This window comes from Prinia subflava, chromosome 3 (assembly GCF_021018805.1).
Source record: "Prinia subflava isolate CZ2003 ecotype Zambia chromosome 3, Cam_Psub_1.2, whole genome shotgun sequence".
Classification (NCBI taxonomy): domain Eukaryota; kingdom Metazoa; phylum Chordata; class Aves; order Passeriformes; family Cisticolidae; genus Prinia; species Prinia subflava.
The window spans coordinates 83,678,659-84,255,374 of record NC_086249.1 but is presented as its reverse complement, the minus strand read 5'-3'; the positions used below and the strand labels follow the sequence as shown (position 1 = coordinate 84,255,374).

Below are 576,716 nucleotides of genomic sequence, written 5' to 3'. Positions count from 1 at the left end.
ATAATTTCCATCTAAATTGTGGGATAATCTTTTCTCAACTGAATGGAATGTTTTGCAACATTTATTTGTTTTATTTGCATTTATTCCCTTTATCTAGCTAAACTTTTATTCAGCTTGAATTAAATAGTAAATGCAAGTTAATTTCACAATATGCTCCATGGAAGTTCACTTAAACAACTACAGATAATAAGATCTAATTTTAAAAGACTGTAATGATAATGCTTAGGCATCTGCACATATCTCATAAATTCTGTGTCCTGACACTGAGGGTGCACATGGCAGTTCCTTACCTGTTGTAGTCTGTTTAGAGAATGACAGAATCACAGGATGGGTCAGGTTGGGAGGGACCACAGTGGGTCATCTGTTCCAACCCCCGTGCTCAAGCAGGGTCATCCCAGAGCACAGGGCACAGGACTGTATTGAGATGATTCTTGAATATCTCTGGTGAGGGAGACTCCACAACCTCTCTGGGCGGTCCATTCCAGTGCATGGGCACTACACAGTAAGGAAGTTCTCTCTCATAGTGAAACCTTCTGTGCCTCAGTTTCTGCCCATTGCAGTTTGTCTTGCTTGACACCACTGAGAAGAACCTGGCTCCATTCTCTTGACACCCTTCCTTCAGATACTTCTATGCTGATTCTTCTTTATGGATCAGGTCCCCTCTCAGCTGTTTCTTCTTGAGGCTGAACAGACTCAGTTCCCTCAGTCTTTCTTCATAAGAGAGATACCTCACATCCCTAACCATCTTTGTTGCCCTCCACTGGACCTTCTCCAGGCGCTCCACTCTTGTCCTGAGGAGCCCAGAACTGGACACAGCACTCCAGATGTGCCTCACCAGGGCTGAGTGGAGGGGCAGGACCACCTCCATCAGTCTGCTGGTAATGTTCTTCCTTATGTCCCCCAGGATACCTTTGGTCATCTTGGCCACAAGGACATTGTTGGCTCATGAGCAGCTTATTGTCCACCAGAACCCTTAGGTTCATGAGAGCTCCATCTCTCATTAAAATTCCTGCTGAATCTATTCTTAATCACGTGGAAACTATAGGAACTACAGTGCACTGTCTTACATGAACAGGAATATTTCCAATTTGGAAGCAGTATAGACAAAGTTAAATTGCCCCGTTTATTTCAAGTAAACACAGTATTCTAAGCAACGTGTTTAAACACAGAATACTCTAGTATCAATGAGATAGAAAACAAACTGTCATGAATGGCATCAATAGCATAAGAAACCAAGACTCCCCAGCAAGAGCTGTTCTTAAATATTTGTTTCATGTGATACATATATATTGTTTGCTAACCACTGTTGAGATTTTAGTTATGCTTGACTAGAATAATCATAGAATAACGAATAGAATAATATTGCATTTATAAAAATCACACTAGTAAAATTACCATTAGCAGCAGATACCTCACTTCTATGTTTTTTTATAGAATAGTAAATTGCTTTACCATAGAAACTTGCCCATAAATTTTTATACCTCTAATTTAATACCTATACCTAATACCTATTACCTCATTTCAGAGAAAGGACATATTTTTCTATTTCAGTGAGTTGCAGAGACTGTACACAAACCTTTCTGTCTCTCATGCCATCTAGACCATCACAAGCATTGCAGAAGGCTATTGAATTTCTCCTTCATTTATCTCTAAGGGAGATAATTAGTGTTGATCTGGGACCAAGGTATTGATTTTCTGCTGCCCTGAAATAGCCATGCAGTGAGTGACCAGATGAGATACTTAACATCCAGTATTGCTCCAGATCAGGTTCTCTCTTTACAAGACCAGTACTGAAAGAAAATTGTGAAGGTAATAAGAGTAATAGTCATCTTGGGAATGCATACCTGTTGGAAATTCTGCTTCATTTAGGGAACTTTAATTTAATTAGGGAACTTCACTTTAATTATTGTCCCTATAATTAAAAAGTAGATTCTTTAAAGACATTGAGGGAAGGCCTCTTTTTTGTACAGAATTTAATGTCAGATACTATTGCGATAAAAGAGGTGATGTTGGATCTGGAGAATTTCATATGTGAATTAATGAGTGATGGTGAGTGGGTTTTTTTTGGTTGTTAAGATTTGGAGGGGGTACTTCTGTAGGTTAAGTCACAGCTGCAACGTGAGGAGGCCTTGTAAAAGTAGAGAGATCTGTTATCTAATAAATTAGTCAAGGAAAGTACAATAGAAGACTGTAAATTACTTTTGAAAAATCATGAGATATTAAAAATATATTCCATATAAACTGTCCAGCTTAAAACTGTCTCCTATGACAATTAAAAGTATATATATATAATTACCATATGCTTAGGCTTTTAAGGTTTCATATCTTGAAACCAAGCACCCCTTAGCAAGACAAATAGTCTGCCTGTGCACCTGACTTGCTAATAACAATAAAGCAAGCAGACACAAACCCACCAATATATACATAAAGGTTCACATACCTTTTCCTCCTTTGTATGTCCTCTGGCTATTTTGACTGCAATAAAATCAAGCTTATATCAGGTTCTTCAGAATACATTATTTAGACCTGAAACTGACTAGTATTTGTGGAATGAATTATCTAACTTAATAGATATGTCAATAATTTTGCATCTTGTAGTTACCATATTTGTGCTTGATTAAATGTTTATGCTGTGTTTTTGGAATAGATGAAGTTTCTGGATAATGAATTAATATCCATTCCATTAATAACTTTCCTTAACTCAGTTTTGCACTTCTTTCTCCTGTCTTACAAGATCAAAACATACTAGTTAAAAGTTCTTTCTTGAAAGAAATTCAGGGACAGGAAATGCTTGCTGGAGAAGCAGCTGAAGGACAGTTTCTTGTTTTGCTCTGGAAGTCACTTCTGCTGCTGAACTTGGTGTTTCCAATCAAGATCTAGGGATATTTCCTACTCTTTGGGCCTTGTATTAATTACTCTGTACATCTGTATGTTACATGCCCCTGTGGGAATGGTTTCTCCCCTTCAGGGACTCCTAGTTTCTAACCATGTAGTTTAACCCTTGCCCCCATTTCTGACCCTATTGGCTGTGTCCCAAACTGCCCCTCCCTGGTAGGAGCTGAGAAAAGGCCCTCTCCCTCTGTGCACACCCTCTTTCCCCTCCGGACACCACGGACACCACCTGGAATAAATGTCTTGAACTGCAGCTGGGGGTCAGAGCCTCTTTTGGGTCCTTTATCCTGTCCATGAAATATTCCTCCAAAGCCTTCTAAGGCCTGAGCTAACATTGGAACCTCGGAGGGGTTAAAAAGAGGATTTATTTCATCTATACCTCCCAAACAGAGGGCACAGATATGGATGTTCATACAAAAGGCAAAACTGGTGTGGTCTACAAATATTTTAGATGTGTGGTTGTATTGCTCTCAGTAGGTAGACTACTTTACACTTCTCCATAACTCTGTCCAAGCTAAAGGCAATAGGGGTCAGACCACAATGGATTTTTCTCCCACCCTCATGGACCTTTGATATCTGAACTTCACATTTTTCTTAAAATGACAGCATTCTCTGGTGAGCAATAACACAGATTACTTTCACCGAACTGTTAAAAAACCACTTTCTAATCTCAGCCTTACAGTGAGTTAGTCATCTGAGTGTTGCAGATGATAAAAACCTCCTTATAATATTACAGTTGAATCAAGCTGACCTGGTACTCAAAGGAAATGAACAGAAACATATGCCTTATGTAATGGTTTCACATGTAACTAGTTTTCTATAGGTTGGATTTCAGCCACAATTTCATCATTTTCTCCATTTTTGTTGAATCCCTGTTGACATCTCAATAAATTTCTTCCATCACAGACAGATGCTTTTACCCTGGCTGGCTGATGAAGCGGTATTAATAGTTTTCACAGGAGTTGCTGTATAGAAAAATGTGTGTACTGTTGACCACAAAAGCAAATAAAAGGCAGTTTTCTTCAAAACCAGAGATGTGTCAGAATCAATCTGTGCAACACTGTATGAGCCAAATTCACACAGACTGGAATGGCTGCTCAAAAGCAAAGAGAAGATACAGTCCCTGGACCAGCAAGCAGCCCCTCTGTGACAGGATCCACCTTCAATGGGGGCAGCTGAGATTCAGTTTCCCCTTCTGCTTGGTCTGTGTTATGAAATTTATTTTAACTGAGCTACAATACACTGATTTATGATCACAGAACAATTTGTTAATTCTTGGGTAAATGAGTTTCTCCCCTCTTTTCTTACCTGTTTTCCTGTTTTCCTCTTTTTTTCCTCTCAACAATTTCAAGTTGGCTTTTTTTCATAATATAGATGAAGAACTCAAGAAAAAAATCAATTGGAGAGAGATCTGTTCATCATCTTTGAAAGTCTAAAGATTTTCCTGCTAACTATTTGACACTAAAATCAGAAGAAAAAAGGAGAGGCTCATCAGAGTAATTCCTAATATTCAACCCATCTTTAATTTAATTTTTATTAATTCCATCACACAGGCCCATGCAAGTTTTAGAAATTTAAGGCAAGGAGGGAGACTGCTAAACAGGGTTTCTATACAGTGTCCCACAGATGTTTAAGGCACTGACAAACAATCCCTCTTGAGCAGACCAGCAGAAGAGAGTTATTGCTACAGGATCAGACAGAGCAGAGCTATGCCAGCTGCCATGTACTCAAACAATTTTCTGGGATGCAGCACCACCTTAACTGAAAGGCATTTTTAGTACCTGAAGTAGCTTAAGCACCTCCTACAATGTTTTCCAGCATGGAAGGGTCAACATCTGAGGACCCTACAAATTTTGCTTTTAGTAAAAGAGAAGAGATATTGATGCATAGAAAAGGTAATTCAACCTGACCCACTGAAAAATATATAAGAATCAGTTAACAGCTTCACTGTTTCTATGTTACTAAATAAAATCCAAGCATTAGAAACAGAACACCAACCAAAATGGAGAATATTTACACATCAGCCAGAGTTTACTGGGAGGAGCTACTCCTGTCATCTCTAAGTTTGTGCAAGATTTAGATCAGGTTTCCATACTTTAATAAGTTCAGTGTTGTCCTAGGGTGAAAGACGAATGTGCAAAACTAGTTTAAAAGTGGTTCTTGATTTCCCACCAGCTCATTCTCAAAAATCTTTTATTTCACAATATTTTACTCTTTGAAGGCATTGGGCAGTATCAGTTTGGCTTAATGAATGGGTTACTATTTTTGACACAAGTCTTGTTACCAATAAAAGGATAAGATGCAATGATGCAGCCAAAGATTTGGGAAATCTATTCTGCTTACAATTGAATGCCAGGGGTTTTTTCAGCAATTTTTCTATTTTTAGCAGCAAAAGAAGCCATGTTGGGTTTTTTTAGACAAACACTTCACAGATTGGGTTGTAACCCCAAACCTGCAGTAAGAAAGAATGCTGTCTGCCTGGAATAAAAGATATCTCATGCAAGAGCTGAGTAGCAAGAAAAATTATGTAAAAGGTCATGGATTTTAACCTAGTGAAGTGAAAAGCTTGTGTTTTCTTCAGATGGTCTGTTCCACTGGATTCAGTAAGAACAGAACCGCTATAATTCACAAAAGGAGGAACAGCAGTGAGTACTTTCTCTTGACAAGAATCTTCCCTGTGCAACAGAGCTCACTTTTTATAAGTGCTTCAAAAGGGAACAAGCAAGAAAAGAGTGTGATAGCATCTGAATGATGAGATCTTACCAGCCACCTCTTGTCAGCTAACAATCTCACTACAAAAAATTATTTCAGGTGTTACTTCTTCTACTCAGAACAAGAGAAACAAACAACAGAAAAGAGATAGTAAGTTTGGATTCTTTTCCTAGATGACTGAATTTATTTTACCTGTGAACAAAACATAAAAAGATCACCATAGTCGGAGAAATATTTTACTTTGTGCTCTGGAGTACATGCTCATTTTCCTCAGCTACGTGTATAAATTTTAAAACACATTGTACTAAAGTCAGAGTAGGTATCTCTCTCTTAGAGAGATCAATTCCTACTTTTCATTAGAGTGGTGATGAATGAATTGCATTGTTAGTTTAATACACTACTTGATAAAATTGACTTATGACCAACAGAACCATCATAGCATTCGTCTGAGTATCAAAAATATACAAACAAAACTTCTTATTTTTTTTTATTGATAATCTTTGAGATGATCCAAAGGAGTAAATCTATAAGCATTAAGTTCTATCATTAAATTATTCAGATAATGCAAAAGCAGATGGGGCATTTAACTATTCTTGTGCCAAGAATGAACATATTCTATTCATGTCCTTTTCCCTGTCTTTTACTCATAATGTTTTGCTCCTTTTGAACATTTTTTTACTTTTCTGAATTGCGTTCCAATCTTCCTAGTAAGATTTAGAGTACATGCCACTTAAATACAAATAAGAGAGCCATTTGAGGTTCTTCCCCAGTCTCTGAGAAATGCTTCATAAGATGATACCAGTGTCAAATGGAGGGTTTAAGTTAATGAATATGTTTGAAAATTAAGGCTTTAAGCATGTAGAATAATAGCATCATAGAGCACCAGAATAGTTTAGATTGGGACACCCTTTAAAGAGGATATTTAAAGATCCACTAGCTCAGCAGCCCTGTCATGGGCAGGAACATCTTTCACTAGACCAGGTTGCTCAGGACCTCATCCAACCTGGCTCTAAACACTTCCAGGAATGGAATGTCCACAATTTCTCTAGGAAACCTATTCCAGTGCCTCACCACACTCTTTGTAAAAAATCTCTTCCTCTACATCCAATTGAAACCTGCCCTCTGTCAGTTTAAAACCTTTGTCCCTTGAACAAGCCCAACTCTCTTAGTTCATTTCCTACAGAGGAGGTACTCCAGGCCTCTGATTGTCTTCAGGGTCACAGTCTGGACACAACAGGGCCACAAATTTTCTGTACTTTGGCCTCCAGAGCTGGACACAGTACTTTAGATGGGATTTTATAAGAGTTGAGGAGAGGAATAGAACCATCTCTCTCATCCTGCTAGCCACACTGCTCTTGATGCAGCCCAGGATAAAGTTGGATTTCTGCACTGCATGTGTATATTGCTGCTCCCTGTACAATTTTTTTAGTCCACCAGTATCCTCAAGTCCTTCTCTGCAGGGCTGCTTCAATTCATTCATCCCCCAGCCTGTACTGATACTGGTGATTGCCTCACATGCAGGACCTTACACCAGCCTTGTTGAATTTCATGAGGTTTGCACAGGTTCCCACTCCTCAAGTTTGTCAAATTCCCGCTGGATGACATCCCTTCCCTCCAGCAAATGAGCTGCCCCACTCAGATTGATTCTTTATCCGTCCAAAGAAGGGCCACAGAGATCATGGAGGGAAAGCCATATCTGGAGCAGATGAGGTCACTTTGCTCAGCCTAGAGAGAAGACTAATGAGACACCTCACTGCAGTCTACAACTTCCTTGTGAGGGGAAGAGGTGCAGAACTGATCCCTTCTCTGTGGTGACCAGTGACAGGACCCAAAAGAATGGTATGAAACTGTGTCAGGAGAGATTTAGGTTGGATACTAGGAAAAAGTTATTTATTGAGAGTGGCTGGGCACTGGGCTCCCCAGGGATGTGGTCACAACACTGGCCTGACAGACTTCAAGGTACCTTTGGACAATGCTCTCAGGAACATGGTGTGAGTCTTGGGGTGCCCTTTGCAAGGCCAGAGTTGGATTTCAATGATCAAATATGAAACTAGTGCCTTGTCAGGCTTATGCAACATCCATCATGCAATTGTCATCCTGGAAATATTACATATGTGGGTTGTCCTACCAAAAGAAGTCAATAAATGCTAAAGATAAATGCTAAAAATAAACACTGAAGGATCAGAATTTGTATGTGTAAGACTCATCTGTTCTGACTGTCAAATATATGCATGCTTGAGCAAATACCTACTCATTTTGCATCCTCATGGTAACTATGGCTTCCAGATAATGTATAGAGATTTCTATCAGAATACCTAAATAGACTACTTTTGTGCTTGCAGAGTGTGAATTACTAGTTTCTTAAGAGACAATATTTTCTTTCTAGAGTCTCTTCTATAAGTATTCCTTGAAATACTGTAACTGGGATATCTGAAAATGTCACAGAATATTTCTAAAATTTAATTTGAACTTTGGAGGTCTTCTATGTCAATTCACTTCTCTGTAGTACATAATTTTAATAATTATGTTCTGTTACAGACAAATGCATAAACATGAACTTCCAGTAGCCTTTTAATACCTGATTTTGACATAGCTTTTGTTGCTTTTTTGAATTAAAGTAGCCAGTGGTTAATAATTTGAGGGATTTTTTAATGAAAATATATCTTAGACTGCCTAAAATGGAAAAAGTACAAGCACTTTACTGAAAAAAGTTGAAATAAAACTTTCAGAGTATCTCTGACCTGTATGTCTATCAAATGGGAACTTCAAATGGAAATACAGAACATATCCTGGTTTTCTCACTGACTAAACAGGACATAGTTTGTGGACCTGGCTGACATTTGTCCTCTGGACAGATTGGTTTGAAGAAAATGGATTCAGAAGTTAATGCATATTTCAATGAAACTATCAACTGTATTTATCTTATGGGTGAGTATAACCCAACAAAATGTTTTGAAATACAGTTGTCTATAAATTCTTTGATCAGTTGTGCTTTAAAAGTTAAATGTGGTAATGAAGGGAAATTACAAGTGCTGTTGCTTTGAAATTTTGTACACTATATAATTCAACTGCACAACATGGTTATGTTAAAAGAGACATGTTACCATCAGAAATAGAGATATCACAATGATTCAACTTACAATAGGTTGGTTACACCTGTCATGTTTAGTTTTTCCACAAAGGCTAAACAGTAAGCCTGAACTGACCTGACAGTAACCCTCTAATCCACTTATTCTCTATAGATTAAAGTAATTTGAATAAATGTCATATTTATTCATTTATATTGCCACATTTTTAAAAGCTAGTTTGAGAAATTATTTTGTGAGAAGAAAAAAATTGCCTCATAGCTTCCTTTCTTTCAGGCAAGGTTTTATTCAATTAAACAGACATATTAGGAGAGAGAAAATAAGGTAGAAATTAAATTTTCCTGCCTGCAGTTTCTGTCAGATGTAATATGATCTGGATTGTGTTGTAACATTCAAAAATCTTTACATTTCAAGGATCTGTAGTGGCAGATGTGGTTATGTTCCTTAATTTATGTGCAGAACGTGCTGTCTTGGTGAGTAGGAGATTTCCTGTCCAGCTTATATACAAATAATCAAGGAAAAATACAGGAAAGAAGCATTGTCTACCTTTCCTGTGAGTTCTGTAGCAGACTCTCAGGGTTGATGTTCTTTGAGATTCTCCTCGGGGCGGCTGTTCCCCGAGGTGGTGAAATCTTCTTTTAGGGTTGCTGTTCTTTGGGTATTTTTTTGGGGTTGCTGTTCCTTAAGATAATAAGGTTTTTTGTCTTCTCTTTGCCCTGAGCGTTTCACACCGAAGGCAGAGACGACACTGTGAGTCTAGCAGCTCAAGTTATCAAGGTTGTTTATTTCATATTATCTAACAGTTCTTGTTCTGCTTTGCAAGGCGTCCCCAGCAAAGCAAGACACGCCGTTGGACTGGCGCTGGGCTGTCGCTGGACTGGCTGCTGCTGGACTGGGGTGGATCAGAGAGCCCCGTACCTTATGTACTGTACTCTCGACCTAACTACAGTCTAAGACGTATTTATTGTTTACAGAACATTACTAATACTAACTTGCTACGCTAACATGTCAGTTCTATTTTAAACTAATCTCTAAAGTCCAAATCAGCAAAAGATGGGGGATGAGAACAAGAACAAGGAAACTAGGGGCCACTCCCCAATTCTTCCATCTTGTCTTCTCAGCCCCGTATACTATGAATCTTAATCTCTATATTTATACTCTATAACAAACTACTATCTACTTCAAAATTCTTAGGATCTGTGATTCTTTCTTCATGTGAGCATTCACTTCTATGGATAGAAGCTAGAATCAGAGTCCTTCTGGGCTCTGTGGGAGGCTGGCTGACCCCCTTGTACAGATCCTAGACCCCCCTGTACAGCTCCCTGACTCTCTAGGGCTGTCAGAGAGATCCTCTGGACTCCAACAGCAGACCTTACAATTCTTCACAAGATGAGGAGAAGACAGCAGGGAAAACTTGTTGGTTCCAAGAAAATCCTGAGAGCCATAGCTCAAAATGACTTTCCACTCAGCCTACCAAACTCATTTAAAAATGTAAGAACTTGAAGAACTAATGACCTAGGTCAGAGAAAAAGTCTCCCTTTCCAAGAGGAAGGTGTTCAGATAGGTATAAAATGATCAACATCACAGCAGTCTGAGGAATTTGGGCAAACCTTCCTTTCAAACACAGCATGGGCAGACAGTAATGTGAAATACATATATATGGATTTTTTGAAAAGCCTTGCATATTAGTGTGCTTTCTTCTTACAGCTGAGAACAAAAATAAACAAAGATATTTAAGAAATAGGAACAGAAGGGAATTTGGTATGTCATTTACTCCATCATCTGTAGATAATGTGATTCTCATCAGCATCTGTTTAACATGTTTGTTTATGCATACTTTTATTGGGAATGACTTTATATACTTGCTGGATAAATTATTCCACAGACCTATGACATTTGGCAATAAAATTATTTTTTTTTCTTATCTCAATTAATCTCACTTTCTGCAATACAGACCTGTTATTTCTTGCTGGAGGAACATAAAAAGATTTTTTATTCCTTTCTGCATTCAGTTGAGGCATAGAAAACTGTTACTATGTTCCCCTTAGTTTTCTTGCTTTCCAACCTAAGCCATCCATGTTCAGTCACCCTTCTAAAGCTCTTTTTTTACCCACAATCTCATCATCACCAGTGCTCTTCTCTGATCACTGTCCAACTGGTTCACGTGCTTTCTTAATTACAGTACCCCAGACAATACTCAGTGCTCCAGCTGAGGCTTCAAGAGCCTCAAGAAAACTTGAAGGATCACTTAATGTGTCATGCAGACAATATACCTCCTAAAGTGCCTTTTGCACAGCACTGTAGTCTTACACTCAGGTTATCCTACACAATGAGCTCAGTTCCTTTTTGTTGTTGTTAGAAAGCTACTCCTCAGGCAGCTCTCTCCCACACTGTGTGTGTGCACATGGCAGTTCCTAAAGAATACTTTATGTCAAAAAAAGCTACCACCAGCTCAGGAATCCAGGAACTGCTGTGCACACCCAGAAAACCAAGACTGACTCAAATACAAAGAGAATCAGGCTTTTCTGCTCTGGGAGAGGTAAAGGCTTGAAATCCAATGTCTCAAAGGATGCCATTAATGCAGATGAAAGAGGGCAATTAGTTCAGATTCCCTGGAGCCATGTCAGGGATGGAAAGAATACAACAACTGAATTTACAACAGCAGACAGGGGCATGGAATTGATCCCTATGTTGGGAAACTTTTACATATACTAAAGTAGCATGTCAGGACAAAAAGGAGGTGAAGGGCTTTGGGAACCGGGGGAAGACTCCCCCTGCTCTGGAGCTGCCCCTTCACCAGAAGTTCATTTTTAATTCACTTAGTGGTAGCAGAGTTACCAGAAGAGGCTTGAGGAGCTGCATCTCTCCTTTTCAACCCCCTTCATTACACACACACAGAAACACATGGAAGGTGTCATAGGATGTGCTCCTCATCATGGAATACAAATTCTCCCCCATTTCCAGTTGCTTTCTAATCATCACGGGGCCCTGTAATCAGCCCTCTCCCTCTCATTAGTCTCTGTAGCTGAAGTTATTGTTTATACATGATTCTAACAAGCTATCCTTCAGAGGTGTAAAGCACATATTTTACGTATTAATCTTTCCTGCATAATGTCAGATTTAGTAATGATGATCATGGCCAAAGGAATGTTCAAAGAGATGCAATTCCAGTATTTTAGTTTTCTTTCCCTTTACCACGTTTTTCCTCTCTTCATGTAATTTTTCTGTCCTGAATGTTAGTTCTCTGTGGAGCAGATAGGGAGAGGTGAATTTACAAGCCACTGAAGAACAGATTCAGTGTGTAATGTATGTGTAATGGTATTTTTTAAATATAAATTAAAAGGGAGAGGGGGGACAGATTGCTGCCAAATGGTGAAGGCTGCAACTGGTAATGGAAGAATTATTTTCATGCATTTAGGAGAAAGTGCTGAAGTGCTGAAGAGTTTTATAATCTGTTTTATAAAGCATTTGACAATGTACTTCTAGCATAAACATGGCCAGCATAATTACTAGATTCCTTGGCTGTTCTCAGCAACTTAAAAGAAAAGCTCCTTCTTTCCCTGTATGAAAAGCTGTGATTTCTGCCCTTTTAGAGGGAATTAACTCCTCCTCCTGCTCATTCCATGATATGGCCTCCTCCAAGAAGCTCAGGGCCAAATAAAATGCAAGTGTTTTCTGCTTGTGGTTCTTTTTCCCGGTGCTTGAAAGTCCTGCTGGACCTTTCTCTGCTGTTTCAAATTTGTAATGAGCCCCTGCCAAAGCACAGGTCAGCAGTTTGCAGAAATTATTTTTTTTTTCACTTAATCCTCCTGACAGGCACAGGTCCAGCTCCTCTTGAAGATCCTCATTAAGTTCGTCTGCCCTGCTTTAGTCAGGTGAACACTGTGTTGATGAAATAGCCCAGAGGAACTGCTTGGGCCCAGCTCTTTTTACTTACACTAAAATACTACTTCTACTAGTCTTGGCAGTGAAGGGTGTTGTTTCTCTGAAACCCTCTACTCACCAGGTGAACTGCAGCAGCTCCAGCAGCATTCCAGCCATCTTCTTTTGGAAAACAACACAGAAAACTGTGTCAATAAACAGCTATTAGTCACTTGAGCATGTACACTACTTTTATTGCTCCATTAATGATGTCTCAGTAAAAGAAATTGGTGTTTTAATAAATACATTGTAGAAAAACTCTTACTATCAAACGCATGAACAAACTCTTACATCAGAGTTCAGAACTGCTCTTTCAGAGAGAAGACTTTGACCCTGCAAAAGTTCCAAAAGATCTGAGCAGGTAGATCCAAAACATGGCAGGTAGAGATGTCTGAAAAATCCTTTGATGGATTTAGGGCTGCAGATATAGCAAATCAAAATCTCTGACTTGGCAAAAAGCTGCGTGGTGTGTGAATACAACTTATTCTGTAACAAATGTTGGAGTGCTCATGCATCTTTCTTCTTCAGCTAGCTGCTTATGTGAGTGTTAGAGAGGGAAGTCTTGTAGTTTTATCTGTAGAACCCTTTAGGGATGGTCAAAGGTAATGTCCAGGTGCAGGTTTTTATATTTCCAGAGCATGATGATAGTGATTGCTACAAAGCAAGCATCATGTTTCAAAGCTTCTCTTTTAAACCATGTGTTAGAAACTTAGAGGCTTATGGCAGGTTCAGAATCTCAAAGGGACTATTACAGTTCTTTTAATTATAGAGGTGATAGAAATTAAATGTTCTGATCTCCTAGGACTTCCTTCAAAATTAACTTGGGTAGGCCACTGTGGATCTAATTGCAACTGAATTAAAGTGTCAGTACCTGAGGATGGGGATAAACATTAAGTTGTGGTCATAGAGCCAAAATGATTACCATTACCATCAAACTGGTATAACTTAACTATTTTTTCATGGAAAAAAGTTTTCTCCAGAATACCTAAATTTGTACTCCCACAGGAATAAAATGCATTTCCCCAAAGCAGCTGTGACCTTTGATCACCTCCCTTCAGCTCTTCCATTCCCCACCATGAAGATAACACTATTGAACTTTTCCTTAATTTTCAAAAGCCCATAATTACACCCTGGAAAGTTATTTACTTAATGCACCTTGACAAAGTGATACTTGGCCTAGAGGAAGACTCTCCCAACCATGCAAAAAGCAATTTCCTTTCAACCACCAGTGGAATAAAATCCCCTAGAAATAACTAAGGCCTGGGATACAAAGACAGGCAAAAGAAGGTCCTTCTTTCTCATGGTTAGAGGTCCCTTCACCTTGACTAAATGCTGAAGGACATGTCTTATTTATTTTTCTAGATTTTTCTGCCTATTAAGACTCCCTCATTAGTGAGAGAAACCTACTGAGCAATGAAACAACTCCAAAAATGTTTTCCAATGTTTACTGGAAAAACTGGCCAAGAAATCAGGGGCAGGAACTGCAGGGTGGCCTTCTGCACTAGCTCTGCCCTTACCAGCAGGGCACCTGGGTAAGCTTCTTTTTTATTCTGCTAATGAAACCCAGGTTAACTGCATCTTTTTGCAAGTCTGTCTGACAATGGACACCTAAACAAAATGGCCCAAGCACCCCAGCATGTTTAAATTCATCAATAAGAATGGCACACGTGTGATCAGAACATACACAAAGGTCCATCCTTTGACTCACAGAACAAAACCATACTGAGTTATTTTCAGCAAAGCCATGAATAGTAGTTTTAAAAAGGAGTGTCTGCATTTCCTGTGACAAATGCTACTGGACAGCCTCAAGACACCTTCCAAGAAAGAACTTTACTTTTATATTTTATAAATAAACATATCTAACTAACCAGAAAATGGAAAATGTGTCATCTTCTTCCAGGAAATACTGGATGCTGAAAATCCCAAGTCCTACATTTCTGTTTCTGCTACAGCTTTCCCCACCAGATATTATTCTTTAAAGCCCTGTAAGACCCCCAGACAGAAGATAATACTCCTTCATTTTATGTGCAGCACATATAACAAAATGATGACTATGCACTAAAAAGGCTAATTTCTTCCTGAAAATTTTGTTCTTGTGAATAATCATTAATATTTCACTTTATCTGTCATGAAAAACAGAGACAACAACACTGCCTCCTACCATGGATTTTGGGGCTAGAATGCACAGTTCATAAATACTTGGCAACTGCTTGATTTCTAAGGGGCAGGAAACTGAAGAAGCATAAAGTGTCATGTAGACTTTCCCTCCAGAGCAAAATAAGCGTTGCAAAGAAATTATGTAGCACATGTTGCTGTTGCAAAATGAGCAATTGTAGAATTTTAGATATTTTTTTCCACATGAGTATTGAATAATACAGTGACCTCAGGGTATTTTGGTAACTAAGACCACATTCCTTCACAAGTCATCACAGCAGGTTTTTTTATTAATAATTATATTACAATGTTCATTAAGTTACAGTAACGCTGGAAATATCTCACTCTTGTACACCCTCACTGTTAGATCATCAGTTTGACAGTGTAATACCCCAGTTCCCAAACCAGCTTAGAAATGTATTTCAGTAGACATTAAAATTACTTGGTCCTTGACCAAGTCTCTCTGGCTTAACAACAGCCAAAATTTTACAGCAGATGTATCTTCTATTAGAGATTTCTATTTGCCAAAGTGTTCTTCTGGCTAGGATCAACCCCTTGGGTGTTGTGCTGGAAACCTTGCCAAAATTAGGGGGATTGTACTATGTTTGGAACTTTCTGTCTATTCCTCAGTTTTCATTTATAGTTTGATCTTCTCTCCTGAAAAATGTCACAAAAATTAAAATGCAGTTAAAAATTACAACACAAAATATCCATATGACATATTTACATAACAACAATATCTTGTCAGAATGTCAATATTTCCAATGGTCTAAATGTAAGTCTGTAGGAGAAGAAAATAGGTAGCAAACTTGTTGTCTTGTACATTAAGTTGTTATATGTCCAGACACTAAATGTAACAATATGGAAAGCAACTACTATAATAACCTGCACCATATTTTTTCTTTCTTTTTCTTTTTCTTTTTCTTTTTCTTTTTCTTTTTTTTCTTTTTCTTTTTCTTTTTCAATTAGGTTCTAATGCAAGACCTTTTAAATTCCCTACTATTTTTCTTTGCAAAATATTTCCCAATTTATATCCTCCACATGGTAGCAAAGGGGTTGTAGGCCTGTGCAAAAGATAGAAAAAGTGACTAAGTGTATGTTATACAGCCAATCCAAATCTTACAGAGGTTGAATCAATTTTTGCTTTGGCTTCTGTTGATTTTAGGAATCAACAGCAGAGCTGTTGAATCTACAGCAGAGCTTGAGAAATCCTAAAAGTTTATATTAAATAGGAAATGATGAACTGCAAGCCAAACAATTTATTTGCAATAAAGAGAGAGAAAGAAGAGCAAGTCAGAGATTATTGTTCGTTCCATGCTGTGGACTGGGAAACAGCTCTGTTCATAGTTTTGCTTTAAAAATAACTTCATTGCCCACCTGAAGAAAATTAATAATGATGATAATAATAACAAAATAATTCTTTTTTTTATTCTTATTTTTATTCACAAGAAGCAATGCTAAGAATATGAAGACATCTCATACCTTGTGAGGCAATCAAAATTGTGAAGTCTTATTAAACACATGATAGTGTGTTTTCACAATTTAGAATTTCTGCCTTTTTGGTAATTGCCATGAAATTAGCAATTTTAGACACCTAAAAGCCCTTTGGATCACACACGTATTTTGAAATCTGAACTTCCATTGCATACTTAATTTATCCCAGCACTCCTTATTGAAAGTGTTAAAAGCAACAAGCAACAACTCAACTGGATCCCACTATCTGTTCAGCTCATCTCAGAGATTCTGTTCCTCCTTTGCTTTATCTGGCTGTATTTTCCAAGAGCTGTTTCCCATAAATTGGAGAGCTCCTGCCTTTGGAACAGCTACAGGAGGGCTTAAAAGTTCATTCCAGTGAAGAGTGATTCAAAAACAGACTCCTGTGTCTTAATGGACTCTTTCTTCCTCTTAAGAAAACACTGGAGCATAGATTTCCTCATCCCACATCAGACTACTGACACCACATCTGACAACAGCCAGTTCTGGGTGCATTGACAAAAACACAATGGGCAGTGAGAGACATAGAACCCATTGAGAACTTTCCCTGGGCTACTGCCACCAAAGAGATTGTGTAGGTGCCTGGGGATGGCCCCGTCCTTGCGTGCTGGCCCTGTCCTGCTCAGCTTCCCATCCCCAGCAAAGGTGCCGAGACCGCGCTCGGTGCCCTGGGTGTCATTGCTAAAGGCACTGAGGAGCCGCGGTGCCCGGGCAGAGCCCTGAGGGACAGCCCTGGTCCCCGGCATCCCGCGGCTCATGGAGCCACTGCCCGCAAGTTCCTGGCACATCCGTGCAGCAAATTCCTGGTGCCCTGGACAGGGCAACCTGCAAACGCAGGGCTCTGCCCTGTGGGGCCGGGGGTGCAGTGTGGGAGCATGGCCAAAGCCTCTCAGGGCTCTGAAAACTGCAGGGGCCACAGGGCCACAAGTCCAGGGCTGCTCCGTACCACTTCCTGCCTGCTCCACCATTGCTGGAGTGCCAGGGGTAGCCCTTTGTGACACAGGCACTTCTTGTCAGGGGACCTTTGAGATGTGGGACATGCTGGTGGCCAGAGACCTTTGTGACATCAGGGAGCCCCGCCCTGGCTGAGGTTGCCTAAGGGGCGCAGAGGCCTGGGGTGCCCAGTCCCACGAGAGCCGCTCTCTGTGGAGGAAGCAGCTCCCTGTGTCTGTCTGTGGACAATAGAAATTGTTCTGAAGATGGACAAGGAGAAGGGGAACCCCAACTCCCAGTCCGCTCAAGGCCAAATCCTGAGCCTGCGGAGGAGGCCGAGAGTGAGAGATGAGGCAGGAAGGAGAGGCCAGTGGACAGACAGGCCCAAGACCTTTGCCCTGCCAAAGGAGCCGAATCTGTCCCACGCCTCCTCCTCCTCATCCTGCTCCAAGCTGAGGGCCATCAAGCTGCCACCACTGCAGCTCGGGCAGCCACAGGCAGCACCTCAGGGCAGCCGGAGCCAGGCCCAGTCCCTCCATGGGGACAGGCTGCCACCGCTGCCACCGCTGCCATGGCTGAAAGCACTGCCCTGCCTGGTGAGCCCCAGGGACGCTCAGAGCCGGGGCACAGAGCTGGGGAGAGCAGGGGAGAAGGGGCCGCAGCCCTGCAGCCCCTGTCCTCGGCTGCCATACAGCCCCGTGCCCAGGGTGCTCCTGCCCCCGCTCAGGGAGGCCCAGGAGGGCAACAGCCCGTGTGTCCCCAAGCTGGCAGCTGCTGCCTGTGCCGCCCATCCCCTCGGGGGCTGGTGCTACAGCACTGGAGCAACAGAAAAATTACATGAAGCTCTTCCAAGGGGACAGCAGAAGTGAGGAGGAGCTGTCCTCTGTGGAAGAGGACATTGAAGTTGTTTCAGGGGAACGCTTGAGTGACCAGGACCATCGAGGTCATTCCAGAGGACAGCACAAGAGACTGGGAGCTGCTCCCAAGGGAAGATGGCAATCAGCTCTCCTGAGGGGACAACAAGACTTACAAGGAGCTGTCCCAGGGTGAAGAGCAGCTTGAAAAAGAGCTGACCCAAGCAAATATCAACAAGGATGAAAAACCTTCCCCAGAAGACATCAAACGTGACACAGAGCTGTGGTTTGGGGAAGATTGTGGTGTCCAAGACACGTTCCCACGGGAAGAAGATGACAATGAACAGCTCTCCCATTGGGAAGAAGAGGAGGACAAAGAGCTCTCCAACTGGGAAGGACATGAGGATGAAGAGCTCTCCCTTTGAGAAGAAGATGACAACACAGAACTCACAAGGAAGGCCCTGCTTAGGGGCATGGACCACCATTCAAGCTCATGTCCTGAACTGTCCCATCTGAAATGGTGCCAGGACAAAGTGGAGGCCCAGTGGCAAGGTGACACCATGTCACCTCTTGGTTCCAATGAAGATGACAGTGTGCTTTCCAAGGGGAAGCACTGCGGAGGCCAAGAGGTATCCCAAGGGGAAGCTGCCATCCAGGACAGCATCCGAAATAAACCCTTGGGCTTGGTGGACGAAGAGGAGCCCCTGGAGGGACCCAGCTGCTCCAGGCATGTGGGCACAGAGGTGACAACAGAGTCAGCCCGTACCCTGCCCAGCGCCTCTCCTGTCCTATGGAGTCCCCCAGTCCCCGAGCTGGTAGCTGCTACCCCCACCAGAGCTACTGAGGAGGAGGAGACCCCCGAGCCTCTTGCTCTGCAGGACAAAAAGGCAGCAGCTCCTTCTATCTTCAGTGAGGACAGCACATCACTGGGGACACCGAACCCACTCTCTATGCTATTCAGTACTCCAGCCAGCAGCCAGGCTCAGCTGTACACCAACCAGAACATGACCAGAGGGACCCTGAGCAAGGCTGTGCTGGAGATCCAGGCACCGAGGCAGCAGCAGGAGGCACAGGACACCCTGGAACAATCGATTGCTGCAGAAAGGGAAGCAGCAATTGGAGCCAAAGGGGAAGGGAGCCCGTTCTCTGCCTCTCACAGCCCCTCCAGCCCCTGGCCTGCCCAGCTAGGAGCCCAGGCCCTCTGTGGGCAGCCGGCTGCCCCAGGAAACATCCTTCCCACTTCAGACAGGCACTGTGGGGGATGTTCCGGTCTTCCTGCCTGAGGCCACAGCCAGAGGAGTAAAAGTCAGGGCACTGAGAGCAGGGATTGCTCCCAGAGCCTCCCTCCCTGCAGGGCTGTGGCTCAGACGGGGCGGCCAATACCAACGGGAGTTGGGTCACAAACAGGAAGAGGAAGACTAGCACAGAGAAAACAAAGACAATGGCAAAGAGGAAGGAGATGATGAAGAAAACAAAGAAGATGGAGACAAAACAGATGAAAAAGACAAGACAAAGAAGAGAAAGGTGACAAAGACGACAACAAAGACAAGACAAAGAAGAGAAAGATGACAAAGATGAAGACTAAGACGACAACAAAGACAAGACAAAGAAGAGAAAGATGAGGAAGATGAAGACAAAGACAAAGAAATCAACAGGATGATGAAGATAAACAAAACAGAGAAGAACAGAAAGAAGGTAAAGATGGAGAAGCGGGAGTAGAGGAAGAATACTTTAAAAATGCATAGAAGAAAAACAATAGAAATAAGAATAATGACTTGTAAAATACATAGAAGTAGAAGAAGTAGGAGAAGAATAAGAATTTTAAAATACATAGAAGCAGAAGTACAAGAAGAAGAATTTTAAAATACATAGAAGCAGAAGTACAAGAAGTAGAATAAGAATTTTAAAATACATAGAAGTAGAAGAATAAGGATTTTTAAATACAAAAGTAGAAGAGTATTAGGAATATGAATTTGAATTTAAATATGCATAGAAGCGGATTAATAGGAATTTACATTTTAAAATACATAGAAGAAAAGAAGAGGAGTAGTAAAAAGGAGCAGTATAGAAGAAGAGTAATTAAGAATGTATAAATGAAGAAGAGAACTAATAAATAAATAAAATTACCAAATAATTTGCGTTTATGGCATTTTGTATATTTACATTACAGTCTATGGTATAAAAACATGAATATACATGTTATAATTATAAGATTTTATTCCAAAGAAGGAATTTTCTACTGAAGAATCTGTGTATTTTCCAAAAAAGCTTGTAAGGCACAAGGAATGAGTCCTTGCTATCTCACAGAGCTACTGAGGTATTTTCGCCCTCTGTGCCAGTGAGTGCCCGGGGAGCAGTGACTGCTCTGCCCCAGCGGCAGCGGCAGAGTTCCCGGCCGGCAGGGCAGGGCTGTCCCTGCTGTCTCGAGGCAAACTGAAGGGGCACGTTGTGGCGGCGGAGAGAGAACCGTGCTGGAAGCCTTTTGCAGCAGGGCTGTGCAGCCGGGACAGCGAAGCCACCACAGCCCTGCTCTGACGCTGCCCATGGCCAGCGAGGCAGGCTGGCCGTGCTCCTCACCGGCACCGCCCGCCATGAGGTGCCTTGTGCCAGGCGGGAGGGGCTCCCCCGCTGCAGCCCCAGCTGAGGCAGCAGCAGCTCTGTGCTGTTCCTGACAGATCCTGTGGCCGCAGCCGCACAGGGCTGTGCAGCCCAAGCCCCCAGCTCAGCGCACACGCAGCACTGCAGCAGCAGCAGCGCAGGCCTGCAGCTGTCCTGGTGCTGCTGGGGCAGCCCCACAGGGCTCAGTGCTGAGCAGCCGTGCTGGAGGCCGGGCTCGGCACCTCCGGACTCGGGGCCGCTCCTGTTCTGCTCCAGGGCAGGGGCTTTCTCCGCGATTATGTTTTCTTTCTTCTGGGATAACTTTCACAGAATCTCTGAATCCCTGAGGCTGGAAAAGCTCTCCAGCCCATCGAGTCCCAGCTGTGCCCGATGCCCACCTTGTCACCCTGCCCAGAGCACTGAGTGCCACATCCAGGTGTCCCTTGGACACCTCCAGGGATGGCCACTCCAAACATCCCTGGGCAGCTCTTCCCAAGGCCTCACCACCCTTTCCATAAGGCAATAGCTGCTGGTGTCCAACTGGAGCCTCCTCTTGGCCTGCTTGAGGCTGTTTCCCCTTTCCTGTCTCTGTTCCCTGGGAGCACAGCCTGACCCCCCGTGGCTGCACCCTCCTGTCAGGGAGTACAGAAGGATTGTTCCTTTCTTAGGGCTTCTCCTCCTCCTCCTTTTCTTTTGGCTTACTGTGAAAAATGTGTAATGATTAATTCATGTTCTTATGGTAAATTGGAAAATTATGAAACTGTATAAATTTATATCAGGTAAAAGTCTATGTTTTAGGAGACCTTGCAGCAGATAGTGAAACTAACAACCCTGAAAAGCAGGCACCTCCATTCAGAAAGGAACAAAAGACTTTTCCAGGAGAGCCTTCTCAAGTACCGGGAGGAGACCTATCCAGATAAGGTGGCATCAGCAACTCACACCTTGGTTGCCACCTTCACAGATCCTCAAGCAACATCATCCTTATCTCGATCATTCATCAACCATAAGGACCTATAGAAATTGGACATTAACATTTGAACTGAGAAAAAGAACTCTTTTTTGCTTGGTCGGGGAAACTCCTGCATTTGTATAGCTAGTCGGGAAACAATGGGAAATATGGGGAAATATTGCGGCGGGCAGAATAAAGTGTATAAAAACCAAGCCCCGAACCAGGCAAATTTGTGAACCGTTGGGGGAGATAGCAGGCTGCCAGACCCTGTATCTCACGGTTCACCCTTGGCATTTTCCCGGGAAAGCTCTGTCAAGTTTCTCCGCTGTTGGTGGGTTTTAGAAATTCTGTGATTTGATCTTTACTAATAAACCAAATTATTATTTTTAATTGGAATATCATATTGGCATTTATAACACTTCCCAAACCCAAATGAGAATCACTGAAGGGTGACAAATCCCACCTGAGTGTTTGGGACTGGATGTTCACCCATTTCTTCTGTCTACAGGCACAACCCAGTGTCTCCCTCCTCGCTCGCCCAATATCCAACAGCAGGGAGGCCCTAGGCCTGCGTTCCTCTGTGTGAGAGCAGCAGGAGGGAAGTTTGAGCACCTCTTCAGCCCTGAGAGAGGGAAAGGCAGGAATTCTCATTTCTTTCTTTCTTTTCCACACCAAAGGAGACTGCTGCAATGGGAAAAGGAATTGTTCAAGCTGGAGCTGCTCTGCGGGGCTCCTGCCCACAGGGTCTCTCAAGGGGACAATTGACACTATGATGTTTAACAGGTATGCAGTTGGATATCTAATGCATATAATGGCTCCCAGATACCCATTAGAAAGGTATATATTTTTTCTTAATTGATTATTTAGTGAGCATGGGTATCTATGTACCCAGAAAGGATAAATGTATGTTGCTCAAATCCAAAGTTTAAGGTAGAGTTCCTTGGGATATTAGAGCCATCACTATCAAGTGTTGGTACTTAAAATCTGGGAAAAAAGTATTCAACAACTATTAAAACTACATCCAGTATTAATCAATGGTTTCAGAGACCCAACCTTACTGTCATTCAGAGGAAAATTTGCCTTGATGATTTATAGGCTTTTTAGTATAATCTATATTTAAAAACAGGATGGGAAAACAAGATTTTGTTATGATCTGAATTGTAACATACATTCTAATTTTTTTCAAATTAAATTTTAATTTGAAATAATAAAAGAACGGGTGGGGTTTTTTTGTAGATATATTTTTGTTGTGTTCAAAAATAGCAGTTGACTTCATTTTCCATACTCAAACTCTGACCATGGCCACTTTTGAGACTGTCGCAGTGCCTTTAAGAGAACTCAGTCTCTCTGCCTGCCTGGCTAGCTCAGACACCGCAGCAGGCTAAAGGGCACAGCCAGGCAGGTCACACAAGCCTGCTGATCCCTGTGAGTTCTTGTCCTGAGAGGCTCTGTGAGGCGGTGGAGAATGCTGGCAACGACGGAGAAGAAGAAGGGAGGAGCCAGTCCAATAAAAATGACAGATTTATTTGGGGCTCCCACACAACCTCCTTACCACCTGCCGGATCTTCAAACTGCCCCAGAGGCTCTTCTGACCTGCCATTTAATACAGCAGTGAAATGGGGTGTGGTAAGGAGGTTACAACCAATGGGTTTCAACCAAAGAGGTGGTACGAACATGACATAACCAAAACCAATCAGGGACAACAGGGAGGGGTTTACACAGACCATGAGAAAAGATTGACAAATAACTGAATAGCTACATGACTTGGGGAATTGCAGGATAATACCAACAGGGGGAAAACGGGGTACAAGGAACATACCATTGTACAATTAACCTGCACAAACCCAATAAACTTATTATGAACTTAATTCCACACCACCACAGAGACTGCACTCAAAATGCACATAAACCTTAATCTTAAGCAAGCATTCAGTTATGCATTGGTCAGTTAATTTCCACGCAAATTGCACTGATTTCTAAAAAACACTGTGAGAGCAAAATTAAAATAACAGAAATGGGGATTATTTTAGCAGTATTGCCTTTACAATCAAAATTTTTACAATCTCAGTAGTAGAGATTAACATAGTGCAAAGTAATGCACTTGGCCTTATAGTAGAAGGATCATATCTTGGATCATAATCTTTCTTTAGAAGAAAGTCCTGCCTCTCAGAAACAAAATATATAGTAACTGTAACTTCATATCTGACTTTTCTGACTAGTCCTGGTTCTCATCATCCCCAACTTGATATAATGTCTGGTCTTTATTTTCTAAGAAATATATAAATGTTTCAAATTTTCTGGTTCTTAAGAGCAAAAGTGAAATGAAAGGAGTTACACTTAATCCAAAAGTTCTCATGATGGTACACGGTAAAAAATACAGTGAAATGTCCAGAATTTTTAATAAAGGTTAGTTAGCTGTATGAAAATTAATTCATATCCCAAAACTGAACCATAGGTTTCCTGCAGAGTTCATGGGTAATGCAGTAAAGCCCTTTTTTTAGGGCTTGTATCTGCTTTTATGTAGCAGATTGGATTACAGCAAGAATTTTGTGCAGCTCTAACATTCACTCTTATTTTGTCTTCCAAAACTGAATTCCACAGCTGTCAAGAAAATACTGTTCATTCAGCAAAAGTCTGATTTTGGGAGGTAATGGACCCAGTGAAACACTAAATCCAGGTCCACACAGCATTGCACTGTGCTGGTTATGCATTTTAGCAGAGCTTTGAACTCTTATTCCAAGTCATGTCCATCAAAATTCATTGTATTGGGAGCATGCTGGGATAAACACTTTTTTTTTTGTAATTTGAGACTGCCAAATCCCACACGATGAATGAGACTCAGTCAGCTGCCTCTCATCCCAAATCCTTGCCCTTGTGCCTGCATCTCCCTTTTTGTGGTGTGAGGCCTCCACCTCTTCCCTCTTCCTCATGACCTTCCCATCTGTCTGCCAAAACCCACCACAGCCAAGCCACGGCAGCTCATGTGCTTGACGGGTGTGTCCTCATGCATTTGGCACAATCTGCCAAATATTCATCTTATGGGTTAGTATTTAAGTGTCTTAATGTGTCCCCACTTTTCCAGTGTATGTGCAAAACTGCATTTCTTCAGCAGCTAAACAATGCTGTCTTTTAGCAGCATGTTACATTCCTAATATATGTGCTGCTACTTTCAGCAAGAGGATTATTTGCTATTCAGTTTAATAGCAAACATTAATACTTTTCAAAGGTAACAGAAATATTGGAATTCTGCTGTGGTTTTCCTATGTTTTTGGCTGGCTCTCTGCAATGTAGAGGGTGGCAGAAAAACCTAACAAGCCAGTGGCACTGTAACAATTTCCTTTGCAGAAATGGACTTCTACATGACATTCTGACATGGAAGCATTGATATTTTGCAACCAAAACATTATTCTAAAATCAAAATTTGCTGTGCAGGTCTAACTTAGAAGTCAGGAAATTTACTGTTTTCCTAACTTTGTTCCTAGTCTCACAAATCATTCTTTGTAAAAAGAACACAGGTGGTGAAAAAGAAACAATGCACAATGTTGTTAACATGACATCAACACCTGAAATGACAAGAGCCACAGCTAAAAGTGTGAATCCTATCTGATGGAAATGTAGGCCAAATTAAAGACTGTATCTTTAAACATAACCAGAGTCATGTTTAAGTAATATTGACCTTTACATTTTTCCTCTCCTGATGTGTTTTTATTTTCCTTTCTACTGTTTTGATTAAAATAATGTATAAATAATAGACTGAAATTTGTTCTGCTTTTACAGAGAAATTGCCATGTTTGGAAAGTCATGACTTCAGAGACAGAAAAGTAATACACATAGCAGCAAGACAAAAGAAGCAAATCAAACTCACAGAAGGAAAATGAAGCAAGAAGTATCCCTATACATTTAATATTCATCAAATAATGTAAAGAAATGACAGGAACTAGAACAGCCATAGTACCAAAATACCAAAAAAGCAGCTACTATGAGGGCTAGAGAAGATGAAAGAAAAAACACAACAACACAAAAGCAACCTGTGAGCAACCAATACAGTGAAATCTGTACACTAAATGAAAAATTATCTATTTGTACTGTACATTGCTAAAAAAAATTGCTTCTGCAATAAACAGTCGTGAGGGGTATGTAACAAACCACATAGAAAATGTAACAATTTATAGAAGAAAATATTCAGTCTAGATGTTACAATCCTCAATCAAAGTTTAATGTCAGACAGATGTTACCTGTCAATCTAAGTATTAAAAAAGTAGATATCCATGAGCAGAATGCATTTATAAATATCGCAAGATAAATCATGTAGACACAATGGTACAGAGGAAAATTTCCTCAAGTTTTACGAGCAACGTAGTTCTGGTAACACAAAAAGGCAGGATGCTGAATAATTCTCCAAAGTTAAAGCAAAATAAAACTAAAAATAAACAAAACGAAAACCAACAAAAAGAGAAAAATTAAGTTGCATTGTCTCCAGCCTGGATTAGCAACTGACTGTGTTTTTTCAGAAGTATAATCTTGGACCTATATATCTGAAATCTTTATAAAGTCAGAATCCAATTTTTTTTTTCCACTGGATTAAGCTTTTTCACTCAATTCTCAACAGCTGCCAGAAATGAATATGATACATTTTGCCTCTGGTTTTTGTTTTCCTTTGTTTTATAACGTGTTTTCAATAATTTTCTCCTGTGACTTAAGTCTGCTGCCCAGATACACCAGAAATGAGTGAACTCAAAATAGTAGCATGTTTTAGTGAATTGCATAAATCAAATATTTTGCACATAAGGAGCTCTTTTTATAACATAAGCTGTTCCATCTCCTTTTAGTATGTTCCTATTTCTAAATTTGTCAACAGCATGAATAAAATGCTGTGGACTCTGAGAGCTTTTAAGTTGGAGACATCCAGGAACTCTGAGCCTCAGATGGCTCAGTGAAGGATCCATGAAATCTGTGAAATTCACCGGAAAGCACCCAAATGAAGCATGGGCTCTTTAACCTATCTTTGGACAGGGAATTTCCAAAATATCTATGCATCACACAGTGGGGGTCTCAGGGGCTGCTTGATGGGGGTGGGCTATGAGCAGGAGTAGTGAAGACTCCAGCCCCTTACATAAGTCCCAGCTCCCTTGCAGAAGTGTTTTCCCCCACCAGCACCAGGAGTAAAGCACAAAGAATTCCCATCTCTTCCTTTTTGGATATCCACTAGTGATTTCATCTAAAGGGATGATTCACAGTGATGTTCTGAAGAACTTGATGGAAAAAGAAGTTAGGACAGATTTAGAAGTGTATGGAAATAAACATATTGAACAAACTGGTAAATGAAACATGCGAACAGCTCTCCTGAGTAGTGTGACAATGACCTACTCCTCACACCTCCTGGGAAACGTGTGAGAGGCTTGGAATCGTAGAATCATAGGATCACAGAATCATAGAATCCTTAAGGTTGAGAAGACCTTTAAGATCCAACTGTTAACCCAGCAGCGCCAAGTCCACCACTAAGTTACGTCAAATATCTCCAGAGATGGTGACTCAACCACTTCCCTGGACAGGCTGTTACAGTGCTTGACAACAGCTACAGTTTCCATGAAGAATTCTTTCCTAATATCGAATCTAAATCTCCCCTGCTGCAACATGAGGCCATTTCCTCTCAACCTATCACTTGTTACTTAGAAGAAGAGACTAATCCTCACCTAAATACTTCCTTTCAGGAGCTTTCTCTTCTCCAGGCTAAACCACACCAGCTCCCTTAGTCAAACCTCATCAGAACTGTGCTCCAGATCCTTCACCAGCTCTGTTGCCCTTCTCTGGACACTCTCCACACCCCCCAGGTCCTTGTAGTGAGGGGCCCACAACCAAACATGGAACATGAAGGGCAGCCTCACCAGTGCTGAGTACAGAGGGACAATCCCTGCTCTGCTCCTGCTGGCCACACTATTGCTGATACAGCCAGGATGCCAGTGGCCTTCTTGGCCTCCTGGGCACACCCCTGGCTCATGTGCAGCTGCTGCTGACAACATCCACTCCCATACAACCTCTGTGTTACCTCAGCACTTCTGTCCTTACAACCTCTCTATTAATCACAGTAAATGATTTGTAGATGCTAAATATGCTTTGTACATCTGCTCTTTACAAAATGCATGCAGACTGCAGGCAGAGACAGTGCTGCAGAGGAAACGCAGATTTAGCTGCGGACAAACACATGGAATGGTTTGACTAGAGCCCTGAAAAGCACACAAACTGCAGACTGAAATGGGAAGAGTGGTTGTAAGGCAAGGAGTACAATTTGTGTGTGTATGTGTGAAGACTTTAGGGGTGAGCAGTTAGAATGAAGTTAAAACAGATTTGTAATCCATGGGAAAGTGATATTTCTGAGCCTTGCTGCTGTCAGGGAAGAGGAAGGTGTTGAATTGGGAAAATAGGTGTCAGCAAGGAAAGAAACAAATCAAAGAACAGCTTTTCTTATTAAAGAGCTGCAGTCTTTCGGACTGAAGTACTTGACATGAGAAAATGGTAGGGAAGGGGGTAGAAAATGTCTGAATTCAAGGTCGGAAAGATGCATTGGGATGGAACAAGAAAGGGGCACAAGAGAGTTTGGTAGGAACAGAGCCAAAATGTAAATCATAAAGATCATAAAAAATGTTACAAGTTTGTTGCGTTTTATTGAAAAGAATGATAAGCTTTGAAAAACAAGAGGTTTTCTTCTTTTAGACTGAGAACTAAAAAACCCCAGAGCATCTTTAATTATCAATGCTGTATCTGTGCCTCCTTGGCTGCTTTATTATCTTCTTAATTGTGTGCAAAACAGTGGCTCAGAAAAAGGATCAAAAATGTATTATACTTGAAATGAGAGGGAAAGTGGAGTTCTTGAATAACTTTCCACTTGGGGAACTGAAAATAAGCACCCTGGTGAGTTTTTAGAGGTACTTGATACCTTTTTTTTTTTTTTTTAATTTTTTGAACACCAGCTTACAGCCTTTCCATTTGAATGGACTCAGTGAATGTTTTCCTGGACTCAAAAGTGCTTTCACACTCAGATTCTAGTCATCCATGAGGGCACCATGCATCAAGCTGAAATCCTGCCAGACCCACAGAAGCATTATAAAATACTAGAAATACATATCAGCTGCTTGTATGAGATATATCTAAACAGAAAAAAAAAATCTTTAAAATCATTTTGGTCCTTGCACTTTTGTAGAACATTAATGAAATTTTTCGTAATAAAAACTGATATTTGTACATGTGCTTGTGTTGACTTCCTATTCAGAAGACAAACGAAAAGGAAGGCTTCCTCCCACCTCATCTAGCTGTCCTCATTTCTGGATGAGCAGTATTTTTCCTTTCAGGAAAAGGAAGTGTGAATGACAATATGATGCTGAACACAACAGATAGCAAGCAAAAGTAAACATTATTTGCCAACAGTGACATGCATCCCCACTTGACTGATTGATGTCACTCCCATGTAAGTGAGCTTCATAAAGGCTCCTTCATGGTTCATGAGTATGATTTTGTATTTATATCCCTGAAACAAATCAAGTTCCAAGGCAAGGCTTTGATGACAAGCACAAAATCTAAATTAGCCATATGAGATAGAAATGTATTTCTGAAGCAGATTGTTGAAGTTGTTTAAGTTTGACTTCAGCAATGTTCCCTTGCCAGACAAGCCGCCTAGGATGTCTTGTAAGGTACAATGCATGTTCAACACTTCCAAAAATACATTAATGGTAGTGATATGTTTAAAGCTCAGAGTAGGTCTTGCCTAACAGGAGTGTCTCTATACAGACCTTTCACACAGAAGGGTTATCACAGAACCACAGAATCACTGAATGCTCTGGGTTGCAAGTGACTTTAAAGAATATCTAATTCCAACCCCTCTACCCTTGTCAGAGACATCTCCCACTAGACCAGGCTGTTTAAAGACCCATCCAACTGTCTTTGAAAATTTCCAGGGATGAGGCACGCAATGCTCATTTGGGTGGCATCTTCCAGTGTCTCAGCACCCTCTCAGTTAAGAATTTCTTCCTGTATTCTTATATAAATCAACTCATTTTCAGTTCTTTAGAAATACCTTAGATCTGATCCTCTAGATGAGCACATTTCAGCTACTAGACTATAGTCTGGCCGAAAGCACTAACACAAACCTTAAATATCTCCAGTAATTTTAAGGAGATTCTTTTCGGCCATGTAGTGGAAATATTTTTTTAAACACCTGTCTCTTAGGATATATAGGTGAACATACATTTAAGTCATGTTGCTCTATTTGCCAGTTCCTTTACCATGTGATAAACCATGCCAAACAGAGATCCAAATGCCTTCATTTTTTTCAAAATTGCCATCAAAGCAAATAGGAAAATATTAGTCTTATAGGGAAGGAGGAATTTCAGCATGAATTGTCAATGATGAAATCCAAGTACTGGCATTCTGTTTTGTTAGCAGAGCCAAGCAAGTGAGCATACGAAACACAAAAAAGTAAGTGAAACAGTATTTTCCAATATTTTTCTCCTTTCGCCATTCAGTTCTTTCAAATTTATATTAGCTTATCCTTTCAAAACCATTCCTGACCACTGAATAGGCATTTTTTTCTCTAGATAAAATTAATTAATTCTGAGTGGCATTTCAACAGCTCTTGAGCAGATGTTTTTAGTTTTAAATGGACCCTGCAGACTCAAAACTAATTTGCTGCATTTTTTCACCACAGAAAGGAAGTTAATGAGTGTCTACTACTACATTCCTTTCACCTTCAGTCAGCTTACTGTTTTACAGTGTTTTTAGCCCCCGTGTAACAGCAGTCTCATATTTTAAAAACCTCAAAATCTAGTAACAATTCACTTTGAAATATTGCATGAAAATTATTGCTCGCAAGTTTGTTTTTGTTTTGTTTTGTTTTTCCCTTAGAATATGCTAAACCTTGTATGATATCATTTTATCTGAATGACTGACCAAAATTTTTGGCATAAAATTTATTCAATTTTTTCTTTGCTTTAAAAAAACTGAAAGAGAGTTCTGCCATGATGAGCCACTGGAAGTCATATTATTTGCTGTATCACTAATTAGACCAAATGATAAAATAATTGAGTCTACAAATGACCTTTTAAAGTATTCCTGAAAAAGAGATCAGTCCTTATAATATATTTAGACCAGGAACTAGTATTCTATTTAATTCATGCAAAGTCCATACATATGCTGATCTATGGGCATAACTTTTTTTTTTTTTTTTTGTATATTTGTAGCATCACTGGATTTCCCCTAACTGAAAAGGAATACTGATTTCCAAACCTCAGGGACTTGATTTTGATCCAGAATGAGAATCTATCCTATTTTAAGAATATTCACTGAAGGGAAAAAACAAACAAGCAAAATGAAACAAAAATCCACACAGACAAAAACCCCCTACCCTTCACGTTTTCACCTGACTTTTAGCTACAGATAAGATGATTTAATTTGGCTCCTCTCTGGCCAAAGGGTGGTGACTGCTGCCCTCTGATGCCTCATTGGTATGTGTGATAGAGATGATAATCTATCACAATTCTAGTGAATAAACAACACAGTGCTCATTGTGTTGTGCCTTGTAGATGAACCTACAGCAGATAATAAAATTCAGATGTTTTTACAAAGCATTAACCTAACTGGAAAAAAACAATCAACTGGGAATGGCCACCCACAGTATGAGGCCAGTGAGACACAGGCTTCTGTCAAAATTAGTACAATACTTTGGCCACAGTATCAGGGACTGAGAAGAAAGTCTAAGGAGCTGAGCACTACTTTTCCCAGTATAAGTTATTACTGAAAAGTAGCAATTTATACTCTAGTTAATACTAATGTTACACATATGCAGTAGATAACACAAATTCTGCTATTCTCTTTAGCAGTGTGTAGCACTTGCTCACTTCCCTGCATGAGTAGAAAACTAATTGATAATATCAGCATTGAAGAATTGCCCAATATTTAGCAAATAAGGCTGTAAATCTGATATTCAAAAAACCACAAAAAAACACAACACCAGGAGCATGGAAGAAAAGTTTTTAAAAATACATGCTATGAATAAAAACCATAAGCAACAACAGCAAAGTGTTTTCAGAGAACAAGGATACTTGAAAAATGTTTGAGCAAATGTATGGCATGCAGGTTACATAAGAATCTACCCTCCATCTATGTTCTTCTTCAGTCTCAGAGATTTTTTAAAGACATTTCTCAAGTTTCCATAAGTAAAAAAATTGAGACTCCATAGTTAAAATTTGAGTTTGTATTCTGATAAATTTACTGTAGTTGAATCTTGTCCTGCTCTTCAGTTAAGTTTCAGTAATTTCAGTGAGAATGTTCATAAGGTAAAGGTCACTAGATCTGGACCTCTAGAATCAGAGCCATACTTCCACACGGCTTGGCAGGTCTTGTTCTGCACGAACATCAGTGTCTTTTAAGGCAGTATCAAGTACAAATTGCAGCTCTTCATCAGGTTGCACAGGTTTTCAGGCAAGGATAGCTCAAAATGTTTATATATGATTAGGGAAAGATCTGCTCCATTTTTTTTAACCAAGCTGGCCAAATCTCAGCAGCACTTCTGAAAGCTCCAGATGCTGTTATGCCTAAATTTCCAGTGCACTGAGTTCCCGTAACTAAAACCAGCTCAGACATGAGTAACATGCTCCCCAACAGCTTTCTAGTCCATAAGCTTAAAGAAACAACTGCCTCACCTAGCAGCATTGCATACTTTGGTCCAAATATCACTTTTTAAAAAAATATACAAAAGGGCATGGTAATTTTGGCAAGCTTTTTGAGACTTATTGCTCCTGTCAGTTGTAGACTGTGGGAGTTTGCAAAGTAAAAAATTCAGCAGCTCAAGGGATGAATGGCAAAACTCCTAATGATGATATGCAGGCCTCCACCATTTTAAGAAAGGAATCTTTTTTCTGTCTCAAGGTTGGAATTAAAATTGATTTAATTAATTTATGCACTGGGAAATATCTTTGTGCTTCATTTAATTTCAGAATAAAGGACCAAAATAGCAAAAAAAAAAAAAAAAAAAAAAAAAAATTATGATCATTGAAGAACAAAATGAGTGGGCCAGATCCTTTATTCTGATTTATTTTATAATATGCATCTGCTGCATCTGTGTGACGCCAGTCTGGGCTTGTTTCTTTGTCTTCACTGCTCTCTGGTACAACAAAGAGCACTTCACAGGGAAACCTCATAGGACTGAAGGGAACCACACCTAGACTGAGTTCCAGCATCATTACCACTGTGCAAAGATGAGCTTTAAGCCATCTGAGTATGTAAATCAAGACAGAAGCATGTGGCTTAACAGCACAGCAAGACCTTGCCAGAAACCCAGAGGTTTGAAGATTGCACAGTCTTCCCGGAGACATAAATACATTTGTAGCAGCCATGTCAATACCAGCATCTACAATACCACAATCCTGCGTTACTTTGTGATTTTATTAAGGCTCGGGTGTGTTCATGGAGATTCAGGGCTGTTTATGTGCTCATCATTTGCTTTGGGTATTTAAGGATGGGTTCTGGCCCTTGTGGGGTTTTCTAAAGCATCTGACTAAGCTTGGTACCTTGATTTCAAATCAATTTTTCAATAAGCTGCTGAAAATCTGTGACTATTTGCATCTGGTTAGTTGCTAAATACTGCTGAAAATCTGCTTCTGCATGTGTACTAAAGATGCAATTTTTGTTTTTTTAAGTGACACCAGCTCCAAACCGTCCCCTCCTGTGCAACCAATCTTTATATGCTACATAGATATGGAATAAATGAAAAAAAAAAGCTAGAAGTGATCAAGAATTCTCCAGAAAACATTTGCAGCCTTGTATTTCTTCAGAGATTTCTCCAAAAATTCTCCCAGTTCAAATCCTGGCTCCCAGGTTTGTTAAGCAGCCTTTTCCTGGCTCTGTGAAACTCCTCAGGCTGCCTCTAATCCCAGAAGGCTGCTCCACAGAGCCCCCTGGCTGTTGGACACTTCTTCAGAAACAAAATACATTGAAAGTAATTTCTTACCCAATCTGCAGAAAAAAATACTAATAAAAAGTGCATTTTGTAGTCCACACTTCCTATAGCCAAAATTGCCTCACCTATTTCTTACTTAATTTTACCTGGGTCTTTGACCATTGCATTTCTTGGAAGCAGTCTAGTTTAAAAAAATTGTCTATTATTTTTGCCATTAATAAACAGTCAAGTCATCCATACCTTTCATTCTTCAGTGTCAATCATAAGAAAGACAACAGCCCTTTAATTTGAATTCTGACGAAACTATGAAGTCAGATAAAAGTCTGTGCACAGAATAGGCATATTTTAGCTCTGGTAAAAAGCTATGTTTAAAAGACAGTTCCATTTTTGTGATTTATATGCTCATATATGCAAAGAGTCAAGTGCAGTATTGTAGCTCTTTACTTAATTGCTTTTACAACTTGATTTACTATGGGTCTTAAATTAGCCCAAAGACTGCCTCATCTTTTTAATAAAGAAGTTACAGTTTTTTTCCAGGCAAATCTGTTCTGGAAATCTGCAGTTTTCTTCTTTATTTGTTTTACTGTCACTCAGAGAATGGAAATGTATATAAAGAAGACATCCATGAAATTCCATGCATTGATGTCATAACTCCAGGGGCTTTGAATCTTCATACTTGAACAGTTCACTCCGACATCTGACTTGATGGAGCACAGATGTCTATGATATCACTAAGTTCCTTGGAAGACAGAGCATATTATTGCATATTATTCATTAACATTGAATATGTTTCTGTTTAATATGTGTTCCTGAGATCTAATTCCCAGTGTCATCTAGGATGCTTTCTGCAGATAAAGAACAAGTTAATACAGCTCTGCTGGCTCTTAAAAACTCAGTCCCAAAGCCAACGAGTGGAATTAATCTAACTAGGTAGTTCGTTGTGGATGCTAATAGCCTACATGAACTCAAAATGAGATCAAAAAATTCATGAAAGAACTCAATCAGGGCAATTAACTATAAAGCTCAGGAAATCTGATGGTGGTGAGAAAGTACGCTGCTATTCATTCCCTGTTGATACACTTTTTCCTATACAGCTGTTATTATCACTTATCTAAAGAGGAAAAAGTTAGATCATCTTTTGTCTGATTCATTATGGCTCTTTATATCCACTTCTCTATATTTTGAAGAAAGAAATACAAATTAATGGAAAATGGTTTACTGATATCAGTAAACGAATAGACCTTCTGGTGTAATGAAAGCCACACAAGGAATACTAAAATAACACTAAAAAATACTACAATCGGTGGTAGAAGTCCTTTGGATGTCAGTGAAGACTCAAGTCAGTGATTAACAATATTATTACTGGAAAAAAAAGATCCCAAATTGTTACTACCATAGATATAATGCAAGCCTAAAGCTGCAAACAATTTGCAAATTCTAAAGAAGTTAGATTTCTTGTACTGGGTAAGCCCTTTTGTTCTTCACCCTGGTTTTGGTATATGAAAATACTCCTTTGACTACAGGCTGAGCTGTCATACACAACATTTAATTTGTTGAAGTTCCCCTCTGTCCTGTGCCCAAGGTGTTTGGAAGGTTGCTTGCTCACTGCTGTGGAAATTCCAATGTCACTACTAAAATCAGAGCTCACTCTCTCTTGTTTAAAGTTCTGTCACAGCTCCTCATATATCGGTACTTCCTGAATTAACAACAAAGAGAGTTCCAGAGTTTCCCATTAAAGTAACTAGGGAAGCATTCCTGACTTCTTCTCGCTCCCTCTCCGTCTGCCGCTACTACCTGAACAGATGTGGACTTTATTTTGGGGCAGCCATATTTCTTACCACATCCCGTGACTGCAGTTTATATTAAATTCCTTTCTTATCTCTCTAATGTCCACTCTAGCTTTATGCCACAGTCTCTTTACAGGAAGAAAATGAGTGTTGATTAAAGCAGTATAATCAATCATTTATAACCCCTGAAAAAAAACAATAAATGTTGATGTGGTCATATGTTGTTTCAAAATACACCTTAATAAATATATTTAAATCAAAGTCCAGTTAAGGCCAATTTAAAAGATAAATGGTTAGGAATAAATATTAATGTACAAAACCAATCATCATTAGATTGCTGCTCTGCAGAATACACAGTATTATTATTAAAAACGTAATTAGTGTCTAGAAGTTTAATAATCCAGCTGCAACCTATTTATGTTAACCAATCTCTTGGCCTTTTAAATTCAAGATACTTTGAAATCAGATCTTAAAAGTCTCCTGAAACTCCTGGTAAATTGTCACAGGTCTTTAAAGTGATGCAATTACGTTTCTCAGAGTTCATAAAAAAGTAACAGTTCATTTCTCCTTCTTCTGGCTGCAGAAAAGTCTGGAAATAAAAATTCTAGTGCTCAAAAGCTAGAAGGAGAGGAAAAAAACCAAGAAGATCTTAACTTTAGATGATATTTAAAGGAATTCCATGATTTAGGAAGTTTGACTCATATTCATGAGTAGTTGGGATGAAGATAATCACAGATCTTTTTTTGGTTGGTCTTCTAATATCACATGAAAAAAATGAAGGTGTGATTTTAGGGTACTGCAGCATAATGTGCCTTGTTCAGGTATGGATTGAAGGTGTAAATATTTTAGCACAAATTAGGAAGCAGAATATGCATATTGTTAGTACTTACCCCAGATATGTGTTTTATTACTACTGCTCCCCACTGATTCTATTTACACAAAGAATGCTGGTGTGCGCTGTCTTCACATCTTTGTGTTGCTGTAGAGAATACCATCTCATGTATATTAATTAAGTGATCCTACTCTTTGTCTAGCCTAGACAAGGGAGCCAAAGGCTGCAGGTAATCATGCAGGTATCCATCTCAATGTGAGGTGGAGAGGAATCTTTCTAAAATTAAAAATAACATAGCCATAAAAGTGAAAATTCATCCTGATTTTTAGACTAAATGAGATTTGAATTTTAATTCTAAACAAAAACTGTGCAAGGATATTTACACAATCATTCAGCGTGCTAAGGAAAATACAAGACATTATAACACAACCACATTTGTCTTCACCCAAGATGTTTTCGTAACATACATTTATGTAATATTTATGTATAAGAATATCAAAACAGAACTTGGTTCTTTATTTTAATGTCTTAGCACCACCCTATTCATAACACTCAATGTGAAATAAATTACATTTTTCCTTCCTTTTTTTTTACCTGAGTTAAACACAAGCATATGGATACACTGTCAGGAAAAGAGATTCATTCTATGGTAGAGAGATTAAGAAGATGCAAGTTACATCTGTGCTTTCACACTGGGCTTCAACTAACATTGGCCTTTTTACCTCCCCTCCGAATCAAGATCCAGGAATCACATAGCCCTTTTCTCTGAGGATTTACATTTAACATGCCATTTGCACTGGTCACAGAGGAGGCTGGGCAGCTTTCTTAGAGCTAAAGCTAAATAAGACTAAATATTCCTTCTTTCCAAATTCCACATTCAAATATACTAATACTTTAAAAAATTAACGTTACAAAGATGTCTTCATCCACATGTAGTAGATATATTATTTGATAGCAAATACCATAAATCTAGGGATAATTAATTATTCTTTTCCATGTACTTTAATTGACTGTGGAAGTTCTACAGTTTTTTTAGTGGTTTATAGCTCAAAGCAGAGTTTGTTCCTCAGTGATCAACACAGATGTTTCTCATAAATAAAGTAATAGTAATTAAAATTTGAGTGTAGATCAGATCTTTCCTCTGAAGTTAAAAGTAACTGACAATAATGGATTATATTCGAAAGTATTTCACTGCACTCTGAAGGTCTGCAGATGCCCAGTCCAGCACCTGCTGCCAGCTGCCCAGCCACTCTTTGAGTCGTGTGAGGCACGACTTACCTGAGACTGCCCCTGCAGCATGCAGCCTCTCGAGCTCTCTTAGCAAAAGTTAGGCTCGTGGCACTCCCTAACTCTGTGCTCCCACTAAAATGAAAAGCACAAGCCAATCCCCTCCCCCCTACCTCTTCCAGTGAGTGGGACAAAAGGCAGGGATCATGAGCCAGAAGAAAAATTTACTGGAAACAGCAATGAGATAAGAAACAGCAACAGCAACAATGTTAAGAATGAAAGAATACAAAAAAAGAGGGTGATTCACATAAAAAAATTGCTCCCTGACTGGAACTCATGCAGAGAGTCTTGAGACAAGAAGCCACCTTCTTGTTCCCAGCTGCAAGCTACGCTCCCCTCTTTCCTGGAAGTGAGAATTCCTTAATTCCATCCTCCAGTCTTTACATGAATGATAGCTAACAACAACCCAGCCATGCCCACATGGCTCCAGGCTCTGCCACCTCACAGCTACTGCAAAAAACTTAACTCTGTCCTGGCAAAAACCAGGACAGCTTGGAAGAACTGCTCACCAACCCTACCGAGTCTGAATGCTACTGGTTCTATTCGAGATCCAAAGTCATGTGGAATAAAAATTTAACTGTTTTTTCAAAATACAAGTTAGCCAAATGAAAGCCATAATTTCGCCCTGAGAAACCACCTTGTTTGTATCCTCAGAAAGTCACTTCTACAATGTGGCTACTCCTACTCAGCCGTCACACATTTTTCACAGGAACCAAATTCTGTGTACCATTTTCTCACCTAAGTACAACTTTTTGACTTAACAATAGCTCAAATAATCCCTTTCCAGAGATTTGTTGTTAGGGACAGTTCCAGTTTATGATTCACCTACTCAGTTACAAATAGTAATCACAGAAAATAAACCTTCAGGCTTCACAAGGTTTCCAAATCTTCTCACTTTCACTCTAGATAATGCAAGAAACAAAGCACCTATAAATCTAAACACCTGCATTGACTTCTTCGCATCATCCAGTTTCAAATCCAGTGAAGCCCTTTGCATAGATTAAAAGTGTCCATTCTTATTATTACTTCTTTGTGGGCTTTTGTAGAGCAGTGTTCCTGTACCTAGGCACTGCCAGTTAAACAAGACAAGCAGAAGAAATGAATACAAGAACTGATGCTATTTGCAGAAAAGAGTGAGCCAAAGCAAGGCATTCACTATACTACCTTTCACTAAAAGAGATTTTAAATGAGGAAGGTTTGAATCTAAGAAAACTGCAGAAACTAATTGTGAACTGCAACCATTCCAAGTAATCAAAGTAAAATATTTTTAGATTTTAATCAATGCTCTTTCCCATGGAGATGCTAATTATCACTGACATTCTTCCTCTATTTCATTCCTCAAACACCCAAAGACTAAAACCTCCTGTGAGATCAACACCTCACCCTAAAATGAAGATTTGGCCCATCCCTCTGAGCCACCTGTTTTGAGAATTTTTTGGTTTTATACAACAGATCTTGTGATTAATCAGTGTGTCATGGGCAGTTCTGGTACTGGCAAAGCAGATAGCCTCCTCTCTTCATATATATGTTCCCAAACATTTTATCATGTGGCTTCTAACTCAGAGTCTTCTAATAAGAGATTCCTGCTGGTTTTTCTGACCTAGGTAAATTTAAATTGAGAGTTAATTTGTATAACAGGACTGAACTTGGGAATGTGTATGTCATTACCTAGCATGCCCTTTCAGTTTGTGCTTGCAATCATTTTCCAGTAGTGCTCATGTCAGAGAAAGCTGAAAAACATACTTGTAAAAATATTTGCAGAATTGAAAAAAAACCCCACCAGATTAAACAGTACCAGTTAATTCAAACTTCAAAAAAGATCCATTACACAGATACATGGAGCTACCTCCAAAAATAACACTTCATGTGGCAGATACACATGCAGGATGCAAAAGTGGTCAAAAGGAGCAGAGTCTAAATGATTAATGCATCCCAGCCTGGCAGGTAGTGCATGTCAGCTTTACAGGCCATTCAGTGTCCTGTATTGTGCTTGAGATGCATTTCTACATACCCCCCTTTCTATGGACCAAACGACCTTGTCCTACTTTCAGTCTTTTCCACTACCATAAATAGATATTCATGCACTTCATTTTTCCATTCCCTTTTAACAACAGGCAGGTCAGGCCTTTCTGACCACTGGAATGGAGTATAGTAACAAAAAACAACACACTAGTTCAGTCTGGTTCTGTCCTGCAGCTCTTCCATGAAGTATTCAGAGTCGAGAAATGTTTATGGACAGAATATCAATCCTAGTTCTGGATATTTCACTACTTACATGACAAGTGCCATTGTTGCCTATGACTATGACAGCCCTCTAGAATAATAAGGAAAAGAGAAGAAATCTCTTCAGATGAAATAAATATTTTTTAATTACCAGTCCTACATCTGAAAGCAAAGCATGCAGAGGGTTGTGGGCAATTTACAGTTTTTCCATCGCAGAGGTCAGTGTGGGGGTTTTTAACTATTTCATTCTTCCTACAAAATTAGCTAGCAATTTAAGTCCAGCATCAGAATTTCCAGTTTGTAACATTTATTCCCAATACTTTGCTTTAGACATTCTTATTCTGGCTTTTTGAAAGTTAGCAAAGGTTGCCCTGATGGAAAAAAAAAATCACATTTTAAATAGGTTATTGATTTATTACAACACAATAGTCAAAATCCTGTTTCATTCTTTTTACAAGTCTCCAAACTCTGCAGTGATAACTAAGCAAATCAGCAAACATATAAGGAAATATGTTTTGTCATAGTTAAAGCATGTCTTGCTGTTTATTTTCCCATTTTACTGCAGCAAATCATACTGACATTTTTGAGCTGCCTGTGTCATGATGATCTAACGTTTTAGGAAAACAAGCAAAACAAACTATGATATAAATAACTAAAAACATAAAAACCAAACCCTATAATAAAGTTTATGTACCTGCCATGCAATACCAGCATAGTCTCAATTCATGATAATCAGAAAATCCTATTTCTGCTTCAGATTTTTGTTTCTGGGTCTTGTCTGCAAAAGAGAATTAGAATGTTTGGGAGATTCAAGTCAAATATTAACATAAAACATTTTCATTTACATAAATGAAATGCAGAGCCCTGGAAGAGGATATCAGAAGAGATGGAGGACTAGAAAAATCTATAGCTAACCTCTTGCAGTGCTGATGGTGATAGATTTGTGGTAGCTTGGACTAGGTAAGTTCCAGTGTTTCTTTCTAATTGACTAAAATTAATGATTTCAGCAAGATCAGCTGCTGTGACTTAAGTGCATGTCAAGAGCATAATTACAAGGTCTGATGTCATACACCAGCTTACACTGATTTTCATGCAGATGCAATTACAGTAACTTAGTGTGTTTTGTAGAACAATATTCTTCCTCAAACTCCTGACCAACTCCAGGTTTCTAAAACCAAGTTCTGTTGATTAGATTCAAATAAGAACATTATTATGTTATGCTTTTCAGTTAGTTGAAACACTGTAAGTGACTTAATAGTAGCTGTTCTGCATTCCTCTCTGCATTCTACTCAAATACTTATGTTGAATGAGATTTTTGTACTCTTGGATAATGCATCTGATTAGAAATCCAAGCATACAATGCACAAATGGCTAAGATACCAACATTATCTGATTAGATCATTAATATGACTGTAGACAATAACAAGGCCTTTCAAACACAATTACAAAGTACTGCCATTATATCGGTTATGGCACGTAAAATAGAATTAATTCAACACTATATGAAGAGATGAGGGGAAAAAATAAGGGAGAAACACCCTAACAGAGCTCTGTTTTGAAGTGCAAAAATGCTTGTTTGCAGTTTCTTTTACAACACAGGTTCAGGAAATTATTTTATGGCCTAATTTCCCTCAACAATATTTGTTCTGAAGCTATGTAGTAAGGAGCTCTGCCCCATGTTTTGCTGATTGCAGCCCTGGTGCTCTGTAACTAATGGGGCCCAGATGGGGCCAAGAAAAAATGAGCTGAGCTGGTTGCGAAGGGATTGATTTATAGTCCTACTCATTCTTCTCCTCATCCAAAACAAACAAAGTTAAGGAAAGGCAAATCTGCGTGGTTGCCACAGAAATCTCCAGCCCATGTGACGTGTACACTCTTAGAAGTCTAAAATGGAGCAAGAAAATGAGACCCTGAGATATGCTCCTCCTGACAGCACAGACCACTTCATAGTAGGATAACTGCTGACTCTCTCTTGGAGTCATTGTCTTAGAAGAACATCTGGCCTAAGAGGGATGGTAGAGTCAGGTAAGCTGTGTGTGATGTCTCAATTAAATGGTAGGTATTTTCTGTGAGTGTGGTAGGGCTTAGGCTGTCTCAGGACTGTTGTATCTGAGAGCTCTAGTACAGCAGAAAGCCAGCCTGTTTGTGAGTTTCTGTCTGCTCACATAAATTATCTATACAAATATTGGATACTTGGCATATTGTGAGTTACTGGATAATGTGTGAAATAAGGTATTTTTCCTTTAAAATAAATCCCATCTAGATATAGAAATAAATCCTTCTTCCATATACAAAACCTCTCACACACAATTTTGCCCTTTCCACAACAGTTCTTTTTGAATTAAAAAAAAAATAAAAGGATTTTTGTTAATGCTAAGTAAGACTCTTGTGTAAGTCACATTTTAGTGGGTATGTTTTTTCATCTGGTTCTTCATGTATTTTGTAAAGTCCAGTGGTGATCCAAGAACAATCTCATTCAGATAAAATTGTTTTATGGAGTTACAACTTAGTATGATTGCTTTACTACCCCTCCACCTGCAACATGGGGATACAAGATTAACTGACATCTTCAGTAATATTTCCAAGTTTTTTGGGTTTTTTTTTAATGTTATGATTTGGAAATCAAATGCACATTTAAACATTATTTTAGCTTCAAAAGTAGGACTCTGAAAATGGTGGCATCACACCTGCTGTCTGTAATTTCAGTAGTATGTGGAAAAACCCATCTCTGATATTGCTGAAGCTGAGTGCATGGCCAGGTGTCTCTGATTTCACCAAAATAGTGCCACACAGCACTCGGGCATCATCGTTCTCCCATCTCAAGTCTGAAACTGGCCTCCTAATTGTTTACAGAAGCTGCTGACAAGTAGGAGGTGGTCATCAATGCATGCAGGAGTGTCAGCTTTAATGTGTTAACTAAATTAAATATCTTTCCTGCACAATGTAATGTTATGTCATTTGTGCACTTTTGTCTGCTGTATTCATATTGTTTTGTACAACTGCTTCATCTACCCATGAACCTTTGCAATAAGCAGCAAGAATCAACTGTGGCTTGTGTACTTTCTCTTGGGAAAATTAACTCCCTGCTTAGAAAATCTAAGACTTTGGAAGAACATGGTTCCCCCTTGCAGTACAGGAAATCTGTGTCTGAACATTACAGTAACAAAAAAGAGAGATGAGGAAAAAGTTCAAGATTATCAGCCAAACTAGTAATTTAATGTTTTATATGGAGTTAGCTGCTAGCTGAGGAGCTGTTTAATAATGTTGCAGAAAAAAAAAAAGGTAGAGATACCCCAAGGATATTCATATTGCCCTGCTATGACAATGGAATGGCTGGTAACAAAAGAACAATGCCAGTGCAGGGAAAAATGAATATCAAGTGTGGTCTCCACAAGAATCTCTCCAAAATCATCCAATTGAGGATAGCCTCTCACATTGCTATACACCAAAAAGAGCAGTGATTATTTTGTAACTTAACTATGCATTCTTGTCACAAAATTTGATTATGAAATCTTAGAGTTAGTATTTCCCTAAGTGAAAGATGCTCCCTTAAAAGAAAGAAGAAATCTCTACTGGTTGCCATCTGAAGTGCTACTAACCAACCTCACCAGCCTGAGACATTTTACATGGAAAATGGGACCTGAGACAGCAATGTGGCTGTGATTGCTGTGGGTGATTGCTACAGAGCCTGAGGAGTGACAGGACTGACCTTAGGGCCATGGATAAAAAGGGATTGCATTGGAGACGCTGGGATGGGGGAGAAAGTTGGATCAGTGGGACCTACCTAACCCAAGAACTACTTTGTTCCAGCCTCCAGAGTGTCTTGATCTCTGCTAGGTTCATGGCTTAGTAGTGGACTTGGTACTGTTGGGTTAAGAGCTGGACTCAGTGACCTTAAAGATCTTCTCCAACCTAAATGATTCTATGACCAAAATAGTTAAAAGCAGATGTGTATGTCTTAAAAAGCAACAGCGTAATATTGCATTTCTACTGACCCCTTGTTTCCTTTAATAGGAAATAAATAAATAAATAAATCACCTGGGGACAGAAAATCACAGCTGCCCCCAAAATTTCAAAGAAATCCACCAGACTAAGCATGACAGACTATTTTCACTGCAGAAGCATCAGGATTTCTAAGCCCTTCTCCATTCTGTGGGGAATTTTTAATATTTTTTCATTAAGATTGACTGCTTTACAAATGAAGCCAGCTAGAGGGTCTGATGCCTTCTGTTTGCCCTTCTACATGGAAGGCCAACAGCAGCTGGTGTCATATTTTTGTTTTGCCCTGAGCTGGTTTTGTTTGTGACACAAATGTGAAAGAGCATATTAAGGGTGAGCGATGTAGTATGACACTGCTCATCAAAACATTTTCACACTCTGCAGGCTATAAATCTATTGATGTTCCTGAGTTTTGTGAATGATTGCTGTGAAAAGTGAAGAATGTCTGCATAATTTTATTTGACATGCAAACTACGCTATGGCTTGCAAATCACAGTGCTGAAATCCATCCTTGACACTGACTTGTACAAATGGCAGGTCTTACAAGGAGGAAAATACTCTTTTCTGGAAAGCAGTCCAATTTGACATTATAGGAGATAAGCCTTTGTAGGGTTCTTTGCAAGTCATTAAGCTATGGCTGTCAGCTAGATATGTTTCCCATGTAAATAAAACTCTCTTCACACTGTATTTTTTCTCTCCTAGAAGTGCTGTGCTCAAATACAAATGAAGGCAGATAGTGATCACATTTCTTTAAAATGGAGATTGAGAAGCTCATGAGGGTTGATGGAGAGGAGAGCTGGCTTTCAAGGATTTTGAAGTTTCAGATAAACTTTTAAAAGCATAAAATTGGCTGGTTTTGTTTTCCTTTCAATAGACTTTTGTGGTAAAAATTAATTTCTCTGATGAGCGTATTCAGAAGTTAAAAAGCACTTATGCACAAAGCCAACCTAAGACCTGGATACATTCTGCATTTATATTAAACACCAGCACATGCCATGATTACTTTCCTTAGAAAGGGACTGTACTGAAAATTAATGCTTTTCATGTAGAATATAACAAAGAAAACACCGTACCTTAAATAATTTTTGAAGCACTGCATAATTCCAGGGATACCAAGCATTCTCTACTCATTGATTTCAAAACCTAAGGCATTAGGCCCCAAATATTTTTAATGGGATCCTAAGCTATACAAAAGTCTCCTGTCTTTTCTAATGAAAATCCAACTCACTTGTAAACCAATTTAGTGCCAAGTATATCAAAATCTGAAGGATTTCCTGCAAGATTTTTGATCCAAAATAGAAAGAAATCTCTTTTCTTTCATCCATACCAAGTTTTGAATGGCAGTTCTCACAGCCATGACCATGAAAACAATTAGAAAATGTGATGTCTGTAATTCCAGTGTCTTTAACTCGGTCTGCAGGCACGCCAAGTGGGTTAATACAGTAAGCACCTCAGCACGGACTCTGCCCTAAAGACTATTTTACTCTAATTATATAATGATACTGGAGTGAAAGCAGGCCAGATAGTAGGGAAAAGTTTGACTCTTGCCAACAAACACACACAGCTCCCAGAATATCAAATCTTTGTCCCTGACCTTGCTTAAAAGGCAAGCTGTCCCACCTAGCTCCTATTTTATTCTTAAATAGAAGTATTGAGTAGCTTGGTTATATGTGCAATTATCTTTCAGTTCTGAGTTAAGACCATCTGTCGTTAGGGATGTTACTGAGACTGCCATGCATGAAAGGTACCTTATTTTTCTATGGGCTGTGCTGGTTGTTTGAGTCTTTCTGGGTGACTGGAATTGCAACAGGCAAGGGCACGAGAAAATCTCGAACTCCTTTGCAAATGCTCAAGTGCTTCCCCAGTTTCTTGCAAAACCTTCTGCTTTTCATTGTGCTCTCACACCACAAAGTCAAAAAGGAAAAGTTTTGAAAAACAGGAAATGTTTTTTTTTTTTGTCTTCAAAAACTCAGAAGGCTCTTTTTATGTAATTCCAAAATCCCATTATGGGACACTGGACTCCTGCAGCCCTGGTGGGTCTTAGGTCAGACTTGCAGTGACTGTGCCTGGCTGAAAAAGCCAAGCAATAGTTACGAATATAAACAAATCATATTACTACACTACTTCTTTAATATGTTTATTTGTGTACTGTTATGCACAGAGGATGGTAGTTATCTGTACTGAGGCTGAATTCCAGCATCTCCTCTCTTATTTCTGGCTTATAACTTCCCAAAACTGTTTTCTGTTTGACCTAATTTTTCACACATGTTAATCCAAGGACACTTAAAAAGCAGAAAGAAAATTACTTTAAAAATCCCCAAGCTTTGAGTTTTTCTGCATTCAATAAATTGTTAAGAGATGTTTGCTATTCATTATCTGCTTCTAATTTATGACCTGTTTATTCTTTCTTCCTCTTTAATAAAGAAATTTCCAAGCAATATTCTGGGTATGACCAAAGCACAAAATGCAGTCCTTGATCCAAAAGCCAATAGTCAACAAAAGTTTATATAATATTCATCATAATGCATTTATGTTCTCTGCTCTCCAGAAAGGAATGTAGCATATTTACAGAGTAATTTGAAGTCATCCAAAGGAAGTAGGAGGAAAGAGTCAAAACCAAATTATTTTGTTCAATATCAGATAATCATATTTGCCTGGAATTTTAATCTTGTTTGTGAAGAATTCTAGTGTGAAGGACAGAAGCTTGCATATAATGTTACTTAATTTTAAAATAACACACAGAACTCAAGCTAAATATAATCAAGGAAACAATAATTTTAAAAAAGAAAGCTCCTTCCTGTTCTACACAGGGAATGAAACAAATATTTCTGAAACAGGATAGGCTCCCCCTCTCCTTCTTGCCACCATTTCTTTTTTCCCTTTACCCTCATATTTGTCACCTGCCAAAAATGTTAAATCTTCATTCAGGATTTATGATAGGTATATTTAAAACTGTGTTCATCCCAAATAGATTCATTGGAAATTGATGGCTCCTTGTTCAACTTCACTTTTGTAACTCAAGAAAGTAACACTGTAGTGTTGGGCAACCCCGTGAAAGTTAGCTGGTCAAAGCAGACCTGTTTCACTGCATTTTTGCCTCTGCCTTCTACTCCTGTGTGAAACACTGTAAATTATTCATTTTCTGGAACATTCACTCATTGACCTTATCATTCTTAAAATTCCAGAAGTAGAAAAATATTTTTATTTGTCTCTGAGAATAAGATTTATAAAGACAAAATTTATGAGTTTTTATGTATCTTTTTGGACTTTTAGGTAGAATAGGCCTTTGGATATCTAAATTTCAATGACATGTGATCAGTTACACTCAGTAGAGGTGGGACCTTTGGCTTTTGATTTCCAAGAGGATGCACTAAATAGTATAATTTCTATTTTACAGGAAGTGAAAATGAAAAATCTTTAGGATCTTTAATATGTTTTATAATAAAATGTAAAATCCTGCAGTTTCCTCTAGGAAGGTGGGAAATAGGTTAATGGAATTGGAAGATAAAGAAGTGACCAGTTGATGTGACAATTGCAAAAAAAAGTGCAATTTTGTCTAATATGGTATTGAATAAATTGCAGCTTTTATTTTATAAGATACTGAGATGCTGAGCATGAGCTCTTTCCTATCAGTAATAAAGGATACTGCATACCCCAGAACTGCTGAAGATGTTTGGTATGCCTTTTTCACTGATTTATTGTTTGTGCTCTGGAAAACATTATTTGGAAAAGCCAGCCTCTAGACACTTTGGAAGCATAAGAATATTGGAAGGGAGGCAGAGGAGCAGATCAGTGCTGTGTGCTCTGTACGTGCTAGAGTTTAATCCTGCTCTGGGGTTTCACCTCTCCTAACTGCAAGCAGATGACTCTTCAGCAGCTCTTCTTTGGAAAGGGTCTTTAGTGCTACAGCACCAGCAACAGGGTCGTTCATCATGATCAAAAGAGCAGTAACAAAAAATCAGTAATGGAGACATGAGAAGATCCTCTCTACTGGTGGGAGAAAAAGGAGCTGAAGTTTGCTATGACCTCTGTATAATTTCCTTCTGAAGTAAGTTTGTTGTCACCTCAGTATAATTGTCTCTAGTTTTACCTTCAGCAGCTCTGTTTTAAATTGTTATATTTTCTAAAACTATTTTTAATATAGTACTACCTTGGCAGTGTCATAACCCAGCTAGAATTTAGTCAAGTTTTCCGTTGTAAGGATCTCTTTTAAGATGTCCAAACTAGAACTTAGTGGGGGGAAAAACTTTCTGGGGCATAAAGGGATAAAATTCAACTTACAAAACCTTCAGTCCTTGGGAGCCTACATTTTTCTGAACTGCTTCTTAAAAGTAAAGAGAGAAAAAATAGTTAAAGGATTACATATACAGTAATTTTTTATTCCATTGTCTCAATTCCGTTGACTCCTCCTGTCAAGCAAAACCAATAGGTTTTGATATGATCAATAAGCATAATTATTTGGCATACAAAGCATTTTTAATGTATTTTGTGTTTAGTTTTTTTTGAGGTAATGGCATTTGGGTTTCTCAGAGGACTGGACTGGGATCTGATCCAACATATTCAGATTCATTAGCCATGATTTTGTATCCCAAGGTAACTCTTTGGAAGAAAACAAATACATCTGGATTTCACATATATTATAATGGAAAGCTGCAAAAGGAAATGCTAAAGTAACTATTTCATTGCTAGTGCATTGGACCCAAAATCTAAACAAGTCAAATAGACTTAGGGAATTTAGGTAGCAACCAGGTTACCCACAATATATTATAGTGAAGATCTTATTATTCTTTAAAATAATGCTACATGTCATGAGATGATGAGAACCATATGGAGTTTTCCAGGCTCATAAGTTGCGTGTCTTTTTATTAATAGTAGTTTGAAATGTTGTCTTTTTTTTCTTTTTTTCACAGAACCTCAGAAGAATCAAATGGAGTGAAAATGCTTGGTTTTTTATTCAGAATTGCTTTGATCAAAGTGGAAAGTCAAAGTCTACAACCAACCAAACTGTTGTTATGATCTCTGTGGGAAATGCCATGCAATTGTGCAGCCACATATGAAATACAAGCTTTCATCAAAATCTGTATTTTTTTTCTGAGCAGAGATCAGATAAAAATAAATATGTCTCTCTCTTTAGTGCCATTTTGTAAATATGTAGCCTCTAAAGTCTGCCTCCAAGGGATGCAGTTGGAAGTAGTTTTCCTTTAAATTAGCAGTGGTAAAATAGCCTTTTAATTCTTAGGGAGGGGGAAAATAATCACTCTTTCACTGTATAATATTTATTGGCACACAGCTTTGATAGTCCAAGTCTTCAGCTGCCTTGGATATCCAATTTTTAAGCTGGAGAAACTGTATCCCAGTGTAAAGTCCAGCAATAACAGCTGTTAGACAGGTGTGATAGGCAAGGAGCCTGCTCAGAGTGAGCTGTCTCACTGCCACCTGTGTCTTCCAGGAGCAGGATTGATTTGGGCCTCACAGAGGAGGTGCCTTTCCAGGGCTTGGCAAAACCAGGGCCCAGACTCCCCAGGCTCAGCAGGAATTGGGCCATAGCCCCTCGACAAGTACACATGTCAGTGTGTGAGATCCACAAGGTCTGAAGGCATACACTCTTGTATATTCAACAATGTATTTTCCCTCCAAATAGGCAAAATCACCTAATTCCTCACCTTTGGCCACTGTTCTATCAAATAAGTGCATGGATAAAAAAAATACAGTATATTTAGGCAAACACAAAGTTAAACTCCCATTATAAAGTTGGAAACTAACTACTTAGATTTATTTCTGAACGTCCTGGTTTTGGCTCTGTGGCTTTCACTTAGGATATTTAAGAAATGCCTCAGCTCTCACACCTGCAGAAACAGCTCACATGGCAACATCTTTCTGCTCAATAGACTTGAAACTTCAATTTCTAGACCAAAAGTTATATTTAGGAGGTGGAAATTTAGTGCCACTCCTTCATACTTCAATTTACACAATCATCTGATCTACTCTCTCCCATTTTCACTGTTACTGTGGCTGATGACACCTCTACATCATTATCCACATCAGGTATTTGTCAGCATCAGAGCTGAGCCAACGCTGCAACTGGATTGTGTTCTCATTTTATATGAGTGGTAGTAAGCATGGACATTCTTTTATTCCATATAGAGTTGTATTGGCAATAATCTTCACTGTATTAATAGTCAGAAAACATTCATATTCATCTTTATAATATTAAACATTTATTACACTATAACCCTCCTTTATTTTATTGCTTATATCAGTTGTATTTATTTCACAGATTATCACAGCTAACAGCATTCACAGGGTACACTTAAAATAATGAAGAATAATGATTTCTCTCACTCATCTCATGCTTCAGTTTCATTGGCATGAGACAGTGCTAAAGCTCATAAAACAGCAGGGGAAGACAAACTAATTGTATCATTTCTCAAAATTACAGCATTTCTCTTCTGAGTATAATTTTTCCTCAGCTACAAGAGGTTACTAATTTGCTCCAATACTTCAATGAGCAATTGTAGCCGTCTTTGGGTAGCACATACTGTCCATCTGCAATAACCTCTCTGCACGCAGGGAAGCTTCCTCTTGTTTGGCTTGAGACCAAATCTCACTCTCCAGGCCACAGCACGGCCCTTGAGAGCTCATCTTTTCCCAGCAGCAACTCTTCTCCAACAGTAACACTGTCATCCAAGCAGAGGAACACTGACAGCACAGAGAGAGAGCAGTTTCTACAAGAAAATCAATTAGTTGTTCACTGTATGCTTCCTTTTCACTTTGCTTTGGAGACACAAAGGAAAGAGGAAAAAAGGTGCTAATAATGCTCTGTGTCTAAAAGCACATTAAAAATTGTTAAGCTGATTTTAAATCCGTGGGAATGCATATGAGTAGAAAATTGGCTGGGCATTTTTAGAGGTATCAGGCCCCATTTTTTTCTAGGCAGTTATGCACATTATTAAAAACTAAAAGGGCAAACAGCACAAACATTTTGTATGTTCCCTTCAGCAATGGATGATCCACAACCAGCTCTGTAAGGACTTCTGGCAGCAGTTGTCAGTAGGTCAGAAGAGCTTCTTCTGTTATTTAATGTTGCAGAAACAGAGAAATGCACACAGGTACATATTTCCCTTAAGTTTTTGATAACCTTCTTCCTTCAGTGGCACATATTCAGACATATGATACAAAAACTGTTATAAACCTTTACTGCTAGACAGTATTCATAATAAATTTTTCAGTTCTGAATTTTTAGTAGCCCTGAATACAAATATAAAACATATGGCAGTCTTAATAATATATCAGCTAACTTTGCACAAGATAATGGAAAGAAATTGCTGGGTCCTAGAGTGTGATTGTCTGCCTTTACAGGCAGATATGTCATATGATTATTTTTTAAAAGAAATAAATTTATTTAATTATCTATTTTAATTAATTATAAGCCTTATTATTATATGAAGGTTGTTCTAGAAGCTACCCTCCTAAAGTCATTTTTAACTGTTTTGTCCTGGGACATCTCTCTCCTTAAATCATAAATTCTTTTTCTATGTTTACCTACCTGATTTGTATATATGAAGGATTCATGAGTGATGCCACTCTTTGTTTCATTACCTTCACTGCAAGTTCTAGAAATTCAGATGATTAATGAATCCACCTCCCACCAAATATCATTTTCTGCCAATTTATAGATGGAAAGAGAAAATATCTCCTTAATGGTTACTGCTCAAGGTACCTCACACAGCTTGGCTTTGAGGATATTGCAGCTGGCTCTTCTAAAATCAAGTGTCTTTGACCTACAACTGGTCTTCAGAGTGCTCAGCAGGATTTTAAACTCCCCGGAGTTGTGATCAGTCTGTTCAAGGGTAACACTGGTTGTTGTCAGATCTTCTTGGCTCATGAGCAGTAAATTGGTCAGTACTTTGTTCCCTGTCAGTGCATTCAGCATCTGCAGCAGGAGTCAGCCCTCAGCGTGTTCCAAGAACCTGAGGGATGCCTTGTGCACTGCCATGCTGTTTTCCCAATAAGGGCACGGGTAATTGGAGTCACACATGAGGACCTGGTTCTGCCAGCCCAAGACCTCCTTGAGAAACCACTATAAGGTTTCATCAGCCTCATCATCCTGAACAAAAGTATTTTCCTTTAAATCTTCAACCATATTTTACATATAAACAAACGTTGCTCATGTATAAGCATATTCAGTTCTAAATAAATATTAAAATTACCTATCTACCACTTTCATTTTGTTCAGATCTCTTGCAGGAGAACCAAACTGGTGTCTTGTGTTACTTGTTTGTGTTTTTCTATAGTTTCACATCTATAAGAAATAGACTTGTAAACCTGAGATGTCTTTAGAGTTACTTGTCATTTTATATGTATATTTTTTAAAAATTAATGAAAACTATGGTGTTGAAATAATGAATTACAGAAATTTAAATTTAAAAACCCTGGAGGACTGTACAGAATCACTATGTGTAAGTTCAAATAATGAATTTGAACTGTTTATCTACTTATTTAATAACAGAGACTATTTTAATTCTCCTTAGGAAATCAATCTTAATTATGTAAGCTATGTTGATTATCATAACTTTTTTTTTTGTACAACATCAAACTGATTAGGACAATGGATTTCCTTCTAATAAGTAAATTACAGATGAGTTAAAACAGCTGTCATTCAAATATCTTTTTTCCCTCTAAAGGATCACAAGACTATTTACAAATATTGTGTATGCAGGAAATATTTAATCATTGATATATATCCTTCTGGGAATGAGGGAGGGCAGGAGCATTGTAAAGCATGTTAAGACTTAAAGCAACCACAACAGATCCTTTGTTGAGAGAGAAAAAAACTCCAATCTATTAATAGCACTGTGTTTGCCAACCAAGTTTCTGTTGGCATTTTTGAGAGCCCTGACCCAGTGGCTGGGTGTGCCTGTGCCAGGCACGTACCTACCCACCCAGTGCTGCTCAGCCCTAAAAACCCCTGTCCATCCCACAGCCCAAGGCTGCTGAACTTGAGTCAGTTTTAGCCCAAAGGCTGTGATGTTCAGCAGAGATTTGTAACAATCTAAACTGAGCCCCACCAGAGCCCAGTGCTGACCCAAGAAAACCACTGCCTTCCAAGGTGGGCGTGCAGCAGCCTCAGCACACCAGGGACAAGCTGGAGTTCGTCAAGCCCCACCTAAGCACACCTGACATAAGTTTTGGGCTGAAGTTGGACAGCTCAGCGTTTAGCTTGTTTTTAGATACTTCTGAACTAATATATTTAAGAGACATGCATTTCACTGAGGCTCCTTGTTTTAATTAGCATTACAAAAAGCAATTCTGTAACTGACAGAAGAATTGACAGCATAAGATTGTAATCCTTAACATGTATTTTTTTTTCCCACATAGCTCCTATCCATTAAGTGAGCTCATGAGAGGTTGTAAGCATATTGTAGTTCTGAAATCATAAAACCTGCCATTGATTAAGAAATGTCTCCTGCATATTAAAGGAAATTGGGGTTTGCTGCTTGCAAGCACTACATTCCCCTGTATGGTACCCATAAATAGATCAGGTCATGGTAATGCTTTTAATGGATACATCTACTCTTCTGAAGTAGTTCCCCCCTGCACTTTGCTGTACACAGGGCATCATTTTGCATGAAGGTGTTAGCGGAGCTGGCATGCACAAACTGGATTTCTTTCAAGGGTAATTAAACTGAAAGATAACCTGGAGGACCACACTTAGTATATTCCAGCAGTTTCAGCTTTCAGTGGCTGGGAGAAGTCTGAAGGTAGTTTAAAGTTAAAAAACCCCCAACCCTCAGGTATTGTGAGGTTACAGCCTCAACTGCCTCATGCTACAGGTCCAGCAAATGGAGCATGCATTGTCCCTGATCTTTGCTAGGATAGACAGTCTCTATGCAACCTCACAGAGGGGGTTTTGGCCAAATTTTACCCTTTGCTTTAAGGATGCAAAGATAATTTTCATAGAGAAGTGAATAGCATGATATATTTAGAATTCATATTTCCACACAGGATAATGCAGATTTCCTGTAATGTTCCTCTTGTAAAATAGTCTTACACTGGTATATTCTAGTGTCTTGTCATCTCACATGACTGTTTTAAAGAACACAATTATCTCATGTCCTATTTCAGGTCGCTAATCTTTTATTTCTTTCAGTATTTCTCATAATATTTCTAGGGTTACAGACAATGAACTATCAAGTAACTAATATGTTACTTTCATCACTAAGGAGTCTTGCAAAATTAGGTAGATAACTTCCTGAAAAATGTGAGATAAATTTTCTTTAAACTCTTTGGCACTGCAGACTAGCTGAGTTGAGAGTTTAGGGTGACATAATACATTTTTCCATGTAAATGTTAGGAAGAAAAAAACAGAAAGGAATCTAGATTTTATCCATATTGTCACAAAGTCTGGTAAGTGCATTAGCTAAGGGCGGTGATTAATTCAGCACTCCTATAAATGAAATGTTCTGTCAGAATAATTTTTAGCCTTAGTCCAAGTACAACATCATCATTAGCTGTTGGTAACTTGTGACTTCCTAATTTTGGTTACTTCTCATCCTTATGCTCACTAACATATTAACTAGTTTGTATTATCACAATAATCTGTCTTTTGATACAAATGTCCCAGTGTTTTCATAATACTAGCAGAACATATTCCAGCAGCAATGTACTTCCCTGCATATATGATCTCATGACTAAATTATTCCTGACTTGCAGCCATATATGCCCCTAGGTCATACATGTATTTTTCTTAACTGGTGAGCATAAATTCTACTGTATGGAGAGAAGTAAAATATGCCTAACAGGGAAGCAAATACATCCCTTGATAGGATGGAGGCAGGAAAAAGAAATGTTGCTCAATTACTGCCCCCTCTCCCCTGCCTCTCATTTATCTTTATCTCTTTTTTTCATATAATCATATGTGACAGAGAAATTAAATAGAACATATTGCACCAGAATTAGAAGGAACAAAAAAGGGACATCATTTTCATGATACTTTAAAACATCTCAAAGAAAGGGAGCTAGAGTCATAGAACATGCAACAGGAGCCATTCCAGGTCTAACCTTATTGAAAGCATGGAGAAGACACTACACCCAGATAAGATTATACTGATAAGGCACATCATTTATTTGTCCACACTAGCTTAACTGAGGGACTGATGACCATCTCTCTCCACCTTGTACCCACTGTCAGTCTTCACGAATCCTTGCAGAATGCACCTATATGTGTGTCAGGTTGTAAAGACATGTTCCTCTGGAGGAATTCTTGGGAAGAAAAACAAAAACAAAACAACACAAGTAGCTGAGAGCTACAGCTTAATTGTGTTAATAAACAGTAAAGCACCTGGAAAAACATTGACTGGAATAGAGAAACCTCATGAGTGTGTGTGGGAGCATTATTTTCTCACCAAGCCTTATTTCAGGACGATGTTTAAATCAATCACACCATTTAGATCTCTCTCAATCACACCATTTAGATGCAATCGTAGCATCATTGTTGTGATAGAAACTTCTGCTTCTGAAAGTGGAAGAATCAGTGTATGCAAATGTTCCTACTGTAAACAGCATGACAGAGAAACTGAAGGCTTGTTTTGAAATCATGTAAAGTTTGTTTTGCCACATGAACATTAACTGGAGGTGCAAAAGCTCCTGGCCTCCGATGACTGAACTGTTTATGCAGTCATATGCCTGAAAAGAATCAGACATTAAAATCTGCAAGCATTAAATTTGAGGATTGTTTGGGGTGTGCAATAATAACCCACCAGATACGTGCAGTCATGTGAAATGGCTCAGCCATGTCAGACAGACCATAATGGCTCACTGGCATCAGTCTGGGTTTCTGTCTGTGCACTCAGATCTGCCTAAGGAATATACTGCATGAAGCTTGCAAAAGAAATGCTGGCTAGAGGAGTCAGGGCCTGGAGGAAAGCCAGGGAATTTTTTTATCCCCAGAAAGTTAGATTCCTAAGTAAAGTCACAAATCTGGGCAAATATGGATTAGTGTAAGAACTGGATTAGCATAAGAAATGTGGAGTCCCTTTGTACAACGTCTTTACACCAGCACAATACATAAAGCTCTAACTGTGCTTACATTTTATATCTGCAGATGGCTGAAAGGCAGAAAGGTTATGTCAATCTCTCTATTTACACACATAAGTCTAGTACTTACATTGAAAATAAATGGAGGATTTAGACTTACAATCCCTGAAAAAATTGCATTCCACAAAAAGATCTTATTAAGAAAGTCCTAGGCCCTCAGAATTTGGGTATTCAGCAGACCTGACTGCATCTTGTAAAAACCAAGAACTACTCTTTATAAAGTCAGTATGTCCTGTTCTTGAGCAGGCATTACAGCTACAGCCAAAATAATTTTTAAAAGGTAAAGAATGCAAGAGGATTTATAGTTCATATAAAATGACACATGCACAACTATAAGAGACCTTTAAAAAAAGATTCAATATTTTTCTACACTAGCTTATTAAAATTTATATATTAATATAAAAGAGAGCAAGATAGAAATGAGAAATTTGTTTGTAACCAAAACTTCAGATATTTTTACTAATCTGCAAAATCAATCATGGGGAAGGAGTAGATTTTATGAATGGAGAACAAAATATACACTGTTTTAACAGTGAACATTTTGTATTAGCATGAGAAATATGGCATAATTGTTTTTTCATATGCTCAGGAACTTGACTGAAAAAAGTACAGTAAGTTGGAAAAACTAAATAAAGACTATTTCAGAGAAGCAACAGTAGCGTTCAATTGCTCCCTGACTAGACAACACCTTACTTGCTATTTAGGCACTAAGCTTGCCAAGGACAAATGGTCCAAAGAAGGCCATTCTTACTTCAAGGCCAGTTTGGCTCTTTTCCTATACTCCAACAGTGAGTTTTATTTTATAATGAAAAAATCTTGCAAAAACAGCTTTAAAGCACTGGTTCCTGGTGTGTGCTTCAGTTCAGACTGTCTTTTCTACACTGAACTTTTCAAACATGTTGGATATCAGCCTTTTCAGAGATTCATGGAGTTGTATGTCAATGGGGAAAATTACATCATCCAGTGTGACCTATAAGATACCAAAAGACCTTAGGTTTCACCCCCTTATTTCTGAACTATACCAGAAAGGCATCCAAGCTTGAGCTGAACAAGTTACGAGAGAAGTCTATTCTTCTGTAGTTTGTTCCAATGTGAGATCAAAAAGGTGGCTTTTTTCTTGTTTGTAATTATCAGCCAGATTCTGCTGACAGCCACTGGTATTTATTAATATATTAGTGACTCTAGCATTCCCCTTTCCACCCAAGAAACCTGCATACTTGTGAGGAGTCACCTCTTGGTACATTTTGTAATCAAGTCTTATAAAGCAACCCATTGCAAATTTTCTTTTGTGATCTTAAAATTGTTTTTCTGTGACTCTCCTGTTTCTCAAAGTCTTTTGAAAATGAATCAGAAGAACAGCTTTCTAGCCCTCTGCTCCTCTTTCTTTCTGTGCATAAATTCACTGATTACAAAATAATTTCTCTAGACTATCATTCTGGTAGTAAATGACTAAAAGTTAAAAGGACACTATCATTAGCTCCTTTTCACAGCCATTGCTTCCAGGATATGCCCCCTACTTGTCAGCTTGCCTTTTGCAGTCCATCATGTGAATGCCCTACTTTTGTAGAAAGGACTCAGCTTACAAAGCAATCCAAAGTCACTGCAGGATTGACTTGTCTTGATGATTATTTCATTTTCTTCAGTCCTTGGAGCAAATGTTCTCAGCTGTAACTTTTTGCTCCAAGTAACAAAGACAATGTCAATTGTGCTAGATCTAAGGCAGATCTTAGGCAGATAAGCAGGTCTTAAAATAACATTTGCTCACTAAGGACTGCCTTATTCATAATATGCCAATTATTGTATTCTTAATCCATTTCATTTACATTTCACTGGTACTGTGGAGTATTTTTCTCTAAAACTAGAATTCATTCTGTGTTATAGTAAGACTTCCAAAGCCCCAGGTAGATTGTAATCCAACAGTTATGACCTCCCAAATTAGTAATTGCAAAGAAAAATACCAGGTTTGTTTAACTGGTAATGTAGCTAGTTTAGGATTCCTTAGGTCAGTCTTTCTGTACATTTTAAACATCACCATCACCACTCTCCTGCTTTTTTGAAACTTTCCTGGTATTATCAGTATTTATTTTAAAAGCATAGCCTCAAGCTAAAGATTTCCTCTGACACTTGTTCAAGTATACAGTCAATACACCGTTCAGTTCAAGACAGACTGAAGGTATGATGTCTCTGCATAATTATCTCAACCAGTCTGGGTCATAACTAAGCTGCCCACTTCACAAACGGGTCATGGATGAGCTGTGCCTGAGAGCTGATGGTCCACTGGCATCCACAGAGTTTTTGTGTGTGCTCAGGAAAGGGCACTTTTCCCACTACCACCACTCACAATGCACATGGATTTGTTCATCAGATGCAGTACAGAGAATTAGAGGAGGTGTCTTCTTCAGACATCAGCCCACAAGAAGGAGAATGTCAAAAATATAAGAGCAATGAGAAAATTGAAGCATCAACTCACAGGCACTCTGTGAGCGTGATGCCGGTCATTCAAATCGTGACTGCAGTGAACACATCTCTTCAACAAGCACAGCACAGAGCAAATCATCAGCTTTCTCTGGGTCTATCTCCTTATCCACAAGCTCAGACTGCAAGAAAGCCAGAGAGACTGTTGCATCCCTTCTCAAATAGCCTCAGTGTCATGCTCCTTTGCTTCATTTCCAGCAGCATTAGCACACAGGGCACAGGGCAACTGCTTTCCTCTGGCCGTGCTTCAGGAACAGAGCTGGTGTCAGTGCAGCTGACTGGACCCAGTAGGTGGGAATAAGCCTTTCCCCACAGCTGTGGTAGGTTCAAGTGACCCTTTCATCTCCAGAGCGCAGAGAGGCTGCAAGTGACAGGACCAGAGGTGGTGCTCTGGCTGTAGGTAGTGCTCCATACACAGGTGATGCTCCACATACAAAGGGCTGGGCTGCTCAGCTTCCCCCTCACCCTTATCAAACAAGGAGAAAGTTTAAAGGAAAGGTTTATTAGGAAAAAGTTCTTCACCAAAAGGGTGGAGCGGGCTGCCCTGGGAAGTGTTTAAGTCCCCATCCCTGGAAGTATTTAAAAGATGTGTAAATGTGCTGCTTAGGGCCGTGGTTTAGTGGTGGACTTGGCAGTGCTGGTTGGACTTGATGATCTTAGAGGTCTTTTCCAACCTGAATGACTCCACAGCAGAAGTATGAAATAAGCAGGGCTCAGGTCACTCATTCACATCAGGCCTGTGTCTGTTCTCATTTTGTTTTTCTTTGCCTCAGCCTGAGCTGAAGCAAAGCTTTTGATATGTATGGCAGCAGGCAATGAAACGGGACTGTTTCAAGGAGGAATTCTTAACCACAGATGTTTTTTAAATAAAGTGGGGTTTTTTTTCTTCTAATGCTTTTAGCAAACTTTAAGGAAGTCAAAATCTGTTCTGAATATATGAAAATTCAACTTTTTGGAAATATGTGTTTTTCTGCTTATTCTCTTTCACTTACATATAATTTAAGGAAATAATTTTCTATCATAATTACTGGAGTGCTTCTAAAACAGGGTTAACTGGCTTCTATAATTTCTTTGCTAAGAAGTCAGATAACAATGACTTGTTGGGAGAAGAAAATGTTTTTGTGTTTTGTTTTGTTTTTTTCTGAGCAGGTTTTTTACTCCATGGAAGAAATCAGAAAAGGAAAAAAAAACCCAAATATAGATCAAAACATACAGAACCCATGAGTGCAGGAGTGCCATCTAAACCCTGTACACTATGTATATGTCTGAAGAGTTAAGGTAAACCTATCTGAGCTGTCTGAAACAAAATTTTGTGACCTGTGCTGGTTTTCAGCAGGGAATAAATTTTACTGGGTTATGTTAGAAAGATCTTCTGAGTAGCAAAATCCTCCATTTCATGCATTTTGTTTCCACTGTATGCACTCAAAAGAAGTTGTCTTAGAAGTTAATTATCCAAATTATAATTTACAGATGCTTTAATTACAGTGTATCAACCTTAGGATAAATTCAACCAAAAAGTTGAGTTTAACCCTGAGGTGCTGCACACCACATGCTACTCCACATACAATATTTTAATTGTAGACCACATTTTAATAAAATTACAGGATGGTTAGAAATTAGCTTAATTGTATTTAAAACATCTACATATTCCCAGATGCTGGGATATCTTGCATACAGATAAATTCTCTCAGATAATTGTAAAACACATCACAAAAATGGCTATCATGATCACAAGACTTCTGGATTGCAAAGCAGAGGTTTGGAGGACAATGACTCATCAAGAATCCCACCACCACTATGAAAGTGGGTTTACTAAAGTACTTGTGTACTTCCACAGGTAGTTTAAGCTACCTAACACACAGCTCACCTTCAGTTCTCCTGCCTTAGAGAATACCTGGGCTCAGTGTTACAAACCCAGCACTCAGATGAAAGTGAATCCTGATATGCAAATGTAGGATGGCAGAGGACTCTTTGCAAGCAATCAAGGTAATTATCTGGGTTTGATTCACCTCTGGGAACTGTGTTCAGTTACATTTAGTCCTTCTGAACAGTCATGTTGAAAGGGATGCTGGAGGAGCCTCTGAATCCCAACAGCAATAAACAGTTATTTTCTTTGCAGAGTAAGGAAATTTTACTTGCTGGCCAATATTGTGTTTCTGTACCCTCTAGTGGTGAAATGCTTGTAAAAACCACCATGCTAAAAAAAAATCACCAAGATTTTTAGAAGATATAGAAACATTCAGAAGGTCTTAATGAAAGATGAAATCACTTTTTACAGTGAAAGATGTTACCAGAGCAGTTAGGTCACCAAGTCATACTAGGATTTCATAATTAGCAAGTTGTTTGTATTAACAAACCCAGTCTCAAATGAGGTTTGCAGGGAGTTAGAGTGTGCATTAGTAATAGAAAAAGGGTTTTGATTCAAGTAACTGCATGTTACTTATTTCACAGAGTGTTTTATCCAGGCATCTCCTTGGTAAAACTGGGCATAGATGTAGCCTGATGATCAAAAGCTAGGAGGGAGCTCCTAGAGAAATACATTGACTTTGGCTGCATAGTGGGAATAAAGTACCTGATGTTACTGAACACCTATGGAAGGAAGGAAGGAAGGAAGGAAGGAAGGAAGGAAGGAAGGAAGGAAGGAAGGAAGGAAGGAAGGAAGGAAGGAAGGAAGGAAGGAAGGAAGGAAGGAAGGAAGGAAGGAAGGAAGGAAGGAAGGAAGGAAGGAAGGAAGGAAGGAAGGAAGGAAGGAAGGAAGGAAGGAAGGAAGGAAGGAAGGAAGGAAGGAAGGAAGGAAGGAAGGAAGGAAGGAAGGAAGGAAGGAAGGAAGGAAGGAAGGAAGGAAGGAAGGAAGGAAGGAAGGAAGGAAGGAAATCTTCATCTGTAAAGCCCAGCTGGTAAATTCCAAGCTAAAACTGAAAATAGAGAGACTTTTAAATGAATGCTATAGTTAGTAGACACGTGGCATCTAAAATATAAGAAAATTTTATTTGTTTTCTGTAGAAGTATTTTATTAACCATTACAGACATGTTTCTTTTAAAAATGAAAGAAGAGGATTCTAGTTCTGCTTCTGAAAATCTGCTTCATACGACACCACCTGTAAAATCACTACTTAAACTTTTGTAATAGGAAAATAAAAGAATTCACAATTTCAAAGACATTTCTTAATGACTCAATAGATAAACATTTGTGGGTATATTCTGTAGTAGTGACTCTCCCCAAGATACACTCACAGTAGAATCTACTTCACTGGCCCCCAAAAAGGGAGCATTACAGTACTCAATTACAAACTGCAAAAAGCCAAGAGGGAGGGCATGAGTAGAAAAATCAGACATACTAAAATAAAATGTACACATGAGAGAGAAGGAATCAAATCTTTTATTCTGTAAACTGGTAAGTAATTGGTATTGAGAGAGCAAAATATAGTACTCAGCATTTTTATAAGGCTACAGATGCCATAGTATTTGGATTCCAAATCACAACACATAAAGTGCAAGCAAAAATTCCAAGGGTATTTTGATACATTTGTCTGCTCACCTCCCTTCAAGCCTACAGATGTTCAAGTGAGATCTTAGAAGATACAGCACATTCATGAGTGAAAACCAGGCGGCCGCATCCATTTTCAGAGCACTCAGTGGCACAGTGGAATACAGTACAGACAGACAGTTCTGCTGAAGGTGCTCTTTGTTAAAAAAAAAAAAAAAACAACAACCTTCTAGCACTTCATTTAATTTTAGCCATTTGTCCCCCTCCAACACAGTGACAAAAGTGCAGTTCACACCTTTGACCAACTTCCTGCAGAAGTCTGTAGCACAACCTTGGTTTCAGAATGCCATTGATATAAAAATATTTCAGGTCTCCTAATCATCCATGGTTTTCTTCTATGCAGACTGTCTAAGCTGCTTCTTTGTGACTTCATTAGAAATGTTCCCACGGTGGATTTCTGGAATAAAGCTGCATTCAATATCCTGTGATGAACCTGCATGTCTCTTTTCTGCAGTTCTGGAGCCACCCCAGTGCTTAGCTGTTCTCAGTGAAATGGATACTTCTTGTGACTTGTGATTTTAAATAGGCAAGAGGATCTACTCTGAAGTCAGTAGTCAGTTCTGAAGGACAAGTGCAAGCTTGTACTGCAAAAATACTATTTTAAAGGACTTTGATTTAACAAGAACTATTTTTAATGCTGTGTTTCAAGGTCAATGTTCTCCTTTTTTTCTCTCCTTTTTTTTTTCCCCAGTGGTGACAATTAAATTTAGTAGGCTTGAAGTGAAAATGTTTCATGGCTTTGGAAATGCTGAACTTTGAATTCAGAAAATTACTGAAGATAGTTTTAAGCTGACTTGTGAAGTGTAGTAAAAAAGAACAATGAAGTACTAGAAGTTGTTACACCATTTCTTTTTCTAGAGTATTATATAATATTCAAATATTAATACCCATTAGTAATAAGTTCTAGTTAATAAGTAATACTCCTCTACTTCATCTTGAAAATCTTTGGTAAAATATATTAGCACAAAAGCACTCATTCTACTTGAGTTTACAAAAACATTAAAAACCTGTGACTCCTTGTGAGTGTCTTATCTAGTTTGTATTTGCTGACACTGGTGGCTTCTGGTTTTTCAGTATGTTATCTTATAAAATAACATGCTGTTAAAAATATTTTATGAAATTCTCATAGTGATTTTTCTCAATAGCCTCTGCTTATGTGAATGTATTTAATATCAGCATCAGAAAACAGTCTAAAGTGAAATATTGTAATTTTTAATAATTCCCTGTAGTTGTAATAGCACATATAAATCTTGGTATCTGAAAGAATAGCTTCAGTGATGAAAAAATCATAAGGCAGCAGAACGTTGGATCAGGTAATACCTTCACACACTATTGTGGTTTATCCCACCCTCTTGCAGATTTAAGCAGTTTTAAAGGGCTGGGTTGTCAAGGACATTCTAGATATATGCCTTGCTTCCACTAGTTATCAAAACAAAAAACTGATTTGTGTACCATATAACTTGTCAATTAAAATACGTTGGTTTTTTGAGAATTTTTTTTTTTAGATCTCTCCACCCTGTTTTAATCTTGTGCTTGTGGAACACTCTTTTTTGTTTGAGTTTTTTAAATCTTTCCATTGTAAGCTTTAGTCAAGCAATCTCAACTGCCAAAAAACTCTTCTAAATCTATTTGTCTCTTATTTCCCATTAAAAATTAGTAATATTTGAGTTATCTCTATGAATTTTAGTATGTACATATATATTGATGCACATTAAGGTATGGCTACCTTCACTTCTTTAGAATGAAGACAGTACAAGAGACCTCTTTGCCTGTTATTCAGCACTTAGCTTACATACGAATGTTCCTAAAAAACAGTGTCCATGCAGACTGCCATGGATGCACACGTGGCCTGCATTGCTCTGAGAGGGTCACAGCAGGAGTGATGCCACAGTGCTTAGGAGGCAGGTGACATGGCCACCTCTGAGGGACAACACAAGGGCTGTGCACTCCTGGGTGGCACAAGCCAACAAAAAAATGAAGCTGTAAACTTATTGATGCCTTAGGAAGGCTGACCTGGAACAGAGACTGGACAGAGCTAGAGAATAAAGTAGATATTTATTGAAAGGCTTTTAGGATACACCTTGGGCAGGACAAGAGCCTGACCAAGGCTACACCCAAGGTGGACTTAGAATGGTCACAAAAGGGACCACTGGTCACGAGGTCTTACACTTTTATAAGTTTCGGTCAATTTGCATATTGGGTTTAATTGTTCAGTTACAGCTTCAGGTTGTGAGGTCTCATCATTCTTGTTTCTCCCTTCAGTCTACCATTGTTTATGCTTTCGGGCTGAAAGTTGTCCTTAGTTTTCAGCAGGAAAAGGATTTTTTTGTCCGCCTGCTCTGTGAAGAGAGCTTACTAGCACTCAACATGAGGCTCAGAACTACACGCCTAGGCAGCACAGAATCTGAAAAAGGTCTGAATCTGAAAGAATCTGAAAGCTAAAACCTAAGGCATAATTTCCCCCCTTTAGACCCTTCTCCTTGCTGAGTCTCTATTCTAAATGTCTAATAGGTATTCAGTAACACATAAGTATCTAACAAAAAAAGGTTCACAACCATAGGTGGATGGATCTCAGTAATCTGAATTAAGAACCCTCTTATGCAGGCAAGCACAGGACGGAGTTTCTTTTCCAGTTAAGATCATCTGCAGCAGTTTTTCTGGACAGACTGCTCATGACACTTTTTGCTTTTAGTTACCTTATAGCAAAGTACAAGCTATTCTGAAGAGAGTTAATATCCATCTCTCTTGTAAAAGGCGTGCCTCCTAAAAGGGAAATCCATTGCCATGATTCCTTTGAAAATGCTCTTTATAAACTTTATTGATGGGCTTTACTACCAAAATAAATAAATAGAAAAAAAAATCCACCAAAAATCATGGGAGCAAGATACAGAAGGAAAGTTTCCATTTTTTAGCTAGGTTCCTATCCCTCTTCATTCCACTGAAGAGATTAGATCATGCCTTCACGTAGCTTCCTGTCTCAGTCATTTAAACTGGCCAAAGTAGGCTGACAGCACAAGAAATTGTTTGGCAGAAAATGGAAATATACACTGATTTTATAGATTTCCTTGAGAGGTTGAATGGTGTGTATGTAATCTGAATCATTCTCTGAGACTTGTGAGCAGCAGCCTTCTGAGTATATGTCTAAGGCTTCTAAGATTTCAGCCTTCCATAAGGAAAACATTACCTCTATTGATATAAACATAACTGCTTGAAAAGGAAGAGAGAGATACAGAAAGAAGGAAATGCAGACAGACTGCATGGAAGGGCTACTTTCCTTTGAATGACAGAACTCAGGCAGCAGTGGGTTATCTGAGTTTCTATTTAAAACTTTTATGTTGTCTGTTATGAGGTCCCAAAGGCACCTCTACTAGCAAAGCAACTATCTGTAATCCTCTGCCACCTTCCCTTATACCAGACAACCTGTCTATGGCTTCTGTAACTTTTTCCATGGAAGCCTGAATGCCTGCGGTCCAAGATATAAGAAGGTGAAACAAATTTCCTCCAGTTATTCTGACACCTTGAATGTAGAATCTAACACAATTTAATACGAAGAATCTCCCTTTTTCAGAGAAACAAACTTTTTTTCATTCTATAATAAAGCATGTATCTGTACATTGTATACATATTTAGACACTTCCAATGTAATACAAGGTTCTTCCATGTATCTATCATATTTGTATAAACTTGATTACAGACAGTTCACTGCCTCTATTTGGCTTCTTACCTTCTATTACAACCTGTGTAAGTTTACCTTGGAGGGTCATCAGGACTTCATCTTTAATAGTTTGATTGTTGTTACTGTTCTGGGGTTTTATAAGTGTCATAGCAAAATGCTCTTGAGCACTGTCAGGAATGATATTGCAAGATAGTTAGGATAGGTAATAGGTGTAATGTCATCCCAGAACACCTGTCCAGTCACACAGGGAAAAGTCACAGGTTGCCTGTGTGATGTAGCTACATATACATGTTCTTTCTGACACAGTAATCCTGCTGATGGAAAGGATCAGAATTTCGGTATCATATATGCCCCCATCCATAAGCTTGTACATTAATGCAGTTCACTCAGTGACTGGGATTGAGTGGTGGCAAACTCTAGTTGTGAGTCATCCTCATGTTCCTGTGGTGACCCTGCTTTGCCCTCTTCACCCTCCTTTTCCATCCTTACAGGATGAGATGATTTTCATATGCAGTTTTTGCACATAGGAGCAATTACTACCAGCACAGGCTGGTCTTGTGGTGCATCTGCACTTCCCACTGTCGAAGTCTGACTGGCTGCAACATCTGTCCACTGGGATGATGCGCAGACATCATGCTTGTCACAGGGGTTAGATTATCTGGAGCTTGAATAGCCTCAGTGCGTGTTGCTGGAGTGGCTGCAGTGGTTGTCACAAGGAGGAAGGAACTGCAGTGCTTGTCACCGAGACTTGAGTAGGTGCAGTCCTTGTTGGAAGTTAAGTCCTCCTACTCCTCTTTCAAACTTAAGGGCTTTTTGTGGGATTTGTGATGCTCTCAATCACTTAACCCTATATTTCAACTATATGCAAGCCCGTTCCGATTCCCAACATGTTTGTTTCAGAGGTATTCAGAAGATATTTAGAGGGATGAAGAGTCTCTCACATGAAGACAGGATGAGAGAGCTGAGGTTGCTCAGCATGGAGAAGAGGAGCCTTCAGGGACTTTATGGGGGCATATAAGCAAGATGGACATACAAGCAAATAGTGATAGGACAAGGGGCATTGGTTTTAAACCCAGAGAGGGCATGATTAGGTTATATGTTAGGAAGAAATTATTTTCTTGGAGGGTGGTGAAGCACTCGGACAGGCTGCCTCGAGAGGTTTTGTATGCTCCATTCCCTGAAGTGTTCAAGGCCAAGTTGGATGGGACCCTGAGAGCTTGATCTTACAAAGTTGTCCCTGCCTGCAGCAAAGGGGTCGGAACTAATTGATCTTTAAGGTGCTTTCCAACGCAGGGCATTCCATGAATCTATAGTAAAAATCTTTTAAATTCTCAAATGCTACTGAAACCAGCCTAGAGGATGGAGGACTTCCGAAGAATTCGGGAGGAAGGAAAAGAGGAAGGAAGAAGAAAATGCCGTGAGCTGTTTGTTTCCCCGGCTCTCCGAGGGAAGGCAGGGGTGTAATTACGGGCAGTGCCCACCGGGTGGCGCGGGCAGCACGGGGAAGGCGCGGCTCGGTCCCGGCCCGGCTCGGTCCCGGCGCGGCTCGGGCACGGCGCGGCTCGGTCCTAGCCCGGCTCGGTCCTAGCCCGGCTCGGTCCCGGCGCGGCTCGGTCCCTGCGCGGCTCGGGCACAGCGCGGCTCGGGCACAGCGCGGCTCGGGCACAGCGCGGCTCGGTCCTAGCCCGGCTCGGTCCCGGCGCGGCTCGGGCACAGCGCGGCTCGGTCCTAGAGCGGCTCGGTCCTAGCGCGGCTCGGTCCTAGCGCGGCTCGGTCCTAGCCCGGCTCGGTCCCGGCGCGGCTCGGTCCCGGCGCTGCTCGGGCACAGCGCGGCTCGGTCCTGGCCCGGCTCGGTCCCGGCGCGGCCCGGTCCTAGCGCGGCTCGGGCACAGCGCGGTTCGGTCCTAGCACGGCTCGGTCCCCGCACGGCCCCGTCCCGGCGCGGCTCGGTCCCAGCACAGCCCAACGCGGCACACAGCACCGATGATCCTCGTCCACACTCCACAGGACATGGACATCACACAGGGAGCGCAGCCAGCAAGAACATGAGTGTGTGTGTTAACTGAGCACACACAGGGGAACTGAGAGCAAACAGAGCAGCGTGATGACCAGCAACTATTGAACTAACGTAATAAATGCTTATAACTGTTTTTTTTTAACGATCTCTGATCAGATCCATCATTATCTCAACTCTTCATGCCTCGTGCTGGGCGGCTGTCATGGTTTAACCCCAGCTGCCAACTCCGTACCATGCAACCTCTTGCTCCTTCCCCCACCACTTCCCTCAGGTGGGAGTAGAATCAGAAAGAAAAGGTAAACCTCCTCGTCTGACATAGGAGAAAAACGACTTGAGACAAATTATAATAATGATAATGAAACTAATTATGCTAATATAACAATAATTGCAATGAAAAGGTAATAGAGTAACAGAACACAAGAGAAACAAGCAATGCATTATACAATTCCTCACAACCAATGGACAGTCACCTACCCCATCCTCAAACAGCAATCAGACCCTTCTGGGTAATTACAAAGATAGTTTAAATACTGGGCATGACTTTCTATGGTATGGAATATCCCTTTGGCCATTTCAGGTCAGCTGTCTTAGTTATGCTTCCTCCCAGCTTCTTTTGCAGCTTCTCACTGGCAGAGCACAGGAAAATGGAGAGTTCTTGACTTAGGGTAAGCACTGCTTAGCAACATCCAAAACATCAGTGTGGTGTCAACATTATTCTCACAATAAATCACAAAAACCCAAGCACTATGTCAGCTACTAAGAAGAAAAAGGACTCTGTCTTGACCAAAACCAGGACAACTAGGGTGCTAGAACTGAAATGGCTCAGATTGATCTGGACTAAGTACAAAAGGGTGAGCTATTTATAGCACCACAGTAAAGAAGCCAAGTGGCTGAAGCCTTTTTGGCACAGGGGATGATGTCTGAAATACCAATATGAGGAAACATGGCAGGTTGATTATATCACACTATCACAAACTTCCCATGGTAAGTACCAGGTGCTTACTGGAAGCAACTACTGGATGGTTGGAAACATACTTTGTGACCATGCCACTGGCCATAACACCATCTTGGGCATTGAAAAACAACTTCTGTGGTGACATTGTGCCCCCAAAAGAGCTGGATTAGTTGTGAATGTGACTCAAACAACCTCATGGACACCTGGGCCAAGGAACATGGCATTGACTGGGTGCTGCACATCCCCTGTCATGCACCAGCCTCTGGGTGATCATTGAACAGTACAGAGAATTGTTAATGTGTGCTGGGATATCCAAGCATTGGGATACAAATTTAGGAGACGCCTTTTCTTTAGTTAATATTACAGGATCTTCTAGTGGATTGGCCCTGCCCAAATGAAGCTGCTGCCCACTGTGGAAGCGGGTGAGGTTCCTGCAGATCATACAAGAACATGGCTGAGAGAAAAAGTCTGGGTTACACTATTTATGCCATTGGCCTTCTTGGCCATCTGCCAGCTCATGTTCAGCCAGCTGTCAACCAGCATCCCTAGCTCCTTTTCTGCCAGGTTGCTTTCCAGGTTGCTGCAGCACTGCCTGGGGTTATTGTGGCCAAGTGCAGGACTCAGCACTTTGTCTCACTTAAACACTCCCACACTCCCACATACTGACACCCTAGCAATCACATGTAAACACTCTCACTCACATACACCAATGATACCACCAATGCACACTAATTCCCACGTTTTCCTATTAGGAAACGCTGAACAACATGTGTAACATGCACAGAAACACTCAGTAGACATGCATACCTCTAGTGTAAAACAGGGACCTTTTTCCTTCACTTCCCTTTGAAGATATAGCCGGAGGCTGTGTTTTTATGATATGTAGCTATTTTTTTATGTTGCACTTATTGGCAAGTTCTTCTGTTTCTATGACAATTCTGATCAGTTCTGTTTCTAATTTTGTGTTGCCTTCACTTGTTGCTGTGTCTCTCTTAGAGGTAATGTTTAGAGTAGGAAATATCTGTTCTCTGCAACACAAAGCAGAGAAGAGGGTTTGGGTTTGGAAAAGAATCCACATTAACAGGAGTGAAGGGTCTGGAGGTAAAAAAACCTCTCACAGCAGAAATGACAATGCCAACAGTTGGGGTTATTCAATATGGAGAAGAGAAGGCTCTGGGGACATTATGTGGCCTTTCAGTATATGAAGGGGGCTTTATAAGTAACATGGAGAGAGACCCTCTACCAAGGCAGATAAACAGAACCAGGGGCAGTGGTTTTAAACCGAAAGAGATGCAAAAAAAATTTAGATGGGACAAAAGGAAGCATTTGTTAGGGTGAGGGTGATGAGACACTGCCCAAAGAACTTGTGGTGTCTTATTCCTGAACCTATTCAAGGTTATGTTGGATGGGGCTTTGGGCAACCTGATCTAGTGAAAAATGCCCCTACCTGTGGAAGGGAAGTCACTCCAGATGATGTCTAAAGGTCCCTTCTAACCCAAAACATTCCATGATTCTATGACTTAGAGAATGGAGCACATTCCCCTGCTGCGTTCCATTTCTCATCCCAAGTCCTAAGGCCCCTTCTGTCCAGCTCCAGACCACATTTCCTGACCTATATTAACCCATTGTTAGCTGTTGACAGCATGGCAGGAATACAGACAGACTGCCCAAGCACGTCGGGCTTCAGCACAAGGTTTGGAAAACCAAAGCCTGCCTGATTTGTGTCTGCTGAGTCATATCAAAGGAAGAAGAAAGTGCTTGTTTGAGTACATAGGTTACAAAAGGAAGGCTGGCCTCCAGCCAAAAGGAGCCAGAACACAGTATGTCCTTCTTGTTGGAGTTCCAGCTCTTGGGGCTGATGGAGTTCCCAAACACCTTCCACTGTTGCTGTTGGAGAAAGCAGAAAGTCACAGCATTAAGCTATAAAAGGCTCACAGAAATGAACAGCATTTGTCAGCAACCTGTGCTGGTGTACTTCAGCAGGAGCTGCTTCTGTTGCATTAAAAGTCTCTGCAAAGGCCATCCATTTACCAGGGTTTAAATACAGTTTTGCAGTCCTCTAAATATAGTGTTTAGCTATAGGTTTTGGCATAATTTCTCTCTCTTTCAAGTTAAATGGAGTGAATAATCATTTTGCAAAATGATTTGTAAACAATCATGCTCAGTGTTACTCTTCATAATACAGTTGAAAAAACACCCAAATTCAAAAAAAAACCCCAACCCCCCACCTAGTTCCTAGTAGACGTTTCAGCATAGAATGGTCATCTATCCCTTCTGACTTCCAGTTATTTGAGCAATGTGAGGTTTAATCTGTTTAAGCCTGTCAGCTGAAAGTAAACTGCTAATTTGCAAGTGTGTTGTTAAAAAAAACTCAGGCAATTTTCTTCATATACAATTTTCTATGAAAAAAAAAAAAAGGCACTATAGAATGTTTTACGGAAAAAACCCTTGATGTATATGAGGAGTGTTCCTGATTTCTTGAGTGGCACAGATTTTCTTCCACATGCTCTTGAAAAGTGATCTCTTTAGTGCCAGAAGAGGGTGTGCTTCCACCACATCATGCTGCAGTCACTTTGGGGAAGGGATTGTGTTTGCTGTGTAAAATCATCTCTACTCATAACATAAGCAATAGTTGTGATGAATCCAAAAGGAGTCTGTGGTAAAAAAAATATAGTTCATATTTAATGAACAGACTTATTACTGCATTTTCAGACATATTTTGCTTTTATTTTCAATGAATTTTTAGAGGTGGCAATTTTATCAAAATAAGTTTATAAAATAATTTTCAAATAATTATTAAATTATTATTTGGTGATGATAATGTCTTTAACTAAAAAAAGACGACAGTTAAGATTTAAAATACTTTGTTGTCTCTTAATATTTGAAATATAATTCAAATGTTTAAACTGTAGATAAATATCTTTTACTTGGTTTCTTATTCCTTTATGCAGACCCTGCTAAAGTTTTTATATTAATTTTTTTATATTAAAACTGGTTTAGATGTTAAACAACTTATTCTATGAAAAGTGCAAATATTTGATTTCTGTGTAAAACAGTAAACCGTTTTTGAAACGAAAAAGTTTTGCTCCACAGTGTTCCAGATATTAGTAAAATATCACAGTCATCAAAAAGAAAAAAGTTTGAGACCTAGTAGAACTGCACCATCACTGTATGTTCTTGTGTATGGAATGTAAGGGTCTTAAACTGAATTTTGCTATTTCATCTTTGATATCTATTTTTCTATCTATTCATAGACACAGGAAGGATCAGAAAATTAACTTTCCTTTTTAGGCATTTCTAATTGCCTTCTTAAAGTTCTCTTATACACTTTATATAAGCAGCCTAATTTATAATCATTCATATTTATATATCCTATTGTCAGGACCTTATAAGAAGTGAGGCTTAGAAGGCAGCAATATAAGGACTGTTATTTCTGACTGTGAGTTGCTGATGGGTTGAATCACAGAATCCTAGAGTGACAGAATTGTTTGGGTTGGAAGTGACCTCAAAAATCATCCAGTCCCAATCCCCCTGCCATGGGCAGGGACACCTTCCACCAGACTAGGTTGCTCAAAGCCCCGTGCAACCTGGCCTTGAACACTTTCAGAGGTGGGGCAACCACAACATTTCCAGTGCCTCACCACCCCTGCAGTAAATGACTTCTTGCTAATATCTAATCTAAACACACAGTCCTTCAGCATGAAGCCATTCCCCTTTTCCTGTCACTACATGCCCTTGGAAATAGTCTCCCTCCAAGTAAAAGTAGACCTTCTGATGTCTTTAAAGGTTTTATAACATAGAATTCACGTTTATGACTTTAGCATGACAAAATGACGGAATGAGACCATCTCATGGCTTTTCCTCATTGGAAACTCCATACACAAACAGAACATGGATGATGCAGCAGCAGCAGCAAAGGAAAAGCTTTGTTGGCAGTGTGTGTTTTGTCCTATGCAGCAATTTGCCTTGGTTGCCTAGCATGCTGGTTTCTCACTGAGTTTTTGCTGGAGGCAATGCCAAATTCGCTAGGGCATGCATGCCAACCAAGGAAGCACTACATATATCTTTAGCTGAATAGGCTGTAAAGAAAGGGATTGGCATGTCGGAGGTTGCTGGATTTTATTGTTTTCAGAAATATTCTTATCTAAAATGAAAAATTAAATAAAGCTTTCTATTGGCTGCTGAGACTGAGGCTAAAGCAAAACAAAGACTAATTGAACTTGTTAAAATACAGGGATTTTTTTACACATTCTTCAACGTCGTATTGAAAAGCATCTCAGCTTCACCAGGAAGGATTAATAAGATTGCAGTACAGCTAAACCCAGACAGCCTTGCAATTTGTAAAAGAACTGATAGCAGTGATGCAACGAGATTGACTTTGAAATATAATCAGGTTTTACCAATGGAATCATGTGATGTTCTTCATCAGGAGGTTTTACACAGGTCTGGGGTGTCTGGCATGCCACTAATGAAAACAGTGAAAGAAATTAAATACTCCTGCTGCACCATATTTATTTCAGGAGTAGCAGCTATGGTAATAAATAACAATGTATGTACACAAATATTCAAAGTCAGCTTCAGAGTGGGACAGTGCAAGTGTATGTCATATTTTGAATTTCAGGCACATGAAATGTTATACTATCTTATACTTACCTTGTCAAGGAGAAAGAAATTTTCAATAAGCCTTTGCAAATAGATGATGATAAGTCTGACAAAACCAGCTTTGAATCTTCATGCACACTGAAGTGATTCAAATCTATTGTCATTTTTGCAAATTTTGTACATACCAAATGGAAATTTACTGAAGGGTTTTTTTTTTTGGCAAATCTTTATATCGGGATTTCTCCCGATAACTCCGAGGGTCCAGCCAGCGGAGAAATGGCTTAATAAAATAGCGAGACGGCTTCCCAGGATATGCTTTGTAAAATAAAGTTTTAATAACAGGAAAAATAATAAACGTTACAAAATGAAAAGAGATAAGCCGAGCACCGTGTACTAAGCACAGCTACACAGGCTAAGGCACTCCCAAAAAGCCTCGTGTACCCTTATGCAGGCCCTTTAGTACTCGATGGTCTAGGTGGGCTTTTTTGGCTCTTGGCCCAATGAGATGGACACTAGGCTTTGAGGTGCACTTCTACAGTCCTATCACTGTGTCTGTGTTGGGACCAAGCCAATTACAGCGAGCAGGCTATAGAAAATTCTAGCTTCACTTCCTTATATGGAAACACCTGCTCGGGTACAGAAATGCACGACTACATCTCACCCTGTAAAATCATATTAAAAAAAGAAAAAAAAAGAGAAATAGTTACTTTGAAAAAATTCTCACTTTTGTTCATAATTGTGATTGTGTCAATAACTTATTGTTATTTAACAAGTTGGTTTATAGTTAAGCTGTAGTTTTATGGATTACAAAATTTTAAATTTGGTACTTTCTTTTTATTAGCCAATCTTTAAAATTAATATTTAGTCTCAAATTACATATGAATCTTATTTTACTTTTTGTTTGGGGAGATTTTTTCAAGTGAACTATATTTTCTTTTTCTTTTGCATAAAGATTTGACAATAACCTTTAACATACAACAACGAACAATTTTGACATGACAATAATAACTTCAAAAATTTTAACAGTGCAACTTTTATAAAACTTAAGTCTCTGCTTCAAACGTATTTCAGTGTCTATAGTGCTGGGCTGTGTCAAAATGCAGAAGTCTTTTTGAAGACACAGTCTGTGGTCACTCTGCGTCCTTTTGCATGCTCTTCTTGAGGTGTGTTCTGCTCTCCTTTCTTTTTTTGTAGTTGTGACTCAACTTCTTTTGCAGGAACTTTCTTAGAGTCTGTACCTGTGGAGACAAACAAAACTTCTCTCCCTGCCATAAAGGACAGGCTCTAAAATTTGTCTTGTTTTCAGAATTTTTATGAATATGAGAGATTAAAAAACATATATATAACTTTGTTCAACCTTTCTATAATAGAAAGCACTACACCCTTTCCCATTTTTATCTTTTAAAGAGCATTTTTAGCTATTTGTGTGCTTTTTAACAATAGATTGGCTTTTGAATGAATTAGTTATAATATGTGGTAAATTTGATATGTTGAAAAACTTCTGTAATTTTAAGAACTGTACATTTAGGAATGAGAAATGTTTACAAGAGATGTTTTAATTGTCTTTTTTGGTCTTTTTCTCCTTTATGTGTTGAGGTAGAACATACTTTAAAAAGTGTGTGGTTAGACAAGTGAATTTGTTTGAATTGTTTAAATGGTTGATATTGCATGATACTTGTTTTTAATTTTGAGGGTTAACTTTTGCTGCTATTGATGGTGTAGTTAGTGTTTGGTAGTTTGGGCATGGTTGCACAATTGTCTTAATTTGACTTTGAGATATATGCGACACTTTTTACAAGAGCTGATGTATTTTGATGTATGGTTAAAAGTTTGCTGTTACATTGCTATTTGCTATAAAACTTAGGAGTTTAGTGTTTGCTTTAACATGTGACACAATACAGTTGCTGTTGAGAAAAAAGGAAAAAGATTAGTATTTTAATGTGAATTTTACAATTGATTAGAACTTTTTCTTGAGAGGTCTTCGCTCCCTCTACCAAACTTGCAACATAAAAATTTGTAAACATAAAATATGAACTTTGAAAAACATGTAGACAGTTGTTCTTTTTTGGTTTTGAGATATAGTTTTTAGACTTTCTTAAAATCTGATTTTTATTTTTTGGTGTTAGGATTTTACTACATGGTTATGAGATTTTAGATTTTCTTGGCTTATTTATAAAATGAATTGTTTTTAGAGGTGTATGAATTTTGAAAGGTTTTCAATTTAATTATAGAGATGAATTTAATAATTTTTTTTTTTTGTAATATTTATACGGGCCATTTTTGAAAACTTTTGAATTTTGAATTAACTATTTCAATTAAAGATATGAGCAAGCAAAATATTTTTGCAGAATCTTTTCCTGTAAAGGAAAAATTATTTAGGAATTCGCTTTTATAATTAGTTTGGAATATAAATTTTTGGGCAAGTTATTACAATCTTCTTGCTTAATTAACAAAACAGAAAAGAAAAACTTTTTGTATTGGAATTACTTGGTAGTCTTTGTGAGATCTTAATGAAAAAATTAACTTACAAAGTTCTGGGTTTCTTGTTAAAACTGCAAAATAAAAGAATAGGTCAGGGTTTAAGGTATTTTGAGCCTGCTGCTTTGGTGGATTCTTGTGGTGGTTTTCATGACAGTCTTCTTTTGGACGAAGTCTACTTTGTATCTTGGCTGCTGGAATTGAACTGTTAGCTGTCTCTGTTCTGTTTTCTTGGAGGGTTTTAGACGATGATAAACTTTCACTGCTTCAGTCTTGCTCTGTCCTTGTTTTTGTTTTGTTTTGGTCTCTTGTCGCCAGAGCCGGGCTGGCTCTGGGGTGCTGGTTTCTTTCCTTATCTTGTGCCAGGGATCTATGCTGGCTGATGAATCCTCTGAATCATCAGAGAAACTGCAGGACGTGTGGGAAACTTTCTGATTTTTCATCGGAGTTTGTTTACATTTCTCCGGCATGGGCGCCGCCATCTTGGGGAGGGCAAGTTCCGGGATGTCACATCCGGTTCCCACGCTCGTCACAGCCAGGGCGTGTCTGTCCAGGCTGTGGGTGGCAACCCGGGGCGGTGCCCGAGGCTTGGGACCGCCCATGGAGGGGGAGCCTCCCGTGCTGGAGTGGGAGGAGCTGAGCGACACATCAGATGGAGCGTGCCGCAGCGTCGGGCTGTACTGAGCCCGCCCACGTGGAGCTACAGTTTCTGCCTCAGAGATGGGGAGAATTCCACGTTTTTCATTGTTCTGTGAGCCCGCGCTTTCAGGGCTTTGTTCAAAACTCGCGCGCTCAAAATTAATGGACCGGGATCGCCCGAATCTCGTACTGGGTGACTGAGGGGGTGGGGAGGGCGGTTGGAATGGAATCTTTGCCTGCTTGGCCACGGCTGGCACAGGTCCCACTCCGGGGGTCTGAGGACGGCTCGGGGGAGGGCTTTGAGCCCTTCCCTGCCTGCTTCTCGGGAGTAAATCAAACCGGTTTTTTCTGGGACTTGGGGCATCAGAACTTGGATTTTTATCTTCATGTCTAAGGTGAGCAGGAGCCTTTTTGCATTTTACTTTCTGGGCTCCTTTTTTATGGTTGCTTTTAGAGGCTTTTCCCAAGGTTTCTCTTTCTGCAGTTTCAAGTGTTTTTTCACTGCTGAGCCTTTCGCCTTCTTCTGTTACAAAGTCTAACACAGTTTTAAAGATGGGTCTTAATTTTAACACAGATTTTTTCTTTGAATTATACAACTTCAATCCTATTTTGTCCCAAAATTCCACTGTTACTGTTTCAGCTGTATTAGTGTCCGGATACTTCTTATAGACCCATTTCACAAGTTTTTTAAGTTCTTTCCTCTCAAACTTATAGTCTTGAATAGTCAGTTTATAATTAAAATAACAAAAGGTGTCTCGCTGTTCTACGGATTGCCGGGTCCCCATTGTCACTCACCAGAATGGCTCTTGTGATCTCCCGGCAGCTCTTGGTTGTCTCCGACTCTCTCAGGTCACTCGGTGATTAGCTGTTCTCCAGCTCTGCTAGACTGCAGCTTCTCTCTTCTAAAGAGTAATCCACCTTGTACCAGAATCGGTGTCCGGCAAAGACCCCCTCTCACCGGTATAGGGGTTCAGTCAAAAGGCTCCCTCTCAGCCTTTTTGACCCAAAAATGTAGTTTTATTTTCACGACCAAAAAATCCACCACGAGCTCGCTTTTAAAAAAACGAAAACCAAGAGCGAAATGGCCTAGCTGAACGTGAGGGCTCTCTGTCAGCAAACTTCGACTCAGTTACCCTAATGTAGGGTCCGTGTTCGAAGGCGCCATTTATCGGGATTTCTCCCGATAACTCCGAGGGTCCAGCCAGCGGAGAAATGGCTTAATAAAATAGCGAGACGGCTTCCCAGGATATGCTTTGTAAAATAAAAGTTTTAATAACAGCAAAATAATAAACGTTACAAAATGAAAAGAGATAAGCCGAGCACAGTGTACCAAGCACAGCTACACAGGCTAAGGCACTCCCAAAAAGCCTCGTGTACCCTTATGCAGGCCCTTTAGTACTCGATGGTCTAGGTGGGCTTTTTTGGCTCTTGGCCCAATGAGATGGACACTAGACTTTGAGGAGCACTTCTAAAGTCCTATCACTGTGTCTGTCCTGGTACTGAGCCAATTACAGCGAGCAGGCTATAGAAAATTCTAGCTTCACTTCCTTATATGGAAACACCTGCTCGGGTACAGAAATGCACAACTACATCTTTAGAGGTAGATCACAGACTGATGACTGAAAACCATTTCAGTATATTGCTTACAGGATATTTACTACATGATTCTTAAGGAAATGTACAATAAGACTGCTTATAAAAAAATCTGTGAAATATTTAATACATAGGTGTGTATTTCCAAAAAGGCCTCATTTTACACTGGGGTACCATGAACTAGCTGAATCTGAGTCACTTCTAAACAGAATCCTACCCATGTAGCTGTGTGCATGTTTTGTACTTTACCCAAACTAACAACTCAAAACTCACAGATCTGCTCTTAAAAGTCTTCTTCATTTATGCTTTTCAGGTGCCAGAACAAACTCTGACCTGTCTGGAAAAGGCAAGACAGATATATAGTTAATTAGCATTTTGGAAAATATTATTCATTTAACAGAAAGCAGAAAGACCATTTTTTATATCAGAGAGGTGGGATTTCTTGGTTTTTTCAGGCAGGAACAGGATAGGTCAGCTCTCCAACTGTGGCAGTCTAGTGGATGAGAGAATAGAGCCATTTAATCTGATACTTAAGACCAAGTCCAGTTTTAAGGTCAAATATCCTCCAAGAGCAGCAATGAAGCAATTACTTCATGACACCCTACCCCTGATGAAAGGTAGGCTTGTCTCACTTGCAGCTACTGCAACACATTAAAAAGCTGAATAAACTGCTTAACAATATCAGATTTTAATTTCTTAGTGCTTGCAAAGAGGAGAATGATGATGTCCTAAACATAACCTACAATCAGATTTTATGAAATGGCAGTTCTGTGAGGAAGACAGAATTAATGCCAGGTGATCTGTATCTTTATTAAAGAGGATCACCTTCCATCCAGCATCATTTGCTGTGGCACATTACTCAACAAGCAGAGCATTTGCCCTGATGTAGACTGGAATACAGCTTTCATTGTCACACAGAATACAGATTTTCTCTTTCCCTCAACTCTTCCTTAGAGGTAAATATTAAAATATTTCTTTAAAATGGCTTATAACTAGTAAGAATAAAAGCTTATTCTCAACAATTTATACCTCAGCATCCATGCTGTGAAGAGGAGGGAAAAAATACACTTTCTAGAAAATGCAGAGGAATATGATGTTTAATGTATCTTCACCATCATGTAGATCCATGATGACAATCAGAGTATTACATCTACTTACAAGGTGTTGCTCCAGATTTTGGCTACTCCACTACAAGGAAACTGCATAAGCATTAGGAAAAATCTAGAGGAGATCAGTGGAAATGGTCAATGCCTTTGAAAAAACCATCTGTTAAGTAGATTCGGAGGAAATAGATTCAAGCAAACTTGAAAAATAAACTAATAGCTTGTGGTAAAAACCTTGCTATAAAGAAGCTTCGTGATTAATTTGCATTCACCTTCTATTCACAAAGAATGAAGTTTAGTGCAAGAGGAGGAGCTTTGGCAAGAGAGGAACTTTGGTTATACACAGGAGGACATATCACAGCTGTAAGGACTGTGACACAGTGGAACTATCAGAGTGGTTCTGGAGAGTCTTTGATTTACTTTAATAGGTCTAACAAACACCCAGCCAGGACAAACTGCATAGCCTAGAAATACCTCGGCACAAGGAGTTTAACTCTGCTTGTCTTTGCTGGCACTGCTTTTCTTTGAGTTTAGAGGACTTTTTCAGGCCATGCTGAAGAAAAAATACATAATTTGAAAATCTCTGTGTGATCAGGGATGAATGAAGTCATTCCTGTGTCCCATGATCTAGAGCTGTTTATTTGAGGTCATAGAGGAAACACATGGTTTAACTTGTAGTAACTTGAATGTCAATCTGTGAAGCCAAGTGAGAACAGCCATATGCAAGTATGATATACAGCTATAAGACAGCCTGTATTTCCTTGGGAAGATTGCTAATTAGTGATGAGTTCCTTGTAATCACAGGTAACCTTTATCATACAATTACTCTGCAAAGCAAAGCTACATCAACCAGTGAATGTGTACAGGTCATCATGTCCCTTACCACCGGAGGAGCCATGGAGCAGCATCTCTCCCACTGCACACCAGAGCTGGTCAGGAAACCTTGCCTTCTGTTAAAACAAGCTGACTTTCCTTTGAAGACCTAAATAAATACAGAAGAGGAATTCTACTGGTGAGGCCCATCTGTACTGTGGTGTTTTGAAAGCTTTTTTCCATACAATTGAAGAACACTCTGCCTTCTCAGGCTTGTGTTAGTGCCACTTCTTCCACAGAGCCCCTCTATCCCTGCAGCAATTTCTAACAGGACTCAGCTATTCTCACTGACACCATCTTTTCTCCCTTCCATCCCTCACTCCCTTTCCCTTTCCCCTTTACCTGACCAGAATATGTTGCTTGTATCCTGGTTAATAAGTTCCACTCCAAGCACTGCTATCTGTCTTGTAAGGAATGGGACACATCTTTCAGTGACTACAGAAGGCAAGAAGACAAAAACAATGCTGACCAAAGTATAATTGCATAGGGTAGAAGAACATGTACAGGAGATTAGTGCAGTACAGCACAAAGAAGGTGTGCATCAAAGAGATTGAGAATATACTTAATGGAAAAGATTAAAACCACAACCTACAAAACTTTAAAAGGTTACAGTCTTAGTTATACCTGGAAATATGAAGCAGCACATCAAATTGAGCTATTGCAGCACTGCTCAGCCTATGTGAGAAACCATGGTTTTGAAATCTGTCCAAGATTTATCTGGAGTTGTGAGGAGTCAGATACTCTCTGAAATCCAAAACATCATCTTGCTTTTACTGAAAACAATGAGCATTTAAAAGGGAATTGGTTCCTTCTCTATTTTTGTAAAGCATTATTTGTTGCAATGGCATATAATTATTGCACTAACCCAACGTTGTCACATATACCATTAAAACAGAAATAGTACTTGTGTCATTGCCAGGCTGAAGATGAGAGACTTCTGCTGAGAGTTTTATGGTAGCACATTTCCTCCCTACACCATGGAAAGTTTTCAGATCCTCCTCTAACCACTGTTCATCTGTAAATACTACCTTAGGTTGAATTCAACTCAAAACCTAAATTGTCTGGATACAGCTACTTTTCCTTCATGTCAAGGAAAGATTTTGTGGTTTGTCACTTGGGACATGTGGGACTCGAGTGCTGCCTATTATTAAGTCCTTGTTCCAAGCTGTTTATCATATTGCCAAATCAAATTAACCATTTAGGCTTAAATTTTCCATGGTGGCTGTCTGCTCCAGACCAATTTTTATTTCTAAGAGGAAAAGGAGAAGAAGAAAAAAGTCCAAAGTAAACTCATTGCTCTGTGAGCAGTAATGCCACTTGAAATATTGTGGTTTGTAACTCAAATGCATCCTCTGACCTTTTGTAAGCATTGAATATGAACACTGATCCTTTTTCCCTTACCTGCATTAAGAATGTCTCTTCTGAACAGATGGTTTTATGAAACTCGTAGTAGCTTGATACTTCTGGTGCTACTACACTCTTGTGGAATTGCTTGAACAAAGAAAATCCTACAGAAGCTGCAGCTGAGTGGAGGGCTGCCTGATATGCACGAGTCCACACATTCTTTCCTTTATGAAAGAAGGTTAAAAATCTGGATGAAATGCACATTTTTAAAATCCTGCCAACCACCCCCACCACAAGCAAAGTGAGAGGGATATTTTGCTTCCCAGTCGTACAGAGAATAGGAGTCTGAAACTGGATAAGCAGCCAACAGGAAAGCTGACAGTGAGGAAGAGAACCTTCTCCAAGCAGGGAGCACAGCCTGTTTGGGCAAAGAATGAAGTCAAAGAATCAGAACAGGAACACCTAAGGGAGCTAAGGGAGACAGCTGGGATAGATTCAATTAAGGGCAGCATCCTAAAATGCATTAAAAAACCCTGATTAACATTACATAACTTTCACGTCTAGCACATCCCATTTTTTTAAAGCTTTGACTTTGTAATTTTAAACTACTCTTAATGTAGTATTTTTAGATGTAATTTATTTTATACACCTAAAAATAGGTCATCTTAGTCATTTGGGCCTTGTAACACTGAGCTGACCCTAAAAGCTTTAAAATTCTGGGTGCAAAATCCAGGCTCTGTGACGAAGATGGTGCACGTGGTACAATATCACACCTGGCTTTGCAGAGCTTTGCAGTGAAAAACAAATTATTTCTAGCTTTGCAGTGAAAAACAAATTCAAAATCTAGGCAATTCTCAGTGACACCTGGACTTTGAACAGGAGATTGCTTATATTTACCAGTTATTACACACAAAGGGCAGTTTATTCACTTTACATTTACCAGTTGTTACCAAAAAGCCTTAGAAATAATTATAAGAGGTGAGAAATTAATAAACTCTCTTTCCCATGCCATGAGTGAATGCTTTAGGCACTGGTTTAAATGATTCTTCTCTTTTTGAGTAGTTCTAGCCTAATTAACTTTGAATTATGAATTTTATATTGAAGGCTCTTAGCCCTCTCCACATTCTTTTTCCTTTCTTTCATTCTTTCCCCCAGAAAAGTCTAGCATTGTAACCTTGTTTCATACTGAAGGCGAATTTCTAAGAAATGTTTATCAGTCTTGCAAATGTTGTCATATTATGTGGGAAAAGGTGGATGCTGTTAAAATTGCTGGTTTTATATGGAAGTAGTCACAATCTATATGTCTTGTGAGTGGTCTGATCTTTTTACTGTGTTTCAAATTGCCCCTTTAGGAGGAATTCTTCTTTTGAAGAACCTGCAGCTTAGAGCTGATTCTTCCTCGTTTTGGATCTAATGGCACTTGTGTGGGACTGCAGCATGGCTCTGCTCAAGAGAACTGTTGTGCCAGGCATACACATGAAGAGCTTCAATTCAAAATCAAAAGCCAAATTTAGAGCAGTTTCCATGCTAAGCAAGGGATTTTATGGATCTACTGCTGTACTTCAATGCAAACAAATTCTTTTTCAGGTCTGATGCCAGCTATCATAAATCAAGACTGTACAGTCATCTTCTGTTAGTGTGGTTAACGTGATGCATCTCTATTTTTCTTGGACTCTTGTATGACTGATTCAGAGTTAATGGTTACTCTCTTTAGAGTCCTCAGAATCCCCCCTAGAGGTCCTTATTTCTCTTTTCTGTCACTTCAGGGCCAGCTGTTAGATCAGACCAGGTTTATCACAGCTTTACCAAGTCAGGTACTCCCAAAGACAGCCTTCCAGCCTCCCTGGCAGTCAGTTCCACTGCCTGTCTGTTGTATTAGCAAAAATATTTCTCATATGTATTGAGAACTTCTCTCATTTCAGCTTATTTCTGTTGCCTGACATCCCTTTGAAGGGCCTGAGTACTTCCTCTTTGTTTCCCCGTAGGCCCAGGGTGGCTGTGAGGTGCCTCTGAAACTCTCTGTACCAGGCTGGACAAGTCTCTCTGCCCCAGCCCCTGCTCCAGCCCTCATCATCCTGCTGGCCTCTGCTGCACTTGCTCCAGTTTGCTGATGCCTCTGCTGAAGTGGGGCCACAAAAGTGCATGCAGTGCTCAAGGGTTCTGTGAAGGGCCAGATGGGGTGATCCACCATTTCCCTTGAGCTAGGTTGCTTGCCAATTAGAAATCTTATGAAAACCCAAGAATATGTTTTTTGTTAATAAAAGAGAAGAAGAATTTACATATCCTGTTTCATTCCTTTCATTTTTTTTTCTTAACTGCTTCTGTCCTCATATGATTATCCTGCATGGACTTCACAATGATGATATATACAAAACTAAGACAGCTTCTGTATGCTGAAGATTGCCTCTTTCACTGTGGTATAATTCCTGTACATAATCAATATTTGCAGTCATCTTCCCTTGTCAATGTTATTGACATTCTGCTAAACAGTAGTCTTATCCTATAATTTTTCTTGGAGAAGACAAATCTTCCATACCATCTTTTTTGTTAATGGTACTGTTTCTATAAGGACACCACAGGAGAATGTGCTGCCTATTGCAATTCTAGTTATGTTATAGAAAGATTTGATTGAAGTTATTGGCATATTTATTTTTAAACTTCAAAAGCTATCCAGTGTATATAAAGAATGCAAGCACATGGGAATGTTTACAAGCTGCTACTCTGAATTTAAAATTAAAACAAGCTAGGTTCTGTGTCACTGTCACAATTACATATTTCTTATGTATATTCCTTACCTTAAATGCACTATGAATAAAAGCAGAGAACACAACTACATTATTTCTAAACAGTTTATTTTTGTAAGCTCTACTGGGGAACAGAAGATAATGTTGAATGTGTCAAAAAGATGTCATTTGATGGCTTACAGGTCAAAGTAAAGCTTATTGTCAAAGTGAAATCAAAATTGCAACCAGAGCTTAATCTTCCTGTTAGGCTTTCATTTCCTGCAGTTTTATACCTTTCAGTGGAAATAAGAATGTTTGCCAAGTTAAATGCAGATTCAGGTGTTTTTCAGGTTCTGAGTTCAGAAATGGTCTCAGCACAGCAGTGTAAAATATTGAACACAGAGGGGACAACCAGCAGCAAGTGTCATTTCACACCACATAACTGGACAAAAAAGCATAAACTCCTAAAGGCTCCAGGTCCACTCTTCTATCAATTAACTAATAATGCTAAAAGGAAGGGGGAAAATATAGTATACGTATAATAAGTATTAGGCAAATTGACAAATCAGACCTTGATGAACATAGATGAAATTTAGAAAGTTTCTAAACACAGAAATACAGATATACATATATTTACTCCTATACCAAGTATGGATATATGTATAAAATGTTTAAAATGCAGATATGGAAAAAAACATATGAATGTACATATTAGAAAAATCCAACAGTAATTGACTTTTTGTTGCCTTTGAAAGTAAATATGCCCACCAAAAAGTGAAAAAAAAAATGAGGGTAATCTAAGAGTAAATCATGAAACCTACACCTCCTTCTTTACATTTCCAGAATTACAAAAACTAAATCTGTGTATCCTCATCACAAAATCAGGGGTAGCCATTCTTTAGAGACAGATAGGAATTTTAGCTGGAGAAATAGCTTTTTATTACTGATAACAGTGTTCCTAATGCAGCTGTTGAAAGCATATTCCTGTTGTCCTCTACAACAAAACTTTCTTTGATCATAGAGATAAGAATTACTTTCCCTTCCATTCTTATTTATCCTTCCTGTCAAAATAATATGTTCTTCTTAATGTTTCCTTTTATAACATGCACAATCTCTACCCTTCTTGCTGCACATTCACAATTTTTTTGGTTATTTTTGCCTGAATTAATATTACAAACTGCCTGTAGAATTTGAAGTACTTCACTTATTCACCTCTTCTGACACCACTTTTTGTGTTTATTTCTGGTGTAAATCCTTCTTCATAATTGATTTTAATTGGATATGAAGTTGCTTTTTTCCTTGTTCCAAGTAGAAACTGCATTTATCTCTTTTTATGACATACTACAACTAAGCAGCCCTTCTTTCTGAGATGCATTATTCTGCTTTTCTTTATAGCACATTTTACTCGCAATTGTGTTATTTTATTACCTTATTTTTCTGGCATTCACCACAATACCTTATAATATTGAATAAAAGTAACACTGTCAATTTATTTCCCAAAATCATTTACTTTCATCATAACAAATATTAAAGACGATCAGATAAATGAGCTAACATATTAAAATTTCTTTACAGTAAGTGGGTTTTTATTTTTTTCATTTTGTTATATCTTTGAAATAGTTTTTAATTTTTGGATGGTCATCATCTCTTTCCACATTGGCTTTGAATAAATGTAAAGGAGTTTCAGACAAAACAAGTTTTTGCAAAACATATTCAGTTATAGCAAATAGATTACTGGTTTTTTAGTTCTTCCCTTCATGGGAAAAGTTAATGACAATAAAAGTTTAAGCTGTAATTTTCTCTTGCTCTGATATAGTTTAAAATAAGAAATGTTGAAATACATTATTCTGGTTATTTTTAATCCACTCATCAGATTCATGATTTCATACAAAGCTGTGGTTGAATGTATGGATTTCTTGACCTTGAATGACTTTGACACTATTTATGAACTTTTGTTAGGAAAATGTGAATAAGTAGCTTCATGTCACTCAAAATTTTGAAGTACAGTAATGTTGTAATTCTGTACCCACCTTGCACTTGCATATTTAAAACCATTTTTGTTTAGGCCAGAGGACAGTTTAGGGTTTTTTTGCTATTTTTTCATTTGTCCTTTTCAGTGAGGCTTCTGGTTGTTCTTCTGTCTCCTCAGTTGCAATATCATCTTTAAATAGATCTACTCAGAAGCTATTTTGACATTGCTAATTTTGGAATAAAGAAACAGCATAGTTAAGAAAGCTAGGGAAATGCTGACTCTTTCTGAGTATGCACTTTTGAGAAGAGCATCTGGCATAAAATATTAGTTCAGAAATTATAGAATAATCTATGACATTGAATGTAAAGAAATCCTGGTGAATTGCTTAGTAGAAAGGCTGAAGTGGAGGTGGTTCACACTAGTAAGAAACAAAAGGAGACGATCATAATGTACATAACAGTGAACTACACATTAAGATTTCTGAGATTAACAATCTAGAGCACTGTTTGAAATTAGAAGCAATGGCATGATGCAAAGGTATCTTTATACTGTGGGAAAATGTTTGAGTCTTCAAAATATTCTTGCCAAAAGGCTGAGAGATGAGAAATACAACTAGTCTTTATGAGCAATCTTTATGTGCAAGTAGGTGGAAGTAGGTATTTCACAAGCCTTTTGTCTTCACTGCAATGCAGGTGGCAATGTCAAAGGAGTAACAGTGAGGAAGTTTACCACAGATAAATAATTTTCCCCAAAGTATTCCAGAATCTGAGGAGGTTTGTCATGAGCTTTGCATGTTCTGTTTGTGTATGTAAGTGAAAGGACTTTAAACCAGAAATCAGAATAAAGAAAGCACATCTCCTCATATGTTAAAGGCTCACATTTTGTTATATCCAACAAGTTTTGAGACATATGAAATAAAATGGAATATTTTGTAAAAGAAAGTGATATATTTACATCCAGCTGAAAGTATTACTCTGAGAAGCAGAAAACATGAGTTTAACTATCCTTTGGGAAGGAGAGTGAGTAGATTCATGTATGCAACAAACTGAACAAGAACTCTGGTTGTTTGACTAAGGGAACAGACTTCCTAGAGGGGTGGTGGGTACCCCAAGCTGACAGTGTTTAAGGGCCATTCAGATATTGCATTTAATAATGTGCTTTAACATTTTCCTGGGCAGTTGGACTAGATTATCATTGTACATCCCTCCCAGCTGGAACTACTTTGTTCTTTTCTTTTCAGCAATAGATATTTCCAAAATAACCTTCCATATTTCATCTCTCACTTTGGAAATTGAAAGGACATTTAGTAGAGAATTACACTTAAACTTGTATATAACAGCACATATCAGAGGTGGCTGCTTTAGGAATTGGTAAAAAACCCCAGATAAATCAGATCAAGTAGATAAATATCTCGAAGTAGATATGAAAACCATACCAGAAAAAATATTCTCTGTAAATATCTACTAACTGTGAAAAGAATTAAAAATTTCAAAGTCAGAGGTAGACAGTAAGCTTACAGACATATATATTTAGTAAAGAAGAACCCCAGGCCTAGTTCTGGTGTTCTACAGAAATTTAGGCCTGATGGAATCACCCTGCTTCTTGACTCTTCCAGGGTTACCAGAGCAGAATTTCAGAAAATGTGGTGTTCTTTGAAATCTAAATGATTAGTTTAGATTAAGTCAGATTAGGCTGGCTGCTTTCTGGGAGCATAAATTTTCTTTGCAGCAAAAAAGAATTTTTCCACATCTGGCAAGAAACATTTCAGCAGATGCTGCTGTTCTGCTCTGTCACCTCACCTGGACTTTTTACGTACAGGCAAGCAAGGTATGGAGAGCTGAAAGCAAGGTGTCAATCAGAAATTACAAAAATTCCCTGATAAGAGGGATAAACAAAGACTCTTGATCCAAAACACAGTGAAACCTATTAAAGTACTCCTGCTTTGACCTCATTTAGTTCTGGGACTGTTCCCAGATGTGCTGACAGATTTAATCCTGTTTCTACCTTTTCTGATTTTCAGAGATCATATTTTGTACTTTTCCTTCTAGTATTAATTCAGGCAGAAAACCAGCTCATTTTAATTTGTCCTTTTTGGCAGAATAGTGTTTGATGTAAATTGAATATTCTATTTGATGTATACAACCATAAAAAATCCGTGACCTTATAATTAAAGAGATTCAGCAAAAATAAGCCACTATACAAGACTTTCTGGAGCGTGAACAGGAAATCTGGAGTTTCATTTTTCTACAGACCAGGCTTTAACAGGTTTTGTACAGCAGAATCTCAAGAGCTTATGAGTAATTCAGTAACTTAATCCTTGAGGCATTTAAAAATTATCAAATTTGCCCACTTACTTTTCCAGCATCAGCAAAAGTTTGCTGCTTTTTCACTTGTACAATTAAAACTTACCAGACAAACTGTGTGTCAGTCCAGTTCCAATGTAATTTCATAGCAAATCAAAGTGATCAGGAAGAGCAATTCTAACTCCAACCATGCTCTCATGCTGCTGTGATTCATTAGTTACAGTACCAATATTCACAGAAGCAGCATATGCAGCACGGATATGGGCAGAAAGAGAATTTAGATTTAGGTTGCAACACTCAGATACTTCACATTTAGAAAAATTAATTTCAGGAATGGGACAAAGTACACCCTTGCAAGTTGTCATAGCTCAGTAGTTCACTCTCATATCTCATATCCTGTACTACACAGAGCTGGCTCAATCCATTTTGCTATTACATATTTCAGATTGTTGGTAATGGAAATAAGATCAAAGTATATAAACCTTTCTTGGAAGATTCAAATATTCCTTCGAGGTCTTTACAATACCTTAATGCATCTTGGTAAATTTCCCATTGTCACTACTTTACATTGGCTAAAACTCTGTAGCTGCTTTTCTGGTGTACTTCAACAGTAAAACCCTGAAAGCTCTGGGTAATTCAGAGTACTCTGTAATTCCTTTTCTCTTTTCTTTTCTTTTCTTTTCTTTTCTTTTCTTTTCTTTTCTTTTCTTTTCTTTTCTTTTCTTTTCTTTTCTTTTCTTTTCTTTTCTTTTCTTTTCTTTTCTTTTCTTTTCTTTCCTCTCCTCTCCTCTCTTTCCTTTTCTTTTCTTTTCTTTTCTTTTCTTTCTTTTCTTTCTTTTCTTTTCTTTTCTTTTCTTTTCTTTTTTTTCTTCCTTTCCTTTCCTTTCCTTTCCTTTCCTTTCCTTTCCTTTCCTTTCCTTTCCTTTCCTTTCCTTTCCTTTCCTTTCCTTTCCTTTCCTTTCCTTTCCTTTCCTTTCCTTTCCTTTCCTTTCCTTTCCTTTCCTTTCCTTTCCTTTCCTTTCCTTTCCTTTCTTCCTTTCCTTTCCTTTCCTTTCTTTCCTTTCCTTTCCTTTCCTTTCCTTTCCTTTCCTTTCCTTTCCTTTCCTTTCCTTTCCTTTCCTTTCCTTTCCTTTCCTTTCCTTTCCTTTCCTTTCCTTTCCTTTCCTTTCCTTTCCTTTCCTTTCCTTTCCTTTCCTTTCCTTTCCTTTTTCTCCTCTCCTCTCCTCTCCTCTCCTCTCCTCTCCTCTCCTCTCCTCTCCTCTCCTCTCCTCTCCTCTCCTCTCCTCTCCTCTCCTCTCCTCTCCTCTCCTCTCCTCTCCTCTCCTCTCCTCTCCTCTCCTCGAATCTCCTCGAATCTCCTCGAATCTCCTCGAATCTCCTCGAATCTCCTCTCCTCTCCTCGAATCTCCTCTCCTCTCCTCTCCTCGAATCTCCTCTCCTCTCCTCGAATCTCCTCTCCTCGAATCTCCTCGAATCTCCTCGAATCTCCTCTCCTCTCCTCGAATCTCCTCTCCTCTCCTCGAATCTCCTCTCCTCTCCTCGAATCTCCTCTCCTCTCCTCTCCTCTCCTCTCCTCTCCTCTCCTCTCCTCTCCTCTCCTCTCCTCTCCTCTCCTCTCCTCTCCTCTCCTCTCCTCTCCTCTCCTCTCCTCTCCTCTCCTCTCCTCTCCTCTCCTCTCCTCTCCTCTCCTCTCCTCTCCTCTCCTCTCCTCTCCTCTCCTCTCCTCTCCTCTCCTCTCCTCTCCTCGAATCTCCTCTCCTCGAATCTCCTCTCCTCGAATCTCCTCTCCTCGAATCTCCTTGAATCTCCTCTCCTCTTCTCTTCTTTTTCTTTTCTTCTTGCCTTTGCCATTTCAGTAACAATTCATTTTTGTGTTTTACGTCCTCATAAACCATTTGTGCTTTTATGTTTATCTCCTTTTTTTCAGAAACATAAATGTAAATCCAAAAGCTTTCAGAGTTGCTAAGCCAAGATACGTGCATGCAAGAATAGCAATTAAGTCCCTCACACTGCAGGGAAAGGTCAGCTTATGTAGTGGCTCGTTTCTGCACCTCAATAGGCATTAATGTCAATTTTATTTAAGAGTAAATTAATTCTACAAAAACTTCTTGCTTTTACTGGAAAACACTGCCTGGGGAAAGATTTTATTCAAAAATGCCAGACTAGCTCAAAGTTTATTGTCTTGAATAGTATTTGATTAAAGCAGAACTTTCATATTTCATGTGGGACCCTGACTCAGTTTATATTGCATATGCAGGGTCAATATACTGTTACAGAAGATTCTTTATGACACTTTCAGGGGACATGGTCAGTTATTACCATTAACCTTAGCTAAAAGCAAGAAATTTTAAAAACTGTTTTGCTCCTAGTCCTAGGTTCTGCCAGCTTCTGGGAGATCTTTCCCCACATATCTTAGCCTTCAGCATTTAACTCCAATTTAATAGCAATAAAAATAGACTGGGGGTCAGTATTTCAAGAAGCTTTTGTCTTGTCTCCTGCTCCTCTTTGAGTTGTTACTGAAAAAACTTTCAGTTTTCTTTTCCCTGGTGCTGTGTAGCTGATACTGAGAGCTGGGGAGGTGCTACACTGCCTCAGGGCAGCCAGGACAGTGAGCTACACCCCAGCTAACTCCTGTACACCAGGCATGTTGGAAGAATTATTTTCCTGTTCTGGTCAGAAGCATTAACAAGTAGAAGAGTGGAAAAGCTCTAACTTACCTTGATCTTTCCATTTCTTGTAGGGGAATTATATTACAGAAATAAATAGTAGGTTTTGGGTTAAAAGTATGGGGGAAAACAAAAGGCTGTCCCTAGGTGCTATGAGCTATATTATATATTTTACCCAATCTTGTGATTAAGAGACTTCAGCAATGGAATATTAAAGACAAGATTGTTTTCATTCCAATTTATGTAATTTCAAAACAAAGTTTGAATTGGCATTTCTGTGCACTAAATCTTAGTCAGAAGGATAATAATAATGTAGTCAGACTTATGTCAGATTCCTGGTTATGTCAGATTCCAGAGGAGAAAGCATGAGGAAGATGAAGAGAGGATAAAGAGGAAAGATGTGTGCTGAGCATACAAAGACTGTAAAGTTACATTTGTAATTTAAGCCTGAACAATGGGTATTTTTTTTAAAATTCTATACCATTTGTGTGTAAAGGAAATGTATCTTTATATTTACCAACACCAAACACCTCCCAAATGCAGAGATGATCAGTCTGAGGACAGAGCAAGATGGGTGAACTCTTGCATTTCTCAATACCAGTGGATCTTGTTTGCTACCCTATAACTTGTATATTTCTTTTTGTTAACTCCTCAGAAACCTCTGGATAATCTAGGAAGTAGAATATCCTTGAAGTCAATTTGAAACTCTTTTTCTCCATCAACTCTTTTTCACAGGTATTACAACAGCAAGTAAATGAGAAGCATCCACAAAGAAACAGTGGCAGAGATGGGAACTTCCACTGAAACAAAAATTTGTCTCTAGATAAATTAAATGGAGCCTAGATGTGCATTTCTTAATACATTATAGAACACAAGTTGTTGGCAGTTTCAGTTGTTGGATTAATAAAGATAAATTCAAAATTACTGAAATTGACCAAAATTCCTTGAAAAATTAAATATGGATTGTATGTTGTATCGGTAAGTTTAAATAAATTCATGTCTAACTCCAGTGGGAATTAGAGACATGATTTTATTTAAACTTACAGATACAATATATCTGAAAAGAGTTTTTATCAAGGAATGCTTGTATCCATTATGGGTTACAAAGCAAAATAAATTACTTTAAATTTTATTAGCTGTTTATTAGCAAATAGTTAGAAGTCTTTAGTTTGTAGTGGGAGTCTCATGCAGATTTATGGTTGGGCCATGGAGCAGGAAATATTAATATATGTGTGATAGTCTTAGTATCTGAAACCCTTGGAGACTTTTAGAAATGGGTATGCAAAGCTCCTATTTTTAATTAAAGTAATACAGAACTTATTTTGAATGCAAGACTGTAGTGGAAACTGGTTTGATATGGACAGTGTGGCATTGTTATGAAAAACAAAGACTGAGTATGGGTCCCTAAATCCAGCATAATACTCAAGCTGATACTATTTTTTTACCTTAATGAGAAAATTCCTTGAAGAATTTATTATATAACCAGTAGAATCATGTGTCAAAAAATTTCACTAAAGCATGACAGTGAATGACGAAAAATATACACTTTTCAAAGTTTAAAAAGTGAGTTATCATAGCAGACATATTACAGTGCACTTAGCTTGGACATGATTCTTAATACTGATAGTAAATATAGGACTATAGGATCATGAAAATTATGATTACAGGTGTTCTTGTATGTCACCTACAAAAGAATCTTCATTTAGTTCAGCATTTAAAAGCATATTCAAGATTTAGTATTGTTTGTGTTTTGGACACTTTTGTTCCAGGTAATGCTGAGATTATTTTGTCCAGTAAACCCTGTGTTTTTATGAACTCTACAATGTTATATTTCTATACAGCACATTGGAAATTCTGCCTCGCTACAGAAAACACAGATTTAGTTAAGCGTTATGGTTTCTTTGGTAGGAATCCAGAAATGTTTTGAAAGATTGACATTTAAAAGAAAAAAAAGATTTTTCTGAGAAGATTTGAAATATGATTTGCGATAGATTGCCTGACAAAATCATTGGAGACTAAATCAGCCTGTGGATATAATAAAGAAGCAAAAAGGTTTAAAGAACTTTGGGGGTTTTGAAACCAGCACATATCCAGGGAAGAAAAGCCCAAATAAAGGCATGAAAATAAAAAAAGATTAGAAAAAGCTTAAAGTATGTGAAAGAGATATAGTCACATAAAATATGTGAAGTATCTAATTTCCTTCCTCACACTGAATTTGGATATCTCTTCTGCATAACAGATGTAACTTCAAATTTAGCTTTAAGCAATACATGAAAATTTAGAAGATTCAGAGAAATAGTGTACTGAGTATGACTGCTAGGAAATAGGTAAAAATTCATTTAAACCATCCCTCAAAGTTCAAGAAATCTACACCAGTTACACAGAGACCTACATCATATAACATTATTTTGTGGCCTGCTTTTGCATGCCAAATAATGCATGTTTCAGTTTTTTCAGGTTGATATATGGAAGTTTGGTTTGTAAAACAATTTCAGGTTACTGGTAATTAAACGCTGCTTTTGCTTTATTTTCTCATAAGTAAATCTTTAATTCTGGCATGTTGGAAATAGAAATGTTGTTTGTGAGCCACATATGCAGCTTCTACCACATCTCTGTCAAGCTGGATTGTGAAAGGAGATGTCTTATCACAGAACTATCAGTGAAGCAAAGCTAAATAGCCTTGTGCAGATAAAACATATCTGTTGATTTATCCTGTGTTATTAAATCAACATTAGCAACTTATTGCTGAATTACAGGGAAGAAAATATATAGATACATAGTTTTTATCATAATAGCTACCAAAGACTTTAACTGCCAGTAGATGAGATAAACTTTATTAAATTATTAGCACAAATTGGATAGAGTAGCTTTATCTAAATCCCACATTAGCAAAGATAAACACAGATATTGTGATTTATGTCTGACATCAGATTCCTCCAGCTGCTGATATAAATTCTTCCATGCACCCTAAAGGCAAGCTAGTAGATAAGGTAACATAGCAGAAGCAGATTCTCATATTTGTGCATGATTTAGGTAGTGCTTTAAAGAAATCTGATGTAGCTCTGTAACTGAAGAAAGAATGAAATTTATCTGTTTTCTTCTTGAATTATTACAAAGAAATACCTGTTGTATTTGTACTGATTATTTTTTTCTTCCTGTTTCCATCTTGCACCTTCCAGATCCTTCATTTTAAGAAATTTGGAAGGCCTCACATATTAGAGAGTTATAAAAAAATATGTATATATCCTTCTCCATGGTTTAGGAATCTAGAAGAGTATGTAGTCATTATTACTAAAAGCAAAGGCATTATGATGTACCAAGAGCCAATATCTGCAGTTCTTCTGGCATACTGCCATAAATTTGAGGCAGTTCATCTTCTCTCCTTTTTTACCGAGCAAGGCTCTGGTGAGATTGCAGGTTTAAACACTCGGTTGTGGAGTAGGTGAGAACCAAGTGGTGTTTTAGCTCAGGTGTCAGTCGTTGTTTCAGGGGCCTTCCAAACACCCTGGGTGACTGCAGAGAGAGGAGAGGCTTTACCTTGCACTCAGGGTTGTTGGTATCCAGCAGCTCCTGGCTGTCACTGCAAAATGCTTCCAAGATCTGCAGTGCTTTTTGGAGCTCTGAGGAGAGTCATTCTTCTTCCCCCTTCTATGCACTTCTTCTTTCCACTCTTCAAGTTTTGATTTATGCAGCAGTCCTCGCTTTTGCTATTCATAAAAATTTTCCTCTTTTATTTACCTGAAACAAATACATGGAAAAAAAAATCAGTGGCTTAGATTATTAGTCTGAGCCAACATTAAGGAGTCGTGCACAGTAGGAGCAGACAGGAACAAAATAGTAACAAAATTCGTATTCCAACATTTACTTCAGACTAGCACTAGTCCAGTCCTGGGGACTAGAGGCTCACTACTGTTTGGTGCATGTTAAGAGTACATCCTTAGATTTAATTTCAAAAAATTAATTTTGAAAAGGAATCTAGTTTGTGTGCTCTGTCTCAGGACTCTGTGGCACAACTCAAAACACAGTAAGTGCAGATAACTGGGAAGTTTGCTCGAGTAGCACTTCTTATATGAAATAAAACATTAATACAAAGGCATCCTTAGACTTCCTATCCTAGGTACAAATATTAAACAGTTCCAGCAAACTGGAATTGTCGAACTGGAATTTTAGGTTTGTAGAAACTATTTGGCTTTTCATCCAAACTCAAGATTATGAAATCTGGAACTTTTAATTGAAGAAAAATCTATTTTCCAGCTAGTTCTGTCCTGGTCTGCCAGCTATGTGGAAGTGGGACAATTCATGAGAGTATCCAAACCAGCTGCAGCAGTTGCACTCAAGGCGTTTTATACTTTTGCTTTTTTTTTAATTTTTGGAAGTTTTCTCATCTGTTCTGCTCTCTCTGAAGTCTTTCATCTTTGTTCAGAATGAAATCTCCATTGGCACTTAGAATCTTTGGAGAGAAGATGAACAGTAAAGCATTAATTTACACTGTTAATTGGTGTATAAATTAAACCGTGTTCCCTTGAGAGTAGCTGCTTCACAAGTCAGACATTCACAAGGAAAGTTGCACTGGCAGTTCTGCAGCAATATGCCTTTCCCTACAATTTTGTGTAGCAAAATTAGTTAGCAAAATGAGATTCAGGCAGGAGGAAAAGTGGGATAGCAGATGACAGGGATTGTTTTACTACAAGTAGCTCAGTTTCTGATAAAGTTTTTGCTGTGTCACAGAAACAATGTCTGAATCAGGAGGTTTCTATTTGTCAGAGTTTCCTGAATTTGTAATGTGAGGCTGTGTCCTTATCTTCTCCCATGCTTGTCCCTAAGTCCCAATCCTATGGCTCTCTGTGCCAATGTTAGCAAACACTGCAGTAAAACTGTTCTTACCTTATCTTACTTTACCTTCTTCTTGTACTGTAGGGTGGGATTGTTTATCCTCACTGTGTGCTTTTTCTAAATGGGTATTTAGGAAATGTTCTGGGAAAAAAAAAAAAAAAGAGAGAGAGAAATCTTATCGCTACCTCCTACAGATTTTATTCTGGGCTGCTCTAAAATACTGGTGAACCAAATTCCCTTTAACTCACTGCATGTCCCCAAAACATACTGAAAGGGATGTTTCCTCATGATTCCTTCCATAGCACTTAAATGAACAAAGATCACCACACCAAATTTATTATTTTCTCTCAGTTCTGCCCCAGTGTCTTCTTGCCATAGAGAGGAAGCACCTGGGGAAGCTGGAGTTCCTGTGGCAATGACCACAATCCTCTCTATGGATCCTCCTACCTGCTAAACTCACCTGCAGCCTCAGTCTGACAGTAGCTGACACACACGACACCGACTCAGTCTGGTCAGAGGTCTGACTTCCCACTGAAAACATCAACTCAAAGGAACTGGATCGCCCTGCAGAAATACCCCCCTCTTGACAAATTGCTGAAAGAGCAGAAACAGGTTTCCACTGAAGTCAATCTGATTCTGGCCAACCTGTCAAGGGTTAGATAAGGTTTAAACAAGATTGCTTAAAGCACTAAAAATTCAGCACCTTTTTGATTTTCCATTGATAATTGACTTCTGATACTCTCATGCAGACAGAAATAATTTCCAAACATGAAACCATAAGCAAAGTAGAGTTTTCTCTCACAGACCAGTTCTAACCAATGGGGGTTTGGAGCTGGATATGTAGTAAGCAGAGGCTAATAACTAGTCATTACTGGTTTGTACCCCCAATCATAGATCTCCTTTTCTGAACTGTTTGACTGAAAATAATTATTCTCTAGGAACAACCTAGTGCTGGAGTTTCCCTGACTCCACAGAAATGGCAGATGATGCTGTGACCCTAAAGGTTTGTACAGGGAAGCACACCAGAACTCATACATAATTCATAGGGGAATAATTTCTAACATGCAGCACTATTAGTCAGACTGTGCAGGGGAAGCCTGTTGAGGATTCCTGCTGAAAACTCTATGTCAAAGATAGATTGTAAAACATTTCCAAATTTGCAGCTGTTGCACAGCTAGAAGTAGCATGGAAGCTATGGTAACATACATTTCTCATAGTTACTGTTTTGCCCATGTGTGTTGCTAGCATTTTGTGGGCCTGAGAGACTTAAAACCTCTTTTCATCTCTAGTGTATCTAAGTAATCTGATTAAGGTTTGGTTTTTTTTTTTCTTGGAGTGATAGAATAGTCAGGAATAAGTCATCCCATCTATGTATGCCAAGGGTGCCCATTCAGTAACTAATAGAAATTTGCTCTACCATCTTCTTCCTGGAAGAGATGGGAGACAGCTTTGTGAATAGTCTGCTGAACCACCTAGAGCTGCAGGGCTCTGACAAATCCTGCCGAGAATTACTTCCTCAGTCAATTCCACAGATGAGAAGACAATGCAGGTAGGCAGATATTTTTTCCTGTGGCTTTTCATGGCTTAATACAAAACCAGGAGCAGCTGCTGCCCTCATCCCCTTGGATGAGGTACATTTCAATAATCTTCCTACTGAAATTCCTGAAGATACAGTTTAGGAAGTGAACATGACACTAAAGCCAAGTTTATTCTGTGTCGTGTGGCATTTGGCTTCCTGACCAAATATCTACATTTACCTGTCTAAAATGCAGGTCTCCACATATGAGTTCAGTATATAGGTGTCCATTAAAGACAAGTAAGACTAATGAGCTATTCAGATGATCATGAGGTCATTTGAGAAACTTTCAGCTCACTCAAGTTTTCTGAATCGATATCCACTGGCTACAAAGGGAGCTTACACAGCTCTCTTGCACGAAGTTTTCTGTAAGTATAGTGTCTTGAATTTAGGTTTTGAATCTAGCACCGAAATCAACAAAATATGTCATCCTAGATTTTGTAAAAGTACACAAAGATGCCCCAAATGTGATTGCATGCAAAATGTAGGTCTATTATTTGTTTTCTTTTTGAAGATGAAAAAGAAAAAAAAAAAAACACCAAAATCAGCATCAAGCAAAGGCTTTGGTCTCAGTCTCATAGATGACCATGGCAACTGAAATATGAGCTTTCAGTTATTTAATTTTAGTACCAAATTACAGAGTTTTGTTTTTTCTGCATAACCTATCACTTTCATATTAAGATACACCCACAGTACATAAAAATGTTATTTTACATTGATGTAAGCTTTACCAAAATATTGAGGAAAATATAACCTGAGAATAAATTCACAGCTAACTCCAGAAGTGCAATGCTCAGTACTCCCAGGGCCTGATTTTCAGTATCATCTGTGATGCCAGACTATATAGGAAGACTTTCTGTATGAGATCTAGGAAAAAGCAAATGCTTACAGCAATATGCTGTGAAGGAAGCTTTGTAGCAATTAATTACATGTCTTTAAAACTTCCATTCAGGTAAAGCTGCACACAGAACCTGCTTTGACTTGCCATCTAACAGTGACTTGAATTTTTATCAACTACCACCTTCTGCAAACAGATAGTTTCATCAAGTTGACAGTACATATGGAAAGAGTATAAAATGACAAATACATTATTTCCCTCTGCGTTGTCCTTCCCAAATCTCCTTTTGGGGACTTGTCCTGTCCTGCTACACCACATAGAACCAAGAAGAACATATGGCACTAGATCAGTATGGATATAATCTAGCACAATGATGCATTTTGACCAGAAAAATCAGCAGTTATTCTTTTACTGAGGCATGGTAAAAAATGTATGCACGGCTGTCGTTTTTTGGGTACAGAGGAAGCATTAAGATTGTAAGTTCAGCTCCCATTTTCCCTTTGGCACTTTCCAAGAGCATTGTTGAGGTTTAACCCCAGCCAGCCACCAAACCCCACGCAGCTGTTCAGTCACTGCCTCACCAGCAGAGCTGGGGAGAGGATTGAAAGGCTAAAAGTTAGAAAACCCATGGGAGGTAAAGATGGTTTAATAGGGAAAGCAAAGGCCACATATCACCGTGGAGGCCCAACCAGGAACACAGACTGGGGACACAGATCTGGGTGCATCAGAGCAGCAGGGCAGAAGACCCTGCCCTTAGTTTATTTTTCCATTATATACCTGTGGCAAGGTGACCATGGATTGGAGAAGGGTATCGCCACCTCTCCTGTCACATTGGTCCAGGAGGCTGTCATTCAACCTCCCCTTGTCTTGGAGAAAGTATTCATAACATTGCCAATATTTACAAAACATGGTCCTGTGTTTACAATTCACCAGCGTGAGAAACTGCACGTTTCTCCTTTAATATGAACGCTTAGCAAACCAGGAAAATTCATGGCAACATCTCACCCTTTTAAGTATATTAAAAAGAAAACAGAAAAAGAAAAATGAACAATTCTATGACAGGAAAAAAGAAAGAAAAAAAAACCTGTATAAAGTTCACCGACCTTCATTTAGGTGACGGTGTGAGGGCTACATGTTGGTCTGATTCTGCCTTTGCTACCCAGGGTTTCACCCTGAACCCCTTGCAATAACCTGCTCAAAATATCTCGAGCATAGTCTAACATAATTCAACCAACACCCTCATATTTTTAAATTTTTATAAGATACAAGGGAATATACGGTGCAAAAGGCAGGAGCATTCCAAGAAAAATCTTACCACTCAATTGAAAATTCTGAACCCCAAAAGTTCTGTCCCAAAACCACAACCCCCAAACAACGTGCACTTTCCCCACAGAGGTCACAATGGCTACCATACATAAAACTGAGCCATAGCAAACAATTCCTCTGAGTCCATGATTAACAGTCCGCTGGCTCTCAGCATCACACTGCTTCAGTCTGTCCTTGTCCAGCAGCTCCACAGGATCCAAAGTCTCTATGGAGGCCATATAGGAAAAGAGAGGATGCCAGTCCGTGTCCATGTCAATCAGATCTCGAAGAGGCTTCTGTGATGGGTGGCACTAGGGTGGCACAGGATGCACAAGGTTTCAGGATCAGTCCAATGCACCTGAGGCAGCTCAGCAGACTTTCAGCGGCCACCTCCATGGCAAAGATCCCAGAACCTGAGGATAGAGAACTTAGAAAACACAAATTGAGCAATTGACTTTTTCTCAAAGAATGCATGCAACATAGGATGTGGACGTAGAAACCCACTGCAAGGTCCAAGGAAAACTGACCATAGCTATGTGGCAACATCAACACTTCCTACACTTGAGATGATGGCTGTACACCAGCCAGAGAATTTTGCTCTTATTCTAGAGCTTGGGAAACTGTTTCGTCCCCCTGACGTCTTCGTCTTTTTCTTCGCCTCCGAATTTTCGGGCTTGGCGTGGGCTCAGCATGACCCACTGCCTCGCATGTTTCTGCAGTATGGTCTGGACCCACACCTTGTGCGCAGAGAAACAAGGGAGTCACTTTCTGTGCCTCCTTTTCCTGTTCTCCACTAGGCTGAATATCTGCCTGTGTCTCATGTCCAGCATTCTGCCTCTTTTCTGCCGGCTGTGAAGCAGCTGTTGGGGTAATCACCATACAATCACAGGTGTTTAGAACTGCACAGGTCTGGACCATCTCCAGGACAGTAGAAGTCTCTGGAATGGTTTCCAGGAGCCTCTGGCAAGCAGAATTAGCATGGCTTCTTGCTAATTGCTCCAAAATTATCATTGTCAAAGTTATATCCTTGACTCTCGTCTTTAAAAAATGCATCAGACGCGATATAAATTCATTAAAAGCTTCCTCTGGCTTCTGTGCTATGTCTAAGAAGTCTTCCTTTGGGGAGAAGGATAACTTGGTTTTTATCAATGCAGATATCCCTATGTATCTGCACGAATCTAAAACCCTGAAAGAAAGGCCAGCTTGCACATCAGGGCAAGCATATTGACTCCTCCCCATGAGTAGGTCAGCTCCAACCCCAAACAAGCGATCATCTCGAGGCAGGTGGCTATTTTCGACAGCCATTTGTCCAGCTAGGAATTTCCAATTTCTTTCAAAGGTAAAAACCTGTTGAGGTTCAAGCATCATTGTTGCAAGACCTCTTATTACATAAGGAAAGATCAGATTCTCAAATTCTGCACTGATCCATTGAATTGCCTCAGTGAAGCTTATATTATCTTCTGCCACGTCCCTTGATAAGGGAAGCGGGACTGCCCATGATGGGTCATCATGGCTATGATGCTGTGGAACCACGTCCACAGCTCCCTGAACTGGCTTGGACAAAGCTGCATCTTCAGGCAGCAGCTCTCTTAGGTCAGCAGCCTGGTTCACCTGCGGACTAAAAGCCTCATCCGATTTCACGACAGGGAAAGCGTGCACATCAGACAGCGCTTTTGCCCCGTTATCATCTCCCACAGCCGACCCGGCCCCGTAGGGGGGGCGGGCGGGGGACAGTGACTCGCTCAGACTCCTCTCTGAGCGGGGGGGGCGATTGTCGCGCTGGGCAGGGAGGCGTGGCCGACCGGCCACAGCCTTCAGCTCCTGTTCCATCAGCCGATGGGTCGGTGGCCGGGGCCAGAGCCGGCAGCAGCTCTGCGGCTCCAGCGCTCGGCCCCGTCCCCTCTGAACGGAGGGGGCATGCGGCGGGGCCGCGCGGCGGCGCGGGGGGGCTGTCCAGCGCGGGTGGCCCCGCAGCAGCGGGCAGCGTTGCGCCCAGCCCTCCCCCCGCGGCGCCGGACCGGCACCGGACGCGTGGGGCGGGGCGCGGCGCGGTGGGCGGCGGCGGCGGCTCCGCTGCGGGCACCGCACGGACCGCCGGCGGCGGCGACCCCGCGCACAGCATTTGGCGCGGCGGGGGGACGGGGTAAGGAGGGGCCGTCCCCGCCGGGCTCGCCTGCCGAATCCTGCGCGGAGCAGGTCGCGGCGGGGCGGGGCGGGCCGGGGAGGCGGCGCACGGCGGCCCCCCCGGCTCCCCGCAGGGGGCCCGAGGCGGCGCGGCTCTGCGCGGCAGCTGCAGGGCGGACCCCGCAGCGGCGGCGGGCAGCGGGGGGGTCGCCGCGACACGGCGGCCCGGGGCGGCGCGGGCGATCCCCCGCGCTCGGCGTGGGACCCGAGGCCGAGCGCTCCGCCCCCTCGGCACCCCAGCTCCCCGCCCGGCCAACCGCGCTGAGAGCGGACCGAAAAAAGCTTTCCAGTCCTTCCAAAAACCCCGCTGGGCGCGCCCAACCCCCGACATGGGGGTGGGGGTCTCCTGCATCGGCTCCAACCCTGCATCAGAGCAATCCTCGTCAGAAGCGACGGAGCTCACAGGGGAGCTTCTGCTCTGTGTCGAAAACCCAGAATCAACTTCAAAGTCCTCCCCAGCCTCTTTTAGAAGTGGGAAGACTGTTGTCCATGCCCATAAAAGAGTGCCTGCCTTAGAGTTTCCGTCAAGGACGGCAGAGAAAAAGCTTTTTCCCAGGGTTCTCCATGGGCCAATATAAAGTGCCTTTTCAGCAGTATAAAAAATTCCAAGTTTCTTTCCCCAGCTAAATAGTTCTCTCACGTGTTTCCTGGTCAAGTCAGCGTCACAGGACAACAAAAAGGAGTGGAGCAGTTCCATCATCAATCGTTCCTCTGAGAACATCGTGGGTTTCTTCTTTTTGCAGCTGTAGAAGGCAGATTTTTTTTTTTTTCTTCTTTTTTCTTTCCTCACTAGCTTGCAACTTGACCACGTAGGCGCCAGTTATCACCGTGGAGGCCCAACCAGGAACACAGACTGGGGACACAGATCTGGGTGCATCAGAGCAGCAGGGCAGAAGACCCTGCCCTTAGTTTATTTTTCCATTATATACCTGTGGCAAGGTGACCATGGATTGGAGAAGGGTATCGCCACCTCTCCTGTCACATTGGTCCAGGAGGCTGTCATTCAACCTCCCCTTGTCTTGGAGAAAGTATTCATAACATTGCCAATATTTACAAAACATGGTCCTGTGTTTACAATTCACCAGCGTGAGAAACTGCACGTTTCTCCTTTAATATGAACGCTTAGCAAACCAGGAAAATTCATGGCAACAGCCACACACACAAACAAAGGAAAACAAAGAATCAATTCACTGCTTCCCATGGCTGGGCAGGTGTTCAGCCATCTCCAGGAGAGCAGTACCCCATCATATGTGACAATTACTTGGGAAGAAAAATTCCATTGTTCCAAAGGTCTCTCTTTTCCTCCCTCTTCCCCCATTTTATACCCTGAGCATGATATCCTATGGTGATCTGGAATATCCCTTTGGTCAATTGGAGTCACCTATCCTGGCTGTGTCTCCTCTCAACCTCCCCTGCACCAACAACTTCCTCACCAATGTGGGAGCATGAAAAGCAGAAAAGGCCTGGTTCTGCTGAGCCCTGCTCAGCAATAAAAAAACATCTCTGTATTATCAACCCTGTGTTCAGCACAAATCCAAAACACAACCTCATACCAGCCCCTGTGAAGACGATTAATCCTACCCCAGCCAAATTGAGCACAAGAATCAAACTAGGATCCAACATTAATTTCAACAAGAAGGTAGTTCAACAAATTTGCTTGTGGGCCTCCCAGAATATAGATCTTCTTTCCATCATAAGAATTGTAATTTATTTATGGTAAATGCTTGCCTAGATACTTCCTCCTCATCTTTAAATATGTATGTAAAGACTGGGACAAATACTGCTGGGTGATTTAAGGAGCTATGATTTGTATTGATATACATAAAGGGAGCTCCAAAACAAAAGCAACATTTAGATTTTAAATTGGAAGAGATCATCATGTTAATTTTGGCTTTTTATTCCTCTGCATGAAATTAGGAAGTACTTAGCAAGTGTGCCAGGAAAAACAAGCCCCAGATATTTTCTATGCAATGCACATTCTCCCTGAAGTACTGTATCACACACTATATTGAATTTGCAATGCTAAACATAATTTGGTAGAAATGACATAGTTCTTATATTAGTTTGTAATAGTGTAATTTTATCCACAATGGTCCACTTTTCTGGATTGATTTGATGTGTGCATTTATGGAAGACTGAAACTTTGGGTGTTTGTTTTGCTTGAAGCAGGAATCATTAGTTTGTTTGTATTAAGCTACTGTGTCAATGTGCATTCATACATTTTTTAAGTTACAATCTATGCAGTGTGAAAATTTTATGTATGTCATAGAAGAAACTAAGAACTGATTTCTGCATCTAAGACTGAATCATAATTGCAAATCAATAAAGAATGCAAAGTCCCCACCTGCTGAAGGAGGATTTTTAAGTGTACTCTTTAAAGGAAGTGGGGTTGATATTACTGTGTTCTTTGACCTTGTGCATTTTGAACCTGCTGGCCAACTTCAAACAGACTTGATAAAAAGTACAGAGATGTCAAGCACATTCAGAACTTTAAAGTCTGCTGAAAATGGGCAGCAGACTGCAGGGTTACTGCTAGCCACACAGAGTGAAAGGCTTATACACTTACTCTTAGATGCTAAAGAATCTGTGTGCACAAGATATGAAGGAAAGCAAATGTGATTGGTTTAGCTGCTGACAGAATTATCTTTTGAAGTAAACTTTCCAGGTATTGGAGACTTACAGTTGAGGATGCTGAAGAGAAAGTGATGTTCTCAGGAAGAATTAGAAAGAAGGAGGCAGAAGGCCCAAGCATCAAAATTCAGAAGCTACTGATAATGAAAAAGAAAATGGTGAGAGTTGAGTCAGAGAAGAAAAAATATATAGAGCCAGCTACTTAAAGACTGAAGTTTAAGGATTTTGAGAACACTGTCCTGTAAACTCACACTCTCACTTACTATGTGGAAAAGTTTCAAAAGAGACAAGGCCTCACAGGCTGTGTAACAAACAAGAGAGGTGAATAAAAGGGTGTTTTCAATATGCAATGGGGTTTTTTTTGGTGTTATGCTGGGTTTTGTTTCGGGTTTTTTCCCCTCAGTCTGTTAATGGAACTTACTCTCTGCATTGACACTTACCTGGGAAAATATTGTGCTTAGCATTTTATTTAACTTACTTAACATTCTCCCCAATTTTTACATATTTTGGTGAGGCACTGAGGTAGTCACACAATCTACATGAGTGTTCTGTCCATAATGGATTGTTTTGATAATTTGATCTCATGGTCTTGTGCATATTTCCATAGCTCATTTCTGTGAACTTCTGATCATGTCAGAAATTCTTGCCCTGTTCATGCTCCTCAAATAATTAGATGACAAATGGCATAGAGACTCTTGGGGATTAGGTTAAGTACTTAAAATGTTTTAAGCTGTTGCCATGTAAGGGGATTAATTTCTGTTAATTTTACTTTTATCCAAGAACGAATGATTGTTTATGGCTATGGCTACCAAGATTATAAATATTTATTTACTAAGTATTAGTAAAGAATGTTATTTCACCTTACAAATTTGAATTGTGTTGATGAAAAATAAACACTGTGTAATGTCAGAATTTTTCAAATAAAATTTCAGCTATACTCATTTTAGTAGTGAAATATCAGCCAATATTTATTTCCCGTCAAATTTGAACTTCAGCAAAAAGTAATTAGAAGTATTCTGTATTTAAACAAGTACACACTAACTTTGTCTACTGTCTATGCTCATCAATATGTCATATGTGAATTGTGTAAATTCTTTATGTGATAAAATCTCTATGCATGAAAACATATGAAGTGAGTCTTAATATGCATGCAAATAAATTGTAGTAAATGCTTTAATTGCATTTTGTAGTATGACTTTCATGCATTTGTATTCAAATGATATTTATTTCTAAAATATCTAATTTTCATTAGGCTTTTCATATTAAATTTCATTTACAGATCTGAAAACACATTACAAAGGCAGGCAAGTATCATTATCCCTGTTTCACTGCAAATTAATAAAACTCAGCAGGAATCACAGAATAATTAGGTTGGAAGAGACCTCCAGGATCATCAAGTCCAACCCAAACCTCAACTAAACCATGGCACCAAGTGCCACATCTAGTCTTTCCTTAAACACATCCAGAGATGGTGAATCCACCACCTCCCCAGGTAGATCATTCCAGTACTTTATCACCCTTTCCATAAAAATCTTTTTCCTAATATCCAACCTATATTTCCCTTGGTGCAGCTTGAGACTGTGTCCTCTTGTTCTGCCAGTTGCTGCCTGGAGAAAGAGACCAACACCCACCTGACTACAGCCATCCTTCAGGGAGTTGTGGAGAGTGATAAGGTCACCTCTGAGTCTCCTTTTCTCCAGGCTAAACACCCCCAGCTCCCCCCATCATTCCTCCTCCACAGGGCTTGTGCTGCCAGCCCCTCACCAACCTTGTTGCCTCCTTTGTTGCCTACTCTGGAATGACTTGCTTCATATAGTGTGACTAGTTAAAACATTTTTAGATATTCATATAGCTAGATAATGATTGAAGGTTGGGAAACAATAAATGCTCTTTCTTTTTTTTTCTCAAAAAATGAAAAAATGGGCACAGAGTAATAACATTTTAATCAGTCTCATGGGATGGTCATGGTGGAGCTGTGAAGGAAAAGACCAGAGCAACATTTTGGCCCCATTGCAGTTAAAATAAGTGTTGTCTTTTCTTTCTGTGGGCAGAGCAACATGCTAGGTCTTCTGATTTCTGTGTCCTAGGGCTCTTCACACTGCCTCTCAGATTTAAGTATTACTGCAGCTCTCTGGGTCATTTTCAAAAGGCAATCTCACTGTACTTTGTGGACTGTGAATCCTCTTTCAAGATCTTTTCTTTTTTTTTCTTTTTCTTGTTTTTTCTTGTCAGATACATATATTTGTCTTTGGTGCAAAAGAACCTCTCCATACAAAAGGATTCAATACTACCTCTGAACCCATGCTGGTTCTGTTTGTTTGAAACCTATAGAAAAAAAAAGCAACTGTTACTAAATACAAAAAAAATAGCTTGCTGGTTAATACACTTCTAAGTGAATTGTGGTCCCAGGCAGCATCAGCATCCTCCACATTTTGCTATTTATATGTAAGTATCCATCTGTCTGCTGAAGAGTTGTAGGAGAGTAACAAATCTACAGGAAAGCCTTTCATTTACAATTGCCTTATTTAGACTGGGTGGATTAATTTTCTCTACTGCTGAGAAGCAGGTTAATAGGTCCTCCTACTTAAATCCGAGAACAAAGTGAGTATTGCAAGCAAGTACATTGCAAAGATTAGCTCATTTACTTTGTGAAGAACATTTATCTTATTTCTAATTTCCACTGATTGCCAGCTATGTTCAGCTACATAGTTACAGAACAGAACATGCAGCTAAGCTAAACTAGCAGTGTGGGGGCTTTATCTAGGCTGTCACACTACTGTGTTACCATTCTTTCTTCTACATTAAGCACCACTGACTGATTTTTTTCCTATTTTAAAATACTAGCCATAGCAGAAATAATTTACTATTACTATTGTGTTTTTACTCTTCTGTGCATGAGTGGTTGCTGAATGCAAACCAAATCATTGTGACAAAACTACAATAACCCTATGTCCACCACCCAGGAAGAATTTCTTCCCTGCAAGAAACTACAGCATAATTAGTGAAGAAATCCCAGTGAAACTTAGATGACATGTAGGGTTAAGCATTATGATGAATTGGCTGGCAATTTTACCACAGGCAGTCTCCAAATTGTTTTTGAAATGGCAGACATTCTGAAAACAAATGCTGGTATTTGAGCAAGTAGGAATTTTTAGTATACTTTGTAAGTCTTTTCAGTTGAATAAAGCCCTAGATCTGTAGCTATCACCTTTCCTCCCTCAAGCAAGGAAATATGTTTCCTTGATTAATAACAAGGAAATCATGTTTCACTGAATTCCAGCACCAACCACTCTGTCAGATTGAATCCTATGAAACAAAAGTGGAACAATATTGGCAATAATTGTTTCTCCTAGCTTTTTATAGCATTTGATTAACTGTGTCGTTAGTATAGAGCATTTGCAAACTCTTTTCTTAAATGAACAGATGACTTTCTTAAAGAAGAAATTAGGCTCTCCACAGGACATAAAAAACTAAAGGTTGATGGAGATTTAAATGCCAAAATTTCAGCACTGGAAGAGATTTGATTCTCTTTGTGTTTGTGACATTCTTCCATTGCAGAACCCAGAGAGAAGTTTCAGCTCACAATGGCTCTCATCCATGAGACTGGATAACTCCCCCAGACCAGAACTTAGTGGCTACATTTTACTTTTTTTCTGCTGGTAAGATTATGGAACATTGCACAGTCTGAATTATTTCAGGGGAATTTAATTATTTCGCAGGAAAAAGAATCTACTTTGTTAAATCTAGAATTGATTTCTATATGATATTGTGGTTACATTTATGTGAAAGGTATTTTTGGCGTCTTTTTTTTGTTGAGCTTTCTTTCTTTTTTGAAATGTAAAGTTCAATCCATTTAACTGACAGATCAGTTTTTAATTAAATCGAGTGGCTCACAATATTTTTTGTTTCACACCAGCTCTAATTCAGTGATTTTAATGGCTTCTAGTCAGGCTTGACGACAACCACCTGGCTTATTCCTCAATACTAGTGACTCTACATCTCTGCAAAGAGCAGGAATTTATAACACAAGGAAACCCAGTGTGAGGAGGACCCACTGTGAGTTTCTCCTATTACGATGGCAGACTTTCCAGAGTGACCCCAGACCTGTGTTGTCACTGTGACCTTGCCAGATCCCTATGGCTGGGGCTGCCCAGGCTGCCCCCCATCCTGCCCTGCTCCTTAGGCTGTAGGAAGGGGCCTGGCTGCTCAGCACAGTCCAGACAGAACCCGTGGTGATGCCCTGCAGCTCCTGTGTCTGGTTTAACCCCAGGCAGCAGCTCAGCCCCACCCAGCTGCTCATTCCCTCCCACCTGCTGGGATGGATGACAGAATCAGAGGGGCAGAAGTGAGAAAACTCAAGTGTTGAGAAGAAGAGAGTTTAGCAGGTAAAGCAAAAGCCATGCAGGCAGCCAAAGAAGAACAAGGAATTCCTTCCACTCTTGCAGACCAAGGAATTCATTCAAGGGTAATGTAGAAGTGTTTAGACAATGGCATTGCAAGTTTTATGTAGTAAAATTTTCTTACCGTGACCTGCATGATATTTCAGTTGTTCCAGCCTGCCCTGCAAAAAATAAAATAATTGTAGACTTTTATTAATTTCCTGTTCGTATATTAATTATGTAAAATCAAAAGTTAGGGAGATTCAAAAACATTTTAAAAGCCTCTTATTCTCCTTGTTCCCCATACAGAAGCACCCAGTAACAATGTTAGGAACCCAGAAAACAAGTTCATTGAAGTGAACTGAAATCTCTTTCTTTTAAGAAACACATATTTCAATCTGTTGGAAATCTGACTTCTTCTTGGAAAAAAACCACAGATTCACTTTTGAAATTGATTTTCAAATTAGATGTGGTAGCTACTATGACTTTTCTCAGCTACAAATCAGCAGCAAGATGAGAAGTACTTGTGGGCACGAAGGTGACACACTGATTTTGTGCTGTACAGATTGATTCAAAGGTTGAGGAGGAAGAAGAGACATTTGTCATCCTGATGGCAAAACATAACATTTCTTATTCCTGTGGTGATAGTTTAATGAAACTTATCAAAGGGTCTTTCCACAGGCAAAAAATCTGCCAAGACCACCAACAGATGAATAACAAAATGCAGCGTCTCAAACAGAGAAATGAAAGCTTTAGTGTGCTACTGTGTTACTGATTTGTCTTTGTTACAACAATTATGTGCTTTCACTCATTTCATGACATTGCTAAGCCCTCCCTTTCTCTTCTCTGTCCTGAGTTTATCTTGATGAGCACAATATCACATGGAATGGAATATGGTCAGTTTGGGTCTGCCATCCCAGCAGTGTCCTCTGTCAGCCTCCTGCCACTCCCACTTTTGGGGCCGAGGAAAGACACAAAACTTTGATTCCCAGGGTGGGAAATGAAACCTACTGGATTCTCTCTCCTGCTCCCCATCACCAACCCCTATCCAAAAGGCCTCAAGCTGGAGGAGAAAGAGGCTGGCAAGGAACATTGCCTCTCCAGTGGACCCAGCCTGACCAGAGGGATGCTCCACACAGAGTGGAGCACTTCAGCTAGAACAGCTCCAGTCAAGAAGGAGAAAGGGGGGATGTTTGTTGTGATAATGTCTGTGCAAGTAAGTGTTATTCATGCTGAGGGTCTGCTGGCCAAGGAGTGGCTGAAATACCTCTGCCAAGGGGTAGTAATGAATGAATTCCTTATTTTACTTGGCTTATGTGTGCAGATTTTGCTTTTTCTATAAAAATCTCACAACAATGATCCACAAGTCTTTTTTCCTTTCTTGTGTCTTCTCCCCATCTGCAGAAAAGGGAAAAAGTGCAAGGCTGAGTGGGTGTCAGCTAAGGTGAACCCACCACAGATATAGATGACAATTCTTCCCTGGTACACAATATTCATATGGTTTATTTTACTTTTAAGACATACAAAACTATGCTAAAACAGTACTTGCATTTATTTAGTAATATGCCCATTTTCAACCAGATCTTAATGTTTTTAATCATACTGACAGATTTTTGCATTAGATCATGTCATTTGTGATTCTTCACTGTGTCTATCCCTCTCACAAACAGCTTTCAAGATGATGTAGAGCACTGTTGGGGAAAGAAAAATGTGCCCAGAGAGGCAGAGCTTGAGAATATGGCAGCAGAACACCCCAGGCAGTTTGCTGAGGGCAGTTTGCAAAGGATTAATGTGAAACCGTGATCACACTCACCAAAGATGTGAAATTTTTTGTCACACTTGAAAGACAAAAGTCACTCAAAATGAGACTCCTTCAGAGAACTCATTTACTGGAATCATATTTGTACTCCTTTTCTGATTAAGGAGAGAAGCTGGATTACAGAGGAAAGGGTAATAACAGTTGGATTAGCTGGATTACAGGCTGGGTAATAACAGTTGTCTGACCAAACAGTGGTAAAGCTACAGGGAAAAAAAATACAATAAAGTTATAGTAAAAATTGTTCCTGCTGAAATTATTGGCAGGTCTATCACTCTTTTTTATTAATAGCATGTACTATTTTAAAGCTCCCGTGTGCTGATCATTTGTACATACCACTACTCTTTAAGAGAGAAAAACACACAAATTCATGTTACCAAAAGTATGTTCCCTTTCTGATTGCCAGCTAATGGCTGACTGTCAGTCCTCTTTTCCTTATTATTTCATCTATTTTTTACAGGGCAAAGGTGTTGAACAATTGCCTATAACATTTCTCCCTCTGTTTGTCTGTATTCTGTATTTCTTTGAGTTTGGCAAAAAAAAGTGTAAGTGGCAAAAATTATTTTTTCCACTATCTCAGTTGACATAGTTCAAATTTATTTAATCTCTTAAAAAATATAAAGGGGGGAGGCAATTTCACCTGATTAATAATGTACAGCCTAAAATGAGAGACAGAAGAAGGAAGGGGCAGGAGGGAGGATGGAGCTGCTGCCCTGAGCAATAATTTGGCTTTATAAGTTGTAAACCAGTAAATGTAGGATTTTCATAACGCCTTATCTTTATGTATTTTTTGATACTTGAAAGATCTGTTGCAGATCAGGAGACACGCATTCTGTTTGCAATCTGACAGAGTCTGTCCTACAGTCTGCTCCCAACTACGTGATCAGGTAACGTAAGAGAATTCTAAGGCACTTGGCAGCTGCACTGTGTTTACAAATAAGGGCTTTGGTGGGGCTTATCTGCTTTATGCAGGATCTTTTTCTTTGACAGCCAAAGGCTTGACGCTAGTGAGATTGTTTGGACGGTATAAATGCTCTTAGTATAGAACCTAATATGCACAAAAAGCATATTAATACAGCTTCTGGTGAGTTTTTCTCTACAGACAGTTTATGCCTTATGTTTGAACTCTTGCAGGAATTTCAAATTAAGAATAAAGAGCTATAAATAGTGTACTTACTCGCTGGAAAGAGGTGAATTGTGCTCTGCAAAATAAATGAACAAATCAGCTTATTTTGGTTCTTGTAGTAGCTATGGGTAGAGCACTGTCAGGAAGAACGGATTAGTGTGCAGAATATAGCAATCAAGGATACTTTCCAGCAAAGCAAATTAATGCTCAGTTCATGATTTGGGGTTAATATTTAATAGGGAACTGATGCCTCTAAACTTTATTTTGTTTAATTTTCACTAGGCTTTATTATTAATAAAAAGAAAATATAGAGAGGAACATGCTCTGAGAACCTGGTCTAGTGAAAGATGTCCATGGTGTCCCTGCCCATAGCAGGGGCATTGGACTTGGATGACAAAGTCCCTTCCAACCCAAACCATATGATTCTAAGATTTTGTGTGGGACCTCTGCCACATAAATTCTGACCCTCTAGATTGAGGCTTAGCTTTACCCTTTTCATCACCTCATTCTTTTTAGTGTCATGTCTTCATGTATGTTGTCTGCTGTTTTTTCTAATAATTAGATCTCACTGAGGATTATGCTTAGATCATTTATGGTCTAAGAATGCTCAAACTTCCTATAATTTCCTCACTATATGAAATAACTGTCTGTTTTTATTTTTACAGTCCATGAGAAATCTGTGTACTTCGAAAACTGAAAAAAAAGCTGATTCAGCAGCAGTGTAGGCCCTGTGCTCATGGATTTCATATAAAACCCAAAATGTTAATCTTGCTTTTTCTCTATCCCAGCAGATCCATGCTTAGCATATTTAATGGTGATTCGAGGACTCCTGTTTTAAAACACAGCAGGTTGAAGCACAACTGTACTGTAACTATTTTTAGGAAATGATCATTTAGAAAAGCCTTGAGGGATCTCATGGAGCTTTTTTTGCCGCTCCTTAATATAAAACAAAAACCACATGCCATTTACTTTATATAGACTTTATTTTGTCCTTTGTTGGATCTTCTTTTCAGATGACAGTCTATATGCTAATTGAAACAAAATGCTGAGATCAGACTTGTCCACATATCTAGAAATAGAACAACAGCTTTTTAAAAAAAGTTAAACATGTCTGTAATTTAATTTTTGTTGTTGTTCTTTCTCAGCTTATATTAAGGACTAGTAGATGGTTTCTCATTTTCTGAAACTGACGCTCAAGAACAAGGAAATTGTGGGTCTGTATTTAGGTTTCGTTTATTTTTTTAAAAACAAGTAAAGTAATCTTATTCTTTGCCTTAGGTAGGATGTTGTTCATACATTCGGAGATAATTCAATTCCATTGTAAGTAAAGTTTCTTGCCCCGGGGTGTCCGAGTTTGTTAGTAGGTGTCAATATGGTTGGAGCATCTGCTCTACTGAAACAATATTTTACAATATTTATCCAGCTCCTTATTGAGACATGACAACGTGTGCTCTGCCTCCTTGGAAATATGGGGATGTTTTTGTTCCTATAGACAGGACTTGGCTTAGCAAACTGTTTGTGCTTGATGAATGATGGGATCCCTTAATGGATGCCAGTTGCTCCAGGAAAATGTTGTTCTTCTATCATAGCAGGACAAGATAAAGATCCTCATATTAGTATGAAGGGAAACTTATTTATAACAGTACTTAGTCTAAATGGATCTTTCCTGAGCTTTCCAAAGGCTGTAGTGAGAAACACAAGTAATTGAAGACACACCAAGCATAAATTCCAAAGGAAAAAATAGTTGAATATCTTCTGAACTAAAATTCCACTTCAAAGAACTATTTACTGTCTTCAGCCTTGCCTTAAAGGAATAGATTTTTTGTACACATTCGCCTGCCCAAAGCAACAAAAAAAGTCAGTCATTGCATAAATAATAGTGTCAGAAAAATGAAAGTGATCGTCATCTGTGCAACATGTGCAGCAATTAATTACATCTCCAAACATTATAATCTATTTTAAAAATATTAAATTGTATGCAAAGTGACCTTTTCTTTTTAAAGGATCCCACTGACTTTTTCCTGGATCGTCCTCTGGGTTTTACTTCCCTTCCCATTTGGCTCTTCAGGTGTTGTCCTGCAGTTCTCCTGTGACTAGTGTTACAATGCCAGGATGCTGTTTTTCATGGACACTGTGAGAAATGGACAATATCTTCATTTTCTACAATTGTTGCAGTGAGGGTAGACCTGACAAACCTTTAGGTGCCCTGACTTCAGAGCAGAGGGTGGCAAGAAAATAATTAGGAGCAAGAACAACGGTTGTCGCTAGAAAAAGAACACTTTAATAATGAATAAAAGAAAATAGGGACAGTGCCCCAAAACCATGCACAGTACCCAGGACAACTCTGTGGGGGTATGCAGCCCTGATTTCATGCCTGAGATGTTTTGGTTTGTGAAATTTCTTTCCCAGGCAATTTGGTGTAAACAAAAGGAGATAACTATAACTGTGTTAACTATATCTATGTTATTCATTCTTTTTAGAGGAGGGACTTCTTGATGGCCCTTTGGCTTGACCAATGTGGTTGAAGAGGTGTTAACTTTGCCATCCAATCACACTGGTCTCTGTAAATAGCATATAAAGAAATCATATTTTGAATAAATCTCTCTCTGCCCTGATGATTCACGGAGCCAGTATGATTCATCTTGTGTCTTACAGTGACAGGGGTAACCAAGAGAAGACCCGGAACTGAGGAAAACATGACAATATACAGGGTAGGTCTGAGGGTAAGGGTCCAATCAGAAACTCAAACTGGGAACATAACCATATTTGTACAGCATAACTGACCACTCATAAAAACATAACCTGATATGGAACAACTTCATTAACAGGCAAACTCCCGTGAACCTTTACTGCTCGCCACAACTGCAAAGGAATTTCCCGTGGCCTTAATAGAGGTGCTTCAGCTTGGCCAGCTACAGGTAATGATACACAAAGACTAAGGCAAAAATCCTCTGGCTATGCAGGGGCTTTCATGCAGATCTAGAGCTCTGTGCCTGGAAGAAATTCATCAGGAGATCAGTATATGTAAAGCTGTTGTTTCTCTCCAGAAGGAGTAATTCCTTCTGGAGTAAGTAGTAAGTAAGCAGTTGCTTTTCCCCAGCAATGAGAAAGCTGGGGATGGGGATAGCATACTGCTGGGAAGATGCCTGTTACCATCCCATTTGATTCTCCTTCACTAAGACAACATGTCCATAAATTACTTGAATGCAATACTCAAGGGTATGCTGAGGAAGTTTGCTGAGGGTAGTAAACTGGAAGTACACTGCTGCCTCTCTCAAAGGCAGAGAGGCTCTGCAGAGAGACCTTGACAAATTAGAGATCTGGGCAATCACCAGCTGTATGAAGTTCAACAAGGGAAAGTGCTGGACTGTGCACTTGGGATGAGGCAGCCCTGGATGTACAGACAGCCTCTCAGGGGAATGACAGGCTGTAAACCAGTGCCACAGAAAGTGACCTGTGGGTCCTGGCTGATGGCAAGTTGAACATGAGCCAGCAGTGCCCTGCAGCCAGGAGGGCCAACCCTGTCCTGGGGGCATCAGGGACAGCATGGCCAGCCAGGCAAGGGAGGGGATTGTCCCCTCTGCTCTGAGCTGGGGTGGCCTCACTTCGAGTGCTGGGGGCAGATTTGGGTGCCACAATAAAAGAAAGATATTGAACGCTTGGAAAGTGTCCAAAGAAGGGCCATGAGGATGGTGAAGGGTTTGAAGGGGAAGCCATATGGGCTGAGGTCACTTGGTCTGTTCAGCCTGGAGGAGACTGAAGGAGACCTCACTGCAGTTACAGCTTCCTCATGAGGGGTAGAGGAGGGGCAGGCACTGATCTCTGTTCTGTGGTGACCGGTGACAGGGCCCGAGGGAATGGCCTGAATTGTGTCAGGGAAGGTTTAGACTGGATATCAGGAGAAAGGCCCCTCATTCAGAGGGTGGTCAGGCACTGGAACAGGCTCCCCAGGGAAGTGGTCACAGCACCAAGCCTGACAGAGTTCAAGAAGCATTTGAACAATGTTCTCAGGAACATGGCCTGATTCTTGAGGCTGTCCTGTGTAGGGCCAGGAGTTGGACTCAGTGATCCTTGGGGGTCCCTTCCAATTTAGAATATTCCATAATTCTACAATCTTGCCACATTTCAGTTCCATTTGTGCTGATTATTGTACTCCCCTCAAGCCTTATACTACCCAGGTTGCCATGAAAATGCCTTTTTGCTCTCCTGCTACAGTTAAAACTCATTGCAACCAAAACTGACTATTAGGAATTGTTAGCCTGATTTTCTACATGTTGCTTGATGACAGGACTCTGCTGTTGCCCCTTTTCATTGTAGATTAGAAAAATTACAAACAGCAACAGAGTAAAATGGCCTGAATGTCTTCTTTTCTACTACTCCTCATCCTCACTGTTTTCTTTTGGATATAGTTTCTAAGTTAACCCAGTTGGGACAGGAGTAGGTTGATTTTTCCTAGTGTAAGCAGGGCTAGAAAGATTCCTCAGAACTCCATGTTATTTTCCTCAGGAAATCTTTTGCCTGCTATGGGAGAGTGGGTGACTTCATTTCTTCAAGGTCATTACTGTCCCAGGTAGCTAAAGTTTTCAAAGTGATTATAAAGTATAATTTTCTTTAAAATAATAAAGTTAGAAAAATAGGTTGATTTAAACAGAGGTGATAATGAAGTCTTCTTTTCCACATAACTTTCTTGAGCTGGAAGCCATAATTCACCAATACATTGCTATTAATAATAAGATTTTTCCATTCCAAACTGTTGTTAGATCATTTAATTTGTGAATATAGCATTTTATACCATTTAAAAGTGCAAAATGCTTTCCTCTTTGGTTAATTAACACTAGCTAGATACCCACAAGAGCATAACCCTGTAATGCATACAAATAACAAGATTTAATTGATTCTTCTATGGCCTATTAAAAATGCATTGAGGGCCTAAAGGATTTAAATGGGTAAAATAGAAGAACTCCCAGACTGGCCTCCATCTGACACTGAGACTGCATCCGAAAATTCTAATAAATGGAAAACAACCCATATGCAATTTTCTAACCAATGTCTAACTGCACAGAAATAATGATATGGAAGTTAAAACAAGAAATTGTTACTTAATGCTAAGTGTAGTCCTTTATTTTGTGGGGGCTTTAGACTGAATACGAGATGAGGCAAATAAGTTGAATTCAGCCTCATACATTATTCACAGGGACTGAGCTAACATGATCATTCTTTTTCATTGAAGCCCGTGCAAATAGCACAGCTATTCATTCTAGCACTGTTAATACAATGAAGACATGTTAATATGGAATGTCACTGTCTTAAATCTCTCTTTCTATTCTATCAAATCTATGTATCTTTATTTTTTCTCTATATCCTTATCTTTTCTAATTTTTATGCTTTCTACTTAATTTTTAATGATTTAAAATACATGCAAATGCAGCACAAACTGAAATAGTTTACATTTATGCAATAAACTCATTAAACCATGTTAGTTCCTCTTTATTTCTTGCACCAGTCTTGTATTGAGGGGAAATAATTAATGGTGAAATCCTTGTTAATGGGTGGCCTGATGACAGGTCTTCTGAGTTCATGTTGACCTCTGTTTGCTTGCAGGCCAAAACCCTCCCATTTTTAATGTCTGTAGCCTTCCTGACCAATTTGGATACTATGGATCTGATTAATTGTTTGGAATGCAGTAGCCCCAGAGGATCTAATCAGACACTAATGTTCTCCAGGACAAGTGTATCCCTTTTTCACATGTGCATAATTGTGACTCTATACATAGTAGCAGTGCTCAGCAGTCTTACAATAAAATAAGGTCAGTAATGGATACTCCATTTCCTAATTTTTTACGTCTCATGAAGACAAGAGGCAGAGTGAGGAAATGACAGCATGACACAAACCCTGTAGCAGACCTTGATACATAGCCCAAACTTTCAGATGTATTCCTCTGCCCTGCTTGCAAAGCCAGCATACAACCCAAGCACGCAGTGTTTGTTTTTCTTCTGCTTTGTTGAGTTTAAGTTCTTTGTACAACTATGAAGTGGTAGTGAGCACAGTGTTTTACAACATCCTTAGAACAAAGCCATGTTGTTAGTTCTTCACATGCAGACTTCCATGATGTGATTGTAATATTTGACACCTTCCTGTGTGAATGCATATGCCTCAGGAACTGTGTGAAACCTATGCAGAGTTTGGATTTTTGTAGCTAGACATGGAAAGCTGTCTGTATGGGTTTCTGTAAATCTACAGTTTAGAAAAAACCTATGACAAATCTAGGAAATGGATTATCAGAATAAAAATATTACATTAGCATTTTAAGATTCTTACAAGCAATATCCCAAGCTATGCTGAAAGTAAGAGGAGCTGTTGAAAACTCACCCACAACAAAAGTTCTGTCTCAGTCACTTTTTGCCCCCTCTTTGGGAGATGTTTATTCTGGCTTCCTCCTTTCCTTCTTTCAATTGTGGTGTATGGCAGTCTACCCCAATAACCGCTAGGAAATGCTTAAGTCAGTTTTTTAAATTCACCTTTGGTTTTAGCCCAGTGTTACTGCTGAGGTTCATCTGAATTAGGTGTAAATGTGCGAGGAATCGTTCTGGACGGGAACACACGGGTGCCCTCTTGACATGAATGTATGCAATCCTAACTGGCATGGACTTGGCAGCAGTTAGTTATGTGGTTGATTAACTTGTGGGGTTAGGTTGTGTGATCTCCTGAGCCAGATTGTCAAGCTTAATCATCCTTTAAAACGGAAGGCCTCATTAACCCTTTGATATCTATCAAGAACCACCATTCCTGGGGCAATCTTCAGTAGCCGGAGGGGGTTGGCAGAACAAGAGGATTTTGTGAGTGTGAAGCACCAATCACTCTGAGCAAAAAAAAAAAAAGAAAGATATTTCAACCTATGAAGAATGGAAAATAATCCTTAATAACAGATATAAATTTAAATTCCCTCAGCCAAAAGAATTAGTGAAGCTGCATCTCCCAGAACCTGCATGAAGCCACAAACCACAGAATAGCTTTCATTTCAATGAGAGATATCACAGAAAATTAAATTCAAAAATATCTTACAGTGTAGAAAACCAAGGTGTTGGAAGAGCATGCCAATTTTTTTTTTCTTTCTCTTATAATTTGCTTTATCTATTTAACTTGAACATCAGTTTTCAAAGAAATTCCCATTGACAAGGTCAGGCAGCAAATGGGGATAGGTGGGCTGTTGTCTGGAGAAAGGCAATAGCTGGGACAGGACATGCCCAGGATGTCCTTCTGGACATTTTTGCCATTTTTGTCAGTTCTTCTTCTTTTTGTTTCTCTCTCCTACCTGCAGAGGAAGAAACATAGACTAGGCTTTCCTGCTACTGCTTGAGCTTAAATTCCAAATACTATTTATAGCATGAGACTGCTTTCCTACTTGTTTCATTATAACTGAAAGCTGGCAGATAATTCCTATTTAAAACTCAAACTAGGGCATAGATGCAGTACAGTGTAGCAGCAAGCTCTTTGCCAGAGTTTTGAAGTCTGGCACTCAGTCAGCCATGTGAAATGTGGCCTCCAAGTCCTCTGTTACTCGCTTACTAAACCTACTTTTAATTCATCACTGAAAAAGCTGACATTTTGCTACAGCCCTAGTAAAAGCCACACTTAAAAAACTTCAGCACCACACTATTCTTACTTTGTAGGTGCTATTTGGCAGCTGAAGGCAATCCTACAAATAAAAGGGAAGGATGGTCAAGAGTATCCCAAAATTCAGTAGAGAGGAAAAAGACAAAAAAGAGACAGCTCTCCTGAACATTTTGGATGGGAATAGCCACCTCCAATGTGTCACCCAGAAGTGGCAAAAGGATAACAATATTAAAATTAACGAACCTGACTAAAAGTCAGAATAGAAAGACCAGGATTTGCCTTCTGATTGTTCCAGAGAAGGGTAGGTCCACTTCTCCTTCCTAGCCATCTTTCTTCTCCAGCTCTTGTCTCACGACCAGTTTTACACCAGCCTGTACTCTATTTTCCTCTCTTGCCTGGCTTTTGCATTTTTTTTCAATTCCACTCTGTTGAAACCCTGAGTACCAGTTTTTCAGGATTAGTCTCTTCCCACTCTGGACTCTGTTCAAAGCTCTGCTCTCTGCCTAGCAGTTGCTGAGTGTATCCACCACATTACTTATAAGTATCAGTCTCAGGACACACTCAGAGACTGATTCCCACATTCATCTTTGCTTTCCTCTCTGAAGCTCTAATACATGATGATTTGTCTTGTTCTGAAAGCACAAACTGGTTGAAATACTGTGGGATTTCACAGCCAGCCTCTGTTGCCTCTTTTTCTCCCCGGCTATTCACTTCCCTGACACCTTGTTCATGTAATGTCAAGTCATCTAATGTTGTCTCATTTGCAAACTGCTTCAAGTAGAAAAGTGGATTCAGAGGCAAGATGAGGACTGTATACATTTCTGTGTATCACTCAGACGTGCCATACATTTGGGTTATGGTGGAAGGAGAGGACTGTGGGCAGGACAAGGCAGATTTGAAGATAACACAGCAGGCATGAGTGAAACAGTAAATGAATGTGTTGAGATTTTAAGGCAATGTCAAGGTTACAAGCACCCAAAAAATAGAATTAAATCAGATGCTTGCAGGGGGAAGAATAATGACTAGAGCAGGGAAAGGGAATTTAAAAATTACTCAACAATTATCTCTGAAATTCCCAGTCAAGTACGATCACTTCCTTAGTTAGCTTAGAGCACTGTCCAAGCTACAAAGCACCAAATTCTGTAGTCATCAAGGGACTGTTTTAGTAGTTGTAAGAGAAAGCTGAGGGATGAGAAAATTGTACTACTCTCAACTGCATGAATTCCAAATTGTCCTAGGATTCCAAACACTCAAAAAGTCTAGCAAGTCACATTTCCAGGTATCTTATGTTATGCAAATGAAGCCTTAGAAGACTCAGAAATGCAGATTCGTAATCATAAGTAGTAGAAAAATAACTGAGGGCAATAAAAGATTACCATCATTATCACTGTTACATTTTGTCACCTGTGTGTAGTTGTGAATGAGACTGATTCTAGTTGCTCAGTCAGTATAAATAATTCATGCTGGTAAAGCTGATGAGGGAACAAGAAATAATGATGTGGTATTTGATACCATATATCTTCCTCTGCTCATTCATTTGTATTCTGTCAGAGTAGAGGTAGAGTCATGCTGTTTTGAACTTGTCTTTTTAAATATTATAAATTGTTTTGGTAGATCTCGGTGGTGTAATTACAACTGTCTATATATCAGAGAGTATTTCTTTTTAATTTACAACTATCTATATGTTTGGGTTTTTTTTTTTAATGGTAACAGTCTTAAGCAAAGGCATGTAGAAAATCTGAAACATTTAAATTTTTGCCACAGAGGTGTACCTTTGATTTCAAATAAAGTAGAAAAAATAATGTAGAAAAAAATCTATTTTGGGAGTTAAGCCAGAAAAACAGTTATTACAAACAGTGCCAGTGATAAATAATCATCATGGCTGAGGAGGAAGATGGAGTGTGAGGAATTCTTCTTTGTATTCTTCATTATAACTCTCTTTAAGGTTGAGTTATTATTTTGATAATTTTTGTTTCTTTCTATATAAATCCAGCACAGTAAACAAATTGCTGTCACATGAAATGAAAATTATGGCCAACAACCTTTGAGAAATAAGAAAATTAAAAAATAACTTATTGTTCATGAAACTGTTTGGCAAGTGTGGATGAGTAGCTATTTTCAGTGCCAGGTACTCTATTCATCATTATCCTGAATTTGTGCTTAACTTTTGAAATTTGTGAAGCAGAGCATAAAATTTTGTGTCATGATTTTGTTGAGTATATAAAATATCTACAAATGTTGCAGCTCAACTGAGACGGAAATCTGTGTGAAGAATTTGCAGATGCAAGGCTGTGGTCAGTTCTCCTGCTCCAGCTCCCCAACATCATAACCATGAGAACACGAGTGATGCAGAATGGGCGTCCAATGCCTTGTCCCCAGGGCTGGGGGAGAGAATGGAAGGATTCCTGGCTCCAAACATTTCTTTGGGTGGGTATGTGGGGGAGCAGGCATACCTGGCCTCATCCGCACACGCACCCCCCAGCCCAGGCCTGTATCCCAGCCCTGCAGTGGCTGCCAAACCCTGGCACAGCAGAGCCAATGCTCCACACCCCAACCCTGGGGCCCCTAACTCAGCTCCTGAGCGGCCGAATTACCAGAGTCCCACCTGGGGGAAGAGCCCAGGATGGTCAAGGGGCATTTAGGGCCAAACATGCAGCAGGCACACATCTTGACCTCGCCTCCTCTTGGGATTTCTATCAGCTGAACACCACTGGCACCCAGCAATGGTAGTTCTGTCTTTCTCTCTTTCTCTTTGTTCTTCTAATTCCCTCTTCTTGGAATTCTTGAGTAACTTAAAATTGAACGGGCTTAGAGTTTGCTAAATTGAATGGACCAGGTTAGGTGTTAAGAAGTTTTTTATGTTGATGGAATGTTGCTCTCAAACTTTTGCCAAAGTTCTTTAATTATTTAAAGTTGCCAGTAAAGTTTCTTTTTGTTATTTTGACCCCTTGGGAATATCTTGTCTGTATTTTTCCCGTGTATCTAACTCCAAGTACATGAACAACTGTAAGCCCTTTCAGAAGTCTTACTGAGAGAGTTTTTTGGGGCCTGTCCGGTGCTGCTTTCCTATATATCCAAGGGAAGGGAACACCCTCAATGATGAATGCAGGTGGTGAATACTTTCAAAGGTGTCCAAGTCTTCCTAGTTAGTGCAGTGCCTGTGGGGAAGCAGCTGAATATTAGTACTAAGGCCAATGTTCACTTAAAAGAAGATGGATATCTAACCTCCTAACTATCTTTAAGAGTACAGATCTAACCAGCTTCATTTCATAAAACAGCAGATCAGATTCTCTCAGGATTATGTGGTGGCACTACTTGAAAGCGTACTGGAGTTTGATTTTTTTCTTTAATGACAGTTAGTGCCACTTTTGAGATGATGTTAGCACATTTAATAATTTGCTACAAAGCAGGAACCTAATTACATTCCTTCCTCAGATGCAAAAGGTATGGCCAGAGGACAAAAAATATCAAAAAAAAGAGGTAAGTTGCATGAGCTGTATGGTAGAATACTGCCAAATACAGGGAAGTTATTTTGAACTGTATGGAAAAGTACAACCCAAATGATCATATCTGATTTTTATTGTCGTGCCTAAAAACACCAAAAAAGGGAGAACACTTCTGCTCAGGAAAGTGGGCCATGTTCTGCCACCAGTATCATGCTAGCCCATTCAGATTGCAGGTTGCAGGTCTCAGGCCAACATGCATAATATCTACACCACTGTCTCCTCCATTTCCAAAGACGGGATATCTCCTCTTGGAACTGCCATACCTTTCAATTACAGAATCACAATTAAACTTTAAATGTCTTAGAAATTATAAAACAAAGCTGTAAAAAAATAGGAATGGAATTTCAGACAAAACAGAAAAGTTTTTCCTATATTTATTCCACTTCTTGTTTACCCTTTTGCCAATATCTGAGACAAACAAAAAGCATTACCAACATATCAACTGGCATGGTAATAGATGTTACAACAGAGAAGAAGCTAAATTGTTAAAACACTATGCAAAAAACCCACTTTTAAATATTTAGTTCAAATGTCAAGAATACAAAATCTTTGAAATTCTATAGCTGAAAATATAGAGGCAGCAGGATCCAAATTTTAGAATACAGAATATTTTTCTAAGTCTTACATTAGGAATACATTAATATATACAAAAAAAATCATCCAATGAAATGTGTTTTAAATTTAAAATCCATTTTAAAACCTCACTTGAAAGGTTGATAAGTGAAGAGGAGTAATTGGAGAAACCTTTCATGTCTATGAAAACAATGGCAGGTTGAGTGACTGGATGATCACATACAGAAAGACTTGGAAAGTGAAGTTTAATTTTGGCAGCATTTTAAATGTATGTATTTGGCAGCATCTACAGCCAAAATGTATTACATAGGTGGCAGAAGACAGAATCCAAGATCACTTACTACTTTTTGCTGGGATTGCATGGAAGTTCATTTACTCTAGCTCATTCCTTTGCTTTTTGCTCACTTCTTCATCCTTGGCAAGGAAAATGCATTAGAGAAACAGAAAAAGTGCTGCAAAGAAGGACTTGTCAGATGATACCTCAGTCCACTGGGACAAGGTTTACAATAATTTACATCAGTAGAAAACCCTAGAGTTATCTGCCAGCAGACTCCTGGAATCAATGGTCTGTAACTGCTCTCAGATTTCTTCTTTCCTTCATTTTTCAATGTCCTGCAAGAAAGAATGTATTTGCTAGGACCCTATCCAAAACAAGAAGTTACTGCTTTGTGGGGCTTTTTTGAAAAGTGGAAGGAGTAAGGAAATAATATCTTGCCTCTGTTTGAATTAGGGGATATTTATGTGGTTTGGTATGGTCTTGATCCATTACTGAAATAACCATATATATATGCATGGCTATGATTTGAAGGTTTCAATATTTTCTGGCTTTTGTATGTTAGCAAATACACTGTATTGTTTTGTGGATTAAACTCTTATGGAAGAGGTGGTGAGCAAATAAAAAAGAAAGCACTATCTAACAAAGAAGCCATCTGTTCTTCTGTCACAAATAAAAAATCTATTTTGAGTCACTTGCATGGCTTGGACATCCTGCCTTCTCAGTGTGCATATACAGTACATTTAAGCTCAGATCAGAGACCTTCCTGGTTGGCATTGGCTAAAGACTCTGTGAATATGCTGAAGATATGGGCTCTGAGAAAGAAAAAAACAAGCTGCTGAAAACAAAATGTTAGCACTTTTGTAAATCTGCCAAGTTTTTCAATATAACTGCCAACAGTTTGATGTTCAGAGGAACTCAGCAGAATTGCTAACATGCATGCTGCATAAATGGCTATTCATTAGAAAGATGCTGTAGTTTATATGTGACTGCTTTCTTTGGCTGGCTAATATATCAAGTATGGTGCTTGTTTTGTACTGTGAAAAACTTTCTCCATTGCCATAGTAACCTCTTTCGTGTTGGCGGAAGCTGATGTCATTCACAGTATTATTCATTCTTAGTGAATTGGTCCTCAAAGTGCTAACAAGTTCCAGGGAGATAAAGAACACTAAGTATACATTCTGGTTAAACACAGTTTAACCCTTTTACCTCACTGGCTCCCTAGAGATAAATAGGTACATATATTTGATACATACGTGTACTTATTTTCTTTAGTATTTCTTTGGTATTGCTGAGGGAGAAGGTTAAAATGGCACATTTGTCTAGCATAATACTGGACTAAAGTGAAAACGCATTAGTCCTCTGTCATTTCCTATTTATTCGTAGACATCTCAGCATTGCAGGTAAACTTCTTGAAGGAAAAATAATTTAGCAACATTTTCTTTTTATTTATTCACCTAAAGATACTTCATTCTTTATCATTATCAATAATAGCTACTGTAAAATATAAACTGCTCTCAAAGTAACTTTAGCACTGTTACTAAATAAATCTAAAATTTGAATAGGGTTTTTCAGTGAACATATTCTTCAGATAGTCTGTTATTAAAGTGCTAGCACAAAACTGGGCATTTGATTTTGATTGGAATGGGAATAGGATCAAACTATAGAAGTAGACAACTCTTATCTGTACTTATATATAACCCAAAACCTTGATATCTTCTATAAATTGTTTGTCTTTGAATTTAATGTCTCAGGTATAGTAGTGCAGAGAGGGAGTGCGGTAGCAAAGGGCTCTAAATCAGTTCCAGGTCAAGGACAGGGAGGCAGAAAGACTTTATCCTCAAACGTTTTCCTCTCCCTTTCCATACTTATCTACACACAAACATAGAGAGAAAGAGAATATCTGTGTCAAAGCCTGAAGGGGCAGAAAAGAAGAAACAAGCCTCTATTGCTGTGCTGAGTGCAACTGTGTGACTACAAGAAGGAGAGACAAGGGTGGCATGGAAATAAACCTGTTAGGAATTGGTTACACTGGATTTGAAATCCCCTCCAGTACAGCCTTATGGGAAGAAGTATCACTTGCGCTGTACTTTTCTCTTTAGTTGTATAGAATATTTGCTGGTTCTTCACCAAAGTTCTTCTTAGGTAAGGGAAATCTGATCTTCTGTGGGCAAAACTCATCAAAAACTGGAGTAAGGCACCACAACAAATTTGCATAAAGGTCTATAACTAAAGTTATAAACTATAACTAAATGGCTCAGCACTTTTTCATTGAAGTACTAATGATGGCATGATGTATTTGAAACAATACCTGACTGAGATGAGCAGGAAGGTTCATTAGTACTGCTGTGTACGTGCTGTCTAATCTCAGATGGACACCCTCCTCTCTGCTGGTGCAATGAGAAGTGCATTAGATCCCTGGGTGATTTTGTCAAGGCTGTCATAATAAGCTGAAAATTAGAAATGCAGTGGCAGAAGTGTGTGCCTTTTATTTAAGGAAAATTGACATAATGGTGGACAAGTTGACCCAGTCTAAACCCTGTATTTTTTCCCTACCAGTAAAGAAGTCTGTAGTTGAAGAGGGTGTGAATACCTGAGCTGTGGTGTTGTAATATGAATATTACTAGTAAAATGAATCTTTCCTTGGTCCCTATATGTAGTAGTCAGTTTGTCAAGCTGAAATTACTATAACTCTCCCTATTTTTTCAATAATGTTTTCTTTGCTGTTTCCAACATTTTCTTTTAAATTTGTAAACTAAGGTCATTTACTTTGAATCATACAATTTAAATGATTATTGATTTGGTGATTTAAACTTCAACGCTACTCCACTGAAATATATCCATCTTTATCTCTGTTTTACTTTAAAAATAAGTATTGAATTTTGTAAATGTATAAAATTTTAACTAAATCAGTGTCTGAATTTCCCAGACTTACCACTGTTGTTTTAATTCCATTAGTAAGACATTCAAACAGGAATTATTTTGATTTATGTGAAGTCAGAGATCTAGTAAAACTAATGGAAAGATAATTTTTTAATTATACCTAAGTCATCTGCAGAATTTGTCTGTTCCTTGCTTTTCCACACTGAAATGTTAATTCACTTAAGAATATGTTCTATTTGTATTTTAAATGTAAAAAATAAAAGCATTCCTTTATCCAGGATGACAGATAAAATTCCAGTTTTGCTAGCAGTAACCAGAAAATTTTAGGAACCTGCCAGAAAAATGTGCAATTCACCTTGTTTTGAATTTTTCCTAATGAATGAAGAAGTGGTTAGCAAACACTTTATTTTCTAAGGAAGCTTTAAATTAATACTAAAAAGCAATATTTATCAGAAATTTAGAAAAATTTATCCTCCATATCTGGATAAAAATCAGAATACCTCTCCATTAAAATTATTTTTCTTTTCCTAAACAAAATGGACAGTGCTGCTGAGATTCATTTGACTAAATGATTACTGGCACTGCTGAGACTCATTCGCTCTATTCGGATTACCTAAGGTTATGACCTTAGGTAGATTAATCTGAGAAGTTCCTAAAACACCTTCATTCCCTGTCCTTCAGCCCAATTCAAAGGAAACTGAATGCAGAAGATCAAATTTTAATTTTTTTTTCTGAATATAATAATTCTATCTATTGCACTTAAGTAGCTTCACAAAACCTGTAAAGCTAGTTTTAGCCTATTACCAAAGTGTGACTACCCAGCAGATATTGAGCTATTGCTAGAACCATGGGTAAAGTTCAGGCAGTCTCCTTGGAAGATATTCATCAACAGCCAGTGGAGACTGACAGGCTGATTTTCCTGTGGAGTGGAGGAATGTAACTGCTGACTGAAGGCACTGTCCTCAGGTGTGACTCCATACAAGGTGAGTTACTTGCAGAAGAAGCAGAATTTGTTGGGGTTGATGCTGTGATCCTGAATAATGAGATCCTCATATGTTCATCCAAAATCATGAGGGTAGACCGAAGGTTATGTAGAGATATATGACAGGTAAGCATTTTCATCTTCTCTGGAAAGGATAAGGACAGAAAGGAAGACGGCTTTAAGGATGAAACTTTCTGTTATCCAACTCCTCCCTTTCTTCTTCCTGCTCCCCTCTGTTCTCCTCCACCTTCGCTGGTGATGATGCCCCAGCTGCCAAGCTCCTTTGAAATGCCTCAGAGCTACACATCATTTCTTGCATTCTCATAATTTCATCACATTTCTTGCCAAGACTATCACAATTTTTTCTCACTACCAATAGAAACAGCCCCTTTTATCACCAGGATGTAAATAAAACCTTTGGAAAGTGTGGAAACAGTGAAGCAAAAGATTAGCTGGCTGACCCATGGAAAACCCAAGAAGTACACAGGACATTGCCTGGTGTGTCAGAAACTCATTTGTAGTTTGTGGGTCTGCCTTGTTCAGGGTAGTAGATAATCCTCATTGGAGTTATAAGGAACAGATCTCATTCTAACCAGCTACACTTTCCATTTAGTAATTCTGGTAGGCTACAGGCACACACATTATTATTTTACTACACTTCACTGTTGCACTTTTGCATGCCCTTCTCTTGAGAAATCTTTTCCTGACAAAATGTGGTTCTGAACTGGCAGTATGAAGGAACTGGTTTGGATTCCTACAAATAAAAAGTTCCTCTCAAAATACTAGTTTCTAAAAATGATTCACTAAGAATTTAAAGTAACCGGAGCCACACTGTTAGTGAACTAAAGCTAAATGCAAATATTCACTGCCTTGCATTGCTGTAACAGACATGAAGCTCATGTGTTTTAACCTTAGAAACAATGTTTTAACCTTAGAAACAAAAATAAACACCTTAGAAACAAAACCAGAATGTAAATCCCTTGCATAATGATGAAAATGGTACAAATCTACCGGACAGTTATCTCAGATTAGTGTTTCAGCACAACTCTGTAAAACGCCTAAATGTAAGTTTTCTGAACAATTACTTCTGCCAGTGTAACATATCTCCCTCTGTAAAAGTTAATGGCATCTAATTCAATATTTTAAATGCAGCACTAACCAAGCAGCTGAAGCTCTCGGTAACCCAGTCCTTCATTAACACATCAACCATTAGGAGCTTTATGGTTGTGATAGGCCCTTATGGAGTCATAAATTCAGATCAGCAGTGGTGCTATTCAGAGGTTAGTAGCTGCTCCGGTATTTCAAATCTTGTACTTCCCCAAACTCATTGTCAAGAAGATATGTGGCATATGAAAATACTATGTACCTTGATTAGTGCAAACCCATGAATAGAAATCAATGTCTTTGTCAAGCTTAGCACCTGATCCACTCTGCAGAATAGATCAAGATATAGGGAAAATCCATACCAAAAGTGCTACGTGTTTTTGTGCTGTGCTTTGCACTATGGATTTAAAATGAAACTTTCAATACAAAATGTGAGACAAACTTTTACACTTCCTTTTTAATTTTTCTTACCAGTTTCAAAATGCCATTTCCTCTACAGTAATTAGCTCACTGGCAGAATAAAAAATGAGATATGACTCTCCAGGTTAAGAAATCTGAACTGGAAAACAAGGTGTTATTGATGAATTTAGATAGTAGAGCTGAAGCAATCTGATCAGGCTATTGTCTCATCTGAAAAAACAAATAAACACAGATGAGTATAATTTGAAATGACAGACACAAAAATACTGTGAAATTCATACACACTTCAATGGATACAAAATTTTTCTCCTTGACTAACTTTCATAATGTTTCATTAACCTTGGTGGAAGACTGCATCAAAGATATTTATTCAATACAAGCAAGCCAGGTTGCTGTGTATTGGTTATGTATAGATAAAGATCATCTCTATTCTGAAAGCATGACTCCCTCTCATTTCCCTAGTTCTTTTCTCTGTCCCCTTTTCACTTTTCCTGATGTTTCTGTTACACTGCATGACCTCTCCTTTAAAAATAATGGCCTTTAATGTGGGTGTTCTACAACAAGCAATAGATTTGTCCTTTGATGTGTATATTCTAGGTCACTCTTTTCACTTATTTTTGCATCACCTGGCATGTTTGTAGCCATAGTAGATTGTTTACTTATCTGTCCATTTATTTTCTTTGACATAACCTGTCCATTTGTGTCCATGCAGCAAAACTGGAATGCATTCAAAGTCAGAACATTTAGGTAGATTTGGCTTGATTAAAGACATGCCCTCTCCCTTTCCCACTTTTCTTTTCTGAGACAACTTTGTTTCTGGCTGTCTAGAAACCTTTTACTGTCCTCACTTCACCTCATGCAATTTGCATGAACAAAGTGTCTCCTGGCTTTCAGGCAATGATTCACACCTCCTACCTAAGCTTTTAGCTGTCAAACTAGAGATGTTTTTCTTCTACAACTGACTACTCCACTAAAAAGCAACCAACACAGCTACAGAGAATGTGTTGTATCTGCATGGGACAAGCAGAGACAGTATCATGCCTCTGTCTCTCCAAGGTACATAGGTGAAATTATATTTCTGGAGAAAACCACTAAGTCTAATAAAACCATAGAATCATAGAATGGCTTGTGTTGGAAGGGTCCTTAAAGATCTTCTAGGTCCAAGCCTCCTGCCATGGGTAGGGATGCCTTCCATTAGACCAGGTTGCTCAGACCTCCACCCAGTGTGGCCTCGAATACTTACAGGGATGAGACATTCACAACACAAGTTGAATATATCCTGAGGAAAATGTAGAGTCAGCATGACCTCTAGTTTAAATTGACCTGCCATAAATATTATCTATTTAAAAAAGGTGAAAGTGAAAGACAATCCACTTGAACATAAGAAGGCAGCTTCAAAACAACCACAGAGGTTCAGTTCCATTTCCTATAAAACAGGAATTTCTAAGCTGCAGAAGGAATGCTGCTTTTGTTCACGTTATTCCTGTGGCATGCTTGGTGTTTTGGTAAAGCTCATGCTGTGGGAATGGCCATGTTTTCTCACAGATTCTCTCTAGGCTTTTACTTGTAAAAATACTGTGTGTGGACCCACACTAGAATTTCCTACCAACAGTAGCTTACAGAAATGAACTGATTATTTCAAACTATTTCAAATTCCTTCTGATTCAGAATTTCATCCCCTGATGATACATAATGACAGTGCTCTGGGGGAGAAGCAAGGAGCGATGATTTGTTTGAAAGTTAGTGTCAAATGTGACAGCAATTAAGATTCATAACTATCAATACAAGAATGATGAATGAACTGCAATATCATTCTTGGTAGAATACACAAAGATTGGAAATTATACTTAAGTAACTTTCTGCTCATACTGGAGTTTGAATAGATGCAGTTAACACTAGTGGGTGGTTAGCTCACCATTACAAAGATTTTATCCAAATTTTTGTGTTTTTTTAATCTGCAGTCATACCAAACTATTTCTACAGTGAACATCACTAACTTCAAATATCTATGTGGGCATTTTTTGTTGCCTTCCTTCTAATTTGTGGCTTTGCAAAAAAAGAGTTGTGCATGTTTCTATGTCAGCAAACGAATGAAAACTAAAAAGCTGGGAAGCTTTATATACATCAGATATAATTGTAAAATAACATTTGAGGTCGTCTAATAGAAGAAGAATCAGCTTTGGAAACAGAATCAGTATTGTTATTTAATGCAAAGTTGCCAGTTTAACAGAGTAATCCAATATTTTATTAACTGTTAGAACTATTCTTTCCTATGGCTTGCCTGCTGGAAAATAGTACATCTACTCAGCAGAGTTCTGTACCCTGCAGAGCCAGCAGGGATAGCCTGGGTACAGGAACCACACAGACCAGCACTCCTGCTGGGACTATGTTGTGATGCAGATGCTGTCAGTGCCAACGTGTTGAGAACTGGGTATGTGTTTCTACCTGGCACCAGAATTTGGAGCTAGAGAATTTGATGCAGGAGGAATGACTGAGGACACTGAGGAAACAAGGAGATCTTGGTTTGAGGCCTTGCTTGAGTACCTAGAATCAATTCTTCAAGGAAGCACTAGAAGTGAGGTCTTTTCTCAGCCTGATGGTGTGTCCTAATGACAAAGGAACAGATTTTTTCTCTTTAGCAGCTCATTGAGCCAGAATTACATAAAATAATAGCACAGAAAGAACAGATTTAATGTACAGTCTTTTCTGAGTTCTTTCTATGAAGGTGAATTTCACAAGACAGCTCAGGCAAACTAGAGGCTGCCTGCTGCAGTCCCAGGGCAGTTCCCATCTCCTTTTGCTGGCATTATAGCTGCTTGCTCTCTGCTTCCTTCTCACCTACAAAGAACTGACTCTCAGAGAACTTGTTCAAGCATCTAAACTAGCTATGAAGAAATATTTAACTTTCTTCAAATTTTGCTCCAACAGAGGAAGCATTAGGAGCAGGACTGCCACCTTTAGGACAACAAATAGCTCCCAAACCAGCTTAGCTGCATTGTAAATGTACACCCTTGGGGGAAACAGCCATCTAATTTAGTGCTGGAGTCTTCTTCTGGGGCATCTAAACATTTCTTTCTTTTAAGTGAAGTAGGCATCAGCAAACACTAGGATATAAACATTTTTTTCACATCAGTGCTCCACTTTATCTTCTTCCAAGAACAAAAAATGAATTCTTGTTCATTTCTAGATACATAGTTGTGATTATTTTGTAACTTTTTTAGGTTTCACTTTTGAGACAGTCAGCTTGCATTTTCCTCTGTTTTGTCTCACATGACACACTTCAGTGATTTGAAACACAATTAGCCCTGTAAATAAACTTTTGGATGCCAGTGTTTGTAAGAATGGGGCTTGCCTCATTACTACTACAATTTCTATTTGACATGAAATACTGGCTTTAAAGTACTTTGCCAAGGTACTTTAGACAGTCATTGCTTCATTTCGATTTTAGATGTTTAGCCCCTAGTCCCTCAACAGAGAAGGTGGCTCTAGAATAAATCTACATTACAGAAAAAGTCAAAGGGAAAAAAATAGACATCACAAATCTAGGAGCTGCTATCTACCTGAGACATCGGTCTTTCTGTACTGAGTTAAAATCAATAGGAAATGACAGATCTTATACATGAAAGTTGCTTACAGAGCACAAGGAAGAAATTGCCTTCCTTTTGCATAACGATTGATTATTTAGAGGGCTGGGCCAACAAGCAAAGATCCATTGAAGGCCTTTCTTAGCCCCAGAGGGTTTCAGTCCACTTTCTAAGAAAGTGCTTCAGACAGAAGCCAGCCAGAATTCAAAGTCAAGGAACGAGAAGACATCATTCAAGGATTTAACCTGCAGGAGCCTGAATGAGGGTCTGAATTCTGATACCTATAGTGTGCAATACCAAGATAAAAACTATTCTGGGAGGATATTTCCTACTTGATTATACAATCACAAAGTTAAAGACTAGGCTTTCACTTCCTTCACTCCTCATAGCTCCTTCACTCCTGTGTGCAGGTTCAGCTTCCAGATGTAGGGAAGAGCATGCTCTGCCCTCAGCACTGCACACTCCCTGCTGCCTGTATCTAATCTGGCTACAGGGACACCAACTCTTCAGTTACACACCAGCTCCCTGTAATTTTGTGTGGAGATAGCTGTGGTCAGATCCATGATTCACAGCTTGAGCATCTCTGGAAAACCTTGGGACCATCCACATCACAATCAAGCTTTAAAGGAGGGACAGCTGCTTATATCCCATACAACCAAACTTGAGTCAGCAGTGCAAGTGCCATCATCAGGTAAGCCGTGGCCATTCAAGATGAAGTGAAGGGTAATCTAATATGTCGGTATTTATATTCTACAGCATTTCACAGTGTGTAGGCATCTGGGCATTCTGTGTATCATTGGCATGACAGCTAGGTCTAGAAAGGGTTGTGGGAGAAGGTAACACTTACTTCTGTAAATACAACTCTGAAGTGAGTTTTGGCTCACTTGGGGTGCAGGTTATATTCTTCAAACAGAGGAAATCAGTGGGTGACTCCTGCTAGGATAGCAAAGACAGCTCCTACTGAGAGGATGTGGTGGAAGACTACATAGCATGCGTTGTGTAGGGCAGTGTCTGGTGAGGACTTTGCTGGGATGCTTCCTGTTAGGCCTCCATTGAAAAAAGATGCTCTAACGAGTACTTTAGCTAGGACTTAGGCAGCGATCTCCTCTGTGGGCAAAATATCTTAACAGCCAGTCCCACTACTCAGTAAGGTGGCAAAAGACTGTCACTAGGACTTGTAACTTTCCTGCCTTTATGTTTTTGCAAGATTTCTATCTACAGTGCCAGGAAAAACAGCTCTAAAGCAGTTGGGCATGACCAAGCTGCATATAGTACCGGGACAGAAACATATGCATCCAAGCTGCAATTCGTTTTCTAAGTACAACCTCGTAAGAAGTGTTGATTTTGCATCCATCTCACGGGGTGACAATTATGACATTCCCAGCGTTTCTCTTTTGTTGGGCATTAGGTGCCACTAGGGAATCAAGTGGGTCTTTGTTGTGCTGAAGTACGTGTAGACTGCTCCCACACACAGCCTTCCCGGACCTCTTCATTCCAGCAGTTTACCGAAGGAGAGGGGCGGACAAAGCATGTGGAAGCCCGGAGAAGCAGCAGCCCCTTGCGGCGTGCCCCGCGGGGCCGCATGAGCCCCGGGCACGGCAGGTGGGTACCGCAGGGGAAGGCACAGGGACGCAGGAGCGGCTCTGCGCGGTGCCCGCTCCGGTGCGGGCTCTCCTCCGGAGTGCCCCGGCAGGTAGCGGGGCGGGGCGGTGCCGGCAGAGCCGCCCCCGGCCGGGCCCGTGCGTCGGCAGCCGGGCACCGCTCCGCAGCCCTTCGCTTCGCTTCGCTCCGCTTCGCTTCGCGGGGAGGCGGCGGCGAGGGGCGGGCGGGGGAGTGCCGGGGGAGGCAGAGGCGGCGCGGCTCCGCACGGCGTGGCACGGCTCGGCTCGGCTCCGCGCGGCACGGCAGAGAAAGAGCCCCAGAGAAAGTGGAAGCGTGCCTCGCCCCGCCGCGCCGCCCCTGCCCGGCACCGGCAGAGAGGCGGCCGCCCCGGCCCGGCCTCGTCCCCCCGAGGTGAGTGCCGCCCTCGGAGGGAGGGAGGAGGCGGGGGCCCGGCCGGCGGCTCCGCAGCGGGGGCATGCCCCGCGGCTCTCCCGTACCGGCAGCGGGCTCATGATCCTTTTGCGGACGGATTTGGTTGGTGGTATCCTGTGAGTATTCGGGCAGCGAGGAGGGTGGCGGTGCGTGTGCTTTTTCGTCTGTTCGGTGTTCCTTTTTGTCCGCGTGTCCGTGCCGTGCCCGTGCCCGTGCCCGGCGGCCCCTCCGGCTGGCGCCAGCCCCGGTGGGCTCCGCCGGCGGCGGCAGGACCTGCCTGGCTGCCCGTGGGGTCAGCGAGGTGCGGGGCTCAGCCCCGCTCATTGTGTGCTGGGTGCAGAAAACAGCCCAGGCTCCACCAGATGGGCACTTTCAACCAGCCCCTTCCCGAGCCCCCGGTTGGGGTGGCGAGCCTGTCGCGATCCTGCCACCCCGCTGGTGGAAATCAGTGGTGACAGGCAGCTGGATGGCGATCTTCTGATAAACATTTTCTTTCATTGGAAGTGTCAGTCGGTTAAATCCCAGTCTTTTGTGGGAGTGTGCCTCCCGAATGGGTGACAGAAGGGCTCCGGAGCAGTGTTAGCCCGGGCTGGTTTCCAGCTCCAGCTGGCCTCAGGTGGCTCCTCAGCCCGTCCCCGCGCCGCCGTGCCGGGCTGGCTCTGATCCTGCTCCGGGTTCCGCCACTGGAGACCTGCGGGTACAGGCTGGATACAGCAGCCCTGGCTTCACCCCAGGGCTGGGGCTGCTGGCACAGGGAGCCTGATCTGGAGGATCGCTCTGAGGAAAAATGACTTTTCCTTACCACTGGCAAGATAGCGAATAGTGTGTCAGGATAATCCCGTATGTTTCAGGAAGAGCAGTATGATGCAATTTAGGTGTTTACACAGTGCGTATAGGAACTTTTGTCTCCTGCTGTGGGTTGTTCCTGGGCAGAATCTCAGGCAGATTGTGTTTTATCTTAACTACTGTTCCCACAACTTCATAAGAGGCTATTCTCCTGTGGAGCTTTCTATTCTCCTATGTAATCTGCTTATTAGTCCTGTTATCACTTTTATCAGTACATTACACCAAAAATGAGGAGGCAGTGCTGAAGCAGTAGCCTTTTTAGGTGGTGTTTTGATTTGGAAATGATTTTCTAAGTGTAAATACCTTCTAGATTCCATTGCCAGCATCTGACATGTGCCTGAGGGTAAAAAAAAAAAAAAAAAGAATAAAAAAAGCGTGTTATGTACGTAGTACATGTATATATGTGTGTGTTTACAGTAGATTCAAAGTGATGGGACAAGTTCTCTTGAGTGGGCTATTGTTCTCTAACAGCAGGGGTGCCATTAAAAGTACCAATAAAGCCTGGGATTAGGGTGATTGGTAGAGCAGAGCTCTGAACCGTTGCAGTAATTTTGTGTTGTAGCAGCATTCAGAAATCCCAGCTGCAAATCACATTACACAAAGGGAAAGCCAGTCCTTGGCCTCAAAAGATGACACAGGTACAGCAAGCAATTTGTAAGAGGAAGGAACAGAGAAAAAGCCAATTGTCTAATATTACATAGGTTAGGCCAGAGCTCAGTTTCTAGACAGCAAATGGCTTTATATATTTTGTCTCTGTTATAATAGAATTTCATTATGAATTGACTCTTTCCTGCTTATGGAATAATTTTCTAACTACTGGCAATAATGTTTGATGTATAGTATGCAGAACCTGTATTAATTGTGTAACAAGAATAAACATCAAAATATTTTGATGTGGGAGATCAAAATAATTCCAGCTGGAAGTGTACAGAGTTATTTGAGTACATCAAATGGGGTATCATATATTCTGTAATTGTACAGGAGGAATTAAATGGAGCTTGATTTGTTTGGAAATTGTAGTGCTGGTTGAGGCAACTGACCGTCATGGTAACAGTGGTTTATTGCACTGCTTTGAAAGAGCTTTTGTATTTTATGTTGTCATTATGCTACTTTTAAGTAGTACTGTTATTTCAAACCAGCATAATGAGATGAAAAGCATCTGGCATTCACCCCTGTAAAACAAGATCTTAGTGCTAAATTCAGATCCCTGCTTGAAGGTATCTACAAAATACCATGTTTATGCAGGGTGTCATATCAAGGAAAATGGACATCTATGTTAAAACTGACTTAAACCATTTTTGTCATGAAATGACAGTCACAACAGCAGCTTCAACCACATTTTTACTCTTTTGGAAGGGAATGATTTCTTACCTTTGCCATGGGAGCTCTGACAAAGTGAACATAAGGTAAGTGGCGATAATAAATGGGGCACTTCAATGAGATGAATTACAGATTTTAACATCAGCCTCTTCTGTCTCATCCAATTTTCCCAACCAACAAGTTGCTTGAGGCTGATTTCTTTAAATATGCTGTTTCAGTATACATATACACAGAAAAGGGTTTTTTGTTTAATTGTGAGATGCAACAGAAAATATTCCTCTAATCTAAATACTGCTTTTAATCAGATTTTCATGAACGTGATTTTTTTGTCCAGTTCTGTAAAAAAGTGACAAAATACTGTGTTTCTCAGCTGGCTTAATCCCAACAAAACATAACAACAACTAAACAATTACAACAAAAAAATTTAAACCTCAAAAAGGCAGCATGGTTCACTTTGTGTAATCTGTCACTAACATCTCAATCCTCTGTGTTGGCTTGTTATGTCTTGCTGATCATAGTCTAGCAAACCTCACTTGCACATTCTCTGTGTTTTTTCCACCTTGTCTTCTTTCTGCTACTAACTGTTATTAAAATAATTGTAGCTAATGAACATAGGAAAATGTTATAATCCTGCACAAAATTAGCAATAGCTGGGGATGCAGCTGATGGTATCAGGGAATATTGTGTTGTCACTTGTGGGCAACTGCAGCAGCTAGTGGAGATACTTGCCATTTTGTGGGACAGACCTGCTGGTTTAAGATTCTGCAAAGTTCATGTGAATTACAATTTGTTGCATCTTTCTGGAAAAGATGACAAATATTTTTGAGCATAATGAGGTGAAAAAACAATTCTAGCAGGCATCTAATTCTAACCTTTGCACTTAGATCTGTTAATTTTCTTTAAGATGTGTGTTTCATGTTAATTCTGTTGATTCTTGTAGCTTTTTTGAGACATTTCACAACAATCAAATAAACATTAATATTTGTGTATATATAGAACTACTCATACAGCCTTTTTGTGGAGCAATTATTAATAAATCATGTTCTGATTGATGGCTATATGTGTATGTATTCCTGGCATGTCTTATTACACATGCAGAAAAGGAGGGTTGGATAATGGATTTCAGCTTTTGTTCATTCTTAGTAAATGTTTCACTTTCAATTATCACTCTCTCTAATTCCTGGAAGTGTTAATGCAAACATTATATCTGTTTGGTCAGAGGAAGATTTTTCTCTTCCCTAAAATATTTGGGATCATAAAAGCAAGGCGTGCCACCTGAGGTGTTGGACCTGACTTCAGGTCTTGATGGTGCCAATGTGAAGTCTCAGCTACTGAGTAATGTAGCTGAAATCTGTGATCATTACAATTTCCCCCAAAATTACAGACTAGATTTGCCATATCATTTGCAGAAAGGCTTTTGTTTCACCAAAACTTCTTCTTTCTGACAAAACACCCAACCTACTTTCAGTCTGAACATCTCTATGTTCAGTCTGAATGAATGTTTTAATACAAAGGATTGAATGTATCCACTGCAAAACAATTGAGTTTATTGTAAGTTGCAATAACAGAAAAATACTACAAAAAATCATTTGCTGCCTTGTGCTGTAGGAAGACATGGCTGAGGTTTTTTTCTAATGGATATAGCAAATATATATATATATTGGGCTAGTTACTGTGGTGTTACATAAAAAGGGACGCTTAAAGTTGGACTTGAAATTAATTAAACACTCTCAACAATGAAGCCTCACAGGTAAACGGCTTCAGGGAGGTTGTTTTAAGTGTGACTTTTGTCTTATACATAGAGAAGTACCTGGTTAATTCCAGTCATGCTGAAAATAGCTTCTCCTTTCTGGAATGAATGTATGTCTTGGATAAGGTATCAAATCTTGACTTCAGTGGCCTTGAGAACATGGAGGAGCACATGCATCCCCAGCAGTGTGAGGCTGACAGCTGTGTTGACTCAGAGGTACAGGCACTATGGTAGCCATGCTAATTTCTCTGGTGCTCCTAGGCTTAAGTCCCTCTCAGCTGAGTTGCCGAGAGAAATAGTTCTGCAGCTGCAGCAGAAGCATAGAACAAAACCACTTGAGATAGTAAAATCCAGGTAACTGAAAGATACTGCTTGTGGTTCAGAAGACATACTAGTTTTTATGATGGTCAGTGTCAAATTGAGGGCGGAATTTTTTTTTGCAGATAGAACATCTGGGTTCATGTGAAATGATATTCAGTGGACTTGAAATAAACTGGTGTAAACCTTTAAAAAAAAAGTTCTGATACTTAAAAATCTGTACATCTGCTTTTCTGAGAAAATAGGTTCTTTTGTTTTGAAATTAGAACAAGGTACAAAATGTTTGGAAAGACTCTCTGCAGGATGTGTGGAATGTCAGTGTAATTGTGGGGTTTGTTTTGAAGCAGTTAAATACCTTTGGTGTAAAGGGGGCTGTAAAAAAATTGTAACTGCTGTTTGTATTGCAGTAAATTATTGTGGATCAATTCTCAGTTGAGAAGTGTTTGTGTCAGGTGGTGTTTTATTAGCTGTAATAAAACAAAAGCATTTATCCAACTGCATTTATCTTAGAGTCTGAGAAATACCATGTAGAAGGAGGGATTATGTTGATAGTTGTACATTTTTATGGTATCAGCAGCTAAATGCCATCAGAGAAGCTTAGTCTGAGCAAGTGCCCAGACTTCCTGTGTCATCAAAAGTGAGATGAATAACTTCCTGGTGGTAGGTATCTGAATTTATGGCCATGACCCTCTCTACTATGGCAGACTGCTTTGGTATCAAAGCAGAGGGGGTTAGGCATCCTTGCCTGTAATTGTGCAAGTTGAATGAGCCTTCCTGAAGGGAGTACCTAATATTTCCCTGGCAGTGTCCTGGATGTCTGCTAGAAAAGGAAATTTTGTGCTGTTTGTCAGATTTAGATTGTAGATAAATATGCGCTGTGTCCTAATTAGGAGCTTTATTTAAGGAACATTAGTGATTTAACACCCCAATCTAATTACTTGTAAATTTCTTGCTAATTTTGCAGTTAGTGCTGGAACAAGACTTTTTATGGAAAATTCCCCCCTAAGGAAATCAGAACCACTAACTTCTAGTGCTTATGGAAAGCTCTATTTCTGTGACAATGTTGTGTGGACAATGTCCATAAGAAAACAATACTACTTTTACGTGATGGCAAAGACAAAATGTGTCAAGTACTTTCCACAAAAAGTTACAGTTTTTGAAACTCCAATGACTCTGGCTTTAGCATGTGCTTCTGTAGGATCAAATTCTGCTCAGATATTACCTAGTGGAGAAGGTATTCTTGAATCATGTTGTACCACAGTCATCTTTGGCCTTCAGAGGATGAAAAGGAGGACTCAGGGTGTAGCCAGGGTTTACTCGCTGTGTGTTCTTGCAGTTGATAGCCAAGGCAACTTTTTATAAACATAGATGATGATGTGCAGCTTGGAGCAGCCATAAGGCTGCTCTAAAATGTAGCCTGGCCTTACAAGGGTAAAGGTGTTCTTGATAGCTTGTTTTCAGGTAATCGATGTGGTGTTTCAGTTGGACAGAGAAGCTGGTGGAGAACATCCTGGCCCATCAACCGGTTGTCCATAACAGTTTTCTCCTCTGAGAAGGTCTCTCAAGTGTTGTCTCAGTTTCTATGAGCAAACCTGTTCTTCCCAGAGATTGATAAATTTGACTAATTCTTAGTACTAGAAGGCATTTCATGTTTTGCAGAATTGAAACTTGATAATTTTCTCTCTTTAAGTGCTAGATCTTTAATGTTTTGAAAGATAGGGAGCTTTGTATCCACTCTGGAATAATAAAAATAATGTCTGGAGAGAGAGATCTGTTTATTAGTTAAATGGATGTAGCTGGAAAAGAAACAGTCAAGCTCTCAGGCTCAGAATACCTTATTCCCTGATTGGACTGATGAAGCAATTAAGTCTAAAAGCTTGCCACTTGTTTTTGTTGTGCAACAGTTGTAGCAGGCTTTTAAACTAATCTTTTGCTTATTTGTCTTTGTAAAAGAAAATGGTTCATCCATAGGCAGAGCTGCTGTGTGCTTGGTTGTGTGGACATGTGCGTTTAATGTAAAACAGTCAGAGCCTCTTCAGCATGCAAGATTGTGCTCTGGCCTCACGATTCCTCAGTCCTGTCACATCTCTTCCTTTCCCAGCAGGACATGCTCGCCTACATCCCAGTGTGCCAGCACAGCCGTATAAAGGAAAGGATCTAAAAACACTGCAAGCTACTCTGCTCTGCTTCCACTTCCTACCACAGATACTGCTTTTGGTGTCAAGTGGCGCGGTACTTCCTTGACCCCTTTCACGATTCCTCACTGAGTGTGTTCTAGGGTCAAATAATTTGGCTCTCCCTTTAGTCCCGGGTTCAAGTCTCCTGATTGTTCACACTGCATATATGCTAATGAATTCAGTATCCCTACCACTTTGGAGAAGTAGTTCCTTGTGAAGAGGGACAGGGGGGCAAATAAGGTATTGTTGGCTGGCTAATTTGCTTCAGGGTCTGCTCTGGACCAACAGTATAGGCACAGGCCCTGCCAAGTTTGGCTTCCTCTGCCTGGGACATTTCTCTAGCGCTCTCACAGGAGGTCTTCTGCCTTTAACTAACCCCTCTTTCCTGTGATAGAAATGGCTTGGAACCACTCCTGAGTATCAGATCTAACTGGGCTTTAATATGAGCACTTGGAGTAAAGAGACCCTAGCCTTGATGGTGACTAATATGCCAAGGGATAAGTGGATGGGGACAGCCATCTGTAGTTTTACTCCAGTTCTGTGAGTAATCCAATGAGATTCTGGTATCTAATCATCTTTTCTATGCTTCCAGACATATTCTTTCTTCCCCTGTGAAAGGAAATGTGTGTACAAACAGCACACAAGACCTGCAGGGCAATGTAATAGACAGCTGGTGCCTTGAGACCAAAATTGTTCATCAGGGTGAGGCATCCTATCTCAGTGAGTTAAGGCTAGCTCATGGTAACTAATCCACTGAGTGAAATTTTTGTGTGTTTCATCTATTAGTGTAACTACTAATCAGGCTTTCTGAATTTATGTGTGCATTAATACTCAGGTGCTGCAGCTATTTCCTTCCAGAATCCTAAGGGATTTTTTTTGGTTTTTTGTTTCCTCGAAAAAAAGTGAAATTTTATTCCTTGGTACAGGATTAGTAGCCTTTGCATTGGTGATGTTCTTCCTGTACCCCATCATAGTTCCTCAACTTTTAGTCAAACAGAGAATGTCTGAGGTTGATGTTACATTTCCCTTACAAAGCTTTAATCAAAGGCACTGGATTAGGGGAACTGTGCAGTTGCTGCAGGAAGAGGAATCCTGGGCACGCAAAGGGAGAGCCCGCAGCAGCTGGGCAGCGTCCTGCTGGCTGTGGCATTCCCGCTGCTGCTGGAGCACTCCATGGGCCAGAGGGAAGTCATGTTCCAGTGGATCTGGGTGCCTGATCAGTAATTAATCTAGTTCCCAACAGTGCAAGAGGGTGGAGCAAGGTGGTTTGACTTATGTTTTTATATACTTTTCCAAGAATGGAAAACAATACTTTCAAACTGTCTTCTCATTATTGCTTTTAAATACAGCTACTGCAAATTGTGTCTGCTAGAAAGAGCAGTCAAAGGTCCTCACTGTTTGATGTGGACATTGAAATGCAGTAGCATTTCAAAACCTTCGGGCTTTGGTGGCCTAGGTTCTTTACAGACATACAATAAATAACAGTCCCTGCTCCCCAAAAACTTTCAGTCTGTCAGATGAGAAGAGTGAGGGGAAATTAGGTAGTGTCCTCAGAGACAAAGGAGATAGAAAACATAATTTAAGTCAGAGGAGTTTCATTAGCTAAGAATGCACTCAATTTCTGGTTTATATAGTAAGCCAACTTTATATTAGCTAGGTCTTAATATTTTAAATACTGTAGTTAAATAAAATCCATAGGATTTAAAATAGTCAGTTCAGTTCCAGTGAGTAGGACTGAATTTGTCAGCAATTGAAGAGCAAGTACGACAGAACATACTGTGCCCTGGAAACAGTATGGAAGGAAAAAAATTGGTCTATTTTTAAGGGACAAAGCCAGTTATTCAGTACTTCATGTTGTCTGTAGGTCAAGTCATGCATGGCCATAGCCATTCATGTAATGTAGTGATTGTGGGGCAGGTAAATTTTTCTGGTCTGGTTTGTGATGCACGATGAGGGTGAGCAGTGTGCTTTGGCTGTTTGCACCATTTGTCTGGTCTAGAAATCCAAAAAATGTACGCACAAAGACAAGCATAGGCACTTAGGTCATCTCCCATTGGCTCTTGACTCAATGCAAGCATCCCCTTCCACATGGAGAATGAGAATGTTTGAGAGGCCAGTATGAGGTCGTGGAGTGTGGTGGCACTGGTGGGCTGGCTGTGTGCATTCCAAAAGGTTTTAATCAGTGCTGATTAAATAGCCTGGCACTTCGGAATGCCTAAGGGTGGGCCTGGGTGTCTTCCATGCTTAAATGTTGGCTCATCTTCTCAGAAAGGACAGCAGTGTTGTGCCTGCTGTTGCAGCATATTTGCTGAACTCACAGTTGTGGAGGAAACATATCCTCTTTATTTTAGGTCCTACTAGTGGGCTGGGTGCACATATGTGAGTTTTTTCTCTTTTCAAGCACACACAGTTCTCACGTGGAGCCTGCTGCTGGGAAAGGCACATCTATTTTACAGAAGTTACAGTTTTGTATATGAAACATGAGATTGGACCCAAAGCCAGAAAATATTTGTGTAGTTTTGCTACACAATCAGCTACTTGGTGACTTCTGTGTCTTTCCTGCATTTTTGTCTTCTTTCATTGCTGATAAGACATTGACAAGTTGTGGATACCATTGAAAGAGTAAATACATTATTTAGTCGCCTTTTATTGATGATGTCTACTTTCACAAAAACTTTGCAGCCTTAGAGAAAAGTCATTCAGAGCATTTTAAGAGGGAAGTGCATCAAGTGTGATACAGAATGCTGTTTTGCTTTGGTGTTTAAGCATAGAACATGGGTGGGAGTTCTGCTAACCTGGGAACCAGTGAGACTGAAAAACTTGGAATACTTCATGTATAACTGTAATAATATAACAGACTTAGAATTGCTCTCTCAAAACCTTTCATTTTTAGCTAATTTTAAAAAAGCTACAGATTTGCAGATCATTTAATATTGGCAAGTACTAAATTTCAGCCAACATTTGACAGCTGAAAACTACAAGCGCCATTTCCAGCTCCCAGCTGGTGCTGCCACTGGCTACTGATGACCTTTCTTTTTCTCCTCCACAGACATAATGGTTCAGAAGTGAGATAATAAGATATATTAAAGAAAAAAGAATGCCCAAACACTCTCATCCCCTACTGCCTGGTTTTCATTTTGTGGTTCCATTGGCTATTTTGTGAAAATTTGGGAAGCCACGAGTTTGGTTCTTCTCTTTCAAATGCATTTAAATTCCTTCTCAAAACTGTTCTTTTAAAATACTATCATGACTACTGAAAAGAGATGAAGACATGAATGAAGGTTAAAGTTCCTGTCAATAAGTAAAAAATACATGATTACCACTGAGATAAATGGTCAAAATTATTCCCTGTAAATGTTATTTCTGGTATCATTTTTATTATTATCCCACTAGTTAGCCTGGCATCAAGGATTTCCATAGATGAATATGCTGTCTTGCTTCTTCCCCCACCCCCTTAAATAGTGTGGCTTCTTCCTGCAGGGACTCAATGACAAATCATCTAAAGTTAATTTGTTAGTATCCTAAACAGTGCTGAGCAGAATGTAGCTGTTCTCATTAGCTCTCTTATTACCTAAGTGTCAGCACAAAACTCTTGAGGACCTGTTTGTAACATGAGTATGTCTTGATTTGTTTAATACACATTTTTATCCAATCATGGAGATGGCATTTAGCTGTGCTGTGACTTCTTAATCCTTTGTGAATTAGTCTTAAGTGACCAAAATCAATTGAAAATGTCTAAAGACTTAGTGTGATTGATGGATATATGATCTTGTTTGCAGAGTGACTAGAGTTCAAAATAGTTGGTTTGCTTAAACATCAGCTGACAAGTTATTTACTTCTAAGGGAAGGACTTCTGGTAGCTGTGTACCATCAGCACATGTCTTCTTGTGAAGTGTACTTCTTTTTGTGTTTGTGGGGTTAATATGATGTTGTACTGCCATAGCAATGCAAAATATTTTATATGATCCAAGATTAATGTTGCAGCTTTCTCTGATGCTGCTTTGGTTGCTGATTTCCTCTTGATTATGTTTCAAAAGTGTTCTCGTGCTCACAGCTGATACTGAGATCTTGTGTGGATTGGTCATACTGGAGGATACTGAAAAATGCTTTGATGTGTGTATGTATGTAAACATAGGTGTTGAAATTTGCTAGATATTGGTCATGATACTCAAAGAATCCGGAATTAAGCACACCACAATCCTGGAAAAAGGAGCATAATGCAAGGAATGATAATCCCTGAAAAGGACTGACAGTCTTTCTTCAGAATACTACTTTATCTGTATATTGTCCCTACAAAGAAAAATCAGATTCCTTTGCTTAAGTAAGTTTTAAGGAGTTAAAAAAACAGTTTAAGAGCTGAAAAATTGGATTAATATCCCAAGGTTATCTGGGAAATGTTTGCTCATGTAACGGTCAGAGATTGCTTTAAATATTTTATCAAGGTAGCACTGGTAATTTCACTGTGAATTGTGGTTGTCCTGGGAAGGTGAGAGGACTGTTTCTTGAAGCATTCACTGAATCATGCTTAGTTAATGCACTGATAATTTGAAGATGTTATATTTTACTTTAAAATAAAGGCATTTATAATATCAATATGACTAATATGTGCTGGGATGCAGTTTTCCATCTTGTCTCAATTTTGGCATGGGACGAGAGCAAGTGAAAAATGTGTATGTGTGGCTTTTTTGTTTTGTTTTGTTTAAATCACAAGATAGAACACAGCACTTGGAGCCTTTGTGCTGCAGCAATGAGAGCTAAGCAGTCTATATCTGTGACATGACAAATGGGGCCACCATTTCAGTCTCCTGTAGTATGTTAATAACATACAGCTCAGTTAATGCTGGAGCGCTCATACTCCATCACAAAATTTACAGTTTTTGTTGGTGTTGGATATTGCTTCCTCCAGTGCTGCCTGGCCTCTTTCCAGTTTGTGACTGTGGCTACACATTTACATGTTCTTCATTCTCAAACACAGAGAGGCCACACAGGCCTGAGTATAATTCTCAAATGTGGCAATATATTCCTATTGTGTGTGTATCTTTGTGTGCCCATACATATGCATGTGTGGACATACATGTTTCTGCTTAATATTTCCCAAGAAGCTGAAACTTATCCTTTAATAAAAATTAATTTGTACAAAATTAATTTTAAGGAGGAGGTGATTCCTGAAACTTAGAAGTACCTTCAGCAGTTGAACTTTACAAAGTTTATGCTTTTCTGACAAATTCAAAACTCGTGGCAGAAGGTGCTTGTTCATGAAGGCTGGAAGATGAAGTGACCACCTTGCATAAATATTACCTGCCTGTATCCAGAGCTTCAGCATTCAGTTAGACATGCTGCTTTATTAAAAAAAAAAAATCTTGTGCATGCACTTTTGCAATTTGTCATTGCTTTTCAAGCTTATTAACTCATTAAGTAGCATTTAATGAGGATAAGCACAAAGTAATTAATTTATGCAGAATGTTTATTGCTTCCCTAATGAATTTATGTATTAGAGTTCTTCAACGAATACATTAATATATTTCTGTATTTTGTATACATTTTGTTCTCTAAACAAACAAAAACATTTCTTTGAGGTCTTTATTCCTGACTAAAGATTGTCTTTATAATATCACCTGGCTTAAGCATAGTGTAGTTTTCTTAGAACAGACTTTGCCAACATCAATGCTTGTGCACAAGTCTCTTCGTCCTCTTTGACATGTTCAGTAGTGCCTTGTATCAGGGAAAAGCTGTCCTCAGTTATACTGGGAACTTATTTTATTGTTCTTCCTAGTAAATGGCTGTTGTTGTACATTAAGTTCTTGCTTTGGGAGAGTGAGGAGTTGAGTAGCCTGATGTGATATATGGAAATAACCTATTTGTCAGTAAATAAGTGCACTGGATGTGGGTATCTGGGTGTTGGGTACGGGAAGAGAACAGGGGCTGCCCTGTGATATACATAGCTCGAGCTGACTCCACGGACCCTCTGTACCCACATCCGAGCCCCTCAGCTGGGCACTGGTGATGCCTCTATGGAAATATATTTAATAAAGGGGAATACAGAAAACAGCAGTGAGGGGAAAAAAGGTGTGAGAAACAACCTTGTGAGCACCTAGGTCAGAGAAAAAAGAGGAGGAAGTGCACAGTGACAGAGCAGGTATTTCCCTGCATACTGTGGGAGGAGTGATGGTGGAGCAGGTGTTTCCTTCAGCTCATGGAGAACCGTGCCAGAACAGCTAGATGTCCAGACTGCAGCCATGGAGAAACCCATATTGGAGTGGGCAGACATGGCCTTCAGGAACTGCAGCCGGTGGAGGGCCCACAGGGGCCTTCAGCCTCTGAGAAGGGCCTGTGTTGGAGCCGTTCATGGAGAACTCACACTGGATCAGTAGAAAAGTCTCAGGAGGAAAGAATGACACAGAGAAGCTGGTTGTGGTCCACAGACAAAGCACAAACCCCATTCCCCCATCTTCCTGCAGGGATGGGGGAAGGAACCAGAAGAATCATAATGAGGGAGGGAAATGGAAGGGCTGGGAAGAAGGGTTGGGTTCATTTATGTCTGTTTCTCACCATTCTGCTCTGATTTGCAAATATTTAAAATAATTTCCTTTAAGACAAATCTGTTTCGTCCATATTGGTAATTGATAAATGATCTCCCTGTCTTTATCAGGATCCATGATCTTTTCTATCTTACTGTCTGCTTCTTGAGGAGAAAGGATGAGAGTGTTTGGGTGGGTGCCTGAAAGCAGGCCAACTTCAACCTTCAGCAACAACCTCTACAATTATTTGCATATGGACTACCAAATCATAAATATGAAATCCTGTAATCTGCAACTCAACTGTCAGATTATGAATCTCTAATAAATTTTATAGTTTGTGATCTACAATAGTTATGAAAATAATGGACTGAAGTATATGCAGTGTTTTTTTTTTCTCATTTTTGGAGACTAAGTACTGAACACATGCTATCATGCAACTCTTGGACTCACCTTTTAAAGCATTAATTGTAATAATTTGTGAGTATAAGTGACATGTTTAACCATAAGGCTCTTTCTGCCTTCCAGGTAACTCACCATACTTTTACATAATTCACATTTAGAGCACTGAATGTGGAAATTATGGATTAATGCATGGGCATCTGTCTTTTTTATGGTGATGTGTTTGGGCAGTAAAAGAGAATAGGCAGTTTATTAAAATAGGTTTGGGGGTGGGGTGGTGAATTTATTTGAAAAAGGAATGCAATTATTTTAAGAACGTGTGGCAAAACTAAATGCATTGTGCATATTATGTGTGGCAAAAATAATCATGCTAGAGTTTTAAGGAGAAAATCTTACCAATTTGCAACACAAACTAATTAAGGGCTGGTTTTGAAATTGAAACAATCCTCCAAATTGCTACCTCTGTAGGCAAAGTAGGAACTATAATCTTGGGCATTGAAATGCTCTTGCATCTTCATGGGTGTATATGTTTAATGCATCTTTTTCCCTTGACATAATGAGTTAATACATATAGAAATTGTGTGAGAAATTGGTGTGCAGAACTAAAACATTGTTCTGGGAAAAAAGAATACCTTTATCTTGCTGTAATCTAGGATGTAAGGCATTATGTGTAATGGTTTCAGAATAAATGGGAACCCCAGCTCTGTGGTCAGGAAAAATTTTCTGTAAACCTGTAGTTTTCTATATATTGTAGCTAAAAATTACTCGTCCTTTAAAGGACATCACACTGATCTTGATTTAGTCTATTATATTGTCTGTGAATATATGATATTAATTGAGTTTAGATTAATTTAATCTAAAAATCACATCACTAGTATAATTTATTCAGTGTCTTAAACCAAGGAAATTGCATTTATTTAAAGTAATTCAAAAGAAGCAAAGACTTCTCCCACATTAAATATCTGCAAAATCCTCCTTCTTCTCTAAGCACAAAGAAGACTGCAGTTTAATACTTTATTTTGTAGCAGTATGGAAATATTGCCTTGTTAACGACAACCACTGTAACACAACAAATGCAGTTAATTTCTGTTAATTTCGTAAAGGACTTTATGAACTGTTTCATGAACTACAATATGATAGAAAGTAAGTAGCAAGCAAAATTCATTGAAATAAGATGAACTGCAGAGTTCTCTGACAAAACCTCTTCATCTGAGGGGAAAACATCCTTTTTATGTAGGTATTAATATTCTATAATGCCCATATTAATATTTCTATCACCAAATTTCCCCCTTTTCCTGTCTTTCTTTCATGCACACATTCCCCTGTACTGCATCATGTCTGTTAAAACCAGTGGAGTTGACAAAAATGTATGTGAACAATTGCAAGCGCCATAGACTGAACTGGCTTTCACTTGGCCATATGGCCTTGGCTTCTAGTGACAAATCTCTCGGTTTTGACCAGATTTTGAGCTGTAGAGGTTTACATTCTTGATTTTTCTTTTTGTGCTAGTGATGACATTAAGGATTTAATTCTCTGTTTGAATGTGAGGTCAATACTATTTATCTCTGCCCAGAGAAGGGCAGCAAAGGTTGTGAAGGGTCTGGAGCGCATACCCTGTGAGGAGCAGCTGAGGGAGCTGGTGGTGTTCAGCCTGGAGAAAAGGAGGCCCCCTATAAAGACTTGAATGGCTGTAACCAGGTGGAGGTCAGCCTCTTCTCCCAGGCAGCCAGGGACAGGACAAGGGGACACAGTCTCAAACTGCATCAGGGCAGGTATAGGTTGGACATCAGGAGGAGTTTCTTCACAGAAAGGGTGATTGGAAATTGGAATGGGCTGCCCAAGAAGGTGGTGGAGTCACATTCCCTGGAGTGTTTAGGGAAAGACTGGATGTGGCACTCAGTGCCATAGTCTAAGAGATGTGGTGATGTTCAGTCACAGGTTGGAGTCGATGATCTCAGAGGTGTTTTCCAGCCTAACTGATTGTGTGATTTTGTGTATCAGCTCTGCAAATCTAGAGTGAATTACACTGTTCCTGGTGCAATTCGGTTTAGCTCCAGGGTAAATGAGTGCTGTCATACCAATTTGTATTGGTAGAAGCAATTGTAGAAGCAAAGACAGGATCTCAAAATGCATTTGCTGTAATACTACCATACTAAATAGTAATGTTTATTAATAATAAATATAGTACAAATATAGTAATGCTCTATATCAGAAATCCTGTAGAAGTGCACTGAAATTGAGTAAAAATTTTTTGTTATAGACTCCCAAATTTTCTGTTTGGTTTAAAAGTATAAAGAACCATTTGTAAGAAAAAACCCCCTGTATCTTATCCCAAATTAAGATGGGCTCTTTGCTTCTGCTTTTCAAGTAGGTCACCATACCTTTACATAATTCACATTTAGAGCATTAAATATGGAAATTACTGGTTACCCATCTGTCTTTTTTTTTTTTTCTTCTTCTTTGGTGATGTGTTTGGGGAGAAAAGAGAATAGACAACTTATTAAAATAGGTTTGGGGGAGGGTCGGCAAAATAGTCTTATTACTGAAGGAGCAGAAGTTGGGTTCATAGGTACGATATCGAATTCTTCCAAAGCTGTCATACCAGACGTACCCAAAGACAGGAATTTGGTCATTCTCATTTTGTAGGTGAGAAATTTTGTCCTCAGAAGAGCAGGCAAAGTACATCTTTTAAAATACCACAGGTTTGCTGTAAAATAGCTGTCTTGTTTATGTAGAAACATGCACTAGAAAAGCATCACTGACAATGCACTCCTTAGAAACAGTGCGTACAAAAGAGGAACCATGTCTGTTCTTTATTTGGTCTCTGCTTTGTTTCACAAATTGCTATTTTCTAAAATTTCCTTTTGTGTATACTTAAACCAGAAAATAGTGAAGTTCTCAATAAGGATTTGTGAGAATGAATAAATGCACTTTTACAGTAAATGCATACAAGAGATTTTCTTTCTCTTGAACAGACCTCTTAGCAGCCATACATCAGACTTCTATATGCATGTAAGAGCCAGTCTTTGAATTAATTTATTACTCACAGTTATTAGTAATACATACTTGAAGTCTGATTAAACATTAACCAAAAAGACAATCTTGCACTTCTACAGTGATGACTTTATCTGCTTAATGAAGCCCGAGTTGAATCTCAGCAGGTATTTTAGCACTATTGCTACCTCAGCATTTCAAAGTGCTAGTCATTTAATCATCATGTGTTCAGTCTGGCAGTCCCTAAATTAATATTTTTAGATTTCGAAGAATGCTTCTATTTGTGTATGAATATATATATATATATATATATATAAAAGATGTACATGTATATCTAGAAAATAAGTGTTAGTGAATTTGATTGCATGAGATGTTGTACAGAAAATTTCAAAAAATCCCTTTTTAGCTACCAATTTTCTGAGAGTTCTCAAGTAGTTTTACCAGGAGTGTTTGCCAGCTGTCTCTTGAAAGAACAAGTGTTGGCCATGGATTCCACACTTCAGGCAAGACAGGGATAGATTATATCAGTGTTACTGATAAATCAAAAATGAGACACTCACAGATGTTGCACTGTGTTGTACAATGCACATGTTTGTATTGCAATATGCACTATAAAAAGATTAATGACAGAGGTGTCCTTACTTTGTTTGGTTTCCTTGTTCAATATGGGAGGAAAAGTGATTTTCCATTTTGCATATACCGCAAGTGACTGAAGAATGGAAAATGGAAAGAAGAGAATTCTTCAACCAGTCATTTTGTGTAGTGCCTAATAGTAAATGAGAAAACCTACTGCAGTGCTCCTGTTTCTAGGGTTTTTCTGTGTGCCCACTGGTTTATGAAAATTCTGATATTGTAGACTCCTGAGATTTACAGGAGACATTGTGCATCTGGGGCTTCTCTGTGGACACAGAGATAACATTTTCAAGCTGATGAAATTTATTCTCGTGAATAGCCTAAATGATGTGACCTGTCAAGGTAATGAATGAAATATTATACTTAGGCAGGAATACTACAATGGCTACTCTGTGACAAGATGATGTTTCCTAAATTGAAAAACAGGTTTATTAATGGTGCTCTTATAAAGGCAGGACTAATCTAGAATTCTGCTACCGTATTTAATTAACAAGTCAGCTATTAATGATTCATGCATTTCAGATTGCAAAGTGAGTGATGATCAATTTTTTGCAGTGCTGTGTTCAGAGCTGTGAAAAGGTGGTTGCACACCTCAGAAAGCTAATCCAGAAATACAGATCAATATTTGATTCTGTCTTTTGCTGATGTTAATCTACTGTAAAGAAGTGTTCACATATTCCTAACTTTCTTTATGATTTAAGCTTCCTGCTTATTTATTTCTTTGAAAATACTATTTTTTCTGTGAAAAAGTTTTATCTGATAATGTTGTATCAGGGGAATTTCTTGAGAGTAAACAGGCCATTCAAAATACAACATGTTGCTTCTCAAGTCTTGAAATCTGCGTTTTGTAAGTTACTTGATACAAAGCAGGGGATGAGTCTCCAGTTTTCCTGAGGAGAAGGGCTGTGTAGTGCTGGGAGCTCAGCCGTGTGGCCCCAGTTTTGGTGACTGGAAGCTGTCCCTGCAGACAAACATGTGAAGGCAAACAGCAGAAGTACTGGGCTGTGACAATCACAGCAGCAGAAGCGAGTGGCTGCAGAGCAGAGTATGACCTCTGAGGTATTGTCTGCAAGCATATGTAGTGCTGTGGCAGCCAGCACAGATGGCAGGAGTGTGGAGGGGAAACCCGATGGGAAGTTGGGCTGATTTATCTGCAATTGCCTCCTCTCCCTTTGTTGTGTTATTAGTGGTGTGCTGAGGAAATAGGACAATAAAGACATGCTCTGAGAGGGGATAATGGTTCAGCAGTGAAAAATGTTAATGAAGTGTTGGGAAAAAAGCTTTTGGGAGTGGAGTGTTCACATGTCAATATATATTGCCTTTTTAATGGGAAAGATTCCCTAATGTTAATGGCCTGGTCATGATTTAATGCAAAAGGTGCTGTCTTTCAACTCTAAACAAGCAGAAAGCAGGAAGGGAAATAAGATGAAAAACATGTGATTCTTCTGTATTTAAAGGATACATTAGTAGACTTTATGAGCTGTGAGTAGTGAACAAAAGAAGGATGTATGAAGTGATAGAAAATAGATCTCAAGAGGACAACTTAATGTTTGAATCCTAGGCAAAAACCCCTCAAACTCTTTAAAATTGCATAGATTGCAAAACTTCCAGTCAAGTGACACAAAGATAAGCAGGGAGAAAAGTTTGGATTACAGTGTGAAGCTCTGTTTGTGCTGGAGCAGTTGTTCAAGGCTGGTGCCTGGCCAGTTTTAGTCAGAGCAGACTCAAAGCTCTGACATTTGGCCAGAGCTCATTGCTGGATGTAGCTGAGATTATCTGAACTGCTTTATCAGTAGATTGCTGATCCTATGAGCTGCTTTAGGGTCCTAAATATTGTAGTAGCCTCTAAAAGGTCATCCTTTCCTCCAGACTGGTTACCCATACCTTAATATGGCAGACCCAGTTTCATTTGCAAGGGAGGTAAGAGAGAGATATTAAACCCATTCAGTTAGCTGACACTTTCTTCTTCTGTGCCAGTCTAAACTGTCTGTCCCTGCAGAGGTAAAATTATGGCAGCATTGTTCTCTCACTTTGCTCACCCATATATGCAGGAACAAATGCATAATGGTGCAAAAGAAGTGGGTTATTTCATGTCCTGAAGTCTAATATTTACTTCAGTTTCCTTGTAAATTTGTGATGGCATATAAGGACAAATTATTTTAAAGGATTTTCCGTAATAAAGAACTCTTTCCCTTCAGTACACATTAAATTAGTCTGTAGATCAGACACTTTATTTAATTCCTTCAAATACTAGTATGATTTTCCTTTTTTTATTTTAAGTGCATCATTGTTAATATGTTTGTAACTAAAAGCAAGACCGTACATTTTGCTTGGGGAAAGGATTTGTAGCTGCCTTTCTTCTTTCCCTTTGCGTTATACAACATACTGAAGAACTTGCACCCTTCAGGCTGTATTCTTTTTTGCAAATATCTGTGAATGGAGATGAGACTGTACCCTGGAGTAGATGTTCGAGACACGTGCACCCTTAGGCTGCACGAAGGTGTTTAATTCTGTGGAACCAAGCTGATGGAGCAAGCCGGCTGTCTGTTGTTTGTTTTAGGAGATAATGGGCTGTAGCAGCTAAAAGGTGGAATCCTTGCTACATGGCGCATTCAAATGTAATCTTCTCTTTATTGTCATTCTGGGCATTGAATAGTTCAGCTAAGCATATGGAATTTGCAATGAAATGCTGCCCAAAATACTCTATAAATGTTTTATGGTGCCTAGGCTGGTAAGGGGTAAGAAATCTTTAAAGCTCAACATGCTGCCTTATCTGTGCCTCCTAGCCAACTGGCAGGCAAGTAGAAATGGGTGTAGCTGCAGCAGTGTGTATTCTTTATGGCTGTGAAGTACTTAGATGCAGATTCTGTCCAAAATAAAGATATCCTAGAGCAAGGTGCCACATAGAGTTACACAAGGTATGTATAGTAGGCTTCAGTCAAAGCATACCAGCTCATCATGCTGGAAAATTATTTGACTACTAAATTTAAAACCAATTGTTCACTTTTACTATTCCCCACAATGCTCTGGTGAGGGACTGAGCAGCAGCTGTGTGGTGCTTAGTTGCTGGCTGGGGTTAAACCCTGACAGATTTTTGGTACCTGAACAGGGACTTGAAGAGTTGGATAAGAGACTGACCAGAGCATATTAGAAGGGATTTATATATGTTAACATTTGCAAGTCATGATATTGATTCATCTGTTCTTGATATCAATTAGTCTGATCTGTGCCATGCTCTTTTTTATTGGCTCTAAATGTTGAAGGTGTGTGCTGGCTTTTGCTGTTTGTTGTGATCTGTAGCAATTAGTGATGTTTCACCTGGGAGATTCATTACTAAAACACTGCCCTTACACTTAATCAGGCATTTGGGCCTCTGTATAAAGCCATTACTGTACTTTGAGTACCATGTCATGGAGACAATTAACAAATATATTTCTTCCTCAGAGAGGGGTGGTGTGTTTTTTTTTGTGGTTTTTTTTTTTTTTTTTTTTTTGTTTTTTTTTTTTTTTTTTTGGTAGAAGAAATACAGAATAGTGGTCTGAAAAGACTACAAAGGATGCAAATCTGAAGCTGCTAACTTCTTGTTAACACTTGTTAGCAGCAAGAAGGATGTAAGGTTAGCATCAGGCCTAGTGCAGAAATTTATTAGGAGATGCTGTGGATTTGTTTTCAAATGGATGTTCTGAGTCAGAGTAAGCACTTTTTCTGTAGGGTTCCTGTGTCAAGTTGTTCAGGTGTACCAGCAATGGGCTTGGAGTCAGCATTGGCAGCAGGTGCCATCAGCTCGGTGCCAGACTGTGTGTGCCTCTGGGACTGTCTCCATCCCAAGGGAAAACTCTCCCACAGGACAGGCAGTCCTACCCTTCTCTTGCTGCTCCTCTCATCCCCAGCCTCCTTCAGAGGGAGGCTGAGCCCGTACAGACACCTTGGCTTACCTTACCTTTGACCCCATGCCAGAAGTGTGAACTTTGCCTTGCCTGGGTTCATGGGCCAGGTTCTGTGTGTGGGATAAACTTGGAGAATCTGAACTTACCAGTTCTGGGAATCCACTGCAAAATCAGCGTATCAGCTCATCATCAGCATTTCTGAAGAAGATTCTTTTTGCTGCTGAGTTGAGCATCTCCATGTGTTCAGAGAGAAGTATTGCTGCAGGTTCATGCTGGTTTTTGAGTAAATTAATTCATGCATATTCTGTGAATGCTACAGCTTAGAATATGAAAAATTATATTAATTTGGGAGTTTCTTTTGTTTTTCCAGTCTCTTATAGTAGACTATGGAACCCCGTGACATTTGCATTTTAAAATTTTTGCTCTCTTGGTTCATTGAGAATTTTCTTAGTTATTGTTTGAATATCCAGTCCTCTTTATTGTTTCCTGAATATGTTCACATAACTGAACTTGTGCATATTAGTGCTGAAGTAGATGCCACTAATGTAATGGTTGTGTTTGTCTTCTTGTTTTCCATTTCAAAGTGCTTGTTTTTAACACTCAAAAATTTACCTCCTGGAGTTATAAAGTGCTGCTCTTGCCTTAAGGTTTTTAGATGAGGAGGAAATGTGCAGAAATTAGTTTACAATATTACTTTCATATAGAAATTTTAAAATGAAAAGGTGTAAAAAGAGGTCTTGCATATTTTTTGGTCACTCCAGTGGTGCACAAAGGTACACAAAGCCAGAAATGCGGGCAGGAGCAGTCAGGACAAAATCTCACCAGAACTGTAATATATAGTCCTGTAGCAATGAACTGTGGTATCTTTATAATAAAGCTTTTTCTCATGGGGCTCTGAATCCAATGGAGTGATGAACTGCCCTCAGTGCTAAGTAACCTTTTTAGGAAATGATGGTGATGTACAGCTCATTTCATCGTTGTTCCTCACAACAGCTTTTATAAGGTGTAGACAGCAATGTTGGTGAGCTCATAATTCCTGACATAATGCTTCACTAATCTACCTGTTACTGTGTTTTCCACATGGGAAACAACCCCCCTCCTATCTCAAAAACAACTGACTTTTCCATTCATCTTTGCCTAATGAATGCTCTAAGTTTATATTTGAACACTGTTTTCAAGTATCTGACTGGTCTCTTACTGAATCTAGATCTATTATTTTAGTATAATAATGCTTTCTTCCATCACCCTCAGATCTCAAAGCACCATGTTAGCTTCCTTTTCTTGAGGCATTGTAATTATATTTTTTTGCCAGAAATAGAGCAGCATTGCATTCTCATCTAACTTTGTTAGAAAAGATCTTTCAGTAAAAGTGTTACTGTATTTTAAGAGTTACACAGAACCTCACACCAGGCCTCAGTTCATATGTTCTTAGCCTGAGGTAATCCTATAAAACTCAACGTTAAACCTCTTACTGATTTCAGCACCACCAGGATAAGCTGATGTGCTGAAGGGTAATGAATGAAAATGCACATAGTATCCACAGTATTTTTGTTTGATCAGCCTAATAACCTACTAATGAATGGTTTGCAGACATGTCTTATTCCAAAAGGTCCTATAACATAGTTAATTTATGCCCGAGGGGATAAATGTTTATTAAGAAAACTCACCATTGTCCATATTTTTCTTGAAAGCCATTTTGCTCAATTCTTGCCAGTATTTTCAATTAAATTTCCACCTCCATGCAGCTTAAAAATGGTTATAATCCTAGATGAACTTGGAATTGGCCTTTTCTCCACAGCCTTTAGAGTAATGTAGTCATATTAAGTTCCACAGCAGCTTTTTTTTAAACACGTTTGTCCTTTCCATGCTGAATCTATTAACAGTACTTGCTTGTGCTGCTGTGTTTTATAGCCAAGAATGTGTTTACTTATAATCAAAGTTCTTCTCTATACTAAAGTCCAGTTTTAATGACACCCTTGTTAGCAAAATGTGTTTTATTTGGTTCTCATGCATCCAGAAAAGATAAGTGAATGGAGATTAGGAAGGCTTATAGAGCCAGTATGGTGCTGGGCTGGTAGTGACTTGTTTCCTTGCTCAGTTCTGGAGCCCTTTCACTGTCAGCCCCTGGGAAAGAGCAAGGTCTATAGGAAGCAGCGTTACTCCTTTTTTGAGGACCCTTTGATGGTCTGGATTTTTTCTGCAAGCTTCCTTTCTTCAAAGTAAGTAAACAGTCCTTGCTATTGAAGCATGTGGGCAGCTCTTCCACACATGGTGCCTTGCAGTCAAGCACACAGCAGAGCACTTTGCTTATCCTGCTTCAAGTAAACATGTCGTTTGTATTCTTCTTTCTATTTTCAGCCTTCTTTAGTATTCTTGAACAGCTGTTTCAGGTCCCTTAGTATGAAGCGTTAACATGTGGATGTAGTACACATCATACACATTGCTAATGGGAGACTGCTGTGCGGTGCCTGCCACAGGATCTCTGCCTGAGCTTTGTGCTATAGTATTTAAGGCCAGACTGGGTAAATTTCAGAAGTTTTTGAGTGACCTGAGGATATTCAGGGTCTTGCCTGGCCAGGCTGTCTTTCTGAGAAGTGGATGCTCTGGCAAGAGAAAGGTTCAGATATGTAATGGGTATAAAAAGGTGCAAAAACTGGAATGAAAGACTGCTTCAGCTAAGTTAATGAAAACCAGGAAGATAAGTGATACTAACAATGTGTGAAGCAGCTGAAAGTAAAGCCTGGTACCACAGCAGAATGGTCACTAAGTGTCTAATACGGATAAGTCACTCTTGAGTTAGCCTGAATTTGTATGCTGGATAACTAAATGAAGTTTGTTAGTTTAAGGTTATGTGAGCTTAGTGATTTGTGCTACAAAGCCATTTTGTTGTTCATTCAGCCTTTGGACTGCAAAACCAGGAATTGCCTTGTTGTGGTCTCCAGAGATCTGAGTTTAACTGTGGCTGTACTCCAGGGGTTCTGTTGCCACTATCTATTAGTTCTTGATTTTTCCCTTTTTTTTTTGAATCAGTGAAGTTGCTGTCTTGAGGGAGGTAGGGTCCAGGTAACAGAAACCCATATATAGGTGCAATGTGGACAAAAGAAACTGAAAAGACATTTATGGAGTCATTTCCTGAACACCTTAGAAGCAAAATGGAATCATATGCTTAGGCTTCCCTGGTTTTTAGCAACTTAAAAGAAAGTGATCCAGCAGCACACCCTGTTACAAGATTGCTGTTCGTCCAAAATCAATCATTTAGTAATGAGATGTAGATAATGATAAGCTGCATAAGTTGCCTTGGTAACCTACTGCCTCAAAAGTCTTATGTATAGCTTCAGGACTTGCAGAAGTGTGGGGTGGGAATGAAAAAAAAGAAAAAAATCCAGTACACGGAGAAATATCCCTGTTTGTCCAAGGGACAGATCCTGCAGAGAACCTTTCTATCTCATCAAAGTCCAGGAAAATTTTTTTCATTAAAGTGGATTGTATTAACTATGGTGATGCTGATCCAGCTCATGTGAAATGAGATGGTTTTTTGCTTTCAGACAAACTCAGAATCTCTCCCTAATTTAAAAAAAAATGCAGTCCAAATGTGATCTCTTTTGGTTACCATATAAAGGCCAGATCCAGAATCAAGATCTAGTCTTTCTTTTGTGTAAGTGAGCTGAAGAAGGGGAAATCATTCTCTCTACTGTATTTTTGTGAAGAGGAGCGCTGTGTCTTTGAAACACAAGAACAAATGGTTTTATTGCTGGCAAAAAATGCTATTTTTTTTAGACAGCTAAGTCACTTAGTTTGTGATGACCAGCTGTGTGCTCTGATTTAGCAGCATTTCAGGGGCTTTAGCACTTCATGGGCACTTTGCCTGGAAGACCTTGTGTGCATGGTTTCCCAAAAAGCTTTTTTTTCCATTGGTGATGAGTTTTTAGGAAGAGATATAGAAATACAAGACTTTTGTGGAGTTTTCTCTGTCTCTTAAAGAAGCTCAGTAGCTCATAAAGTTAAGAGGCTGACTCCAAAACAGGTATTTCTCCATTACTTTTCCTGTAAATAATGATGTATTAAGGATCTGGTTTTGTATAGTATAACCTTTGAAGCTTTTTTAAAGATTTACTCCTGCCATAGGGTTAGAATATATTGAGTTGGCTAGAGCTAACAGAGAGGATAGAGTTTTTGAATAAATGAAAATATACACAAGAATGAAAGAAGGTAGTTAAATCCATGTTTTGCTTTAAATGACACTTGCGCAATTATGGCAATGTGAATTCTGTTTTTTTTCTCTGCTCAGCATTTTCTTCTCAAATTTAGAAGAGGAAAATAAAACTCTTCACTTAAATGGAAAATAGAGATGAGACAATGGAGGAAAACATCTTCCTTAATTAATGTAATGGAAATAAGATACACCGGTTGGCAACCACATCTCGGTGACTGCACAGGTCACAACTAAGTCCCTGTGTTGTGAATCTGATGTAGTTTGATGTTTTTATACAGTGCCTGACATTTCAATCAAAATACTCTTTTTGATTTTTTTTCTGTTCTTCAGGAAGAACTTGAATCAATCTACCTAATGAATTTTAGGTATTTATAGGTTTATATGTAATATTTATATTGTAGGTATCAGTTAAGGAAGATTAAAATCAGTGAAATGACAAAAGCTGCATTATTGCAAGGAATCAAGTCTGGTAAGTCTTTCTAGGGCTTTGTTTTGTGTAGACACCAAAAAAATACAAAACCTCTACATATGTTAAGTAAAGAATGATGTAAGATTTGAATTACACCTGTGTATGGTAAAACAGTCACAAAACTACCATCAAAATCAAACTGACAAAAACAGTGCATATGAAAAAGTGTCCTATTGCTTTTGTTCTTTTTTCTCTGTTAGAAAAAAGTTCATACAGTGCAATAGTAGAAGCTAATTATAATGGTCTCTTCTTTATTGACATCTTGCTCAAACAGCTACAAAAACAGAGAACTGGTACAACTTTGTATTTTATAATGCCTCTCTTTTTATTAACAGGTCTCTAGCTTCACTTCTGCAGAGAGTATAATACCTTTTGAGTCAGGAATTTATCTGATATCATTACTCTTATCAATCCCTCCAATTGCTCAGCTGCTAGTGCGTATTTAACATTTTCTTCCTTGCCTATTATTCACCTTGTGTATTTTCTGCCTGGCTTTGGTTACCCTATCTTTCAGCTTTCTGCCACTACAAGGGCATAATATTCCTATTATGAAATTTGCATCTATCACTATTTGCATTATGAAATGCAAATAGTGATAGATTAATCTTCTCAAAGCAACTTCAAAGAATGTCTACTTTCAGTGCTGGTACAGGTATTTCCAAACAGTGAGTATGTATTACTAGAATCTTCTTTTGGGGCTAAATTTGTTTGTGGAATAAAGTTAAATTCTAGTCTTGCCCATATTGGGTAAGTACTCCACAAGTAAACTTCATGTTTTCTGTAGTCATGCTCAGAGCAGATTCATTACTTGAAATCAGACATGGAATGAGGTGTGGTGATTTTTGCAAATTGATTTCAGCATGTTCCATCTGTAAATATTGATTAAGTCCTGGGTGGGTTTAAGAGATGCTGAGCATAATCAGTATGTTATGAGGGGCAGTTAAAATCCTGCAGCTTTAGCATGATGAATCAAATCATATTAATTGTGCCATAGCAAAGCTGGGTAAGTTCATATCAATTTATTGGAATCAAGGTAGCAACTTTGCTACATCAAGGCACAAGTAAAAATATATATTTGATAAAGAACACTAATAAATAGTGCCATTGACAGGAACACAAGGATAAAGCTGTGGAAGACCCAGTAACAATACAGAGTATCCCGTTACATTATCTGTTTCATTATCTTGTTAAATGCCTGAAGAAAATTGGGCTTGTTTTAATGGCTCTTGCTTTTCATAGATGTTTTCAAAATTGTAACAGCATCTAGTAACTCTTCTAATGTTTAGTCAGCAATAGATGCCAAACATAATAATCTAATTATTCCTGTCAAATTTGACTGTATGAGGAGGTGTATTTTTTCAGACTTTTGCTTTAATATAGTTGTCCTGGTTTGAGGAGAAATGAGTTTTTTTTCAGGAAGCTGACGTCAAACCAATCAGTGGTCAGTGTACCACATCCCCTTTATTGGCACCTTCGGTGTCCACTGAGAGGTTGGACACGCCTCTGAGGACACAAGGGGTTAAAAGCAAGGATTCCCAGATGGACTTCCTCTTGTCTGGCTCTGCTTTCAGCAGAGGAGCATCCTTCTCCTCTCTCCTGCCCAGGCTGGCCAGGCTGGGTTGGGGAGCCGGGTGGGCCTGGCTGAGGTAGGCCCGGGCCCCAGGGAGGGGAAGAGAGAGAGAACGGGACTGGAGCTGGGCCAGCCCCATCCAGGATGGAGCGGTGGAGAACTGTGGAGCTGCCCTCCGTCTCCCTGTCCCGTCCTGTCCCCCCCCTCCCTTCATCCAGTCTCCCCCTGCCCCCCAGGGAGAAGGTGCCGAGCTGCTGCTGCGTGTGGGAGCTGCCGGAGCCTGCCAGTGCCTGAGCCTGTGGCCTTGCTGGGAGATCAAAGCTTTTAACTCTTTCTGAGGCAGAGGAGAACTGTTCCCAGACATTGATTCTCATGGCTGGTGGTTTCAGAAGAGAGAGGACAGCCTGGGACCAAGATGGTAAAGGAAGATGAAAAGAACCCCTCTTGATTGCTAGGGATGAAGAGGAGTGGCCTTTTGGGCTGGACTTTCCTTGAGTAATGTTAGCCATAGATGGACTCGGACTCTCCTGAACATAAATAAGACTGTATTTGGGTGGATGCATTTTGGCTCAAAACAAAAGACTTTGTGGCCTATTCTTGGAACCCTCGGCCCCAGGGGTAATTGTGGGGGGGACTGCTGTCCCAGTATGAGAGGATGGCTGGTTTTTAGTACTTGGCCAAGCATCCTTAAAAGAGCCCTTTATGTGGTTTTGGTCCATGGACAGTGGTGAGAGCACTGGAAATGGAAAGGAGGGTGTCACCCCACTGTCACCCTGGTAGAATTCTCCGGGTGGTGCCATGGGTGACATGGGAACACGGGAACCTGTGTTTCCTGTGGGGGGTCTGTGGTGCGAGAGAGACTCCTCTCTCCCTGGATGGATTGAAGATTGTTTTTTTAAGGGATGATGACTTGGATTGGGAACCCAGGGTTGTGGAAGGTTTAAGCAAGGAGATGAGGGTAATGTGCTTGTGTTAACTGTTAGAGCATGCAAGGGATGGAAACTGTGGGGAGGAGAAGGGAGGTTTTCTTTTCTGCTTTTGGGTGTTTGGGTTTTCTTTTGTTGTCTATTGTCTGTTGTTATGTAGGTTAATAAAATTTTCTTTCTATTTCAAGTTTTAGGCCTGCTCTGCTCTGTTCATGACCACATCTCACAGTAGCTCATTAGGAAAAATATACACTCATGGGTGCACTGGTATTTGGCCAGCTTCAACCCGTGACATATAGTGTATAAAGAAATTATACAGTACTAATTGATTTCTGGGGAAAAGTATTCTTATTTTAAAGGCCTGTGTAATAATTGGCGAACTTAAATGTGAAACAGTGCAGCCTTTTCTTCATTTTTAATGTTTTGTTAATACCACTGTATTACTGTGAGCATGCACAGGTAAGGGAATAAAAGATCTGAAAGTAAAAATTTTGAAAGAATTGCTGTGGCAAGGAAGCATGAGCATGATTTTAGATAGTAATGTCTAAAATTAATATGATTGCAGTTTGAAATATGAAAGTAAGCACTGTGTGCTTCAATTCTGAGTTGTTAACTTGCTGATACAAATGAAGTTTTACAGATATTTATCTATTTTGACTGTCCCACGCAGGCAATTATTATTTTATACTTACTGTTAGTAGTAGTAGTAGTAGTATTAAACCACCTAAATAATATAATCATTAAAAGTAAAAGTGTGATGGGTAGAGGACTTTCCTTATCTGAAGAAAATGAAGGTGCTAAAACCCTTGTAAGAGTAGATAGCATTTGTCTCAGTTGAGCTTTTTTAAAAGTTCTCACTAAACATCTCTGTAAGGCTTTACCTAATCCTTGTGATGCAACAGACTATAGGAGATGCGTTATTTCTTTCTTCCCTCTGAAATCAGTTTGCCCTAAGAGACTGTATTTAAAAAATCCCAAACTATGAGATATTAAACAAGACCACATTATGCAATGATGGTAATTTTTGATGATACCATAAATACCTGTTTGCTATTAAAGACAGTCCATTGCATGTCAGTATTGGTTCATCTTAACTGAAAGAGAAGGGTGCAATCAGTCAAAACCAATATAATGTCATAACAATTCATGTCAAGCCTAAAATAATAAACAAACTCTAATAAAGATCTCTAAATACAAAGAAAATACCAGTTGTTTTACTGTATAGGGACAAACTTGCAGTCTCTTTGTTTTCTGCTTGCAGCAGCTTAGGTGACCTGATGATTGCTTATGTTGGAATCAGTTTATATGCTGACAACCCCTTTTGTCTGTTTGAATCATCCATTTTATCAAGATGATTTTCTGTTGTTGTGAAACTGTCCACTGATTTAATATTAAAAAATCAGAAGAAAAGACTGCTCAGTTTGTGAATGCTTTTCATCTAGGGTGTTTTACAAGTCTCAAAGGTATATTTGCTGGTTTTCACAGACTAAATTCCTGAGAGTCTCAGCAACTTAAAATTCCACTTGTGTAGAGCTCCATCTCTGCCAGAAGAATATAGGGGTACCCATGGGTGCATTTTAAAGAAATTATATATAGGGATGGGAAGCGTTATGTAAAATCAGAGTTCTCATTCCTTTCATTTGTTCTAACAAAAATAACTGAAATTGGAGCCCAAACCATGTTGTATGACCTTTTGTTTTACTTCAGAACAGTCTGATTGGCAGCCCATGGGGCAGATATGACTGGATATAAAATGGGTTTTGAGATGTGGCCTTGCTCAGAGGATGGAGACAAAAAAAATTCCTGGCATTTTATGAAGCCCAAAGCTGTCAAACCATTCTAGTGTGACTGTGTAGCCCTTGACACTAGGGTCTGTGAAGCACCCACTAACTACATCTGTGGGTTTGTGGCTCTGGGAAATGCCAGATCTGGAGAGGAGCCCATGATAGTTCCCCCAAGGCGACATCTGCCCTTAGCGAAAGCACGACTATGTTGTTGCAATTTATTGGCTGTGTGTGATTGTTCTGCGACTTGAAATAAGTGATACTGTCTGGTAAGTAAAATGTTGCTTTTATTCTAGCGGCTGCATTCGAGTTGCATAGCCAGGTTTTGATAACAGGAAGACTACAGAGGCTGCTTCTTTGAGAACCTTCTCCAGAACGTTCCCCCTTGTCCGGTAGAGCTAATACCAGCTGGTTCCGTGGTGGACCCGCTGCTGGCCCAGGTTGAGCCTGTCAGTGATGGTGGTAGCATCTCTAGCATAACTTAATTAAGAAGAGGAAAGAAAAACAAGCTGCTGTGGAACAACAGCCAAAAGAGTGAGCATACAAAGCCCTTCAGGCACCAAGGTCAGAGTAAAAGGAGGAGCAGGAGGTGCTTGAGGCGCTGAGCAGAGATTCCGCTGCAGCCCGTGGTGCAGACAGACCATGGAGAGGCAGCCCATGGAGGTCCGAATATTCACCGGTAGACCATGGAGGACCCCATGCTGGAGCAGGTGGATTCGCAGAAGAGGCTGTGACCCCATGTGAAGCCTGTGGTGGAGCAGGCTCCTGGTGAGACCTTTTGCACTGTGAAGAGAGGAGTCCACACTGGAGCAGGTTTGCTGGCAGGACCTGTGACCCCGTGGGGGACCCATGCTGGAGCAGTCTTTCTGACTGACTGTACCCTGTGGAAGGAATCCACGCTGGAGCAGTTCATGAAGAGCTGCAGTCCATGGGAAGGACCTACTCTGAAGAAGATCGTGCCATTGTTGAGACCTGGCAAGTGAAAGGGAAGTGAGGGTGGTGTTTATCAGTGTTCTTTCTGAACATTCATATAGATTTAGAGCAGCTGCTAGTGACTTTTAGGTTTGATTATTAATGAGTAGGATTTGGTTTTATTTGCAGATTGCTAATTTCAGGATTATGTAAACGCTAAGTATTCATATGTAAGCTGTACTACTGCTACTGTACTATTCCTTGTTTTCAAAATATGTCCATGGCAGACATGCCTGTGGGAATGATGTTGAGTATCTCCACATATTCAGGCCCTGGTTTTGGCCATGAGTTTGTAGTCTGTGTAAAGAAGATAGCTCCCATCTGTCCTCTACTTGAAGTCCTTCAGACAGAAGGAGGTAACAGCTCTGGGGTTGAAGATTCAAATACTTTAATGAAAGTATTTCATTAAAGCAAACACCAGACCAATTGCTATTTTTTTTTTTAACTTAGATGGCTTTGCAGTGTAATACCTGAAAGAGTTCCAGTTAAGGTCATTATAAATTGAATGTGTACTTAGATGAAATAACCTCTCATATTGAGCAAAATGTAATATTTCTTTATAACAGCTTTACAGAGCTCCTTATTTGTCAAAGAGAAAACTAAATATATTAAGAGAATTATTATTGTAAATTGCCTAGAAGTGTAGAGCATCACAAATTTTGTTAGGAGAGCAGCACAATCACCTAGCTTTTTGCACTACTGTAAGAGTAGTCTATAAGGTGAAAGGTGTTATTTCCTAGCACTGTGTTGGTATGAATTAGCTGTTTTCTTGTTTAGTACCCCAAATTTCTCCTATCTCCCTATTTAACCTGATTCCCTCCCCACCTCACGTCCCCTCCCACCCAAGCTGGCCTCCTAGTGCTCTCAGTGGTAACACCAATTGTAGGATTATTAGTGAGTGTATAGAATTTACCTCTCCTAGAATTTGCAGTAACTTTTTTGCTTGAGAAAAAAGTCAAAGCCAAGTAATAGAAAATAGTAATAGAAACCCATTTTCCCGTTCTGAACAACTAATTCTTCTTTTACTGTTCTGAGGCACAGTGGAATTCATCTTTCGGCAGTTTCATAACTCTTGCTTGTTTGTTGAAGAGCATAGTCAGGAACTGAAACAACTTTTACTCAAAAATACCTTTCTTCATCTTCCCTTTGTTCCACACCTTTTTCTTGAACAATCCTACTTAAATCCCAGACCAAAATGGTGGTTTCAATTCTGCTGGGGGAAGAATATTAAAGTCCTTGGTTGCTGATCCATACAGATGCGTTGTGGTATGTTTCAGATCGCAAACTAGTGTGTTACACCAATGTGGCACTAACTTGAATTTCAACTATGAACCCCCTACTGTCTCAGAGATGTGTTTTTACTCTTGGTCTAAGCCTCCCAATCAGTTTAACTTTAGAGCTTAAGTGCAGTGAGATCTGAAACAGTGGTGATTAAGTGGTTGTTAAGTAAGCAGAAAGAAGTGTCCTGGTACATTACCATGTTCAGACATGTGTTGAGTCCTAAGGTATTGCTGGTCTCCATGCAGTTTTCTGTGTTAAGAGTGGTCAGAATCTCAGTGGTTTTTGTGCCTTATCAAGAGTGTCTGAGGGCAGATAAATCTCTTCTCTTAAAAACTCATTTAGGTCAAGCTGTGGTGCAACCTAGTTCAAACAGAAGTATGTTTCTTCTGTGAGTAAGCACAGTCGTGAAGCAGTTGCCAGCTTGTGAAGATAAAGATTCAGTCAGTGAGACAGTTCCAGCTCCCACTCATACTATTGCCCTGGATGATTGCCTAGTCTCCTCACTGTGATCCAAATCTGTGTTTGGGGATGCCCTGATTTACATAGTATTGACGTGTTAGACTTTGGAGCTTTAAAGACTGCTGCTTGCTGCACCAGAGATACCACTTTTGTTCTCACATGTTGTTTTGTTTGGAATTTCATTTTACATATAAGTGCAGAAGACATACTGCCTCCATTTGGTGATTCAGAGCATGCTGCAAGCCCCCCCAAGCTGATTGTGGAGAGGTTGTGGAAGCAGAAGCTGCTGGAACATCCCTGCCTGCCTTCTGGTGGGCTCCCCCAGTGCTGCATCTCTTGCAAAGACAAAGCTCCATCCCTCTCAGTAGCCACCATCCAGCCTGTTGGTCTATTCCTAGGGAGGCATGGTGCCAGTGAGAGGGTCCCCACTCCCTCCAGGCCACGGACACCAAGGGGAAAGCTTCTTAAAGGGAGCATGTGTGCACAGCTATGTTAGCATAGTTTTATCTATGATTTGCATATGCTTGCTTTCATGGGGCAAAAACACAAGAATGCTGGCGAAGCCCTGAATTTTGGGGTTGGGAACAGTGCTATTTATTTTTCTGGTTGTTCAAGTGTGTCCCAATGCAGTAGTTCGACTTGTAGTCAAAATATGTCCTGGTTTTAAATTTGAGGAAATAGCTAATATTTGTAATAAAAACCACTTCGAGTTAAACACTGTGAAGGTCATGACCAAAGATTGCTAAATGCAGAGTTAAAATGGTGATGTTAAAGCAGAAGCCTAATAGTAAGAAGCAGAGATCAATATACATTAAAATATGCTGTGTGTACCAGGCAGCAATTCACCCTATAGTGTGAGGTGAGCAGCATTGCTTGGCTAACATGTTTCCATGTTGCCGAGTTGCTATGGCAATATCAAACCAATGAATAAACCACATCACAGAGACAGGGAGGTAAGTGTGAAATTGATTCAGTGGAACACAGGAATATGTGGGAGCAAAATTGGTCAAGATACAATCTCTGGTAGGAATATCTATTTCTTTTCACATTTTCAATAATATATTATAATTACTTTTTAAAACATTGAAATCTTGTAGGTATTTTTTCCACTGTAAACTCTTGGTTTTTATCTGATGCTATGTGTGTATATAAGGCATTTAATCCATTAATAATGAATATAGCTAAATATAAAAATGATGTAATTTTTAATATAAATTAATTTAGTTGATAGTTGTATAAAGTCTTAGTAAGATAAAATAAGTTGACTACAAGTTGCATTACCAGCTGTAAGCTGATATTGTAGTAGTTGTATTTGAAAACATCCTTTAACATACACCAGACTAAAACTTGTTCTTTATTTCTCAGTATGCATTGCAATGATAGAATCCACAGAAATGTCCTAGAAACACTGTATTTTGGATAGCACATTGATACAACAAAAGATAGATATCTGTGCTTATAAATGGATTGCACTAATATTGATCATGCTTCATTGCCCCCTTTTGTGATTTATGTGACCAGTGTTTGGAATGTCTTAGAAAGAAAATATTTTGGATTTTTTTTCCATTTATTTTAAAATATTCTGTGAAATAACAATTACACTAAAATGTGCTATCAGCAGTATATTTTTGTTATCTATGGAAAACAAAATACGTATCAGGCATATTTCTAATTAGGATTTCAGTTCTACTAATTTGTCTCGGTTCAGTTGGATGATCAAATAATGATTAAGGTTTTATTCGTGGAAAAGATCCTGCTATAGAGGAATAGAAGGTTATTTTTTGTATGTAAGTTATTATTGTTAGAAATTGATATTATTCTAAGACATAAATCTATTTTTAGAACATTTTTAGGCTTTCTGGCAGGAGACATACGTGTATGAGTTTCAGTGCTTGCAGATTGTACGCTATTTATTTGATCTAAACTTGCTGCTTATTTATAGCTTAACAAAAATCTTGATATCTTACATGTGCTTTTGTTTCATTCTATTTCCCCCTGTGATTGTATCTCTGTGTTGAAGCCCTCTTTATTTATTTTGTCCCTGAAGAAAAATATGTATGATAACAATACTAAGTTAAACAGCATTAAATTAGATTTTATTTCATTTTCTAAAAGGGCAAAATGGTCTTATCAGGTACAGTCAATAAAATGAAGACTGTAATTTGTCTGAAGTCCTACTCTGAAGTCACATAAAAGCCAGTGTGGTCCTGCTTTGGTTTCTTTAGTTCAAAGTAGAACTTTATTTATGGAACAGGAACCAGTATTTATTTGCATTTAACCTTTTGGCTTAGTTTTCGAGAACAATATTTGCCAGATTATTGGCAAAGAAGTTGCTGACTGATGCTTTTTACATTGGGATGGAACGATAAGGCAAAGACAAACACAGAGTGGATGTTGGCTGAACCCTGAAACTTTTGTGATTTGGAATTTGAAGGTAGGAATAAAGCTCTTTTGTGTTACAACAATATCTTGAAAAAGTCCTTCAGTTACATTTTCCTCCATTTCCCTGTGAGTGTTAAGTTCTGACTAAATAATACACCTAAACTCAGTTCATGCGCTGAGGAGCGGCTGGATCTCAGGAGTGTTCATTTGTGTTGTTTTCATATGTACACAAAATCCCTAAATTAATTGATCAAACCTTGATAGATCAAGATTAAACAGATGCAAAAGGAAGCAATATAGACCAGGATCTAGTTTTTATTGTACAATGTTTCATGGGAAGTGTCTTTCTTCATTTGTCACTGACCATTTTAGCTGTGCACCTGTATGAGACAGGCCCAGCCTGGTAATATCCAGCAGGGACCTGGCAAAGGCAGAGTTGTCACTGTTGAAGCTTCTGCCCCAGCCCATTGGTGAGCTCTCCTTGAGCTATGCTGATTATCAGGATAGCTTGGATGAGGACAAGCACACAACTGAAATAGGGGAAATGTCCTCTTTGAGGAAAAGTGCTTTCAGAAGAGGTTCAGTTTTCTACCTGACTTCCTCACTTTTGGTGCATATGGTGCCAAAATTGCAGAGACTTGATGCTGCTTTGAAAGCAAAAGATCATCTCTTTCAAGAGGTGTCTGAAAGTCCCCTTATCAGCAGAGCTTGGTAAGGGGCCTGGTGTGTGTATAACCCCTGAACCATTGCTGGCAGAATCCTTGAAAGCTTTTTTTAAGGCCCAAGGTCTTTGCAAGACAGATACTGCTACGAAGCAAGTCTTTGGGGTAGGGAAGGAAGAGGTGTCTCTTCAGCAGCCCAGAGGTACCATCCAGATCAGGGGCTTCTTCTCTCAGCAGTGCATATTGCTATACCTTCAGCTTTTTTATTTCCTACAAAATGAAATCCCTGTGGTTAGCTTCCCCGAGTAGGCAAACCAAGTTAGCTTTATGTCCCCCTCTGTGGGTGGAAAAAACTCTGTCAAACTACTGGTGCCTCCTCTTCCTGCCCTCTGAAGCAGATGGTGACATGGGTTGGTTTAAACAGAAGCCTGTGTCCAGCCTTGTAGCATCTCAAGTGCTGCCTTACATGACGAGTGCTGTGTGGTGCCTCAGCAGCGTCAGTGTGCCCTTGCTGGCAGCTCCCATGGCTGCTGTGATGCTCAGAGGGACACCTGTAACAGCACACAGAAAGAAAAGGGTGCGTGTTAGGGGAAGTGCATCCAGCCACCCCCTCAGGTAAGCAGTGGAGATGGACAGTGTATGTCCCTGGAAATGCTCTCTTCCCTGAAATGCTTTTGGGTGGCTTATGCGCTGCACTGTCAATTACCTTTGTGTCAGTCCGTTCTATTAAAGTCATGGAGATAGGAATAATGAATGCATGGAAAAAAAGTGCTGTTTTTACCCCAGTAGCTACATATATAGTCCAGAAAATCCTGATCTGTACACTTTGCAAGACTCAATAGGATGGAAGTGGCATTTTGAGTAAATTTCTCATTATAAATTTCTTTTATACAGAAGTCAGCACTGATGTAGTATTTTTTCCATCTCTTTTCTTATACATTCTCTGTTTTTGGGGTTGGTTTCAGCTTTCTTCACATAATACAGTGTGCCAGCAATGGGACACTGGGAGCAGGAGTATCTGCCTCCACAGCACCCACAGTTTACTTCAGGGGTGAAAAGGATGGAGGCATGTTCAGTGCAAGCAGAATGTTATCAGGCACTAATTTCTCTGAGTAACATGGCTGTGTAATTCTTTCATAGGATTATAACCTCACTTGATGTGTAGCTTTGTGTAACAGCAAAACCACTTTATTCTGTGTCATAATTCAACGTCACACCTAAAAGCCCTTACTTATGTACAAGTCATTGTTATACAGATAGTCTGTATTTTCAGTGGGTTATTTTTTGGTGTACAGAGAAGGGAGGAAAAACCAGAGTTTGACCATGTGATTTTTTTTTATAGAGGGTATCCTTTGGATTAGTTTCTATTGAGACATCAACTTGCTGTTTCATAGGTTACTGAGGTAAATTTTCCTTGTTCTTTGGTTTTGCTTCTTTCTTTTTTTTAAACTGGGTATTCATCTCTTTGGGAATATTTTAATACAGATTATCTTATTTGAGCACCTCAGCCAGCTTGTTGGTGTTAAAAAATTTCAAGGGCAGCTTTTTAGAATTAAAGAAGATACTTAGTTGAAGGCAATTTTCAGTTCACTTCAGCGCAGAATGAGACACCCAGCTGTGACTATGAATAACAACTGTACCTATGACCTACTCTCTGGCATTCTTTTTCTTGGAGCCATCTGGTCACATCTGTCTGGTCAGAGCTGTCTGATGTGGGCAGGGGGCACAGGGCAGAAGTTAGAAAGCTTCTGAGGAAGACTGAGAAGCTTTATTGTCTCCACTGGGGAATGTGTTTTCTGTATCTACTCAGCAATTCTGGGAGAGTCCTTAGTCACTAATCCCCTTTGTACTTGCTTTGGGGTTGGTGACAGTCTCTTTCCAGCCCTTTTGGAATACATGGCTCCTCCTTGAGCATAGCAATTGTCTTGGGAATTACAAAGTACTTTTCAGGTTTTCCTGAAAGGTGTTCAGTTGGTAAATCATTTATTATAGCCCTAGGTGCCATCTACCACTCATGTGTGCATCATTGTCAGTGGTTTTTATAGTTTACCTTCAGTCCTGTGTGAGATGTCTGTTTTCTTCTGTCATTCTTCCATGCATGTCTTTGGTGGAGGCTGTATTTTCATAAGATCTCAGACAATCTGCTTTGCCTTACTGTTTGTTCCTTGAGGGATCACATTAGCTGTAGATTTAATTAACTGATATAACTCTATTCTAAAACCCTTTGTGCCAATGTGTACCACTTAAATCTATTAGTTGGATGTTCCGGCTAAATAGTTATCTTTTTATACTGCACTACTGTAGAATGAATAAAGCAGAAGAGTGGCTCATGTGATAGGTTAGGTAGTGGAAATAGGAGCACAGAAACAGCTACAAGTTTGTCTCCTTCCCTGGCATTTAAAAGGAGAATCAAAGAACAGAATCACTGATCTTGTGACTGAATCACTACTGTGACACTACTTGGTTCTTCCTACAGTCCAGGATACACCGTGATGAATCCTGCAGTCCTGGTTCTCTACTTGTTGAGACAAAAGGATCCACAGGAGGCTTTTTCTCTTATTTTCTGCCCTTGTCTTTGAAGAACTGGATGACATGAAGACTGTCAGCTCACCTGTTGATACCTTATGAATTGAGCTGCATTAATAATGGCTCTAGTGTATGGGTTCCTAAAGAGGCATTGGTTTGTTGACCTTCCAGAACCTGAAATTTACCTTAAATTTAATCTTTAAATTTAAATGCACCAGGTTATTTCTTATTCCTGTGGAAGGGAACTTCATGTATTGCAAGCATACTGGAACACCTCTCCTGTGAGGAAAGGCTGAGGGAATTGGGGCTGTTCAACCTGATGAACACAAGACTCCAGGGAGCCCTTATAGCAGCCTTCCAGTGCTTAAAGGGGGCTTATAAGAAAGATAGGGACAATTGTTTTTAGCAGGGCTGCATTGTTAGGACAAGGGGAAATGGTTTTAAACTTAAAGAAGTTGATTTGGATTAGGAAAATACAAGGAAGAGGTTTTTTACAATGAGGGTGGTAAAACGCTGGACCAGGTTGCTGAGAGAGGTAGTGGATGCCCCATCCCTGGATGCATTGAAGGTCAGGTTGCATGAGGCTCTAAGCAACCTGATGTAGGTGAGAAATATCCCTGCTCATTGCAGGGGATGTTGGACTTGTTGACTTTTGAAGGTCTCTTCTAACCCAGCCAAGTCTGTACTTCTGTATAGAAGGATGAGTTCCAATTGATCCAGAAGATAACCTCAGAAGATAAATAAATTGGTCCCCATGCTCAGTGCTACAATAACCAGAACCACTGAATTAAATTTTGTGTCCTTTGGGGTATCTTCTTATGCATTTGCTATGCCTATAGCTAGCAGTGAAGTTGAGCTTTCAATTTTTTTCAACTTAAACACAAAAATTTAATGCCTGGTTATCTGGGGGAAAGTCAGTTTTCTGTCAGGGCTGGTGAGAATAGATGCTACGCTACCTTTTCCAGTAGTGCATCAGGGTCTAGGTGAAAAGGTCCCAGAGAGGGCTTCAGCAGGGCAGAAGTGAGTATTTGACCTGGTTTCCCTGTGTTCTTGACTCTTCACTGAACTCAGCATTAGGATGTTCTGTGTTATTAGTCAATGGTGTAGCAGGTGTGACCTGGATTACATGGCATTAAAAAAATAGCAGGACGTGATTTTGCCAACTCAGGACTCCTGACTGTAACCCTGTATCAGTTTTAGCTGCTTTAATTACATCCTGATTACATTTTTGCTTTACTATTTCTATTGGCTATAGCAGACTTAATGGTTATTAAAGCACTATGAGCTCCTGCCATTGCTCATAAAACACTGTCATGTTCCACATTATTGCTTGGCTGATTCTCTTGCTCTGTCTAGTAAAAATCGTACAGGACTTGGAGATTTCCATGTAAATTAGGGGTGTTTGTGCATGAATAAAGTTTGTCCTTGGAGATTCAGGCTGTCATGTATAGACTGTAATATTTACAAATATTAACACTCCAGTGTGTGAACATAGCTGTGTCAGCTGAAATGTATTATATTCCATAGGTCATCGTTTTTAATGTAGGTTATTGGTGAGAAGTTACTGTCACCACAGAATATATATCTATTTCTTAGAAGCATGTACTAATAACTAAGCTGGTACTTATTTTCATTCAGTTTAAGTATTTTTATTTTTGAGATTTAGCAGAATTCTTAGGGTTATTTCCCTCTCACAGAGAAACTTCTGACTGCTTTCTCTCACAGAGGAACTTCTGAACTTACAACTTCAGCATGGTTTTGTCCAAATAAAGTTTGTAAATCTCTGGAAGATAAAACTTTACAGTAATTTTGTCAGCTGAATTTTTCACTGTAGTATCTAGCACTGCAGTTAAATCTTAGGCTAACTGAGATATCCATGGGTGTTCATTACGTATGCACTTCTATGCTGGGATAGAAGTTACGGTTGCTTTGAGCATTCTGGGTATGTTTTGGTTCTTTCAATTGCAGCTGGGCAATGTAGTCCCTTCCTTGTGCACCTAAATAGGATTTGGGAACCCAGAATAACTCCATACTAGAGTATCTATGGAAAGTATTGTTGCTGTTGTTTTTCAAATAGCACAAACATTTCCAAATTTTATGCATTCTTCACAGAATGAGCTGGTAGCCCAGAAAACCAATTGTATGTATCCTGGACTGGATAAAAAGAGGTGACCAGCAGGTTGAGGGAAGTGATTCTCACTCTGTGCTCAGCTCTCATGAGATTTCACTTGGATTTTCATCAGACATTCAGTTTGGGGGTTTCCAGTACAAGACAAACATGACTTTGTTTGAATGGGTCTAGAGGGAGGCTACAGGTGTGATCAGAGGGATGGGACACCTCTTCTGTGAGAATAATTATTCAGCCTGAAGAAGACAACTCTCCAGGAAGAGCTTCTAGCAGTCTTCCAGGACCTGAAAGGGCCTACAAGAAAGAGACTTTCTACCAGGGTCTGGAGTATGAGAGAGGACAAGGGGAATGGCTTTACACTGAAGGAGGATTGATTTAGATTGGATAGAAAGAGGACACTCTTTACAGTGAGGTTGGTGAGACACTGGAACAGGATGCTCACGGAAGTTGCAGAAGCCTCATCCCTGGACATGCTTGAAGTCAGGTTGGATGGTGCTTTGAGCAATCTGACTTAAAAATACCTCTGCCCATGGAATTGAGGTTGCCCTGGGTGATCCCTTCCAACCTAAACCCTTCCACGATTCTGTGATTCCTGGTCCTGAGTATTTCAGCTGTGGATGAAGCATAAAAGTTATCTCTAACTCTTCTGAAAGGTATTCAGAGTGTAGTTCAGAAATTGAGACAGCTGAATCAGCTACTGTGTAAGTTGCTCAGTGCATCTGGGAGGAAATGCTTCTCCAAGGAAGTGGCAATACCACAACAGGGCAGCTGCAGACATCAAGTACCCACTGAGGATATGTATTAGTGCTTTGTGTTGCTCTGGAGGTATGAGAGGGATAAAATTCCTTTTCAAGATACTTTTTTGTTGTTGTTGATAGTGAAGAACAACATTATTTTATTCTGTAAAACTTTCTTTATATATGTGCATTTTTAATTCTCCCTCTTCCTTCTGTTTTCTTAGGGCATTAAGTTGATTTTTTTCTGCACAAACTGTTGATACTGTAAAAAATCAAAGGGTAGGTATTTATAGATGAAGAAGATGGGCATTTTAGTTTTGAAGCTGAAATAATGTAGTAGAACACAACAATTATTTCTTTTTCCCTGAAGAGACAAATCAAAATTGATGCCAATTTTTCTCTCTGAAGACTGAATGAAAAAAACACTCAGGGGATTTCTTCCTCCATCTTCCCTTTCTTCCACCAAAACCAGGCTCCCCATGAACCACCCCCAATCTTACATCCTGTGAGACCTAGTTTAAATAGGAAATTTTATTCAGAACTGAATAAAAGATAAGATCCTAATCATATTTCCCTACAGCCTTTCCTTTTACCCTGAGGAGAGTAGGATTGTGCTTTCTTAAAATGAGGGAATTAATAATGCTCCTCTTTCACAGACATGCTGTCAAGAGAGATCTCCTGTGACTTAGAAGTATAGGCTGGCAGGCTGCCCTCTGAGCTCAGGAAGGCGTGGCACCATGCCCAGACTCTTTCTCTGGGCTTCAGCTTTTTCACATGGCTGTGCAAAAACCAGTCAATACTTTTTCCTAACCTTGCTTCTCCTGCTGAAGACCCATCTGTACTACCCAGAGGTTTCTGTTCTGTTCACTTCGACTTGCAGTTCACTTCTGCTCCTCCTTGTCAGCTTTCTGCTTGTAGCAGATGCATCTTAACTTTCTTACGCAGACTGACTTAATTCAGCTCAGCTGTTGGATGGCTTTCCAACCTCATAGTACTTTTTGATGAGCCTCAGGTAGGGGTCAGCTCATCCTCTGAATATTGCTGTAATGATGATCTGTTTTGCATTACTATGAGTTCAAGCATTCTGGAAAAAGCTAATAGATTGGATGTATTGTTAATGCATGCATTGGATCCAATAAATTGGATGCATTGTTAATGCATGCTATAAAAAGACCTTGAATTAGATTTTTTAAAAATAGTTTCTGTTTTCTGTAAAGTGATTGGATTGAAAGAAGTTTTAATAACACTATAAACAGTGACCTTTTAAAAACCATGATATTGCTTTTCATTCTAGTAAAAGGAATTAATTTTTCTTGGGATTCTGTTCCTAATGAAGAAGAAGGAATAACTGCAAGCAAGGAGGTGGCACTAAGCAGGGAGAATACAATGCCATTGACATTTTAGAGTGATTCAAAGTGAATGCTCAGTCAACCTGGCTGACAATGAGAAGACAGAAGTTTTAAATGTAACTTCAGTTTTATTTATTTAATATTCAAAATAAAACACTGAAGATATTTTACAATATCAAAATTTGAAATAGCACTATATCCTCAATCTCTACAGATGGTAACTTTAAAACTATTATGATATATACTATGTGATATATTAATATATGAGTTGTGCTCAATAATTCAAAGAGGAAAATGCAGAAAGCTGATGACAGTTAATGAAAGATCCATCAAAGACTGTTAAGCCTGCATCATCAAGACCTTCCTGCTGGGTGCTGCCAGTCCTGAAGTACTTTGTTTCAGCTTTCTGCACCTGTATGGTTTATCTTGTTATTTCTAGGCAGGCTACAAAGGTAGGTGACACTGCAGCTACCTCTCCTGACAACATCACTATGTCAGGAATTCCACTTTCATTTGAATTTGTTTGTCTGGGAAGGACAACCAGAGCCGAAGAGAACAGAGGCTACAGTTCCACTTACAGGCTACTACAAACAAACCATCTCATGAATGCCGCCCTGGGAGAGTTCTACTAGGATTTTGACAGCTGCACTTTTAAAGGTCCTGGAGTCATCATCAACAATTCCCTGATATCATCAGCTTTGCTTGTAGCAGCACCGGTCAAAAAAGTGGTTAAAATGTCTGTCATCATCACGAAAGGTGTTGAGAACAAGACAGAGAGTGTCTGCTCTGTGTTTTGCTGTGGTGTACAAGATTAATGTGCCCAAATCTTGGCAGTTGTGTGCAGGTCCAGTTTCCCCACCCCAGGAAGGGGGTAGTAGGGGAACAGAGAGAGGCCACTAAATAGATGAAAGGGAAGCAGTTATCTTTAAGGACTAGAGTCACAGGGAAAAGATGAGTGAAGTTTAACATCACAGGGCTATTACTGGAGCTGTATGGCATTTGAACTTTGGAAAAGTTCAAGTTTCATCTTTTAAAAAAGGTGAAAATAACTTTTTTTCCCTTACTGTAAGAACTTGTGAATGCAGATAATGTAACATTATTAGAGAAGAAAACCCAAAGAAATAGAAAATCTACAAATTACTCGGCAGTAGGCCTACAGATACTAAAAGGAATAAACAGAAGTGCACTCTGGTAATCTTAGATATGTGATGGCCAATGCAGGAGATAATTTAGGGAATAAGGTAACGTAGATGGGAGAAAGCAAGGCAGGAAGCCTAAACAGCTCCTCAGTTGTCAGTGACAGTGATTTGCTAGGTGGTCTGAACTTTTTTTATTTTTTTTTTTCATGTTTTCTCACAGTGGTCACAAGGGTTTTATGATAAATTCATTTGGATGGAAAAAAAAGGTCTGAAATGAAGTACTGCTGAGAGAACATGGTAAGACATAGTGATACTCCTTTTAACTGCCTAGGAAGATGCCAACTGCTTGGCAATTGCCAATACAATTCCAGTTGCTGCAGGAGACTGAGATTCATTACAGGCATTTGGGAGGCTTTCACAGGCATCGTGATTACTCTGTAAGGGAATCTCAGCCTAAAACCTTTCAGTTTAACTTTTAACGTAACGTTTCAGTTTAACTCACACTCTTTACTGATTCACAAAACTAAATAATGACCAACTGATATCACTTTTGGCCAAAATAGGCATTACTTTTTGTAGTGAAACACTATTCTTTGATTTATAAACATACTATATTCCAGACACTAAAGAAAATCACCTGAGATTCACAGGTTGCAGCCTATATACCTACCTCAGAATATCAATCCTGATGTACCCAAGCAAGTTAGACAAAGAAAGATGTTTTTATTTCAACTTATCAGCAGTTGTGAGCATGCAGTTTGAAGTGGTTAAATTGCATTAGTATAGAAAGACACCATCAGCCAAAATCAGTGTGTGCACTTTTAGGCTTCCTAAATCCAAAGTAAAATGCAGTGGAAGTCAGTGTGAAGGGCTAAAGCTGTGCACATACAACTAACTAAGTGACAAGCATCAAGTTAGAGTAATTTAGTAATTCTGATCACATGTTCATGCCAGAATGTGCTAAACTTCACCCCTCTGAAACTTCTTATGAGATACTTGGGTTTTTTGATTTTTTTTTCTTGTTGTTAGGGGGTGGGTTTTTGTTTTGCTTTGTTTCTGCTGCATACCAGAGGCAGCTACCTCTGTCCTATAGTGAATTGTGATGACAATTCACACTACTGACCATGAGATGTTTACTTTTCAAAAGTGTATAAGGGTATCAGGATCTAAACAAAATTCTGGTTAATGATAAACATCCTTCCCTGGAAGTGAATATGGAACAAGGAGCTGTGAATTCCTTCAGCTGTGGAGTTTCTTAAGGATAGGTTTTCCCCTGGACACTTTTTACCATCACTTGACACCACAGACTTCAGCAACACAAAGCTGTTAAACAAGGGTTCATTACTTTATGTGATATTGGTGTTGTTGGTATCTTATTATTGATTCAAATAATTTCATAAGCGGAGGACAGTTGTTTGAAGCTAAATACACAGATGTTTTTATTAGGAAAAAAAGTGGTTTTGCAGCATTTGAAGTCATGGCATATTCCTTCATGTGGAAGAAATATCCCCAGAAATGTAACCAAGTTTGGGTGGCTGAAGTATATGCCTTTGTTAAAATAGACTGTTACAAATGTTTCAGACCAGCACCCACCCTCTTGGTTCGCAGAGACTTCTTCAACCATCCTGGGATATTTATGTTCAGGGTGCTTCTTTGTTTGGACTGGGTCCATACAAGAGACTATTGAGTCTTTAGGATTAAGATGATAGCTGTGTGTACCCACTGTTTAACATAACTTCATTCAATAAATTTGAAAATTGTTGTCATCAAAGCATTTCTGTATGGAAAATTGAAGTCACAGCATGATGTGAAGTACCCAGAGATGTGACAGCCATCACAGAGTACAGTCAAGAGCCAACCTTACCTCCCCTTCACTGACTTAAAGAGGCAGGCTGTTGTTGAAACTGAAGAGACTGATGTTTCTCTTTGTATCACTAAGGCAATTCCCTTATTCCTGCCTCCTTTCTATAGTCTTCTTCCCCACACTGCTAAGTTTTGTTATGACATTACTGTTGCATGCAATATCTGCATATTTTCCCAATGTGATCATTTGAGTCTATTGAGGTTGGGGTTTTACTTCCGAGTTTTTATGAAAGACAATAAATATATTTTGAAAAAAACTAACTAAACAGAATTTTACTTGTGGGACACAGAACTGCAATTCTATCTCTCACAATTTTATTTTGCTCTCTCCTTTGGGACATGTTTCAAGACATTAACCATGTACCTGGGTTCCATATATAGCAAAAGAATACAATCTATAGTGTCCACTGAACAGTGAGATTATAACTTTATCTACCTGCTTTAAACCAAGTGCAAACAGAGCTAGTTTTGGTAATGACACTATTCACTGAGTGCGTTGCTATCTAATTACAGAAAGACTAATGGTGCATAAGGGTCTCCTTGTTTTGATGGAGGTTTGTAGAATACTTGAGTTTTCTAACTTTCTCATGTCTTTTATTCACCTACAAGGTATTACTAGGTTGCTGTAGACAAACAAAATCCTCATTCCTGGTTTGAAAAGAACAGTTTTTAAATTCTGCTTCTTTCTGTATCTGTGTTGTTTTATGCTCAACTTGCTTAAAATAGAAGGAAATGCAAGACAAAAGGCTTGGATTATGCAGGAACAAACCTGAAAGCATGCTGAGATGCAAAGAAAGAGCAGACAACTAAACCAGACTGCCACTTAAGAAAAGGATACTTTCGAACTTCGAAGTCTCCATGCCAAACCATAGGGTGTATTTAGCACATTGCAATGGTCTGTGACTGCCATTCTTATAGGAAACTGGGAAAAGGAGAGATGTGTAAAACTGACAAGATTCTGGTTTTAGTAGGGAATAAATAAGTGTAACTGAGGGGAAAATAAAGCTCATTTCAGTATTATCATAAGCATTTTTCATCAAAGAGTTATGTTCTGGTATCATCTTATACTTATGTTCAGTTATTATTACTATGCATGTGTGTCTGCTGGGAGATGAAAGAGATCCTGTATTGTCCTGCATGGAAACTTGAAACAACATCAGTGTTCACAAGGCTGTGGGGAAAAGGAGTTGACCAAGATGGATGTAATACAGCTTGCAGAGGCATTTTGCTCCTGACTTTATCCCTTCATGCTAAATAAACTTTACCAGAAAACCAGTTTTCCAAGGCTGGGGTCAAGCTGCTGGCCCAGGGAAGCGCTGGAAGCTGGACAGCCCCTAACTCCAGGTCTTGTTCTCCGCTGCCCTGGTTTGCACAGGCTGCACACAGATGGCAGCATCCCCACTGGTGCTCCCACCAGTGAAAGCAGATGGCAGTGGGCAGCCCTGCCTGCTCACAGCCTGATGGACCTGCTGTCCACTTCACTGAAACTCTCTGCCACCATTCCTCTTTTTGCCTTTCACCTGCGGAAAATGTGTTTGCTCGTTTATCATGGAGGTGTAGTTTATCCTGCAGAACAGGAAAGTGACTGCACTTCTGCAGTTCATACAGTTTGGGACATGGCTTTGCCAGCTACACCAGCCACTGCTCACTGCCAAAATGCCAGCTGACAGGCACGTAGCCACTTGTTTGCTGAATTCTGTCAAGGAGGTCTAGACTAGTTTTGTAACTTTTTTTTCAAAATCTTTATAAAATAGCCTGTTTGACTGCCTTGTATGACAGGCAGCAGCCATTGCAGTTATGTTGATTAAGGGTGTAAAAGTGAAGATCTGGGAAAGCAGCAGTGGAAGCTGGGGAGGATGCTTGCACAGTCCTCTTTACTGGTATTTCCATATTCACAGCATCTTTTTTTAAAATAAGCATTTTTACCCAAACTTACCCTGTTTTATTCTATCTCAGTATTGGATTTGCACTGTGCATAGACTGTGTACCTTTTTAAACATTCTGTAGCTATGTTATGTTTGTGTGGTTGGAGCAATCCAAACTATATAGAGTATACAAGATGTGCACAAAAATAATAAAAAATGCCAAATATAAACAAAGTGCCTTAGGTGTAAGCCCAGAATATTAAGTTAAAATATTAGCATAAAACTTAAGTACAAGAGCCAAAATAGGCATGAGTAAAGCTTCAATCCTGTGATTGTGGCCACATGGTCATCAAGGTCTTTTAGTTTCTCAGTCAGTGGACACCAGAAGCTGAAGCCAACTGCTTATGAGTTGTGGCTCTTGAACTTGTTTGGACATCTGAATCTGGCCAGATGCAAGATTAGACTTAGAGAAACATTTAGTAGTCTTGGATTTGATATTCTCATGTGGGTCTATTTCAAAATGAAATTAATGCATTGGGTGTCTAATTCATGTTAAGTGCTTCATGCATTAGATTTTTGGATTTTTTTTCATGTATGCTTTAGAAACTGGGTTTCCTAGGCAACTGTGGCCACCTTGTGGAGTCTTCAAAAGAAAATTATATCTTATATTATAAAAAGTAGCTAAGACTATTTTGATAATTAAAAACTATTCTGTTGTGTTGTTAGTCTTGATTAATAGCTTTCAGTCAACACTTTTTACTTGTTAGAAATTAATTATTCTTAGTAAATTTAAGTAGTTAATTTTTGTTAGTAAGTGAAAGCAGCAGTACTACCTCTACTGCTAAGACTGTTAAATGTATGCTTTCTGCTATAAAGTTACCATTTTTCATGAAGAGATTATTGAAATTGGTAAAGTTTAGCTGTGAAGGAGGAGAAAAGAATAATTTCAGTCATGCTGCACATCTCTCTTGGAATTGTGGTTCTTTAACATCTCCTCACTTCTTAAAAATAGATTTCTGGGAAAGAACACTCTGAAGATGGGGTGAGTTGACCTTGTTTACCTGCAGGATGTCCACCCAGCTGCTCTCTTCCTTGCCTTTTTCAACAGGAAATGAAGAAAATAAGACAAATCTAGTGGGTCCAGATAAGGACAAGGATATCTCTTACCCCATGGGTCAAAACAGACCAGTAGCGTGCCCCACTGATAGCATCTTGCCATACAAATCCAGTAAAGAAGGCAGATGAGGCAAAGCAGGATATTGCCTTTCCAGTGTTAGCCTGCTTGCCAGGTCTGCTCTATTGCAACATTCAATTCTGTACTAAGAACATCACCAGCATGTGTGAAACTACTTGGCCTGGCTAATGGAGCCTCAAGTGGCTCGGGCTGTGCAGCCAGAACAGGTTTCTCATGGTGTGAGATACTCCCAGAGCTGTCAGATCTCTGGACACCTGCAGTCAAGATAATTAGAAACTTCAGGGTCTCCATCACTGGTACAGGTTAAGTAATGGGGATGTCCAAAGTGCCTCCTCATGGCTAGCTACTCCAACTTTGGACATGTTGGTACTTGAGGCTTCCAGCCACCTCCAGGGAAGTCAGGCAAGAATTCCTTTCACTTCTTGGAAAATTCAATCCAAGGTGCTTCATTAAATCAGGTTAGATTCAGCTGATGGCTCTTTCTGGTGTGACTCCTGTTTTGCCAGAGAGTTTCTGAGTGGCTCCATTTCTGACCATAAAAGTGAGTATTCCTCAAGCTACTCTGAAGTGGCTGCCAAAATGGAGTAGGGGAAGCAAAAAATAGTTTGAAGAGTGATTTGAAATTATAATAAACCCTGTTCCTAAAGATATTGGACAAGGTGATAAATCTGTAATGCCTGTTATTCCCTTGTGTCATTACTTCTCTCAAGGTTGCACAACAGCAATGGGCTGTTATCATATGACAGTGCAGGAATGGGGAAATGTGTCTTGGTAAGGCCAGACAGATACAAAGCAACTCATCAGCAACTCAGACAGAATGCTACTGTAGGGATTCACCAGGAAAAGGCATTCTGGCTTTAACAAAAAGCAAAAAATTGTAGTGTATTGTAAATTGGAAAAAGCCTCAACTCCAACATTTTTTTCTTCATTCATTCCTTTTATGATTATCCTTCAATATGGTGTTGTAAACCATGTATATTTTTCTGTTTCTTCATTTCACTTCTGTATGTCTTGCTGCAATTAATTTAGATGTTTATTAATTTTAAAAGCACTTGTGGTCCAAAGACTTTTCTGTAACTGCAAAACTACATTTTTTTTAAATCAAAAAACTTATTCGTACCTTTCACACATGAGCCTATCAGCCATAACTGCTGCACATCCCCTAGAGGATCATTTTACATATTTTTGGATGCCCAAGATTCTTCATGTTTGCTGATGTATTAAAAAGTTCTTAGTTGATTAGCTTTAATAGATTTTTAATGCATTATTATACTTTATATAGCCTTTTATTGGGTTTGCTTCCTGAATTCTCTTTGACTGAATAAAATTATTTCTTTTTCCTTCTACAGACATTAATTTAGTTAACTCATCAAATCTAAATCAGGCTTACACATTTTCCTTGAGTCTTGGTTACAAGAAAGAGCTCAAGATGCAATATGATGGCTTAGAGAGCATATCTGTAAGTTATTCTCACAGTAGAAAGAGAACTTATGTATCAAACTGACAATATGTGAATGACAGTATTCCATGGAAATGCCCCTTTCTTAAGACTTCCTGAATTTCAATAAGAACTTCAATAAAAAATATTTTTTTTATTTTCAATGCATTTGTGCTCTATACCAAATGATTTTTTAAAAAGTTTATCTTACCGTTGTGCCTATACCCAGATCCTGCTGAATTAAGCAGATATAATTTACATTAGATTAGCTGAATTTGAACCTATGTCATAAAAACATCATCGTAAGTAGAAAAATGATGAAAGGGATTCTTCTTAATCAGTATTTTCTTCTGATAGATCAGCGCTGTGAGAGGTGATGTTCTTAACAAATATGCAAAGTTCCATTAATACCAAGTGAGTTTTCTAGTACAATTTGACTTTCAATGAAGTTTGTTATAAACACAGTGTCAAGCAGCCAGCAGTGTTAGGAAGAACATTTGAAGAATGGTGTAAGATTGTAATTGTAAACAATATTGCAATCTGTTTCACGAACAATCTATCATTTGTCTGTGTGTTTTTGTTCCCGGAGTTTAATACTGTGGGAGTGTTTTCTGTTGCTTTGTTCATTGCACTTAAACACTATGCCAAGTTTTCTTAATAGCAGTGAAGTGATGACTTACCATGGTTTTAACTATGGCGTTATTATCTTTTGTTCAGGAGGTTTTGGAGTTTTGGGCGCAGCACGGGATACTTGGGGCTTTATTCTTCTCTCTAGAGAACTATGGGCAGGAGCATCAAGATATTGGCAATTAAGTGAAGAAACTCGAAACAGTCTGCTGAGGCAGGACATCTGCCAGCACAGTGTGTTTGAAATCACCTTTTTTTCTTTGAGGGGAGGAGGCAAGAAGAGTATATCCCTCCCATTTTTGAATTGCATGACTTTAAAGGGAGGCTGATCAAGTGCTCTGAGAAGGAATCTCTAGATGCTCCTCGGTAGCATCAGTAGCCATATGAGGGATCATTTAAGGCTCAGGAAATGCTTTGAAAACAGCTGGAAATAAGGTAAGTATCAGGGGAAGAATTAGTGCCTGCAGTGTTTTTGTTTTTTCCTGTCCTGATGACCCCAGCTGGAGCTAAATGGGCTAAAAAGCTCAACACAGTGACAGTGTTTTAGGGAAAGCTGTGTTTCCCCAAAAGAAGTAGGGAGAATTACGAGAGGTTGGGGGATAATGATGCTTCTCATTTGTTAGAGCATACTTTGTCTTGTCTGGGTTGTTCAGAATACAAATGTTTGATAAAAGTTATCCACTGAAGTTTTTCTTCAATAGAATTTTCTCAGAAACATTATTAAAATAATCCCTTATACTCTACCTTGGAGCACTTAACTCTGAGCTTCTACTGCATGTGTAACTCCTATGTAGAAGGCTAGTGTAAGTATTTCAATTTTGTGGAAGACAACTAAGGTACAGTGAAATGACTTGTCTGAAGTCATTCAAGAAGTTTGTAGCACTTTGAAGGAATTGGGGAATTTAGGGCTTAGAGAGTCCAAGAGTAGTTGGAGCTCCGTTATGCTTGTGCTGCACGTTGCTGGTAGTGTGTCATTCAGATGCTGGCTAAAGCAGGCTTCTGGGAATGAGTGCTGATGAATAAAACAAAGATGGCCAGTTTAGTCTCAGGCAAAACAGGAACTGCAATCAATAGAGTAAGACCTTTGGATGATGTTTCCTGAAAAAACAAGCAGTGTGGAAAATACATTCCCAATCTTGAACTTAATTTAAAAAGGAGCTTTCAAACAAAAAGGATCTCCTTTAGAAGTTGTCGGGGTGGCAATTTCTAAGATATTGGCCAGAAGACCTGATTTTAGAGGATGCATTTAGATGTATAGGGGTTTAAAAATGCCCAAACTTGCATTTTATGCTGGTCTTTAGAGAAGTCTTTTGCTCAAAATTTTAGGTGTATAATCTTTCCTCCAGAAGTACATGCTTTTTGGGTGTAAGGAAAATCAGCCTGGGAGCAAAGTAGTTTTCTATAAAATTGTCAGTGGAGAATAAAAAATATATAATTTACATGAACTGCCTAAGTTTCTGTCCACTGAAATGTAACTGAAGATGAGACATGAATCAATTTGGACCTCAGGTGTACTTGTGCACTTTGGATTCTTACTTTTGCTGTAGAATTGATAAGTGGAAAAGAGCTTGACAATAATAAGGGTCTCAGTCAGATTGTGGAGTCAAATGTTGATCCTTATTTATCATTGTTAAATAACAGAATGGAAGCAGTGAAGCAAAAATTCTCAGCAGAGTACTTTCTTTTGACAGCTGGAAAGATGTCTATGCCATTAGAGATTGATGCTGCGGTCCCTAGAAACTTGTGGTGTGTTTTTTTTTTGTGGTGAAAAACAGAAAAGTGAAAAAATAAAACATGACTCTGGCTTGGAATGCCAGGTGTTGTGACCATATGATCAAAATGATGCTATCTGTAATTGCAAAATTGGGACTGAAACAGCAGTGGGATCACATTAAGTCATCTTTTTGTCTCAGTAGTCTCTACCTTTGTCTCACCTGAGTGCTCCTGCATACCTTTGGATATAGCTGTATTCACAAACACCGGCTGTGAGCAAAGATTGGGTGGAAAGGAACAAAGGTGGAATGAGGCATGGCTTGTCAAGCTGTTGATGTTGTGCTTAAGTGAATACTCTTGTCTTGTAATATTCCCACGTTCCCGCTCTCTTCATTTTTTTGTTTAGTGACCTGGCCACAATACACTGTTATTCCCATGCAGGCAATGGTCTTGAGTTTATTCCTGAGGGCAAAGATTATTGTACACTCAGGTTTTATCCCACTGCATAGTAATTATGTGGCAGAGGTGCTTGCCCAGACTAAGTGCCATGACATGCTTCTATATTCTGCAGTTCTGACATAGTCTATTTGCTTTGATAATTTAATCATTCCTTAATACTTGAATCTTGTCTATTGCCTGTGATTAAGAAAGGAAAGGGCAATGGTAACTGTGGAAGAGAAGCACAGACAATAATACCCTTGTTCATTTGTTTGGTTCTTTTTCTGGAGCTGCTGTGAGAAAGTTTTTCTTGGGAATTTTGGATGATTGAACAATAAAACCAATGTGGAGGGAGGGAGGGAGGAGAGGAGGGAGCGAGTTACACTGTATACTGTTAAATTACAGTGGAAACTCTCAGAAAGGAGGATTTTTAAGTTGCTCCCTCCAAATTCCGTTCTAGTTTCCCTGTGAAAGTGCTATGTTGTTTCCTTACTAATTGGCCCAGGTTGTCAACTTTACATAAGCTTTTCTTTGTCACCAACATTCATGTGTTGCAAGTTTTTCTGGCTAGCTAAATGTTTTATCAACTGTGTTTCATCAGTTTAATGATATTTAGGTTTCACTATTACACTTTTGCAATCATTTTATCAAAATGTCCTGGATCCAGACCTCACGTCAGTATCCAAAAAGCAGTCAGTCTTTAATACCCCATTTTCCTACTATGCAAGGTCAGTTTCTATGTTTCCTATTAAAATTAAACTGGCTTATACTATTTGGATAGAAAGTAAGCAATTTGTCCTGTAATTAATTTGTTTCCAGTATTCATATTCTCCTCTGTTTGCTCAGAGGCCAAAAGAGGGCTATGAAGAGCTGTGCCTTTAAGGTGGCTTTTGTTAGACCTAATTAGGATATGTTATGGTCTTGTTCAGAGGCTTTTGAGTACAAGTCAGCTGTAATCCAGGCATTGCATGAAGTTCAGTTCTGTCCAGTTTGCTGTTTTAGAGTAACTATCGGCACATAAAAAAAAATAGTAAATAGTCTTTCCTGTTGCATGTATTTTTATTTTAAGCACCTATAGTAGACATTAGAAAATGCAGGCTGAAATGTCCATATATATTTTCCTGCCCTTTTCCTTTCATTTTCCCTTTGTGTGTGACAAATGAATACCATTTCCATGATTTTTTTTCCAAAGGTACAGTAGGATTCTTTCAATCTTTGTTAGAAGCCAACAGGGAGTGTTTCACTTCCAAGCAAAGCAATTGGGCTCATGGTTTTGAAAGAGGAAAAACAGATTTAAAGATGCTTCCCATAAGCTTGCCTGCTGCCATTTTCCATGGCAATTCATTAACTGCTAGGAAAATGTAAATAGGCCCTTTGGAGCTATTATTCTGACAGCCTTATGCTGGAATTTTGTCTTAAAAGTGTTACACAATGCAAAGTTATCTTACATGGATGTGGTTTGGCATATTTTAAGGCTTTGTGTTTGCTTTCTATGTTAATAATACTTGTCAAAAAATAGAAGAGAAAAAGGGCATTTGTCACATCTTTGGCAAACCCTTTCCTCCATTTTCTTTGTTTTAGATAGCAAGCTTGTTTTGTTACATTGGCTTATGATATTCACTCAGTCATTGTTATTTAATGAAGTAATCTAGATGAGTACTTTTGTATGTAACTGGTTTCTTAAGCTCATAAAAGAATATTTTTGGTAGTTGCAAAACTGTGGACCCCTAATACAGTACATGCAAGTTTTACTACTGTGTAAACAGAAGAGCTTTGAAGTAAGACTGTTTCTGCAAGAGTGTTTTTAATGAGGGAAAAAATTTAGGCTTTTGGGTTATTTTTTTTTCCAAATCAAGTCTCTCTTACATGTTCTGTTGCTTTGTCTTTCTGTGATGGCGCTTCTCAAAGGAAATGTGAATACATGTGTATTTCAGTCACCTTAAAGAGTAAGTTCATCTCATGGTCCTTTCTTGTTTTGGATTTTTATTTTAAAATAGACTTCTAATGCAGATATAATTGTGTTATCAGTGTTCTTTGTGCTACAGCTCAGTTTGGAGCTCACAGCCATGTTTTCAAAGCCAAAACTTCTTTCTCTTCTTCTTTTGGCACAACTGAACAAAAAAAAATAGTATCATCTCGTTAATGAAAAGTGTTAGAACTGTATGTCACAGTGTGACTGTAGAATGTTGTGAAACTGTCACTGAGGCAGTCTGGGGGTCATGCTGAGTGTCTTTGTTTTGTTTTATTTTTAAATTCTCTTTTCTTTTGAGTACTCTTGACTTTGGTCTATTTTTTTTAACAAGATTCAGGCACTGGATTCTTTCAAGCTAAGCCAGAAAGTAGTTCCCAATGGGAATATTTGTGTTCTGTTTAAATCTACTCACCCAGAAGACAGTAAGAGGGTCACTTCTAATCCAATATTTTTTTTCAGAGTGCTGTAAAGTTCATAGTAGGCTCATACCAGTGCTTCAACATTGTCTGAAAAAGAAACAAACAAACTCAAAATAATAAAAACCCTACAAACACATACAAGTGTATAATATATTTTTAAATGCATGAACATTCGTTAGATAAGGGAGAAGTATTGAAGTGTGACATTCTCAAACAACTCCATTCTGATTAGAGTCGTATCTTCCTGCTGACATTGTATTTAAGAAGAAATCACTCACCTCAGTTGCTTAGCTGATGTGTTTTCTTCCTGCAAAGTACTTCTGCAACACCTGAATCATAAGATGTTAATTCAGTATGGCCTTCCCGTTCATAATTGATCTTATCAGGAGAAAATTTTGTTAATTTGGAGGGTATCCCAAAGTGAGAGAAAAGCAGAGCACTGATTTTTATTTTTGTTCCTCTCCTTTTCTACTCTTCCCCTTCACTGTTGCTCTTTGCTGTCTGTGACACAGGAAGATTTAGTAGGGTTAAATGGTATTGCTACACTTCGAAGCACTGTGGGGATTTTTCTTCTGCATGTCCAGAATAACCGTTCTGGTTATTCTGGAAATGTTTCTAAAATAACACTTAGGAGTGGCAGGCAGTCTCAGGAGTGCAGGAGAAGGTGCTGCAGCAGGCAAGGGCAGGGAGGTGGGCACCAGGCTGCCCAGTGGATGCAGAGTGCACCAGGGTGCTGGGCAGCAGCTTTACGAGTGGGGCGAGGTTGGCTTCTGGGGAAGTGGGGAGCAGTGATGCTGGAGCAGGTGCCGAGGCAGCTGCTGATGTTGCAGGAAGCTAAAAGCCCTGGCCTCCATATGTGCTCACACACAAAGCATTTCAATGAGAGTCATAAAAAATATGAGCCCTGAGAGGCCTGAATTTACTTTTACATGCAACTGAGTAGATCTTCCATGAAATTCAGAATTGGTTAGGTATGGGTATGATCCCAATTCTTCTCTCCACTGATTTATATCACTGTCATGATTTCTGCTTGGTCCAGCTGAACAGAAAGCCAAGTCTTTACATTTACACCCTATCTTTTTCTTTGTACAAATCTAGAATAAATGAAGTTAGAATATACAGGGAAGTGAATTGAAGCATACAGTCGTATTATACAATGGTCCCTTGAGGACAGAGATATTTGGAGAACTTTTCCCCCAAGAACTGAGGATTTTATGTTTATTTCTGTGCTGCTATAAGGAGTGTTCCCTTGGGGTCCTTGAGGGCAGTGTATATCTGTATATGTAACCTGCCTCCTAGGAATTGTGCTTAAGGCTACTATTTAGGACTTGTCATGGAAAATTATCAGTGCACCAACAGCACCTTGCAGAGGACAGCTGGGAGAAAAAAGAACAGACTTTGTGTTTCCTGCAGCATCCATTTACTCAGTGTGTCAGGACAGAGCTGGTGGTGATGATAGTGAAAAGAAACAACTCTCAGTCTTTTCTTTTGGCATTGTTGCAGTACAGGCTATAATGCCTTTTGCACCAGGGAATTGGGGATTTGTAAAAGTGGCAGCATAAGAGTGATATGATTACTGGGTACCAAGTGATCCTATTATTACTGGCACTGATGTGAAATAGGAAGTAGTCTCAAGAGTACTCTAGAAGTAAATATCAAGCAGGTCATTCTAGGAATATTTTAATATGGAAACACCATTGGGTTTTCTCCTGCTGGTGCTGTTTTGGAAAAGGGGATCAAGTAGACTGTTTCTCAGCATCCTAGATGTTTTGAACAGAATTTACCTGCTGTGAAGCCAAATATTCAATATATGTCATAATGATCCTTTAATTTGAGTGTGATAACTGTGTAATGCTGACAGTAGCTTAAGTTGGTAACCCAAAGGAGCCTCTGTAAAGATTTCATCATGATTAACTCATTTGTCATTAACTGTGGTATAGAATTAATATTGATTGAGAATTACATTGCAATTTACCAAAACACAAGATGGAAAATAGCTAGTAAGCCATCTGACAAGGAATATCTATCACTGCCTGAGAATTAAAATCAGTAAAGCAAATGACATGACTTGTTATAGCTGCTGACCTAACGTTCCTTCAGACGTCCCTGAAGTATGGTAATTCCGGTGCAAACATAAGTATGTGTGGTTTTGCATTATGCATATTTTTAATCACCCCCCCACAATCAAAAATACTTGAATAGTTAACTTGCTGGCAGCAGAGTTTTGAACACTGTTTGCCATGGCAGCTGTTCGGCAACTGGCTCTGTAGTAGGGATGAAGCAGACAGCTTCTGGCAGGCTGGCAGCGGGTCCTGGCAAAGAAAATGAACTAAAAAGGGGAAATGACCATGTCAGCTCAGGATCCCATTTCCTAAACCCTGATAGCTGTGCACTAGTTAACACTTGGTGTCTCTCTGCTGAACAAGTGGAAAATGCAGGGTAATTTTTTCAAAACAGGCAGAGGCCCAAAGCTGATTTGATTTTGGGCATGTAGCAGTTGGAAGCAGCTGGTCTGCTGTGGTTTAAGGTTTTTGTGTTCAGTTTACTTTCACTGTTTTGCCCTTTGGACTTGGTTATATCTAGCACACTGTCATGTCTTTGGACACAGACACCCAGCCCATCAGGGTGAAAGACTGCTCTCTCATCCATGCTTGCAGTCTTCCATACACTGTGGTTTTGATCACTTCTTGAGGCCTTATGTGAAATGGATATGATTACCAATGTTTAATAATAATCAACTTTTGTGATGCTGGAGTATATTTTTCTCTTTCTTCTGCCATGTTTTGTTTGCTCTTTCTGAATATTCTTTCACTGAAAGCAGAAGGATCTTTTTATAAGCCTGAACATACTTTTGGAGGCCCATATATGTGAGGCCATCATTACCAGCCAAAAATAAAACTTTAATGGGTGTGCAAACAGACTGCAAGCTTAAGCATCTGATGGGATACAGTGTGAAAAAAAGGCCTCAGGCAGCTTGCAGAAGGGATATGTGCATGGTCCCAAGTTTCAATTAAACCCTGTCTCTTATTTTGCAGTGATTTTCCTTTGAATGTGTGATTTCACTTGAGTCTGAAAGTGATATAAATCTGAAAATAGGCATGTCATTTCTGGTTTGAAGACACTTGAATGATTTGTGTAAGAGAATGCCATAGGGTTTCAGACATTGATTATGCTGTTCAGGTAATGAGAAAGAGTAGGAAAAATCAGCAGGCTGGGGGTGCTTTCTAAGAGCACAAAGTGACTTCCAAAGTTTTTTATTTCCTTGGTAGGCATGAAAGCTAAAAATCTGGGCTTGGGATACTTTAACAAAAATGATCACTAGATTTTAAAAAGGAGAGAAACCCAAGCCATGTTAATGTGAAGATATGTCCATTTTGCAGCCATCCTACAGAAAAGGCTAAATTTCCTGGGGAAAGAGCCTTTGACTGTGATGCTTGTACCCTAAATGGGAAGAGGAGTGGTAATGGTAGACTGTAGTGAACTTAGTGAAAAGGAAGAATTTGATTGTCGGTTTTCTAAATTGTATTTGTATATTGGTCCTGGCGTAATTTCCTCTTGTTCCATTCAATGAAGAATAAAAGTATTATTCATGCAAATAGAATTTCTTTGCTAGTCTATCATGATCCTCCATCTTTTCACAGTGGCAATTTTTCACTGCTGGAAAGCAGTGCCAGGGAAAGGACCTGGGGGTCCTGGCTGATGGCAAGTTGAACATGAGCCAGCAGTGCCCTGCAGCCAGGAGGGCCAACCCTGTCCTGGGGGCATCAGGGACAGCAGGGCCAGCCAGGCAAGGGAGGGGATTGTCCCTCTGCTCTGAGCTCGGATGGCCTCTCCTCCAGTGCTGGGGGCAGATTTGGGTGCCACAATAAAAGAAAGATACTGAACTCTTGAGACCATCCAAAGGAGACCAATAAAGATGGTGAAGGGCCTTGAGGGGAAGCTGTGTGAGGAGCAGCTGAGGTCACTTGGTCTGTTCAGCCTGGAGGAGACTGAAGGAGACCTCATTGCAGTTACAGCTTCCTCATGAGGGGTAGAGGAGGGGCAGGCACTGATCTCTTCTCTGTGGTGATCGGTGACAGGGCCTGAAAGAATGGCCTGAATTGTGTCAGGGGAGATTTAGGCTGGATATTAGAAAAAGATTCTTCACTCAGAAGGTATTTGGGCACTGGAACAGGCTCCCCAGGGAAGTGGTCATAGCATCAAGCCTCACAGAGTTCAGGAAGTGTTTGGAGAATGCTCCTGGCACGTGCTGTGATCCTTGGGGATGCTGCTGTGAAGAGTCAGGAGCTGGACTTGATGATCCTTGAGGATCCCCTCCAACTCAGCATAATCTGTGATTCTGTGATTCAGTTATGCTGGTAGGGATACAATATGGATGCTTAATATAGTATTTAGTTTGGATTAGATTTAATGAGAACTATTTAGAGCATTGGAACTTTTATTTTCCACAAAATTCTTCTTTAAAAAAAGGGACCTTTCAGAAGCAAGCTTTCCACAGAAAGGTTAAAATTATTTCAGAATAGGATCATTTGTTTAGTTTCTGTAGGAAGCTTCAAGCTCAAGACTAAGTTTCTTGGCTCAGCCCTTGTCTTCGTATTCTCCCAGGCCACTTGCTCCTTGTCATCTCTAGTGGGAGTCAAACAGTCTTGGGAGCCAGGACTTCCAGCAGAGGGAATTCTTGAAACAGTGACCTGCAAGATGCCTCTGTGGGAGGGCTTTCCTGGAACTGCAGTCCCTAGAGACCTCAGGATTCATGATGTGGAGGCAGTCCAGATGGCAGGACTGCCTGGAGACACTGAGGCTTTGTTCCCTTTCAGGTCACCAGCCAAGCTGGCAGGAAACCTGGCAGGCTTTTGATAGGACCTGCCCCTCTTGCAGCCAAGTCATACATTGATTGTTGCCCCGTTGTCTGTTCTGGTGTTTTGTTGTGTTTTGACCAGGAAATTTATTTTGGGACCTGAAATCCTTTCGAAAAAAACAGGTTCATTTATATATGGAAATTTCCACAAAATTTTCCTGTTTTTGTGAATTGACATTGTACCCCAAACCCTAACAGACTCGTTTTTATCCTGTTCCTAAAATGGGTAGCTGAATGACCATCACCTACAGTTCTTGATAGGGAAGGGCCAGTTTCAAAAACTCTCTTTTGATCTATCTGGAAATCAGGCAGAAAGTAAACTTTGGGTCTGATGCTATCTGCACAGATGTGTCTGACATCGAAATACTGACCTACCTTTCCTGGTAAGGCTTCTTTCTTATGCTACCTTAAGTTTACCTGCAAAAGCTAGCCCTTAAATTTCCTAGTTTAAGTTTCATATCTACTTCTTTTCCTCTCTTCTGTTTATAGTGTTACCCACAAACACACACACACACTTGTTTTTTTCTAAGACTAACACTACTTCCACTTGAAGTTAGAGGTCAGACTTCTAGTTGTATAAGGAGTCTCCAAGACATGAATTTCAGGAAAGCCATAGACCTGGGTTTTTTATTTGTTTGTTTTCGTGAGTGCTAATGAAGTTCTAAAGGTGATGTAGTATAGCAACTTTGGGATTTGCCCAAATATGAGAGTGCCATGGACCGATAAGTTTCCTTTTGTGAAATTGTTTTATAGAGGTGGCTTCTAGCCCGAAAGCAAACCATATCTGATGCTTAGTGGTGCTGTGATGGCTTGCCAGAATGGATGTTGGAAATGGATTTTGTTGATCATCAGGGGTAAAAAATATCCAACTGACATTTAACTAAAACTTGTTATGCTGCAAAAAAAACGTGATTAGCAACATGTTTTAAAGAAACACCAGAAAGATGACATCAGTGATAATATTTAACAATGAAAATGCTTGTTTCAGTGAGGAAATCTTTTCTGTACCAGAGAGATTAACATTAAGACATTATAATTACAATTATAATTATAATTATAATTATAATTTGTTTTGGCAGCTATATTTAAATCCATTCTTACTTCCTTCTTAATCTTTGCCTTATGTATAGTTTGTAATGAGGAATCAGGATTCTGGGTACTTGTGGTTTTTTTGGTTACTGTATTTATAGAGAGTGTCTATTTATATAGGCATTGTTTCTGTGTTAATTTTTATATTCCCTTGAAAAAATTTCTTACTGTCCTTTAGACCACATACAAGTCTTACCAGGATCAAGAATCACTTTCTTGTCAACATGGCCAGCAAAAATTTGAATGTACAGTTCCATAAACTAGTTTATAAACTTCTTTCAAATTGGGCAGATGAACATTTCTGATTTACTTCATTATATGTATTTTTAGATTTTTTTCAGTGGTTTGCTTGTGTGCATCCTGAAATCTCTGCAGTATGTCTTTAACTGTAACTGAGCATTTTCCTCTTGGATTTTTTTTTTAATTGCAATTTTCTGAGCAGCATAGTGGCATGAAAGAGCCTGTACTGCAGCTTTTCCTGTCAGACTTAAAGAAAAGCATGTCACATGTGCCTTGGAAAACTGACCAAATGCTGTAAATTGCCTCTATGCTGTTTCTATTCATATCTTTATTGCCCTTGTGCTCAGGAGAACATCCTTCTATGAGCCTACTTGCCAACAGCTTCAGTCTGCTAAGACAGTTTTGGGTGGTCTTGGGAATGCTGAAGTAACCTTCAGAGCATCCTGCCAGAAATACTTAAACCTAGTGCAGCAGCTCTTACTGGTTTGGCAAGTCTCAGGCTTTGAAGAGCAACACTCCTAGTCCCTGTTCCATCTTCCTTCCTGTGGCACCTGTATTTCAGATTTTAGCAGCATCAGTTTCCTTGTGTCTCAGGAGTGGATTTCCTCTACCAGATTTTGCTGGTGCCATTTGATTTGCCAGATTTGCCTGGTGCACAGGATTCCAGAACTAAAGGAAGGCCAGAAGGCAAAATACATTAAGTATGTCACAGCTACCATCACTGGTCATCATAGTATCCAGGGCACACATTTTGATTTTCTTGGTGAAATGAAGACTTTGGTCTTCCTTTTGAGGTTATAACACCTTTAAGGAACACATTTTCTATAACTTAGCGTGATCATTTCTATCTCCCTCACCAAGCCGTTGTTACTGGTCAGGAAAGGTGATGGTAAAGGACTTGAGGGAAAAGGTACTAAATGCTATTGCAAGGAGACATCCAGACAGTAACCAAGACAGTTCCTCATCACCCTGTCTTGCATCCTGGGTGTAAAACACCTTTTAGGTGTCATTTGCAGGGACTCACATGGTCTGAAAAGGTGATTTCACACTGTGTTTCGGGTGGCTGTCTCCTGTACTTAGCATACCAGTGGAGACTGTAACTGCTATGGATACACATAGTCGGTTCCATGAAGTGTCAAGGTGGTGCCTTGTACAGATCTGGAGACCCAACTGTTCATCTAACCCATAGATCTGTGTTCTCACACCAAGATGAGTAGGTTCTGCATCTCAGGAACCTTTTATCTGTCTTCTTAGATACCAGTTTCCAAATCCATCCTGTGTCTTTCCCCATAACATTTAGTCCTTCTATATTGTGTTAGATCTCAGCACTCTGATCTTAACATAACTTTTAATTGTACATATCCCTAATGACAGTATCTATGCTTCCTAACCTTGAATAATATATGAGGAGTGGAACTGTCTTCAGTAAGACATTTGAGAAACCGTGCACTGTATCTGACACCCACTAGTCAGTGGAAACATTTTCATGACATTTTGCTTGACACTGATTCAGCCTGTTTGTAGTTCTGTTTTAAAACTAAATGACTGTTTAAAAATTTAATAAGCCACAAGGTTATGTTGTAGGAGTTGCTGTTTGCTTTACCAAAAAGTACAATGTTTTCACTTAGACCAATTATCTAGTATAATTTGTACACTGCACCACTGGTGGTGATATCTCTGTCCTTTTGATTATACAGCCTGACCTTGCTCCTCTCACACCCCCAGATCTCTGATTATATCTGTGGGAATTTTGCACTAGAGACTGAACACAATAAGGCCATTCGTGAATATACATTCCATTGTAATTCTTTGGCTGTAAAGAGATTTTGATTTAAAAAACAATTGAGTAAATAAGAAACTGTTTTTATAAGAGCAAGTAGTGAGGATTAATTTAATCTGTAAAGCAACTTCTCAAGTTTTTATATGTAATACAGGCTTTACCTAATCCCCTCAGCAGTATGTTAACATTCTTGCCTCATGTTTGCTGCTGTGACTTATTTGATTTACAATGATCCTGATTCCAGTCTACTGTACATAACAATTCCAGTCATGCTTTCCAAGGTAATATACTCTAAATTAAATAATTCTCCATATATTTTCAGTATATGATCTTTTCTTTTCTTTAAGATTTTTGCTGTTATTCCATATTCTGATAATAAGACTGTCTTACACAGAACAAACTAAAAATAACTCCTTCACTTTTACAAAAATGGCATCCTAAAAAGCCTGAGTTTAATGATCTGAGATAGACAATCTTTTCCCAACACACAGACCCACTATAGACAGGGGTTTTCTTTCCTGAACGTCTCTTTCTAGTCTTTGCAGACACATCTCTTGCTCTTTAATGGCCTGATCCCACAGTTCTGATGAAGTGTATTGAAAACAAATTTTCACTCATATGCTTTTTTTACTCCTTTATTGTCAGAATTTTGCACATATTTCTTTCCTTCTTAGATCTCTCCTTACGCTCTCTGGGCACCATTCATGGTTCTTACCAAGGGTTGTTAATAATCTCCTAGTCAGGTAGAAAATTCTCTCTCTGACATCGTTGCCCCATCCTTTAGGTTATGAACATTTCCTTTGTCCATGTGGTAATGACTTCTATCCCATCAGATAAAGCACTCTTCCTCAACACTGTAAACAACAATAATTTGTGAAAGTAAATTAATTTATGTAGGTTTAAAGATATTGGCAATGTCAGACATGAGGTGAAAAGAAATGAAATGCAAATGTACTGTTTTTTATGATGGTTTGTGTTTTTCTCCCACTCTTTGAGAATTGAAGGGAGCTAAGCATGTGAGAAACAAGCAGGGGATGCTGAATGAAAGAGTTTCCGGAAGGAGGTGGCTTCAGCTCTTACGTTTAAAAACGTACAAAGCAGGCTGAGGACACTTGAAGGGTAGAGCTGAAAGTGTCAAATAAACGGAAGCAGTATTGCTTCTGCTATCAGGTGGAGTCATGCCTGGTGCTTTCTGTGTGAAATAGAATATATCAAATAATCTGAACTCTGTGTTTTAAAATATTTTAATTTTTACAGCAATGGGTAAATCATACCTAGTATTTTAGATTTGTGGCAAATAAGTGACTATGGTAATCCACTGTCAGAGCTGTTTGTATATTTTATAGGAGCAGATCATATGCTATATGTCATAAAATGTCATAAAATGACTTTTGAAATAGGAAATGATTTTTTGTTCATTTTAAAATAATAAATAATAAAGCTAGAAACTCAAGTCACACAATTTACAGGTGTTTGATTTTATACATAAAGGCATTTGCTTAAGAACACTTTAACAAACCTGTGTGTTTTCAGAAAATTAAAGCTTCTCCGAAACTGTTCAGGTTGTTCAGAGATTCAAAGATACTATCGAAGCTGACTGGAATCCCATTTTTCTGTAAATGTGCAGGTGGTGTCCTTGTGCTTATGATTTTCATGTTTTGTACCAAGGTTATTGTGGAGTGAGATATTCCCACTGACGACATTTCTCATCTTTCTGCAAGTGTTCATACCTGTACCAGGAGAAGCTGTGCTCAGTTCACAGCAGTTTTCTCTATGCAGAAGTAAATAACTTTTTATTGGTCTGTGTTCTTCCATGGTCAAACAGATTAAAGGGCTTGAAGATGCATTCATCTGGTGCCTCATCCTTATGAATAGTTGTTCATGTGTCTCAAGTGACTTTATACAGCCTTTTCAGTCTGAAACATGAGGGACAGGATGGGCTGGCCACTGGGGTGGCTGCTCCCTTGCCTGGGTGTAGCCAGAGCACCTATGTGCAGAATAAGAGAGGTTGTGGTGCTGTACTTTAGGGGCAGAGATGTCATACTCTCTGATGGGGCTCTTAGGACATCTGGATGGGGTGGGTTGCTATGCCATACTTAAAAGTCCATCATCTGGGGAGTTCAGCTGAAGCTCTGGCAGTATGACAACAAAACTAATCCTCCCTTGCTCTTTGGAGGCTGCAGATACTTGATTCCATGTTCCAGTGTTGCTGACAGGCAAGGCAGAGGAACTGGAGCAGAGCAACACCCAGTACAATCCCCACATCAGTAAAATTCCCCTAAACATTTACATTGTTCCTTAAAGACAGAAGCAAAATTTTCATCATAAATTCTGTGGAAGACACATACTCATGTAGAGAGGTGTAAGTTTCAGAGAAGAGGTAAGAAAGATTATACCACTAAATGTTATAAGTGTTTTAAGTGCAGTATGCTTTTCCTGTGGATCAGATCATATCCATGAAATGAAAAATACCAGTCATGGTAAAGGAGACAAAAAAAATTTAAAAATTCCACTTAAATTCAGAGTAACTACTTTTTTTTTGCAGTCATGTGGCTAATTCAGGAGAGAAGTTATCAGTGGATTAGCAGCGTCACAACTTTGTTTTGGTACACTTTTCCATTGCTTATGATTTATATATTAATTTCTGTGATTACCAGTACTATGTCTTCTATAAGTATCTGTGTATAACAGCTCTCTGGGTTTTTTCTGGTTTTTTTTTTTGCTTTCAGCTTCTTGAAAATAATATCCTGTCGATAATATTTGATCCCTGTAAAATGTGATTTAATTCTTCAGTATTCATGGGAACAAATACCTTAATACCATTTTCTTGAAAAACTTTGGTGTCAATTATTTGTGTTACAAAGCCAACACTTCATATGTGAATCTTATTTGTGAAACATCTGTCCTTTATCTCTCAGGTACAGTTAAATATCATAGATCATCTGAAAAAAATAAGCTTTCCTTACCTAGTTTATCAACAGAGAAGTTGAAATGCCATAGAGAGTTAGTCTTCTGCCTTTCAAAATTTCCGTATTGTCATAGTTAAATTGTCTTCCTTGATGTGTTATTATTCCCTTCAGATGCAGATCTAAGCAGAAACTGAAAGGAATACAGTCTAGCTCCCACACTGATTTTCTTCTTGAATACTTCATACTCTATAAAAATGAACACTGATGTTCTTTGTGGTGTTTCCACAGGGAAATAAGTACAATTGGGTCATCCAAGAGCAGTAGATGGACCATGACATTACCTATTCAAACAGTAGCCTGTGTGCATTTGCCAGCAAATCCTCTCTGCACAACCAACCTACTGTTTTAGCAAGTTACACAAGAGATTTTGTCCTCAGGTTTTGTTTAAGAGTTTCCTTGTAATTTATGTACATGAACATTTATAAAAAGGCCCAACGATATACAGGAAATGTACTGTAGAGATGCTCATTTTTAGAAGAGCATGCTAATAATTTAACATTCTAATCTGCTGGAATATTCCATGAATGACCTTGGTACATAGCCACACAGTGAGTGGCCAAAACATCTAAGCAGAAGTGTTGTGTTCTTTACCAGAGAGGAGCTGCCTCCTTCTTTGGCTGAGAGGGATACTAGGATGCAAATAAAACTAAAACTCAGTGACACCAAACCACTGAATGATCAGCATGTGGACATCAAGGTCAGGGATTCTGGAAGGCTTTTTAAGAGACATTTTGGAAAATGAAGCTTGGACAAGAAAATGCTAATAATGTGTCAGGCAATATCATGCACAGTGCAAGACTCTGTCTCAGGCTAATGCATGTCAAAGCAGCCTTTTCTTCACCTTACTCTCTCAAACCTCTTGTCTCCTCTAAATTTTCACTGGAGAGAAAAAAAAGTTTTTCCCTCAGGGTAGACAGTGCTGCAGCAGCTCCCCTGCAGTGGCACTGCTGTGCTGTCCAGCCCTGATCCCATTTCAGTCAGGCACAGCTCTGCCCCTCCTTATCCGCCAAGGCTTTTTGCAGTCACTCACTCTTGTCTATTCCTATGTTCCAGCCTGCCACTGCCCTAGGAGGTGTCTAGTAGGGACAGGTGCCTGCTCCTCTCTTTCAGCAAGATTCCCATCAAACATGATTGTCGGGGGCTGATAAGCTACCACCTGTCTGCAACACACAGAGCTGCACCTTGGGCCATGAGCCTGCAGATCTCTGCTGTGCCTCTCTGTGCCTGCCCTCGCTGTGCTGCTGCTGTTTTCGGAGGCCCTGTGTGTGGGCTGAGGGCTCTGACACTGCAGGCCTGGGGCAGCTGTCCCAGATCGTGTGGCAGGGGTGGCCAGCTGGAGCTGGACTGATGGATATGCTTGTGAGAGCCCTGCAGCTGACAGCAGCTGCTCACCCTTCTCTCTGGTTTCTCTACCCTTGATGTGTTGGGAGCAGCTGGTGGGGATGCAGAGCGAACAGCTGCAGATTTGCCTTTCTCTTCCATTGTGACTGACTGAGGCCATACTACCAGGAGGACTGGAAGCAGTGCACCTTGAGTGCCCTCTCATTTTTTTGCCTTCACTTCTCTGATAGTCATCCTCACTGCTGCCAGCATTCTCCTCTATCACCATTCTTTGGTATCCGCTGATAAAAGAGGAAAAAAGAATTGTTGAGTCTCCAGGACACGATAGTATGAAAAAAAAGCCAGAAGAGTAAAGTACAAACTGCCTCAAATCAGAGAATAGCTAAAACCTTCAACACTGGTTGTTTAAAAACTAGACTTTAAAAAGCTGTATTTGGGAAGGAATGCATTTTTTTCTACTATGTAGTGTAGGGAAAATCCAGAGAAAGAAAAAAGTCTGTGAAGAAGGTGGTAACTTCCAGCTGTTTATCATTGGCTTATTTGTTGGAGAAGAGTAGTGGGATCTCTGTGTTTAATAGCTGAGACACTCTGGGTGCACCTTGCTCCTTTCACGCATCTGTTTCAAGGAAAGCATTTTTGAACTCCTTGGTATTTTCCCATTCATTGTTATTGTTTGCAACATGTCAGAGAGCATCTTGAGGAGCTGCAGGGCTCTCAGCTTTCAGCTGGAGGATCAGTGGGGAGATCAGGGGCTGCAGCTCCTCTGAGGGGCAATGTTGAGGTAGCCATCATGGCTTGTAGTGGTGTTCTTGCCTATGCTGGCAGCTTAGATGCCTGCAACAGACACCTTTTACCTGCTGTATTAAAGTCATAATGGTGCTGACTAATGTGAAGTTCCTTGACGTTGGCTAACTACATTGGACTTGCTTTTAGTTTCAGATGATTGTAACCAGAAATATAACATGCAAAATAAGTTATGGTTTCAATTACTTATACCAGAAAAAGAGGAAACAACAAGAAAGAGTAACACCAACAAAAGAAAATTAGCTATTAATTCTTTTCCCAAAAAAGCTGAAACCTGAAAACCCAGCTTCCTTCTATGCAGTTAATTTGCTGCAGATTTTCTAAGCTACATTGTTAAGGATACTACTTTATGGCCTAATCTCTCAGATTGCACTCATGAGATTGCACCAACTGTTGGCTTTTTTTTTTTTTTTTTTTTTTTTTTTTTTTTTTTTTTTTTTTTTTTGGCTCTGCAGGGGTCACAGTCACAGTTATAATTCTTGGGGTGTATTACTGTCACTTATCCAGGTTGTAGTTCCTGAACCCTCCTGAGATATGGTGTCCCTTTGGCACATCAGGAACTGTCTTTCATATGTCCATCATCAGCACTTTAATGCAGTGAAGAAAATCTTCTCACCTGTCTTGTTACCCCCAGGCTCATTGTGAAATAATCTGTATGTACTGAATTGTGTTTTTCTGTCATCTTTTATATAGATTATATGATCTCCTCAGTTAGTCTTTGAAAGACCCAGTTAACTCACTCTTGACCTATGGCAAATTTGATGTATTCTAAATGTGGTTGTGCATTTTAGATTGAATCTCAGAAAATCACCTGTAACTTGTCTTCTGTATTATGTATAGTATTCAAATCAAAAGGAGAAAAAAATTAGAAACACACAATAAAGAAAATGTTAATATCATAAAGCATTTGAACTTTCCATTTTACTGTTGGTGTGTATGTGTGCTAAGCCTTTATAGCTGTTTTCATTTGGCCAAAGTCCATCGTTGACATTTGCTTCTGATGATTGAACACACCTTAATACGAAACTGTCCTTAGCAAATACTCTGAATGTGTGTTACATTCAGACACTATAATTATGTTTAGCAAATGCTATTTTTTAAAAGATGCAATTATTTTTCTCCTTAAAACATACAGAACTTAATTCAATAAAGCTGTGCAAATGAAATGTTTGATCTACATAGATGGAATACCCATAAGGATTGATAGTAAAAGGTGCCGATCCACTCTTGTCTTCAAGGCAATAAAAGGTTGGACCTAAATTTTGTGAAGGAAAACCCCTACTAATTTCTCTAGTCAAATCAGCTTTATCAACTGCTATGTTGTCCTCAAATATGACAGAAATATGTTGGTAATGATACGGAAAAGTGGTTTTGAAATGACAAAGATACTAAGAATTGGATAAATTTGTAGTCTCCAGTTAACACCAACTGTAACAGGAGCGTTTGGGAGACGTTAAGCAAATTAGTCTTGGTGTGCTCTGCATAATTGCTAATTATTTTTTCCAAGATAGCTCATTTATGTCATTTTCCAATAATCTTAGGTCATTTGCTTTAAAGTGTTTCACTTTGCATCCTTTGAAGGCAGTGACAGAACCCCTGCTGATGTTGAGGTTAAAATCTAAGAATCAAAGAATGGTTTATAGTCGACACCAACTTGTGTGGCTTTCTCTTCTAACAATTTACAGCCTAGAAGTAGCAATCCATGGAGGTTTCAGCATACGGTATTTTGGCTAACGGGTGAAGGATATAACTTCTTGAGCAGTTTTGCCCTCTGCCAGGATGGCAAAGTGCTGAATGCTTCTCTTCTTTCTGAAGGAAAACTTTGCTATAAATGAAAGCAAAAAAACCCCAATCAAACAAAAAAGCATTATAAATTGGTTAGAATGACGTGATTTATTCTGCTGGATAATTCTTCTTTATAGATGAGTTTTACCTTCTCATACATTTCTTTTTTTTACTTTCTCGTGTGTCCTTTGCTGTTTGAAATTAAAGATAATTACTACTGTATTTTCAAGAAAAAAACCCTAAAATAATAACTACTTTTGTTATACAGTGTTTGATTAAAAGAGTAAGTTCATTTGCAAAGAAATAAATCTTATTTGTAATAAGCAGCCAGCCACTGGAGTAAAAAGTGAATGTACTCTAGGGATAAATTCCACAGGTTTTCAGATCATGGGGAATGAAATATACAAAAGTATATTATTATAAAATAGGAAAACTGGGTTCCAGCTGTCTGAATTTTAACAAAATTCAGCTCATGTGCTGATGGTTATTGATGCTCTAGGGGTATGTTCAGTAACTGTACAAAGGTGCCTTACCCTTTACTGGGTCATGTGTAAACCAGCTGTTTGCTGACTTGATGACTTTTGCCTTGATTATTCATGTTTTTACAAAACACAGAGATCTGAGCTGAATATTTTGTTTATTTCTGTTTGAAGGCACTGATTATCAAGCATCTTGTGTTTATTGATTCATCCTCAGTGCTCTTCACATCATTCTTAGTCTGTGTTTGGGGAATCCTCCCTTTTATTGTTCTTGATGACTAGCATTTCAGCTGTGACCTGTCCACTGATCACATGGAAGAAGTTCTTTTCTACCATCTTTCTGACTACCTTTGTTTGTAACTTGCCTCACTCTATGCCCTTTTTTTTGACCTCAGAAAATGTTACTAAAATTATATACATAAACTGCTTCGTTACTGTTTCTTGGACACCCCTGTAAATCAGTCCCTTGTACTGTCTTCTACTATACCTCTGTTTCCTTGCTTCTTCATATATTTTTCTCATTCCCCTTTTGTTTCCAAAGCAACTGCCTAATTCATGTTAACTTCTTATCTATTTTTTGCTAATTTGAGAATGAGATGTAGTTCTGTTATGTTCAAGTAGAGTGCAGTAAATTCTTCATCTCTCCCTTGTGCAGAGCGCAGTAAATTCTGCATGCCTCTCTTTTTCAGAGAGCTTGTGGACTTGTCCGTATCATCTTCAAGCAATATCATGTTATCTTATGTCATGTCAAAAGTTCTTACCATCATATCCTTTGATTTGATTATTGTTCTTATCAAGCTGGACTCTTACCTGGTCTTTTTGGTCAGAATGATGAATTCTTTGCATGTTGACACAGACAAAGAAAAAAGAGGAAATGAGTAAATGTGTACATTAGAATCTGAAGAAGGTGCAGAAACAGAGACCATCCCATCTTCATGTTGCTACATTGTGCTCATTAGGCAGCACAGTCAATTTAATGAAAGTAGCATATAGTTTTCCATACCTTGCATCCATTCCCCCTCCCATTTTCTCTGTGCTTCATAAGAAAACACTGTAAGACAAATATGCATTAACAATGTGTGCTGAGTTCCATGAAAAATGAAGTGCAGAAAGGCTGGGGAAAAGAAGCTTTTCTTGTCTAAGATAAGTCTTTGCTTTTCAGATTCTTTTTATATGATTTAATAATGTTGCATTTTGCCTACAGTGTCTGTATTGAAACTGTAATGTACATCATAATTGTCATAATGGACAATAATTGTCAATTGTCCAATATTCATGTTGTATCTACAGAACTCCCCTTAGTATCTTGTAGTTTCAGTTTGAAATTAATTCATTCTGGTCTTGGTCTATAGTACTTGCGTATGGTACATGTGGTTTTGTTTTGGTAGGTTTTTTGAATGTCATGGTTGACTAATTTAAAATACTGTCACCTCACCACCCCTTACAAATCTTCAACATAAATTATTTTTCTTTTTCCTTTTGAGACACCAAGTATAAGAGTAATTTCCATTTTTTTTAAATTGCTACCCTGTCCTCTGTGCTGTCCTACAGTCCCAGAAGAGTCTGATTCTATCACTTACTTCTTTGGCTTTTGCAGATGTCCAAGTTAATTTTTTCCTGAATTAGGAATACCTTCTATCTCAAGGGCTCCTTCTGCAGTCCTTTCAGGTTTTCCCTAATTATACTTCAAGATTTATGTTGTAGTAGTAACATTTGCTCTGATAAAGGGTACACAATTCCTCTGGTCTACTCTTGACTTTTTATGCATCTAATAGTATAGTCATTATTTGTCTCCTAGCTTTAAAATGATCAAACCAATTAGAAAAATATTAGGAATACAGACAGGTTCGTCCCATTTGCTAATTATCAAGAAGATAGCAGTACATTTTTCATGTTGAATTGAACTCGTTGTCTTGCGTATTTCTTTCCCAAATAGTCTAAACTTCAAAAAGCTCTATCTGATCATGTAATAACTTTTTACATGGAAATTCATGGATTTGTTTTTTCATTTTTTTCTTATGTCTAGGTGTTGTAATGGCTGTCATGTTTTTCTGCTTATCATTTTAACATGTCTTGGTGGTGTCTTTTCAGTCTCGTAAGGGCTTTGCATATAAAATATCTGCAGCTTCTCTCTGTAGCAGTCTTTCATCAAATCTATTAAGAAATCTAATTTTAAAAAGCATATTCACACATTGTAATGAAGAAGTTAATTATCGAGTGACTACCGGTGCCAAACATAAGCATAGCCATATAAGAGACTGTTGGGATTTCTTCTTGTATTTGGCCTTGTTGTTATCTCTAAGCTCTCCTACAACAAGGGAGAGCTTCTTAATCTCATCCAGTTAAGGAACTGCTAGACAGACCTACTCACAGCCTAAAAAACCCTGTCATTTTGGGTGTGGCAGGATGCAAGTAATACTTCCAAATGCCACATGACTTCTACTGGTAGTTTTGCAAACTTCATCAATAGTGGGTAGTAATATCCTGTGATTTCATCCTACTGTTTTCAATATATTAAAGAACAATTACAGCTCAGTTCACCCATATACATTCAGTTACAACTGAATACAACTAATCAGTATATAGAGAAGAAGGAAAAGCATTTTTTTGACTTTTCTCAGTCTCTAGGTAGAAGAATGGGAGGAACATTGCCAGCTTCCTGAAAAATCAAGGCATTTCCAGTGAAATGGGAAAACAAGGAAAGGGTGCAAAAGGTGGAGGAAGGGAAGAGGGAAAGAAAAAAGTCTTCTGATTCTCTGTGGGTTAACCACACTGAGTGATTGATGGAGTGATTAGATTTGATTTATTGCTGCAATGTCAGCAGCAAACCTCACATCCATCTGACATGCAAGTTCATCTAAAAATTTATTTGGAGAAATTCTGTGTTTTGTTCTGCATTGACTTTGTAGAGAAAATTAGTTCAGAGTCCTTCTTGCTAAGTATCTACATCTGGTAGGGCTCATCCCAGCTTCCTGATAAAGCATACAGCTAACAGATGTTATCTGAAGAGTGCCTTGGCAGCTGGATAGAATGGCCAAGGTTTGGTTGCTAAGCAGTATCACTTGTCAAAACATATGAGCCATGTCAATGTTACTCTGCATTCCACTTCTTTTGTCTGCCGTCTTAAAGCCATAAGTAGTGCAATGAAGTTGTAACATCTGAAGGAATGTAACAAGCTTTGCTGCACTGAGCAATAAATGGCATAAATGAGGAGCATCTGTCATATATTCAAAACCAGGAGTCACGGTGTTTTTCTCATTATTCAAATTGCTTTTGGATATTTCTGCGTACCTCTGTCAAATCTTTCAGTTATATATGAATTGCAAAATACTAAGATGATAAAATGATTAAATGTTCAGTTGTTTGTGACACCAGGAAACACTGGAAGATTAACAAGATATTTACATGACATGAGTACAATACAGTGTGTCAGTTCTTGACAGCAAAACCTTATTTTAAAGTGTTGTTGTTTGCTAGGTTGTTTTAGGAAGCACTTCACAGGTGCATTTCTAAGTCAAAGTGTGAGCCTTGGAAACTGAGATATGAAAGCAGTGTCTACTCTGAGATGGTGATCCCTTGATGGGTGTTTATCCTAAGAAATAGAACTATCCTGGTGATGGCTGACCTGTTCCAAGATTCTCTTTAAATAACTCTGTAATTTCATTGAATGCTGAATGTCTACAAAGAATGAAATTGGCGCTTTTCTCTCTGTAGGCAGAGGTGGCAAAGAATTTTTCCAGAAGCTAAATATATCTTGTTTTGTGACCTTGCTTCTATCTTATCTGTGTTTTTGCTGAGCTGAGCAAAATCAAATACATTAAGTGTTTTATCACTAGATTTAATACCAGTTCAGTCTTTGTCCCCAGTTCAAGAGCATTTGTGCCTTTTTGTAGACTTAAACACTGGTGTATTCTTTAAAAAACGCTGGACCTGCGATTGAAATCCTGCCAATGTTACCTTTACTTTAGACAAAGTATAAAATGTCCTCAGAGCTTGACTAGGTATAATTCCATAGTTTATATGGACAGATTGGAAGTGTTGTTTTTCTTTTTTCTCTTTTGAATTTTTGGTGGAGTTCAGTCAGGAAAGAATACCTAACATGGCTAATATCCCTTTCTTGTGAATAAACAAATTGTACAATTTGTTTTGTAAAATCACTGACAATGAAGTATTCACTCCTTCGGAGTCATTCCAAAAAACTAAGTCTACCTTTTTTTTTTCTTACACTTGAAATCTTTGTTTGTGACATAGACAACCCACCACCATTGAGATTTCTACTCTGTTCTTCCTCTACTCTCCAGCCTAGCAAAAGATTGCACTGGAAATAATGTCTTTCCAGCAGGTGAAACATATTTTGGCTTCTTAAGTATTCCTATTGTGGCTTTCTTTTACCTCAAGTTTAGCTGCCACTTCTCCTGAGGGTTCATCCTGTCTCTGCACGTGAGAACAGTTTATTGTTCTTATTTCTCTTTGATGCTGCCCTTCAATATGTCAGAACTTCCTGCTGATAGCAATATACATTGCTTTCCATGTTTTCTTTCCATTTATGCTTTCACTTTTTCAAAACCCATTAATGATTATTAGCCACATAATAAAACTAAATATGTTACAAAATTTAAAAATAAAAAAAGAAACACGGTATTCTAAAATAAAAGGGGTTGCCATCTGCCAGGTGCCACCTCTTGAAAAGTTTGTGACTTTTTTCCATTCGTCTGGGGGCTGTTATTCCTTTTTGAGCAATTGGGCACATATTTTTGGCATACAGACTCCTGGAAAATGGGAAAGTGCACATTGCCCTGCTGCAGGTGGGTACATGCTGCTCGTGGACTTGGTTAGCCCAGAAGGGCACAGAGTCAAGCTGTGGTGTAGCAGTGCAACCCTCCTGTACCAAACAGTCCCACATTATTCTCTGATGCTATGGACCAGCACGTTAGGAGAGAAGAAACCAGGGCATACAGAGAGCAGCACTGTTCCCAGTTTGTCTGATGCAAGTATCAGGTCAACAGCTTGCCACATTCAAGAGTCTGTCCTGTACCCTAATGCTGTCTGTGAAGGATGGAGAATCATAGAACATTTTGGATTGAAAGGGACCTCTGAAGGTCATCTAGTCCAACCCACTTCTGCGGTGAGCAGTGTCACCTTCAACTTAACCAGGTTGCTTAGAGCACTGTCCAGCCTGACCTTGAATGTTTCCCGGGCTGGGGGTCTCACAAGGGCAGAGGAGAGGGGCACAAACCCCTCCCCTGATCTGATTTTTTTTTTTTGATGCAGCCCAGGACACAGCTTTCTGGCTTTCAGGGCTGGAAGCACACCTTGCTGGCTCATGTCCAGCTTTTCATCAGTAACTCCCCGTCCTTCTCAGCAGGGCTGCTCCCAATCCCTTCATCCCTCAGACTGTGTGGATACTGCAGGCTGCCACAACCCAGGTGCAGCACCTTGCACTTAGCATGGTTGAATTCTCTTCTCATTCCTTGCAGGATGGAGGATGTAGTCTAGCCTGTCACATAAATTCTACCAAGTTCCAACATCCTAAATTTTTACTATGGCAATTCAATACATTATCACATATACTACAATCTAAAATGAGACAGATCCAAATACTTTTTCTTCACATTCTGTTCAAGCCAAAATCAGGTACTTTCTCTTCCTTCTATCTATGTCTGTCTGCTTTAAAGCATAATTTGTTCATTTTTCTCATTCACCAGTGTTTACCGAGATGCTCCTGGTTTTAACCAGTGTGGGATGGTGAAGTGTGATGTTATTAGACACGGCAGGCTGCTTGCCTGACAGTACCACCAGAGATGAACCTGCCAGGAATGTCTCCACCAAAAAGGATTGCTCAAAAGCCTTTTTGTCAGATTACTTGACACTTGCTCATGGACTACGACTAACATTGTCTCTTAAAACATTCTGTATGTTTATTTTATAAGCCATATGGCCCAAACTGGCCTAGTGTTGTATAGGTGTGAAAGACAGTCTGGGTAGATTTAATTACTTTGGACTTCTGAGCTTTACAGTAAAAAAAGTTTCTATGGTAATATAATTACTGTATTGTGGTTTTGTAATTTATCCCTATGTTCCCATGGTTAGTTCTTGATTTTTTTTTTTCACTTTCTTCTGGAAAACTATATTTTCAGGAAGAAAACACCTAAATAATTAGTTCTGCAAAAGAATTGCTGTGCATATTTAACTTAAAACCAGATGTGAAATATGTGGCTGTTAGGAGCTGAGAGATTTCACCTAAGGGTTTTGCTAATGGATCACTGGAAGCCTGTGAATATATATCTTTCTGCTCTTGTGGGAACTTTGCAGCATAGTTAATAGAATCTGAATTAGTGATCCTCACTAATTAGTTAGACCCTTTTTCCTTTGTAGTCCTTTTAACACTTTGTAGCTGTTAAAAATGTTATGTATACAAAACAGTAGGTGAGAACCCTTTCAAATGAATAAAAGATTTAAATATGGCTGGGCTATCAGTTTTCCTTTACAAGAGCTCTCACTCAGTGAAGTGTTGACTGTGGTACGCATGATGCATGGTAAGCAAATTGAAGTCTTCACTGAGTACAGTTTTGTTAAATTATTTTTTGATACTGTAAAAATATTTTACTGCAGTTCAGCTGTAGGTTTCTCACAGAAGTGGTAACCAAATTCGCGGGCAACTGTTCCTGGCAAAGTAATGCAGGAATTGTTCTCAGAGGATGCTGCAGCCTGGGTGTTTAAAATACAATGCAGGTCTGCCTTTTGTGTGCCCTTAATCTGAAACCGGGTAATGCGTCAGTGTACATTGACTTGTTATTCTACAGTGTGACAAATAATTGTATGGACTTGTTCTTAGTGATGCATTTTCTTAAGCTTTTTGTCTTACAATCAATGATTTAAATGTCATTAGATAGCATGTGCATAATCGTGATACAAACCATGCAGAGCTTGCAGATTTTGTCTCCTGACATAAATATTCCATCTGTGAAAAAGATGCAATGCAATACAAAGAAATGATAGAACAGAAACATATCAAGGAATGTACACACAAGCAGGTCTTTAGCTCAATGTAAATTAATCCATGCATAAACCATGAGAGTCTGAAGATGGCTGTAAGCTCTATCCTGATTTTTACCTTATAATATACTGAAAAATGATCTGTGATGCTAAAAGATGGTTATTTTTGGCAACCTATATCAATTTCCTATTCACACAGCAACTGGTGGCAACTAAAAATAATCCTGGTTTAGTACTAGCTAAAAATCTGGTCGCATTTGGCATACGGACAACATGCACAGATAAAATTTAAGATCCCCTGTGCTGCTATTTCATTCGAGCCCACTCATCAAGCTTAGTTTGCTGCCATTTGAAAGCTATTGAAAAGCCATTAACTGGCAGGACTGTGAAAGCCGCAGTGCAGCAGCACACCTCAGTGCTGGGAGAATGTGGCTGCAAGTGCACACCAATTAAATCTTTCTATTCCCGGGATGTGGGATTAGGAGCGGTGTCAATCAGCTGCGCTACAATAGCACGTGCAGCAGTCATGGTTCAAGACGCACTGGGGTTTATCGGAACTCCAGCAGCCGGGTGAGGGGGACTGGGAAGCCTCTGCAAGATCCTGGAGCAGAACCCACGCTAAATAATGTATTCTGAGGTGTACTGGATACCTGAGGAAGGGCTTTAAATAATGCATTTTCTGGGCATGACAGCTGTAGCAGAAGAGAATGCTGAAACCTGTAGCAAGACTACAGCGTGAGATGAAAGAATGTCTCATTACCATTTTATCAAATGCTGTAAGTAACAAAACAGTTATTTTGCTTTTAAAACTGCCTTTTTATTTTCTGAGGTGGGTCTTTTCATTACATATGCAAAAAGTCGAAGGCAGATGCTGCATGATGTCAACGTAGTAGTGGGGAAGGGGAGTTGTTACTTTGCATGTGAATATATAGGCAGAGCCCAGTATTTCTTTCTCTCCTCTGTTCAGAGATAACTTCATTGTGTGTGTAATAATGCTCTTGTTCTGAACTTCAGAATGATCAGCTTTTAAAACTTTTGTTTAAATTAATCACCAAAGAATGTAATGTCCGAAAAGAGGAAACGTCATTGACAGCATTATGTTAAGGACACCTTTAAGGACAACCTTGGAACATGGCTCTCACACTTTGCAAGGATATACGAATGAGAATAGCTTTATAATTATGAGCTCAGCTCGTTATCTACTGTAGATCAAATGCTTGTATCCCCTTCTTATCAGAAAATTTAGCTGTTTGATGTGACAGACTTAAAAAAATAAGAATGAACTTTTAACCTTGAATCGTGCAAGCTTGCCTCCTTAAAGACATCCTGAAATTGGGATCGGTGCTAAATGTATGTGATTCACTGCAGAGGAAATTCCTACCAGCATTTTTTTTCAAGGTTGCTTGTCTTCCTAGCTGCACATTTTTCAGTCTTTTAGGGTTTGCCTTTGAAAGCATCATGGGTTTGAGGGGAAATTGCTGGGTTTACATCAGAAAAATGAATTATTCTTTAAATACTTGTTTTGGACAGCCAGCAGTAGTTCAATAGCCATATTGAATTTTTTACTGAAGGACTTAGAGAACTTCAGACATTAGTGATTATGGCATATTTTTTACATGTCAAATAGCAGACTGCTTTAAAAGGTTTTTCTCTCCAGAGCATGGTCTTTGATGACTTTAGTGTACCAAGGACATTTTGTAACTATTTTTAAAATACTGTGTTATAGTTAATAAACAAGTAATATGGTTCTTTGCTGTCTTAATAAGAAATTAAGGTGCCCTGGAAGTATTTTAGTAATTCAAGTTAAATTATTTATATGGGTTTCCTCATGTCTCGATTCAATGGGACTGGTGTATGGACTGCTTTTAATACTAGTGGGAGTTAAAATTTCCTGTTCATGTAGAGAAGCACAGATTAGTTTTACTGCATACTTCTAAAGGTGCATTCTATGAATAAATCTTTGAGCTTGTATTGAGATTTGAAAAATGCAAACGAGGAATTTGCAACATAACTATCTTGAAGATGTCAAAAAAGTATTGTTTGGTCTTTATTCACCTTAAAACTACTCTCACGGTGAAACTGTAGCAGATCTAGATAAGCATGTGAGTGTCAATAGCATATTAAAGAAATAACTCTTCAGTGAAACTCTAGGGAAGATATGAGGATTGTCCTGGGGTTCTTCTGTTAAAAGGAAGCAAATGATGTCTAATTGGGATGTTCATTGCATTGATTGCAGAGATGAAGGACTGAAACACAGCAGAGGGAAAGGTGAATGTACAGCATCAGTTTTGTCAATAACATTTATTTCCTGTTTTTCAGATCTGGAATTTAGATTAGGAATATCTCAGTAAAATGGGGTGTTCTGCCACACAGCTCTTTTCTTTCCAAATAGTGCTCTTTAGCAGACAACGGATGCTGGCTGGAGCCTGGCAGGAGTTTCCTTCACTGCCCATGCTTGGGCAAATTGGCAAAAATGCTTCCATTTCCACCTGTAATTAGTGAAGGAGATGCTCCCCTGAGTGTTATTATTTGACTTAGTGTGCCAATATGTTGCAGATATTTGTGCTTGGCAGGCAGCTGGGACCAAGGATGGGCCATGGCTTCATGTGCTCTTGCAGCACTTGCAGTGTTCTGAGATGTGCTGAGAGCAGCTGGATCTCACAGTGGTTGGAACGTGCTTTTTCACACCCCACTTTGCTTTTGATTCATTACACCAATGGTTTCTGTATCAGAAGGAAAGGACACTGATCCAGAGGAAGCACGGTGGCAGAGTACTATCTCTCAGACTGCTTTGGGTAGAGAGGAAATATCTAAAAGGCACAAATTAATGACACTTTAAAGCTAGTGTTTTATGAACTATAGAGCTATGTACCTGGCTTTTGCATATGTTTCCATTTTGTTTTTTTAATCTTTGCAGGAGTTGGGTGTGGAAATCTGAGCTGAGAAGGGCTATAGCTATTCTCTAATGATGTTAATACAGTTTTAATAACATTCTTTCTTTTTTTTTTCATGGCATTGCTCCCATTAGAAGGCTGTGAAAATCAGATTTACTTCACCATATAAATCACCATCTTGTCATAAAACATTTCAGGCTAGAAAGATCCAGCTTTGAAAGCTGGAAAGATCCAACTTTGAAAGCTCTCCAGTCCACCACAGACTTATAAAATCATTAATGTTGGAAAAGATATCTGAGATCATAGAATCCAACCTTTATCCTTACACTGCCATATCCACCACTAAACCACAGCCTCGAGCACCAAATCTGTACATTTTTTGAACAGCTCCAGAGATTGCAATTCAACCAGTTCCCTGGGCAGACTGTTCCAGTGTTGACCACATTTTCAGTGAAGTGATCTTTGCTATATCCAATCTAGACGTCCTCTGGCAGAACTTGAGGCCATTTCTTCTTGTCCTATCTCTTGTTACCTGGGAGAAGATACTCATTACAGCCTCCTTTAAGACAATGGCAGAGAATGATAAGGTGTCCCCCGAGCCTCCTTTTCTCCAAGTTAAACAATCCCAGCTCCCTCAGCTACTCCTTTTAAGACTTGTGCTCCTGACCCTTCTCCAGCTCTGTTGCCATTCTCTGGATACTCCCTCCTGCTCTGAGCAGGGGTAGCTGCATGGTCAAAGCAGATTTTCTGGGACCATGCCCAGTGAGGTCTTTCATCCCAGTAATACTCTGGAATTGCGCCTGCTGCAGCCATCGTGTTGTCTTTAGCTGGCACCTGCAGCATTTAACACACAAGCCAAATGTGTCTCTGCCTGTTGGAGCAGCTCATGTTGTCACTACTTGTGCCCATCTCCTTTTTGCAGCCAAGTATTGCTGCTGCTCAGAGCTGTCCCTGTCTGTGCTGGTAGCTCATCCTTGGCAATCTGTGAGTGTGAGTATTTAGAAAGAAGAGCAGTGGTTTGTAGGAGAGTGTCACATATTATCTGCCAGCTGCAGGGTACCATTTTATCTTGATGATTTGTGTGACAGATTATACAAATGTAAGCAATTGTGCAAATTAGGCAGCACCTTGCTGCTGTCTTCTGTCCCTTGTGTATCTAGTTATGATATAAATATCATCATTTATGTGTTATGACAGTGGTTTTCTACCTTTGCTCTGGACTTCCTCTGAGGGGTCTGCAAAGGTAACTGAGAAAAACAGTACTTCAGCAATGAGGCTTAAATTTGTTACTCCAGATTGTTAATCCAGTCAGATTTCCACTACAAATGCCGTAGAGGTGCAGAAGTGCAAACAGAATAAAAACCTGGCTAGAAGGAGTTATAATCATGCCTGGTGGAAGTACAAGCCAAGTGAATTTATCCAAATATTAGGATCATAAAATCAGAACATTAGCTTCTGCTTCTATCTGGTTTATCTGTTTCTAATTCTTTTAAATCCTTTGTATGAATTAAACCCCACTGAATTGTGCTATGTTACAGCCCAATACCTACAGTGATCTGGGACAGAGATACTAATTAGATGTTTATTGATAAATTTAATTCAGGGTTTGAAACAAGATATGAAATAAACAAAATAATTTTATTCAATATCTATCCCTTATTACCTTCAGGACCTGATTACATGGCAAGAATTGTCCTTGAAGTGGTGGCTCTACCTGAACCGTAAGGAGCTTGGAAAGGGTTGGAGAAAGATGTGATAGGATACATTAGGTTTCAGTTTTCAGAGGATGGAGACTTGAACTTGATTCTGCCATGGATGAAGAAGTAATACTGGGATGAAACATGATACCTTAGTGTCAGTTTTCTTACTGTGAGACAGCTTGTGAATCTTTCATCTGTGCCTCAGTAGAGTGAATTACTGTAGTGTAGACCAAACAAGAAGAGAAGAGGAGCCTGAAAAGAAAAATTGGAGACCTGTAGTTGGTCTGTGCCACAGGAACCCTTTACCTCTGTGGCAGCATGTGCAGGATGTGTGATGACCCAAGTAACAGTGACACGTAGGTGTTCTGTCACACTGGATGGTTGGTGGCATAAGAGAACTAGCAAATTTTTTGAAGTGTTTTCTCCTTCCCATGAGCAGGATTTCTTATATAGGGTTAGGCAGGAGGCGGTAATAATTTATTTGTTGTATATTCTGGGGTCCCAGAGAATTCTCACATCTTCTTGGACATGTCCTCTGCCTCTAATGAGGAGCTCAAGGGACAAAATAATAAAAATATGCAGGTGGTGGAAATGAGAGCTGTAAACACAAGCAGGATGCCTTTGACAGTCCTTATTCAACACCTATCCCATTTATTTAGGTTGATAATTCATGATAGTGCCTGTTAGCTCTCATGTCATGGTTTATTTCTGCAATAACAGAGCTAAGTACACCATGGCTGCAGGGAGAAATTCCTTTTCCTTGTACATGCTTATAACACTGACCTGTGCCATGAGGTTAAGATTGTTACTGAAATGAGATGCTTAGCATGACTGAGTGATCCTGCCTGCTGGAAATGAAACTGGGAGGCAGAGTCAGGAGTCATCTGCCCTGGGAATCCCGAAAGAGCAGGACGAGTGGCTCTGTGAAATGAACCACTGCTAGGGAGTTTTAAGGTCCTGTGAAGGCACATAAAGCAAGTCTGGAGGAGGAAAGAGATTTTGATGAGAGGTATTTGTTTGAGAAGCTTGTACTGTAAAAATATATAAAAGAATGTTAATACAATACATGGTATTTCATACTTCATTTTGACAGACTGAATGTGTCTGATGTATCAGTGACATGCAAACTTTTTTTAAAAGTTACATGATAATCCAGGTGTCAAAAAAAGTATCTAAAAATTAGGGTTTTAATTATTCAGTTAAGAATAAATGACTTTTATCTTACTAACCTTGAAACAAATAGAGCCACAGCTAGAATATTTTTACTTCTATTACACTTTTTATCTCTGTCTCTCACTGTCATCACAGGATAAATGCAGGCCAACAGGAAAATAGGTTATTGTTTGCCACCTGTGAATGCCAGTATGTCTTTACCAATTAGATGTGTTTATCTATTTTTATTCTCTAGTTCCTGTGTTCATGTGACAATGACAGAAACGCAACATGAATTTTTTAATTTGAACTGATTTTCTACCTAACCTAAATATTAACAAGTTTGAGATTCATGACACTGGGTGCAAGGAAAGAGATAAAAAATATTTTTTTTTATCAGTATGTAGACATAGGAAGTTATACTTAGAAAAACATATTTTGAGCTGTCAATAAGCCCATTAGCTTGGCACATTTGTAGTAATAGTCTAATAATTTTCTAAGTGTGTTTCCTATAAATAAAACTTACCTTACAGTAACAACTTTTCTAACAATGACAACCACATAGATTAACATTTAATGATTTTATTAAGATGAATTTTTATATTAAATTTGTATTTTGAAAAATACACTTTGAGATAACGGCAGAAGGAGCAGTATTAATTTGGACAGCTGAAGACTCTAACATTTCCAACTTTACATTCAGCTAACAATAGGATCTAGTCATAGTATAGTGGAAATCACAGTCATCCACCTGATGTGGATGTAATTTTTTGTCATTATTTTGTTTGCCACTGTAAAAAGTCTGCCAGTAAAGAGAAGAATCAGCACTTTCTGTGGAAAACTTTACTGAGGACTTTTAAGAAATTCCCTATAATTTTGGTATTTGGAGTGTTTTTTTTTTCTTCTAATGTAGTTGTTCTGCGAACAGCAAAGAAATCTAGCCATCCTAAAAATCAGATGAAAGAAGATTATAAAGGTCAAAGTACCATATTTTCTCACCATATTGGCACAGCATGTGTGAAGCTTCAGATTCCAATATTAAATTTTTTTGAGAAAATTGCTGCTGGAACAGAGAGCAGAAAAAAACCCCAAACACCAAACCAACAACACAACCCTCCCAACTTCTTTATTTCCATTTATGAAATTGTAGCAATATAGCCACTTTTCAATCCTGAAGTAGCTTCTTGCTCCAAATAATCACATTTACTTTTTCTTGTTTCATACAAATTAATATACTGCATCATGGTGAGTTTTGCACAGTTGCTAAGTTATAAAACCAAACAAAAATATTTTAGATAATTCAGTTAACACCTGAATCAAAATTGCAACAGTATAAACATGATTATTTTAAAGCAAGTGAAATCTAAGATGTAACTAATTCTAATTTGTTCTTAAACAAATGAAAATAATTTCATTTCTTTTCAGAAGTCAGCAGAAGCTTAGTTTTATTTGGAGCAAATAAAGAGTTGTCCTAATGCGAGTTTTTTAATATGTTGTAAAGGAACACCACCAATTAAAGGAAAATGCTGTTTGTTTATTACAAGAAGTACTTTCCATTTGTTTATTACAACAGGTACTTTCCTGGCATTTGAACAAATGCCTTTAATGAAAACAACCTCAATATAAAACCTACTAAGAGAAATCTGCAGTTTTTGACTGCTGCACATCCCTTCAGCCAACAGATGGGTCAGTGTGGCATCCCTTGCAGGAACACAAATGCAAGTAGTGTGGCCAGAACTGGTTTTCCTGCCAGTGCCATTCTTGTACATTGATAGACAACAGTCCCTGGCAACTTCCCCCATCTATAAGGTGATTCAGAGAGCCCTGACCCAGTCCACTTTAAACCTCTTTTTGATGGAAGAGTGGCACCTGGAAAGGAGTGTGGACAGGAGGGCACCACACACAGTGAAAGAGCACTTGGTCATTTATTCCTAGCTTTTCATCCAGCAAGAATAAATTCCTGTTGGAAGTGTACTTTACTCTCTTTCATTTCAGAGTTGATTTTAAAACAAAAGATGGTATTCTTGGAAAAAAAAAGAGAAAGATAAAATCGGATCTCTTCTGCTGTAAATCCTGCTGTGGATGTCTCTCTGTGCAGCATGACATTTCAGAGGAGGTGGAAGCAGCATTCAGAGCACACAGACAGGCAGTAGATCTGGGCCATACCAGCTCAGGCTGATGGACTCCTGCCGTGGTCCCACTCGGTGCAAATCCTGTTATGAAGTACAACATATAAAATATATATGGGATTTTGTAAAGGTATCTGCAGAAAATAGAGCAATGTATTGAGGTCATATTTTGAGAGTTAATTGATATATTTCAAATGAGATTTTCCTATAAAAGGAATCGAAGCTTTCACCTGTGAAAAGTTTTGTAAATGTTTACGTTTAAGCTGAGAAAGGAGGGAAACAGGCATGTAGGAATTTCCTCTTTTTTTTCTCTCTTTGTGGGAAGAACAGTATTTTTGTCTTTAGGTAGCTTATTGCAGGAGGCCCTAAAAATGTTAAAACAATATATTCCTTACTCAACAAACATTTTATGTGAAAGGAAAGACATCTTATATTCACATTGCACATGAATTCTACAGCTTGGTTTTCAGATGCTTTCCTTTCAACACAATTATTGTATTCTGGTAGCTGCAGTACTAATGTCAGTTGCAGAGGTGGTATATGTAAATCATAAAGACATAGTTGTGAAAAGTAAGGCAAACTAAATTGCTTAATTCCTCTTAATCAGCAGTGAATATCTAGATTTATTTTGTCTTGGAGTGACATTTTCTTGTGAGCAGGAATGTCAGAGTTGCAATAATAATTTGATTTCTACTCAGTTTCTTCAACATCTGTAAAACCATTTTATGGTCATCCAGTTATTTCTTCAGTAAAGGTGCCTGTGTAGATTAGGAGCCCATCCTTTGACACTCTTCTTTTTTTTCAATTAGTCAAATGAGATCAAGCTGTTCAGTTTCTTCCTCTTCTTTCCCTTCTTATTCTTCCCCTTTTTCAAATTATCAAGCATATTTTGCCATTTTAATTTAGCCCAGAAAGGACATTGCTGCATGTGCTCACTATCAAATGTTGTAATGCTTCTCTTCACTTCTGTTTCCACACCCATAGAGTTTCCTATGGTACTGTATAGCCACAAGTGTAATACTTGGTGGTAGATGTGGAGGTGACCTCAGAGACTGTTGTAAACACTGTTGTCAGGAAAGCCACTGAACCTGCTTTCATTTTCTCTTACCCATCCAGCCCACACTAGCAATCATCTCTTCTAGCCTTAGCCAGGCTTACTTAGGATATATCCCATAACTACCCCGCCAGTGCAAGGAAGAGAAGCCTTTCAGATGCCAGTGGTGTGGCTGTACATGCCAGAAATTCTCATGGGTTGGTTCTTCACTCTGCTGAGGGGCTCTCTTTGCAGAGCTTTACAGGGCCATTTGGAGATTTCAGAGCTGAGTGAAGGAGCTGGCCTGAGTGTCAGAAACACAGAGGTGCTGTGCCTGTGTTGTTGCTTTTGTGTGGCTGTCCACCCAGTACACTAGACAAGGAATAGTGTGATCTTAGCTATTAATCTCATCCATATGTGCTATTTTTGTCTTGCTACTCTGCCTGAATTTGCACTATATTAAATTAATTTTATTTTCTTGTATTCTCTTCATTTCTATGGTATATAACCTTTCTTTTTCACTCTTTAAATTTCTGTTAACTTTTCTCTCCTTAGTCACTGCTTAGCTAAGCTATGCATATTTAATTCTTTTCATCTTTCCTCATAAATCAGTCCCTCGGGCCCCCAAACCATTTTTGGTAGTGTCTTTTGAACTGCTCCAATTTGACTGTCTAGAATTGAATGCAATATTCCAGATAAGTTGCCTTTCTGCAGAGTGAAGGAGGGCCAGTTTCCAATCCTCTTGCTGTTTGAAAGCTGAGATGGCAGTCCCTTGATGTGCTCAGAACAGTGACCAAAGGCCTACATATTAGCCCTGCTGCAGAATTTTTGTTAGCTCCACTGTGTGGTAAACTACTTTTCCATCTGCTTTTACTTTACAGTAATCTCTGCAAATTATTAGATTGTTTGTAGAACCAAATTCACTTGGCATAGGACTTCCTTTCCTGTGTGCCTGCCAGTCCTTATGGTTAGGTCTGTGAACCACTTTTCCTTTTTGGCTTTTAACTCCCTGTGATCTATGATACTCAGTATCTTCTTTGTCTTGATTCACATAGTCCTTTAATAGCTTTTATTTTTGCAGTTTTTGCAAATTTTGATTTATGTGTTTTTCTCCTGTGTTTTTCTGTAATTCTCGTATGCTGTGTGACTTGAGCCCTGGCGTATTTGCTGACTAAACAGTGATATCTGAGAATGTCTGTGATGAAAGAACTGCCCCAGCTTTTGAAACAATCTGATTTTTTGTTTCTTTATTCAAGCAGTTGGTTGTTGCTGCTTTTGTTCAACCTTTTCAGTACCCTTGAGGTGTGACAACTGTAATTTTGGCTTCCTCTCACTGTGCACCAATGTGTTAATTCACTTTCCCAAATTTCAGATTTACAAGTATTAACAACAGTCTTAGTGTTTTTCACTGTCTATCATGTTAAGTACCTATGTAACAAAACTTTGATATTATGCTGTGATGGCAGGAAGAATTTTCTGGTGCATCTTTTCCTGGGTGCGTGTGCTTCCCTTCTCTCTGTGCTATATCTGAAAGCCTGGGCTAGAGACCCGTGTATTATTACATCTCCATTTAATGCACTGTAAGGAAATAACTATCATCATCAAAGCTTAATTGTCATTTCATATGTCATGTATTGTAGTCAAATAAAGACAGCTAGGTCTGTGCAAGGACTAGAAGGAGTTATTTTTTTCTGGAGGACTTCTCATCTACTCTTTCTTATATTTCCTTATTGTCCTTTAGCAAGCCCAGTTCTTCTTTGTTCTCATTCTACCTTCTGATTTGGAGCTTCTTGAGTTTTACTTGCTCTTGGTGTGATTTACAGCAACTTGGATTATTCCAATATGACCAAATATTCTGGTGCTAGTTCCTCACAGGCTTTGCAAGTGACAAGCATTAATTAATATATTATTCTAACAAATATACATTGCTTGCTTCTGAAAATGCCAAATTAAATTCATAAATTCATAGATTCAAAAGTTGTAAGGGTTAGAGCAAACAGCCAATTTGTTTTCTCTTCTAAGTTGTCTATATATAGATATATATTAAAAATGTGTTAGTGCAGTCAGTGTTAATCAGATGACTGTTGTTTTTTGACTGCTTTAAGCTCTCTTTTCAGATCCTGACAAAAGGACTTGGACTATTTCTTAAAAAAACAAAAATAGCTGCTTTATCATTAAGCTTTGGGAAACACATAAGCATATTTTCCTTTGATCTTTCTAAGGAAACAAAGTCTTTGTTATGTCACTTGTGTGTGTGCATCTTGTAGTTTTTCTCCCCATGGTAATTTCCAAACCCATTTCCCAGTTGCAAAAAAGTGTTTCAAAACCAGGTTAATCATGACACGATTTATTCAAACAAGTGAGTACTCCATTGCCTAGTAGTGTTGTACAACTCTTTCATTATGGTTAGAAGTTATAATGTGGTTTTCCTACTATATGGATATCAGGTTTAGCTTACAAGCCATTATCTCTTGTCACACTAGGTACCAAGTAATGTCAAGTGTGTTGCAAGGAAATTTAAGCATGCTGCAAGTTTCTTCTTCTTGGTGTGCTGGTTTCAGCTGGAGTAGAGTTAATTTTCTTCACAGTGTTTAGTACAGGGCTCTCTTTTGGATTTGTGCTGAACACAAGGTTGATAATACAGAGATGTTTTTGTTATTGCTGAGCAGGGCTTGCACAGGGTCAAGGCCTTTTCTGCTTTTCGTACAGCCATGGTGGGGAGGAAGTTGTTGTGCATGGGGAGCTGGGAGGGACACAGCCAGGACAGGTGACCCCAGTTGATCAAAGGGATATTCCAGACCATGGGACCTCATGCTCACAATAGGAAGTGGGGAGGAAGAAGGAGGAAGGAGTTACATTTGGAGCGATGGCGTTTGTCTTCCCAAGTAACCATTACGTGTGATGGGGTCCTGCTCTCCTGGAGATGGCTGAACACCTGCCCAGCCATGGGAAGCAGTGAATTCATTCCTTTTTGCTTTGCTTGTGTGTGAGGCTTTAGCTTTCCATGTTAAACTGTATTTCAGCCCATAAGTTCTCTTTTACCCTTCCAGTTCTCTGCCCAGTCCTGCTGGTGAGGAGGTGACTGAGTGGCTCTGTGAGGCTTGGTGGCTGGAGTCAAGCCACAGTGCTTGGGTGAAAAGCAGTGCCATGCACATTTTGCACCACTTACCTTGCTTCAAGCAAAAGAAAGACAAGTTGGTGGGACAAGCATCAGAGGGTGTGTCTACACTTCATAAACAGTGAAGGGAAGGCGTGTGAGTGCTGATGTTCTACAGCATTGTTATTTAGCTCGCTGAATCATTTTTGAAGTGTCCCTACTAGTCCTCTGTAAGGCAAAGGCTGTGGGATGGTATCTACAGATCCCTCCCAATAGACAGGGAGATGAAACACCCCCAGATTGTGTGTTCTGTCCCTTGTGCAATCTTTCATCTATTTCAAAAGGCTTTGTAGCTTCAAATACTGTTTGCTGCCTACGTATACCTCCTACTACTTACTAGAACATACATAACATTTACTTTGGGTTTATGTTGTAATACCTTTCTCCTATGTTGCCGTGCAGTCTTCACTTTAGACACTGTGAAATTTAGAAGCCACCAAAAAAGGTAATTGTATCTTAGAGCACAACAGCACAGCAGAATCAAAGGAGAACTAGGACTATATGCTGTGCTGTCTAGATGTGTTTCATTTGTTCTACATGAACATGAGCTGGTATACAACATTTAACTGACAAGCTTTTTTTTTCCCTTCTCCTTTTCTCTTCTTCTTTTTGGTTTGTTTGTGGGTTTTTTGTTTTGGTTTTGGTTTTGGTTTTTTTGGGGGGAGGAGTGGTTTTTGGTCAGGGAATACTTATATCCTAAGTTTTGTGGCTGATTGCTCAAAAGACTTACTTTAATTCCAAAAGAGCAGTGTTTAAACCTATTGTCTAAGTACTCATTATTTAAAGAAGCTAAAATAAAGCCCTGAATTCACCTTGAGCACAGACTTTCATCTCCAAAAAGCCCATCTGGGATATTCTATGATATGAACAGATTAATGTGTTTTACTCATATCTGAGACTGCAGTCTTTTTAGTTGGAAACTCCTGAGCTCCAGAGCAGACAATGATGTCTTACTTTGTTTCACAAGAGGTTCTGATGTTTGCAGTAGAAATTACTTGAACTATGCTGTGGTTTGTGGGAATTCAGACTGCACCTTTGTCTCATCCTCCAAGGGAGTACTGAAGGGTAACAGAGAGGAGATGGAGATAGCAGCTTTACCAAAATAAACAGTATGAACTTGACCAGATCGTGTATGTTCATTTTGCTTGCATTCCTGTAGTTTCTGGATGTCATCCACAGATGAGGACTACTGCTCTGGGACATACAGACTTTCTTTCAGACCACTCACACTTGTGAATTCCCTGTACATCAGAAACAAACAAAAGAAAATTATTTTTTGTGTTTCTAAAAAATGAGAAGAACTCCATAAATATGTATTTGAAACCTGTGTTTTATTACACTGAAGGCTAATGCACAGGCAAGCAGTTTGGCTGCATTTGTTGAATAAGCTGGCACACAGTTAATGAATTTTACCTAGAACATAAAATCTCCGTATGTCATGGACTGCTACATGGCATAAATCACAAATGACAGTGCAGAGCCCTCTGTTATATTTAATTAGGTATTATTCAGACTCTCTTCTGTCACTACAATGGCAAAATCACAAACTGGTTGATTTTTTGATTTAAATACAATAAATTTTTAGAAAATGCCAGTGTAACTTCACTGAATTGCTGATAGATAGATAATAGAGTCTATTATGAAGCTTGTAGAGTTGATAAATAGCATCTGATAAGTAACTTTTCCTTGGTATCAAGCTGGAAATTGATTGCAGTTCCTACTTACTAGTCTAGTCACATCGAAAGGCTCTTGAAGAGCAGCATACAGGAGTAGGGTTTTATAAGAGGGTGGCTGCTTGAATGTGCTCAGGATTGCTCTTCAGCAAAGACAGAATTGGGTGTTAAGCAGAAATTGAGGAAGCTTTGTGTATCTGGTCGTTTAAGAGCCCTAACTTTCTAATTACATCTAAAAGCTCTATGGAGCCAAGAATAGGAGAAGCACATCAGCTCTTCTGCTGCAATGTGATTTATTCTCAGAGGGCTTGGCATTAATTGAATCCCTTACATACTCTACAAGGTAAATAGTTTACATTTATACTGCTCCCTCATGATTATCTGCTTTTGGGGTGGGAAGGGGAACCCAGAAAAAAGAAAAAGAATGAAGTCCATTGCTACAATGAGCAGATCCGCACAGACCTGATGGAAGTGTTTCAGCTGTGGAAGTCAGGCTGAGTGGTTGCAAGCACCACGCTTCACTCACAGCTTAATAAATGTAATGGAGAGGCTGTTCAAATGGTAAGTAATTTTCCCTGTGCTGAACAAAGGATTTTCTAATCCAAGTATTTTGATGCTGGCCTTAATGTTTCAATTTGAGATGGATTTAAACTAAGCTAGCCTTTCCTGTGGCTGTTCTTAGCCACATTTCTTTTGGAAACTGTAAGATCAGTAAAAAATACATAATGACTTGTATATCTGAAGAGAGCACCTGTAAAAATGCATTAATCTGTGGTTCAAACACAATTACAGTTACACTGTAGGTATTTATATCACTGATTTCATATGGAATTAATTTCAGCTACATAAATACTAATAAATAGTTATTTGTAATTCAACATAATAAATTTAAATAATATGCATTGTTGGTATAAGAAAAAACGCCTGTATAATAATGTCATTATGTATATAGCAAAGTTCATTACTGAAGGGGCCGGTGCTTTAATTTCTGGTCTGACTTCTGTTAGCAAACATGGAGTGCACGTTAATGTAGCCTTTTGAACTGGATGAAGCTACACTGATTTACACCATCCATGTGTCTGAATCTCTAAACTCCAAAGCACTTGCTGCTCATTGCATGCCTTTCCCAGGTGTCTTGTTGGTACTGTGGTTATGGTTAGCTAGCCAGCTTTAAAGGTGTTGTACAATAGTACTGTCTTTATGGAAAAAAAAGCCTTTTTAAGTTTGTTGAATGAATGTTGATCTATTTAAACATTTATTGAAGTTGTTGAAATTTTGATATATTTTATCTTTCTGAAATTCAGGATAATTTCAGTTTTCTAAATTAAAATGTAGATTCTTAATTGCAGTTGTGAAAATGGGCTTATATTATATCTTAAGCAAGAATAGACAAAGATAGGGGCTAAGTGTCAGAAGACCCAAACTAAGCACAGTATATATTTCAGAAGATTTTTTACATGTTTTCCTTTAGTGAGATTAAACTGCTTAAAGGCTATTGTTTTGGTAGCAGTATCAAGCAGATACATTCTCAGAATCTCAGGTTAGCATTTTTCCAGGTACTTTAAACCCTCTACATTTTGTTTCAATTTTATAAAGACCATAGTCTTTCAAATACCCAGAATTTTAATTATTCATGTTTTAAAATATCGTAAAAATCAGCATGTTTTTACATCAATAAAGGTAATATCTCTTATTATTTTGAAATTTGTAATTTTAATGATTTTGCATTGTCATTCCATGTCACCTTATTTGAGAGGCTTGCTGCATTAAGCAATGCCAACAGTTTGACTGTGTGCTTGCCTTTAATGGAAAGTCATGTGCAACGTCAAAGTACGATACGTCTGAGCAGAGAGGTGAGCCTGTGTGTACATGTATGGAGGAATTCAGCCTTACTTTCTGGAAATGCCTCTTGATCTGTGGCCCAGGTTAGACAGGGACATAATCCCCCCTCCATGTAATGTGAATTACCATCTGAGGTGCATTTGTTAGGATGACTAATCTCCTAATTTAAATGCCAGACCAAGTGACTAAAGTTGATTGACATAAGAAGCAGTATAAGGGAGAGCTGTATCAATATGGTTTTTGAAAAGAGGTATAGCAAAAATGTCCCTGCTCAAGTACTGTAGTTACTTGAGCTCACATCACCTGCAGAAGATGGAGGAACATTTCTGTAACAATCGCTTTCTTCCTCTCTGTTTATGTCCCGTAACGCTTCTTGTGCTCTTCATTTTGTTCGGGAGCTGGTGCTTGTAATGTCACAAAATATTCCTTCTCTCCTCTTCACAGTGAGAACCAGTGACAATTCAAAGCAAACCATTCCTCTTTACTCAGAAAACTTTTGTTTGTACAGGCGGGATCAAAACTGTAATTTGTCTTGTGATGCAGATGTCACATTCTGTAATTGTGAGTAAATTGCTACAAATTTATGAACGTGTTGTTTTAAAGCAACACTTCTTCTCTTTCTCATGGTTCATGGTGGACCCAGTCAGTGAAGCAGCTCCTCGCTAGCAAGCATCATCAAAACTTTTTTTTGTTTTGCTTTCTGTTGGTTACAGTGGTAATGACTTCCTTTGTCCCATACTAATTAGTAATCAATGTAATATGGTAAAAGTTTCTTTGGTTTTGATATTTCAGTCTTCTGTAGAGGTTTCTATATTGTGTTCTTATACAGAAGATGCAGACCTTAAAACTATATGCATACTGACAATCATGTTTAATCTAGCTGTCTTTGTCTGGAACAGCCCATTAAATAAATAATAACCTGGTAAACCTTGCCAGCTCTTTCATGGGTGACACTGTCAGTGTGTTCTCTGGTGCAGTCTGCTGTGACCATCACAGTGACCTTATTGAATCCCTGCACATTAGTGTAACTTGTCATGCACTGAGGCAAGAACCACATGAAATGATCTTCAAATCTGATATGTTATGAGATAGACACTCAAGCAAATAGATTCAGAAGACAATCTTTTTCCCTGCCCACAAATCTTTGCCTTTCTGCCTCCTGACTAGCACACTCAAAACCAGCTCTGTTTGGGATAATGTTTTCCATCTATCTTCTGCTGTTGAATGGGGGTCATACAGTGTTCTTGTGCAGTTTGTGCCAGTTTTCCCATAGATGTGGAAGGAAAGGATGGACAGACCTGCTCTGTATGTTTCCTTTTTAGGAGGCTCTAATAGTTTTTCTTTGTAGTCTGACTGTTACTGACTTGACATTCTCTAAGCAGTAACTGTTTAAAAATGCCTAATAAAGTTGTGGATTTTAGCAGCTATTTTTTCCTGCAGGGTTTCTTTACAGCTGAGCTGTTGCTGCTGTTGGTAGTGCTCACTTAGGACAGAGTAGCTGGCATACTTCAAGTGGAAGAGCTTAATCCTGAGGATTGACAGAAACTTTGGGCGTTCAAGATGGGAAGTGCATATTTTCATGGCTGAGGCAGACTAACCCTGTAGCTTGGTACAGATTGGGAACTGACTGACTGGAGCTGCAGTCCTGCTGAGGAGTGTGCAGGGGTTGCAATGGACACAGAGTTGAATGGAAGCCAACCCTACGTGCTGATGATAAATCAGGCAAACCACACAGGGGGCTATGTTCAGAGGAGTTTGGCCAGCAGACAGAGGGAACTCACTGTCTGCTGCTGCTTGGGGCTACTGAAGCTGCACCTGCAAATATGTGTTCTTGGTCCCACCAGTCTGGGATGGTCACTGAGGCAATAGAATGAGAGCAATGGAAGGCTACCAGGATAACTAAGAGAAATGACAAAGCTGAAGTCTTCTAAATAGTGACAGTAGTAACAAGGGGTAATGGCCACCAAAGGAACTCAAGGCATTTTTGATAGAAGTCAGTGCAGCAGTGAACTTAAAAAGTTCACCCAGACAACTTATAGAATCCATTAACGGAGGTTTTCAAGACTGGGAGACAAGACAAAGTTAAAAAACATCTGATCCAGTGTTAGTGAATTATCTTATCTTTCATGTGGTACTAAGCCATCCACAGAATTTCCTCCAGAAGCATGTCTGTAAACACCCTGTGTTTGAGTTGAGGTCTCTTGAGTTGTGAAAGAAGCTCTGCCTCCTGTGCCATCATCAGTTCCCCTGCTCGGTAGGACCACAGAGCAGAGTTCTGCCTAAAAGTGGGACTCCATGGGTGGGTTCTAAAAGTGGGACTCCATGGTGCATTCCTTAGAGATGAGCACCTGAAAGATTGATTCAGGGAGTTTGCCTTGTCTGCATTTATAGTACGTTTCTTAATTAATCCAGGCTTAATCTAATGAGGTTGCTGACCTGCAGCTGTTACACCCACAGTCGGACACTGGTCTTATCTGGGATGTATCAGGTTCCAGATGTGCTGAGAAAAGAAGTTCCATCTTCATTAATTCTCAGCTGAGACCAGTGCCCAAATGGATCAGAAGTCCTTTTCTCAGTTGGCCTGAATTGCTTTGACTCTGGCCACATGCTGGGAGCTGCTGTGTGAGGCCAGTTGTGGCAGTCAAGCACTGTTCTTCCTAGAGCAAATAGACAGACACTCATATGAGCTGAAAGTCAGCCCAGTGGAGAGGCAGAGGACACTGAGCCAGGAACATCCTTCCTGGAACTGGAATCTGCCTGTGAGAGCATCTTTGCTGTGCTGTGTTTGACCAAGACACTGAGCTGATTTGTTTTGATTTCTTGCCTTGGATGAGGAGGGCAGTGTGATGGCAAAGATGTTCTGCAGCTTGCATCAGTCTCATTTGTGTTACAGTAGCAAACACTACCAGTTCCTGCTAAGAACAGAGACTGCCCATGAGTTAAGCTAAGGAAAAGCAAAGATACCCTTAAAGTCATTGGTTAGCAAACAATGCAGATTTACAGCTGTGACTAGGACAACAACCACAATTCTCAGCCTCAGATGAATTTTCAAAATATAAACCCCAAGTTCAGTTGCAGCCTGTTGGAGCTCAAGTTCATGCTGCTCCTTCTTCCCTTCATAAAACAGAAGGAATGGGCAGAGCAGGGGTGGTGGGCTCTCAGCTGCAGGCAAACATGGTTTTACACAGCGAGCTGGTTTTCCCTCTGTGGCCGTGAGCCTCGCTGGCAGGCATTATAGCCACATTTAGAAGTGTTAGGGTATAAGTTTAGGGTGTTACAAGCCAAAAGGCCTGTGTAGGCTAAAGGCTTGGCTGCTGAAATATTTTATACACAGCAGAACAATTCTAATAGAGAAGATTTGAAGTTTGCTTATTCCGCAGTCCTACATGGGAAAAAGAAGATGCAGTTGCAAACTACCTCAGGCTGAGGAGGAGCGTAGCCCTTCTATGGGATAGAATCCTCTGAACACTGAGATTGAAGCCAGGAATAAAGTTACATCTTCTGCAGTGTTACAGAGCTACCCTTTCATTTCCTTGTGTCTTACAACAAGGAAATAGAAGAAATGAAATGTATAATTTTTGCTATGAAATGAAACATATAATTTAGGGTCAAGTGGAAAATTTTGTTTTATACAGCAGGAGTTGTTGGCTTTGACATGCAAGAAGAAAGGGTTTGTGTTTTGCCTTAATGCAAGCCAATACTTGTTTCCAGTTTTTAGTTTGACAACTCCTTTTCTTCTAACTAGAAGGGCATGCTAAGAAAGGAACAGAAATTATAGGGAGAGAGTAGCCTGTGTTAGAAAGTAATTGACTGAACTTGACCTGTAGAATTGTATTCTGTGTCTGCTTCTGTCATAGAGACACTCTGGGCACTTTTTGGATAAATGTGTGCTCCTCAGTTTTGGGAAGTCTGGTTTGAGACCATGGGTTGTAATTTATAGTGAATACATGTATTATTCAATATATAATATAGTATTTGTATTATCTGTAGTGTATTAAATAATATAACAAATAATTTAGCAAATAAATGCATAGAATTTATCAAGTGATTGGCATGCAGACCTAAGACTATAATTTTATATTTTATTATGGAATTGTGCTACATGGTAGTTTATAGAATATTATGCCTTTAAAGCAAACCAAAACATGTTAAAAAAAAAAGAACATAAAATTCTTGAATGGGACACCCAAAATCAGTGAATGATTTAAAAAGAAAATCATTGTTTTTCATTTCCTTTATAGAGAATGTAGATAAGAATAAAGAATACTCTGTTGTCCTTTTTAAATGAAAATAAATAGATATCTGTGATGCTTTTATGTGCTGTGATGACATGAGCTTTACAAAGTCCTGTCAGGAGACTGTTAATTATGCCTTCAGAGCAGGGTTTGAATGGCATTCAATAGATTAAACAGGGGTCAAACCACAAGGAGAAAACAAAGTGGTCATTTAGTCAGCACTAGTCAGGTGTGCCTGCAGTGAGATAGGGATCCTTTGATGATGTAACTACACAAAACAGGTAGACAAAAACAGTTTATTAAGTTGCCGAGTAATGCTAGTTTTGGTATTTCTTAATTACCCAAAGTGAATTGAGTCTGCATTTCCTTTAAGAGGTCTTACTTAAAACTATGGAGAGAAAACCTCCCTCATCTGGGCTGCTGTCAATCCTTAGAAATTACAAATTTGAGGACCTAGCCCCCATATGAAAGAAATTCATACACAAAAAGTAGAACATGAGAATCAGAAGTGATGGAGTGGTCTATAGCCACCACATCAAAAGGCCTTGGTGTGGGATAGTGGGCACATTGTGGATGGATGTAGATACACATTCAAGGACTTGGGCAGTAATATTATCTGACAATCCATTAGCCTTCTTTTGTAAGAGAACAGTCCTTTGAAAAGTAAGTAGCAGCAATCAAGTCTGCTGTGGGTTTCACTCTTTGTGGAAAAGAGAACTTACTTGAAAAGAACATTATTATTGCAATGTCAGCAAAAATACCATATTTCATGATAAAACCAAAATAGGAATCTAACTTAAAGGAAGTGCTGTGAATGTTAAGAATAACTGATTTGAAGATACATTTGCGATTGTTTCTGCATGAAGATTATAGTGTCTGATGGTTTCGTTAGAAGGATCAATTTTGATGTCTCTGTACAATCAAAAAATTTTAAAAATCAGAAAAAAGTTATACACATGGTTAGGAGCCTGAAATGACTGATGGTTTTAAGAGGTAGTTACCTGAGTGTCCATTGCATGCTAATGAACTCACTAAAGTTATGATATGATTTTTCTTCTCACTGAATACAGGAATTTGCCAACCTAAAGCAGGATGGAAACGAATAAAAAAGAGGCACGGGCATCAAATTAACATTAGTCTTCATAGTAGTTTCTTGTTTGGAAGTAAATGCTAGCCAGCTGAATTATATTGAAATACTTAGGTATTTTGCCCATCTCACATTTGAACTTTCAGACTTCTTTCTATTCATATTTGTTCACATGAACTGAGCCAGCTTTTAAAAAAATACATCAGTGATTTAATGGAATGAATTATGTGTTATTTTCAAAAAGTAAATGATAATGACAAGGACTCGCTGTAGTTAGCCTAGGTTGAGTTGGAGGAGTTTACATGATGGACTAGGTTAGAACAACAGAATGATTGGTGGAGGTTTCATGGCACATTTGGAAGCAAGATCTGAATCTGCTTGTGTTTGATTTCTTGCAGGCTGTTTCCAGCTATGTAATGTTTTTCGGACCCATGAGATGGAAATTGAGCAGTGCTTGCTGGAGTCCCTCCCCCTGGGCCAGCGGCAGCGGCTGGTCAAGCGGATGCGCTGTGACCAAATCAAGGCGTACTACGAGCGGGAAAAAGCTTTCCAGAAGCGGGAGGGCTTCGGGAGGAAGCTCAGACATGGGAAGAGCCAACGAGTTCGCTTCAATCTCGCTGATATGGTACAGGATGCAGTCATACGTCATGATGATAAGGAAGGTACGTATTAGTGTGCCTTTGTACAGTAAAAGTTTCAGAGGAAAAGCTGTCTTGTCATGCTCATCTAGCTTTAAGTACAATACAAAATGTTAATCATAAAGTGATTGTCTCAATTAAATATACAGGCATGTATTGCATATAACACGTTACAACTTCCTGAAATGAATAAGGTGTGGAGGGTAAACCTTCAGAAACCTAATGAATTTATTTTTAGATTAATATAAACCAATATATTTCAAAACAAGAACTATGATTCTGTGATTAAGCCTGGCCTCTTACATACCTACATAAGCCATAGAATTTAACACAAGTTACTTTGAAAATTAGGTTCTCATTTTTAGCCAAAATTTGGAGTAAGGGATTCTGCTGTTAGTGACATTGGTGTGTCTAGAGCAAGGAGATGGTGTTGACCCATAGTCACATTAAATAGAAGGTCATCTTTATGCTTGTGAAATTATGTTTATGTCCTTTTGAAATACGTAACCACACTTTAGGGTTCTGTTTTTAGTTTCCTGGTATTGTGTGAATCCCAGGTGCAGCTGACAGTCACCTGAGGAATTTGTAATTTACTCCTCAGAAGTGAACTAAACCATGCAGTAAGAATCTCCCAACTTTTAGAAGTCCCTAGAAATCCCCATACTGTTGTGTGGTAGGGAGTGATATAAGAAAAGATATATGATGCAATGTTGTGGGCAACTCCTTTGCAAACAGAGTTATGGCAGTTCTTTGTAACCACATTACCGTGAAAAGGGGAGACTGAGACAGACACACGTCATGCAAAGAGCTTGACGAGTTTCTCCTAATTTTTATCAGTTTTATTAGGTATGCCTTTTTTACTCCCTCCTGAATCTTCATTTTATTGTGCATTTGCCGTATCATTGCTTATGAGTCAGGTATAGCCCCACACACTTAGATCTTTAGAAGACATGAATCAAAAAGCTCCTCTTTTCAAGTGAGTGCACATGGCATCATTTATAACTAAATTATAAACAAAAATTCATTCCACTCTCCTAGTGTGTGCAGGAATTATAAACAAAGATCTTCCTCCATGTTCCCATAGCTCCAACTTTCTATAAAAACCAAGCAGAATACTAGGTATGACTTTTAACATTCTGTAAAAGTCAGATACTTGAGGCTATTTTTGACATTCACACTGAAGAAATGCAGATTACTTATTGCATTGGTGGTAGGGCATCAGCAGTGTTTTGTGTTGCTTATACTTGGCCTTGAGCTGCACCTGAATCAGAATATAAAGTTCAGGAAGTGCTGAGACTGAATAAGGTAAGCAGAAAGGGAATACACCTCAGGCAGAGGAAAGTAAAATGGAGGAAAACCGGGAATGTCGTCCTGCACCTGAAACAGATAAAACAGGTCCCCAGAACCAAGGAGCTCAAGTAGCCCACAGATAACACAGTTCTGAATTTGTTGCCTGTGGTTCTTTCCCAGGACTATGAAAATGTGTGATTGTTGTCTTTAGGCAGCTTGGGGACCTGCAAGTACCTGTCTGTTGTGTTTTTAGCCAAATATTCTCAGAGCCTGTTTGCTTTGGAGTGAAAAATTCTATATTAAGAATTGTTGTCATAAGAAAAAAAACACAGACCAAACCAACAACAACAACAACAAAGTTAACTCACAGACTTGAAAGCTGCTTTACTACTATTGATGCTGAGTGGAACATCCAACCATGACTCCTCAGTGAATATAACTATATTAGAATCTCTGTTCAAATTAGACATATTCTTTGTAATAAATATCCATTTACTGTGTTTGGTTATGTTTTATGGAGCATGTAAAGTAGATTCCTTTCAGGCAAAACTGTACTAGAAGATGTGGTCTGGAAGTACAGCTAGTGCCCCAAAACTGTAATGAGCTTTCAGTCTGTAAGGCTCAGCTAGGCAGAGCCTGAAGTAATTCCACAGAATTAGTGGGGTAAGCTGGAGATGTTAGGCTTTTGCTACAGCTGGTTTCTCTTTTCTATTTAATCATATTTTACAATGTGCTCAGTAATCTACAGCATTGGATAGGTGTAAAAGCTAAGAAAGGTGTTTTGCAGTTCTATGAATGAAATGCAAAAAAAAATGTAGTACAGAAAGTAGAAAGAGGGCACAACAATGGACTAGAAGTAGTCATCCAACTGAAGTCCAGGGGGTTGTTTTTCTGAAGTACCATAAACTATATAGACTGGACAGCACATTTTGAAGTGGTGAGTTGTAGTTCTGGTTTGGTACATGAGATAAATTGGATACCATTAATATATATAGAAATATGAATTTATAATGTGGCTGGTGCAGACATTTCACAATTGACTGGTCAGAATTTCGCTCTTACAAATTCACTGTATTTGTTATTCATGGAAAATGTAATATGCCTTCTCCAAAATTACTATAGCAGCTGCTACTGGGCACAAAATGCATTGCTGTTACTGCATGCTAACAGGAGGGACCATTCATTTGCTCTAAAATTAATTTTAGAATGGGCTTTGAGAAATTTTTACTAGTGACCTGCTTTGTCTCAAATTTATAAATGAGATATATGCTCATTTGATTTCTCAATAAGTTAAAATAAGTGAAATGATGTATCTTTGCTCTTTTTTATTAGCTATAGTTTTTTATTATTATTCATAACTGGTTTTTAGTATTTTATCTGACCCAGGGAGATTGAAGGGGAATCCTCTTTCTCTGTTTGCAGCATCCTGTAGTTTCTTTGTTTTAAAACAATATCTTTTTACTGCTGTTGATAGGCTACATTCACCCCTACTACTAGCAGTGAGCATTTTGTGAGGTTCTGCAACTATTATTCTCAGTGCTGACATGTATGGAAGCAGAAGCTGATGAATAAGTGAGTGCACTGGTTTTTGACACTGATATTGTACATCTTTACTGCTGGCAAGGGAATACCTCTAGTTAATTTTCCTTTAAATACTACATATTTTTCTTCTGTGAGATATTAAATCCCTAATAAAAATGGACAGCAGGAAGTTTGTCTTGCTGACATCAGTCATATAAATGTACTGCAAAATAGGAGATGCAGCCAAGCAGGCTCCTGCATCCCTTTCCTTCCCCCTGCGAACTAGGAATGCTTGCACCTACACGTGGCATTACCATGCAGACTCAGATCTTTTCTGACACTCACAAAAGTCATACATCAGTATTTGCTGAGCCTGCACATCATCTACAAGCAATTAGGAAATGAACCGAGCAGTCAGGAAATGAACTGAGCGAGTCTCAGTCTGAGTTTCTGCTTCAAATACAAGGTAGTCAAATGGATCCTTAGTATTTGGGCCTCTTGAGAATAAGGGGTTTGCATCCTTCCTGAGGCAAGGGTGCAGTTATTGGCACTGACAGCAGTGAGAAACAGTGGCTGCTTTGAAAGATGTGATTTTTGGAACATGAGCTGATAGATAAGTGTGCTACAATGAAAACAGTAGCTAAAAGCGAATGTGACAGTCCTGTACCTGAAATCTAACATGGGGGGAACTAAAGGACTGGCATTAGTCTCTGTCATGTTTTGGTATATTCTGTACCTCACCTTTTCTCAGTCATCCTGCAGAATTACTCAAGATGTAGGGTTGTCAGAAAATCTTTGCATGTAGTGTCTTTTGTTGTAAAACCTCCAAGTTGTAATGCAGTCATGATGTGTACCATGAAGTCTTCGGGGCTGGCAGGTGGTGGTGGGTCACGGTACAAAGTGCAGAGAACCATCTAATTCAGTCTGGAGACAAAAGATTTTCTGTGAAAATCACCATTACAAAAGGGAAATGCAGATTCCCTAAACCTATTTAAAGTGCATTTCATCCTTCTGATGAGCAATATGCTGATTCTGTGACAGCATTGTGATTCTAAATAGCAGTAGTACCAGGGTGAATGTTAGCATAATGCTGAGTCTCTAGTAATGATTCTTTGTCCTTTTGTAGTGACTCCCTGCTTTAGTCAGCCCTCCTCAGAGCTTCTTCCTGACCCTGCAGAGTTGCCGGTGTGACTTTGCCTTTAGAGACAGAATGCTGGGATATGGTGGCTGGAGACAGCCTTACTATCCCTTCTCGCACCAGGGTATGTCAGAAAAAGGTGATTTCAAAAGAAGATGATACCAATATCCTGCTTTTCCTGCAGTGTTCACTGCCAGGGCAGGTCTCCCGGGACTGGGTCCTAGCCCCAGTTGATTGACTGCCGAGCAGTTTCATAGTACATGAAAGAAAACAGAAATCCTGTCTCACCTCCCCTCCTGTGATGCCAGTATACCTAGCTGTTTGAAAGATGTAATATTATAGTGAGATTGGTAGGATCATGATATTTGAAAGGGTTGGAATAATTAATATTATGGAAGGATTTAGTATCATAAATTATTTTCATGAGCACTGTATAATGTACAGTGTTATGATAAATTTCAGCTATATTAATTCAAAGGGTGTGTAAGTGAGCATAAAAGAGGGTACAGGTGGGGCTGGTGCTGAACTGTAATTTACATTTGAACAACTTTGGGCTATAAAGAGGTCTCAGGGGAGAGAAAACAAAATCTATTCAGAAGAATGTATCTTTAATTTAAGGTGGCAGATGACCATTAGCTTTTGATGGAAGTTGGCCATTAGCTTTTGTTAGGAGAATGTGTCAGAGGTGTTTAATAATCATTCCTATTCATGGAAAAAGATAGAAATAATCTGAAGCAGAAAACTGAGGCTGAAACTGAGCTGAAATAAACCAGTTTTTTAAATTATTATTATTTCCTTGCACTGTTTTCAAATCTACTAACTGCTTATTTTTGCATCTTATTACATGAGGCTTGGTTATGCTTTACTGTCCTTTTTCCAGTAGAAACAGCTTGGCTGGTTATGTACAATATGTTCTGTAGAACAGTGGATTGCACTGACTGTGTCTGGCAAACATCTCAGGGCAAACTTACTGATCCTCAGCAATCAGTTTTAACATTGGCAGCAGTCTTTCTGAAGAGCTGGAAGGAAGAAGCAGGATGTGGGCAGTAGTGACAGGTTGGTGAGTGCAAGGCTCCATTATGTGAAACCTGTTGTGAGGCAACAGGGTGTAACACAGACTCTTCTTGGCAAACACCTCTATCATTAAGAATGGGAACATATTCAGGTAGCCTGTGTGCTATTGGGATTTTGACTTTCAGACTACCTTTTTAGATGTTTGATGATAACTCCTCAAACTGATTGCAGGGAGCTTTTCTGATTTTTTCATATTCTGGGATGAATTGTGAGAAGGCAGACTCCGAGCATGGCAATGCCTGGTTTTTAAAATTCATCAAACCCTTGGATGAGGATTGCATTTTTGTGTGCCAGAAGTTCAGAGGCATTTTTGCTACTGGAAGAGACTGAAAGATAAAATAATATGTTTACTAAAGACAGAGAATTTTAGTAATAGAAGAGTTTTACAGAAACACAAAGTAATAAAACACATTATTATGCTTAATGTTTAGAAAAGAGGTGAAAAGCAGGTATAACATTAAATCTCTCAAGTTAGGTCCTTATCATTAAGGCAGAGTTTCCTTAAATTAGGCAAAAATAACTCCCATCTTGAGTTTTAAAAAAGGGTGACTGGAAAAGAGAAGGATCTCTGTGTGAAAGTGCAGATTAGTCTTCTGTGCCATCACAGATTACCATAATCCACTCTTGTTTGTTTCCACCTTTAAAAATTTTCCTGCCTTGTTTCTTATGATTAATATTTAATATCAACTTCTTTCATTTCATTCTCCTCCCGAAGGTACTTTAATTAGCATTTCTTTTGTATACTGTATGTTGCAGCTACAGCCTTCTGAAGAGACAGGGCTAAAATAATAATGAATGATAATAAATAATAACAAATGAGAAAAATTAAATGCATGGGATATTTATATTTTCTATAAATGTGTATATGTACACATATATAAATATATATATATAAATATATATATATATATATATATATACACACTTTTTATAGATGTATTATACCAAAAGCATAAAGGCCAGAAATGTAGACACAGTTGCATTCTTGATTTTATACTCTCTTCCAGGAAACTTCACTTTTACCAGTCATTCCAACTCTGATAAGGACAAAATGAAAAACAGTTGTAGTGGGTTTAGCATGCACAGGAAACCTTCATGACAAAAGAAAGCCCCCAGATTAAAAAAAAAATTAAACCTTGGGTCAAAACCTGAATTAATAGTAAGTGAGACAAATAACAGCAGTTAGTAAGGTCCTACATAGTGATGTCATGAAGAGGGAACCCCCTCAAAAAATCAATTTAATCTAATTTTGGTTTGAAGAATTTAAAACTCGGAATGGTCAAGAACATTCAGAAGAGTATAAAAGGTATTGCATACTATGTATTACCTTATTTTAGCATACTCAGTCATTTTTAAAATTTAAATCAAAGGTTTCTCAGATTTATAGTGCTTTGTTTCACGATTGTTCTAGCATTATTTAATATATTTTAATTTCAGATTACTGTTTACTCTCATTCTAAACTTCATTAAAACCTATTTTTTATCTTTCTTGGAAAGCAAATGGAATTCATTATGCATGTAATAATAGGGAGACTTCCCCACATAGAGCTGTTTTGGATTTTATAGTGTTTCCCTTGAAACAGAGGAGAAAAATGTACATTAGACAGTAATCTAAAAGGGACTATTTACAAATGTTGATTTACTGGGAACTGTTGTAGAGGAGGTCATAACACACATGTATGATAATTTATCCAATTTAATATTTATTGTCTCATCCTTAGGAGACATGAGCTCTAGACACTGAGTAGTGAAGCAAGAGCCTAATCAGAGCATATTAAATTAATGAAGTACACAAAAATTTTGCAAACTGAGGCTTTTAGAAGGAAGGAAAAGTATGTACTGTAAATCAGTGGCTTCACAAGACATATTCATGCATTCTGGACTGGGAATCATGTCTGTAACTTTGGATGGCACTAACACATGCTGTCCAACATGCTGATGGTGATTTCATCAGTCCTGTGTATAGCAAAATGAAGCATCAATCAACTGTCTCAATCCACCCACTGATGAAGAAGCTTTTCCAAAGGCCCAGAAGGCAGAGACATTTCAAACCAGGGCAAGGCTTCAATCCTATAGATTGAGCATGGTTGTTAACTTTGGCTGCATGTGTGCTGAATTCAGCAACACAGGGCATCTTCTTGTTATGATGCAGGGAAACATAATGCCTTTAGTTATTGGGCAACAGATGTTTAGTAATGAAAGCAGCCCATTTCAAAAGCAATCATAAAATCACAGGGAGAAGAAATTTGAATACATCTGAATCCTACAGGATCCCATATGTGCATTTTGTCCATGTGTTTACATTTTTAGTAATTCAGTGAAGCTGAGAGCTGAATATTAAATTATTTGTTGTTGATAAAAATATGTATGATTGCTTATATACAACACTTATTTAATTGGAAAAAGTAAAACCCACAGAAGAAGGTAAGACATGTCAAAAAGTGAAGAATAGACTTGAGGGTGTAGATTTAATCTGTGGTTTTGTTCTCCATGTGGACTGTCTAACCATAGGAGTGCTTCTGCTCCATGACTACTTTTCTCTTAGACATGAAATTCTCCTGGTTTGTTTCAGCTGCAGGTTTTGTCTCTGCACATGCCCAGAACTACCTTTGTTTGAACAGCTATCCTCTGCCTGTACCAAGTGGGGAAATAAAGAAAAAGCATCCCTCTATTTTGGATCCCTCTGTGTAGGGAGATTCACACCAAGTGTAGTTTATCTGTTTTTTGATCAAATGGAGTTACGATGTCCTCCTCTCCACAAAAAATGAGCTTGGAGCTGTGAGCCACCCATTTTTGCTAGCCCACAGGTTTTGCCTGTGAGTTGCCTTGAGACCCATTTTTTGCCTGTGCATTTCTCTGTCCCACTGACTCTTCTGTCCCCTTCTGTCCACACACCTCAAGTATCTCAAGCACTGTCCAGATTGGCTTTTTCTTGGGGAAGGACCTGAGAAGCAAATTGGATCTAGCTGGTCCTGCTTACATTACAGTAAACTGTAGAAAGTTGAATGAATAGTAAACTGTTGTACAAACATCTCAGTGCTATCACTGTGTCTTCTACTAACTGGGTTTTGAAAACAGGAATATGTTCTGGCCTATTTGCAGTCCTGCTTCACATGCTTAAGCTCTGAATAATAAAAACTGAGATGTGTGTTTGAACTTCATGATTCCCATTTGGTGGTTTTGGGTGTCTGTAAGTTCATCCTGAAGGATTTGTTGAAAAGCATGCCTTTTTCTGACTAATATAGAGAGTTTCTAGAAACTCAGCTTTTGGATTTTTCTTTGAATCACAGATTTCTAAAATGTAGGCACCCAGTTTTGTGTTCTCTATGCAGGTAAGTCCACTCTTGAACTTTAACCGTACATATCCAAACAAAGCCACATTTGATTAACTAGAAATCATAAATGTTGCTTCAATTGCAAGTGTAAAACATAATATTTATGGGAGAATCTTTGAAAAAAGACACGTATTCCTATTTTTTAAAAATTTACTTCTGAATACATTTTCAAAATTATCAAATATTTATTTTGGTGGACTATGATATGAAGTTTTCCTGCAGTTGGAAAAGTCAGTATTTATGTTATTCATGACTTCTAATCAGACTTATTCAAAAGGCTTTTGCAAACTCAAATGTCAAGAAAAATGATTTAGAAGACCATTATCCCTAAACAAGAATCCAGGTTTTTAAGCATGTTATCTGGTCTGAACAGATAGACTCACATATTTTCCTTTTTTAATTTAATTTTAAAACCTATTAGGCTTATTTATAAGTCCATGCTCATGGTTCTTTTTCTCAGTAGACCTTCCTTTACACTTACTAATATGAAGTTTCTCACTTGAGCATGTGTTGTGGTTTAACCCAACACGTGGCCAGCAGCCAAGCTCCATGCAGCAGGATTGGGGATAGAATGGGAAGAGTAGAAGAGAACTTGTGGCTGAGATAAAGACAGTTTAACAGGGAAAGCAAATGCCACACACACAGGCAGTGAAAAACAAGGAATGAATTCACTGCTTCTCATGGTTGGGCAGGTGTTCAGCCACCTCCAGGAGAGCAGGACCCCATCACACTAAATGGTGACTTGTGAAGATAAATTCCAATAGTCTAAATACACACCCTTCCTCCTTCTTCCCACCTTTTTGTATACTGAGCATGATGTCCTATGGTCTGGAATATCCCTTTGGTCAATTGGGATCACCTGTCCTGGCTATGTCCCTCCCAACCTCCCATGCACCAACAACTCCCTCCTTCCTTCTTCCTCCTGAGGTTGTACCAAAAGCAGAAAAGGCCTTGGCCCTGTGCAAGCCCTGCTCAGCAATAACAAAAACTTCTTTCTATTATTGTCCCTGTGTTAAGCACAAATCCAAAACATGGCCCCCTACCAGCCACTGTGAAGAAAATTATCTCTACCCCAGCTGAAACCAGCACAGCATGCTCCGTCGTTCAAGTATGAAGTATGAAACACAAGGACTAATCATTCACAAATTCATTGTCATGCCAGTAAAGGTTCCTTAAGCCGTTAGCAACCTACAGATTGGCACCTGGCATTCTTCCTATTCATTTGAAAGGGGATCCACAGTGGGAAGTGAGTCTCTAAATTGGCAGCAATCAGAAGCCTATTCTCTCTGTGAAAGATGGTATCCACCAAGTAACAGGTACTGCTGACATTCTCTGGTTATTGTTATAAGTCACCTATTAAAAAAAATATATATTGCTGTAATGGCAGACGATCCTAGTCTATTATTATGAAAGAAAAAGAGAAAAAAAATAGAACATTTTTATGCAATTTGCTTTTGATTTCATCTCCAATGTAATTATTGTGCTTCATATTGATTTCCAACACTCTTTCAGTACAAAGGAGAAACTTTTCTGTATCTGTCTTTCAATACCACTTAGTTTAAAATGTTTACATTTCAATCACAAATTACACTGTAATAGCAATGAGGATGGGGAACTGCCAAAATCTGTAGAGAAAAACCTTTTCTTTTTTTTTTTCTTTTTTACGGGCAAACCTTTATAGCAATAATACAGTTATTTACAAAAATGAACTCAATTAAGTCTTTAAAAATGGTTTCAATTCTTTAATTCAACTTTAGAAACATTTTTCGACCAGGGCATACTCAAGTTGCTGCACTGGAGCATAAAATAAAATAAAATTGAATACTTAAACATAAGACTGGGAAAAGACTTTATTCTGATACCTTGCAGTATGCAGACTTTCTTTTATGACTATCAAATTTGTTGCCAGTTTCAGAAGAACATTCCTTCAAAATTTCTAAAAAGTGGAGTTTGGAGGTTTTGTGGAGTGGGATAACTAAATGAAGTATCTTACTCTAGAACCATTGAAGGCATAACTAAACCAATATAATCAGAGCCATTAAATGCAGTAAATAATTTTTTAGCTGCTAAATCCTATCTCTTTAGGGCTTTTTTGTTATTCTGCTCTTTTTAAATAAGAACATGTGCCAAATTGTGTACCAGTGATTGGGCAACCTTAGTTGTGAGTGTAGACTGGGGAACGAGAAGCTGCAAAGCAGGGCCATGGAAAGGGAGAGGTCAATGGCAAGTTGGACGTGAGCCAGCAGTGCCCTGCAGCCAGGAGGGAAAACCCTGTCCTGGGGGCATCAGGGACAGCATGGCCAGCCAGGCAAGGGAGGGGATTGTCCCCTCTGCTCTGAGCTGGGATGGCCTCTGCTGGAGTGCTGGGGGCAGATTTGGGTGCCACAATAAAAGAAAGATATTGAACTCTTGGAGAGTATCCAAAGAAGGGCCATGAGATGGTGAAGGGCCTTGAGGGGAAGCTGTGTGAGGAGCAGCTGAGGGCACTTGGTCTGTTTAGCCTGGAGGAGGCTGAGGGGAGACCTCACTGCAGTTACAGCTGCCATGTGAGAGGAAGCTGAGGGGCAGGCACTGATCTCCTCTCTGTGGTGATCAGTGACAGGACCTCAGGAACTGGCCTGAAGTTGTATTAAGGGGGGTTTAACTTGGATATCAGGAAAAGATTTTTCACCTAGAGGATGGCTGGGCACTGGAAAAGGCTCCCCAGGGCACACTGGTCACAACACCAGCCTGTCAGATTTTAAGCATTTGATCAATGTTCTCAGGTACATGGTGTAACTCTTGGGGTGTCCTGTGCAGGTCTAGGAGTTGGACTCAGTGATCCTTATGGGTCCTTTCCAACTCAGCATGTTCTATAATTCCTTCATTCTGTTTTCTCAGGAAAACCATAAATATATCTGAGAACAAAATAGATTTATTTATGTAGTATCTAGTGTTTTTTCTTCCTCAGTACAAATTCAAAACACAAAGTACTTCTACTGCTTATTGTTTCAATCATCTTTCTCTTCTCTGAGACATGAGTTGGAGGACTGTTTCTTCTCAGTGCACTGAGGTATCTTAACTCAGTCTGCAAGGGTTTTTAGCTGTTAAAACCTGCTGCACTTCAAATTGACAGTGAACAAACTCTATAGATGTGATAGAAATTAGTAGAAACCTTATATGGCATCATGTATAGAAAATCTGATTCTTCTTGATTATTGTTAATTGCAGCCTTTACAGTAATAGGCTCTTATAGCAGAGGAAGTGAAGGTTTCAAGAATAGTCAATAAATCTAAGAGAATGACTAATTTAGCTTGCATTTCTGTGTGAATTGCATCCAGTAATGGAGGTGGAAATGTGAATAGTCAAGGTGAGGGTTTTAAGCATATACAAAGGTTCAAGACAGAATTCAATCAGCCTGGAACCACATACTGCTTTCTTATGATGTTTCTTTCTGATGAGTCTCTACTACAATGCAGTGACCTTGAAGCAGCACATTTTACTGGAGAATGAGATGTTTAGAGGAGGTAATTTCTCACACCATGCAATTTTTAGGATTTTGATTACATTTAGGTTCAAAAGACAAACATGATAGCTGTAGCACTAAATCCTTAAATTAGGGTCAGTACTCCAGATTTTAGGAATTATGACTACTGCTGAGACAAAATGAGAGTTTTTTCCAGACTTCCACATTTACTCATTGACAGTATAGAAAATATGCCTTCAAATGATCTTAAAGCTGTAAGTATCTGTGTAAAATTTGAACTGCTGCTTTGTTTCTTAGTCTACTAAAAGGATATCCTATAGGAGGGTACCAGCTATCATACCTTTTAATAATGGTTGTCTGAACTTCACTGGCTTCTCAGTTCCTGTACAGGGTAAACATTAGACTTCTTTTTCTTTCAAGCCTCTGCTTAAAAATGCTGTGGCTCACATATGTAGAATTATGCAAGTTGAGCAGAAAAGGACAGATACAAAGTCAAAATGTATATAGTTCTATCGATGCTTCTGGATTAGTCCTTATCTCTTCTTTTTTTTTCTAACTTAGGCACCTCTAGTGTGGCATTCTCTCTGGCTTCTCCCTGAGTTACCAGGTTTATGTACCAGCTACCTGTCAGATGCCTTGTTTGAGCAAATGAGAACATGTGGCACAGGCTATCACTGGGGAAGTTTGAGGCTCTGTAGCTGTAGCTCATCACTGCAGCCCAAACCTACCATGTGGCTCTATATGAACATGGACTCATGGGTATGACTCAGAATTGAGAGATCCTCTTCTGTCTGGCGATGTTGGTTGCTCCTTCCCCTTGCTGACATCAAGATTGAATTCACAGAGTTAAAAGGTCTGGCTAGAAGGACCTCAGGAGGTACAGTAGTCCAATATCATGCCGACCTTTTAGAGGAATGAGACAACTCGGGTATTGAACTGAGGCAGCTCTTATTATTGTAGTGCAAGAGAAGATTAGGCAAAGCAGAGAAAATCCTGTGGAGAGCAATGATAATTCTGCTTCAAAGCCAAATAAAACCATTAATTTTTATGTCAGACTTTTACTTTCCATAAAGTATAAAACGGAGGTGATTATACCAGGTACTGTGTGAATGTATTTTGTCCTCTCCATGCTGGCCTATAACTCCAGTTCACACTGTGGCAATCGATACCTGTAAAAAATGAAGTAAAACATAAATAAAGCAAAAATTGCTCCAACTTTGGCATAATAATTTTGCTATTTTAGTGGCTGACTGGTATCAGAGAAGGGGAGGCAGAAGGTCTGTCATCCATCACATCCTATGTTCCCCAGATCCTCAAATGCTTCACTGGTAACCCTGTGTAGGTTCACCTTACATAAGATTGGTATGTAGATTTAGCTGTCTGTAAGCTTTGTGATAGTGAATGCAGAACTATTTGTGCTTCAAGTTTGTCTCTTTGGTTGCACATTTCTTTCAGGTGAACTGTTGTAAATCTGTCATTCCGGTCACCCTGTGTCCTGTATGGTTTTTGCATTTCATACTGAACTTTGAAATCAAGTGAAGTCTACATTGATGCAGTCTTGAGCTGCCCAAGTCTGCTAGCCTTATCTTAAAGCAGATACATGGAGGTGTTTTCCTCTGGTTATTCTGAGGTGGTTTAAGAAAGTGTCAGTCACAGTTTTCAAATTTGGTAGCTCTTTCCTTCCGTGCTGGCTTTATACATGTGATCTGTTGTTCTTGGGGTGATAATGTGTTCATTGCATATTTTTCAACTGTTTTTTGTTGTTGGCATATTGATAGTGGTGGTTGTTGCTGTAACTGATGTGGGAAAATGAAGGTGTTAGCCAGAATGCTCTGAAGTTGGAAGCCTCCAGGAACAGCTGTAGGATGTGAGTTGGAAGCAGGATGATTTCCAGGAGGCTGCACTAGTGCAGTTAGAGCAGCCCTGACTGGAAGAGATTATGTCTCCTGTCTGGACTTGTCTGTGGGAAACTTGCTGTCCTTGCTGGACCTCTGGGCCACCCATCAATTATCAGGGAGACTAATAAAGATTCCAGAATGTATTAAAACATTTTGTAAAAACATAACCTTTATTAGTGTTATTAGGATGCTTAAGAGTTGTCTTTTGGTTGCAGTCACTTTGTTGTAGTCACTATTGACAGAAGACTCCCAGTCTGAACAAAGAATAAACAGCAGGCAAGTGTGAAAGTTAGTATTTGGGCCCACTTGTCAGAAATGAACAAGGACTAAAAAAAATGGTTGTGTTATATTATGAAATGTGACAAGTTTGCCCTTTGCCAAGCTTGAAAGAATTCCTTGCAGATTGGGAGTTTGGGAACCAAAATGTGAGAGAAATTCTAGCTGTAACTGTCAGACCCTTCATATCATGGAAAGAGGTGAAAAATTAGAAAAGACTGAAGAAGACTTAGACATCAGTGGATGTAACCTGCTTGAAATACCTTTAGGGAAAATATAATTCATTTCAAGAATGCAGCAATTCAGCCAAATCAAATTCTGGAAAACAAGTAACAAGAAGTAAAAACATCTTTGTGCTGGGTGCACAGGCATAGTTATTTTCTTTGAAGACTTATGGCACAAGTCTTTCACATAACCAATAAGTGAAAATGTTCATATCTGTTTTATGTAGTGCACAGGTTAATAGAAGGATTTGGTAACCGGCATGCTGCAACCAAGGCAGTAAATGCTGAATAGAATTGTAAGGTGATACTGGACAAGTTTACCCAAACTGAAGCATTGGTGCAGCATGCATGCTTTTTATATTCATGTTTTTGTGGGATACTCATGACAGGACCCCGTATGCTGTTTTCCTGCAGTGATCATGACTGAACAGTACAGATAATCTCTCCAGACCTCTTGTACCAGTTTCTCAGTCACCAATTCTTAGCAGAGTAGGAGAGGCTTCACACTGCCCCCCCCAGAAGCTCAATTTTCTGGATGTGGTGATTCCACCTCCAAGTTGACAAAGAAAGCAAATCCTATTCTGTCACCTCCAGTAGGAGGTGTCATTCTGTCCACATGTGCAAGGAGTTGTAAGTCTTTGCAGACCTCATGAATTGTGCTAGGAAAAGAAAAAGAAATTGAGGGGTGAGCGTGTGCGTGGTGAAGTAGAAAAGGACCATTTAGAAGTATAATATGTTATTCTCCGTTGGTTTTGGCAAACCATAAAAGACCGTGACTGAATGCTGATATGGTTGAAAAATGTGTGACGTGAATACTCCAAATCCAATTTCTCTCTGTCTATCTTAAAACTCCACAAAAGTGAAGAGGGGAATGATTTCATTTGTGCATGGGGTTTCTCCATGGCTCTTCACATCTCTTGACCATCTCTGAGATGTCTGACAGAGGATGCTGGTATCAGTAGTCTGAAGTGTGTTGATAGTTTGGGGTTTATCAAACAGCAGGATGTGTCTCAACCAGAAAGTGTTTCACAGCACAGCAGTTTTAATGTGCTGTAAAATGACATACAGATAGATAGGATTTTAGTCAGCAAAACTTAATTATGTGGACATTCAAAGTGCCAAGGTGGAACAGCAGAGACTTGACTCTGCTCCCATGAAACCTGTGGAAGTGTGGAAGGGACTGGAAACCCTTCTGGAGGTGATAGTTTGTTCAAACTTAATTAAATACAGGTAAATGCTGTAAGGGCATCCTGAGGGCCAGCTGGGCCCAGTGGGCCCGTCCCACTGCCCCAGTTGGATGTTATGTCAATGCTATATTTTCTAATTCAGAAAATTTCATTCATGATTTTATGATGCTGTTGCTACCACCATTTTTACTGCAGGCTCTTTGTATCAGATTTAGCAATTGTGTGCCTGCAGAGCAAGTCAGTTCAGCAAACTGATCCAAAAGAAAGTGCACCACTCCCTAGAAGCAGCTAAATTCTGTGTCACCTTTCTGAACCAATTCATCCTCTTGTTGCACAGCTGCCAAGGCTGATGCAAAGAAAGAAAGGAAATATTCAGGTGTCTTGGAGACACTGACTTGATTTGCATAGTTCCTTAAGGATACTTCTAATAACAAATGACTCTTAAAAAGTATGTTTCCAACACAGTTTAAAACTAAGCTAAAGTTGAGGCTGCCATTGGTTGCTCTCCTTTCTGTCTGGCTCTGCTTCTGTCCCATCCTTTTTTTCCTCCCATCTTTATGCTCATTTTGGAATGAGGCAGGGAGATGAACCATCTGGAAACTGCCTTTCATAAGGCTGGTCTTCAGCTGGTTTAGGTCTCCATTGCAGCTCATGGCAGCGTGACTTGTGGCACTGCTGTGCAAAGATGAGGGCAGGAGTGTGTGAATTAAAGCATGGGCAAGAGGGAAGCAGCTCTGGTTTTGACAGTCTAAACTGTCACAGATCACACGCTGTCAAGTCATGAGATATTCCTGGAGCTGCACATTTTCTTCAGGGTTTTGGTCACTCATATGCCACACACACAACTATTTTGGATAAATGCATAGACTGGTAATGCTCCTAGTTTGTTCTGTACTGCCTGGTTTAAGTTTGCTTCCTTGTGCACTGCACACCCTGGGAATTCCAGGAGACACACGGGATGTAACAGCCAGTGGTGTACAGCTGGTAATTAGTACCATTTAGCAGCTGCTGAGCAGGATAGTAGTCTGCTATCCTTGAAAATCTCTAATACAAATCATAACGAGTTGCTTACAAGGCTTCTAAGCCAGCTGGCATAAACTTGCTCTGCATGTTGTGGGAGTTAAAGAGGGACTGACTCTTGCTTTGTAAGGAATATAAGTCAGCAGTAATTTGATTTATGCCAATTAAGTAGCATTGGCATAGGATCAACATAAATGTTGGTGAAACAGAGGGGGTGTACGGTCTGTTCAGATGAAAATTTGCATTGTACGCAAATTCTATAACTTACAATTAAGGAAAAGTATGACTATGACAATGGTTTTCAAATTAAGGTACTTACCACAGAATGAGTTATTTTTCTGATGTGTGTTTTTGTGTTTATCATTTAATAACTATAGAACTGGAAATCTGCAAATTCTGAAATAAATTTAACCTTTTTAGTAAAATGATGTAAAATCTGAGGTTTTCATTCAATTCTACAAACATTTGAATGTACAATCAGGTGTTTTTGTAGCTAAATACTTGGCCTAAAAATTATACTGGTAATTTAAAGAGCTTTCAAACATGTCTCTAAGGTGAACCTAGTGGGTGGTGAGCTTTAGCAATACTTGACTGTAGCCTGATGATAAAGTTCTTATTGGTTTTAGTCAGCTTTGTCAGAAACCCCAGGAAAATCCATACATGGGAGACAGTGAAAAAAAATGAAATACATGACCTAAATGCTAAAATATTTCATTCCTTTTTTTTTTTTCGCCTTAACCTTGAAATAAATAAATCTCATTAATTGCTGGAAGTGAAAGTTTCAGGAAAAGCTATATTTAAGTTTACTGTATGATCAACTACATTGCCCTAAGGTTAATTCTAGAATGTTCAACTTCTGGTAAATGTTACAATGCTTTGTTTCACTGTAATTTAATCTCACTAGTAGACATTCTGCATTCAGTCAGGTCTCTGCTACCAGTTTTTGTTGATATAGCTATTTTGTCCTCAGAAGTAGCTATGCTGGCAAAACCCTGGCTATGTTATTAGCTGTGATGATAGACCCAGTATTTTTAGCTAAGCATGCTGTTTTGTAAGGTGGTGTTGAATGGTTTTAGCAACACCTCTGTTACAGGTCATAGGTGCAGTGAGATAAAATCATGGCTTTATTAGCTACTGAGACCTTACCACAACAGTTCTCTCCTTCTGGCCTGGCCAAAGCTCTAAATGGAGTAAAAACCACGGGTCACCTTTTTGATCATTGCTGTGCCCCTTGCAGCAATGTCTTTGGGCCATAGAACTGAATGGCTACTTCCAGTCTCCTCAAAATTACTGTGATCTACAGCACTGTTTTGCCTTCCACATCACAACTCAGGAGTGTTACATTTGACTGCTGCCCGTTGTCACTTTTGTGTAAGGAGATAGGTTAATTTGTCACTGCCTGGGCATTGTGAGAGCCACACACTAGGATTTTTTAAGCCATTGGGTGTTAATATTTTCCAGTGGAGACACAGACTGCATTATATTTATGTACACAGAAATGAAAGAGGGGGAATTTGCCTGAAGGAAAAGTTTTAAATGTAGCAGTTCTTGAGTAACTGTAGTCCCTAACTCAAGAATTATTCTGGCTGTGTCTACAATGATAGAAATGTGTGACCCATGACAGAACTGTGACTCTCCTCTAATGGATCTCATTGGAGTTGGACTTAGTGTGTGGCTCAGAGACATAACCTGTATTTTCAGTATGGTTTTCCAGTTCAAGATACCTCAGGTGACAGGAGGGCTGTGCCAGCATGGCAGGAAGCTGTCGGGGCTGGGAGTGCCTGGGCATGGACACCACCACAAGCTGGTGGTAGGAAAGCGGCACAAGACTGGGCACAAAGAAAGGGACTTACCTCACCACATGCCTACCTGTGTGCTTGCAGTTCACTCCCACACTGAGTGATCAAGCCCCTCAGCTGTTTCCAAGGCTGGGGTCTGACTGATTTCTCCACAAAAGAAATATGGGAAGTAACTACCGCGGATTTTGATCTTCCAGTATTAAAGCTGGCAGAAATGCTGAGTGGTGCTGTAGGACTACCTCTGTCAGTCTGTTTCATTGGTGGCTTGGTTTGTTTCTTTTCAAGGTAATACTGTTTCCAATGGAGCATAGAAATCAGCCTGACATTTCACACCATGCTTTTAATTTCAGAAGAGAGTCAATGACCCAGTTGCTTTGGGGTCATGGTATTATGATTCCTGGCTACCTGAAAAAAATTATAAACTGTGGAAACTCTGACAGGGAAGATGGAAATGTCAGCCTTGTCCTTATCAGTGCTCTGTTCAGGCAGTGGGCACTTGGATATGCAAGGCTAACACTCTCAAATTCAACCAGTATGGAAAGAGTAATTTCTCTCCATTTCTGAAGTCTGTGAATGGCACACTTACCTGTCCAAATGTGCATATTTTGTTTATGGTTTGCTGCCTTTAATCTTTGTGCAGCAAAGACGGGAATTTACTTCCAAGAGTTCTCCTGAAAATAAGGAGATCTGAACAAGTCTGACAGATGTTGCCAATGAACTCTGGAAATATTTCATGTAAAAAGCAGTGGGCTTACAAATCAGTTGTTTGCAAAGCTCATTAAGAGTATGATTGCTCTGAAAAAACACTGTCAACTGATGAGCTTGCTCTGAAGGAAAGCCTGAGCATTGAAGTAGTGATAGTGGGGGTAACAGTATTGCTGCAGCAAATGTCTTTGTTAAGTAAACAAGATACCTTAAAAGAATGATTAAACTACTATGATTAACTACTCATAGCAAAGACATGAGGTAAATATTTTTTCTAAGACTATATTAACCAAACATTTATGACATTTTGTATTATTTAATTTGGTATTATGATTAAGAAATTACCAGAGACTAGTATTTATGTGTTCTCATGTGTAGCTGAATTTTGTAGCAGGTTTCTCATATGTACCTTTGGTACAAGCTGAAAAGTATGGAGTGACTGGTGAGGAATGAGAAAAGAGAACTAAAGAGGTATGACTGTGGAGAGAATTCTAAGTGATTAATCTGTAACGAGTTTAAGATTCCAGTGGAGGACCAAATATCTGACTGTGGAAGAACAAATGGGAAAATCATGACTTAACTGCTGGAAGTGGAAGGGGTGGAAGGGTGCTGTTACAGATCTTTCAGTATCACTTCTGTTGTGATTCAATTTCATGGTTAATTTATGCCCAAACTACTTTCAGCTACTGGTGAAATATTGGTGAAATTTCAGCTACACCATTCTCCCTATTCATACCTGTTACCCACTGCCACATTCCCTGATCCTTGGTCTAGCTGGGAAACTAATCTTTGCTGTGTGTCAAGTGATGAAAACGTGCAGCCTGGGGGAGGAGGAGAGTGTGATAATCCATTCCAGAATCAGCAGCATTTTAGCTGTTTCTGCAGCAGTAAGTCATATTTATGCACATCATGAACAAGTAAAGTCTTTCAGCTGGAGTTATTCCTGCTAAACTAAAGAGAACAAAAATAGATGTTAACAGGAATAAAGTATACACTTTCTGGCTGCTATTCCCCAGAGGAACAGTTAATAGGAGCATACACTAGTACTCTATATACAGCACAGGAGATGGCCAAATGTTAGGTTTTACATATATTAGGTGCCTTTATTTTTGTCCATTCTGTTACTACTGAAACTGAGTTTGCTGTGAATGCAACATTGCCCAGTGCTTGTGTTGCCATCAGTAGCAGACCCTTACTGAGTTACTGATAGCCCTGGGCCCTCCAAATTCACCTTTCAGGCTCTGCTGCTACTTGGGATCAGTACTCCTTTTGTCTGCAGCCCACAAAAGGTCACAGATAGCTCTATATGCCAGCATAGCTATATAGTTATAGCTATAGTTATAACCACAGCACAGTGTAAGTGCTAGTGGCTGCCATGTATATCAAAATCCCTAATGTACTGTGCACCATAGCTACACACAGCTAAACAAATCTGTGTTAAGTGGTTGTCACCTTGTCATCAGTCAGTTGCTATAACAACTAAAACAAAGCTCAAAGCAAGCAAAGACAACCCCAGAAAAAGTAAAGCCTTACAGCTCTAGTTCCACAGGCAAAGTTAATACAAGACCTGTGCCTGGTAAGAGGCACAGCAATAATGACTGTACTGCATTATAAGGCTATATTATAAGTCATAATCTAGTCAATACAATCAATGGAAAGTGAAAAGATATTCAGCTCTCTGGAATAATTTGGTCAAAATTACAACATCAAGGATACTTTAAAAGCTCTGTTGATTATTATCTTTCTTTTCTGGTGATACTTCAATGCATACAATGCTTGCTTTATTAGATATGAAAATAGGTATAAAATTCTGTTCCAAGTTGTCAATAATTTTGTGTGTCAAATCTAAAAGATATCATATGGACCATCAGAATGGATGGACCTGTTTATACACACACAAGAAAGGCTCCAGAGTTTGCTGAAAGTTTTTTACTCAGGGGTTGGGGTTTTTTTTCAGGTAAATGTCAGCTTCTTGCTTTTAAGTCAGTTTTTAGTTTCATCTTTCCTATAAACTTTTCTTACATGAAAGACTGCAAGTAAAACAAGTTTTAAAATAAAGTCTTACGAAAGCTTCCTTAAAGTTGCATTAATTAAGAGATATTTAGCTTTTCATGAATTGAGTTTTGTGTTACTTTCTGTCTTCATTAGGACATTAAATCCCAAATTATTAGCAGTAACTAATATTTACTATCTAATTACTTCTAGGTAATAGTTCTATCAAAAGGAAAATAAGAACATAAGATGAATACTTTCTACTGACTAGTGAAGTTTTAAGTAAATGATCTAAGTGAGTTGTCTAATAGGAAGAGGGATTTGTTTCTGTGATCTTTTCTTGATTTTCTTATTTTTATTGTATTTTTGCAGAGGGGATAAATTCAAGGAAAGAATATTTCTTTTTACTTGTTTTTAAATGCAGAGGCATGTAGCACATAATTCTGATTCAGCCACAGACTTTTGCCCAATTGAAAGGAGAGTTTGCATATCTTGTCCTGGTAGTCTGTGTGTGACGTGAATTTCCTGAAGCTGTGATCACGCTGTGTGCAATAATGAGGAGAAAGACACCAGACCAAAAAACAAGAAAAAAAGTTATTGATCTTTTATCCACACTCCCTAATGTTTTTGTATGTGACTCAGTAATTTGTTTATGGTCACTGTTATTTAATATTCTACTTGAAGATCAGAGGTAACATATTAATTCTTTATGCTGTAATCTTGGTCTACATTTCTGCTGGTAGAAAAAAAAGTCAAGGCAAACCAATTAATTATAATAGATTTCAAACTGGGATCTAGAAATGGTCTGTTGGTTTTTGGTTTCAACTGCAAGGGGTTGCAAAATGGATCTGGAAAGAAATTATTTTGTTTTGCGTAGCTTCTCTATGAGACCCAAGTCTATGATGGTTGGTGGGAGGAAGATATCCAGTAAATTGCCCACATTTTTTATACCTGAGTAGCCAGAGTTTCTTTTTGTCTCTTGGTTACTATTTTAGGCTCTAGATGAAATTCTTGTGGAATACTGTTAGAAATGCAATTTCCCAACCCACTGACCTTCCCACGTGTCCTGCTTCTGCCAAAAGAGAGAGGTCTTCATCTTCTGTGTGCACAGAAGGAAGGACCTGTCCTAAAGCCACTTTTGGTGATCCCAAGGCTCACAATGATTGAGTTGATCTCAGTGACCCAAAGAGAAATTCCACGTTTGATTTTTGCAATTTGTTATTTTTGTGCCATGAGAGTCAGTTCCCACAGGCAGAGATAGCCAGAGGTAAAGGTGTGTAAGTCCCTTTGTGAGTGGGGGAAGGGGACAGACTCCTTTGGTTAATGCCTCACCTGTCTTATCCCATCTTGAGAAACACAGACTGAGGAGGCTGTTTCATATCAGTCCTAGGCAGTATAATACCTCTGCCACCAACCCACAGGGTGCTTGCTCTGCCACCACATGATGTGTGAATTGTTTTTTAACCCTGAAAAACAGGGCATGAAGGAAAGGGAACACTTTGGAGTGTTAATTTCTTCAGGTGAAATCCTGATGGGATTGCAAGAATGAAATCGCTTTCAGAGCCTTAAATCTTCTGTGATATGGAAATAATATTTTCTGCCCTACTAAGAAATGGCATAACATAGGAACATTGGAAATATTAACTCTTGAGGAGGATGTAGTTACATGCCTGTTTAAGAAAGGAGGATTTAAAAGTCTTTACTCACTTTAAACCTGAGATAGAGAGAGCATCTCCATATGTGGTCAGAAATCTAGGTATTTTAAAAAAGAAGGAACTTAGTTCCAAACTGCTATTTTTAATGGTCTCTCTCTGGATGAGGATGAGTGTGTGCTTCAGTATGACATTTGTGGATCTGAGAGAGCAGAAAGGAATGGTTTGCTTTTTATTGTTCATCCATTTTTCCTGACATTATGAAATTTTGTAAATAATTCTGTACCTTCCCACTCTGGTTCTGTGATTTTCATCTTGCTTACCAGGTGTTGTACAGGGTTTTTTATACTATGTTACCTAATGCTCCCATTCTATTTTTGGTGGATGTGTTGGGGACGACAGGGACTTCTAATAATGGCCAAGTTTTAAAGTGGCATTTGCCAGAACATATAAGCCTTTTACAATTATGTAAATTAAATGAGGCAAGACCTTTGGTGAGGAGAAATACTTATCATGGAACTATTCATAAAGTAAAAGTTTATACAGTACTTTTGATTAATTTTTTGATCTTTTTTCGAACTTTTTTTCAAAGTTTAAAAAGAGCAAAAGATTAAATTAATTTGCCTAATTATTGTAAATATTTATCCATTATACCAGTGTGGTTTTGCTATATGATGTGTTTAGTAATGGTGATACCAAGTATTTCACTCTAATTTTACAGGCCTGTAACTATTTAACCTAATACTAGTAGAAATTTTTCTAGGGCACCTGGTCAAAATTAATTCAGCACATTCAGAAAACATTGCTTCTGTAAATTGACAATATTTGAAAAGAAAACTGACCCCTTTCAAATAGGTTAAGCAAGTGTCTGAATGCTGTAAGAAATTTAAATAAACAGTGAAAATGGAGTTCCAGTATATTCTTGGGAGAACGAAAACAGATGCAGAAAATGTATAGGTTGGAAAGAAGTGGTGGTCATGAGTCTGTTGACAGATTCACAGAAGAGCCTTAAGACAAATCTGTGGCCCTCCTGAAGGACAGACATCTCAGGGGAACCCAATTCACATTTCTTTGCAGTTGTTTGCACAGGTCCATCCAGGATCTTAACTAAGAATTTAGCTCAAGATTTCCAGATGATGAAAACAGAACCACCTGTGCTTCTACTCAGGAAACATTATTGGCAGCTATTCTCATGGAGAGAGACCTTTTAAAATGGTTTTTCATGCCATTTTAATGAAGACAGGGTTGCAGTGCTGGTGTGGAGTCCCCTGGTACTGCCAGGCCTTGCTACTGCACAGTTCTGTTCAAGGAATGAACACTGTGAGTTAGTCACTGCTTTGATTCAAGTGAAAAGGTTATAAAGGCAATAAAGACCATGGGGGAAAACTGCTGGATTTTCACACTTGAGTGAGCACCAATGTGAAGGGTTGTGGTTTTGCTTGCACTTATAAACCTGTTTTCATTTCAAAGGGGTTTGGTACATGTAACTGGGAGTGGAGTGTGGCTCCAAATATTGTTTTAAAGATTATACTGCATCACTGATCTGACAATGCACTGAAAAGGTTAAATTGAGTGCAGATCATTTGACTTTGGTATGATGATTAATTTCAAATGATACCAGCTATGAATACAAGTTTCAAGTATTTACTGAAAAACCCAATATAGTGCATGGGAACTTTGAAAAGTAAAATAACACCAGTTAACTGTGATGTTGCTCCCAAATGAACTAATCAGGTGATTGTAACCTTGACATGGCTCTTTCCTCGAGCCCTTCCTTCTGGCATCTCATCTGTACACTTGAACAGTCCTTGATACTGCTGATATTTACTATTCATTATCAAAGGTTTTTTGCCTTTACAGGCTTAGCTGTTAAAACAGGTGAGATGGCAAATGCTGACATGATAGCTATGCAGTTACATAAGAGATTTGAATATATTGTTAAATCCCCTGATGGAGATGATTAAGAATCAGCCTAGTAACAGTTCAGAATTAGGTGTACTCTGTTAGATTAGGTATATTAGGTATATTAAGTCTTGTTCCTCTTTTCTTTGGTGTTTCAGTGCTACGGCTGTTGAAGGATGGTGCTGACCCTCACCTGCTTCTTTCCTCAGGAGGCTCCTTGCTCCATCTGGTAAGAGTGATTGAAGATTAGTGTAAGTGACTGTGGATAAACATGATGGGATAGTGAGTAGCAGGTTTGGCATATTAACAAAAAAAAAAGGCTTAGCAATTTTTTGATCTACACTGAGCTCTGCCATGGCTATGATTGCATCCAGCTATGCTTTTTAAATAAAGGGTCATTTTCAAATTGCTTACAAAAGAATGGATCATGTCATAGGAGTGGTAGCTAGCAAAGGAGAATGAAGAGTTTCATTTATAAATTATCTGTGCAGCAACAAAGAGCAAAGGAAATACTGCTTGATCCCAAATACAAAATTACATGGTTCAAAAATTCACAGGTCCTATATGAAAAGAACCCCACAATTAAGCATTTTTCCTTTTGTTTTTGTGATACTTTCTTACACCATTTCCTGCATGTGGATATTTAACTAATTGTTTGCATTCAGTTAATCATTATTTGCATACCAATTCAGATTAAGTAACAGAAAGATAAAAACAATTTGTATATAATAATGAAAATAAAAACAAGAGGTAAGAACATGACAGGCAGACAGAAAAAAATACCATAGGAATAGAGTTTTGGCAGTGGTGAAGCCAGTAGAAAAACTCGATTCCTACATCTTATGATCCTTTTCTTTGGTCTTTGATACTTCAGTTGCAGACATGCTGTCTATTCAAAGTGAAACTGTTTTAAGACATTTGGATCTAACTTTGTTGCACACTGTGGCTCACAGAAATGGCATTGAGCAAAGTAACAAAAAGTCTGCTGGCACAGTGTTTCATTTTAGAACAGTTGGATTACATTTCTCATAGTATGTATACAAAATACAGTAATTTATTGATGAGAAAGAGCCTCTGTAATATTACTGGAGTCCAGCACACCTGTGACCATTCTCTTTCAAGATACAGCACTTCTGTTACACATTTGTGCTTTCCATCTCCCATGGCCACGCTATTTAACCGAGGACTTTAGGAAACAGAGGCCCAGGTAAGGTGAAAGTGCAGTACTGATTTGGAAGAGAGAAAATTTCAATTCTCTTTTCTCTTCTGCGACTATTTGTCTACTGTAAAGATGCTCAATCACTCTTTAAAAATGCAGTCCAAATGAGATGTTTTCTTTGGGATTCCCAAAACAGAGATATCCCAAGTTTTACCCTGTGTCAAAAGCCCTAGGAGACAATCTTTATCTCCAGAGTGGATGATTTGACCTAAGTCAGGCATTTTAAAATAAAAGAAAGAAAAATTTATCTTCAGGGATTTTAATTTGATTTATCTAGTTTAGCTGATGCACAGTTTTTAATTGCAGATAAAATCTGCAGTTTGAACTTTTTGTTAAAAAACATGCCATTTTAGATTTCTTGATCACGCCCCAATTCACTGTTACAGTCAGTATCTCTCAACTGATGCCTGCTGCTTCACAGGCACACATATGCTTCCAAAGAAAAGAAAGCTTTCTGCAGTAAGAAATTTGCAGTAGAGGGCTATGTGTAACCTACTGCCTCAGTTTAGTGAGAGTTACTTGTAAGTACTCATAATTCATTTACAGGAAAATGCTCATCCTGCTGGAGATAGAGGCAAAACTGAATTCAGTGAAATTGGGATTTGACCCTGATTTGGGAGCAGTACAGACTGGAGAGGAGAATCATGATACAGGGAAAAAAGATAAGCCAAATGTATTTTCCAGCAAGAATTGAAACTAGTAATTTAGCATGCACCTGTGTTATATTCTTAAAGCCCACTCAGATCCATTCTAAGTGTTAGTTTTACAACTGTGAAGCTGCTTGGTCCAAAGGGGAGCTTAATGCTCATTCTTTCCACTTGTAGGCCAAATGTTTTGGTGTCAGAATGAATGGAAAATATGTATCTTGTCATTCTTTCTAAAATCGAATTCATTATATAATTTCGTTTTTCTTTTCCATAACTATTAACTTCCCATGTGACAATTGATAAAGATTCTGTTTTTGTCTTTCTGGAGAGTATCCCAATATGGTTGAATCTAGGTAAGCTGTGGGAACTTGAAAGGTATTCGCTGAAATCTCTTTAGGTTCCATGAGAGGAGAAGTACAATAAAAATCGAGTGTGTGTCTGAGCTGCCCATACAGTACGAAGCACATGGTGTCAGGTCAATTCACACAGGCAATCACCCATTTCCCACCTTATAACAAAGTATATGTGTCACAGTTTTATGCTGGAACTTTACCTAAGCTTGTCCATTTGTTCCACAAAGTCTATTAAACAAGAATCAAGGAGCAACAACAAATCTACGCTGCAACTAATCACAAAAGGCTCTGTGTCTATTATTAATACACAAAATGGCTCAGTGATGCCTGTCATCTCTAGAACTGGTTGCTTTTTGTTTAGTGTGGTGTGGTTTTTTTTTTTTTTAATTTTTTATTGTTGTTATTGCTGTTTTTTGTTTTGTTTTGTTTTGTTTTCTTAACAATGGCTTGAAAATATGGTTGGTGTTAGATTATGCTGATCTATAATATAAAATGTCTTACCTCTGATTTGTTAAATTTCAGCCCAGAACAACTCAATTTAACTTGTACTGATACAATGAATGATTCTGATGCAATAAAACAAAAATTTTTCTAGAGCTGCCAGATAAGTTACACCAGCTAAAGAAGATACATCAGAATTTAATTCTGTTCTATAATTTAATGATCAGTATATTTGGAAATCATTAAGTGTAGGATTACTTTTTATCCTGGTAGAATTGAATATTCGTCTTCTGGGTTATCTATATTTATGATCACAGGGGTATGTACAACTGCTGCATTCTGCTGAAGATCTCAGCTATATCTTGCCTTCACAGTCAAATCCAGTTACACACTTTTCCTTCTTCCCCACTTCCTTTAGTATCCTGGCTTTCATGCCAGATTAAAATAAGTCTCCCGATAACCTCTCCCCATGGGGAAAGATATAAGATCTTTCTCTGAAGAGTTACTGAGACTGTGTGAGGCCAGAATTAGGGTCTTAACTGAGGTGCCCTGATTGTTGTTTAAGGTATTATCCATAACCTTATGCATAAAAAGTCACAGATGTGACAGCGGAGTAAGGTCAAAGCAATGTCTAGGCCATTTTCTTCTTCTCTACAAAGCTGTGATCATGACCAAGGTATAGAAACATATATAAACATAAACACATACACACACACACACACATGTGCATCCCTCCACCCTACAGTAACATCCTCAGTGTGTAATGTATTTATCTGGCAGAGAGACTTGAACAGGAATCATTGTAGTTAGTGGATTGGAAATAAAGGTGGGGTATGAGGAGGGGTGTATTACAGCCCTGGACTGCAGAAAAGGCAGAAATTCATGTATGCATGGACATACGTATGTGTGGGTGTACAAATACTTAAATACCTGTACTCATGATGTGATCATCATGCATTGATGCCTATGCACTGATTTGGAACAGCAGTACTGAACAGAAAAAAGCTTCATCCTTATTGTAGACTCAGCAGATTTCATAAGCAAATAGGGCATTCTATGAATCATGCACATGGATCTGGAAATCTCCACACAATTATTTCTATTAATTCCTCAGCTGTTGTTCAAACACAGCAGCTTAACTACAATGCGTCATCAGCCCAGTTTAAATTGTGTGCAATAAATTTAGTTGTACACTGAGGAAAACAGCATCCCTAATCTGCTCTTTTTTCTTCTAGTGTGCTCGCTACGATAATGCATTTGCTGCAGAAATTCTAATTGACAGAGGAGTAAATGTAAATCATCAAGATGAGGATTTTTGGACGTCAATGCATGTAGCCTGTGCCTGTGATAATCCTGATATTGTCCTGCTACTGCTACTAGTAAGTAAAGCAAGTCAATACATTGTGTGCTGGAAAAGGAGACAGAGTGTGTAGCACCCTAAGGTCTGAAACTGCTGTATGAATGCAACATATTGCTACTAATCATATCAGTGAAAACATACACAGTGTTTGTTTTTCTTGACATTGCTTTGGCACTCAGGAATTTTAGAAGGCATTTTTAGGACTTCTGTGAGAATAAATTGCAACCATCAATGTCAAGTATCTCCTATTTCTCCCCTGTTATCTCCTATTTCTTCCCTGTGGTCCAGAGCTTATATCTCTGATAAGCAGTCAGTCCCAAATGAGATATTCAAATAATTTCTCTACTTTTCTCCTTGTCACTTTCTGTTAAGGGTTGATTTCTCAGACAGTCTTTTAAAAAGCTTCCTCTGAAAAGCAAGTACTGGCTCACTTACGCTCAGTATTCATAAAAAGTGTTTGTGGACATGATCAAAATGAGACAAATTTAATATTTATGTAAACAACTTTGACTTTCTAATGCTGAGGTTGCCCAATATAGTAGTAGATATTGCCGTATCTATTCAGCCTTTGTAGAGAGCAGTAGTGTGCCCATGTGCCCAAGAAGGTCAGTGGCATCCTGACTGTATCAGCAATAGTGTGGCCAGCAGGAGCAGGGCAGAGATTGTCCCCCTGTACTGGGCACTGGTGAGGCCTCACCTCAAATCCTGTGTTCAGTTCTGTGTGCCTCCCTACAAGAAAGACACTGAGGTGGTGGAGCAGTTCAGGGGAGGGCAGCGGAGCTGGGGAAGGGTCTGGAGAACAAGCCCTGTGAGGAGCAGCTGAGGGAGTTTGGGTTTAGAATGGAGCAGAAAAGGCTCAGAGAAAACCTGAAAGAAGGTTGTAGCAAGGTGGGGGTTGGCCTCTTCTGCCAGGTAGCAAGCAACAGGACAAGAGGAAATGGCCTCAAGTCACACCAGGGGAAGTTTAGATTGCTCATTTGGAAAAACTTTCCTTGCTGAAAGAGTAGTCAACATTGGAATAGGCTGCCATTAGAAATGGCAGAGTCAACATCCCTGGAAGTATTTAAAAGGTGTGTAGATGTGACAAATATGGACATGGTTTAGTGGAGGACTTGGCAGTACTGAGTTAATGGTTGGACTCGATGATCTTAAATGTATTTTCCACCCTAAATGATTCTCCCATTCTGTTTTGTGCTTCCATTCCTAGGACCACTAATTCTAGTTCTATGCAATGGTACTAATGCAGCTCTTTCTCTCAGTTCATGTGATATTGCTCTTTAAAACAGTAGTGCAGGAACAGTTCACAGTCTCACTTAAAGTTTTTTAGTCCTTTTGTATAATTTTAATTTTTTTATATTTTAAATAGGTCATTGCAAGGTCAGAGTTTCTTGTTGTGCTTATAATTGTATTTCAATATTACAAGTAAAGGGAAAAGAGATATATTTTTAGATGGTACACTTGATAATACATTTCATGAAATCTCCTTGGGAGATTATTTAGTCCATTCCCTCTGCTTAGATGAGCTAGACACACCAGCTTGCCCAGGACCAAATCTTCAAAGATGGAAAGTCCACAAACTCACTGGGCAACCTGTACAGTAAAAAAACCAACAAAAAACAACAAAGAACAAAAACAAAAAACCAAAAACCACGAAAAACTGCCGCCACCACCAAAAAACCAGATATATCTGGTTTTAAACATTATCATTACTCCTGGCAAATAAAGGATAAATTTTCCAGGTTGTGTTTTATCTCTTGTATTACCTCAGTCTGTCCAGTGTAGATACCTCTGAAGCCTGTGTATCCTTTGTATTCCACATGTGCTCCTAGAATGATAAACAAATTAGAACAGAGCAGTTTATTTATAAAAACTCTTGTACTATGGGAAACTCTTGTAATGGGGGGAATTTTCAGAAATTATGAATGCAGTGGTGTTGTCATTAATAGGAACAATTTAGGTTATAGAGAGCACTTGTAATATTTTCCTTGCCCATTTTTGCAAGATGCTTGATCTAATTAAACTTCAAGTGCTTCTATACAGGGTTATATCCAAAATAGTTTTCCAGTGTCCATCGTTTGAATGTTTTTTGATTTGGTCCCTGTTTGTTACAAGCTGCCTTCATCTGAAGGTTCTAAGTATGTGGGATCTGACAGTGGTCAAATAAGAGATTTTCAGGCTTCAGGCTAGAGCCTGTGGGAAAGTCAAGTACAGGACTTTCTCAGTTTGGTCTGGGAAATCGTAAGGAGGAATCCAAACAATCCTTGTAGATGACCCACTTCCAATACCTGGTATTTTTCTAACTTGTTTTGTACTTGGAAATAACAGTCAAGGGGTGTTCTAAATCAAGTTGTTCTAAATCACCAATCGTATTCATTGTACCAAAGTGCTGTATAAAAGGAGTGTGTTTATTAGAAACTTTTGCTGTATGCCCCCCGAAGAAGATTGGAGCTTTGTGTCGTCGTCTACTGCCGTCCCTAATCAGACGACAACACAAGCATTTTCTGATAACTTGGTGATCTAATATATTAAAATTCCAATAAGCAAGGGTACATGCATGTGGATTTTTGCAGATAAAGTTTGAATTGTCCATATTATTTGCAATAACTTCTGGTAAATTGGCCCACATTTAGGTGGTCAGCACTTTTAAAGGCAGAGTTTCCTTGACTAGATAAATACTATCTTTATATTCTCCCTTCTAGAGTTAAAATAAAGATTTTTAAATTTTGACATTCAAAGATTTTTAAAGAGATGGCAGAGGAAGGGAAATATTCTTAGGTTAGCAGTAGGTTTTGAACCATCACATTAATTTTATCTTTAATAACATTTGACAAAGTGAAGATGGAAATTGAGGTTGGAGAGGCTTATTTTTCACATTTCTGAATTGCCTTTGCGCAAGCAATTCATATTAGAAATTACTTTGCCTTGAGGTTAGTGTTTCATGGACCATGTCTAATGTGTAGCATGAGCTTCGATAATGCCAATATGAGCTACAGTCAGCTTCTATTATGCCACAGTTCTTTTTTGGAAGAAAGAATAACACTTCTTGTAACCTCAGAAATTACTTTTAAATAAGTATTTCTTCTAGACTGAATTTATAGCCCAGACAATACCATGTTTTCAGTTTTAAAGATGCGTCCTAAAACATAATAGCGTGGTCCTTCAATTGTTCAATTGAGATTTCTGGAAAACTGTCACAGAAGCTGGTGAAGATTTCCTCAGTAAGGACTTAAAACATTTCTTGAAGGGGAGTAAGAAAAAGAAAAAAAAAAGAAAAAAACATTTTGTGTAGATCCCAGGATGTTATCAATGAAGATTTGCTTAAACACTCCCAGTTTCTGACTTCACCCCACTTTTGGAGGTCTTCATTTCTCTCTGACTGAGACAAGATAGTGACTTGTCATTCATCATCTGAACTGTGGTAACTCACAATTTCTTTGCTCTGGTGGATATCAGTGACAAAATCAAAGCTCATTCACTGCATATTAGGAGGGGCTGTAGCTGTTTGTATGTGGTAATCTGCTGTCGTGTCCTGTTGGAAGGCTACCGGAGTTGTAAGTCCTGTTTTTGGAATAGATGTGGAATGAAATGCTTGAAGCTATTTCTTTCCATGATTTCCAACACTTTACCCTAGCTGGTATTGCTCTCCAGGGACATATTTATGTGTTCCCAGTTTGGTAGCTGTCAGCAAGGGGCGGGGGAGCCCGGGGCTGGACAGCCAGGAGGCACATCCCGTGTCTGCTAAACAGGCGGACATGAGGCGCTTACCCGGGGCGGTGCTGGCACGTGAGGAGATGCAGAGATCAGGAGGGCTCCACGGGGCTCTGGCTGCAGTACGTGCCCATGAGGTGGGGAAGGTCATGTTCACCAGCCACTGCTTGACTGCCTCAGCATGGCGTATTCTCCCCGTGGCAGAGGGAATTGCTTTTCATGGATTTCGTACGAAGGAGGCTCCTGTAGCTGGTTGAAGAGAATGCTGAAGTGTTTTCCTTTTAGGAACTGAGATCTGTAGGCTTACCTACATTTGTGCCCACATGAAGTCTTGTAAGAGTATGAACAGGAAGCAGATTTATTGGAAGGATCTGCTCTGTCTTGCCTCAATAGCTTTTGAAGGCTCAGGACTGGATGCTCTGTCAGCAGTTCTGTCCGGTTGGGGTGTGGTCTTTTTCATTATTTCACTATTTCATTCATATTACATCACAATGTCAATGTAGTGCATTGCAAAATTGTATTTTACATTAATTCCCTACACTAGCCAAGATTTGTATCTTAATATCCGATGTTCTTTGTCCTATGCTACCAGAGTTGCAGAATATCTAAGCACCAGTATTTAGATGCTGCTCCTGCTTTGTCAGCTGTAGCAAGTGCTTAATCCTCTCACTGTCCTTTGAATGGCTACAGCTTTAAACTTGTACCCATCACTTGCAGTCTAATTGTTCTTCCACAAAAGACAATTTTTAGCTTCAAATACTTTTAATTGATACATAAGAGTGGCTTATCTTCAATTTACTAGTGCACTGTTCAAACTGTCTTCTTGTCATGATAGCTCAGCCCCACACTCTTGTTCACTCCCCCCAGGTCAGGATCACAAGGGTAAAAGTGAGAAAACTTGTGGGTTGAGATAGAGACAGTTTAATAAGGAAAGAAAAAGCTGCTCACATAAGCAAAGCAAAAGAAAAATTAATTTACCATATCCTATCAGCAGGCAGGTGTTCAGCCATCTCCAGGGAAGCTGGGCTCCACCACATGTATTGGTGTCTTGGGAAGACAAATGCCATCACTCTGAACATCCTCCTCCTTCCTCTTTCTTTCCCCAGCTTTATATGCTGAGCATGAGGCCATATGGTCTGGGATATCCCTCTGAACTGTTGGGGCCAGCTGTCACAGCTCCTTTGCACCCCCAGCCTGCATTGGTGGGGTGAGGACCAGAAATGGCCTTGGCCCTGTGTAATTGCTGCTCAGCAACAGCTAAAACATCCCTGTGTCATCCACATCCTCTTCAACACAAATCCAAAATGCACACTGGCTACTGGGAAGAAAAGTACTCAACCCCAGCCAGAACCTGCACATATGTGGTGGAATAAACTCTGATACTATTGCAGGTTTGGATATTAACCTTGGCTACTCAGGCAGTAGGGTAGATAGATAAAAATACCACTAAGTAGAACGTTGTATTTTCTTCTAATTTTTGTTCACTCTAACTGCATTATTTTAGATCATGAATTATGTGTTTAGAGGATCAGCAGTGGTTCACAGTCCTGTTGAACTCCCATGTTTAGTTCTTTTTCTCAAGATAACTATGGCTGTGTTGCAAACTGCAGGTTTCTCTATGACTTGCTGTTCATGACACTTTAGTTTCAGAGCATAGCACAGGTAATCATGGAGCTGTACAGTTTGGCTCACATATTACAGGTTGATAACTATGATTTTTCTTTTCTAATGTATCTTTGATTTTGGTTTGGGGGATGGTTTTTCCCTCCTCCCACTCCCAAAGAATCATAAAATCTTTTGATGTTGACTGACCTTAGGTTGAAGAGCAACAGAGAAAAAAGAAAGCTGATGAGAATGTGTTTTTATAGTGTACTTCACTTCATTTTACTATCGTAAGGAGGCACCTTTTAGTGGGCAACATGAAGGTTAGATTTCACCATCTTCAGTGCAGATCTTGTCAAATGAAACTAGGAAGGTGGAGATGGTATTTTGGTGTTTGTACAGCATGTGACACAGTAGATATTTATTCTTTATTATTTTATAAATCTGAAAGCATTAGTATGATAAACTTGGCACTTAATTAACTAGAAGAGATCAATACTACATCCTTAGAACATTCTTAATACATTTTTTAATTGACCTTACTAGGAAAAATAAGTGTACCTTCTGTCTGCTAACTAATTAAATGTTTCATCATGTACTTTCTGGAACCTAGAATTGAAGCACAAAATGCAAATCTGGCATAGAAGGCTGAAAATACAAAGTAAAAAAAAAATTGAGACTGAATATTTTTTCTCTCGTCTATTTAAGATCTTAGGAAAATCTGTGCTTGGCACTTTGTGAAAGTGAGTTACCTTAAAATCATTCATTATATTTACAGCAACAATAGATGAGCAGTGTCAGGTATGTAATACTATGCACTGTATGTGTAACCTACTTTTGATTTTGGTGTAAAATCCGCTTTCCAAAACCAGATATATTTTTACTGGAAAAAATTTACATGAACCGCCTTCCTGGTGGGAACAGAAAGGAGGCCAAAGCTGTTTATGGGGCTACAACTCTTTTCTGCTCCCCCATACAGTTAATAATGGCACATGTCTGAAGTCATGTAATCAGACAGCAGTTATATGGATATTTTGCCCTCATTCTTTGCAACTACATCAGGCTGTGTTAGCAAGCAGAGATGAATTATCAAAATACCATTATGTTTAAAACTTAAAGAAAGCTCTTTCTATTTCATAGTTCTAGAAACAATTACTTCCTCAGAGGAAGCAATTCTGCCCTCCCACTCAATCTTGCTCAGTATGACTTCCCCCTTTGAGTCAATATGAGAGGAAGCAGGGAAAGGAAAGAATGAGGAGCAGTTAGAGGTCATGAGGAGACAGTGGCTAACAGTTTATAGTATAAATGATCATGTAGCCCAAAAGAAAAATGAGTCTTCTGTCTTTCTAGAGGTAATTGTCAGTATTTGTAGTAAGGAAATTAAAATAGCATTTTTTTTCTGTGCAAACTGTTGATATCTATTTGAATTCACTCACAGTTTGCAGAGAGGCTGGTGGATGTGTGAGAAGTGTAGGAGGGAACTTCCAGAGAGTATGTACTACTGGCTTACAGCCTTTCATCATTGCTAGCTGAGATAACATAGAACTAACCTAGATAAAGGCCACTAATTAACTAATCTAGGTGATGCCTTTTAATGAGTTGCTAAACACCAGATGGCAACACTAGTGGGAAACTGTAGAAATATTAGTCTTTCTCCATAAAGGGGAAAAGGGATGGAGCTAGCTAGTCATGCAGTTCTAAAGGTGGTCCAAGGAGGGATAAGAACAGGAACCTAACTGGATACAGCAAAATGGCCAAAGCATTTGACTTTGAGCACTATCATGAAGGTAATGAGATAGCCCAGAAAAGAAATAACATTAAACTTCAATTGACAGGAGAAATAACCAGTGAAATAGAATCTGCAGTTCAGTGTACAAAGAATGCTAAATAGTGGCATAAATCAAAGTCATTTCACATGGGAAATAACCACAGAAAGTGAGACTGAAGAGTCTGTAAATACTTATTTGATGTCTAGAAATCACAAACACACACATACACACACACACTTTCCCTCTCTGCCTCTCTTCATCCCTCCCCACCTTTGATCCTGCATCCCTCTTTTCCAGGTGGAAAACATTTGGGGTTGGGAATGAGATTTAGGACACAGAATGTGGCTGTTAACCAGCAGATCTGTATACTCTGAAGTTCTTAGCATCAGAGCATTTCCAGAAAACAAACACTCCTGAAAGTAAAAGAGAGTTAGACCTGTTGGAAAAAATTTCACCCCCAGTTTTGGCTGGGGCAGGTCAGGAAAAATAGGCTGAGAGATGGACAACATGCACAAAAATGGAGAATTTTGTATAAGCTTCACTCTAATTCTCTTTTTCCCTAGAGAAAGAGGATCAGGAAATGACAATATAATGAAAATCAACATCTGGCTTTGATCTTCAGTAAGCATAGTTTTGTGCTATGAAGAAGGTGGTCTGGGGATGTTCCACCACTGGGGGATATTTGTAGAAGGTGAAATTCATTCTTTATACCAAGTGGCCTCTGCTTGAATTGCTGACATAATTACTCTGCGAGTTGCTCATGGAGTAGCTAGGGAATTGAGGAAAACTCTTCTTTAAATTGCAGAGGTGAAAAGCTGCTTGGTAGTGAAGAACTTGGTGACAAGACAACAGCCTAGCTATTAATAGACAAATGGACCTGAGAGTTGGTGAGGTTTCATTAGGATTGGTTCTATGACATTATTTTATTTAGAGTTTTCAGTGATAACCTTGAGAGGAAAAATAGAGGTATGATAATGAAATATATTGAAGACAATGCCGTGATGTCTTATCTATTGGGTTCAGGATTACAATGTTGTACAGAAATAATAGGGTATCTTTGAAGACTTAAAATGGCTTGAAATTTCACTGTACAAATAGAAGGTCATGCTCTGAGCAACAGACATTTCTGTGATAAGCTCAGGAATCATCTGCTGGAAATTCTGAAAAAGACCTCAGAGCTTTAGTCAATTTTAAGACAGTTGTATGCTGCAAACATGTAACTGCAGGTAGGGAAAAACAGATTCTTGGATTTATCAGAATGAAGATATTGCCAAGAGAAAAGGAAGAGTGGTATTGTTGCTGTCCAACTAATGACAGCCTGCAGTTAGCTGTCTACAGCCATATTCAAGAATGGGAAATTGTACCAAGGAAACCTGCAAGGAAAAGTGTGGGAGCAAAAAGCTTATCTTAAGAGAAGGGAGTAAAAATAGTATGTTATACTTAAAAAAAAATCAAACCAGAGAGGTTGTAAAAATTTCTCTAAATATATCAGGACAGAAGAAGAGGTAAGAGAAAGCTTTTAAAACCTGAAGTTATTACTAGCATAAAAATAAATGATTGCAAAAGTGTCCAACAATAAACTTAAGCAGAAATTAAACTAAGCTTTCTTAATGTTAGGAGATATATGTTGGAAAGCAGTATTCCATGCAGGAGTAATAGATTAAAAAACCCCAAACATGAACCCTAATTTGATTTAAAATTGATCTTAAATGTGTGAATGAGATTATGTGTTATGTGTTACCTGCATTTCCAAAGTGATGCTTCAGGAGATGCATGCTAATACTGTATTTCCACATGACAGCTGTTCAGAGGGCTATGTGGATATAATTCTTCTGATTGTGTTCTTAAGACAATAAAGTAACATACAGAGGATGTTAAAAACATAATATTGTGAACAATAAAAAGCAAGTAAAGTTATATGGTAGATATTTGATGCTTGTCAGACTGCTAAATTTCTGTAGCCCAAGACAGGAGAAAAGATCATGGAAGAACAGTTCACAAAGTTAAGTACTGGGCAAGCATACTGTTTTTCATGCATTTGAAATATTTCTGTTTGTTTTTAATACTCTTTACAAATATTTGAAAGCAAGATACATAATGGCCAAATAGCATGAAATCAAAGGGGAAAAAAATAAAAGGGCTTATTTTTTTTTTTTCAAGAAAGGAAACCCCAAGGCCCCAGAAGCTATATGTTTAATCTCTGGAAGTAAGTTGATAATAACAAATAGCTCAGTAATTAATAGTGTGCCTCAGAAGTATTTATTATTTTTTTTAAATTCTGGATTTTCAGTGGGAAGAAGGATGTTTTATTATTTTTTAAATGTTAGTAAATTCTGTTTCCAAATGGCTGACAGCAGGGAAGATGGACATTTCCTAGCCAGACTTCAATAAAAACACATGTTTAATTCTTATATGGGATTGAAAAGTCAGTATAATTTAATAATCATGACAAACAATGCTTCTTTCATTTAGATCTATATATCTTTGCGAGCAATGTTTTCTGTGACAGAAAGTCTGTCTGAACTGAACTTAGAATCAGACTTGAATCACCATATCATTAGGTTTTAAGCCAATTTTTTTTAAAAATGAAATGTTCAACCCAATTTTTCTCATTAAAATATAATAATAATAAAATAAAAAGTACAATTAATGAATAAAATTAAATTATTTTGTTATATTATTTAATATATTATTTACTGGAATAAGAGCTGACCCTGAATGTTGAAAAAAATCCCCAGACCACTCAAACCAACGTCCTCCTCTCCCAATTGTACATGGCTTTTTGTGTGTTTTCATTTCAGAAATATTGGAATGAAATATCACTATGGCACAGTTTGTAATGCATAATTTAGAAGGGCTTGGGAGCATGAACCTGTAAAAAAAGAACCATCAAATGAACCTCCATGAATTCTTGAATTTCTGAGTGAGCTAGTAGGGGAAAATGCAGCACTGATAGAATTCATCACAAGTTCAAGGACAACTTACCTTGATATACCACCATAAAGATTGATGTGTAAAGTCATTGGAAAGAAAACTGCTGCAGGAAAAACTGGCTTACATATTGAAAGCAGATGGTTTAGGTAAACTGTAACAGCGCAGGGTCAGTGGAGCTAATAAATGAGGTGACATGAAGGTCATTAAGAGACTCACGTTTGCACATGTGCTTGGAGACTTTCCAGTTAGAATAGGAAAGGTGGAGAAAAACCATTGACTTTCCAAATCTAGAGTAATTGATGTGGACTATGTGTGGAAAAAGTGGGTAATTCAGTTCAGTGTAGAACAATATAAAATAATGAGACTGGGTTGGATAGCGACATGTAGGAGTTAAAGTCATGAAAAGAAAAATAATGGAAAGTTGGATGTACTTGAGTTTTTCTGTTTTAAAAGTGAGCTTGAGCAAGATGTGGTTGCTGTCTGCAAAGATAAAAGGCTAAAAAGATGTTGGAAAATGTATAAAAGCTGCCTTATGAAAGCACAGGAGAAAACTAGCCTTTATATTATTGCTGAATAACAGCTGTATCTTCAGCTATTTGAAGTCAAAGTTTATCAAATCAAACTTAAATTTCGAATGACTCCCATTAGAAACTATGATACATTGTGAATTTTTAAAATACTGCAAATAATATTTTCCCATAGGTTAAATAATGGAAAGTATTTGTTGAATTAAAGTGAATACTGCAAGATTACTGATTTACATTTATTGGGAAGAAGGATCTTCCTTAAAAATATGACAGTACTGGAAGGTGGAAAAATTCATTTTCTGGAATGAAGACCAGAGAATCATAAGGGAACAATTATGGACAACTGTTCCTTGGTAAGGTGATAGGCATTTGATGGATTAATGACTATTACTTCATCATTGACTGCTAAGATTACACCCTATGAACATGAGAAAAAAAAATTGTCTGATAAAACACATAGATAAATCCTTGATGGATGGAATACCATTATGTCTTTGAAGTATTTATTTCATTTTGAGTAAAATTTCATCACTTTTCCAAAATATATATTAATCCACAGAGACCAATTATTGCAAATAGACTTGGAGCCTTACATTTGGTTAATATATAAATGTCAGCTGTGGTTATACTTGTATTGCTAGGATTTGTAAGCATATGTTTTTCTTCTCATATAATCAGTTTCAAAATTTGGCATGGAGTGTATATTTCCCTCACAGATATATTAGGGACTAACTTGCTGCAGTCTCACACAGCAAGTTACTACTGACTATGACTGGAAGATTTTCTTGTCTACTGCCCTTTATTCATTACTCAAGCACAGGAAAGTAATAGAATTTTCTGCTTTTCTGGCAAGTTCATTAATTATATGCTGACGCTCTGAGAAGCCTGTTTTGTATTAAGGTGACTGGCATACTCAACTCCCTAAATAGGTTTGGAATTTCACACGGTGATTTGTTTGTAGAAGATCTAGATTTAATTACTAACCAGCAAGGCAGCATCACCCTGAGTGCAGATTAAGCTACAGTACAGTCCCTTCCCTGTACACTTGTGAACATGTTGATATTATCAATCAACACAATGAATCTGTCTCATAACAAAAATGCAAATTAGGTGAGTTAAAATAGCAGTTTTTTACTCTTACTTCCTTGCATGATATGTTTATCTTTGCAGAAACTATACGCTGTACACAGCTATCATTTCTTGCATACTGTTTAATCTTTTGCTTTTTACAGCATATACATGTAGTACAGATATTCTTTCTTTTTACTGTATGTGTATATACATTAACACAGGCTCTGACTTTTTCCTCTGCATTAATAAAATGGTAAGATCTGATGCCATACCTGAAGTAGTCCTGTTTATTTGTGTGCTGTTTCAAGTATTTAATTTACACACACACTCATGCACATACACACACATATGTACACACTATGCACACATACACATGTGTTTGTGTATGCAATCTCAAAGTGGACTGGGAATGAAAATCAAAACATTCAGCATCTGTATTTCCCAAGTTGCATAAATACATAGACACGGATACAACAGTGTGCATAGTCAGGAAGGGAAGACAGCTTCTCAAACAGTGGGGATTAAGGAGAAGGCCATCATGTTAAACAGGGCCTTGGGGTTTGCCCCTAGTTAGGCTTTCTACATTTATGTTATTGACACTGAACATATAAACTACAAGCTCTTAAAAAAACAGCTTTCAATTTTTACTGACCCATCAAAATCAACTTCCTTTCTTTGCAACCATGGGGTTGTTTTATTTGTTTTTCTGTCATCTGTGGTGGGCCAGGGGTGGAAACTCTTTCAAGTGAGGCTACTAGGCAGAACTTTCTCCTGCAGTTTTGTTTGGAGTGTGTGTGTATATGTGTGTATATATATGTGTGTGTGTGTGACTACTTTCTGATATGTATGCAAGTCTATGTATGGATATACATACAAACACATAGAACTTTGTAAGGAAACATTAGTAAAACTTTAACCTCGATGTCTTATATTTTATTTGTACTTGTCAGTACAGTAGTGGATCATCAGAGGATGCTTCATATCTCCATTTTGCTTACAATAAAGCTATGCCTTACTAACTGTCCAGTTTTATACACAAGTGACTGTTCTTGCCAACCCCAGGGAGTGATCTTTTTAATTCCTAAAGTATGAGATTTGTTTGATCTTCTGTAATTACAAGATTGCTTAATGGTTATAAAGTAACTGTTAACTCTAACTGTGGTGTCAGACTAAAAGACTTTTTGACAGACAATTCCAAAGATTCACTCCCTGCTGTGAGAAGGAGAATTTTTTTCTATTCATTCTAAAACTAAAAGGCAATAATTGCAATAAGTGACCTTTTGTTGAAGTATTATATAAGTATATAAGACAGACACTGGCCATTATTCTGTGTGCCTGTCATAATTTTTAATGATTACAATTAAAATAAAATTAGAAGAAAGTGTGCTTCTGTACTGTTATCAGAGGCATTCAGTGCTCGAATAATTTCATTTTTTTCCATAAGCTCTGCTGCTGATGGGAAGTTTGCAAGTCCCATGTGCAGAAACAGATGGGGAAATTTTAGTCTTTAGTCATCAATGCTCTTTGAAGTTTCCTTTCTAATTCCCTTTTCTTGCCAAATAATTTGAGAGCTGGCAATATCAATTCAAATACCCCTCCTTCTGTACTTCAACTACCCTTTTTTCGACCTCATTGTGATCTTTTGGATTTTTGCTGCATGTCTTAATAATAGAACAGAATGAGAATGCTATTCTAGGCAAAGAGAACCTTTTTTGTGATATATAACATCCAAGTCGAGTTTTCTGTAATTTCTTCAATTCTTTAGTCTACCTCCACTTTCAATAAAAATACGGCATTTCAATGAGAAAATACATTCTGATTTTTTTGTCTTTTTTTCATGTTTTCAGATTAAATGGTTTTAAAAGAGTTAAAAGTATGTCAGCTTATTTTTGTAATGTTTGAACAGGTACATCCAATTCATGTAATTATTCCAAATAAAATTCTTTTTTTTTGCATACTAAGCTAAAAGGAGTGTCTTCATGCTCTTGGAGCCCTTCTGATACCCTAAGGCCTCATCTTTTTGTCTCTTTTGTGAGAAGCTCTCACTGAAAATGTGCAACATGGATTTTGAACCAAGATGTGCGTCCATAAAGTAGGAAAGTAAGAAAGAAACACAGTTATTATTTTCTTTTTTGTCATACTTGACTTTGGAGATGAAAGTCATAGATATATAATTTTTCATTAGGTGCTGTTTAATGTAACACCTTTTTTTTAATGGAATGAAAAATTTTGGCAGGTGGCAGAGTGTTGAAATACTGATATTTTATTAAGACAAGTGCATATCTTGAGAGTAAGATTGGTTCCTGTAATTCGTGGTTGATAAAAGTATATGTGCAGAGACTGGAGAATTGGACGTTTAAACTCATAGCTATGTGGGAGCCCTAGAACTGAATATGTTCTGCCCATGGCCTGTCCACCAGAAACTATAGATTCATTTGCCCTACACTGTGGCTAAACTAAAATGTCTGAATGCACATCTAGCCAATAAAAGCAAGAGAAAAAATATTGTTGTTAAAGCCTATTTCCTCATAGATATAAACCCAGCAGTGATTACATATGAAGACACACTGAGGCTGAAGAAACTAGTGTTCAAATTGTGTGGCAAAATTTAGTCAGGCATTTGAGGTAGAGGTTTTCATGACGTTAAGAATGATCAGTTCAACTTGTTGAAAAACTTCAGAATGAAGTATGGAAGTTAAGAAACAGAAAGGGATACAACAAAAATAATTCCGTTCTTCCAATTTCTAGTCAAACTAGCTGGATGATTCTCTGCGTTTCTGGGTATTTGTGTGGGAGAAGAGAGAAAATAATTCCTTGAGGCAAAGCTAAATCAAGGAAATCAGACTATATTTAGCTTAGAAATTAAGATCTTACATTCCAAGAAACCTTGGTGGTGTGTACTAGGATTCAGAATATGAAGAATCACCATGAAAGACAACTTGCTGTCTGATTAAGATCCAAGTACAAATCTGTATGCCTTTAGAATTAATACAATGTTCCCCAATCCTCATGAATGTTGTAATTCTACGGCATGGAAATAGCGGTAACTTCACTAGAAGAAGAAATATACATTACTTTTTATTTGACCACTTCTGGATAAGTAGGTTTTAACTTTTTATTTCATAACTGGATTCTTAGTTGTATTTTACTTTGAAAGATGCTGTTGCAAACATGCTACACTTGCAGAGCATTTCCAGAAGTGTTCAGTACTGGAACTGAGGGGGATTTTCTTTGCCTTTTTTAAGTCTTCCAGCTGATGGGTGGAATTTAAGTCCCCATGGCACACAAACAGATGGGAAAATGTTGGTCTTTGATTTTCAGTCATCAGTGCTAATTCTTTTATCTTCTGCATGTATTAGTCAAACAGACTATGCCTGTCAAGCAATCTGTAATATGTGCCATGACAGCCCTTTTTTTTAACTCTATTGAAAATCTTTTCTGTGAACTGGCATTGCCTACGTTCTGTTAGCTTAAGGAGGTAAATGCTTTATTCATGAACTAAATTATTTCTGAAATGGTTGTGGAACTCTGACGATTTTAAAGTACTATTTTGTACTATTTTTTTGACGTAATTCAACAACTAAGAAGTACATTTTCAAATACAGTTGGGGATTTTTGTAGGCATTGGTGATCCTATACATATACAACTATATGATGTTTTTTGTGAACAGACATTGTATTGGCACATGCTTTTATCCTTTCTTACCCAGCATGTCACCAAGATACATGCCTGAGATTTTTGGAACACTATGATGTTCTTTATGCATACTGGCATGCACCCATAAATCCTAATTTCTACACTATAACAAGAGAGTAAGTCTGTTTTGATGAGCAGTTAAGTTGCATATTCAGATTTTGCTGCCCGTTTTTGCAACATGAAACGCAGAAGTGCCATGAATTAAAGAATATTTATCCAGAGAGCAGCTGAAATACTTTGCTTACACAAGGATGAGTGAATATCAAACTGCATTTATATGAACATTCCTTGTATGATTTAACATGTACCTATGATGGAAATAAATGAGCAGTAGTGGCATAATATAAACTTATATTAATAGAAATGCATCTATTTTAGCAATTATTTGAAGGTATTAGCATAAAATTTTCAGCACTGCGTTATCTCCTGATTTCTCAAAAGTGGTTTGTTTTTTTTTTTTTTTTAAATATGTGTTTTATCCTGTTCAGTTTATTTTATATGCTTGGAGGGCACTTAGAAGGCTCAGAATTCAGTTTTGATTCTGTAGGCTGTGTTTTCACAGACATAAGGGACTGAGCTTTGTGTTTGTGTTTTTATGATGTGGGTGGGATCAGGCATGCTGAAAATGAATTCAGACCTTTATTATATCACAAGTTAAGCTCATCCAGATGGCAGACAGTTCCTACTCTGTGTGAAAGAGTAGTTTTGGTAATGTGACAGGCATGGGTTTATAGACAGTAGCAACTCTTACCGAGTTGAAAGCCCTGAAATAGAGCAAATACTGCAGACAGATGATCATCAGTATCTTTCCTGTATGAGAGGTGGAAACTCCTGCTGCAGGTGACCATTGATTCAAGGTTATGGAAGGAGTCCTGTAAGTGGTGTGCTGGGCCAGCCCAGCTTGCAGAACTGTGCTCTCTACAAGTCAATGTAAAGAGAAGTGAGAGGCTTTTCTATTTGTATTAAGGGAGAATTTGTTTTCATGAGTATGCCTTAACATGATGCCCTACTATGAAGGAAATCAGCTGAGCAGGAGGATTTGTTCCCTTCATTTTCTCTATAGCACACAGGACCTTGTAAGGCATGCATGAAACATTTGTTAGTGTACCTAACAGTTGTTACTTTGTTTTGTGAACCACAGATTTTTGTTATAAGCAAATATTTTCAGTTCGGAAACTCCCACCTAATGAGGCCCTTGTTTGCATTTCTTCAATACTTTTAGTAGTTCAGGTTTCAATACATAAGAATTTATTGATGAAAACCTTTTATTTTGGAAAAGTTATGCCTAGGTCTGGCATCCATTATCGTTGAGGGATGGTGGTGTTTTGATGTGGAACTTAACTAACTGCAAGTAACTTAACTGCCCGAGGGAATATGTAGTTTATTATTTGTAAAACATAATACTTTGAAGCTCAAGTCATCAGTCTGGAGTTACTGAAATTCCCATTTAAAAAAATATCAGGTGTATCCCGCTCAGATTGCAGTGATGGCAATTGCTCTATGAAGAGTAGGATTTTAAAGGATTGCTTTTGTACAGGTGAAATTTCCACTTACTTGCTTTTCTCCAAGATGTGTGAAAGGAAGGAGGCTGCTGGAGTTAGCTGTGCAGCACATATACCTATTTAGAAAATGATTTTCTATCAGACACACTCTTGTCTTCCACAAGGGGAGTATGTTGTCTTTTTTATTTCTTTTCTTTTGGCAAGCTACATTAAAGGTCAATAAAGACAAAACTGAAGCTAGAGCAGCTTTGTCTGCCATGGGCTGCCCTGAACTTACATATCTTTGTAGATAGCTTATAAATGTTTGTGATCCGTTTTCATTTCGTTGTCAAGCCCAGGGGCAGGAGGAGTAAAAGTAAATATTTAGAAATAGGTATCTTGCGTGGTAGAGTTCTAGTCTTGAATCATCCTTTTTCATGGGTTTCTTCTGATGTTTTGTTCTGGAACAGGAATCTTTTCTTTACTCTGGAGTGTGTGGATATTGATTATCTATCTCCCAAATATCTTTAGGTGTCATGGGGAAGGGTCTTCCTTAAAGGTTTATGTGGAAAAAAGTTAAAATGAAAGTATTAAGACTGCAATCAATGTTCTGAGAGACAATATTTAGATTTAGTAAAATAGTTTCTAGATTTTTTCTCATAAGGAGAACACAAAAGAGGTTACTCAGATTTCTTCTGTCAGTCAGGTCTGTCAGTTTTCTTCTTACTAACAGGCAAAACTCAATTATGATGGCAGCAGGTAGGGGAGCTCTCAGTGGAGGATCTATAATTGTAATCACTGAAAACTTTTTTTTTCCCAGCTCTTCTCATAGCTGTATTGTGATTTCTGTGAAATAATTTTCTGCCTACAGAAAATCTGTTGTTGAAAGGAGTTGGAAGGAAGACATGCTTTTGAACTGAGAGCAGCTGCTCAATCTCGCTTAATCTTTTATTTCGTTGTCTGTGGTTTGCTAATGTGGTGAAGTCTTTAGCTTTTTTTTTTTTTTTGAGCTTTGCCTTGAGAACTGTTCCTCATGTGTTCAGCATCGCGAATTTGTGTAAAGTGGTATCCAGTGCTAATGACCTAAACCACAGCACTGTGTAGAGCAACTTTATTCCTTTTGCTTTGTTAATGTTTGAGATTCAAACAAGTCTTAATAGGAGCCACAAAGAGGAGCCAACTAGATTTGTGGGACTTGGTATCTTGACTGAAAATTTGTGCAAGCCATTGAGGTTAGAGACCAAGATTTGCACCATGGAGCCCTTGAACATGCGGGATTTCCTGGATGTTTCCTTATGCTCAAACAAATAGAACTTTATATCCTGATTACTTTTGCTTTCTATTTAACTGTTTGTGTACGAAGGGCTTTGGCAAGGATGTACAATTACCACAGTAACTGCGGCATACATGAGAGCATGCAGGTGTGTGTGTAAACCTCAGATATCCTTCAACCAGCAAAGCCTTTTCATGGAATTAATGTGAAAAATAGGTCAATAAAGGGGGAAAACTAAACTACGCATGTCACAGGAAGTGAAATGCCCCAAATGTTTTATGAAGAATAACATTTAATCTTGGTCTATGTCCATGGTTACTGACATTTTATAAAATGGTTTGGTGTGTAAATCATGTGGTTATATTTTAAAAAATATGGAAAAGTGAATTGTTCAAGCTGTTAATGAAAAAAATGCTAGCCTATCCCTGCAGGAGACTGATGAACATAGATGAAAGAATACTATGTATGTGTTTCTACATTTGCATGTATATAACTCTATATGTTATATACATATGGAATATGTGCAATTGAATAAAATAGATTACTAATATAACTACTTATGTTCATAAGTAGGTATAAGAAAGTCCGGTTTTGTGATGGGATTGACAGATGACTGCACAGTTTGCAGACAGCTAGCATATTGCAGAACAATTGAACCATTGTAAGAACTGTGCAGAAGCCTCCTATTAGGAGAAATTTTTGGTTTGGGTTGTTTTTTCTCCATAGCAACAGATACATATTTTTTTTCTGCCTCTGTCTGTTTTATTTTTCTCCTTTTTTTTATATCCACACATATTCTCATATTCCTTAGGGTCTACTGTATTTCTGATTGCCTTAATAAAACCTCATGAAGCCAATGGTGGTAATCCTAGGTGACAGAGGCAATTGCTGGGTCATCATTTCTGTATTAAAAATATTTTATAATGCACCTGGGGCTTTCCACTGTATGAATAAAGCTAAATTACTTAGTTATTTCAAATATTTAAATAACCTGCATGGCCCACAGGTTTGAGAGAATAATTTAGGGTGTGCAACAGAAGAAAGGATTTCAAGAATATCAGTGAATCGTAGTCAGACTGATTTCCACCTAAAGTGGATTGATGCTGACTCTGGTTCAGAAAGCAGATCCACCAGGAAGCCCTTCTGAGCACAATGTTGTCTGGGTGCAAAACCTGTGACATCCTAGCTGGGAAGGTGTGCAAGAGGTAGTACCTAGGCAGAGAAATGCCCAAACCTCTCCTAAGTCCTTGGGCAACCTCAGTAAGTTAGGAGTCCTCAAACAATGCCTAAATCAGATGACAGTGCTGTCCGTATGGTTGGGATGGCATCGAGTTTCTGGACATACAACCCAGTGTATGTTGTTGTATGAGAACTCTGTCCCTGAATATTGGAGTTGGCTGGAGAAGGTCTAAACCCACAGCTTTTCATATGGTTTTCACCTATCCTGATAAAGTTAGACTGATGCAAAAAATATTGTGGATTTCAGAGAGACAGAAAGAAACAAATAATTGTAAATCTTTAAGTTAGGGCACATTCCTCAGAGTGGAGATTCCTGGGCCCTTGTTTTGGTTTTTTTTTCAAATAATGGTAGGTAGATATATTTTTCATTTGGGAATCATAAGTTGTATCACAACATTGGAAATAAGAAAGAGTAGGAAGGAATATTGGCCAGATAATAAATAGTACAGAATTTATAGTTAAAATAGTTTTAAGACTTTAAAAAAAATTAATACTTAATGAAAAATTTTACCCAGTGCATGATAAATTGATTTTTAGAATCAGTAATTATTAAAAAAAGCCCAAAAATGATAGATTGAGAGATTGTTTATTGATTGCCTCTGAGTTAATAGTATCACTAATTAGGCTTCCTAACTGTAGAATGTGGACTAAACTCAACTTGTAGCTTACCAGTGGGAATTTGGACATTGATCCACTGGATGCAGCTACAACAACGAAGTCTGAAGAGTTTGTGACTGCATTTATATTTGGGTGCCTCTCCCAAGGGACAAGGGGCAGCTTCTATAGGGACAGGGCACTGTAGAGGATTGTTCACATGTGACGACATCATGAAGTTACTAGTTCATGTATATTCTTGCAAATCAAAATTTGCAGTAGTGCTTAGACTTCAGAAGCTATTTGGTTCTTTCCCCATCTTCTGGAACATTATTTGGGGAGGAGGAGTTCAGCTCCTACAGCATCCTCTTAAGCAGAAGCAGTATTCCTCTCTGTACTATCCTAAATTAGCTCAAGTTTAGCTACGCAAAGATGTGATCATGGGATAAGTTGCAGTGGGGGATGGACATTGTAGCATGTATTCCACATTGAATCTGAAGTTGTTCATCTTTCTTCTGCTGAGTAGGAAGTCATTTTAAACTGGATCATGTTGGAAAAAAATATAGTGTGCACATAGATTGGTATTGTGGAACTCTGCACATCTAACCTACCCCAGCTGTATTGCTCCTGAGCTCTTTAGCTGATCTTTAGGGTTACCACTTTATGTGGACATTAGCTATTCTACTCTGGTTTTCTAAAATGAAAACATCAGAGATTGTACAGGTAGGTAAACAGACAGAAATTAAAACAGAATTAAAAAATACAAAGTAATGTGATCCTAATAAAAACTGAAGTATTTGGAATCATCGTTGCTGGAACTAGAAATTAAAACAGAATTCAAAAATGGAAAGTAATGTGATCCTAATAAAAATTGAAGTATTTTGAATCATCATTGCTGGAGTTAGAAAGGAAATATTTTGTCCTTTCACTAACCAAAGGTATTTTCTATTTGGCAGCAGGCTCAGATTTCTGATTATGGGGGAATACTGTGGAAATCTGGTGATGTCTACTCAGTTATTATTGATCACCAGAGTTCAATCTCTTTTGCTGTATCTACATATGGATGTTGTTCTGCATAGCACAGATGCACTTTAGTTGCATTTTGTATTAGGTGTACTTAACTAGGTGTCTCAGGAACTCTTTAAAATAAAATATTTAAAGATGTTACTTCTGTAGTCTTTCTAAAACAGAAACAATTTATCATTGCAGATAAATAATTATCTCAAAAAAAATTTTTTTGTATGTGTGGGATGTATTGCATAAAATTTTGCAAAATATTTATTATTTTTATTGAGAAATTATTTGAGAAGGATGATGTGTTGAGACTAAGTAAACCAGTAACTTTTCACATACATTGAGCACCACATGTGGAATTCAAGTGGGTTGTATTGAAATGGAATAAATATGGAATAGCATTTAAAATATAAACAATGTATGCATGTATATTTGGAAACTAATATCAGCAACATGGGGATAGTTTTCTCATGTTTTCTTCAAGAACTATGAACAGAAACCTAAGAACAAAGTAGGACTGTATTCAGATAATCTGAATTCTGTCTCTAGTCACATCTGGGTTTCTTATTGTCTGGCCTACAATGTTGTATGTGTAATAGAGAACTCACTCAAGTTCATTAGCACAGTTCTGGCCATCTGAATCTGAACTAAGGTACAATATTTGTGATGTTTGCTACCTGCAGTGTGTTCCACACTGGTGGTGTTACCCCTGGTTAGGAGTAGTCTAGTCCTGCTCCAAGTCTTCATTACTGACGTGGGCAGTGAGACAGAGCACAGCCCCAGTCAGCTCACAGATGGTGCAGAGCAGGCAGGGATGATAGACCATATTAAAAAAGCCTATTATTAAAGCCATAAAATATTTCTTTTTAAAGCGAGATCCTACTTTTGGATGTTCGACATTGTACAGATTTGCATTTTTTACTTAAATTTTGAGAGGTTCTCCTACAACAGTTTCCACTTTCACCAAACTTGACAAAACTGGGAGCATTGCAAGCATTTCTCAAGAAATTAATTAATATACAAATACCTAATAAAAATTACTTAGAGCTGAGTAATTTCGTATTACGTCCTTCCTTCTGTGATATTACATCTTAAAAATGAATTACAAGAGTGCTGCTGACCAAAGTAATTATCCTACTTTTCCTGAATTTGATATGTCAAAGGTCTTTTTGTTTCTTAACTCAGCATGGAAGAAAATGTTTTTTTGACATTACCTGGAGGTTATCTACCTGCAAGGAAGATTAGATACCTGAAAGGCTTTGTGTGTTTGTTATATGCAAAGTAAGGAGATATGAAATTGTTTTGCTTCCATAATTCTACCTTCACCAGCAAACTCTCATGGATCAGTGAGTAAAAAGCAAATCAAAAATCATACTTCCTGGTAATGGACCAAGTGCAATAAGTAGTTGTTAAAGCATGCCCTAAAGATTCTGTGATCTTCAAATCCACCCTTTATTTGATTTCTTACTGTCTTTTTGATTTTGTCTGGCAGGACAGATAGTAGAAATTTATTTTCATAGCACTATAATGAATTTAAGATTATACACTTGTAAGTCTCTTTCCACTTCTCTTTCACTAAGCATGAAAGTCAAATCCTCTCATCTAATTTAAAAATTCAGAAGATATAATATGCATCTAATCTAAATTTGCTCTCTAGGCTTCCCTTAGAGTAAGTGCAACAAGATAAGACTAGAAGAAAGTAATGTGTTCTGTAGGAGAACAGATTATTCTGCTGCATAGGATATGGTCTAATAGGATGTAAGAGATGTTTGAGACAGCTGAGGTGAGTTATTTTTGATGCCTGTCTGTCTCCTGGTCACTGTGGTGGAAAATCAGATCGCCTCAGACCAACAGTTCAGCTTCAAGTTTGATAACACAAACCCTACACGAACTTGCTCATTTTTTGTGTCATATTTTACTCTGAACCAGGACCTGAGCCTATTGCAAATTTTCCTTTGATACTTACAGAGAAAGCTCCTGGAAAAAGCAGTCATGTCTTCTATTAACAATTTAATATTACATTTAACCTCTGCTGGTTTTAAGAAAGGCAGTCCTTGGTACTTCTCATTTTTATTAGCTAAACTCTTTACCATACAAGCTGTTAAGAAAAGTAATTAAATTTACCTGAGGTCACACATATTTCATAATTCCTTGCCATTAAAAGCCATGGAGAGAACATTTGAAATTATAATGTTACAACCTCTTAAAGAAGATACATGACAATTGACTAATAATGTAACTTCTAATGATGTAGCACTAGTAATGTAACACTAGTAATGTAACACTAGTAATGTAAGCTTCTATGTCCACCAGACATCTGTGATATTTTCAATGATGAGAGCTTTCTTACTAAAAAAAAAAATCCCTACGAATTCTTATATTAACACTATTCAACATATAAAATACAAGTTTTCTTATCATGCTGGTGGTGTCTTTTCAAGCTTCTCTTGAATCTTTTCATTTCACCACCCTTCACTCTTCTAACTCGTCACTCATTTATACTGAATTTTGAATGAAACTTAGAGAAATTTCGGCCTGGCTTCTTTAGAGACTACAGCTGAAATCATCAAGCTCACTTTCATTGTCTCCAGCTGGTGACAAATGGCAATTTTTATTTAGCAGTGGATGGTTCTCTTTGAGGTTCCATTGATGGATGAGGCCTTAGGAGGTCAGGCCAGCTGACGAGGTTACCCGGGCCAGCTGTCTGCCCATCCCTGCTGCAGGGCCTGTGCTGCTTGTCAGTCAGCTTTGGAACCACTGCTGGTTGTGGTGCAGTGTTTTAAGGCAGAGTGCAGTCACTGACAGCTGACTTTAGAGTGCCGTGCTGCAGATGGTGGTGGTTCCAAAACTCACCCATGGGCAACTCAGACATCTGTGTAGCAAAGCCAGACTGGACAGCTAGTGTGGCAACAGTATCAGCTGTCTCAAACAAAGCCAGCTTTTTGACTTTCATGAGTGCTTCATTTTGCCTTTGCTTTTTTGTGTGTTTGGTTTTGTTTCAGATTATAATCAGCTTGCTGTTTAAGAACCCCAGCTTTGAAATGGTTTTGAGTGGGATCATCTAAGAATTCCAGTTGTGTTTTGAGATTTCAGTACAAAAACCTAAAGTGCTTTTAATTCTTGTCTCTAGGCTGGAGCTAATGTGCTTCTGCAAGATGTTAATGGAAATATTGCACTTGATTATGCTGTAGAAGGGACTGAATCTAGCAGCATCCTTCTGATGTACTTGGAAGAAAATGGTAAGTCAGCTCTTCAGCTTCTGTTAAACATGTAATAAAATGATGAGAATGTGTATTGATCTGATGTAAGTCACACCAAAGCCAATTGAATTTTATTAGTTTTGGGATGAAGTGGAGGAAGATGGTTTGGAACTACAGAAGTTTTCAAGTGTGTTTAAATTGGAACAACTAACAAAGGTTAATGGCAGTTGTCATTGTCAAAACTGCTCTTGACTTTTTTGTATGGAGATGTCAGAATATAAATTCAAATTAGAGCAACTGCAGCAGTACAGAAGCCTTTAAAACAACTAATTTAGCTATTCAAGGACTAGGTTTCACAATTTGTTTCATTTCCCACTGAGAAATGAATAGTCTATAGTCTCTGAGAACACTTTTTTTCAAGTAACAGTGCTAAATACATAAATCTTTGCAAATAATTTGAATGAAAATGTATATGATGGTTTATCCCTCATTCAGAAATATTAGTATTGGTTTAGGGTTGAGGGTTTTTTTTAATTGTGAAAATACTGCATCTAGGTTTCTATTAAGAATTATGCTCTTAATATGTTACACATGACAGGACTTGTGCTGAAAAACTGGGTGTGTTGCTCATCAGTTCCAAACTTAGATAAGAGTTCTGAAGTGAGATTTCTAGCATTGCTTTTGACTATGAGAGGTTGTCTTAACATTCTGTATGGCTCATCTAAACACTGAGGAAACGGCATTAAGCAAATATAATGATAAATAATGTAAAAACATGTATTTTCAACATTGCCTCTATATAAGGAATCTTTTTTTAACATAAACTAAGTTAAATTATATTCTGTTAATGAGCACTTAAGGAAAGTGTCAAGGAAGTCATAGTGTCAGGTCCTATACTTCACGTACCCAGTGTATTGCATGTGTTATAATTTTGTTTTCTCAGTGCATGGTAGTATTTTCAGAGCTCTGGTTTTGGATTTTTCTAATGGCAAAGCAGCTATTAGCTTCTAAAAACTGTATTGCCTTGAAAAACACAGATATTTGTTGTCCAAATATTCCAAACACTTTGATTGGTATTTAACAGGTAACATGCAAAACTCCTGTAGCATACAAGATATGGTGTGCTTACAGTGGCATCTCTTTTACAGTAGATAGGAGAGGCACTTTTCCTAATTAAACAGTGATTATGTGAATATTGGAAGATACCAAATTAAAAAACTGAAACATTTTGAAGGCAACACCTACCTCTACTAACTTTAGATAAGTAAGCTTAAATTAATCATCCAACCTTTGGGTCAGTAGAGAGAAAGAGGAAATGTATGCATTGTTTCATCTCTTCCTAACCTGGCTGGGTAAGGAAAACTGGACTGTTTCTTTCTGCTGCCTAACAGGAACTTAAGTTGACAAGTTTTAGGGTTAAAATTTTAGGATAAATCAATCCTACCCCTTAACTGCAGTAGTGCATGAAAACCTGGCCTTTGGATGATCAGTGTGAAAATGCCCATCAGCTTTGCTTGGTCTGCTAGTATTATTCTTGAAACAACAAACAGCTCAAAGTGTCCTTATTTTGTACTTGACTTTTGAAGTTTAGTTGGTACCTATGAAATATTTGTATAGCCTACCAAGATTAATAGAAACTGAGGAGGAGATTCCTGAAGGAGATTAAGCTGTAGGAATAAATATGAATTACTTTGAATTTCCCAGACTCAATGTTTCTTTGTGGATTGTTTTGGTGAAGTTCTCCTCGTCCAGCAATCCCCATGTCCACCTACATATGAATACCTCAACACAGAGCAAGGTCAGGACCAAGCCTCTTTATACAAGATTAGCTGATCCTGTAGTAAATACTGTCTTCTTTCTGTAGTGTTGAGAAACACCCACCCATAGTCTCAGCCTTTATCTACAATATATATGGAATATTTCCCTATTCTCTGAACTTCCAGCATTCCTAAAATGTTTTCATTTCATTTTTATGTTTCCGTTCTCCATTCAGTTATGCATCCTGGTTTATAAGGTTAAGAAGAGGTTTGTGTGTAGAATAGGCTATACTCTAATCATTGCCTCTATTTGCAGAGATCACAGAGAAAAGTAAAATCAGATGCCTTACAGCTTAGCTAATGAGAAAACAAAAAGCTATCAATTTACTTCAATGAAACAAAGATTGGAACAAGTAGCTTTGAAGCCACAGAAAACTTTGTTGATTTGAAACATTAGAGTTCTTAGAAGTCTAGTGTGTATATAATTTCTTACAGATTTTATTACTGTGGTAGTTCACTGTATCTGTCTAATTTCTCAATAGATCTTAGTGACTGAACTGCTCTTCATTGTTTGAAATAATTTACTCTGCAGAAGGACTGGAGCCATAAGTGATAACAATAGCCTTGGATGCCTTTAATGATTTATATATTTTAGAACAGTTACTGGAGTTAATTCTTGGAGTTATGCTTGTAAATGATCTGTTAGGGCACAGGAATACTGCAAGTACAAAATACTGTAATCATCTAGCAAATGTCAGAAAGCTTCCATATAACATATGAGGATGCTATTTGGAGATTTTATTACTGAAGTCTAATGAATATTAAAATATTCTCTTTTTCTGTACAGAAATTTGCTTTCTCTGCTGTTATATTATGTTATATAGATAATGTTACATTGTGTACTGAAAGTAATTATTGACTGGAGAAACAAATTAGCAGACTTCTGTTACCTAAGAGAACACAATATGAGGTACATAGCCTCGGTATATTAAGAGCATTGTTTCTGTTGGGTAATAATTCTGGCATATTGTAAGCTTCATTTAAGATATTTCTAATTGAGGATGGAAAAGAAAATTCAGCATCCTATGTTATGTTTAGGAATGTGTTTGAAACAGCTTAACTGTATCACATCAGATTGTGTCCAAGGGGCATTCAGAAGCCTAGTGAGCTTATGAGCTCAAGGACTTTATTTGGATTGATTTGTCTAAATCTAATGTGTGGTAGTCACTCTATAGCAAACACTTCTTAGAGCAAAAGAGATTCTTTGAAGGTAGACTTCTGTAATGAGGCACAGAAATTAGGATCTGAACTGCCTGCTTTCCTCCATGTGCTGTGGAGGGAGCCCGGAATGGCCAGCTGAGACATAGAAGTCTGCTGTGTAGGATGACTTTTAGGATATTTAAATTTACAGGTCTGCATGTAGGTGCCCATTCAGTAATCTATACTCTATCACCAACAGTGCAGTTCTAGGAAATGATGACTGTAGAGAACAGAGGGGTTATTAATTTGACCAGCCACAAGGAAAACACCAGTAAAAGCTGTTAAAATTGTTTTGTGCCAAGATGTCATTGGTTTTCCCTGTTACTGGTGTTCCTGTTTTGCTATGAAAAGAAAGTAATGACATTTAAGAACTTCAGTGTCTGCCGAGGCAAGGCCAACTGAGAGTAGGCCAGGTGGGACTGGAGATTCTACTTCTCTCTAGGCTGCCATTCCAGTGCTACCCATCTTGATGTAATTTCTGTTCATTTTGTTTTCATTTGAAACTTTCTTTGTTGCCATTTAGACCTTCAGCTTCATATCCATTTACTATTTTCTTTCAGGAAGTGTCTGCCTTCAGAGGTGAAATGAAAATAATAATGTGCCCTAGTTTAGGGCAAATCTGGGAGGAAACTTCCAAAGGCATCCCTCTAGAAAGCAGATTTGACTGGCCCCTCCCCAAACTGGTTCAGGAAAAGCTTTCCTTGGAGAAAAGTGGAAAAACACTGTTTATTTAACAAGGAGAGTGTTTACAAACATAAAAATGAATAAAATTAAATAATAAAATCTCTCACTGTTCTGCAGAGATGGCAAATTCAGACAGTCCTTGTCGTGGGGTGTGGCTTGGCTCGCTCAGTCTCTCATTTCCAGTCCCTCCTGCACTGGAAAATGCCGTGTCCTGGGCATCCAGTGGGACACAGGTGTGAGCTCCCAGTGTTTTTCTGGGTTTTCAGCCTAGAGCAGGCTGGTCAGTTCAGAGAAAAAGAAAAGCCACAGTCGGGGGAACTTCTCTGCCCTAGCTAGCTAAAAAAAAACAACTAAAAAGCAGAGGGGAGCTCTCTCCCGCTGTCAGTGCCGCAGGCAACACAACAGCACAGTCTGTGAGAAGGAATGTGGAGGAGCAGGCGCAGTTTCTGCAAGCTAACAGTGCACTTCTTCTCTCCCCCTGCACTTTTGGAACCAATCTTAAGGGTGCAGAACTTAATATCCAGCATAAACAGAACATCATGGTGATACAAGCATCATAACGTCACCCTAGGACATAATATAAAAGGGTGACACTTTTTTCCTTATTTGTTCTGCTTTATTCTAAATCTGACTGATTATTGAAATAATCAAGAAAGTCCACCCAGCACCTTCCATAACCTTTGTTTTAATTAATAACAGCTTTATATTTTAAGGCAAATCTTTTGAGTCATTAATGACATTTTAAAACATTAAAACTTTAAGTGAATGCCAGTGTATTCTCTGTTTCTGGAGGCAGAATGTTCTATTGTAGATCTGTATCAGTGAAACTCTGATCATGGCATATGATCCTTGTTTCCTCCTTTTCCATTAGACTGTTTTAAATATTTAATAATTTAATAATACTATTGCATAATTCCTTCGAGGAATGCAACATTTTTATTTCCTTACTTGGTATTTAATTGTATAGTGGATTGCATGATTCAGCTATAAACTAAAAATTACTGACAGATAATTCTTAGTTCTGTATTTGCCAAGTCACAGGAGGTGACACATTCACTGTAATCCATTTTCAAAAAAAAAGTTGTTCTCTTGTCCTCCAAGATCTCAGGCTTCAGTTTTTAGTAGAACAACTGTGCATGCCGAGAACATCAGCCTTGTTATTGAATCTGAAAAAAGACTATTTGGACATTTACATCTTCTTTTTTTTTTTTTTTTTTTTTTTAAAGAACTGTCTACATATCACACACATCTCAAAGCAAATTTAGTAGCTTTCTTGTCTGATGTGTAGTGAGAGTTTCATGCAGTAGCAGATCATTGCTTAAGCAAAAGAAAACCATCTGTTGTGATTTTATTTTCTGAAGAATTACTATATTTAAATAACATATCTACCCAAAGTTACAGATGGTATTTCTTTTTCTACTGTGACACAGGTACAGGACAAAAAAAATGGGAATTACTTTTCTGCAAAGTATTTTACACAGAATTACTCACTTTCTGTGGAGGTAAATTAATTTAAAATAGTTGGTTGAAGGTTATTGGCCTTTGATGGTAATAGAAATTTCATGCATTTAAGCAAAATCTATTATGCTATTCCAAGCCGGGGGAACAGTGGGTCTGTTTTGTTCCCTGAATATAAAAAGGATCATATTCAGATATTTCAGAAAGGTGCCTATAGAGGCAAAATCATGGGCAATCCCTATCCATTTAGGTGGTTTTGTATGGTTTAAATCAGTTAAAATATTGTGCAGACCATTGTTTGTTCAATTTTTACTAGCAAGAGAATTAAGCCTTAATCTTCAGCTGCTAAATAGAATAAATAAATTTCTTTTTCTGCCTTGCAGCAGTAGGTAGACTAAAACAAACAAACAAACAAACCACATTAGTCCAGAATCCTACACTGAAGACAGCTTTTAACATTAGCCAGAAATAGCCAACTTGTCATTTACTACAATAACGAGAATTTCCCTGAAGCCAGCATTTAACAACATATGGGACATATGACATGTGCAGAAAAATCTAATTTAGAAAATTAGTGGGCAGGGATTTACTGCAAACCTGTCACTTTACAGTGATCTAGAATGTGACTGGAAGATATACAAAAAATATTTTTGATTTAAACTATAAGTTATTTTGAAGTTACCCACAAAATCTGGTGTGGTTGCACTCAAAACTCCCACAAAGCTGCTCGCCCATTCCCTTCCTGACAAGGACAACAAGATTGCTTACCAGTTACTGTCACAGGCTAAACAGATTCGACTTGGTGGAAATTGTCAGCTGGAATAGGCTCAGGTAGTGAGGAACAGGAAGACAGACATTAGACAAACACTTTTCCTCCCCTCTTCCCAGGCTTCATTTCTTCACTGCAAACTCTTCCACCCTCACAAGCAGCACATGGAGGTGGGGGAGTTGGTACACAGCAGTCTCTCTCTGCCCCTTTTCTTCTTCACACGTTTCCTCTGCTCCAGTGTGGGCTTTTCTCAGGTATGAAGCTCCCTCAGGAGTGTCTGCCTGCTTTGGCACAGGTCACCCTTGGCTGCCAGGCTCGGCTGTGTCCTGCTGAGGGTCTGCTAGAGCTGACAGGACAGCCCCTCTCTCTCCCCACACAGCCCATCCCTACTGCCCCACAGCTGGCAACACCTGGACACAACATCTCGCTGTGTTTCTCAATACTCCGGCACTTTTGTGAGAGTAAGATCAAAATGAAGATCCCAGTTCTGTATTTTTCATTGGGATTGATTGTTATGAGTTAAAAGGAATGAATGTGTACACCAAAATGTTTTAGCGTTGAGGTTGTGGTACAGAAGCCCTTAAACAGATCTAGTAATCCAACAAGGGAGGAAAAACCCTCAGAGTTTCTTCAGTGCAGTCAAGAAAATAAAGGGACATAAATCAATATTAGTTCAGAAAAAATAGTGGTCTAGACTTTTATATTTCAAACTATTTCACAGACATTAAGAAATTATTGCTAATATACTGCAGTAAGAACTGACTAAAATGCCAACACATACAGATTGTTAGCACTAAAGATCAGCAAGCTTCAGCTAAAATTAAATTCCTTAATAGATTTTCTGTTTTAGAACCATATGCACCATGATCTTGATTTATGCTTAGAAATTTTCTTTCAACAATATTGATGCAGTAGGTTGACAGAAAAACAGGCAATCAAAATGAAACAGCCCCAGGGTGGCTCAAAGTTTTTTCACTTTGATTCTTGGTGATTGGGAACCACCTACCCATAGGATTATCACACACAAAAAAAATCTATTTTCTGCAGAGAGACTGATTAATTGATGGTAGATGTTGATGGTGGTGGTGCTAGTGAGAACAGAGGAACAAATGAAATGTTTCAGTAGTTCTTTTCAAAAAATGGAGCACATGGAAAATGTGACACATTGGAAAATATAGTTGAGAATGCTCCTTTTCCTTTGGCCTTTGTGTTTTCTAACAGAAGTTTGAATGACCTACCTTAATTTTTAATTTTTTCTAGTTCTTGGGGGGCTTTGAAGTCCTAGATTTCTCTTAATATTTTTGTGCTTCCAGCATGTTACCCATATGTTTCTACCAAAGGAAAAACCTTTACATTCACTGTGCACACTTCTGACACTGAAATTAGCATTTAAAATTATAGCCAGTAGTTTATAATCAAGTTTTCTAACAGATGCTAGAGGGAAAACAAGCATCTTCATGACTAATAGGCTTTGCTAAGATTTGAAAAAAGGATTGTGAAGAACATCAGAAACTGGGAATGCCCTTTCAGAATCCTTTGAAACAGCTTATCAAGAAATGATCTAATTCATTACCATCAGAAGTATATTGTCACTTTTTAATGGAATTCTTAAAACTATAACCTTCATCAATTTGGAAAAAATGTCAGTGCCTGCAGTGCACCCACAGGCCCTGTGACCACTGGATTGACTCCCTGCTTCATCTGATTTACCTGGATTTGTCACTAGAGGCTTTTCCGGCAATCACAGGACTGCTGTTGGCCCCGATTCCCATCACCAGACCTGCTCGATTTTCTTTTTTGGGTACTGTGGGACTGTGCCCTGGTCAGCAAGGATGGTGACCTGCATGGCCTGTGTTCACCCTCAGCTCCTGCCTTCCTTGTGTGTGTCGAGTAGCCTGCTTTTACTGCTCCCTCACAAAAAAAAATAACTATAGCATATTAAAACCTTGCAATAAAATCTGTAGTGTAGAAATACCATCTGTGATCATCTCATTTCAGACGTGATATTTACCACAAGTAGCTGGAGACAGTGATATATTTATTTTGTTTCTGTGTTCTAGTATCAGTATAACAAAATAATAAACATGCAATACATATCCACAAAAGAATGCATTAATGTTAAGCCTCAAAACTGTACCAGCCTTTTGAAATAAATTACAAAAAATATTTTTGTTTGCAAACAAGTTAAGAGACAGTTCACTTAACTAATTTTAGCTGAAAGGATCATCAATGTCCTTATTGAAGACGAGAAAGGAATAAAAGCACGTTCACTAGAGTGGGAGAATTGTCACTCTGATATCTACATGAGGAGGAGGTGGGAACTTCACTTCTGATAGCATATTCTGACTAGAAGGAAATAAAACTTCCCAGCCCAGAAAGCCAACCATGCCTTGGGCTGCATCCCAAGCAGCGTGGGCAGCAGGTCAAGGGAGGTGGTTCTGTTCCTCAGCTCCACCCTGGTGAGAGCCCACCTGCAGGGCTGCATCCAGCTCCTGGCTCCACAGTACAGGAAGGACATGGAGCTGTTGAAATGAGCACAGGGGAGGCCACCAAGACAATTAGAAGGATGGGGAATCTCTGCTATGAGATCTGTTCAGCCTGGAAAAGAGAAGGCTTTGTAGTGACCTAGTTGCAGCCTTCCAGAACCTGAGGGGAGCCTATAGGAAAGATGGAAAGAAACCATTTACATGGGGATGTAGTGACAGGACAGGGACAATAGTTTTAAGATGAAAGAGAGTAGGCTTAGATTAGGTATTAGGGAGAAATTCCTTACTGTGAGGATGGTGAGGCACAGGAACAGGCTGCCCAGAGAAGCTGTGGCTGTCCCATCCATGGGAGTGCTCAAGGCCAGGTTAGATGGGGCTCTGAGCAACATGGTCTAGTGAAAGGTATCCCTGCCCAGAGCAAGGTGATTGAACTAGGTGATGATCCTTAAGGCTCCTTCCAACCCAAGCCAGTCTGTGAAGCTAAACACGCTACACTAAACATATGTAATGATACCTTTAAAGGCAGACAGGCAAAATCCTCCAGCAACAATCAATTGGTACTGCTGCAGTGAGTTAGAACTATGGGCCTCAGTAGTTTTATTAGTATACATTCTTTTGTAGAATCTGAAAATATTGGCTTCCCTTTTCACGTAGTAAATGTTGCTGGCATGTATCTGTTTATATGCTGACCTTTGAAAATCAGATTCACATAATGCCAGGTGTTATGCACAAGGGCTGTTGAACAATGTAATCTCACAAAAATAATGCTGTTTACAAAGATACCTAATAAGCAGTCTTTCTAAAACTTGAAGCAAATAAAATAATAGCTACATATGGATATTTCAATGAATGAAAATTAGTTTTTAAAGAATTACGCTATGATTCTTTTGTTTGAAAAACACGTCTATCCTATTCTATGCTTCACAGAAGAAAAATGCAAATTCTAAACTGTGGTATCCCCTGAATTACAGAAGAGTAAGAGAGGCTCATCATACATGGGGTGAAAAGAGCCTTGCTATATCTACAGCTCTATGCAGAAAGGGCAGATATGGATAAGAGTCAGAGAAGACTCAAGTATGAGAACAGAAATTGGCTTCTCAAAGGCATTGCAAGTTTTTAATGTACATCTGTGTTTGCAAGACAAGGTGCTGTTGACCTCTCTTAAGCATGTTAAGCCCATTGGAGAATGAGACCTGCATGTTACAGCAAAAGTGGCTGCTGGGGGTGTGTGCAATGGGTGTTTGCCAGAGTGCTTCAGTGTTTTGCTTTGTACTGGTCCCAAGGAATGGGTGTTCCTCTTGCACACTTCTTTGTTCTGGACATTGTAAGGAAAATGTTTTTAACAGCAACCCTCAGTTCTTCTTGCTTTGTATTTCTTTATCATTGAAACTTTTGAAAAGTTACTTTTGCGTTAATCTGAGGTTTTTCTATTGCTTTTGGTTGTCACTTCTATTACCATATGCCAGAGAAGATGAGACAGCCAAAGCATGTGAAATGGCCTTGTCAGGTGTTTTTCTTAAACAGTGAGAGGTAATTTATTTTGTAGCTTTTAGGTTATGCTCCTGCCTGACATTAGCACTAACACTCATCGCCAAATGTGTGCCCTGCAGGGTCACTGCTGTTTTAACTGTTTTAACTCCATCTTATCTCCTGCAGAATTCCTGACCATGCAGCTCTTCTGATTTTACAGGGTATTTGGAGTGGTTTTTTCCATCGTATGCCTATTTTTTTTTTTTTTTTTTTTTTTAATTTTTTTTAACTTTCCAGTTTTTGAAATGTGAATCCATTCCCATAGTAGATGCCAATGTGTTTTTCTTCCTCTTTTTATTCATGCTGGCTGTTGTCCCATTTCAGCTGAATATCTAAACCACATTTCCCCTTTGAAAAGCAACATGAAGGTCATTCTTTGATTCAGGCAGTGAGAGTTACTTACTGTATGAGTAGCATTTTTTATTCCATCTAAATTCCTGGAAAGTATCACTCCCTGGGGAGGGGAGAGCAAGCTCCCCAGAATTATGAACTTGATTAAGGGAAAGCACTTCTTGACAAGGTCTCCTTGTTTGAGCCTCACAGAATGGTACATGTGCATGCTTGACAAATCTGCTTCTCAGCTCCCCACCACAGAAGTCTGTGCTTAAAGTCTACTAGCTCCTGAGTTCTTGGAATTCAAAACTATACTTCTAAGACCAAAACTTAGATTATTTTTGCATGTTTTCATTATGTTTTTTATAAAGGGAGAGAAAGGGAAACTATTGTTTATGTAGCATTTTCAAACCTACCCTGGATATTTCAAATGTGATGTCTGTGGAACTATGTCACTTTGGTACCTTTCTTGCCAGGCTGATTTACTTCTGTTTGTTTAACGAAATATGTATCATTCATTTGCACAACTGTTAGTTTGAAGCCACTAAAGCTGTCTGGAATAGGTTTCGGATTCACACAGACTGTGACTTGTGTTGCTCTGTGGCATGCTTTATGTGTTTTCTCTGAGCTGATGGCTGCATTACATTTATGATAGAAAATAACATAACAATTAATGCAACTGAATGCTTTTGTTGATTTCCTCTTCAACATGAACAGAGTTAATCTTTCAGTGGCTAGGTCTTTTGTGGCCCCAGATAAGTCACACCAAGGTTCTATAAAAGGCAATTTACAAGGAGTAAGGATCAATATTTCACTGTTAATGTAACAATGTACTGATATGTTAATTCTCTGACTATGTTGGTTGTGAGTCAGTAGTAAATTGCTAGAAAAGACTGAGTTGACTCAGCCAGCCTCTGCCCTCAGCGTGTAGATGTTACTGTAATTTGTGTTAAACTTGATGAAGAAAACAATGTCATAATAACGGTTTCACTTTCAGTATTTTTTTTTTTAATTTTTCTTCTGGGAAAATCACAAATTTTATTTCTTATTTGTGGATTGTGAACTTAGTTTTTGTTTTTGGGTGTTTGAGGTATTCTCAGACAAAATAGGTTGTAGCAGTGTGGGAATGGATGGTGGTTGCTGCTCCCTTTCCCCAAAAAGCCTCTGTTCTGGAGAAGCCACCTGGGTAGACACACTGGCAGATTACTCAAGTCCACACACCACACACAGCACGGCCAGCTGGGCAGGGAGAGGCAGGAAGGGTCCCTGTGTAAATTCCAGGGCAGTTTATTTTACAGACTCATGCAAAGGGTTGCAGGGACAGGCAGACCCAGATCAAAGGAGTGCCCAGGTTAAGTACAGGGTCAGTGTGGGGTCAGGGACCAATGGTCTGAGGGCAAGGGGCAATGACCTGTAGGGGACACGGGGACAGACCACCAGGGATACCACAGCCAGTGGGGAAACAGGGAGAGGAGAAACCTCGAGAACCAGGGACATACACGAACCACAGAGGTGGGCAAAGCCCACAGGCCAATGGGGAGCGCAAAACTGAGGTAGATTAACATAGTGTTGTAGAGCACCATGGGGGAAACTTTTTTGCTCACCCTTAGTTATGAGGCTTTCCCAAAGCCTGTGGCAGATTCTTCCAAGGCATTAGCCTAGAAGTTTCAGGCTCAGGGGCCTCCACAAGAGGTAGTAAATTAATTTCCATTTGTTTCCTCTCTCCTTGAAACCCAAAACTTGTTCTAATTGTTTACTGGATGTATCAAGAGGAAGAAAAATTTGACACAAGTTCTGTCAGCAGTACTTAAGCATGTCTACCTTCATCAGGTATAAAATGCTTCATCTATTTTTAAACCTTAATCTTTCTTGCCTGAGGACATTAGAAAAAACTTCGTCTGGACCAGTGAAGTTTCATTTTGTGTACTCAGTCTTCGATGTTGAGTGTTTAAAATGTCAAGTCAACACTGCAAATGATAATTTTGGGTGTATATTGCCCTTAGGTATTTGGTAGAGTTCTGTCACTGGGACAAGAGTGTTAAACCATTAATTTACTGTTGCAAAAACCAAAATAGGTAGAAACAGAAAGAAAAAAAGATTTAATTGACATCATGTGGCATTGATAGTCTGTAAATATAATCAGGTAGTTTCAAATCATTACTCTGAAATGTGATGAAGGCATAAAAGCTTTAGTTATGATGAAACAGCAGGTGATCAGGGTAGTTTATTGGATACTGCTCACTGACTTAAATCATCCATGTATTGACTGATAAAGGTAGGAGTGGACATTCTGACAACTGTAGGTAAGTAAACACTCAAAAATATACACTAAAGTCTATTTAAATGTTGAGTAATCTTTTAAAAACCCCGAACACAAAATCATATGTCTGTTCTTTATTGGTGAATAAAATAGCAGAAGGTTTTATCCTTTTTCCAGGTGTAGAGCTGAATTCCTTGCGCCAAATGAAGATTCAGAGAGCTATGACAATGCTCACAGACGTCCGACAGCTCATCTCGAGTGGAGGGAGCGTGAATCAAAAGAACGAGGAAGGAGTTACCCTGGTGAGTGGGAATGTGTGATCACCACCCTGGGACTGTGCATGCATTGCAACAAGTTCAGTGTGTTTGCAAGGCAGTTCTCTTAAAAATGTTTTGGTTCTACCTGGTGTTTTGAAAATAGATGTATGCCAATTCCATGCAGAATACGGGTTTTAAAATAGGGTAGTGCAACATCTCAATGACAACTTTTTTTCTCCTGGCCAATAAATATGCAACATAAAATTTAATAACAAACATTAACAGCATAGTTTAAAGCTGCAGGAGATACATGTGGTCTCTGAAATTCTGTGTGAGAGAAACTTCACTCAGTGATCCCTGTTTTTGGCTTGTGTCTTCTGGCTGAGCCCTACTAGAACACATTAATGTGGCAATCCAATCTTGATTCAGTGTATTGAAGCATTTATATGGAAAAGTACTCCTACACCCAAATTTGCATGTTATTTGTAGTCACTGGGTTTTGTTATACTTTTTTCTGCAACTAGATCTTCTATCTGTTTGATTTGTCAGGACTTCTATTTCTTCAGCTGTCAAATAATTCTAAATTAATGTGTATTTCCATAGCATGTGTGGGGAATGTTCCTATTCCATATAAATTCTTCAACACCATTATCAATCAATCAATCAATCATTCAATCAATAAATGGTAAATCAGCAGCATTAATATATTGAATAATTTTTTTAAAGTACTTTGATTTTTTTTGAAAATAGTGTATTAATATAATTTGAGCACTAATAATTATTACTATCATTTCTGCATTTGGATTGAATTACATTGCCTGATATTGAATTAATATGCTAAATCATTCCATGTTTTAATATCTGTGCAGTGTTTAAGCTATAACTGAAAAGGTGATCAGCCTCATATCTGGGTTCAATCCAGCCACTGGCTCTCTCTAGAAACAGAACACTGTGACTTTGGGGGTGGCAACCTCAAGGCAGTTAACTGTATTGAAAAACAGGAGAGAGGGAAGGGATGGGAAGAAACAGCACAAGTTTTAGTTTATTTCATAAAAGCATTATTTTACCTTCCAGTTTTCTGATATTTTTATCTAAGTTGCTAAATCACATAGCTATTTTACTTAACTTCAGTTGCTATTTTAGTCAGAATTGTCTGAATTAAACTGAGTTATGAACTTTAATAAATCTTACTGTAATAAAATCTTAGTTTAATAAAACCTTTCCTCTAGTTATCTGGAATAGTTGAAATACATTTCTGAAAGATGTTTAACAGAACTGCAAATACTGGGAGAAGAGCATTGTGGATACTTCGGGGTTTTTGCTCTTTGCTTAGTAGAATGTTGACAAAAGGGATACGTTTTGCATGAACAGTTTTTTATGCTGAAATCTAATTTTTTTCAAGAAATAGATAGAAAGTAGGTAATTTTGCTTGTCTTTGAGATTTCTATTATGTGAAACTTTGACAAACTGGTGGAAAATCCAGAACTTGTTAAACAATTATCTCTTTATTCATGTGTGTTGAGTAAGCCAGTCTGTGATAGTTGTACGTATATCAGAGGGTTCTGGGAATAGTGTTTTGTTCCTCTATCTGTACAAAAAAAGACAAGAATCTCTGTTTTAAGTCTCAAATCAGTTTTGTTTTCTCTTGACAGAATATATATCTAAGTGCATGTGTAAGTTAAGATGAATCAAGCAAGAAACTATTGTTTTAAATATATAAATACACACATTCTCCTAGACTCATAACATCTTCATTTTTGCACATTCAATACCAACAGACACAGCATTTTTACTGCTGTATTCTCTTGTAATATTTCACCTTTGAAAGATTTCAGCCATAAAATATTTCCTAGGAGCTTTAACACTGCTTGAAAATAGCACTTGTCAAGTTGATGTCTGAATAGAAAATGTAATTTCTTCTGTTAAAGCACACCCTCCCTCCACCATGAAGCTATGTCAAATTACAGAAAAAATTTGAGGGTTTTGTACATTGGAAATCATAGCATGCAGAATCAAAGTTCTGCCCCCAGGGGAGTTTTGCACCCTTTCCAGAGGAAGATTTTGGATGAGTTGTATTGTATTCCTTCCCTCTGCATCAGTCATGTTCATAGTGAAAATGTTATGCATATTCTGCATGTGCAGCTGAACCAGAAATAGAAGGTAAGGGAAATAATATCCCAAACTCTCATTTTAGTGTCGCCTATTCTTACAGTGACTTTGGCACTACACTGTGCTAGTAACAGGTTTATTGCAAGACCTTTTTTTTTGCCATTATCTATCCATTTCAATCACCAGAAAAAGAATATCTTCCACTAACAATGCTTTGAGGAGAAAAAGTCATATATTTGGGCTGTGTGGTTTGGGGATACAGGGACCAACTATAATCTGACTTCTTAATTTCTGCAATATTCCTATGCCCTAATCTTACTGACCAGTGTGAGTGTTAAGTTCTTCTGACTGGGGATGAGCAGTTATATTTTGCCAAATTCAAAGTTCAGGTCTTGTCCTCCTTGTTCCCAAAAATGAAGCGAATGTTTGAAATCACAGCAGAGGACTATGAAAAAGTAAAGGCCACTAAATTGTAACCTGGATCAATCTCACTGTATGAAATACATGCCTCAACAGTTATTCACCATGCATAAGAAACAATTTCCACCCAAACCTGCAAATTACAATTGTTCCTTGATATAGGATTCCTTATTGCGTTTTCTTCTTCTACTTGATTATTATGACAGAAAATAATTTTATTGTCCTATTATGTCTTGCTCTTTTTCTCTGTTCACAAGACCATTTTGGTATTTTATTTTTTTGGGGTTTTTTTTGCACACATGTTATTTGTTTTAAATAAAACCCCAACATGGCTGTTAGGGTTTTTAATATTAAAAACTCGTCCTATAAATAACATATAGTGGAATTGAATCCTAATATAAATGCCAAACACATAAAGAGCCTCAAATAATAATACATTGCAAAAGATAATGTCCAGCTCCTCAAGTCAGCTATTAATAAAGATTTTTTTTCCTTTTGTTTGCCATTACAGTTTTCATACTTTATCACTCTTGCAGTATTTGCTACTCAGAGTGACAAGCCCTGAGCAAACACAGCTACCTTTGAAGGTGTCCCTGCTTTAGCAGCAAGTGGCACTACTTGACCTCCTGAGCTTCCTGCTGACCTGAGTTTCTCTCACTTTGTTACTGCGTTTTCTACCCTCCTACTGTTCCACTTTGACTCTTAAATGAAGTTTAGAGATACAAAAAATCAACTAAAATTATTTAAACAATTGCCAATTAAAATAATTAAGTATTTAGGGAAGCAATGGAAGTATAGAAAATAAAATCTTTGTGGATTAGAACTAAGAAAGTATTTTTTGTCACTAATTTTATGTTGCAGTCTCAATGTGCTTGGTTTGATTATGTGCTAATGAATTCATTTTGGAGTACTGTCAGCATAAATCTGGGATATTTGAACTGCCACAAAAGAAACTTAATTCTAGGCTCAAGAGAGCTTTGTTCAAGTTCTGTTGAAATATGTGATTCTACCTTGGCTCATGAGGTCTTTGAATGTGTTTGAAAGCATGTTTCCTTGAAGTTTTAGGAAAAGTAATAGATTAGATTGTTGAGTAGCTCACAAAAAGCTAGAAATATTTTTTGCTGGTGCACCTTGTTTATAAATGCTAAAAAAAGATTGTGCAGTGTCTTTCTAGCCTATAGTAACCACATGTACATTTTGTATTTGCTGTAACTGTGATTTAGTAAAGATATGAAGTAGTATGCTATGGATGAGTTCTTTAAACTATTAACATATGCAAACATATGCAAAATTTAACTTCTGTATTGCAGCTGCATGTGGCCTGTGCTAATGGATACAAGAAGGTTGCATCTCTGATACTAGACCATGGGGCTGATCTCAATGTAGTGGATAATCAGTACTGGACACCCCTACATTTGGCTGCAAAGTATGGACAGGTAAAGCATGATTTTTCACCTGGTTCTCTTTCCTTTATGGTAGTCTTCTGTGTAGCAAAGGCAAATGCTCTCAAGTCAGGGAGACTATTCTTACTTTAATGTAAAAATCTTTCTCATTTATTTAGTACAGATTTGCATCTCAAATGACAGAGACCATTTGAGAATGCACCTTGTAAAGCTATCAGCCCAGTACAGCTCAATCTACCACCAGCAACAGTTTGTCTACAGCAAAAACTAGATTTGCACTGACATTTAAAAGGAAGACAAAATAAACACTTTGTCTGGGTTTTTTTATGGTGTGATATCAAAGTTTGTTTAGCTAACTTTTTTGCTGTGTGTATTTCGGTGAATAAATGCCCAGGATTCATTTAGCAGTTGTGTTCAAAGTTTTCCAGTCACTGAGCTGAGGAAGTGTGTCCTAGATCTGGGATTTAGAGGCCATGCCTAAACATGAGTTATCCTTCTTAATACCTTCTCAGTTTTCAGTTTTCTTACCTTTTCAGTTCTGCTCCATTCTCACTCTCCCAAGACACGTTCAGTGAGTCTTTTTTACAGTTTGACCACTTTAGGAGGGTTCTCCACAACTCTCCACCCACCTCAGGGCTCACAAATCACCACTTACCCATAGGTCTCTTCCAAAAACCTCTTTGATGCATCTTAGCTCAGACTTCAGAAAATAAACAATACACTTTATAACAAGAAAATAGTAAAAATGTACCAAAAGTTATAGTAAAATAATAAAAATAGATGTGTTTATTTAGATTAGTTAATTCTGCTGGGTAATAGATTTCTCCTATTGAGATACCCTGTGCCTGCTCTTTTATAGTGTCAAAGCCCTGCATATTTTCATAATAAAGTCATTGGGGTTTTTTTTATATACATATATATATTTATCTATATATAAACATACATATGTATGGCCTGAAGTGTATCCTCAATAACTTCCGGTAGCGTAAATTTACAGAGAAAAATTTCACACAAAGATATGCTGAAGCAAAGTTTTGTTTGCAAGTGAGGTATCTGTGGTATTTTGAATTTCCTGTAGATTTAATTTTCTCATGCTATCTTGCCCTGTGCTGTTCTGTAATTCTGCTACAGTTCTACTACTCTCCCTGATCCCTCTGCACTCACTCTGCCTGTGTTCAGCAGGGCAAGGAAGCTCTTACTCAGAAGGAAGGGATAGCAGTGATGCAGTCGAGCTTCTTATTCTCATGTTTTAGGATGGCTGACAAATTAGGGCTCTGTACTGCAGCAGTGTGGTTGTACTACAGCTGTACATTCCTTCTGTTGTGAAGTTAAACCTGAATTTAATTGAAGAGGACTTGAAAGAACTCACGTGAAAGGGCTGGGATAGAACTTAGCTTTCCTTAGGTATGTGTAGCATGCGTAAGTTAGCAACACTAACGCTGGACTACTTGAAATACTCTTTTTCTTGTGAAGAGAGGTATTTTTCTTTTAGAAACAGGCCTGTACATGTAAAGTTTGTAGTTGAAAGTGGCTAATGGAAAAATGTCTTTTTTTCTCGAGGAATTCTGAGAGCTGATGTTACTGTTTTTGAAATGATCCTTTCTGTTGGCCCTTTTGTTGAGCTGCATCTCCCTTGTATCCCAGATGACAATAGCATTAATTCTTACTATTTCAGGAGTTTTCAGTGAGGAGTCAGGGACCAGCTGCACTAGTCTCTATACAAGCAGTGTGGGTACACCCAGAGAAAGACCCTGAAGGAACATTGTACTCTTCACTAAAATTAGCTAAATACTGACTAAATATCTTCCATTTGTAGTGTTAGTGAATAATGAAGTTTAGAGATATCCTATTATCGTTATACAGAATTTGCCAGTGTTATTAAGCAGATAAATACATCTTTCATGTGATTCTGTTTATAAGAAACAAGTAAATAATTTAAATTCCTTTATAAAAGGGATATATTATATATCTTCTACTTCTTTCAGTAACTACACTGTCAGGGTGTTTTTAAAATTACCGTTCTTATGATGATAATTTAAAAATATCTTTTAGCTTTAGAATGAATTAATCATATTTATAATTTCATAGAATGAATGCATACCATATTTATAATTCCATTCTGAATAATTAATTATAGACTAATATGGGCATTGTTTCTATTTTGGGTAAAAGTAGTATGGCAGAAAGGGAATAACCTTAGACAAGACATGATTTGGATAGTCTCTTTTGGGTTAAAACATATTTATGAGGAAATAGTTTATTTTAGCCAAAAGTTTTAATGTTCCCTGAGAAAGCAATTAATAGAAATTCTGGACTTGATCCCTTATAGTTTCACACTCTTCTAACACGTATTTGTGGCATATTTTTTTAAAAAAGACACACTTGAAAAAATTGCTATAGTGACAAATCTCTATCTTGTCCTGGAAGACTGTCATAAAGTATATCTGTTTTTAGTTTGCTGTCCTTATAAGTTCTTGGGAGGATTTCTGTCCTTCCAGATGTGTATTGGAAAAGCAAAATAGCCTTTTCTCGTCTTATAGCTTATCTAATAAGCAATGATCCTTTAATGAGTGGACAAAGAAATTTGAGAACACCTGTTTTAAACCATTGTCACTGAATAGTTTTCTAGCACTGGTGCTGCACTACCTGCAACCAAACCCCATCCAATGTAGGAAAAATATTATATTCCAGGAGTCATAGGGACTGATAGTTTTTCCTGTTTATAAAATAGCTATAGATGTATTTTTCATGTGGAGAAGCTTCTCACCTTAATAAAATGCTATTGAAATAATTATAGAAATTACAGATTAAGTTTTTGAACTATTTTTTTACTATAGACCTTACATATGTATATTTTGCATATTATCTCACAACATCATAAAAATGATGTTGTGAGATATAGAATTTGTTAACCTATTTTAGACTGACATCCAGACTCAGTTGAAGCACCTGAGCTCTATTCTTATACTGTTCTATATTTGCAAAGACACAGAAAGGGAAAAACCCACACATTTGGCCACTTGTAAGAGCATAGCAATAATAGAGATGGTACTAATTTACATTATCTGGGAAAAAACAAAAACAAAGAACTGTGTAAATGTGAAATTTATAGTGAGAAAAATTAATTTGCATCTGCACAGGAGGAAACTTGCAAAGAATAAAGGCACTGTGAGATTGTTGTTACAAATCTCAATTTGTAAATGAAGTGGATTATAAAAATCTTACTGTTTCATCTTCCATGGTAATTTATGTGTTCAGTTACTGGTGAAAGATACATCAATCTGAGTGAACTAATCGTGAAAGACATTGCATCCACACTTTATAATAAACCTGGCTGGTAGAGATTCCTTGATAATGGCAAGCCCATTTTTATTTAGGATGGGGTTCTTCTCCACAAAACTTAACGACAAAGTCAAAGCTTTTTCTTGTCTAATCACCTCAAGAATCACATCGAGAAATCGACTCAGAACATTCTAGGGAATGCTTTTAAAATAGGAGCAATGATTCATTGCCCACAGGTCTGACCTCCTTGGTTATAGAAGTCATGGACAACAAGCATATGTCAGAGGTGTAATCTGAACCTTTTTAAATCCTTCATGAGGAATCCAGATCAAAGTGTGGGGCCAAAGGATGGGGCAACTTCCCACTGCTGTTCTGGGTCTCCCCAGTCATCATGAAGTGAGCATTGAGTTGATGTCTTACATTTAGGAAACACAAAGTTGCACAGAGTAAATCCTAGAGGAGGAGTAGAGTTAGATACAACAAAACCAATCTTATCAAAAGCAAAACATATAGAATGATGTTGTATTGTTTTCAGGGAGGGAATAAGTAAGATTTAAGTGTCAGTATGTATTACCTGAGGTTGAAAAAAATTACTGTGTCTATCTTTACAAATATTTGTAAAGAAAACCAATTTAATGGATACATTTACCATGTAAAAACATTATTAGTCTGAATACTAAAACAGAGCATGGGTGAATGATAAATGAATTGTCCTGTTAGTGAGAGAATGTGTAGCTAGAGTAGAATATTTTTCTTGCGTAGGAGTACAGGATATTACTGTTGAGTTTTTTGAGGGCTGTGTGTAGGATATAGCTGCTGAGTACAGAATAGGGCAGCTGAGGCTACTGCCTGAAGGTCAGTCTCTGTAAGACAAGAATCTGCTTTGCAGGAACAGATTAGGTTATTCATGAGTGCAATAGACTGTTAATTGAAATACTATCAGTCTGCAAAAATTAAAACCCCCTATTTTAAAACAATGTTATTCTGAGTTTCTAGGACTGCTGTCATTTCCACCCTGCCCCCCTATATGTTTTAAGGATAAAGGCAATTTTGTGTTTTTAATGCGTATTGAGATATTAACATTATACTAAAAAATTATATTATTGAGATATTAAGATCAGAGTTGCTTACCTTAATCATTTTACCCTAATAAAAAGATGGAAAATTACAACCACTACAACACACATCCAAATCTGCATCTGTGACATACAAAAACCTCTTCAAAATAAGATTATTAAGGCAACAAAGCTAGCCTCAAGAAATTACAATATGTCAGGGTTGCTTATGTAAATATGGCAGGCCCTTTTGGACATAGACATTTTTAACCCTCTTTTTCTGGCAGCTGGAACTCCTTTGTCTCCCTCTCACCCAGCAGGGGCAGTGCTGGTGTGTTTGTGGTTGCTGTCTGTGCACACTAGTGCAGGGCACACGTCGTCGCTTGGGTGCCACCCTGCCCATGCTGGCACTGGTGCCAACTGCAGAAGGGTTGCTTGTATTTCTCAGGCTGGCCCCTTAATTTGAATTTAGCACGGCAATCACTTTGTGGACAGCTAGTTATCTGGCACTGGGAGTGCTGTCCCTGCTGGACACCTTCCAGCTACTGTGATCAGGAGAGCACACACTCGCCCTCCCCATGGTGGGAATAGGCTGCAGCTCTGACATTTGCCTTGGGTACTTTGGCACAATTCCCAGGCACAAGCTGTTTCTTTGTTGTTTATCACAGAAATGTCACCTTTCAAACAGATATCGGAGACATGCAGGTCAGAGCTGACTCTGCAGTAGCTTAAACACTACCTCTCCCAAAATGTCATCCTTGGTGGATGATGCCTATGTCTAAACTGTTAAAGTCACTAAATAAAAGAGGACTAGGGATTAAGCCAGGCAACAGCCTGGCTTGCATTCATATTGTTAGAGCTAGTTTCCTCTATAGGAGATTAGTCATGTTTGTGGAGAGCTGGTTGGCGTGGTCCAAAGGAGAGTTAAGGGGAGAGCTAACAGTGTGGATTATCAAGGATACTTAAGCTTGCTCCATTGCACTCTCTTAGTAAGACAGATTTAGCCTCTGGCTTTGAGGTTTAAAGGGCTTCATGATGTCAAAAAAAACCAGATAAGACATTTGTTCAACTGCTGACTGGATCTCTGCAAGGATAACTCCTGTACAAGCAAGGATTTCTTCCAATATAAATTAGAAATATCCCACATAAAAAATATATATAGATATATAGACATCAGATGCCTACCTCATGTTTTTTAGCAAATTATATACATCCCGTGTCATTTTCAAATGTGTGAAATTTTCTTTCTGTAAGTACATTTGATTGGTCTGAATCATACCCCTCTGATTAGTTAGTTCATCAAAACACATTTCTTTCAGACTGTAAAAGGGACTCTGCTCCTTGCTGAAGTGTCAGAGAATACACCCTCTTACTATATGAACTAATTTGCTCATCATTACCAAAACAGATTAGTCATTTGACTCAACTATGACCTGCAGATTTTTTTAAAGTGCATATCGTGCTCGAAACAAAAGAAAACCACATCTGTTGTTAGAATATGCTTCAGTGTAAATGGATATATGAACTCATAGTGGGAAATGATACCTGACCTCATGAAGTTTGGCCATTGCCACAGGAGTTCCCTTGAATGTAGTTTCTGAACTTCTGCAACCACGCTCCATAAATGATTCCAGTGAGAAGGGGGTTCTTGTTTAGTGTTTCAAAAAGAATATATTATAGTCACTCAGGGAATAAATATTTTCCCTGTCAAGTAGTTGGAATCTTTAATTTATGGTCAGCAAATGCTCCAGAGAATGTTTTATCCAGATATGTCTCACCCTTTTTTCTTTAGTCTTTGTGTTTATGTTTGGCATATGTTACTGTATTCAGGTAGAAGAGGCGTATTTCCCTTCAGATCAAATTACACTCAGTTTCCTCAGAGAGCCCACTTTGGGATTTCTGCTTCTGATATATTTTTTCACTCTCAATAGATTCACAAGATTTCTATACATGATTCAAATGCTAATTTTGGGCAGAGACCATAAGGCAAGGAATCTTAGATTCACACAATACCGAATAATAAAGAAAAGAGTTTGAATTTCATATACAGATCAGTAAAAATCTCAATTTACAAAAATTACTATAAAATTCTTAGTATTTACATGTATGGTTTTAAAGCTGAGGTGTGCATAAGTCTACACTATATACCTGGTTATTGCAGGATCTCTCTGGTCAGTATAAATTTTATTTTCCTTAAAATACCGTTTATAGTGGCTTTCATGTATGAGAGGTAAGTATGAAAAAATAAGTCTAACAAGGCTTTTCAGGAAAAAACTTTGAGAAGTGGCAGATTTATTATCTTCCCTGTAATATAAATATCTAACTTGTAAGACCATAATTTACAAGCATCTGTAATCATAAGATCACATAATATTTTCCCTGATTTATTTTATCTGTTTAATTTCCTGGTGGACTGAAAAATAGAAATGTAGGTTATCGTCTTCAAGTAAAGCCTGATGCAATTTTTACATCAGCTGTAGAAAACCATGTAAGTGACCTTTGTCACTTGCTTTTAGTAGCTGAAAACAGCATTAGGCTTCCCTTTCTTTCCTGGAACTGTTCCAGAGATTTAAAAGGCATTCTCTTAGACTGTATAGGTTAAACTTGGTGACTGCAGAAAGGTGGTGGTGACACTTGGGGAGCTTGGGGTCCATTCCAGGCTCTGTGCCTGAACAGACACAGTATTTACGGTTCATTCCTCTCACACATCGCCTTATTTGTCCCATTGCCTCTAGTCTATTCCATTCCTGTCCTTATTATATTGCCTTATTGTCCAGTTCGTTTGCCTGGCTTCATGTCCTTTCCTTACACGTTTTATCTGAATCCTGATTCCTTGCACAGTCAGCTTCTGCCCCTCCTCCTCTCCCTGGTTCTCATCCAAGCTTTCATTTTTTTCTACTTTGACTTCATGCCAACCTTCCTGCCCTTCTGTCCCACTTGCTTACAGTCCCAATCTCCCTTGTTCAATCTCAGTGTTTTTTTCCTCACATGTCACTTCCTTCTTTCATTTTTCTGATTAGTCTGTCTCTACCTACATCCTGGCTCCTTGCCACATTTCTCTTCTTCCCCTCCATTTCATTTATTTCGTGCTGTTAGTTCCAGATTCCAGCTTTTTATCTATGCCTGCTTCCATTCCACACACTCCCCCTTGTTTCTTTCTACCCTGCTGCTAGTCTTATTCCCACAACCTACTTTTTCTAATCTGTTCTACTTTGCTGACCACAGTTGGTTATGGTCTCCTTTTCTCTGGACTCAAATAGAAAAAAAAAAAAAAAAAAAGTCTTCCTAATCTATAATGTATTAAGAAGGGAGATCTGTAATGAGTTTGATTCTGTAATGATTTCCTGTGTTTAGAGCAGTACTGTGGATCAGGTTTGCAATTGTAAAGGAAATGCTATTTAGGCTCTGAATGCTATTGCTCTTTTTTAGGACTTCACCTATGCAATTTTGTCTTTGAGGGACACAGAGTTATCTAAGGAATACTATTATGTGCTGAAGAACAAATACATGATCTTAGAAGCTTAGATAACAGGAACTCCAATGGCTTAATAGTTACATTACTTCCTAACATAGCAAGTCTCTGTCTTGGAATTTGTTTCACTCCCCATGAGTAAGGTTCCTAACCTACATATTTCTTTTTTATGTCTTTGATGCTTGGTAAACTGCCTATTATCACCCCATTTAAGGTTAAATAGTCTGCAGTGTTGTTCTAAGGAGTTATGTTGCTCCATGACTTATTTATTCTATCTATGGAATATATGGTTAGCATTGAACTACAACACCTCTGTCACAGAAACATAGTAATTATAATAATAACAGTACTAATAAAAATGGAAACTACTTCCCTGATTTTGATTCTTTTTATTGCAAATCTTTTGAATATCCAACTGTATATTTAAATAGAACAGCTGTTACTGGTTCTACCAACATGTAGGTCTACAGTGAACTGGGGGCTCCCTGATTTATCCATTATAATAAAAAACCTGACTTACAAGCATTGGGTAGCTGATTTTTCAAAGTTTTGATACTTGGCCAAGTTTTGATGATTTTCCAAGCAGACAACAAAAATATTCTCAGCCTATGGAATTCATCTTCTACCTAATAAAAGTCTTCAAATTATACAAACGCTGCAGCTTATAAAGACAGGTAAAATATTTCACCACACCTGGCTACCAGAAGTGCTTTATTTTTGGTTGCTTTATTTTTCTGTCTAATTAAAAAAATAAAATTCAAAACTGAAAAATCATAAGCATTCACAGGCAGCAGTCCTAGCAAACTGCCTAACAAAAATCACACAGGTAAACGTGCACTTTTTAACTCAGTAAGGTAAACTTTAGTCTTATGAGCAATAGAAAACTGGTCCTCAGGAGTGCAGAGATAGGTCATCTTACTCAGCGGTGAAGACTGCAGATTATAGTGGTATAACCAGTGATATTTCCTGTGTTCTGTCTAGAGATTTTGTTGTGTTTAGTGAACGTGCACCTTAGATATTAAAATAATACTTGGTGCTTTTACTGGATTTCACACAATAGTGTGAGACTGATGGTCAAAAATAATACTGATTTTGACCTAAGGTTGCTGTCTTTGGCTTTGTATGTCTTTGTCTCACTGTGCATGAGCACATGATGGGGACCATATCCAGCAAAAATGAAGTGGTAACGTGAGAAGTGGCAGCAGGTAGAAAAAAAATGCAGGAAGAAGATGGTGAGGGCTTAGACAGAGAGAACTGAGGAGTGGATATTAAGAAGTGCCTGGGGAATAAAAAATGGAAAAGGAGGTTAGGAACCAAAAGGTTGATGGTGAACCAGGTCACCTAGGGATTACAGAATATATCCAGTGGTGAAACAGACAGAGAGGAGTGGAGAAGTGGAGAGAAATATTGGTGTTGACAAGGAAGAAAAGTGAAAGACTGAAGGAATTTACTGTTGGGGGTTCATGCAAATTGGATAATACATATTCATTGATGTGCAAAACAGCACATGAGGACATTTGCATAAAACCTCCAGCTTTCTGAATTTAGGACTTAAGCAGGTATCCCTCTGATGGTTAAGAAAAGAGAATAAATGATCTGAGTTAGTGGCTCTGGGACTGGGACTTGGATAATAAGAGCTAAAAGCTCAGGCAGAGCCAGCAGTTTATCCTTTGCAAGTGCTGGTATACATCTAATGTTCTGTACATGGCTTCAGAGGAAAATATCTGACCAGACAAGGGAGGAAGACATTTTTCAGGAATTCTGGTTCTGCTCTCCAGCTAATTAATTATCAGTAAAAAACAGCATGGCTTGAGAGCAGTTTGGAGATGCCTTTGCAGCCTCAAGCATGTGGGGAGATTATTGAGGAATCTCTCTCACTCCTTCTTGCCCCATATTTCCTACTCTCTCACTGCAGACACTGGTGCCCCTAAACCTATGTTTAATGAAACTCAGCACTGTTGTTGGTTTGTTTTTTTTTAGGTAACATTTAGTGTGTGTTAAAACTTAGCCCCGTTTTTGGCACAGGGCAATTGTATTTGGAGGCTTTATAATGTGCATATTGCAGTAAATTTATTTATGCTGCCTTATGTCACAGAATCACAGAAGGGTTAAGAAACTTCTTGTGAATCAGTTTCTGCCCATTGCCTCTTGTCCTGTTGCTCAGAGCCATGGAGCAGAGCCTGGCTCCATTCTCTTGGCACCTTCTCTTCAGATACTGACAGAGATTGATGTGGTCCCCTCCCAGTCATCTTCAGACTGAGCAGGCCCAGCTCCCTCAGTCTGTCTATGCAAGGGAGATGCCTCAGTACCCTGCTGACGTGTGACTAGGCACCACTGAAAACAGCTTGTCTCTGTCATCTTTATACCCTCCCTTCAGGTATTTACCCACATGGATGAGAGTCCCCTGAACCTTTGTTTCGCCAGGTTGAAGAATTCCAGTTTTCCTGTTTTTTTCTCATATGTGAGGTGCTCCCATCTCTTAATTAGTGGCCTTTTGCTAGACTGTTCCATGTCTCTTTTGTATTGAGAAGTTCAGAAATGGGCACAGCACTGCAGGTGTGACCTCACCTGTGCTGAGTAGTGAGGAAGGATCACCTCCCTTCACCTATGGGCAACACTCCTCCTAACTGCTGCTCAGGAAAATTGCTTTCTTTACAGCCAAGGCACATTGCTCGCTCGTGTGCAGCACCGTATTTACCACAACCCCCAGGTCGTTTTCTGCAAAGCTCCTTTCCAGCTGGGTAGCCCTCAGCACGTACTGGTGCCTGGGGTTGTTCTTTTGCACTTGGCCATGTTGAGCTTCATGAGGTTCTTGTCTGCCCATTTCCCCGGCCTGTTGAGGTCCCTCGCAATGGCAGCACAACCCTCTCACGTATCAACCACTGCTCACCTTTAGTGCCATCAGTGAACTTTGCCCCATCACCAGATCTTTAATGGGGCTGTGAAACAGGACCCGTTGCTGATCCCTGGGGTACAGTGCTGGTTCCTGGCCTCCACTATTCTGCTTGCCACTGGTCACCAGCCTCTGGGGCCATTTTTCAGTCCATCTGGGTGGTGGAGCGGCCCATCGCCTGTTTCTCTTCAGCAAGCATTACGGCAGAACAGGTTGTGAATGGATGTTCACAATGTAGCTTTGCCAATAATGTCAAGACTTCCTCACTGGTATAAGACGCAGCCAACAAGAAATACCAAAACAGGTATATTAAAATGTATTTGTGATGGCCAAAGTCACAGCCCAATGTGCAGTGGGAGCTGAGGCAGAATGCTGCATGAATGGGAATACATGAAGTGTGGAGAATCTCTGAAGTCCTTTGAAAATGAGGACAAGGATCTTCTGGCTTGGCAAAAGAAGAAGGAGCCAGGGGAATCTAAAATGTGGGACTTTCAGATTAAAGCACAAGACAGGAAAATATTCTTTTGCAGTAGCATTCTCAACAGTCAGAGGGTAAGATAGCCAGTAAGAGATGTCAGAGAGAGGCAAAAATACTGGAATTTGAGCAGAATACCAGGAAAAGAGAGACAGCTATACTTTATGAGTACAGAAAAGGTAACTAATTTTGTATTTAGGGAAGAAAGATATTCAGAGATAAGATCTGAAAGAAGAAAATTAAGGCACAAGACAGGAAAATATTCTTTTGCAGTAGCATTCTCAACAGTCAGAGGGTAAGATAGCCAGTAAGAGATGTCAGAGAGAGGCAGAAATACTGGAATTTGAGCAGAATACCAGGAAAAGAGAGACAGCTATACTTTATGAGTACAGAAAAGGTAACTAATTTTGTATTTAGGGAAGAAAGATATTCAGAGATAAGATCTGAAAGAAGAAAATTAAGGTCTGAGATGTTTCCCAGTGTTGTTTCTAAAGGTACTGAATAAATAGTTAAGGCTATAAAAGGAGAAGCAAGACAAATGATATTTTTTAAGCAGATATTTTAAATAACTGCCGTTACTATGGCATTTTCTGCACAGTGAGTCATGACGCTGTCTATTTTTTATTTAATTTACATGAATTGGCAAAGACTACACTGGAAAACAGGAAATACATACACACAATAATTTTATTCATAGCTTCTACAATAATTCATTAGGTATTATTTCTTGACATAGTCATATGTATGTTATTCGTAACTCTGCAATTGAAACACTTCTGCTTAGTGGTAATTTGCTGTAATTATTCTACAGATATTCTGTTAGTTCTCAAGATATGGTAATTGTATTTTAAAATACTCCTTCCAAAACTTTAGTGAATGAGGCAAATTGCAGCACAAGAGAGCTGCATATCCAAAAGCAGGTTATTGAAATTGTTGGTGACCTGAATACCTTAGTCTTGGTGACATGCATCAAGGAATCCCAGCAGGAGATATATCACTGGCAGCAGGAAGCACTGATATTGGAGCATGGTATTTCTTGTGGTATAAATCCAAACCTTTGCTAACCCAAAAAACTGTGTGTTGTTACTAAACTGAAAATGCATTTAAAGCCTCCTTCCTTTAATACAACTGCTACCACTTTACAGAGATTATGCAGTAGCTCCATAACTAAGCATGTTCCTTTTTTCCCCTAATAAAAAAAGCCATATATATGTCTATATTTTTACATGTGTTGCAAGTTCTCAGTGGAAAGCAGAGCTAATTGGATTTGGAAATAAACCTGTTATGCCTTCCCCACTTCTTGGAGTTTGCTGAATTTTCTGCTGTTACTGCAAGAAAAGAAAGCTTTAGAAATCTGAGGAGAGCAAGATCTTTTAATTTTGATAGAAAATTTGAAACAATATTTTACTGATTTTCTGTGATTTGAAGCTTGGGATTTTCTTTGCATTTAATGGATTCCTCATTAGTATGATCTTTTCTATTGTGTCCTCCTGTGTAGTGTATCGATATTGAATTTTTTTGTTGCAATGATTTCCTTCTTGTTTATTTATTCCTTGTGTTTATGCCAAATGACTATCCTTTCTCTTAGCTGACTTCCAGTTCAGGTCTTACTTATCTCTAGGTCTATTCTTCTCCTCTGAAGAATCCTTTCTTTCCTTCACAGCCTTTTTTCCCCTGTGCTCATCCTCATCTCTCCTGGTGGTTACACTTCTATTATACATTCTATTTGCTTTAACATATATTCAAAAATTCAAATAGTTCTGTCATTTAGTTGGGCTCTATTTTCATATTCTAAAAGGTTTTTTTTTCCTTACGAAGCCTTTCACTCATTTCTGACCGATTATCAGGAAAGGCATTGCTACAGCTTTTGATGGGAAAGTATCTCTTGAGACTTTGATGCAGCCATAGAGCTCACTAAAAACAGTTCCTTGCAGGAATTGAAAATTATGTTTTAGACTTTTTTATTGTATGATACTCTACCCTCCCCTACTGTGCTATAGTTTTTACCTTTACTAATAGATTAGATGATTTTGGTAGTCATAAGATAAATGTGCCAATTTCTACTACTGACTGAGAACAGATTTACTTCTATGATGGTGGCTGTGAGTGAGACCCCTTTGAAAGTGCTGGCACACAGTTGTTGGATTAGTTAGGCACAAAGAAATATTTGCGATCTAAGTCTTAACAGGTGGTGATGGGTGGTTTTTCTTTGTGAATTCTGTTACACATGTATGAGTGGAAGGAGATTTTGGGGTGGAGTTTTGCTAAGGGTACCTGAAACTGTAGGAGAATGGAATTTTACTCTGCCACTTGTGATTTATAGAAAGGTGTTTAGTAGCTGCAGAAGATGGGGGTTGGGAGGTACTGCCTGGGGTTTATCATATGATTTCAGATAGTGCATGAAGGAAGGATTAAACTGAGTGATAGGAACGTGTCCTGCTTCTCCCATTTCAAACACCTCTGCTTTTGCCCGTTTTAGACCAATCTTGTGAAGCTGCTTTTGATGCACCAGGCAAATCCCAATCTTCTTAACTGCAATAATGAAAAACCTTCAGGTAGGTGAAAATCCATTTACATAGTGTATGTATTACCTATTGTGACACTGTTTTCTTTCCTTCCTGCTTTCTTAGCTATGGTTTATCTAGTGTGTAGACTAAATATACACACTATACACATACAGGTGTGTACATTTTCATATGTTGCTGAAAACTGCTGGTCATGGTAACACAGGATATCATAAAAAAGGACAGCATGGCCTTCCACTTGTTTCATTTCCTGTTTATTTTTAGCTCTGTTTCTTACTTGAGAGTTCTTCCATGCCTTGGTGGTAGCTGCATTTACACATTTTTGGTGACTTCTCACTGAGTTCCTTTCTGTCTCAACTGCTTATACATGGCCTCATGAGTCAGAATTTCTATAGCTGTTGTCTGAAAACAAATTCAACACCTAGTTTTGAAGTGTAGGTGCCATTGCTTACATCAAAGGGCACCTTCTTAAACCAGATAGCAACAGGGAGCTGAAGCACTGACTCTGAAGATAATAGAATTCTAGACCTATGAGGCTGGAAGGGAATTAAGATCAACTGGTCTAATACCAAGATCAAAGCAGAGCTAATATCAGTAATGCTAGCTAGCAGTGTGGAAAAGAAGAAACACATGGTTGTTTAACATTCTATGCCTAGGATAAAATGAAGATGGAACTCAGTAATGTAGATAATAGAAGCTTCCTGTCAGATTATGGGTGAAACTTTCCTTGCATAATAAAGCAAGATATGTTATTGTTCAGGTGTTGTACTACCTACAAATACATTCACAGGAAACTTCATGACACTTAACCTTAGAAGAGTTGTTCATGATTAGATACAGTTTTTGTGTGTAAAAAAGGCTGTGAACTAAACTCAGATAATCTAATAATATTAAGATAACCATATTTAGTAGGTATTTAACACAGATGAGTTAACTGTTTTTCTGGTCTGCAAACAGAACTGATTTCAGCACTTCTGATTTATAAAATAAATAAATCTAGTTTGTAGAAACAGTTAAAAAGGATTTAAGTGAATGTTTTCACAGAAATAAAGCATTAAAAAGGATTGTATTGTTTTTCGTGAAGTCCTGTAGATTCTTGAATACTTCAGTTTGCTACACACCAAGAATGGTTTTGAGGTTTTGCAGATGACAGCTTAAGTCTGTAGTGAATTTACTTTGCCTTTGTTTTCCCAGTAATTTCATGTATTCTTTTATGATTTATATTTGAGCAATTCCTTTTGTGTTGTCTAGCCACATGTTTAGTCTTAATATGATCTAGAGATTTTAATTCAAAGGAGCTTCCCTGCACCATTTTTTTGTCTGATGTCTTGGTGTTCCAATGTCTTAGATGTTGCAGCTTCTGATTTTATTGAGGAAATGCTTCTGAAGGCTGAAATTGTGTGGGAGGAAAAAATGAAAGACCCTTTAGCTGTTTCTGCTTTATCTCAAGAAGAGCCATATGAGGAGATCATCCATGATTTGCCCACAATTTCCAATAAACTGTAAGTAACTGCTGGTGTTGTTATAGAGCAGTTCCCTGAAGTCAGATTATCCTTTGAATCATATCTGTCAATCTGTGAATCCTAGCTGTGTGTGCTTTGAATATTCCAATCTCATCTGGACATGGTCCTGGGTTAACTGTCTGGGTGTCCCTGCCTGAGCAGGATGAATGGATCAGGTGCCCTCTAGGAAGTCCCTTCCATTCCCAAGTCACCCTGCCATTCTATGATTCTGTGTGATTTGATGGATCAAGTAACTTTCCTTTTGGAAGTCTCCTGAATCATCTTTTGCATTTTTATCTCTCATATTTTTGTCAATCTTAGTTTTATAATAATAGATTATGAATACTAAAATATATTATTATAATTGCCAGCAGAAATTACCTGGGGTTGCCTTAGCAGAATTATTAGAAGTCAGTGCTGTAGACTTGAACATAATTTTTTTAAGGTAGAAGGGTACAGTGTAAGTAAAACTATCATTGCCTATGAGACATGCAAGGACAAATCCTGAAAAGAGAAAAATCATGCATGTCATTACAGACGAAATTATACTGGTCAAAATCATATTTAAAATTTTATATTTAGATTTGTCCTGCTTCAAATTTAAGTGAAATGAAGTGGCAAAAATCAGTGAGGACTTAAAACTCAGTATTGAAGAGTCAATTTGTGTCTTAAATTGTAAATTTTTGATACCTTTGTGTTTTCTTGTCAGTCTTAAAAACAGATTGCCGTGGGTATGTGAAAAGAGATGTGCAATAGGTATGAAGCACAATTGGCTGTTTTATGGTAGTACAAGACATACTGATATTTCAAATTCTTATTTCCAAATATTGTGACCCAGGGAATTTTAAAAGCTACAAATAGTGTTTTTATACAATGTGCAGTTGCTGTACATTTGAAGTATATATTTGTTAGTTGCATAATCTTGCAAAACAGTGACATTAATTTTTCTAAAGTAATCACCAAAGAGTGTGTGAGGAAAACAATAAATAAAACCTCTCGTAGAGAGACAGATAAGGTATATATGCTTCCATTTCATAGTAGTTATAAATTATGGTTGGCAGAATGTGTTTGGATACATTAATATTTGGAAGAGGTGAGCAACTGTTATGAAATGATCAACCTGTTAAATTCAGAACTCCATGGGATATACTGATACTTAGTAAGGATTGCATATTTAATGGATGGTAAATACTTTGTGTTGTTTCTGATTCACGATTTGTAGTCATTAATACATGTAGCTTGGTTTATGATACTAATGTTTAGGAAATTAGTAATTTTTCATGCTTGTTAATTCCTTATGAAATAAGCAGTCCTCTAGTCTAACCCGCTGTTTCAATACCATAAATCATACTTCTCAATTTTATGTGGCCTTCAACTGTCTTTTAAATGAAAAAAATTTAATTTTAAGGCATCAAACTAAGCCTTTAGATTCTGAAATGTAACTAAAACTTTTAATTATTGATGTGTTGTAATACTAGAAGTAGATGGTAGGTCACTCTTGTACCTATGTAATGATGCCAAGTAAAAGTTATTCATATTGGTTTGTGGGCATTTCTCAGAAGAAAACAGTATTCAAAAGCAGACTAAAAATTATGAACAAATGGTTATAAATAGCATATGTTCTGTCAGCAAAGCTAGTTTTGCTGGTTCAGATTTGAATTACAGCTTTGATTTCCAGAAGAATACTGTGAAGAGGTGAATTGAAAGTCACCCTCTGCTCAGGTAGAGAAAACAAAATTTAGTAGTCAGTATATTTGAAATATGCTGTTACCAAGCAAACCTGGCTTTCTGCATTGCACTCAATCTCATCAGTGAGGTGTGGGTGGCACAGGGCAGGGTTGCAGTTATTCCTCTGTCATTCCTCTTGTCCTGCTCTTTTCTTGTGCTTTACACAGATCCTCCACAGGCTGCAGCACCTTCGAGGCCTGCTCCCACATAGTTTCTTGGTCATAATTGACCAGGTAAATTAGCTTAAGGATAGAATTTAATGATACCATGAAGTTACTTGAAGGTTGACCATTGCAGCAAACCTAAGGTCTATGCTGGAAAGTTTTGCCAGTTTTGATTCTAGTGGTACAGTCAGAAGAAAATTTGTTACTCCACTGGCAAAAAATACCAGCACAGAACACATTAATTGACATAGCTTACAGTTCAGAACATTAAATTGACCATAGCTATTTAAAAGGGACTTCAGGCTCATGCTGTGGTCACAATGATCACTGTACTTCTACTCCAGTACATGTATCTGTAGAGCACAGTCTCTAGGTGCAGTCATCTAGGTAGTCATAAATACTAAAAAATCAGAAATTTACTCTCGAAGTAATGCTAACTTAATCCCATTGTATATTCTCTGATGCATTTTTAATTAAATATTAGTTATAGTAATGATGTTTCAATATCAGCACAAGAATGTGAAATAAAATAGAGATAAATGTGTTGAAGACAGCAAAACAGAAGGCAGATTCAATTTTTTTTACATTTCAATTCTTCTTTTCCATGTAACCATATATGTAGCATTTGGCTTTTAATTATTCTAGTGTTTTCAAACACTCTTCTAATGTTTAATCTATTCTGAAGTTTCTTTTATGTAACTTTAAGAAGTTTTTTAGACTGAAATTTCAGATATTATGCACTTTACAAGTGTCAGCTGGCTTAGAAATTGTTTGAAGAATCCAAGAATTGCCTGTAGAAGGATTACAGAAACTTTCTCCAACAAAAGCTATAAACCAAAAAATTGAAAATATTATTGCAGATTCTGCCTTTATATAATTCTCTTATCAAATTAGCAGGTGCCCAAGTGTTTCCAATATAGATGATAAAACCTCCAGTTATTTGCATGTCAGCTCTTACATTTCGTATGATTTCCTTTTTTTTTCTTTTTAAATGACATGGTAGAGGATGGCAAGTTACAGAAAAAAACTTTTTTTAAATCTAATTTTTATCTTAATTTATACTTTTTTTAAAAAATCTAAAAAAAATCCAATAAAAACACATCATATTTCAAATTGTATCCATATGTGGAAGTGTCTTTGCATAAAAATTAAAATCAGTGCTCCTCCATATAACATTCAATATTTTTTCCAGTCAGACAGGTAGAAAGTCCTACCATGTTCTAATAATACTACCCTAGATAACACTTCTTCCTGTCTACTGTGCTACATTATTTTGGCATAAGTCTTCCTTTGTGGTTAATTATTTAATAATTACCCAATAATTTTCATAAAAGAAGACAGTTCATGCTAATCTACTTGTCTGCATTAACATAAAATCTTGCCTTGCACTGTTCTATAGTTGAGCTTTCAGAGGCATTGCTTAATTTAATCTTGTCACTAATAGAAATACTTTTCTAAAAAGCCAATGTTTTCTGGAAACATTTTATTTCAATTTATTTTTCATAGTTTCTTCTTGAACCTGGGTCATAATGAATTGTTGGAGTAATTTCAACATGTTTCTTTCTTTGACAGAATCACTCACACTTTTGTTTTGGTAGGAATTATATTCATCCTTTCCATCACATGAAGTCCTCTTAATATCTCATAAATGTACATAATTTAAAGGCTATTCTTATGTACATCAGCACATGAAACGTGCCTGTTATATTAGCTTATTATTGTCCTCTTAAGTTCAAAATGCATCTGTCAGTGCAATAGGCACCCATTTTCCCCTCTCACTTTGCTGCGATTTGCAGCCTACTTCTCTTTTGTGACACCTGAAAGGTTTATCTGGTTGTGAGGAGCTGAATTTTAAGAAGAGTTTCTAATGACTGTTGTGTAGTTATCACAAAAGAAGTAAGATGAAATGGGTAAGGTTCAACTTCACAGCAAAAAAAAATCCTGGATCATCACAATTTAAAAGAAATATCACATGAATATTAAGAAAGATATATGTGGCAGTGCTTTGGTCTTAAGTGGATATTTTGTCCATGTGACATTTGGTAAATTTGTCACCAAATTATCTATGGTGAATCTAAGCAGTAAATATAAATTTTTATTTTCACCAGTGTTCCTCTAGATGTGTTACATTTAAATGTCTGAAGCAAAACATCTTGAGGCAAAAACCCATTTGTATTTCATTATAAAATGTTTGAACTAACTCTTTCAATGTTTGCAGACTGACAGTTTCATCAAAAGAAAAATTTTGTTTTTCTTTCATTCAGTGGAAAACAACTTCCTCTTGTTTTTCAATAAATTTTCTCTAGAAGGTGTTTTGTCCCTTTATTTCCAAAATTATGTGTGTATTTCAGTTCTGTTTTATGTGTGTGTTTAAGTTCTGTTTCTAAAAGCATCTCTTATCCAGAATTGCTGTCAGTGGTAGCTATGAGTATTCATTTGAGTTAACTGTATAAGCATTGGGTTTTTAATAATCAGTGATTGAACTCTAGTAGCTTAGAGTAAATATAAGATTTATTTTAACTAAGTTTGGGCCTTATTCCATAGTGGAATGCATTATTCCCACTTTCTCATACTGAGTCCACATTTCATTTCAAAGAAATTATGTACATGTTTTGGCAAGGAGCTGATGTACACTCCATGAGATTGTCTCATTTGCACTGTCAGAATCCAGCCAATTTTTTTTATGATATTTGTGTTCTCAACTCCTGCAGATGATTCCTTGCTAATTCCTTGGATGTACAACTCTGAAAAATCATCCAAGATGTTGGCATTGTTTTTTTTCAGAAGTGTCATGTTGTCTGAACTGCCAATAGGGAAAACAACTCCATGTGTTTAAGAATAGTTTTTATGTGGATGAAGAGTATTGCAGATTGTTCAAGTAATTTCAGGAGTCTGCTATTTGCCTGCTTGTTTGTTTGGTTATTTTTACCTTAGCACAAATTCAGAGCAGCTTTTGGTCATAAAATGTATCTGGATGTTGCCAGATTAAAAGTGAGCTAAAAAGTGATGCAATTTAATTTTAATAACTGCAATGGCAAAATATGTATTGTTACATTTAAACATACTATTTTTCAAAATAGGATTGTGTAGTTTAACTGTGCTTTTTAAATTCAGTTGCAGTATTGGCTATTGATTTGCCAGCCTAGTGCTGTCAAAAGCAGACTCATGCATATTCTCTTTGGCTTGCTCAATTCTGCTTCAGAAAAGACGTGCATAAAGGTGAATTTTAGATCAAAGTACGTTGCTCTATGTCTTTGGGAACAGACCAGCCTATGTGAACAGTTTATTTCTCACCAATTTCTTTTTAGTACTTGGACCTGGAGCTTGTATTTCAGCTCTGAGTTTTATCTCAGTTCTGTGCTTGTGCCACCCACATTTGATTGTCTGTCATCTTCAGTAGGAGTCTAATTGCTTTATTGATTCTCTTTGTAGCAATCCTCTGGCTTTACCGATTGCCAAGCAAGACAGTTTGCTGGAGAAAGATACCATGTTCAAAGATGCAGCTAAAGGCTTATGTAAGCAGCAGTCTCAAGACAGTGCCTCTGAAAATACCACCATGAGCACCACAACCAAACTTGAGCAGGTAACAGCATGCAGCGTCTTGAAATTTTCATTAGTGCTTAGGTCTGGAAATTGTAAACTGGATGAAGCTGAAGACCACAGTATTTTTTACCTCACGGTACAGCAATATCATTTGCACTGTGGAGCCTTGTCACCTTGATCTCTCCCTCTGCAAATTGAACTGTTTCCTCTGCAAATTGAACAGCTGCTCCCTGCCAGCTGCTGGTGGCAGGTCAGGGGCTGTGGGGAGGGCTCAGAGCCCCTCAAACTATCCATGGGTCACAGACAGGGGAGGGACAACTGTTGGCTCTGCCCAGAGTGTGTGCTTGTCTCAAACTTCCAGTTACAAAAGAAACACAACCTGGGAGACTGGAAAAACAAAAAGAATGTCTGAGGAATATCAAGTTGCAAAGTAAGTGACTGTAATTCAAAGCTAGGAATTGCCAAATTTACAACTGCAGTGTTAAATCCCTTTCTTGTGATAATCCATTAGATTATGAGCACTGATTATTTGGATACACTTTACAGTTTTTTCCACAGGAGGACAATCTCATTTGGTATATAGGATGAATGCAAAAGGAGGCAATTGTCTGTTGTTTATAAATCTAGCACATCCCAGGTTTGAGTGTTTAGGACTTAATTTTTTTTTAGGTTTTTCTTTGTGTTTTGTTTGGTGGGGTTTTTTTGTTTGTTTTTGGGGTTTTTTTGTGATACAAAGGGGTTTATTTTCTGTTACATGCATTTGGGAAACACATATTCCAGAAATATTTAGCCATTTAAGAAAAAGCTACATCAAGAGGGCAGGGGACGGGAGTATTTCCATTAAAAATAGTTTACTGTGAATTTGAAGCATAACAAAGGAGGAAGATACTGGTTTGATTAAAGCCATGTTAGGTTCAAAAAAGCTGTATCTCTGCCTTGGCAGAAGAACACATGCTTCTCTGCTTTTTATTTGGATGTGTTTCAGAGGAATGGCTTGATCATACGAGATCAATCGGTGAGTCCATATGTAAATGATATGAGTCAATCTGTGAAAGAACTGCAGCTTTGGAATCCTGTGGAGTGCTCAGTTCCCAATCCAGTCAGGGTGTACCACAACATGCTCTACACTTGGCTTACATCTTGTTTTCAAGTCATGCAGTTTCTGATGTTGCTGACTGATGTGATTTGATGGAAACTCACTCCAAGGGACAAACACTGCTGGTCAGAAAAGTGAATGCTTGCAACCCTTTAAGGAGGAATCCTCCTATAATTGTAGGAAAAGAGGGGAGCATTTAGCTTACGGTGTTGCCAAGACGTTTGCTTGCTTCTAGATGTTCAACACAAGTGTGGACAAGAACACAAATACTTCTTTCTGCCTGATTCTCTTTTGATGTAAGCCAAAATTATTCAGGCTTATATGATCTCTAAGCTAAACTTTTGCTTTCTAGTTTGTGCACTAGAACATACACAGAAACTGATCAGAATAAGAAGAGCTCTTCTTCCAGGTTAAAATGAGCAAACAGAAGTCTTTTTGCTTGTAATTTCATTCTCCACCTTGACTTTGAGTCTCCTCGGGGTCCCAAAAATTTGATAGATTTTCAAAAGCAGTCCTGTTGTTTTACCATAATACAGTGGAACTTCCCACAATAGTTACAATTGAACAGACTTAAAGGTGAATCTGTTAGCTCTTTTATTTGAGAAATATCTGCAGGAAATAGTCTGAAATTCTGCTCTGAACAAGCTAGGAGTGTCTATCCTGTGTATATATTTTTAGAAACAGGGAAAACTAGAAAATATCTGTAGTTGCTGAATTCGGAGTGATGCTCCCTAGCATGGAAGAGTCCTGCCTGAGAAATTATCATTAGCAGGAGATAGGTTAGAAATGGTGCTATTTTAGTGGGTTTTTAGATGACTGATTGCCTTAGAAAAGAATGAATACAACTTTTCAGTTGACAACGGCTTATGAAAGAAAGAGAATAAACTACTTCAATCACTTCACCAGTTAAATTTTAGGCAAGTAAAGAATCCCTAGATTTTGTCAAATTAAATTATGTATTTTTTTCTTTTGATGTAATTGTGATTGTGGAAGTAGAGGGATTGTATTTTCTACTACTTGCCATGCATCATTTACTGTAGGTACATATGTATCATATCTGTATTTGCCTTAAAAATATTTAGACCTTAGTTTCAAAGATGAAATTTATCCATTTAACACTTTATTATTATTTTGTAATTTCACAACTTGAGAAGTAAAGTTTTTACTCAGTGCTGATACCAAAAGAAATCTTTGAACAACCTCTTCCTGCTGTTCCTGCCTTTTGGGTATCCTAATACTAATAAGTTTCTAATGAGTTGTCTTTTATTCTTACCAGTTGCACTCAAACTACACTCCAAGTAATCATGTTCTGTTTAATTTTTCAAAAGGTTACATGGAGTCATTACTTGGATTTCATGTTCATATATTATTAAAATATACCAGGATGATATTTTGTATGCTTTATGTCAGAAATACCACACATTCTTAGGCTATATGGCATGCAGATTAGGCCTTTCTTGGGGGATCAAAAAGAAAAATTTCATCCTACCACATTTCAGGCATGCATTTTTAATAGAAAAGGCCTGTAACTTTTTTGGTTTGGAGAGAAATAACCGTTCAAATTTATATATCACTTCAGGCTTTATTTAATTGCAAAAATGATGAAAAAGCCTTAAGAAAATATTATTTTCTATGAAGATTTTTATTGCTTGAAGTATAAGAGATGGGGATGAAGTGACTACTTCAATAAAGCATTTTGAGCCTCTCTTGGCTTGTATTCGCTTTTGCTTTTTCTGTAGGTAAAAGGTGGTCTTTGATCATCAGCAATGTCAAGGTATGTGCTGCCAAATAAAGAAAGCAGTATGAATAATTTCCAAAATTTTATCATATTCTCAATTTCTCTTCCTCTCATCTGGGAAGGATATTTTTGATAGCAGATTCAAATTAATGGCTTGAAATTGAATTATGTGCTTCATGCTGCAAATAAATATAAATTAAATATTTTCTTTCTCTTATTTAGGTCTTTTTTAAAAAAAAAATAAAATTGTCTTATGGTTCTTGTTTCTGTATTGTTGGCCACATGAACGGTGTGATAGAGTATCCTCAAATGCCCTTTTGATTGTTGCAGTATCAGTTGTGACACAGACAAGGATCAGCTGTGCATAATATCACAAATAAGAGCTGGGATGTATATATATTTCAGTGATACAAGTATGTAAAAAATAGATGTAAGTAAATAGTCTATATAACTATAAAACTATAGATAACTAAAGACTATTATATGAGCAGATTCCTAATGTTGTCAAATGTATGTAATTTAATAGAGTAAATAGAAATTTTCATTGTAAGCACTACAAAAATCTAAAAACTAATCACTACCAGAGGGATATTTATATTGGAACTTATGCTGTATGTATGGCTATTTTTCTTTTATGACTCATAACATACACATCATGCAATTAGAATGATAGCCAGATAGATGCATTGAGCTAAAAAACATATCTGTATGCTCAGAAAAGTAGATGAGAATGGAAGTTCAAGGTGCCCAAAAATAGGGTATTAATAATGTATATAACATTTACTGTTAAGTCAAATCAGTTGTGAGTTTAAGGGATTTAGAATTTCCTATTTCTATGTGGTTGTTTGCTTATTGAACTATGAAATTTGATGCAATGAGTCAGAAATTTCAGAAAATGCTGAAACACCAAATCCTAAACTTTGTAGAAAAAAAGAGTTGAAAAGATTTTGAATTCCATAATTGGAGTTTTACTGAGCACTTCACATTTCTAACCATACCTAGAGAATGAGCATTTTTGGCCATGCCTAGATTATGAAATAAATGCAAGCCAATGCCTATTTGCTGGCCTAGGGATGAGTCCATAAACATCTGTAAGGCAAAATTTTTCTCCCTCCAGAGATGAGGCCATGTTCAAATGACCTATGGGAAATGATAATTATGTGACCTGAATGATACCCAGGTTTCATGTGCATGAGTGCCAGCTGATAGGAACCAGGAATGTATAAGGAAATGTGCTAAAAAGTTCAGAAAATATGGAGAATCCCAGGGCACTACTTTTATACAACCCTTGCTTTTATTTACAAATACATAGCAGAGGTTTAATCTTCACAGAGATAGATTAAAAGAAGCTCATTCAATGGCACAGATGTTCTGAGTTTTGATAACACACAAGGGAGTGCAGTGAAGGCCGATGCTTGTTTTGTTCCTGGATGCCAGGTGAGCACACTATTAAGGAAAGGAGGCTACAGACTTGTCTCTCTGCTCTCTCTCTACAAAACACTTAAAAATGTTCTTGGAATTCTTATTTTTTTTCTATTCCAATGTACATCATCAAGGACAAACACCAAAATGTAATTTAATTTTTTGTTTTGCCAAGTGGAATTCTTGTTTTCTAGTCAGCTGTACATCCAACTGCCACGATTAAAAACAAAAAGAGCAAGAAATTCCATCCTCTGTGACAGAGAAATCTTGGTTCACTTCAGTGGGATGAGGAACAAACCTCTCCAGTGGTAGACATACAACTGTAAGGCACAGGTAGTGAAATCTGATTATCAGATATTCTGAACTTGACCTTGAACTGAGTTGCAGCTTAGAAGTTCTGTGTCAGATCCCCAGTACTAAAGTCAAGTATCCATAGTCTTTGGGCTTTTCCCCATGACAGAAGCACGCTCCGTGTTCCCTCCAGTATCTCCCAGTCTGCTCCTGTCACTGATCTCCCGTCACTGAAAAAATCTGAAGGTGCTGAGGTGTTAACGTGGGGTTGTTGGTTGGAGGCAGAAGCTCACTGAGGGCCATTGACAAACAGCCTGGTTTGGTGTTTGAACCTCCTTTCTTAGGGGGTTCAAATTTCCCGGCAGCCGACTGGTTGGGTTTCAGCACTGCCCAGCTCTCTGGCCAGTGATATGTCTGCATTTAGGATCAAATGGGGTTGGCTGGGTTCCCACCCCTGTGTACAACTGAATCCAGCCTATCCTTACCATACCCAGGGACTTGTTTTTCTTCTAGGCTGGTCAAGTTTGTGGGTCCAGTATGGCCAAATTTATCTAGCAGCTACAGGCCAGCTGCAACCGTGACATTGAGGTGTTCACTACAAAGGGGCAGTGTCTGCTTGTCTCCTGAGCCTTCATTTTAAGCAGAACAAAACAAGAAAGAAGTTTCATCTTGATTGTGCATTCTCAAAATAGAGTTGTTATAATAAACTCTGGACAAACTACTTTAATTTTTTGTTTTGCCAATGGCAGTAATTCTGTTGCCATTTATGTGAGCATTTTCTGTTTCTGGGTATTTTGCTGACATAAAAAATGAATCAAAGTACATTTTAAGTATAGATCATTATTTATAAGCACACTTCTTAATGTGTCAGTGTTTATTTTGTCTTTAATCAAATTTCCATTATCACCAATTCTTTCTTCTTCTGTCTCCTGTCTCAGTCCTTTGGATCTTTTTTGGTTCGTTATGTTTTTACTTACCTTTGCAGAGTTTATATTATTCACCTTAATCTCAAAAGTGTTAAACAGTTTCACTCACCAGTTTTGGCTAAAGTGGACTCTTCTGATTGTCTTCTGGTTTCCATAACAACACATTTCCAATTTCTTACTAACTTATTTCTATTCTGAAAGAAATATTCCAGTACAATTTCAAATCCCATATGTTGAAGAGTGGTCTGACATCTTTGCTAAATACTGCAAGAAATACTCTACAAGTCCACTATCTAATTTCTTGATTTCCTTTGCTATAAACATTTAATGAAGAGAGCAGAAAAATGCATTTGGTCTGAGAATCTATCTGGATTTAAGGATTGCAAATGGCACTCTGGTATGTTCTTAAGAGCCCATCAGACTCATGCAGTTATACACCATAACATTGATATTATTTTTTATATTCTTCCCTTGATAAGATTAATGATGTGGATTAATTGGGGAGTGTCAACTTTATGGTTTCTTAATACGTTTTTTTTCCCATAAATTCTAGAGGTCTTGCTTTATACTGTAAGTTGTAATATTATGGTACAGAATGATTCATTGTGGAGTTACTTTAATTCTCTAATTTGTGCTTTCTAGATCAAGCTGATGCCTCCAGCTCCAAATGATGACCTGGCTTCTCTGAGTGAGCTAACAGACAGCAGCCTGCTTTACGAGATTCAGAAGCGTTTCAACAACAATCAGATATATGTGAGTTGCTATTCACCTATCAATAGTAACCTTTCAAAAAAGACCAAAGAGAGAATAGGAAAAATAGGATTACTATCATAACTACTGGACAGTGACCTGCCCCGAACTCATGACTAGTTTTTAATGGATGAGGAAGTGTGTGTGTAAGCCCTGCAATTCCTCAAGTTTGTGTAGGAAAAGGATACATAAAAAATGGAATATCACTTCAGACAGGTTTGAATACAATTTATGTGTTTTTTTCACAGATGAAATAAGTTGGTAAATACTGATGAACACATTTGTCATGAATGAACGTTTTAAGGTCGCTCAGATCATGGTGTGGTTGGGGCGGGGATGCACCACCATGATTCCTTCTCAAACCACCAAAAGAGCCTTCCATTTTCAATGCTGTGTTAATGTAATACATGATGATTACTGGAAATGTAAAAGAAATTTATATTTAAACAGCTTAGAATTCAGCATGGGAGATTTAATTATTCATTTCTTCCAGCATCAGAGAAATAATTATATTGTAATGTTAATCATCTAGATACCAAAATAAATTTTTGTATCCCTGTCCATATCTTACCCATAACTTATTACTAACTTATTGAACAGTTGAGTAGAATGCAGATGTGAAACATGCATATTATTTTTAAATTTATAAGTTGATTATACTATTTAGACTAAAGGAATACAGGGAAAGTTTTGTTGTTGTGAATTCTTTTTGAAATTATTGGAACTTCAGTTTTAGGTGTTATGGCATGCAATGGTAAAAAAATTCTGGGGTTTGGAACAATGGATCAAATGCTAAAAAATACTCATTATATAAGTATTTGTTTTTCTTTATCTCACTTTCAAAGATACAACATAACTTTAACTGAATTCATGAAGATCCACAGAGGAAGTATTTTATTTTAAGATAACTGAAGATTTCACCTGAAAGGATCTTGTACTGTAGAATTCTCTTAGCTTAATAGAATTTGTAGGCAGCGATCACCATCATTCCACTCAACAGCCACTGTGCTGTGGTAGAGTGTCAGCATCAGTGCTGAAGATGCTTTCATCTTCACTTGGTTCTTTGACTTAGAAGGAAAAGTCCTTGGGCTCCAATTCCAAGCCAAAGTCCTCATTAGCACTAAACACTCTCTGCTTCTTATTTTTTTTAAGCTTTATAAAGTTTAATTCCACTGAAAAACCCAACAGTGAATTCAGGGTGGGTGAGAGAAGGGAAATAAATTGATGCATTTTAGAAGAAAATCAGTACATTTACTATGAAAGACAATATTTTCCACTTCCCCAAATCAAAATGCTTCATCTTGAAAAAGACATGTTCATGTGATGCTTTGCTATCTGACCTCTTCAGAGACAGAAGTCTGGCAATTTTTGCATTCTAAGAGTGTAATATAGCAACAGCTATTTATGTGAAGTGAAAAGTATAGCAGCAATTGTGACCTACAATCTTACACTTAAATGCCTAGAATTGTAGAATGATAGAGTTGGAAAGGACCTTTAAGATCATTTGTTTTCAACCCTCCTGCCATGGCCAGAGACATCTTCCAGTAGATGCTGAACTCAGGGCCCCATCCAACCTGTCCATGAACATTTCCAGGCATGGGGCATCCACAGCTCTTCTGGGCAACCTCTTCTAGTGCCTCAGCCCCATCACAGTAACATTTCTTTTCCTAGTGGCTAATTGAAATATTTTCCCTTTCAGCTTAAAACAATTGCTCTTAATTCTGTCACTACAATCCCTGATAAAGAGTCTCTCCCTATCTTTCTTGTAGCCCCCCCCCTTAGGTTGCTATAAGTTTTCCCTGGAGCCTTCTCCAGGCTAAACAATCTCAACTTTCTCAGCCTGTCTTCACAGCAGAAGTGCTCCAGGCCTCGGATCATCTGTGTGGCCCTCATCTTGTCCTGACAGGTCCATGTCTTTCCTGTGCTGAGGACCCCATAGCAGGATGCAGCACTGCAGGTGGGGTCTCACCAGAGCAGAGCAGAGCAGAGCAGAGCAGAATTCCCTCCCTCACCCTGCTGCCCACGCTGCTTGTGGTGCAGCTCAGGCCACAGTTCTCTTTCTGGGCTGCAAGAGCACACTGCTGGCTCATGTCCAGCCTCTCACCAATCAATAATCCCAAATATGAAATAGTAAAATCTTGAAAACTTGCAATCATTAGAAATGGTTTGCTTTTTCTGATATGGTCAGGATAGTTTTTCTGGATGCATGCTCATATGTTCCTGTACACATACACTTTGCATAAAGACTTATATATGTATCAGTTGCTCCATCTTACCCCACTAGCAACATATTTTAATGTATCGGCTCTGGATAACCACAAAAGCATTTCTAAATTATGTCATCTATTCCATAAAAAATCACTTGAGGAGCTTGTTTATATGGTAGGCATGCCAGGAGTTAGTCTCGATGATCCTTGTGGCTCCCTTCCAACTCAGCAGCCTCTGTGATTCTGTGACATTTTTGTAGTTTAGCAAGTGGTAAGTTACAAATTAACTTTCAAATAATCTACCAGTAATATATGTAGTGCAATTTTTCTCTGCATAATTTTCAGTTATGAAGAATTCGGTTTTATTACAAAAATGCTAATTAATTCTGTTCAAAATGTAAATTTAGATCTCAAATTCAAACTGTGGAGTTAAAAGCTCAGAATTCATGAATTATGTTTAGCATGTTGTTAGCTAGATTTAAGAGGCTTTGCTAAGAGTTCTTTTGGAAGAAAGCCATTAGCCTCCTTAAAAGAATTAATTTATTACTTAATAAAGCAATTATATCTTCTTTTTTTCAGACCTACATTGGTGATATACTGTTGCTTGTTAACCCATTTAAAGAACTTCCTATTTATTCTACCATGGTAAGCATTCTCTTTTTAAAAGTTTGTGGATATTTTTTCACAATTCATATAGTTCGTTTGACCTGCCAAACCCCTAAAACTAATTAATGGATATGCCCATTTTATGTGAGGAGCATCTTAGTTTTAGTATTTTAGCAAAACCTTAAAAATGTCTTCCATGATACAACTATTTCTTTCCCTGATAGGGAATGTTCAAATATGTCCATATAACTTAGAATAATTATAAAGAGTTAAAAACTTGGTAAGCAAATTGTAATTTGTGACTGTTTGCTGTGTCATGTGGCTTTGTGTGCAATAGTGAAAAATCTGAGAGAAAGAAATGCTGTGACATTTATGGTAGGAGCAGCAGATTCCAAGTTGGAAGTCTGAATTTACTTCTAGAAATGGAAATAATCCATCACCCTCAAGGTTTTAGATGATAGTATTTTTTCCTGTCACTGTGTATTTTATATTAGACACATGATTTTGTGCACCAAGAGAGAATTGTAAAGAGAAAGAGTTTACTTATGAAAATGTTTCCTGAATGTTTGCTGCATCTTTAAATTCTCTGAGATAGATCTATTTAATTAAGTTCATCATGAGACACTTTTTGTTCTGTAATTGTTTGGGTCACCTTGGATAATAATTGCTTTCACTACATCATTTTAATCTGCACACTATTGTGCACTATTGCAGGTATTTCCCAGATGATCAAGGAACTATGGCTGTAAACCTACTTTGTTTTTTAAATGCTCCAGTATACTGCAGCAGCTTATCTGATACTGTATTAAAGACTCTAAGTGTTAGATGGTCTATATAAAGTAATAAAAAATGATGATGTCAATTCCTCACAAAATGCTGACATGCTATATGATGTGGCTCATTAGTTAGCATTTTGGTTTCAGGTATGTAGTTTGTTGGCTGTCAAAAAGAAAAGAATGTAAACACATATTGAGCATAATACTATTTTTAAAAGAACGATGAAGCAATGAAAATATCATATTTTTTTAATAGCAGCAACATTTTATGTTTTCTTCTTTTTTTTAAAAAAAATACTGTATATAACTTCTGGACAAACACTTTTGTTATTGTGTACTGACCACCCACACTTTGTTCCAATAGAATACTAGTAAAATAAATATTTTACAAGCAATTATTTACTTTGAGATGACTTAAAGAATCACACATTAATGGACACTGATGTATTTTGCTTCTTACGAAATCCAATGCAGTTGTGAGATGGTAATATTATTGCATTTTTACATGGAAATACACTGTACAACTATACATTATAATAGCATTATACAAGGAACATACAAGTACAACTTTGAAGGTATCATAGTGATTGTAGAAGTGCTTGAACTGTGATCATGCTGCTTTGTAAAATTCCTGAAGAATTTACTTGTGCCCAATTGGGACAAATATATTCTTGAAGTTTGTGTTAGAAAAATGTGTAAATTTGCAATATTCTGCATTGAGCATACTTGTGTGAAGGTTTTGCTTTGTACTTTGTGACATTCTGAGATGATTCCTGGAAATGTGGTGTGGATTTAATCTTTACTTTGTCTGGTAGCCCTTAAGGCCTGATTGAGAATATGTCATGGAGGATTCATTTAGCTATAGTGTTGTAGATACCCCAGGATTGAATAGTTTAATAACTAAATAAATAAGACAGGCATGGGGCAGAAAGGGGTGATACCCTCAGGAAGAAAAAAAAAAAGTGATTTCTGTAACAAATAATTGGATTTACTCAGGCTTTAAGGATAGTATGTGTTGCCAGCTGTATGTGTCAGGAGTTATTCCATAGTGCAGAGAGAGTATCTGTGGGAGACTGTTCTGTCATGTAATAAATTAATTAGTTTATAACTTATTCCTTTGATTTCAATTTTAACTTTTCATGGGATGTTCATATTTCAATTTGTAAATTTTGAAGTCAAGACATTGAAAAACTATAAATGTAAGGTATTAAAAAAGTAGCTTACTAGGTTTTGTTTTACTTAATGCACAAGCCAGTGTTGTTAAGTCCTCAAATTTTGTTTCATTTTGTATCTTAATTAGACCTTCTGGGTGTAAACCTGTATTTTCTGTAATTAAGATCTTTATAGCTTTTGCTAAGGTATCACTTCTATACATAGAGAGATTCTGTTCATAATGCTCAGAAAGCTTTACGAAAGACCCAAGATTAAGGGGGTGAAACATAATTGTTTTGAAATGTATTTATCATTTTAATTTTCTACAATTTTTCAGGTCACCCAGCTTTATTTAAGTAACTCTGGAAAACTGTGTTCCTCACTTCCCCCCCATATATTTTCCTGTGCTGAAAGAGCTTACCACATGCTATTCCAGGAGCAGCGTCCCCAATGCTTTATCCTCAGGTGAAAATTTATCTTTCTGTTAATTAATTTGTACCTCCTGCCTTTCAGCTATTTCCCTTGGGCCTCAGCAGTTGAGATTTCCGTTTTATTTTTTTCTCTAACTGATTTTTTTCTGTGTACTGATCTCTGTATCATACATTAGAGCAAAATAGAAATGAAAAAGGTTTAATTACATCTCAAGTTCATGAATTCTCTTGGGCAATTGCCATTCGATGTAGCTGCATCTAATTAGGAACGAGATTTAATGGTAAAGAATTCAAAACTGCTGTGTGTTTGCTAATATTACATGAATCAGGATTAGAAATAGAATCTATTGACAATAAAATGGTAAGTCCTTGACTAAATTATAAACTTCTGTGGTAAGGCACCTGTATTGGAGCTTGCACTCTGTCTCACATGTTTGTGACCATGAATTTGTTCTTTAGCTCTCCAAGCTCAAAATGGACTTCAAAATAGACTTTAACCTTTAACCTTTATTTACAGTGTTGTTTCGATCATAAATAACTTCAAGATTGTGAGTAAATGTATTAGTAATCTGAGAAAAAAGTTTCGTCCAAACATGCTGGTTTTATATTAGTGAAATTTGGCATTCACGTGGAACCTTTTAATCCCCAAACTGATTAATCCTTCTTTTCTCAAACTCTCTGAAAGCAGTGAGTCTGGTGAATTTGATGTACTCAGTCAAAGAAATCTGTTGCTCAGTCTTGTCACTTTTCTATCTTTTCACACTTTACTTGCTTTCACATCTTCTGAATCTTTAATCGTAATATCCTCCATGGGATTACAGAATCAATGAGATTGTAAAAGACCTTTGAGATCATCAAGTCCAACCTTTGACTGAACACCACCTTGTCAATGAGACCATGGCACTGAGGGCTATGTCCAGTCATTTCTCGAACACTTCCAGACATGGTGACTCCACCATGACTCCCTGAGCAGCCCATTCCAACATCTAAACACTCTTCTTGAGAAGAAATTCCTCCTGATATCCAGCTTAAACCTCCCCTGGTGCAGCTTGAGGCCATTTCCTTGTGGTTTGTCTCCAGCTGCTGAGGAGCAGATGCCAATCCTCACGTGGCTACCCCCTCCTTTCAGGCAGTTGCAGGGAGTGATAAGGTCTCCCCTGAGCCTCCTTTTCTCCAGACTAAACAACCCCAGCTCCCTCAGCCATTCTTCTCAGGACTTGTGCCCCAAACCCTTGACCAGCTCGGTTGCCCTTCTCTGGGCTCCTGCCAGCATTTGAATGAACTTTCTTGAAGTGAGGAGACAGAAATGGACAGAGGACTTGAGGTGCAGCCAAATTTGTTACCAATTTACAATATTTTTTTCCCCGAAGTCACTTCACATCTGATCAAAAGTTCACTCACTGAAATAGAGCATTTTACAGCAGGAAAGTATTTGGCCAAATCACTGAAGAACTTACTATCAGTTATTCACAATTATTTTCAGTTGGTAGCAAACCAGCTTTACTCATGTATGCTTAACATGAAGAGCTGTCTTTGTATAAACTTCTAATGGAAGTTACAGAATAAAATAATGTTATTAGTTATGTTCTTAAATAGCCAGTAGGTGGACTTTTCGTAATTAGCTTCCTTCTGAGGGCATTTTGCTCCTGCTTTTCAGGGTATGAAAATGCATTAAGCACTGACAAGGTAAGTAAAGAGCTCTCTAGGGAGCCTAAATATAGTCCTGTTAAAAGCTAAGTAACCTTAGTAAATCAAACCAAAGATTTTTTTCATGCTGATGGCTAATTTTGTGAGTGAAAAAGTCATAATGAATACATAAAACGAAATTATCTAGTTTGTTAACAGCCAGGAATGTGAATATCCAATGATACTGTTGTGATATAAATCACATTTTTAAGCCAAGTAATCTGGAATGGGGAGAAGTCCTTGTGTTTTACAGTAGAATGCATTGAAAGCTTTGGATTTCCTCAGTTTAGCATCACCAAAAGCATTTGTTTCAATTTAATATTTATTTTTGAAAGTATAATTCTATGTATTTTAAATACAATAGGCTGCTGCAGTACAGTTACAGATTTGTATTAAAACATTGTTTAGAAATACACTATCCAATTTAGCTCAATTTTAGAAATATAATTTCCAACTAACATGAAAGTTGGATCAGTTACAGATAACATTACTGATAACACAAAACTCATACTTTTGTATTTAACAGTTTTGCTTGCCCATATTTGTTTCAAATCTAGAAACCTCAGTCACTGAGAGCAAGACTCAGTGTCTCACATATGTATTCTGAAAATAGAGAAGAAATATATTATTCTGACCCCCAAAAGTGTGTGAACTTAGTCACTCTTCCCCAGATATGTCTTACTGTATTAATGGGAATTTGGAGTAGTAATGCTCACTCTAGTACAATAAGAGATTGGTTTCAAAAGTTCATGCAGAACAGCATACCTGTCTTCCTTTAAATCTGGTGGAAATCTTACATGAACACTTTCTGTCAGCAGTTTTCCCTCATTTCTGATTATAGTTCAAGTACTGCAGGAGCAAGGTTTTTTTGTTAAGTATTCCTGCACTTCTGAGTGTGGTACCTTTGGTCAGGATTGAAAATGAAGTGCAACAAATGCCATTTATATCATCTGAAATGACAGGTATATTGCTCCTTACATGTTTTGTATTTTGTCATATTTTCCCTAAACAGATGATTTATAGAATTTCTTTGTAATGGGATTGCTGCTTACCAAACAGTAATTGTCCATGAATGGTTCATTATTTCAGTGTTCTGAAACCATAAAGGTATAGACAATCCTGCCTAATATGCAAAAACTGGGGCTAAGCAAGTACTTCTCGGTACTTGCAGAAAGTAATTCTTAAAAATTCCCTGAGGTTGGCTGTTTCTGACTCTTTTACCTGGGCTTCTTTGGTGAACTACTTCCATGTGATGGTTCTGTCTGTCTCTGAGCGCCCCTCCAAGCAATACCTTTTGAGCCTGGTGGGCACCACCAGCAGTGGTCTCAGAGCTGGGGTGTTGACACAGGCTTTGTGGTTTTGGGGCACCACAACGAGGGCAGCTGGAACTCCAGCCACAGCTCTTCGCAGCCAGGCAGGGAATGTGGACGTCCAGCAAGCACAGGCTCCACAAGGAGCCCTCCAGTGTTAGGGGCAGCAGCAGCCCAGCTGGATTGGCACAAAAAACCAAACGAGCTGGATGATAATCCAAATGTCATGGATTTGACAGATGTAACTTCTGTAGTTCCCCTGGGTGTGTTATGTCTTGTGTTCATTGCTTCACATAACTTTGTATTTTCACACTTTCAATTGGTCTTTTTCCGAACAAATATAGATTTTGATTTTTTTATTTCAAAACAGAACTCGTTTTTTAATTATTCATAGTATTTGAAGATAGAAAGATTTGAGCTGTATTGTATTAACAAAATATTAATGTATTAACTTAATACATTAACTTAATCTATATCTTGGTAAGGCAGTCCAAACAAAAGTTCTAAGAAGCCAACATTCATATTGTGAATCACATTTTGAAACATACAGTGATGAAACTATTACTAAAGGAGAAAACTGGAATCGTTCTCTAAGCAGCATTAAATAGCTAGAGCAAAAGTATTGCAGACAATGGTGACATTGAAAAAAAATTTTACTCAACCTAAAATGAAAAGGACTGAACAAGATCTTGTACAAGGTACCAAATTACTTTTTCATTACTACATTGCTTCAAATATTCCAAATAATGGTATCAGCATTTAAAACTTTTTTAACATAGCATTTCTTTCTCGATAGTTCAATCTGTATTTCACTAGAAGTGAATATAACCCATTGAAATGTACAGAAAAACTATCACATTGTGTCTGTCTTTCAGCAACTACATTCTGGTGATTTTTGAAGCCCTAAACAGTAATCTAGCAACCACTTTGATCAAAATCTCCTGTGGCCACACTGTAAAATTAACAGTTGAGCCAAGCATGTCAAATCTTTGCAGCAATGTTCAGAAAACATGAATCTTGAGAAGAAATATTCAAGAATGGACAGAAATTGTCCATTTTGTACTTGTTTGCATGGTCCCATGTTACCTGACCACATTTGTCTTGCAGTGAAAAACAAACATAGCTTTATAGTAAGAGTGAAGCAAATTAATGCTTAAGGGGAGAAACTCATAGTAAGCACTCCAGTTCTTTTGTTTAAGAAGGCATTTTTTTTGTTTAATTTTAAGTTGCATGACTGCTTTGTTAATTTGTGAAAACAATCAAAGGCATATCAACTGTTATTTTTGCATCCCTTCTCCCCACCCTCAGTTTCCCCAGTTGTGAGAAAGACTTTTGAATCCTAGAAAAACTTTCTGTTGAAGAGGCTGTTTTTGGCAGATGGGGTTGGGCCTGAACAAACAATAAAATGCTACAACAATTTGTTGAATATCAAGTCTTATATAGCTCTCAAAATGATACAAATATTTATCTGCTGGATGTAAAGGGCTGTACATTTTGGATAAGCTGTGAGCTCTTACAAACTGTGAATTATATCAGATCTGATTCTCAAACATAAATGAACATTTTTGTTCAGTAGCATAATAACTGTAACTGTGAGCGACTGCACTAAACATCAGAGATGTTTTAATTTCAGAGAAGTTCATTAACAGCTGAAATAACTGAAGAGGCACTGTTGCTAATCTTTTTGGTAACCTGTGGTGTAGTGATAGCAGGTTGCAGCTGTGATTTTGGATTAAGCATGTTGTGGAGGGACAAAGCTATTTCATCATCATGACACACAGTTGCCAGTGAACTGCCCAATGTGAGGGGGCAGTAAGAGGGGAGCTATGATTTATGTCTATGAGCTCACTGACTTCCTGGATAACACAGGTATAAGATCTCTAATTTGCAAGACTGCAAAATGTCTGCAAGAGAGGAATATCATGGCATTAATGTCGTGTTTCAGTTTTTCTCTATTTCTGTTAGGGACAACAGACAAAGCAACATGGAATTTGGAGATTGCCATTGTAGGGGCAGAAGGCTAATACTGGATCTTAAGAACAGAGGCAGCATGGTACAAATAGTATTTGGAGAGTGAAGTCATCATCAAGAAGGCAGAGATGCATATTTTGTAGGGTGACATCAAGTACCATCTAACTTTTTAAAGTCTTTCAGAAGTCAGAAGCTGAAAATCTGATCAAAAGATAGTGCACTTAAGGAGAATCTTGTCATTTCTGGAGAGCTGCTAATTTCATATTAGTTGTGACAGTGACCATCTTGACATTACACAATTTATTTTCCTCTCAGATCTGATTTCAATATGGCTTTTATGACCTATTATTAGTTGAGATCTTCATATCAGAAAATCATAGAATGTGAAGAGGTTGGTATTGAACTTAAAGGTCATCTAGTCCCAAACACTACTGCTGTGGGCCAGGATACCTCCTGGTAAACCAGGTTTCTCAAGACTTTATCCAACTTGGCCTTGAACGCCTCCAGGGATGCATCACCATGTAGCTAGGTTGCAAACCATTGCAATCTGGGACCATGAACCTCCTACTGATGCCAATAGGAGTTTGAAGTCCAGGGTTAGTCTCCACCTTGTTATAGAGACATGGACAGTATAGACAAAAGCAGTTTGATATATCACATATAGTAATGACAAGATCTGTCTCGTCACGTTAAGACTAAAATTTACCAGGCAAACAATAAGATATTCGCCAAAGCTGCATGTATGTCCCATGAGAGTTGACTGAGATTAAAGGGTGCATTGCTATCAAGTATGAAGCTCTTTTTTTTCCTTCCCTGTTTGTTTCTTCCATTTTAATTGATTTCTCTTTTGAAGCAATATTTGAATAGATAAAACAATGGCCAGATTAAAGACAGATACTGTATTTTGCTGCCTTCTCATTTTCATAAACTAAAATACACAGGTAACAGATTGATCAGCCATCATGTCAATTGTACTTGTGAAAAATCTAACTGCCTGTTGTAGCACCAGCCCTTTAAATTTGATCAAGTGAATAAATGAAGGAGGAGCATAAAATTACATTTTACTTGGTTCAGTTGTCTGTGAAGAAAACATCTTAATCCAAGTAAGAGATTCTTACTTGAATTTCCTAGTCAGGCTTAACTAACTTCATCCTTTCTGTCTCTTCTTTTCCTTCCTTCTCCATTCTTAAAATGCACCATTCATTTTGCTTCCTTCCTCCATCTCACCACTTTCCTATTGTTTCTTTCCACCTTGGTCATTCTATTGCCTTTTACCTTGTTTACTTTGGTCACTTTCCCTGTCAGAAATTCTCATTCTTTTGAATATTTATTCTACATCACAAACAAGAAATCACAGTGATGTAGACAGAATCACTGCTGTCAGAGTGTATTGCAGAAACTGGGCAGGTTGTAAAATCAATCAGCTTTTTTCTTTTCCTTCCTGTTCCTTTTGTATTTTCTTTCCATTCTTCCTATTGTATTCTTCACTTTCCATTTCTTCTGATTCCCCATCATTACCACAGCAGTAATTTTGCCATCTGCAAAAAGAGCCAGGCAGCATTAGTAAGCTCCTTTGCCGGACAAAAGATAAAGGAAAACATAAAATCTGTGCTATAAATACCTTCAAAAACGCTTGAAAGCATTAGATTTGATTGGTTTGACCTGTAGTACAAGACAATGTATCTTGACAGCCCTGACAGCCTTCATGTACAGAGGCAGTCAGTCAGTCAATCTCCTATGTTCTGTTCTTTGTCATCCATAAACCTTCTGTTATTTGAAATGAAAGTTTGATGGAGGTACCCTAAATCCATTCAAACAAAGCTAGCAGAGAATATAAATAACATTTCAATTGTGAAACTAACAATGATTCCTCCCTCTCTTCCCTGCCTGTCATCTTGCAGTGGAGAAAGTGGTTCTGGGAAGACTGAAGCCTGCAAACAGATAGTGAAACACCTCACTTGCAGAGCCAGCTGCAGCAGAAATACCTTTGATACAAAGATAAAACATGTAAGTAGCATTCCAGTCACTGAGGGAATGAAGCAAAACCTTGGCCTCTTGGATAGGCAGAGATATTTGAACTGTATGGAAAAAGGCGCCACCTCTTTAGAAATTCATAAATGGCTTGTTTTCACCTTTGAAGTCAAAGGAAGTTTTTTTCCCATGAATGGGAATGGCATTAAGCTCAAATTGACGTGATAAGAAGAATCTCCGAAGTGGAGGTAGTTTTCTTTCTGTGTTTTGGTGACTTTGAAAATCAGTCTTGCAGTGAACAGGAAACATTTTTGTGATAAGTAACTGTTTCTTAAACACGAAATTATTTGCCTTCAGTAAATAGATTTGTCTGTACGGTGTGGTGATGCTTCTCTGGACAGTGTAAGAAGTGTTCAGACATGTGAAGTAATATTATGCAAGACAGAAACTGTAAACTTGCAGAAAAACTGCAAGAATTGAACAAAGTTATATGGCTCAATACTTGTGTATGAAATATATTTAAGAAATAGGTAAGAGTTCCGAATATTTGTTCAGTCATATTTAATTTCCAAGATATGTGTTTCCGTATTTAATTATTCCTGTATTTAATTCCCTATAAAGGTTCATACTGAAATTTTAAATTATGCTGAACCCTGGATTGCCAATTCAAAATCTTTTAAAAAATACCTTTCCTGATGAAACTTCTCATCTGAGATCTCAACTCAGAGACAGCTATCAATGGGTCTTAATGGAGGTGGAAGAGCATTATCAAATTTTGTTTATAGAAAGTTCCTTTAAAACTAGATGGATATCTGACTTTGTATGGTAAATGTATCAGATTTCATCCACAGTGAGTAGAGATTCTAATTTAGTTGCCTTTTCAGGAGCCTTAATGAACACAGTTGTCTGGATTCATTCCTGCTGCAGCTATGCAGTTATTACTGCATGGCACCATTAAATTAATAATGTTGCACAGGTTAAAGCAAGTGCTGAATTAGTCAAAGGAGCAAATACATCCTAAGCAACACTACTGGAGTGGAACTGGAACCAAAACCAGGCTGACTAGTTTTCTGCTGCCACCTACTGCACAGACAGCTGGTTTAATTAATAATTGTGAATGGTTTAACTTTTAGAGCTTCTGTGCCACTCCACAGACCTCTTCCCCCCCCCACTAGTTCATCCAGCTTCATGACAGGAGTAATGTCAGAACAGCAGTGCATATGCACCACATTGCAATCAGCTTCAAGGATGCATAGAGGAAAGTTCTGAAGGGAAACTGTCAGTGTAAGGGGTGTAAGCAACTAATTATACACAAAAAATACTAAATACATCACTGTGATCCTGAAAGCATAACATGCAAATGCATTAGTCAGACATGCCATAAAAATGTCTGAATATTGTTTTTTTCCTCAGTTTTTCACTGGTATAATTCTAGTTGAAATCAATAATTTATGCCATTTCTGACATTATATAAAACTCGTAAATTCCTTTGTTGGGTTATTAGTATTGACTGACTGTAGCTTCATAACCTGTCTTCAAAGATTTTAATATATTTGCCAAATGTACCAGCTCCAGGAACATGGCTCCAGTCACTCATATCCAAACTACTGGTAGGGACAGAGCTCATGTGTGAACCTTCCAATTACAACTTCCACTATTCTGACACTGCATTTTTGGAATATATTTTGAGCTGTCTTACTTTAATTACTGTTTTGGAAAAAAACCCTACCAAATATTTTTTTTAAATTCCAAGATTAAAAATGGTCTTCTTTTTTTTCCCCCATTAATTAATCACAAGCCATCCTCACTGATTTTTTTTTTTTGAAATATCTTCCTGTTTATTTCTTCCCGTATTGTTTCTTTACTATTATTGTGCAGGTAAACTGTATCTTGGAGGCCTTTGGACATGCTAAGACACCCTTGAATGATTTTTCCAGCTGTTTTATAAAGTATTTTGAGCTACAGTTTTGTGATCGGAAAAAAACATTAATTGCAGGTGAGTATCATTTAATCTGTAAATTCTGATATCACGCAGAGAGTGATTAGAGATCAGCGTGCCGTGCCCAGAATTGGACAGCAAGGGCTTCAAAGGACATGAAAGAGGCAAGGGGGCTTAGGGAGTGTCAGAGGAAGGACTTAAATAGCGTGTGAATGGATCACTTGTCAGGAGTGAGCAGTGCCCTGTTCTGAGCAACCACAAGGTGGCAGGGAAAGACAAGAAACCAGCGATTCCTCCAATTTCCCAGGGGGTGAGTTTCGTTTTATTTCACAGATCAACACACTGAGAGAGCTGTGCAGCGCAACATAGTGAAGTAAGAGTAAAAAATGGAATAAATTTTTAAGTCATGCAGTTCTACCTAATATTGTATTGGGTATTTTATGTATCCCTTAAATCAGTGAGTCATATAATCCGTTTGCAAAAAGTCAAAAAACCCAACAACAAGTATATTCTGTAATACTGAAATTAGAAGTAATTTATTACAGCTTAGAGCTTCTTTTAAAACAACTAGGAACCATATTGTTATTTATTCTTATTCAAGGCAAGATAGTATGAAATTCGTTCCTGCTTTCAGAGTAAGTATGAATTCCCTAATCCTTAGTAAGCATTCATTAGTAGGAAAAAAAAAAAAAAAAAAAAAAAAAGAAATACAAGAAAACTGAGCCAACACTCAGTTTGATTCTGAAAACTGCTCTTCAAAAGCAGCCACAGGAAGCTTTCATTTCTGGTCCACATAGGTCATCATAAAGCTGCTCACTGTCAAAGCAAGGTCTGTCTGCAAAAATAACTATACACAGACAGTTTCCTATTTGCACTGTTCCTGGATGGTGAAGCTGTATGGCAAGACACACTTTTGTTCCAAGTAAATTAGATTCAGTTAGATAAATATTTCCAAATCTACTCTTTTTTATATATATAATTTTAAATGTATTTATGCTTTCTGAAGAGTTTCATTAAAAATTTCTTTGGAAATATTTCCAATTGCATTTTCTTGAGACAGTTCACTATACTCTAGAAAATACGATAGTTTCTTCATGGGAAGTGTCACTGCATGGGAAATTACTAACGCGTTTTTCTAGTTTGTTTTATAATGAATGTGGGATAATTGTAAAGGAGATTCAAAACTAAAAATGTGTGATTTTGTTTTTCATTTATAGGCTCTTGTGGGAGGAATGCAAAATTAAGTATACATTAGCATGGGCTGAAGAGCATCTCAGTTCAGCTTGTGAAAATAAACCTCAATTCCTAAAGCTAATGTTTTATAAACCCTTTGTGTTGTACATATTTGATTTGAGTATATTTTGTTTGCAGGAATGTGGGTTTATAAACAGCTTTACTCAGAACTGCCAGTTATATTCATACCCATTGCCTGTGACAGGATCAATTAACCAGGTTCTTGTGCCAGTTTTCTGGTACACTAATTCTGTGTTTTTATGATTCTCAAGCTGTAGACATCAAATGAGAAAATGTAGGGGTAGTCAGGTCGATTAACAAATGTAAACAAATTGCTTAGCTACCCTGCTGTTCCCCAGTTATTTGAGAATTGAATCAATTGTTCTTACCAACTCTAAGGTAGCCAAAAGTTACATAATTTACTGTCAAGAGAGACAAGCCTTACTATAGCAGTAGAAGTGTGTTTGATATTTCTGAAATTTGCAATTGTTCCTGCTGTTTGATTTGCATAGTAGATGTTGCCTTTTCTCGGCCACTGCTAAGCATCACACGTGAGTGAAATTATCCCAGGTTTAGACCCCCATAAATGAGAAGAGAATCAGGCATGTTGTCTTTAGCAGGTTTAAATTCCACCCAGGCATACTCTGTATTTAACTGCAAGATCATTTGCAGTGGTATTTACTGTCTTGCAGTGTTTAAACATAAGTGAATAATTTAAATATGCAGAGCACCTGGTTTTGCTGAGCCATGTATTTATAACTCATTGATACTAACAGGGTAAATGTGTCCAATTTGTAAACAAAAATCCAAGTGACACTAGACTGACTCCATCAAAGGTTTTAGGTGGTTTAAACTCCTCCACAGACAGATACTAAGATGGAGATCCAGAACAATTTGCTAAGGGAGGGACATGCAAAGTACGTGTGTACACTTTTATTATAGAGGGCAAGGCCAAAGTGGTACTCCTTGCATTTTGAGTGGACACCAGTGAAGTTTGTGACAGCTTCTTGTTCATGCTGAAGTTCTTTTAAACCCTGGAAATGCTCTGACTTTTGTTACAAGGTTTATTCTTCTGGCAGAAAGTGCAGTATACCTAAATAACTGAAATATTTTGCCATAATTTTCATCATTAGAGTTGATTCATTCTTTAGGATAAACTGTATTTTTCCACAATGTTTTGAGAACAAGTTTTTGCATGGTTCTACTCAAAGCTAGTACAGATATCTGAAGAGGTTTTATGTAGTAAAAAGTTTTATATTAAAACAAACACTTAAAATAAACTACAGGCCAGTGATTTCATTAAGTTTCTAAAATAAATTCAGAACTCAAAGATTGATCTTCTGGCAAAAAAAAAAAAATAGTATCATTCCCAGGGAATGACTAACTCCCAGAGCATAATAGTAGAAGACTAATTTTTTTTTTCCCAGAATTGTCCTTCAGATAAGCTGATATAATTCCTAAGGTGAAAAATAATATATAAATTTCTTCAAATTACTCAGAAGGAAACTTAGGAAGAGGAAGTCTGAAAAACTTACTCTCCAGATTTTATGATTTGTTTTTCAGGCATTGAATTTTTCAATCTTCACATTTTGAAAAACAACGACTGATTTTTTTTTTTTTAAGTTACATGGAAATGGACTGACAAATGTTTTCTTGTCTTTACAAATAGCTGTGTTTAGGACAGCATGTTTTTTGAGAAGGAGCAATGTAGTTTCTAAGAATGAATAGCTGAAAGACAGATTTCACTGGGCACACTTTTAATACAGTTTGCATTGCTGACTGTGTAGCTGCTGAGTAGATCAAGTGAGCTGTTAAAGGAAGGAGAAATTTGTTTGTGCCTGTAAACACAATTACCCTTGCACAAAAAGACAGTCTTTGCTTTGAAACTTCAATAGTTTTCTCCCTTTTATTTCACAATTAGATTAACAAACATATTTTACTTTCTAGAAAAGCATACTACCATGATAGTTTTCTTTATGGCTCTTAGCACTATTAAGATGATGCTGTGTTTGATTCTTGCTGATTGGAAACTTGGCTTTTCTTAACAGCTCTTCCTTCTGCTGGAGATGTTAGTTGAGATGGAATGTATTTAGGCTTGTTAGTGTGCAGGTGACTTGAAGTACTTGGAAAAGGCTGAATTAATTTGTGTCATCTCAGTAAGTGATGTTGCCCATCATTAAAGTTAAATGATAGATGACCTTTGGTAACATTTTTCCTGCTTGCATTAATCAAGGAATGTTAAAAACACCTGAAGTGGTAGTTATAAAAGACTTAGTGAAGAATATTTCACACAAAAATGTGATTAAAGATTTGCAGTGAACTCTTTTCAAATTAATTGACGGTTGGATTAGTTTTACTGTGAATAAGTTACAAGCACAATAAACGATGGAAATCATCCTTCAGGTTCATCTATTCTGTTTTACCCTGTAGGAATGACAGCCAGGTAATGACTGATTCTGATGAAAGTGTGTGTCTGGGCCAGTCCTGCCATGATTGCATTGCTTCAATTTATAATGTGTTGCAAAGTTACTGAAGCCAGAAACATACATGATTTCCCAAGTGTGCCTTTCTGCTTCCCGTACAGGTTTGGGTTTTTTAGTTTTTTCTGTAGTGTAGCAGCAGAGGATTAGATGGATGATACACAGTTTCTCATAATATTGATTCCATATTAGCAGTTCACTACTACATTTTGTAGGATGATTAAATGGGCCAGATTATGTTTCCTTGCTTCAGCAAGTCAGACCTACAACACCTCTCTGTCAGTCCTACTGCCTCTTTGCCAGAATCCCAGGCATGGTTTTGCTTGCCAGTACATGTCAGGACATGTCTGAGCTGTTACATAAAGAAATCATAGAGGATGCCCCTGGCTAATGTACCCCTGACCTTCTGTACTCCTTACCTGGGACGTGTCCAGGATGGTTTGGCCTATGCTCTTTGAGAGACCCTGCATAGATATATTTAGTTCATGGACAGAATTTAGCTGTTGAGGCCTTTCTCAAAACAATATGCTCCAGATTTACCCATTTAATTTCTTTCCCATCTACACTGTCTTTCAGCAGTATTCTCAAAGGCTGTGTTCTCTCATACACACAATTTCAAGTAACCTCAGGTTTGCTGTGTTTATTAAAACAGTATAAATAAAAACTTGAAGAACTTCAAAACATAAAATGACCAGACAAGTACAGATAATACAGCAATTTCCAACCCAGCAGTGAGTGAGCTGTTGTGGACACTAGCAACTGCATGGTGGCAGGAACAGACATTCTGCCTGCTGGCCTAGTCATTAGGCTAATGCAACTCCTGTGCCTCTGACACACACTCTCATTCACCAAACTGTTTCACTTTGCATTGGGCAACACCTGTGAGTCCAAAACTGGTTCTGAAAATATTCAGAATTTTAATTTTAATCCCACCCAGCTTAAAAAAAGTAAAAAATGAGAAAAATTCTAAAAAGACATGAGTGGTATGCATTTAGAGAACATACTTGCGGTGCTGCAGGATGCATGCACCAGTATTTGAGAAGACTATATGTTCAAGAACTAATTCCAGTTCATGAACAAAGGAGTCCTGAATGAAGTGGTTGAAAGCCAGGCTATGGGAAGCTATAGTTTAATACTATTTACTGTTATCTGCTTACTGGGTTGAAAAATATAGATCCTCCATTGCTGAGAAGTGCACTTTAAGCTCTAAACTCAACAGCCCTTTCCAGGGCGAGGATGCTTGCAAAGACTCAGTGAAAGCTCTGCCATACTGCAGATACTGAAAAGCCTAAAGCTGCAGTAAAATGGACTGTGTCCATGTGATGGAGGTGCTCAGTTGTGTGTGAAGAGGTGTGCTTCTGGTCTTTGCACCACAGCTGGTATTTAATAACGATGAGATAAGGTATGCCAGCAGCTGGGTAAGTGGGAACAGGCCCACTGGCCAGAAGGGCCCTGACTCTAGCTGCAGTTGGACATTCCCTCATTCTCTTCGTCTCTTGCATCTGGAACCACATGGTGTTGTACTTCCTGGGGAGAGCTCAAGAGTAGCCTGCCCAAAATGTCAACATCTCTCTGTCTCTTCACAGGTATCCCTAAAATGCCCATTATCTTGTGAACAGGATCTGAGGGCTTAGTATTTCCTTTGCTTCTGTGCTTTGCCTCTTTCAGAATCTTAGTGGGCCTGAGGTTATGCATGATCCTGTAAGCTGTTTTTCTGTAGGCAAATCTCACTCAGATTCATCCTCCTTCACCTCCTTCCCCAGACTGCTGATTCACACAGCTTCTCATTTATTCAAGTCATCATAGCCCCTCTGAGATGCCCATGTTTCCCCCGGCTCAGGTCGGTGAGCTTGTTGAAAACCTGTTCTGCAGAGGATTTGTCTCTTTGTAACCATCTAGAAGCTAGGTGGTTAATCTAAACTATTAATCTCTATGTTCTTAATTACCAGCAGAGAAAAAAGAAATGCTTCCAAGTGTGTTTTTTCAAGAGGTCTTGAATCTCTCTTCCATCTTTCTCTTTCTGTTTAGAAGGAGGGTAGAACAGATGCCAGTGCTCAGACGGCCACACTTTGGTGAGATGACTAATAGCTTGTCTTTTAGAAAGTCTTGCCACATACAACAACTGGTACAAATAAACATAAAGTATCTTTAAAACTAAGTAGTTTTAATGGTAATATCAAACAGTAAGTGTGCTAATATGTTTGTTCCAACAATTTTAATAGAATTAAGGTTTTACATGTGATTTGCATAGAAACCCATGGGAGTATGAATGGTAATACTATATTTTATATGCTCCCCTCAGATAATTTTATAAGAAACATTGTTTATTCTTAACTGTTGCAATGGTGAATGGTTTAAGATATTTAAGTTCAGAACAATCAGTATAATGATGAATTTATGTGTTTGTTTCTTAATCAGCTAGGATTTATACATACATGTTGGAGAAGTCTCGTGTCGTTATCCAGCCTCTAAACCAGAGTAATTTTCATGTTTTTTACTTGATGATGGATGGATTGTCTGCTGAAGAAAAATACACCCTGTACCTCAGTAATTTATCTGCACACAGGTAGGAAAATAAGTTTATATTTAGTATTATTGGTTTTCTTATATTAATGTCTCTCTGCTGTTAAGGTCCTTCTTCCAGTAGCTAAAATTTTTCTAACTTTTCAATGAGTTCTGACATTACTTATTATGGAGTACCTGCTCATGAGGATTTAGTTCTGAAATACATATATTGTCTCTTAAAAAGATCAGAGCTTTATATCCATTAACATTGTTGCCTTAAAGGAGAAAAAGAAATTTGTTAGCAATTTTTCTGTCTTCTGTGGACTAAAGTAGATCTATTGGTTTTTGTTTTTTTCCCTGGTGAAAAGTGTGTTTCTTAACATAAAAACTGTTTTATTGATTTATAATTTTCATATAGAATATGTTGATTTTGATGAAATGTCACTAAGTTTGAGTGGTATATCCATTTTCATTTTGAAACTTACTTTATATCAAATTAGTAAGAAAGTCAGAAACAAAAGTTTTGACTGCTTTGAACCCAAGAATAGGATTCAACACCTAGCACCTAAAATTATGTCTTTCTGTATGACTCCACATGAGCTGCTTGTCTTGGCTCCCATTTGCAATCAAAGGAGATTGAGTCCCTTCTCAGCTGTATTTATAGACTTAAATATAGCTGTGTGCTTTGGATGAACTGAACCACATTTGTATCTTCATAAACACAAGGAGGTTTGGGGTTTTTTTCAGGAAATTTTGTGAACATCTCAGAATTTATTAATTCAGATTATTTTAGAGTGAAAAAATATTCCTCACTTAGTTAACTTGCCTTTTACTCTTCAATCTTTCCTAAATGTCACTGAAATGAGAGAAGGCCATTTAGTATTAATGATCTTCTATTAAATTGACTACCTTTAAAATGAATATGGTGAGTAACTGTAAAAAGACCAATACTAATTAAAATTATGTAAGACGAATGTTTTCAGGTTTTCACATCTAAGCCTTTTTCCCATGGATCTTTTTTTCTCAACTTTTTCATTTTCCACTTTGGATAGTTACTTGAAATAGCAGTTCTAGATTTAGGACTTGTAAATAGAAAGACACCACATTAATTTTTGCAGAGAAAAGCTTTGTTGTTTATGATTTTTTCTTGGATGGAAATCTTCTCACTACCACTGTTAGGTAATGTTTTAAGCTGTTACCATTTCTGTATTATACAGAATAGCATACAGCACTAGCTCTGAAAAAACCTCAGGCTAAATTCCTTTGCTAAAAATGATTCACTTTGAAGCAGGGAGAAAAAGAGTTAAATTCTATGTTTTAAATTGTTTGAAGGCTCTGAAGACCAAAAGTATTCTAAGTTCCTGATGATTACTTTATTCCTCTTCTAGCATAAGTTGTTTGGAAGGTCTCCGTTTGTTCAGAAAATGAAACAGTTTGAAGTCCCCTTGCAAGAAGCTCAGACAGGAAAGAACTTAGTGTAAACCTAAATAATTTGATTCACATGAACAAAGCTTTATCTCATAAGATATGATAATCATCCAAAAAGAACAAAATAATATTTCTAAATAGATGCCTGAACATTGCAGTACCAAAGCTTCAGAAGTAATTTATATCTGAATATTTGCACAAACCTGCTTTTATCAATAAAGCTTTGCTTTGCCTATGTAGAGTAGATTGTATCTTACATTATTGAGAGTGTTTAGGCCAAATTTTTCTTACCTTAAACTCCTGAGTGCAATACTTCAGTGAGCTAGATCTTTCTCAGCCGATAAAGTTAAATTAGGGATGAATTTCTACTTCATCAAATTCCCTCATGAATCAGGAAGGCAGGATCTGGCCTCTTCATAAGCTCATTATTTCTGGCTTAGTCAAATTTTGATGAGATCACATCATTCTGATAACATCCACAAGTGACTTTTTCATGTTTACTTTAAACAAGTGCAATCTTGATTCAAATAGTAAAATTAACTAGATAACAAGCCTTTTAAAACCTTTGGCAGGTGGTGTCTGCCCAGTTGTTTTTTTTGTTAATTTTTCTGTTTCTCTTCTCATTGTTTAATATTACACTTCTATGTAGAAGAGTCAACAATCTTAATAAATAATGGCTATTCAGATCACAAAGTACCTCTATTTTAGTATTGTTTTCTTAAGCCATTTCAATGTAAGAAATAAGATGTACCATGGGTTTTTTTATTCTTATTTTAGATAAAAAGTACCTCAAAGATTTAAACTAATTTTGTCATATGATGCTGTAAAAGATGAGTAATGTAATATATAATCCTGGGCTGAGAGTTAATGTAAATTGCTGAAAGGGTAAATCCCTCCCTTTTGGAATCACTAAGAATTTCTGTAAGTCTGGGGTGTCGCCCCATCGTGTAGGGGAAGTTGTTTGGTTGTAAATCTCTGCTGTTTGGTGCTGTCCTGAGAAGGAGCCTGAGCTCAGAAACTAAAATATGTGTTCTTGCAAGCTTTATAATTGTTAAGGCATAATGGGAAGACAGATAGCTGGACACTTTCTGTTGAGCCTGCATACACCTAGGATCTTAAAGCAGCAAGAATTGAATCTACATAGGGAAGGATCTGAAAGAATACATCTCCCACTGTATCTGCATGTGGATTATGATGGATAAAGACAGAAGTAATTGCTGGAAGGTAAGACCATTTTTCAAGACTGAGCAAGGGAAGTATGTCAGAAATGAAGAGTCTCAAAAGGGCAAGTCAAAGGTTTTTGATTGACAACTGCTCCCCTATGTTCATTATATTTGGAAACTGATTTTTATCAGCAGAGAGTTGATTGAAAAGTTCCGAAATTTTTATTCATTTATTGTGTTTAAAGGACCCTAGGACTTCTTTATCTTGATGATGATAACTATGTGTAATACAGAGACATTAGCAATTTGAAGTTATATTCTCAATTTGCTCTTGATTTGCTCTGGATACATTTTTTTTTTTCTGGGTGCAGATTACAGTCCACGACTGTATGTGGTACTATTGTGGTCTTTGAAGTTTAGCCTCACAAAAAAAGTATTTACTAGCTTTTCTAGCACATTTAGTTTAGCCTCATAGTTACCATAGACACTGACTTAGTGATGAATCTTGCAACCAAGGTGAAACAGAGAGAGCAGTAAGAAAAGTGACAGTGGTGACAGATCAATTTGTAAATGATCTTCAGTTCTGGTGAAGAAAGGATAGGAAACAAAAGGAAAGATTGTAGCAATGGGAAAGAAAATATATTGAGAAAATGTTCCAAAAAATAAGTAGAAAGTCCTGCTTTTGTTGCTTTGGGCCAATTGCTTCATATTAGCATTTCTATTTCAAAGCTGTGGCATATAGAACAATGTAAGAATATCTTTGTGTAGTATGTGTATGTAAAATACTCAAACATACTATTATTAAAAATCATCTCCTTACATATGTATATTTATATTTAAAAATACAGTTTAAGGCAAATTTATTCTAGAAAATTATTTCAGAAAAGACGGTAGGTTTGAGAGCTGTTCAACTTGATGTCTCCGTTTTCAGGTTAAACAAGGTTCCTACTTCTCCTAATTCATTGTACTGTAAAAACAAGTAAATAACTTTGAGCTGAGGAAAATGTTATATACACATTCATGCAAGCTGAACTGTGGTCAGGGCGTGCACCTTTTGTATTTGCATTATTAAGCTGCTGTTCCCAGATATGTAAAATTTTCCTTTCTCCCACAGAACAATGGTGTGCACTGCACTGTGTTTGCTCTCTGCCTGTGATGTTTCTTAGAGCCCTTAAAAAGCAGTGAAACTCTTCTGCACAGATGTAGATCAGTTCATGGAACTGATTTATCTTCTTTTACAGTTTTTCAGTGCAGGTGCCCTCTTCACTCTCAATAGGAAAATTTTGATATATAAAGGAGTAACTTTGGTAAAGTGATGGAATTTTTTATTAAAATCTAAACTGATCTCAACCTAGATCACTGAGAAAATAATTTTCCATTCTAAATTATAAGGTTGGTCTTGAAAATAAAAGGCTTAAAAATTAGTGTGGTAATGTGAATGAAGTAGAAATGATCCCAGTAAAGAGAGCCTTATGTATGACTTTTTGTGTTTCCAGTCATCATCTTTTCTAACAAGCACTAAGAAAACATGTTAAAAATAATGATTTGTCTAGTAACATCCATATTGATCCCCACACTTCCTTTCCATTACATACAGGAGCTCAAGATGTGAATTTTCAAGACTGTGAGTAGGCAGTTAGCACAGATTTCCCCTTCTCAATACACTCAGGTGGCAGCCTCTCTGTTTTCTAACTGTTGTAGATACGGACCATGAAGACACTGCACATTTCCATACTTTTCTTCTTCCTTTTCTTTGATTGTACCTTTGGATGCCTTGTCTCCCCCCCATCCATTTGATTAGGTGCTCATTTAAAATGCAACAGTAAGAAATTATAATATGAAACTACTAGTTTTCCATACTTGTACCATTTGTCTACAAACCTTGCTATGGTAGTATAACAGTAAATTCATAGAGAAAATTCCATGGGTTTGTGTTTGTTTTGTTTTGTTGCTGTTTGGGGTTTTTTTGTTTTATTTTGGGAGTTTGTTTGTTTGTTTGGGGTTTTTGTTTAGTTTTGCTGGTGGGTTTTGTTCATTTTTGTTTGTATGTGTGTTTTTTTGTTTGTGGGGGTTTTTTTTTATTTTCCCCACATAATGAGAAAAATAGGCATTTTAGGAATGTCCCAGTCCTCTGGACAGGAATGTTTCCATTCTGTTTCCTTGTATTCAAGCCTAATAGATAATATTTTCTTGTGGATATTTACTTTGTTTGAAACTCTCAATATGGCCAAAAGCTCAGTTCACAGAGGTGATTACACAGGACCATTTTGATCCCTTTGCTTCACAATTTGCTTGATGCTGATATCTGTGTATGATGACTTGAGGAAAGTCCAAGTGTTAGACTTAAGTTACAAAATTAGATGAATTTAAATGTTGTGAATGAAACAGCTAGATCTGTAAGAGTTACATCAGATTTTCCCATCCTGCTGGAATGATAATTTCTGTATGAAGTTCCAAGTTACATCACTTTATCAAACTACTGTTAGATGCTGTCTGGTGAAAGTCAGCATAGCTTATTTGTACCAAAATTCTGAGTCTCATCCAAATAAAGCCTAGTGTTGAGACTCCCTGAACTTCACCGTTGAGGATCAACTTAGTTTTAAAATCCTGCTGACAGAAACTAAAGCTCTAGGCTATCAGGAAATTGGAATTATTTGTATTTAACTTTAGGAGGAGGGTAAAGAGCATTCTCAGAGGTTCCTCTGCTGTATTCCTCTTTTGCATTATGGGCACTGTCAGCAGAGGAGGAGAGAGAAGCTGTGGCAGATGTTAGGATCACCATCCCTGCAGCTGAATGGCCATGAAGGTCAAGTCCTTCTTCTTCCAAAGAGACCTTCTTTCAAAGATCTCTTAAATTCAAAACAAGCATTCAAGTTCTGGTTGAACAAGTAGAGTTGTATTTTGTTGTTGTTTTGGAAAGATTTTCCTGTCCTAACTTGATTACCAGCAGAACATTCCTTTTCTCCAAATATTTTTGCATTTTAAGTACATTAATATTTCTAAAACAATGCAGTGATACTAGTACTTTAGGCTGTGTACAGTAGCATGCCGAGACAGCAAAGGGTATAAAGACTTCTGGAGCACACTTGACAATCTTTCTAAATAATGTGATAATATGAAGATACAGTTTCAAACACATGGGAGATTTCAAAACCAAGAGAGTTAGGATTAAAAGGGTTTTTTGCTGGAATTTGTTTCAGCAATAAGTGACTATAAGTCACAATAAGTGACTATAGACAGGTGAAACTGTAATTAAAAGAGAAAATAGTTTGGGTTTTTTAAAAACAAACAAACAAACAAACAAACAAAACCCCCAAAAAACCACCTGTGTGGTGGGAAATAATAAAAAAAAATCTACACTTCCATCAGTTCACATTTTGCTGATACAATTCATGTATATTAGAGCTATCTAGTGAAAAGCTTTAACTGTGAACATTTGTTTCTTAACTATCTTCATGCAATGCTACCAAGAAAATCTGATTTACAACAAGTAGTACTATTTTAAGGGCAAGATCTGTACATTCTGAATGTAATGAGGCAATTCCATTTACTTACATTCCAGTGAGGTCTGACAGCTAAACTAAAACAGGCTAGTTATCAGGAAGGTAATGGGGAGAGCTAGGAAGCAGATGTATTTGTCTGAGATTCTGGAGCAGATTTCAACTTGTTTCAGTGAGTTTAATATCTGTGAAATCTGGAATATTTTCAAAGTCAAAAGACTTGTCTAAATTTTATCTGTTGTCTTTTGTGCTTTGCTTGTTTACTTTTTCTGCTTACCATGTATTCTTTTCCTTTCATGCCATATTTACTGATGCCTGAACTTCTAAAATAATTTCTTTTTTGAGACTGAACCACCTTTACTGCATGTAGGTCACATGCATATTCCAACAAAATGTGTTTTCACATTGTTCTCTTTAATGTTTTTCCTTACCCTCTTATAACTTCAGCTGCCAGTTCCCATTTATTTCAACTGATAATAGCCTTTAACCCAATACTCTTACCTTCTTCAGTTTTCCTTTGGTTTCCTCATTTATGCAGGCTTTCTGAGCAAATAATGCTCATGAGTTTATTCAACTTGGTTTATTCTTAATGTAAGCAGGAATTGAACCAAAATTAATGTTTATGGTTTTGTGGGGTTTTTTTCTTTAGCCTCTTCTTCTTCTCTTATTCTTTCTTTGAAGTTCAAGCTTGATTAATCTCTTGAACCAAGATCTTCAAGTGTCAGTCTTGATCTTTGCACTTTAAAGAAGGAAGGGTTCAGAGATAACACCAGTAAATGACTGATGTGTGTGATTTGTTTTGCTGGATAGTAATAATCCTGACTAATTCAGTTTTATTGAAGATGGACACTAGAAATTATATTATCCGTTGTATTAAGATACAACTTCATGTTTCAAAGTGATGTTGATTGACAAGAACTAATTTTATCTAATTCTAATACAACATTTCACAATACGTATTTTCAGATACGTCTGAGATTAAAAAATAGAATGGAGTGTAAGTTTGGGGATTTCTTTTCATTCAATGTTGATTTCTAAAAAAGAATATTCAAAAATACTGATTTTTTTACTCTGTGGTGTAATTCATCTCATTTTACTTATTTGTATGCATCACTTCTGTTCAGCTAGATTTTAGGCTTAGTCTCATATTTTAGGCTTAGACTCTTATATTTTAATGAAAACTAGATGGAACACAAAGGAGTCTATTAGTGTACAGTAACTAATAATTTTTTCACTGTTTTTTAGCAGGGGAAGTACGATGACTGGACCATGTAGACTTACTCTTCCTCCTTAAGATCGTCACAGTGCATGTTAATATTCAGGGAATACCTGACAATAATGCCAATGTTGAAGTTAATATAAAGTATGTTTCTGAAAATTGTCTACATTTTCTCTATCTTAAATCCCCTTTCTGTGAGACATTCGTAGATCATTCTGATGAGTTACATTACTAGGAGTTTGGCATTGCAATTACAGAAGATATAATCAGAATCACATCTTAGGTTTTCAAAACAAAACTGAATTTTAATCTGTATCATCTGCTTTACTTTGCAAATCAAGTGGTTATTTTCCTATTTGCAGATACCTATACCTTATACATAAGGCACACCTCTATGTTATTAGTTTTATTTCACAATATTTGTTTTGAGTTGTTCATCCTGAATTCAGACATACACACCTACACACTTGCATTCTAATTACATGTCAAGATATCCAAAGCATTTTTCTTCTTGAAAGCAGAAGCAACTTAGCTTTGAATTTTAATGATTAATTTATTTATTCCAGTTTCGACATTAGCAGCTTTAATATTACTGCTTTTATCCCAAAGGATACTTTAAAAAATTATACCTCCAGTGATGTTGAACAATCATTAGCTTACTTGAAATTTAAGAAGAATTTTTATTTAGCAAGGTAAAGGTAGTAAAATTGCACTGAGACAGCTCAGTCTGAGGTCCCAAGTGTAATTGTTATTTGTCTGGCTTTCAGAATAAATGCTATAGAAATTCTGTTTTGTTCAAGAGTGCTAATCTGAAACTCATGTTCCTCTGGGTATTTTCTTTCATTTGATGTTTGATGTTTCATTTGATCCCCTGTTCATTGTATTATTCTTCATGCATATTGATTGACTAGTGACAGAGGATGCTCAGTCCTCCATTGGCAGACTCTGAGAGGCAGAAAAATCATTCATTTTGATTACCTCTTTTTTCAACAACTTTTTTTTCTCTCCATCATAATTCTAAACAAGCTGAACCTGTAAAACTATGTTTAAATGAACACATGATGTTTTCTCAGGAATGGATTTTACATTTATAATGGTGCAGTAGAGCCAAGGCACTCTTTTGTGTATTTTTGTGTTTTCCTAAATGAACTCAGATATCCAATAATAATTGGTAAGTTACATTCTCTTGGTGTCAGTTTGGCATAGAAAAAATTGCATCAGACCATATAAAAGTACTGCGGCTTTTGTCTTTTTATTGCTTTTAGTCAGTTTACTTTTGCATGTTTAGTTTTATCTCACAAACTTGTATTTATGTCATTTGACTGGCATTGATACCATTTGATATTTATTTGATCTAGAGAGGCTTTGTCTTTCTTGTCCACCTTGGTGTAAGCATGATATAGAAACAGGTGCAGAAAATAAAAGAAGAATACTCTGTCTTTTCATGTCCGTGGCATGGCATGAAATATGAGGAATAGGAGGCAAGAAAACACTGAAATCTATTTAATTCAAAAGAAAGAAACAAACTTAGTAATTAAGAGCACGGGCATCTTTAGAGTCTTCTGAACACATCTGTCTTAATTTTAGCAGAAAACTATACATACAATAAATATTGTTTAGAATAAATTGCTTTAAATGGAGAAAGCAAGGGCAAAAATAAATGTAACATGTACCAGTTCCAATTCTCCAATTTGCTGTAAATTCTGTTGATGACTATCTTACACCTTAAAGTTTCTGGGCCAAGTTCAACCTTTTGTTAGAAAAAAGAAGTCTCCACAAAGCTATGAAAATTATATATATATATTCAGATTAAATTTGATCCTCTGTTGAAGAAATTAAATCCTGACTGTTTAAGCAGCCCACCAGTGTTTCATGTCAGATAGAAAATGGATGTAGCTCCAAGGGGTGAAATTGCCGAAGAAGCCCTGGCTTGAAAGTAGATGTGATTACTCACATAAATGGTAGAAAAGTTAATTTGGCTTTTACTTTAAGTACAAAATACATGTCTGCACTTTACTAGGTTGCTAATCATCTCACATGTGGAGGGAGATTCAGTGGATTCAGCTCCTGAAACCACTTAGCTATTACATTACATAAATCTAGTGTGATAACACAGTTCTGCAATTTATGTTTCAAAAGTTGCTCTTAGAATCGTTTTGATACAATTACTGTAGGTGAATTTCTGGTCAGGATTGGGTGCTTCAAAAATTGTTATTGACATGCATAACCCCAGTCCTTGAACCCAGCTCATCTCAGTGTTAGATCTAGAGGAGCTGATACCTCTGCTCCCTGCGCTGCCATGGATTTTTCATTGCACTGATAGCCAACTCACTCTAGGAGAGTCAGGCAAGGTCAACCCAAAGTGTAGCAGTTTTCTTTCTCTGGTTCTTTCATTAATTGTAATTCAAAATTACCACTGCTCTGAGGTTAAACCTGGTTGTGTGAGATTAGTGCCATTTACAGTTTCCATTTACTAGATGTCCACAGTATTTTCTGGAGTTAGTTACTGAAAGTGAGTTTTGTCTAAAGCCTACAAGTAACTAATTAAAATCTTCTGAATATTCTAGTTGAGTGCTAGTAACCAGAGGATGTCAGGATCTTAGTTTTATACAGCTCCTAAGAATGAATAATCTCTCAGTCTGGATTCTGAATTTATTTTATGCAATACAATGCAGGACAGAATGGTGTGTGAATGTCTTTCAATGAATCACCCATCACCAGATGATCTCTGGAGCTTTTTAATTCTGTGACTAGATCTTGTCTGTATCCACTTAGCTGATGACACATCTCTTGGAATCATGGCACAGTGTGTGTGTATGTATATATATATGTACGTGTATATATATGTGTGTGTATACATATATATATATATATATATATAATGCACACATATATTAGCCTATTGAACCAGGGAAAGCTGTATTTTTACCAGACCTGAGCAAATGGAACTCTGGATCGGGCAAGGAGACATGCTAAGGAGAGCTGAATAGGTCCAGACTGGTGTTTCCAGTTTCTGGATTTTGGACTCAATGATCTTAAAGACCTTTTCCAGCCTAATGATTCTCTGATCTGTGGCCTCTCTGTGATAATAAGCGTTACGGTTGTCTGACTGTAAGTTTAAACATTTCTTGAATAGTAGTAATACAGGTGAGAAAAATTATTAGAACAGATGCAGTTTGCACAAAGAGAGATGCAAATCAAGAAAGCAGTCTGAAATAAAAAACTTTGTATGAATTTTCTGCTGACTGAAATGGTAGAAAAAGGCACTGAAACAATGTAGAAATACCATTCGACAAACAAACTGTATTTGTAGTCATAACTGTAGAGGGGTGTAATGTATGGCTTCTGACAAGTGTTGGCACCTTCTAATTTCTGCTTTAACCTTTCTGGAATTTTAACCTAATCAAATCATTAAATGGATAGAAATCAGTTTACCAAGCTGGCATGACAGCTTAGTATTAAACCTACAGTAATTGCAGTGTTTATTTTAATGCTGGTACACTGGCACCAGTTTTGTGATCTGTTTTCAACCAAGAAAAGGATTATGAAGACTAAGAAAAGAGCTAACCACTGGTAAAAATAATTTACAGTAAAAGTCTGTGGCCTTTTACTGTAAACATTAATAATTGAAATAGAAAAATAAGTTATTTCATGGAATAGTTTTGTTGAAAAACAATTGAAGATTATCCTATGCCATTAGAATTTTCTAGCATTGAATAAAAGACAAAGTCTCTATGACCCTTCTTTGTTATAAATATTTGCCACTCTGATCTAGTGGGTGACATCCCTGTCCACAGCAGGTGAGTTGAAACTTGATGTTTAAGGTCCCTGCCAGCCCAAGCCTTTCAATAATGATGAAGATTCTATGTGTTTTTCTGTTTAAATCGTGGTTCACTTTTGACTTTATTTTTTTATCACTTTTTCATCTCAGACAGAGATGGGTTAACACTGGTACTCCTAGAGATTGTACGGTTTTTTTCCTAGTATTTTTGAGTATTTCTTTGTGTTTGCTTCTGTATAACTCGTGTCTTTGGTTTTAGGGAAATCAGATTCACTATTAGAAATGCATCTGTACTTCCTTGTAGCTGCAGTTCTTCCCTCATTTTCATCATGCTCTCTGACATTCCTTTCCCAGTACATTTTCAGCTCCATTATGTATATTTGCCACATTTCAAACCTAATCTGTTTAAACAGGACTCCTAAATCAGGTAGCAATTAAGAGAAATGCAGCAGCATCTTAGAAAATATGTCCTATGATGAACTGAACTTCAGTGAGTATGTTATGGAATTAGGTTGGCCACTAAGGCAACTGGAACAAATGGGAACATCTCAAATTCTTTGGTTGTGTAGTTTATTTTGGAGCCTGTTTTTAAGACATGTAACTGCAATCCTCTCTCATTTATTCCCATTCCTGCTTCTCATTTATCTTAGGAGGGAAAACACTAGTATAAAGCATAATTTATTCCATGATCATCTTTCTTCTCTGTTTATTTTTATTACCTTTTAAAATTATCTTTGTTTTTATTTTTGTTAGAAGGCAATGTATTTGAATAAAATCTAGCTTTGCAGATCCCTATGTGTAAATACAGTGTGAATTTTAGCATTAAGACCCAGTAGGGAGTCTCTTTGTCCTGTTTTGAAAGTACAAACCATGAAAGTACTCTAAATCTCAAATGTGCTTTAGGAAGGCCAGTTCATATTATGCAGTATAAGGTCAGTGTACCTCCAGCACCTAAGTAACCTGCTTAGGTGCAACCCTTCACTCGAGATCTGAGTGTGCAATCTCTGAGCTTTACTGCAGGTTTGCTCAGCTTCTGTGTCCTTGGTGCCTTACGAGAGGCAAAAGAAGGCACTGCAGGGGCTTTAACGTGAGAATTATTTCATTTGTGACCTTTCAACAAGCCTGATTTTATTGTGAGGGCTGAAAAGATAGAGAAGGAACAGGCACATCCATCCATCCTGTTCACATTTTGGACTATTCTGGAATGCATTTGGGACAAAAGTAGGTCCTGAGGCAGCAGGACAAAGCTGGTCTTGCTGAGCATAGGAGAGCAGGTGGGGATTCTCCATTACTGAACCCTGTGTCCAGCATCATGTAGCTTGGTGGCTGTGGGAAAAGCAGAACTCTTCCAGCATTAAAGGAGTGGCAACTGTTGATTGTGGATTGCTGATTGCTAAATAGATAACGTATAAATACATGTGTAGGGGGCAGTTTCCCTGGGGAAAAAAAAAACCTGGAAAAATGCCTTAGAAAACCCTGTTCTCAGTGCCATAAGCAAAAGGCTTATTGACATGCTGTCTGTGTAAATGGTTACTAGAAAGTTCTCAGTTTTCTGTGTTATCACAGGTTGATTTTTGGTGCAAGAATTTTAATATTCTTAATCGTTGTCCCCTATTGGACCCTTCCCTCAGACCCCACCTTAACTCCCCTCCCACACCCGGGTGTGTAACTACCCCTGTCTGCCCCTAGACTCTGCCTTTGGCCTCGAGCCTTTTGCCCCTTGTTACTGCTTTGTGCAATTCTCTCCAACACAGTGGAGGCTTTATTGTTTATTATTTTTATATTATTAAAGTTACTTTTTGGACAACGGATCGAAGCTCTCTCTCTCCATTTAAGTCGCCATTGGGCTGAAAGGAAAGGAAACTCAAAGGAGTCTAACAGTCAGGCTTAAAGACTGCAAAGTTTCACACATGAATTTGTTCCATTTAGGGTTGCAAAGAGAATATTCTTGCTTTGTAGAAAAAATAAGTTACAATAAAATTTGGTACTGCACCAAATCATATTTGTGTAGTGTATGATATTTTCTTAGCCTGTGAAAAGTGAATAATTGTTATTGATTTATAATATAAATAATTATATAATAATTCAAAAAAGAAATTTAATTCTTTATTAAATAAAATATATGTGTATTTCCTAGTAGTTCAAAAGTTGCCAAGTATCTCGTCTAGTACCTGCATATATAGGAAGAAGAGTGCCTCTTGTAAATCAGCTTATCTGAAACTGATTTGATCTGAACATGATTTTGTGGGCTACAATCAGTGGTTATATCAAATCATTTTGAAGCATTCTTCAGTATTTTAACTGGATTCTGGTGAAAGCTATAAGCAGGTTTCTAAAGCACTTTTTATAGTTTAGATCAGATACTGTGGCTCTTAACACAGTAAGTTTTATTTATTGAATCAGCATTTTTAAAGTAGCAAGTGCTGGTGGAGAAACGCCTTTGAGGCTCATAAACTTCATGACATATGCCTGGCAACCAATGCCAAAGTCTGAACACAGAAAAACAAAATTGCTTTTAGTTGTGGGAGCAAAGTTCAAACAATTTTTGAAGCATTTCAGGAAATGGATTGGACCAGTTTGCACTTGTATCCAGACTGGCCTACTGTTTTTACATCTTCAGCAATCCATATTATTTGCTACTTTTTCATCCCCATCAGCATTATGCTCCTTATTTCATGTATATTAAGCTTCAAAATTATACTTATAGAGTGGCAGTTCACAGAATTATGATCTCATGGTTCTGTCCTGTAAAATATCTGAATCAAGAGTCAGACAAACAGTTCAAGGTATGCTGTCTGCATTAATTCTTGTGTTACCATCAGATGTGTGAAAATTTCTGTTTTCAGTAACTCCTGTTGCGCATTCATTTTTTACTTTAATGGAATAATTCTAAATTTATGTTTTTTTGTAATTTTAGGAACGGAATGCTTGAGTCTCTGATTTCAACCTATTCCACAGGATTATTGATATAACTAGGAAAAAAAAAGCATACCTGATTGTAGCTTACCAACATTTGGTATTTTGTATGTATTTCTTTGCTTTCCTTTTCAGTATATCCACTGTCTGTAAAACTTATGTACTTCATAGTACACTTAGTCTTTCTTACAGATTTATTTGAAATTTCATTTTATAAACTAGTTTACAAAACACATACAAAACTTGTCATTTTGTTAAAACTAAGAGCTGTGTTCTGGCTGTCATCAAATCTGTCTACAGTTAATTAATATTATGCTGATACCTTACCTTTTGCATTAACAAAGCTATTCAGATTTTTTTTAAGTGCTGCTTTTGGTACTTTGTTGCACAAGTTACCAGCAGAAATATGTGCACTTAAATGATAAGCTGTACCTCCTGCTCAGTGCTACAGGGTAACAAGGTTCAAAGGGTATAAAATTTGTTCAGATTCAAATACCTTTAAAAACTGGTGACAAAGGAAAAAAAAGGCACTAATACATGCCCTTTTTCCCAGAGAGAAAAAAGCCAGAAGCTATTCATTATCATGAAATGTCATTTACTTCATTGATGTCAACTATTTTGCTTTGTCTTTATCTCATTCCTGTTTACATATCAAACAGTGCTAAGTGCAAAGCAGCTTTTCCTCGCTAAGCAGAATATATTGTTCTCCCATATTCATGAGATATTTAAAGAAACAAAAAGGTTTGTTGAAATTTCTTATTCTGTGAGTTTGTAGGTATCATAGAGATTAGTGGAATTTATTTTTGAAAGCTAATGGTTTGCATTTATGCACTCAATACCCTTCATCCCATCAGTCCTGAAAGCGTTTTTTAAAACGTATGTAAAACTATGAAGTCATTAATTTTCAGTCAGGCCAAAAAATCCTAAAATTTAGTGATACCTAAATTGCATCTTGAGATTTAGTAAGTAGTCACAGGAATAGCTAAACTTTTACAAAAAATTAATGTTTTTCAGAGAAACACTTCACAAATATTTAATATGAGAGCAGTAAACTGACCTAGTTGTAAGAAAACTGGCTTTTAAGTGCTTGTATTATGTCTGTAACTAGCCCATATCTGAGATGTTATGATTTTTACATGAAGTTAAAGGGAAAATTAACTGATCTGGTAATGTTGAATTTTTAGTGATGACCGTTGTGCTTAATCAGGGCTACTACCCTGAACTGGATGAGAAGGAGAAATGGGGACTGCAAGGGAAAAAGCCATACGCCTTTCACATGATTGTGCAAGTACATGGTTCATTGGGCAGCACTAATAAGGGGAAGGAAGGGATTTAGCTTGTTAATCCATGCTTCTTAATACAATGTCACATTAAATGACACCCACAACATGCATACTGATTGTGTTAGAGCTGGAACCTGATTATGAAATACCGCTTCATCCTCCTGTGACATTGGCTCTCTTGAGAATTTTCAAGCAACAAAGCATCAACTAATGAAGATTTTATAATAATGTTCTGGTTTAGGCTTTATATAATGGCAACTAGAGCCGAAAGATAATTCTGTGTGGCTCATTGTGAAGTGTGTTAGAGACTCCCCAGATGGTGTTGAGCAAAAAGTGCCATGGCTGTGTTGGGGCAGGGGTTCATCTAAGCTAAATGTCTGAATACTGTGTTTTCTGCACTATGCCTAGGTCATACACTTACAGTTCAGGGATGTTTGTGTACCTTTGGAACCTCCATTGCATAGAGTAGAAATAAGTGTAAGATAATGTTATAATAAGGCATAAAAATTATGTAAACAATGCTTTGGACAGCTTAAAGTCTAGGTCGCCAGTACTACTTATTTCCTTTAGTCTCATTTACATACCTCAGTCTGGCTTTCCTTCTTTCTCACTGAACCAGAACTCAACATAGGATGTTCACCTATGATTTCCACTTATTGATACTTGTTTTCATACTAAGATTCAAGTGAAATCAGTGGGACAGAGCACAGATTTGAAGTTAGTTACACAGAAGTGTTTTGCTGAACTGGAACAATACACAGTGGTGAAATAACTCATTACCCTACTTCACACTACTTGGAAACCTAGCAAGAAAAAAAACCAACTTCTTGTTTTTCCAGTGGCTTAAAATCACCAAATATGATTCATGAAGGGCATGGTCTGTGTCTGGTTTTGGAACACCTGACACAGTGTTTTGTGAAAGCTGGCATGGAGAGCATACCTGTGTGTGTGTTTTAAATTATATATTCGTAAGAAAAGCCTTTACAACATTAGAAGAATATGAATGCTTCCAGTAGGCATTCCTGAATCCATTCAGTCTGACTGATGTGCTGTTCTCTAGGCTATGGGCACAGTATTTCCTACCAGCTGCCTGTAAAGCTGGCTTATGGAGCAGCTCATGCATAGCAAGTGACAGTTCTACACCCTGCTTATCCTCACATTAGAAAGAATTGGGACACCTCTGTGTGAGAGGAGATATATGCAGGAAATCTGATCCAGGTTGAAGTGATGTTTTGAAAGAGCCTGGTTCAATCAACTCTTCTAAATGTCTTTAACTAGACAGTACATAATGGTTTTGGAGAACTATTGCATGACTGAATAGGCTTACAGCATTATATATTAAAAAAAAAACAACAAAAAACCCCAAAAACAACACAAACAAACAAAGCAACCTCCCCAAAAAACAAAACAAAACACAAAAAAACCCCCAAAAAACCAAAAACAAAACAAAACAAACCCAAAAACAAAACAAACCCCAAAAAAACCCAAAAAACAAAACAAAACCAAAAAACACAAACAAAACAAAACAAACCCAAAAAAAAAATCTCCACCACCAAAACATGGAGGGTTTTTGTCCTAAAAGTGAGAACAAAAACCTGGCTTGGATAAAAAATATTTAGTATCAGCATCTCAGCTTTAAGATTTTTATTTTTTTAATATTTTGAATTGGTAAAGGAATATTAAGGTTTTTATTTGTATGTCATTTTTGTAAAAGAAACAAGGGCTCTATAGACAAAATCCAGAATTTCTGATTCACGACATGATCTGCAGTGGCTTGCACTGCCTAATTAGATATTGATAGAGTCCTGTATTTAGTGATTAGTTTATCTGAAGTATTTATTTTTTGCTTCTTCCATGTAAATTCTTTACCCAAAAATTTTGAACTCCTTTTAGCAAAAAAAATACTATATTTTGTATTCAAGTGTGCTAGAGTAGGAGTTGGTTCTATTCTATTTCCACAAGTTAATTAAGAGGTATCCTACTAATAGCAGAGAAATGACATGTGGGCAAGTAGATCAGCAGAAGAAAGCACACCATAGAAGTTTTAATTCCTCACAGGAACCAGTTGGCCAGGTGTCTCAAAAAAGAACAGATTATGACATTCAGCTCTTCTCATGCATTTATCTTCTTTTTATTTTTTTTTCTCTTACCAAGAAGAGGAATATAATCAGAGAAAAATAATATTTTGCTTTGCTCTTCGTTTAAAAAAGTCCTCTAGAGATCTGGTATACAAAGGTCCAAGCCTTTGTATCAAGACAGGATCTACTGTGCAAACAGAGAGGTCCTTTGAAAATCTATTGCCACAGCTGCACAAAAGAAAGGAAACGTAACTGATCTGTGATCTAATGCCAGGGCAATTTCATCTGTGTTCGCATTCATGTTCCCAGTTCTTATCAGGACCACGATTCTATCATTCCCAGATCTTGAAACTTGTGATTTTCTGCCTCAGGATGGTATTTGGAATAAGCGAAGTTTCAGTTGTGACTTCCAGCCCTTTTTTTTCACTTCTCAAGTGAAAAAGTGTAAGAACTAAAGTCTAATTAAAGTAAGTTTGAGTTCATTTACTGTACACCTTTACCCAGAAGCCCAGCAAAATAAAGATCTTACCCTCCCTGAGTGATTACGTGCAAGAAAGGATTCTTTTTCAGTCATCCCAGTAGCCTTATTAATAAATAATTTCACATGGAAGGTAAAAATCATTTACTGTCTAGATACAAAATCAAGCTAAGTTATATTGGCTCAGAGATGTTGTGGTGGTCATAGCATGTGTCCTGATAATTATTCGATCCAGCTTGCATTGGATATTCTCATGAATTCTAAGAGTTTGGTCCTGTGCCCCAGGTCTTTTTAAAATACTCCAGGTATTTTGAAGATATAAAAGAAATCTTAAAAGAGGTTTTATTTGGTTTCTAAATCATAAAAGATAATCAAAATGTCTGGAAATCTGATGATAAATTGGTCATATCAGTTTTTTAAAAATTTGAGATTAATTTCTATAAAATTTCAGTTTTCTAATATTTTAAAATTGAAAGATAGTTTAGAAGTTGGTGTCAAAATATTTGTTTTCAAGATCAGAAGAAAATTACCTCCTCATAAAATAATAATGCAATGCTTTTTTAACTGCTAGCTAGCCTAGTGGAAAGGGTTGCTGACCTGAGCAGAAGAGCAGATTATCTTCCTATTTTGACTCCTCCTTTGGTAGGAGTCTGATGTTTAAGACTATTCTGATTTTAGAACACTATCATTCCTTCAAATATCGAACAATGTAAATTTCTGATCAAAGTTTATTCGTCTTCAGGTATCTTATGGCTCTAACACCTGTAGTCAATTTTTGCATTTTAGGGACTACTTAAAGGTCAAGGTAATGTCTGCTGAATTAAAGACCAATCTTTGCTTGATGTCCCACCTTTCTGGGGCCAAAAGTACTGATATTACATGAAATAAACAAATTTTTAAAAAACCCAAAAAACATAAAAACAAAACAAACAAACAAACAAACAAACAAAAAGACCCAAAGCAAAACCAAATCCCAACTTATCTGAGAAATAAATTTAATGTGTTTCATAGGGTCAGAGAGTAATTCATTTGGCAGGGACTTCAGGGGGTCTGTACTGTACTGCCTGCTCCACACAGGACCAGGTGGCAGATCAGATCAGATTGTTCAGAGCTTTGTCAAGTCTTGAAAATCTCCCGGTATAGTCCTCCAGACTGTGGGAATTTTTGTTTTTGTAGTATCTTTCTACTGTAAGTGGCATTTGATGAACTGTTTTGCTCCTAAGTCTCTCTTCTGATACATTTTTGCTACTGCTTTCATCTGGGTTTTCTCTTGACTGGTCCTGATTTTCCTGAAATGGGAGGCCCAAAATCACAGAGTAGTCCAGTTCAAGCTTTAACCATGCTAAGTATTTCATGACTCCTGTGTTAGCCTATGCAAATAAGAGTGTTACATTTGATGATTAATTTTTTGCATTATCAAGGCATACTTGACTCTCATGTATTTTATACTAGATGCTGTTCTGATGATCCACTGCCTAATCAGCCTTACCTGCCTTGTATTTCTACATTGTTATCCCTTTGTCTTATTCTATAATTGTTTGCTGTTGAATTGTATCTTTTCAGTAGTCATTTCTTGGCCTAATTCCTGGAAAAAAAAGTGCTTTAATTTAGTCTCTGTCACTTTTTCTTACCAATAAAGCAGGATACCCTTATTCAGCCCCCTACTTTTCTGTGCAATTCTGGTTGTTTTCAGTTGGGTTGGTTTTTTGGAGTTTTTTTGGTATTAAAGATATGTCCTCTGTTTCTAATCTGAGCACAGATCGTTCTGAGTATAAACAATTAGGAAATGAAGCTTTTTGCCTGTAACCTAAGGGTTTTTTTCCTGAAGATCTTGACTCTGGTTGCTGAAATCCTTATTACAAGCAGCATTTACTTCACTATCATCTATAACAAAGTTGCAAAATTTTTGTAATGATTTTGTACTGTTTCCCTTATATCAAACCTGCTCTAGCCCAAAAAACTGTACTACACAATGGAGATGTGTAAGCTCTCATTCTCCATCAGGAAAGGAGCCAAGGGGGAAGCAGCTAGATGCTGGCTTAAAAACAACCCCAACTCCCCTTTTTAAATCATCGGGCTCTATCCTAAAATTTTACAGTGACTTAAAACCACTTAACGATATAATCCTACCAAGAGTTCTTTTAATTATTCATGAAGAGATGTATTTACTTCAGGAATGCCCTTGGAAAAGAAATCTCCCTCTTGCAAATCCATGTTTCATCTTCATCTTTAATTGAAACCCAATTCTAAATGTTCAGACAAAAGGGAATTTCTGATGAACTGGTCACAACCTACTAATCCTTTCAGACAGTTTCCCTGCCAGATATAACTTAAACCATTGCAATGAAGTAGATATTTCTGTATCCTACAGAGCAATATGTTTATAGGTGCATGGCATAAAATGATTGCTCTTACAGAATACATTTCAGATGTCAGATTCTACAAATTCCAAGTGGTTAGGATGGTGCTTTGGTAATGTTTTACTTACCCTGTTAGTGAAATATCAAGGTTTATTCTCAGATTTCAAACTTGTTTATTTTTGTCTTTTCACAGATTTTATATAAATGTAGCAGTTCTAAGAATAAACAGAAATTACATTAGTTGTATATGATGAACAAGGCAGATCACTTTGATAATAAATGCTCTTGGGCTACAGTTCAAAAGAAAATAATGTAAATCAGATATTATTTTGCTCAGTTTCTATTAGTGACAAACGGGTAGTCAAAACTTTTCTTTTTAGTCTTTGCTTGTCTTAGCTAGTTGTAGCTTTAGTCTCATTTGCTCAAACATCTAAGCAGAGGATTAATTACCTGAACAAAGTTTTTAACTGATGGGATTATGTAGGAAATTTTGAAACATGCTAGTGTCACAAAAGTTTGGTATTGTTCAGATAAGCTGACATACAGATTTCTTCTTCATATTTGAGATCTGTGTACCAAATACATAAGTCAAATAATTGTGATGATGTGTAACAATTATGACAATGATAAGGTAAACAGGTAAGGTAATTATGGAATTATATGGGTGGTTAATTTTAAGAATTGAATGTCATACTAAGCACTTTTTTTATACTTTTGGTTGTGCTAGTCACATCCCTACCTGAAAATTTGATCTATGGTATCATTCTAATGATGGTTCAAAAATTGTATATTATGATAAGCAATATACTAAAAATTACCACCATTGACTTTTTCTTCTAAATAGTATTTTTTTAGAGACTAGAATAGATGAGATTGCTTGCAGTGCTGCAAATCAGAACTTGTAGGAAAAAAAACAGAAAGAAAAACTATATAGTCCCTTGCTTTTCTCAAGAAATTGTCTATCTAAAGTAGCATTGTGCTTTACTGAAAGTGACTGTACTACAGTTCAGTTTGTATATCTTCTTTAAGAAAAGAAGTTTTGTGCATCAGTGAGTTTCTTCTTTTTTGAAATACAAATCGCTGACCATGTCTTTAAAACTTTTTTGTGTGCTGATAAACTGTCTGTTAAAAGTACTAATCCAATGCAGATGTCAGAGTGGGGTAGCATTTAAACAATTACACAGCAGAAAGGGGTTAATTACTAGAGCTGCATAAACTCCTTGGTTTGTCACTTTTGCAAGAGATTTAAATATTTGTCTGAGTAGCTACCTTCAGTTAAGAGGCTCAACTTCATCCAAAATCTGAGAATCTTTTTCTAAAGCTACAGTAAACGAACGTGAACGTGCATTTGCAGAATGAATTTGCACATGGTGATATGCCAGTAAGGCTATAAAACTGATCTAAGTAAGTGAGACTGTGCACAGCCTGTGTGCACCAGCTATTATGGAACATGAGCTCTGGATTGTGTAGCAGTAGGACCTCTTTTACTAAAATCATCAGCAATGAAGAATTCAAGAGTGACCACATCCAGTTTGCATTTAAACACAAACTATTTTGTTGGAAACTTAAAGGAACATTGCATGCACTCAAGTAACATGGTAGGCTTTCATGGGTATAGTTAAAATAGCAAAAATCGAAGTGAAAATAATGACTAAAATCTCCGTGGTAGGTTCAAGATATAAATTATAAGTAGTTTAATTCCTCTTCATCACCAGCAATGCCATTCTGGCCAGGTCACTTGAAAGTCAAAAGACAAAAATGCACTATAAATATGACGAAATATACACATCCTGGGAAAAAGTTTACATTTTATGGAAAAGTGATGTATCTTCAACCAAGGAATATTTATTATTTATTAGGACTTTTGCACTGGGACACATCTCTTTCCCCTTTCCTTAATTTTGTAGGAGAAGGGACAATATAAGATTTGTTCTGGACTCAAGTTCTTAAACATAAATAGGTGACAGTAGTAATATTGACAGTGTCTCAAACCTGTTTAGTCCTCAACATCTTTAAGGTGGAGCTGCCAGGGAACTGTTGTAAAAGAAAAATAAAATTCTATCCAAATGTTACTGTGTTTCTGAGCAGAAGAAAGTTAATAATTAGGAAAATATGTTTCCTTGTATGGCTAGAAAAATTATGTCATGCTAATACCTGTCAGCAGTTCCAAGTACTCTATACAATTAATCCATCCTTAATATGAGCATGCTCTATGTTATAAATGTATAGCAGTCAAATGTGCAAATATTCAAAGCAATGTTTCATATTTTATTAGTCCTTAAACAGTTTGGAAAATGAGTGGGCCTCATGAAATGTTATAAAATCATTTAATTGCTTTTAGACTGAGGAAACTAAATTGAAGTGCACCTTAGAAAATGTCCATCTGCATCCCTTCCCAAGAGTACCAGCACATCTGCTTATTAAGTCTTCACTTAACGTGTAGAGCTGGGAAAGTCAGATTCTCTTCCAGCAGGCAAGTCCCAGCAGATGCTGCAGTTCCTGGATGGTTTGTTAGAGCCACAGGCACCTGGTTTGGCGGGTGCCCATTTTGCCCCCTGCTGTAGCAGCAGGCGCTGTGCTGAAGGCAGAACTGGCACGTGTGGCTTCCTGCCGCAGCTCGGCTCTTTCCTCTCTCAGAGTGAGAGTTCTGCACTGCTTTGCTGTGCTGCAGCCTGCTCTCAGAGGTGTGGGGAGTGCTCACACCGCTTTTTGCATCAGCAGTACTCACTAGCACTTCAGCTGTGCTAAAAAAGTGCTGGTTTAATGGGGTTGCTTAAAAAGGAGAAGTGTGGAGTATTCTCTTCACAGAAACAGGAAAGACTACTCCCTGCTCAGTACAGAGAGAGACAAAGAGTTATTTAGGGAGAAAGCCATTGAGGAGGAGGCTTTTTTTTTCAGAAATGGCCATATGCTTCCAACTCCTACAGCATTCAACAATAGAATATTGTGACAGCAGAGTGGCTGCTGCTGTAAATCTCCTAATTATGGATCAAAAGTGCCACCAGCTCATGATGCATAACATGCTACTGGCATAAGCTCATGCAGCAGTTCAGAAGAGTGGAAAATTTTCTAATGGATTAACCTTTACACCAGTAGGTTCTATGCCAGATTTAGTATTAGATGTATTCTAGGCTCCTTTTGAACCTACAGGCAATGTAAAAAACCCCAGGAAAAAAGAAGAAAATAATAAAGCAACATAAAGCTGGCTATACTTTGCATCATCTGCTCTAGCTGATTTGACAGCTGTGCTATCATTTGTACTTACCTCAGTCTGACAAAATTAATGTTTTAGTAACCTCAAGGAACCAGTGCTGAGCTCTGGCAGTGATGCTCACAGAGCCACGTTCTTAATGGTTTGTTAACAACCAGCTTTATCCACTGATGTGAGAGGCTTGTTTGTACTTGAGATATCTGCTGAGTTAGTCCTTCTAACTCAAAAGTACCTTCTGTGGGTGCAAAAGGTACTTATGCACTCAGGCACACATTTTTAACCCCATCATTCTTCTTCTGCCCACCTCCTGGGGTACATTACGTCCTTATCACTGCAAGGGGAATCCAGACTGGTAAATCTGGTATGGATTTACTAAAAATGCACTATGTGTTTCATTGTGGGTACTAGTTAAACTCATTATCTGTTGGAAAAGTGAAAATACTAAATAATTCATTACACACATTCATGTAAAAGGGCACTCTTATAAGAACTACCACCCCTACTAGAGTGTTGTCAAAAATTAAACCAGTATTGTTTCCCATATTTAAGTGACAGATCATGGACTGAATATCAATAGAGAGCAAAATAACTGTGGGGAATTTTTGTGGTAATTGTAGTGAAGTGTGAGGGCTGGAATGTGTGTAAACCATCCACCTTTGTTGGTGTAGTGATTATGTTATTTGGACAGAGGTGTGGAGAGTTATTTTGTTTATTTAAATGACACCTGTGAAGATTACAGATTGTGTGATGAAAGTGTATTTTAATGACTATGATAATTTAATGAAAACAAAAAAAAAATCTTACATTCTCAACATTATGTAATTAAAAGTCAGATCCTGTAAGATATTCAGATACCTCTTTCTTAGTGATTTCAGCTCTGTGAAGATACCTGAGTACTTTCAAAATACAGACTTATTTCAAGAGGGTCAAAATAAATGTTTGTGAAGGGTAGATTGCTGCACTTTTCAATAACCTGTTTTGCTACAGTTTGTGATTAATCTGTTTTGTATTATTACTCTTTCTGTTGCTTCTGTTTTTTTCTTTCCCAAGTTATCTGCTGCACTAGGTGTCTCTCTTTCTCTCTGCTACCATTGTTTTGGGGAAGGTACATAAAATTCCCTTTTGCTGTGCAGTGTGTGAAGCAGTTCACCTTAAGGGCTGTGCACTTACTACTCTGTGTACTTGGTTACTGCTTCATTCTGGGAGATGTTGGGTACACCTATCACCCGTTCAGCTGCTGGGGAAGGATCATTGTGGCAGTTAAGGGCTGATCTATTCCCTTGTCAGCAAGAGGGGAATTTAAAGCAGAGTTATCAGAGGTTCTCCTCAAATCTGCTTTCTGGAGGGGAACCTCTGGCGGTGCAAGAATGGCAAAACTGGCAGTGGTATAAATCTTGTTTCAGCTTCCATGTAGAGCTAAAGTTGGGGTTGGGGGATGTCTTAAGCAAAATGTTAAGAAAGAATTACATTCTGTCACTGGTGCTTCTCCCTCCAAAGGCTGACAAAAATCTGCAGTAAACCCCTGGTTAGAAATGTAAAGTTGGACTTCAACCACACAAGTTTGATCATGCACCAGCCTTGTAAATACCAGATATGCTGTTTTTCCTCTGTGCAGGTATCTAAGCCAGACTGCATCAGAAGAGATGATGTTAGCAGCCAACCCTCAAAACAGGGAGAAATTAACCATACTAAAACAAGCTCTAGGTGCTCTGGGATTCAATAGCCTGGTAAGTTACATGAGCTTATGTTATTTGTGCCTAAAATAATCATATTAATTAAAAGCAGGCCATAAGTAACTCTCATAGATAACCTTTTGTGGGCAAACAGGCACCTTTCTCTCTCTTTCTCTCTCTCTCTCTCTCTCTCTCTCTCTCCCTCTCTCTCTCTCTTTTTTTTCCCTCCTGTTAGTTAAGACCTTGAAACAAATACAGCACTAGTTCACTCCAGGGAAATTACTGTAATCACTTTTAATTAGACAGAGAACCAGCAATGTAAATCTTTTTCGTTCTTAAAGATTCACAAAACAGCTTCAAGGTATAATACTCTGAACAATTAAATTACATAGATAAAAAGAAGCAATCAAATCCCATATGACACCTCATAAAAGCCATGGAATTTTTTTCCTCTTCCTGATTATCTCCCCATCCTTTTTAATTTTGTGAAACACACGTATGCTAACAGCACCTAAAAAGAAGTAAATACCTATTTAGGCAAGGAAAATTAGAGCCAGGTAACTTGAAAGAGCTGACTGAATTCCCCAAAAGCAACAAGAGGATAGGCCTGCTGTTTGTTTTTAATCCTATGAAACTAATGAAGAAGATAATTTGGAAAATTAATCAGAGGAGGACAGAGATGTGACAGAATCAGAAGAAACAGAAGGATGAATATAAGAACACATGTAAACTGTGTATCCCTTCAGGATACTACAGCACTGAACAAACTCCCCATATGTCTTACCTATGTATATACCTAGCACACTTCTGCAAGAAAAATGTGTAAGCAATGGTAATTTTAGAAGGAGCTAAGACCCCTGTACAATATCATTAGAAAAAATGGGACAAAAAGTTAATGTAACTGTAAGTTAAAACATAATCAAAAATGGCAGATGGGGAGCACTTGTAATAAAAAAGGATCAAGGGCTGGCTATCAGCAAAAAATCTGTGATTCTGCTGAAGCTGTTATTTAGGTGGGAGATAGACTTCTGTGGAGGTAGTGCTACATCATGGAGCTGTTTGGCATTCCCTAGTTAAGGCAGTAAAAAATGTCACCTTTCAATGTAATGAAGAGTGGGGTTTATTTTCATTAATGTTCATGAGTCCTTGTACAAAATTGAACAAATTGGCTACATTTGACAATATTATTCCATACTCCTAGCGGCTCAAGCTCTGTACTAGTAGATTTCAGTAAGAGAAGGTCCAGACACTTCTGGATTTAGCCCAGTGTTCACAGTTTTCATGGATCTCTCTTGCTCTTTCATTAATGTTTCTGTTCTGTTGAGGAAGGGGTTCAGCCAATAATTAAATAATTGAGTGCTAAATTAATCATGATTTATAAGCCTGCAGTAACTATCCGAGAATGCTTCATATGCAGTATTATTTTGAGTCCAGTACTTCATTTCACTCAGAATTCTTGAAAGTACCTCTCAGAAAAGTGTCAACATCTTGAAGGCTGGTCTGTATTCAGGCAGAATTAGAATAATATTTAGGAGGCAAGAAATCTGTAAAACTTTCAAGTACTGCAGGCTGATCTCTTGTGTTGAATGTTAGAGAGCAATATGTAGATAAAACACATTCCTAAAATTTCTACCCTTTTCTTCTGAGGTACATGGAGATGCCTGTATCAGTCCTTGATTACCTAGCCACATTTAATTATATAGTAGATAATCTTCCTGAAGAACTACATACAAATTCCTTAGCAGTCATTAATGATATCTTCCAGAGTATGTTAATGTTTATTAAAAACAATCACTGTTTTAAAGGAGGGGGAACATGAATATTACACAACAAAAAAGTATTTGAGAATTTGGAATGTGAAATACACCTGAGACCTCACCAAAACCACCAGAATCAAAAGCTATCCCAGCCCACTGCCATTCAGTGCTGCACAGTCAACCCCAAACCAGTTCTGAATGAGTTAACCTACAAGCAGGGAGGGTGCAGTGCTGCTGTGCCATTTCATCTTGCCTGAGATATCATCCCAAGAAGCAGAGTGTAGCACCCTAGCTTGAATGCTATATTAGCATAACTTCTTCTATTTTAAGAGTTAATCTTGTTCAGATTTTCTCTGTATATATTGGATTTTTTTGAATCTTCAGCTTTGGTACTCTGTAATACTAAAATCCAGTGTTGCCCTATTGACATCTCTCTCATACAGTAAGAAGTTCTTAAAGTGTAGTTTAGAGAAGCAAACTTGCTTAGACAGCACTGGAGGAGCTATAGCCTATCCCAGAAAGACTGTAAGCTTTTCTAATGCCCTTTGATGATTGGCATATTTCTCAGAGAAAGGAACATGAAGAAAAGAAGAACAAAACTTGAGAAAAAAAAGGATGTATTAGCAAAGTATTTCATTAGTTGTGTATTTATAATCTTAGTCTGCAAATTCTGATAAATGAAATTTCTCACTGTCACTTCCGCAGTTTCAACAGAATTAGGTTCTAAATACTATTTTTCAAAAATATTTCAAGAATTACCAATTAACTTTGCTGTACATAATGCCATATAATGTTATAGTGAATATCAGGTTTCCTGTTTTACCATTTTAAGAAGCACCATTGTTATGAAACTGAACTTAAAAAAAGCTTCCAAAAACACAGCTTTCCATATTTTAGGATTTAAGGTTCATATTCTGTGTATCATATTTTTCCTTGAATTTAAAAATATTTTAAATATAATTAACCAACCAAAACAACTGCAAAAAGTTAGTTTTCTTCTTGCTGTGATAAAAATGAGGCCAGGAAAAATCTGCCCCTAAAGATAACTGCTTCACAATCTGAGACATCACAGAAGAGTATGCAATCCTGGAAGGAAAGTGTGAGGGTAAGGAAAGATGCTTTTGTTTCTTTCAGACCTTAATTACAGCGTTTAATTCCAGGAACCTACAGAGCTAGACACTTTGTTTGTGAATTCAGTTGGCTGAGGCAAAAAAACCCTTCCAGATACAGAAATTGTCTCAATGGAAATTCTCCATGGACAAGAAATGTTTTATTTCTTGCAGAAGTAATGCTTTCAGGAAAGATATTTCAGTATTTTTATCACATTTGGAAAAACTTTCTTAACCTAGCGCTTAATGTGACTTACATTAAAACAAGGGAAATAAAAAGTAATTTTTTTAGTTCATGTCCTAGCTAGGTTCCAGTTCGATTTCAAATTTCCTGTTAATAATTCACATGTGAATGATTTTCAACTTCATCAAATGTTGACAATACAGACAGAATTTGTATTTTTATAAAGCATTGCCTTTCACCAGTGTGTCCAACAGATCTTTTCTTTATTTTTCATTCTGAAAATAATGTGTGCAGGAGGTGGAGAACCTGTTTGTGATTCTCTCAGCAATTCTGCATCTCGGAGACATTCGCTTTACAGCTCTGACAGATGCTGAGACAGCGTTCGTGTCCGACCTGCAGCTGCTGGAACAAGGTCAGTAGGACACGACCTTGCAGCATCGCCTGCCTGGTCCCACAGCGGGGAAGTTGCGCTGCTCCACCGACAGATGGAAACACAATGCCAGGGAGACAAAAAAAAATTACTTCTGAAAATTTGTAAGCTGCTGGGGGAAGACAGCATCCAGTTGACTTGGATGTTATATAAATTACAGATTTTTATGGGATGAAATAAAATGCCAGTATTGCAAATTAGCTAATTAAATGTCATATTTATTGCTGTTGTTTGCCAAAAGAAATTGTACAGTGCACTTTGTGTGGTCTTGTTTTGAAATGCTTTTGCATTGCTTGTCAACAGCTGAACAATTTGCCTTGAACTGAATTCCTTACATTCAAAATCTGTGTCTTAAAAGGGTCCCTTGTTTCTGTGCTTTGAAGTTGGCCCTCTTGATCACTAACAAATCTTCTCCAAGTGGCCTTATGGATACAGAATGTCAATAAGTAGCATATCTTCACTCTAATACCACTGAAAGTCTGCCAAACTCTGGGAAAAGTCCTGAGTAATCTTTGAAGGGGAAGGAAAGCTGTAATGTAATATACAGATACATTCAAACTTCACAAAGTACTGATTATAGTAATCCTGTTTTATGTGTTTGTTAATTTTGATAACTTCTGTGACAGCACCCTTTACTTTAAAGTTTGGATTTTTTCACTATTCAAAAAGAAATCTACAGAAGAAAATCTGTTGTAAAAAATGAAATATGCAGTATAGCATGAATCAGTCTTTCTTTATGTTTTCTTTTCCTTTCAGTGGCAGGGATGCTGCAGGTTTCACCAGATGAGCTTGCTTCAGCCCTAACAACTGATGTTCAGTATTTTAAAGGTAATCTTTTCCAGGCTTACATTTTCATGGATCAGACGTGGTGGCATTCTGAGCCTTCTGATTTGAAAAATTCAAAAGCTATTGATTTTTGTTTCTTATTTCTTGTATGGTCGTGTAAATATTCCCTCTGAGAAATATGTAGGCTTATCTGCCATACAGTAAATCAGACTGGGCCACCAAATTAGAAATTCCTTTGTAATATGGAACAAAGCAGTTTCACACTGTGATGCGAATGGGCTCCTAACTTGATTAATATTACAAAAGTGTGTCAAGGTAACAGATTATATATTAATGGAGAATATTAGTAAGAACTTTAATCAACACAAGTGTCTTGGGGAAAAAATCTGAAAAAAATATTTTCAGTAAAATATTAATTCTGTGTAGTACTCATACACATTTCTTTTGAACAAAGTATAAAGGCATGTATTTCCAAACTTAAGATCTTTTGAGTGTTGACAGCCTTCTCATCTTGCAATGGAGGCTCCAGAAAAAAGCTAACATCATGTAAATGTTTGGCAAAGGAGAACTGTAGCTAAATTTACTCTAACTAAAATTACTTAAGGCGAAGTTTACAGCACACTTTCATCTCCCTGTTTTTTGCTTTTCCTCTTAGGAGACACAATTGTTCGGAGGCACACTATAGAGATTGCAGATTTTTACCGGGATCTCTTGGCAAAATCTCTGTATGGTCGTTTATTTAGCTTTTTAGTCAACAAAATCAACTGCTACCTTCAAAATCCAGATGAGAGTGACAGGTAGGAGTGCCGTTAGAAACCTTTAGACATTCCATTATCTGTTCAAATTCAGAACTGTAAAAGAAACATGATTCCATTAAATGGTGGAATTTAATGCACACTGATAAAGTTTTAATAGCATGACAGTGATGCTTGGATCTTTAAAGCACTGGCCATTCCTTCTGGTTGTTTCTGTTGTAATGTATTTGTTTATTTATTTGCTTATACAGGGGGCCATGGTACTTCATGCAGTAAAGTGGTTTAGATTGGTGGTTACAATTAATCACCTTTTAGGACTTGAAAGTACAGAATGAGCTAAGTCTTTCAACATGGAAAATGCTGCTCGGTGCTTTTTTAATGCAAAACATACTTGTTCTTTCTTCCCAAAACAGTGACCTTAGCACAGGGTATTAAAACCAGAATTTATTCAAAGACCTTCAAATGAATGTTTAAATTTAGCTGATTTAAATGTTCTAAGAATGTTCTCTAGGTTGGCATCTTCTAAATGTGATGCTATTGCTATCTAGCATGGTTTCTTGGAAAAATGAATGCTAATTAATGTGCATCAGTGGAGCAGTCAAGAAACAAATTAAAGGAACAACAAAAAAATAGAAATCCCAGTAGAATCAAAGTAACAAACTAAGACAGTAGACCTAATTAGATGATCATATGCATGTGACTTAATCAAAGTTCAGCGGCTCACATGCTCCGCTGAGCTTTCTTATGAACACGAAATACAAATGGCTTGGATTATTGGTAAATAGTAATCTACTAAGATGTGGAACTTTCAAAAGTATGTTTTCTTTATATGATATCTTTGTGGCTGCATAGGACGAGTATTTACGAGGTGCCCTCTTGTAGAGTTTGAGGACTTTACAATCCTTTTTTATTACTATTCATAAACCAATTAGTGACAAATCTCTTCTCTTCTATGGGTTCAGCTAAGAAAAAAAGGTACCATGCCTGAGTAACTCATCTTTCTGCACTTAAAATCTGTCAGTCATTATATATACACCACCAGAGTGTCTCACTTCCTCTGAGGGAAAACAGAAGTAACATGGAATGACTTTACTTGTCTGTTTGTGACACTAAGCTAGTGCAATTTTCCAATCCATGGCCTAATTTGACATACTCTGTATATAATAAGCAAGGGCAGTAGCATAAGGGTACAATTTTTCCTCATTCATTCCTGGGATTTATGGAACAGAGACTTAGATTAGTGCATGTCTGTGATAGACAGCAATCCAGCTCAGGCATTTCTAATTATAGTGAGCTTCTTTTGTAGTGATTGTTGAGAAAGAAATTAAGAATTGATGTATTAAAATTTTATTAAAGTTATTTGAAATAATTTTTCAGTGTGTAATTTTATACTTTGATGTCTTACGTTCTTTCAGAATAGGGTATTGTGTACTTCTTGTACAGTTGCTAATATAAACCTATATTTTTAGTTACCATAGAATCTTCAAATAATGAAAGTCAAAGTTGTTAGTATATTGTCTAGTCTCTTTTTCGTGCAATTACTAGGTAGAAAAGGTGACCTCTACCTTGTGAAAATATTTCTCAGTGAAACTATTTCTGTCTATGAGATAACTTTAAGACTGTATGAGGTTGTAAATCCTAGCTAAAACAGGACAGCTGTTTGATGTATCAGGAATGAGGAGTTTGCAATCATTTCCTCTGGGCACATATTATACCTCTGCCTGAAAAGGGGCTGTTCTTCATTTAGGCTGGTTACAGAAAGCTAATAAGCTCATGATTAATTGGCAGTACTGACAAAATATACTAAGTTTTATCAGGCCAAAACCGGCTTCATTCCCTTTCCAAACTTGAAGCTAAGTAGCTTATTTTTAAGTGGAAATAAGGTTGTTCATCCTTCACTGATATTTCAACCTCAGCTGTAGTAGCCCACATACAGCTTTTTTTTTTTTTTTGGTCCAGCCTAATCATATTGTTTAAACTGGAGGAGTAAATCAAGACATAGAATAGTTCTAGATGGAAGCTGGATTACTGCAATGAATTTGTGATTAGTTGGTCAGATTTACTTCAAATACATCTGAGTAACTATCATTTAGCAGCATTGCATCTTCAGTTTGGTGCAGTTTTAGTAAACCATTGCTGAAATATACACCAAAAATATTAACTCATGTGACTACATAAGTCTGACACATTTCAGACCACACTTTATACCCCTGACAGAATTACTACTTATCAGATGAGATGAAGCCTTCATCAGAAACCTGAAATAAGGTTTCTAACTCAGTTCTCTTGTTCTGTTGTGAGGCAGCTTAGCTGTCCTTCCATCACACTTCAATGAGAATTTATGAAGCAATAAAATTAGATTTCTTGCCTTACTAACTCTAAAAGAAGCATTTTTTCTTGGTGTTTTTGAGGAAACTCGTTACCCATGTTTAACTATTATGGTGGAAATAATTGATTTTGGTCTTTAATATTGATTTATATTTACTGAGAAAAAGCTTGTGACAGGTTTCAGGCAAAATAAAAGGAATGATTACCATTAAATCTGAGCAAAGGAGAGATGATTCTGTGAAAAGCTGCAAAGACCAAGCTCTAAAGGTATTAAGTACAGAGATTAAAAATGTGTTGCCAGAATCTAAAAAATTCATTACTTTGGAATACTATTCCATAGGTATAAAGCAAGAATTTTAATGATGGTGTTAAGTGAGATAGTACACCTTTTCCATTATCCTTTTCCATAAACACTTATCCTTTTGTCTAGTTTAAGCTAAATTATAACCCTAAATGCTAGTTTAGACTGGTTGCAAGATCTGAAATTTGTCACTTTATTCATACTGATATTATTTTTAAAAAATCAACTGTGGAGAAATTATTTTGCCATAATTGGCCCCTAGAGTGGGATTAGAAGAAAGCTATTAACATTTCTCACAGGTGCTTATAATTACCTTTTTTTAATTATTGATATTTATCTTCACTCATCTATATAATGATTTCCTATTCTACTAATTTCATTATTATCAAAATGTTCTCAGTGAATTTCTTCCTAAGACTCCTAACTCTGAAGAATTTACTCTGTTTTACTTCCATTCAGATAAGTATGCTGATTTTCAGTTCTGTAGATTCATGGTTGTCTTCGGCATTTCAATGTAATTGATTGCACATTGGCAAAGTTGGATCTGGTGATCCAAATGAGTAATGAAATGACTTAAGGTAATGTTTTAACAATTCCTGACTCATTCTGCAAGAGGGCTTTTTCTTGATAGAGATTTAAGTATGTCTGGGAATTCTTGTGAAATGCTGGTTTTCATTTCTCATGGAACACAAGCTAATTAGGTATATTTGCCTGAGAAAATCTTGATACTGTGTTCCCTGCCTGCTAGTAAGTTGAAGGCGTGTTGTTTTATCAGCTAGTTGAAAAAAAAAATCTGTTTGTAGATAAAACCTGATAAAAAGCTGATAAATAATTTGTAAATAAAGCCTGGCTGAACAGCAGGTCCCAGAGGACCTGGGTCTTGCTGAGGCCTCTCACTAGCAGTCAGCATTACTGGGCCCAGTATTGTTTACCTTATTGGTACATGACCTGGATGATGGGACAGATCCTCCTCAGCAGGTTCACTGAGGACACAAGGGGCCAATATCCCAGAGGGATGTGCAGCCTTTCAGAAGGGCCTCGACAGGGTGGAGAGATGGACAGGGAAGAACTGCCTGAGATTCAGCAAAGGAAGGGCAGAGTCCTGTGCCTGGGGAATAACAATCCCCTGCACCAGTACAGGGTGGGGCTGATCTGCTGGAAAGCAGCTCTGTGGAGAAGGACCTGGGTGTCCTGGTGGACAAACTGTCCATGAGCCTGCAGTGTGTCCTTGTGGCCAAGTGGGGTGATGGTGTCCTGGGCTGCACTGCCATCAGGTCGAGGGAGGTGATCCTGCCCCTCTGCTCAGCCCTGGTGAGGCACATCTGGAGTGCTGTGTGCAGGTCTGGACTCTCTGGGACAAGAGAGAAGTTGAGCTCCTGGAGCTGCTCCAGTGGAGGGTACAGAGATGATTCAGAGACTGGAGAATCTCTCTTATGAGGAAAGTCTGAGAGAGACGGGCCTGTTTAGTCTCAGGAAGAGACAACTGAGAGAGGAACCTCATCTCAGTCTATAAAAATCCAAAGGGAGGGTTTCAAGAAGGTGGAGCCAGGCTCAGCTCAGTGATGCCGAGCAATATTACAAGAGGCAACAAGCAGAAGCAGATTTTTCACCTGAACATGAGGAACAACATTTTTACTGAGTGGGTGACCATGCACTGGAACAGGCTGTCCAGAGATGCTGTGGAATCTCCTTCACTGGAGATACTCAGAAGCCACGTGAATGCAGTTCTGTGCCACGTACTCTGGGATGACCCTGCTTGAGCAGGAAGGTTGGACCAGATGATGGCTGTGGTCACGTCCAACCTGACCCATTCTGAGATTCTTAGTGGCAGTGTTACAGACAAAGAAAGAAAGCTGTCATTCAGTCATGCTTTCTGTCTGTATCACCAGGTCAGCCATAAATTTCTGTCGCACATAGAGCCTACAGAATATTTCTAAAGAGGTAGTTTCTGGAAACTTTTATATTCTTACTGTAAACTCATACCCATGAAAATTCAAATACTGCCAAAGAGTAGCAGTAGGAACACTTATTTGGGCAAAGGAAGGATCTCAGATATGTCATTTATAATATTCTTAGTACATTACATGATTTATGGATCAAGATATTATGGAATAGAAATCTCCACAGCTTCAGAAAAAAAATCAGAAAAAATCAGAAAAAAAAACCCTAAAACATTTATTTATCTGTTGGTGAATTCAGTAGAAGGGGGTTCAGGAATGAGGAAAAGGAACTTCCTGTTCAGAACCTGAACACAGAGCATAATGAGAATTGTTTCTGTATGTGGAGGCAGGGAAATCTTCAAAACAGATAAACAGTACAAAACATCTAATATATGGTGCACCATATCATAATTTGAATTCTGCTTAATTCTGGATAATTTCTAGTGTTTAATTTAACAAGATAATGCAATTTTTTAAAGCACAGGACCCATTTTACTTGAAAGAGCTGAGTAAGAGTATGTGCTACCAATGAAAGAGCTATAGATCTTGAGTCCATTGGAAAATACACTTCTTTCCTGCCATAACTGTCATGCCTCTCAAAAAAATGTTTGTCAGATATGGAGCCAGTGTTTCTTTCTGGTGTGTCCAACCATCATCTCTACATGTACCACTCACATCTGGGTAAGGTAATATTAAAAGAAAAATTACAGTTGTTAAGCAAGATACCTGAGAGACATGGCAATGGGACCAAATCTCAGCAAAAATCTCAGACTACTGAAAAATCACCCTCAAATTTTCAGAAACTATTTTTCTTTAGTAATTGTTTGAGATGAAGAACATATCCAACTGGAAGTATTCAGTCTATTCCCTTCAAGAACTGTGTTTGTGACAACAGATATAATCTGTCCCCCTGGGAAAACTGAGGGCTTTTTAATTAGGAATCTGAAGGACCTCATTTGAAGGCTAGGCTATATACTTCATCTAATGAGAGAAATATTTCCTCATTAATCAGTCACTTCCAGTTTATCCAGATCAGACATAAGCCTTCCTCATTACTGGCAGAAGTTGGAAGAAGAGCAAGAACTGTTGTATCTTGGGCAGGTAAAAGGCCACATTAGTTCACCCTCCCACAACAGATTCATCTCACTTCTTTATGCTGGCAGATTGCAAAAGACAATAAAAGGAATGGACTCTATGGATTTTGGAGCTAAGAACCATCTGGAATGGAATTAAGGTGAAGAAATAACATGCTGTAGGTTTGTCTGAAGCACTGGGTCAGATGTGATGTAAAGGGAGTTCTGTTTACCTTGCCAGGAATGGCAAATGGTTTGAGAACACTCTTGATTAATGCAAGATATCTGCCAAGGATGTAGATTATCAGTCAGGATGTCTTCTCTATGTGAATTTTTTTTAGGAGTTGCCAAGAATTTTTATGTAGTTTTTTAATCATACAATTGTTAAGTGTACAAGATGAAAAAGATATTTCTAGAGTATATCTTTACAGAGATGTTCTGAGGAAAAAAGGCAAAGCAGGAGATACTGTAAAATAGTGTAAGCTGAAATGCTGTTACATCACATAAGAAAACCAAAATTACTTATAGTGAATATGTCTCCTTTTTTAAAAGTATTTACACCTGTGTGCTGGTATAAGCGATAAAAACGTTCTTTAAACACCAGCAAATTCTTTTTTTTCGACTTTCTATTCTGAGAAATTTTTTAGAACTTGAAATCAAAGCCTCAGTCTGCATTAAAACCATAGATCTTTTAGTTACACATAGTAAATATTAAATATCTGAAACATGATGAAAAAATGTGTCAGTGGTGATTAGTAACCATAAAATAAGAAAATAAGGAAATCTTTCAGAACAAAAAGTGCCTTTTTCTAATATTTGTTCTTTTAGACCCTGGTGACATGCCCTTTCATTTGTTAACATGGAATCGTTCTTGCTTTATGTTGCCTTGGGAATCTCTGCTATGATTATTTAAGGAAAGTAATTTTGCTGGAATTAATATGATTGACAGATAGCCAGTAAAAACATATATGAACCCTGCTTCCAGCAAGAAAAGTGATATGAAAAGAGAAAGACAAGAAAAAAGATTAAAAGAACAAAGTAATTTGCAACCATATATAAACCAATGCTTTTAATTTGGATGTTGTGTTTTCAGTTGTTATTTAGTTTTCAAAATCTGAGCAATAATTCAATACAAAAATTACTGTCATGGTTTTAGAGATTTTGCACATAAATAGCAAAATGTGATAGTGAAATGTCACTGTTGCAGAGAATACAGAGCTTAGTGCTGTTATACTTGCCCCACAGGCAAGATATTAATTATGTAAAACCTCCAGCTCTTTTAATGTGGTGTGTGCATCTCCTAATAATACTAGACCAAAATTTTCAACAGGAGTTCATAAAAACACTGAAACTACATGTGGTTTTTGTCAACAAATACATCTCCAGTATATTTGCAAGCCAGTATATTTGTCACAAATATATGTTTGTCATAAATTTGTCACAGTTTTGATAAGGAATATTATTTAAGGTGGGCAGTAAGCTGGCTGCAAAGGTGTTTTTTACACAGAGTTTTGGAAGCTAGGTTCCTGTTTTGCCTGATTTTTAATAATTCATTAAGTCAGTTTGTATTGGTCTTTTCCTAATGCAAATGCTTATGTATTCCTTGAGGGGAAGTAAGAGAGACTAATTTGACAAAATAACAGTCATGGACTCAACTGGGATGTAAACAATCCAGTCTCAAATTATTAATTGAATCAAACAAAGAAAGGATAAGCTGGTTTTGTCTGTATAAAGTAGTTCTTAAAAATTATGAAATATAATGCAATATTTCAGCTGTTGTATAATGTTACACAGCAGTTCATGTTTTGTCTTCCTGTAAGGCTACGTATAAATAAGGAAAGGAAAGGAAAGGAAAGGAAAGGAAAGGAAAGGAAAGGAAAGGAAAGGAAAGGAAAGGAAAGGAAAGGAAAGGAAAGGAAAGGAAAGGAAAGGAAAGGAAAGGAAAGGAAAGGAAAGGAAAAGGAAAGGAAAGGAAAGGAAAGGAAAGGAAAGGAAAGGAAAGGAAAGGAAAGGAAAGGAAAGGAAAGGAAAGGAAAGGAAAGGAAAGGAAAGGAAAGGAAAGGAAAGGAAAGGAAAGGAAAGGAAAGGAAAGGAAAGGAAAGGAAAGGAAAGGAAAGGAAAGGAAAGGAAAGGAAAGGAAAGGAAAGGAAAGGAAAGGAAAGGAAAGGAAACCTATCAAGTATTCTGAAATGTCAAGCTTATCTTTTTTTTTAAAGCACATTTAAATAACACAATAATTCTAGATTTTCAATATTTGTTGCTCTGAGGTAGTTTATTTTTAAACATTTATTTTTTTCTTTCTTTCTATAAATGGACAGATTTTGTTGAAAACTTGTTCTGACAAGGAATTTACACCCCTCCACCTCTAATCAGGAGCGGTTGTGAATGAGGCTTACATTTGAAAACCCAATTTAAATTGCATTCATGCTAGAGATAGAGGTGGTGATATAGCTTTATGCTTTTTCTTGTAGAAGTTCCCTTGGAGGCTAATCGACCTCTCGATAACCTCCCCTGCCCAACAAAGCCATTCTGGACTAGATTTATTATGTAACAATCTATGTCTGACATTTACGCACACAGCTAGTCCTGTGACAATCAGCAGTGCATTGAACTAGTGTGCTTTTGAAATGAAGACAAACTTCTTGGGCATGATTTCTGAAAAAGGCTCTGCTTGCCCCTGAGAATTGTTTTTCCCAGCTGCTTTGTAGTCTGCATTTTTTTCAAATGATTTTACTTTGTTTGTTTGCTATATAGGAATTTATTTTGAGGGCTGGATCCTCATCTAATGGCATGGTAGGGGTTACAATGACTGCAATGGAACTATATTCATGTACTTCAACAGTGGTTCACCTTTTCTCCTTTACATCTATAGTCTGGTATGCACAGAGAGTTAGACACAGAGGAAACTTGGAATATGGAGAAAAACAAATATGGAAGGATCTCAGAACGAGCAGCCTGAAATATTATTGTTGCAAAGTAGGCAGCAGAATATCCCCAAATATTAATTTTGCTCACTACAGTGAATTTAGTTTCCTCTCCAGAGCAGGCTTACAATGACTCTGTCCCAAATACAGAATAGTAACACCTCTGTCCTTTTCCCATTTCTTGTGTCCAAATCCAATGACTGCTTTACCCTGATCCTTCCACTCTTCCACCTGGACACAATAAAATCCCTTCCCTGACTGTGTGTCCCCTGACACACAACAAATTAGATGCAGCGTGAACAACTACTCTTTTGTTTATACAGAGAAGAAACATCTACCTCCTTCAGGACTGACTCCTGATGGTCTTTCCCCTGGGGCATGTAACCTCTTGGGCAGCCTGAACCCAGAAATTCTACTGGATGCTGACACAGAGAGGACTTGTGCTTAACAAGTTTCCCTTGAAGCACATTCTGTAGAAACAATTCTGGCTGCCAAAGTAATATAAATGGGAAAGGATAACATCCCTGAAATTATTATCTATGATGTCAGAAAATGGGTACCTATATCCTTAGAAACTTTAGGACTTTAGGAAGCTAAATTTTTTTTCCTTCTTTTTCAAATTTAGTTTTGTAGCATAGCTGCTAAAGCAGTCTTGAACCCTATTTTTTTTTAATTTCTGTTCAGTATAATGGGTTGTAAGTAGAATTTTGATTCTGTTCTGTACATGATCTGTTTGTGTATTTCTTCCATGTTTTTGAAATACAGCCTGCTTTTGTCCTAGAGCAGAAATACTTCTGTCAGAAACAACAGATGTATTATTCACTTGCTTGAATTCTTATTATCTGTAATATCTCTTTTTTCCCCAGTGACCAGGTGTTTGAAATTGGAGTATTAGATATTTTTGGATTTGAAGAATTTCAAAAGAATACTTTCGAACAGGCAAGTGTGGATGCTTTGCTGAATTTACTGTACCTGTTGTTGTTTCTCTAATTAACCAGTTTTGATCAGAATACAAATATACAGGAAGGTGAAAATTTTCTCTTAAAATATTTTTTTCCATTATACCTATATGTGTATGAATTATATTGTGTGTTTTGTACAGTTGTTGACAATTTTAAAATAATCTAGTAAATATCTATTGTGAATTTGAAGAGGGGTAGTGTTAGCACTGAAAGACAATCTGAGGGAAATAGTGTTGTTTGTTTTCATGCTTGTGGTATTTATACTTCAACTAGATCAGTGAGTAGAAGGACAATATACTGAATTGGAAGAAAGATCAAAAGGTCTTCAGATGCCTTGGAGAAAAAATAAAATAAAAATGGTACATTATGCTAAGTGCCTTACTGGCAGATTCACCTCTGTGTGACTTTGCAATATGTGACTTTTCATAAAATTGAATTACATCCATGGAAAATAAATTGAAATTTATGTCACTTAATGCTTTAAAATCCTTTTAAATTTCAAACTGTTTCTAAGATGTTTGCCTACCTTTAACATTAATCACTGTACACCAGAGCTCTTGTGAATTACGTATTTCAGAAAGCATTAGTGACTACAGAGCACACTCAGAGGTGTTTAAGTTGTTGTTCAGTTGTTCATTCATTCTGCAATGCAGCAGAAGAAAATCAAAGCATAGAACAAAAAATCAAAGCATGGAAAAGAATCGAGAGGGCATCAGCAGCAACAAAGGGCTTGTTATTGTTTGAAATTGGGATTGGCCCCTTAGTCCCAGTCAGTCCATTGTTTCATGGCTCAGGTTCCTCTTTCTAGTGAAACAGAAGTCACAGAGCCACATCAGCTCAGCTTGTATAACATGTTTACATTGCAGTTTCCAGCTGTTTGAAAGAACACCACAGGTTTACCTGTACCTTCTAAAGAGCGTGTAAGAAGGCAATTTAAAAATTCCAGTTTCCCTCTCACAAAATTATTTTTGCTGTTACAGTTCTACCTTGCTTGAACATTTGCTGGATTTAAGACTATTGATGTGCACCAATATTCTTAGTCATTTACTTATTGTGATCCCACCTTCAGGGGAAAATATAAAGTGAAAAATTAAAAACATTTTAACAAACTGAGTATATGAAATAAAAAAAATCCATAAGCCTCCTGACTAATAAGTATGAAGAATGCTATGCAATTTAAATGCTTCTCAAAAGAGAGGGGTTCATCTTGGACTTACTGGTTATTTTCCTTTGACCCTGTTCTGCATTTTTTTTTGTCATGAAACTCATAAAAGATCTGCAATAGACATCATGAAATACCATGAATTCTATTTTCTGGGGTAAGTATTTTTCTGCTTAATAACTGCAAAGGATACTTGAAGAGAAAACACAAAATCTAAGAAAAATGAGTAAAAAGGAATTTATTTTCTTATTTCTGTGTAGCAAACATGATCATTTCAAAGTCATATTAGCATTTCTGTTTTATTTTTCCTAAATAAATATATTTCAAGAGACACATTCTGTCCCTCCACCTGGACTGAATGCATTTTATTGAATAATATTAAGTAATATTCTGAGTCGTTATCTCAGAAGCTATTTAACTGCATTCCTGAAAAGACAAAGCAGAAGTGAGGGTTTTTTACATGATCCCGTAATTTAATTACCATATCTGATTCCTGAAGTGGTAGGTTGTAGTATCAGTGAAGAGTATCTCCATGTGGTACATGCTAATCGTGCAGACTTACCCCAAACAGCCTGAACTTCAGAGCTGGAGCTGTCTAGCAGTCTAGTCTAGTTCAGAGTGCTGCCTGGGCTCATTAACCCTAACAATAAACAGTCTTGTTAGCCTCGATAGGGTCCTCATGCAAAACATTGCATCATGTCTGCAAACATGCCTGGTGTCAAGGCCTGTGATTGCAGAATGCATTGAATGTTACAGCCAGACAGTAGTGGGGCCATAAAAATTATTTTTTAATCACATTTAGATAAGCATATTTTAGAATGTCGTTAGAAAAGTAGTTTTAGGGAAAATGAACCTTTTTGTTTTTCAAATTAGTGTAGGATAAGGCATTGTTTGTGATATCTGTTGTCCTGCTTTCTTGGAAAAAAATTGTGACTGTTTTCAATAAAAATTGAAACCTCCTGATAGTCCAGAACTGGGGACAGTCAAAGTAGCTCTGTGAATTTTTCTGGTGCTTTGTATCAGGCCAGTAGATAGACAGTTTAATATCATAATTAAGAGAGCAATAAGATAGAAAATCACATGTCAGTTCTAATAAACTGTGTTTGAAGATGGTTCAGGCAAACAGAGATGGATAAACCGGATAGAATAACTCATTTACTTCAGTGTATATTTTGGAATGACAAGGCATTAGAGTATTGAAATATCAAAGTCAAATGAAGAATTGGTCTAGGAACAACTCATAAGCAATGCAAAGGAAAACAGCTGTCAAAGGACTAGAAAAATAAGATGAATTATGCCTACACCAAGAATCTGATCAATTCTGCAGACAAAACAATGTGGCTGACAGCTTGGAGAGAGAAAACTTTTACAGATCATTGTAAACAAGATGGCATTAGAAGTTAAAAAACATTATTAATTAAGTGTTCAGTTTTCCTTGTACTTGGTGAGTATTGGTAAGCCTTTATTTGTATAGAACATGTGTGATATAAGAGCAAAAATGGGACATGTAATTCTAAAATAAAAGCAAATAAGTGTGGAATAAGCAATAGTGAGGAGGGTTTTGATTTTTGGTATGAAATTGAAAAGCTGAAAGGCAGGCAACACTGTTTTTAAAAGCCAGAGTCTGAAGGAGTCATTTCTCAATAAAGACTGAAAGCTCTGAATTACCAGGACTCAGTGAGTTACTGCTTTTACTGCTCATCAGCTGAGCTATGGTAAATGACTACAGTACACTTTTAGCTCACCCTAATAACAATTTACAATCACTTCCTAGCAGTGATCATTAGCTTGGGAACAGCATTTTCCTGGAGCAGCTTCATACCTGCTGTGCCAGAAGAGCTTTGTATACAACCACACTGATACATGGTCAGAAGTGAGCACAATTTCTCTTTCCTATTCGGTAGAGAAATGGCCTTCATTTTGTGGTCATTTCAGGAAATACGAGTGCTCTACCAAAAATATCAATTGAGTTTCCAGTGTTAATTCAATGTTTTCTCTGGCTTCCCTATTTGAGACTGTATTTGTTTACAGTTTATCCCTTTAAAATTAGAAGATGTCTTCTTCTCTTCTAATAGAATTTAAAACTAGGTTAGATCTTATTTATGGCTCCTTCACAGCGCAACTCCAAATAGTACAGTCAAGGAATGCTACAACCTTCATACTTATGATAGTTTATTTTTGACCACAAACTCATAACCAGTGAATATAACAAACAATAAGCAGGATGGATAGTTGTCTGTACCTTTTTCCCCCAGCTGTTTCTACAAAAATTGTATTTTAGCAGAAGAACCAGACATTACAGGAGTAAGAGTATCTTTTCTTCCCCCTGCAGAAAGTCAGGTCTTTCTACTGAAATGGAAGTCTGTAGTTGCAGATTCATCATAAAGAATAATAATGCAATAAAGTTAAATGGACGCTAGTAGTTTTTTCTGTCTGATATATAATTCAAATGAGAAATTTGAGTATTTAGTTCTTGCTGAATTATGTCTTTAGCTCTTGCATGGTGTTTTACGTCTGTAGGTCTCTTAAGTTTTTATTATTCTTTTTATAGGAAATATAAGTGATTTATCTAAATAAGTACTGCAGGTCACTGGAACAGTCAAGTGTCTCTTGACTCCCATTCAACTCCATACCCATTAAAGTACGTGCATGTTATCTGTGTGATGCAGTAGAGCCCTGAGAGAGGCACAGCTTCCATGGCAGCTTCCATGGCAGCTCTGTGCAGCACATCTCCTGCAACAGGAGCCAGCTGGCTCTGAGAGCAGAGAGCATTGCCTGCCCCACTCAGAACTCTACCTCAGTCACTGTGGTGAAGCAGAGGAAGTCATAGAACCCAGCTGTGTTGGAATTTTCACCTACGTTTATTATTAGGTGTGGTAGATTTTAACGTCTCAGCATGTTGTTTCTATGATTAACTCTGCTGACACTACATTTTTGTCATATAACATTTCCTAGCCAAGACAACCATAACAGATTATTTTACATTAAATGGCACTGTCTCAGCCATCAGACTGCTTCTAGCTGTCCAAATGTAAGGTCATGTTGCCTATTTTGAGGACAGAGGGATGTGAATAGGAAAAAAAGGTACATGATGTAACTTTTCTGCAGTCATTGCAGTCTTGGTGATGATAGGTGGGAGGTCACACAGGTATTTACATTTGGACAGTCTGAAAGAGTATTTCAAGATTTTGTTTTACACAGAAGAAATCAATTTCTTTGGTTTTGCCTGCGCAGAGCATAGAAGGAGGGTCCTGTGTCCCTCTGTGGAATAGGCAGCAGCTGGGGCACACTGAGATCTGTTGCTAGGTAGGGACTTAATGCAGAACCTTCCATTGCAGTTCCCAGTGCTGGAGTATTCCTTACTCCCCGTGGGATGGTGGAAAGTGCCTACCATGTTAATTCAGTCTTTAACAAGGAAACATGACATGGTATTTTTAAGTCACAGTCTTGCTAGCCTCCATGCACAGGAAGGTTTTAACAACCTTGTTGTGGAGCAGCAAAAACCAGCTGATCCTTGGCACCAGGGAGCCAGGCAACAGGAGGACCCAGAGGATGGCCATGCCCTCCCTGATGGGCAGCATCCCTGGGGCAAGGTGGACAGAGCCAGGGCCAGTGACAGTGCCCATCGGGAGCCCTGACATGGCAAGCAGCCAGGCAGGGCTGGGACCCTCTCACAGGCAGCTGGGGAAAGGGCTGGAAGCTGGCAGTGCCATGGCATCACCTGGGACTGGGCCCATCAGCAAGGACTGGGTGGGGGCCTCAGGAAAAGCTGAGAAGGGCTGTAAAAGTCTGTTCCTTCCCTCAGGGGACTGGAGATCCTGTGTTTTGCTTTCTTCCTCAGTCCACTTCCTGAGGATCTTATACTCTTTATGGCCTCTGTCAGAGTGTACTCCTCCCTCTCCCCTCTTAGTCTCTTTGGTCTTCTTCCCAGTGCACACATTTCTTTCCATTTATGCAGGGCACTGTTACCTATCCAGTGTTCCAATCAGCCACTCTAAACACAGTGTTACGTGACTTTAAAGCTGGCTTATCATATACCTGACATTTTTTATTGTTATTATTATTATTCTTTTACAGTAGAAATTTTGTAGCCAAAAATAAAATAATTTATCTCAAATTGAGATTCCCAGCTCAATTCAGTTTGTGATTGATTGATAAAATACTACACAACAACATTAAATTGACATCTTAGTTTTCCACAGTAGCACCCTTTTTTATCCCATAGTACTTAGTTTCTGGCCAGCATTGTGAGTGAAAAAATAATTTAGAAGTATTTCAGTTTCAGAACAATTCCAAATTCTTTCAGGGAAAGATTGTTGTTACCATGTTTTTTTTGTTAGCTTGTTTGTTTAATACTTTCATATGTACAAAAACCGGTAGGACTGTTCCACTTTGTATTGAAATTGTCCCTTTTTTGAGGGGTGTTTCAGACCCTCTGCACTGAAGCAGAAGGCTTCTCAGGTGCCAGCGACCTTTAGCAAAGTTTTACCATAGCACTGGGGTCTCTTTTATGTTATTTGAGGACAACAGATAAGCAACTCATCCCAGAGATGACACAGAGTCCCACTGAATTAAAGATCTTCTAACAGAGTCTGAATTTGTGTTGGAGCTGCATGGAGAACAAGAAATCTGTCTTAGATCCTATTAGCCCTAAAAAAACGAAAAAATATAATGGTTCTGGTTTTGTTATCAGTTCCTTAGAAATATTCCAATGGGTACTATACATGAAGAAAAGGATGTTGAAGTGTTTGGGTAGCAGATACAAAGGGGAAAAGCATTGAAGATCCTTCTGAAAAATAAGTGAGTGTTAAGCTTAGGTTTAAAAATATTTTCTGAGTCCAACCTCAGAAATAAGATGATTCTGTTTTTCATTATCTTAGAAACTACATTTTTGAGAAATGCTAGGGCACTTCCTTGCAGGTTAAATTTGACATTGTAACTTCATCATCTTGACCCATAAATTAGGGCCTGATAGAGGTGTTGAAATGACAGCTGGAAGCTTTACTCCATGCTCTGAATACACATTCCTTGGGAGAGTTAATCTTTCTGCATGACCAATTTCCTTCCTTGGTAATGCCTTTTTCAAATAAAATTGAATAGAGTGAAGAGCAGGATAATTTCATTAGTCATGGGTGGTTTTCTGTCTTCAGAGCCCTAAATTTTAATTTGGAATGTACTTAATGATACTAACTGATCAAATGTGGTGAAAGAAGAGAGATCAAGCTAACTCTGTCTAATGTGATGAATACTTACTGTTATTGCCAAATGCCACTATATTATTTTCCAAAATCTACAAATGGGATACTTGTGCAAGTTATGAGTTTTTTTGTTTAGGTTTTTTTTGTTGGGTTGGGTTTTTTTTAATACTTTAACAAGAATATTTTTCTTCTAGTAATATTCTAAAAGGACTTCTTAAAGAAGATGGACAAATATATGGTGTATTTTTTTGCACTGAGATGTGATAGTGAGTTAATGTAAAAAAGATTGGTAGAAAGAGTAATACTTAGAAGACATAATATGGAGCCCATGAGATGCATATCAAGTTCAACAATGTTTAATGACAAAAAAGTACCATAGGTAATGTTGAGTAATGCTGCTAGGTAAAGTAAATATGGTTCTTAAAGGTATTCCCCAAATATTTGTTTTAGGTGAAAATCTATTTGATTTTGTTGTTGTTGTTGTTGTTTTTAAATTACTATTATATTTCCCTCTAATTTATATGAGTACAGTTAACCATATGTTTAAAAAATGTGGTTCTATGAACTTTTCAAATCTTTGGACAGAAAGCACATAGTTTTATATAATAATTGCAAGACATGAAGCAAAAGAATTTGGGTTTACAAAGCTAGTTTAGTTCATATTCATCCCGTTTCTGCATTTCAGCTGCTTTAACTATTATGTCAGCCTGTGCCAAGCTTTTAATTTGAAACCTTTGTTTTATTACCTTTTCCCAGCAGGTTTTATAAGACATTGAAATGGAGAAAGATCCGATCAGAATGTGTTGCTTTCCAGCAGCCCCTGGCTGGTGTCCTGGTTCTCGTTCTGCAGGGCTGTTCTCTCAGCCGCTGCTCTAGAGAGCAGCTTTGGAGCAGTTTGCACTTTGTACAAGTGCTTGAGGTGCTTTCTGCTCTGCTCTGCAGTATCTTAGTGGCACTGTGGCAAGTCTGCCACTCTGGGTGGCAATGTTGCCTGTGTTGCTAAGAAGCACCCCATAATACTCTGCTCGGTAGAATTTAAAAATTTGGTTTTTTCTTTACCATCTAATCATGCTATGTATGAATGTTCTAACAAAGTACTGTTCATTTTATTTTTGCTACTTAAACCCAATGTTGTTTATCAGATCTTTGTAAGATGTGTCTAAGACACATTCTTTCCTTCTTAAATTTTGTGTAGTTCAATAATTTTGCTGCATAGTCAGGCTCTCAAATACTTTTTTTTAATGCATTTTAAGAGATTGGCTCATGATAAAAAGTAAGCTTGAGTTTATAGGTATTTTGACAGCTTTTCCTATTGTAAAATACACCTTTGAAAAGTTGAATGACCTGGTTCTCTAAATAAGTCATCTGCAAATAAAGATATGTAAGGCATGCATCATTTTAAGGCTTTACCATATTCTGCAAAGTGTAAGCTTGTCTGCCTTATAAAATAATGTTAACAAGCTCCTGGAAAGATTTTGTAATTAGAATTCCAGAAGTGATCAGTAAAGCACATTTTGCCTGCCACAGAGTTAAAAAAGCTGTCTTTTAGATAAAATAAGTAAATACTGGAAGTCAGTTGTACACTTCTATTGTTAATAAAATAAGATAACAATCCTAATTTTTATAAATCCCACTTTAAAGAAATATTGGTTTATTCTAGGCTGTCTTTTGTTGGCACTGTCATGCATTAATACAGTTAATAGACATTTGGTTGCAAAATGGGCTTTGTCGCATTTCATCTTACTGGTTTTCACACTAGTCTATTTTATTGTATAGCAAGTACAAGTTGCCTGTACTAATAGGAGGTGTTAATGGAAAATTCAGGCAACTCTTACACATTACTTGGGTTCTCTTCCCTCATCTGGATGTTAAGCCATGTCATTTTAGGATTGATCTAAATCTTTCATACCTTTTAGTATGGCTTGATGGTAGAATTGCTTTTACACACTTTATTCACAGAAGATATAGTTAATGGCTGGCCAACACAAATATGTGACTAGTTTAGACTGAAAAAAAATGCATGCAGGAATTCCTTGTATCATTCCTCATATTAAGTGTTCTTACACCTTTCAGGAGTTTCTGTTTTCTTCATTTCTTAGTCATAGTCAATGTAGCATAGGAGGAGGTTTTCAAATTTTCAACTAAAATTTCCACTTTGATGTAAAAAAAGATGAAAACATTCATTCCAAAAGGTTATTAAATATTTACTTATTTTATCAGGTGAGCTTTGAATAAAATACAAAAGCACACAAATAAGCTGATATGATTCCCACCTGTTTTTAACTGAAATCAGATTTCTGTGAATCTGTTTAGTTTTACATCCTATAAGTTAATCAAAGAAAATATTTTAGAAGCTTCTACACTACTTTTCTCTCCAAATGTTGACGTTTTCTATAAAACACCATTTTCTTCCATCCCTTAGAATATGTGTAAAATGGAGAGCAGCATCTACTAGGTGTTTTATATGTTTTGGTAAAACACAATGAGGTCTTTAGAGACTGCTTTAGACTTCAGTGCCACTCTATGTGGAAATAGACTTTTGTCTTTGTTAGCACTGAACTAACTACAAACTCAGGATGTTAAACAAATATGTAGGGTTTTTAGGTTTTTTTTAAAGCACATTATATTTGTGTAATCTTCCTGAATATAAAATGCAGAAGAATATTAAATTTACCAATTTATATGTAGAGTTAACCCTCTTCATTCAATGGAATTAGTGTAAAGTTCTACTGTATTTGATAATGCTGATATTTGATAACTCTTATGTGGAATTCACAATGAACTGTGCAGGCAGAAAACTCTGTATTCCCAATTTAATAGTAATAGTTGTTAAAATCTAAATTTCTCAAAGGTCTTCCTAAATCTTTGGTCTACCAAGAGATACTATATTTTGGATTGACATTTCTTCAAATTCAGTATTAGACATGCAATTAAACCTACATCGATGAATTATCCAGTAAACCTCTAATACTCATTTTTTCTTCATTTTACAATAGCTGTGTGTCAACATGACCAATGAGAAGATACACCAGTACATCAATGAAGTGCTTTTCCTACAAGAGCAAGCAGAATGTGTACAAGAGGGGGTTTCCATGGAAACAGTGTATTCTCCTGGTAACCATACTGCAGTCTTGGATTTTTTCTTTCAGGTACTTTCCAGACCCGTATGTTTATACACAGTCTGTGCATGTTTGGCTAATACAAACTTTTGCTGCGTTTTCCAATCTGTGAATGTTCAGACAGGACCATGGGTCAAAGAGGCCAGAGCTCAGTGGCTCACAGAGCCTGGAGCAGAGCAGGGCTGAGGGAGATGCTGCAGCAGCTCCGTGCCTGTCGCGGTTCACGTGTAGTGTCTGCATGGCATGGTGGCTGTGCCCCGTGGGACTGGCGGGGCTCTCTCGGGAGCCTGACTGTTTCTTTAGTGCCTGGAGCTAGGTTCTGGACAAGTTTTAATAAGCAAGTAACACAGTCAGTTTCTAACAGATCGTCAAGAGTGGTCATTGTTGGCAACTGAAATACTGTCCCCTACATTTCCTATAGAAGAACCAGCCTTGAACACTTACCAAAATATTTTAATCTTTTTTATTTTCCTGTTTTTTGAGGTGATATATGCCTCTGTTTACTAAGTTAAAAGCTGCGTTACTCTACAAGGAAAAACTGAAATTCTATTGCTCCTGTATTAAATGAGAAAAATCTATTTTTCATTTCAGAAACCATCAGGCTTTTTGTCAATGCTGGATGAAGAAAGCCAATCTGTTTGGTCATTGGAACAGAGTCTTTCTAAACGCATTCAGTCTTACCTGGATACATCAGATACAACTACAGTCTATTCCTCCACAAAAGATGGAAATGGTAACCTTGCCCCAAAGGATCTGGGCTCCACCTTCACTGTTATGCATTATGCTGGGAGGGTAAGTTGTTTGAATATCATTTACATACAGTTAATGAAAAACGTTAACAAAACAAAATTTTACATGGCTTCTCCAACTCCTGGCTACAAATAGTATTTCACTGTCAAGTGATAAATTTTCAGAGGACAATTCAGAATCTCAATGCCATATCTAGTGTATGAAATGTGTAACTTACATCACAGCATACAGGATATGGGCTACCTAGTTCTGGCTCCTAAATTATGTCTTCCATGTAAGCATTTAATGTAGAAGGGAGTGATTCAGATCCCTCAGCATAAATGTTTAATGTCATTTCAGTTGGCTTCACTTCACATACAGATGTGGTTCCAGAACCACACAGGTTCCCTGTAGCTCCTCTGCTATCTATGTAGGTACCTGGGTTACCACCATGAATCTGGTAAAAAAATCGAAAACAAAACCCCCACTTTTTCTGGTAGTAGTCATAATATTTTTTTTCCTACAGAAACCCCAGAACATACTCAATGTCTTTCAGCATGACTGTAAAATTAGTTTAATATTTTTTTATTCCCCTGCCTGCAGTGTTCACGGGAATAGTGTAATCAGTTCTTTAAATAGGCTTCTTACCCTTTCCTTTCCAATATTTCATTTTCACATTGTCCTCACAGTCATGTACAACCGAAAGCAAGCAAGTTAGATGTGTTTAAAGGGATAGTACTTTTTTTATAGTCTGACAGTGCTATAAATAGAGACAGATCTATTTTTTGGCTCCCTATTTGGAAATGAAGCTGATGGAAGTCCTGAGTTGTGTTTTGACGCAAGCAAATTTGTTCCTGCCCAGTGATAGAAATGTGGTCATTATGGAAAAGACTGTTTGAGTAGTGCCTAAGTTCCTAACCCAAATACTCTGAATAACTCCCTGTAGGTTCTTCTTTCATCACAAGGCCTACTTAGAATCAAATTATTTGCCAAAGTTAAGTGGTTTGAATACCTCCACTATTGGGACTTGTCAGTAGGAATGTGGGCACACAGTGGTTAGATAACAGTACAACCAAGATTTTCTAAAACTTACCAGGACTTCAAGTGATGGAATAAAGAACTGAACATGAACTTCAGATCTCTAATTTAATTTATAAACTTTTCTTAATGGCATTAAAAATACCATTCTGTTTATACAAATTTATCATAAGAGCTCAAAAAGGTTCCACACTGCAAAACTCGACATGGAAGCAGCAGCAAGGCATCTACATTAAAATCACAACCAGAATAATAAGCAGATTTCTTCAAAATTAAATAAGCTTTTGCCTTATTCTCCAAAGAAACATTCAGAAGATTTGTTAAGACCAATGTTTCAGGTGCCTAGTTCTGAAAGTTAAACTGTGAGTGTTAGAAAGGACACGTTTAATTAACGTGTTTTAGTCTTGCATGGTTGTTTAGATTTTTGTTTTATAACATAGACACACTTGGTTTGACCTTTTCCTAATAATAGTAATGACATTTAATCTAAAAGCATGAACAAATAGACAGCTCTCCAAGTAATGTAAATCCACACATTCTTTTGAAGTCAGTGGAGATCCTTTGATTTACATTGGCCAAGGAACTATTCTAGTAAGGTTGCTCTTTGCATCCTTACAACAGGCTTAGCCCTGCCAAAACAGAGAAGTCCTCTTGCAGCTGCCTAACTCTCCTTGCTTTAGTAGTAATTGAGCTGAATACTTACAGACACTTGTGGTTTTGGTATCTTGTGGGACTGTTATCTAGCTATCATAGACTGAAATTGCCAGTGTTTCATGATATGGGTTATATAAAACTTTGATGATAGTGTGTCTGAACTAAATGACACAAATTGAGTTTATTCCAAGACTAGTATGTTTTCATAGGCTGAGAACCTGAATATGAAAACCTCAGATTTTGAAACTGCTGATGTTGCTCTTTAGATTGTGCTATTACTACCTTTAGTAGCTCTTTATAGAAGTCATTGGTGATATAAGATTTATGAAAATTTTTAAAGGATGAGGCTTTTAAGTATATCAGGATTTATTGGCACTCAAAAATAAGCATTTCACATATAAAGTATCAATAAAGTTTGGCAGGTTTTGAGACCCATTTTTATAGTCTGATATCAATTAAATGGGTCTAATGTAAGTGAAGTATAAAACAATCTTACCCTTCATTGTTGCCTTCAGAGCTCTCCAAATTTAAAACAAGGGACCTTAATTTTATTGTCAACACAATTTTTCACTGATTTTTACTCCTTTAACTTGGTAAAGCTTCTCTGTATTTACATGAATATAACTGAAAGATGAATCAGACCCAGAGGGTTGAGAAAGAATTACCAGTAAATTGTGACAGGTAATCAAACATGTAAGTCTTCATTTCTAGTGTTAATCATTTATGCTCAGGTGTCTAGGCTGGCAGTTGAGGAGGAAGTCACACTGAATCCAGCAGACTCTGTGTTAGAATAAAGCAAATATTCTATATTGGCTCTGGTATGAACCACTTACAACCCTTGTAATTTAGGCTTCTTTTCATCAGTAGTGTATGGATGTAGGTCAAAGTCCAGAATGAATTAGGTTCATTTCTTTACTCAGACACTTGCAGTAGCTATTTTAGCAAATAAGAAGTGCAGTTAAACTGGAAAATGCAGTTATTAAAAATAGTTCCTCACTGATAAGACCTACTTTTTCATATTTAACTGAGATCGACAGACAATATTTTGTAAGCAAAAGTGATATATCTAGCTTTATATTCTGAGATAATTACAGCTGATACAGGTGTGTCCATGCAGTCTTAAAGGCCCCTAATATGTTCATATTTGGTGAAATTTTCTCAGGATACAGGTAGAAAAATGATCTTTTCTTCTGCTATCAAGTCTTTTTTAACTGAGTGTGTCATGAATTGGGAGGTGTTGCCCGTTCCTTTAAGTTTCATGCTCAGCAACTTTTTTTTATTTTATTAAAATATTAAAATTTATTAAATTTTATTAAAATTAAATTTATTAAAATTATAAAATACAGCATATTTTATTAAATATGCTGTATTATTGATCCAAGCATAATGAGCCTTAAACTATCCCAGAAAAAGAAGTACTGAGAGAAAAAAAGAAGAAAAAATGGGTCAGAAGTAAAAGAAAAAAAGCACGATGTTGAATTGAGGCAAAGAATGCACCAGAGGCTCAAAGTAGCATGTAAGGGGGGAAAGAAATCCAAATAATTTGGAATCCATAGTTAATTTTTTGTCTGAATCAATACTTCAAGGAAGTCTGCATGTATGATACCATTCTGAGAGATCTTGGATTTTTTCTTATTTTCTTGTCTGTTTTGGAGGGAAGAAAGAGAAACAATATGCACAATTTAACTTCTGCACATGGAAGAAATCAGCACAGGGGTCAGATATTTTAGTGAAATCTGAGAATGAATTTTACACAAATGTGACAGAATGATCCAGTGGAAGAGAGAAAATTATTTTTGCCTCATTTCTTTTGAATCTTGCTATTATTCCTGAACAAGATTAAATCTGTCTTTTTCTGCATGGGCAACATGATATATTGCTTGTGAACACACATGAACACATGCTTAGCAAAGGCCACTGTGAGCATCAGTACTTTATCATATCAAGTATTTTACTTTATCTTCTGGTTTTAATTTTACAGCTGAACAGAATCCTACAATGCCTTGACACATTATGAGTCTTTTCTAAGAGCTGTTTAATGTCTTGGTATCTGAGTGCTGCAAGACAAAAAGCTTATCTGTTTTGTTCAGACAGAAGGTAGAGGAGAATGATTTAGGGGGTTATGACTAAAAAAAAAAAAAGTAATCCTAGTGAAAGGCTTTATCTGCAGTTTGTTCAGCACATTTCTCTGAATGCTGGCAGTCTGATTTCTTCCAGAAAATTTCTGCTCATCTGGGTCTTTGTTTTGTTTCGGATGCCTGATATGACTATGGGTATATTGAGATGCTTCTCACAGAGACTGACTGTGGGGGAATAGGCACATGCTACACCTTGCAAGCTTGCCTTGAGGTAGCAAAGTGTTTTGTGGGTGCATCTGACCATCAGCTAAACTTGTCTTAAGGATCTGTAATACTGAATTTCTAGGTTCATTTATTGATTATTAATATTTACATTGTGAGCTCTCACTTAAGGAAGGACTTCACATGAAATTATATCTTTGAACTGTTGGACATATCAATAGCCATGATTTTTGAAGAATAAAATTTCCATCATTGAACTTTCTCAAGGACTCAAAGTTCTTTTTTTTTTTAAATTTTGTGGAAGAATTAACATATCAGTAAATCAGAAATATATTGTCTTAGCATGGTGCCAAGAGACACAGCTTTACCTAATAGTGGTATTTAACATACCAGTATTTGAGATACTTAGCTATTTGCCACATTGTTCATGTGATCCAAATATTACATTATCATAATTTAAAGTTTCTGCTGTTTAAACTAAACTTGAATTTACAAATGAGATAAGGCCCTCATCACTGTTTACCTTGCCACTGTTTTCACTTTTCATACTGTAATAAAGTGACCAGACTTGAAGATAACTTCTTTGCTCTATAAACCACTGCACATAATGTTCCTTTAAGTGCAGATCAATGTCTTTCATTTCTCAGCTACCTGCACATCAAAAATATCTCTCAGCTCATCTTCACCAAGGAAGTCTCCTCTGAAATGCCTTGTATATCCCAGGCAGACTCTGAAACTGAACCTCTAAATCAGAAGACAAAAGGAGGTGGATTAATCAATAAGGATGCTTTCATTTTTGTTATTTTTTCCCCAGGCTGAATCCCCAGACACAACAATCAAATCAATCTAATTTAAACTGTACCAAGGCCTACAAAAACTACTTGACATAGATACTGGTTTTCACACAAGCAAGACAGTCTTGCTTTTTCTCCCTTTCCCTCTTTCTTTCTTTAAGTAGTCTTTAAGTGAAAATTTGGGATTTTCACTTACTGAAGAAAATGATAAACACTTTCCCCTACCCATCTATTTTGTTTCTAAATACTCTCTTCTTTCAAAATGCTGTTCTGTCACAGTGTTAGAATAAGACTTGACAGACTATAAAATTATTTAGTTCACTTATTACTTTACAAGACTTGTTTTGGGAGGTTGATAAACCCAGTGATCCTTAAAAAATTGTACATGCAAGCATATCACTCACATTCAAGTACTGGCAGAAAATGAGCAACTACAAATTCCTCTCTGTGCACTAAATTGTCCTTGGACATGTTCTCAAAATTTTCTCTTTTGCTACATGAACTAATTGTTTTTAATAACTAAAATTTGCAACACAGGCAAAACTGAGTTTCTGAGTTACATTTTGATATTAAAATAGTAAAATTTTCATTTTTAAATGGGAATGTAGCCAAATTGTTCTTAATATCCCAGGTGGCATTTTCCTAGCTTGTTTTAGGGTTTCTGCCAAATCTATCATTAACCAGGAGTCCTTTTTTTTTCCCCTATCAGAAGATATGAAAATTATTTACCAAAAAAAGAAGAGTATTTCAAGGAATTGACAAAAACTATGTGTAAAGGTAGTCCTGTTGATAAAGTATATTGGGATATCCAATAAACTTGGAGAAAATCCCTTAAGCAAGTCGGATGTTGTGAGAGAGGACGCTTTAGTTCAGAAGAAATACATACAGTCTTCTGATTTTCTGGCATGAAGATAATTAATGAAGCAAAGAGGCAAGAATATGTAAAAAGATAAGAGGAATATGCAGTTCCCAAAGTCAGGTCTGTGCATGTCTGGTGAGTCTCCTGTTTCCTGGGTGTTTTACCTCTTACTTGTATCTGGTAGTTCTTATGGTATTAAAACCAGCTATGCTAACTTAAACAAGCAGGAAACAGGTTCAAAACAAATAAAATTAAGGGTTGGGTTTTTTTTCTCATACTTACTAATTAGTGAGACTCCTTGACACAGAGTCTTAAAGGATACTGGAATTGTTAATGAGATCTGGAAACAGAGATTTGAGGAGGAAATGTGAGCCAAGAGATACTAAACACAGAGGTGAGATACAGCCTGCAGGATGAGAGTGCCTTCATGGGCAAAGCTCTGAAAGCTGAGAAGGGAACTGGTGCCTGGCAGAGTGGAAATAATCCTCAATAGCTTTCCCTAAATATTCAGGACTAGATGAATATTTGGCCATACCCATTATTACTTATGTTAAGCTCTCTTTCTTTATGAACTGAAATTTAGAAGAAAAACAAATCCAAGTCCATTTTGTTTTAATTTCTTATAATAAAATAAAATCTAGTGCACCTCTTTTTTTTTTTTTTTTTTCTAATAATTATTGTTCAGCTATTCAGACACTATATAAAGGTCTTGTTTCCTTTGGCCAATGCAGACATACAGGTTTGCATACTGTCTAACCCAAAAAGTCATCATACAAAGCAAGATAAAGCAAACTGTGATAAATAGAAGTGACAATAAGGAGTATGTTTTACAATACTGGACCCATTATCTAAGTGAGTGCACATTTCCTGTCTAAAGCATACAATATTTGCTTGGTTTTTGTCTCCCCAGAATGACTATCCACTGTGCTTGAGTGCCAACCAGTGCAGAGTTTGGGCCAGGTTTATTTTACAAAGTGGAAGAAAACTGAGGGAAATGTATGTGCTTTAGGTGGCATGTAGTTTGCCATCTCTGATGAAGGCAAGATTAAATCAGAAAAATTGGCAGCTGTAAGAGGACTTATTTCTTTTTCTATTTTGTAGTACTGGCAAAGACTATGGAACCCTAGAGTGTCATTTCACTGAGTGAGTTTTCATGTCTTTAGGCGGTGAATTAATTTAGCAAGTCTATGGGAAAATTGTTTAGAGCATTAGCAATTTCTTTATAATAGGGAAGTCTCCTAACTTTTATCTATTTTATGTGATATGAAATATGTCTTACGAATATAGTTCTAGAAGTTTGTGATGTATTACAGCAGCATGAATACTGAAACTTCTCCCTGTTTCCATATAGGCAGTTAATCATAATATAGTATCTCCCACTGCTGTACTTACCTATTCTTCCCACCAATACTAAATCTCTTCTTCTAATTTAGTCAAAGCCCAAGACACTTAATTAGGAACAGGCATTATGGATTCGTCATATCAGTTCTGTTAATTACCTTTTATGGACCAGTATGGCACAACATTTATGTTGAGCACACTAAAAGCTTTTAATAGTATACTTAAAGTATTCTAATAGTTTGCTAACAGTGTTGTATGTTCTTAGGAAATGCAATTAGAAAATACATAACATTGCATCTGTCATGGAAAAGAACCATAATTCTCTTGTTATACCTTGTTCATGTCAGATGCTGTAGTAATTGCATCATTTGACAATTACTCAGTCTAACAGATTATACACGTCCAAGTCACATAATTTCTTTTGTGAGCAAGATAGCATTGCATAATTGTTGAATGACCCAACGGAAAATTAATGCACTGATTAGTGTTACTAATCTTAATTATATATTTATGGCTTTATTAAATGTACAAGGATAAAATTTCCCCAAACACCTAAGGGGTTTAGGATATAGATCCAATACAAAAAATTAAAGAAGGCTTTAGATAGAAACATGGTCTCAAGGTAAATGAAACCAAACTGTATTCTAAGTTCCCATTAATATCTGCCAACTATGCAAGTACTGAAATCTATAATTTTCTTTCTTTTTAACTTTAAAATTCCCTTTGCATTCTACTACTGTGTGAGCCAGAGCTTCCTATACCTAAAGTCTGTAAATTAACTAGTTGTTTTTCTTCCATCCCCCACCAAGTTAAAAAAAAACAAAAACAAAACCTGCTTTCTTGTCTTAGTGCTCCTTTTCTATACAGTGTCTTCAGGGATGGGCCCAGTATTAAGAGACCTTTGGCTGTATTTCTTCATTTTGGTGTACCCTCAGCACCTCTGGTTAGAATTTAGATTTTGCTCAAGTTTTGGAGTGTCTACCACATGTGTTAGAATTTATCTGCAGTCAGATGACAGATGCAGGGACAGTCCAGCTGTCTATTATTGAAATCCCAATGTCAGGCAACTGAGGTGATCCAAAATCCTTATGGGCGTAGTTGTCAGAAATGTAGAAAGGGATTGTGTATAACCTGTTGACTGCATTTACCTCCAAAGGATATATCAATGGTTGGAACTTGTCCTGACTGTGGGTTTGGACGCAGATTGCTTTGTCATGATTAGTGGAGACAGTTTCCCATTGACAAGGAGATTGGTGAACTGGGAGTGGCTTGCTCATCCTACAGAGAAAACATTGTTTAGGTCACTATATCCTGCATTACAGTACATATTTGATTCAAGGTCTTGCATTGTGGAAATGTTTTAAAATCAGTCCAGTGAAATTTCTGTATAGTTGCAGAGGCACATAAAATTCAAAAACAGGTTTTTCTGGTCAGCATTGTAGGCACTTTGAAAATGGCAAAAGATGCCACCACTACCTGGTGGCAGCCTTTCAGCCTTTAACTGTTGAGTGGAAAAAACCATAGCTTAATTTCTACTGCTGTAAGACTTTTAAAAGATGCATTGGTCATTACTAATGATGTCACAATATTTTATTATAGGTGACATATGAAATTGCTGGTGCAATAGAAAAAAATAAAGATTCCCTTTCACAAAATCTCGTATTTGTAATGAAAAGTAAGTAAATGCTTTTGTGATTACTGTTGTTAGAAACCAAAATATTATGACTTGATTTTAATCTTCATTTTTATTTTAAGAAACATTTATATATATTTTATTTTCTGTAAAAAAAGTCACCCTCATCTTTATGAAGTATTTATATACAGTATTGTTTCAAATTTGAAACTCTAAAAGCTTTTAGATTCATGAACATAAAGCATCCTTATCATGTGGTATGATGTAAAGAGCAAGAAGGTGTAATATGATGGGTGAGAATGACTTACAGAAGAGAATGAGTATGAATTAAAGCAAAAATAAAACTCAGAAAATGGAGGAAGGAAATTAGTCTCCCAAAATCATAGAGGCTACAGTGGGATGTGCTCCAGTGCTTGAGTACCCTTCTAAAAGCTCGTGGGTGTTCTTATGTTTTCCAGTGAATAGATATAAATGCTCATTGAAATGCAAAATTTAATGCCTTTCAGTGTGCATATTGTAAAGCTATGCCTAATAATAATGATGCAACCAATTAATTAATTAATTAATTAATCATAATTAATGATTCATAATTGGATTAATGAAAACCTGTATCATTTCCCCTTTCTGGAGAGGAAAAACAAAACATTTTGCTCAGGAAAATGCCAGTGCACCCTGAGATGTCATTTGTCTTCTCTCCAATCACTGTAGTGTTTTCCATTTAATATATTATATACTTGTATTTCTTTCTTAGACGTAAAGGCCTACTGTTAAAATGTATTGCATTTTAGCAGTTTTACTGTAAAATTAGTCAAGCTCCTTAGTAAAATAATTGGTGCATTTTAGACACAAAATGTGTCTAAAATTCTGAATGAAGGAAGAAATGAAAGAAGCGATCTTGAATATAAACCTATTGATTGTAGTTTTCGAGACATTACAATTCTCATTACTTGGAATATACATAATAATCTGCCAAAGAGAAGGTATGACAACTTCCAGTAGGTTCAACAAGAGAGAGCATTCTTCCATTCTCTCACACAGTCCATTTTTACACTTTCTTTGCTATTTTGTATAGTCAGCTATGCAACAGTTAAAAGACAAGAATGGATGATTGAATAAGAAGTTAAATATTATGAGGGTGAGTATATATACAACTGACGAATCATAATAACTCTAATTACAAGTAACAGAAAAATTCTGTGAGCAGAATATTTGCAAAGATCTAAAGGCTAAGTTCCTTGTTTTTTAAGTGACTTAGGCTTAAAACCTGTTGGTTGTCAGTGACGTATTTCCTTTAGAGTCAGTTTCATAAATTATGTGTAAATTAAGTGCATGTTTCCTTTGATTTTCATTAAATTTCATTTCCTGAATCAAAACTTTTAACTATAATAACATTAAAGTGATTTTTATAGATGCATAGGAATGTGGAACATACCTGCCAGAAAATCATCAGAAGAGGCTATTGACATGGGATGTATCTGTTTTAATTTGAAAGATACCATTTCTATGCCTGTCGTAATCCTTTTAAACATATAGGTATTGATGCCCACTGGTTGTGCTGAAATAATTTATTTCAATTATCTGCTTCCATATCTTCCTCATAATTTTAAGGTTCTTGTTAAGTAAGGAGTAGTAATCTCCACAGAAAAAGGGAAACAAATCTGTTACATTTAAGCATAGAGTAAGAAATCTAAAACAGTTACAAAGAGAATCTGAGGATTTTTACCTGCTATGCTAAACTATTATTTAGGATGCTTATCCTGTTCATCTTTCTGGGTTTTTTGTTTGTTTATGCATATGATGGGTGTGATCATAATGCCAGTTTGCTAGTTCTTAAAAAAAAAAAAAAGTAACAAGAATTCAGCATGGTTAAGGGTATATCACACAAGAAGTTCTTAACACTTACTGGTGCTGTGGAACTACATGCAGCATATAATTAGCATGGTCATCTTAAAAAACTTGTGACCATAAATTCATAAATGATAATTAGAATGAAATTAGGATAAAGTATACTATCTATCATAAAATTCAGATTATATTTTTGCTTAAAAGCTTGGATTTACATTTATTTTTGTACAAGTAATAATATATATGTATGGCGTTGTCTTTTTTCTGTAAATGTTTTTAAGTGTGGTCTTGATGTGCAGAAACCAAATTTCTACAGTTCTGTCCTTTGCTTTGCCTTTTTTAAAATCACGTCTCATATTTTGTGTATATATAATTCTTTAGTGCAATGAGAGTCCTTAAATTTATTTCTGTCAAGTGCCTTGATTGTTTCTAAATACTACGTGTTAGGAAATTGGGCAGAACTCATCTCTTTCATTGCTTTAATGGATGGATAAATTGGGAATCTGTAATGGAACAAAATTCAGAGGTGATGATCCCATAAGTAATTAAGTTTAGACAGATTCATCTGAAAGGTTTCAGCACAGGACCTAAATATGTTAAAAATACTGTTACTATTTTCAGATACTGAATTTTCTTTGATAACTTTGATAATGCCCATTTTTTGATTTATCCATTTGTTTTATGTTTACTTATTTAATTCTCTCCTTCTGTGTGTCTTTTTACTGACAAATACAATACATACAATTTTCTAACTTATATTTTATCTTCATACATTTCTTTCATTTTTTTATTTCCAGCTAGTGAAAATGTGGTCATCAATCAATTGTTCCAGTCCAAGCTGACACAAACTGGATCACTTGTTCCTCCATATCATTCCCTTAAAATCAAAGGGTCTAAAGCAGCTTTGCTCAGTAAAAAAACATCTGTAACCGGTGCAAGTGGAGAAGCAAAGAAGTATATTGAGCTCAGCAAGGTAAGAATTCAGAATTCTTTCCACTTTTGGTTCCTTGAAGATTTTTCTGTTATTTTGTCATTTCTGAAATCATGTTGCTCTCTGCTTCATTCTTTGTAGTCGTTACACTATTAAAATAATTTAGTACTTAGTATCAACACTAAAGCAGCAAAAGTGAGAAAAGGTTCTAATTTACAAACACTAATAATTCTGATTCAAGACTCTCTTTCTTGGACTCTGAGCAGAAGGTCAAGCAAAATGATGAGGTCCTTGAAGCCTGAATCATTCCATAATTGCCTGGTTCCAGGGCTTATTAGCAATGAATGCAGACTTAATAAATTTTGGCTCTATGGGAACACTTCTTTGTTTTGTTGCCTTGAAAGACTTTATGATGAATAGTTGGGTAAATTATGACATAGGAAGTGTAAAAATAAAATCCTCATGTCCTTATTATGTCAACATGAGAAGATTTCTGCTTTGCTAAATACAGTTTTGTGTGATTTTGTATGAAGATGAAAATGTAAATTTTCACCAACATTGTTATTTTAAATGGCTCCTTACATGTAAATTTTCCCAGTCGATTTGAAATCAAATCAAACATGCTTCATTTCTGAACTTCTCTTTTGCTGCTAATTCAGACAAAAAAGTTAAAAGAAAAACCCAAACAAACACCAACAAACCACAAACAAAAACAAAAAAAGAGGAGAGCAGGAGAGAAACTTTGAAGATTATCAGAAAATTAATTGTTCATGTCACATGGAACATCTCTCTTGAAGAGAAGTAATGTGATTTACTGAGTTAATCCATGACAGAGCTTTGGAATTTATCCTTCTAGAAAAAAAGCATGCACTTCTCACAATACATCAGCTGCCTCACCAGGCTTCTTGAATCTTACAACTCTATTTTCGGTTTACAGCTGCATAAAATTGATTCTGTCATGGGATTAAGGAGCCTGCTCCCATGTGTCATTGTGGAAGGCTTTGTACATCTATAGAATAGCAATGGGACTTTCCTTATAGTCCCCCTGCTGATAACAGCATAATTCCTGACTACTGTTCTTGTCAGTAATCTCAGTGGAAAAACTTAAGTTGAAGTGAATGGTGTTGGTTTAAGGCTATATTTAGCAAACAGCTGAGGCATTACAACGTGCCTTTGGGTGCCTTTCCACCGTAGTAACAGCTTCCTAGAGGAAGCTTACTAAAAGATGAAAAAGATCCTAGTCCCATATATGGGAGGAAGTATGAAAAGCATATGTGAGTTAGAAGCTTAATCAAATGAGGGCAAAACACTGCACAGTTGGGATCTCTGAAGTAATGCTGGTTTTGACATGTCCAGAATAGCTTTTAACCTGTAGTTACTCCCTCGAGAGACAGAAGACATTCAGTTCCTTTGGGAAGCATGATATCTGAAGTCAGAAATTTCAGATTCAGTGACAATGCTGTAAACATTTAGGCATTAGTTGGAAGGTGGGAAGAACTTCATCCTTCACCTGTCCACAGAGACAAGGATGGCTTTGCTTCTCAAACACAGGCTTTGAGAAGAGCTGTGCAGGTGAGACACAACACTTTCTTGATACTAAGTTGGTCTAATTTGAGCAAGGTGCTGTACTGCCCTGCAGGAGGAGGGCAGAACTTTAGGAATCTAAGCTGTTCCACTAGCAAAAAGCAACACTTGTTTTTTGGAATAGACACTCAATGCAGGAGCTGGAAGTAGGTAATTGCTTAAATTCTATTGTGGATCAAGCCCACATCTGTAACTGTGCTGTCGCAAATAATTCCTTCCCTTTTTCAATATAGCCTTGAAAACCTGCTGTGATGGACTGAAATAATGTTGAGTTTGTTATTTTATTACTGTAATTGCAAATGCAATGTAAGGGGCTTTTTCTTGTCAGCTTAAAATTAAAATTATTAAGTGTTGTGTTTTTATTGGCATTTATCCAGAGGTTAAAGGCAACAAAGAGAAGAAAAAAAAATAGGAGAGAAGAAGGGACGTTAATCAACCAGAGACTGACATTCCTTTTATATTTGAAATTTGAGGCACAACATACATCATACTGTAGGCAGTGGGAAACATAAAATGGAAGGTCCACATGATGCTGTTTATGGGCTGTCATCTAGGCTCTACCATATCCAGGAAAGGGAAGTAGAGAAAGTTAAAGTCAAATAGGAGTTTGTTGTGAGTCTCCTCCTTATTTATCTTGTCTCTGCAATCCTAGCTAATTGCTAGGTTATATAATTATAAATGTCTCTATGTATGGCCATGTATCTGTTTAGCTTTCCAGAAATGTCTCTTTTCTTGGTGTTGAGCATGCTGGCACAAGTAAGGATAGTCTACCTCTTTGAACTAACACTACCATGGTAGGATCCAAGGCAACAGTGCATCCATTCTAAGAAAGACAAGAAAAGCTCTGTTAACAGGCCAGAAGTTTGGAGCATATAGGAGTCATAGGAATTTGGGGATGCCATCTCAAGCCTCTGTGACTTATGAAGATAATGTCCTCTTTTCAAAGAACAGTATCTTCACTGACACTCTCACAACCCTTGCCCACATATCAACTCTTGCTCCCTTGTTTTTCTCTCATCTTTTCCTAGTCATATTTTGGATCTCTTGTCTTCCCCTCACTTACTTGAGAAGAATTGGTATGTTTCAGATTTTATACAGAAAAGTGTTTAGAGATTTTTTATGAGGAGATTTTTAGCTTCTTAACAGGGATGACAAAATTACATTTACATGTAGGGGTTTTTTTCTGTAGATTAGAGGTACAAGATATTCCAGTGTAATGCTGTGTATTAGAGAGGTACAGCTTGGGTGATACAGCCTTTTTCCTTAGCCCATAGCTGAAGATTAAAGATGTTCAAGGTTGAATTAATTTTTTATCTTTGGGGTTTTTTTTCATTTTTCATTTGTTTTCTTTCTCTCATTCTGAAACAAATATTTCTTTCCCATGGGAAGTCATATGTAACATGGAAAAGCAGGCAGGAATTTTAGCATCTAAAGTGTTGTTCCAGGATCTCCCACTAAATCAGGAAAGAATATTGAACTATTGATTTAAATATTGGGAGGAAGGGGTGACAGCATTATCCGTAAGGTGGAGAAAATTCTATATGGTTAGATTCCTCAGTCATTTTGTAAGCTTTAACTGAAAAGTGTCATTGGCATGCTAGTGATTCCTTCTATGAGAAAAACTGGAATAAGCACATCTCTTTTAGTTTTTAGTTTTGAAGTTGAGGGTGAATTTGCCTTTAAAATCTTATTGCATCCTAGTAAGTGAAATAAAAAAGAGCTCCGAAGTTTAGCATGGTGAGTAGAAAATTGCTTGCACTACAATATTTTTAGTGGCATTTGGCTTGAATGAGCCCAGCTGAGAAGATGTATGGTTTTTTGATAAAACTGGAAAAAGGAGTGTGCCAGAACATTCTGACTCAATAGAAAGGGATTTTTATGGAGTAGGTGGACTGCAGAAAGGCAGTGGAAAGTCAGAGGTGAAAAGGCTATCATTGATAACGGACTTTAAATTTCACAGCTTGCCAAATTCTGAAATGCAATAATTCGACCAGTCTTTCTGTAGAAAGTTTAAGAAAAGACCCTAAATTCTGGGACAACTTTTAGTATGATTATTGCCATTTTAGTCTCAAAGATAGGAAGTAGAGTAGTGAAAAATAAATTGATTCTCCTTTCCCAATTCTGATGTATGTGGTAGCCTGGGTTCTAATAATATAGGAAGCTATTAATAATTTATGTCTCTCATTGGTGAAAATTTGTCAAAGAATGAATGTTTAACTGTGTTCACATGTGCAAGAAGAAATTAGAAGAGTTTTTAAAAACATTTATATTATTGTTTTGCTGTCAAGATTTTTTTAAGTGGTCTGTACTCTTACATTTACTGACTTATGCCAAAGGCATAAGGCACCTTCTTAAAGAAGTATGAATTATGAATTAGGAATTATTTTTACAGAGTTATACAGAATCATGCTACTTCTAGACAGACTCTATGGGATACTAACTGCACAAGTCCTGCTTTTGCAACAGAGTTCTGAAACATACTGATTTGCCCAGTTATTTGTGAAAAGTGTATTATCTTTATAATGTATGTAGCTGTGTTTGAAATCAAAACTTACTCACCAGCCTGGTTCTGCCTGAGATATTTATCCACTTGCCATTTCTTTCTGAAACTCAATCCTTGTCTATGGCACAGAGTTTGTACAGATCTTTTCCTTCATTAGTCAATACTATTGTCAAACAATGACAATAAAGGTTTACTGCCCATCTTAAGATAAAATTTTTTATGTGTGTGCTTTTCTCTTCCACAGCTGTTGAAAAAGAAAGGAACATCCTCATTTCTTCAGAGACTGGAGCGAGGGGGCCCAAGCACTGTGGCAATACAGCTCAGGGTTAGTGAACATCTTATGGACAGAAATTTGCAAAAGAATCTCCAGATGTTTTAAAGGCAGGATTACCCTCTGCAGATTGCAGTGGAAGACAGAAAAATCTTGTGTTTGAGATTGCCACTTGCATGACCTCATCAACCCTTTTGAGACGATGTTAAAAAGTTAGGAATAGCATGTGTGTTGAGCAGTTATCTTAGCTGCACAGGAATGATTGACAATTGTTTGTATGTTTGTTTTTTCCCCAGAAATCACTTGCAGACATTATTGGCAAGCTGCAGAATTGCACACCACATTCTGTTCATTGTATAAAACCTAATAACTCCAAGTTGCCAGATACTTTTGATAATTTTTATGTGTCTGCTCAACTGCAGTATATTGGTGTCCTAGACATGGTCAAAATTATACGACATGGCTATCCAGTACGTCTCTCTTTCACAGACTTCTTGTCAAGGTAAATTTTTCCAAGTTTCACAAAACCTTTTTTTCTTACCTACAGTACAAAGCCTTCTGTCATGTTCTGGTAGTGCTTGAGATGTTGTTTTGCTTATGATGTTGTTTTATGATGTTGTTTATGATGTTGAGATGTTGTTTTGCTTTTTCAGAGAAAAGCTTTTCTGCCTGCAAAGGGGTATAAGCCTGTTACTTTTTAGTTGAACTAATCATGAACTTTAGAAATATATTTATAAATTTATAAAGTTTATATTGATATATCTTTATTTATAAAGATCATCAGGAAAATTAAGTTTTAAAGCTATGACATCATAAAAGAGCTCTTTTTTTTTACAATTTGTGCTGTTTGTATGATTTTAAAAATATAAAGTATTGCATATCGTCTGCAAGTAATTAAAAAGAAGAAAGAGAAATAGTCTCGTTTTTCATCTCTCTAGGTGTAGGTGTCATGGGTTCATTATTTGTATTTCATAGGCTAGGATTTGTTTATCCATGGTCATGGGGTACTAATGCTCATACCACAACTCTGTTTTTATTATTGCTGTTAGAAATCAGTGACATATGGAATTAAGGTGAAAAGACAAAAAGGTCTGCTTCTGTCTGAAGGCAAACTCTTGTTCCCCATTCCCAGTTCAGTATTGGGGTTTTGGAGTCTCAAAAGATTCAGGAAAGAAAGAGCCCAAGAGAAAGAGTCTTCCCCAAGAAGTCTTTGTTCAGCAGCCTCATGCACTCAAGACAAGTTCCTTCTCTCTGCATGTTCTATTCCTTGAATTGATATATATCAACCAGTCATGATCTGACCTTTGTATTATTTTACTTCTGAAAAACAGCATGGGAATGTCTGTTGCTTACACACAACTTTGAGTTGTCTTCTTGGAAAAAGTTGCGGATGTTAAATTACTGCTTGGGCAGAAAGTTGTTTCTCTCTGTAAATATTCAGACAGTGAGGAGTATAGGAGTTTATAATTCCATCTCTTTCATAAATTAAGAGATTTCTGGCAGATATTTGCCTCCTTGGCACCCAGCCTTTTTGACCGCAATTCCCAGATACTGGCTGGGGATTACCACAGACATAGGATCAGTCCTGGTGGTCAATGTCTAGGCTGCTGCTCTCTCTTGGAGGGTAAAGGAAATCAACCATGTGTGCAAAGGTGATTTTCAGTGCCAGAGAACAGCACTCTTAACAGTATAGGCACAAGTCTGGCGTATTTTCTTAGTTTTGAGAAGTTTCTTTAAAAATGTAAATTCTGTCTTTTCATCCACACCTTCAAGTACCTACCAAAGAAAAAAAAATATATAAAGGTTTAGAGGACACGTGGTGTCTCACAAGAAGTATTTATTTGCAGTAACAAGAGTAACACAAGAATAGCAAAAAACCCCAACAATATGATGCCAGCAACATTTATGCTGTTCAAGTGTTCTGATTTTGATTACTCTGTAATCTTTATCCCTTTTCCTCCACAACAAATTATCTTTGCAGGTTTTTTGCAGCTGAGCCCCTGCCATTTTTACATATTTGCACCAGGTCATAATAATTTTATTGTTATACATAAAATGAATTAAACAGTGATGGAGCTAGCATGGTGTCACCAAAAATTAATTAATGTTAATTTTATATTCCCTGTGACTGTATGTTGAACCTACTCAGAAGTTAGCAATAACCACTCTGCATACAGGCTCTCAACACTGCTGAATTTTTAGATTTGTGTACAAATAGAAACATAGAGCTCTTGGTCCAGAGGTATTGAAAAAGACCATCAGCATTGTGAGGCTTTTTGTAGTAGCTGTCCATGCTGCACAGGCCAAAGCTTGTCTTCCATTGTAGAGTGAATTTTTCACTCTACTCACTATGACAAGTTAACTTTCATATTCACATTCAGTGTGTTTGGATAATTCTTTCCATTTAATAGTTTAAGAGTGTGGCTATTTATTCTTTTATTTGCTGAAATTATGATATTTTTAAGTAGAAAATATATTATTAAACTGCACTTCAAAGGTACTGTCACTTCTTAATGCTGCATCATTTTTCAGCCAATAGACTCAGGTAAGAAAGAAATACTGAATTCAGAGATTATGAGCTACCTTTTCAAAAAGTTTCCTAAAAAACCTTCACTTGTGCTACATCTCTATATTGCCTTGGTAACTGGACAGGATATTTTTAGAAACCAGATAACTAGTTTTGGTGATCTTTTGTTAACTGTATTAGTTTTGTTGGCTGTTCAGCCAAACTCTGGTCTTGTCTTACTATTCATTGACTGGGATGAGAAATGTTTTTGTCAGCTTTCCATATAGGCTTATGGATCTGAAGCTGATGAGTTTTTCATCTTTCAAGTTTTTATTTCCTTTGCTGTCAAACTGGTATTTCTAGTACTCTAAAAAGAATTTGTGGCCCCAATCCCAGTCTGAATTCCCAAAACATAGGGAATTACTATCCTCCCTCACCATCCCTGCAGGTTTTGTGTATTTACTTTTTGGGCCTTCCTTATCATATAGGTAATGTGGTCAGAATTCAAAATAATTATTAATTTAAAAATCAAAACACTTTTTTGTTTGTTTGTTTTTGCTGGCTTATATGAGTACGGGATGTTTGAATTAGGGGACTTTGTGGCAAAGGGATGAAATATTGGAAAACCTATATTCTATCAGCAATCAGACAGTAGCAGTTCATTCTTCATTGGATAAATTTGAATAAATTTCTATTGCTGTCTAATTAGGGATTAATATGACCTGTCTTTAACCCATTTATGAATTGCATTTGAACTCCTACAAAGGCTTAGGAGAGAGTAGCTGAAGAAATGTCATGTTTTGCAAGAGCATAACTTCTTGGGCTATAAAACTTAAATCATTATTCCTGTTGCTAACCTTTTGGATTTACTGGTTCTGCTTCTATCTTATCAAAGTAAAAGTTGACTGCTGTGATGTTAACCTCTCAATCACCAAAGTTTGCTGATCAGAAGAGAAATATTGTGGAAATTCTCATTATTAAATGGAAGCTGTTACACCTATTTTCAATGGATAGATAATAAAATGAGAATTCATAAGGTCAGATGCTATTAAATCCTGTAAAAATAGGATAAAGGTATCATATATGTAATTTCAACAGATTTGCCAATCAGATGCAGTGTTTCTGCAGAATTTACCTGCAGTGTTGGCTCAATTTCTAAAGCTCTGAGCAGAGAGACAGGGGTCAGTTTTTACCTTATCTTAAAAACAGAAAACCTTGAGTTACACGCATTTTATATTCCTGGAAAAGTTTACTCATATGTGTTGCCTAATATTTTCAGACCAGTTCTCAGTGGACTATATTTTTAAATTCTAGCTTTGTTTTTTAAGTCAAGGCAGTGGCACAAACAAATTTTTAAACGGTTTAAAGTTTCCAGTTTGCATCCCAAATTGTACACATGGGTAAAGTATCCTCAAATATCTTTTTTCTTGGAAGAAAGAAAACAGTAAAATAGCCATGGAATTAGCAACTCTCTTCAGATGGCTGTTCCTTTCCAGTATTTAGTATTTTGATGTCTTATTTAAAATCACATCTAATTTAAAATAATTCTAATTTAAAATGTATCTAATTTAGAGTAAGATATACAAAAAGCCCATTAGTGTAAACAGTAATTTATTATGGTTTTGCTAGTTGGTGCCATGGAATAGGAAAATTGAGTATCAAGTGTCTGTTCTGTTTCCAATGCAGAACAATAGGGCTCAGAAACTCTCTGGGGCACACACAAGCTTAATATCCAGAATCTAATCTCTTTGCATCAGTTAATAAAATGGATCCTGGCTGACTTTTGTGTCATTCACCTCACATGGTGCTCAAGGAAGACATATAAAAGCCATTTCGGATATAAATTTTTAAAAGTAATTATAGTGATCAAAGACCCATGAGGTGACCTCAGTGAAGTACAAGAATACAGCTGTTAAGGATGTTCAGGTAAAAATGAGGCAGTAAGATGCTCTGTTTCACTCCCTCTGAAAAAATTTATTTTGGTACCACCCTCCTCTACAAATGCTCAGTGTTCTCTAAATTGAAATAGAAATAAAGACTTCTTTCTTTCTCTTCCTACTTTAATGTTGTTCACCAAGTTGCTGAACTATACATTTTTTTCTCTGTCTATATTTCAGTTTCCTTGTCCAAGGAAGAATTTATGCACTACTAACTTAGAAACTGAGGTTCACATGTCCCATGTTTCTTGTGTCAGGGACACTGCTTAGCAGTGGAGACGGCAAGGTCCAGTCGCACAGGTCCTCAAATGAAGCATCTGTGTTAGCCTTCCCTGCCACTTTACACTCAGAGCTGTTGAAGGTCAGGATATCCTCTGTGGATTATTGGAACTGATAACCAGTTTAAGCCTTTCACTTAGCAGATGAGAATGGCAGCATTTCTTTGGCAGAAATCATGTCATTCAGAAAGCCCAAATTCTGGTGTGCTGTTCCTTGCATTTATTTCTGCACTTTTTGAGTGTTTCTTGGAATTTCATCACTGTCTCTCAGTTTTCTAGATGGTCTTTCCTGGGTTTAATTCTATCAATTTACCCTTGTGTTTTCCATCATGGAGGTCCCATCCTGCCTTCTGTTGTTGCTCAAGGAAAAGCAGAGAAAATTTCATAGTCTGAAGGAGAACATGAGGGCTGTATGTAAAGACGTTCCTTACAGTATTGCTGCAAGAAGAGATAAATCGCTAGAATGTTATGATTTACTATTTCTAATAATATTTTAGAATTGCTTAAATTGCACCAGTTTAATCTTTAGTTTTACTTAGGCTAATACAGCCATGAAGCTTTATAAGTAGTTATTTATCCTGTTAAGACAGTGTCTGATGCTGGTTTGGAGGTACAATGTCATACCTTCTTCCTTCTCATCCTCCTCATCCTCTTTCCCTTCCCCTTTCTTCCCTATCTTCCCTTCTTTTTCTCCTTCTTCCTCCTTTCGTAATCTAACTTTACTGTCCTATATGAATAAGGTAAAAATATCTACATCACCAACTATAAGTTTTGTTTTAAAAAAGGAAATAAAGAGTTAACATTCTGAGGATTTCTTGTTTTCAAGTAACTTGAAAAGATGGCAAAACATCCATTTTAATAGCAAACATTTGGAAGGAAGTATATGGAACAAAATGATAATGGATTCTTATGGTAATCATAGCAATGAGGGTGAAACAAGTATGTTTGAAGACTGTTCTAATTACAGGTTTTCCTCTGATTTTAGTATGAAGTTCTTAATTTATTCTTCAAGCTACACTGAACTGCGATCCTGAATTCTGTACTTCTAGGCAGGGCAGCATTCACTGATATTAAATTGTCTAATGGTGGTCTTTATATCAAAACTGTAGTGCTTCAGAGGACTAAGTTATTATTAACCCTTTCAAATAATTGACTTTGCTTAGAGATCATTCTGAAGAGATATCTTTTTTCTCAGGAAAGAATATGTTAATGCCGATATCATAGCTTTGTCAAGTAATGTCTGTCCTTTTCCTATAAAGCCCTTTTTAATAGCTGTTGTAACATTTTCACCAAATTCATGCAATTAACTGATGATGTATTGCACAGATGTCTTTTATATTTGTAAATTATGTGTATGAGTCATTATTGCATATCTAAACTCCCTTCATCCAGAAGCATTTTGTTCATTTTTTTCTTTTTCTTTCCCCTGTCCCTTTTTCCCCCTCTTGAAAGCAGGGAAGTTCTAATGTTTTTTAGTACATAATTTTTTGAATTTAAAAGGCCAGCAGAACATTTCAGAGTCTCATGAGCAAGTTAGGGCATTAGTGAGATGTACAAAGCAGATTGCAAAGTGATGGGTCACCATCACACTGGCCCTTCCAGCTTTATTGTCTGCTATGCAGTACCAGTAATCTCATAGATCACTAAACTGATGTGTGCCATGATACCTTAAATCTTTGCAAGGAGAGCATGAAGTAATCTGACTGGTGTTTAAAAAACAGTATTTCATTAAAGTAGATGTAATGATATCAATTTATATCAAATGGCAGTCTTGCAATTGTGGAGTTTGTTACTTCAGACCTAGGGCTGGAAGGGATATTTCTGATTGAGGGTGCTCATTTTTGTTTGTCTTTCTTTCAGAATGCAAGCAAAGGTGAGTAAATGAAGTATCTTAAAGTCATCTGTTTTGAGGGTACTTTAAATGCAAATTCATAAACCTGGTAATGATTAGCTTCTGTATCCTTGGCAATTTTGGTAATTACTACAGAATCATAGAATGGTTTGGATTGGAGGGGACCTTAAAGATCACGTTGCTCCAAACGATCTGCCATGGGCACCTTCCACTATACAAGGTTGCTCAGAGCCACATCCGTCCTGGTCTTGGACACTTCCAGGTATAAGGCATCCGCAGCTTCTCTGAGCAACCTGTTCCAGTGCCTTTCCAAGCCCACAGCAAAGAATTTCTTCCTAATATCTAATTTTAACCTGACTTCTTTCAGTTTAAAGCAATTCTCCCTTGTGCTATCATTTCCTGCCCTTGTCAAAAGTCCCTCTCTCTGTAGGCCACCTTTAGGTACTGGGAGGCCACAGTAAGGTCACTCCAGGGTCTTTTCCTCTCCAGGGTGAACAACCCCAGGTCCCTCAGCTTGTTTTCATAGAATAGGTGTTCCAGCTCTCTGTCTTCATGGTCCTCCTTGGGACTTGCTCCAACAGGTCAATGTCCATCTTGTTCTGAGGACCCCAGAGCTGGGCACAGCACTCCAGATGGGGAAGGGCAGGAGTAGAGGGGCAGGATCACCCCCTTTGACCTGCTGGTCACACTTTTTTTGATGCAGCCCAGGGTACTGTTGGCTTTCTGGACTACAAATGCACATTGCCAGCTCATGTCCAGCTCTCATCCACCAGCACCCCAAATAAGGCACTTGGATGAAGAAGCATCATTGGTTAACCCCAGCTCAACCCCATGTGGCTGCTACCTCATTCCTTCCTCCGTGGGGTGGGGGAGAGAACTAGCAGAGAGGTCAGAAAACTCATAGGTTGAAATAAATACAATTGAATAGAGAAAAGAAGAAATGAAAAATAAAGAATTCATTCTCTACTTCCCATTGCCAGATTTTTAGCCATCTCCAGGAAAGTATTGCAATATGTTGGTGACTTGGGATGACAAATGCCATCACTCTGAAAGTCCTCTCTTCCTTTTTCTACCCTCAGCTTTTATTTGTTCTTTCACTTTAACCAACCTTTTGGATAGGGGAACCCAGTTTAGGATAACTTAGAGCACTCAGAATTACTCTCAATTACTAATTCCTCATGAAACCTTACTGATAGGGGTTGATTATACTGTAGGAGATGACCAAAACCCAGAATGCTCTGGCATTCTCCCTGACAAGCCTAGTAACTGGAGTAAATCACCCTGTGGAATTTCTGAGATGTAACTAGGCATTTGGGACTGTCTTAGAGGCTACAGGTCATTTCAAATCTACTTGTACAATGTGATAGTGTAGTGAGAGTCACCAGGCTCCTCATATTATGGAAAAAAATAAATACCTCTTTCCAGGCAGTCTGACTGTAGATGGGCTATTCTGTTTTACCCCCTTTGGAGTTGTTTCTTTGTATCCATTTGGCTTGTTTGCCCTGTTATCCCTGTTAGGTCCTTTTTGCTATTTTAGAAACAAGAAATGCACAAGATAACTTCATATGCCTGTGGTGACTTGACTAATTAATTTTATGGTGTGAAGAAAAGTGATAACTTTTAGGATGGGATTCAATTGACTTGCCGTAGATTTACCTATTTTTGCAGGTATTTCCCAGGGTCAATGTAGCTCCATTCTATGGCAAGGGAAAGAGTTAATGCTTTCTATCAGGCTCTAAAAAAATCAGGGAACAACATTTTGGAGTCAAGACAGATGCAGTTTTTGAAGCTATACCATGGTATCATCAGTTCTCTAGCACACAGAATTAGTATTGTAAATACAAAGTATCAGTCCTTATGTCACAGAGTTTGGATGGTAAAGCTGCTGCAGTTCCTGGGGCTTACTGAGAGTGCACAAATCGCTGACTATAAGAGAAAAAAGTTTCTTTTTGACTGGATTTTTCACTGGGAGGCTAGACACCTGACTTTATTTAAAGGGCATCTAGCTGTATTTTCAACGCAAAAATAAATATCAGCATTGTTTGCTGGGCATCTTCAGAATCTTAAAATGCAACCCTCATTTGCTAAAGCAATTACAAATGTGTAAATTTGTGTAAACTATTGAAGTCAGTTGAATTATTCATGTCTGTCATACACTTAACGCTTCTAAAAGATTGACAAGAAAAGGGGTCCCTTGAGCAGGAGGATGTAATTAGGTTATTAAATAGCCAGATACAGGGAAATAAAGATGACATGGTCAGTTAAGTCTGATGGTTCCTAACTTTCAAATGTTTGGTGTGCAGTCTGAATAATCTTCCAGCATTATGTATATTACATTTAGTACTGAATGCATAACAGTGAAGCTTCTTACAGAGTCTATTGTTTTGTGCAGTAGTGAATGTCCTAGTTTTTAAGGTGTTTCAGTGAGAATCTCCAGGTATTGTTCTACCTCCACTATTAGACGCATACAACTACATTAATTTCCTTAGGCAAGAATAAATCTATATCCAGATAGCATAATGCTGGCTGAACTGTTTCAGCAGTTCTTGTGGTTTTTTTTATTTTAATTTCAAGTTCTGTGCAATTTTAAAATGTTTATTTCATTTCTGAATTTAAATGCCACCCTTGGTACGTCTGCTTTCCACTAACACTTGACATTTCTTTATCCCTCAGATTTAACAAAATGTTTATTAGATCACTAATTAACAATCTTTACAATCCTTATAAAAATCTATGCATGTTTTACATATCTGAATTTTAAAGCTTGTGCTACTTCTAAACATGGAGAAATGTTGTCACAAGGTCCTAAAATACCTACCACAACACTGGATTTCATCTAAAAACATGAATTATAAAAATAGATAGAATTATATTTGTATACAAATAAGCATTATGAAAGCTCTTGACCCATATCTCACAAACTGACTGAGCTTGATGTGCCTATAACAAGCAGCCAATAACTTCATTTCAGAACCTCAAGGTTCCAATAAAAATCGTTGTTGAGTACTTCATAATTTGCTGACATCACATAATGACAAAGATAATGGACATGGATTTATGTGTGGTAGTAAGAATTTCAGTTAAATGCCTGCCATGGAAATAAACCTGTTAAAATATTATCAACTACTAATATTTTCACTAATCCTTACACATTAAAACTCTTCTAAGGACATGCTTGTTAGAATTATTGACCTCTTAATTAATACCAACAGCATATATTTAAAATAAATATTTTAAAGAAGTAAGTATCCAACACGTTAGTTTATGCCAGAGGCACTGTGCAGGAGCTTTGAATTATCAGATTAAGATGCAAATTGTCACATAGATTAATTTTACTGTATAATTCTAAAATAATTCCTGGTTATTTGTTGCTTAATTAAATATGTCTGCGTGATTTCAGTGCTTAGAAAAATATTAGTTGATCTTGAGTGCTGCTTTTTTATAGTCATAGGACTTGTATAGATGCAGTCCAGCTGCCTCACTTTCAAAAGCAACTGTGACCCTCCTGCTGTTGCTTCTTTCCATGGCTCTGCAGCTGTTAAATTCTTTCCACACAACTCAGATATTCATGGCCCCTTTTTTCTCCTTATCCATATCTTGATATTCTTTATAGCCATTTAATCGTCAGCAGAAGAACCTGGAATGGCACCTCCTAAAGCTAGATTTCCTAGTCAGGCTGAATAATGGTAGGCAGATTATACTGGTGCTATCTGAGAGCAAACACAAAATCCTATGCAAGCATGCACGTAAAATTCTTTTATGCATCTTAATCACTGGATCTTACTTTGCTTTTTTGTTTAGACCAGTGTGGCATTAATTTAACATCATCTGTTTTAACAGAATTACTCCAGCTGTATTCCACTCTAAATGAGAGCAGAATCTGGTCCACTCTTGGCACACGACCTTAGCATATCTTGAAAGATGATGCTTTTGTATAGTTTGTCTAACCATTATACAATCCAGAGCCAGGAGAATCCCTGTGACCCAGACTGATAGTACTCACAGGGTTCAAAGGCACAAGGGAAGCTCCCACAGAAGGGAGTAGCAGTAGAGATGATCTCACAGAAAAGCTATTTTGCCATGTGGTTTAAAAAGATCCAAAAATCCTTCCCCATAATCCCAATAAACATTGTCTAAGCTACTAGTGAGTATTGTGGAAAGGGTTTTATATGTTCCCATTTCTCTTTGCCTGAGTACTGGTTGCACAGGAGGAAAAACACCAAAAGGAATGAAGAAATAAAGCATTATCTAGGTGGAACAGCAAATCTAACCCCATTTCTCTTGAATATCACAATTTCCATTTGACTCTGGTTTTACTTTCTGCTTCTGCAATATGGATCTATCTCAGTATATTTCCCAATGAGCTGGGCAGTGCCTTCTTGGCAACAGTGAACCACTGAAGTAGCAATGTCACCAGGAGACCAAGCAGGAAAGTTGTACAAGCCCACTTTGGTGTTTCAAAATTGAAGGACTTATGATTTTGATGCCCTATTATCACGTGGCTGTGTCCATAGAGAAAGGAAAGGAGCCTCACGGGACACCAGTCTTAAGTCCTACAAGACCTTTGTGTTAAACGGAATCAAATTAGCAGGTTAACAAAGAAATTTGAATTTATTTTGTAGCCCATATATTCTGTGCACAGTGAAGCATTTTGTGGCCCTGTGTGCATGTTGGTGGGATGCCCAAGCATGAGAAGGTAGTTAGCTGTGGAAAGGACCTACCTGGCAAAAGCTAAATATAAACATTTTCTGAGGCAGAATCAGATGTACATGATTGTGGATGCAATAGAGATGCTTGTTTGCTCAATGCTAGAGTCTTTCTAAGACAATATGTGAATTTTGCCAATTTTTAAAATAAATATGTTTTGTATTGCTTTATTAAGATGAAATGGGAATGTCAGCTTTAAGTAGTATGGTGCAAAAATATTGTAAATCTTTAGCAAATCTTTAGCAGATGTTGCGAATTCATCTTTTTTATTTGCATAGTTGAATTCAAATCCCATGAGCTGAAGTATAATTTATATTCCACTCACTATTCTGCTGCCACATTGTCTGAGATGAGGAAGCCTCTGCTTAATTACAGGAAGTATATGAATAAATAATCCAGGACTAAGACACATATCTTCATTACTTCTTTTCTTCAGAAACTGAAATTCAGATGTCTAGAAAAGATTAAGGGTCGCAAAGCCTAATGCAAAAATCCCATAAAACTCAGGAAAAAATAATTCTTCCAATTAATTTCTTTATCATCTGTCATAAGGTAGTATCGTTATCTGAGAAATTTCTCTTACTTTTTATTCAGTCTAAATTAAAACATCCCAAATGGCAACTTCTGCAAAGGTGTTTTGATCCAGTGGATTTCAGAGTCATGACCCTCCCTCAAAGTCTGTGCTGAGCTCCACATTGGCCCAGTGGCTGACTCACGTTTGAGTCACTGTAATATTTTATTCTGGGAATTTTCTGAGTATTCTTCCAGTTCTATTTCTTAATCCTAAATTTTGTTCTTTTATCTCAGTTACATACCATTTATTGTCACTCTGAGTATATTTTCCTTTTTCCACAGACACATTAAAACATGCTGTGTATTTCCCTATGACCCCTTGTATAGGAAGAGAATTTTAATTGTTGAAGTAAAAAATCGGTGTATTTTACCAGAAAAACATCCATAGGTATATATAAAAACAAGGTAAAACTACCATAACTGGTCAGTTTTTTGTAAGATCACTTTTAGCATTATTAGTTTTCCAAAATTTGCTGTACTTTTATTTTCTCCCTTAATTCTTATTGGTCTGAAGATCTAGTCACTTAAGACTGTATTGCTTGATATCAATTAAGATATTTAAAAAATCAATACTGGTATGGTAGGCAGGTACTTTGAAATGGTTCATTGCCATATATACTTACTAATTGTTTCAGGTGCATTGCACTTCATGCTCACATTTACAACATTCTGAATTTTTTCTGTGGGTCTCTATAAAGCAGCCTTGGTGCAAAATTTTTCATAAAAAGGTGAACCTTATAGTCTTCTTATACTGAATTATTTCAGTCATATAAAAGAAGCCCCAAATACAGTCTGTTTAATGTAATCTCTTATTTCTAAAAACATCTTTTTCTTCTTCATATCAAAAACATTATTATCTCAAAAATTTTGAATATGTGCTTTCATTTCTTAGTATTTATGCTCTGTAATAAGATATTTATGTCATATATATATTATGTCAGATATATATTATGTCATTGGATCAAGATTGACAGAATCAATTTGTTTTCCTGGAAACTATAACAATCTATTTCCTCTTTTCTAATTATCTGTAATTTCCCATGTTCCTCATATTTCAAAAAAAAATTAGGTTATTCCTTCAAGGAAAAAAAAATAATATAACAGAGAGAAGAAGAATGAATGAATATGTATCCCTTATATAAAGGCAACATTAATCAAAATTCCATCCTATTCTTTGCTGTTCACTGATGTTGTAAGTTTTCTACTGAAGAATTTTCAGGAAATCTCTCTTCAGTAGACAGGCTCTCTAAATGTTTCAGCTTTCACTTGATAGACTTTTCAGATAACCCACTCTTCACATCCTCCCCAAATCCAAACAAACAAAACTAAAAATCCTGAGTTAAAAGCACATAGTGACAAGTTTGGCAAACAAAGTCCATTTCTTTCACATACTTCAGATATCAACAATTAATGATTGTCAAAGAAAGAGAAAAGGGAAAAAAAAAAAGGAATAAAAAGAGAATTTACCAAGACAGCACAGCCCGAACCTTTATGATGGCAATATTTGCATTTCTTCTAGCAGAAATGTGAGACACAATTTAATTTTGATTGCTGCTTTTTTATTCACTAACTTTTCAATAGATCTTAGTAAATCATACCAGTTTACCTTGTCAAACAGAGGACACTGTAGTAAGAAAAAGAAAATTAAACTACAACATAATTAATTATATTGACAAGAGTGTCACATTTTTTCCGTACATGAGTTGTGTTTGGATATTTAAAACTTAAAAACACAAAACTTATGACTCTTTTAAAGCAGTTACCTGCCAACCATATATGATTTGTATTTTTGAAGCAACAAAAACACATGGAAAGAAGGAGCTTCCTTCAGGAAAGATTTGACTTGTGGTGTTAGAAACGATCCTCTTACTGAGGACATTAGATTGCAGTCAGTAGCTACCTCTAAATATTTTTTTTTTGGTGTTCCTTTCTTAATTAGGCAAGACAGAGACCTAAGAATAAGGACAGCAAAACAACCAACCAACAAAAGCAGTTCTGTGGTTTCAGTTCAAAGACATCTTTTATTAAGCTATTGATTTGGAGCTGCTTGTTTTTCTGCCCTTTGTACTTGGCGTGTTTTTTCCTTTAGTGTCTTCTATCACGTGCTGCCGAAATTGAGTGAGTCGTGTTTATTCCAGTGCTTGAAGATTTGCTGTGCATACAGAACTGGGAGTACAGCCCTACAGCCCATTTGTGCACACTCTGTGTAAATCAAACAGCGTGCTGAGCCTTAGAATATTGCTGTGGGTTACTGTGCTGTAACCTGAACTGCAGAGTATTCTGTCTGGGGAAAAACAGCCTGCTGGATCTTGTCAGCTGTGCACTTAGGGAGGTGAGGGAGAAAATGATTAGATAACATCCTTATCTGTGAAGACCCAAGAGAACCGAGTTTTCCCTACTCATAAGCTATTGGCAGCAGTATCCACTCCAAACAAACAAAAAATTTCCCTGATAGAGCACATCATTCAGAAGCAAAGGAAGAGAGGTCAGGGCACATTTCTGCAACACTAGAGAATCCTGACCAGTCTGTACATGCTGTGAGCCTGTCTAGCCAGAATGTCTTTCTTCTGTTTATACCTTTGAAAATGACAAGTTAGGACAAGGAGGGTGCTAAAGGAAAAAGATGGATGGGAAAATGGATCTTCTCTCACACTGATACCATGTGGATGGGCACTGGGGAGACCCTCCCTTCACCTCAATAGTAGTGTTCACTGTCTCAGCTTGTAACTAGAAGAGGTTTTGCATTTACTTCTAATCAACAGTACATTAGTCTTGACATGGCAGTGGAATGGTGTTGATGTAAATTAATGCTTTAGATTTCTCTGTTTTGTATTTTATTTTGGATGCCTTAGTGAATGACTTGCTCTGGCTAACCATGAAACACTGGGGTTTTTTAGCTTGCTGGCTGTGAAAGAGATTCACTTGTCTAATATTAGATTCACTTTGTCTAATCTAGGCTCAAGGCAAGAGCATCTTTATACTCAGTGGAAAGGCATGATGGTCTTACAGTGCACAGTTCATCTGACCCGCTGTAAACATCAATATTACAGTAAGGGATATGACACCAGAATACTCTCTTCTACTGGATTTTAAGAAAGTCTAGACAAGTAACTTGTAAATCCAGGTTTAGCTGAAATGCATTTCACAGGATTAAAGACCTTTTTTGAGCAAGATAGCACTGATGATGCTTTCTGGATTCCTTAGGATCCTCTGTAAAGCCCTACAAAAACATTTTACATTATCTACTGGGGACAAAATGTGTGACCTGTCAGGTGGGAAGAAGCCTAGTACTTAATTGGGTTTGTTCATTCACTTCAGAGAAAATTAAGGCTGGAGTGCTAGGGGAGGAATTTTCTGTAAGGGAAAGTTTCAAAAACTCCCCAGATTGCATTTCCCCAGAAGCAAGCTCCTCTGATGCAAGTATATCAAGTTTATCTACACAAACCTGTACTGTAATTTCATCATTCTTATTACTAATTTCTGCGATAGAATAAATTCTGAAAAAAAATAAGTTCTTTTGCTGTTCCTGAGAATGATTAAATTTAAGATATTAAATTACTGTGTCTACAAGGAAACACAAAGTCAATCCACAGCAAAAAGTTTCTGAGATCTAAAAGATATTTTGCATTTTGATAATAATGTCACACCTTTAAGTTTTTATTTCTTTTTTTATATCTTAGTTCATTGTAAATTTAAAGAAAAAGTTTTAGTTTTTTCACTCATTTAAAACTAAATACAGAAGAAATTATGTGAGCTTATGGTTAGGCTATCACTTCTGTCCAGGACAAAGTTGGGGTGCCACCAACAGATGTATTCCTCTTATTCCCATTCATTCAGGAACTTTGATTAATTCCCTGGCATTGACATGGGTGTATGCACAACTGGACTGAGAGTCAAATTGGGGAACCATTGTGGCTGAAAAACAGCTGCAAAGTTTGTGTTGTTCTTATCTTTATATAAGATGGAAATGGTTGATAACAGATGATAATACAAGACATAAAAGTACTTTTTCATTCTGGGTGCTTAGCCAGTAGATTTGAACCAGTGATAGGATAAATAAGGAAGCTCTCTTAGACCCTCTCTTGGTTACTCTGCAGGATGAGTAGCTCAGTCAGACAAGCAGGCATAAAGGTGAGCTTGCTCTCAGTCACCCAGCATGAAAGTCTGGACTTCTCCGAGTCCATCTGTGGCCAGTGGAGAAAGGCACCTCCAGAGGGCAATGTCTTCTCATTCTATCAGAAATATCTAGAATGTGTAGAACAAGTCACCCTGTGAAAAACACCTGTCTTCACAGACTGTTCTGAGAACAAGGTGACTAACTCAGGCTAGGAGCACAGCTTTTCAGTGTCTGACACAGGGAAAAGTAGATCATCTTCCAAATGCCCTGCTGGATTCACAGAGGAAGTTTGTGGCAGAGTTAAATTTCCATAGCTTCCTCTTTCTCTGCTATCATAACCCATCCTCCTTTTCTAAGACAGAGCTTGCTTTAAACTTCCAGGATAATGTGGTGGAATTTCGGAGACTTTAAAAGCTGGAGGAAAATGGTGGATCATTTTTGTCTGGCATCTTATATAATACAGATAGTAAGGAATGTTTGGCTGTCCTTGAATTCTATCATTTGCATGTCTTTCAAGAAAACTTGAGCCAAATCTAGAACTTCAACATTTTAAATTTTGATTTGGCTTTTTTTAAGGAGAGAAATATGTTTCTTTGGGTTTCTGCTCTAAGGAAGTTTCAGGCTGACCACTTTTGCAGTTGCTTCTTCATGCATTATGAGTCAGTGCTTAGTCATCTTTGCTTCAGTCAGCAGTTGCTAAGCTTTCCAGCAGTTGTTTCTCTAACACCTCTGATTCCCCGTGATTTCTAAGAAAAACCTGTTGATACAAGTAGAGAAACAAGGTGACCCCAGCCTTAATAGAAACCCGTAAAATAAATATCTTTGTGACCATACACCTAGTGGAGTGTTGGGAAAGTGCTATCCTCAGTTTTCTAATGCTAAGCTGAAGTGTGAGACTAAATACAAGGATCTGTGGTGAAGTTTTAGACCCTTCTTACCAGCATTCCTCCACACAGTTCCTGGGCACAATTTGGGAACTAGGACAGGCTAGTGACCAGTCAAAGAAGGTGGTTACACTCTGTTGGAAGGGGACAGAGTTTAGTAGAGCATAGCAGATTATGTACATAATATTAAATGCATAAACAAATCATCAGGCTAGGATTTTTCCAGATGGCTTCTGTGTCAGAGAAACAGTCCCTCTCACTTTTCATTTACTAGTACAGACTTAGCCATGGGACAGCTACCAGACAATAGAATATTAGCAAAGCTGAGGTACCCAAGGGTCTGTGCAGCTACATGAAGCTAGAATTGTAGGTGAAATTTGGTCTTATAGCAGTTTACCTGCACGTGTTGCTCCAGAGTTGCCACAGCTTCTGGGACAATGGAGGTCCTTGGATCCATTCTAGCACTACAGCTTTGCCTACCATGGTGTGTGCAAGGGGTCCCAAGACAGCACAATTTGGGGTTATAGCAGAGCTACAGGGGAATTTGGCTGTGAAATAAATAAATAAATAAATAAAGTGTCAGGAAATGTAATTAACACACAAACTTCAAAACTTATCAATTTCACTGGGGGTTTAATCAAAACTGACATGTTTGCAAAGTGTATATCCTTTTCAAAGCCTGGCTTTTTGTAATGAAAAAGCATTCTGACTCATTACGTGCAGTCAGATCTAGACAGAGGAATACCTCCAAGAAAGTATAGTAATATTATGTAGCATTAAAATGAATACAATTCATCCATTTCTTTAGTAATAAGTTACAATAAATTTAATAAGTCCACAATTAAAATTTGAATTTCTTACTTCATTGAACTTTGTATTACTTAAGTTTCCTTCCTTGATATATTTATCCGGTACATCAAAGCACCCTTTCATAACCAGCATTTTCTGTCTTTGAAGGTACTCAATGCTGTAATCAAGTCTCCTCTCGAACTTCTTTCCAGTAGTGTAAACTGATCAAGTTCCCAGAAGTGTCTTTGCTACCTAACTTTCTGTTCAAAATGAATATTTATTTCAGACTGATGAAAATTATTTTTGTCAACATCACTTTCTTATGAATTACTCCTTAGGAGGCATAAGTTGTATGATACATACTGAAAACATATTTTCCTCCTTTCAATGACCCAATTCAGTCCCAATGATCTTGACTGGGGAGGCTTTTCATTCCTTTGGCATTGATTTCAGTGAGGCATTCAAAGAACTGACAGGAAGCAGATTTGGGTTTTAGGCATCACTTGTTATTAACCAAGGTCATGTCTAATAATATACAAGATTTAGAGTGATTTGCCTTCTTGTTTTCTTCACCCTGATCAGAATTCCAGGTCTCCGGTATGGATATCAAAGATTTGAGGGTCAAAGGGAAACTGACAGTTTCTACAAAGATGTCAACCAGGCCAACATTAGAGTAACTGTACTTCTGCTGATTTTTCTAGGTATAAAGATTTGGCTGATACAGCAGCAGGAGAGAAGAAGAAGTTGAGTGCCAAAGAGAGATGTCGTCTTGTTCTTCAGCAGTGTAAATTACAAGGCTGGCAGGTTTGTGATCTACAAAGCAATTAAAATATCATTCTTTAAAACAAGCTAGCTGAGTCATTTCCATTGGTGGCAAGCCACCAGATCCTTCACAGCAGTGTATTCTTTTGACATTTAATAAATGCTTAGGTAAATTATCAAACTGATTTTTAGAGTTTTATGAGTAGCTGTGATCATTGTGTCAAAAAATCAGTGTGTTCTTGTGGGAAGGAAAAGATTCAATTAACTGTGCACACTATGTAAATTTTATCCAGATTTTTGAAGGTATTTGGTATTCACATTTTAGTGGTTGAATAAGCCTACATATTTTATTTCTTTAAAATCCTTTGCTAAATGCTCTACTGTCATAACAGGGCAGACTCTAAACAACTATTTAGGATTTCCTAGTAGTCAGTGCATTTGTAGGTGCCAGCGTGCTGATCCACAGATACACCAGAGAACCTGAGGCTGCTGTACATCAAGTAAAGTTTAAAAAAACAAACAAAAAAAGTATCAAACACTAAACAGGAAACTATCAACCTCCTATCCTGTCTCTTTATCCTATTTATATCCTAGTTAATTCTCACCAGAGTGAAGACTGCAAGGTAGATGTCTCCATTGGTCAGGAGTACTCAGTTACCTGCTTTTGAAAGCTTTGAAATTGAGTAGGACTGATTGCTTTAATATGTTCATTTTAAAAAGAGAAACGTTTCCTTGCATAGTACAGAAGCTATTGAATAGAAATGAAGCTTTCTGTGGCTTCACATACAGAGCATTCCTGCAGGCAACGGGAGCTTCAGATTCAGGCCTTTTTCTGGCCCAGGAGGACTGAAATCCATCCACACAAGAGAGCATCCAGAGCAATTTCAGGGACAGTTGTGAAGTTAAGGGCTTGGACAGTGGTCAGGGCACTCCCATAGGCTTCTTCAGTTTAAAGGATGGGGTCTTCTAGGTAATGTAAAACCTCTGATTAAATGCCCAGAAAAGTTTCTGAAAGCTGTTTATAAAGGCCAAGGACTAAGTAAGTCAGAATGTGTGCTATGAGTATTTCTCAGTGGCCCAGATTCTTTAGTAACAACAGTAGTCCATCACTCATCTGGGAGCACACATACATGATCACCTGCACTCAGACACATAAGAAAACTTGTATTTCATCAAAATGCTGTTTAAAGCTACAGTTTAGTCACCAAGCAAATTAGAGGGCACATATATAGCCCTTCTCCCTCAATAGGAAAGACCAAAAGACAGAAAAAGATAACAACATTAAACTAGACTTGCTTTTCCTACCCAGGTTTTGTAAGTTTGCTGATCTATGTTCTGCATCATTGCCACAAGGTGCTCTATTAAAATCCCAATCATTAACATCTAGAAACAGTACCTTCACTTACAAGTACCTGGAGATGAGAGAACCTCTCACCTTTAGAACTTATGAGGAGATAAAAGCTTAACATTGGACAAAAACTGTGTAGCAGTAGTTGAACATTGTGCTCCAGTTCACAAAACACAGAGCAGGATGCCTATCAAGTTTATTTCCTGGAGAAGAACCATTGTTACAGCACAGAAAGAAAGCAGTTGGTCATCAGTGAAAGCCTAGAGCTCAAGACTAGTGATTCTGTAGTGACAGGCATTTGAAAACAAGCCTGAAACCTTGGAAGACAAAAATATTAAAAGGAAATTGCAAAACAGAATCCTTCCATCTTGCAGAGGACTGAAGCTTGTGATCCCAAACAGATTTTAGAAGTTATGACTCCAGAATCTCATTAACTCCAGGAGAAGTCAGGTGTGCAAAACCACAGCAGTGCATAATGCATTATCTCTCAGACCAGAAAGGCACAAAACTCTTCAGAGACACTGATAAGTCAAATGGAATAGGAGGGTTTGGGGGTGAGAGTTACACCATTGTCACTCAGTGACTAAGAAGCACGTGGCAACAGACTAAACTGAAAGGAACAAGGTTTGAAAAAATGAGTGACCTTCTCCATACGCCCTTTTCAAGCCACAGAGAGTTATAAGAAACAAATGGAAAGATGAAAAGTGTAGAAGAAAATTTAGGAAGAAAATCCACTCTATGTCCAGATTCTTAAATGTCCAGTGAATATCAGCTTTGAACCAACCTATTTTGCATAGGTGATAAAAACCCACATACCCAGCTATCAGCAGTAGTGACTAATGGCTGTGTCACATAATCTCCCTCTCAATTTTCTTTTTGATTCATTTGACTAGTCATGAAAGCTGAACTTTAAATAACAATCTAAATGAAGATGCTTACACAATATGCATTTGTCATGGGTGGTCTCCTGTATGCTTTTACAGCAGAGGAATCTGAAAAAAAGAAAACATTTAAAGGTAGAAAGAGGGAGGAGGAAAGGAAAGAAAAAAAGGAATTAGGAAGGGAGGATGATGTCAGCTAGCAAAGTCAGAAGAAAGGAGTCATCTGTAGTGCATTACTAAACATCATCCAAAAAGCAGGGGGTTACACATATAACCAGTTTATTCAGCCACTGTTGCCAGCAGTAACTACTTCAAATGAGTCACTGCTGGAAATGAAAATCCATTTGTTGCAGGAGCTCATGAATAAATCAAAAATTGTCTTCTGAAACACTGTACATGCACTTCCCTGAAGAGCTGTTGCAAATTCAGGTAAAAAATGAACTATAAGATTGCCAAAATACCCTCATCAAAGACGATGATATTTAGGAGCAAGCAACACAGATCTGAAATCAACCTCCTGCTTAAATGTCATCATCAGAAGACAAAGTTGCCAGTAAGCTCAAGAGCAGAGAGATGAAAAGAAAGATCCGGACTTTTTAGCTGAGTGAATCTGGATGATAATTTATTTAACTTTCTTCTGATAATGTACCTCACCATCCCATTTTGAGAAAGGTGGTATTAACCTGGGGGAGGGAAAAGTGTTCTGAATTAACATCCCTGAAAATGAGTAAAGAAAATGGTATCTTTGTATCTATTTCCTTCTTGACAATTTTTCTTTTCCTTCTCACATAAGCTGTGTTTGACAAGTGTTTTATTAACCTCAAAACACCAAAGCTCAGACTCTAGTTACAGAACATTTTCTTCATCTTTCTTCTCTTGTAAATACTGTTCTCAAATAGACAAAAAGTGCAGAAGATCCAATACCAGGGTCTGATTTTGGTTTATTTTCTACTGTTTAGCAGAGCATAAGAGCAAACACTATAAGTTGGCCAATGTCTTCTGCTTGCTTCACCAGCTTATGTGTTAGAAACAAGTATTTATTATCATTGAATAATTAGGGTTGGAAAAGATCTCCGAGTTCACTGAGTTCAGCCTTGAACACCACCACATCAACTAGACCATAGCACTAAGTGGCATGTGAGTTGTTCCTTGAACACTGCCAGGGATGGTGACTACACCATCTCCCTAGGCAACCTCTTCCAATACTTCATCACACTTACAGTGAGAAAATTCTTCCTAATGTCCAATCTGAACCTCCTCTAGCACAGCTTGAGGCCATTTCCTCTTGTCCTGTCACCAGTTGTCTGGGGGAGAGGCAGACCTCCACCTTGCTACAACCTCCTTTCATTGTTGCTGTAGAGTAATAAGGTCCTCCCTGAGCTTCCTTTTTTTCCAGGCTAAACAATGGAAGCTCCCTCAGCAGCTCCTCACAGGAACACTCCAGACTCTTCACCAGCTCCATTGCCCTTCTCTGGACATGCTCCAGAACCTCAATTTCTCTGTTGGAGTAAGGGGCCCAGAACTGGACACAGCACTCAAGGTGTGGCTTCACCAGTGCTGAGTACAGGGGGACAATCACTGCCCTGGCCTTGCTGGCCACACTGTTCCTGGTACAGGCCAGGCTGGGCACACTGCAGGCTCATGTTCAGCCAGCTATCAACCAGCATCCCCAGGTCCTTCTCTGCTGGGCTGTTTTCCAGTCCTGATCCAAGCCTGAAAGGCTATCTGAGATTGTTGTGGGTAAAGTGTGGCCTGACACTTGGCTTTATTGAATGCCATACCACTGGTCTTGGCCCATTGATCCAGCCTGTCCAGAACCCTCTGCAAAGCCTTCCTGCCTCCTAGCAGATCAACACTGCAACCCACCTTGGTGTTGTCTGCAAACTTACACGGAGTAACTCAATCCAAACCATTGATTCTGTTCCTTTGCCCTGTCTACCAGCTTAGGAGGCTGGTTGACTTGAAAATACCTAGTTTTCTGTTGAAGGCTGAAGCAAGGATGGCATTAAATACCTCTGCCTTTTTCTCTTTGCATCCAAAAAAGAATGGAGATTTTCCTTGGGCGTGTTTTTTTGTTAATGCATTTATAGAAACAATTTTTATTATCTTTCCCAGTGTGGCCAGATTCAGTTCTAGCTGAGCTTTTACCTTTCTAAACCTTTTTTCTACATGATCTAGTGACATCCTTGTACACTTGCTAAGCTGCTTAGCCCTTCTTCCAAAGGCTATAGACTCTCTTTTTCCCTGGGTTCCAGCAAAAGCTCAGTATTCAGCCAGGCTGGTCTTCTCCCCTGCCGACTTGTCTTTCGTCACGTAGGGACGGAAGCGTTGATAGCTTTATGAAATGTTGCTCCTTGGGTAAGCTGAGCTGGAGATAACTAAACTAGGACAATAAAATAGTGGTTTCATTGAAGCTGACATACCATGCAGTTTCAGTCATGCACTTAAGTACTGAAATTACGAAAGTGCAGAGCTACTAATGAAAGGCAATTTTTGCATCTTGACTCTGTGTGCAGTCTTGATAAGGTATTCTTTCAGCTTAAATATATACTCGATCACTACAAGCTTAGGTATTTGCTGTGACTTCCAGGCACATATGATGTAAGAGAAAATCAGATTGCTAAATCAAAACAAACCAGTTTCTATTCCAGGCAGAGAGAAAGTACTAGACTTGTTTAAACCCTGGGGAAGTCAGTGAGGTGATATTTAGTAACTTCAGAGTTAAATTGAGCAGACCTACTGGCTGGTCCATGTAAAGCAGAAGAATCTCCTGTCCCCCAAAATATGTGAAGGTCTTTATATTAGGAAATCCCCATTTTCAGTGCTGTGTTCATTTATTGTCACACAGTGATGCATTAGCTAAGCAAGCCTTACCGTCCCAATGGCATGACTTAATTTGCAAACATTATCATGCTTTGAGAGAAGTATGGGCACAAACAGTCCTTGGCTCTTTTTACTGACATAAGGAAACTTTCATTTGTTTGGATTATCATTCCTCACACTGTTAAACTTGCAAATATAAATTCAATAAAAAAGAGTTAGCTCATAGCTTACTGAGATTTCTCATCAAAACTTGGAGATCTACATTTTGTTTAGCTAAGGTCAGTAGTCTGCAATTAACCCTTCTGTGTTACTTCAGATGGAGCTTGCTGAAATGCAAGCAACTAGTACCATACGAGAAGAAAAAGAAAACATCAATTTAATTTGCTTTTACTATAAAACGTGTCTGTTAAATACAAGCACTGCAAAAGTCAGACTTCAGTGAAAGTGAATATTTCAGCCTTTGACTGCTAGAAATGCTTATCGGGTTAAAAGATAGCAATCCTTAAAAAATTCTAATAAAAGCTTTGTCTTAGTTTATCTTCCCAATATTTAAACTGCTTCCTCTAACCACAATGATTCCTCGCTATCAGTAACTTTGAATTCTGAACACAAGAGAACACTCATTTGTCAAAGAATAAGATAAGTCTTAAGTTTCAAGTGGGATGATCCAAGACTCATCAGGTGTGAAATAAGCAACACTGGAGAGTCAGTTGGAATGTTTTAATGAAGCTCCAAATGAGGTGGTTGCTTAAGACAGATGCTGTGTTAGTGCCAGTTCACACTTTCACAACTACAAACATTGCTGAAGCTGTTTCAGGAGCCAGCAGTGTTTGTGGAGAAATGATCTTTGCCAGTGTGGAACTGTATTATCAAACTTGCAGTCATGAGTGTTAAAACAGAGAATAAGTCCTCAATATAGAGAAATCCCAGAAGTTCATTAAGAGATTTTTAAATTCTTGTAACGCTTCTAGAACTGCAAAGGGAAAACAAAGCCTGATCCACAGTTCTTACCAGTCAGAGACAAAATCATGTTTTATTACTGTTCTATGGGTGTTTCATTTATTAGATTTGATAGAGCTGTCTTTAAGTATTTTTAAATTTCAATGTATCAGTATTAGCATACTATCAATATTAACATACTATCATCTTTTTTGGGAAAAAGTATATTTATGATTAAATAGCAGAATGTAGACCATAAGTAGCATATGATTAAATCAGAGGACTGAGCAGAAGTGTACGAAATCATACATACATAAATTTTATGCTTAGTTCAGAGAATCTTTTAAGTTAAATAGAACTGTTTATTTTGGCTTAAAATAAAAGTGGCAATGCTATACAAATTGCTTTGTACCTGAGATGCTGAAGCACTGGAGTTTGCAAGCAATCTAATATATAAGGGGTCCAATATATAAGGGATGCTTAACTTTTTTCTTTCTCTCAAGTAGGAAAACTTTAAAACTCATAAATTGTATGCCAGTTCATTCATTTGTTACTTAGTAATTTTAACTGAAGTAAATTTCTTGTTTGTTTTGAATGTCGTACTTTAAAAGTCAGTTTTCTTTTAGGCAGTTAAAAAAAATCCTGGGGGGGGGAGGGGTTCATACTAACAGAAATTATTAAAACACAAGCATCTATTTTTCTCTCATACTTTGGATTATATCAGTAAAATGATATTGTCCCATTTTATTCTTGTTTCATCTTGTCAGTCCATTATATATTGGAAATAATTTGCTAGTTGCAGAAACCACCAGAGAGTGACTTTCGAGCTCACCAGTGCTACCAGAAGACTGCCCTGGGCCAGGCACTGCCCACAAGCTTACTCAGTGACTTTGTGCCACACTAGACAAATCCATGCTTCCCTTCAGCCAGAGAATAGGATGGATGGTTGACTTCGGCCTCAGGATGCTCACAAGCACTCACTCTTTCAACACAAAACTCTATTTTTAGTTCATATTTCTATGGAAAGTATATTTTTCCCTCTAGAATATATTCCTCCCTCTCTCCATCCATCTTTCAGGTTTTGCTTAGGATTACGAGTCTTGCTAACCAAATTTTCTGTATGGTATCTTTTGCATCTCAGATTTGGATTCCGTGTCTTCCCCTCTCCCCTCTCACCTCTCCTGCCTTTTGACACTTTTCTAGATACTTTGCTTCATATTTGGTCCCAGTCTTCATGGCTTATGTGTCTCTGATTAGTTTTGCAGTTTCCTGTCTTAGTTCTTCCTCTCCGTGCCATTTCTCTCCCTGTTGTTTGTATTTCTCATTCATGCCAAGAGACCCTTTCCTATTGTTTCTTCTGTGTTGTGAGTGAGTGGTTTGGCTCAAGTTAGGAATGAGATCAAAGAGGAGATCTGGGGAGGAGGTGGGGAGGAGAATATACCACCGCATTTTGTGTCTGTTTCTAGAATTCTGAAAACTAGAATGATAGGTCTGGTAAATACCAAGATCCCATGAGATAAAACTGGAGTAGGGTTTCCCCTACTGAGTGTCTCTTACATGCATCTTGTATTTCCTGATCTCTTCCTTCCCTTTCCTGTAAGACAGTTCTTCATGTTGCCTCACAAGTATGAAGAGTTGTGAGATTTGTGCAGTTCAGGGAAAAGGAGTGGCCATTATTCTGCCCTGTCCCAGAGACCTGAGTGACAGTTTTTCTCCCTAAAGTCCAGCACCTGACAAGAATGTATATAAATGTTTGACGTCACTTGTTTGAATACTCACATACTTTATATTAAGGCCATAAATAAACTATGCTAAAATGTAGGTTTATTCAGTATGTACCACGGTGCAATGTCACTAGTTTGCAGAGGCAAAAGAATGACTTTTAAAATGTATGAAGCAAAGCAGAGAGAGTAAACCTTTAAAAATAAAATTTCAGTCCTTAAAAATCAGTGACCTGTATTTGTCATTATAATATCTTTGTAGACATGCACAGTGCAAGAAGACACATTTTACAATAGTATTAAGGCTTTTTTCTAAATTTCATTAATGCTCTGTGAAAATGTGTGTCATTGTGTAAAATATCATTAGACTATAGTTCTCTGTCTTTTGTAGGTAGCTATTTTGAAAGTACTGCCAGAAACACACAGCACTCCCACAAATTGCCTTTTTTAAACTAAAGAACAGCTTTACACATTCCCTTGACACCTATTAAGTATGAGCTAATACTGCCTCCATGCCACCTACACACCATCTCAGCATCCATTCCGTAGTTTTGAATGTCTGTACTTCTACATCCTACACCTTTTCTGCAAAATCAAAAAAAAAAAAAGAAAAAAGGAAGAAGAAGAGGAAAAAAGAGAAAGAACAGCTTCCTTCTATTCTTTCTCTTTGCTTCCAGGAAAAAAAAAGAAAAGCTGTCCTCTAGTAGCAATTGAAGCTTTGGTAGTCATTAATGACAATTTTACTTAGTCTTTAAAAAATGTGTCATTTTGAAAAATAACATTTTAAACCTTAATGCTTTCCTAATTAAAATAACTATGACTGTAATTCACAGATGGTTTACTTTTACAGGAGTCTGAATGACATTAAAATTTCAGATTCAGATGAGAGCACTTTGTAGTCCAGGAAAAAAAATATTGAAAAGTGAGTGTTTTAGTGGAAGAACATTTGAACCCTTTTTTCCCCTAGGCAAGCAGGAAGCATTTTGTGATTAAAGAAGAGACCAGAATGAAGACAGGTGGCAGCCTCAAAAACTGTTTTGATATGTGACATGAAATTCCAACATTTTTCAGCACTGTTGCTTTTACTGAACACCAGAACTGTAAAGAGGGCAGCGAGACTATCTTATACTCTTGGTTGGCCTTAGAGGCTCTCAGGTTTAATTCAAAGACTAAGCAACAGAGATTTCTATCTGTACTAACATAATCAAACATGTAATAGCAGTTTCTGCTATACAAGCTTCTGTCCAGAACTCTGCTCTCTGTAGACCTGGCATATGATGTAAAAATCTATAAATAGCTTTTAGCTGAATGTAAAAATGGATTTGTATTGACATTTTGTATTTCTTCATTCACTTAAAAATTGTAGCAGGCTCCTACTAATGAACTTCATAGCATAAGTGATGCCACAATAACTCTGTTTATGTTGTTCCTACAGTGTAGGATGAGAGGAAAGAGCTTTGCATGTCCCCTGGATAGCTTTGTGACTGCAGTGCCAGACACTTGTAGCTAAACCAACATAAACTGCAGCAATTGTCTTGACTGTGATTTTGTGACTGCACACTGCACAATAAATTGCAACTCATTGTTTAGTTAAAGTTACACATTTGAAGTGTAGCCTAAATGTGACCAACCAGTGTGTCAATAATGAGTGTTTGAGAATGGGGTTGCTAATTTTGCCATAGGCATTACTAGTAATAAGAGCTTTTTTAACGTTTGAAAGTGCAACTCTTCATACCCGTTTCTACTGTCAGAGTATCAGTATTGCTGTAGTAAGGGAAAAAGCCAGGACTCTGAGTAATTAAGGACAAAAGACAGAAATAAGGAAAAATTGGATGATTTGGCATAGGCCTGAGACAGTAGGAAAAAAGTGTGTGATGCAAAGGATTTGTGGAAAGGGAAGGTGGAGTATAAAGAGAGAATTTAATCAAAGTAGAGGAATATAATTTTATTAAGCATTTGTTCTCAGGCTTTGTCTGAGAGCTGAGATGAAATGGTAATTATAATAACCACATGATAATTTAATTACAGTTAACTATATGAATAATAATTCGGCTATTTTTTACAGAAAAATTCTGTATTTAAGGCAATGTAAGCAAGGTGATGGAGATAATCATAGCCTAAACTAGCAATAATGCAGGTTCACTATGTGGTTTGATAAGATGGATGGAAAAAAACTGTTCAGTGAGCAAAGGGTTAAGATAACCAGCTGAACAGAGAATTTTGAAAGCTGAGGAAGAAAAGTAAAAAAAATTTGTTGGAAGTTATCAGTCAAGAAAATGAAGATGAGAGTATGTCCCTAAGAGCAGCCTGTGACTGCACAATTGGATTTCAGGGAAATTGCCTCAGATTAACCCACATCCAAAGAAAGCCCATTTCCTATTTCTGAATTTCTACAATGGTGAGACAAGTAAAACATCTTTTTTGTCACCTACTTCCACACACTTTGAGATAATTGAAAAGGGACTAATTTATTGGGAAAAGAGATACTGATGGGAAAAAAATTTAAAAGTATTCCACTTTTGCCATTTGAGTGCATCTGATTTTAACTATAAGACTAGCAATTGTACCATCATTGTTAGCTCAAACTTCAGAATTACAGACTTTTTAAAATATTTTATTCAAAATAGTTGCTCTCTACAGTAGAGAGAAGGTAAACCAAGGGACAAAAATTTGCCACAATCGTTTCTGAATTTAGTTAATAGAGTTTAGCCATGAAATATATGTCCTGGCTTTCTGTCATCCAACACTACCAGGATGTACATCTGACAGTGTTAGGATTAAAAACAATTCGAAAGGGTGTGCAATTAACCCTCCAAATACCTGTCTCCCAGATCTAAAGTAAAAAACACCAGTGGAGCAGGATGGTTCAGTAAGAAGAGAATGAGCTTGTAAGCTGGAGGCAAACAAGAGTTGGAATGAATTTCTGCAGTTTTAGCCAGACTTGTATTAATTAATCAGAATGCCTATTAGCCATAAAATAATAATAGTTAGGCAAAAGCTAGAATCTTCTAGGGTAGCACAGTTTTCTGGCGCTGTTCCTTTTATTTCTATGAAGTGAAGAAAGTCACTTCTACAAAATTCCTGAGAAGAATGATTGGTTTGTAATTTGGGGTTTTTTTTCCAGTTAACTTGCTGTGTTGCTAGGTTGTATATGGTTTTCTAAGTCTATTAGAGAGGAATGCTTTTGAAGACAATATAGAAAAGAATTTTATAGGATTGTTTCAGCTTGTTCAGAAGGTATCAAAAGAAAGGTGTTTTCTTTTGGTCTAACTAGCTAGATTTGTCTCTAAAGGAGTGAGAGAATTTAATGATTGTTACTTCAAAAACTAGATTAATTAAACCAAGATACTACACAACACCAGAAACAATACTTAGGAGATTATTTTTCACAAATGAGTCCCTCTGTATCTGACTTTGATCCTAAAAGGAGACCCAAAGCACAGCTTCAGTATACAAGGCTAAGAACTGGGATTCATAATTTTATTGGATATTTGCTATCATTGTCACTAAAGACAGTGAGTTTCTGCCATTCTCCAGCTTCAGTTAAGTTCTTTTTGTTCCACAGATGGCAGCTGTCTCATCGTTTTCTGTTCCACATGGGTTTGTCTTGTCACCTTTCTCCATGCACATGCCCTTCTGCTTTATAAGACCTAAACCTTATTTTCTATTATGTTGTCCAACACATTAGAGTAATTAGATTCAGAATGCTTTTTTCCCCAACTTGTATTTAACTTGAAGATTGAACTATTTGTTCTGGATATTTTTAGAACTGAAGTGGAACTATCTGTCTGACAGCTTGTTCATCCTTTACAAATACACCTTTTATTCAACCAAGTGATAACTGCATTTCTCTTAAAGAATTGGCATTGTACTCTTCGTAAATTGCAGATATTATTTCAGCCCTTTGCTGGATTGTTAACATGCAATCTCTATTTACTTGTCATTGTTTTGGCCTTGTTTGTTGATGATTTCTCTGCTGTTTGTATTCTAGATAGGAGTCCGCAAAGTGTTTCTTAAGTACTGGCAGGCTGACCATCTCAACGATTTGTGCCTTCAGCTTCAGAAGAAAATTATAACCTGCCAAAAAGGTAACAGTTACAGAAAAAGTATTCCTGAGCTGTTGCTTTTTACACGGAGCAGAATATTGCATAACAAAGAGATTTTCTCCATCTTGAATAGTTGCTGTATTTTATACATTTTCCTACAGATATACACAGATTTTTGGGATGATAATAGCATTGGTGATTCTTGCACTTTCTGTCTGTCAAACATAATTTTACAACAAACTCTCAAATGTAATTAAAGCTTAGAGGATCTTGAATATTTTCTTTTTAGAGGAAGTTCAGTGATTTTTCAAGGCATTAATATGACCTTTGCTTTCCTTTTGCATATCAAATATTGTAACAGTGATACAAAATTTGAATATTTTCAAATATATTGGTCCTAAAAACAAAGCAAATAAGTTAGTGTGTTTAGTTGTCTATACTTTTCCCCATTTTACACCTGCATTTTTTCTAAGGACACTGACTTTTTTTGGCATATTTTTAAAAGGAGGTACTATCCACTGCCTCCTGTTTTCCTGTTACCTATGCTCCATTTCCTATCAAAGTCTCAAATAGCTGCTGAAAATAGGGATATTACTTTGTTTGAAGAAGCTTCCTTCACACTATTCATTATTTACCTAATTGGCTGATGTCTGTATCAATTCCCATTTTCACCTATTTAAGTGAAATTAAAAAGACAAAATCTCATCTTTTTTTTGTCAGACACATAACATTGAGACTTAAGAAACATAAACCCCTTTCATTTTGATTATCTGTTCTTCACTGTAAGCATGTAATGAAATAGAGGATGTCAAGAGAAAACCTGAAGCAAGTGAAATCCAAATGGTAACAGTTCAGAAATGAACATGGAGAAGGACAGGTAACAGACACTGCAGTTCAGCTGAGTTTATAACTTGGGCGTGATTTTTTAATGCAAATTACCCTATTGTATTTATGCATTTTGAAAAGTAATAACAGTTTATCCTCTTTCCCTTCTTATGCTGAGTTATCAAAGATAGGAAATATTTCAATATTCTAACTTGCAAACAGAATGCTTCAATATAGCCCTACACCAAAATTTAAAACATCCTCAGATATGTCCATGTTTTGCTGAAGTAAGAGAATGGATCACCAAAGCCTGCCTGAAGAATGAAGATAACAGGGCTTCTTGGCTCCTTACAAAATATGCTTCTTGGTTTTGCTTCTATCCTACTTAATTAGGGTAACTTGAAAAGTTATTTTTGCCAAAATTGTGTGTTTAAAGCTATGGCTCATCTGCATGCTTTTTGTGATCTGGGAAACCCGAGAAAATCAGGAATTTGGATGAGTAAGCAGTAGTTAGACATTGACCTCATGTCATCAGCTCATGAAAGAAGCTGCCTTTTGCAAACAGGTGCAATTGTAAGCTTGTAGAATTAGTATGCCAAAGAGCTCTGGCAGATTTGGAATAGAAGAGGGTGTCAGTAGCTTGCTCTTATGTTATCCTAAAATTGGTATCCATGTACTTTACACTGACATAGTGATGCTTAGTGAGTAATGGTGTCAGTCCCAAGGCACTTTTATCCTCTCGCCCTTTACATACAGAAGACTTTGGAAGCTGGATCTCTCCTGAAAACACTGAATAATAGCCAAACTAGTCAATAATCACAATATAACAAAAAAACAAAGCTGTTAGAAAACACCCAAAGGAGGGTAAGGAAAAGGGTGAAGGGCCTTGAGGGGAAGCTGAACAAAAAGCTGAAGTCACTTGGCGTGTTCAGTCTGGAGGAGGATGAGGGAAGACTTCATACCAGCCTACAACTTTCTCCTGAAGGGAAGCGGAGGGGCAGATGCTGATCTCTTCTCACTCATGACCAGTGCCAGGGCCCAAAGGATGATCATGAAACTGGGAGGCTTGTTGGGCACTGGAACAGGCTCCCCAGGGAAGTGGTCACAGCACCAAGCCTGACAGAGCTCAAGAGCTGTTCAGACAATGCTCTCAGGCACAGGGTGTAACTCCTGGGGTGTCCTGTGCAGGGCCAAGAGTTGGACTTTGATGATCCTTGTGGGTGCCTTCCAGTTCAGGATATTCTGATCTGTGATCCTAATTTCTGTATTGGGCTTTAAATGTAGCATCTTATGCCCAGATAAGAGCTTAGCTTTAGGAAAACATGTCTTGCCCAAAATTACTATGAACTCTTTTTACTTCAAATCTGTCTAGCAATCCCTTCTTCTAGATTTGGGGGGAAAACCCAAAACAAAGCAAACCAGATAAGTCCTTTCTGGTATCCTGAAACTTATCTTACACAAGCAAAGAAAGGGGTCAAACGAAAGTGAAAGCATATGTAGAAACACTTTTACTTAAAATATATCTGTGAGTTCAGAGACTTTCTCATTTTTTTTCCTGCAGGTATGAGAACTCCATATGATACTTTTTGACCTGAATCACTGTGAAAATTGTTTGTACCCGTAGCAAGGGCAATCATGGGGAAGTTCTTCCATCAGAGTTCATGTAGATGAGGAATTAACTTGAATACATTGTATACACAATAGTTAATAAATTTCTCACATCACCCAGATCCATGGTCTACTGGAATTTTGATTATTCTAATCCTCATCCTTAGATGAACTCTCAAGTACTAGATATTTTTCTGCCCTGTGGGTGCTAACCTCAATTATTTTAATTTGCATAAGTGAGAATTATTTTAGATCTACATAAATGAGGAGCAAATTCACAAGGCAATCATAGCACCCAATACCCAACAGTAGTATATGAAACAGAACATTTAAAATCTAGGCGCTGAAAGTCTCATTTCACTGGAGTTTTTTAGGTTATAAAATTGTTTTTTGTTTAACCAAAACCAAAATCTTTCTATTTATTATCATAGAGAAGGGAGTGTGGAGAAATGTCTATCATTTAATGAAAAACCTAAGGTACTTAGTTCATGAAAATGTGTGCAAAAGAGGGATCTTTATCTGCCACCCCTTCTTAATAAAGCTTTCTTGAATATTTCTTCTTCCTTTTGGTCGAAGTGCATAGTTCAGTGTAGCTGTACAGTCTCTGTTACAATTAGCTCTACTGGATCTCATTTTACTGCACCATTCTAGCAGGCTACTCTGAGCTGCTCATTCATGCCTGCTAACAATCCTATCGGAAAACTGATCTCTTAATTTCTTTATTTTTTGTAATTTCTTTATTTTTAACCAACCTTGATGGTGTTACCAATATTTTTTTTGGACAAGTTAATAGCACACACAGACACACAGCCTCTTGTAAAAATGCTACTTTAAAATACATTTTTTTTCCAAAGTTGCCCAGGATTTGATGCTTCATTATTTTTGCTCTGCAGAAGATAAGTTTAAAGAGAATATTTTAGAGAAAAGCATTTTTTTAATACTAAGCTCCTTCAAAATTTTTAAATTTGTGAGCAGTGAACTCTGAGAATATTCTATGCATGTATTCATTCTTTTTGCAACAGTAACCCTTAGATTCAAACTCTGTAACATCTTTATTATGAATACTCATAAAATTGTCAACAATAACTGTACTAATAATTTCCTTTTCAGGTAAATTGGGTAAGTGCATTAATGTTTCAGGGTTTAAAGAAGTCAGATTTTATGGAATGTAATTAAAGGCATTGATTGTGCATTGTGATTATAAAAGTATAAACCTTCAAAGCTGTCTATCATAAATTATTATTAGACATTATTTCAAAGTATCTGAATTCGAAGGCTTTCAAACCCAAAGAATTTTGAATAGAAACAGTATGTTAACATTAGCCTTTCTTATATCTTGGCAGCTGGGCACTGAATATCTCTAAAATAGAAATCTTTTTTTTTAGTGTCTAAACAAGGCACTAGAAGATGTTAGAAAGTACCTTAGATTACCCTATGCTTTAGCTGTTTATTTTATTCAATAACAATTTATATTCATAGAAGACTAATTGTATCTTTTTCTGTTGACATTTTTCCTTTAGATTTTTTCAGCTTGACTTTTCATCATTTAATGTTGTTCTGCAGTCATCGTAAATCTGAAATTTAACTATATTGTTCTAAATACCTAATGCATTTTAACTTTTTTATCTTGCAATCAACATTGTCAGTATTTTCCCCCAAATTCAGACAAACATCTTACACAGGCTATTGTCTGCTGACTTCACTGACGAAAAACTTTCAGTTGACCAAAAAGAGAATAACCATAAGAAGCAATGATGAAGTTTAACCTGGTTTTGATACATGTAAAGTGGTGAGAAGCAACAGTATTTAAGACAACAGAAAAATAATTCAAAAGCAGGTGCTTCCCTGTGAGATACACAGCAGTGGTTGTAGATCTGGAAAGAAACATGGTCTTGTGGAACTTAAAAAAACCCGAAACACTCACATAAACACAGTACTTTCAGTTAGAGTATTTCTTCCTTCTAAGTCAAGACATAGGTTCAGAGAATATTGTCACCACCTGTTGCAGGCACTGGGATTAAAATGGTACTCAATTTATTATGGCCACAGAGGCCTCTGTGCCTTGTGTTTCTGATCAACTGTACTTCAGAAAATCCAGGGTGCTGGTGAATGTACATACATAGGAAAGTAATACAGAAAGTTATTACAGGAGATGCACTAAAATCTTTTCACAGCATAAAGCTGACAAAGAGTGTGAAGAAAAAGTCTAATAGATGCATTAAACTGATGCAATATCGATGAAAACTTTTGACTGAAAAATGCAGATATGATGTGACAGACACATTTAAGAAATTTGCATTAAATTAATCTAATTGCTTTATCTGAAAGGAAATGAGCAGTGAAGGGTCTTTAAGTCAAACAAAGATTAGTCCTGTGTTGGTTGTGATTTTGATGGGGTATTAGGTACTTTGAAACAATTAAAACATGTTTTAAAGCTGACCACAGCAGTCATTTAATTTCTACTCCATTCACTGCAATTAATTTCTCCAGGTTTTTAACTATCTTTTGGCCTTTGCAGTGTAAATGTATGCTTTCACCATCTGTAGTATACATCTATGTATACATCTCAAATTGTGTATATGTAAGATGCATACATTTTATTACATTCATGTTGTAATGTAATCAAAAAATAACATTAAGTGAAAATAAACACTTTGAGTTCTGACAGCTCAAATTTATGAATTTACTGTCACTACTTCATTATAAGCACTGGCAGTAGAAAAGGGAAAGAGTTCCATTTTACTATGTTATTTATATGCCGTCAGATTTCTGTCCTAATTTGTATCAGATATTGACTGAATTTGTCTTGCTCATGTTTACAGCAGGACACACTGTGATATTAAGTTAATTCCCCAATTAGTTGCCTTTCATTGGTCCATGTTTTCTCCTTCCTCTATGGTAGTTGTAAGAGGATTTCTAGCTCGCCAGCGCTTGCTGCAGAAGATGAGCATCAAACAGCAAGAGGTCACCTCAATCAAAAGCTTCTTGCAGAATGCCGAGGATATGGGGTTGAAAACATATGATGACTTGGTGATTCAGAATGCCTCTGACATTGCTCGGGAAAACGACCGGCTCCGCAACGAGATGAATGCCGCTTACCACCGGGAAAAGGGAGAGCCTCGGAGCAGGCCGGAGGAAGGCCACAAAAGGTAGGATGAGAAACACCACTGTGAAGAACTAATGGGCCTCCTCAGTTTTTGTGAATTCTTTCCCTGCTCAGAAAACCATAGAAATGACTGAGGGATTGCAAGAGGATTCTCAAGTATATGCTCATCCCAAATCAATATTTTTTCCCTGTATATCACGTGATTAAGTCTAGAAACTTAAGGAGAATACCATATCCTATTCAGGGGGCACTGAGCTTAGAGGAACTTATTCAAGTCTCTGAGACATATTTTTTATAGAAATACTTTTAATTCTAAGACAAAATTCTAAGACAAAACAAGCAAAAGAAAAATTCATCTGACTCAAAATACCAGCACTGAGAAATTACCAAGGTAATTAAAACAGCTAGGAAAGTGTTAAAATACAGTGAAGTCCAAGACTAAGAAATCCTGATTTCTCACTGAAACAAGTAGATTGATTGTGAGGAGGATGCTTTTATTTAAAAATGGGAAAATGTTGGGGTTTTTAAACTCACATCAGGAGTACCTATTTTACAAATCCAGTAAATGCTGGAGAGCCATTCTTTAGCAACTTAGTCCTTGATTTCTCTCTTAGGCAGCTGAATGGATGGAGTTAGCACTCGCTGTTAATCGGTATGTGTCAATAGAAAGAATGTGTCTATAACTTGCTGGACATGTAAATGTTTATTTTTCCGTAGGAACTTAATTTTCATCCAGAACGCTCCCTTTGCTATCATTGCTTTTGTCAGTGACTTTAATAAAAGTGAAAATGGCAGTGCATCTGCTTAATTAGCCTCAAATATCCCAGTGATTACTAATTGGAGGAAATGCCTTTGTAGGAAAGACTGTAATTAAACATTACAGTGAAAACAAATTATCCACTGAGCACCATGCTTTTTTTCATCTTTTGCTATTTCATTTACTACATGGGCAGCTGGCTATATCCTCTGCATGAATTTCAGCTCTGCTGGTGATTTACCATGCAGAAATACAATTTAAAAAGACAAATACTTGGGGATTTGTTTGAAAAATGGCAATATAGACATCTTCTATCTAATATACCACTGCTGTAAGTTAAAAGGGTCTTAATGTTTTGATTCTTGGAGGAATAAAATGTTTGAAGAATTTTTGGTAAAAATCAAATTGTCAGAAGCAGCTGGAAGGTTATTTCTCAATAAGTATTGAAATAGCAATAAAAAGAGAAAAAATTGAAAAACTGAATTGTAATTGAAACAATTAGACATAACTAATAACAATAAATTAGTAAATAATAATAAAAATTACTATTAAATGTAATTAATAATTAAGTTTACACTGGAAGACATAGGGATATCTTGGTAGATTTGCTCAAGCAGCCAATGTGGCTGGTTAAAACAGTCATCTAATATTTTAAAGATTTGCATTATCTAAATAGAATTTATAGTTGTCTTTTTAGAAAATAATGATAAAGGCTCAGCATTTGCTGCCTCAGTAACTTTCTATTAAAATGGATTTCCCAGAAATTATCATTCAGATTAAAAACCCAGCTTCTTATTGTGCGTAGCAATCAAAGTGTGAACAATTCATTCAGTGAATGTCTGGTCAACAATATGAGACTGCTTAAGCAAGGCTGCATTTGTGTGAAAAAGGGCCGGTGTCCTGATTTATCATGAAACAGGAAATGGAAGAAAGCTAGCAGCTTGATCTGGATTTGTTTGTCAGAAGATTACTACACACATCCCCTCGACACAGCAGGGGAGTTGTGAGATTGTTTACCAAAAAGCTGTTGTTACATTTGCATGAACAGGTTCATTGTTATTGCTTGAATAATGCATCTGGGCCTCTTTTCTGTGTTTTCAGAGCCGAAGACAAGGGTGGGAAGGTCTCTGAGGACAGCTTTGCCGGCTGTCGCACGTCTAAGCACTTTCACTCCAGCTCTGTCCCTGTCCCCATGGCGGTGGATGGCTTGGTGCATTCTGCGGCTGGGTCATCCATCAGATCCCCCTCCCTGCACTCTGTTTTCAGCATGGACGATAGCAATAGCCTGCCATCACCAAGGAAACAGCCTCCTCCCAAACCAAAGAGGGACCCCAACACACGACTGAGTGCCTCCTACGAGGCTGTTAGTGCTTGCTTGTCGGCAGCTTCTAAGGAAACCGCTAATGAAGGTTAGACATAAAGGCAGAGACAGTCGCAAATGTTACTCTGAGTTATTGATTTATTCTTCTCACTTTGATCCTTTTAAACACTGCCAAATGCCTTTGAGAGGTCCTGCTTCCTTGAAATATTTCAGTGGCAGTAAATAAAATTAGCCAATTTGTCATTTACTCCCAAATCAGCAAATAATACTCGTGTTCTAATTGCCCAGTTTGTCAGCAATCAAAACTTATTTGTAGAAATCTCTCTAGAAACAAGTAATATGTCAACATGAGCTATTCTACCCCATTGACCATTTTATTTTCACCTTTTAAATGTTAGAATTTCTTGCTTGACTGAAACAGAATGTTTGAATCTTGAATTTCACTGACTTAAACATTAAACTTTCCCCTACTTTTTCTCTTATGCTCACATGAATAACTTATGCATTCAGTGTTTGTTTTGGGGTGTTTTTTTGCCAATATTGGGTTACAATGATTTTTTGTTTAGAAGGAAAGTGCTGCAAGTGTCCCAAACTGTCTCAGTGCATTGTGGTGCACTTAGCATGGTTTTGAGTTCACTTGTTCTATTCTCCTTTAGCTTTGAAATGAATGGGTAGAAGATGAAGGAAGAGAATGCATTCTGCTTTCCTTGATAAACCTGACATGTCATGTAAATGATCCTCAAGGTTTATTAAGGAAAATCCTTCAGGTTGAGTTTAAAGCTCTCTATAACTCCCTAGTCCTGCATGCAATGGATAGAAATCTTTGCAGCTACCTCTCTCAAAATAATTACTGTTCTCATGTCCAGTTCCTTAGGTGAAAGTCTATTTTTCTTAACCTCTTCCTTGCTCATTCAAGCTCTATGTAAGGAGACATGAACTATGTCCACCACACTTTAAACTAGTGTGGTTTAAGGAGGTCTGTAGTAATTTAATCTTCCTAAGTGTCCAAATCTGCAAGAGATTATTGATTTAACCAAGAAGTTCAGGCAGAGGTTTTTTGAAAGAACAATTTACATATGTATGTGTCACCTTAACAATAATGCTTACATATACTCACAAAACAATTTTGGAGTTCTTATATGTATGAAACAATAGGGCAAGTTTCTCTGCCATAAATTCATTTTCCAAGAATTATGTCAGTTTCCTGAGTCTTTGTTCAAAACCAGCTCTGATTTATGCCATCTAATTTTGATCTTAAAAGACCAATCATCTAGGTATCTTGTCTCTTCACTCCATACATGCCTGGAGGCTGTGAAGAGACATCTAGTTTAGTTAAATGTATACTCGCTTGGGGATTTGCCCTTAGGCTATGGGATTCCCTAAAGTTATAAATTATTTCCACACCTGCAGTACAAAAGAGGAGAGGGGCATAATGTCATCCTATAATTAGAGTTTTATAGATATTACATAACAGAGGGGTATTTCAGTTACTGGCAATCACATATGTGTCAGAGTAGCACTGTGCTGACTCCTAGTTGAAAACATACCCCTCTCCCTTGGAGCAAAAGGAGAAACAAGCATCTATTTCCATGTGTTACAGATCTTGCAGTGCACATTTAGATTCAAAGTATATTTCCTCAGGTGTGAGTTCTCATCTTTTAGTGGCAGTAGAGATTACCAAAACAGATTATATGCCCAGGGAGCAAAGGCCTGTGGTTGGGTAGCTGAAAAGTCTGCATTTCATTCCTGGAAGTATTTACGCTTTTGCTTGGAGCCTTGTGTTTGTAGAACTAAATGGGCAGCATTTGAGGGCTTAAAGTATTAGACTAGTGTAAGAAAAAAATGACTTCAACTTGTTAATAACGTAGACCTTTTTCACTTTTCTAGTACTGACCCGTCCAAGACCACACAGTGATGACTACAGTACCATGAAAAAAATACCTCCCAGAAAACCAAAGCGAAGTCCAAACACAAAACTTAGTGGCTCTTATGAAGAAATCCCTGGCCAAAAGCCCGGGGATGTGAAAAAACCAAGCACAGTAGTTAAACCAGGTGTCTATGACACTGTGAATGTACAGAGAGCAGCTTCTACTGATGGACCACAACACGGTGTGTTGAATCTGTTTATGTCACAAGAAGAGGAGGAAAATGAACCTGTCTATATTGAAATGGTAGGGAATGCAGTGAAAAGCACTTCTGGTGAAGCGGAGAGTCCAGAACAAGGAGAGTCTGTATATGAAGAAATGAAGTATTTTCTACCAGAAGAAGGAAGCAATGGTAATGGAATAATTCCAGTAGTGACTGGATCTCCTCCTCTGTTGTTTGAAAGCAAAAAATATGTTAACATTGAAGATGGAACTTTGGATGGAAGCAGTCAAGCAGCTTTGATCTATAAAGACTCATGTGACATTCCAGCCCCTTTCCCTAACTTGCTCCCCCACAGACCACCACTTCTTGTATTCCCTCCAACCCCTGTCACGTGTTCACCTGCTTCTGATGAATCACCTTTAACACCACTAGAGGTCAAAAAGCTTCCTGTTTTGGAAACCAACCTAAAATACCCTGTGCAGTCAGAAGGCTCAAGTCCATTATCACCCCAGTACTCCAAAGGCCAGAAGGGGGAGAATGAAAGACCAGTATCTCCAGGCTTGATTGTGTTCAGTGTTTCCACCAAAGTGACTCCTCCATCCACACCGCCTCCTCCACTGCCACCACCCCCTCCTCCTGTACTACCTCCTGCTTCCTACCGGGCTTCTACACATTTTGCATCTCCTCCAGAGACTTGTGCTAGTTTTCTGATTAATGCAGGGAAGACAGGTACAAATTCAGATCTGTCAAAAGTACCTCAGAGACCCAATCCTGCTCAGCTTGGATGCTCGTCTTCTTCATTCTCCAAATTGCCTTACTCCCCAAAGTTGGCAAGAGCGAATCACAGGAAATTGAACTCAAATTCATCACCTTCATTTTCATACAGCCCTACAAACTCAAGGTCATTGACCAGTCCCCTTGATGAGTTAACTAGCTTGTTCAACTCAGGAAGGAGTGTGCTACGAAAATCTGCAGCAGGACGTAAGATCAGGGAGCCAGAAGGTAAGACAGTTCTCTGTGCTTCTGTATTGTGTATTTTTTCTTCATCAAAACTTCCTTACCTTGCAAACGGATAAAGTGGGCAAAAATGCAGAATGAAAACCTTGATTGGTTTGAGTTTCATTTAAAAGTCTGTTGTAGTCATAAGAAATACATACAGAATATAAATTACATATAAAAACTATATGTCTTCAGGTTTTGTCTGAGATATCAATTTTTCTTTTACCAAAATGTTTGTATGACACAAGTTTAAATTTTCTTTTAACATTCTAGCTGTCTTAGTAAAATAAACATAGATGTTACATTGTGTGAAAAATGAGTTTATGCTATCAAACTATAAAACTGCTTTGAATTAAATATGTGGCTGGGTGGCTGGTAGATGTGCTTTACTTTGAAGACTGTCTTTCAAAGTTTCATCATTTAATTTCCATGAAATTCTGTATTTGGAGATATAGTCTTTATTATTCCCCTAAATAATGCTTGAATGGAGAGTCATGCAGTGAACAATAGTTAAAAAGTTAAACTAAATCCTGGTTCTGCATCCCAATAATAACATTGACTTCAGTCTTCGCATTACTCTTCTGATTAAAAAAAAAAGTTTCCTACTGAAAATATTCAGTACACTTTATACAAAAATTTCTCCCCATAGTAGCATCTCCTAAACACAAAATTTCGTGAATTTAAAATTTAGAGTGACAAAATCTCTAGACTGTTTCCTCTCCTTCTTCACTTCTGTCTGTCCAAACAGCTTAATCAAGAGCTGTGCGCAGCTTATGCAAAATAGGCAATACAGAATCATAGAATTACTTAGATTTAAGAAGAACATTAAGATCATTGAGTTCAACTGCAAAACTAATAGTTTCCATGATTTCAACTCTATCATAATTTTCCAGCTGCACAGTGTCTTCCAGCTCCTTCTGTTTGTTGCCCATGCTACATGCCTTGGTGTAGCTGTACTTCCATTGGCCTATTGATGTGCCATCTCTTTGGGAAGAAGCCCAAGCCATACTTTTGAAATACAAAACATCCTGTAGAGAACAGGATGGATTTTCTTACTATTCATTGTCCATCTTCTTAAATACCTACTGCTCCAATGATTTTAGTATCATATCCTAATTTACACAGCTATACTATAAAAGAAGCAGGTGTTTATTCTTGCTCTGTATACATGTATGTCTGTCTGCCACCCTCGATCTCTGTTCCTGAGAGCCTTGGCATCCTTCAGCCAAAACTGCTTTCAACCAAATACAACAAGGAGATAAAGGTCTCAGAGTTAACTGAGTTTCTATGAGCTTCATGAATGTTAGTGTCTAGGTGGAGACAAGAGACATTCAGCTAGCAGAGAAACTATAGTGGACCTTGTGAATCCTCCAGACCCCGAAAAAGCTTTAGCTGGACCTCACTTGTTCTTGTATGCTGAATTCAATCCCGTATGTTGAACGAGCAATGAACTTCATCAGTTCTCAACCTCAGCACTATAGGTTTTTTTTCTTATGCTAAGTATTCAAATTGATGACATAGATAAAGGAGTTATTGTGGTAGTTTTGCTTCCTTTGACAAAATTACTTAATAACATTCAGTGCCTATATACATATGTAGAGTGTTTTCTGTGGGTTTTTTGATGGTTTTGTAGTTGATTTTGGTTGGTTGGTTGGTTTTTTAAGTTGGGAGAGTTGGTACATCATAGAGTTTATACATTTTTATCTGCTGGGAAGTAACTATTAAAGTTAGTTATTTGGATGTGTACTGGTTTGAAAGCAAAACCAGTGAGACTCCAAGTCAGAAATACAATTTAATAGAGAGAGAAGAAACAAACAACAACAACAACAAAAGGTAAAATAAGATAAGTGCAATAGTACAAAGGACCACTGACAGAGTAAGAATGCAAACTTGACACCCTGTTGGTCAGGGTGTTAGAAGCAGCCTGAGGTTAGTCCTCTTGGAGTGACAGATGTGGCTCCATTGAAGTAGAGATGATCCTCAAGAAAAGGGTCCAGTCATCCTCTGGGAATCCAGTGGAAACAGGCTCCCTTGGTGTTTGGGATTGCTGGTTTTATCCCCGTGGAAAGGCTTTGGCTCCTCCCACTGGGTGGAGCATCTCACAATGGAATGAGGTGATGTTATCAGTCATGTGAGAGGCCTTAAATGGCCCATTCACAGGTGATGTCCCTCGGAGGAGGATGGGTGGAGGAAGAGATAAGAAGGCACTGCCTTATCTGGTGTTATCAGGTGTCCCATTAACAGAAGGCATCCGCCCTCTCCCCTCCTAGAGTTGCAAGAGATAAGGAACAATATTTGCCAACTGACTTCAACAAATGAAAAAAGAATACACATTTTTGGTTGCATTTTTCAACCCAGGACAGGATGTATCTTCTCAAGTCTCTCTCAATGCACCTAGTGAGAAAGTGTTGTAAACTACTCCAACCAGGTCAAAAAAAATACCCTTTACCTTAAAAGAAAAGTTGTTTTGTAATGGAAGATTTTTGCAAATGCAATGATCAACTAAATGACCAAGATAGAGTTCAGCTTGGGTCTCATGGGGGTTGAAGCTAGTGCATTAAGAGAGGGTACCATAAAAAACCTCTAAATTTACCTTTCACTTGGAAAACGTGCTTCTAAATATTTCATCAAGGGAGCACTGAGTATGAAGGATCAAAGTTCAAGAAAGATATACGAAAAAAACCCTGAATCAATATTTTATGAGCTAGGAAGCTACTGTATACTAAGTGCAGTTACATATGAATAGTTCAATGACAAATAGATGGATTGAAAGTAACTGAGAAATATAAGTGAATATGTGTGTGTTTACAATTCACCTTTTTTCATGTACTTCATATGTTCTGTTTTGTAGGGTAACAGCTGAAAAAAAAGTATTTAACATTGCATTCAAAGTAATAAGATGGCAGTCATCAGAACTGACTCTTTACAAGTTTTACAAAACTAGAAGTTGTTATGTGCTACCTTCTGATATTTTTACCACCTCTTGAAGACTCCTCCCTTTCTCTTAATCATTTGTAGTATTTTATTTGTCATTGATGATACGGTGAAAAAAAAAACACAATAGAATTTCATTAAAATGTCATTGAAGACATGGCCTAGAACCACACTCTGTAATGTGCAGTTTCCTTTATTTTCAGAAGTTATAATCTATTGGCAATCTTAACTAAAACTAGAAAGTAAATTTGTGGGCCATTTTGAAGTCATGGAGAGTTACCTATGGGATTCAGGGAGTTTCTGTATGGGATCATCAGGCTTGGAGACGAAAGCCTCCTTGCCAATAAAAGTGCAATACAGACAGATCCCCCAGCATACTTCCCCCTCGCCTGGAGGAGTAATTTCAAGGCCTGAGAACACTTATGTCCTTTTGGCTCCTGACCTCTTTGTGAGAAAAGCTTGTCCAGAATTACAGTAGAACACATTTGTGATTTTCTGATGTGCTGAAGAGTTATTGTGAACTGAACTGAGAACATTGTCTTTCAGAAGGGCAACAACAAAAAAACCTCAAATGGCAATAACTTTCTTTTCTTGATGGTTCAGCCTGGCTTTTTGTTTTATACAACACTAGCCCCTGCTGGTTCAAAAAATGATCAGGATCATATAGTATGCAAATTCATGCACAATACTTCACATGTAGCAAGAGAAGTTTTTTGCTCTGCAGAGCTTATAGTTCAAATAAACAAAGCTGTGACGGGTGAGAACCTAGATAAGGAGATTTCTCAAAGGTTGGAAAGAGTTGTCATTGAAACTGCAGCTGTATTGTTATGCAGGGATTTGTTTTTATTCCATATAAAATGAGGCTTGAGTGCAGATAAGTGATAATATACACACACATAAATCTTTTCTATTCTCTGTGATTTCTGGAAGCAAAAACTTTAGTTTGCAAGACAGATTGAAACTGAATGGTCACGTGCAGAGCCACTACTCAAATAGACAGGACCTGAGATTTGGAACTAGACTTCACGAAACCGAATTCAATCCTTTGATCACAAAACAGCACTCCTTAGCAGGATATCCAAATATCTTTGATTGATTAACATATAAGACATTCCTTATATAAGGAAGAGACAATCACTTGTTTAAGCATTTCATCTTAAATATTTATGAGCAAGGACAGAATTTTCTGTTCCTCAGTGTGGAGGAATGATACTCAGATTTTGCTAGGTCGTGATGTTATTTCTCTTAATTGATACAGTTGTTATTAAATTATTCCATGCAAAGGGGAGTCATTTCACCTTCAGAACAAAAGGTAGAATAAATCCTGACCAATCAGCCATGCTTAGATTGGCAGAGTGAGTATTCATGTAGATTCTGAAGGAGAATGAGCAAAGGAACTATGATTTTACCTTAGCCTGGGTAAATTTCTTATCATTAGTCTGTTGAGATGAAGGTACAGTATTTTCTCTTCTTCCCACTTGTTGAGAAAAAATTAACATAGATATTTAACTTCTGTGTCTGAGCAAAAGAAAATACACAAGTTTGCAACCCCAGATCCAGGTGCCTAAGCAAAATTAGGAAGGTACTTCCTTTATATATGTCACCAAGGTATAAATGTCAAGTTTTGTGAAACATTGTTAGTTTTTCAGTACAAGTAAATCTGTCTAGTCAAGCCTACGCATTCTTCAGTGACGTATTCCTTTCCAAACAGTTTGGTAACAGCAAAGGCATTGAAAATTCATATTGTTAGCAATTTATTGTTATCAGTACTGTTATTGTTTGTCCAGTATCCTTGACATCCATTCACTATGTGAATCTTTCTTCATTTACTTCCTAAGTGACATATTTTCAATATGATATGTGAAGCAGGTAGCTTCACATATCAGTGCCTTATTCCACATTCTCCAGTTTAAGCCTTGAAAGTCACAAGAAGATAGTTACAACTGGCAAATAATACGGATATTTAGATGGGCCTTGGGACTAAAGCTTGCCAAATACCCTCTATTGAGATCGACTCAAACCTGGAGAGCAACAAAATGTAGTGTATATGTATGAAAAGCACTGTCCTGTCAAAGGCAGGTATCCCTTTAATAGCTAGTAAATAATTTCCCTTTATCATCAGATAGAGCAAGCTATTGTGCAGCTAGCATCTCAACAGTGGATTGCAAATTAAATCCCTACTTGTGTTTCTGTGATGAAATCCCAGGTCTTTACCCTCTAGGCTGCTCAGCTTTTTGTCTTAAGCAACTCAATAAAGATAATAATCACATCACCATCTCCTTCCTATTTGTACAACGAAATAGATATATTTTCTTTGTGGCAAAAGCTAACAACTTACAAACCATGTAAGTTTTTCAACTTTTATCTTTTACCTGTAGATGCTGGAGGAATGATTGCATAAGGCATCTAACTTCTACATCTTTAAAGTAAAATTCTCAAATCATTAAAACTTTAATTAAGCTTCAGTACACTTCTCAGAAAGAGATTAGTATCTTTTTACATAATTGACTTAATTAATAGGGAGTGAGGGTGACTTTCCGTGACTAATTTTCAGATAAGATATCTAAACACAGGAGAGTCATCAACCTCTGATAGAATATTTGGAGTTGGAAGGGACTTACAGGATCATCAAGTCCGATTCTAGGCCCTGTGCAGGACGCTCACAATCACACAGTGGGCCTGAGAATGTTCTCCAAACACTCAAAGTGAAACAAATTTGGTGCTGTGACCATTTCCCTGGGGAGCCTGTTCCAGTGCCCAGCCACCCCCTGGGTGAGAAATCTTTTCCTGATGCACAATCCCCTCCCTTGTCTGGCTGGCCATGCTGTCCCTGATGCCCCCAGGACAGGGCTGGCCCTGCTGGCTGCAGGACCCCCAGGTCTCTTTCTGTGGCACTGCTCTCCAGCCTCTCATTCCCCAGTCTGTCCCACATCCAGGGTTGCTCCATCCCAGGTGCAGAACACACCACTTGTTCTGCTTCATAGAATTCTTGATTGTCCATCTCTCTGCAGGGCCTCTCTGCCTTCAAGGGAGTCAACAGCTCTTCCCAGTTTAGCATCATTGGCAAACTTAACTCTTTCACTGCAGACTACTTGCAACTCTCAATCTGAATCTCTTGCTGTATGTGTAGAAAAGTGGGAGGAAGCACTACTAGTAAGAGTTCAATGCAACTCATCAAAAACACTGTTTCTTGGCTAGCCACAGATGCCCTAGCCACAGAAAATTACACAGGAGTAGAGCAACTCCTGGCAATACAGTTGCTGTTCAGCCCATGCTGGGTGATTTTTCTGAGGAAATAATTGTGGTTTCTATTATTGAAGCAGAAGAAGGTTAGAAGAATCTAGAAGAGAAAGTACACTAGATTCTCATTTTCAGAATACCTGTGGACTTTACAGTCTGAAAGATACCACCTTAATCTGCAGTCTTCTCCTGATCTATAAGTCTGCCATTATCTGGATAATGTACCACAGAAAATAGCTGTTGTTTCTGGGTAATCACAATGTACCGAGAATAATTTTTCATTTCAGAATGTTTGAAAACTAGTATATTTTACTGCTGAAGACTGTTCTGGGTTTCTGTTATGACTTTTTTTTTTCCACGAAAGCATTTCAGCTTCTGGTTGACTTCACTGTTTGTTGTTACAGCCTAAAACTATGTATTATGGAATTTGCTTTGGTTATCTGTTTCAACATGTGAAAGAGGCTTTGTGTGTGATTACCATAAAAATTTTAACCCAACAATTATTAGAAGAACAAATCAAGTCTAATTTTCAGATGAAAAAAAATGGATGTTATCTTAAAAATCCATTTTTTATTTTGTATTTTAAGTGCTTGTATTGAAAACAAACTCAGATCTTTACTACTCCTCCTTACATTTCCAAAAGCTGTATCAATGAAATAGAGGTTGAAGGAGACTATGCAGCCCCAGGATCACAGAGGAAAACATCACTGCATTTTTGATTTCCATCAACCTTACACCGTAAGGCTGTCTATGGCTGCTGGAAAGGGATCCTAGGGGAGGCAGCACCTTGGTCTGTCCCACTGCAGGCTCTCTCATATTCATACCAAATCACTGCTGAAGAGGAGTCCTGAGGAAAAGTAATGGCACTGATTTTTCTGTTCCTTTCATAAGGTCCATTTCGGAGAACTGCAGTAATTTCTTTTAAATTAGTGACTCTGATTTGCATCCTGTCATTGAGCTGGATTTACATTGAGTCCTCTTCCTCCTGTCTGATGCTTGAGTGCAGTAACTACACCATACTGGTTCAGCTTAGTGCATTTCAAACCTGAAGTTTTTAATAATATCCCACTTTCAACTGTGACTTGGATCATTCAGGTAGACATTTACAGGATTCTTATTTTCATAGAAATGTATTTTCTTCTGATGTGATATCATGGTTCCAAATTCAGTAATGGTTCAGAAAGCTGTCTCTTTACTAAAGGTGTTGTGGGCTTCTTTAAATAGTAAGAATTTTATTTGTAATTCACAATGCAGAACCACAAATTATTTTGTTTAGGAAAAACTACATCATTAATTGTTAACCATTTGTGAGAAATTAGCTATATCTAAGAGAAAGAAATTGATTTGCAGCACACTTATGTTCCTGATACCAAAGAAGAATATGGGTATTTGGCAGTAAATGTCGTGTCATTTCATTTTACAGGAATTCTGGCATTTGAAACATAATGAAGAATGAGACATGGACACACATTTTAGTGAAGGTCTCTAATTGAATTCTCAGCTTGAGTGAGAAGTCTCTTCAGATGTTTTTAACTTGTTTACAGCCATCTCAGCATTAGATTATTTTTTGCAAAGAACCTCAGTAGAGAACAATAATTCCATTTCACAGAAAATGTCAAGATTGTGACTTTTAAATTTGTTTTAGGCTGAAATGAAAATCAAGCATTCTAAAATTCTGTGCAGAAATAAATATTCTTTTGTGTACAGGCTTTCAAAAATGTTTGTAAAGTACTGAAATGGTCTGCCTCAAATATAGTAAATGCCTCTTACTGAAAATGTTAACAACTAAATGTGCTGATGGTTTTTTGGACCTAGATAAGTTCAAGAGCAGTCATTTCAGCATTGGTCAGGTTGGCATTTAGGGGTATGACTGTGTTATAAACAAGCCAAGCTACTTCTAAACTCCTTGGCTCAGGTGTCCAAGAGCTGTGCAAACTGCAACCCCTCAGTGATGACCTGAAGTTATTGGCAGGACTTGTGCAGTTCATCATGAAGCTCTGAAACTCTGTAGACATGGATGTGTGGATTGTGTTCCAGTTCCAGCATTGGAATTTTGTGGAACTGGATGGAGAGGCAAGAGAAGACAATTTTAAAAGAGACTGATAAAAAGATTTATATTGATCATAAATGTGAAGGTACCGACCCTCATGCTCTCTCCACACTGTTACACTCTGCTGTGAGAGAGTAGTCAAGTGCTTAGAAGTGGAGTACTGGAGGTAGGAGTAGCATTTAAAGCATTAGGAACATCTGCCTTCTTCCTGGCACCCCTGGTGATTGGGAAAATACAGAAGCCTTCAAGTTCAGAGCTTGAAAACTCAAGCTCTTTTGGCTTGAGTTTTCATTCTCTTTTAAAATGAAAAGCATGAAGATTAGTTTTATCCTTTGTGTGGTGAAATTTTCAAAACAAAAATACATATTAAATTAGGCCCGAAGTTTTACATTTCATTATTTCTCTTAGCTGTTTCCTTAGGGGGCTGGTTGCAGAACGATCCTGACATACTAGTAGCATTTAGTGACAGTTTTTAGCCACTGATTAACTGTATTTGTGCACAGTATGGATGTTTATCACACTGCATCTGTGATAGCCAGGTGTTGCTTTGAGGTTAATGACAGTGTCATTGACCATCACGCTTTCAAAAGACTTATTATGAACTTAAAAAAAACCCAAAATGGATATCTAAATTCTTTTATTTTTTGTATTAGAAGTTCATTTGGAAAGCAAAATATGAATGTTGCCTAAGAAGTTTTCCAGAACAGCTGTCCCTATTTACTGGGCAGGATTACAGTGCAGGTGAACCAAAAATATTCCTTGGATTGCTCTCAGGATCTACTCAAAAAATTTATCTGCTCAGTGCAGTCACTTATGCCAAGACTTCTGCATTGCAGTGGCTGCCAGAGCTGGTATGAAATAGCCTGAAAAATATCTGTAGAAGCATTCTGGGAGAAGTAAATAGAGCTGATGTGATGCTTCTGGAACCAAATCTCTATCTGTTTGTTTGTTTGCTTGTGGTTTTGTTTGTTTATTTTTACAGTATTTGAAACTGTGTTTAAGGGGGACGAAGGTTGAGACAGTGTCTCATCTCATAGTTTCTTTCAACAGCAGCTAAAGTCCAGCAGTAAAGGCTGTTCTGTATCTCTGTATCTCTGAGATACCACACAGAAATGTAAATAGACTTAAATGTCTGCTTTCAAGAAGAACTGCTGTATGCACACAAACTTGAAGAAAATAGTTTAAAAAGGGAAGCTGTGTTTCTCAGCAAATTGCCTCCTCTTTTTCCAGCACACCAGTAGGTTTTTAAACATACAAATACAAAAAGTAGGCTGTATAGTCAGCCAATCAACACACTTAGCAGTAAATAAAACTATTAACAGAGTATAATCAACTACTTCTTTTCCATATTGGACTTGAAAAGCTGGGGAATATGGGGACATGGAGGGAATAGGTGTTTCTTCTAATGCAGGATATTGTCCCAAGCAGTGATTCTGCTCTTCTTGCCCTGTGTGGTTTGTTATGGACCTCAGAAAAGCCTGCAGAGATCAGTTCCTAGAGAAGATGGGATGAATGAAATCCCCAGTCTCTGAAACACGTACACTGCCTGGAGTCTAGCTCACTTGCTGCACTGAAAAGGTGTTCCAAGTTCTTGCTCAGATACTATCAGGCAGGAGAAATGGCAGCCTGTCCAGATAGTCTTCATCCTTTGCTACTCCTTGAGAAGGCTGTTTTCTCCACTTCAGAATGGTATTCCTAGTCTAATGTTGGGGAAAAAACTGATTCAAACAATCCAGAGTCCTCCAGACAGGGAAAAAAGGCACTTATGTTCTCTCTCCTCCATCAGTTCTGAGAGTTTACCTGATTCAGAAATGTCCCCAACATTGCTTCTGGGAAAGCGGGAAAGGTTTGTAGCATGTAATGATTGACAGTGAAATAAATGTAAACTGAGAGCACTGTCTTTCTACCAGCACAAATCCATCAGAAAAGAAAGCAAAAGAATCCTTCTTGGTTTTGGTTTGTACTTTCCAGAGCTGTGATTTACAAAATTATTATTGAGCTGATGGCTTTTAAGGGCTGAATCAGACCTAGGAGTTCCTGCAGCTGCTTCTGCAACTTCATTCTTACTGCTAGCCTTATCCTCTGAAATTTGGCTGACTGGTATCACATTAACACAAAATTCTTCATCGGAGCTCTTTCCTCAAGCAGAGTAAATTTTGTCACTTGATATTCTTTATGGCCTGTGTCTCCTCTCTTTCCTGTCCAATGTTCACACTTCCATAAAGTTCACAAAGCTTCTGTAAATGCAGCTTCCCAGACAAAATAAATGGCCTGTTTCTGTATTTATCTGTTCCATCAAGGAGTGTGGCTTCTGGAGTAGCTTAAAACACCATCTGATAGCTCCACTTGCACAGCTCAGAGAGAAAGGATGCTCAAAGTGACAGTACAAATTCATAGCTACCATCCTAGGAGCATCACTGGTCGGGGAGAATCCTAGACAATTGCTGCTGTAAGGGTAGGCTTTGTGAGGTGAAATAAACCAATGAATAATTATTGCCTCTGATGGCAGTGGCAGCCAGCAGCACAACTAAAAGGGTGAGACAGGCAGCACATGCTAATAGGCTGGGGGAATCCTGCCTTGACAGTTTTCAGCCTGCTCCATTTCTTTCAGCAAATAAGATGGAGCTGTTTGCCTCCAGCTCTCAGCAGACAAAGTAAACAGTCATGTTACAGAGGGTCACGGTGTGACCTCTATGAGTAAACTGAATTACTCTGAAGCAATATGCATTTATCCAGCAAAAGGGCACCCAAGACAACCTGTGCTGAGGGTAGCTAGTAAATGCCACAAAGAATATCTCAACGGTAAGTCAGAGCAAAACAGGAAGCACCAAGTGTAAAGGAAAATGTACAACAAAACACAGGGTTAAACATTTGAGCCAAAATAAAATGGCCTGTTCTTATTTAAACTTCCTCTCCCTTTCCTTTATCAAAAAATATCTGCAATTTTTCTGAAATCACAATTTTTTATTTTTTCTCCCCTCACTTCACAATGTCCACTTGTCACAGTAAATGTAAAAAGTATCCAGGGCCAGCCATCAGGATTCACTGTAGACCCAACTTTCCCAAGAAAGAGTGAGAGCACAGATCAGAAATCCCTTCTGTCTGCAATGTCTTGACTTTCAGATGCTGATTAATAGGGTTCATCAGTTCTCTCTTATTAACATGTTTAATGACAAGCTGTTTGATTTCAAATTTACATTTTGCTGGATACTAGCTGTAGGTTTTAAGGAAATTGAGCTATTTAGCTTGTACATTCCATGGTAGCACAGGTGCAAAAAGCTTCTCCTCCTGTACTACATGAATTTATCTGCTAGAATAGACATAGCCCAGGGACTATTCCCAGTAGATGATTTGAATTCCTCTCTGCTGTGGAGGGCGAGGAAAGTGTAGTGGTACTGGTATGAGTCTCTTACATTTGCCTCAGGGCCAGAGGACAGTTGTGATCACATTTGAATAACCAGGATAGACAAAGCAAAAGTACTTACCCTGTATAATGAGTCCCTAGATGCTTTGGCAGTGCTGCACAAAGCATCCAAAGTAAGCATGAATGGGATCCAAAACCTGCTGAAAGCAGTGGACCCTTCTGTTGTTATTAATGAGTTTTCAGTTAGATTGTAAATGAGTGCTAAATGTTAAAATAAGAAGTATTTGAAAAAGAATATATGGGGATATATGTATCCATATACATTGTGAATATACCTACATTTAAAGAAAGGAGAACAAAAAGGATTTGACAGAAAAGTAAAATACAACCCTATCAGGTGAGTTACTGTTGGACCTTTAATAAAATACTGGTTTTTCATACTTTGCTGTACAAAAAGTCTATGATGATTCCACCTAAATGCTGATATTAGTCATCGATTTATATTTTGTCTTTAGACTTTATAAAATAGGCTAAGTATATAATTTCCTTAGACAACTAATAGTCTCTCAAAATGTTAGAGTTTTGTACTTTAATCTGTCATATGAATAGAGCTGATACTGGCTCATTTTATAATTTGGTGATAAAGAGTTAGTTCAGCCTAAATACTACTTAAGAAATAACTGTGATGCTTAGGATCATACATTTTGTGTTTGAGAAAAAAAGTTTTATAATAGGAAACTTGGAAGTCATAGCTCAAATAAAAGAGTTTAAGTCAGCCTTTTGACAAAAGACTCCAAGCATGTAGATTTTCAGTGTATTGGTTTCTTTTAAAAGTGAGATAGTGTCTTAAAAATGGAGGGAAAAAAAAGCAAATACATTCATTTTCATTATTGCCATACTCTGATTTTTTTTTTTTACAAAATAAGTCTTGGGTTGGTTTTCCAAAGATATATTGGTTAGAGTCTTTCTTTTTTGAATGCCCGTGCCAGAAGCAGAAGAAAGAGTCATAATTCGCCAGCTCAGGTTTCTCAAGGTTGTTTATTGTCCCTTATCTCTAGATTTGTTCAGTGCCCAGCAAAGGTCCTTGCTGTGACAAGAGCACACGGTGACTCCCCCGAGGCCGGGAGGACTGGACCTTTTGTACCCCTTCTCTGACCCAACCACTGTCCACAATGTATTTCTTACTTATAGTCTATTACCAATACCTATTACCTGTTTTAGACATGGCACTTCTATCCTAAACCAATCCTTTGTGACCCAGCACACAGAAGATGGAGAACAAGGACAAGAAGGAAGAAGGACAGGGCCACACCCTGATTCCTCCATCTTGCCTACCCCATTTGCATCCTGTGATAAACCAACTACTATTTACATCAAACTCTTGGGGTCTGTAGTTCTTCATGCAATGCTGGTAATTTTTCCCATGGGCTGAGATCCAAGACTTTGGGCCCTGTGCCAGGTTCCCAGACCCCCCTTTCAGGGTACCACACCATCCAGGGCAGCCAGAGGGATGCCCTGGACTCCAACAAATAAGTTCAGTTCTGTCCGTCTTGTGCCTTTATCTTGAGTTTTAAACTCAGTCTCTTCCAGGAACACTAATAACAAGCAACTGTGGGTTTCATGAGCTGCCTCTTTTGCATACTGTTCCTCTTGCACTTTTCAAGTAATGCTGATGTAATTAGTTGTGGATTTGTTGGAATATGGAGCTTGATTTTAAGGAAATAACTGTTATACTTTGATTTGTCGTCCTCTGATTAAAAGCACTGTACATGTGATTGCTCCCAGCTAGTAACTGTGCTACAGCTGAGGGACAAATGATGCCCTCAATCCAAACATGCATACATCCTTTTAGTCCATACATTGTCATTAACTGCAAGATTAGTCAAAGTAGGACTTTACTGAGTCAGAGATATCTTCTTGGCAAAGTCAGTTTACTGAAATAATAATCCAAATACTGTTCACTTTTGCAAACTCTAGATTTTCACTTAAAACTTGTATTCCTCTTATAATCATGAACTTCCACCAAGCTTCCGCAGCTGATACCTCTCTGTAGCTTGTCTTTTGCAAGTAGGCATGGATGACTCTTCAAATAACATTTGTTACCAGCTGAAAACTGTTCAAGATGTTGTTAATTTAAAAAATATTAAAACCTGGTAAATAATGAATCCATCTAGTGAGAAGAGCAAAAGTCTAAACAAAAACCTAAGATTCATCATGTTGGTGAAGATGTTCAAATGTAGGAACCATAAGGAGTTTTTTCCTGTCTCCTAAAATATTTCTGATAGTTTCAGAAAATTGATCAGAGATGGGAGAGCACTGCATACTTGTATCTGCAAGGTTTGATGGCAGCAGGAGCACGTTGACATTAATGTGGAGAAAAGTCCAGACTTCTATATTAGGTCTTAGACTAAGAAAATGTGAGAGGAAAGTGCATTTCAGACCAATACTTGACAGATAAAGCAGGAATTTTAAATAGAACTATCACGATAAAATGTCAGGAGACACCTTTGTTGTGCTCAAGATATTTTGAATAGTATGGAGGCAGGACAGAGAGGGATAAACCTGCACAGAAGATAAAGTCAGGACCTTCTGGCATGTTTAATTAAAAAGCCAATGCTAAGTGTTGCACCTTGAAAAGTATTACCTCATACAATGAAGTAGAGATCAGGTTGTCTGTGAGGCAGCCCTGGGAAAAGGGTGCTGGGGGCCCTGGGAGCTGGACAGGAGCTGGCAGTGAGCCTTGGCAGCAGAGACAGCCAACAGCATCCTGGGCTGTGTCAGTCATTTCTCCAGCTAGCACTCGTTGTTGCACCATATCTGAGTACTCTGGCCAGTTTGTGCCTCCCAATGCAGAAAGATGCTGATAAGCTGGAGCAAGTTTACTGCAGCAACCACAGAATTGTTAGGCTTGGAATCAGCCTTTGGAGATCACCCGGTCCAACCCCCTGCCAAGGCAGGTGCGCCTACAACAAGTTACCCAGGAACATGTCCACGTGGGTTTTGAATGTCTCCAGAGAGGAAGACTCCACGAGCCCCCTGGGCAGCCTGTTCGGTGCTCTGCCACTCTCAGTGTAAAGCTCTTCCTCAGAAGGTAGAAGGTGAAACTTCTTGTGCTTTAGTTTATGGCCACTACTCCTCATCCTGTCGCTGGGCAATACCAAAAGGAGCCTAGCACCCTCCTCTTGGCACCCACTTTTGAGATATTTATCTGTATGGATGAGATCCCCTCTCAGCTTTCTCTTCTCTAGACTAACAGGCCCAGCTCCTGCAGTCTGTCCTCATCAGAGACATGCTCCTAACACCTCATCATCTTTGTTGCCCTCCACTGGACCCTCCCCAGCAGCTTGTGTATCTTGTACTGAGGAGCCCAGAGCTGGACAGTACATGCTCAGGGCTGGAGCGTGGTCCTGTGAGCAGAGGCTGGGGCAGGGGGAGCCTGTCCAGAGTAGGCAGAGCTGGCTTCAGGGGAAATCTCAACTGCTGTTTGAGGTTTGCTGATGTATGCAGTTGAACTTGTTCTGTAGACTCACATGAATCTGCTCCATGAGGAGCTGAAGATGCCTATATATAGGAAATTAGTTCAAGTACCTTTATATAATCCAGATTATTTTGAAATAAAATATAGGGTTCTTTCCCACCCCCAAGATCAGCTAAATAAGGCACTACGAAATATATCTTCTCTATATAGTTTTCTGTTCAGAAATTAATGATTGAATATAGCAAATGGGATAATAAATTTCTGTCTAGATAGCTGTCCCCAAAGATATGCTGCATATATTCCACTACTTATTTCTGCCAATTTAGTATGATATTCTAGCTTAATAGTAGCTATCCACAATTCTTTGTAGTATTTTATTCTACAGATACAAAGAAGAAAAGGTAATTTTTTCTTTCCAAGAGCCCTTCATGAATGCCCTGAAAAGATATCAATGTACCTATGAAACAAAAGGCTTCTTCAAACAGCAGTGCAAGAAAAATTCTTTCTACTTGCTCATTCTCAAATGAATTACACATGTCAGGCAAATCAATTAATCTTTCGAACATCATGAAAAATAAGAATCCTAGCCACTTCCTCAAGAAGCTTTATGTAAAAAGTGGCACAATAATTATGTAGGTGGATTATGATCTATAGGCAAGAGCACTGACTATTAACATCTAAAAGTGACATTTTCTTTTGAGACAAATTTAGAATGAGCTGCAAAGATGCATTTTGCAGTCAACTTGCTTGTACAAAAGCTAAATCAGGCATGCTCTTATAATTGTACCGTATGCATTTTCCATCTCAGACTTTCCATCTCAGCCTCTCCCAAGTCACTTATTGTGGGTAGAGCTGGCCTAATTTTTTTCAATACAAAGCACATTTGCCTGAAGATCCATTTTATGAAACAGTGTCACTGAAACAATCCAATCAGATCTGGCAAAATATAATGATCAGAGAATGAGGGCAAGGGAGGAAGGGACAAAAAATCAAACAAACATGAAAATGTTTAATCTGACAGTTTGAAAATCAACTTTTTGACTTTTCAAGGCAGATTTTTTTAGACAAGGAAATACTAAGAACAATTCAGTGTTAGATAACTAAAAGCTAAACAAAAATACGAAAGACCTTTTCAATTAAATTTTTTGAGGTAACCAGAATGGATTTATAGCTTTCATTTCATTAATTAAGTTTTTAATGTTGGTGTTTTCCAAGTCAGATGTACTGTTTTTTTTTTAGTTCAGGCATAAAAATGAAAAATGACAGAACAGTCAACATTAGGCTAGAAAATCTGCCAGGTGAATACCTGGTGAAAAAAAGGCTTTTCCTTTCCCTTGAAAAATTTTTGTGTGCTCGAGATTTATAGGAATATATCATATCTTTGGCAAAGCTGAAGATGTTATTGGAAGTAGGGATGAATGCTGTAATGTTGGTTTTAATAGCTAGCCTTTTGACCTCCATTGGTTCTTGCTGTCATTATGACAACCAAAATCAAGGAAGGACTCTTTCAGAGCTGTCACAGTAGGACGATTTTCATTTTGGAGTGTTACAAGAGGACCTCTTTACCAAGGTCAGCCATAATACATCAGCCCTGCAGCTAAGGCCAGGCCTCAGAGGGAGCAGAAAGAGTTAGGAAGACTGGAATGGAGAAAGCACCACTTTCAGCTTTGTCTTCTGTGAATCAAGCCTGACTTTGGCAAAGAAAGAATATGCATATATGTTCAACACACCCAAAAACCCCCCAAAATGCAAAACAAAACAAATCAACAAACACAGAAAAAGAGAGCTAAATGCTTTAAAAAATGCATAACCTTGCCAGTGCAGCATTTCATCATCCCTGTGACACTGGAGTGGGGTGGGGATAGCCAGGGTATAAGTACAGCAGTGGGGTCCCTCCTGCTATCCCCATCCATCCTGTCTTGCAGCTCTGAGCGTGTCCCTGGCCCCGGAGCTGCAGTGGGAGCACCACTCGGGCACAGCCGGTGCCTTGAGCCCTCTTTCTTGTGGAGCACTGGGCTGACAGAGCCAGGCAAGCTCAGAGGCAGCTCCGGGCACTTTGCTGGGAGCTCTTCTGCTTTGCTGGATGTGCAGTCAGTCAGAGGGGCAACAAGATCAGGGCTTTGTTTTGCCCTTCTCTCTGAACAAATGCGTGTGCATTGTAAAAAGCTTTGGAACTCCTACAGCATCAGACCTCCTCTTGATGTCTTGAAGAAATTTAGCTAAAAGGCTCTGACATGAAAACCTGGCACTTTATAGAAAATGACAACTGACGTCTGGAGAGCCCCGAGGCTGGTAAACAATGGCCATGGGGAGGATCTGCTGGGAGGAATATTGCTACTGTGGTTTAATCTCAAAAGCCAGTTTGTTTCTTGCGGTAGGTGGTAAAAGAAAAAGATAAGCTCACATTGTATCTGTTGCTAGCATCATTTAGTGCAATGATGAAAGGCATTGCAGTGATGACAGTGCTATGTAAGCTCATGTGAAATAGAATCTAAAATAGAGACAATACTTACATTTGGTGAGCTATATCCATTCCTATTTTGTAATGTCTTTCACTTCCCTGAACTTTAAAAAGCTTCAAGTGGAGCAGCAAAAATCCCAACCAACAACAACAAAAGCCAAACCTGCAAAAATTACTGATTTAGACTTTTCACCTTTATCACTGGACTTGGGAATTTAGTGACTAATTTGACTAATTTAATAAAGGAACTTAGTCTCTCTGTCTTAGTTTAGTTTTCATCTATTTACATATGAAAGCCACTAGTTAAAAGGAAGCTGACAATCTTTTTTTTTGTTTCTGTCAGGTGCTGAAACTAATCTGAACTTGAGGAGCAGGGAAGATCCAAATGCATCAGATCCTGGATCAGAAACGCAGGATAAAAATGCAAATAACCATGGAACTCAGTCATCTAATCCATTGTCCAGTTCTGTGACTGCTGAAAATGGAAATTCAGTATCAAATGGTAAGTAGTTTTTAATCCCAAAACTCTTCTAACATAAAATTGCTGAAGTGTTTCCTTGAATGAGCTTTGTAAGATAGTCAGGCTGGAATCTTCTGAGTTGTGAAATATCTGTTTCTGGAACTGGCTTAACTTTGTATGTGTGAACTGATAAGCCCTCTCCAATAAAAGCTGAATGTGAAGAAAATAAAACAGCCTCTGTTGAGGAATTCGTAATTACTTCAGCTCCAAGTCTATGAGTAGCCTAAGGTATAAAGGACAGAGATTTGAGATTCTGATCCTGTAATCAATATAAATGGGGCAGAAAACAGAAAATCAGGATCTCCCTTTGCTGTAGGTGCCTTATTAGTGAATGAAATGTTGTTTATTATTGCAATAGAAAATGGCACAAGAGCAGTGACAGAATATCTTTCAATGTTCAAAAAGCATCAATCCTAAGGATTAATAACACTTCTCTCCATTCAGATTTTTAATAAAAGTTTTTTTCATTTTGTATAATGAATATAATTGCTCTTATTTTGTAGTTTATTTTTGATAGGGGGAGTAGCACCTTTTTACAGCTCTGTGCTATCAAACAGTGACTTCACCTCAAATCTTCCACACTTAGCAGAGTTCTTAGTCTGAAAGAAGTTTTTTGCCAAATACACAAAGTAATCAGAAAGCCTGAAATAACCTTTTACATTGCAATGCTGAAAGTTGTGATCCTACATCACCCAAAACAATGCCACATATAATTGCAGCAATAAACTTAATTTTGCAAAAAAAAAAAAAAAAAAAAAAGTCAAATTCTCCTCCTTTTAACCCCTCCAAGGGTCTAAGCTAGCTCAGGCCTTCTCAGGCTCTGGAGGAATATATCATAGACAGGAAAAAGGACCCAAAAGAGGCTCTAACCCTTAGCTGCAGTAAGATGTTTATTCAAGGTGGTCTCCAGAGGGAAAGAGGGCGTGCACAGAGGAACAGGGTCTTTTCTCAGCTCTTGTCAAGGAGGGGCAAATTGGGACACAGCCAATGGGGTCAAAAAGGGAAGGAAGGGTCAAACTACATGGTACAAGCTCTAGGGGTCCCTGAGGGAGGAGAAACCATTCCCACAGGGGAATGTAACAAAATTCAGCTTAACTTTGGTAACTTGAGAACAGTTGCAGAACAGCCCATCCAGATGGCTTAGTTTATACTCCAGACTGAACCCCTGATTAATTTAGGTTCTTGTAATTTTGCCTCTGGCCCAGCTAAACTGATGCTTCCAACCTTGGACTGAATTAAACAATGTCTTACTCAATGCACAACTGTGGTATCCTAATGTTTGCTTAGGTGTACATAACAGAAAGCTCTTAGTGTATAATCAACTACTCCATTTGCCTTTCCAAACTCTACCAAGCCTCTGCTTGCCATGTCTGTGACAACGTGCTGATGCTGTATATGAAAACTTTACTTATTTGATAAGGCCAATTATCAAAGTGCTTTTTACAGAAATAAACAGAAAATCATTGATAACCTGATTCTTAGCTCAAGGCTGTCCTGGGCAGTCGATCCTAAAGTGTATTAACATAGTACAAAATCAATATATTTTTCAGAACTTGCTGCTTGGCCTAGTAAAGTGTCTTTATTCAGTTGTGGTGGTCTAGAATTATGAAAATATTTTACATTGTACCTTTTATTTGAATTAAATGAATAGCACCTACTTTTAGAAAGTACATCACATAAAAAAACGCTTTTTTTTTATTACTTTATTTGAGATGTATCCAAACTGAATCCATGTAAATAAATTATTAGTTCAGGAAATCATTGGAAAAAGGGGAGTTGTTTTACATTCTCAAAAACTTGGATTTTTTAGATGGAAATTTATTTCAAGCATTCCATTCGACCAAAAACATGATCTTCCAAAAGGAGAACTTTTAGTTGGAGTACAGAGAATTTAATGTAGATAAGAAAGTAATAGTGGTAACTGACATATAATTTACAAGACTGTCAGTACACTAGAGACCTTGGATGTCACACCTTTCCCCTGTACATACCTAATATATCTTTTCCCAGCTTCAAAAGGTGATAATCTCACCTCAAAACAACACATAGTTGGAAATACTGAGAGAACAGGGTCAGAGTCAGGGTCTTTGCAGCAAACAGTAAAGAACTGAAATGCTGGACTCTCTCAGATTTGATCTGGTTCCTGAGCTTCAAACAAGGGATTCACCTTCTTCACTGTCTGTGTGTTCAGAGAAAGTCCAGATGATGTCAAAAAAGATCCATATTTATGAATACTTTACATGAGCTTTATTCAGAGCAAAGAAAATTAAAAAAACGTTGTCCCTGGTTACAAAGTTGTGGGAAGGCACTGTTACAAGGGGGAAACTAAAAGGAGGATAGGGGGATTTCTAGGGGTTTTAAGCTTTGTTTTAATTCTCATTTTCCTACTCTGATTTTGATTGGTAATAAATAAATTCAGTTCATTTCCCCAGGGTGAGTGTGTTTTTGCCATGACAGTAACTGGTGAGTGATCTCTCCTATCCTTATCTCGACCCACAACCCTTCTTCATTATATTTTCTGCCCTCTGTCCAGCTGAGGAGGGGAGTGATGGAGCTGCTTGAGTGGGCACCTGGAATCCATCCAGGGTCAACCCACCACAAGCACAGCACTGTGAGGGCTGCTATGGGAAAAATGATATCCAGCTCTGCTAGAGCCAATGCACAGACCTACCATGGTGATTCTGGTCTGTGAGATGCTTAATAATGCCCATCGTGGACTCCCTGTGTTTCTGCTTCTGCCTTTGCTCCCCCTCATCCCACCTTTCAGATCCTCTGTAGTGCCATGTGAGTGGTATTCCCGCTGCTGCAGAAGTGCTGGGGAAGCACAAGCAATGAGCCTCGCTCTAGGATCACTTTGCAGAGGTGTTTGTTTCTCTTGCCTACAGGAGGAGACTGCCTTTCTGTGTTACACTGGATGACTGGTTTTTACACAGCTAAATTTTGGACAGCTGATTCCCACATCGAATGTGCACAATAATTATAAGACTTACAAAAAACATGTTTTATAATGAGGGGGTGAAGTTTTTAATCCTGACCTAATATTGACTTTCTGTGTGACACAGAGATATTAATTTGAGAGCAGAATGCTGCAGGCGTGGGTTTTGTTCCCTTTGCATTGCTTCTGCCATAAAAACAAGCCAGGGGAAGAGGAGCCAGGGATCTCTGCATTACAGGAGTTGTCCCTGGCCAGTGTATAGGTAAAGTGTTATCTGCAGGCTCTTCAGTTACGATTGCTCCTTCTTGTCAACCAACATACACACCTATGATGGTATCCCTACATGGTAAAAAAGAATTGTTCTGTTTCTGTAAGCATGGAAATAGTAAATATTCAGGAAATGTGTGATTTAGGTTTTTTCTTTCTTTTTTAGTAAAACATATGAAGGTCTTTTGAATCTTATTTTGAAATAAACCAGTGCCTAAATCTCAGATTTTAAATTAGCATTCTTCTGCTTTAGGATTACCAGAGGAAAATGAATATTCCAGACTGTCAGCCGGCACTACAGCAGGCTCATCGATTCCAAGGCACAGGGAGAGCCACACTAGTCAGGTAAGCATTTCATTGATTGCCTGCTAGAAGCACTAAAAGAGAAAAAGATCATAGTAAGCACATGTTGAAAGCTGACTCTTGATTCAAGTTTGGCTATTGACATTGAAAAATTCAGACTTCTTTAACAGGTTTGTATTGAGCTAAAGACAAAAATGCATTTACTACCAAGGTTTTTTTTTTTTTCTGGAAAAACAATCATCCTGAATAGTTCTTACAGTGAATTCAAAGTTTATGAAACATACTGTTGCTTGTTGTGAGGATACTATTTCCAGGCGGGAAATACATCTTTTAACCCTGAGAGGACCAAGATGCCATCTCTCTCAAGGTACTGATTCATTCATAGCAGAAATGCTTACATGAACCTCGTAGAATTAAACACATAATTATATCACATTTTTTATATAAAAGCAATGAAGACTTTGAAAACTGTCTTCACAATTTTAGCACAAATATCAATAAGTAATAAGATCAAAATATCTACCAGTTAAAACAGCAGTAGGTACTAAGGTAATGTGAAGTTTGCATTGGTTCTCTTAACATTTCTAATGAGTTAAAGTAATTTAGAAATTGCAACATAGAATTAATTTTGATGTGCATTAAATGAGCAAAAAGGGATAAACTTTTTCATAAGAGTTTTCCTTAATTCTTTCTTCAACATTTTGTATCTAATATGAACTACTTTACTATCTAAGTAGCCAATTCTGGCATGATGGCATTCAAAAATTTTATTATTACATTGCTTAACATAAGTGACATTAGTATGTTCACCTGCTGTCATTATGTCTTCAGAGTACTTTTCTAAAAGGGTAGTCCCAAGTCACTTTCTTTATTTGAGATGATTGTAAGAAGTTTACAGTAAAGCTAAATATTGTCCAAAGAGGAAACAAGTTGGAGCTAGGAGGACTTTTCTCAACAGAAACCTCTTATTAACCAATTTTACAATTTCCAAACTATTTTACCAGAAGGTAAGAGAAGTGCTTTATCACATTGGAAGCTACTTGTCAGTGGGGGACAGCTGACATTTCATAACAACAAAACACTGGCCCTAGCCAAGTTAAATGAATGCTTGTCCTTTGACTCCAGCAGGAGCAAGATTCAACCTTTGACACCATACTTGGTGTTAACATAACTTTGAAAAACAATGGGTTTCAACTGGATAAATATGTGAGCAAACTAGTACAAAAGCCTTCACTTCTGGTTTTTCTGCCTTACTGTCAGAGGCACATAACTACCGTGCCTATTTTGAGCTGAAAAATTGTGCCAAGACATCACTCAGCATTATACTCACCCTTGAGTAAAGCTGGCCAGAGCTTACTGGAGGAACATATCCATCCTGCACACCACACCTCACCATACCTCTCAGACTCTCAAAAATGGACTTTGACCCTATTGTGAAAAAGAAAATCCTTGTAGTTTTGCTGTCTCCAGAGGAGTATCCTGAAAGAGAATGTTTTTAGTTGTCTCTGTTACATTTTTTATTACATCAACCAAATACTTATTATGTATGAGCGGCCAAAGAGACCTTTGTAGCAAATGAAAAGTCCAAGTCCCTGACACTGCTCCAGTTACAAACCTCACACAGTGAGCTGCTTTTGTCGTGAAGCACCTCACACCTCTGCTGATAATAAGCTTACCTGGGTCAAGATGGGCATGTTTAAATTACAACATCTGTACAGTACAAAGAGTTAAATGAACTGGATGTAGGGGAGCCACTGTCTCCATTTCTTTGCAAATGGAAACAACATTTAAATGTTTTCTTTTAGAAGCAAGTTGTTAACCATTTGCAAACTTGTGGGTTTATTTTTCCAAAAGTACTTGCCAAAACCTGAACAAAATTTGATTTCAGTATTTTGAAATGTAAGTTTTCAGTGAGTTTTCAGATGTTTTGCCAAAGTGTTTCAGAAATTTTTAAAATAAATTCCATGCAATGTACTCAGAATTACACGCAGAGACAATCCTTAAATGAAAGCTCAGTAAGAACTGTGACAAGTTGAGAGAAGAAACCTGTAGTTCTGTGATTTTTGATACAATTCCTTTAATGAATAAACATCTTCCAAAATGGTGTTGCCAAAAGAAAAAGGGAAAAATGTTCTTCCCATAAAAAGAAAAAAAAAAACCCTGAAAAAAAATCTATGCTCACAGGGCTGAGAATTCATACTGTGTAAAGCATTCTCACCATTGCCAAAGCATGGCATATATTTGAAAATGATTGGGTTTAATTACTGTTGACATTTCTTAGCATGATGCTAGTGACTCTAACAGCATACAAGCTGATTGTAAAAGTCATTGCCAGGCTTCACTGTAGTAACCTTATCACTTAATTCTTTCACAGCTGTATGAAGTAGGACATATTTTTCACAGGTCTGTGAAGATTGACTAATTGTACTAAAGAGAAAAATGTAGGTCCTTGGATATCTTGGCAGACACTGTCACTTCAGCCAAAGGAAACTGGTTCACCAGCTTTCAGGGGCTTCCAGCATTTATGGGTTTTTTAATATCTCCCTGCTAGTTCCTTACTGAAGTGACAGTAAGGGTTAGTTCATTTCATTTTTGTCACAGGTCTCAAGGCTCATATACATCCCATAAAATTTAGACATTGTGGCCGTGGTACCTTTGTGTTGTCACATCAGGTGCTAATTACCTGCATCACTGCCTGACACATCCTGCACACTCCAGAGATAATTCTTCAGATCAGTGTCTGTCAGCATGCAGCATATGGATCAATCTTTCAACAAACCTTTTTGAAAGTAGTTACCAAGTGTAAAACATTATCCAGATGATCATCCTAAAATGAAATCTGCTGAAAAAAAAAGAAGAGAAAGGTTCACTGTTGGCCATAAATGCTCATTTTCTAGGGCAGTGGTTACATAAAGGGCAATTTTTACTGAATGAAAAAGGACAAAAATTGGAAAATTCAAGAACTAAAAAAATATTTCTCTTTAGAAAGTAATGGAATAAAATTCTACTTTATTCTTTTAGAAAAAGTGGAAGAGTATTAAAGTTTAATTTTTGTCTTGTCAGGAATGAAGGAACATCTATCAAAAGAAATAAGAGTCTTGCATATCAAAAGAACAACAAACTATGGGGTTTTTAAACTACTACCTTTTTTCATATTGTTTTGTGGCTTTACAGCTGTACAGCTAAAGATTTCCAAGTGTTTTTATCGATAGGTTGCAAAATATCACATAGAAACATAAAGAACCTAACATCTGATATAGCACTGTAACTTCGTCTTCATTCTCTGTGAGGATGAAAACTGAACCATGAATTTGGGGGTGAAACCAGTTATTAAAACGCTTCATGTGCTTTAGTTTGTTCAGACAGTAGATCTTCTAGAAACTATTTGCTAGCAGAGCCACACATTTTCTCTTCCCCAACCCAGCACACTAGCTTCCCTGTGTTTTGTGCTTTCCTTGTAAACCAAAACATTCTAGTCAAGGAAATAGTCAAAACTGTAAACCAAAACATCTACAGTAGAATGGTACTGGAAGAAGTAATATCCTAATCTACCCTTACAAGAAAACTTCACTCTTAGCAGCTACACCTCTCACTCAACTTGTACAGAAACTGTTTTGGTAACTTCTTGCTTCCCAAACAGCAGAAAACTATGAATCTTACTTTTCCAAGCTTGATTTTAAATTACAGATTAAAAATTATTTAAATAATTATTGTTTCAAATTGCTTCTGTGATTCGTCTAAACAGTTTGGCAGTTCCAAATGTGCCTGGATCTATAATCTCAAATTCTTATGCCATAATGTCCTTCTGGGGCAAAAACCTCACAAAAATGAAAGAGATGTTTCTTCTGGTCATTTTTGCCATAAACTTCCTTAGGTAGGAAATTCTGATCTACCTACGAGTCATTTCTATTCATTCTCTAGGAAGTGATCCCAAAGCATTCTGGCTACTCCACAAATGCTGAAATTGCTTAGCTAGGTCGAAAACCCAAAACCTCCTCTAAAATAAAAAATGCTATATAAAATATTGCTCCTGTGCTCTTTTTCTTTTACACAAAGTATTCCTCAGGTGTTTAACCAGTCCAGTGGGCTCTCTCCAGACTGGTTTTAGTGATTCCTCTGTTCTCAACAGCTGCTATGAGTGTCCATGTTTAAAAGAGCATGAAGACCATTGAAATACATAAATTCTTCGGAATGTCAGCAGCAGCAGCAAGGTGAAGTACAGTTAATAAAAGCAAACCTCTATATTTGTACCTCACGCAAAAGCTAAGTGGCCCTGTCTTTTTTTTTCACAGATCCAGGACTGTGAGGTTTCTTGGGGGTTTGGGGTTGGGGTTTTTTTTTCAGCGATATTTTAAAGTTGTTATTACAACTTTATTGTTGTTGTTATTATAGTTGTTATTTCAATGATATGTTATAGTTGTTTTTCACTGTGAAGTTAGAAGTGGTGTGAGAAAGATATAGTAGAATCAGGAAAAGAAGGCCAGCTAAAAGATCCCCTTTTTTATATGGGCAGGAAGGAGCAACATGGTCTGTCTGTAACAGGATGAGGTGGACAACCTGAAGATAATGAGCAGATGGGAAGGGAGGGACAGATTAAAGACTAGTGTGATAATAAACGTGGGGGGGGGTGGTGGGAGAGAGGAGTAAAACAGGCACAGATAATGGATGATTCTAAGTAAGTCTGGAAAAATAATAAAATAACTGAGAGAGAAGGTAAATAATGAAATGGAATAAGAGACAAAAGACAGAAGTGCCAGAGAGAAGGAATCAGCCCAAAGAAGTGATGAAAAAAAACTAAAAGGAAGATAAGAACAGGAGGGAAAGAACAAAGAACAGGGCAGAGGGTAATGCAGTAAAAGGAGAGGGACTAAGGAGGAAAAGAGTAGAAAGTCTATGTGATGTTCCAGATATAATGTTCAACTTCATGCACATATCAGTGAGATCTTCTGTGTACAGTAAAATAAAAATAATTGGAATGATTGCCTACATTTCTCTTGCTTTCTGTGCAAGTTAGGTCTTAACCTTAGTATCCTGATGATTCAGTTGTCCCAGAAGAAAGGTATAAAATTTTCTATTGATAGATGTAAAAACCTCTGTCCAGTTTAGCTTTGAACAGCTGAATGTTTGCTTATTTGTAATCAGAAGATGTTACGTGCATTCAGTTCTATGGAAATGCTCCCAGAGCAAGACACAAATAAACAAGGACCTTGCCATCCTGGTAGGTTAAGTAACATCAGACATATGACATACCCAGGTGTAGATTTCTGAAATACATTTTATCTATCGTGTTCAAAGAGGTGAGATAAAAAATCATGATAATTTTTTCACATACGGTTATATTAGAAAATCTTCAGTCTTATCTCTTTTATTTTGTTTAAACCCCGTGGTGCAGATTGGCAGATTGCAGTAATATAGGAGCCAACATCTGACAATGTTAAATTAGAAAAGTCTTTTCATATTCGTGAAGTATGTATTTATTGTTTCATTACAGCTTAAGCCATAGCTCTTATTTCATGAAATCTCATTGTTTTCAGCAGTCTCTTCCCTCAGAAAGAGCTGCATATTCATTATGGTTTCAAGGATCTTCTTTGTTCCTACTTGATTTAATATTTGTTGCCAACCACTTCTTTTGTTGACTGTTCAAAAGTTTTAAAAAAATGAATAGTCAAGAATGTGTTGCAATGTGTTGCTGTCCCCCACCCTTTGTCACAGTTCTAAACACTGGGCTCTTACATTCATTATTATTGTCTGTCATGTTTGCCTATTAGCTGGAAATAATCTTTGATCATCTTTGAAGCAAAAACTGGCAATCAAACAGGTCTGGTGTAATAAAGAAACACTAACACCTTTATAAACACATGACATATAAGGGAAGACATAGAATATACTCCTCATTGATCTGAATCAGTATATCCCCCTGCACTGTGTTTTTTTTATTGCTTTGACAGTAACACAAAGAAAATTCTTTGTAATGTCACACACGGCAACAAAAATCGTGTCCTGTATGTGCCTGACAGATGAAACGGTATGGTGATGCATAGTGTAAATTCATCAGTAAGTACATTACCTTGTGTTTATGTTGGGGGCTCTAGGAGCGCTGATACCCTCTGCTAGGCACATGTATCCCAGATCTGACTGCTTGATCTCCACAGGTGAAGGCACAAATCCTGTTCTCTGAACCACTGGATGTCACAGCCAGCTCCCTGCACATTCCAGGCCCCTTTTTTGTCTCCAGTGCTTCATCCTCACTGCATTTGCCCCTGGTAAATGAGACTGAAGAAGAGTGGGGAACAAAACCTCCTCAATATCCCCATGCCCTCCCTAAACTCTGGCACTTGTCTAAAGGGTGCAGTTATCCCTCGTGGGCTGCCACAATGGCCAGTGGCTCACCTTAAAAGGCTGCTTCAAATTTGAGCTCCACAGGAGTGGGGTCCACCACCCCACTGACAGCACCCGTGGACAGTGACTGCACTTTGCACTTAGGGGTGCCAGGTGTGAGAGGGAGTGAATTAGTTCCTCTGCCCTTCATTCTCTTGCTGTCACACACTGCTGCATGCAGATAGCAGAGATTTGGATTGCTAACAGACCCTAAATTAAATGGTGTTTTCCTCTAACATTGTTTGACCATAAGTGTGGTGGTTTTATACAACAAAGGATGATACCCAGCTACAGCAAATACAAGTTGATTGCTTTTGTAATTGCTTTGAAAGCATTGTGGCAAATATAGTCTCTGTCTAGTCAAATAAAATATCTCCATTCATGCCATAAAAGGTATCAATTAAGTAGCAACATGACTTAGTTTGTCAGACTGGTTTTTTTTTTGGATTAGGTGCAAAGCAGTATTAGCATTGTTGGGTGAGCTGTTCCAAAACCTCAGTGATAAATGACTTGTTTTCAGAACTCATCTTGAGAAAGACACAGTTGCTGTCTGAACATATTTTTTTCTCAAGCATCAGAGGCAAATTAGGAGGACATCTTGAAGGTTTTAGAGAGCATTGTATAATTAGTTTATCTGGAGATAAATAGTACCTTAGAGGAAAAAAAACCCAAATTCAATATTTGTTGAAGGTTGATGTTTTAGTCACTCTGTGAATGTGTCACCTTTTAGTTGACATTAGAAATCTAGAGTTGAAAAACACTCAGCCAAAAAAAAAAATTAAGAATTGAAATCCACAAGATCCAAATAAAGAAAATAAAACCCTGTTTTGAATGTACAGACTTGTCCAAATCTACTCCCAGCTCAGTGTGCGTGAAGTGTACTGTCATATGTTATTGAACATTGCCTACCTTGTGCTAATATTTTCTACCAGATTGCAGGTTACAGTTGTACTCAGGATCTGTGTGCTGATTTTATCTTACAAAGATATATTGTCTTTGTTTGACTGCTGAGATACTTCCAGTCTGTATGGAAGATGACTAACATAATTCATTGAAAATATTGTGATATAAATATTGATATATTTTGGTAATATTGATATAACTACTTCACTGAAAGATATAAAATTATGGAAGACACATCCTTCTTTTGTGACTAACATCTATTACTTCAAAAAGTAATAATAATAAAAAATCACTCCAAGCCAAATAACCACCTCCCTCCCCTTCAAATAAAAAAAAAGCAAAAACCAAAACAAAAATCAAAGAAACCAAATAAATAAACAAACAAAACAAACAAACAAAAAACTATGGGAAACCACAACAGAATGGCAGAAAATCAGACAACTTCCACCTGAAATAGAATTGCAGTTAGATGAAGAATGTTAAATATCCTCCCTGAGGCACAGTATAGGTGTGTGTAGCTTAAGATTCTCTTTCTAATAAAAACAGGAATCATCTGCTACCCAGGGTAGAGTCAGAGATATGAGATCCCTCTTTTGCAAGTCTGATCTCTGTTTTCAGTGGTCTGTGAGGAAGGGCTTCCAGAGGCAGAGTTCATTTAGTAGATAATTACTCTTTCATTAATTCTTCTGGAAAATTCTGTCAGAAAGTGAAACCAAGGCAAACAGTGGAATTAATTTTTTAGGATGATGTTTGAGAGCTTTCCAAGTGCCATGTGATAGCAGAGGGACTGAGCAACCAGAGATACCTGTGTCTGCATGATCTCTGACATGAGACTATCCCGCTTCCAGCATCAGTCCACAGCTGATGTTTGGAAGAAAATTGAATCTGCCCCTTATGAAAAAATATCCAAGAGATAGCTGTAAATTGCTTGTCAGAAAAGAAAACATTTCTGCCTGAATCATGTGACAATGCATTTTGTTAATAAGTGTTGTCCCTTTTAAACTTTATTTTAAATACCAAGTTACTTTTAAGATTATCCCAAATTTTTATAGGTCAGCCAACTTATTAATTCCTTTGGTATGGCATCTATATAGCCACACTTCTTCTAAAGGAAGTTTCTTCTTTTGATTTAATTAGAAATTTTAACTGAGAGAGAAAATAATATTTTCCTGTTTAGAAAAAAAGCAAATGCACTGTATTTTCAGTTATGGATCTCATTAACTGTTTTGCTAGCATACCTCCTCCAGTGAAATTCTAAATTTACACCAGAGAGAGCACCTGTGTTCTTTGCCATTTTCTCCTTTTAAATAAACCCATTTGACATCCATCCAGAGCTTTACTTTTGGACATTGTAAAGTTGCTCCAACACAAAGAAAAATCATCAGCAGTTTAAAAGAACAATTAACTAAAATCACTTTATTTTTTTGTATCACATATCAAGTTGTTACATTCAGTGGGTCTGCTTTTGCAAAAAAAAATGCCTGTCCCAGCACCCACATGAGAATTACATGAATCAGTTTGGATCACACTGTTACATTTCTGTTTGAAGATTTTAATTGGAATTTTGAAGCTTTTAAGCTCATTTATCATAGCTGCTCTCTGCTCTGTGCTGGGGTCATTCATGACCAATGCAGGTTTCCCAATCAAACACAAATTTACATATTGATTTGATTAATGTTGAGCACTTACCTAGGCTTCTTAACACACCCTTAGCTTACTGTGTGCTTTCCCCTTAAATATTTCAATGAATATTATATTGGTAAATAATGTGGAGACTAAAAGATTTTTAATTTTCCTTGATTCAGTAGTTGGTGGAAAAGCAATCATTTCCTGTTTCCTACTCTTTTTTTAACATTTAAAAACCCCACAAACTTACCTACCGTACCTAAAGGGTCAGGATTTTTAGAGAGGTTGCAATGTGCTTGTTCTGTAGTTTGGAAACAAAGTTGTGACATGCATATTTAGAAAGAGTCAATGTAGAGGCTTACCAAATTTTTAAAAATTAAATTAAAAAGCTATTAAAATGAGTTAGAAACATTTGTGAGAGTTACATACAAGTTGAATCAAAATATATTGCTCTTGCTAATAATTGCATGCAGTAAGAATTGTTTTCTGAATTACTGAATGAAATGGTGTCTGGTTTTGAAACAAGAGGTGTGAACATCCTTATCATTATTGTCTGTAAAACTAGGGATCCACAGAAGATCCATTGGGCTCTGTGATCTGCTTTTGAGGGCTATATTAAAGTTAACTGGGAGTCACCTAATGGCTGAAGTTTATTTGGCTTTTATATTTAGTTATCCTACAAACTGAAAGAGATTCAAAACAAGGGTTTTGTCAAGGCAGTTTCATTTCTAAAATAATTATGATAATTTATCATCAACATTATTCAGTTATTGCATAATGCACTTTAGATGCTAATAAAAGTTTAGAAGAGTAAAATCATTGCTGTTCTGAACTCAGCCTTCCCATGGATTCCATGATGGGACCTCAACTTCACTAATGAAGAGAAAAAGTAGTGATGTAATAATTCATTGTGAGCATTTACTGACAGTTACTTTAAAGCGCCAACACTGATAAATCTGTTGAAGTAAACAACTGGCATTATTTCTCCAAACAAAAAATATGAACTAGCCACAACATGCAAATGTCTCAGGAACACAGGTTTATATGCTTTTGCATGTCCTTAAATTGCTCTGTAATATTCTGTTGTGCTCTATAAGCAGGAATCTTACTAAAACTTAAAGAATCAACTAAAAATGGAACTGTAATAAAACATGAAGTGCTACATTTTTTGCAAAGAAAATTATTTGTATGTTTTAAATAATACGTAATTATCATATGTAATTAAATACAACATTTCTGGTGAATATTAGTAAAAACGTTGCACTCAGAAATGAAAAAAATACTGGAGTAGTATACACATATTTTTTAAAAGATAAACCCTACGTTTCGTCAGTGAGGGAGCAAACTGAGGTGAAATACTGAAAAGAATCTACCAATAATAAATCTCTGTTTGTCAGACTGTGTAACGAGCCTTTCAGTCATAGGCTGAGGATAGGCATTTGACACACAAACAGAGAATATAAGTTCTTTGCTTCTGAATGTTACAAAACATCCTCTGTAAAGTTATAGTGTTTGATCTTTTAATGCAGAATGAATTTCTTGAGATTCTAGAGCCAAATCTCTAAATTACTCAAAGTTAATTTTAAATGTGCCAGTTAGTAATTTTATCTGGCATATTTTTTGTCACAAATTATTTAAAATATGAAACCTTTTACTTTCTATAATTAAGAACTTGCTGAATTTTTAACTTACATATGAAATAGACTGTAAGTAAAATAGTTTATTGACTTACCTTATAGCAATCCATCTTGATTCTAAGGAAAAGTTGAAATCCAGTATGTCTGCTTTAGGCTGTTAAATGAAACCTAGGCAGAATCTCCAAGCCTGAATTCAGAAGGCAGTTATTTTCCAATGACATACATATTTGAATATTTCCAATATTCAAATATGTATGTGAAAAATTGTGCTCTAAGACTTTCATGACTGCCAGCATATAACCAAAGTGCTCTGTCTCCAGTGGCTTTTTTGTGCATTAAAACCACGAGAGATGCTCTCTGAAGGATTTCCTTTGGCACAGTAATCTGACAGCACAAAGCACAGGAGTCAGAGTCCTGCTCTGCACTCAGTGTCCTCTCACCATGTGGGAACTTGCTCTCTTCCTTAACCTGAAAGAACTGTGCTGGGCTGGGCACCAAGTGCTCACCAAGCTGCTCTATCACTCCCCCCTGCAAAAGGACAGGGGGGTGGAAAATAAGATGGAAAAAATTCATAGGTCAAGATATAGGCACTTTACTGAAGCAAAAGTGAAAGTTACGCACGTGCAAGCAGCAAAGGAAAAAGAAAACAACAACAAAAACAGATTTTATTCTCTTCTTCTGATCAGCAAGCAATGGCTGGCCACTTCCTGAGAAGCAGGGCTTCAGCATATGTGGAGGTTGTTCTGCAAAGCAAACTTTGTAAATAATGAATGTCCCCCCTTCCCCCTCTTTTTTTTAATAGGTGTGCAGATTTCATATGGTTTGGAATATCCCTTTGGTCATTTTGGGTTGGCTGGCCTAGTTGTGTCCCGTCCCAAAATGTTGCCCATCCCAGATTACTGATCAGGTGGGAATTTTGGAGAGACAGTACTGGGGCTGTGCCAGCTCTGCTCAGCAGCAGCCAAAACAATGGAGTGTTACCAGCTCCTGTCTAGTTCCCAATCCAGTGGGGAAAATTATTTTCATCTCAGCTAGGACCAACACAAAGTAGCTGAATCCACATCTTCTTATTTCCCAAAATGCTCTAACTTCTAGAGAATGATGAAAGTCCTTCCATACATGTTGTGATGGAATTGAGTCATTTGTGTTCTGTCACCAACCAAAATCCCTGATGCCAGAAGGAGAGAATTTGCTCTTACAGCCTGAGAGTTTGGGCTGTGAAGTAGAAAGAATGAATCCTGAAGGCTCCTCCCATTACAAATTTATTTTGTCCATCTTACCATATTTTGCACTGGAGAATATGGAACTGATTTAAATCCTTCAATCCATTGCAGTTTCCAGTTAATAGCTGTGGTAACTCCACAAGTTCTTCTTCTGTGTGTGACTTTGACACTTCAGCTTTTCTTGTTTGTTCATAAAGAGCTCTGGATACTAAAACCAGGGGTGGTGCTTCTACCCAATAGCAGAGCTGTTAAATGCCAGGTATTCAAATACTGTTTGTTTTGTGGGTCTAGCCCAAATGCTGTGTTTACCATGTCTGATGGACCATTGACTTCGAGTACAAAAATCCCTGTATACAGTTCTTGTTGCTGATACAGTTGGTGGAAGCTGTTTGTTTAGTGTCCATTAGAAAGATCAGTAGGCTTAAAGTAAATAATTCCTACACACATCATTCACTCTTCACAAAATACCTGCTCAGGATATAGAATAATAATGAAGTTGTTATTATTGAAGTTAAATATACCTTACTGTTTTACGTTGTGCTTCGTGTAATATTATTCAGCCAATCTTTTCTATAATGAATATGTATAATGAACCTTTAGCTCATCAGAGGTCTAATCATAAATGGAAAAGAGAAAAGATACCATGTTATTCAAATAGACCTAATTAAATTAATTGGTTCATTTAGAGCTATGCCACTTCTTATGCATTTTCCCTCATTTCATTTTGACTGCAGTTTCATCTCATGTCCTTCATCCAGGCTGTTTCCCAGTTTATTTACCAGATCAGTTTCCCTGTGAATAAATGGTTAAGATATTTTTTCATCCCTGTTTTAGAAAATATGATAAAATGTGTACACGTATTTGCGAACTAAACCAACATTTGTCCACTATGGCCTGGAAAATGAGCTCTAACTGATGACCCAGTATTCATTTACAGCTTGCATAAGCAGGGCCAGTGCAATAAAGCTTCTTCAGTGCCTATAAACTATAAACAGGATGCATTTGTCACTTCCATGCCCAGGCAGAATGTACTGACTTCTCACCTGCACCTATGTGTCTTTATGTTCCTTGGAATGGCTCTAGCACTGTCTCTTTTCAAATGCTCTGTCCATCTCTCAATCTGACAATTCTTCCAGACTTCATCAGTCGTGCCTGTCAAACTTTTCTCACCAGAGCACATCCAATTACACAGTTTCAAAATATCTATTTTTTATAACTATATTTATCCTTCAGTGTTCAGGCATGTCTTTGATTAATATCTCTGAAACTCTTTCATGTGAAACTCTTGCAATGACAGTGTAACAAAGCTTGGTTCTTACATGTTCCAGCATCTCTCTGAGAAGCACGCCTAGTGCAGATTCCTGAAATGGTAAAATGTAGTTACAAATAAGGTGTCCAAATTGGGAAGACTGTATTTCAATCTGTTTTCTAAAATGGATTATGCTCATAATTTAAACCCACAAAAAACTACAGAAATTGGCCAGGAATAGGAAAGCTATGGTGACTCACAAACTATCCAGCTGTTCTGTAGGATACAGTCACCTGACCTGTCAAGTTGTTTCCATGTGAAAACTTATGTCTTCTAGTCTTCTATAAGCCACTGAAAAAAAGAAAAGGTAGAATGTTTTTTCTCTGATATCCCTCTAGCAAGATGTGTTTCATTTCTCTGATATCCCTCTAGCAAGGCATGTTTCATTTTCATCTGAGTTGCTGAGATCCCCTGATGCATTTTGTGTAAATATAAAAGCAAAGAGGTTTTTAATTTTAAGGTGATATGCAATTGAGATACACTTTAATGAAGTCTTTCAAACATTTTCATTTTTCTTTTTTTTTTTTTTAAATCAGAACTCTAAACTGTACTTTATTATACGTGTTATTAAGACATATTATAGGTTAATGCATTTTTCTTTGAAATATCAAAAATCAAATATCAGCCAGAAATTAAGCAAATTCCCTGGACATATTCAGGCACACCCATGTAAGGGCTCATTCTTTTTCTGACAGCGTGTGCATATGAAAGGTCTGACTTGCACAGGACACATTTGAAGTAGCAGTGTAAAGCCTGGTAAGCCTCTGTACCCAGCCACTTGCTGTTCCATGAAGGAAGAGCAGGAGCCACAGGAGTAGCCCTCAGGTAGTTCTTCTGCCCCAGGAACCACATTGTCTATCAGTGAGAAAAATGTCCTTCCTGTCACTCAGCTTTCCTTGCAACTGGGTCTAAGCATGTGTGGGGTGTGTCATGAGCACTGCACAACATTTCCTTTTTCATAACTAACATGCAGCTGCCCCTCATTATCACAAGTAGAAATGCAACCTTAACGTGAGGTGAGGTGAAATGTGGGCATTTTAGTCCTGCCATTGGTGCTTCTTACAGGTGCTCCTGCAGGCTTCTTAAAAAAGAAGGTAACAGGATAAGGGAATGGGCTATTAGATGTTATGATGGGCTTGTTTCATATTTTCTAGTTAAGCCTCTCCTGCTACAGAATGTTCCCAAGCCATGAGATCTCAGTATTTGCTCTAGGGGCTGCCATACTGCATAGGTGTCAGGTAAGTCTTAAAGGATGGCGAGATGGACTTCAGTGCTTCATGGACTTGTGCTGCCATGAGGCCTTCAGACTGACTTGAACAAAATAAATAATCACTTCAATAGAAGAGTTAAATAGAAGGGAAGAGTTTTTTCTAGGTGGATTATGAATCTTGTACAGCACTATGGCTACTTCAGAATGAGTTTATAAATAGATTCAGGCCAACTGAAACTACAGTTAAAGTTGTTAATGTATACTCTGGAGGAGGACAGGGACTGGCCCCTGGTGCTGAGGATAACACCTTTCTCTGACAAGTAGCTTTACTGATTCTAAAATGCAACAAAGGTTATGGTTTCTTGGTTATGGCTATTTGGATATTTACATTTAGAGAAAAAATCTTGCTACTCCTGCAGCAGCTGTAGGCAGTCTGCTTTGTGTGTTTTAGAGAATTGTGTCTGTGTACCCTTTGATGACACGGGAGATTTTTCTGTTGTTTCTTCATACAACTTCAGACATTGTGACTTCAGACATTGTGACTTCAGACTCTGTGACTTTCAGACGTGAGATTGCAATAAGGCAATTCTAAATCTCTAATGTTCTTTATTTTCAGTGTAAAGAGTTTAAAACCTTTTTGGAGCACAAGTTTGCTTCAAATTATTAACAGGCTTATTTGATCTGTTTTCTTTATCCACCTTTATTGTTATTGTTATTATTATTTCTTCTCACAGGTTATTCATCAGCTTAGACTTTCCGAGAATGAGAGTGTGGCTCTACAAGAGCTTCTAGATTGGAGGAGAAAGCTGTGTGAAGAGAGAGAAGACTGGCAGCAAATATTGCACAACACTGAGCAAAGGATCACAGCCCCACCTCCACCCCCTTGTAAGAAGCCGACGCTGCTGAAGAAGGTAGAAGATACCTCCTGCAACAGACTCTCTTCAGGCATATGGGATACCACCATATGATTGAGATGTGTGTTTGCAGACTGTTAGGAATGGAACCATCTAACGACTTCAATCTGCACAATCAGCAAGTTTTCTTCCCTTCACAAAACGTGCAGGGATTTTTTACAAGCACTAATTCAATAGCACAGGATGGAGGAGCTGTTTAGATCTGTCACGTGTGTGTGTGGGTACGTGTGTGTGTTTGTTCTTCCCATATATATACATGCATACATGTATGTGTGCACCAGCAAGTATATATATGTATGCATGTGTATATATATATATATATATATATGGAGACAAACTGCACTACAAGTACTTAGTTTAAAAGTACAGAACCATCACTTGGAGTTCTCCCATGGACAATGAAGAAACTACGTTAAGCAAATGATGATGGGGAGAAGTGACTGACAGACATTTTGGAGAGATCAGGAGAGTCTGTGTGCACACTGTACAGCTGTTTTATACAGTACAAAAATATGTTTCTTGTTCCCTAATGAATGGGTTTGTTATATTACATGTATACATGTATATATATATTTCTTTGTCGATGTCTGTGTTCCATGGAGACTATTTACATGTTTATTTCTGGTGTTTTATAACTTCATGCAATTGGTGCTGTCGTTCTTTCTTCAAAATACAGGTAATAAATTCAGTACTTGCATTTTTCCTTCATAGATTATCTTTAACAACATATCAAACAGTTTCAACACTGTGTTATTTTTCTCAGAACTGGCAATATCCTTTCTAAAATCCAATCCTGAAATTCTTGCAAAGCTCCTATGTGCAGGAGTTATTTGGTGCTGTTCACAGCAATGAATTAGAGACCATTACTTCTTTTTGATGGACCTGCATTTCTGAAGGTGTGAACTGTGAATTTTGAAGTTACATCTCAAATCTTATTTCATTCTGGGTTATGTTAAATAATGAGGCATTCATTTAGATTATAAGTGTGGTTTGAAATTCATACCTGATTATGCAAAAGGTCAGGTGTCAGTGGAAAGATACATAATGGTAATGAGGTATGAAAAATAGGTCTGTGATTTACTGTTACAAGCCAGAAGGCTTTGCAGAGATGGGTATATCAAAGTATTATGTCCTTATTATGGTAGCACAGTGATGCATTTATACTTCAAATTTCATGTAATGAAATGGTCTCAGAAATGGCAGCATTCTAGTTAGCGTACATGAGTTCTGAGCAGTAATGTTAATTTATGAAAAACATACTGCTGGGAACTTGTTAGTTATTGCCCAGCAGTCTTTGAAATACTGCTTTGCCACTAAAAGGTGTAATTTATATATGTCTAAAATTACTTTTCCAGGGCTTACTTATTTTAAGTTCTTGGAGTATGTAGAGCTAGTGTGGAACCCTTTTCTTGGTTGTTTGTCCCATTACTATTGAGATCCAGGAAAAAGTGTTTCCAGTTTTGCAAGTGGATATGAAACAAATATTTTCAAATATAAGCTAAGTCTAAAATGGTGTGTTCACTCTTGGTTGGAAATTATTGGAAAAGGAAGAAAAATCCATAAGGATGTAGCTTTTTTCATCATGTTTGACAGAAGTTTCAAGCAAGCTGAATAGCAAAAAGCAATCACATACTTGCTTGTTTGTTAATACAAGAAGCAGCAAAACTCAAATTGTCCCTGAGAGTATCATCAAGCTGTAGGCAGAATTAAGCACTTTCTCTTTCTGAAGATTAAAACAGACAGTTTGAGTGGACAAGCAAGGGGAGACACCAAGTTAGCTCAGAACTTTACCTTGTTACTACTGTTAGCTTCACAGAAGTCCTCTATGTAAAATTATCCATTTCTATTTCGTGGAGAATGAGGAACTCTAGATTCCAAATCTTACCTTTGACTGATGTAAATGGCCACAGATAATGACTTTACCCAGGAGGCGCAGGTAACCCCTGTGAGTGAGGTTATGCAGAAAAAACTCTCACCTGCTACACAATTAGGTCAGACTGAGGCTGTGCCTGGAAGAACTGAGGCTTCTGGTTTTTGCTCAGATAACCAGGGACACACAGAGATCCCTCTGTGAGTGCAAAATGAAACAGCTCCAGAACTGGATGCAGGAGAGCCAATTAACCTGACCTTGCAGCTATTTTGCTTCCAGGATGCAGGTTGTTATCCCTACATGGCACAGCATCCCTGTCCGTAGCCACAGCAACACGTACCCAGCCATCCTAGCAGTGCTGAGCACCTCAGTGCAGCGAGATGTGCAGACATGCCCTGAGGCTTATCACTCCCAAAGGGCCTGGCAAGCTGCCCTCTCATAAGCTCTAGCATATTGCTAACCCCAATGCTCCCTAGCTGGCTCACCACTGGTACCAATCAACCCACAGCAGCCTGGAAATTTAAGACAAGCCGTAAAAACGGACTGAGAGGCCAGTGTAGATCATGCCAAACCCCCTGCTGCTGCAGTGAGCTTGCTCCCAGTCACTTAGCTATTTGTGAGGTGAGCTTGTGTATCTGCAGATGACACTGTTGTCATTGCTGCACTTGGAATGCAGGAGTACCCAGAGGGGAGGAATTACATTTGTCAAGTGGAGTTTAAAATGGGAAACAGTATAAATATACATTGTTCTAAGTTGGGTTAGAACTGTGAGCAGCCTCAGGAGCTCGACTGCAGGAGCTCAGATGAGTCTTAAGGAACTTCTTTGCTACTCATTCGAATCCATATCGTGCCCTATTACGGCACTATGAACAAGTGTCAAAAAAAAGTGTGTAGATTTTCTAGCAGTTTCATCAACACAGTTACATGGGAGAAGTCAGTACACCCCTGTTTCTGGCAATCTGATTCTACAGACAAAGAGCAAAGCAGATTACAATCCCCTGTGCAGAAGGCCTTCGTGTTATTTTTTGCAAACTTGGGTAAGACGTATATTTTCTGGGGCTGTTCTTTAAAGCGTGTCACCACAGTGCAATATGACAAACTTAGAAGACTTTTTGTTTCGATTTTGTTTTTAATTCCAGGTTACATAATGGCTAACTTTTTTGCTTGGAAAGCTTTTTCATGATATTCCATTAAAGTACAGTACTATAGGAATAAAGTACTTGCTTTAAAACATGTTTTAAATACTTCTCAAATGGCAGTAAGACACTCCAGAGTGTGACTTATGATGTCATAATTCACACCTAGTGTGTTCATTGGTCTCTTGGCCTTTGGCCTTTGCCTAACAATGCAGTTGGTAGGGAATTATTATACCATAATTCACACCCCACTGTGTCTTATTGCTTAAATAACCATACCCCCAGAGGTGTCTTAAAACTACCATTAAAGTTTATATTGTGTATCAAAATGTGTTTACAGGGCTGGGAAAATATACTATTGGCATTTTAAAATGTTGAGAAGTAGTTTTAGCAGAACTGTACAGTGCTTGTAAATTAATCTCCCCAGTGGAGTATGCACCAGCCAATTACAGTATTTCTTGAGTATATGAAGTCCTGTCTTGCACATTAAAAAATAACTTAGAAAAAAAAAGCCTTATGAATTTAATATTCTGAAGGGGAAGATTAAACTCTATGGGCATGCTAATGCCCTTAATATCCAGTGAAAAATCTAAAATATATTTATATTTGCAATAAAGCAATTTCAGGATGCTGGGATTATCATCAGATAATCACTCCTCCACATTGTGCCTTATTGCTTAGTTTTTAATATGTGAAAAAACCGAAACGCCTAACAAATCAATCTGTCCTTCAGCATAAGGTAAGAGGAATCAGATACATTTTACACTTCAAAAAGTCATTGGTCTTAAAGCCAAGGGAATTATGAAACTGTATTAAGCCACAATAAAAGAAAAACAACGTCTGTTGGCAGCAGAAATTTTTCAAAGCTTGTATACCTTACTTGTTATTCCTGAAATAGCACTTGGTGTTTTTTAGTTGCTGTAGTTACATTCCTGTTGCAGTTTTTAAGCAAAATTTTGTTTTTAAAAACTGATTTAGACGTTCAGAGAAATACATGCACCGATATTTTTCAAAAGATCTGTGTACAGCATGAAGTGATAGGCCTTTTAAAAATTTGTATTGTTTACAAAAAAATAGTATGATTGTTGAGTAAGTGAATTGCATTTACCTTTTTTTTTGCCAGTGATCCTTTTTTATTCTTAAAGGTTTAATTACTTTTATTAATAACTTTATTATACTGCAGATCCTTTGTGTGTGGGACAAAGATTTTCATTAACTTGCTAAGAAAGCATAATAGATTGTAGCATAGTTCTAAAGTGATAGTAATAGCCATATTAATTGTAGCTTTTAATTCTGCTGTATAGTATTGGCATCCCTAGTAATCCTGTTATTCTTATCTCTATAAAGCCTGCTAATATCTGAAATGCTCTGAGGAACTTTAAGTAAGTTTTGCCATTCACTTGTTAAATAATAAATGTAACTAAACTCTGTACAAATCAGTTTTCCAGAATGGTATTAAACATTTCATGGCTTTGTGTTCTAAATATAATTTTTAAAAAGAAAACACCACCTGAGCATAACTATTCAACAATAGCTGAACAAAATAGAAGAAAATGCTTTTCTTCCAGTTCTGCTGTTCTCTGTATACTCAGGACTTTCTTTTTGAGAAGAAATAAATAAATCCCAGTTCTGGCTTATACTGTGGCTGTGAGAATTAGATCATTAGCAAAGACTGTCTGTCCTACTGCTGTGGTTTGGCCTTTTCACCAATCCATGAGTGTGTGCTGAATCTGGTCAAATCATGCATTTTGCTGTGAAGTGTCATAGGCAAAAGTTTGGTCAAGTCGTGATTTGACTTTTTGAGTATTTTTGATTTAGTACAGTAAACAAAACACCCTCGTCCTGAATTAGTTAGACATATTTATTTCAACCTTAATTCACTTGGTTTGGTTCTCATATATGTGAATAAAGTTCCCTCTTAGCACTTTGTATTTCCTTTCCTGTAAAATTAGCTTAATTTTCAATCAGACTTTTATGATAAAAAAGAAAATGTTGTTAAATGAAGTAACAGTATAACCTTTACAATTATATTTGGGGGAAAAAATCCTGTATTTTTCACATTTTCTAGCTGAAATTATGTGTTGGATGCAGTCTGAATTTATCCATAATTTCAACGCTTCACCAACATACATTTTCATAAATCCACTCTTCTCTGAAAAGACTGCAGTAATGGATATTTGTTTTGAGATGGAGGAGAATTGCTGAGGTCTTTTGAAGTATCAACAGGGAAAAATTGACAAGCACAGGTATATTCCTGGCATAGGAATGTTCATGTGATAGTTATTAGCTAATGCTTGTGCCCTCACTGTGTTTTGTTTGGGCTCTAGCCCCTTCTCAGTCTACCTAGATGTGTAGTCACCTGTCTCCTGATACTCATTACAGCACAGAAAGAAAAGTGCTGAATCTGTCATATACTCTAAGAAAAAGGGGAGAAATATGTTGCAGACTCTTTCTAATTAAAACTTAATATAAATTACTTACATGTTTCCAAAAATAGGTATTGGAATGCAACTTTCTTGCTGTTCAAATGTGACCAAACCACTAGGCTAGAAAGTTGTGGCAATAAAATAGCCACGGCTATTAAATAAATTTTTATACAGATATAGCTTCTCTGTCTCACAACATAGATCAACTTAGTGGTCAGGAAGTTATTTCAAAAATTAGAGGACCTGATTATATATCCTTTCAGGAAGACAATTGTCTTTTTTTTGAATTAAAACCATCTCTAGATGATTTTAATATAGACCCTCCCTAAAAGAGTGGCCAGAGCCTTAAAAATCAGATAGGCAGGCAAGGAGTTGCCTAATCTGACAGGGTTAAGATAGGAAAGCATTTTTCGGTGGATGGGTAAGTTTGGGTAAATGCTTTGGACATTTCCAGATATCATGACCTTCCTCATGGTTCTGACCAGTAGCCTGAATATAGATTTGAGCTAAATTCTTGCCTAATGAATCTAGTCACAATCAGTCAATGCAATTAAAAATATCATGAATACAAATTACTCCTCTAGTCATCAAAATTTGTATTTTAGTAACATGATTAGTGATAGTATTTGTTCACATCTAGCTTTTACTGATGTAGCTGCCATGTCTGCAATGTGAATTTAGCAGTTAGAAAAGGGAGAAAGTAAAAAAAAGTCAGTATGGAAATAAGTGCATTTGAAACCTATCTTCTGTGTTCATGCTGAGACTGGAACTCCTTGGGCTGTAGAATTATCATAAGTAACATGGTAGATGCTATATCATCTAAGATCAAGACAGTGTCCCAAAAGTAGCTCTCAAAGTTTAAAGACTTCTTTCTGCCTTAAGCTTCTGTCCTATGTAATCCCTGAGTTCTCACCAGGCATGAGTAGTTACCAAAGTCAGGTATCATATAGCTTGGAAAAGAGTGCATTTTTTGTCTCCTGGGGGAGATAAATACCCAGCCCTCAGCTTCTCTGAGGTGGGCGAGACATTCTGTTTAGTTGATCAAAGGCATAATGATGGATTTATATCAAATATCCTGTGTAAGTGTGCTTGCTTTTCTGGGGAAGATATAACACCCTGTAGCAGGCTTATTTGTTCAACAGAGGTTGATTTGCAGCTGGGGAATGTGGGTCTAGTTTAAGTCCATGATTTTACAGATCTTCAGTTAAGTTCAGGATATGACCCTAGCTGATTTTTGTGGCCCACAGATGATCTACTTGTTTCTCTGTACAAGAGTCCTGCCAAACATTCAAATAAGATTTTCCAATTAAAAAAAAATTATCTAGTATTTTATGTAATCTCTGTATAGGAATAAAAGGCTAGATCCTAGTGAGGATTCAGTTCCTATAAGGAAATTATACAAGATCTGCCTTTTAGATGGCTTGCTTCTGGAGAAACTGGGTTTCCATATTGGCTGTTCTGGGCTTCCAATTCCTGACTCCATCTGATTCCAAATTTCTCATCATGAAAGAGTTGCTGTACTCAGGAGAAAAGGAGAATCATAGTTTTGTTTAGGTTGGAAAAGACTGCTGAGATTGAGTCTGACAGTAAACCAAACACTGCCAAGTCCATCACTAAACCGTGTCCCTAAATGTCACATCAAGACTTTTAATTATCTCTAGTCTAAGCCGCCCTGGCACAACTTGAGGCCATCTTCTCTCATCCTATCACTTGTTACTTGTGAGAAGAGACCAGCCCGCACCTCGCTGCAACTTCCTTTTGGGGGCTTGGAGAAGATGATGAGGTTGGATTCCTGTACTGCCAAGGCAGCCTATTGAAACTTCTTGCCCCCATAGGTAAAGCTTCTTCCTGTCCAATCAGCCTTCAACCTGTTCTGATACATAGGAATTTTTCACTGGGGATCCAAAATTTTAATTTGTTTTTGAACAGTGTTTAATGTTCTGCCAGCCCATTCCTTCAGGCTGCCAGCATCCACTGACACATCACCCCTCTCCTCCAGAGATTTACTGAAGGGTTGACTCCTCTTCATCTTGTTGCACACACAGAATTTGCTGTGTATTATGCAAAAATGTATTGATTGTGCAGCTCATTCATTAATAAAGGTACTATTTTCCTCAGTGTACCCTGAAAGAAAGCTACTATGTGGCTGACAGCTGGACTTTATGCAGTTGTACTACACTTTGAACCTGGTGGTCCAGCTAATTTGTTACTGACCATGAAGTCCACCTACCTGAATCATATCTCATCAGTTAGATTGTAGGCTGCTGTCATAGCCAGCAGCCTTGGTTCACAATAAAGTAGATAAAGACATGGTTGAAAATAAGTTCCAAGAAAGTAATAATTGGCAAACTGGCGGGAAGGAGGGATTCCACATTGGATCTCAAGAGTCATCTGAGACCCACTTCTTTTCCCAGTAGTTGTTATTTGAATAGAAGAAGAACTTGTATAAGACTAAGGATGGCACCAAACTCTAATGAGCTTATAAGAATGCTGGGTCAGAATTCAAAATTATTATGAAAATTTTCCAAAGGTTCTCCCACAGTGTGGGAATGTAAGAGATGCTCATTTAGCCCACGGTGGAGAAAAGCATGCCCACAGTCTGACACATGACTGGGCTTCAAGACTCAAAGCTCTCTGGAGAGAGAAAAAATCAGTTTTGGAAGACCGTATCTAGGAACCGAGTATAGTCTGGTGGAGTTGGTGTGTACTGCGCTGAGACAGCGATCTGTGGCACGCAGCACTTGGCATGAAACAAATTGTATTGTCATAAGTGTGGTATTGCATGGAGATACACTTTGTGAATGTGTGTGTGCATGTGTCTCTTTTGCTGTCTGTAAATTTAACATGTTCTCCTTGGGTGTTACTACAAATAAAGCCCTTATAGGAACACTGGGATTCTCAATTCAAACATGACAAAAGCTCTGGAAATTTTATTCCATTTTATGTCTTCACGTGTTAGAAATGTTTTCCTTTCCCTGTACAGTCCATGATAGCTCCAAATCCTGTTATTTGGAGAAATGACACTTCCTGTGTCTCCCTTTGCTCTTCATACATGAAAATAATAAGTGGGTGAGCATTCTGTAAGAAGATAAAGCAAGATTTAGCTCTGTTTGGGTACAATCAGAGAACATATCAAAGGTACCACTGAACAGGAAAGTAGTTTCACAAGATCGTGGCAGTTGAAAATTAGGAAGCAAGTGAATTTATCTCCTTGTTGCTAGGGGGTTTTTCATACTTTTTTCATACATTTAAGTTACAAACAATTACTTAAATTATGACAAAGAATCTTAGAATCATAGAATTCTTTAGGTTGGAAAAGACCTAAGAAAAAAGGTCTTTAAACTGCCAAGAGCTGGGAGTCATCTTTTCATCCAGATACTGCTATTACAAGATCCATTTTGCTTTGTTGCAGCCTTGACATGAAGGCACATGAAGATAAGATGGAGAGCAGCCCTGAGGAGAAGGACTTGGGGATGTTGGTTGACAAGAAGCTCAGTATGACCCAGCAATGTGCACTCACAGCCCAGAAAGCCAACCCTGCTCTGGGCTGCGTCCAAAGCAGTGTGGGCAGCAGAGCGATGGAAGTGCTCCTCCCCCTCCACCCTGCTCTCCTGAGTCTCCACCTGCAGTGCTGCCTCCAGCTCTGGGGTCCCCAGCATGGGAAGGACATGGACCTGTTGGAGTGAGTCCAGAGGAGGATGGTCAGATGGCTGGAGCTCCTCTCCTATCAAGACAGGCTGAGAGAGCTGGGTTTGTTCAGCCTGGAGAAGAGAAGGCTCCAGGGTGACCTTATAGCACCTTCTGGTACCTAAAGAGGGCTATGAGAGAGCTGAAGAAGGACTTGTACAAAGGCTGTAGTGACAGAACAAGGGGAAAAGGCTTTAAACTGGTAGAGGGCAGGTTTAAATTAGATACTAGGAAGATATCTACTCTGAGGTTTGTTGAGACACTGGAACAGTTTTCCCAGAGATATTGTGGGTGCCCCATCCCTGGAAGTATTCAAGGCCAGGTTGGAGAGAGTATTTGTACTCCCTTGTCCAGGGAGAGGTGTCCCTACCCATGACAGGGGTTTGGAACTACATGATCTTCCACACCAAACCAATGTGTGATTCTAAGCTACCACCTTTCCAATATGACAAGGTAATCATTCAGCTTTCAAGGTTATTGAGATTGCTAGCTGTGGGTGAGCTGTGATAGCTCTCGAGCAGGTGATGACGCCCTGAACTCATTTCCCCACAGGATTTCAAACTGCCAGCAAGCTGTAGCAAAAGTACTCAGTTTAAACATTGAATATTGTCCTGTATATAGAAGACAAAAGACATGCTGCTGCTTTCATAAACGTTCTCCTGAATTATAAATTATTACTTAATAGATATGAGAATGTCTCTCATCTTTACTGAGATTAGTTGGTTTTGAAGAAGCTACTTCATTATCAGAAACAAGTAGGAACCACCACAGAAAATCTTTCCCACACCTTGTCAGGGTCAAGAGACTAGCTCTCAGAACTCATTATGGCTTCTAATAAAAGCACAGCTCCTTGTTTCTGATTGCAGAACCTTGTTCAGACAATTCCTAATTTAAACACATGTAAACACATGTAAAACTTACAGGTTATCACCCAAGAGCACTTGCACTTGGGAAGGGCCATTCAGACACATAGAAGTTTCTGATTTCAGTCTGATCATTGACCCCCATAATAGTGAACTTTATGCAAAGTGTACCCTGAAAACTTTTGTAGGCAAGATGCTTGTAGTTTTGGAGGTTTCACCTTTTCCCCCCAATTACAAAGTAAGAGTCAGTAAAATAAACCAATTTAAAACCTCAAATGTAGTCAAGTGCAAATGTGAAGAGATGAGCAATCAAGTCCCTCACAGACAAAGATTTGGAAGGCAAGAGTGTTTTTGCTGGAGATTGTACTGCTGAATGATAGCTTGATTCTGAGACCTGACAGGAATCCTTCCTGCTTCATAGATACATTCATTTCATATGTTTAGCTTTACCTGCTCTTTTCAAGACAAAAAAACAGTTTAGCTACTTTTAGAACTCCTGAACAGGTAACATGTAAACAAATAGCTGTGCAATAATTTTTCTAGTTGTTCTTCATTGTTCTACTTCAGCTCAGTTGGATCACTGAGACTTTTCGCAGAGCAAATCAGGATAACTACTGACCAACAATTTATTCTCAAAAATTGAACTCTGCATGTATTCAGTAAGTCAGTCTCTGTACTTGTGAAAAATATTCCTTTTGTTCATCGACAATCTGATGCAAGACAATTTTTCCCCTCGTTTAACTTTCCCCTCCTACCCAGTCAGAAATAGTTGTACTTCTACTGTGCTCTATTAATGTTTGAGGTACCTATTGAACAGACTTGGTGCTTCATGTTCTTTCACAGTATAAGATTCATAACTTCTGTAGCATCATTAGTAACAGTAGTAAATTCACAGCCCTGTGACTGGCATAAACTGTTAGTACATATTATGTTCTGAAGTACTTTGATTAGAATGAAATCACTTTCCCAGTCATACAGAGCACTGTGCACTCATGCTCATCATATTATGGGGAATAAGTTTCAAACCTGTCCTCGCAACATGAAACAATATCTTGAATTGGAGCTTAGTTGTGATTTTTCATAAGAAGCTTCACTGGCACCTGAAGGGAAATGTACACTATGAAATAAGAATTGAAATTGAAAAACTAACCAAAAAGTTTATTTGATGCAAAGAAATGGGCAAGCAAACAAATAAAAACAACTTGAAACAATTCTGCTTTCAAATTCTTGTAACTTTTCATTCAAATTGAAGGTTTTGACTTTCAGTATCAGAATAAAATGGAACTGAAGAAACATTTCTACTTCATTAGATGCAGCAAATAGAGAACTATTTTCCACCTCTCATGTGGATATGGTCATTATTTATTGGTGGCTGTTTTGTAACACAATGACCATCTGTCAGTAAGCACTGAAAACACTCAATCATGCTGGCTGTTACTGTTAAAATGCCACAATCTCTGACTGCTCTGAGAGCTTAATAGAATTTTTCATTTTTTGCTAAGAACAATTACACATTTAGAAGATCAAGTCAGCTCTCATTGAAGCTGGTATAAATCCTGCTCCACTGGAATCCAGGTATCATCTCTAGATTTATAGAAAGGTAGCAGATGTCAGTCATTGACCCAGATCTTTAATGGGAGGATATCAGAGAAGGAGCTCTTTTTCAGTTTTTGATCGTTTTAAATACCTGTAACAAAAAAAGAAAATGCTTAATTAATTTTCATTATGAGAACAACTGACACCATGCTTTCTTTCCACATTGAAAGGGTAACTCAGAATTATGATCTGCTATTCTACAGAAAGGTACATATAGTTGTTTGAGAGGTTCTGTTTACAGTTGCTCATTAAGCTGTTCATTTGAATGTTGCATCACATTTCTTTGTGCACTTGGTTTGGAGAATGGATGCTCAAATGAACCAGCAGCTGCAGTCAGAAACACAGAATTAAAACTGGGTGTAATTCTGCACAAACCAGAATAATGAAACCCTCCAGGGAAAGTCTGGAATGAGATTCGTTCAAAGGCAGCCATGTGATTACAAGTGCACCACTAACCATTTTTTTAATATATATAAAGAGAAGCAGTTCCCTCAGGGTGGCAGAATGAGTGAGAAATGTGGCCTATACATTGAAGGTCATATGCAGCACAGGTGGGAAATATTTCCTAATTGAAAGCCCTCCTCTCCATATCATTTATTATGACCATGGGTAATAATTACTTAGCCTATTAAAATGCTTGACTCAGATAATGATTTAGTTAGTAAATATCAGACATTTCAACTGAAGGAGGAACAGGAAAGCAAAAGAAGGGAGGATGGAGGAAGTAAATTGAGTGTCTCCAAGGAGTCTTTGAAAACTGACAAATACTTTTGTTTCTTGGGCTACTGAGAGCCTACAGATGCTCAGCATTTCCCACAGAAGGATATGATATGTAAGGGAGCTGGTCCTTAAGGTTGCTATCTCATAAATCCTCATTCCCTTGAATCCATCTCTCATTTCCCATTTCTCTTTGGTCAGCTATGCTGACAAATGCTACATGCCACCCAGACTTCTGAAACAGGTAAGTTGTGTGCCAGTCTAACGCTCCCCACTGTTTCCAAAGCCCCTATCAGCCCATCACAAGGTGGTCAGACCTAGCAACAGGCTGCCCAGGGAAGTGGTAGAGTCACCATCCCTGGGTGTGTTCAAGAAACAACTGCACATGGCACTTAGTGCTGTAGTAGTGGACAAGGCTGTGTTTGGTCAAAGGTTGGAGCCAATGGTCTTGGAGGTCTTTTACAGCCTTCGTGAGTCTATGATTCTATGTGTGAGAGAGTAGGCAAGGCACGAGCATGAAGGAACAAGAAAAGGGAATATCATAGCTGGCAGCCTGGCAGGGAGGGCACAATCCTGCATGTTCCTTCCCTCCTTCCTTAGATGCCCAGCATGGAATGAGAGGAGGAGAGAAAGAAATGAATCTGTGTCATGCAGCCTGACAAAATCCTGGTCATTTTAATGGCTTTTGCCTGTACTCGCAGGTAGCTAGGGGTGAGTAGTTAGAGGAACAGTCAGAGGCATTTACTGTGGAACTTGGAAAGTCCAGATCTTCACACTTATCAGTTCCCAGAAGCAAAGGTTTTCTGAAAGCAACTGCACCTGCCCACCCCTGTGCCCTTGTCTGAGAAAGCATGACAGCCACTCTCCCAAAGGGCCACCAGGTGTCATTTTGCAGCTGCATGCAGCTACCTGTCCTTAGAGTATTAAACCTTTACTGGTTTGACCGCATGCAACCTTAAGACACACTAGCATTTCGTGGGATATGTAGACCTGGAGAGATTACTTAAACACTTTTTAATAGGAATATATCCTTTGCCTGACTTCTTTCCCAGTTTATGAGCTTCCTATAGGCTGAAGATAATTTATCCAAACCTGTATGTCACTCAGTTTTTTATCAGCTGTTCATCTAAACAAATTTGTCCTGGCAGTCAAGCTCCGCAGTCAAACTCCACAGTCAGTCATTTTTGGAAGCAGGTGACTGGTCCCCTAAGTCACAAGGGATTGCTTCAGTTTGCTACTCAGATGACATAAGCCTTATAAACACAAGCTTGATTAAGTTACTAGGCTTTGAGTCACAGGCTGACAAAGTAGGAGTGTGATAAGAAGGGCAATCCCACAAGCAGAAGTCAAGGACAGGTTTATTAGCCAGTTGCCCTCAGGTGCAACTTTCACTTTAAATGTGGTAATAATTCAGGGAGATCCAAACAGCAGGTTTCCAAGGGCTTGTGGTTCTGAGTATTGAGAAGAATTGTTCAAAAGATTTGTTAACACACAGCAAAATGGTTTATGGGAATAACAGTAAATAAGCCCCGAAGAGTTTAAAAAAAATATTGTGCTCTATCTTGCTATTTACATTAATATTGATTTCAGCTTCTTATGAGACTGATAACTGATAAAACAATATACCAGACATTGTATTTACTGTGCTTTTTTTACATTATACATAATCTGACACCAGTGGGGGTGATGAGCTGTCTTAGGTTAAGATGTGACACTGTGTGACATTTAGCTTTTGTGATACGGTGAGGTAATGTGACATGACATGAGCATATGCCATGAACCAAAGGTCAGAACAGATTCAAATAGATACACCTGCTTTCAGCCTGACCAGTCACTGCCAATTTGTAAAAAGTCTTCCAGACCACGCACACATTTCTGTCAAAAATTGATGGTCATGACATGGATGTATTCATTCACTGGCAGAAAAGCTTACCACCTACTTATCCATAGCATCTTTCTATCTAATGGAAATTGATTAGAAAACTTTTCTTCCCCTCAGAAGCTTTACTTACTTGCATATTTAATTTTGGGCAGCTGCCTGTGCCAGATTCAGAGCTATCATGCCTATACTGAAGGGCAGAATATCCCTCAGATATTCACTACTGGCTTGCACAGAACAATGATTATATTGTCTCTATCCTATGGCCTGAGGGATCACTTATTCTGTGCTGCATGTCCTTGATGGTACCTACTTCACCCAGTCCTGAACCCCCTATTCATTTAGGGGATTTGTTGAAACTTGCTGTCACTGTCTTCTTGTATGTCTTAATATGCTTTGGCTGAAGACCACAGCCTGAGGAGGAAAGGCAGATGGTATGTGACTAGATTCCGTTTCAGGGATGGAGAGGCTGGCAGGCACTTTCACATCCCACAACTTCAGCAGAGCCAAAGGGACTTACCAAAACTGGGGCTTGCACAGAACACACAGACACCCAAGGATAAAGCTGTGATCCTGCTCAGCTGTTCAAATTTTGCTAAATTCCATTTCAATATTTCAGTTTAAAGTTTTCCAAATACGTTGAGTAACACCTCAGTTCATGCACAGCCCTGCTCAAGTCTTGGCAGATGGAAATAAGACAGTCTCTATTCTGCAGCACTGTCAGAGAATTATAAAATATGGCTGGACCATGTCGGATGTGTCCTATGTAAGTTCAGAGTTCTTTCAAATGCAAAGAAGACCTTTCACAATATTGCAAAAAATAGGATGTTGGAGGTCAGCAAGCCAAATCATCCTTTCACGTACTCAGTCAGGGCAAATAAGATGTACTCTCTGCAGGTCTTCACTGATAGGTCATAGAATCACAGAATCATAGAATATTCCTAATTGGAAGGCACCTACAAAGATCATCCAAGTCAACTCCTGACCCTTCACAGGACAACAGCAGGTGTAACATTATGTGCCTGAAATAATTTTCCAAGCACTTCTTGAACTCTGTCAGGCTTGGTGCTGCTACCATTTCCTTGGGGAGTCTGCTCCAGTGCACAACCACCCTCTAGGTGAAACACCTTTTGATGAAATCCAACCTAAACCTCCCCTAACTCCTCTTCATGCTGTTTCCTCAAGTCCTGTTACTGGTCATGAGGGTGAAGAGATTGGTATCTGTCCTCCACTTTCCTCATGAGGATATTGAAGACCACAATGAGGTCTCCCCTCTGTCTCCTGCAGGCTGGACAAACCAAGTGACCTCAGCCCAAAACTGCACACAATATTCAGGGTAAGGCCACACCAGTGCAGAGTAGAGTAGGACCTGCTGTTATACCCCACCAGTACGTTAGACAGTGCTACAACTCCATCTTTCTTTTCTATAGTTCCACCCTTCTAACAAGTAAAAAATTCTTTCTGGTACCCAAAATAATTATTTTTTTAATAATGAAGTTGATTTCCTCATGCTTTGCCTTGTGACTACACAGGTTCATTGCTTAGTTTCACCTTCATTTGCATGTATTATCACGGTGATGCCTCATTTAAGTAAGAGGATGGGGGGAAAAAAAATAAATAAATAAACCTGAGAGAGGAGATATATCAGAAACATGTCTTGCAAGAAATGATCATGGATTTGCATGTTTTATCACAGTGTCCAAAGCTACTGAGTTTATGAACTGTAGCATTTTGAAGCCAGATCTCTCAGTATAATACCTCTGTCACCAACAGATGCCTTTGTAGATTTGGATGTCAAGCTGTGATTCCTCTTACTTGAGTTTAACTGTCTAACAGAGAGGAACACTTCAAGCTTTTTAAACTGGCTGAGAAGCAAGCACATTTAAAGGACAATTTATTTCACCTTCTTGGATACATGCCTCAGGCATCCAATGTCTTCTGTTCACAACAGAATCAAATTGGACAACAAGCTTAGATTATACTCAACTTTTAGCTTTTAGATGTGAGAAGAGATTAACCTCAGCCCAGTAAGTTAATAGAAATAATTTGTGAATAGATACTTCACAGCTGATAAGAAACAAAAGACCAGCATTCTCAGAGCTCTCTCTGCTAAACATCACTGAGATTTGTACAACTGCACATCCTAAACTTACCCATTTTCTGATACTTACTTTTAATACTGACATCATCCTCATTTTACCTAGAAAGTCAATGAATCTTCAAGACTAGTAACATAAGAAGTCAAAGGTAGAACCAATGTTTTCATAATGCTAGTCAGTTGTTGTCTTCATTAGTTGTTTTTAATTATCTTGCTTTAAATTTAAAGTCCTAAAAGATCTGGACACTGCCTGATTGCTTACTTTTTTACCCACTTGTCTGATCCAGATTTGTATATGGATCTTTTTCTTGATGTAAAAGTTTTACAGCAGTCAGAGCAATTTGATCACCTGGAAATGCTGAGTAGCAAAGTAGCAGTTAGATTAATAAATAAAAATGCCTCTTTATACTTGGTGCTATGCTCTAACCTCAAGAATTTTAACTGAAATATTGGTTAGGCCCTTAGCTGTGGCCTGAATTTATCCCCCACTCTGTTGAGAAGAAACATTTTTCTCATTGTCTGTGCTTCCTTAGCCCTTCTCTGACATACTGCTAAATCTGAAAGAGGTTTTTAAGTGCCATTTTAGTATTCATTGTTACTAATTATCCTTTCACTTCTTTGATTGTGCTTTTGTTACTTTAGTTCTCAAAACTGAAACTGATTATACCAGCTTCTCGTTTTTATTTTTATTTTGTTCTGACATAAATGACAAATGTGGTGTAATGCGCACTCTCAGAGGAAAAAGCACAGTATAAAGGAAACTGATTATGAGAATGGTTTAAATAAGTGCACTGTTCTCAGGATCAAATATTAGAGAGAGGATTAAAAATTGCTTTTGTTTTTCTCTCTATAATCAATTCAAAGTTAATTGGATTCAGTATATGTCCTTTTTCCTATTGATTTTTTCTGTTATCATTCCTGTTTGATTGCTGGTTTTCTAGTATGTCTCAGGCTTTTTGGATATTATATTCTTCATCTGCTTTTTTGGCTTCTTCCCATTTAGCTGCTTCTAAATTCCTTTTAATTAAAAAAAAATAATCACAGACACAATATTTTATCTTACTTTATAAACACAATTAATTCTGCAGAGGACCAGAATGGTCACTGGGCAGGCAGTATCCCCTTCCCCTCAAAAGGACCATCTAGGGTCAAACAAGGTTATGTGGTGAATTCATATGCATGAACTGCACAGATGAAGGTCACTTTGGCCACAAAACTATCACAGAAGAGTCTTTAAAGAACATTCTTTCTGTTTGCATGCAAAAAAAAGGGAAACACCTTGTAAGCTGAGGTTTCTCATCACTAAACAGATCTTTAAGGACTCAAAAACGGAGTCTCCAGGAAAGCAGAGTGATGTGCAGATACATGATTGCATGATCCTTCTTCATGTGTCTGGACATCTGAGCCATGGTCTCCTGTACAGATTGTGCGTGCTCTGAAATATCTACAGAGCTATATTGAGTGTTAAGGCATAAAATGTATTGGTGTTCTCATGCTGTCTTGACCACTTGCTGCCCACCTGCCAGCTGCCTTCTGTGGGCTTGCTTGCTGCCGTGTTCAGTGGTTTAGAATTTACATTCCGGGCACAAGGACAACTGGGAACAAGAGAACAAGAGGAAACATAGCAAGGATATCCCCTCCTGTTGTTATGCAAACCCTGTTTCCTCTGATACTCCTGTGACAGCTTCTGAATGCTGGGGTCTGCACATTATTAGAATATTTAATATAATCCTAAATGACACTACAGGAAAGTGAGTTAGTCCTCCTTATTTCCTTGACAATTCTCTAGATTAACACTTGGTGCAGCTGCTATTCCAAAAGTAACTTTCTGATGAGGTCACTGTGCAAGGGTGACACTTGGTCTTTGTTTGCTGGAAGGTACCAGAGCAAAACCTTGGAAGGTACCATAGCAATTAGATATTAAAAATGTATTTTGAGTACATTGCTCCACTTAAAAATAAGGAGCCTCCTAAACAAACAAACTGAAAATACATAGACTTCATTAAGAGGCTTTACAGTCCTGTATATATGCCACCTTATTTTCCTTGCTGTCAGATACTGTGAATAGTGGCAGAAAGTAAAAAAGACAATGAGCCTTATTTCACAATGCCATGCCAATTTTATCATTCATTTCACAAATCTTGGTGACTGGATGTTTGGTTTATGAGGAAATTAAGTTCCTTTAATATCTTCCAAGAAAGTCTGGCTTTTCGAGGTTAATCTTCTCAAAGGGCACCTTCATTAGCAGAGCCAAGAGCCCTTTTTCTGCCGCATTGACAAGGGCCTGCACATCAGCTCTATAGCTCCTGACACTCTGAGATGGACCTCATACAGTGTTAAACCCACACATCAGTTGCTATTTTCAAAATTGCCCTGTAGTACCAGGCATCTGAATTGCTTTAGCAGCAATGCAGAGCTCAACTTCTGGTCTTGGACCAGCTTTTACAAAGAAACCCAAGGCAAAATCCCAAAGAGAAATTGCATTGGAGAGTTTGGATCCAATTGCCTTCAAGCATTTTTTTCACTCAAGCAGAAAAGTAATGTGCTTCTAACAGAACAATCTTAAATGGAACACAGATGCACTGTCTTATCACATAAATAATGAGTAGGACTCTCAAGGTGATTTCACACCAAGAGAAGATGAAATTTTAATAAGAAATAATTGATTGCTTTCAGAAAGCAAGTTTTGCAATCATAATACTTTCTGCTATGAACAAAAAAAACTAGCATCTTCAGTTTCTAAATCAAAGTACTGAAGTATTTTAGAGCCAGTTAGACTAACATAAGGAATTTTTTCTAGGCTTTTAAATCTAGAATGGTGATGGCAGATCAGGGGGTGAGGGCTTAGGTTGTGCCAAACATCACCTCCAATAAGCTGTGTAAACATGACTGCATGAAATTTGGTGCCTTAGGTGTTCTGCCATTGGGCTGTACAATTTGATTCTATCCATAGCAAAATCTGTCCATGGGAAACAACTGCTGTTAAACAGAGTAGGAAGACTTATCTCGTACCATCTGTCCCATCGGGAACAAGCCACACAGTCTTCAGAGAACAGGAGCTGGTGACTGCTCCCTTTCTACATCAGAGAAAAATGAAAATCGAAAGTGTGCATCTTTCCTGCCACCCCATTGCTAATTTATGGTGAGACAACATCTGCCCTTCAAAGTGTTACCATGTTGTAACAGACAACATTGCACAGAAAACTGAAAGGTATGATGTGGATTACTGAATGCATATCCTCTGAAATGCAATGTTATTTCAATATTTAACAGGTATGTCTTGGTTTGAGAAGACAGGTGGCTGCCAGGGAAAACTGGAGTTTCCCTTGAAATGGAGAATGTAAAACTCCCCTCCCTCCAAATTATTATAATTTTGCAGTTAAAGGCTTTCAGACAGAGTTTTGGGAAATGGAATAACAGTTGTCACTATGAGATTTTTTTAGTTTCATGAACGTTCATATTAAACTAGAAGTTCTTACTTCTCACGCTTTGTTCATGCAAACAAGAGATCGTTTTTTGTAAATACTGTCATTGTTTTTGCAATGGAGTAGAGGAGGAGAGGAGAGTGTTGAATGGCAGTCCTATTGACCAATGTGGTTGAGAGGTGGGAATTCCACCCTCCAATCCATGGTCACCTTTCTAAAAGTATATAATAGGATAAAATAAACAAATCAGAGCTTTCCGCCCCTGCTTGTCTTCCTCTCAAGTTCTGTCTCAGTGTAGTCATTTCAGCGTGGCCAACAGTGACAAACAGTTCTTTTCTAGAAATATTAAAAATACAAATGTAGTAGTACACAAACAAACAAACAAAAGAAAAAAACCTAGAAACCCTGACAGAGTCAGAAATACGACCTGACACCCTGTTGGTCAGGGTGTTGGAAGCAGTCCAAATAAATAGTCCTGGAGAAACAGATGTGCTCTGTTGGAGTAGAGCTGATCCTGTAGAAAGGGTCCAGTGGTGGTGAGATGAGTCCAGTCTTCCTCTGGGAATCCAGTGGAAAAATAGATCCCTGGTGTTCCTACATCTCAGTTTTTATCTGGGTAGAGCACAGTTGGCTCCTCCCCACTGGGTGGAGCATCTCACAATGGGATGGTGTGATGTGTCGTGTCACTGGTGAGCCTTAATGGCCCATTAACAGAAGATATCCCCCCAGAGGGTGGACAGTGGTTAAAGAGATAAGAAACACTGCCCCACCTGGTTTTAACAGCTGGTCTATTATCAGAAGGCATCCACCTCCTCCCCCCTGGAGTTACAAAAGATAAAGAAAAACATCTCCCCAATTGCTTTCAACAGATGAAATAGAATACACTTTTTTTTTTTTTTGTTACATAGCCCAAGACAAGGTACTATTGTCTTAATCTGCAAATGCTTCTTGTAATTTGAAGGACAAAAGAAGCAATCCTTTTGTTTCCAGTAGAAATAAATTTATCAGCTATTACCATACATCTACAATTTGTCAATGTCCTTTAAGTCTTCCTCATTGCCTCTAGTTTGAAGTAATTTTACTTTAGCTATAACACATCCTCTAAGCTTACACTGGCTGCCATTCACAGAGAGCATACATATCCTAAGCTTCTCTGTCTTGAGATACATGGATTTTTTTTCCTAAACCTGGAGAGACTAGGGGCATTAACTGGTAAAATCTTACTTCTCCAGAAAAACAAAGTGTTCTGCCAAGAAATGCAATCTTGACAATGTCCAAGCCCATACTTACAATAATACTTTAAACAGCACAAAGTAGTAGTGCTGCAGGTAGACACAGTTCTGTCTACCTTCTTGCCTTCCCTCACCTTCTTCACCTCCACCCTGTGCACCCAACTAGTGCAAACTGGCATGGCTGAGTGGTGAAAAGCAGCAGGACACTGGCTTGAGCTCTTGTAACAGCGAGTTTCAAACTGGATCAATTCCCTGATTTGCCTTTCAAAGGCACCATGCAGATGGTTGTTTTAGTGCCAGGGCCCGGGTGGTGCAAAGGGCAAGAAAACATGGGAAAGCAAAGAAGGTGTAGAAAAGAGGAAGCTGCAACTTGTAGGAGCATTACCGCCTCATTGGAGAGCTGGGAAAACCACAAAGTTAACCTAATCTTGGAAAATGTAGCTGGACTCCATCCAGATTAAGGCAAATCAAAGAGACACCATTTAGTGGCAGAATGGCAGATGTTCAGGAAGTGGACAGCCCTTGCTCTAACAATAATAAAAAACTAAGTTACTATTTTCTGCCTAGCATCTTAGGGCTGTCTCTTTGCAGTATTTGACCTGCACTTAGAACTGAGTCCTAGATCAATCTCATGGAAGACAAAATTGAATTAAATAGTTCAGTGAATAGTCAGTCATTGAATAATTCAGTGAGACAGATGATAAAATGAAAGGACATTTATCGGAAGGTGTAATGTTTATTTTTGTACAAATAAGATGAATAATAATCAAGCATATAGACATTTTACCTATTGACTTGTATTGATCACTGTTTTAACTCAAGAGGGAAGTAAATTTAAGATCTTGCCTTTGTCTGACACATTATTGACTACTCAGGTCTGTTCTGTTTCCAACAGATACAGACAGAAACCAGGGTTAATATCCATCATGTGATCCAGAGCAGCAGTTCCAGTAATTTTCCTGGGCAAAAAGAAAATCCCTTTTAAAGTGACTGCAAACACCCCAAAGTCAGAAAGATCTAAGAAGGAGTAAATAAAGTAGAAGAGGGCAGCCAACTCACATAGTTTCCATGTCATATTCTCACAGTCTAACATTCTGTTCTCTCCAAGGAGGAAATAACAATATAATGTACAGCCCTGCCACTATTGCTATTAATATCTTGGAATGCATCCAGAAGCACATGGGTGCAAGAGAATACGCTGTTCCTGGTAATCACATAAATGTTTAGATGTTTTTCTTTACGAGGCTGAGTCTGGATTTCTTTTGAATGCTGCACTGCAGAAGTCCTTATTTTCCAGCTCCTCGAAGGCTGGGTCAGTCAAGCTTCCCTTTTTAAAATCAATTTGCTGCATAACAGAAGTACTAGAAGTTCCAAAACAATGTATGAGATATTTTAGCTATTTTAGTGCCCTAGAGAAAAAGAAAAAGAAAAAGAAAAAGAAAAAGAAAAAGAAAAAGAAAAAGAAAAAGAAAAAAAAAAAAAAAAAAAAAGAAAAAAAAGCAGTGAGAGAAGATGGAAAGTAAAAGGAAAACAGAAAAGGACATAGTGAAAACAATTTTTCCTAATGTTTAGCAAAATATGCACAAGCAGTTACCCTAGGAAAAGTGTTAATTAATTAAGATTAATTTAACAAGGTGAAGTTTCTTTTCAATATGAACTCCACATAATTTACATACTTGTGATGTCTTAAAATTCTTTGCTCAGGAGTTTCCTATGGGGAACTTCCTCAGTGTAGCCTATGTGGTAAAGGCCTCAATGGCCAGCCAGGGCCCTCCCCTCCAGGTGCAATTATCTACCATTAGGTACACCTGAGCTCTAGAAGGACACAGGGAAAGGCTGACTGCTTCAAGACAGAAGTGAAATATGAGCTCCAAGCACAGGCTATAAAAAAAGGCACTACTTTACCCATACTGTCTGAAATCTTTTCTTTCACTAATTTAAAATTAAAACCTAATAGAAAAAGTAAGAGAAAATCAGGGGGCCGAAATGCTACATCCATTCCACAAGTGACATCTGGGCTGATGTAATATACAGTTGAATGTAGCTTGTGAGCCTGGAGTTCCCCCCAAGAGCACCCACACAAGTGATGTACCTGCTGGGCAGTGGCTGTGTCACAAATGGAGCCATTTGAACTGTGTCACACTTCTGCTCCAGCAGGACTGGTTGCCTCAGATACTGTTCACACAGATATTGATTTGGGTCCTGAAGCAGCGGAGCTGCATGTGAGTGTGATGTCTGAGGCTTTAGCCCTGCCAGAGGTGTGCTGGAGGAGGTAGTGCAGTGCCTCCTGCCTCATCCATAGCCCTGCTATGGAGCCACAGGGTCATGCTGTGTGGCAGCCCTCCCCAGGAGCTCTCTGGGGACCTGGGACACTGCAGCTGCAGTGCAGGCACCCTGTGCCAAACCATTTCCTGGAGGAATCTGAGCTCCTCTGTCTTTGAGCCTGTAGTAGATGGATTCCACTGCCTCAGCAAGCTGTTCTGAAGCTTCCTTAGACATTTCTAAAGTACTGCAGACACACTATTGAAAACAGCCCCCATAGCCTTTACTCATTCTACTAGGTAAACCCAAGGGTAACTTGTTTTTTCATGAATTCTAGATATGAATGGAAAGGATACAGCAAATGCTTTTTTCCTGCTAATATTATTGTCATAGCAAGATATCTGAAAGCATAAGATTTAATGTTCAGATGTGAGTTTCCTCTGAGAGCTCCAGCTATAAATATATTAACCATTTTGTCACTTTGGGCTAGATTTTTCATAAAATCATTTCCAGAGAGTGTTCAGAAATCTCATTTTGCAGTCCAATGCAGGTTGCATTGAGCATTAATGGGCTGGCAAGATGCTCAGAAATGGTTTTGTCTGAAGCAGAGACATATTTGGTACTGGATAGGAGTCCATAAAGAAGAAGGTACTGTGTTCCTGGTGCCTACTACAAGCAGGTAGAAAAAGGCTGAATTAAACATCTGACCATTCAGACAGTTGTCAAGGATACCAATTGGAATGCTCATTTGGACTTGTGGGTTTGTTTTCTCAATAGAGCTATTAGTTCATTTGTTTCTGACTTAGTTGAATTTACAGTGACTGGACTACTCAGTAAATACAAAACAAGTATTCAACATATTCGAACAAGATCCAAATATTTAATAGATCCATGATCAGTTCATTGTAATTCTGTAGGGAAAGAAAGGGAGGGAAAATTGCTTCCATGACTATGGAAAGAGACCTTTTGGATTTGCTATTCCTGACATCTTAATAATTAGAAAGGAATCCAAAAGCAATGCTGCTCAAAAAATATGGCCATGGAACACACCATGCACTTTCCTAGCCTCAGTATGTCTTGCTCCATCTTAGGTAAAAAAAATTGCTTAAAATTTATTTATTGAATAAATAAATTCTTCTTATTATTTGTGGACATTTTTAAGTAGGATGAAAATGTCATAGATTTCCTTATCACTCTGTTTCTCTTCATGTGAAAGCGAAGGGTCACCACGGACCTGGGCAGACACAGATGCATGAGGACAGCACAAGGTCAACATTCCTGACAGAACTTACGCAGATCACACAGAGGTGACAGACTGTGAAAGCATTATGTAGACTCCTAGTGCTCCCAATAACAGACATGTCAAATAAATATATGTAATTAAGCCTGAAAAGCACAGTCTGAGGTATCAAAAATTTTACTTCCATTTAATAGGCTTATTTCATATTCTCAGGAAACATACTTAAATCTTCTAGGTCATAGGCACTGACATAAATGGAGGGAGAGAAACCTCCATTTATGACTTGTTTATAAACACTACCCCACTTCAACAGTTTCCCCTCTATCAAGAGGAAAAGAGAGCTCAGAGCACTCCCAAGGGCAGAGCAGAAAAGACTGAAATGGTAATCTCACCTAAGCTGGCTTGATGAAGGAAAAAAAAGGACAAAACAAAAGAAAAGAAACATACAAATAGCAAAGCACTCTTCACACAAAACCTTGAGAACTTGTGCCTCTTTTGACCTGCTGCCATGCTTTGGAGGTGGATAAAGAAGAGAAATGAGCAATTAAAAGAAAGCAGCTAATACTTGTGCCTTATTCAACATACAATTACCTGTGGCTAGTGCCCCTAGGACCATCTGTTGTTGTTGAAAGCCTGTGGGCATTTTTGTCCACAAAATAACAATGCACACTCAGAGGGAGTCCACAGTCCTTAGTAAATAGTAGATCTATCATTCTGCTCACCCAGTTTTGAATCCAGCTGGGCTGAAGATAAGGAACCTTTTACATTAATTGTTGTTCTAGGATCCTGGATACAGTTAGCTCATCAAGCAGGACTCAAGAATATTGAAATGCAGGAAGCCAGTCAACATCAGCATAGCTAAAACACACAAGGAGAGAGTATGAAGTCCAGTCACCTCATCAGCCACAGCACTAAGCAGATTGTACTTGGACCTGAAATAAGTCCCTATTGGGTTTTTCTAGGGATACTCTGAACAATTTTGACAAAGCAAAACCTTATTAACAGAAAACTAATTATATTTAAAGTCTTCATGGCTGGTTTGCCTGATTAGAAAGCAGCTGGGAGAAGGAGTATCCTTGAGGGGTCCTTTTTCTTCCCCAGGCACGGACTGAGAATTCTGGATAAGCTGGAATCCTGCTTTTTCCCCTCATACTCTATGCACATCTATTTATGCATCAGAAGGATTCAAAACTATACATAGGCACTCCTATGAGGTAACATTGACCTAAATTTTTTATGGGGAAAAAAAATACATTTTGTCTTAAAGTAGCTATCAGAGACTGACCACAAGTTTGCATCTACCCACCAAAAGTGAATACTTTTTGCTGTGGTTCTTTCTACTACATTCTACTTTCAGAAGCTTGCGACCAAGTTAACAGAAACTCCTAGATAAATGTATCCAGGTTAATAGGCTTATCTAAACTCTTCCTCATCATACAGCAAAGCCCATCAGTCAAAAAAATCTCTGTGCCATTTTTGACATCTAGACACCAACAAGTGAAGACTCCATGCCGTGGTGAAGAAGCTTTTCTGATTAATTTTGCAGAGGGGATTATGTTTGGTTACATGATTCTCCATGTATCAGCAGCAGGAAATAGGTTATTTTATGTAGATATTAACATAGAGCAGAAGGAAGCTGCCAAGGAGTTTAAGATCTGAACTTAGACAGAAGTAATTGAGCAGCTCCACAGAGTGATTCATGTCACCTGAATATCTGATATTATCTTTGGTACTAGTACCAAATGTCCATTTGGTTCACAAAAGATGAAAAGAACCTTTGGATGAATAGCAGTAACTGTGCCAGGTGAAATACAACTCAAATAAACATTCACATGAACACCAGTTCAGATACCTGTTCTGAAAGGTAAAGAACAACCTGTGCTTTCTAAAAGATCTCTAGGTTCTGGATCAGAGTAATGATCTGTAAAAGCAGGCTTATGGCTCCCTTTGTATCCACAGAAAGCAAAATTGGCTTTCTATTTTCAGAGCACCATAGATGCCATTACAGAGCAAACAGTACCAAATGAGGAGTCAATTCTCTCAGTATTGCCTTCAGGTTCAGAAGAGGAATGAGTTGATGGATCTCAGAGCCCCTCACCACTCAATGCTATTTGACATTTTTTTGGCAGACTGAGGAATTACAGGCAAACTGTCAAGGTAGTTAAGCATGGATTGGATTATCAAAGCCAAAAATTCTTATGAACAGCTTATGAAGAGAGAATCACTTCTTTTTGCCCAAGAGACAAAATTAATCTCTGAGTTTTGGAATCTGAGAAAATGAATACCTATATCTATATCCAAAAAGGTACATTTACATGTTTCTAATTCCCCATTCCTGACAATATAATTCTCTTACACAGAAAAAAAAAAAACAGGTACAGCATGGAGGGACAGTAATTCAGATTATTTGGCAAGACAAAAGCAACCAGTGGTTAATAATGAAAGGACTCAAGGGCACTGAGCTCTGATTGAGCTGAAGTTCAAACTTTTTTGCCATCTGCTACAACAAAAGGGCCTTCTGACTGTGCATCATTACACAGCAAAATTCAGTCTTGCTTATGTGATGGCTTCGACTTTCTTTGTTGTATCTCAGTAGTAAATTATTAACTATGAGTGTACATATTGTTAACACTAAGTCAGACAATATGCCATTACCTTGTAGAACAAAGGGGAAATTTCATTCTTTTGTCTGGAATCTAAATGAATCATTTTGTTTTGGTGATATGTCCTTTGAGCATCTCTACTCTGAGGTATTGCTCTTATTTTTAATTCATAATCATTCTGTCACTGGTATACTTGGTGCCTATGCCAATACAAAATGCCTATGCATAAATATTCCAAAATCAGTTTTAAACCAATTACCTGAGGTACAGGAACAGCCATACTATGCTGATGAGAGTTTTGGGGTGGGATGCTAACTCTGCCCTGGAACCCATGGGTGTCAGTGAACCAGATGGGAGGTTAGTGTGCCCCCACCTACTCCTAATTCAGATGCAACTGTGTATGCACACTGCCAGATTTAAGGACAGCTTTGATATGCCACAATAACAATAATCATAAAGCCTGGCTCAGTTTTGGATCAGCTGCGAAAAATAATTTTGGTAAGACCCGCATAACCAACCATATTTTTAATGAAGGGTGTGTTAGAAAAGACATGTTAAAGTAAGCCTCTTATTTTTTCATATGATGAAATTACATAGTAATGTGACTTGAGATGATAAATACTTTTTATTTTTCTCAGCTCAAAATAGGTCTTTAAAGGATACCCATGTTTTGCAGCTAAAACAGGGGGCGATCCAAATGTTTGCTCTATATATCTACTCCCTCAGACGCTGCATAAAGTGTTGGAAGTGCTGTTGTGGTGGGCTGGGCCCCGCCAACAGCCAAACACCCACCCAGCTGCTTGCTCACTTCCCTCTCTCACAAGACAGGGCAAAAAATGAACTAAAGCAAGAGGACCCGTCTATCTAGACAATAACTGTTTCATAGCGAAAGCAAAAGCTGTGGTCATAAGCCAAGCAAAACATAGAAACAGTTCACTCCTTAGCATCAGCAGGCAGATGTCCAGCCAATTCCGGGCAGGTAGGGCCTCAGCACATGTAATGTTTGCTTGGGAAGACGAACTCCATCACCACAATTTTCTTTCTTTTCTCCTCCTTGCCCTGAGCGTTTCTTCCTGAGAGTGGCATCGCATGGTATGGAACATTTTTTGGTCACTTTGAGTCTGTTGTGTGGGTCTGCTGTGTTTTCCACTCTTAGCGTCTCTCCTATTCCTCAACCTACTCACTTTTGGCTGTGTGTGGGAAAAGTGGAAACCCTGATTCTTTGCCAACACGATTCAGCAGTAACCAAAACTTTGGGTTGTTAGCATTGTCATAGGATTCCCAAAAGGCAAAGCATAGCCCCATACAGGCTGCTGTGAAGAAGGTTAAGTCCATCCCAGTCAGTAGAACTGTTAAAGTTGGTGAAACTATTCAGAGATAAAATAAATCTCATCCCAGTTTTGAATACTTTTATTAATGGGGTTTTGTGGGGCTTTTTTGGTCAGGCTAATTATTATGTTTTTTGTCATTATCATCATTATTATTGTCATTATAATTTTTATTATTATTTTCTTGCCCTTACTGCTACTCATATATTCAGAAGTCTATACCTCTCTTTTATCCTGATTACTAAGCTGGACTTTGCAAGCAACTGCTTGAAATGCACAAAACAATGAGGCTGTTCTAGGCAAACAGGCTCTGTAGCCACTGTACATTCATAATATCATAGGTATTTTACTCTTTTCTTTTAAATTCAGTTCTCATGATTGATAATTATAAAGATCACTCTGAAAGATGATAAAGCAGTTTTTATTTTCAGAAGAGTGATTTTGGATTTGTTTATTTGTTATTTTAGCCATGTCAGCAGAAGCTGAAGACAGGCTTGTATGTGGCAAACTACTCTGACTTTTCACAGTCAGATACTTTATGACCTTGTTTGCACAAGTACAGGAACATAAGACTTTTCTGTGTAGATTACTCAGGTTTCCTCTTCACCAGTTCTCCCTAAGTGTTTCTTCCTTTCTTGGAAAACAGCACCAAATCAAAACTGAAATAGATACACGGGGAGAGACTGTTTTTCAGAGTCCTAAATTAATACAAATACACATTTGTCTTGTGACAAGTGGGACATACAACAGAAACCTGCTTTAGCGCCTCTGTATGGCAACTGGAGAATGCATGATGACCACAGGTGTTATGTTTTACGCAGGTAAATTAGATTACTTTCCTTTGCATGCAGGCTTTTTTGGTGTGGCTCTTAAAAAGACATATTTTTACTGTGTACATAAATGAAGTATCTTCCAAAATACTGTGCAGTATTATGAAACATGGATATGAAAGTTTAATATAGACAAAACCACCAGAAAATTAATTTTAAAATATCCAAATAAATAACCTCAAAGCATTTCAAAGCAGCAGTTCAAAATGAAGTTTCCTCGTTGGCTTGACCTCTCATTATTATCATTGCATCCAAAGGTGGAAATGTTTTTGTACTATGAAACCAAGACCTTTAGAAATAATATCTACTTGTGGCTCATTTAATCTAAATGTTTATATACAAGAAACTGACCTACAAGTACCAGGATGGCTATGTAAGGATGATGAATGCAACAAAAACAATAACAACTAAACTAACAAAAACTTCATTTAATATTGTTGCAAAAAGAATGTCATCTACAACAGTCCCTGGCAAAAAAAAACCCTCCTGAAGAAAACTCAGCCTCAAACAACCCTAGGTAAAAAACAGATCACAAGACCTAAAGAAGCCTTTTGAAAATATGCTCTTACAGCTAGTCAAAATTTAAATACATATATATATTTACATGTAAACAAACATTTTAATGAGAAAGTTCCAAGCAGGGGGGGCAGTGGAAAGGAAAGAGCATGTCTGCTGACTTGCCATTCAAGAACATTGCACAGCCCAAAGCCTAGAGCAATTTTGTGTGTCTTTAAGTTGAAAGCTGATAAGTCAGCCTAAATAAGGGAAGCGATTTGTGCCTTCTTCTCAGTGTGAGTGTTCACTGAGGTGGTATGCTGTTTACTACATGAGAACTGTCAGAAGGTTGTAGCTTTTATCCTGATGTGGAATGGAAAACATTTTGAAATTTCAAAGTTTTCATGGGAGAGACAATATAATCTGCTGCTCTGTGTGTGTCTAATTAAACAGTGAATCACATAGCTCAGGTAATAACACATAGAGGAAGCTTTAATATTAATAACAAGTACTGCAACATTACTAGTGTTTGTCAAGTTTAGCTTCCTGGGGATTTTGTTTGTTTATCCTGCCATGGAACTTGAATTCATCTCCATGTTATTATTTCAGCTATTTTCAGAGAATGATTCTATAACAATTTTCACTTTTGTTATTCCATTCCAGAATGAAAAAGAAAAAAGGCTTTCAGAACTATTAAATGTAGAAAGATGTTCTTTTTCACAGCATGGTAATATCCCAGCTAAGACCTAACCTAGCTAGAGAATTACCTTTTTCCATAGGGTTGTGTTCTATATGCTAATACATGCAGCATATCAATTCTGCCCCAGGCTTGCTACAGTTAAAACCAACAAATTAAGTTAAGTACACATTGGGCTATTGGCACTAACAACTATTACTACCAAAATTAGTTAAAATATACTCAGGGAAAATATCAAGGTAAAGGCACATAATTACCCTAAAGAGAAAAAAAAAGAAAAACGAACAAGAGACAACAGTACAGCAACTTATGTATTTATAGTAAGACAGTTTTACCATATATAGAACATTACAGGACAAATCTTTGTTCAAGAGCAGAAAAAACCCCAAAAAACGTGGGCAGCTTCTACACCCTATGAACAATCTGTGCATAGAAACTCCCTTCTGGGTTTTTGAGAACATAATATCCTGCCCACTGCCCAGGTCTGGAACGACTTTAAGAGGGTCGATAGGAGAACTCAGGGCAGCACCCTCAAAGGAAGTTGCGTGTCTAACTCCACGTATCCAGACATTTGTGGGTGTAGGAAAACACAGGCCATTAAGCTGTAGGAAGGTGTTAAGGACCACAGCAGGGTGCTGACCAAATTAGACACATCTGTATTTAAAAGGCTGTTAAGCGGGTTTTTGAAATCTCCAGTTTGGACTTAATTAGCTTGCAGCATTTCATCCGAGGACTGATCCAAGCTTTTTGGGCATTGTCTTGCAGGCAGTGGTAATAAGGCTCACATAAATGTCAGTGCTATCTAGATGGTTAGGAATGTGGTTGACTGAACAAGAGAAGTATGGGGAGAATGACAAAAGCTGAGCACACCAATCATACAGAAAGAAGCAATGGAAATTAGAGAGGAAAAAGAGATTGTGCGAAAAAGGGAATTTTCTTTCTCCCTTGCTTTCTTGCCAAGACCCTACTTTATTAAATGCCTTTGACTGAGTTGTGACTAACATCTCTTGCTCATACCCAAATGGGGTTCAAAGCCTTTTTCCTGAAGCCTAGATACATGCTCCCTGGTGATGTTCAGGGAATTTGTCGCTGGGCTCTCCTACAAGGATTTAATCACTTTTGCTGATCTCTGGCTACTAGAGATCCCAGTCTTTGGCTTACAGTACTGTCTGCATTTTAGTTCAGAGAAGAAGCTTACTAATGTTTAAAGCTATATCTTGTGGCTTTGTAGGTTTAGGTGTGGTTTAGAAATGCATATTTGCTTTCAGTGATAATGATTTTTTTCATCATGAAGTGCAAAACTCCTTGGTGCATGAAGGGAAAACAAATACTTCTGCAGTGTGTTAGTGATGAAGTTAGTAGGCATCAGAAACTTCTCTTTCCTCTTTGCTGTCTTCCACCTAAGAGGCACAAGTGTGCACAACTATGTTCTCTTAAATTATGAACTAAATTAATTGCAGGAATAGTCAGCAAATATTTTCTACACTAGGATCTAAATGGATAAATTATAACATTATTTGGTTTTTACTTTTTTCCTGAAGATAATAAGTAAACATACTTATTATCTAAAAATCAACAATTTTTATAGGTGACACACATGTAGTAACATTAGGAGCCCATTTCAAAATGTATTCAGTAAACTAAATTATTTTGTAAACAAGCAATTAGAAATTATCCCTAGATCTATTTGTTACACACTAAAAAATGAATTATGGTGCTCCTTATTTGTTTATATTTTTCAAGGATGGATTGCCTGCTCATTATTCTTTACATGGGAGTCTTTCAATGCACAGTATGGGTCAAGCTTGCATTGCAAAGATGTTGTGAATATTTTCTTTAAATCTGTTGAAGTTCTCTTCTGCTCTGACAGTGGGTATGCAAAAACAGATACATACTTGTACATCTGATCTCCCCACTATGTTTACCCCAGGTCACTGAGAGCACAATATTAATATTGAACACACTTTTTTTTTGCTTTTTACTGCTTTAAGACTGTAGAATCAGGTCAGACAGGGAGAATAAGGTTATTTCAAATCACTCAGGTAACTTTGCCAGACATACTGTGAGCAAAATGGTTTGTCAAATTGAAACCAAGGCTACTTGTGCTAAACTATTCAAATCACAGGAGTGAGTGGAAGCACCAGTGGGAATACATTTTCCAGTTAGTGTGATGATAAACCTTATATATTTTCTATGTTAACTGTTCAAGAAGTATCCACCTAACATCAGAGACAAAAATCCCTTTTTTTTAAGAAACCTTGAATAACTATCTCAAAATGAAATTCTTTACTTACTTTTAAATGGGGTTTTGATAACACTTCATTAACAGAAATGTGCTTGAAATATACTTTGTTTCACAGAACTCATGTGAGCTATAGCCAAGTGAGTTCTGTAAAACAGAAAATTGTCAAAGTGAAAACATTTTAGGTAAGTCACAAAAAGCTATCTTAGGAGGAAGGCACATACCATGGCAATTTTCCCACATTTATTGTTTTCTTTTTAAATTGCATCAGTTAGTAGATCCAGATATGCAAGTGTGACTATAACAACAGGCCTTTAGCTTTATGTGGAACCAAAGGTTACAAAGGCTTCCTAGTCCCACCAGATGACCTCATGGCCTTTATGGTTTTGGCTGCATATGGACAACACTCTGTAGCTCAGGGCTTATTGTAAATAGCAAGCAGAGGTATTATTTTTCTCTGTCCAAAGCTTTCTATTGAGGAGTGCTCTAATTAGTGTTTTGTCAACAATGTGGGGAAGTGAACAGTCTGCTTTCAGATCAAAGCACCTCTTTTTAATTAGTCCTGTTAGAATTGCTCAGCACCATCTGAGCTTGTCCATTGAACTAGGCACATGAAGAAGCCCATATACAGGGAAATCTGGATTTTGAATTCCAAGTAAACATACAGGGAAAGTTAATCAAGATGGTCGCATGTGTAGCAGCCTTAAATGAAAATGTCACAGACTTAGGTGAGTTCCACATTGAAAACTTCAGCTTCTGGGTTTCTGCCCTGACAGGCTCATGGTGATGGACAGAAGCATTGGCAGGCAAGTTCCTTCACACTGGTTCCTGTCTACTGACTTTTCAGCCCCCATGAGTTGGTTGTCAGCTTCCTTCATCTGCTCGAGACTCTCCAAAGGCTGAGTTATATGTGCCTGAAAAGCTGCAATCTTCTCCCAAAACCCAGGAAATTGTAAGTTGTCCAACTGGATTTGTGTTGTAATATAGATTTAAGGGGGGTCCCCAGGGAGGGTTCCCCGGGAGCCCCCCGGGCTCTAGGGTCGTGGGTGTTCCCGTGCTGGCAGGCAAGGAGACTCCAGACGCTGGTGAGGTGCTGATGAGATGAGGGTTTATTCGGAGTCTTACCCCGGGAAGGCAGCATGGTCACTGAGGGAGAGAGGGAAGGGAAGGGGAGAGGGAAGGGGAGAGAGGGAAGGGCAGAGAGGGAAGGGCAGAGACGCAAGGGGAGAGCAGAGCCTCCGGAGACCTCCCGGGCAAAGAGGATCAGCCCACTTCCCCCTGCATTCTTAACGGGGAGTTTCGAAGTAGGTGTGGTAACATTCTCCAGCCAATGGAGTTACAGACACACGATACTGCAGGGAGGTTACAGACTTGAGATGAACCATACACTTTCCAGGGGTGAGCTAGAGCATACCATTTCCATAAAATGCAATTCTACAGATTTGAGAGCGCAAAGAAATACAAAATGAGAGATGTGCTGCTAAAGGGGAAATTCAGCATCCTGTTACTGACAGGTCATATTAAATGTGTTTAATGATAATGTGGTACTGACAGCTCCCTGGACTGCAAGCAGCTCTGAATCAGCAATTATGCTTCTTTTCTGATTGTAAAAAGTAATAGACACTTGACTCCTTGTCATGGGTATTTTCCCCTTGTCTTGGAAGACAATCAGGAGCACTGTAAAAATACTTCACACAGACCTTGAAGAAAGGTGCAAATAACAAGTGCCTTTCTTTTCTGAACAATGAACTCTAAGGCTGCAGACCCCACAGAGGGAGGCTGTCTCCAGCTTTCCAAACACCTGCCCCTGTTCCTTTCCCAAGGTAAATCTTCTGAGATCAGTACATTATTCTCCAGATGCTAGATTAATACAGGCGAGTAATCTACCTCACTTCATATGTGATCCTCAGTTTCCAAGCCACAGGTGATGAATACAGTTCAAAAGGGAAGACAATTTGAAAAGAGGGCAGTTTTGTTCTTAAGTGAGTATCTGGTTTAAAAGAGTTAGCTTTAGACTTCCTTTAGTAGAAAAATATATGTCTAAGTACAATTTATTAGAGATTTTCCCAATGGTTCAGCTGATGCCAAGCATGAAGTAAATATTCAGCAAGTGAAGCCATTTTAAGAACAATCATTATAGCACAGTCATATCCAAACACAAACTCAAAGCAAACCAAAGAAAAGAAAAAAGAAAATCCACAACTCATTAAAATAGCATTCTTTACTTTGTCACTCTTTTTCAGATTTCTTATCTTTGGTTTTCTATCCACATCTTTCACTGCCTCCAGGAGCAAGACTCGAGGAAGCATGAGGATTTTAGAGTACTTAGGGGAAACCACTTTTTTGAAAAGCAAACTCCCTGCACTGACTGGAGCAAAGCTGTGGCTCTACTGTCTCATACCAAAACTGATACATGTATGCTGTATACACAGTTATGTGCATAAAAACAGAATGTGGGAAGGTAAAGACTAGACTTAGGAGTTCAGCAAGATGATCTTTAGTGCAAGAATGTTTAATTTAATCAATATCAGAAGTTTAGCACTAAGCTTCTTTTAGAATTGTTATTTTTCTAATGGTGAAGACTTCATGAAGAAGGCAATTTTGCTTTAAGGGTACATGTGCTCAAAATCAAAAAAAACAGAAAGAAAGTAATACTGTTTGTCATCACCTTAAGGCTGCCCTTTTGCAATACTGAACAATCTATGAGGAGATCATAAGTGCTTGTTATGCAACAGTAATGTTGAGACTGCTTGTGAACAGTTTTCTGTATTTATACAATGCCTGATATTTGTTTTTCTCATTGTGTTGATTAGTTGTGACTGGTCAGACGAGTCATATGGTGTTGTTTCTGTTCTCAGATTAGAAGAGTGCACAAATTCTCATGTGTCAAGTAGTTTTGCTAATAATTACTCTGGCAGCTTCAAAGTCAAGATGTATGGTAACAATCCATACTTTTTTTGAAAATGAATACAAAAAGAGAAAAAGTGTAGCTGAAAAGAAAACAAACCCTGAGCAAACAGTCACACAAAATTGTTTGCCATTCTTTCCTGTAGAGCTATACATATGAACATTCTTTTGTTTCTTGTTGAACATGTGCATATGCTAGGAACCCAGCTCATTACTTTTGCTTTTGAAAAAGTATTTCAAAGGGATCTTTTGTGTTTGCTTTACTTTACATTGTTAGTTGGTTTGATGGGCTTTTTTCATTTTTGTTTTAACAATTATAAATCTATACCATGTTTTGAGGCCTAAAATGTTACAGCAGGATTCTGGCCACTTCTGTCTGAAGTGCTAAGAGCTTCTATTGTAAGGGATGTAACACTCACTACAGAAAGGCTTGAACCAGAGGAAACATTGGGCTTCCTTTCTAATCACATCTGGATATTGAAATCTTTACATCTTAGCTCTGATAAGACGTGCTGGCTTTCCAATAAAAACTGGTTTGTCTCATTATCTTCAGAAATTCAAAATATTTTTTTTAAAAGCTGACATTTCCCTAATTATTTTTATGAAGGTTAGTTTTGTCCCTGAGGCACAACATCTGTAACAATAAAAGGATATTTTGTAGGGTCTCAACAATTTTTAGAGAAACTTATTTTTGTATATAATTATCCAGATGACTACAGGTTTTGCGAAAACATTGTACCATGCAGGCTTCAAATAGCCTGTGTGGAAATAGAGACTAGAGCATGGATGAGTGTAGCTGACTTTGAATTGGTTAGCAAAAAAGAGAAATGAGAAAGTGATCCATATACTGTGCAATAAATCCTCCTCACATCAGCAGTGGAGAATAATGTAACATGATACACCATGGGGAGCAGGCTGAAGGAAAGTGAGGATCTCCTCACTCTCACCTCCATCAATACTTCCCACAGGCTGGCATAGTTACAGTTATCTTTCTTAGTGATTTCTTTTCCAGGTTTTGGTGTTTCCATAAGCACTTCTATAAGCATTTGCTTCTCTGAATAGTGTTGGGAAAAGAGCAAACTCCAAATGGGGAAGTGACCAAATGGCAAAGACAAAAAAAAGACGAGACAAGAAAAGACAAGAAAAAGTTAAGATGAAGACACTTCACAAGACATATTAAAACAGACCTGAGAGTGGGACTAGATAATCTGGGTTGAACTGAATGGTCTCTAAAGGTCCCTTCTGATGCAAACCATTCAATGACCCTATTATAAAAACTTACCAACTTATTTATACTTAAAAACCAGGAAAAATATTACTGTGATAAGTACCATCCAGAAACATAAAGATATTTAAAAATCCTTTTATACTCACATTCTATTTAAAAGCAACATAGCTTTTTAACTATTTGGTGTGCAATTATATCAAATTTTCTTGAAAAATTCTGGAACTGGTTTTTCCAATCCTAATAAATCCATACTGAAAAGAGAAGAAAGTGATTATCTAGATAAAAGAAAATCTAATGAAGGGTCTGCATACTTGTTTTTACCATCACAGGAAATAAACTCAAGAAGATATTTGTGATTTTCCTTTTTTTCCTAATTTTCAAATTTTGATACTTAATGCTTAAAAAGGCTAATTGTGGGAAGGGTATTCTTATATTTGAACCATGACCATGGAGTATATGACCAAATTCCTCCCTTTTGGGCTTCTACCAGTTGCTGCTGGACATTTGATGTCATGAGTTTTGTGCACTGAAAATGGTTGCATTACTTACACTGAACTCCAAAATATTTATCTGAATCATTTATAGTTCCTCTGCTGGACGTGTAATAGATTCATAGCATTCATATGAAACATTGAAATGCTGGTTAGAAGGGACTTATGTAGATTCTACTCAAAAGTCACAGTCAAAGTGGGAAGCAACTGGGCCAGGCCAGCCACAGCTTTTTTCAGCCAAGTTATGAAGCTCTCTAGTAATGGCTACTTCACAAATTGCTTGGGTAACCTGAACCTCTCTTGGGGTTGTTGTTCCTTCTGTATCACCTGATACTCCAGAGTACCTCATCTCTCATCTTTGAAGCTACTCTACATTTATGTGTAATGAGTTCCTTTAGATCCCCTTTAGCTCATTTTCACCAGGATAAAGAAGCCAATCTCCCTCATCCTCTCTACATCATGTCCTGCTTCCCAGCATTTAGTTAGACTCTTCAGTTTTACCTCACCTCTACAGGGAGGCACAAAACGAGACAAAATATTTCAGATGTAACCTCACCAACAGCAAGCAGGGGACAAGATCTGTTCCAGATCGGATGAATCTTCCTTAACTGTACATCAGCTCAGCACACGATTTGCCTTTCTCATGATGAGGGTGACATGACTTGGCTCAGGTTCCCTTTCAGTGTGGCTCTTTCTTGATCATCTGGCTGCCAGACCATAATACTGCACAGGGCTGTATGACCTGGCATGCAAAACTTGATGCTTCTCCTTTCTGAATACCATGAGATTTGTGCTGGTCCCATGGTCCAGTTTATCAAGGCCTACTCTTTGTTATGATAATCTTACCATCTGATTTCAATCTGCTGAGGGAACACTTCAAAATCATCCAGGTCTTCAATGACTATAGCTAAAAAATAACAGCCAATATCAACTTAGGAAGTACTCTACTAGTTGCTGACCACCAGCCAAACATCAAACCATTGATTTATTATCCTCTGAATCTGACATATCTGCCATTCTAAACCACCTAACAGTTTGTATTATTTCCTGTATTCTTCAGAGCTTGAAAGGCAGGATTATTTTGCTCTCAGTTAAAGATGTCAGAGAAAAAAATTACATGTGGGTGCTCTTCTGTCATGCCTGTTTAAAAATAGCACCCTTTTAATGTAAGTTGGGTAGAACCAGGCCCTTCTTTGATGAAGTTAATGGAAAATGTGTAAGGAAATGGCTGTAGAATGGAAGCTATCATGTTATTGTGGCTAAACAAGCAACTGCTTCTCTGCCAAGCTGTGATAAGTGAAACACATTAAATCAAACCACCAGTTAAACCACAACTCCTTGATGGTGATTTTCTTATGCACAGTTTCTTAGTGGTTTAAGCTAATGGCTTTTACTCACACAATGGATTCTACCAGGGTGTGCACTTTGCCAGTTACCACAGCTCAGCTGTGCAGTAGTAATTCAGTAAGACAAGGTAATTAAATAGTTTTTGACCTTGTAAGTATACCATATATAAGGATAGATGTTGCCATCATTATTAAAAAATTTATTCAGAAGATCAGATACATTTTTTTTTGTTGATGCCTTGACAGACTGATTCAGGCCTAGAAGGAGGTGGAAATGGAGAATGTTAAAGGGCTTCAGTAATAAGCTGAAGAGTTACAAGTGCCATTCTACCCATTTAAATTAGAGACATAATCAGTGCATGGCAGAATTAGTGTAATGGCAGAACTGGCACACAAGTATATTAAAAATAAATGGTGTTACTTTCACTCCTTTTACTTGCTACATACTTAACGATCTAGCTAATGCAATATATGCCCTTTGCAAAAACAAAAAAAAAAATTCTATGTCTATTCTCATGTTTGACCTATTTATCAGGTAATTTTAGGGATTTTAATCTTGATATATTATTCTGCTCTCTTTTTGTTTTTAATTTTATTTTTGTATTATTTATACTTAACATGATGTAGCATTTTCTCTCCTTTTCATGAGATATATTTGTTTCAATACTGGAGTATTCCAGTAACATTTCTCTAATCATAACACTTAGCCTTGTTTGCCCCTTTCAGAAATAAGGTCAGGGTATTTTAAAGGACAGTGGCATGATTTAACAATACATTTTTAATATGACCTAAAATGAATAGGGAAAGCATGTTCCAGCTTTGTGCAACCACTCCTCTCATGGAGAAGTACTGTAATTAAGCCTTAGGAGTGCAAGACTTCTTCTATATTGTGACAATGGCACTGTACCATGAATGACATGATTGGCTTGCTTCCTAGAGATGGGGACCTGGAGAGGGACAGTTAGTCTGAAACATAATTACTGGATAGATTTGGCCAAATAATTAATCTGTAGTTATCACAGCATACTTGTCTCGCTTACAGGGATCCATTTTATCCAAGTAAACAGTCCATAAAATCACATAGTTATCCTCCCACCCTTCCCTTAGGACACAAAGATGGAAAAGAAGGTATAAAAGTATAATGTGCATGCTGTGTTTTTATTCCTGAGCAAACGTTTGATCTTTTGCTGAAATATTTTTTTCTTGCTAGTTTGAAAGGATTTTTTTGACTCTTACATAAGCATCTTCTGTATTTCTTTTATTTCTTAAAAATCTACCACTCTCCTTTTGAATAAATAGCTTTAAAATCTTCTTGAGCTGACTCCTTTCTTTCTTTATATGATTGTTATTGATATTTTTATGCCTTAGAAGTTTTGCCAAGAGAGTTCACAGAGTTCAAGTAAAACTGATTCTTATGCAAAGGGTAGATTCAGGCAAGTTGGAATGAGCATCATAAGGCAAATATTTTGAATCTGTAACAATAATTTGAGAATCTCCTGAGCAGGCTTCTACATGCACCATGTAGAATTTTTATTGAAGTAAAAAATCTGAACAATTGAATTCATTAGCTATTTCGCAGCATTTTAGTAATTTTTTTTTAAAGCCTACTCTTCACATTCATTTGTTACTACATTAGGAAGAAAAGATCACTGTCTGCTAGTCTTACTGCTTGTACTGTGCCATCTGTGCTTGTAAAAGTAATAATAAGCAATGAACTGCATATGCCATCTGTAGTAAGATCTTTAATAACAATTAGGTAATAATAATCCCCAAGAAATCACTTGTTAACTGTGATAATTGATTAAATCTAATTATTTTGTATAATAAACTCTAATCAATGTTTTACAATGCTGATAATGTCTTTCTTCACCCCCTTTTTTTCCGTAGTAAATTCCCCAGCATGTTTGAGCAGCTGTGCAGGAAAATTACTGATTTTCCTGAGTTAATGACTGATTTTCTACCAATCAAAACCCAAGACACAGTCTGCTAGGTTTATAATCAATTTTTTGGTTTTCCTTATGAACAAGGTATAATATAAACATAAAGTAACACTTTGCAAAATCAGTTATTTCAGCGTAACTCCTTATAAATTTAATGATTAACAAAGATTGACAATTTAAGCAAAAAGTTCATTTCAGTACACTCCAGTATCATTGGATTGTTCTGTAGCAAGTGTTTCCCCACAAATCTAGAGGTAACATGACCCCAAGACACAGAAGGTGGCTGGTTGGTTTTGTTCCAGCTCCAATCCTAAGGCCCCAGTTCTGCAAAGATATAGATATTAAAAGAGGTGAAGCAGTCCATCACTTAATTTCCAGTATGTGTCTGAATTCCAGCTCAAACTTAAGGATGAATTTCAGTGTTCTAGTAACCTGAATCTTTACACTGATTTCTGCACAGATGAGTAGGGTCTTGTGCTCTTATGGCATATTCATTTTTGTAAAGCCAAGCTCAAGCAACTCTTGTGAGATGAGGAATTACATCTGAACAGCAATCTGTAGAACGTATGTTGCAACAAAAAATATCCTAAAAAGCGTTCAGACATTCCTCTCCAAGAACAAGACCAAGTATTATATTAACATAATCTACTGTGGCAATATAGGAGGGAAAAAAAGAATCTTGGTTTAGTTGCTATGACAATATGAATCTCTTCTGTATGACTAATGTAATTAAATCACATACACAGCTTTTAAAAATCTCTTAGAATTTTTTTTCATTTTAATTATTAGAGATGCATTACAGAAGGAAATGCAAGACTCAGAACCCATCTTACAGGAGTCAATAAACATTTATTTGATAGCAGTGATCCTGATCTTCAGCAATGAGTTCAGACTGGTAGCTCCAAAGCAAACCAATAATCCAGAAGCATGCAGTGCTATAAAATTATAGGCAAAATTAGAGACCTGCAGGCAATCACAATGCTATATTCTCATTGGGATCACAGAGACCTAATGGGATAGCTCCCATGGCTGAAGTGCTGCAGTCACAGAAATGTCTAGGTGGGCACCTCTCCAGATGATTTAGTCCAGCCCCACTGCTAAAGCAGAATTAGATACAGCTAATTCTCCAGGATGGTGTCCAGACAGGTTTGAAATTTCTCCACATATGGAGGCTCCATTGCCTTTCTGGGCAACCTGTTCTTGTGTTTGACTACCCCCAGAACAAAACATTCTATTTTTGTGTTCATCCTGGATTTTGTCGGGTTTGATTTGTGCCCATTGCCTTTGTCCTGGCACTGAGCACTGCTGAAAAGAGCCTGGTTGCTCATGGTCATTTCCTCCATCAGGTACTTATACACTTAGATAAGATAGCCCTGAGCCCTTTGTTCTCCAGGCTGAACAGTCTCAGCTCTTCAGAGTCTGAGCCTCTCAGCCTCAGATTTCTTTCTGCAAATCCAAAAAGAGAAATAATTTGTATAGACACAGTAATTAGAAATTACTGACTTTTAAAAATTATGTTTCTATAGGAGATATATATTTATATAGGGTTTTGATTTATTTTTTCTTTTTAGATTTTTCAAATGAAAAATTGCCCTTCTGAAATATATCTCAAACTCAAACCCTTTAATTTCTTTTGCAGACCTTTGTTTTCAGGTATTATTTGGGTTTTTTTTAAATCAGTTAAGAAACTTGCAGCTGATCTTCCTGTTTTTTACCAACTTGGTCTTGCACATAGACCAAAAACTATGGCAATAGGAGGAAGATATTAATTTTAATATACTCAGAATAAGACCATATTTTTTTAGAACAAATTATTCTAGATTGCTACCCCATAGAGTCCCAAAAAAATTTGTTGGCCAGTAAATTTATTGTTTGTACAACACACAATTCATGTGTTTTAAACAGTAAATATTGGTTTTGTCAATCAGGAAAAATATTTGTTAAATATGTAAATGAACTGTATACATTACTTGCTTGAAGTTCTACTGCAATGGAAATCACATTTATTTGCTCTTTTCATTAAATAACCACTTGATCCCAAAGTGATTCTAAATTTTATTTATGTGTCCTTACTTTTTAAGTCCACTTCAGGTTGATTTTCTACTTCAGAAATAAACACAAGTTTTGCTGGAAAAACTTGCTACATGTATGTTTAAAAATGAGGAGACTTTATGTTCTTTAGATTCACATCCCGTATTTTGTATTTTCCTGGTATGTCCTATGAGTTTTTTAAACACTTCCAGTAGGGTTTTCAGTATTACTCTACATATGCTAACTATTTTCAAATAAGAACTTTTGGTATACAGATGAATTATAAAAGCTCATACAATTATATAATTTCCAATGCTTTACAATTCATGCAAATATTTGCTACCCTGTACTTAATATTATTTATGTTTAGTATTATTTAACTGTTATATTTTCATTAAAGTGCAAAATAAATAGGGGAAAGTGAAAATGTTTATCCAATGTTGATGTAGATCTCCATTTTTCTCAAAATGGTTATTTTTATTTTAAAATATGCAGAGGGATTATTGGTTGTGGTTCAAGTTCAGTCTCAGAAATCAACTACATAATAGTTTTGTTGTTGGAGCTTATATTAAAATCTGTCCCAGCATCGTGAAACTAAGATAAACGTAACAGCCAAAATAGAAAATCCTCAGAAAAAAATTATAACCCAAAACAAAGAAAAGATTGTGGACCCATGATCAGTGTTCTTCTCTAGACAGTACCAGAGTATTTTATTGCAACAAGGTGAAGGTAGAGACAGAAATAGTTGAAGCAGCATGAAAGGCTTTTCGAGAAAGTTTTATCAGCTCAGCTGAAAGTGAAGATGCCAGACCACAGCACAGTTTTTATACCGACATTTCAAACAGATTGCCTATTTTCTTGCTGTAGCGACAATGAAATGCTGTATATACACTCCTACAAATGAAAGGAAACAATGAGTGCTTTCCCATATTGTAAAACATGCTGCTTCAGCAATCTGGCACAAGAATGTATGAGCCCTTTTCCCAACAGCATAAACCAGGATAATTAGTAGCATACCTGACAGGGTTATGGGAGGATTAAAACTGTATTTTTACAATTCTGTGGAGCATCACCAGTATAAATAACAATACAGACTGTTTGTTCCCTTGCAATTCCATCAGCAGCTGTACAGTACTTAATGTTTAATAGATAGATAGGAACCAATTTACACCATTTTCAGAATAGGCCTTTACCTATCACAGTGACTGTTGATCACCTTACACAGAGACTCAGCCACTTGATTCCCTCAGCATATAATTGCAATTTGAGGTGTGCAGTTTCCCTGGCAGACCCATACTTTAGCCCAGGATGTGTTGAAAATTATGGCTTTACTTTGCAAGATGGGTAATTTCAGAAGGACCCAACTGGTTCCCACGAAGAATAATTCATCTGGATAATACCTTATGCCATGATTTCCATACTCTAGAGCATAGACTAGCCATCAAGGAGCTTTCAAGTGATGGCTGTCTGTTTTGACAGCTTTACTGATGTTTTACATTAACAGAGGTAACACTGATGGCATTTTTAGACTATAAGAGAAGTGTTACAAAGCAGTGTACTGTAGCTACCTATCTGTTTTTAATTTTGGAGACTTAAATCTTTATCTCATTAATAGGGAGGTTCAAACACATTCCAGCTTGCATTTGTCCATTCTTTTCCCTGTAAGCCATCATGAATGTGCAAGAGTTAACTTAAATGTCTCCCTGTGGGCTCCATAAGCAAGTTGCAAGCTAAGAGATGACAAGACGTGAACTGTTCTTCAGCACAGAGGGAAGGAGAAGTGAATAGACTGACCCAGACAGGGGTTTAGAATAATAAATTGGAATAAAACAGGTAGTGGATGCTGCTGGATAATGCTCAGTCCAGTAATAAACCTCTGGCCAGCAACAGGAGGCTACAGTAGAGGTTTTTGCTTTACCCCTGCTTTTCACCATGGGAAAAAAAAAAAAAAAAAAAAGCAGGTCAGTGCAAACATAAAAACCTCTGACACACTTTTTTGGATGCCAGAACACCAGCCCAGGCTCTTGGGAAGGGACAGTAGCTGGTGCCCTGTACTGTTAGAATGCACAGATGCTAACTGGTGTCTGTGCCAGCTGGAAAGGATTTCCCACAGCCTTTGCAAAGTGATGAAGGGAGATGGTATGGCAAACAAGCTGGTGAAAGAAAGCAAAAGGGTCTTCAGGCAGAAAAATCTCTACCAGTTTCAAAAGAACGATGCCTTCTTTAAAATAAGCATAAGATGAGTGATGACACAATTCCTCAACACTGTAAGAGAAAAACAAAAAGTGCTTTTTGACGCTAATTTTCCTGTGCTATTTTCCTTTTTCTATTTAGTTTTCAAAACTAGACTTGAAAATCAAGCAGTGATGCTGAAAACCTTCCATAAAATTATGGTGCTAAAATTACAGCATTGATCTGCCTCAGGAGAAAAATTCACAACCTTGTAGAGAAAAAGGTAAACCAACAAAGTTAAGAAGGCAATCACAGTTAGAGCTCCTAGGGAGAACCAACTTTTTATAAAAAATTCATTGGTCGAAGCACTTTTTTTTTTCATGGATTACTGTATAACATGCCACATATTTCCTGCCTGAGGCTTCTCAAAGGGAATGAAGACAGACTCATACTACACATTTGCCATGAAATTACTTGTCTTCTGAAACCTTAAAAGAAACAGTTAAAAATGCTACACATACTGCACACTTTTTTTCCTTTACTTCTTCCCTTTCGGCAAAATCAGACTCTCAGATAGTATGTATCTACTTCAAATTCACAGAAAAAAATTATTTGTGTAATCCTGGATTTTCACTCCTTCCTTAGGAGTTTTACTTTGTTCCTCCACCCTTCTTCCTTACAAAACTAGCTTATAACTTATTTGCTTCTCACATATTTATTGGAAAAGAAGAGTTTGAGAATAATTTGCAGTTGTGAATGATAATTTATGCATCAGTTCTGGGATGGTTTTAATGTAAGTAGTGCATTGCACAAAGATACAGAAGTTTTGATTCAAAAATTTGAGGAAGATGAAAATCCCAAAGGCATTGAAATTAAAAGGATGAAATCAAGAGCTGAGGTTTCAGTGAAACTCATGCTTTGAAAAACACCTTATAAATCTGGATAATGCCAGATCTCAGCCATCTCATTGCAGGAGAGAGTGGCCCAAAAGACAGAGCTGAACCTGTGCAATGGTTGCTTGCCACAGTGTTTCAGGGCTCTCTGTGTTTGGAGAAACTAATGGTGGAGTCAGATACCTGTTTTATGCAATCCTTTGTACGGGCAGAAAAAGGTCATATGGCCTAATCCTCCTAAACTCTGTAGCAAAGTCAGTAGGATGCATTGCTTTGTCATCCATTGCAAGTCTTTATGTACAAGAGTTTTACTTTCAGGAGCGTTTTGAACTGCTTTTGTTTTTTTCTACACTCTTTGTGCTGAGGGTCTCACCAGCTTCCAGTCCTCCTTCTTGCTTCCCTGTTAGTGTGCTGTTACTTTTCTGCCTGTGCTCAGTATGTTTCTGCTGTTGTCTTTCACACTCACATTTAACCAATCCCTCTTATTTCACAGCACCAAAGGGTATTTGTTTAACTGTATTAGCTACTCCCTTCCCACTCTTGCTCAGTAGCTTCTTTTGTTTAGGTTATTCTTAACCAACGGGGAACAAATTGCTATCTCATTTAGCCTGGAAGTATGAAGAGGAAATACAACCACACAAAATTAATGCACTGGCAGATTTGGCATAAATTCTAGGCAAAAACAGATTGTCACAGAAACAAATTATCTAGCTGCAGGGACAGAGTGGAAGGGTTGAATTTCAAATTGAACAGACTCAAAATATATTGAAATCTACTGGATTTGCAAACACCAGTGGAAACCTGTGGCTGTACCTCCACCAGAAGAAATGCATGGGTTTGTCTCAGATACAAACTTCATGTGTTTTATGACAAAATGTTGAATATATCCAACATTTTGGTGAGAAAAATGTGGCAAAAGAAGTCAACTGCTGCTGTTGTATGAAAAGAATAAGGTGGGTTTTTTTTAATTTAGTCACAGTAGTCAACTTCATGAAACACAGTAATTTTTTCCACCACACTCAAGGTTTCTATGGAATAAAATCAGACTGCTGGTATGCAGTCTCTTGATCTAATTTTTTCCCATGCTCTCCAAAATAGTCCTTCTTGCAGATAAATAGTTCTGTCTCTATGAAGGCTGTAAAGAACTTTCACAGTGGTATTAAAACAATGAATAACAGCTTTTACAGGATGATGATTTTCAGAAAGACCACGAAGAGGAAAATCAGGGCATTGATTTCACTGATTTAGCAATTTAGGACACATTCCCTCTTCTACATTGGTGTTCTGATTTGAAACAACAATGCAGTTTTGAATAACTATTTCCTTGATTGTCCCTTTGTATCAGTTTGATAAGCAAAGCATTTTTGTTGCCCCAGTGAGAAGCCCTTCAGAAGAATGAAAGCTCGGATCTCTATCCTAGATGTGTATCTTCATATTAAACCCACCATCTAGAATGACACAGTCCTCACAGGAACTGACCAGAGCGATAAGGGAGAAAAACAAACCTGGAGATGGAAAAGCAGGGAGACTGTCTAGCAACACACCTGCAGAATCTGACCCCATCTGGACAGCCTGTGCTTCCTGGGGGACACCCTCACAGAAATCTTCTGCACAGCTGTTTCACAGATTCGTCCCTTGAACCCTGTCAGGTACTCCTGAGGCCCAGCAAATAAGATTTCACTATTGGGTCTTACACTGTGATTTTCTTCCCTTTCATGATTTGTGGTCTAATGTTCTGATTTTTGAAATGATAATAAATGCTTATTTTCTTAGCTTCAAGATGAGCTAAAATCTCATGCAAAATTCAAACAAGATTGATTACGAGACTCATCAAGTTTAGGGCATTCAGGCCAAGCTGCAAAATAAAATCAATGCCAGTTGCTGCCTTTCATAATCTGTTTACTTCCTGACTCTGTGATGCTATTAAAATGCTTCATCTCCAAGTAATCTTATTGGCCTTTGCATTTATGCTATGGCTGAAAGGATTAGCTCTGAAAAGCACTTACATATTACCTGTGATATAAACAAGGAGATTAGTGGATGGTCCTTTGGATTGAAGCTATTATTTTCTTTGTAATTTATGTACTGGATTCCAGAGGCAGAACATATCCCCTTGTATAGTTAAAATGCTTGTCACACAGGCTGCAAAGAACCTACTCCTCCTGTCAGAAGGCCTTTTAGAACTCTTTCTGTGAGAAAAATTGCTTTGCCTCTGAATTGTCTGCAACAGACTATTTGAACATCTGGTGCCGGTGTAGCTTGTCCAGCAGCACACTCCAGAAAGTGCAAGGAAACAAGTAGGTAACAAGGTGATGTGGTTTTCACCCACATTATTTGTCTAGTTGGAATGTGGGGCACTTTTCACAGTCTAAATTTTATTCATCTGCAAAATAAATTTTGTTGGGGACCCTAACTTGCCATGAAGAGTACAGTCCAGAGATTTAGGGAGCTACTTTTTCACTAAAGGTCATAATGAGTACTTGCTAAACTTGGGAGATAGCAAGTACATATGTGAAATTTGGGAGATAAAACATTATATATGTGATGTGTGATACATTGTACATAACATTGTAAAAATATACAAACACAGAACCACTTCTTATTGTTTTCATTGTGTTTACCAGCAGAGGCGTATTCTTCAAGTTAGGCTATTACATGATGTATGAGTATTTGGTTCTTGTGACAAGGTCTGCTTTTTAAAAGAGGATATTTATTTTTCTGCAGTGCTAAGCATTCATCCTTTTGTCGCTTCCTTGGCTTAGATTTCTGAGGTTATTTTGAGATCAATTTTCATCTCCTATTTAAATCCTATGGCTGCTGGTTCAAATCCAGCTTGGGTCAGTAATTCTGCCATATACATGAAGCAAGTTCTTGGCCTGAACCAATTATTCCTGCTGAAGAGGTTGTCATGCTACATGAAAATAATAGCAGCTCCCTTGGCATTTATTAAACCTACCAGCTTCTCTAGAAACATTACTGAAGAGGTGTACAGGATGATATCTTCAAGTTGGGACCAAAAAATTGTGTTGTCTTTCTAAAAGCACTGTGGAAAAAAATCATTTGGCCATTCACTGTAAAAGTGAAAGAGTTAATCTACATCCTAATAACATCCTTATTTGCTTACAGACGCAAATATTTCTAATCAAATTATGTTTTGTTGCTACAAAAATCATTAAGGAAAATTAGAACTACACTAAAATAAAAGGAAATACTTAAAAGCTTTTAACATTAGCTGTGACTCTCTTTCTTAAATGTTTGCTTCCTTGCTTTAAAAAAACCCCAAACAATCTTTTCTCTACACTGATGTTTCAGTTCCAACCAAGTTCAGGTACAGTGACAAGCAAGATTCAACTGATTTCTGTTCTGCAGGTGATAAGCTAGTTAATGCTGACAAGCTTTATTGTGTGATTTTGTTTAATCTGTAAGGGTCTCCGCTCTCAGAGAAAATTTTAATCTTGACAGCACTTGCCTAGGCAGCAGGGAAGCCATTTTTGTCAGATTCATGCTTCAAATTAGACCTGGAGCCTTTTTTTCTTTCCTAACATGTATTTCTGTTATAAACGCAAAGCCAATTCCAAATTAATAAATGATTTTATTAATTTTCAAGAATCAACAAACAAAATTTAGGGTCAGCCAACAATCGGAAGTTCAGTGTTGAGTCCTGGGATTGGCACTGGGTGAACCTTAGCTACGGCCTCTAGTGCACCATAACTCCCCCATTCACAAATTCAGTCTTTTGGGGTTAGCTTATATACAGTTTATTTAGCCGGGAGCAGAGTATTTCTCCACATCTTCTTTGTCTTTCATCTTTTCCTTCATATTCATGGAAATTCCTCTCTGCTGTCCATCTGGTTCTTCCATCCCAAATTCCCAGCAGAGGCAGTTGTCTATCCTAAAAATCCATTTGTCCCAAGCCCGACTGACTTTTTCATTTATTTTACAGAACATTTCTTAATTTATATTTTATATACACCATAAACACGAATTATCCCATGTCACGTATCACATTTCCAACACATATTTCCAGCTTTCCACCCAGGTGTGCAGTTTTGCCGTTGCGACACCTGGTAAGGGGAATGGAAAGTCGTTAACCTCTCTTTCCAAAGGTTGTGGCAATGTCAGGCTGTGCAGGCAGCGGTGGGGACAGGGGGACAGCCAGAACTTGCCACCCACCCCTCGCCTCCTTGGGAGCATAGATATCCTTGTGGCAGTGTGTTAAACCCCTGCTAAGCTGCGCCAGGCCTGCCCCTGGTTCCAGCGCTGTGTGCTCGGGCTGCCAGGCTGGCCTGGTCCCAGGAGCCACCCGAGGGGCAGCAGCGAACAGCCTGGGGTGGGCACGGTGTGCTGGCTGCCAGGAAGGGTCTGCTGCCCAGACAGCACTGCCAGGGTGTAACACAGCACTGCCAGGCTGTAACAGCACTGCCAGGCTGCACCAGCACTGCCAGGGTGTAACACAGCACTGCCAGGCTGTAACACAGCACTGCCAGGCTGTAACACAGCACTGCCAGGGTGTAACAGCACTGCCAGGGTGTAACACAGCACTGCCAGGGTGTAACACAGCACTGCCAGGCTGTAACAGCACTGCCAGGGTGTAACACAACACTGCCAGGCTGCAACACAGCACTGCCAGGGTGTAACAGCACTGCCAGGGTGTAACACAGCACTGCCAGGGTGTAACACAACACTGCCAGGCTGCAACACAGCACTGCAGCAAGGGGCAGGCTGGTGGAGGTGTTGGGGTGGCAAAGGACAGAGGTTTCCCCACAGCCACTCACATTGCCAGCTGTCTCCACAGTGCAGGTTGAACCAGCCCAAGGGCCACTTGAAGATGCCCACTCCAAGATGCCCTCTCAAAGATGCCAACTCGAAGATGCCCACCCAGGCTGGATCTGCTGTGCTGCCAGGAAAGCCTAGTCCCTCTCCACCCTCTAGCAAAGCAGCCAGGAGTGCTCAGTGCAGAGGGACAGAAGCAAACCTTACAGCATCAAGGGCTTCTTGCCAGCAGCCAGCCAGCAATCTGTACCCAAGAGGGGCTTTGATGCATTTCAGTGAAAATGGGGGAGCTAAGTGGAACTGACGATCTGCCCTTCTGCAGCACACTCCAGGAATCTCCTGGACACTCGCTAACTCGAAAAACTACATGGGATCAAAATAAATAAATAATGAAATAAGCCTTGTACCATTTATAAGTAATGAAAATGGAATGTGCCTGATAACATGAACCCATCAGTAAACAATGATGCTTCGAAAGGGTACTGCCAGAGTCAGTAGGTCACAAATTTGGACTTTTATTCTTCTCTCTTTGTAAGAGCATGTAGATCTCCTAATATCAACTTACATCTTTGGACCAATCTTACCATTCTGTAGCAAATAAAGTACCGTTGGTTTTGCCAAGAAATAAAGACAAGAGCATTAGCATTGCTGCAGTCATGAGCTTTTCGTCAGAATATGAATAAGGCATAAATCAGTGAGTAATATAAAAAAATTCACGTCCAGATTTTTACTAGAACATTATAAAATGTTCAAATAAAATGTCTTTTCATGTTTTGAAAAAGGACCTCAGGTTACTCACTGAGACTGTTAATTTCATGTTTCAAGACATGTGTATGTGCCCATTCTGAATCTGATTGATGAAAGAAGGGGTGGGATTTTGTGTCTTCATGAAAGAAAAATACTTCATTCACTGCTATCTTCTGAATCTGACTGTGCCCTGTGCAATGCAGTTGATACCCTGACACTTTCTAAAGATGTCAGAATATGCAGATGAAATATTCCATTTATATCAAAAATAAAAATAAGGAGAAATTCAGGACTATATGATTAATTATTTAATAACTGAAATAAATAATATAAATTTTATTTTTCTACCTCATAGCCTGAACTTCACTATAAAGTTGAAAATTGAGACAGAAATTTGGATAAATTCTGATGTGAATTTTTCTTTAAAAGGAATTACTAGATTAGTCTGAGGTGGGGAAGAGGTGTTTTATTTAAGAAAAATAGAAAGCATTTAATAACATTTTATCTGATTTCCAGAGGAAGTAAAAATAAACCAATTCTCCCTGCACACAACTTTTTTGTTAAAAATTAATACAAATATTTTGTATGCAAAGAATCTCTCAGTCATTCTGCTGAGAAGCAGAGGTTTTTAATAGGTATACTTTGCTGGCTGTAGTGATAGCAGAGCTATTGTTCTGTTAAAAAAAAAAAGAAATAAAAATTATCACTATTAAATAAAGTTTTAAACAGGATCAATAATGACAAAGAATGTCAAATAGCCATTACATTTCTGAAAACTAAAGCCATCTGTCCATTACCCTTTCACTGAGTCTAGTTCAATGTGTCATTTTAAAGTGTTCTATCAAGCTACATCAGTCACTTTTCATTACACTACTCCCACGACATCCAGAGACATGGCAGGCACTTCCTGGAATTGGGCCTGCTCCAGCTCAGCCTTTCTACAGCTTTTTGAATGACCAACTTTCCCTCCACATCTTTACTGCATGCTAAATTAGAGGCCTGATGCTGCAAGTCTTACATTTCAATTTTAAGCACTTCAATAAACTCCTATCAATTCCAAGGCAAATTACCACTGACTCCCAAGGAGGCTGCTTGACAACTGATTAAGCACAGAGTAAATCTTCAGGGTTTAGTCCACTCTTTTCAGTGTGACTAATAAGAACTACTTACCTGAAGAAGGGAAAGAAATACACAGCATCAGAGTGTGATGCTGCAGGAATTTGTCATCACACCTGCAGCTTACAGCTGGAGCTGTAACTCAAGTGACAAGAGTCTCCAATCATTCTCCTTGCAAGCACAGTGTTCATCTTAAATCAGTCCTATTTAGGAAATTATTAAGGAAGTGACATATTTTTCTGTCTTTTTTTCAGAAGAAAATGGGCTATTGTGTCAAAAAGCCTAAAATGTCTTGCAAGGTAAAAAGGAAGCAAGCTCCAATGAAAAATGTCTTGTTGGAGAGGTCTAATTGCTATGCAAGAAGTATTCTTGCTGCAATATTTGGTATCTATGCAATATTTCTGTGTTTTAAGTTGAGAATGAGGCATATTCGCCTTGCTTGTGTACAACAAGAAGGTTTCCATGCTTCTGGTAGACTTTGACTTAAATAAATTAACTAAGGAGAACAAAACTTTCACTCTATGGAAGATGAAAATTGATTGGTTTACAGCTGTGTTGTATACACCCCCCAGCTTTTCTGGGAAATTTTAAAAAAGAAAAAAGTTGATTTGGAAATGTTCTTTCTTTTGGCTAGTGCAGCCACATGTTTTTGCTATCCTTTTTTTGGAGGAGAAACCTTACCATGAATATAAAAGATAAACAGTCTAAATGTAATTCATTTATCCATGGCTTGTAATTTTATGTAAAGATAGTGGTGAGACAAAATTATTTTAAGAGAACATATGAGCAACTACTCTTAAATTGCATACCAGACTTTTCTGGCAACTTCAACAATTTCTCTTGAAGTTCATTAAAACTCAGGTTGCTGCATTTTTCACTACCAGATTGGGCAGCATTGAACAGCCTTGATTAGTACAGAACATGCTGGATTATTTTGGGTAGTGGTATAATTTAGCAACTTTTGAGATTTTGTGTAAAATTTTTCTGTGTGAATTATTTTAGATGAGGAAGTATTTGAAAGGTCCAGTACAATCTCCAGATAAGAAGTCAGTGTGGTCTTTCTAGTAAAAAAATTCTAACATATGTGCATTTGAGTATGATATCTGATAATCTATATAGACTGAAAACTGGTTTTCATAAATCAAGTTTACAAAGTGAATTTGTAGGAATTTAAGGATGATTGAAATATGTTAGAAACACTCCTTGGTACACATCATAGTGCCAGTAATATGGAAGAAAATTTAACAGTTCACAGGAAAAACTTCCCTGTTCTAGAACTGGAGACTGTGAAATGTCTTTTTCTTGTTGCCTTTTTCTTTTTTCTGTTTTCATTGTTTTGCTAATATATTTCAAGTCCTTGAATAAAAATTATTTTTATGATTGCTTATTGCCAACTGCAAGAATCTACTAGTTCAAACATTTTGAATGTAATAAAAGTAATGTTGGACAATGGAACCTGGTGATGGATATATAAGATACAGTTTCTTTTTCTTTTTTTAACTGTGTCCTTTTTGAATACAGCTGTATTGATCCTTATTTTCAATATAAATCAAAGCATTCTCGAGTTATGACTTCAAAGACAATTAACCAGGACAAAGACTGGAAAAGAAGTATTGTACTTTTAGAAGACTTAATCAGCTCAGTGCAGCAAATTAATGATAATTTCCTTGAATCACAGACCAGCAAGAAGTAGTATTAGAGAAACCACAAAAAAACCCCAAAAAACCAACAAAACAAAACAAACAAACAAACCAACCAACCAACCAACCAAAAAACCCAACCCACACAACAAACCGAAACAAACAACCTTGCAGACCATTTATTTAGTGTCTTTTATCTGACCATTTTTTTCAACCACTTCTTGTAAACATCTTTATATTCATGAACTGCACAGAGACCATATCTTTATAAATGAGTGTAGCTTAGTAGTTAGAGAGTGAGATCTACTTTCTGATGGGCTCATCTACTTGACAGGGAACAACTGTCTTTTGCATGAAACAGAAAAAGACTGCAAAAATGGTAATTTAGTCTGACCAAACATATAAACCAGATTGGATGATTCATAATGATCTTAGTCAAAGCTTCTGATTGAACTATAGAATATATTGCTCATAAAAGAGGTCTGTCTGCAGCCAGTTTGAGAACAATCAACCAAAATGGAGACGCAGCAATACCCACAGACAAGTTCAGGTCATCATTTATTATCCACACTTATATGACCCGCATATTAACTCAAATTTTAACTCACAAAATTTCATCTTCTAAATACAAATATCAAGACACTCTACAGGGTCACAACATTACCTTTGATTTCCTATCTGGACACTTCAGATTGCAGCTGGCCAGACTATTCATTCTGAACTGTCAACAGGTATGACTCCCTTTACTGTTTATAGGTTAACACTGATCATGAATTTTATTATAAGACAGTTTCTGTTGAAAGGAACCTTAAAGATCATCTAGTTCCAGACCCCCTGCCATGGGCAGGAATACCTTTCACTAAATCAGGTTGTTCCAGACCCCATCCAACCTGGCCTTGAATTCTCCCAGGAATGGTACATCCACAATGTCTCTGAGAATTCTGTTCCAGTGTCTCAACATCCTCAGTATAAAATATTTCTTACTTATATCCAACCTAAATCTAACCTCTTTCAGTTCAAAACTCTTACCCCTTATCCTATCACTACACCCACTCCCTGACAAAGAGTGTCTCTCCAGCTTTCTTGTTGCCCTGCTTCATGTACTGGAAGATTTCTCAGGGTCTCCCTTGGAGCTTTGTTCCCTCCAGGCTGAATAGCTCCAACTCTCAGCCTGTCTTCATAGGAGAGCTGCTCCAGGCCTCTGGCCATTTTTTGTGCCCCTTCTGTGGACTCACTGCAAGTCAATGTCTTTCTTATGCTGGGGGCCAGAGCTGGACACAGCACTGCATGTGGAGCCTCATGAGAGTGGAGCAGGAGAATCCCCTCCCTCAACATGCTGGCCATGTTTCTTTTGATGCAGCAGCATGCAGTTGGCTTTCTGGGCTATGAGTGCACATTTCCGGGTTGTAGTTTTTCATCTACCCTCAAGTGCCCTAAAGCCTGTCTCTCAGGGATGCCCTCAACCCACTCATCACACAGCTTGTATCCATGTTTGTGATTGCCCCAACCTGTGTGCAGGACCTTGCACTTAGCCCTGTTGAACTTCATGAGGTTTGTACAGCTCCACCTCAAAAGCCTCTCCAGGTCCCTCTGGATGTCATCACTTCCCTCCTGCATGCTGACCACACCACCAAATTCAGTGTCACTGAAATGAGAAAAATTCCTGGGGGTGCACTCAATCCCCCTGGATCAACAAAGATGTTAAATAGTGCTGGTCCCAGTATGAACCCCTGAAGAACCACTTGTCACTGGTCTCACTCAGACATCACAGCATTGATCACAACTCTTTGAGTATGACCAGCCAATTCCTTATCTACCAATACTTTTATTACTATGGTTTTTTGTGGATTTGTAGTAATTGCTTAACAAATGAGAACCCTGTAATTATTTGAACTGGATCTTACTGAATAAATTAGAGTCTCAGAGTGTTTTTCTTCACCAAGGAGTTGCAGCACCCTCATATCTCACTGCGTGATTGGTCACATCATTAGTTACTTTAACAAAGATGTGAGATGCATAAATACTGTAATTCCTGCCTCAGTGAGCAAATGAATGAGTCTCCAATGGGAATTAAGATGTGGGACTTGACAAAACAATAGACTGGAGGAAAAACACAACAGCATGCAACCGGATGGGTTATTTCTGTAGGTAAATTGAAATTAATATGCCAACATAGAGCTGTTGCAGGATTTTACACACTGATTTACAAGAACAAAAACTAGGCTAGCATAGTGAGAAAACACTATGATTTGAGGAGTGTGCAAGAAAGCATAAAAATAATTTTTAAACCAGTCAAAAAAGAGACTGAATGAAAGCTACCACCTTCAGTGTGGACTGGGCAAGGGTGACGTGGTAAGGGGCTGTCCACCAAAAGCAACATACAATGTACAGCACAATGAAAAGTACATAGACAAATTGCCTGCTGACAATCCCTGTATCTCATAGTTACAAAGGCCTGTAGAGAGAGTGTGAAGTGGCTACATTCCTAATTTAGGTACCCTCAGTAATCCCATAATCACACAAGATGAATTCAGAACCTCGAGGCTTTTAATAAGGCAGGGTTAGCCACAATTTCACCCTGCAGGCAGGGAGACACAGAAGTGTGAAGATCATTTCAGACCTCAGCACATGTCTCTTTCAGCTGTTCTTAGAGGCTGATCCCTCTCCCTAGGTGTTGTACCATGTTACAGGCACATCATGCTGCCTTTTCAGGTTGAAACACACTAGAGGTATCACAGGGACAGAGAGTTTGCTTCTACAGCATCACTGCCTTTGTGTTACACCACCTCCCGTTGCCACTCCTGCCTGAGTGGGGTGATGTATCTGAGGTTCTGTGAAAGCCACTGGCATTTGACTTGCTCTTCTTCTCATCTCAGAATATCCACATGCTTACCTCAAACAAGTGACTCCCAGTATCTAGGTGAGAACAGCCTGAGTGAAGCTTTGCACTGTTTAGTCAGAAATACTGTCTTTGCACATGATTATCCATCTCTGTTACGATAAATGCGTTCCTGCAGGTGGATTAAAATTGATTGCATGAATATTGATAGGCAAAGAAAAATGTTAATCTACACATAACAGGATGGAGCATACTTGTTTGCAAATAGATTTCCCTAAATATTAACCCAGTTCCTCTTTAGAAGATAGACAGGTTTGCTGGGGTTTTTTTCTCTAGTTGTCTGGCATTCCCTATGTGCATTTTCAGTGATCTGTCCCTCATCACCGTGGCCATCATTGTGCTGTGACATGCAACACTGGCAGTATGGCAAGCCTAAAATTGCAGTTATGTTACTGTTTCATATAGAAAACTTTTGTCAAATAACTTGTCAAAGGATGTTGTGAATATTTGGAGCAGAACAAGGAATGAAACACAATTTTCCCGCTTTCACTGCTGGTGACATCTCCTCAGCATTCTCCCTGGCACTTTACTCTGCCAAGGCAAATTTTTATAAGTGCATTTTTAATTTTCTGTCTTACCAAAGACCAAGTTTTAAAACTACAGACATATTTATCGTCCCAGGCCATACAAAGAATAACTATGCAGATACTGTAGTGTGTGTAGGAAATATCAAAAGTTTTATGTATTGCAAGAAAGGAAAGAGGTGCTGAGGTTTAAATGCAGGAGGTGATAAGGAAACAGCCAGAAGTAACTAAAGCAAAAGAGAAGGGAAGGTAACACTCTGCTGACAGTGTAGCCTTTGTATAGGAAACTAAAACTACAAGCAGGAATCTTTGGAAATCAGGCTTCATCCCTTGCAGTATACACAGACTTATTTGCTAGGAAGTGAGGTGCTTGTACATTCTTCTAATGAACTGATTAACTGGGGGTGCTGATCCAGTGCTTTTGCATTGGTCCTACAAAGGAGAGTTAGTGATGCACATTCTAAATGCAAATAAATGTGTTGGCCTTTCTTTCTTTCTTTCTTTCTTTCTTTCTTTCTTTCTTTCTTTCTTTCTTTCTTTCTTTCTTTCTTTCTTTCTTTCTTTCTTTCTTTCTTTCTTTCTTTCTTTCTTTCTTTCTTTCTTTCCTTTCTTTCTTTCTTCTTTCTTTCTTTCTTTCTTTCTTTCTTTCTTTCTTTCTTTCTTTCTTTCTTTCTTTCTTTCTTTCTTTCTTTCTTTCTTTCTTTCTTTCTTTCTTTCTTTCTTTCTTTCTTTCTTTCTTTCTTTCTTTCTTTCTTTCTTTCTTTCTTTCTTCTTTCTTTCTTTCTTTCTTTCTTTCTTTCTTTCTTTCTTTCTTTCTTTCTTTCTTTCTTTCTTTCTTTCTTTCTTTCTTCTTCTTTCTTTCTTTCTTTCTTTCTTTCTTTCTTTCTTTCTTTCTTTCTTTCTTTCTTTCTTTCTTTCTTTCTTTCTTTCTTTCTTTCTCTTTCTTTCTTTCTTTCTTTCTTTCTTTTTGTTTCTTCCTTCCTTCCTTCCTTCCTTCCTTCCTTCCTTCCTTCCTTCCTTCCTTCCTGCCTTCCTGCCTTCCTGCCTTCCTGCCTTCCTGCCTTCCTTCCTGCCTTCCTTCCTTCCTTCCTTTTCTCATTCTCTGTCTCTTTCTCTCTTTCCCCCTTTCTTTTCTCCAAAGTCATTGTTGCTCAGAAAAGGAAGTCTTTGCCCTTAACCTGTAATTCACTGCATTTTTCTTGTCTTTTCCAGATCACTGGATAACAGCAAGGCCTGCTAACTCTCACTAACTTGCTCCTGACATCTTATTAGCCTTTCCTGTGACTGAAAAAAAGGAGGTTTGTTTTAAAGGAAAGAGAAGGTGTTCTCCAGTACCCACAACTTGTTCACAGTATTAAAGTGTACTAAGGCAAAATAGAAATAAATTTCTCAGTTATGTTAAGAGCATGTTTGAAGCCCCATGCATGCAAAGTAACAGTGATAACCTGTGCTGTCAATAATGACACACTCAGAACCATACAAAAGAACTATTTTAAAGTCACAACATAACTATGTGTGTAAAAGGTGTCATGTCATATTACACTATTTTTAATGTGTATTTTCATAAGATTGCAGAAACACAATTCACCTTTGTAAACAAATTAGTTGCTGAATCCTTGATTCTTTTATAATGAGCTCATCAAATAATTCAAGAAGCTGTCTTGCCCTAAATGGAGTGCTCCTTAGGATCTCTGACAAGTGACAGCAATTTACAGATTGGCATCTGACATCTTTTATTTGCATCAGAATCCTTTTTTTCCCATGAGCAGTGCCAGGAATAGTTTGTAGGACAGAAAAATTTCACAAAAATGGCAATGCTTAGTCTAAATTAGTAACACAGCAAGACTTTGTTTTTTTCTCCTCACTTAAAAATTCTTCAAATTACAGAGAATCATTTAAATTGCAAAAAAACAATGAATGGATCATTATTGTTTCAGGACTCATGAAAATATTTGGGAATTTTATAAACACAAAAACTTATAAAATATAAAAACTTATAAACGCACAAAATCATATAAAATATAAACCTTGCCTCCCTTGGCTTTTGCCTTCTCTGATCACTGATTTATTTTCAAAAAGATGGGCTCAGTATTACATAGATTGTTTATACAAGCTCATATGAATTCAACTATATGTCATCTGATGAACAGATGTTTTTACTCTACAGTGTTGATCAGAGTGCTTATCAATAAATGGATATATTTATTAATGAAAAGTGCATTCTGGCATTTGAGGTTTTTTTTAAATAATTAGAGCAAGACGTCCTTTAATTTGAAGCTGGTGAGGGGGGTTGTTTGTGTGGGGTTTAGATCTCATTTAAAAAGCTTTTTCTTGTACTAAAAAGGAATTATTGCATGAAATATATGAAATATGACTGTCACATGATGACAGACTGTTGTATTATGCTCCTAATAAGGGAGTTAAATTAAATAAATTAAATAATATTAAATAACTTCCTGATGGATTTTTGGTGGTGGTGGTTGCACAGGTATTTGTTACTGTTTCTCATTTTTTTACTTACGCAGTTCAAATTGGAAAATGAATAAACAAACCCTAAGCCCATCAAATACTAACCCTATGTGAAAAAACTCCATAATGTAGGGGAAGGAAAAGACAAACAGTGCTTTTAAAGATAATTATGAGCAGTCACCTCGACATTTCTTCCTTACTTGACTGAAATAGTCTGTTTAGAATGTATTATGGAAAATGCCTGACCTGTGAACTAAACCAAACATGCTGTAAATGTAGTGGAATCTTTATTAATGTAAATTAGAGAGCCCGAATATTTTGTTGCATGGGGGTCAGTTGGAAACACTGTAATCTAATTACTCTTCAGTTTCATTTATGTGCACACACATTTGCTCCTGTAACAGGGAAGACTGTTTCTTTTGGCAGCAGCGACGATGTGGAAGCCTCCAGTATTTGGAGGCTGATAATAGGACTAATGTGCTGGCGCCCTGACAGAGGGCACAGGAGGGCATGCTATTAGATAAGTGTTTCTGCTACATTACCCAGGCAGCATTGCCCTTCACAGAATGTTCCAGCCATTGTGCAGTTTGATATCACACAACTATAGAATGCTAATGCCGATGCAATTATGTATTTTGGCTTTCTTTTTGGCAATAGTCTGTACTTAAGCAAAATTTAGTACCATCTTGTATATTCCTACAGCTGGATAACTAAAGGGCATTTCAGTTTCTTTTACACAGAACTAATGATGTAAAGATCAGTGGCTATTTAAAGTGTTATTCACTGTGCTCAAAGAGTTCTGACAATTAGATCTGTTTTCAGGCACAGAATATATTTGGTAGCAAAAGAATGACAGTTTGGTGCAATTTAGTCAAATTTATTTTTCACAGGTTAATGTGTGTGTCACATAGGCTTCCTTACATTTTCCCTCTTTTAAGTAGAATTTGCAGGTGGAGAGTTTTAGTTTGAATGTGTGACAAGCATTATGTGATAGAGCTACTGGAAACTCAGAATCAAAGCTGTATTTTCACAAAATGACACAGATTGGTAGTGAAGGAACAAGGAGACGCTCCTGTCCCAAAGGAATATGATGTTCTCGCCAATCAATTTAAGGAAGTCTTCCTGCAATAAAAAATATCTTAAAATGAGATAAATCTGCATACAAGGGGAAAATATTAACTTGATTTATAGACCATCTTTCTGGCTTGTCCTTATGGGCACTCAGCTAGAAAGTTATTTTCAATTCTTACCTATTGGTGAATATCAGCATAGAGTTGTCCATGCGACACAGATGGGAACAGCAGGTATCTTATCATGCTCTGAGTAAAACGTGGTCACTAGAAACTAATTCAATTCTGATAGATGACTGGGCCATGAAAGTTTAAAAGAAAGCCTAGGTAGGATTCTTGCATCAAACTGAGTGGAAATGCAAAGAGCAGAACTAGAGTTACCATCATACACCTAGAAAAGTTTTAAGATTGATTTAAAAACATTAAATTACCATAAGTTTAGCAGCACATGGTATTTCTGCATGTGAATTGCTGCATTCTGAAGGAGGAACAGAGGCCATATGTGTTTTGAGTCTGCTTTTTCCCCACACAACAGCAAGGGCGAGATGTGTCGGCATCATATTGCTTGCGAACATGTGGCATCCACGGCTGCTCAGCACCATGGAGGAGCTGCCTGGCAGCTCCCCTCCAGCCTCACTCCTGAGCCTTTTAAGATTCCTGGGGAGCCTTTCTGCAGCCTTAGAAGGTTCCCTGGCTTCAAATGAGCTAAGTAAGCTCTGTATGACAGCCCGTCGCACAAAGCAGCTGCTCCTTCCCGCTCCCCTCAAAGGCTGGCTCCCAACCCCAAATTCCAGCAGCATTCCAACCCTCTGGTGTTTACATGGAGGGAGGGCTGGGAGCACAGGGGCCAGGACTCAGGCAGGCCCTACTCTGTCTCTTCACCACTATGGGCAGTGAGAGGGGTGACATGGGTTTTGCACAAAATTGTTTGTCTGATTGCAAAATGAGTTATTACGCTCAGCTTCTCAGTGGCTCGGTATCTATTTAGAAAGCAAATAGATATTCCCTCCTCCCACCCCTAAACTAGATCTGCAGCATATGGAGGTTCAAGTGACAAAGCATTCCCCGCAGCAGGGTTTGTATATCCTGGATTTGGATCTGTGTATTCACAGCTATATTTTGCATGAGATTTGGTTACGAAGGAGCTTCAAGTAGCTCTTTCTCATGCAGAATTATTAGAATGTTATGGTATAACATTATAATATAGCTGGTGTCCTCAGATGTTCAGTGTTAGGGAGAAGCATCTAAAATAATTGTACGTCTTCCTTCTCCGTTAAGCTATGTAACTTCTGATACATGGCTTATCTGAAACAGTAAAGGATAACTTATCAAATAATCTATACCCAGCCAAAGAGTCTTTAGTTATGATACCTAAAGCTGTGAAGCTTAATTGACACTGATAAATGAAGTAAAATATGTGATTAGCTTTAAGAATCAACAGTAAAGCATTTTATAATCATATACTTTTAAAAGAAAACCATGCTTATGAAATCCATTAGAATGGGGAAATTAGTGAGTGATTTCCTCATTCTGACCAGTAAAATTACTAGGAAAGCACAGAAGAAATGGAAACAACAAGAGCAGCCAGCAAACTAATGAAATGCTAAATATTGCTATACCAGTGATCAATTTGTATCATGTTTAATAGCAGTCAGCATTAAAAATGCAAATAATCAATTCATATATTTATCCATTTACAAACCTCTGCTTCTGAGAACATTAAAAATGAAGGATAATTAATTTGGGAGCAGAGAGTATCAATTTTTTAAACTTTTGTCTTGTGATTTTCAAAAGAAGCTGCACTTCCCTGCATCTGCAGCCTGAAGAGGGAAAGGAGCTGTGCACAGTGACAAGGGCTTCTTCAGCCCTAGAAGCTACAGGAGGGCTCCTGTTTCCTTCCAACACCTCTCCCACTCCTGTTCTTCCCTGCTCCACTCCCCCAGTAAATCTGCTAGCAAGTGTAACCCTCTGAGCAGATGGGTAGTAAATACAGAGCTGGAGATTATGTCTGACAATTAAAAGAAAAGTGTCTGACTCGTCATTATGAGTTACATTAGCTAGAGACCTTATTCCAGGCTTCTATCTTAAATGCACATATTTTCTGAAGATATGCATTATTTCCTGACTAACCTTTTAAGAAAATGCAGTGTTTAGAGATACCTACATTTCAGAGTGCCAAACCTGACACCATATAAGGGTCTGTTTTACAGACAGAGCCAAGAGCTCTGCCTCTCAAGGCAGGCCCCTTGCTGTAGCCCCAGGGTGGGTATTGACTCCCCAGATCCCGACCTGCATTCCAGCCCCCAGCTCACACTTTATCTGCTCCAGCAACTGGGTGTACACAAGTGCTAGGCAGTACACCTGCAAAACCAATTGGTCTCTATAAATTTTACAAGTGTGAAATCTAACACTTGCCTGCCCCACTACTGCTGCTCTACTGCCTGCAGCATTTGCTCTTGCAAATTGCAGGGAGGTTCAAGTGTAAAAGTTTGCCTTAGCACATTTATGTGCCAAAAATTCTACCTTTATGCCATTATTAGAGCTCCACACCTTGCTCCATTCTACAGGGATACTAATAGTGCTCATGCTGAATGGGTCTTAAAGCAAAGGAGGCTTGCAAGCTTTTTCCCATATCTCATAAGGTGGAAGGTATCACCACTGATACGGATTTTGTTTTTGTTTTGTGGTTACTGAAAAACAAGACGACTGTTAACCTTAGCAAAAATCAATAAGATTTATCCCCAAAACCAATGAAATGTGATGCACTTATCTCACAAGAACTCTTGGCAGTATTTCATAATGAAATATGTCACCACATTTTAGGATTCTGAGATGTTTTGTCTTGTTTTCTTTACTGACTTGATGCTGTTCTAATGCTATTTGCAGATGACAATGTTAGATATATTTAACGGCTGTATGACTTGAAAGTTACATGATATAGTTTTCCTGAACTGCCATAAACAGAACTGAGCACAGAATAAGCCTTTTATGAAAGCAGAATCCATACCTGCCAGTCATCTGAAACTGGGAGCAGTTTGTTCCCAGATTTATTTTTTTAATTGGATACAGTTTGAGCAGATGCCTGGAAAGAGCTATTACAGACTAGCAGCTTAGAAGGACCCTGTGAATCATTGGAGTGCTGCTACAAACAGAAATTTAAAGGGCTGAAGTCACACATTTAATAGACAAAATAGCTGTAAAAGACATAAATGCAATTCTTTGCATTTCTTTCTTTTTTTATTTTTTTTAATAAACCCTAGAAAATAAGCTATCATAAATTTCAGCAGTATTCAACTCCCTTTTCTGCCAAATGCCTAGCCACTGAAACGATCTGGGAAAAGTTCAGCACTAGATAGCTTCCTCTGCTATAAGTGTCTCTGCAAATCCATTTCTGGCTTGTCATTAGTGTTTCATCATTCAATCTACAATGGTAGTGTCTAAGCCCCCATTGCTTTGTCCCAGTCTCTGCAAGTTTCTTTGCCTTCTTCAGCCTTCTTATACTTAGCTCTATCTCTCATTGAACATCAGCAACTACCCATTGAGAGGTTCAGCACAGACCTGCTGTCATGTCTTCTGTCCTCTTCAAATCCTTTTCTAGCTCTCTTGTGCCTGTGCATGCTCTGATATCCTGACTTACCTTTGCTGTTCACAGTTACTGCCTCAGTTTTCTGCTCTTCACCTTCTAACAGGGTTCAGGTCACCTTGTCCTCTACCTGGACCAGTGCCCTCAATGATAACTAAGCATCACAAGAAGTCTCCAGCTGAAGGAATCGATTGAAATGTTGTTCCCCTTCTATCTTCTCTTGGTATTCCATAGGGATTATACTATGAACCAGCATCTAAATTTAGTCAGTTGGCTATTGTTCCTTTCCTATTTATAAAGATGTTTCATTCATAATCCACCTCCATAGTAACATACCACCAACATGGTTATCTTATTAGTAAACCTGATTAGATTTGTGGAAAAATATTTTTTAGAACTGAAAAACCACATGATAAACACTCTAATATGCCACTTATACAGTATGTTTAGCATTGCTGTGTTACAGTAAATCAGAAATGTTCTGCTGCCTGTCATAGGTACTGCAGCCTTGAGTTGCAAACAACAAAGGGCATTCACCTTATCTCAAATGGCAGACGTGTGCTGTTTGTTATCTATTCCTGGTCTCTCCTCAAAAATCTCTTCTCTGCCAATAATACAGGTTTAAAATCTTTGTACAAAAAAAAAAAAAAAAAAAAAAAAAAAAAAAAAAAATTTTTGAAGATTTTTCTCCTGATGGCTTTTGTACATTTGGGTTTCATATTTGGCCCAACCTTATCACATCGAATTTAGGGTACATTCAGGCACCATCTCAGCCTGGAGGCAGAAACCAATAGCTGAGAGCTGGTAAGAAGTAGCTTCTTAAACTACCTCCTACCTGCTCCCGAGTCTGCAAGCACTATTTGTCCATTCCATTTTGAAGTCCAACAGCTCTAAAGAGCCAATTATTCAAGCTAATCTGTTTGCCTTTCCATTGGATGAGAAGGGACAGAAGGAAAGACTCACACCTTGGCTTAGCATTCCTGTGCTCTATGGGGGTGGACAACTGCCATGAGGAGCACGCCCCCATTCCGAGGCAGCCCTCACCCACAGGATTTCATTTCCACTGACACACAGGAGCAGGCTGGAGAAAGCTGCTGTGCAGGCCTGGCATTGGTGTAGAATTAGGAGCTAGGATATGGCCAGAGCACACACACTGGCTCAGAAACACGGAAATGCTCTCAGATCTGGGAATGCAGGTGTCACTGGAGCCTTGAAACCAGCTGAGGTGCAGGAAATCTTGGCAACACCAGGATTTCAGATTTTATTTTCTATCTCTTCCTCCAATTTTCTTTCACTGGTTTAAGGGGTTCCAGCTACGCCTCACCATGGAGAGGATTCCCCCTTGGTCAGGAAGGCTGGCTTCCTTCTGAGTGCCATCCTCACAGATGAAGAATTGAGAGAATAAACAGTCAGAAGAGCAAGACACACACTGAAGATCATTCTGGGTATAACTGGCTCCCTAAGCACCCAGGGAATAACAGAGCTGCTTGATGACCATCAACTTTTACAACATCTAAAGTGGGTCAGAGAAGCCATGGAATGTCTGCTTCACCGACTGAAGGAGTCTGAAACCCAACATATGATTATGAGAAGGAAGTCAGGGCTTGTGTGACTTTCACAGCTGAACCCTGCCAAAGTGAACCAGACAGCAGGTTAAATAAAAAGAGGAGACTAGAGAAATTCAAACATAATCTTCTTCTAGGAAACAATAAGCTTACTTTATTACATTTTGTGAAGTGACCTTGCAGAACGTTTCTACATTGCAGAGAGAAAGATTTTGTGTCATAAAAACAGCCAAAAAGAGGAAGAAAGGAAAAGAAACTAAGTTTAGCCTGGGGTAAGCCATTACTAATGAAGCTGTGCCATTTCATACTATGATTTTGGTCATTTATTTAAAGAAAAAAAATTAAAAAAATTTAAAAAAAATTAAAAAAAAAAAAAAAAAAAAAAAAGAAGAAAAAATGGCACCTAAACGAACTGAAAACCCTCCTCAGCAAGAGACAATACATCAATGTAAAGCTGATCTACAGTCCGCTCAGTTTTATTGTGTAGGGAGAAACCTTTGCCGTCCAGGACACGGATTGCATGACCTAAAATGCCTTTTCCTTCTATTTTGGTGATGCACAGTTATTTTAGCAACTTCGTTCCTTTTCTCCTGTCGGGTAATAGTATTAGTGCTGGATCTGCCGGGGAAACCAGGGCTCTCAGAGAGTCGTAAAAATAGACCTGTGCATCCAAAGGAGGGGGGCGAACCCCGCAGCCGAGCTGGGAGCAGGCCGGGAGAGGGGTTTGGATGGTTGGATGGTTGGATGGTTTGGTGCCCGGGGTCCCGGCAGGGTCGGGGCGGGGGGATCGCTGCGGGCTGCGCTCCCCGGGCCGCCCGTGCTGCTGCTGTTCACTGCCGGGGCCGCTGCCAAGGACTCGCTGCTTTGCCTCCATTCAGTACTGCCTCTGTTTGTTTATTCTGCAGCATTTATGGCCATCCCCCCGGGTATCGGAGGAGCTGCATTAAGGACTCGTGTATCTCATCACGGGGACAAGCTCAGCGCTGCCGAGGCTCCCCCGCCGGGGCCCGCAGCCGGCCGGGCCCGGCGAGCGGCGCTCCGCGGCGGGCAGCGCCGGGGGCCTGCGCTTAACTCCTTCCTGGCCGAGCAGCTCCTGGCCGAGAGCGAGCAGCAGCGCTCTGTCCCAGCTCGCCCATTCAATTTCTGCAGAAGGAGCACTGGAAACCAGGCGGGACTGCTTTAAAGGCAGGTGAATCGGGGTGATTGCTAAAGTCGTAATCTTAAAAAATAGTGAAGGAGTGCTTCAGCTGGGGATGCATGAGAAAAGCCCTTGCTTCAGACTCTGCCACCACTCCCAAGTCTCTCTCCAGCTTTGAAAAGAGACAGTCCTTCATGCTCTGATTGATTGCTGGTACAAAGCCAAAGGGAGTGAAAACTGCAGGCCTCCCTCAGCCCAATGCCGTGCCTCAGACCAGAATAAAATCAAGGCTGGACCTTTTCCTGTGGTAAATCTGCTTATCTCCCTTTAAGCACCTGACTTACACTTAACAGAAATATATATGGGCTAGCGTGCAGACTGCACCATCTCATCTTTACACACTGCTACTATCAGGATATGCAGGATTATGTGAGCAGTTTACATACACACGCAAACACAGCAGTGCAATTACAAGCTAGAGTGTGTAATGCAAACAGATGAGCCATCAGCAGAACTGGCAGAAGGCAAATATCTGTTTTAGCTGTTGGCTCTTTTCTGAAGTACCAATAGCACTGCAGTCACCCAGCTGAAGCAATGGAAATAAGTGCGTGATCCACCTCAGTGCATTTCTCATGTGTCACAGATTCTTCTCTCTCTGAAATCAGAGGGCCCAAAGTATCTTAGGAATCCTTCTGAAGGGGCTGCTCTTGCATAACAGAAATATCTGTTTGGACTGTGAAACAAGCTCCCTGATTCTACCTGTGAATTTCCTTAGAACGTAGCCAGCTGGAGCACGACTGAATTCTCTGCTATAGCTTGCAACGATTTTACAGGCATAAAAGACCCTTCAAAAATATTCTAATTTACCAAGTATTTTAAAGAAAAAATGGGGCTGAAGTTTCAGGAGAGAGATGCTTCCTTGTAAAACAGAGGTCATCATCTTAGGGTATGATTTCTGCAGAGCTAGAATTGCTTGCGTGTTTACAAACACACGTTTTTAATGTGTAAATGTATGTAAACATAGGAAAAAAACCCTATAGGGTTACAAATGTATTTGACAACACAAATGACAAGGAACAGAAAGCCTAATGCAGAAATCACCACCGTCATGCAATGACAGTGTGACCAAGACCCCCACAGCTCTAATGCTAGTGCAGGAAGAGCACTTATCTCTGTGCAGAACCTCTCTAGTGCCCAACTCCTGTTTGGAGCCCTGGAGATGTTTATCTTTGTTCCAAAATCGTATTTTTAGGCAGCATAAAACATGGCATAATAAGGGAAACTTACTCCAGTTTCAGCTATGCTGAAGGATATGCCAGTTCCCCAGCTGAGCGAACAAATACCCCTTACTATTGGAAGAGATTGGGAAGACTGCTGATTTGCAGTCTTTTCCCACTGCAACCTTAAGCAAACAGAGTTTAATTAGATCAATAATGATCAAAGTTACTTTGGGCAGAGAGAACTTTCAGTTCCTTTAATGATGACAAATCCACTGCCTCAGAAAGGAAAAACAGAAACAAAGCAGAAAAGAGAAAGTCAGGAGATTTTCGACAGTCCTAATAATTTAAAATAGTTTAGTTGTTTGCCTTAGTTCAAAAGTCTGTGTATCATCACAATAGCTCTTTGATATCAGATACCAATATTGATCTGGGTGCATCTGTCTCACTCAGCAGCTGATAATGACAGCACACGTGATTTCCTGTTATTGAAGCCCCACAGACATTTCTGGATCCAAAGCTTGGCAGCTCCAGGGATCCCTTCCCATCAGCAGCCCAGTGGCCAATTCTCTCATTGCCTTCCAGCCAGTATAAAGAGGATACACTGCAGCCTGGCTGAGTTGTAAACAACTTGTTTACTTCCTTCTCAGTGTAATCTGTCCCTGCTTCTATCGGCTCCTGTGGCATCAACAGAGCATTAAAACACCCCGAGCTCATAGGCTGATGTGCAGAAAACAACCCAAGGAGCCTTTCCAGGCTCTTGCTTTGTAGGACACAGGAGGTTATTTATACCTGTTGTTCCCAGCCAGCCAAAGCCGCCCTGTTCTTGCACGTGGTTAAATTTGAAGGAAACTAGATTTTGACATTTCTTCAGCAGGAATGAAAATGTAAGCAGTGTGGACCTGATGCTGCTCTTCCTGCAAAGCTTCATTTGGGTCACACAAAAAGAGACACCTTTTTCATATGCTGTTTAAATCTGAATAGTAAAAGATACATGAAAGATACGTGTAATTTATAGATCCCCAAATTCTGGGGGAGCTCCAATCAATACTGCAGCAGAAGGCTGGGTTGAAGGATAAAACCCCTATGGATTTTAACCAGCATGTGGAAGGAGGGGAATCAGAAAACATTTGGCAAGTCTGTCCTCTCCGTACTCCTGATCGGGACTTTGGAGCAACTGCGCAAGACACTGACCCAGAAACAACTTCCCTGGGGTTTAGTGCATCGGGCAGTGAATAGGAGTGACAGGCTCCCAGTAGGAACGTGCTCACTTTGTGCTGGAGGTGCAGAGCAGCATTAAGCCCTCTCAGAGAGCATGATACTGCTCCTGTTGAAATGGATCGCAAACCTCTGAGCAGATTTGGGGATTTTAAGAAGCAGATATTCACAGCAGCAGCACAGTTTTGAGGCTGTCTGTAGTTCATATCACTCTGAGACCCCAACACATCCATGCTGGGGGGCACTTTTTCCTGCCAGCCTCCCATCTGCAGAGCCCACACCATCAATAGCAGGCAACTATTTTTGCTTATGTTCTTCACCAGTGATGTTTAATTACATTTGAAAACTTCTGGGAACTATCTGCTTTTAATATAAAAATATCTTTCCTTGTATTTTACACTACCTGCATGTTCAGTTTGGTGAAGAACTTGAAATGTAAAAGAATAAAAAACTGACTTTTAGGGCTTGTGTTTGAAACCAGAAACTTCTGCCACTCTCAGTCACAATAGTGTTGAGACTTTTTGATATTCAAATTGAACTGGAGCTGTTGTAAGATCAAGACAGTGTATTTGGCAGAGTAACCTAACCAAGGAGTTAATCCAGACAACCTCATTTAGGCATTGCCTTATCTCAGGCAGTTGCTGCTGGGAGAGGGTGGATGTGGAAGGGGAAGGTGAAGAGGCATCTAATTTGCCTGAACAGAATTGCCTAAATTCTTTAGTCTGTCAGAATGGAGACATGGAAACCAACAGAGAGTGCCTGTGCCTCTCTCTTTGGCATGTCCCTGGTGTTGTCTGTGCAGGCAGCTTATGGGGCTCAGGAGTGTAGTCCAGCCAGATGTTAAACTTTTGGCTTTTCTGTTGATGAAGAACTTCTACTGGATGAATATTATTTTTATCTCTTGAAGCTTAGCCACTCTTTTGGCAGGTATGTAACCAAAAAGGAAAACACAAAAGGCCATTTCCCAGGGGCTGGGAATAGGCTGTGAATAAGAATAGATGTCAATCATTGCCTCCTTTTGGTTTTCATCCTGTATTCAAGTAATAAGTGCAAAAGGTGGTGTCTCCTGTAAATTCCAGTCACCTGGAGGTCTCCTCAGGATAAAATGGATAATAAATCTGACCACCATGCTGCTCATTATAACTGGCACTAAAACACTGAGGTCTTCTTCAACTAAACGTATTGCCCACCATATGACCTAAATTCCATAGTTAACTTCTGCATATTACCTGAGGAAAGAGGAAATTATTATCTTCCTCTGATTTCAGTTTATATAATAAAGCAGTCTATGAGGTTTAAGGCCAACTTAGATAAGGCCTTGAGGAACTGGGTCTTGTGGGAGGTATCTCTGCCTATGGCATTGGGGGTTTGGGTTAGATGGTCTTTGAGGTCTCTCCCAAACCCTTAACATTCTATGGTTATATGGATCTATGACTGAAAATGCAATGAGCTTACTTACTTTAAAAGAGCTAAACATGGTTGGAAAACTGTTTCACATTACCTTTTCCTCATTTTCAGTATAATCATATACTCATGAAAATATCACAGAAAGCAGTGGCAGGCTAAAGGTAGGAAAGTACAGACAATAACAACATTTTCAGAAAGCTCAGAGTCATATGATTTCTAAATGTATTCTGCAGCTAGTTTCTAGATAGTAAATCATTATTTAGTCAGATTGTGAATTGTGCAAAAAATATTACACTGTTTGTTGTAAATTAGAACTTACTCCATGCTAAATCTGCTTCTTTAAAAGAAAGGAAACACATCCAGCTCTTAAGTTTTGTTTTTCATTGTGGTTTGGAGTGATATGGTTAGAAGAGGTACATAATAAATTAATGACTGGAAATTGCAGGATAGGTCAAGGTCACTTTGTGCATAAATTGGAGGTCTAGGAGTTGTACATTTTGTGCTATCTGGCTTATACTACTTTATTGATTTTTCACTCTGAGGAAAAAGGAGAGAGAAGGTCTTTAATAGATTTTTATATCCTCAGTCTATTCTAAATCCGCCTGTGTTCTGATCTTCCTGATGTTCCCACACTTTTATGGCGATAGCAGAGTTCTGCTAAACTGCAGTGCTGTCATAACACAATGACTCAAAAACCAATGGTGATTTTAATCTGTTAAAAAACTTTTACCAGAAAATTCAGAGAGACCTTTAGCCCACACAGCCAAAACAGGATGGACAGGGAAATCTCCTTTAGCTTTGATCTGATTATAGAGCAGAAGTCCAGTATCACCTGCTTTCTCCACCTTTCAGTATCCTTATAAAGCAAATTGCAGTGCAGTGTGGAAGTTTGATTACCATACCCACATGTGGAGCTTAGTAATAATGCTGTATCATGAACTGTTTTAGACAAAATTGAAAAATAATTAATGATGAGGACGAGGTAGAAATGGTGAGTCTGTTACAATTTCCAAAAGGACAGAAAACAGCCCTGTCACTCACCATTGCTGGATGGGAGTAGACCTTTATACCTCTCAGCAGTCTTTGACTCTTGGAGGGGACAATTACTATCAGGGAACTCATGCCAAATGAATTCCAGTAATGAATAGCTTCATGGGAATGAGAAGATACCATCTAATGAAAATCACTAGAGAGGTTCCTAAAGGATCCAACCAATAAAGAGTGAATAGCTCTATATTTAAGTAATATATCTATGAGAAAGTATTTTTGTTGCTAAATGGCTAGCAGGGAAGGTGTTAGTATGATTACTTGTCTGAAAGCATGGTGTCAAACCCTAGACTATGCCAAGGGTTGAATAACATTTTTGCTTAGCTCATGCAAACAAGCAAATGGCTTTGTTGGTCTGCAGGAAACTAATGACAACAGTTGAATGGAAAACTACTTGTTAATAGGCTGGAAATTCTTTAAATATATTTTAAAGAAATGGAAGTAAAGTACATAGCTTGTCTATCCTTATCCTAGGCATCTTGCAAGCATTAGGTTTTTATTTCTGCCTGCTTACTATAAAATAAACCTAACTTCTCTGACCATTCTTAAATACTTTTTTTCAAGCTAGTTGAACAGTAGAATTAAACTCTTCTTAAACTGAAGGTAAGGGAAGCATGTGAGGCCATTTTTGAACTCTATTAACAGGGCACCAAAACCATAGTAGTGCTGAGACCAAAAAACACATGCTCCAATACTGGAGTTCTGGAAATAGCTGAGTGTGGGAGACAGCACCAGCTCCTCAGCCATGTCATTGTCACAACACAAGATGAAGGCTAAAGGAGGGGACTGGGGATGAGCTGGGTCACACAGTACTTTACTGTGGTGTGATACATGGCTTTGAGTGAAAGCCAGGGTTTCTATCTCCTATCAGGCAAATAAATTCCTATTATGTTTCCAAGGAATTTTTGTTTATGAGCAGAGAAGCTGGTCAGTGGAGGACAGTTACACAGTATCATCCACAGACATCTGCATAGTTTCCAAAAGCTTTGCAGATATGTTGGCAGAGTATTGTGTTTTAGCTATGCAGACCGTCCCTCAGTCCTGTTGGTGATGGCTGCAGGAACTCCATCTCACAGGTTCACTGGAGGCCTATAGGCTATGCTGACTTCCTCAGATAAAATAAAAACAAGATTTTTCGGCTCCTGGAGACAAATACAAACACAGAACTAATAACTAAGTATCTTTGGCTAATGGGTCCCCATCCTACACAATACTATTCTTTCAGTGTCTTCACTAGTGACTAAAAACTGTCTGCCCCCTTCTGCAGACAAATTTCCTCCAACAAAATGCCTCCAAAGCTATTTATTCTTGCACTAAACCTTGTCCTGCAGACTGCTTACGCATTTTGCATTTGCAGCCCACTGCTAGAATGTATATATTATGTCAGGCTCTATCAAGTGAATGCCTTGAGATGTAACCATGCTTCCTCCACTTGCTCTGTCCCTTTCTCAGGAACACACTTTTTCAGTAAGAGTGGTGGAGCATTTGTGTACCCCAGCCTTGTTCACTGCTTCTTGGCTAGGACATGTCCATAAGGAAATGAAGTCACAAAATTGCTTATTTCCAGTCCAAATCCTCTGGCCATAGAGCTGTAAGAGGCACAATCATCTCTTTCTTATGAGATCAGCTGCTGTTCTTTCTGCCAAAGACATTTCACATGGCAGGGGTACTATGACTTAGGCCTCTCTGGTGACATGGGTGGGGGCTGTGAACTTCAGCCAGGCTTGGGCCAATCCTGGGCAAAAGATACTCCATTCAGCTGAGCCAATACTCAGTCATAGCAACCAAATTGCAGACACAACAGCTGGCAAAAGAAGCAAGTGCTAAGGTAGCAGCCTGCAGAAGTCTTTTAGTCCTAAGAGAGCAAACTCTGACTAAACAACAGCTTACATCTACCACTGATAAACGAATCTGTCCCAACAGATGATAACCTCTCCAAAACAAGGGCTGCAAGGAGACATGCACTCCCACTGGTGCAAGTGTGCCCTTTTGTAGAGCAAGACTGCTGCATTCTCCCTGCCTGGTGTTAGCCGTGGGTTGTCTCCTGTGTGCTCTTGTTCTATTGCTCAGTGGTGGGACTCTGAGGAAAACATGAACCCAGCCTAGAGTTTATTTGTGAGAGAACTAAGTTGCGTGTCTCCAAAAAGAGAACACAGCGGGACTGGCATTTATGCAGTGTGATGATCAGGCACCAGAGGATGAACTGAGTACCTAAATTGTCTGGTAACACAATCTCACTTCAGGATATCTTTTTATTATGGCAGGTCCATGAGCATTAGATATCCTCAATGCTTACATATACAGGTGACATTTCAGTGGAAAGCAGAATAGCCTTTTCTGGACTAATATTTTTTGAGGTTATCCAAAAGTGATATTTTACCTACATACTCTCTAGCTTCTCTTTTCTGCTAGGAAGGGTCAAAGTACTCAAGATTATTTTGAGAGCAAAAGTGTTTCAGCCACGCTTTTGGCTGATAAACAGAAGGACTACAAAATTTCATGGAGGAAAAATGTCTTCGATATCAAATTGGTTTTAAGACTAATATAATGAAACAACTTTTTTTGAATTTGTCAAAGCTTCATCCTATCCTGAATTAAACCCAATAGCTCTCACACCATGATTGTTTTATTTGGAAGAAGAGTCTAATCCTAGTTTAATTTACACTGAGGTTGGCCATGTACATTTCAGAAGTTGTAAAAGACACCTAGCAAAATTACATTTCTTTTTAGATAGGAATTATTGCCACTGGACTTTTTTTGTTTTGTTTTGTTTTTTGGTTTTTTTGGTTTTTTCTTTTAAATCTCTTCAGACTGGAAATGTTATTTAAGCATAGCAGGAATTTGGCAAACTGCTGATTCTACCTACACATTGCTTAGACGTAAATAGACTGCACATTTTAATTCTGATGCGAAACTACCTCAAGGAAAAACACGTGGAATGTGGTGTTCTCCTATACAGTTAAGGGATTTCACCAGAGCTAATTTTGGGTAAGGACACTGAAAGGTTACAGTATGTTTTCATGTGAAACCTTGACAAGGTGTAGCTCTGGGCTGAAATATGACTCTAAGACTGGAATTGCACAATTGCCTGTTTTTCTTTGTTTATTGGTAAAAATTTTTGTTTCCACAGTCGGATGTTTCAAATAAAATATGGGATGAATAAGTCAGATCTTCATGTTTTGATCTGCCTATAAAATCACTCATATAATTGTGTAGTGAAATTTTTAGTGAAATCCTTATACTGGAGTGTTTATTTGTATCAGGGGTGTTAGTTCCTGTAATTGCAGATGGAAAAAGAAAAGGTCCACTTAGTACAAAGGATGGCTCTAAGGCTTTAGTTCAAAACAGAACCAACAGTAAAGTTTTTAACTTTCATGTACAATACAAGCACTAGAAATATGAAAGCTTGTTTGTTCTGGATTCTTCATCTTCTTTCTCATATTACCATGCTATTTTTGCAATAGATTCTGTAACTATAGCAACATTCTTTAATGGATAAATAGCACATTAGCAACAGGGCTGATATGTTTTTTGCAAAAAGAAGCCCAAGTAAAACAGGTTGTCATTTTACTTTCTCCTTATATAACTATGTATGCATGTGTTATAGTGGTAGAATTCTGGACTCAAAGTCATTTTATGTCATTTTATGGCCATAATAAGTACATTTTTTTCAGGGTTTACAGCTTTATTTCTGTAACATTAATAAAGAGTGCATGCTGTGTTGTGGGAGAGGAAAAAATTGCTTTATTTATTGAGTCTTCATTTACAGAACGCTTTTGTCCTATATTTCGTCCTATTTGAAAGTCACTTTTTTACAAGTTTAAATAAATATGAACCAGTTTTACATGCACATTTTTATTAGCTACTTAAATATCACAGATAACAAGTGTTAAAATATTTACTTTCTGCAGATTATGCAAACTAAGTGGCTGGGTTTGTTGCCATTGAAGATAATGGGAGTTTTGCCACAGATACCAGTGGGAACAAGATCTGGCCTTCAGGAAGTCAAAAATGTAATCAAAGTAAATACATGTTGTTCTTTTTCAAATAAAACTGTGATTAAGCTATGGTTGTTTCTGTGCTGATAGGAGTCTTCAAAGCAAGTCAAAGCAGCAATTTTTCAAGGCATTGGTGATACTATAATCATTTGAGGTGCAAATATGCAGCAAGTTTTAAAAGCTGAATTGATTGAGACTGCCACAGCAAGGGATTTCACTAAACAAGCACAGAACAGCAGTGTCAGATCAACCTGCTTCAGACTCTGGAAGAAGGAGGAGAATATGACTTTTCAGGAAAGTATGGTCTGCCATAGTATTATATTGCTATTTCCTTGGGGAGACATCCAAGTTGCTAGGGGTTTACTCTTTGTCACATCAGCCATAACTAGCTTTCTGAAGTTTTCTTACTAGGCAATGGTGCTTCTGGAAATCAGTAGTATGGTGATGCATAAAATCATGGATAAGCCCATCCCTAATGTTCCAAGGGGGACAGTAAATGCATAAGTAATAATTTGCCAAAAATTTTAAAAATACATTTTTATTTGCACTTAGCTTCATCGTCAGTGAAAATGGCATGTCAGATACTGAATCTAACACACACTTTCCCATTTTCCAGTGGAGGTATTTCCAGATATTACATGGGATGTGGACTTTTAGCAGTTATACATATCAAAAGCTTTGTTTTCAGTTAAGGAAGTGTGACTTGATTACAATGGAATCCTGTTTTTAATGTATAGTATCCCACAGTTGTCAATGTGTTTGTGAGCATCAAGTCACCATGGAAGATGAATGAACCTTCCCTGAAACTGCCCATGTTTAATCAGGTTGGCTATCACAAATTGTTTCTCAGATTCTTTTGCAGACATACTACATATATGAGTTACAACATAAGTGAATATGAGCTGATTTCTGTAACTTTAGGCTGTGCCACAAAACCTCTAATTAGGAAATGCAGTGCTAACAGCTTCTAGCTCATTCCAGGAGGGAAGGAGCAGGGAGTGGCTAGGTGAGGAACACAGGCCAGGCAAGAAGTGAGAATTGGCATGGAGTTGGGCTGAGTCAGTATATTCCCACAGCAAATTAAAACAGATATTCTCTCTTTTCTCTTAGGGAGGTTCTGAGTCACAAAGAACCTACTCACCTATTTCATCTATTGTGTATCATATTGCTTGGAGGAGGTTGAAAAGAAAAGAGGAAGATGAGAGGTAATTTGGAAGAGAGGAACCATATCAAAATATTTCCTCCACAAGCTTAACATCTAACCCATCTCTTTGTGCTACTCTAATTCTCTTAGTCTCTTTCAAGATGTAAAGAAAATATTTCTACCCCAAATAAAACCAGCACAAGATGGAGACAATACCAGTCCAAGACTACAGAACAACAGAGGGGCTAAAATCTTCCCCCTTTTTTGTGCTTACATTCATAATGTTAGATAGAACTCTAGGGAAGTAACCAGTCACTATTCCCAATCCCTGCTCCAGGAAAGCATCCAGTTATCATTCCCAGTCCCTTGGTAGGAAAAATAATACGTGTAGGGTCTTTTCCATAGAGGTGTTCCTTGAGTAATCTCTTCCCCAGCCTTTATCTTTTCAATAGGCTCTTCCTTCCCAAGTGCACAACCTCTCCTTGCTGAATTGCCCAAGTTTCCTGTGGTCCATCCCTCCAGCCTGTCTAGGTCCCCCTGATTGTCAGTCCTACCATTGGTCCCCTCAGTTTCATGCCAGCTGCAGACTCAACAAAGGTACCTACCCTGTGGCACTTCCTTCAGGTCATTCTTAATGATGTCAAGCAGCACAGGTCCAAGGATAGACCCCTGCAGTACCTCTCTTGTTGCACCCTCCAGAGCACCACTCGTTGGTTGTGACCCTCTGAGCCAGGCCTGGACTTGTGTGGGTTTTCCTGACAGCAGAGTCATGTCAGTGCAGGGTCAGACAAGCTGCAGAGGCACCCTGCATGAAGGAGCATCAGCACACATCCAGAGAGGAGGAGGAGACCGCTGGTCAATGAGTCAGTCAGTTCTGTCAGCTTAACCACCTGAACCTGCCCTTAGGCAGCACAATTCTGTGTGACACCGACCCGGGCGTTCGGATTCTGAGCATCAGCTGGCTGATTTTTCAAAAGGACATTCCATCTTACCTCCCTGCTGAAGGTGGTGAAAGCCAACCCTTAACTGGGATAAAGACTGAGATAATCATATCAGTTGGAGCAACTCACTTCACATAGGTCAAAGAGCCCAAATGAAGCAGGAGATGCAATCTGAAACATGATGAAAAGCCAAAATCAGAGAGTTTCCAAATATCATTTGATATCTAGGGAAGCCAAAAGTGTTTTAGGATATCAACCACAAAAAAGTAAAAGCCTTTATTTGTAAATGGATATGTACGCTTCTATATATGCATGTATAGATGCATATAAATTTGTGTGCATGTATTTATTATATACGTTATTTAGTAGGATTATTTTGTTAGGTTCATTTGGTTTGCCAAGCATTTTGATACTCTTCTTTCTGCAAAGCTGTTATTATGATTGCATATGTAGGGTAATAATGGTTAGTGAGGCTTAAAGATTATAGAAGATGAAAGATTTTAAAGACTAAGAAAGCATCATAATGGTGTTTTAAACTACTGCTATCACAGGAAATTTAAGCTGATCTCTTTGTTTTCATTAGCCAAGACCAAAAATACAGTTTCCTATAAAATGTGAAATAAAATAATAAAGGAGAGAACACAGTTGGGAAATCTGCGTGACAGAAAAATCATGAATAACAGTGTGAGGGGGTGGGGAGAAACAGGAAAATTGTGATTATTTTCCAGACTAGCATACCACTAAAATAATACAAATTAGAACTAAGGAGCATCTTCTCATGAACATGATTTTTTCATCATGATAAAATTGTCTTTCCCTTGTTGAAAAAAATATGTGCTTTTTAAGGGAACATGATATAGGGTGGTTAACAAGCCATTCCAAGACCCCTTCAGTATGCAGATATATACATTGATTATTTCTGCTGGTTTTACTACCAGTGATGTGCCTAAAGCCCCATACATCAACCTGCTATGCTATCCTGAAACATTTGTTTTTATTATTCACCCACAAGAATATTCAGTGGGTTTACTTGTCCTGCTCTTGTCAGTGTTGTCCTCATTTACAGGGATTTTTAAATCTGGTAAAATGAATCCTTTAGTTCAAAGAACCACATGTGCAGTGTTGGTCTTCATAACCTGTTTGGAGAACAGTTACAAAAGGCATGAAAAAAGAGAAGGGCACTCAGGGACAGTCAGGCAGGGAACCTTGTGAACACTCAGTGAATTTATTCACTATTGATTTATCAGAATTATGAATATTCTCTGTAAAATTAATAAAAAACTTTTTTATAATTTTATAAAACAACTTGGGGGAAAAGACTGATTTGCTGCTGCTATTTTTAATCATTCATTTTGAAGTCTTGAAATATTGCCTTGTGTGATCCTAATTCTTTTTTCCTTTTCTTTTTTATTTGTATTTTTATTTTTATTCTCTCATTTCTCTCTATTCTTTCTTCCTCCCTCTCTCCCTCTCTTCCTTCAGGACTGCCAAGCAAAGCCAATATACATCACGCTAATTGCCACGCAGGCACTGCAGTTTCCCTGGGCGTGCTCCCGTCCCTGCCATGGCTTGGTACTCCCAGCAGCCTGGTGCTGCATGAATAGCTTGGCCTATGGGGACCTTTCTGTCTGGGACAGTACCATTCTGCCCAGACAGGGAGAGACAAGGCTTTTTTGTTCTTTAGGGAAAAAAGAAAAAAAAAGGAAAAAGACAGACCTTGCTGCAGCCCTTCACTTAGGATTCCTCCTCTGGAATTCTAATTCCAGATGCATGTTCCAAAGGGGCTCATGACAGTGATTATTCCAGGCATAAATCATCATTCAGTAGCTTTGTGTTCACACACCAGTTCTTCAGGGATTTCTTTTTTTTTTTTTTTAACCATCAGATTTTATGCTGTACTATTTGCTTGCAAATCATAATTAACACAGCAATTGTGAGGGCATATCAGAATTAGTAAACACTTTGTTTTAAAATAATTGCCGATTTCAGAAGTACCTTTGAGATATTATGTGTAGCACAGCTGTCAGTAGTAGCAATTATTTATGTGTTGAATGAATGAGTTTGTTTTTTATCTGTATGGAAGGGCATTTTACTTATCCATGCTTCCCTTTCTCCAGGAACATTCCCATCAGCAGTTTTACAGCTATATTGTGAGTGGCTTTGTGAGAAGAAGTTTGTCTTAGAAGAAGCTTGTTCCTCAAAAATAATTGTTGTTCCCTAACGTCTGAAAGGCAAAACCCTAAGATGGCCTAGAACTCATTGCTTTGCTCAATAAGAGGTTATCAGACAGCATGCCCAAAACTCTCAGCTTTCTTGCAGGGCTGGATCTAGATGTCTCAGATGAGAATCTTCATAGTTATTTTTTTCTTAGGCATCTACACTTTCTTTCATCTAAAAGGATGGACACCATGAGCTTCATCATCTGGAGGTTTTGCTTAAACAGAATGTTAAATTTGCAAATTTTTGCTACTAAAGACTATTTTCTTGAATTAAAATTTATCATCTCCCTAATTTACACACATATAACCTTGATGTACTGCATGGTCTTCATTTACCTGTAATAGCCATAAAACTAAAAATAAAAGTCTGTGCTAAGCACTTCTGCCAACTGCATTTCACAGATTAAAATGCAAAGGGCAGATAATTCTTGTGTTGTTCTTTAATAAAACAGAGAATATCACTGGACATTGAAGAATTCACTGCAATGTATGTGTATATTTTGTAACAGAAGTAATAAGTGTTTTTTCTTAATAGCAATTCCACACATCTGATAGAAAAAGGAGCTCAATAAACCTAGTTAGCTCACTATAAAGTAAGAACAACTGCAGGGAGGCAAATATATTTCTCATCCTCACAGAAACAGTATTTTAAATACTATTAAACTGAGGTAAGTATTCCTAGAGAAGGCAGCAGATGTATTCTACCCCTTCCCCCACTTCTCTCAGTTACCACCCCCCACTTTGGGGTCTGCAGTCTGACGGAAGGGAAACAGGAAGCTGTCCCACAGATCATACCCAGTGTCCCTCCTCTTCAGGACTGCACCTAGATCTGTACTGAAGTTCAGTCTCTTTAGTTACAGACACTCTCTGCTTCCCTATTGACCGGCCAAGATCTTTTATTAGAGCCAAAACTACACATGCAAGCTGCCAGGCTTCCAAAATATCAGCTCTGTTTACCTGATGGGTCAGCCAGAACTGGAGGTCAGTGAAGGCAAAGTGTATAAAAAACTTGGAGGGTTTTGGCCTTGAATGGCACACCAGAGGTCATAGATGGCCATCTGGTGTGTGACAGGACAAGTGTGGGTACATAGACCTCCACAGTTTGGAACTCCCTAATTACCAGGGTATCCTGCCTCCTGCAGGGATACTAAGTTTACCCAAAAGTCTGATGACTGCACCAAAGAGAATTGTCTGCAGGGGTGGCTCATTGCAGTTTATCCTTTATTCACTCCTCACTGCAGATGCCATTATGCCTTTGACTGGTTTTTGCAGCCTGTGTACAGGAAACTCTGAGCCTTGGGAGCCTGACCTGGGGAGAGAGGGCCCATGTTCAAGGGCCCATGTCCTCTGGCTGGTCTGCAGCCACTCACCTGGCTTATGCACTGCTTTGTCTATGCACCACAAGAAAAGCTTCACACAGCAAAGAAACCTGCAGTCTAGCTTTATTTCTAGTGTAACAATGTGTGTGCAAAAATTAAATACTGCCTGAGAAAAAGCAGCATTGGGAATACAACCACTTATCTGAGTGTACAGCATCTGACATCTGCTGCTAACAGCGCAGGAATCCACTGGTTGATAATATTAGTTTACGTGGCTATTTAATTTTTCATTTGACAGAAAATTATAATGACCTTTTCAGGTAGTAGCTACCCCATTGTAGGAGGACACTTATGTTTCCAGGTGCCTATTACAGTTCCTTAAAGGTTCTTAGGAGCTATCGACTTAACAATAGCTTTCCAGATTTCAAAGAGAGATATTGAAGTATAATACCTGAGAATTGCAGACATCATTATTTTAGTTGTTTTTCAATATAGAGAAATTCCAGGAAAAAAAAACCCCAACAACCAAGTGTGCTCTTCTCACACTTCAATCCATTCCACATGCTCTGCCTAGATCATTATTTGCACTTCAAAGATGGACATGGGTCCAAACTTATGATGCAGTGTAGTCGGTTGCTACTGGCTGGATGCCAGACACCCACCAAAGCACTCTCTCAGTCCCCTCTGCAACTGGACAGGGGAGAGAAAATATAAGTGTTCACAAGTTGAGATAAGGACCGGGAGAAATCACTCACCAAATACTGTCACAAGCTAAACAGGCTAGAATTAGAGATATTAATTGAATTTATTATGATCAAGATCAGAACAGGATAAGGACAAGTAAAACAAAACATTCAAAGCACCTCCCACCCCTCCTCCCCTCCCTTTTTGCCAGCTCTATCTCCTCCCCCAATGGCACAAGGAGACAGGGAATGGGGATTATGGTCGGCTCATCACCTGTGGCTTCTCCCACTGCTCAGGGACAGGAGTCCTTCCCCTGCCCACCTTGGGATCTCTCCCACAGGAGACAGTTCTCTATGAACTTCTCTAATGCTCATCCCATGAGACACAGTTCTCTGCAAACTTCTCCAGCATGAGTGTACTCCACCAGCAACAGTCCTTCCCAAACTGTGGCAGTTTGGATCACTCTTCCATGGGATGCAGTCCTCCAAGGATAGGCTGCTCCAGCAAGGCCTCCTCTCTCCTTGGGTCTCTGATGTGTTCCAGGGCTCTGCTGGACGTGGAAGAAGCTTCTGGCAGCATGTCCCAGATGCCACCCCTGCAGTTCCCACCCTGCTGCCAAAGCTGGCCATGCAAACCCAGTACACAGGGACAGCCTTTGGTGGCAAATCCAACCAGGTCTTAAGGCCATGTTCAGGTCATCCCAGCTCAGGAATCTCAGCACTTAGTTACCTTTAAGCATGAGCCCACTTGGCGCATGGGCCAGAAGCAACTTCCTTTTCTAGTATTCCTCCATGCTCCTCCTGCTTTTGGGAACTGTCAAGATTTCAGATAATGCACATCTCTGGCATTAGCATTTGTATCTAGAAACTCACTGAACCCATATCAGTTTTCGAGCCTTGCAAACTATTAGCTATAATTGTGACATGGTGACTGTCTCTGGTATTTCTGTTTTTCTGTTACACAGAGAGACAAAACATGAGAAAAAAGAAGTGATTGCTGCTGTGCTTGACTGCCTCTTACACCAACTGCTGGCTCCATCACACTCACTGTGGTCTGCAATAGACTGCATCAGACACTGGTGCCAGCTGTGAGGTGGCCACTCTGTGCCACATAAGTGACATTCCCAGTAAACAGAGTGGCTCATTTTTTCCATGTCTGCACTCAAAGAGAGCGATGCAGTGTGCAGAGAGTGAAACTTAGGACAGACTGGCAGCACTGAGTTTGGCATCTCCCCATGGGAAGAGAGTGAAAAAAATAAATCTTAGAAAAGAAAGCATATTCACTACTACATATACCAAATGATACCTCAAAAATATAAAGTTGATTATAAAGTTGATAATAGCATCTGAAACAAAAAAAAGGTGCTGTTACCCACCTCTATGCCCAAGTAAAACTAGACCTGGAGTGATTCTTTCAATTTCAGTATCATGAAGACAGTCA

General features: G+C 38.1%; 1 protein-coding gene and 1 long non-coding RNA gene across 4 annotated transcripts; one reads left to right on the top strand and one right to left on the bottom strand.

Moving 5' to 3' along the window:
- Window positions 1-134,239: 134,239 nt before the first annotated feature.
- Window positions 134,240-493,612, top strand: MYO16 (myosin XVI). The gene is made up of 35 exons (XM_063392794.1): window positions 134,240-134,371; window positions 233,003-233,266; window positions 257,880-257,950; window positions 261,617-261,760; window positions 285,781-285,889; window positions 298,565-298,689; window positions 302,484-302,609; window positions 316,233-316,308; window positions 317,627-317,780; window positions 323,105-323,255; window positions 329,331-329,441; window positions 332,225-332,290; window positions 334,517-334,644; window positions 341,479-341,584; window positions 343,427-343,544; window positions 349,619-349,766; window positions 374,738-374,849; window positions 378,140-378,257; window positions 379,032-379,103; window positions 379,717-379,858; window positions 389,249-389,321; window positions 398,701-398,853; window positions 399,415-399,615; window positions 408,138-408,213; window positions 410,814-410,989; window positions 415,279-415,359; window positions 415,602-415,807; window positions 433,650-433,752; window positions 445,414-445,510; window positions 450,804-451,050; window positions 452,866-453,173; window positions 454,973-456,175; window positions 474,043-474,201; window positions 477,675-477,766; window positions 492,745-493,612. The coding sequence occupies exons 2-35, from the start codon at window positions 233,041-233,043 to the stop codon at window positions 492,976-492,978; spliced, it is 5,712 nt and encodes a 1,903-aa protein (XP_063248864.1). The 5' UTR covers window positions 134,240-134,371; window positions 233,003-233,040; the 3' UTR covers window positions 492,979-493,612.
- On the bottom strand, window positions 474,238-489,672 carry LOC134548221 (uncharacterized). 3 transcript variants are annotated; one of them, XR_010079726.1, is made up of 5 exons: window positions 489,549-489,672; window positions 483,792-483,984; window positions 480,408-480,566; window positions 479,055-479,152; window positions 474,238-477,798 (listed from the first exon to the last, which is right to left on the bottom strand). It is a non-coding gene; the product is annotated as an uncharacterized LOC134548221 (long non-coding RNA). The 3 variants fall into 3 exon arrangements; XR_010079725.1 differs by lacking the exon at window positions 489,549-489,672 and adding an exon at window positions 485,454-487,851 and having other exon boundaries at window positions 480,408-480,563; XR_010079724.1 differs by having other exon boundaries at window positions 474,239-477,798; window positions 480,408-480,563.
- Window positions 493,613-576,716: the final 83,104 nt, after the last annotated feature.

Bases quoted from the DNA above. Each gene is read 5' to 3' on its own strand.
- MYO16 (XM_063392794.1), top strand. From the start codon at position 233,041: ATGGAAATTGAGCAGTGCTTGCTGGAGTCCCTCCCCCTGGGCCAGCGG. The intron at 329,442-332,224 runs GTGAGTTGCTAT...TCTTTTTTTCAG, and splicing joins TCAACAACAATCAGATATAT to ACCTACATTGGTGATATACT. The intron at 453,174-454,972 runs GTTAGACATAAA...TCACTTTTCTAG, and splicing joins TAAGGAAACCGCTAATGAAG to TACTGACCCGTCCAAGACCA.